Below are 576,716 nucleotides of genomic sequence, written 5' to 3'. Positions count from 1 at the left end.
TCCGCAGACAGAAGAGCAGAAGGTCGAGATTGCCAAGATTCCCTATGCATTTGTAGTGGGCAGTCTAATGTATGCAATGATAGCCACTCATCCAGATATTGCCTTTGCAGTTGGTGTTGTGGCACGCTATATGGCTACACCTGGCAAGAAGCATTGGGATGCCGTGAAGGGTATCATGAGGTACTTGAAGGGCACTGCAGATATGTGCATATGCTATGGCAGCCAGGATACAGGAGTCATGGGGTACACTAACTCTAATTATGCAGGACATGCAGATAGTAGAAAGTCCACTTCCGACTATGTATTCACCTATGCTGGAGGTGCTGTTTCTTGGATGTCTAGGGTGTAGAAATGCATGGCCCTTTCTACTACAAAGGCCGAGTATGTTGCAGCCCCACTGAGGCTTGCAAGGAGGCCATTTGGTTGGGTCGTTTAGTTGATGACCTTGGTATTGATGCTATCCCTACACTGCATTCGGATTCTATGAGTGATATTCAGTTAGCCAAGAATCCGTGTTTCGTCTTCCATGCGAAGACAAAACACATTGAGGTGAGGTATCACTTCATATGTGGGGTCGTTGAGGACAAGTCTATTGATCTTGTCAAGATCTCGACTGACCAGAATCCTACAGATCTACTCACGAAAAGCCTCTTTACAGAGCACTTTGCCTTCCTCAGGAGGTTGATGGGAGTGGGATGAGATGACGTCTTTCCTCATCCTGTTGTACATGTGTATATGTTGTACTGTCTTTTTTTTCTTTTTCTTTTTACTCCTCACTGGGGCAGATTCGCCTTTAAGTGGGAGGTTGTTGGGGGTAAAGGCGCCTCTGCCTAGCCGCTCGTGTATTACTACATTGACAGTCACCGCCACTGCACACTGCAGGTGGCGGGCGCATGTCATTCTTTATTCTTTTAGTGGCAGTTTGAATAAAGGAATGCCCGGTCACACATTGTGGCTGTTGGAGTTCCCATTTCTTGTCTCTCTCTCTCTTGCTCTTACTCTCCCGCCATAGCTCTCGAGTCCAAGCTTTGGTCCTTCTCTCCCTTTCACTCTCGCTCTGTTTCATAGATGATGCTGTATGCCTTGAATATTTGAAGACCATTTTACAGAAACAATACTGCATTTTACATAACAAACCATGCCATTTCTTTCAAAGGTCCAAATATGCACAAAGTCATAGACAAAGGATTGAGAAAGAACCCCGTAAATACATAAGCTGGGAATCATGTTCCTTGCTCCCATACAAAAGAGAGGGCATGTCTTGAGCATGGTATATGCAAATTATTATCCTTTTCAGGCTATGAATTCTTCTCCCAATCTAATCGCCATCCTGGCCCCTCCAAGCTTGCCACAACTTCCCTTGAGAATGCCCATTCCACTCACATACAAAGACCGAATACGTTTCTGAGCACGGTGGTGGAATTCTTCTCCAACTCTAATAACACTTATGAGTTTCCCATCTAACCTCTAGCACTAGCCAATCCATCAAGATTACAATAAACACCTCCCTCATATTCTATCTGTTCTATGTGTTTGTGAACAAGCACATTTTGATATTGGCATGTGTTCCGGGGCAGATAAAAGGTTGCAATGTTTAATAATGCTGTAGATTTTGGAAAACTAGCAATCAACTTGATAATTTTCCACAATGATATTGCATTTTAGAGGGTTTACTATGGCGTATTGTATCAAGGGATAAAAAATGATTAACTTTGCATTAGGAGTCAGGACACATGCACAATTCATGCTTACACAATGAATGTTGACCACTTTCAAAGAAAGCTAAACAAAAGTTGATGCCATCCAATTTTTTTCTCAAAGTATAGATAGGATACTTCATACTTGGAGCATCCACTTACTCAATTCATTGACTAATCGCTTATAAGGGTACATAAGATATGCATTTTAAGTAAGGTCATTTTTTAAAGATTTATATTACCGTGCTTTGTATGATTTAAATTGATTATGCTAACATCATTTTTTGTCTGTACAGGTGACCTTTGTGGATACTTAGATCATCAGGATGAGTCGAGGGATGAGCGATGAGGATTTGCAGGATATCTTCATGCGCATGTCTCTAGATCAGATGGCGAGATTCAGAGACATGGCGGACCTCGAGCTATCTCGGACATCGTCAGGACGCTCTATTAGATCTACTTCGGCGCGATCAGATGCTTCAATTTCAAGTAGATGAGGTCGACACTCCAGACTTGGGCCAAAAAAAGGGAGTGCTTCAAGGTTAGGGGGATGCTGCAAAGATCCGAATACAATGAGCCTACGGTCATCTTGAGATACAGGTGCTACTCCTCGCTCTCGTGGCGGTTCCAGAGAGCGTGGCTCAGGTGGTTGTTGTGGAGACACGGACGCGGTGTCTCCATCTCATCGTTTTGCTGGAGTTGTGTCACCTCCGGGATTTGTCACACTTGTGGGGACGTCTACTCTAGTCACTCCGGCTTTTGCTTAGCTATCCACAGGTGGCACCCCTATGGGTGCTACTCCGATAGATACTACCCCGGTCGGTACACCAGATGTATAGTGGTCTCCTGGATATGCCCAGGAGTGTGGTCATAGGTGGGAGAGGATCCATCTTGGGGATACCCCAGAGGGGTATGCCTACCTTGTAGATGATAGGTCATGAGCCATCATCATGAATGATGAGGGGTGGAGGGTGATGGCTCGCATGAGAGAGTTGTGCCAACAAGTTTTTCGGCACGTCTTGGATCATTGGAAAAACATATCGGAGGGGAGCAAGGACTACATAGTAGCATCCTTGCATGAGAAGTTTCCTGTACCAACCGCAACAAATAGGTTTTCTATGGGCTGGATAATGGAGTGCATGCATGCATATATGTCACACAGACGATCAAACACACACAAGGCACTCAAGAGTGGGGCTGCAAAGCCTGAGTGGCTAGATGCAAACGACTAGCACCGACTAAGGGAGGAGGCTATAGATTCTCTAGGACGTTGGGGAGACAACAATGTGAGGCAGCGAGGGCACGACTAGAGGCCGGAGTGGTCCATCATCTTGGGAGTGGCGACCACAGGACATATCTGGAGGACCTTGTAAGTTTTTCTTTTGTTTTGCTTGCTTATTTTTTTGCAATATCCTTTGTACTAACAATCGTATTTCTAACAATTTGTATTTTGTTTCCTTTGCAGCACTCCATTACAAATCGCAATCCGACTGGCCTTGAGACTCGATATGCAGAGAGGTACGGTCTCACTGCATTGATCGATCGATTGTATGGACGCAGCGGCCCTATAAGTCACTCATCTTTCTTGTCCGTAGTTACCATGTTTAATTAGAATGCATTATTGTATGGTGGACTGATGTGTAGTTGTTTCTTTTTTTGTAGAGTCCGTTCGATGCTCCTTTGCGGCGAGATGAGCTTTCGGATGGCGATGATCTATAGCTCGCCCTTGGATCCCTGGAGCTCACACACCCTTCTTTTTTTGTCACGTGATCTGTGTAGACATTTTCTATATAGTAGTGATATCTTGCCATGATTGTACCAATCACTTTCATTATGTGATCATGTATTTATTTCATGAATCGGTGTTATGATTTAAGTACACTTTGTCTTTATTTAAATAAGCATTGTACACAGTGGAAAAACTATTTTGTATGGCCCAAATAAAGCACATAGTGCAGCCACAAAATTTTTTTCCCTGTTACGTCGCTATTAGCATCACAAATTTACTACACGCGTCGTTATTGGCGTTGTTATTAGCATTGCAAAGTGACGTTATTAGCATCACTATTTGTTTCGGTATCGGCGTCGCTGATACTGACACAAATAGCGACGCTGATAATGACGTTAATACCGACTGTTCTATGGCGTCGCCAATAACGACACTTTTTGTGACGACGTGAAAATTTTTCTTTATTTACATTTTCGTCGCTTTTAACGTCGATATAAGGCCTATATCTTGTAGTGAGAAAAGCCTATTTCTAACTTTAAGGTAGATATTGATTTTTTTTAAAAATAATGTGTCGAATGCACCTATAGTAAACTCTTATGGTGCATACACATCTTCATATGCTACAAGGCTTTTTCTCACAGCTCGTCATAACATGTACTATGATAAGATCAGTGTTGAGATAAAGGAAAGTCCATATTTTTCAATAATGGTTTATGAAATTCCATCTCATAAAAAAAGGAAATGAAGCCATTTGCAGTCAATTTATGTGATTGCTCGAGACAGATGCATTGTATGTGAGTCTTATAGCAATATATCTCATGGAGCTTAAATTGCCTAAGGTGAAATTTGTTGGATTTGCAAGTGATGGATGTACTCTAATGATTGGTTCTTGGAACACCCTTGTGGCTCAATTTGTGAGGGAAGTTCCCCATTTGGTGGCTGTGCATTGCACTGTTATACTACATAGGGAGACACTATTTGCCAAGGATGCATTGGAGCCATTTCCTATTTTTAAACTTTTGGAAAAGATTATTAAAAAATCATTCAAGGGGGTTAGAAGCCCTTATAAATGCCATAAGGAGCTAAAAGAGCTTGCCAATGCCTTTGAGTTGCTAGTGCAAGAGGTCTTGAGAATGAATGATATTTGTTGGCTCTCACAGGGTGATGTTACACTAAGAATTGTGAAACTTATGCCTTCTTTATTGCATCTTTTGAAGTTAGAAATTCACGAGTTATAAGACTTTCTTGCATCTTTCAAGATACAATTCTTTCTCCACATGGTTGCAAATGTATTTCATTATTTAAACATGCTTAATTTGAAATTCTAAAGCAAGAATGTTAACATGACTTCCATTGGCACTAAGCTTGTAGTGACAATGGAGAAAAGGTTTCTTGGAGATATATTTAGCATTGGAGCACAAGAGCTCATACCCTTTGCTGAAAAAGCTAATGATGGCTAATTCTGCTATACATGTGATGCATATGGACAAGAAGTGCATACTCTTCACACTCGTTCATTTGGAGATAAGGATGCAAGTAGCAATCTAAACTCTTGGGAGAGTTGTAGATCTGTGGATAGATAGTTTGTTGGAAAAGTTATATTATCCTTGTGTCCATGGTTCAAAGACATAAAACTCTTTGAAGCAACAAAATTATTTAGTCCGAAAGACTATCCTATTGAGCACAAGTCACTATTTGCAATGAGAAGAATTTCGATGCCTATTTTGTTAGAAAAATTTGGGGATTTAGTTTATATGAATGCATGTAACTTGTTGCAATATGCGGATTTCATGATTAGATTGAAAAGGACTTGTCCAAGCATGAGTATACATGAGGCACGGGCAATATGTGGAATTGACGAGCATTGGGAGCAACTATATGGAGAAATGAAGAAACTTTGACAAGCTTGTCTAGTGATTGATGTAAGTACAATGGACCATGAGACGGGGTTTTCTCAAATGAATAGAATTAAGTCTCTTGAGAGAACCCGCTTAGCTTTAGAGACATTAAATATGTTGATGTTTTTCTCCTACAATGGTGAGAAAAATTATTGTGCTAAAGATAGGGATGGCTTGAAAGAGCATCTAAATCCCTCTCTAAATCCCAACATGATGACAATGTAAGAAAGTGGTTTTGTTGCTTTTGACAACATGCGTTGGTCCATTAAGTATTTTTTTTCTCAATATGATAAAGAATGTTTTGGCTCACATCTGTGACAATCTTTGAAGCCTTACAACTTGGATTGTTCTTTTAGTTTAGTAGACACTTGTCCCTTTTAAGTTTACGATAGAGTTCTTTAAATTTATATATATTAAAATATACATTTTAAAAAGGGCGTTTTTTCATGGCTATGCTCCCGAAAGGCACTAAAAAAAAATTTCCTTACATATACATATATAAATACATATACATATACATATACATATACATATATAAATACATATACATATGCATACATGTTGATGGTGGTGAGGATGATCTTGATGTCGAGCTTGAAACAGGAAGACGACAGTCAGTGCACCATCGCATTCGATCCTGCGTTCGGTGGCACGATTCCTTCCGATGACGACGACGTTGAGTTCACACAACGTTTGTTCAGTTGGCTTTGAAAATGATAATAAAATAATAAGTTTGTAATGTTTATTAAACCTTTGTTTTTTTCTCCCTTATCAAGCTCTCAGTCATGTGGGCCTTTCCGAGGGACATCACATAACCTATAGCAATGTCAAGTTGTTGCTTTGTTAAATAGCACAAGAAAAATTCCTCACATGCATTATGCATTGCTAGAGTGTGCAATGCTAATTATCACTATCGTTGCAATGCTACGCTACATGTTCAATACATAGTTTGCCAACAAGACTTGTCTCTTGTGTTTATATAATTGCCAATCACCACTATAGTTGCATTAATGTTCGACTACATGATCGATACATAGGCTAGCAGCAACAAGACTTGTCTCTTGTGTTTATATAATTGTCAAACACCATTATACCTTTATATGATATCCTATATTGCACATTATAGCAATGGAGTAGGAATGCCAAATACTTATTTTGTGCTACACAATACTATGCAATATAGCACACCAAAGACATAAGACATTAAAATACTAAAGTGGTAATACCATAAAAGAAATATGGCAATGTCAATTTATAGCCATTTTGTGTGCTATATACTACCATAAAGTAGAAAAAAACGATTGAACAACACTAAATTACGATTATGGTTGCTATATAATGTACCGTAGTAGTCAAATTGTCATATCAATTGTGCTATGCATCAATACTATGGAGTGCTCTAACACCATGTACTTCATACAATAGATATCTTGTGTTATACTACTATGCAATACAAGATAGCTTGTCGACACATGACTAAAGCACAACTATGGTAGTGTACAACACACCAACTTTAAGTAGCTACATAGTACACCTTAGCAAAGCATAATAATATACAACAAGTAGTCCATATGGTAGACACGATACCTTAGCACCACCATGGTAATTTTGTGCTATCGAGAAAAATGATTGATAACTACCTTCTTCGCTTTATGTTTCAATTGTTCAATGTGCTCACTAAGTCCTACTCTCTAAAGTATTTACAAAAGCTACCATTGATCCTTATCCTGCTAAACTTAATTTAGTACAAAACTTAGTCTAGTAGAGCTCATGCTCTAGAAGTTGAGAAGGGACAACTCATCATGCTTTTTCTTAGCTCTATATGAAGAATGACATGATTTGTTAAGGTCTATGTGGATTGGGCTTGGACAATTGTAACATGGTCCTGTCACACTAGAGATGTTTATAGGAGTGCTTTCCACAAAGTGAGTTGCACACTTGCCTTTTTCCTCTAATTTGATTGTTGCTTATTGGTACTTTTCTAATGCAAAGGCCTTTGCAAAAGACTACCCAATTTTGTAATTGCAGTTGGGTCATAATACCTTTCATAATTGTGCTACACAAGCACTTCCAAGAACTCATTCTTGACACCATAACATTACATATGTTTCTGCTTGGGTTAAGCTTTGGGCATTACATCCCTAGATTGAGATTATCTCAATGCGTTCCTATCACAATGACTTTGGATGTGCACCCTCCAAACTTAGACACTATGCAATGGATGTACATACACTATGCATTGTTGACTCAATCTACTACTAAGCAAAATTCTTCCCCAATGCCACTATTTTCATTAAATGTGTCAATCTTAAAAAATATTTGATTAGCCTTCATTCCAATCTCTGTGCACCCTTAAGGGTAACGAGGTTGTGGAGCCGCCTAGGCGAGGCGTATTCTAGGATTTGAACCCTTGGCCTACCATTCTCATTGAGTTATCGGAGCTAATGCTCACTAGTAAATGCCATTCTAGAATTAAAAAAGAATGACATGACCACGTGCTCGATTGAAGTGAATAGATGTGTGTTTCATCAATCAAAAGTTCTAGAGACATGTAGCACAGCTACGAGTAACTATTACTAACGTCTATGTATGAGTGTGTGTGTGTGTGTGTGTGTGTGTGGAACGTCTGTGTGAAGTATGTGGGGGTGTGTGTGTGTGAGCGCTAATGGCAATTGGCCAGTGGCCACCCTTCTGCTTTTAGGATGGTGGGTTCCCTAAGTTTATCCACAGCCGATGTTAATGACTGAAATCTGCTACCAGTTTGTTTCTCTCTGAGTCTCCGGAGTCCGACTCAAGGCGTCATGATGACTCATGAATATGTTATATCAGGATCAGTGTTTTTGATGATATCGTTCTAATTCTTAATGCAGAAATTGAATGCCTTTAAAGCATCGCACACAAGGTTTTCTGCCAGTTTTTAAAGAATGCCGATGACTGCACGAAAGAATTAATGCTTTCTGACTGGCCAGAGATCACTTATGACTTGTTTTTCAAATATATTGGTTCGTGGGTAGTACTTATTAGCAGAATCGATTGCTCTCTTAGTTACAGTGTGAGCCGGTAAAATGAATTTGCTCTTAATTTTGTCCAGTAATTCTTGCCCGGAGATCTGTGTAGTGGCCAGAAGTTACAGTGTGGGTGAAAGTAAAATGCAAGTGCTACTTGATTTACTTCACCTTCTGAGAGCTTTAGCTTATGGGTCAGTAGAATAAAATTATTACTCAATTAGTATAGTAACTCCTAACCTTACAGCTCTATTCTACTGGTTGATTAATCAGTCTTTAGATTTAAAATATTACTCTCTTTACAAGCTTATTAAAGGCTGTTTTCAAGCCTGGATGTGTTGAACTTGTAAGTTTTGATGCAGGGTTTTTTTCTTTACAATGGACTAGATGGTAGATTACACTGGTTGATTGATAAAAGAGTTTCCTATAAAAGCTTAATACTGATTTTTGGATCTTTTTTTTTGTTTTTCTTTGGAAGCCTGGAAGTTATAAGATACAGGTTTGTCTTAAAAAATTAAAAATAAAAGCATATGGTTCTGGGTGTGTGTAAAAATATCAATTGCACATTCTTCTCTTATTTCTAATTGAATTTCTTTTTCAGAGAACCTTTTCTGATTTCCTCTTAGTTTCCATGCCACAGCAAGCATAAATGGTTGTGGGCATGCTGAAAATTATAGACACCTCACCCATTGTTCAAGAGTGTACGAATCTATGCAGTCGAAAATCACAGAAGGCTTGGCAGTTGGGCCCTCATCCCTTCCTTTATGCCCATAACAAGGTTCATAGAAGAACATAATATTCACATGTTTTACGAGTCACCCCTAATAAGGTTCAAAGATGAACATAATGTTCACTTGCTTTATGAAGTTTATAGAAGGTGAATGCCTGGAGAGTCTAATTAATAAATCATCAAAAGAATTATTAGAAAATAACTGGTTGAGTGGGTGGTGAGATCTGGGCAGATGCTACAAGAGCTTGAGAAAATTTGTCATGACAATGACAGCATTCGTGGCTGCCAAGGTGGAAAAAACTGCTGCTTGATTGGCATCTGATGATCCACCTGCCAGATCAGAGAGAGCTCGGAAGGCAATGAATGGCACATTGTTGGTAAGACAAACCTGCAATTACACCCCCCCAAAAAACATGGCCTTATAACCTAAGAATGACCACACAACTACATTTTCAACTCATCCCTTGACATGATTGTTTAACAGAGATAGCATCTTTTCATATGACATCCTTTAGAGTTTGGTTCCCTAATTATCTGTTTTTAGCTTGTTTGATGCAATCATTGTTATTATTTATTAACACAACAGTGACACCAAATTAAGGACAAGCTTGCCTATCAGAAACACAAGATTGACAGAGTCATCTGAGATGGCTGGAAACTTTAAGCAAAAAGCTCACCAACGCAACACTTGCTGACTCCATATCTACTGGAGAAATCTTGTATTTTTTGTGGAGAAAGTCTCTGTAGGCAGCATTGTCCAAAAAAACATTGGCTGAGATGCCCCTCTTCACCTTGATCACTTTAGGTGTCTCATTCAGACAGTAGCTCGCATTAACACAGGACACCAATGTCACATCCTGAAGGTGGCAAAGATCCGAGTCATTAAGTAAGCCATGATTCTTATCAGGTTAGAGAGAAATTGGACTCACAAATATCATCCAATTTAGAAATCAGGAAAACAAATATGAGCTGTCTCTTAAGACTGTCTGCATCTTGTCACAGTCCCAAGATTTTCAAGCAAAACTTCAGCTTCCCATGGATGATAATGGATCTCATTTATCCCAATAATAAGAGAGCAAAAATAGGTGCAATGCATCAATGTACTGATAAATGTGAAGTTTTTTGTTGTTAGCCAAGTCATGTTCATCTTCAGGCTGTAATGCACACAGTTTCGGAGTATCAGTCCCAAAGCTGCTGTGTAGAAACATCAAACAAGGATACACAAGGTTGAACCATTCATTTTGATCATGGTTATAAAATGAATCTCAGGATAATAGCAAAAAGCAAGGGAGTGTCACAGTATCTACCATATTATCCAAAAACCGATCTTGAATTAGCTTACATTTCAAAATTTAATTCCTACTAATGGATGAATCTCTGTAGCGTCGGTCAGATAAGGTGTCATCACCACTTTCTAGTTAAAATCTATAGTAATGAATAAGCAATGCTTATGTCAGCTATTTATGCTATCCAAGATATTACTGAACACGGTTTTTTTCCATCTTGGATACCATTACAGTGCCATAGGCCCAGATTTTGTTGCCTTCTATACAATCTGCATAAGTCTCTAGCACCAGCTAGAGCTCTCAACATGATTTCATGCTGATGTACAAGATATTAGTTGAAAATGCATGCTTTTGAGTCAAATGCTTTTGAGTCAAAGAAGTGTTGAGTTTGATGCTGGTTGTAAATGATGATGCTATGCAGCTGACGGCAGCACAGTTTTAGAGAAGAGGCTCTCCCTCATGCCAAGAGCAGCAACCATGCCACATAGATAAAAATGAAACAGCAGCAGGTGGCAAGCATATAAACTCGGTAGATGTAACAACAAGAAAACACAGAACGCCTGTTTGGAATGCTCCTGTTGACTGTCAAAGCTTGTAATTTGGCTACTTACTGTAGCAGATGTTAAGAAAAAGAGATGGAGTAACAGCTACATTTGTGCAAGCATGCATGCATATATAAACTTACATATCTACACATATTACCATTAACTTCGAAAGGTGTGAGGTCTAGAAGCAAGGGCTATCCTAAGAAATTCAATAGTTACAGGAGTAAAATGCAGCCATGAAGAAGAATATGCAGTTGTAGCAGATATTGCATCGGAATTGATGGCAGGGAGCATCTAAAATAGTTCTATGCATCCTCCCTCCCTCTGCCCCCTTCCCCTCCCTCTCTCTGTGTTACAAAGGGTGAGGTGATGCTGGCACCAGAGAGAGTAAACCAAAACAATAAGATAAACAAAGCACTCTGATTAGGGTTCACACCTAGTGTGTGAATGCACACATGTAAAAGGCCAATGACGAACAGACAATATATTAGGAATATGGAAAAGAAAGCATGCACGGAAGAGTAATGAAAATGGACCTTGATTTGGTCGACAAGTTCATAGTAGGGTTGATGAACTGGCACCCAAAAGTGATGCTGCCTCACCTCAGGTGTCCCTGTAACAGGGAACACCTCTTCTGGTTGCAACCATACATTATTCAAGTAGTTAGATTTCTTGCCTGCAGGAACATTATAGTCACCTATGTGTAAATAACCAAACTCGCGTGTAAAATCCCCGTTCTCTTCTAGTGGCAGACTGTCATTGGGTCCTTGTCCATACCTCTGCATAAGCACACCTAATGTTGTCAAAATTGTATTATTGTCAGCAGAATTCTACAAAGCTTGAAGAACTATTCTGCACTTAAGACCTGGATAGAAAAGGGTAAAACTCACAGAGACTTAGACATCTGTATTGTGGATTGTACTAGAATTTCCTCACAAATTCTTCACTGAATTTCACAGATTGTAGCGCCCCCCTACCGCCCAAAACACACACACACACACACACACACACACAAGCCAGCATACACCATATCCGATTCCCCATCAGACACACAAACTTTTCCTTTCGTGGTCACATAGTTGCACCATACAATGAACTATACTGCCATCAAGTTCACTCAGAAATTTCACGGATCTTCTGCAGGCTCATTCACAAGGAAGTAGGAAAGGAAGAAAGCACGAACCATCCATTTTGGGGAATGCAGGGAGACAAGGAAATGCTGGAATGGATTCGTGAAAATGATGAACCGACTTGGTTTGCATCACAACATCAGTTGGAAGCAGTGTCTACTTGGTGAGGTTCACAATCTTAATGAAAAGTCCCTCACGGTATGGGGGGTAATCAGAGGTGTGGTATACAGAGCTATTTTGGATTACTAGGAATAATATCCTTTTTAGGGAGGAACCTCCTTTTGCTATTGTAGTCTCTGTAGTCAAGTCTGTGATAGAAGAACTTGTAGTGATTTTCGGTATGTTGGGCGGGAAATCCAAGTCTTATAAAGCAATAAGGAAAATCCTCAGGAAGCTGATGGCACCATTTTGAAGATGTAAGTACCTTACATAATACAACAGCAACAGACCGCATTACAAGGAAAAACTTGGCATCCCTAAACCCAGCCCTTACCCTTGTGCCTGCTTCTCATCATTCAAGTATAACTGGAAGCAAAAGGGCTAAGGTCATGTACTGTGATTGGGAACCTAATGTGTGGCTGCGGAAAGCGAAAGGGTTTTATCACCTGCCAGCTCCACAAGCCTGTGTGCGCCCAGTATTTGGGTATGGTGATATCTCCAATGTTGAGTGCATCATTTGCATTTCCTGCAATTCCATAATGCACCACCCCGCGGACATTGAAGAAGTCCAGTAGTGTTTGTGTGGTTATACCTGCATTCAGCTGCCAAAGTGAACCAAATCAGCTACCAACGTGATCCATAACAAAGTTGAGTGCATAGATTCTTCTGTGTAAGAAGGCTGTCAAAGGGTGATGGAATGAGCAGGAAGCAATAACCATACTAGCTGCTACACACATTGAGGAGAGCTGGTTGCTTGCAAGCCCAAATCATGAAAGCCTATTCTCAGAAATTGAATTAGCCACATCTTTAACTGATAATGTGTCAGATGTATTGAGATTTTTGTGAATTGATCAAGCCACTGTTTCTGCATTATTGCAATGATATACAACAGACAGGCTGCATTATCAATGTCTGAACAGACCATGGAAAGACCAGTCATGACGACGATAACTTTGCGCCCTTCGATTTCACCGACGTAAAACCGCCGTCCTGCAGGAACATCTTTGAGACATGAGGGGAGTTTTTTCTTTTGTTTTTCTACCTTCTTGCAACATCAGACATATGCAAATTACATGCCCAGTGGAGCCAATTGAGAAGGGCGTATATCCCCCAACGGAGGCAATTGAGAAGGGCAGCATTACGCATTGAAGAATTAACCTGACAAGTCGATGGTAGGCCACCGGGAGTTGGCTGTGAAGACGCCGTTGGCCAAGAGGGGGCTCATCTCGTACAGATTGGGCACCACGATGCCGAGGAAGGGGCCGGCGGCATTGATGGCGGAGAGGAGGGCGAGGTTGCGGGAGCTGGGAGCAGAGGCAACTGGTTGGGAGAGGATGGAAGCCAGCAGAGCTGCAGCAGCAAGTACTAGAATTAGAGGAGGGGCGTGTCTCTTCCTCATCATCCGTGCAGCCATGGCTCCTACTGCTGCTGCTGCTTCTTCTTCTTCTGCTGCTTCTTCTTCGTCTTTATTTCACCAATCATCAGATCTCGCCTGAGAGCATGCAAAAAAAAAAAAAAAAAAAAAGCTTTTTGTTTTTTGGGCTTCTTTCAAATTTCAATGTCAAAAATTATTATTATTTCATTAATTTCCCTTTGTTTTTGCCTATTATCACATTACTTTAGATTAATTAAAATTAAAATAATGATTATCTAGCTAAGCCTTGGTTTTGAGGACCTTCCCGGAGCCCCTTTATCCAACAACGTGACGTATCGGGCCTTCACATTCACACCTAGCGAACGATCGAAAGTCTGAAACGATCAGGAAGAGTCGGGTAGCGCAAAGGGACCGTGGGAACGCCCCCTTACCTTTCAAAAGAAAAGTTACATTTGTTTTATTTAAAAATACAACGCTGCCCTTCTTAAATTAGTGCAATGAAAATTTGTTCAGATTCTCCCATCAAAGAAATTTATATGGTCCACAATTATTTGCATTTACATCATTGACAATCTATACTATTTCTTATTTTACAATCTCATATAGAGTTATCAAGAGGTCCGTTCTTTGATTATGTACAATTATTAATAAATTTTTATTGTGGCCATTTTGAAAAAGACAACACATGGTTACTATTCAAAATCAAGGGCTTTATAATAATCTACCCTAGCAACTCTCACGAGAGGAAATAGTCAAGAATGAATGTGAACCAGGTAGGGTAGGTGTCAGGACCCACACCATCATGACACCAATTTCCTAATAATCATCCCCCTATCCATGTGATAAAAATGGGTTGCAGATGTGCACATCCAGAAGTCCACTGCCCATGCAAAACAATTCGCATATCAAACTTTTAAACAAGTTCCATTTGTTTTCGTTGCTATTCGATCCTTAGAAACTCCACAATTCACTTTACATCAAACTTTTAAACATAGTTTTTTTCACAAACATTGCTAGACTCTAACCTTCTGCTTAGCGTTCACAGCTCAAGGTTAGAGTCTAGCAAAAACGTTTTAAGGGTTTTATATCTATCACCAAAAACGTTTTTCATGAATGCTGTAGAGTTGTAATTCGGATCCCAAACATTAGGGTGGTTACACCCTAGGCAATCCCTACTAGCTTGCACAAAAATAAGCATGTAGCAAGTACAAAGCTTTACACATATCTTAGGGCCATGTCGCACCATGTGCACACGAAGCAAGTAGGGTTTGTGTGGCACAAGCTTATCACTATGGTCACAATAACTTGTTGCAAAATATAGCTTTGAACAGATGTCAAATAAAATTAACATTCATGGTGTTAAAGACCTCCTACGTGATTGATTGGCAAATGCCAAAGCTTTTCAATCGACCAATGGGAAATATTAGCCCTCTTAACACAATATCAACACTCCATCTTTTCCTAGGGCTTGCCAAGGTTTACAAGGGGCAAGGAAACCCTGCTCCCCGTCCCCCCCCCCCCCCCCCCCCCCTCGACTGCTAGGTGTGAACTTGTGGTAGTGGGGTTAGCAAGAACTCCCTCCCACCACTACCACTAGGTGCAATTGGCTCTAATAGGATGGCACATTCTTTTCAATGAAAACTATTTGATCTACTTACTATAGTGCAGCCTCATATATCTATAGTCAAAGGTTCAAAGATTTATGTTGCCAAAAACAACAATTAAAAAATTGTGGCTCCATTCCTTTTCCCACGTGTGGCATATCAAAGGGGTAGTAGGCATGGACTTTTTCAGTGCCTCATTCCTCACATGCATTTCCAATAATGCAACTTGGTTTTAGGAGATGCACTTATATCATATGTGGCTACACTATTTTAGGTTTGTGGCATAAAGTTATAGGGCCTACAAATATTTCAACATAATCCAAATTATCATTTCATGCCATTCTACCCATTTTGTATTTGATCAATACACTCCATTGCAATTTACATATACCTTGGATGCCTAAGTGATTATGTCACAAAGGCTACAACCTCGGTTTAAACCATGTACCTCTTAAACTCTCAACTCACATCAAAACCCTTTGGGCTACAACTCCATTAGTATAGGTGATTATTTCTACCTTGACAGTTCCCACTAATTTATCCCTATCCTTTGGCAAGCCATTGTAATTTTATCACCTACTGTAAAATCATACACATCTTTTTTGCTCTCTATTTTTAATTAACAATTATATTGGTGGATTTATGAAATAAAAAGTCTAGGACTAGACTTTACTTTTCTTTATGGTTTTCCTCCAAGTCAAGGTTTGAGAGCACACGTGTCCATTAAATTGAGCAAGAAAATATGAACATAAGAAGTTCAATACTCAATTGGCTATCCCACAAACAAGTTCAAATTGAATTCTCAATTGGCCATCCCACTACAAAAGTCAAGCAATTTGTTGCTGAATTGGCTAACCCACTTTGCAATGTTCACTTGCTACTTTGTTTAATTCATGAGCATTCTTGCTTGCATTTATGAGTTGAGTAGCTAAATAGAAACGGTTTTTAAAAAAACTTTGAACCCTTTACACATAAGTGCACTATTTTTAAGATTAAATAAAACCCTTGTAGCTCATTACCATCAAAATGAAGGTTAGGGTAACCACCCAAATTTCAAGCCCACATTGGTGGTGCACTTTGCCCTCGGCACATCAAACAAAATAGCCAAAGGGTATATTTTCTCTTAATTGAGCTGCTTAGAGAAGCTTATTTGTCAAATTTGTTGTAAATATGTTGTGGAGGCCCTTGCTTTTGAAGAGTTTAGGATCACTTCAAAATTCTTTGTGAGCTCTTTTAAATGGTTTGTGATTTCTTGCTGACCAACATTGATTGGAAAGACTATCATGAGAAATAACTCGTGTCTCAAGATAGCAAAAGGGTGGTGGACTTTTCTCCCATGCATACGTCAAGACAAAAGAATCTTGATGTTGAAGTTCATATGACCTTCCAAACAAGGTGACGTGATCGCATGATATGCTTTTTTAATATAGATAGAATTTGTTTTCACAATGGAGTTCAAATATACAAGGAAAAGAAAGGGTAATTAAATTATGAGAATCAGTGAACACAAATTTTATCGAATTGTTAAGATTGTCCAATTGTTCACTATTCACTTTATATAGAAACTCTTGGAAGTAAATAGTGAACTGTACTCTCTTTGCAAGAAACCCAATTGATGTCCATGGAAAATATAAACATTGGCCTCTAACAATTTATCTTGAAAACATTGTCTATTGGTATCCACATGCGTGTGTGTGTGTGTGTGTGTGTGTGAATTTCACATTTGCATAATCTTCAAAAGAAATCGATTAATTTCTTAAGCCTTGAATTTAAAGGGACATGTGTATATAGATGTTTCTGAACAAAAGTGAACTAAGTGCTCCATGCCTAGATTCTCCTGACACTTTGCATTGGCATTCTCCCAATGCTTCACACTAGGGTTTGGAGACATGTTATATGTGGTAAGATGGTTCACGGGAGGTTGATATAAGGACCATGAACTGAAACTTTGAAAGATTTGGCAACTTAGACTAATACAAAGTTGAATGCATAAAAATGCAATATATATAGGGAGTGGAAGACGAACATTGAAAGAATTGAACCTTAACTATATCCCCAAAGAACACATTTAATGGTGATTTCTATCCACATTGAGCCTATCATGGCATGCATACTATCCTCACATGTTAAGCCTACAACATTTTATAAATTTGACAACCCATAAACTATATTGAGAATTTCTTATCCTCTCTCTCTCTCTCTCATAATAAATAATTTGTAACACGTATCCATACTTATATGTGTATATTACATTAATTGAAATACAGCTACATATAATTTATTAATAAATTACTATTTATACCTAATTAATTAATTAATTTATCATTATACATATTGATAATTATATGTGTAATCAAGTATATGAAAGTATTAATAAATATTATACATACATTATAATGATCATTAATACACATAATATATAAAACATGATTAGTTAAAATAATAATATGTTAACTAATATTATAAATTATAATTATATATTAACATATATACATAGTACATAATATGTATATTATCATATACATGTATATTATATATTTTTATTAATACTTAATTAACATATTAAATTAACGTATAATTATATTATATGTATCATCACACACACACGTACACATACACACATATGAATAATAGATTTGTCATAGTTATATATAATAATTACATATTAATATATAAGATAATCATTATTTATAAATATAGATGTACATTATGTATTAAGTATAATTTATGTAATAATATTCAATTAGAGAGAGAGAAAGAGAGAGAGAGAGAGAGCTCCTTCTCCTTACTTATCAAAAGGAGAGAGGGGAAAAAATAAAAAAGAAAAAAATTGAGGAAAAAATATAGAAAAAATGTAAGAAAAGAGAAGGCTATGGGGGTTGATGAGAGGCCCATGTGGCACCCCCATAACCTTCTAATAATAAGTGTCTTTGTGTGTCATGTATGCATGTGTGTGTGTGTGTGTGTGTGTGTGTGTGTGTGTGTGTGTGTGTTTTTATGGTCTTGTAAATGTGTGTCCACACTCTCGCTCTCGCTCTTATAATTCTTATTTTCTCCCCTTTCTCTTGTCTCTCATCTTTTTTCTGCTCAAATGTATGCATATTGTATACACACACAATTTTCCCTTTTTACCTCTTCTGTATATGTGTTTTATACATGTGTGTCCATTTGTGTAGTCCCATAAGTATGTGTACTCTCCTCTCATTATTTTTCTCTTCTCTCTCCCTCTCTCTCTCTCCTTCTTTTTCATTGTCATGTCTCTCTTCTTTTTAGTCCACACACACACACACACACACACACACACACACACACACACACACACACACACACACACACACACACACAAACACAAACACACAATACACACAATTTTCCCTTTTTACCTCTTCTTGTTTTTTCTATGCTGTGTGTGCTATATGCACATATATATGTGTACATGTGTATGTGTAATATGTATGTGTCTATTTGTGTGGTCTCATAAATATGTGTCCTCTCTCTCCCTCTCATCATTTTTATTCTCTCTCCTTTCTTTTTCTTCCTTATATCCCCGAGGAGGTTGGTCATAGATATATGAATGTATCACGTGGGTTCAACATAAGGGATTTTTAAAATATCATTTTTACACATTTTTTACATATAGAAGTGTCCCATATAAATGGGTTACTTATAAATTGAATAGAAAAGGGTGACGTTTTATTAAGAAAAAAATCACATATGAAGATATTTATAAATAGGCCTTGAATGCACATGATATAGAGGGTATATATATATAGTGAATTAGCCAGACTTATCACTCATCTTTCTTCACCTCATATGTGTGCACTTGTATATATGTGTATGCATATGTGTATATACATTGCATGTATATGTACATGTTTATCTTGTATGTGTGGATGTTTGTACTTGCATGTAAGCATGTGTGCATGTTTAGAAGCATGTGTTTTATAAGAATGTTTCGATTCTCCTCCTCTTCTCCCTCTCTACATTTTTCTCTCTCTCATATATATTTATGTATGTATAAGTATGTGTGCATATATCTACATACATGTGTGTATGTATTTGCACATATATGTGCACACATACATGTATATGTGTGCATGTATTGTTTATGTGCTTTTATAGTCTCTGCATTTGTTTGTGATTTTAGAGTATATATACATTGCACAAATACTTTTAGCCATTAGAATTATTATCTAATCCCTTATGTTTGATTTTAAAAAAATTCAGCTTTTTCCTATAGTCTGTGTATTTGTGGATGTTTTTAGAGTATACAACACATTGTGTGCACATATTCAACCATTAAAATAGCATACCATTTCATATTCCTCTCCCCCTCCCCTCCCCTCTCTCTCTCTCTAGGAAAAGGGTTGTGTGTGTGTGTGTGCTACATATGATTTTTCTAAGAGTCATCTTTTCCCTTTCCATGATCATATCCTATGTTCAATTGTGAGAGAGAGTCTTGAATACCAAACTTCACCTCCTTGTGGTACATAGGCTTGGGAGCCTTCTCATTGGTTCTAGATGGCAAAGCTCTAAATAATATATAGATATAGATATGTGAGACTTACACATACTCTCTCTCTCTCTCTCTCTCTCTCTCTCTCTCTCTCTCTCTCTCTCTCTCTCTCTCTCTCTCTCTCTCTCTCTCTCTCTCTCTCTCTCTCTCTCTCAAAAATGTAGGTTCACTTGTTTTGGTTACAAGCTAAGAGGTGTGAAAGAGAAAGACAACAAAAAGTCACCATGTCAATTGTAAGAGGAGCATCAACTTATTCATTCTCTAATTTTCCTTGACATATATAAATTTCATATCAACTATATGATAGTAAAAACTTGTTGTTTAGCGAGCCAAAATGGCCCAACACCTACTCATGGGTAAAAAGTACTTGATCTATGAGATGCAAGCATGTGCTTGGGTGAGCCAATCCTAAAGGACCCCTTAATGCTTGTTGCCTTGTTCTTCATCACAATTTCCACATAATATTTTCATCTCTCTCCTTTCAAGTGGCTTGGAGAATCCCAAATGGCATCCATAAATATATTATTGGATTGTTAACATGCTTATTCAAACCAATCAAATAGATCCTATATTATTTTTATAACAAATATTGTCTACACTACCTGAAGCAAAGACCAAATGAGTACTACATATAGAAATAAAATGCAATTTATGCAACTAGCTTCTGGATCACTACAAACTTTCTCTTTATGTTGCCAGTGAAGATTGGAAAGTCAAGTTTTTTAAAAATCATATATATATATATATATAAACAAAAAGATAATTAAAATGCCTTTCTATTCCCACAAAATGAGGCAAGTGGCAATACTTAAGCTTTATGCCTTGGCCAGGGCTTTACAAAAACCTTTTAAGGATCTATTAAACCTCTTGAGGCCCGTGAGCAACACCAAGATTTTAGCTTTCATCTTAAACCATCTATCTTTAGGAACTAGTAGACATTGGCGTCTTTCGAAGAGTCTATCATTCCTCAAGTTCCAGATTCTCTATATGATGATTACTCTAAGAATATTCTAGAGTCAAAGTCTGATCATCATGTCTACCTTGGTCCCCAAAAAGCACTACTTTACAATCCAAAAGCTCATTAAAACCTGCTTTTCTCACCCATTATTGGAGTTGCTTCCACAAAGACCTCACTTCTTTACAATCCCAAAATAAATTTCTTATTGATTCTATTTTCCTTTTGTAAAAAACCACAAAAAGGGGAAGGAGGAAAGACATTGTTCAACTTCTCCCACACAACCAATTTATTCATGAAGACCTTTTAGAGCATGAAATTGAGTCTCCTTGATGGAGTGGACTTCCAAACCCTTCTAAATCTTCTCATCCAAGTCCTATTCTTAGTGTGTGGGAACTATCTTCCCCAACACTCAATTGTCTTCATTAGGAAAAAAATTATTTCATTTGGAAATAGGTCCTTTCGTCTCTTAGATTTCCATAAAAGCTTCCTAGATTGTGCCATCAACCATCTGGTGATATTACTTTCTGCTATGACTCTAAAGGAGGGCTAGTCTTCTTTGATTTTATCCAAGGAACTTTGGGTAAAGTTAGCTTCTTTATTAGTCAAACCAATTAGCTTATTGATTACAAGAAGTGATTTGAAGCAAAGACTTGAATGATCCCAGATATCCTCCCATATACAAATTCCCTTTTCCATTAAACTTTTTGTCAATCTAAGTTGATGTAGTCTAGGTCTATTTAGAGGATTAAAGGAATGCTTAAAAAATCAAATAGCTTGCTTCAAAGATGAGTCCCCCCTCCTATCATGAGTTCATCTTTAAGAGACATTCTCTAGGGTAAATTGCCATGCTTGCACCAACTTTTCAGCAACTTGAGATTGAGGGATGCTAATCCTTCGAGCAGAAAGCAAAGGAGTAGACTAAGCACATCTAGAGACTCCAAGAATCCTTTCACCAAGCTCCTCAAGCCAAGCCTTTAGAATGTAGGACCAAGGCTAAGCTGTATCAATTCTCTTGATCATACCACAAACAACAATGTAATAGCTTTGATACTAAGTATGGGAACTCCCAAACCACCCTCATATTCAATGATTGCAATCTAATCCCATGACAAAGACCTCCATCCTCTCTACCCCTATTCCTTGCTCTAGAGAAAGCTAGCAAAGAGCCTCTCTATTTGAGCCTAGGTTCCATGGTTGAATTAAGCACCATTGCTAGAAAGGTGATAGTTGAGGCTAACATGACTTTTATGACTATTGCTTTACTAAGAAAAGAGAGATGTTATTGCTCCAAATTTCAACCTTGCTCTTAACCTTCACAATCATCATTGTTTTATAGAGACACTAATCCGTAAAGGGCAACCCAAATATCTAAACAGTTGTCCCTATTTAATGATCTTGAAACCTAGTTTCAAAATCCAATTGGGAGGCTCATCAAAGCTTAAGAACATCATTTCAGTTTTGGCAACACTAATAATAGAGCTAGAGAGTTTACAAAACCTTTCATACACATTAAACAACTCCTCATCTTTCACCATGCTTGAATTATCATCAACAAAAAATTGTGCCACAAAGTGGTTATCCCTTGGAACAAGGAGATATTTTATGAGCCGTAGTATAATCTTAAGATCCAAGCTCTTAAGAATAGGATCAATGATGATTGCAAATAGTAGGGGAGCCAAGGGGCACCCCTACTTGATAGATCTCCTTATTTTTTAATGCATTGAAAGGGATATTAAATTTTCTTAAGGCAAGAGGGGAAGGACCTACACAAAATATATCTCTAGTACGAGGGCCAATAGGATTATGACCCTTGAAAGAAGAACAAATGCATTGCCAAAAAATGTCTCAATTTTTAGGGAATTTTTGGCTTTATCATTCATTAGCATGTCATTTGAAATACAACTTCTCATTTGTTCCTTCTTGTAGTCAATTTTTCCTTCCTCTAGCTCATTGCCACGATTTCTTACAAAGCATATCAATGTTAATGATCACTTGAAGCAAGAATAATTTTACAAACAATCTTCATGACCCTCATTTTACTAGTAGAATACAAGTTGGATAACTAAAATGGATTCTCATTGTCATTCAACTTTGGTGGCACTCTATTGGCCCCTCTATGCTACATTAAAACTAAAGTGTAGAGTATTGATTCTTCAAATCAATTAATGAAATACTCTTCAATAATTATGTCATCAAAAGCTATGTTCTTGTGTCTAGGTGGTTTGTTGTAGATTAAAAAACTGATTTATCGTGTGTTGTTGGACATCCTATGTAGTATTAGGCCTTAACAAAATTCCATTAGGGAATCATTAGAAACCAATCATATGGTTTGACATCATACTGGTATAAGTTTCCATCTACACTTGTTGCATACAAGTTTCCTTGTATACTATTTCATGTAAAGAAGCTTTATTGAGGTGTGTTGTGGTTGTATACTTTAGAGTCGAAATCACATGGCTCATTTGCATGCTCATAAAACTTCCCATATACACTATAGTTTGCATGCCAAGAAGTCTTATTGGGTTGTGATGTGATTTCTCACCAAAGAGAGAGCATTTTAAACGTTGCACTCGTAAAGGAACTCTTCTTGTCTTGAAAATCATGTGGGGCTAGATTATTCTTTTATATGCTTATGGAAGTTTGAAAAGTTAAAGAATATGCTATTATCTAGATGGTACTTTTATGAGAGTCAAAAAGGAGGAAGCAAACATGCTTTATGGAAAGAAACTACCAATTTCCAATGTGGAAATTCAAATGGATGGAACACAATGAATATCCCTACACGAGTCTCATACTGAGGGCTCAAACCTTGTTGTACTCTCTCAAAGCTTGACTTCTAATTTTATTAGAAGATATGGTATGCTCATGTGTAGAAATACATTTTTTTTGCACCTAATTAAAAATTTTATCATTTACAAGAATTTAGATTTTTTTTCTTAGGATTCATAAGTTTTTTGGGCATATTATAACTAAAGTCACCTAGACTTTGAAACTAAAAATCATTCAAAAAAACTAAAGGCATAGGGCATTATAAATAGGCAAAAGGACTAGACAAGAGAGAGAAAAAGGTGGGAATGCCTTCCCATTAAGCCTCGTATATTTAGAGTTCAAAAGTAATACAATCTCAGATTCTTGTCTATGTAAACTTGAGAGCCATTCCTTATGTATGTTCTTCTTCTCCTTCTTACTTTCACCACATACACATGTACATACATACATACATACATACATATCTACACATATATACATGTATGTGTGTGCGTGTGTAGAGAGAGAGAGAGAGAGAGAGAGAGAGAGAGAGAGAGAGAGAGAGAGAGAGAGAGAGAGAGAGAGAGAGAGAGAGAGAGAGAGAGAGAGAGAGAGAGAGAGAGAGAGAGAGAGCTTGGAAGAAGCTTTTCTCAACGAATTTTAGGAAATGCTAAAAAGAGAAATCAATAAAAATAGTAGTTGTAAAAAATAATAAATGCTAGAAATAGAAAGTGTGAAGGAAACTAGGAAGGGTACCAAAAATTTATTGGAAGCATCACTTTCACTGAAGCTATCATAAATAGTGGATGCCATAAATAGTAACTACTAAAAATAATAAGTGATAGTTGGTAGCCGTAGATAATGAGAAGAGACTAAGATCTCAACATCTTTTCAAATGATAACGTTTTTCAAATTTTAGCCTTAAGACTAATCCACAATATTGTAGAGTCAATTTATCAAATATCCATAGCACACATAGTATACTATTGTTAAGTTCAAATAATGGTTCTTAAATGGATATTTCACAATTTTTCAAGATTTAATTAAATAATGCATGCATATCCAAATAAAAATACTTTCAATTGAAAAGCCAAATAATATACATATATTCAAATAAAAAGACTTTCAATTGAAAAGTTTTCGATTGAAAAGAATTTTTATCAAAAGATCATTTATCCAAATAATAAATAGTTTTAATTTCAAAAGCATTTTGATAATTTTAAACATTTCTAAATAGTTCAATCGGGCAACCGAATTGGAAAGTCACTTGCTCCCCACAATAACCTAGTCATAGTATGGATATCATTCTTCTGTGTGTCTTGTGCCTCAACCCATTTACTTATGCAATTAGTTGCCTCTTATTGAAGTCTAAAAAAGTGTTCATTATGTAAGTTATCATTCATACCAATTGTCTTTACTCCATTTGTCAGTTAAGTTAGTTTGGACACCCATGTAATGCTACTTCCCTTTGCACACACAATCATAGAAAAATAAAAAGCAAGCAAAAGCGATAGCCATTTGCCAACTCTTCTTGTAGTGCATGGTTTATTCACAAAGTAAAGCTAATCTTAGTGATAAAAAAAAGAAAGTAAAGAAAATGGCAATCATGTGATGTTGAAACATTTTAATTGCATAAACCACCCCTAACCTTCCCACTCATTTTGGTAGATTAATTCATTTTGGTCTCAATAAGTTACCTACTTGCAAAGCTCACAAGAAAGCCCATGTTATATTCTCCTGGTTCACAAAGCATAGCTTCAATGGCTTTTTTGGATGCATCAATATATGCATGGAATATAATTGTCCAAATCTACGACTCATAAAATGGGTGTAGAAACAAGATCCTTCTTCAACGCTCGGGTAAGTTAGTCATGAATATATGTGTACATCATGTGTGTTCAAAAAAATGTATTTTTAAAATACCATTTGTATATATTTTTTACATATAGAAGGGTGCAATATAAAGGGATTGTTTATCATTTGAATAGAAAAGGGTTATGCTTTTTTTTAAAAAAAATCACAGATAAGGATATTTATAAACAGGCCTTGAATGCACGTGATGTAGAGGATATACATATAGTAACTTCCCCAAGCTTCAAGGCCTCATAGGCTTCTTGGCATTTAGTAATCCACTCCCACATGACCGAAGATTATAAAGTGGTCTAGCAATAGAAGCATAAATCAAAACAAAATGGTGATCATAGCCCTCGAGGGGTTATGCATGCATGCATGTATGTATGTATGTATGTATGTATGTATGTATGTATGTATGTGTTCAAGGCCTATTTATAAATACCCCTATTTGTGAATTTTATGAAATAAAACACACCCCTTTCTATTTAATATGTAAATAACCCCTTTCAATGGCATCTTTTGCATATAAAAATATATATAAAAATTGTATTAGGAAAAAAACTTATTTTGAATCCACATGATACACACATATATTTTTGGGTGAACCCCCCAAGTAATAGCCAATGTGCCCAATAAAACATTGAATGGTCTTTGGATTGATGTGAGGTGGAAGATACAAAATAGTCTTGAACTTGGTTATATTAGTTGAGATACCATTCTTGGATATAAGTATCCTAGAATAGTGCCATGCTTTATGCATAATTGACAGAAGCATATTTAGGGATAACTAATACTATTGACATCTTTCAAAGACATGCTAAGTATTCTTCCTAATTGGAATGGACACATAGATCATCAACAAAAAATTCAAGCCACTTTCATAGCATATCCTTGAAATGGTACATATCAACCATTGAAAGGTGGTGGGTGTGTTAGTCAACCCAAATGACATGAAAATATAAGCAAAGGCACTCCGCTCAATGGAAACAATAGTCTTATTTCTATCATCTAGGTGAACTTGAACATGATTGGATTTGGAGAATCCATCAAGCTATAAGCCTCCTTCCTAGCCACCACTATCTCAATAATCATGTAATTTGCATAAGGTAGTAGATAATGATCTCATTTGGTTGCTACATTAACCATCTTATATTTGATTCATACTTGATTTTTTTGTTTTTCTTATGAGTACCATAACAATGTGGCAATACTTGGTCAATATGGTCAATTATCATAAATGAATCTTGCTTTTTTCAAAATTTTGAGTTTTTTCTAAGGATAGTGAGGATTTATGGGATAGGGCTATCTAGCCATAATGGAATAGTATGAGTGAGAAAATGAGGTGGCACTCCTTGGAGTTATGTATAATTTAAAGAAAACATATCATAAAACTGTTTGAGTAATCAAATCAATGCCTCCTCATCTTTCTTTCTTAGATCCTCTACAACACAGGTTTAGGTATTTTCCCCTCCTCAACAAGGTCAACTTCCTTTACTTTAGTTGGGCCTTCAATGGGTTCACTAGTGGTGCCCTTCATTTGGCAACAAAGCTTGACAACAATCTAATATCCATTCTTGAACTTAGTAAAGTGCTTATGGAGATTCTGAGGCTCACATTAAAAACATACATGAGACTTGGGGTTCTTTTGAGATTTCAAAAGATGCTTCCTTCTCAAGTGAATTGAACAAATTTATCTGAGTGTGGAGTTGGGGTAGGCTAAGGTATTTTGGGATTTGATGTTTAGTAATCAAGAGTTAGGGTTGGAAGCTAGATTAGGTGTATAACTCTAGTCAATCATAGTTCATGGCTTTCAAGGATTCTAACCATTCTAACTTTGACTAGATATAGACAAGGCCTACATCAATGAGTAATATTCATGTTGTTTTAAGTGTCTTTTCTCAATTTTGATTTGGTCGATTGTTCTTTCATCAAAATCACAGTCTTCATTAGATTCTATATCACTTTCATACTCAGTTGATGGTCCATCTTCAAACTCATTATCCTCCTCTCTATCGGACTCTTCAAGTGGCACTATGGAGACACATAGGTTATTGTGATAATCAAACAAGACTTGATGTGGTTCTATCTAGTCCCATGTGGGACTATTTAGGAGCTCTTCAAAAATATTAGATTGGCTTCTTGCAAGTTCTTGAAGGTTGGTCTCCATAGTGAGAGGAGTTTATAGAGTTCAAGTCTATTTGTGGATGTAGGAAAGTCTCTTTGCTTAAGTGTTCTTGACATGCCAACATTCATCATCAACAATGGGATAGAAGGATTGCAAAGCCTTCTCATTATTAGGGCCACCCAAAGTAGATGAAACCAAATCATTATCATCAGGCATTGCATCAATCGTTGTTAAAGTATTTGCAATGCTCCTTACCTTCAAAACATACTCATTCACATACATTTTCCCTTTCTTCAAGGTATTCAACTCTTGCTTGAGTTGAATCTTTTGTGCCATTGTATTTACTGAAAACATGTTCTAAAAAATTGTCCAAGTTGTATGTGAAGTTTCTGCATTCCTGATATGTCCTAGCATAGTATTATCAATCACTACTACAGATAGCCAATGCATCATCTTTTTGTCTTTTATATTCCATTATTTCCACACCTTTAATTCATCTTTTGGAGTTGAAAGGATACTCAAGTTCTTTGGTTTCTTTTCTTAACCTGAAACTAACTCATAAATTCCCTTTCCAATGAGGAAGTTCGACACACAGAACTTCCATAAAGGGTAGTTATTCTTGTCGAGCTTCTCAATGATGGGATTTCCACAGTTCTCTACCATTATCACAAAAAATGATACAAAACAACAAGCAAGTCTTCTACAACCTTTCACAATAAGTGCACAATAATTATACCAAGCAACCTCTTTTATTGATTGCTTAATACTACATGTAGTCCGCAACCTATTTGTAGATAAAACTTATGTTTGCTTTCCTAGAAAACAACTCAAAAATTACAAATTTGAAATCTGTAACTTGTATATCCACTTTTGATTGATATAACCGAAATCATAGTATACCTTGAAACTGTTGACCACAACCTTGCGGCTCTAAAATGAGGCCTAAAATGGCCTCAGATGCCCAAAAAAATTGCAAGAAAGTCCTGAAGGATGTATTAGTAGAATATAGAATGCTCTGCTTGCACACCTAATCTCACAAAAATTTGAGATTTTCACTTTGTCGCCATACTTCCGATGCCTCCACAAGCACTATCCAAGAGAGAGTAGAAGAATGTGAGAGCTTCTTACTCGTTGCTTGCTTGCTCAAATCTTAATTCTTCTCCTTCACTTCAACCTTCAAAACCAGCCTCTTTCAGTGGCACCACTCTGATACCATGTCAAGAATCACATGGTGGGGGACTTCCTTGAGCTGTTACACCAAACATACACTATACACACAAGAAGAAGCTCAGTCAAGAACATAAGAAGAGAGATGGAGGCTACCTCGAGGGGTTCACTATATATATATATTCTCTATATAACGTGCATTCATGGCCTATTTATAAATATCCTAATCTATGAATTTTTCTTGAATAAAACACAACCCTTTTATTCAATCTATAAGTAACCCCTTTATATGATACCCTTTTGTATGTAAAAAATGTATTAAAATTGTGTTTTAAAAACCATTTATTTTGAACTCACGTTATATATACATATATTCATGAGTGACCCCCCCAAAGAGGCCACAACATTTTTTTGTTGGTTTTTTTCTTCTTCTTCCACCCACTATACAATATACACAAAGTATAGATATGATACAACATAAAGGAAAGTGGCCTACTAAGTCAAATAGTGCATAACTGACTATAGTAATCAACTGGCACTATAACTATGCTATCTATAGGTAGGTGCAACAAACTAAATATAATTTGTGATAAGTTAGTGGCCATGTGAGGGTCATAATGACCACTAATGTGCTAAGTGTAGACATGTGGACCCGTCTAGCCAGACACTCCATTATCAATGTCTACATGTGTTGAGCTTGTTGTCTCAACAAGGTATTGTCAACTTGCAACAAGCTTGAAATAGCATTTAGGTTGACTATGGTAATCTTCCAGATATTCATTTCAATGCTATAGCCTCAGTTCAGTTCCCAAAAATACTACACCATTATCCCAATCTTCAATGAATCGTGCATTGGGCATCCAAGGATATAGATCATAGCAAATTCCCTTCATGACCATGAATGTGATAAAGAACTTGACACCAATGACCTTCACCAACCACTCCTTTAGCATTCCCAAGGCATGTACCTTAGAACCAGATGATAGTGAGATTGAAATGTATAGGCCCAATTAGAGGGTTTTCCCATTTCTTGAGAACATCTTGGTTTACAATAGTAATACCATCTCTTGTATTTATAATACCTCTTCTTATGGAGTTACCAAGGGCTTCCATAGGCAAGACTATATGTTGTTCAACACCCTCCTAGAATTGGCAATGCCAAGAGCACCAAGTGCTAGGATAAGTAGCGATCTTTGTATAGAACTTTGCGAATCTTCGTCGATAGATTGGGTCTCATCACTTCCATCATTTTAGGCTTTGAATGTTTTCCACATGATGGGATTACCATTAAATAGCATAGTTAATGGTTTTGAGACACAAATAGAGGCCACTGCAACTAAAGTCTTGGCTCTACTTCCTATTATTGAAACTTCCTTGGCTATTCTTCATTAGGGCTAATTTTGATGGAAAACATGTCTTTTAATTAGTGTTCACTAATGACAAGATTAGTGAATATGCCAATTGGAAACTGCCATGTTAGATGTAATATTTAATTTTCTACTAATCTAGCAGACTTTATATAGCTCTAGCAAAAAGGTAAAAAAAGGTCTCTAAACTTATCCTCATGAAGCATTTCTAGGCAAAGGACTTATCCATGATAATGACATTTTTCAGGTCCTTTCTCTTGCTTTCAAGACTTTGATGTGACTTTTTGAAAAGTGGGGTTTTTAAAAGTCATCTCAAGGTTAAAAACCAAAAAGACTTTTATCTCAATCTAAGACATATTTTCAAGATTTTTGTAGTTTGCATCCTTTTTGTGTGCATCCTCATAGCTTTCATTGTTTTGGCACTTCAACTCCTCCAAACTCCTTTTTCATTACCTCTACTCTAGCCTCAACGTTGTCATCAATACTCAAGACTTCTTCTTCCATGGCTTCATTTAAGAAATTATCTAACTCTACATATGTATGTAAATGCTATAATGCAAGAGAGGATTATATGTGGCATCCAATTTATTTGTAACATGCCTATTCTGAGACATCCTCAGTAACACGATTCAGTAGTCCATCAAGAGGATTTTCTAGGTGACATTGCTTAGTACTCTTTTGAATAACACGAGGTTTGCCACCTAGACTCTCTTGAGTCCACTTCGTAACAACGTAAGGTCTTGGCCATTCCCATGAGAATCGACCTAAATTTTCAAGCACTAAGTTAAATTAAGGTCACCTATTATGGTCTTTGGGCATCTACTTGTGCTTGATCACCTAAACCAAAGTTGACTCATATCACACTTGGTTCAAGGAGAGTGAGAAATGAGGGGGAGTATGGGTACATTGACCACTTTGCCTATAAGGCAAACTCTCACTTTATTTCCCTAAAATGATACAAAGTCAAGGTTCTAATTGATTTTATGTGGTCAATGTTTCTTATGCTATAACATGTTGACTTGTAAAGAAGCTTTTGGCTTACTGATACCACCCTACCTTCAGGCAGATTCATCAAGAATCATGTCCCCTCACTTCCCTCGATTGGGGAGTTTTAGTTGTCTACTTATTTAGTAAATTATGTTGTACATATAAAATCAAAATCCTTAATTAGTCCCTTTTAATCATAGTGTTAGTTCACGTAACTTAAGTTATGACACATAAACCATGAAAAACAATCATTTGAAAAATAAATTCTTTATTTAATAGAGAAACTTATACAAGTGTTCACCTTTCATCCATATAGAAGAACAACTCGAAGGCCCCTTTTTTTAGCAAGATTTGTACCCCTAACTAGTACCGAGGCCCTCAAAAAGTTCATAGCAGGAGTTTGGACAATTCCTAGGAACTTGAGATTTTACTAGGGCAAGAACCCCCTAGCACCCTCAAGTTCTCCTACCCAAGGATCCCCCAATGAAGTGACCTCTTGCTATTAAGCCGGTTTGAACTCTTTGAGGCAACAAAACCGATCCCCCTTGGTAAAGGGATCCACAAATAGCCTTGGGGGAGATCTAGCATGCTTTTCTTTTATCTTTTGTAAATTTGGTATATTAGGATTTTGATTAATTCAGTCAAACTTCCTAAGTGCATCAAGTAAACTTGTATGCATGTTTTACAAGCACATGCATTTTTTTTTCAAGCAATATTTCTACACAAAATAGGGAGGCAATTAGAGTAAGGTTTTTAACTTAGCTGCAATTTTTTCCAACCTAGTCGTATCCCCTTTTTGGATTTCTCCTGGTTTCCTTTAGATTTTCCAAGTTTTCTTCTAACTAGTCTTTCTTTTTGGATATTCCCTTGGTTAATATTACTTTTTCTAACTTGTTTTGGTGTTTTCTTGCAATCTTTCTCAACTTAACCTGTTGTCAAAAGTTGGTCGATTGATCTTATTATGAGTCTTGACTATTTTTCTATACTCCTATGTTTTGGAAACGTTGGTACATTGTAGGTAATAGGTGTTGGTCAGCTAATGGAAATCCTAGCCATCATGTAAAGAGGTACTCATGATGTAGCATCATCTTGGGTAACCTAGAAGCTATGACTCCATTGGGTTTACTAGATGTTTCTATAGCTTGCCTATAGTCATGCTTGTTGTTTGAGAATGGCAAGTCGATGGTTGCCAACACATACATCCAATCATGCTCATCCTCCTCGGGACAAAGAATATACTTAGTTAAGGGTCCATATTTGTGCTTTCTTTGTGAGTCACCTTTTAGTATTACAGAGATAGCATCAAGATCAATTGGTGAGGTTTTCCAAGTGTCCATCTCTACTCCAACAATTTTTGTTCTATTGCCCAAGAATATCAGACCATTACCCCAAATCTCTATCACTCGAGCATTTCTCATCCATGGCCTACCTAACAGAATATCATAGTTCACTCCCTTCATGAATATGAAGTTTACTGAGAATTGGATTCTTGCTATTTTTAGAGGCTAATATGTTAGTACTCTGAATAGTCTGACTTTCATTCCATTCGCTAGTGTAATATTAAACTGTGCAATTTTCACTAGTGAGTTTCCCTAAGCTTGCAAAGCTATGTGGCTAAGCGCACACTAACTCCAGCTTCTATATCCACAATTCCTTTTCATGTGGCATCACCTAATGTAACAATAGGTAAGACTGTGTGCATTTTCATCCCCTTCCAAATGGCATTCACTTGTAGAGATTTAGACAATGGGTTCAGGTTTAAGCTTGATATATGTGAAAGGTGAGAAGGATTGAAGCTTGCACGCGAGCTATGGCGGGAGAGCAAGAGCAAGAAAGAGAGAGACAAGAAATGGGAACTCCAACAGTCACAATGTGTGACCGGGCCTTCCTTTATTCAAACTGTCACTAAAAGAATAAAGAATAAAGTGACGTGACGGGCGCCCGCCACCTGCAGTGTGCAGTGGCGGGTACTGTCAGTGTAGTAATACACGGGGCGGCACGGCGGAGGCGCCTTTACCCCCAACAACCTCCCACTTAAAGGCGAATCTGCCCTAGTGAGAGAGAAAAGAAAAAGAAAAGACAGTACAAATGTACATAGGTGAGGAAAGGTGACATCTCATCCAACGCCCATCAACCTCCTGAGGAAGGCAAAGCGCTCAGTAGTGAGGCTCTTCGTGAGCAAATCTGCAGGATTCTCGTCAGTGGAGATCTTGACAAGGTCAACAGACCTGTCCTCCACGACACCACGTATGAAGTGATACCTCACCTCAATGTGTTTCGTCTTCGCATGGAAGACCGGATTCTTAGCCAACTGAATGGCACTCATAGAATCCGAATGCAGTGTAGGTGTAGCATCAATCCCAAGGTCAGCAACTAGACGGCCTAACCATATGGCCTCCTTGCAAGCCTCAGTGGCTGCAACATACTCGGCCTCAGTGGTAGACAAAGCCGTACACTTCTGAACCCTGGACATCCAATAGATAGCCCCTCCAGCATAGGTGAATACATAGCCAGAAGTGGACTTCCTACTATCTGCATGTCCTGCATAATCGGAGTCAGTGTACCCCACGACCCCTGTATCCTGGCTGCCATAGCAAATACACATATCTGCTGTGCCCTTCAGGTACCTCATGATACCCTTCACGGCATCCCAATGTCTGCTGCCAGGTGTAGCCATATAGCGTGCCACAACACCAACTGCATGTGCAATATCTGGACGAGTGGCTATCATGGCATACATCAAACTGCCCACGGCTGATGCATAAGGGATCTTGGCCATCTCGGCCCTCTGCTCATCTGTCTGCAGACAATCGGCCTGTGATACCTTCACATAAGAAGGTAATGGACAGCCAATAGGCTTTACGTCCTGCATGCGGAAGCGCTCAAGGACTTTATGAATGTACTCCCGCTGTGAGAGATACAAAAGTCCCTGATGCCTATCGCACTTAATGCGCATCCCAAGTATATGTGAGGCCTGTCCCAAATCCTTCATCTCAAAGCTCTTCTTTAGCTGAGATTTAAGAGCATCTAGCTCATCATGAGCTTTCCCTACTATTAGCATATCATCAACATAGAGTACCAAGATAAGCAAACTGCCATCACGGGCTTTCTTCATGTAAAGACACGGATCCATAGCACTCCTGCTGTAGCCCTGTGACTGCATAAAGGCATCAAACTTATGATACCATTCCCTAGGTGCCTGCTTCAAGCCATACAAGCTCTTCTTCAACTTGCACACTAGGTGCTCCCTGCCAGGTTCTGCAAAGCCCTTAGGCTGATCCATATAGATCTCATCATGCAAGTCCCCATGTAGAAAAGCCGTCTTGACATCCATCTGATATAGATCTAAGTCAAGCTGTGCAACCAAAGCCAAGACTAAGCGCAGGGTGGTCATCTTAACCACAGGAGAGAAGACCTCATCAAAGTCCACACCATGTTCCTGCTTAAAACCCTTTGCTACCAATCTAGCCTTGTATGCCGGCTTGGGGTGTCCAGGGGTACTTTTCAGCTTGTACACCCACTTGCATGGCAAAGCCTTCTTGCCCTTAGGCAAGGCAACCAAATCCCAAGTCTCATTCTTATGCAGGGAGTCTATCTCAGACTGCATAGCCCTCTCTGACGCTTAATACCCCTGTCATCACAAAACTGCTCAAAAGCATGCGAGACATATTCTCCCCCATTATCTGTCCTAAGGCATTTCAGCCTATACCCAGTCTGGTTCTCAACAAGAGCAAGCCATCTCTGAAAAACTACCAAGACATCAGACTTCTGCTTTATGGGATAAGCCCACACTTTCCTAGAAAAATCATCAATGAAGGTAACGAAGTACTTCGCGCCACCCATAGACATGCAAGGCATAGGCCCACAAACATCGGAATGCACCAATGCCAAGGGCTCACTCATGCGTGGCCTACCCGATTTCTTATGCGTAGACCTATTCTGCTTACCATAAAGACAATGATCACACGAGTCAAAACATGCATAATCCAAAGGCGGAAGATACTGCAAACCAGATAACATTTTCATTCCTTTCAAAGACATATGCCCCAAACGGGCATGCCAAAGTGATACATGTGGGATAGAGCCCACTGCCAAAACATGGTCTACAGAAGACCCAGATACAACAAGAGGATAGAGGCTGCCAGCCTTGGCGCCTCTAGCAAGCACAAGTCTGCCTTTGGTAATCTTCCAGGTAGAATCCCCAAAACAGACATGAAATCCTGCATCATCCAACTGTCCTGCAGACATAAGACTACGCGTAAGCGCAGGTACATGACGTACATCCCTGAGCAAAAAGGAACTGCCAGTGGAAAACTGCAACTGAATATCTCCACAGCCCACAATATCAAGAGACCTGTCATCTCCAAGTTTGACTGATCCAGATACAGTACGGTAAGAGTGAAACCACTCACGGTAAGGCGTCACATGGAAGGACGCACCTGAATCCAATAACCAGCACTGTGCATACATACTAGGTGTCTCAGTCAAGTGTGAAGCATCAGAAGAACTAGCTGCAAGTATAAACTCATCACCACCATCGGACTCTTCAGTCTGCGTGACATTAATTTCCTCAATCTTGACGTTGGACTTCGCAGGTACTATGCTGCGATCAGAGGACTTCTCCTGCACTTTATCTTTCCCCTTATCCTTGCGCTTCTCATTGCGCAACTCATGACACTGTGGTCTAATATGGCCCTTTTTCCCACAATGATTACAAGTGACATTTGCATTGCGTCCACGCGACTTACTACGCGACTTGCCACCACGAGATTTAGACCGACCCTTCTGCGAGTCACGGCCTCGGCCATTACCACGGTCATACCTGTCATTCCTGCCTCTAACTGTCAAAGCATGACTACCACGAGAGGCATCCAAGTTTTTGCGATTCACCTCTTCCTGAAGAAGAGCACTCTCAACATCTGCCAATTTTAGAGTAGCACTAGAGGCACAAAGAGCAGTGCGGAATACATCCCATGACTCATTCAGAGTTCCAAGCAAGAAAAGAGGAGTTACTTCCTCTCCAAAGGTGATATCCTGCGAAGTCAGGTTCTTCAGTATAGCATGGAACTGGCTCAAGTGAGCAGACATAGTCGCATTATCCTTCATGCGCAAATCCATAAGCTGCTTCAACCAGTACATCTGACTCGCCGGACTTTTCTTATCATAAAGATTCTTGATCTTATTCCATAGATCCCATGCACTCTGTGCTTCCTCAAATACATTATAATGTACCTGTTCAGTGAGAGACAATACAATCGTGGACTTGCATAGCTCATCAAGTTCAAGCCAGTCGTCAATGTCCATAGTTTCAGGCTGCTCCCCACTCAACCGAAGTGGCTTAATCTGAGATTTCTGCACCAAAACCTGCCATATTTGACTCTTCCAGTAAGAGTAGTTGGTACCATCCAACTTTGTAATGTTAAAGATGGCACTATCATGCGAAGATGACGCCATTATGCAGGCTGGAAATGCCCAAACAGTCCAAAACTGCTTGTTGTTTTACTGCAGAAACTGCCCAAAAATGACCAAAACAGGATCCAAAGGGCGAGCAAAGTGTGCCAAAAGTGGCTGCCCACTTAGTACTAGGTGCGGTACACCAAATCAGGATATTTCAGCATGAAAAGTACACCTCAGTCCACCAATAACTGCTCGCTGTAATAAATTGCAAGTATGCAGTCTAGAGAGCAAACTGTCCCAAAATAGGATCCAATCTCAAGCAAACAATGCTAGGTCCAAAGCTGGCATGAAATGGACATAAGCAAGGCCAATGACAGTGAAAAGAACATGAGCTCAACACCAAGCATGTCAAAATAACATCTGCCAGTGAAAGGCACACCCCCAGACACTCTAGGCAAAGTGTTCCTGTAACTGCCAAAACCTGACACAAATAGGTATCTGCTCAAAGAGAAAGATCCAAATATGAGACTCAGCTCATAAGCATCCTGTGAACTAAGAGTACATCAATGCATATCCATAAAGATCGGAGTATGATCCCAAAGTCTCAATGTGTATGTAGCTGCTCAAGACATAAACTGCTCCAAATACATGTAAGTGCTCCAATAGCATGCAGCTGTCAAAGGTCAAGAAAGCATGCAAAATGCTCCCACTGGCACAAAGTACAAAGTGAGCTCAGAAGCTCAAACAACCCAAGAGAAAGCACCAGTGATAAGTGACCCTGTCAATGCATCAAGCGCATCCGAGAGAGCATGACATACATGAAGCACCGGTCGTATTAACCATGAAGCAATACATAAGCCCAAATAAGCTCTCGGTCAACTCAATGACATCCAAATAACAACCAAGATCAGTGATCAAGTAAGCCGGGAATGCTCAAATACATCCAAATCCAAGCTCCAAATGTCGGTATGGCATATACGAACCAAATAGCATATGTCACGAACCAAAGCATGTAATGCAAAAGCCTAACTGTCAAGCAGAGACATGAGGCATAGGCGGTCCACGAGCATGCCGAGTCGGTCCAAATGCCAGTGAAGACGGAGCTAATGCGAAGCTCAAAAGCATCCCATAATCTCATACATATGCTCCAAGTCGTCCCCAAATGTCAGAGATATCATGCCAAAGCTCAAAGCATACATCCGGTATCGGTAGGTAAGTGCCAAAGCATGTAAAGTACCTTCAGCCCACTGTTATTCCAGCATGTATTTACTGTTCTAAACAGTAGATTTCAGCCCCAAATTCAAGCCAAAATCATGGTCAAACCAAATGCATACATCCCCAATACATCCGGGTAGGAAGTAGACCGCATACGAGCATCAAACAAGGTAACCGGAGTAGAGTATAAGCATTAAATGCCAATGCCAAGTGTGGCTGCCCTGTTTCCAGCACTGTATAACAATAAATAACAGTCCCAAATCAGCCAATATTTCAAGCCAAAATCATGGCATAATCATGTGCATACATTCCCAAGGCACTAGGCATCATGTAGACCGCATACGGGCATCAAATAGCACAACCGGAATGGAGTATAAGCAACAAATGCTAATGCCAATGGTGCTGCCCTGTTTTCAGCCTGTTATGACAGTTTATGACAGTCCCAAATCTGAAGAAATCAGCCCCGAAAGATCAAGACCAATACCCAAAGCTTGAATGACATCAAACATGAAGTCTATAGCCCTCTTGATCAAGGTAGAGAGCAAGAAGCAATGGCCAAGTGTGGAGCTGAAGTAGATGAGTGCTCACAGCCTGGAAAAAATGATGCAATCTGCCCTGTTGGTGCTGAACTTGCTGTTGCTCCACATGGGCTGAAAAGGGGGTAATGGGGGGCTCAATGATGGCCCAAGGTAGGCACATACCAAGCCATGAAGGCCCAATGCAAAGGGGAGGGAAGATATGAGCTATGGAGCTCAAGAAGAGTGGCTGCCCTTTGTTCCTGCCCTGTTTCAATATGAGAATACACTCAAATGCCTGCAAATGCTGAAGCAATACCTCAAGGGCAAGGCCCTGATGAAGCTCAAGAAGGCCAGGATGGAGCTCGGGAAGCCGGGGAGAGTCGGGAGCTCAAGAGGTCGGCTATGGCTGCCGGGATGGAGACCCAATGCGTGAAGCGAGTCGATGCGAAGGTCGGGAAGCACCGAGTCGAGCTCGAGCAAGAGAATGCCAAGCTCTGATACCAGTTGAAAGGTGAGAAGGATCGAAGCTTGCACGCGAGCTATGGCGGGAGAGCAAGAGCAAGAAAGAGAGAGACAAGAAATGGGAACTCCAACAGTCACAATGTGTGACCGGGCCTTCCTTTATTCAAACTGTCACTAAAAGAATAAAGAATAAAGTGACGTGACGGGCGCCCGCCACCTGCAGTGTGCAGTGGCGGGTACTGTCAGTGTAGTAATACACGGGGCGGCACGGCGGAGGCACCTTTACCCCCAACAATATGTGCCTCTGCATCATGGTTTGGCAAGTTAGTCTCTTTGTGACAATCAGGTCTTTCTACCCACTGCTTCAACACTTGCCATAGAATGGGGTTTTGCCTAAGAAATTCTGCTGATGGCAAGGTTATAGGAGTTGATATCAGTATTGTGGGCAAATTGCCAACCTTTTCCTTTTTCTCTAATTCAAGGCCTTTTTACCAATGCTATTGAGTAATCCATTTGTCCATGGCATCTACATTTTGCTCGTGTGGTGCTACATGGGGCGTTGATGTGCCTCTTGATCTCAAGTGTGTAGGGCAGACTAGTGGACTCACACTATAGAGCTCATTAATCTCATCCTCCATGATAGGCTCTACATCCTGTAGGTGCACTTGAGCTTCTCTCACCCACTCTTTGACTTTTTCTACAACTTCTAATTGGTGTTTTGGGTTGGAGTATTCTCCAACCTTGGCACTTCCCTTTTCCACTATCTTAGGAGCAGATGTTTCTACTTCGGTTTCCTGACCTATTTCCCTTTGATTAGTATGGTGGCACTATTAGTTTTGAGTGTTATCTTAGCGTCCACCCTCTTTCTTCTCCTTCTCTAACTCCTATTTCCACCATCAGATGTTGCATCTAAGCTGATAGGTCTAGGTAATGAGATACTGTTCCACCTCATTTGCGCTTGTGTCATGACATTTAGTGGGATTGGTGTGGCTTCATAATTAGGTGTTTCGATGCTAAAGAGTCTAAGTGGTACTAATGGCACAATTGTTGTACTAGTGGAGGGTTTTTGTTTAGGGAAATTAGCATGCAAAGTGTAAATCCACACTCTCGACATCTCAAGTCGGTCTTGTACTTGTTGGCTTGCTCCTTTTTAAGGCAATGAGATGATATGTGCCTTGGATGTCCACAAGTCCAACATGCTAGTGGCTCTTGGTTTGGGTCCCCTCCTAGACCTCTACCTCTTTCCTTGCCTAAAGCCATAACCGACACTAGTCTAAAGTCCATCAATATAGGATTATCCTCCTCATCATAGGAGACATAGGGATTCACATACACTTTGTCCTTTAGTAGCTTATCTACAAAGTGTATCGGCACATTGCTTAGTGGATGGGTCACTATGGGTCCCCTGACTCACAAGACCAACAGGGTAGCTCAAGTCTGGCCTTGTAATGGCCATGTAGATCAAACTCCCCACTATCCTCCTGAACATAGTAGGGTCTTCTATCTCATCCCCAACATCAGCACTCAACTTTACATTCTGCTCCAACGGGACTGAAAGTGGTTTGCATGTTGTCATACCATACTTGGACAACATATCCAAGCCATACTGTCTTTGGGACAGCCATATACCATCATCACATCTGATCACCTCAATGCCAAGGAAGTACCTTAGCTCACCTAAATCCTTCATCTCAAACTTGTTCTTCAAAAAGTCATTGACTTCAGCAATCCCACTATCACGATCACCTGTAATAATCAAGTCATCCACATAGATGACTATGATGACCAAACCTGCATCTCCCTTTCTCACATAAAGTGAGTGATCAACATCAAAAACATAAAAGCCAATATTGACAAGATACTCTCTGATCTTGTCAGACCATGCTCTAGGTGCGGCTTGAGCCCATAGAGTGCCTTCTTCAACTTGCACACATACGTGGGATGCTCTAAATCTCCATAGCCTGCTGGCTGATCCATATACACTTCTTCCTGCAAATCACCATGCAAGAAGGTATTCTTCACATCCATTTGCTGCAACCTCCAACCTTTGGCTGTTGCCAAAGCAATCACACATCTAATAGTTGCCATCCTAGCAATTGGACTGAAGGTTTCTTCATAATCTATTCCATATGTCTGGGCATAGCCTTTTGCAACCAACCTAGCTTTGTATCTGCTAATAGAACCATATGCATTGTTCTTAATCTTATAAACCCACTTACATCCAATAGCTTTTTTGCCCTTTGGCAATGATACTAGATCCCAAGTCTTATTGGCCTCTAATACAGCCATCTCCTCATCCATTGCTGCATCCTAATGAGTATGACCAACAGCATCCTCAAAGCAAGTGGGCTCAACATCCTCAACTAGTTTTACCATATAAGTATAATGGTGAGCTGCATAACCTTCAAAACCAAATATTTTAATAGGGTATCTGACCCTGCTAGATCTGCGTACCACCGGATCACTCAATGGAGCCTTTACATTACTATGAGCTCTCTGTACACCTGATGTCCTAATAGAAGGAATACCAAGCTCATCATCTAAGCTCTTTGAGCCACTGGAGTCTCCATCAAGAACTGCATCAATGCTATTTGACACTTTATTCTTTCCTTTGTCTTTACTTGTAGTGCTACTAGATGCACCTGAGATGTAGAGCTACTCCTTAGTCTCCCAGACCAACGACTACCAAATGATGTCTCTGGTCCACTAGGAGTCTGTAATTCTTGCTTTTCAGCCTGTACATGAGTGTCATGATAATCATCATCATCCAATGCATTACCACTAGATGCATACCAACTACTCATTTCATCAAAGATGACATCCCTGCTCACTTTGAACTTACATGTGACAGGGTTATAACAGCGATACCCGTTCTGCTCTAAAGAGTATATCAAGCAACACAGCCAAATACCTTCAAGTAAGTTATATATCAAGCTTCTTTCCAGTAAAGCATTCTTCAAGAGTTATCCCATGAACTGTTGAGATATCGAGCTCCACTCGTGATACGCCAGGGTGACCGTTGTGTATTTATGTCACCGACTTGTCAGTTGCAGACGCGGTTGGTACACCGCCCATGAATAATAGCTACATGATAGCTATCCTTATCTACTCTAGTTCGTGGCTCAGTTAGTATGCCACCTTAGTTAGTTGAGTTTGGTTTGAGACCCATATATAGGGTTCTTCTATTTCTTTGTACCAGAGTTCTTTTGGCTTACACAACTAAGAAGAGAAAAACTGTTTTCAGCCTCCACCCTTGTGTGTCTTCCCCCATTGTGCAAGCAAGAAAGCTTCAAGCGAGACTCCTTCCTTCTCTCCCACAATCTTGACATGGTATCAGAGCCTTGTTCGTGGTAAGGAGGTCAAGAAAGCAAGCCAAGCTCGCGGTGTTCTGGTAAGAGGAGCAGTGTTGCTTTCATTTTCTATTTTGGGAGCAGATCTCTGCAGGTAGCACAGCCGGAAAGTGCAGGAGTGCATTGTCTCAGGTTGAGACACCCTTCGCGGTGAAGCAAGAGGGCAATATATGCTGTGGGAGAGGGCTTGCGGAAGTTTTCTGCACGCACTCAAGAAAAGGCCCAGTTTTATGCTGTGCAGCCACTGTTCTACAGGTCGGTGAATAGTTACTGTAAAAATTGCATTGTATGCTTGTGCGCAGAGACATTGGGAGTTACAAAATCATCCCTGTTGCCTGTTGATGCAAAATCGTCACTAGGAAGTGACTGTGTGGTCAAATACCACTTTCGCCAGTTTTGCAGATTTTCCCTTGTGAGGGTGAAGCTGTGGTTTTTGCAGTGACAAAATTTTTTGCAGTCTTCTGTAATGGCATCTGATTCTCTTTCACACATTGTCACTGAAAAGCTTGACAAGAACAACTTCCAAGCATGGAAGTTTAGAATGACGAATTTCCTTATGGGAAAAGGATATTGGGAATTTGTTGCAGGAAATGAAGAAGAACCAGTTCTTCCTGATGTTCCCAATCAACAGCAAATGCAGGCATTTAAAGCATGGCATGAGAGAGCCAAGAAAGTTATGTATTGGCTATCTATCAGCATTTCAGACTCTATGATTGTGCATATTCAGGATGCAAGTACGCCAAAGGAGGCATGGGATACTTTGTCAAAAATGTATAGCACAAATACGCAAGCCAGGAAAATGCAGCTCAAGCAAGAGTTGCACAATGTGCAAAGAGAAAATATGAGCATCAACGACTACCACATGAAGGTGAAGAAGATTGCAGATGCACTTGCTTCCATTGGGTCACCAGTGGAAGATGATGATTTAGTTTCTGTGACCTTGAATGGTCTAGGAAAGGATTATGCACAGTTTCGGACATCCATTTGAGTTCGTGAAAGATTTCCTGATTTTGAGGAGTTGATTGCTCTTCTAATTTCTGAGGAACAGAGAAATGGTGGTGCATCTTCTTCAGGAGGAACTTCAAAAGAAGCTGTCTTCTACTCAAATGCTGGAAGAGGTAGAGGCAGAGGTAGAGGAGGCCAATTTGGAGGCCGTGGTAGAAATCAGAATATGTAGCAAACTCAAGAAAACCAGCCCTATGGAGGAGGACGTGGTAACTCTAGAGGCAGGGGGAGCCAAAGAGGTCGTGGTGGATGGCAAAGAGGTCAAAATGCAAACAGTAATGTTGAATGCTACTACTGTGGTAAAATGGGTCATATGGCTAAATACTGCTATAAAAAGTAGAATGACATCATGAATGGAAAACTGCAACAAGGGAATTATGCATCTTCTAGCAGACAGGGTGATGACAGAAATGAGCATTTGTTCATGGTGCAGCACATGAACAATTCTGTGACAAGTGCAGAAGAAAGCAATGATGTATGGTATGTTGACTCAGGTGCATCAAACCACATGACAGGTCATGCAGAATGAATGGAGAATGCAAGGAAAATGGAAAAACCAGGATTTGTGGAGACTGGTGATGATACTGCACATCCTATTGTGCAGATTGGAAAAATTCCCTTGTCTATGCAGGATGGGAAAAAGAAATACCTGTTCGATGTATTTCATGTCCCGAATATCACCAAGAATCTGGTTTCTGTCGGTCAAATGGTTGAGCAGGGCTTGCAGGTCAGATTTAATCCTCATGGATGCTTTGTTGAGGATATGAAAAATAAGGGTCGCTTGATAGCAAAAGGAAAGAAGAAGGGCAGAATGTTTACGTTGGATGCAGACATGTCTGAATTGAGTGCAGCAATGTTTGCACATGGGACCGGTGTAGTTGCAGATATTGATATCTGGCATAAACGCATTGGTCATGTTAATGTACAGCGACTTAAATCAATGCAGGCCCAAAATATTGTTGCAGGATTGCCAAAATTCAAGGTTGCAGAAATGCATAAGGTATGTGAAGCCTGTCAGTTTGGAAAACAGGCAAGGAAACCATTTCCTAGACATGTTCAAGAGAGTGAGAAGCCATTGGAATTAATCCACTCTGATGTGTGGACTACTAAAGCTGCATCTCTTGGAGGCTGTCATTATTTTGTCACTTTTATTGATGACTATAGCAGAAAAGTTTGGGTGTATTTTATGAAAAAGAAAAGTGAAGTTTTTGGGCATTTCAAAACCCTTAAAGCTATGGCTGAAAAAGAAACAGGTCTGCAAATAAAATGCTTAAGGTCAGATGGAGGGGGAGAGTACCTCTCAAATGAGTTTGCAAAGTTCTTGCAAGAGCATGGCATAAAGTAGCAATATTCATGCAGTTATACCCCACAGCAAAATGGAATTGCAGAAAGGAAAAACAGACATATTGGAGAGGTATCTCGTGCCATGCTCAATGAAAAAGACTTGCCAGATTTTTATTGGGCTGAAGCAGTTGCTATAGCAGTCTACATAATGAACAGGACTCCCACTGCAGCAATACATGGAATGACTCCAGAGGAGAGGTATACTGGTAGGAAACCAGATATTTCTCATTTGAAAAATTTTGGTTGCATTGCCTATGTACATGTGCCAGATGAGCTGAGATCCAAGTTGGATCCAAAAGCTGAGAAGTGCATCTTTATTGGTTACTTTCTGCAGCAAAAAGGGTATAGATGCTATAACCCTTCTACTCGTAAGTTTACAGTGAGCAGAGATGTTGTTTTTGATGAGATGAGTAGCTGGTATAAACCAGTAAATGTGATTGATGATGTAGATGCACAAAATGGTAATGCTGCACAGAATTCACAGCAGCAGTCACAAAATATTAGTGGACCTGGAGCGTCCTCTAGCAGTGGTTCACATTCTTCGGTATGGACAGGCAGATTGAGATCAGGAGAATCTTCTCAAAGCAATGCAGATAGTGGTATGCAGGTATCATGAAAAGGAAAAGAGAAGGTTGATCAGCCCATGTTTGATGTGAATGCAGGTCACTCTTATGTGGATGGTGAATCCAGTGGCTCAGAACAGAGCATTGATGATGAGTTGGGTATTCCTTCTATTGTTACACCTGGAGTAAGGAAGACCAGGGATGTTTTGAGAGCACTTGGGAGTGAACCTACTTTGCGTAGGTCTACGAGAGCTAGGTATCCTGTGGATAGGCTGAAATATGATGGATTTACAGCCATTCACTATGCATATATGGTCAAAGTGATACATGAACCAGAACCCACATCTTTTGATCAAGCCATGGGAAAAGAAAAATGGGAGAAAGCCATGGATGAAGAAATGGATGCCTTGGAAGAAAATGCTACATGGGAGTTAGTACCTTTGCCTAAAGGTAATAATGCAATTGGCTGTAAGTGGGTTTATAAGGTGAAGCATAATGCAGATGGTTCTGTGAACAGATACAAGGCAAGATTAGTAGTCAAGGGGTATGCACAAACATATGGCATTGACTATGAAGAAACATTCAGTCCAGTTGCAAGGATGGCAACTGTAAGAGCAGTCATTGCTATGGCTGCATCAAAGGGATGGTCTTTACATCAGATGGATGTAAAGAATGCCTTCTTGCATGGTGATTTGCAAGAAGAGGTCTATATGGAGCAGCCACCAGGTTATGTGCATGCTGTTCATCCTGAGTTTGTTTGCAGGTTGAAGAAAGCCTTGTATGGCTTGAAGCAAGCACCTAGAGCATGGTCTGACAAGATAGGACAATATCTTGTCACTATTGGCTTTCAGATTTCCAAGGCAGATTTCTTACTTTATGTGAGAAAAATAGAGAAAGGTATTATGCTACTTGTCATTTATGTTGATGATTTGATTATGACAGGTGACAGTGATGAAGATGTCCTTCATGTGAAAATGCTATTGAAGCAGAAGTTTGAGATGAAGGATTTGGGAGAGCTGCGTTATTTCTTGGGCATTGAGGTGATTAGATCACCAATTGGGATACAGCTCTTGCAGAGGCAGTATGGATTGGACATGCTGTCCAAATATGGGATGACAGCCTGTAAGCCTATTTCAGTTCCTTTGGAGCAGAATATGAAGCTGAGCACAAATGCAGGTGAGCTTCTAGAAGACCCTACTATGTACAGACGCATAGTAGGAAGTTTGATTTATATGACTATTACCAGGCCAGATTTGAGCTATGCTATTGGATTGGTAAGTCAGGTTATGCAGGCTCCAAGGAAACCACATTTGGATGCGGCTAGACGCATACTCAGGTATGTGAAGTCCACATTGCAGTATGGACTATTTTATGAGACTGGGGTTCAGATACAGTTGCATGGATACACTGATGCTGATTGGGCTGGTAGTATTTCTGATAGACGATCTACTAGTGGATATGTGTTCTCTTTTGGGAGTGCTGCAGTCACTTGGAGCAGCAAGAAACAGCCTATAGTTGCCTTGTCGAGCACAGAGGCTGAGTACAGGGGTGCAGCAATGGCTGCATGTGAGGTAGCTTGGTTGCATAAGCTACTTTATGATATGCATCAGTCTATAGATGGGCCAGTTGTCGTTTATTGTGACAACATGAGTAGTATACACTTGGCAAATAACCCAGTCTATCATGCTAGAACAAAGCACATTGAGGTGCATTATCACTATGTGCGAGAGAGGGTTTTACTAGGTCTTATTGATCTAGTTTATGTCAGCACAGAGGATCAGGTAGCTGACATATTCACGAAGGCATTGGGCGCAGAGAAGCTGCGCAAGTTCAGAGACCTGCTTGGTGTGCAGGAATTGGGATTGAGCTCGAGGGGGAGTGTTGAGATATCGAGCTCCACTCGTGATACGCTAGGGTGACCGTTGTGTATTTATGTCACCGACTTGTCAGTTGCAGACGCGGTTGGTACACCGCCCATGAATAATAGCTACATGATAGCTATCCTTATCTACTCTAGTTCGTGGCTTAGTTAGTATGCCACCTTAGTTAGTTGAGTTTGGTTTGAGACCCATATATAGGGTTCTTCTATTTCTTTGTACCAGAGTTCTTTTGGCTTACACAACTAAGAAGAGGAAAACTGTTTTCAGCCTCCACCCTTGTGTGTCTTCCCCCATTGTGCAAGCAAGAAAGCTTCAAGCGAGACTCCTTCCTTCTCTCCCACAATCTTGACATGAACTGTAGCTGTGGGAGCTCTATTCATAATGTAGACATCATTATGGACAGCCTCAGACAAAAAATGTTTGGGCATATTCTTTTCAGCCATTAATTCCCGTGCAACTTCTGCAATATATCTGTTTTTGCTTTCTGCAACACCATTTTGTTGTGGGGTATACCTGCATGTGAATTGTCTCTTTATCCCATGAGACCTCAGAAAATCACTGAACTCATTCAAGAGGTACTATCCCCCTCCATTTGACTTCAAGCACTTTACTTTCAAGCCTGTTTCTCTTTCAACTGCAGCCTTGAAAGTTCTAAAGTGCTCAAACGCTTCACTCTTTTCCTTCATAAAATATACCCACAGCTTTCTAGAACAATCATCAAGTGTGACAAAGTATGAATTGCCTCCAAGAGATACATTTTGTGTAGGCCCCCAAATATCTGTATGCACAACATTAAGGATATTTCAGCTTACATCTCTGTCATGTGAAAAGGGTTGTCTTGCCTGCTTACCAAACTGACATGCTTTGCACACCTTATGAAATTCTGCAACTCTAAATGTAGGAAAACCTATAGCCAACCCTTTGGACTACATTAATTTCAGCCTTTGTACATTTGCATGTCCAATGTGTTTGTGCCAAATTTCAATATCTGCAACAACGCCTTTTCCTTTAGCATACATAGCAGCATTCATAGTAGGAATTCTAGCATCCAGAGTAAACATATGTCCAACTCTACTTCCCTTTGCAACCAACCTACACTTGTCATTAAAGTCTTCTACAAAGTAGCCCTTTGCATTAAATTTGACTTGCAGCCCTTGATCTACCATCTGACCGACTGTCACCAAGTTCTTTGTAATAGATGGCACATGTAATACATTTGAAAGACTCTTTGTCTTACCATCATGCAAAGACAAGGGAACTTTTCCAATGTGTAAAATTGGGTGGCATGAATCATCACTTGTCTGCACATAACCTGTATTTTGCAAATCTTGCATCTCTCCAAACCATTCTGCATGGCTGGTCATATGATTGGATGCACCTGAATCAACATACCAAACATCATCCATCATGTGTTCCCTTTCCTGTAACAACATTCAACATATGCTGCATAACAAACAGACGTTCATTTTTGTCTTCCATCTGTCGTGAAGACGATGTATAGTTTCCTTGCTGCAACTTACCACTACGAATATCATCTTTCTTAGCATAAAATTAAGCTAAAATATGTCCTGTTTTGCCACAGTAGTGACACACAATACCAAAGTTGTTAGAACCTTTGTTCTGCCATCCACCTCTTCCTCTAAAGCTCCCCTTGCCTCTAAAGTTACCATGACCTCCTGAAACCTGCATAGAGCCAAATTGCTAATTCAATCTGTTTTGCTGGTTGTCACTACCATGTCCTATACCATGGCCTCTTGAAGAGGACTTGCCATGTCCCCTTCTTGAACTGGAGTAGAAAGCTTGGACCTGTTCACCACTTTTTTCAGATGTCTCACTCTGCATGCTGATCTCTTTAGTGATCATAAGGGAGACCAACTCATCAAAATCTGGAAATGGCTTTCTGATATATACAGAAGTTACAAAAGACTTCCAAGCCTTTTCATTATTAAGTCCACCCAAGGTAGACGACACCAAATCATCATCATCGGGCATTGCATCAATCGCTGCCAAGGCATTTGCAATGCTCCCTACCTTCAGTGCATACTCATTCATAGACATATTCCCTTTCTTCAATGTATTCAACTCTTGCTTGAGTTGAATCTTTCGTGCCTTTGTATTTATGAAAAACATACTTTCAATGGTCCAAGCTGCATATGAATTCTCTGCATTTCTAATATGTCCCAGCATATTATTGTCAATTACTGTAGACAGCCAATACATGACATTTTTGTCTTTTGCATTCCATTCCTTCGTGCCTTTGTCTCTTCTGCAATTGGAGGATCACTCACCTCCGGCTCCTTTTCTTCATTTGAGATAAACTCGTAGAGGCCTTTTCCAATAAGGAAGTTCGTGACATGGAACTTCCATGAAGGGTAGTTGTTCTTGTCAAGCTTCTCAATAATGGGATTTTCACTGTTCTCTGCCATTATCACAAACAAGGATATAACACAGCAAGCTAGTCTTCTGCAATCTTTCACAACACGTGCACAGTAATACACCAAGCAACCTTTTTCACTGATTGCTCAACATTACATGTAATGTGCAACTTGTCTGCAGATAAACCTTATGTTTGCTTCTTACAAACACCTCAAAAATTAAAGATTCGCAATCTGTAACCTGTGCACCCACTTTTGGTCAAAACAGCCGAAATCACAATGTACCCTAAAACTGTTATCCGCAACCTTGCGGTTCTAAAACGGGGCCTGAAACGGCCTTAGACGCCCAAAATAACTGCGAGACAGTCCTAAAGGGCTAATTTGCAAAATATACAGTGATCTACTCGCACACCAAATCTCACAGTAATCTGAGATTTTTGCTCGACCTTGCTTCTGGTGCCTCCACGGGCACTATCCAAGAGAGAGAGTGTGGAAAAATGGGAGACATTCTTACACGTAGCTTGCTTGCTCAAACCTTGCTTCTTCTCCTTCACTTTAGCCTTCGAAATCAGCCTCTCTCAGTGGCACGGCTTTGATACCATGTCAAGAATCGCGTGGTGGGGGGACTTGCTCAAGATGTTGCACGGAACACACACAGAATGCACAAGGAGAAGCTCACTCAAGAGACAAGAAGAGAGATGGAGGCTAAAACGTTTTCTTGTTGGTTTCTTCTTCTTCTTCCACACACTTTACAATGTACGCAAAGTATAGATAAGATATGACATAAAGGAAAGTGGCCTACTAAGTCAAATAATGCGTAACCGACTATACTAGTCAACTGGTGCTATAACTATGCCAGCTGTAAATAGGTATAACAACTTGAATATAATAAGTAATGAGTTAGTGGCCATGTGAGAGTCATAATGACCACCGACGTACTAAGTATAGACGTGTGGACCCATCTAACCAGGCGGTCCATCATTAATGTCCGCATGTGTTGAGCTTGTCATCTCAACATGTCCTATAAGCGAACAAGTGGACACGTTACAGTTGGTATTAGAGCGAACCAACGAGGAACTAATGTTTACAAGAAAACTTAATAAGAATAAGTAGAGCAAATGTTGGTGTTAAGAACATTTCCGTACTTATCAATGCTGACTTGTAGAGTCATGAAGCATGGAACAAATTCTTGGTGTTCCAGGTTATGTTTATGACCGCGATACGTGCCTCAAATTATCGACGGAGGATCAATATGATGAATATCCTAGACCGCATCTACAATCCTTCACCCTGTACATGGAACGGAGATGGACGGGTGATTTAGGAATCTATTATATAGCTGCCCACCGATTTGCGTACCTTCGAACCAACCTAAAGAGAATCAAGTGGTTGGATGACCAAAAGATCGTGAAGCTGTTCATCTTTGTTGAGGCTCATGCCAACACAACCCTACATGTCGGGGCGGTCAAAAGGTCAAGCAGAACACATATGTGTACGAGGAAGTAACTCAAGTAATCCCTGCCGACAGAATCAAGGTGTTGGGATGTTATGAAAAGAACGGGTATCAAAGGAAAGGATACCCTAATCTTCCAATGACTTATCGATTCCTGAAAATTTATGACCCTAATCCATATTATTACTTAGTTTCCATAGTTGAATGTAACACAATCTTATTCTCCCCAAATTAATGTATCTGCTTGTTCCATCTTCCCAAGAATAATTGTACTCGAAAGGGCTACGCCCATATGAATGAAATAGACTTTTTTAATCAATGATTGTCTTGATTGTGGGTATTGATAAAGAAGTTAAGTGATTAGGTCACTTGGCTGAAATTTGAATTGGGTATGTAATGTGACGTGAGAAAATGTTTAGCAAGTCTTAACGTTAAGAATCTCAATGCCCAGGCACAACGTCAAGTGCAGATTCCTAGTCCGATCCCTATACCAAGTACGGTCGTGATTCAGGAGAAGAAGTTTCTTCTCAAGCAAATCAAGCCATCTGAATTCGATGGCAAGGGAAGGACAGTCCAAACTGATGCCGAGATCTGGATCGAATCCATGGGGGATTATTTCGAAGCGGCCGGTACTGCACCCGCCAACCAAGCAATGCTCGCCAAGCTGAAACTTACCATCGAAGCAAGACTTTGGTGGAAGTAATGGTGCAGAGACCAAGGGATCTCAGAAGGGTCAGTTACCTAGGAAAAGCTGAAAAGATCTGTGCGAGGAAGATACTTACCACCTGCCTATTGCACGCAGAAGATGAATGAGTTCTATGAGCTGAAATAGCTTGTTTTATCTCTTGATGCCGACTATTCAAAGTTCGTCCCTCTTTTGAAGTATGCGCCACAAATGGATATGACACAACATGTGTCAAAGTTTTGTGCTGGATTAAACCCACCTATAAACACCCGCCTTGAATCAATGTGCCCAATAGATCTTCAGGACGCGCTCATTCAATCTGCGCCCATAATATAGGAAGTGCAAACCAGGCCAAGAAGTAACAAGACTTAGCCTTATAAGGATCAGAACAAGGGAATGTATAGGTCCCAGGCAAAGAGAGTTCAAGGTCAAAACCAGGGACAAAGGAAGAAAGCTAGGACCAAGAATGTCAATAATTTTGTCCCTACCCAAGGTAAAGGCCGCAATCTCCGTTGTTTCCATTACAACGACAAGCCCGGTCATTTCAAAAGGCAATGTCCCAAGCTTGGAGGAGGACAATGTCAAGGACCATTCTGAGGAATAGCCTGTGGCCAAGGAGCCGCCACTCGGGGCAGAGGAAGAACCGCCTATGAGATATGCGATGAAGAAGACCCGACCATGGAAGAAGACTTTGAGAGGGAAACTGTCCATGCCGCTCTTCACAAGAAAGGCCCAAATTGCCAATTCTCAGTGATTCAAACCCCATCGGATTATCAAGGTAAAGGCTTCAAAACCTTGATTGATTGTGGCAGTACGCATTCCTTTATTTCACCAACTTGCGCTAGAAGACTAGGAATACCCACAATAGATGCACCTACCTTACTTGTGGAATTAGCAAATGTTCATGAGGTCACTTGTACCAGGAAAACTGCTAAGGTGGAATTTCTACTGGGAGAAAAGTCGACTTCGGTCAGATTCAGGGTTATAAACCTAGGTATCCATGAGTGTTTGCTCGGAATGGATTGGCTTAAACCTAATGACGCCCACATTCACTATGGAAAGGGCAAGTTTCCTTTCGAAATTCTGAAGGGGAATTGGTCTCAACTCAAGGAGAGGCTGGGAAGTCTAAAATTCAATTGGCCAAAGCATCTCGAATAATAAAGGAAGTTAGAAAGGGACTACCTGTCTATTTGATTAAGGTTAATAAGGTAGATCAGAACCAGGGTCTAGGGAAGAACCTTCATGGCTAAAGGAGTATGCAGATGTATTTCTTGAAGAGCTGACAGAACTTCCGCCTCAAAGGGAAGTTGATCATGAAATCAAGCTAGTGCCATGTTAGAAGTCAAGCTCCCCATGTAGTGTGTGACTGTCTTTATGTACTACGGACATGACAGCTAGTGTACAACTGTCTCCTGCATGTGACTACATTAAAGAAGTCGGTTAGCTAGTCGGTGACTTGACTATGGTTAGTCTGTCTAGTCAGCATGTCACTTACTCTATGTTACTCTTGTATGTGTGTCTTTACTCTATGATGAAAGTATGAGAAGAAGATAATGGAACCTGAATGGTTCAGACATTGCTCAACCCTGTCTCTCTCTCTTCTTCAAACATGGTATCAGAGCAGGACTTGGTGGATCTCTGAGAGTTGGAGAAAGTGAAGATCTACTTCCAGGAAGTGAAGACTCATTTTTCTTTTGTGCAGACAGGCTGCCATTGTGGACTGTAGGTAGGATTTGTTCATTACACACTCCAGGGTCAAGATCAGAGCTTGTGGCTTCTTGAGAACCCTGAGGAGGCTGGTTAGAGTGCATTTGGGTGTGGCATCAACATCACCATCATCATCTTCATCAGCAGGAACTGGAAATAGAGGTCTGCAATCAGCGTGATTGCGCTTGTTTGGTCTGAAGGCCTGCACTGTCTACTGCAATCAATGGTGACCATAAATGGGTCATGAGAAGCATGTATGGCTACTGAAAAAGGTCTTTGTGAAGTACATGGAGTAACTACTTGTGGTTGAGCTCTGATATGAGCTGAAACAGAGTGGGCAGAACTGTGTAAATTTTCTGCACTGCTGTATACACAGCATACATGGAGTCTACAACACCTTGAAGAGCATTGGAAGCTCTTGAGTATGCCCAGAAGCACCTGTGAAGTATAGGTACATGCTGGAGGCTACATGTACTTGTCTTGATCAATTGCAAGCTGAGTTTGGTGGCTGAAATACACAGATCTGAAGCTTCTTTTGTGGCTGGAAACTGTCTTGGATTGTGGGCAGTAAGCATTTTGCTTTCTACTGAAGCACAGAGTGACAGATGCAGACATCTGAAAGACATATATACTGTCATATACATGTTAGAATTGTCTTGGGTTGAGAGGAGCATCAAAAGCCACTGAATACTGGAAGTTTGCAGCTGAAATAAAAGAAATCTTGTCTTCTTGGGATGAATATAAATTGCAGACATTTTTGGTTTACTTGCTTGTCAGATATAGACAGGGTATTGTCACTACATAGTCATGTACTGACGGTGACATACTGAAACAAATGTATGGTCTGATTTAAGGACTTTTTTGAGCTAGTTGAAGCGGGTTATGCTGGTTTATTGACTGCAATCTTTACATAAACTATTAGCATTGGCACTTGTTAAGAATACACTGGCTGATGTCTCTATGCTTATGTCTGAAGTGGCATATGTACCAGGAGTCAACTAAGCAGCTTTGGAACATGCATTACATGTATCCAGGTGGAGTTTGACTTTGGAAAGGCTGCTGTAATTGCAGTTTACAGGTTTGGACTGCATGCTTTTGGACCCTGGCAGTGGATCTGCAGGAGTTAAATCTGAACCGAACATCAGGCATATGTATTGGCAATTGTCTTTATGAGTTGGATCAACCGATTGGGACGTTGTTTGGGCTGATATTTGACTGAAATTTACTGGTTTTTTTCATGCAATTAATTGCAGAAAACTGTCATAAACAGTTTCGGGCTGCAGTTGAACTGTTAAGAATATCTTGGTTTGCAGGTAGCCAGGCAAGGTCTGCAACATGGCAAATGCTGATAGAACTGATAATGTAACCCAGATTGTGGGAGAAAAGCTTGATAGCAACAATTATGCAATATGGAAGTTCCGCATGGAAAACTTTCTGATAGGCAAAGGATACTGGGACTTAGTGACAGGTGTTGAGGCCGAACCTGAAGTTCCAGATAGGAATCCTACAGCTGATCAAAGACGAGCGCATCGAGCTTGGACGGAAAGAGCTCGTAGAGTTTTACATTGGCTGTCATTATGTATCTCGGATGCTATGGTGATGCAGATCATGAACTGTAAATCCCCAGCAGATGCATGGAATATATTGGTCAAATACTATGGCACAACTACAAGTGCAAGGAAGATACAACTGAAGTAGAAATTCAATAACATGGACAGGAAGAATAGATCCATACAAGATTATGTCACAGAGGTTAAGACCATAGCAGATCAGCTGGCATCTGTTGGCTCACAAGTAGAAGATGAGGATATGGTTGCAGTGACCTTAAATGGCTTGGGTCCGGAGTACAAGTCTTTTGACACTTCAGTATCTGTGCGGGCTGAGATGCCTGATTTTAATGAGCTGGTTGCATTATTGATTCATGAAGAGGTGAAGCTTGGCTTAGCTACAGGGTCAAGCAGCTCAAAGAATAAGGATGCAGTTTTTTATTCGAATCAGCGTGGTCGTGGTAGAGGCTATGGATCTGGCAGAGGAGGCCAGCAAAATGCATCCTATAGTAATAGCAATCAGCAGTCATCAAATGCAAGAGGTAGTGGCAACTTTCGAGGTAGGGGGTTATCTAACTCCCGTGGCAGAGGCTCATGGCAGCAGCAGCGTCAGTCAGACAATCCAAATAAAGATAAGGATTGTCACTACTGCGGAAAGTATGGGCATATTGCAAAGGATTGCTGGAAGAAGCAGGGAAATCAGAAGGGCAAGCAGCATGGACATTATGCTACGTCCAGTCAGGTAGATGACTCTGGTGATAGACTGTTTGCCATGCAGTATGTCAAAGATAAGGCTGCTGAAAAATCATCTGATGATGCAGTGTGGTACATTGACTCGGGGGCGTCGAATCACATGACCCCTCATGGTGATTGGTTCACGGATATGGTGGCTGAAAAGCATGGCTATGTATGCACAGGTGATGACACGCAGCATAGCATTGAGCATAAAGGAAAAGTGCCTCTAGTTGTACATGATGGCAGGAAGAAGAATCTTCATGATGTTTTGCATGTCCCTTCGATTACGAAGAACCTATTGTCTGTGGGCCAGATGACAGAGCAGAACTTGCAGGTTCGCTTCAATAAGCATGGCTGCTTTATTGAAGAGTTTGGCAATGGATGCAAGTTGATCGCGAAAGGCCACAGAAATGGAAGAATGTTCACTCTTGATGCTACACTGCCAGAGCTGGACTCTGCCATGTTTGCCCAGGGTTCTGGCACTATTAGGGACTTAGAGATTTGGCACAAGAGAGTGGGGCATGTCAATTTGCAGAGGCTGCAGACCATGCAGAAGAAGCAGCTGGTAACAGGGTTACCTAGATTCCAATATTCAGATATTGATCATGTATGCGAGGCTTGCCAGTTTGGTAAGCAGTCGCGATTGCCGTTTGTTAGGCATGTAAGACAGAGTACACTACCACTGCAGTTAGTGCACTCTGATGTTTGGGGACCAGCTCATAATGCATCTATGGGGGGTTCCAGATACTATGTATCTTTCATTGATGACTACAGTCGATATACCTGGCTTTACATATTGAAAACAAAAGATGAGGTCTTTGCTGTTTTTCAAAAATTTAAAGCACAGGTTGAGAAGGAATTTGAGTGTTACATCTCTTGCTTGAGATCTGATAGCGGTGGGGAGTATGTCTCCAATGAATTTGCTGATTTTTTGGCTGAAAATGGCATTCGTAGGCAGCTAACCTGCAGCTACACTCCGCAGCAAAACGGAGTAGCTGAAAGGAAGAACAGGGTTCTGATGGAAGCTGCTAGGGCCATGATGAATGAGAAGCATATGCAACTTTACTATTGGGCAGAGGCTGTTGTGACAGCCGCATATATTCTGAACAGGACTCCCACTGCAGGCATTCATGACATGACACCGTTTGAGAGGCTCTATGGCTATAAGCCGGATGTACGACACATGAAGGTCTTTGGCTGTCTTGCTTATGTGCATATTCCAGATGAGAAAAGGAAGAAGTTGGATCCCAAAGCACATAAGTGTGTTTTCATTGGATATTCGCAGGAGAAGAAGGCATACAAATGCTATGATCCCTCTACCAGGGAGACTTTGGTAAGCAGGGATGCTATCTTTGATGAGATGGGTTCTTGGTATGTATCACCAGTTGCAGTGCCATCTGATATGCCTTCCACTCATGTCTCTACAGTTGATTTGCAGCAGAGCACTGCTATGACAGGACCTATCAGTCAGACAGTATCTCCATGGACAGGGAGATTGAGGAGCTCACCGTCCACTGACACGGGTATGTCAGTGAGGGGGAGACATGATGTCTTGGACAACAAAGGAAAAGAGAAAGTTATTGAGGATGCATCTGGTATGATGGCACCTGGCAGAATGACTTCGGGCTATGAGTCTAGTGATACTTTAGACAGTGAACTTGGTATTCCGACTGTCTATACGCCTGGCACAAGGCAGAATAGGTACATTCCGCCTCATGAGAGAGGTGAATCGAGTAGTGCACCACAGCTTAGACGATCGCAGAGGGTCAGATACCCTGTTGACAGGTTGACGTACTCTGGTTATTCTGCAAAGCATTATGCATACATGACAAAAGTGATGGAGATCAAAGAACCAGGTACTTATGCCGAAGCAGCAAAAGATGAAAATTGGTGCATGGCTATGGACGAAGAGATGAAAGCCTTGGCTGAAAATCAGACTTGGGATTTGGTACCACTGCCTGAAGGGAAAAAGCCTGTTGGCTGCAAATGGGTTTATAAAATCAAATGTAAGTCTGATGGCAGTGTGGAAAGGTACAAAGCAAGGCTGGTCGCTAAAGGATATGCTCAGCAGTATGGCTTGGATTATGATGAAACATTCAGCCCAGTTGCAAAAATGGCAACCATACGAACTGTTATTGCCTTGGCTGCTGAAAAAGGCTGGAAATTGCAGCAGATGGATGTTAAGAGTGCATTCCTCAACGGTGATTTAGCAGAGGACGTATACATGGTTCAGCCGGAAGGGTATGAGCACCCTAATTTTCAGCATTATGTGTGCAGACTGAAAAAGGCACTATATGGGCTGAAGCAGGCTCCGAGAGCCTGGCATGCTAGGATCAGCAGTTACTTGCAGAGTCTTGGATTTGTTGTTGGCAGGGCTGATCACAGCCTGTTTACAAAGAAGACTGACAGTGGCTTGGTAGTGCTGGTCATATATGTTGATGACCTGATAATCACTGGAGATGATGACATGGGAATTCAGCATGCTATGAAGATGCTGAAATTTGAATTTGACATGAAAGATATGGGAGATCTGAAGTATTTCTTGGGTATTGAGGTTGTACCAGCTGAAAATGGTTTATGGCTGATGCAGAAGCACTATGCCATGGAAATGCTTAAGAAGTATGGCATGGCTGAATGCAAACCACTGGATACACCTCTGAACCAGAATGTAAAGCTAGACATGAACACTGGGGCTGAAATAGAAGATGTGACTATGTACAGGCAGATGGTCGGCAGTCTGATTTACTTGACCATCACTAGGCCTGACTTGAGCTATGCAGTAGGGTTGATAAGCCAGTTTATGCAGAAGCCGAGAAAGCCGCACTTGGATGCAGTTAGACGCATCATGAGGTATGTTAAGTCCACTGTAGACTATGGGCTATTCTATGTCAGAGATAAGTCCTTGACACTGATTGGATACACAGATGCAGATTGGGCAGGATGCTCAACTGACAGACGATCTACGAGTGGCTATGCCTTTGGCTTTGGTAGTGGCATGATCAGTTGGAGCAGCAAGAAGCAGCCTACGGTTGCTTTATCTAGTACTGAGGCAGAGTACAGGGGGGCTACATTGGCAGCATGTGAGATTGCTTGGCTGCTCAAGCTTATGGCTGACTTGGACATTCAGGTTGATGCTCCAGTGAAACTGTTATGTGATAATCTGAGTAGTGTACTCCTGGCCATGAATCCAGTTTACCATGCCAGGACAAAACACATAGAGGTACACTACCACTTTATTCGTGAGATGGTCCTTGCAGGGAAGGTTGATCTTATGCATGTGAGGACTGATGAGCAGGTAGCAGATATCTTTACCAAGTCTCTGGGTAAAGATAAGTTTTGTGGTTTTAGACAACTACTTGGTGTGCAGATGCTGTCTTGAGCTTGAGGGGGAGTGTTAGAAGTCAAGCTCCCCGTGTAGTGTGTGACTGTCTTTATGTACTACCGACATGACAGCTAGTGTACAGCTGTCTCCTGCATGTGACTACATTAAATAAGTCGGTTAGCTAGTCGGTGACTTGACTATGGTTAGTCTGTCTAGTCAGCATGTCACTTACTCTATGTTACTCTTGTATGTGTGTCTTTACTCTATGATGAAAGTATGAGAAGAAGATAATGGAACCTGAATGGTTCAGACATTGCTCAACCCTGTATCTCTCTCTTCTTCAAACATGCCAGGAGCTGCACCAACTGCAAAGAGACCATATAGAATGTCCATCCCGGAAGCAATTGAGGTGAAGGAGCAACTCAAGCAAATGTTAGAACAAGGTTACATTCATCCTAGCAGTTCACCATGGGGAGCTATAGTGCTATTCCAGAAGAAGAAGGACAAAACGCTTCGGTTATGTATTGATTACAGAGGGTTGAATCAATCAATCATTAAGAACAAGTATCCTATTCCAAGAATAGATGAACTTCTTGACCGTCTTCAAGGTGCGAAGATCTTCTCCAAGTTTGATCTCAGGTCTGGATACTATTAGATAAGGATCAAGGAAGAAGATATCCCAAAGACGGCATTCAGTACAAGATATGGTCACTTTGAGTTCCTAGTCATGTCATTCGGGCTGAAAAATGCACCTGCTACCTTCAACAGGCTAATGCAAGATATCTTTAGGCCATATCTTGATGACTTCGTACTTGTCTTCTTTGACGATACCTTAGTCTACTCCAAACAGGAAGAAGACAATGAACCCCAGCTTTGCATCATCCTTGAGACAATGAGGGCACACAAGCTTTATGCTAAGAAGAAGAAGTGTGCATTCTTCAAGCAATAGATTGAATATCTGGGATTCATTGTATCAGCAGAAGGAATCTCAGTGGATCTGGCTAAGGTCAGAGATGTTTTGGAGTGGCCAACACCAACAACTATCAAAGAAATACGTAGCTTTCTTGGATTGACAGGATGGTACAAGGTCTTTATAAAAAACTATGCCTTGATTGCAGCGCCACTGATGGATCTATTGAAGAAGCAAACATCAATTGTATGGTCCCCTGCTGAACAATCTAGCTTTGATAAACTAAAGCAAAGCTTGGTATCATCACCTATCCTGAAACTTCCGAATCTTGGTAAGGAGTTTGAAGTGATAACTGATGCTAGCACACTTGCCTTAGGATGTGTGCTTATGCTGGCTTATTCAAGAAGGTCATCCTGTAGCATACTCTTCAAGAAAACTGAAGAGCCATGAGAAGAATTATGCTACCCATGATCTGGAGTTGTTAGCTGTCATCCATGCTCTCAAGCTTTGGAGACACTACCTGCTGGGTAACAAGTTTACCCTAGTGACAGATCATAAAAGTCTCAAATGGATCTTTACCCAAAATGAACTCAACATGAGGCAATGACGATGGATTGAAGTGCTAGAGGAATATGATTTTGAAATCAAATAACGGCTTGGAAAGGAGAATGTAGTTGCCGATGCACTCAGCAAGGCATTTCTAAATTCTCTGATCTTGTAAGATCCATCAACTGCAAGATCTCTAGCTACAAAGGTATCCATGCCAAACAACCCAATTCTTGAGCTAGCTAGAGAAGAGGCATGCCATGACCCAACTTACCAGAAATTACTAAGGGAGATCCCCATCAAGGATCAAGATCCGAAGCTATAGGCAAAGTATCAAGAATTCTCTATTGATAATGGACTTGTCTACTATAGAATAAGATTATGTATACCGGCAAGCCAGTCCCTCAAGCAGAAAATACTTTGGGAAGCTCATGACTCCCCTTTTTCAGGACATCCTGGCTATGCCAAGACCCTCAATGCAGTCAGGAAGAGTTATTATTGGGAGAGGTTTAAAAGTGACATTATCAAATATGTCACATAATGTTTGTCTTGTCAACGCATTAAGGTTGAACATGTCAAAATGCCAGGGAAGTTGCAACCACTTGACATTCCCCGAATGAAATGGGAATTCATTAGTGAGAGCGGAATTTAGGTGCCAGGAAGTGCTTAAAAATAGCTAAAAATTATGAATATCAAGGGAAAAATATGCAACGTCAAAGGCGGCGGCTCGATCTAGGACGATTTTAAGCGCCAAAGTGCTTTAAAGGTGCCCGAGCGACACTTGTTGATTTTTCATAATTTATCAAACAGTCGTGCGGGTTGACACGAGCTACTGGCCAATGCGGGATGCCAAGCCGGACGCCCAGGATTTGTCAGAGCTCAATCCGGAGTCCGGACGGGGAAATGGCCACAAAATGGTCAAGATATGAAAAGGTGGACACTTGGGAGGCCAAATTTGAGCATGCCTTTTGAGTTTGGACCCCCCCCCCCCCCCCCCCCCCCCCAAAATTTATGCACCTTATGAAGCAAAAAACGTAGAGAGAGAATGAAGAGGGATGAAAAAACGTGGAGGAAGATGGCGCCCGAAAAATGCGCCATGGAGGATGGAGAGGCAACTTGCCTGCTGCAAACAACCCCCCCCATGGATTATGGGGCTTCATTCCCTCCTGAATGCTGACTCTATCGCCGCCCTTCGCTCCTCAATTGATGGCCTGAATGCTGAGATGGAAATCTAGTCTTTCTCTCTCCTCCCTCTCTCTCTTCTAAGGGTAAATTCATGTGGGAAGAAGAAGGAAGAAGAAAGAATGATGGAGGCTTGTCCGGCATTGATCGGATTGCTCCACGAGCTGGAAATGGTGATTTGTGATCGTGCTGAGCATGAAGTGCTGCTGATTTTCAGATTTGCAGCCATGGACATGAAACCCGAAACACGCAAATAGGCAGTAATTTAAAATTTTCAAATGAAATTTGATATCTCATGGCTTTTGATTGATAAAATGTTGTTCATGTGGGCTAAAAATTGTTTATGTTGCTGTTTTCCATGAGTACTTGTTGATCATAATCAGAAAATCAGAAAAATATGCATCTTGTGGCTCAAAATAATACACTAAAACACATAAAATATGGAAAATCAAGGGAAAATGATGTCTTTGGGCATAAAAATGGAGGAATAAATAGGAACACCAACTAAATTTTCATTTTGTTGCAAGAAGGAACTAAGGCCCACAGCCCATAACCTATTTTGAATTTTTAGTAATTAAATAATGCAAAAAATAAGGGAAAATACAAGGAAAATAGAGAAAATTCACTAAAAATAGGGAAAAATGCATTTTGGGTGTGGAAAATTAGTGATAATTAAGAACAATGTTTGTGAATGTTTGTGGGGACTGAAGCATGAGGATTTGCCTTAGTTAAACCCCATCTTCTTGTTCTAGTGTGTTTCTCCCGTTTTTTACACATAAAATGATAGCAAAATGCCCTATAAATCTATACCACAATGCAACATTTGATCAATGGGAGGGTAGAGTGGTTAGAATGTGTCTAAATGTGGAGTCAAATGATGAAAAGATTGATGTTTTGTTTGCATGCCATATAGGTCGGTGAATAATTATAAAATAAGGGACCAGTAGCATGAGGGTTTCCTCGGTGCTAGGTTCGTGCAACGCCGCATAAGAACGGTAGTTGAAAATCATTGAAGGGATGTTTTGCACATGTGCACAATATTGATTTTATAATTGTTTGAGCACTTAGCATCCACACTATGCATAAATCATGGAAATATTTAAAGGTATCAGAAATCTTGGATGCACAGCAATTGCTTACATTAGGACCTTGACCCATGTTGAGTGAGAGACAGGACACCCTAAGCCATAGGCTAGTCACGGGGTCTAGGGAAAAGAGAAGTAAGGACAAGGGTACATTCCTGTATACGATTAAATGGTACCTTGAGTGGATTTTGTACGAAATGTTTATATGTTGAGCGACGCATCGAGGGGCCAATCCCCAAGGTGTAGGAGAGTCGTAGAGGGGTGGCGACACTCAGCCGTTGGAGGACCCCCTATGTTTGTGCTTCGTGCCATTAGGCAATGTGTAAGGGACTCCCTCTGAGGAGTAGTGGGTGAGAGAAGAGTGGACTACAAATGACGTAATACAAACGCAAGATATTTAGGAAGGCAATGTATGTGTCATCAATGCTCCTGGCCGCGAGGCCGTGGGGTTGTTGAGCGCGTGAGATAGAGGTCCGGCTAGTGCACGAGCCAGTGCCGGCCCATTCCAGGTTCCATCAGTGGTGCGTCTGCTGAGAGCCGCTTAAAAGTGGCGGTCCTCGAATCCTGGTTGTCTAGGAACCAACTAGCAGTTTATGCCAAAGGACACTGTGATTGATCCGTTATTTAGCGATAAGCATCGTCTAGCAGAAATCCAAAAACAAGAAAGAGACGAAAGAGCTAGGCGACGTGCTAAGATTTTTAGGAGATATTCCCCTAAGCGTAGCGGTGCTGAACCCTTACGAGGGAGTGGATCTAGTGGTCTTGGGACCACAAGCAGTAAGTTAGGAGAAGGTGGAAGCCCTAGTGCTCCCCTTCCTTCCATAAGCCAGTCTACATCAAGTGTGGGAGATGTAACCCCACCGTCCCCTATTCCTAGTGCAAATCCAATTCTCGTCATGGCGCAGCCTATTGCAATTCCAGCAGGAACGACGGATTTGCCGGCTCTAGGTTACCCGCTACCCATTTTTAATGGGCTAGTTGAGGAAGATGCAGAACTGCACATTAGGGAGTTTCAAAAGCTGATGTTTAACTGTCGCATTCAAGAAGAAGGACATTTAATGATGTTCTTCAACATGACTCTCAAAGAAAGAGCCGCTATATGGTATCATGGTTTAGAAGCCAAAACCATATTAAATATTGATTCACTTTATGGAGCTTTTCGAAGGGAGTTTGCCCCTGAAAGGGGTGGGCAATATTGGTTGCGTGTACTTAATGTGACCTGCCAAGAACCACACGAGGATATTCATGCTTATGCGAAGAAAAAAAAAGAGGTTTTCCGTAAGTTGGACACCTCTATTCCTATCCCCACAGCTGCCCAATTGCAATATTTCCTACATGGTTTGGACTTTAATATCCAATTGCAGTTGAGTAGTGTCCCCTTGGGGGATATAGATACTTCCATTACACAAGCACAAGAGGTGGAATCCCGACTACAAGTAGCCTATGCTTCTCGAGGTAATTTGAATATGGGTTTAGTATTGGGAAACAATATGGCGATGGCCAATGGCAGTAGTAGCCAAGGGATAGCGATGGCTAACCCTAATGGAAGAGGGAACATGATGCAGAATGTGCCTTTATTACGAGCTCCCCCTAGCATGTCGATGCCTACGAGCAGACAAATGGCTCCAAATGGTGGAGGCCAGGCGATCAATTCTAATACCATGCCTGTGGCTCAACAACCAGTGCCTAATTGAATTGTTAGGCCATTGGAACGAACATGGTAATGACCAAGGCTATGAGTCGAGCGCTTCCAATGTTCTTGGTGAGGTTAAGGACATGATGAAGCATTATACCGACATGATTACGGAGCAATATCGGCAAATAGCCGTTGATGTCAACTTCCTTAAAAAACAACAAAATTTGATAGGAAGTAGATACCCAGATGAGGGTGTACCTTCGAGGTTTAGTTGCAAATGGTGTGGTGGGCAGCACTATCCAAGAAATTACCCAAATGTTAAGTGCGACATTTGTGGAAAATCTGGCCATTTAGCAGCTACTTGCTGGAGTAAGATGAGTTCCCTCTAGCGAGGTAGTCGGCAACCAGGGCCTGTTAATCATCGTGCCCAAGGAAATGATTCCCAGCGAGAAGACGAGCCTAAACAAATACTTCAATGACCAAAGACTACAGTGGAGGAGCTACCTAGTGGTAGTGGGGTTAGTTTGATTGAGGCTGTACGCGTTAATGATGCTGAAACCTCTAATCTGCGAGCTGTTCTTACAAGAGGTAAAAAGGGTAGAGAAGCCAACAAGGATAAGGCTGTCGACGGAAACCCTAAACAAGGCGACAAAGGAACACAAGTTTTGGATCCTGCCATGGAAGGGGGACCTTTAAACCCCGTGGAGAGTAAAGCCGATAAGGAACCACCAAAGAAGAAGGTGAAAGTTAAGAAAGAGGCAATAAAGCCGGTTCAGCGACCTAAAGAGCGGATGGTTTGGCGTGAAAAGCGAGCTCTATCGAACTATCATGAATTGGATTTGGTGAGCTCTCTTTGCGAAGTCAAGCCGGATGTGAATCTCTTACAGCTTATTAAGCTTTCCCCAGGAGCACGCAAGGAATTTAGAAAGATCCTACATACCGAGTATATCGTAGAACCTTTGGGTATTGCGCGAGTTGGTGATGATTGGTTCGAGCATGCTGAGAAGCATTGCCCAAGGGTTGCAGCCTATGTCGATGGGATATTAGTAGATTATGCCATTGTCGACACGGGATCATCTGTTAACATTATGAGTTCTGAACTGATGGAAAGGTTGGGTCTTGCGATCCAGAAAGATACCTCCACAATTCTCAAAATGGCAGATGATAGTTTGAGACAGCCAAAAGGTTGCATTACTAAGGTCCATGTCACTGTTGCCAATGTAGAATGCCTGTTGGACTTAAGGGTGATTCGTTTTGCAGGGCATCCAAGTTGCCAAGTATTACTCGGACGACCTTGGATCTTGCAAGCGAACTGCCAAGTAGATATATCCGTCGGTTGACTAATATTTGGTAGAGGTGCCAGCGTGTGGTGGCTGATGCTTATCCTGAGTCCTCACAGAGTGAGAGAGCTCCTCTATCTTCTACAGAATTGGAGACATTAGAAGATTTATCTGCCAGTGAGACATCGTCGAGTGATGAGTCCAAAGAGGGATCCACCATGGAAGACATCTATCAGATCACTTTGAATGAGCCGATAGAGGGCCAAGATCGTATAAGAGATGCAGATGTTATCGAGCTAGACCTTGGTACGCCTGATGAGTCACGGCCAATCAAATTAGGTTCTATGCTCAGCACAGCAGAAAGGGAGGACTATGTGGCCTTGATTCAGGAATTTCGGGATATCTTTGCATGGAGTTATGATGAGCTGAGAGGCATTCCCCCTAGTCTTGCTGTTCATACAATTTTGTTGAAAGAGGGCAGTCATCCTGTACGACAGAAAGTAAGGTGTATACCTTTTGAACTGAGGGACGGGCTGTTTGAAGAGTTACAGAAGCTTCCAAAAGCGGGTTTGATTTTTGCTGTGCAACACACGGAATGGTGTTTGCCGGTTGTGATCAGAAAGAAGGAGAATAATCAAATTCGATTATGTGTAGACTTTAGGGAGCTGAATAAGCAGACAGTCAAGGACTACTACCCGTTGCCATTTATTGACCAGATTTTGGATCAATTAGCGGGTAGGGAAATATATTCGTTTATGGATTGCTTTGCAGGATATAACCAGATGGCAATTGCAGAAGAGGACAAGTTGAAAACAACTTTTATTACTATATTTGGTACTTTTGCATACCATGTGATGGCCTTTGGTTTATGCAATGCGCCTGGTTCGTGGCAACAAACATCAGATAGGACATTCGGTGACATATCTTCTGAAGAGTGGAAGGTGTTTATTGATGACTTAGGGGCTGCCACCGTGAGAGAAAGGCAGTTGATCATTTTAAGAAAATGCTTTGAGCATTGTAGACAGTTTTGCATCGCCCTAAACCCACGGAAGTGTGTTTTTGGAGTACCTTATGGGCTATTGTTGGGTCATGTGGTCAGTGCGGTAGGCATTGCTATAGACCCCAAGAAGGTCAAAGTTATAGTTGCCATGGGTCCACCACGCACTCCGAAAGAAGTTCATAGCTTTCTGTCTTCGGTTCGTTATTACCGTAGATTCATAAACGCCTTGGCAGAGAGAACATTGCCGCTTACAAATTTATTGTCCTTGAGCTGTTCGTTTGTATGGGGTGACCCTTGTAAGATAGCATTCGAGGATGTGAAACAGGAGCTAGCAAGAGCGCCCGTTTTAAAAGCACCTAAAAGGGGTGAGGTATTCTATATATTTTCGGTAGCCACTATGTATAGTATCAACTGCTGTTTAGCCCAAATTTGGGAAGAGAAGTGGTACCACCCGATTGCTTTTGCTAGCCAGAAGCTGGGGGTATCCGAAATCAATTATACCTACATGGAGAAGTTGTGTTTAGCGATGGTCTTTGGGACCAAGAAATTCAGGCATTATATTCTCTATGAGAAAGTCATGCTTTATACGAAGGCGGAGGGACTTCGATTATTGATGAATAAGCTACAGCCGCCTGATCGTCTAGCGAAGTGGTTAATCACTTTGCAGGAATTTGATTATGAAATCAAGAGTAAGCCACCAAGGTTGCAAGGCATCGTGGAATGTCTAGTGGACTTTGGGGAGCCGAAAGAATCTGTGGTTGAAGATAGTGACATGGAGTTGTTATTTAAAATAGATACGGTATCTATTCCCTCCTGGTATGCTGCAATAACACATTATTTATCGACGGGAGAGGTGGGATCTGAATTATCTAAAGCTGAGAAACGGAAAATTAAGCAGCAAGCATTAAAGTTTGCTTTGATTGCAGGTACATTATATCGGCAAGGGGTTGATGACATCTATCACCGATGTGTGATGCCTGATGAGGTGCCCTTCATTTTGGAAGAGTGCCATGATTCTGCTTGCGGCGGCCATTTTTCTGGACGGCTTGTAGCACAAAAGGCTTTAAGAGCAGGTTATTGGTGGCCTGCCATCTTCTAGGATGCGTTTGCATATGTTAAGAGATGCGATATTTGTCAACGACATGATAGTCGAGAGAATAGGAAACGACCACTTACCCCTATTATGGCGATACTTCCATTTGAGAAGTGGGGAATAGACTTTGTGGGTCCTATTAATCCATCGTCGACTACGCAAAAGAGGTACATCATTGTAGCAACTGACTACTTCACAAAGTGGTCAGAAGCACGTGCAACAAGGAAAGATGATGTTAAAGAAACTGCTAGTTTCCTTTTAGAGTAGATAATATGCCATTTTGGTCCGCCGAAAGAATTAGTGTCGGACCGTGGAACCCATTTCCTGAATAAGGTGATCAAAGGTTTGACAGAAATTTGGCAAATCAAGCATAACAAGACAACCCCATATAACCCGCAAGCCAATGGGCAAGTTGAAAGCACCAACAAGCAGTTGGTGGGTATCTTGTCCAAAATTGTGTCGAAAAAGAAACGGGATTGGGATATAAAGTTATACGTGGCAGTGTGGGCCTATAATATCCACGAAATTGGAATCAATTTGCCGATTCATTGGCTAACCTTGCGTATGAAGAAGACCTCTTCTTTAATTGTGGCCCTTGTCCCGATATATCTATTGATGGTGAGACATGACCTGGTCGTTTGTGGGGTATGCTTTCTGAACATGCCCTCTTTGGCAGACGATGGTTGATCTGGGTGATGCAGAGGGTAAGCGAGACTCATCTGCCTTTATTATCTTGGACTCATAGACTGATTAGATGATATGTGATGCGAACACCTCTTGCGATATACGCAGGAGGGATGGGTCATAATTTAATGCATCTAGTTTAGGGCTACGAGCCTCTGTTCCCCTAGGAATGGTATGCTTTGATGTCTATCATAGTTGCTTCCAGGAGGATGTTATGCGTAGTATTATTTGATTTCATTAGGCCAAGTGGGCCATTTTCCTGTCTAGTGTGGATGAGTTTAATTGGGTTTTTGTTTTAAGTGTTGTGCTGGACAAGTTTTGTGATTCGTGGAATTTGGTAGAGCTTGGAGGAGCCTTTGCTGCGATGGAAGCTTCTTGTGGCCAATCCAGGTGATACCTCTACTTTACGAGTACCTTTCTTTCCTGTTATATGTGTATTTGTACTTGTCGAGGGGATATATTTTTGTTGGGGACCGGCAACTAAGGCATGAAGTCCCAGGTTTAGGCTAAGTATGTTTGAGGGAGGTCGGAGTAGTCATTGCCTCCTGTAAAGACATTGTCAGGCATCAAAAGACCTGTTTTACAAGGAAGTCTTAGTGGCCTTGTTCTGCTAGCCTGCTAGGCAGCCGTTCTTGGAGTTCTTGTTAGTAGTGAGGCAGTTAGAGAAGCCTGCCAGAAGATAATAATGATGATGCCAAGAAACCCTGAACATCCGACAAGATGAATATAAATACGAAGGTGTGTAAAAAGGGGTTCTAACCCCTATCAAAGAAAAGAAACAGAAATGAAAATGTATAAGCAGTTGATCATTGCCTTGCGAAGGCCTAGTAGGTTCCTGGGGACGAGTCAGACCTGGGGCCGATACCTTGTCTTCCTAGGGGTGGCTTCTTGCTGGAAAAAAAAATGATAACAAAACAAGGAATGTTGGAGCGAAAATAAAAGTGAGCGTTAGAAAAGGATTAAGTGTCGCCTTGTAAGGGCTTGGTAGGTTCTTGGGTGCCGAGACAGGTCCTGAGGCCGATGCCCTGTTCTCCTTGGGTCACTATGCTCAGCTCCCTCCTTTTTACATGCCCAAGTATGTTACTACAATACAAACCCTAAAAGAAAGAAATGTACTGAAAGAAAATACTCCTTGATCAGGCTATAGGAGTCCTCGCCTTGTGGGAGCTCCTACTTGTGTTGTCTTTAGTTGGTAAGTAGTTCAGACTACCACTAGGGTGACCTCTTTGATAGGTTTTTTAGTTTGGCTGTGTTGGAGCAGTTGGTTAGTGACTCGCTTTGGATCTTCTATTAGATGATGCTAGGCCTACTCCTTGTGGATGTCATGCCTTGGTTTTGTTAAGGGGGAGGGGGAGCATTGTGCTGAGTTTTATTATATATTTGTTTTGTATCAGTTTGATGCTTCTTTGGTTGTTTATGTGCAGATATGTTTGTGGATTCGACGGGCTGAGTCGCCCTATCCCGTGGTCGCCAATGAGAGTGGAATTTAGGTGCCAGGAAGTGCTTAAAAATAGCTAAAAATTATGAATATCAAGGGAAAAATATGCAACGTCAAAGGCAGCGGCTCGATCTAGGACGATTTTAAGCGCCAAAGTGCTTTAAAGGTGCCCGAGCGACACTTGTTGATTTTTCATAATTTTTCAAATAGTCGTGCGGGTTGATACGAGCTACTGGCCAATGCGGGATGCCAAGCCGGACGCCCAGGATTTTTCAGAGCTCAATCCGGAGTCCGGACGGGGAAATGGCCACAAAATGGTCAAGATATGAAAAGGTGGACACTTGGGAGGCCAAATTTGAGCATGCCTTTTGAATTTGGACCCTCCCCCCCCCCCCCCCGCCCCCCAAATTTATGCACCTTATGAAGCAAAAAACGTGGAGAGAGAATGAAGAGGGATGAAAAAACGTGGAGGAAGATGGCGCCCGAAAAATGCGCCATGGAGGATGGAGAGGCAACTTGCTTGCTGCAAACAACCCCCCCCTCCCCCATGGATTATGGGGCTTCATTCCCTCCTGAATGCTGACTCTATCGCCACCCTTCACTCCTCAATTGATGGCCTGAATGCTGAGATGGAAATCTAGTCTTTCTCTCTCCTCCCTCTCTCTCTTCTAAGGGTAAATTCATGTGGGAAGAAGAAGGAAGAAGAAAGAATGATGGAGGCTTGTCCGGCATTGATCGGATTGCTCCACGAGCTGGAAATGGTGATTTGTGATCGTGCTGAGCATGAAGTGCTGCTGATTTTCAGATTTGCAGCCATGGACATGAAACCCGAAACACGCAAATAAGCAGTAATTCAAAATTTTCAAAGGAAATTTGAGATCTCATGGCTTTTGATTGATAAAATGTTGTTCATGTGGGCTAAAAATTGTTTATGTTGCTGTTTTCCATGAGTACTTGGTGATCATAATCAGAAAATCAGAAAAATATGCATCTTGTGGCTCAAAATAATACACTAAAACACGTAAAATATGAAAAATCAAGGGAAAATGATGTCTTTGGGCATAAAAATGGAGGAATAAATAGGAAAACCAACTAAATTTTCATTTTGTTGAAGAAGGAACTAAGGGCCACAACCCATAACCTATTTTTAATTTTCATTAATTAAATAATGCAAAAAATAAGGGAAAATACAAGGAAAATAGAGAAAATTCACTAAAAATAGGGAAAAATGCATTTTGGGTGCGGAAAATTAGTGATAATTAAGAACAATGTTTGTGAATGTTTGTGGGGACTGAAGCATGAGGATTTGCCTTAGTTCAACCCCCCCTTCTTGTTCTAGTGTGTTTCTCCCGTTTTTTACACATAAAATGATGGCAAAATGCCCTATAAATCTATACCACAATGCAACATTTGATCGATGGGAGGGTAGAGTGGTTAGAATGTGTCTAAATGTGGAGTCAAATGATGAAAAGACTGATGTTTTGTTTGCATGCCATATAGGTCGGTGAATAATTATAAAATAAGGGACCAGTAGCACGAGGGTTTCCTCGGTGCTAGGTTCGTGCAACGCTGCATAAGAACGGTGGTTGAAAATCATTGAAGGGATATTTTGCACATGTGCACAATATTGATTTTATAATTGTTTGAGCACTTAGCATCCACACTATGCATAAATCATGGAAATATTTAAAGGTATCAGAAATCTTGGATGAACAGCAATTGCTTTCATTAGGACCTTGACCCACGTTGAGTGAGAGACAGGACACCCTAAGCCATAGGCTAGTCGTGGGGTCTAGGGAAAAGAGAAGTAAGGACAAGGGTACATTCCTGTATACAATTAAATGGTACCTTGAGTGGATTTTATACGAAATGTTTATATGTTGAGCGACGCATCGAGGGGCCAATCCCCAAGGTGTAGGAGAGTCGTAGAGGGGTGGCGACACTTAGCCGTTGGAGGACCCCCTATGTTTGTGCTTCGTGCCATTAGGCAATGTGTAAGGGACTCCCTCTGAGGAGTAGTGGGTGAGAGAAGAGTGGACTACAAACGACGTAATACAAATGCAAGATATTTAGGAAGGCAATGTATGTGTCATCAATGCTCCTGGCCGCGAGACCGTGGGGTTGTTGAGCGCGTGAGATAGAGGTCCGGCTAGTGCACGAGCCAGTGCTGGCCCGTTCCAAGTTCCATTAATTAGTATGGATTTTGTTGTTGGCCTACACCAAGTTCAGGGAGGATACAACTCCATCATGGTTGTGGTTGATATGCTAACCAAGGTTGCACATCTTATCCCTATTAAGACAAACTATAAAGCCTCAGACATTGCAAGGTTATTTATCAAGGAGATATTCAAACTGGATGGGTTACCCATAAGAATTATTAGTGATCGTGACTCTCTCTTCACATCACATTTCTGGAGGGCTATCTTCGAAGCCATTGGGACTCAACTCTGTTTCAGTTCAGCTTACCACCCCCAAACCGATGGTCAAACGGAGCTAGTCAACCAAGTCATTAAGCATATGCTAAGGGCACACTGCTGCCGTGAACCCAAAAAGTGGATTCAATATTTGCCACTGGTTGAGTTTGCCTACAATGCTTCTTACCAACAAAGCATTCAGATGACCCCTTTTCAAGCATTGTATGGGCATGACTATCGAAGTCCTTTAAACTTTTCAGATTCAACCTTGAGGGTTGAAGCTTCAAAGCAAATGCTGGAAGATATGGATGACCAAATGAAGTCAATAAGACAAGACATCCAAGCCGCCAAGGATAGACAGAAGGCTTACGCGGACTTGGAACGTCAAGATAGATCCTTTGCTAAAGGAGATATGTTCTTCATTCGCGTACGTCCAAAGAAGAGTTCCCTATCCTTAGGTGAATGCAAGAAGTTAAGTCCAAGGTATTGTGGACCTTACAAGATTCTCAAGTGCCTAGGACCTAATGCTTATAGACTGCAACTCCCTAAGAACCTAAAGGTTCATAATGTATTCCATATCAGCCTACTGAAGAAGTATGTACCTAACCCTAGCCACGTTCTTGATGATCAACAAGTTGTAATGCCTAGCCAAGGAGTCCTTCAGCAGCTATGGCCTGATAGGATCTTAGATGTTAGGGAGAGGCATTTGAGATCCAGAACCTTGAGAGAATACCTCATCTAGTGGAAAGATTACCCCAACGAGGAAGCCACTTGGATGGATGAAGGTACTCTCAACCAACAATACCCCCAGCTCTTCTCGAGATGAGGACATCTCGATTCCTCTAAGGGGGAGAGAATGTAATATTTCCACTCGACATATTTAGTCGACCTTAAACCCCGTGCAATAAGGCACCCCAAAGTGATCTCCCACATCGTAAAATGTTGGCAATTAAACGCTTACCCCGGGCACACGTTAATAAATCCCAACTATGTTGTGCAAATAAGGCCGAGGCTAAAACCCGCAAGCTGCATGGGAACGCCCTTCATGGGGAAAAAGGGGTTAATTGATAACTTTAGTGCAATTTTTTTAATTATTTACCCCCTCCCCTCAGCTGATGCATGGCAGGGGAGAGGAGTGTGAGAGGGGAGTGTGAGTAGTCCTTGAGAGGTGGAGTGCATGGGGGAGGGAGAAATCATGCAAGTATGCCATGGGGGTGGCTATCCCCCCCCCCCTTAAAGGCTATATAACCTCCCCCTTAAGCTTGGGGGGAGGAGACAGATTGCAGCCGCCTGAGGAGGGAGCACCGTGCTGTCAGGGGAGCTGCCGCTGTGACGTGCTGCCGCCAGGATCTGCCGCGTCCATCACTTGCTATGCCACGCCGTGCTGCTGGCCACCTCGTCACCATCACCATCATAGTCGTCATCCTCACCCTCCTCCCAATCATCACTCCTTTCTCTCTCCACAACCTTACCTGGGAAACAAAAGCATAGAAGTTTTTTTTTGGAAGCTTCTAAAGTAAAGCCTCCATAGCCCCTTTTCACCCACACCATCTCGGTTTTCCTAAAACCTTATCTCCTAGGGCCATGTCCTGCGCATAATAGAAGATCCTAGGCAGAGAGGGTTCAATACACGAAGGTAACCCCTTGGGAAGGTTGCTGAATAAAGTTTCCACATCGTCTATGGCTCCCAAGAAAATGGCAAGAGGCGCACACGTGGGAGTTTCTACCCCAAGCATACGCGTGGACATCCCTACGAGTCCTCATGCCCAAGTTCTTAAAAGATTAATTCTGCATAAAAGGAATGCATTAGGCACGCTTAATTTTCATGGGAAGAATGCATTTACGCTTGTCTCTAATTCACATAGTCACGTAAAAATACATTTGGGAATTTTTCTCCTTGGACGATTTACAAGAGTTAGTGCATGTCGTGCATTTGGGTTTGCTTGCATTTCCAAGCTGCAAATCCTAAGCGCATATTGCTTAGGTTAAAAAAGATGAAATTGTTTAAATGCATCTTTGATTGGCCATGGAAAAGAAAAGCGCATAAGGCATTTAGGTAGTAATTTTCGACTTGTAGATTCGTATGACATAATCGTTGTCGATGTTGTCCAAGTAGTTGCATTGCATGGAAATGAAACCATGAACTTGCCTGTTGCATATGAAGATGATTGCATTTTTAAGTCGGGGTTAAGTGCCGTTGAAAGAATTAAGTCAATAATAGTCTTATGACATTCATCATGCATGAACTTCTTTATCGAAGTTGTTTTTGAAAAAGATGCAGTTCATATTAAATCACGAATTCAATGCATCAGACAAAAGGGTTATAGATATAATTCTTGTTGAAACTCAACGTAGGTTTTTATATGAGTTAGCTGTGAAATTTGTCAGCACCACCATGATTTTAACAAGGAAAAGAAATAGTCATTGCAAACCTTATAGTTGCATAGAAGTAAAAGTCTATGATTTGCATACTTGCATGGAACGTTGAATCTTGAATTTACTTATTTGCATCTCTTAGAAAAAGTATTTGCATCTCTTCTAAGCAAATATCACTCTTGTCGCAAGACAATTGGATCGTTTTTAGGTAGATCACTTGCAAGGGTATAACCGTCAAGGGATTTGTAAAAGTATAACTAGTTGGTACGACGAACACTTCAAAGTGCTAGGTGGGGTTTAGTACATTAAAAATTCTGCCTAGTATCGCACTTGGGATGCCAAGTCAAGACTTCCAATCCCAAAGGGTCCTACCCACATTCACGGAATGTTTGGGTTAATTGGACGCCCATAAAATAACGATCTAGGGTTTTTACCCTAGGGATCGAATGACCTAATACTATACTTTTGATTGAGTTTAGAAGCCCTAGGGCCAAGCGTTGTGACCTAGTAAGGTTAGGGTTGGGTTGGGTCAAGAGGACTCCCAAACCCTACATCTTGACCAAATGTATTTCTTGACCAAGAAACGCCGTTTGATGGGAGAAATGATCCCATGAGTTGGTGCGACACTTGTGCAAGAAATGCCATTTGATGGGAGAAATGATCCCATGATTTAGGTGCGACACTTGTGCAACAAGATGCAATGTCGCATGGCTTTGTGTTTAAATGACACGATAGATTTGCCACTCCTTGGAACAAGGTTGGCAGGTTCCAAGTACAAGCTTAAATTGCAAGAGGATGAATAGTCATCCTGCTACTGAGTTGCCAAGTTAGGGTAACAAGCAATTGACAAATCAAGTTAGGGCAATGAGGTTTGCCTAGGATTTACTGTCTTAATTGAGGTGCCTAAGGTGTCTGCTAATTTGGGTTAATAGGGTATAAACCCTACTCCAAGGATAAAAGAGTAAACAAGCAATGAAACCCTTGGGGATCTTGTCAAGTCGCAATTGATCCCGGATCGAATGCTGGATGCATTCGGAGAGAAGGATTCACTCCTTAGTAGTTGGCCAAATAAACGACCACTGGTTTGATTGTGTTTGTACAATTTAGGAGCACTCTTTGTATTATTTTGCTCAAAGAACTAAAGACGGAAAGATAATTAATGCTTCAAGTTGAAGGCCAGGAGGGAGAGGCATCATCAGTTACCCTCGACTGTCTACCTGACCCTAACCAAGGGGGTTGTTAGCTGCACCAGGAACGTGAGCCGAACCCACTCCAAGAGGTCTCTCCATTGGGTGCTACTTGGAGCAGGAGGATGCTTGGGTGCTAAGGGGGGCTCTGGCCGTAAATCCCTTGCCTTCCTACACAAGAGGCTGACGTGACTCGGGATTGGATCTCAAGGCCCGCATACTAGTCTATGGGCGAAAACTTAGTTTAGTAATCCTTGAGGATTACTAGATTGGCTTCGGGCAGATTATGGATTGCCTTTAGGAGGATTATGGATTAGCCTTTGGGCTAGATTATATGATGTGTTCCAAAGATAAATAAGAGCAATTGTTGAAAAGGAAATTGCTTGACATTGTTTTTCTATGTCAGTGTTAAGTTACGTGAAGGAACTGGTGATTAATTGGCTAATTAAGGAAGCTGTTTTTGCATGTCGAACTAAATGTGGTAGGTAATTAGATAACTAAAGCAACCCTGAGGAAAGTGCAGTGGATGTGGCCATGGGTCTGTCCTACGGATGGGTAGTCCCAATTGGCCAGGAACTTTTCTCAACGGAATTGATAGTAAGAAACGATGACCTAGAATCTAGGAAACTAGAAACCCGATTTATGATGTTTTAGGGGAACGGAATGGGACTATGCCTTATGGGCAGAGAGGTCGAGCTTTGCATCCCTCGTATTTCCCATTCTCCTTGAACCAAATCCGCTTCGACCCTGACGTTTCTGCGTAAAGTAGTTCACATGGGGTTCGATGCTAGTTACCATTCTAGGAATTTGACCACTAGGAAAAACCCTGATTCAGGTCGATCCTAAGTGGGAACAACTGGAATGCTTCCGCTATGTGGCAGACTCGGGGAGACCTAGATCGCAAACCTCATGACATTCCATGGGAGTGCCGAGCGACGCCTTCTAGATTCTCTTCCCGATGGGCTGTTAAGATGTGTCCTACGAGCGAACAGGTGGACACGTTACATATCGAGACTTGCGTCAGATTCTTGACATCGAAATGCATCTAGGAAAACTCTAGCTTGGCCATCCGTCATCGTTTGAGCTAAAGTTTTCTTAAATGCATTTCAACGTCAGGAATCCAACACAAGTCTCAGTTCGTCGATCAGAGGTCGTTTGACCCCCCATTTAATCCCCGCAAGGGTTGGCATTGTAAAGCAACTACTGGATCCAAGAGCCAAAAAGTGTGTAACAGGGTCCAAGTTTATAGATTTAGACGTCACGAAGCCAGCTGTCCAATCGGATCGCGAATCGGAGTCTGTTTGCACCCCCAAATCGGCTAAAAACCTTTTCATAGTAGTGTAAAGTGGTTTTTTTTGGAAGTGGACATTTTATAAATGAAATGAAATGAAACTCTAAATGAAGAAAATATGCAAAAACATGTCTTGATGTAGGGAGGGGCGATTTTTGATTGACATCCCATTTTTTGGGGATGTATGTGCCTCTTGGATGCTCAATCATGTAGAGAGAGAAGGGGAGATCCCTGATCTATGCAGAGAGGGCAAGATTTTGATGGTAACCACGTGCAATATTATGAAGGGAATGAAATTTTGATTTTTAGTCTTTCTCTCTCCTCCCTCTTTCTCCTGCATAGAGGCAATTCATGTGGTAAGAATCAAGAAGAGAATCGGGAGATGGATGCTTGTCCGGGAGGCACCGGATTGTTCCAAGAGGCTGAGGGGGGTGAAGGCTGAAGATCTATGCTGAAATCCATGGCTAATGGGTCAATACATAGTCCCAATTAAATATTCAAGAAATCCGAAACACGCAAAAAGGCGGTATGCTCTATTTTATGAAAGAATTTTGCTTGTTTTTTATCGTTCATGGTCTAAATGGTGTGCATATGTGCTGAAATTTCATTTGAATGTTCCTTGCATTATGTTTGAGGACTGCAATCACTGTTATGCAGAACCTGTATTGATTTACAGCAATTATACATTTTTAAAACCCGAAAAAACACTAATTTTGATGAAAATTGATAGTTTCTTTGATTTTGAGTAGAGAAAAGTGAGTGGAAATTTGATAAAATAAGAAAAAATGTTGAGTTTCACTTTCAATGATCAATCATTAGAAAAAAAAATATACCTATTTTTATTAAAAATAAATAAGAAAAATAGAAGAAAATGAGAAAAATAAGATTTTTGCGTTTGAAAAAAATGAAAAAATAAGATATGTGTATGTGAATGTCTAACGGGGTTGAAGCATGAGGTTAAGCTTTAGTTTGGCCCTTGTCCTTTGTGTTAAAGTGAGTATTTATTGCTTTTACATACAAAAATGGCATTAAAAACCCTCTACACCTATGCACCACAGCAAAATCTAAACGATGAGGGGGAGGATGATGTTATAAAATAGTTTAAACGCTCAAATAATAAAAAGTTTGATTATTCTCTTTATGCATAACATTTAGGATGCGGTTTATTTGGAAATAATGGATCTAGCAGCACGAGGTTAGAAATGTAGTTAGAGATTATGATCATAAGAGTGTGGTTGTGTAGAAAACAGGTCAGTCACAAACATTAAGTGAACCATAAGAGTCTCCTAGTTATGGTTCTATTGATAAACCTTCAAGTACTAGATTAAGGTCACTTGTTACTCCACCAAAGGTAAATAAAAAGTTGGAAACTCACCTATTATGATAGATGTATCATTAAGTTTCTCTCATGTTGATGTTGATTTAGATGGCTCTGAGCAAAGCTTGGATGAGGAGTTTGGGATTTTTTCTATTAAAACACTTGGTGTGTGGAAGGCACGAGGATAATGAAGCACTTGTTGGTAGTGATCCAGGTCCACATAGGTCAAAAGTAGAGTAAGAAGGCCAATGTAGTGATTGTATGATAGCTATATAGCTCATCACTATGCATACATGGCCAAGATTATCTAGGATGTGGAATTCACTTGTTTCGAGGATGCAGTGGGTAATGAGTATTGGAATCATGCTATGGATAAGGACATAACTACACTTAAGAAGAATGGCACATGGAAGTTGGTTCCTTTACTTGAAGCCAAGAAAGCTATTAGCTGAAAATGGGTTTACACGGTCAAGCATGAGTCAAATGGACCTAGTGAGTGCTATAAGACATGACTAGTTTCCAAAGGGTATGTGTAGATTCATGGTATTGATTATGCGGAGACTTTTACTTTAGTAGCTAAAATGGCTACTATAAGGGTTGTCATAGTAGTGGTTGCATCAAAGGTTGGATATGCATCAAATGGATGCTAATAATGCCTTCTTGTAGGGAGAGTTGTAAGATGAATTGTAGAGTAGAAACCTAGTTATGTGGATGAGAGTCACCCAGATTATGTATGTAGGATTTGTAAGGCTTCACATGGGTTGAAGCAAGCACCGAGGGCATTGCATGATAGGGTTGTAGAGTACCTTGTCAACATTGGATTTCATAAAGCACAAGCTCATCACTCACTCTATGTGTGAGTGATGCAAGTATTGTGATCCTCACTCTGCATGTGGATGACTTGATCATTATGGGTGATAGTAAGATAAAGATTGACTATGTGAAGAGCCTCTTCAAGACTAAATTTGAGATGAAGGATTCGTAAGAGTTGTGCCTCAGGATTTGTAAGAGTTGTGCTATTTTCTTAGCATAAAGACAATTAGGAATCTAGAGGACATATGATTGTCACTGAGACAATATGTGTTTGTAACGTGTCCACCTGTTATCTTCAGGACACGTCTTAGCAGTCCATCGGAAAGTATATCTAGAAGGCTCTGCTCGGCACTCCCATGGAATGTTACGGGGTTTGCGATCTAGGACTCTCTGCGTCTGCCATGTAGCGGAAGTATTCCGGCCATTCCCACTTAGGACCGACCTGAATTAGGGTTTTCCCTATTGGTCATTTCCTAACGGCAACTAACGTCAAACCCAAGCGAACTACTTTATGCAGAAACGCCAGGTCCGAAGCGGATTCATGCTGCACTTGGTTCAAGGAGAATGGGAAACGAGAGGGATACGAAGCTCAACCTCTTTGACATAAGGCACAGTCCCATTCTGTTCCCCTAAAACAGTGTAAATCGGGATCAATCATAACTTTAGGCCAACGCTTTTGTTGTTCGTGTTCTTTGACGATCTTCTGGCTGTCCATCTTGATTGAGAAAAGTTCCCGACCAACCAAGACCACCCATCCATAGGATGAACCTATGGCCACATCCACCGCACTTTCCTCAAGTTGTTTTAGTTATTTAATTACCTAACACATTTAGTTGGACATGTATCAAGACATGTATCAATCAGCTTCCTTAATTAACCCATTAGGCACTGGTTCCTTCACATAATCATATCACTTGACATAGAAAAGCAATGTCAAACAAGTTCCATTTTAACAGGTTATCATATTTATCTTTGAAATACATAAAGTCCAGCCCGTAAGCTTATCCACAATCCGCCCGAAGGCTATCCAGCAATCCACAAGGATCACTAATCCAAGTTTCTACTCGTAGACTAGTATGTGGGCCTCGAGATCCAATCTCGAGTCACGTTAGCCTCTTGTGAAGGGCCCGGAAGGTGAGGGATTTACAACTAGAGCCCCCTGGCACCCAAGTGTCCTCCTGCTCCAAGTAGCGCTTAACGGAGAGAGCTCTCGCGACGGGTTTGGTCCACCTTCCCGGCACGGTTAACAACCCCCTTGGTTAGGGTCAGGCAGGCAGTTGGGGGTAATGGAAGCTGCCTCTCCCTTCAATACTTCAACCTAAAGCATTAGATATCCATTTATCCTTTAATTCATTGATCAAACAAAGCAAAACAGTGCTCTTAAAATATTTCCATTGGTCATTTATTGTTGGCCAACTGCTAAGGAGTGAATCTTTCTTTTCGAATGCATTCAGCACTCGATCCGGGATGACTTGCGACTTGGAAAGATCCCCTATATCCTGGGTTAGGGTCGTACCCTATTAACTCGACTTGGTCAATACCTTAAGTTCATATGTTATTCCACTTTATTGGTTTGTCCTTTGCTCTAAGCAATTATCTTTACCCCAGAAAGATACTATATTAGGACGATTATTCATCCTCTTACAAGATTACTTGCATAAGAATCTACCAACCTCATTCCAAGAATTGGCCATTTCCTTGTGATCCAATCACAAGATCATACGGCTCTGCACTTGTTGCACAAGTGTCGCATCAAACTATGGGACTATTCTACCCATCAAATGGAGTCACGAAATAATTTGTTCCTAATTACATTAGGCTGACGTTGTCAGTCCTAGGGTTCCAAGTTCCATATTTTTAACGAAAGATTCTTAGGGACAAACCCTAGATCACTTCCAAGTATGTTTCCTTGTCCTTACATTCGGTGAATGTGGGCAAGTATTTAGGGTATAGGAGTTTCAGTTTTAGCAACACGTGCGACTAGGTCACTTATTAAATCCTAGTGAGTTCTTTGGAATTGAATTTAACTCTTTCTAAAATGAGTACTCCGTGGGTTTAGGTGTTTAGGTTTATGCCAATTTGTTTAATTCTTGAAGATAACTATGTTATCATTTCCATAAACACATGACTCGTTGTCTACGTGTAAATTGATTTTCAACCCTAACTTATCGATTTAAGATCAAGCATATGTTAGGTTATAGCCTAATTCCAATGAATCATCCTATAACTTACGAACAAGATTCATGCTAAACAAGCAATCTTTTACTAATAATTATGCAGTTGAAAAACAATAATTGACTAATTTATGCAGCTTAGGAATCATTTCATGCCTTGCACTTTCCTATGGATTCTTAGCACTTCCCATGATGACTCATTGCGAAGAAGATATGGCCTAATAATGCGATATGCAATTTATACTTCCATGCTTAAACAGAGTGCATTACCTTAATTCTGTTTTGTAAATATGGACAATAATCTAAGTTCAGTTCATTGAAATGCACAAAAACTACTTGCTAGGAATGCATATCAATCTTCTGCTCACTTTTTTTTTCATTTTATTAAAAATACTAAGTCGTGAGTTAATTTTTCTAAAGCATTTAAGATGAAAAATGCATCCTATTTCCAAGAATCATCTACGACCAATTGAATTATAATGACATAAAATAAAAATTAGGAAGAAAAACTTGGACTTGTGGTGAGATGTCCACGTGGATGCTAGGAGACGATCCTCCTGCGGTTGTGCCTTGGGCTTTCTTAGGAGCTATCGTGAATGCAGCCTTTCCGTCTTGGATGTGGCTTTGCGAAACTCCCTTTGTAATTCACCCGTCCCTTGTGAATGTTTTTTCCTTCCTTTTGTAGAAGCTTCGATGCAAATTGAATACACAGAAAGGGAGATTGAAAGAAATCCAAAGGAAAAGCTTGATGGGCTTTTTAAAGGCCTTGAATAGGGTTCCACGGAAAAAAGGGGCACTGAATGGATTTTTTTTAAGGAGTTGAAAAGAAGGCCAAGGGCAGAAAAAGGCCTTTAGAGGGATTTTTCGTGAGGGAGGGGGAAACCAATAGCTTGGAGTTCAATTCCCAGGAAGGGGGTAGGAAAAACCTCCTTAAAGTGGGGCTTACTAAAGCCATGAAAAGGGACTTTTCTTGTTGTGTGGGGGGGAAAACAAGGGTATAAAAAAGGCTAAGAAAGAATTCTCCATGGGGGGAAAAGGCTTAGGAAGCACATGAAAAGCCCTTCAATGGCATATCAAGGGGGAATAGGGGGTTAAAAGCCCTTAAGAGGGAATTTGTGGGGTAGCCTTAAGAAGCTATAGGAAGGGGGGCTTAGGAAGCCCACCCTTGGAAGCTTCCAAGGAGCTTCCAAAAGCTTCAGAGGGGGGGGGGGGGGGGGACTCAGATTCCCATGTGGAGGGGAAAGGACAATTCATGGCAAGCTGGCGAGACGGATGGTGGTTCAGCGGCTCTCTCCCGGCCCCAGCTCTTCAACAGCTCAGAGTGGCGGCGGCAGCCTGCGATCCAGGCGGCAATTGGCGATGATGCGGCAGCTCATGGCGTCTCCCTTGCAGCGACGACCACCTCTCTCTCTCTGGCCCAGAGTCATGGCTCTCCCTTCACCACTACCCTTAGCCTCCTTCTCAGCCTGCACACCCCCTTGGTTTAAATAGGGGAGGGGATAAGATCCTCCCTCCCCCCCACGCATCGAGGCGCGTGCTCCATAGTCTTAGCAAGCTCCAGCAAGGGGCTTGCTTACACATGCTATTCCCCTCTTCCTCTAGCTTGACAGTCGACTGGAGGAGAGGGGAATAATTAAAAAAATTTGCCTTTATCAAAATAAAGAAATTATCCTTACGACTATAAAGAGGGTTCACGTGTGCTATTGGAAGTTCGGTATGTTACAGTGTTGGATATGTTAAATAAGCATGGTATGGATGATTGCAAGCCTATTTCTATACCTTTGGATGTTAATTCTAAGCTTAGTTCACATGAGGGTGACTTGATTGAGGATATCACTATGTATCAAAAGATTGTGGCAAGCCTTATCTATTTGAAAATCACTAGGTCAAATCTAAACTACACAATTAGTTTGGAGAGTCAAATTATGTAGCTTCTATGGAAGCCACGTTTGGATGTAGTACGATATACATTGCATTATGTCAAGTCCACATTGAATTATGCCTTATTCTATGGTGCACGCATACCGTTGGACTTGCATGGTTACACAAATGTAGATTAGGATGGTAGTATTTCATATAGGAGGTCTTCTAGTGGTTTTATGTTTTTCTTTGGTAGTGTTGTGTTACTTGGATCAGCAAGAAACAATCTAAAGTTGTCTTGTCTAGTATAGAGACAAAGTATAGAGGTGTTGCTGCAATTACAGCATGTGAGGTATCTTAGCTACGTAAGCTACTTGGTGATTTGGGGATACAAGTGGATAAGAAGGTTTTTATGTACAGTGCTAACCTTAGCAGCATTCAATTGGCTAGGAACCCAATGTATCATACATGAACCAAACACACAGAGGTCCATTACCATTTCATTTGAAAGCAGGTTCTAGCAAGTGATATTGACTTGGTCTATGTCAGCACAAAGGATCAAGATACTAAAATTTTCACCAAGGCCTTGGGAGATAAGAAGCTTCAAGACTTTGGGACTATGCTTAGAGTTCAATAGCTCATGTTGAGCTCAAGGGGGAGTATTGAGATATCGAGATCCACATGAGTTCACATCTACTATGTGCCTTGGGGATGTGACAAGATATTAGTCATTGGTATGTTAGGTAACTAGCATGCAAATACATTAGTGATTCTATAGTTGGACTATACCCATGTAGTCCACCCTTGGTTCTGGCACATTTATTGTGCCACCTTTTCTTTCCTAGCAGGTTCACGTTTAGTGATTGTGGGCACATACATTGTGGTACTTTTTATATTTTTATTTTATTAATGAAGAGTGTTGATGGAGAACCAATTGGTCAATTTTCTTTCTTCATCAAGTGGGTCCAAATCTTCAATGCTTGCTATAGTATTACTGCCTTGCTAAGATTAATATTTTTTTTGATAAAATCTTCAATTCTTCAAGTGCTCTTGAGTGCCATTTCATGTCCACTGTTATCCATGATAAAGGAAAGCTCCAAATATTCATAGAATGATCCAATGTTGGTGATGTAATTACTATTGATCATTAATCACACTCCTAGAACACATTATTAGTGAGTTTGGGAATCTCCCAATTCCCATTTTTTGAATACTAAAAAGGTGGCACCCGGATAACATGCCCATAAGTTTCTCAAAACCATATGATGTGTCTTATCATTGCAAAGCTCTTGAAAAATGGAATCTACTGTGCTACCGAGCGCTTGATTTGGAGTTATAGTGTTCAAGTTATGACAAATCCAAAGATTTGACCACGTGTCCCAAACTAATGGGAAATTCCCATATTCCCCAATATGGTGTTCTAGAAGTAAATCAATGTTGAGAGCCCCTTCAATTACACCAAAATAGATGACATTTTAAAGCTTCACTGGTATCCATGGTAGAAGCTAAAGAGAAAATGCTCCCAATCTTGAGAGAATGCTTCAATATTGATCCAATATGGACAGCTTGAGCTTCATAAGGATTTTTGAAAGTAGAATGAACCAAAAGCCCCTTGATTAGATTAAGATTATTGCAAAAATCTCATCTTGTCCTACTTTCTTGAGTAATCTATCTTGAAGACTGAATCTTATGGACTCCTTGCCATGGTTAATATCTTAAATGGGTAGAATAGAGGCCTAAATGAGCCAATACTTCAATTAAAATGAGAATAAAGCTTAGTATCATGGTAAAATAGGAAGTAGATTGTTGATACCTTGTTATTATAGGCTTGGAAGGGTTAAACAAGGTTGAAGGAGAGAAGTAATGTCTTGTATGATCAATATGGAAGATGATTAAGGCTATTTAGACTGCATAGACCAGAGCAAGTATCCATTGGTGAGGAGGAAACCATGGAAGCAAGATAGAAGCCTCCTTCTTGGATATGGTGAAAGCAAGCTTGGAGATAAAGAGGGAAAATAGTATTCACTAGCCCTCTTGAACCCTTATTTATCCTAAAGTCTTTAAAATGCCCTTCAAAACTAGTCAGGACTTGCTAAATTGGGATTCTGACTATCATTTCTTCCAAGTTGTTGTCAATGTCTTTCAAAATGACAACTATTTACTTTGTTAGAGCCTAACTAGACAGAGTTATAGGAAATAATCAAACAATGACTAAATCCTCAACTACTATAACTAATTTTTGATGCACATGACCACACAAAAGTACAAAAAAGATTTCTCAATTGGATAAAGGACTTGCTTTCATACTAATGTAAGAAAGAAAGTTCCTTCCTAACAAGAAATATATCAAATCGAACCAAATAATGTGACAAAAGCCATGATTAAGGAAGCCATAACTAATGCTCAGATTATAATGTTGAAGAAATACAACAAATGTAGCAAGATACCCACCTCTTGCAGTGGTGAAGCAAGGTACTCACCTCTTAGATATGGTGGGAGGTCCAAGAATAGGAGTCCTCAAGGAGATGATTTGATTAATAAAAAAATGTATCTTATCCTTTACAATTCAAGCCTTTTATACCCATCCCAAGTTCTCATGAATATTTCCCCTGAGGTTACTAGAGTATTTATTGCTTTATTATAGATGTTGAAGATCTCTCTTGACATTAGCTTGTTTATATACCATCAATAAATGATTTATCAAATGTTGAGGCAATTATCTTTTCCCCTAAAAGGATTCCTATCTAAATCCTTAGTGTTTCAAAGGGAAGGCCAATAGATCCTTTCATTGGTTTCTTTCAAGCAATGACCATATTATCGTGCATTTGCTAGGTCTATCCTATCCAATTTAGATGATCTTTATGGCAAGTCTCAAATTTTTTAAAAAATTTATAATTAAGTGTTTAAGTATATTCTCACAAAAGAATCTAACATGTTTAAATTCATTGGCTGATGGGACCTAAAATGGGCCGACACTAGCTATAGTACTAGCCAGACCTCTAGCATGGACAAGACAACCCCACGGCCTCGCGGTCAAGAGCGTCTACAGGACACATTGCCCTACCATCATACGCACATTTTGTGTTTGTATCATGTTTTGTAGTCCAACCCTTAACCTTCTCAAACTCCTCTAAGGGAGACCCTACACATTTTGGTGTAATTCACCATGTAGAACAACATAGGAGGCACCCCTCGCTTGATTGCCACGGCCCCACTACGACCCTCCTACACCTTGGGGATTGGCCCCTCGATGTGTCGCTAACACATAGAACACATATGAAAAAGACTCCGCTCTTGGTACCAATATTATATCATTCCAGGAATGTACCAATCCTCACTTACTTGTCCCATTGGACCCACCCTCTAGACCTACACCTTGGGTGCCTTACTCTCTCCAGTATAGGTCATTTATACTTCAACCAAGTCCTATGCATGCCAGGAAATAAATACCATGTGTATGATTCATGCAATGGTGTATGGCTTTTTTGTGCACAAACAATTATGGTTTAAAATCAGCCTATGTGTCGTGCAAAAACAACCCTTTTAATGAATTTTTGCTAATATGCATTGCTTCGTGGCAGGAACCCAGGACCAAGGCGAACCTCGTGCTGCTAGATCCATTATTTCTAAATAAACTGCATCCTAAATGTTATGCATAAAGAGAATAATCATACTTTGTATTATTTCAGCGTTTAAACTATGGTATAACATCATCCTCCCCCTCACCGTTTAAATTTTGTTGCATTGCATAGATGTAGAGGTTTTTTAATGTCATTTTTTGTATGTAAAAGCAATAAATATGCACTTTAACACAAAGAACGAGGCCAAATTGAGGCTTAACCTCATGCTTCAACCCTTTCAGACATTCACATACATAGGTCTTATTTTTCCATTTTTTAAATGCAAGAAACCCATTTTTTCTTTTTTTCTCTATTTTTTCTATTTATTTTAATAGACAATAGGTATTTTTTGGTTTTTCTTTAATGGTTGATCATTTGAACCGAACCTCAGTATTGTTTCCTCATTTTATCCCATATTCACTCATTTTTTCGCTCTCAAAATTAAAAAAACTATCAATTTCCATCAAAATTAGTGTTTTTTTGGGTTTTGAAAATTTATAATTGTTGTAAATCAATACGGGTTCTGCATAACAGTGATTGCAGCCCTCAAACATAATGCAAGGAACATTCAAATAAAATTTCAGCCCATATACACCCATTTAGACCATGAATGATAAAAAACAAGTAAAATTATTTCATAAAATAGAGCATATCACCTTTTTGTGTGTTTCGGGTTTTTTGAATATTTAATTGAGATTATGTATCGACCAATCAGCCATGGATTTCAACATAGATTTTCGACCTCCAGCCTCCTCAACCTCTTGGAACAATCCGGTGCCTCGTGGACAAGCATCCATCACCCAATTCTCTTCTTGATTCTTGCCACATGAAGTACCTCTTAAGAGGGAGAGAGAGGGAGGAGAGAGAAATACTGAATTTTGATCTCCACAACCAGGTAGCCATTTGATGAACGGAAACAATCAATAGGGAGCGAAGATTGAGTGTAGACTGGGCATGTAATCAGTTGGGGGGGTTGCTTTAACCCCCCATAGCCCCTCCATCAAGCATGGGATGATGGCACCCTCTCTCAGACTGCGCCTGAAAAAACGGTGCTCCCCCCCCACAAATTCTTTTTTTTTTGGGGCCTCCCAAAGGGAGCCCTAAAGAGGCATGCCCTTTGGGACCTCTTAAGTCATTTCCCATTTGCCATTTTGGGCTTGGCCTCCCGGGCGTCCCCATTTCATCGTCCGGTACCAGAATTGAAGTCTGAAAAATCTTGGGCATCCGTCTTGAAGAGGCACTGTAGAGAATCTCCCAGCGTCTTGTTTGATATACCAAAAAATTATGAAAATTCACAAACTGTCATCTAGTGGGTCTTTTAAGCACTTTCGGGCATTGCCGCTTAAAATCGTACTGATTGCAACCGTTGCCTTCAACGAAGTCTATTTTTCCCCTGAAATTTGGAATTTTCGGCTATTTTTAAGCACTTCTCAGCATAAAAAATCATCTGTCATTGGTGACCACGGGATAGGGCGACTCAGCCCGTCGAATCCCATGAATAGATCTGCACATAAACACAACCACAAAGAGCATCAAGCTGATACAAAATAGATACACAACAAAACACATCACATCGCTCACCCTACCCCTTGTCAAAACCAAGGCATGATTCCATGAGGAGTAGGCCTAGCATAATTTGACAGAAAGTCTAAAGCTAGTCGCTAACCAACTGCTCAAACACAACCAAGCTAAAAAGAACTATCAAAGAGGTAATCCTAAGTGGTGGTCTGAAATACCTACCTAACTAAGGACAACTCAACTAGGAGCTCCTGTTAGGCGAGAACTCCTATAGCCTGATCAATAAATATTATCTTTTAGCACATTGCTCTTGTAACCTCTTATTTTCCATACTTGGCTGTGTAAAAAGAAGGGAGCTGAGCGTGGTGACCCAAGGAGAACAGGGCATCAGTCTCAGGTCCTATCTTGATACCCAAGAACCTACCAAGCCCTTGTAAGGCGACACTGAATCATTTTCTAATGCTCACTTTTATTTTCACTCCAACCTTCTTGTATGCTTTGTTTTTCAGCTAGATGCCACCCCTCGAAAGATAAGGCATCGGCCCCGGGTCTTGTCTCGTCCCCCCCCAAGAACCTACCAGGCCTTCGCAAGGCGATAAACAACATCTCAAGGATTTTCTTTCTTTCCTTTTCTATTTTTATAGGGGTTAGAACCCCTTTTTACACACCTCCATATATTCATATATTGTCTTTCAGATATTTAGGGATTTGCCTATTTCCATCATTATTTTAGCAAGCTTCTCTAACTGCCTCACAACTAACAGGAACTCCTAGAATGGCCGCCTAGCAGGTCAACAAAACAAGGTCACAAGAATTTCCTTCTAAAATAGGGCTTTCAATGCTTGACAATGCCTTTGTAGGAGGCAATGACTACTCAAACCTCCCCTTAGACATACAGAGCCTAAACATGGGACTTCATGCCTTGAGTGCCGATCCCCAACAAACAAAAGAAATTAACCCTTACACACACATATATCATTAATTGCTTAAGGGAAAAGACTCAGAAAGGGGACAAAACCACCTAGAATGGCCACAAGAAGCTCCTTTGTAGCAAAGGATCCCTCCAGTGACTTCGTCAACTTGTATGATGCAATCACTACAATAAAAAACCATTAACTATACCTGTACCAAACAGACATGGGGCTCTCTTCGCCTAAAGAAATCAAACATGACATGGCAAAACTAACTAGCCCTCTCGGCCTAAGGAAATAGATCATTAAAACCTTAAAACAACTGGCCCTCTTGGCCTAAAGAAATCAAACATGACACGACAAAATTAACTGGCCCTCCTGGCCTAAGGAAATAGATCATTAAAACCTTAAAACAATTGGCCCTCTTGGCCTAAAGAAATCAAGCAAACCAGCTCATATAGATCCCTCCTTGGAAGAAGGTGGATATACGAATGTACACTCCATTCCAAGGGGAAAAATAGGGTTCTTAGCCCTAAACTAAATGCATCAAGTTGTGACCCATACCTCCTACATATATAGCAAGAGGCATATACATAACATATCGTCTCATCAACCTATGGGTCCAGGATAATAGTGGTAGATGGGTCTCGGTCACTCTTCGCATTACCCATAGCAACCATCGCCTACCATATAATGCGTGGTCTGATAACATTCCCCACAAGTGACCAGGTCCCGTCTCATTATCAAGAACGGCATCTAGACTAGGACCACAATTGAAGAAGAGGTCCTCTTCATAAGCAAATTTAGCTAAGGAATCTGCAAACTGATTTCAATAACGTGGAATGAGATGAAGAGATACACTCTCAAATTCATCAAGTAGGGTTATAACAGTTCGATGATACATACGAAGGATGGGATTTCGAACTGTGTATGTCCCATTGAGTTGATTTAAGATCAGCTGGGAATCCCCTTTTACCAACAACCGCCGAATACCACCTTTCTTGGCAATATTCAATCCCATAATCAAGGCTTTATACTTTTCCATGTTGTTAGTGAATCCTATCCCGAGATAAACAGCTAATTTCATTGCAACCCTACGTCAAATATCTCGGATAACTACTCCAACACTCCCTTTTTTATTAGGGCCCCGAGACGCTCCATCAAAGTATAACATGTACGTCCATTATGGGTTTACACAACCAGCCATCACAAACCCCTATTCGTAATTATGATAGTCAAAATTCAACATATTTAGAGGATGAACTAACGGCTCCATCCCACCTTCTTCATTAAACTCAACAGGGATGCTTGTTAAAATTTGTAAACAGTGATGGCAGAAAACTTTGATCTCCCACACAAAGGTACCGTCTTCTTGCTCAATCACTTTGTATCCTTTGCTCCACCAAATAAGCTTCCTCTAATGATATCTTTGCTCAAGATATGGGTGCTCCAAATAAGGGATTAACCACCCCATCAACTAGTTTAAGCTCTCCTATAGGTCTCAAATCAACCCCCAACATAGACCTGCAATGCATTTAGTGCATTAGCATATAAAAAATAATAAGGTTTAATCTTATTAAGATTAACCTTATTCTTGAATTCCACTCCCTGTAGATTAGCTAATAAAACCATGGACTTATTTTTACCTAACAGAACTATCTTGTAAGGGCCATCCCATCTAGGTTCCAGCTTTCTTGGAAATAACTCCCTACGCACATCGTAGTATAGAACTAATTGCCCTTTCTTAAAGGTATATTTCTTTGCTTTTAGATCATGCAACCACTTCATCCGACATAGCCACTTCCTAGTGCAACAGACTCTGCAATTTAAGTTCATCCACGTGGGCTATAGTCGTAAAATGCTTGAATAGGGCATCTTCATCACCCAAAGAATAATTGAGTGCGAATCTAATGGTTGGCAACTCAATTTCTAAGGACAAGACACACTCCTCCCCATAAAATAATTTAAATGGGATATGGCCAGTGTCTCGCTTGAATGTCGTGTTGTACGCCCAAACAACCACATATAATTTTGTATCCCAGTCCAGTTTCTTTTCAGAAACTATTTTGGATAGGATACCCACAAGCTACTTATTGGTACTTTCAACTTTTCCATTGGCTTGCAGATTATAGGAGATCGTCTTATTATGCTTAATTTTCCATACTTCAGTCAGGCTTTTAATTACCTTGTTCAAAAAATGGGTTCCATGGTCCGATACTATTTCCTTTGGTGGGCCAAAACGGCAGATGATCTACTCAAGTAGGAAACTGGCAATCTATTTTGCATTATCCTCCCTCATCGCCCGTGCTTTTGATCACTTTGTAAAGTAACCAGTTGCTACTATAATGTATCTTTTCTGATTAATAGACGACGGGGTAATAGGTCCCATAAAATCGATGCTCCACTTCTCAAATGGAAGGGTAGCCATACTTGGCGTAAGTGGACGCTTCCTATTCTCTCTACTGTCTTTGACATGTATCACATCTCTTGACATAGTCAAATGAATCCTAGAAGATGGACGGTCACGAATACCCAGCTCTTAAAGCCTTCTGTGCCATTAGCCACCCAGCAAAGTGCTCTCCACAAGCGGAGTCATGGCACTCTTCCAATACAAATGAAATCTCATCAGGCATCACACATCAGCGATAGATATCATCAACACCCTGTCGATATAGTGTTCTTGCGATCAAGGAAAATTTCAATGCCTGCTGTTTAATTTTCTTCTTCTCCAATTTTGATAAAGTAGCTCTAGTCTCTCCCGTAGAAAGATAGTGTGTTATAGCAGCATACCAGGAGGGAATAGACACTGTATCAATCTTGAACAAAGTTTCCATGTCACTTCCTTTAGTCAAGACCTCTTTTGGCTCTCCAAAATCCACAAGACACTCTACAATGCCCTGTAGCTTCAGCGGCTTGCCCTTAATCTCATAATCAAGTTCATGCAAAGTGATTAACCACTTTGCTAAATGATTAGGCGACTGTAACTTATTCAACAACAATCGAAGCCCTTCCGTATTCGTATAAAAAACCACCTTCTCATAAATAATGTAGTGCCTAAAATTTTTGGTTGTAAATACCATTGCAAGGCACAACTTCTCCATATAGGTGTAGTTAATTTCTGATATAACCAACTTCCGACTAGCAAAAGCTATCAGATGGTACCACTTCTTCTCCCAAATTTGGGATAAGAAACAGCTAATACTATACATGGTTTCTACTAAAAATATATAGAATATTTCACCCCTTTTAGGTGCTTTTAAAACAGGTGCGTTGGCAAGCTCTTGCTTCACATCGTCAAAAGATACTTTGCAAGCATCACTTTATTCCAAGTGACAGTTAAAGGACAATAGATTCGTCAGTGGCAATGTTCTTTCTGCCAAGGCATTGATAAACCTTCGATAATACCTTACCAATGACAGAAAGCTATGCACTTCCTTTGGAGTACATGGCGGACTCATGGCGAATATGACCTTGATTTTTTTAGGGTCAGTTGCAATCCCTACAAAACTAACCATATGGCCTAACAATAGCCCATAAGGCACTCCAAAGACACACTTCTACAGGTTGAGAGCTATACAAAATTGTCTGCAATGCTCGAAACACTTCCACAAAATAATCAACTACCTTTCTCTTAGGGTGGCTACCCCCAGGTCATCAATGAATACTTTCAACTCCTCTGGGGAGATGTCACCAAAGGTCTTGCTAGCTGTTCTTTGCCACGAACTAGGTGCATTTCATAACCCAAATGCCATCACATGATACGCAAAGGTACCGAAGACAGTGATCGTTTTCAACTTGTCTTGCTTAACAATCGCCATTTGGTTATACCCTGCAAAGCAATCCATAAATGAATATATTTTCCTACCCGCCAATTGATCCAAAACTTGGTCAATAAATGGCAACGGGTAGTAATATTTAACAGTATGTTTATTTGGATCTCTAAAGTATACACAAAGACGGATTTGATTATTATTCTTCTTTCTAATCACAACTGGCAAACACCATTCAATATGCTAAACTGGGATGATCAAACCCACCTTCCGCAACTTCTGAAGCTCTTCAAACAACCCATCCCTTAGTTCAAAAGACATATGCCTTACTTTTTGATATACAGGGTGGTACCTTCCTTTACAGGAATGGTATGCACAGCCAAACCAGGAGGAATACCCCTAAGTTAAGCAAAGATGTTGCAAAACTCCTGAATCAGGGACACAGTCCTCTCTCTCTTTCAAACAGAGCATGGAACCTAATTTAATTGTCCGCAAATCATTAGGCATGCCAAGGTCCAACTCAATAACGTTCGCATCTCTTATTTGATCTTGAGGCTCTATCGGCTCATTCAAGGTTATCTGATAAATATCCTCTATAGTGGACCTTTCTTTAGATCCATCGCTCGATGACGTCTCACTACCAGATGGATCATCTACTTTTTCTAGTTTAGTGGAGGATAATGGAGTTCTTTCACTCTGAGGAGACTCAGGGTAAGCATCCACTATTAGACGATGGGCACCTCGACCTAGAATCACTCGACCCAGTGGGTATATCGACTTGACAATTTGTCTATAGAATCCATGACCTGCTTAGCAAAACTCGATAGCTAGGGCGTCCTGCAAACCTTATCACCCTAAAGTCCAAATAGCATTCCGCACTTGCAATTGTAACATGGACTTTAGTGATGCAACCTTCCGGTTGTCTTAGACTATCATCAACCATCCTAAGAAGTGTGGAGCCGTCTTTTTGGATCTCTAGATCTAACCTCTCCATCAAATCTAAACTCATGATATTGACGGAGATCCAGTGTCCACGATAGCATGCTTCACTAATATTAAATCCACATACATTGGAACCCTAGGGCAATGCTTTTCAGCATGATTGAACCAATCTTCTCCCACTCTAGCTATGCCCAAAGGTTCTACAATATACCCTATACGCAGGATTTTCTTGAATTCCTTGCGTACTCTTGGAGAAAGTTTAATCAATTGTAGGAGATTTACGTCCGGTTTAACTTTGCAAAGAGAACTTGCTAGGTCAAAGTCGTGGTAATTAGCCAAATTTCTCTTCTCGCGCCAAATCATTCTCTCCTTTGGTCTTTCAATCGGCTTTGGTGCCTCTTTTTTAGCCTTTACCTTCTTTCTTGGCAATCCTTTATCCTTCTGGGGATGAACTTTACTACCAACAAGTCTTAAAGGTCCACCTTCCATATCAAGATTCAGGACTTGCTTTTCCCTAGCATCCTACTTAGGGCTTCCCTTGATAGGTTTTACAATTCATTTGTCACCCTCTTTGATCTTTTGACCTCTTGTTATGGCTCGTAGGTTAGAAGTTTCAGCATCATTGACACGTACAGCCTCAATAAGGCTGACTCTAATGCCATGAGGAAACTCCTCTACAGTAGCCTTTCCTCGTTGCAGTATTTGTCTTGGTCCCTCATCTTGCTGGAGATTATTCCCTTGTGCGCGATGGTTAACTAGACATGGTTGTTTACTCCCATGTTGGAGAGAATTGATCTTACTCCAACAGGTAGCAGCTAAGTGGCCAAACTTTTCGCAAATATCGCATTTGACATTCGGGCAATTCCTAGGGAAATGTTGGCCACCACACCAGTTACAGCTGAATCTTGAGGGGGACATCCTCTTCAGGGCATCGACTCCCTATCAAATTTTGCTGCTTCTTAAGAAAATTGACATCCACAGCTACTTATCTGTATTGTTTAGAAATCATATCAGTATAGTGCTTCATCATGTCCTTAACTTTGCCAAGGACATTAGAGGCACTCGACTCATAGCCGTGATCATCTATCTATTGTCCCATTGGCCTAACTACTTGATTAGGAATTGGTCATCACTAACCTACTAGGACAACATTAGGATTCATTGTTTGGCTTCCACCACTATTTAGTGAGGCCGCCTGACTAGCCATGGGCATAGTCATACTAGGAGGAGTTGGTAACATAGGAAAATTCAGCATGATACTCCCTCTCCCATTCGCATTTGACGTGGGATCCCCTTGACTCCCATTGGTCAAGGCCAAATTATTACCATTCCATTGTTGCTGCATAAGCTGCTTGCAAGCGTGACTCCAATCCTTCTGCTTGGGTAATAGCAGTGTCAATGTTGGCCAAAGCGACACTACTAAGCTACACTTGGATATTAAAATCCAATCCATGTAGGAAATATTGCAACTGTGCAGCCACTGGAATGGGGATATAGGTATTAAGTTTGCAAAAAACTTACTTTAGTTTCTTGGCATAGGCCTGGACATTCTCATTTGGTTCTTGACGTGTTACATTCAAGACATGTAACCAATATTGTCCACCCTTCTCAAGAGCAAATTCTCTATGGAAAGCCGTAAAGAATTAGGCACTGCTAGTTATGGTTTTGGCTTCTAGACCGTGATACCACATTGCCGCTCTTCCTTTTAACGTCATGTTGAAGAACATCATTAGGTGTCCTTCATCTTGGATCCGATAGTTGAACATGAGCGTCTGAAACTCCTTAATGTGGAGTTCTCCATCTTCTTCTGCTAACCCATAGAAAATGGGCAAAGGTGCTCCTAATGCCTCTAAATTCAGTGTACCTACTGGAATTGCAATGGGTTGTGCCATAGCTACAACCAGATGGACAACATGAGTTTGTGTAGGTGCAACTACACCCCCACTTGGTGTGGGTTGATTAACTAAAAGTAGGGAAGTACTAAGGCTTCCACTTGCACTTGAAGAGCTACTCATAACACTTGGGTTACTAGAACCACTATCGCTTATGTATAACGGGCTGCTCCTTTGAGGAGAATAGCGTCTTATAATCTCCAACCATCGTCCAGCCCTCTTAGCACGTTCTGCTTTTTGTATTTCGGCTTGATGGTCCTAGTCAAAAGACATAAACCAAATATTTGGTCCCTAAAAACCCTAGATTCGAGAACCACCACTTGTATTGCCACTTAATAAGGTATTAGTAAAATTTAGAAAGAAAAATATATCTAAAATTTAATATGAGTATATCCAATCAAAATAGACATTTTTTTTTCATTTGCTAAGACCATCTAATCCATTAAGTTTATCTCACATTAGTGTAATGCGAGTTAAAATTTAAAGAAATCTAATTCAATTTTCCAAAAGTATTTATTTTTTCTTACACACACACACACACACATATTAAAGCTACAAAAATTTCATAAATGATCTAAGATTTCCTTTTTAGAAAAATCCTTTCAACGATGAGAGAAAACCTTAATTAATCATTCATTTAACATATTGATCAAGGTGAAGGAACCTATGATTGCTCAACAATCGTTGGAGCATTATCTACACTACCTACTCCATTCACAACTTTGATGCTCATGGTTTTTGTACTTCTTCTCTTTAGTGCCATCACTAGATAAACTCCTTTGACCTTGTGTGCACTCCCTTAGCTTTGGCAGACTTGAGAGATTATTGATGAAAACTAGGGTAGTGATGAGGCATGTGGAGCTTTTGACAAGGATTTGGAGTAAGATAGAGCTTTAAATAGAAGGAGGAAGATCCACATAGTGATGGCTTGGAGAATATCTTTGTAGAAGAGCCTTCTTCTTAGCTTTTATGCTCCCTTCTCTCTCTCTCACACACACACACACACACACACATATATATATAAAACTTCTCCAAGGTAAGTAATGGTCCTCCTACTATCTTTAAGCCTTCTAGTATAAGGCTTAAATAGCCCTTGAAGGGGGGGAGAGGGGTAACCCTACCTCTCATTCATTTGACACATGTTTGGTTAAATGATGACCATGTTGTGGTTCATGCTAGATGATGAGGATGAGGACGAGCTCATGATGATAATGTTAATCATCATGAAGGTGGCAGGGTGGTTGCAACATATGGAAGAGGGTAGTGACCACCATTGGTGGGTGATGACCAAATAGTCAGTAAGTTTTTTTTAAAAAACTTAAAGGTTTAAAACAAAAACCGTAAGGTAAATTTTTCTTCCCTCCCTAAGCCCCCATTAACATATAGTGGGAAGTGTGGGGAGAACATTAGGTGAAATATGGACTCTCTTTTCTGCTCCTTAAGGGGTTTCTCTCGCCTCTCTCTCTCTCTAAAAAGAGATTCCAAAATAATATTATAATAAGATATCTTCTACAATCAAGAAAATCTTGTATTTGTATTTTCAATAGCTTTCATATATTATTTTATTCCCGAATTGTAGGATAAGGTCCCTTTTTTTCAAAATCCTCATAATTAAAAAATAATGATTCTATTTTCTCTAAAAATGGAGCCAATCATTAATATACAACTCTTTAATGCCCTCATGACTTTTCAACATGAAAATATGTTAGAATCATTCTCATTCTCGCTTCTTAAAGGGAAAAAGTTAAAAAACAATATAAAATGATATACACATCATATTTTAGGATTATTTTTTACCCAGAGAGACACCTTTTTGACTTGAGAGTTTTCCTTGTAAATTTTTATCTTCTTTGGACAAGTATATGCCAATTTCTGGGTATCTTTTCATTCCCTCTCAAAGCTCTAGTTTTATCAAAAAAAAATTAAACTCTTCTCATTCCCTCCAGAATATGGTTTCTTGCATACCAATTCTTCTAAAGTAACACTCAGTACTATCCACAACACTCTCTACCCTACTACAAGCAATCTAAGGAGTGGTTTTGATGTCGTTTGCTAAAATCAAATAATCTCTATCTACAACACTCTCTACTCTACTACAAGCAATCTCCCTCTTTAGTACTATACTATAGGATATCTTCCTCTTCAACAGTCTATACTACAAGCAATCAAGTATTTATTTTTTAAATCTTTGTGATGTTATTATTCTTCATAGTTGTTGTTTAATTCTTAAGTGTCAATTCATAGAGAGAGGGGGGAGAGAGAGTGAGTGAGTGAGGGAGGGAGAAGGGGGGGAAAGAGAGAGGACTGTGTGAGATGAACTAAGAAAATAAGTGATAGAGTGACAGAGAGTAAATTTAGACAGAAGATAAGATTATGTTATTTTTCTCCACTAGCCAAGATTCTATAGAAATGCATTTAAATATATTTGGTCAATTCTTGTTGAGAGAGAGAGAATATTTTGGAAAGACTAGAAGATAAGATTTGATGCTAATTAGAGGTAGATTAAAAGCTAAGATTACAAGAAGATTAGGGATTTATTAGGGTCTATCATGACTAAAATCAAGAGAAAGAGATAAGATCCAACTAGGTAAAAAAGAGCACAGATATAGTGAATCAAAGGGGTGTAATTGTGTGATTTGAATGTTAATCCAAGTTAAAATTGGCATATATTTTTCTTTGTAGAATACAGGTGTAGGACATACCAAGAGAAAGACAGATATTCACTTTCAATTGGAGGATGAATATGCACCAATGTTCAAAAGAATTATGGAAAAGAATGATGCAATAAGATATAGGATACAACAAGAAAGAAATGTAGTGAAAAAATTTGTGGACCTTTGGGTTGATGGGTACATTTATCCACCCGATCTAGTCACTCAAAGGCCACCACAATTTGAAGGGCTTACATCATTTGTAAAGTTTGTTTGTGAAGGCAATGAAGGATTGTATGGATACATATGCACACTTGTCACACAAGGATTAGCACGAGCTCATCAAGCCTTGACATATGCAGAGAATATTATAAGGGAATATGCAATCTTTGATGGAAAATGATAGATTATTGGTTGAGAAGGATAGGGAGAATGAGAGCCTACAATGCATGCTACACACGTGCAGAAATATGGAGTTAGAGTCTAAAGTTATGGACTTGGAGAAGAAGAATCAAAACATAAAGAGGAAGCTCACAAAAAACTTTGGAGATTGGGCTCACTTTAAAAACCAAATAAGTATATTGGTGCATGTGATTAGTTAAACCAATTCATCAATTAACCAAAGGAAGTGGACAATATCATAGATGGATATATGCTCAATCTGCTACAATGAGAAATATGTTCTCTCATGTAGAGAATGATACTATTGCCAAAGTCCTAAGCAAGGATATGGTAAAAAATGCATTGGAAAATCATAAATTCAAGGACATTGTAGATGGTGTTGCAAGTGAACACCTTAGGGATGTGAGCAACTTGTTTATTGCTACAAATACTCAAGGATTATGTGATAAGGTGGGAATGAGTTTTGAGTCATACAGTATGCTCTATCAACAATTGGATACATGTTTTAAGCAAGTTTTTAAAACTAAGCAAGTAATGCCTCTGCCAAAACCATTTCACATGAAGAAGGCTCGAAAAAACTAAATGAGAAAGTTTTAGAACTGATTGGTGAGTCAATGCATATGGAAAATACTCACATATTGAAGTATGTTTCTAAAGAAGTTGCATTTGTATTGAATGCATCCAACAACTTTGTATTGGATATATGTAGGGTTCAGATTGCTATGGTCAAGTTGTACAATATGTCTATGAAAGAATGTAGAGGCAAAATACCCTCAAACTTTATGAGAGTGAGATTATTAAGGGAAAAAAACTTGAATGTGTGAGTATAACACTTATGAATCGAGCATTGGATCCCAACATCGATGAAAACCATCATTTATATTTTAGTGTAGAATCACAAAATGAAATATGGTGGCTTGCAACATTTGAAGTACCAAAGGAGGACTATGAAGAACTTAAAGTTTTTTGTAACCTTACTAACATACCCAATGTTATTTAATAACAAAATAATGAATAAATTTTAAACATTGAGGGGGTTGGGGACTATGAAGTTGAATTGCATCTTGCAAGTGATTTAAATAAATTGAAGTGTATGTTTGGTTTATCAAATGTAGTGAATGCAAAATTTCCATGCATATACTACATGCAAACTAGGAAGAAAGGGACAGATGGAAAGAAATAATGACTTGCCAAGGAAAGACAACAAAGTCCTTCAACACTCGATCAAAAAGTCATGAGAAATGAAATGCTAGTTTTAGTGGATCCAAATTGGCGCCTTATTTTGGAAATATCACTAACAAGGGTTCACTTTTGCACATTGCATTGTTTGGTTAGAATAATTGAGAAGATAGTATATGAATATATATGCTTTGCATACAAGATATAGCCCATGTTAGAAGCTCGGGGAAGCTACTATATATATATCCTCTACATCATGTGTGTTCAAGGCCTATTTATAAATATCCTTATCTATGAATTTTTCATGAATAAAACCTAACCCTTTTCTATTCAATTTGTAAATAACCCATTTATATTACACCCTTTTGTATGTAAAAAATGGTATTTAAAAATACCTTATTTTGAACCTACGTGATGCACACATATATTCATGAGTAACTTACCTGAGGTTAGAAGCTAATGCTACATGCAAGAAGGTAGAACAAGTCCTCTCTGAAGTTGGATTGCACAAGGGCCAAGTAGAAATAAAAAAGGACGATAAAAATTCGGGCAAGAGTGGAAATATCCCTTGTAAACCATGCTTTGGTAGACCCAAGGCTAGGAAGTTTATATCTCCACCTCGAGATGAGAAAGGCAATATACTTGTAAAACAACCAGAGAAGTATGAAGCATGGATAAAGTTTCACTTTGTTATTACAGATTGGAGCAATGGGGAACAAATGATGTTTGCAAAGGCAGAAGTGTGGATACACCTAGATAGATTAGCAGCTCTCTTTCAAAAGTTGAGGTTTAGGGATGGTGATGCCAATACATTTAAAGAGATAGTTGCTAAATCTCATAAGTCCATGGTGGAGGCATGGACTACAAACAACATAACACACTACATGGTCAATATTGTCACCATTCAAAAAAATATCATCATTTTGAATTAGTTTGTATTTCTAATATCTCTTCTTGTGCAGCATATACTTGAAGCACATGGTCCATACTTTGTAGATCAAGGAACTTTAGCAGTATGGTCAACTCAAGGCATGGAATGATCTCACTGGCAAGCTCACTGTGCTTTTCAAAAGGCAATTGATCATGGAGGTGGCATCAATGATTCCAATTCTATGAGGCAATTATTACAATGGTGGTATAGGATATTAGAGATATGATACACGAGGAAAAAGAAAAAAAGCCCAAAACCTCTCAAGTAGAATTTATAAGTAGGGCAATGTATGAAGTGAGAAAAGCAAGATATGAAAACAGCACAGCTAGACAATGCCATGCAGAATGGTTGGCAACCCAAGAGAGAGATGACAAGAAAGGGAGACCTAGATAAATATAATACTTTTGATGCATTTAGAGTCCATGAGAGAGCATAGGTACTAAGGATATGACACATCAACACTCCTATCTTTAACACGAGATATCTTGCAAATTTTGTTTAAAATTTTGAAGGTTTGTCACTGTGTTTTCCAAAGTTGATTTCAAACTATGTTTTTTAATTATGAAAGTTGATTTTGAAATCCTAAGACAAAGATATAAAATTACAAACTTTGAAACATTCACTGGCTTAGAGAGAGAGGGGCATGAGGGGGTGGTAGGAGATAGAGAGAGGTAGGGATAGGGTGGAGAAATGAAATGAAATGATAATTTTAAAGTTCATTTATACCATAATAAGTTTAAAAGTTTTGTATTTAAGTCAAGTCTCTCCTTTCATTTTTTCCCTCCACCTTTCTGTCCTTCATCATCACAACCATGGCATGTTCAAAGCTTCCTATCAAGAAGGTGCCTGCAAGAGCAAGAGAACACTCTTCCAAATCTAGTGAGTGTATTGCGAGTGACAAAGGTCCCCTGGTGGTAGCCGACAATGGTGGCCCTACTACAACTAATAATGGTGGCACTATTGTGGCCAACAATGGTGGCCCTAATGTGGTCAATAATGATGTTTGCCGTTGTCCAAAAATGGTGGTCCACATGCTCCAGTTGCTCCACCTCCCTACTACAACTAATAATGGTGGCACTATTGTGGCCAACAATGGTGGCCCTAGTGTGGTCAATAATGATGTTTGCCATTGTCCAAAAATGGTGGTCCACATGCTCTAGTTACTATTTCAGCTGGTAATACACGTCCTCCAACACATAAGAAGTGAGTTGGAGACCAAGCACAACTGCGCTACATGAGATAATGAAATTCCAAAAGAGTGCCAATTTGATTATTTCTAAGGCACCATTCTCTAGGTTGGTATAAGAAATATTGCAAGATTTGTAGTTAGGGCATCATCACAAGTTCTTTTCAAGGAATCAGGCAAGGAATGTGGGGCGATGGTCAAGCCAAGCCTTGGTTTCTCTCCAAGAAACACTTGAAAGTTACTTAATTGATCTAATGAGTGATTGTCAACTTTTAGCCATTCATGCTTGACATATCACTATCAAGCCCATAGATATGGTTCTTGTTTGTAGGATCCGTAACAACAAGGATGCATTTAATCTTAATGTCAACAATATGGTTTGAGAAGCTACCTTGTAATTGGATCTATGTTTTTAGCTCAAACTTGATTGTAGATTGTAAGGAGCTTAGTTTTGGATAATCTTTCAAGTAGATCTTCAAGTATTTGATAGTAGTGGTTTACAAAATGGAGCTAAATTTTGCTTGGCTCTAGTTGTACTTGGTGCAATGCACTATCTACTATGTATTTCATGGTTTCGTAATGCAAAATCCGATATGTGATATTCTATTTTAACCATGATTTGCATTGTGCGTATTTTCAAGTTTCTAATTTTAAAAGTAGTTTCATTGAGGATAAATTCAATGCATAATCATGCACACATCACTGATCAATTGTACATGGGTCGATGCAATATATCTTTATTGTATTTAGCAATTTGGCAACACTATATTCGATATGAGATATTCCATTGACCCATGAATTTTTTTTTGTGAATTTTTAAGTTTCCAATGTTTCACTTAGTTTAGTTGACAGTACATTTAATATGTAGTTGTGCATAGTCGGTGGTGAGTTTTCCTGTTATCAGTGAAGTATAATCCAATTAATGCATTTTCAAAAAATGATTGAACTATCACTACAAGGGACTGGGGCAATAGCGACGCCGATTAGCGACGGCGTTTATCGGCGTCGCTATTGGCGTCGCTATTGGCGTCGCTATACGCGTCGCTATTTGCGTCGCTATTTGCGACGCAAATAGCGACGCAAATAGCGAAAATAGCGACGCAAATAGCGACGCAAATAGCGACGCATATAGCGACGCATATAGCGACGCCGCAGGGAAAAAAAAGCGCGGCCGAAACCAGAGCGCCGTTTTCATTTTGTTTTCTTCGCCTTTTGAGAGCGAGAGCGAGGGAGAGAGCCAAGGCTTTGTGAAAGAAGAGGAGGAAGAGACTTGTTGCCGCCGCCGCCGCCACCGCCACCGTCGTTGTTCGCGAAGGAGAGGAGGAGCCCTCGTTGCAAAGAGAAGCCGCCCACGCTCGCCATATCTCATTGGTGAGTCTCCCTCTCTCTTTCTTTTACTTGTTGAAGGTTTAAATCGTTCTCTTTTGTTTATTTAGGAGAGGAAAAGAAAGAGAAGGAGAGGGAGAGGGAGAGAGAGGGAGAGAAAGAGAGGGAGAGGGAGAGAAAGAGAGTGAGAGTGCATTCTCTCTCTCTCTCTCTCCCTTTTGCTTGTTTAATGTTTAAATTACTTTCTTCTTTGCTTGTTTAGGAGAGGAAACGAGAGAGTAAGAGAGAAAGAGAGGGAGAGGGAGAGGGAAAGGGAAAGAAAGAGAAAGAGAAATAGAGGGAGAGGGAGAGGGAGGGGGAGGAAATAGGAGAGGGAGAGAAAGAAAAAGAGAGGGAGAAGGAGGGAGAGTGCATTCTCTCTCTCCCTCCCTCTCCCTTTTGCTTGTTTAATGTTTGAATCACTTTATTTTTTTCTTGTTTAGGAGAGGAAATGAGAGAGAAAGAGAGTGAGAGGGATAGGAAGGGGAAGGAAATGAGAGAGGGATAGAAAGAGAAAGAGAGGGAGAGTGCATTGTATCTCTCCCTCTCCCTTTTGCTTGGAGGATGTTTAAATCACTTTATTTTTTGCTTGTTTAGGAAATGAGAGAGAAAGAGAGATAGAGAGGGAGAGGGAGAAAAAGAGAGGGAGAGGGAGAGGGAGAGGGAGGGGGAGGGGAAGGAAATGAGAGAGGGAGAGAAAGAGGGAGGGGGAGGGAGAGGGAGCGAGGGAGCGAGGGAGAGGGAGAGGGAGAAAGAGGGAGAAAGAGGGAGGGAGAGGGAGAGGGAGGAGGAGGGAGGAAATGAGAGAGGGAGAGAAAGAGAACGAGAGGGTGAGGGAGAGGGTGAGAGAAAGAGAGGGAGAGGGTGAGGGAGAGGGAGAGGGAGAGGGAAGGGAATGAAATTTAAGATAATATACGTATCGATAATGGTATGCAATGTGCTTTGCATACGGCCACGTACTTCATCAAAATTAACCCAAAATTATTGTTATAGAAGTGGAGATCCCTTAAATTGAGTATAGGATAATTTCTCTCAGGTCTTATGACTATGAGTAGAATTGATTGAAATAAATTTTATTACTATAGTTGTAAAATTTCATAGATGGCGCGCATTAATTTTAAAATGGATTACTTATACTCAAAGCCGAGATATAACAAAAAATTATCTACCGGGACAAACAAATCGTTGAGCATGATACAAGGCCGAGATATAACATCGGAAAATCTCTCGACTACTATATACAATGCAAGGTTTATGGTCAACTTGCAAGTTGACGTACATCTCCAAAAAGCTATCCATTTAAGCCTCGTTTGCTGTAATGTAGATAAGATGGCAAACGAAGAAGGTCCTATTGTTCAAGACCGCGAGTCGTATCTTAATCAGCGTGTCCCATGTCCTTGCTCTCAATGCAAGTTGGCAATTAGACGAAAACGTCGATTGTCTATAGAACACGTACGACGATTTGGCGAGTTTCAACCTGAGATTATTGATCAGGCGATTGCAGATTTTCAGCAAACGGTATTTTCAAGTTAGCATTTTTCATGCATTGTACTCTCAAGCTAATTGAAAACCATACACAATAAGATTGGGTCTTGTTGGCAAATTTTGTGTCCAGGGGGGTGATGTCTCGACCCAAGGGGGAGAGCACCCTTTGCGGCCAATTAGAAGAGTTCGTGGACGTGAGATGGATGGATGGCAGGAGCCAATAGACCACTCGCAAGGCCCATCTATATCGTCAATGCCAGAGGAGACAGACAACCTTCCCGACTTGCCTACAATCTTGGAGCCTGAGATGGAGGCAATGATCGATGCATTGATTCCCATGGATGTTGAGACATCTGACCCGCTTAGAGAGGAAGCATCCATACCATTATATGATGGGTGCCGAGTATCTCGGTTGAAGACATTGCTTGCACTCTTAAGTGTGCAAGCGAAATACGGTTGGAGCGATACGAGTGTGACTGAGTTATTCAGGTACCTTGCATACAGACTTCATTGTTTTTTTTTTAAACAGTATTATTGTAAATATGGATGGATTTTTCAAGGTGTTTTATGATGTTTTCAGGTTATTGAAATATCATATATTGCCACCTGCAAACACCATGCCTGAGTCTCGTGATGATGCACGACATGTTTTACGGAAGCTTGGCATGGACTACAATAACATCCATGCATGTATCAACGACTGCATATTGTTTCGAGATGAATACGAGACTATGGAGACATGTCCAAAGTGTGGTGCTCATAGGTATCGACAGGACTTGCAAGGGCAGACCATCCCTCAAAAAGTCCTCAGACACTTTCCGCTCATCCCCCGCATAAACCACATGTTTCGCACGTCTGCCATGGCAAGCTTGACAACGTGGCATGTGCAGAATAGGTCTACGGATGGAGTGCAACGAATATCAGCAGATTCGCGCGCATGGAGCCACATTGACTCTACCTTCCCAGGCTTTGCGCGAGAGCCAAGGAATCTTCGGCTCGGTCTCGCCATGGATGGTGTGAACCCATTCGGTCTGCGCTCGACTTCTTACAGTGTGTGGCCTATAGTGCTTGTCAACTACAACATTCCTCCATGGCTTTCTACGAAGAAAGGACATCTCATCCTTAGCTTGCTCGTCCCGGGCCGCTACAAAGTAAAAAATATGGACGTGTATCTTCGTCCATTAGTCGATGAGCTTAAGATTTTGTGGGAGGAGGGGGTCACGGTGCAAGATATGAGCAGGCGCGATGGTCGGCGGTCAGCCAACATTCGAGCCATTCTCATGTGGACGATGCATGACTTTCCGGGATTGGGAGAGTGCTCAGGTGAGCAGACATTTGTTCACGCCGGTAATATCTATATTTTATTTCATTCAATCAAGTATTCACTAGGTCGTGGATCGCCTTGCAGGTCTCGTTACCTCAGGTTATCATGCATGTCCATTGTGTGGGCCACAGTTAGACGCCCGAAGGTCACGAACCATGAAGAAGATGGTATATCAAGGACACGCCACTTTCTTGCCGGAGGATCATGAACTCAGGGAAGGTTTTCTTGGACGACCTCCAGCACGTATGAACGCTGCAAGCTGGTACGAGCTGAAAATGGTAAACCCGGAATCACATCCAAATGGAATGCGACGGTTCTCAGTTTTCTACGAGTTGCCATATTGGACCCACTTACAGGTCAACCACTTGTTGGATCCCATGCATATTTTCAAAAATGTGGGCAGCTTGCTATGGGACCACATCACAGGAAAGAGAGACACTATAGGGTCACGAATGGATTTAAAGGAGGTAGGTAAGATGGAGGCGCTTTGGCCGCAGTCGAGTGCTGAAGGGGGAGTGCAGCTTCCTCGCGCTCCCTGGGTTTTGTCTACCAAAGAAGAGCGCATTGTGAAGCAAGTAATCAAGTCTATCCGCACTCCGACGGGTATGATGCGTTCTCTCAGGTCCGCATTTTCTAAAGATGACCAAATGTCTGGGCTAAAATCCCATGATTGGCATAAGATATGTCAGGTTTGTGAACAGAATGGATTTTAATAAGCGTGGACATTTTGAAATTTGAAAAGTGACCATTATTCTTAATGCTTTCTCATTTGTGGCAGTTTGTCCTACCGATCGCGATCGCGGGATGCCTAACTCCAGAAATTCGTGGGGCCATTTACAAGCTGTCGACTTTGGTGCAATGGATCTCACAGAAAGAGATTAAGACGTCCTCTATTGAATCCGCAAGGCGGGGAGCAGTTGAGACGGTCTGTCTCTTTGAGAAATACCTGCCCACTAGCATGCTCACGATACAAGTTCACCTTCTTGTGCATCTTGTGGACGAAGTGGAGATTGCCGGACCTGTCCATACGCGATGGATGTTCTTCCTGGAGCGCTTCATGAAAACCCTGAAAGGCTTTGTGCGACAACGAGCTCGTCCGGAAGGTAGCATGGCGGAGGGTTGGTTGGTGTCAGAGGCATTAGTGCATATCTCACAATGGCTACCAACGGTGGAACCAGACAATGAAATGCTATGGACGCTCAAGGACGATGACAGGCTGACTGGAGATGTGGTGGTTGGAAATGGGGTAGAAAAAAGAATGGATGCCTCAATGGAAGAGAAAGTGAATCGCTTTTGTATGTTGCACCATGCCTCCATGGAGACGTGGCTCGCCAAGTACCAGATTGCAAGGCAAGATCGAGAGGAAGCGCGAGCTGAATTCCGACGCAGTACGCGTCACCGACCGATTCGATATCCCGAAGGCATGGAGGAGATGCCGCGGTTTATGTCAACACGATGGTTGCATGGAGCCTTGATCGCAGCATCCAGCGAAGGGGCAGAGGTCTCAATGGAGGAGTGGGAGTTCTCGAGGGGATGTAGTCCAAAGGTAATGAGGGGTTTAGAATGTGTCGTATCTGAATTTGTTTGCTACATCTAATTTGAGTGTTTCAATGTGCAGTACAAAATATATAGTGCAGCGTGGTCGCGCGGACGGCATTTTCGGGTGGAGCGTATTGACAAAATGCGCTCCACAATGGACTGTGGTGTCATGGCAAGGTTTGAGCAAGAGAGCCGGCGACGAGCAACGGATCCGAACACGGTTGTGGATGAGATGGAGTATTTTGGGAATTTGCAAAGTATTATTACGGTGGATTACCGTAGCTTCTCCATGATAATATTCGATGTGCAGTGGTTCAAAGTGGTACTTGGAGGAGCTGGCGCAACGGTTCGACGAGGTCCATCTGGATTTCTCGAAATAGATTCCGAAAAAAAATGGATGGATTTGCGCGACACCTTTGTGTTGCCGGCACATTGTGAACAGGTAATCTTCTAGTCATTTGCTTGCTAATTGTAATACGACATGCTTTATGTCACAATGGTTTGAAGACGGTTTGTAAGTGTTTGTGAACAGGTAATCTTCTATCCAAATCCCCGACAACCTCGATGGTGGTATGTTATACCTTCAACTCCTAGAGGTGCGAGAGTATACGATCAAAGCGATGTTCCAGGCATAGATGAAGAATATATGCAAATAGAGGGATCGAAATTACAAGGGGTGGAGGCCACCGCAAGCTTGGAGCCCGCATCGGCTAACAATGATGGAAATACAGAAGTCGTAGAATTTTTTGAGAACGAGGCAGACTCGTTCTTTTGTGGTGACATGTCTATCGACCTTCCAGTGTATGCAGAGTTATGTCAGGAGATTAACATGGGACCATAGAATACTTCATTCTTGGAGAATTGTATTACTCAATTCGTTGTTTAGATCTTCCATAAAGGTAGATAAGATATGCATTTTAAGATGGATTTTTCAAAAATGATTTATATTAATGCGCTTTGTATAGTTTCAATTGATTATTCTAACATTATTTTTTATCTCTGCAGGTATCTTTATTTTCAGGATGAGTCGAGGGATGAGCGATGAGGAGTTTCAGGAGATGATGGCACGTATGTCTCCAGATCAGCTCGCGAGATTCAGAGAGATAGCAGATCAGGAGCTGTCTCGTTCTTCGTCAGGGCGCTCTGCTAGATCAGCTTCAGTGCGATCAGATGCTTCAGCTTCGAGCAGACGATCTCGACGCTCGCGACTTGGGCCAGAGGGAGGGACTGCGACTGCAGGAGGATCAGGGGGGTGCTGCTGTGGAGACACGGACGCGGTGTCTCCGTCTCGTCGTTCAGCTAGAGCTCGGTCACCTCCAGGATTTGTCACACCTGTGGGGACGTCCACTCCAGTTACTCCGGCTTTTGCGCAGCCGTCGGCAGATGTCACGCCTTTTGGTGGCACTCCTTTTGGGGGCACCCCCTCTGGTGGCACTCCTTTTGGTGGCACCCCCTCTGGTGGCACCCCTTTCAGTGGCACTCCGGGAGAGGGTACCCCCGTCGGTACACCGGATGTTCAGGGGTCTCCTGGATATGCCCAGGAGCGTGGACGGAGATGGGAGAGGGCCCATACGAGGCACACTCCTAGGGATTATGGATACCTAGTGGATGGCAGGTCAGGAGCTATCATCATGAATGATGAGGGGAGGAGGGTGATAGCTCGCATGAGGGAGTTGTGCCAACAAGTTTTTCGGCACAACGTCCTGGATCATTGGAGGAACATACCGGAGGGGAGCAAGGAGTACATAGTAGCATCCTTGCATGAGGAGTTCCCGGTGCCAGCCGCAGTGGATAGATTCTCTACGGGCTGGATGATGGATTGCATGCGTGCATACATGTCACATAGACGATCCGACGCACGCAAGGCAATCAAGAGTGGGGCTCCAAAGCCCGAGTGGTTAGATGCAGAGGACTGGCGCCGACTGAGGGAGGAGGCTACAAATTCGCCAGGACGTTGGAGTCAGCAGCAGGAGGCGGCGAGGGCACGAATCGAGGCCGGATCGGTACATCATCTTGGGAGTGGCGGCCACAGGACATATTTGGAGGACTTTGTAAGTTTCTCTTTTGTTTTGCTTATTTGTTTTTTTGAGATATTATTTGTACTGACAATCATATTTCTAACAGTTAGCATTTTGTTTTCTTTGCAGCACTCCATTACAAATCGTGATCCGCAAGGCCTTGAGACTCAATATGCAGAGAGGCACGGTCTCAGATCATTGATCGACCGATTGTACAGACGCGGCGGCCCAGTAAGTCTCTCATCTTTCATGTCCGTAGTTACCATGAGATATTTGAATGCATTATTGTATGGTGGATTGATATGTTGTTTCTTTTTCTGCAGAATCCGTTTGATGCTCCTTTGCAGAGGGACGAGCTTTCGGGGGACGACGATTTGTAGCTCGCCCTCGGATCCTTAGCGCTCACATACCTTTAGTTTTTAGTCGCCCGATCTATGTAGACATTTTCTATGTATTAGTGATATTGTTTTATGATTGTACCAATCGCATTTTATGCGATATCATGTATTTATTTCATCTATCAGTTTTATGATTTCAGTATAGATTCTTTTTGTTTGCAAACGCTTTGTATGCAGCAGTGCAGAAACTATTTTGTATGGCTCTCATACAGCACACAGTGCTATATGTGGCAGGGCAGCTTGCTGCCCTGCCACAAAATTTTTTTTTCCTCTGTTACCGTCGCTATTTACGTCGCAAATTTACTGCAGGCGTCGCTATTGTCGTCGCTATCAGCGTCGCAAATTCTCTGCAACCGTCGCTATATGCGTCGCTATTTGCGTCGCTATATGCGTCGCATTTGCGACGCATATAGCGACGCAAATAGCGACGCATATAGCGACGCAAATTTGCGACGCATATAGAGACGCAAATAGCGACGCATATAGCGACGCAAATAGCGACGATACCATGGCGTCGTCAATAACGACGCTTTTTCCGACGACGGGGGCAAATTTTGTTGTTTGTATTTTCGTCGCTTTAAACGTCGCTATAAGGTCTATATCTTGTAGTGTATTAATTTTATAAATTGAAATCTGGTGAAACTTCACCCACATGTCGAGCATCATAAAAACTCGTGGATATTAAAAAATTGGCCCCATCAGAAGCCTCTAGGACACCTATCCGGAGGCTCTGGTGTCTCGGACCTTGAATTCCACATTCAGGGCCCTAGATGCCAGAACCTCCGGACATGTATCCTAGAGGCTTCTAATGGGGCCTTTTTTTTTAGTTGATATGTGCTAGTGGACATTAGTCACATTTTTTCAAATCTTGGATACATTAACTCAAGTTTAAGGGTTTTTAAAAAGTTTAGCTAGAATTTTTTAGTGTTACCTCATTTTACATGTTTCACTTTTGAATTTTGAGTTTTCTCTCCTAGAAGACATGGCACGCACCAAGCAAGCATCTTAAAGACACTGCCCTAGAAATCCCATACACAAGCCACCTTCCCTAGCTCCACCACCACGCCAGCATCGCAAGGGTCGATGGAGGCTAGCCAGATTGGCTCTTCATGAGATCTGCCATTACTAGAAGACCACACACCTTGTGATACCAAAGGCTCCAATCTAGAGCTAGTGTGAGAGATTAAGGATGGCATACTGATTAAAAACAACAGGATACACTTTCTAGATGGATCACACTTGCAACAACCCAATCACTGGACTGCCCAAGCCCTCCTTGCACTATAGGAAGCTACTGAAGCTTACCTCATTGACTTGTTCGGAGACTTGATCTATGCAACAATAAATGCAAGGAGAGTCACTGCCAGTCACCGATAGGAATTTGTGGATAGTGAGATCCATCCGGCAATGAAAGGATAGTCCTCGCAGAGATCAACAATGATAGGGATGTACTACTAAAACATATATGCAATGTAGCTTCCAAAGAGATTTTGTAAAACCCTAGTTGTAATGGATCCCACGTAAAATCTTATTAATATGAATACAATTTGTTGGTGTGTCTTATTTTTTTAATTCACTTGTTATTTGTTTTATTTATGTCTTTGAGTTATTGTTACATGTGTTTGAACGAATACATGTTGCGCACGAACTCAATAAAGCACTACGTATTAAATTTAGGATATGAATCATGTTGCATATAAATTTAAAAAATAAACGTAACATTCAAGTACAAAATAATAATAAATGACACGTAGGACAAACTACGTTGCACACAAATCCAACAAACATTGATTTTCATTACTTCTAGAGAAGATTACTAAGTGCATTAAATTGTTGATGAGATATCATTTGGCAATAAGTACATCTCCTCTCTCTTAGGCTTCTTTGAGCTACACTCCCCATGGTCAAAGCTATTCTTGATCATAAGTAGCAACACATTTTACCCTAGTAGTTCTTGCCTAATGACATTGGGGTCTTGAGCACCAGCAACCATGCCACATGCCACCATGGGAAAAAGTGACCTAGACCCAGTACTAGAGAATAAGTAGAGGAGCTTTGGACATTGAAACACCACTACTTTCTCCAAGCTGGAGTTTGTCAAGATGGACTTGAAGAGCCTCTAGCCTTCGTTAGTGCCCTCAACTTCAAGAAGTTCTCAGCAAAAGCTAGAGAGCATGTCTTATAAAATACAATATTGTCACTCACAAGTTGGTCCATGTACTTTTTCAATGTCAAGTCCTGCACCCTTCCTTGGCTACCAAATCGGTGTGGCCATCTTGTCTAGATGAAAATGCATCTATATAGACAATGTCCTGCATGACATGAGTTCAGTGTCATACTCACTGTGTCAGACTCACTATACATGGAGTGTGCTAAGGATATATACATCGGATTCGTGTGCAAATTTACCAGTAGGGCCTCTAGGGCATTGAGACCATTGGGATAAATTTTTGTTGAGATTGGGTCCCTAGAGTAGCCTTGGGTGGAGGCTCATGTCTGGGGGCTTGAATATGCTCACGTCCCGGGGCTTGAATTTGCTCACATCTAGGGGCTTGAATTTGTAGATTCAAGCCCCCAGATGCAAGCCTCTAGCTAGTAGGGCTGCTTTAGGGGCCCAATCCTAGCGAAAATTTATTCCAATGGTCCCGATGCCCTAGAGACCCTACTGGTAAATTTACGCGCAAATCTGATAACATTACCTTCTTTGCATCATCTATCTGTTGTCATAATGGAGCATCTAGGTCTACTCTTGCAACTGGGTCACCCGTCTCTCTCCTAGGAAGGTATTGTGTAGTCGAGTTGAGGACTAAAAAGACTTTCTTGCAACCGGTTGAACTCCTCATCTACGATCTCATACTATGGTGTCCCATACTCAATCTGCTCTTGGGTGCATCAATGTCTTCATCACTGTCCTCTTGGATCAAGTGCGATCTCCTTAGGCTCCCTCTCAAAATACTCTAGTTGTGGTGGGTCGAGAGGGTGCATCAATGTCTTCATCACTGTCCTCTTCCACCTCAGTGCACAAAACATATATGAAAAATGTTGCATTGCACTTGATGAGATCCATTGTGGCATGGTCCTGGGATGAGGTGGGCATTACTTTAGCACGGAGATGTTGCCCTACATGCATGAGGGCTCGATTTATCACATTTTCATGGCTCAATCGAGCATGTAAACTATACAAGAAATCTATGGGAACCCATTTGAGAGCAAAGTCCAAAATAGAGCAGATGAGAGGGTTTGCCGCATCACAAAATGATGCTACTATACTAGAGCTAGGATCTATGGTGAAAAGTGAGATCTCTAGATTCAAGGTCACACAAAAGCTATGGTATATCTAGTCTTCTATGTGTGCGTAGCGTGGAGCTAATCCATGCGGCGAAGGCAGGAGTGGTAGCCATGGCACACAAAGAGAGAAGGAAGGAGAGCATAAGTGTAGGAAAGTAGAGAATGAAAGTGAAAATGAGTTTGGAGGTATAGCTTTTATGTATCTAGGGTTTTAAATAAAGGTTTTTTTTAAAACTCTAAAGTTTCAAATTAAAACTCCTACATTATTTTCTTTATTTCAATACTTTAAAGAAACTGTTAAAATTACTCATGTAGACAAACACTTCGTTCTATATTCTTATATCCTCGAATATACTTAGATCGCTAAGTATATTCAAGTCCAACTAGAGAAAATATAGAAATTTTCAATGAAAAAAATCTAAAATACCTTCAAAATCCCTTGGATTCAATTTAATATTTAAATCTATGAAATGAGTAGAAGAGATGAGCTACAATATATCATTATGCAAATACAATATTGCATAGATTATAGAACTCTAGCTTGCAATTTAATTATGATTTTAACCAGCATGATTGACTAATTACAATATGTATTATCATAGGCTTGGATCACAATAAACTAAGATTATCTAAATTGAAAGTACTCGAAAGTTTAAAAAAAGTTTGGATTCATTCTTTATTTAAAAAAATTACAAGGATTCCACTATCTCAAGGATATGTGGAGAAGCACATTGTTTACATGTCATGGATTGCTCACTACGCATCTTGACTTTTTTATTATCTAATTTGAAATAGTAGTTGTAGAGGGGCTCATTGGACATTAATTCGATTTGTTGTCTTAGAAAAGAAATGGACCAATGGCTCTCTAGGCTGACCACAAAAGGATTATGACCATTCCACAAGATAACCACATCTATGAGAGCTATACTTGTCTCATCTTGGATATCTTAATCCAAGCTAATCCACTCCCCTTGTACAAGTCGTTGTCTTCTATATCGAAAGCAAATGCACACAGTTTTTCTAGCGATGAAATACCCATAATAAAAACAAAAATAATGGTTAGCAAATGCGACTAACACAACAATTCATCTAAGCAATACCTATATCAATTAAATCAAGGCATGAAAAGTAGTAAAAAAGATATACCTGAATGTGAGATCAGATTGGTTGACCTTGCACTAAATCATCTCATCAAAATGTGTTCTTTTGACTTGCCAATACTCACCCAATATTTGACTCATCCATTCCTCAGATGGACACTTGCATTGATAAGTAATCTTTGTTTTCTTCAAAATATCACATGAACCAAACAAATGTGCAAACAATGAGAATGGAATAAACCAACTAAGATGCACATCTTTGGAGCCTTTGGTGGGTTTCATAGAACTATTGATGTAAGATTTTATCTTGGACTTACATGCTCCTGACAACTCCAAGATACCAATCAACCATTCATCACCACTAGATAGTAGCGGCAATGGGATATGCTGCAATCTCTGGCTTCCTACTACATACAATGAATTATAAAAAAATATATTTTGAGTTGCAAGTTGACTTGCAGAGTTATTAACATCGATCAAAGAACCTATGTCTTCATGCCAAAAATGTATCTTGCCACTCAAACATTCCACATTCTGCCATTCATGCAAAGTTGATGGATATAGAGCTGTAGTGAAACAAGATTGAATTAGAACACTACAAAGATTTTTAAAAATAACTCTGATGCAAAAGAATAAACAATGATAAATTTAAAAACTTAATTTTTGTTTATAATTTACAATGTATTTCTCATCTTGTACAAATATTTGTTTGTGCGTATAAACATGTTGGATCAACACTTCTGTTTACTGTACTTGTTCCATTAAACACTTTTCTGAACACTAAAATTATACATTTCCAATGTTTGCTGGGGTTTGCAACATTCTTATATCTGGCCTTGAAACTCTCTCGAGTACTTGGGTGCATCAAAATCCAATCCAACTTATAGTACGTATCACAAATCCAATTACTGCCACTATCTTTTCTATTGAAGACCTCCACTCCAAGTATGTTATTGATGTTTTTCCTCAATGAATACATCTATAATAACCAAATAGAAAAGTTACCTATCAGCATGTGCATAATTTGTAAATTTTCTCTCCAAATGAAATGAAATTTAAATGGAGCAATTAAAAAAAAACAGTGTACATGTAATTCTTTTCACAAAGAAGCCCAAAAACGTTGAACAAGAATTTGACTTTTAACAAGACCATTGTTCCTTCACTCACAAATTCCTATAGTACAAAAATTATAAAAACCTCGAGTCAAATCATATATATAACTTACATAGGCTTTGTCCAAATGAGTTGAAATTTAACCATGGAGCAATAGAAAAAATGACAATATACATGTGGCTCTCTTTGCAAAGAACCCCAAAGATGTTGAAGAAGTTGAGTTTTTAAAAAATCATTGTTCTCCACCCTTGGAGACTCTTGTAGTTAAAAAACAAAGAAAATCTCAATATGCATATAGCTTGTATACATTTTGTCCAAATGAGATAAAAATTAACTATGGAGTAGCAAAAAAACAAGACAACATACCTGTAACTTTGTTTACAAAGAAACTGTAAGATGTTGAAGAAGAAGTTGAGTGTTCAAAATATCATTGTTCTTGACTATAAGAGACTTCTAGAGTACAAAAACTAAAGAAATTACATGTCAGAGAATACACATAACTTGTATAGGTTTTGTCCAAAGAAGATAAAACTTTACCATAGAACATCCATGGAAGAAAACAATATACTATAAAGTTTTGTGAAGAAAATCTTAGGGCTTTGGTAGAACAAGCTTTGCTCTCATAAAACATGTGAAACTCACTCTATGTTTGTGTAGAGGAAATGAAATTTCACAAGGTTATAAATAGAGCAAGCAATAGTGAGGTTTTAAAATTTCGTCAAGAAAGAAGAAGCGGGAAAAGAGATATAATAAATTTAAGTTCCACCTAAGAAAGAGGGGGAAGCTGAAAAGGGGAGAAATAAAAAGTCAAATATTTAAATAATAATAATAATTTGAGTCACAAACTTCCAAGAAATGTCAGCATAGTAATTTTCACATTTTTCCTTATTTTATTGTTGAGGGAAGATTTGGGCCAAGATATGGCTACAAGATTCATGTTACATGAATTTGGAATCCCAACTCTCTCATTGGTTAGGCCTATATTTGTTTATCTACTCCTTAAGGGGAAAAAAAGAGAGTCCATATTTCTCCTAATACACAAATATTACAAGGAGATTATTAGGGATTAAAGGCTTCCTACATTTACTTGTACATACTACATACACACTTGCACACTATAGGTGGTGGCCATCTATCACTATCACTTTATTATTTATTCTTTCTATGATAATAGTATAAGGGAAGGCAAGTCACACATTGTGACCATTGGAGTTTCCAAATATCATCTTGCTCTCTCTTGCTTGAACCTCCATAGCTCTTCCTTCTATCTTACTTCTACTTATGCTTCCACTCTTGCTCCACCTTTCATTAAATGTATTATAATAATCTATACTAATCTTATCTTTTTTTCCAAGTTAAATTGGAGTTTAGTGTTTTTGCAAATCCAAATAAAAGAAAAAATTCAATGCAAAGGAGAGCATTGTGTATCTCTTATTGTAATAGTTTGAGACTTTGACATATTCTTATATTTTTCTTGTGATAAAATTTTGCATAGAAATATTAAAAAATCTCAATAAAATATATCTATTCATAAGTTCAATTATATTTTTGAGATATTATTTGTCTTAGAGAAGGCTTAATATCAAATCTAAGTGAAATTTTTGGAATTTAAGATAATTTATTTGTTATATATTTGAGATACTATATATCATGAAATACTACTTTTGGAGGGACATGACATTATATCACCTTTAAAGTGAAATGTGTAATTCTTGTGTTAGAAATATTTTAGTCTTTTATGTCAAAAATCACACCGTGGGGAGACTTGCTTGAGTTGCTATGCCAAACACACACCATACACACAAGAGAAAGCTCACTCAAGAACACAAAAAGAAAGATGGAGGCCAAAACATTTTTTTGTTGGTTATTCTTTTTCTCACACACAATACAATGTACATAAAGTACAGATAATATACAACATAAAGAAAAGTGGCCTATTAAGTTAAACAATGCATAACTAGCTATATTAATTCACTGGCACTATAACTATGCTAGTTGTAGGTATGTGCAACAAACTAAATATAACAAGTGATAAGTCAATGGCCATGTAAGGATCATAATGACTACTGACATGCTAAGTGTAGATGTGCGGACCCATCTAGCCAAGCAGTCTATCATCAATATCCACACATATTGAGCTTGCCATCTCAACACTCCCCCTCAAGCTCTAAACTATATATCTACGACTCCAAATATGATTAGAAATTTTCAAACGAACCCTCTCTGCTCGGGATCTTCTATTCTGTGTGGGACATGGCCCTAGCAGATACGATTTTAGGAAAACCGAGATGGTGTGGGTGAAAAGAGGCTATGGAGGCTTTACTTTAGAAGCTTCCAAAAAAAAGCTTCTATGCTTATTTTTCTTGGATAAGGTCGTGGAGAGAGAAAGGAGTGATGATTGGGAGGAGGGTGAGGATGATGACTGTGATGGCGATGGTGACGAGGTGGCCAGCAGCACGGCATGGTGCAGCAAGTGATGGAGGCGGCAGATCCTGGTGGCAGTACATCACGGCGGCAGCTCCCTTGACAGCACGACACTCCCTCCTCAGGCGGCTGCAATCCCTCTCCTCCCCCCAAGCTTAAGGGGGAGGTTATATAGCCTTTAAGAGGGGGGGGATAGCCACCCCCGTGGCATACTTGCATGACTTCTCCCTCCCCCATGCACTCCACCTCTCAAGGACTACTCGCCCTCCCTCTCACACTCCCCTCTCACACTCCTCTCCCCTGCCATGCATCGGCTGAGGGGAGGGGGTAAATAATAAAAAAATTTACACTAAATTTATCCATTAACCCCTTTTTCCCGGTGAAGGGTATTCCCGTGTGGCTTGCGAGTTTTAGCCTTGGTCTTATTTGCACAACATGGTTGGGATTTATTAACGTGTGCACGGGGATAAGCGTTTAACTGCCAACATTTTACGATGTGGGAGATCACTTTGGGATGCCTTATTGCGCGGGGTTTAAGGTTGACTAAATATTTCAAGTGGAAATATTACACAATTTGTCAATCGGAGGTCGTTTGTCCCCCCATTTAATCCCCGCAAAAAATCAAACGATGGCGGATGGACAAGCTAGAGTTTTCCTAGATGTATTTCGATGTCAGGAATCCAACGCAAGTCTTGGTTTGTCGATTAGAGGTCATTTGACCCCCCCCCCCCCCCCCCCCCATTTAATCCCCGCAAGGGTTGTTGTTGTAAAGCAGCTACCAGATCTAGGAGCCAAAAAGTGTGACAGGGCCCAAGTTCATAGATTTCGACATCACGAAGCCAACCGTCCAATCAAATCACGAATCGAAGTTCGTTTGTACCCCCAAACAGGCTGAAACCCCTTTTATAGTAGTGTGAAAGTGGCTTTTTTTAAGTGGATATTTTATAAATGAAATAAAATGAAACTCTAAATGAAGAAAACATGCAAAAATATGTCATGATGCAGGGAGTGACGTTTTTTGATTGACGCCCCATTTTTTGGAGATGTATGTGGCTCTTAGATGCTCAATCATGTAGAGAGAGAAGGGGAGATCCCTGATCTATGCATAGAAGGTAAGATTTTTATGGTCACCACGTGCAATATGATGAAGGGAATGAAATTTTTATTTTTAGTCTTTCTCTCTCCTCCCTCTCTCTCTCCTCATAGAGGCAATTCATGTGGCAAGAATCAAGAAGAGAATCGGGAGATGCTTGTGTCCGGGAGGGATCAGATTGTTCCAAGAGGCTGAGGGGGCTGAAGGCTGAAGATCTATGTTGAAATCCATGGCTGGTGGGTCGATACACAATCCCAATTAAATATTCAGGAAATCCAAAATACGCAAAAAGACGGTATGCTCTATTTTATGAAAGAATTTTGCTTGTTTTTATCGTTCATGGTCTAAATGGGCTGAAATTTTATTTTAATATTCCTTGCATTATGTTTGAGGGTTGCAATCACTGTTATGCAGAACCCATATTGATTTATAGCAATTATAAATTTACAAAGCTTTAAAAAATACTAATTTTGATGAAAATTGATAGTTTCTTTGATTTTGAGTAGGGAAAAGTGAGTGGATATGGGATACAATAAGGAAAAATGCTGAGTTTCAGTTCCAATGATCAGTAAAAAAAAAAACCAAAAGATATCTATTTTCTATTAAAAATAAATAGAAAAAATAAAAGAAAATAATAAAAAAAGGATGTTTGCGTTCGAAAAAAATGAAAAAATCATATTTGTGTATGTGAATGTCTGACGGGGCCGAAGCATGAGGTTAACCTTCAGTTTGGCCCTTGTACTTTGTGTTGAAGTGTGTATTTATTGCTTTTACATATAAAAAATGACATAAAAAACCCTTTACACCTATGCACCACAGCAAAATCTAAACAGTGAGGGGGAGGATGATGTTATACCATAGTTTAAATGGTGAAATAATAAAAAGTCTGATTGTTCTCTTTATGTATAACATTTCGGATGCGGTTTATTAGGAAATAATGGATCTAGAAGCATGAGGTTAGCCTTGGTGCTAGGTTCCTACAACGCAGTATTGCATATTAGCGAAAATTCATTAAAAGGTTTGTTTTTGCACGTCACATAGGATGATTTTAAACCATAATTGTTTGTCCACAATCATCCACCATTGCATGAAACATATATACATGGTATCTATTCTTGGCATGCACATCAATTGGTTGAAGTATAAATGACCCATGCTGGAGAGAGTAAGGTATCCAAGGTATAGGTCTAGATGGTGGGTCCAAGGGGACAAGTAAGTGAGGGCTGGTACATTCCTAGAACGATATAATTTTGGTACAAAGAGCGGAGTCTGTTTCGTATGTATTATATGTGTTAGTGACACATCGAGAGGCCAATCCCCAAGGTGTAGGAGAGTCACAGTAGGGCCGCGGAAATCAGCAGAGGTGTGCCTCCTATGTTGTTCTATGTGGTGAATTACACCAAAATGTATAGGGTATCCCTCGGAGGAGTTTGAGAAGGTTAAGGATTGGACTACAAAATATGATACAAACGCAAAATGTACATATGATGGCAGGGCAATGTGTCCTGTAGACGCTCCTGACCGTGAGGTCGTGGGATTGTCTTGTGCATGTTAGAGGTCCGGCTAGTTCTATAGCCAGTGTCAGCCCATCTTAGGTCCCATCATGCAGATATTGAAACATGGCATAAATGTATTGGACATGCAAATGTGCAAAGGCTAAAATTAATGTAGTCCAGAGGATTGGTTATAGGGGTGCCTTCTTTTAGAGTTGCAGAATTGCATAAAGTTTGTGAGGCATACTAGTTTGGTTGTAACGTGTCCGCTTGTCCGCTTGTGGGACACATCTTAGCAGCCCATCGGGAGGAGGGTTTAGAAGGCTCCGTCTGGCACTCGCAGGGAATGACACAAGGTTTGTGATCTAGGTCTTCCCGAGTTTGCCCCGAGCAGAAGTGTCTAGCCATTTCCACTTGGGATTGACTTGAGGTCAGGGTTCCTCTCCTATCAACAAGGTCTCTAGGAAGAAGCTAGCATCGAGCTCCAGATGTACCACTTTGCGTAGGAACAATAGAGTCTAAGCGGATTCATGCTGCACTTGGTTCATGGAGAATGGAAAACAAGAGGGATGCGAAGCTCAACCTCTCTGCCATACGGCATAGTCCCATTCCTTTCCCCTGAAACAGAATAAACCGGGATTCTACATCTACTGACACTAGGTCTTCATAGTCTTATTATCTCATCTTTTGAGAAAATTTCCCAGCTAATCGGGACCACCCTTCCGTAGGACAGACCTAAGTCACGTCCACCGCACTTTCCTCAGTTTGCTTTAGTTATCTAATTACCTACCACATTATGTTTTGACATGCAAAAACACCTTCCTTAATTAATCAAATTAACCACGGGTTCCTTCACGTAACTTAGGCACTGACACAAAAACAATGTCAAGCAAGTTCCTTTTTCTCCAAGATCTGCTCTTTATTTATCATAATCTTGGAGTACATCCAATATCATGCCCGAAGGCTATTCCAGCAATCTACATGATTGTTGCTCCAAGTTTTGCCTGTTGACTAGTACACGGGCCTCGAGATCCCATCTAGAGGCACATTAGCCTCTTGTGCGGGATCCGGAGGCAAGGGATTTACAGCTAGAGCCTCCCTTAGAACCCAAACATCCTCCCGCTCCAAGCAGCGCCCACGGAGAGACCTCTCGCGGTGGGTTATGCCCATATACCCGGTGTGGCTAACAACCCCCTTGGATAGGGCCAGGCAGACAGTCAAAGGTAACTGTTCCTGCTTCTCCGTGTCTAGGATTTCAGCTAGAAGCATTAAGTGTTTTCCTTGAATTAGTTCCTTGAGCAAAGGGATCAAATAATGTACTTAAGTACAAGAACGAACATTTCGGAGGTCGTCTGTACGATTGACTACTAAGGTGTGACTCCTTTTTTTCTCGGTGCTCCCAGCATCCGATCCTGGGTTTTTTTCCCGGATGCTCCCAGCATCCTATCCTGGATCGTTCGTGACTTGGTGAGATCCTAATAATCTCAAAGAAGATTACGCGAGAAAATGTAAGTTATCTTATTTTGAGTTGCTCTTCCCTTGGGTTCTTCCTTATAGTATATTAACCTAACCCAAGCATTAACTGGACAATCAAGGCAATGGTCATGTCTTCATTCACAAACCAACCAAAGATATTTTATTCTTCTAGTTCTAACCAAGTTTGGTTATTACACTTGGCAACACAGGACTCTTCATTTGGGCCTTCAAGATATAGTCTAGATGCATGCCAAATAGACCAGCTTTGACAAACTAAAGCAAAGCTTAGTGTCAACACCCATCGTGAAACTTCCCGATCTTAGTAAGGAGTTTGAAGTGGTAATTGATGCTAGCGCACTTGCTTTAGGATGTGTGCTTATGCAAGAAGGTCATCCCGTAGCATACTCTTCAAGTAAATTGAAGAGCCATGAAAGGAATTATGCTACCCACGATCTGGAGTTGTTGGCTCTCATCCATGCTCTCAAACTTTGGAGACATTACTTGCTAGGTAACAAATTTTCCTTAGTGATGAACCATAAGAGTCTTAAATGGATCTTCACCCAGAATGAGCTCAATATGAGACAACATCGATGGATTGAAGTGCTGGAAGAATATGATTTTGAAATCAAATACAAGCCTGGAAAAGAGAATCTTGTTGCCAATGCACTCAGTCGTCGCAAGGCATTTCTAAATTCTCTTATTTTGCAAGATCCATCAACAGCAAGATCTCTGGCCACAAAGGTATCAATGCCAAAACAACCCAATTCTTGAGCTAGCTAAAGAAGAGGCATGTCTCATGACCCAGTCTATCAGAAACTGTTAAGGGAGATCCCCATCAAGGATCAAGACCCGAAGCTAAAGACGAAGTATCAAGAATTCTCTGTCAGTGGTGGACTTGTCTACTTTAGGACAAGATTATGTATCCCTGCAAGCCAAACTCTCAAGAAGAAGATACTTTGGGAAGCCCATGACTCCCCTTTCTCAGGACATCCTGGCTATGCCAAGAACCTTAATGCAGTCAGGAAGAGCTATTATTGGGATAGGCTCAAGGGTGACGTTCTCAAATATGTCATGGAATTTTTGTCTTGTCAACGCATTAAGGCAGAACATGTCAAAATGCCGGGGAAATTACAACCACTTGACATTCCCCAAATGAAATGGGAATTCATTAGTATGGACTTTGTTGTTGGCCTACCCCAAGTTCAGGGAGGATACAACTCTATTATGGTTGTAGTAGATATGCTCACCAAGGTTGCACATCTCATCCTTGTCAAGACAAACTATAAAGCCTCAGATATTGCAAGATTATTCATCAAGGAAATATTCAAACTGCATGGGTTACCTAGAAGAATCATTAGTGATCGTGACTCTCTCTTCACATCACACTTTTGGAGGGCTATCTTTGAGGCTATTGGGACTCAACTCTATTTCAGTACAGCTTACCATTCTCAAACTGATGGTCAAACAAAACGAGTCAATCAAGTCATTGAAGATATGCTTAGGGCATACTGCTGTCGCGAACCCAAAAGGTGGATTCAATATTTGCCATTGGTTGAGTTTGCCTACAAAGCTTCTTACCAACAAAGTATTCAGATGACCCCTTTTCAAGTATTGTATGGGCATGATTGTTGTACACCTTTGAGTTTCTGGGATCCAACTTTGAGGGTAGAAACTTCAAGGGAGATGTTGGAAGACATGGATAATCAAATCAAGTCAATAAGACAAGACATCCAAGCTGCCAAGGATAGACAAAAGGCTTACACGAACTTGAAAGGGCAAGACAGATCCTTCGTTGAAGGTGATATGGTCTTCATCCACGTACGCCCTAAAAAGAGCTCACTGCTCTTGGGAGAGTACAAGAAGCTAAGTCCAAGGTATTGTGGACCTTATAGGATCACTAAGTGCCTAGGACCTAATGCTTACAGGCTACAACTGTCCGCAACCCTAAAGGTTCATAATGTATTCCATGTTAGCCTATTGAAAAAATTTTCTACCTAATCCGAATCATGTACTTGATGATCAGCAAATTGTAATGCCTAGCCAAGGAGTCCTTGAGCTACGGCCTGATAGAGTCCTAGATGTGAGGGAGAGGCATTTGAGGTCAAGGACCTTGAGAGAGTACCTCATCCAATGGAAAGATTATCCCGAAGAGGATGCCACCTGGGTGGATGAAGATACTCTCAACCAACAATACCCCCAGGTCCTCAAGATGAGGACATCTCGATTCCTCTAAGGGGGAGAGGATGTAACATTTCCCGTGTTATCTCCCCCATAGGAACACCCCCCTTTTTTATTATTTTTAAAAAAAATTATCATCAGTTCAAAAAATTTTAACCCCTCCTCTCTCTCCCCACTGACAGCACATAGAGGAGAGAGAGAGAGAGGGAGTGGTAGTGATGGGGGGCATGCAACCCCCTAGGTGGGAGGGGTGGCCATGCCACCCACCTCCTCCCCCCCTCTATAAGGGGAGGCCCCTCCCCTCCCTCGGCGGCAGCTACTGCACGGGCCCCTGGGCCATCCAACCCCCCCTTCGATCTGCACAACAACGCACCTTGGAGCCTACACTTCAAGTCCCTTCCCCCCCCCCCCCCCCCATTTGCCAGCGTTGCAAGTCCCTCCCTGGCTCTCCAAACAAAGCCACTTCCCCCCTGATTTCCATCCAGCTGCGGGCCGTGAGGAGATAAGGAGAAGGAGAGACAAGAAGGAGTGGGAGAGAGAAGAGAAGAAGAGGGAGAGAAGGGGAAGAAGAGAAGGAGAAGGAGAGAAGAGGAAGGAGAGGGAGGGAGAAGAGAAGAAGGGGGAGATAAGGAGAAGGAGAGAAAAGAAGGAGTGGGAGAGAGAAGAGAAGAAGAGGGAGAGAAGGGGAAGGAGAGAAGGAGAAGGAGAGAAGAATAAGGAGTGGGAGAGAGAAGAGAAGAAGAGGGAGAGAAGGAGAAGGAGGGAAGAGAAGGAGAGAGAGAAGTAGAAGAAGGAGAAAAAAAAGGGTTAGAAGAGAGGAGAGGAGAAGAAGAAGGAGAAGGAGAGAGGTAGAAGAAGAGGCAGAAGGAGAGAGGAGAGAAGTAGTAGAAGAAGAAGGAGAGGTAGAAGGAGAGGAGAAGAGAAGAAGAAGAGAAAGAGAGGGAAGGAGAAGAAGGAGAAAAGAAGTGGGAGAGAGAGGAGGAGAGATAGAGAGAGTAGGAGAATAAGAGAGAAGGAGAAGAAGAGAAAGAGAGAGAGAGAGAGTAGGAGAACAAGAGAAAAGAAGAAGAAGAAGAAGAGGAGAGGAAGAGAAGAAGGAGAAGGGGAGAAAAAGAAGAAGAAGAGAGAGAGAGAGGGAGAAAGAAGGAGAGGGAGTGAGAGTCGGTGAGTAACTTCAAGGATCCACACTCAAACCACCCCCTCGGCAAAGGACCCCATCCCCCAGTGACTGTCCAATCTCCACGAGGCAAATGGCTCCCAAGAAGAAAGTTGTGGAAAGCACAGCTGCCAAAGCTATCAGAATGCTGGAGATGCGAGTGGAGCGACCAACCCAACAAACACTAATCAAACCCAGGTTCTAAGCTTTAAAATGAATTAGGTATTATTTCTCGTGGAAGAGATGAAAGGGTTGGTGACGTGCATGGAACAAGAACAATTCTTAGGGTTTTTGTTTACTCTAAGAACTAAGTTGCATGCATGAAACGATAGAGTATGGAATTTCCATAAGATTATATGCATGAAATGATAGATTTTATACATATAAAATGATAAGGTTATTGCCTTACTTCACATAAAATAATAGCTTTTTAAACAGTTGAGTGCATGAATAGTCATTTAGAATTCACGTTTTGCAATCATGGTTAAAAGAAACACATGAAATGTTAGTTTCTATTCATGAGATACATTTGCACCATTGGACAAAACCCTAGACTTTCATATATGCAAGTCACATGTGATCCGGTGCATTAGGAATAAGTACTCGTTGCCAAGAATGATGAGAGATAAAGGTTGTTTAGGACATTCAACTTTACTAAGCACACCATGTGCATGATGGATAAGGTTGATTGGAAAAATTCTGCATGGAACCCCACTAAGAGAAATGGAGGAAACACATGCAACTTAGTGCTTAGAGTAAACAAAAACCCTAAGACTCGTTCTTGTTCCATGCATGTCACCAACCCTTTCATCTCTTCCATGAGAAATAATACATAATTAATTTTAAAGCTTAGAACCTATGTTTGATTTGTGTTTGTTGCATTGGTCGCTCCACTCGCCTCTCCAGCATTACTGGTAGCTTTGGTGCTTACGCTTTCCACGACTTTCTTCTTGGGAGCCATTCGCCTCGCGGAGATTGGACAATTCGGACCTTAATGCTTTTTGAGACGACAGGTTCGGGTAGGAAAGATCGCTGGATGGGGTCCTTCGCTGAGGGGGTGGTTTGAGTGTGGCTCCTTGAAGTTACTCACCAACTCTCACTCCCTCTCCTTCTTTCTCCTCCTCTCTCTCTTCTTCTTCTTTTCCTCCCCTTCTCCTTCTTCTCTTCCTCTCCTCTTCCTCTTCTTCTTCTTTTCTCTTATTCTCCTACTCCCTCTCTCTCTCCTTCTCTTCTTATCCTTCTCTCTTATTCTCCTACTCTCTCTCTCTCTCTCTCCTTCTCTTCTTCTCCTTCTCCCTCTCCCACTTCGTTTCTCCTTCTTCTCCTTCTTCTCCTTCCCTCTCTTTCTCTTCTTCTCTTCTCCTCTCCTTCTACCTCTCCTTCTACCTCTCCTTCTTCTTCTTCTTCTACTACTACTACTTCTCTCCTCTCTCCTTCTACCTCTTCTTCCTCTTCTTCTACCTCTCTCCTTCTCCTTCTCCTTCTCCTCTACTCTCTTCTAACCCTTTTTTTTCTCCTTCTATTTCTCTCTCTCCTTCTCTTCCCTCCTTCTCCTTCTCTCCCTTTTCTTCTCTTCTCCCTCCCATTCCTTCTTCTTCTCTCCTTCTCCTTCTCTCCTTCCCCTTCTCTCCCTCTTCTTCTCTTCTCTCTCCCACTCCTTTTCTCTCCTCCTTCTCCTTCTCCTTCTCTCCCTCTTCTTCTCTTCTCTCTCCCTCTCCTTCCTCTTCCCTCCTCCTTCTCTCCTTCCCCTTCTCTTCCTCTTCTTCTCTTCTCTCTCCCACTCCTTCTTGTCTCTCCTTCTCCTTCTCTCCTCACGGCCTGCAGCTGGATGGCAATCAGGGGGGAGGTGGCTTTGTTCGGAGGGCCCAGGGAGGGACCTGCAGTGACTGGCAAACAGGGGGTGACTTGAAGCATAGGCCCCATGGGGCGTTGTTGCGGCAAATCGGAGGGGGGGGGTTTGAAGACTCGATGGCCCAGGGGCCCGTGCAGTAGCTGCCATAGAGGTGGCGACGTAGGGAAGGGGGGGCGTAGTCTCTCTATGTAGCCGATGGAGGGGAGGGGCCGAGGTGGGTGGCAAGGCCACCCCTCCCACCTAGGGGGCTACATGCCCCCCTTCACTACCACTCTCTCTCTCTCTCCTCGACGTGTTGTCAACGGGGAGAGAGAGGGAGTTTAAAAAATTTGAATTGATGATTTTTTTTGAAATAAAAAAAGGGGGGGTGTTCCTATGGGGGAGATAACACGGGAAATGTTACATTGGTAAGCAGGCAAGAAAACCCTTCTTGCATGACAAAGAAGTGAGCAGAAATATACTTGATGTAGTGCATACAGATGTTTGGGGATCTACACAAAATTGTTTCTCTTGGTGGTAGCAAATACTTTGTCACATTTATTGATGACTGTTCAAGGAAGCTACGGGTATATTTCATGAAAGAAAAGGGTCATGTATTTGAGCACTTCAAATCTTTCAAGGTAGATGTTGAAACAGAAACATGCTTGAAAGTGAAGTGCTTGAGATTAGATGGAGGGTGAGAGTACCTCTCTAATGAGTTTAGTGGCTTCTTCAGGACAAATGAGATAAAAAGGCAATTTACTTGTAGGTATACCCACAGCAAAATGGGGTTGTAGAAAGAAAAATAGGTATATTGCAGAAGTTGCATGGGCGATAATGGCTGAAAAGAATATGCCAAAACATTTTTGGTCTGAAGTTGTCCATACTGCTATCTATATTATGAATAGAATCCCCACAGCTATAGTTCATGGGATGACTCTTGAATAATGCTTTACTGGCAAGAAGCCTGATGTATCACACTTGAAGGTATTTGGATGTGTTGCATATGTTCATGTGCCAGATGAGCTATAGAAGAAGCTTGATCCAAAGGCTGAAAATTACATTTTTATTGGATACTCTTTAGGGAAGAAAGGGTATCATTGTTGTAACCTTGTCACAGGTGAGTTCAAAGTGAGTAGGGATGTTATTTTTTATGAGATGAACAGTTGGTATGCACTTGCTAGTGATATATTAGATGATGATAATGATCATGATAGCTATGTGCAAAAAGAAAAGCAAGAATCACGGAGTCTTAGTGGACTAGAAACATCATCTGATACTACACCTATAGTGAGCCCTTGGTCTAGGAGACTAAGGAATAGCCCCACATCTTCAGGTGGACCTATAAGTGTTGTAGGCAAAGACAAAGGAAAGAAGAAAGTGCTAGATGGTAATGATGCATATACTAGTCATTTGGGATTTGATGGAGATTCTAGTAGTTTAGAGAGTTTGGATGACGAGCTTGGTATTCCTTCAATCAAGACACTAGGCATACAGAGAGCTCGTAGTAATGTAAAGGCTCCATTGAGTGATCTAGTGATACATAGGTCTAGTAGGGTCAAATACCATGTTAAAAGATTTGGCTTTGAAGGTTATGCAGCTCACCATTATGCTTATATGGTGAAACTAGTTGAGGATGTTGAGCCTACTTGTTTTGAGGATGTTGTTGGTCCTGCTCATTAGGATGCAGGAATGGATGAGGAGATGGCTGCATTGGAAGCCAATAAGACTTGGGATTTGGTACCCTTGCCTAAGGGTAAGAAATCCATTGGCTATAAGTGGGTTTACAAAGTCAAGCATAATGTAGATGGTTCAGTTAGCAAGTATAAGGCTAGGCTGGTTCCAAAAGGCTATGCTCAAACATATGGCATAGATTATGAAGAGACATTCAATCCAACTAGGATGGCAACTGTTAGGTGTGTGATTGCCTTGGGAGCAGCCAAAGGTTGGATTTTGTAGCAAATGGATTTTAAGAATGCCTTCTTACATGGTGAATTGCAAGAATAAGTGTATATGGAGCAGCAAGTAGATTTTGAGGATTTAGAGCATCCCACATATGTGTGCAGGTTAAAGAATGCACTCTATGGGTTGAAGCAAGCACCTAGAGCATGGTCTGACAAGATTGGAGAATATCTCTGTCAATATTGGATTTTGTATTTCTAATGCTAATCACTCACTTTATGTGAGAAAGGAAAATGCAGGTTTGGTCATCATAGTTATCTATGTGGATGACTTGATTAGTACAGGTGACAGTGACAATGGGATTGCTGAAGTTATGGACTTCTTGAAGAAGAAGTTTGAGATGAAGGATTTGGGTGAGTTGAGATACTTTCTTGGTATTGAGGTGATCAGATGTGATGATGGTATATGGCTATCACAAAAGCAGTATGGCTTGGATATGTTATCCAAGTATGGTATAATAGCATGTAAGCCTCTTTCAGTACCATTGGAGCAAAATGTGAAGTTGAGTGCCAACGTTGGGGATGAGATAGAAGACCCTACTATGTTCAGGAGGATGGTAGGGAGTTTGATTTACATGACTATCACAAGGCCAGACTTGAGCTATGATGTTGCCCTTGTCAGTCTATTCATACAGATGCCTAGGAAGCCTCATTTGGATGTAGTTAGACGTATATTGAGATATGTGAAGTTCACTTTACATTATTTACTTTGTTATGAGGCAGGTAGGATATACAAGTTTTTGGATACACAGATGCAGATTGGGCTAGTAGCATGACAGTTGCTTTATCGAGTATGGAGGCTGAGTATAGAGGTATTGCTATGGTAGCATGTGAGGTGGTATGGTTGTAAAAGTTATAGGTGATTTGAATGTGCAGGGAGATGGTCCAGTTGTTGTCATTCATTGTGACAACATGAGTAGCATACAGTTAGCTAGGAATCTATTTTTTCATGCTAATCAACAAGAAAACGTTTTTTGGCCTCCATCTCTCTTCTTGTGTTCTTGAGTGAGCTTCCTCTTGTGTATACAGTGTGTGTTTGGCGTAGCAGCTCCAAGCAAGTCCCCCCACCACATGATTCTTGACACAGAGGTCTTGTGCCCCAAAGGTTAGGCATTCTTCAAGGTTTTTGGCATTCATGTTGTAGATCAAAGGGAAGTCATACCTACCATGCTTTTCCTAGTCAAAATCCACACCATGGCACCTCGGGTAAGGTTGGGATTTGTAGCCTTTGACTTTTCTTGGATCTTTCATGACTTTATCCTCCCAATATTTTGTAGGCTCTATTCTCCATAATGTGGAATTTTTAACCCTTTCATCTAGCCATCACTTTCCTAGCCTCTTTGAGAGCTGGATGGGTCCTTCAACCACTTGTGGGGGTAGTACTAGATTTACGGACAGAAGGGTAGAAGAATTCAAATTTAATTTCCCTACATCTGTTTTTTTCAATGCTCCCAATGGTTCAATTCTTGTGCCCAATCGATAGACAATTGTTCCCCAATTTGTAGTATCTGGACATCAAGCACATCTTGTGTCTGGAATTAAGCTTCCTCCTTGTGAGTTTGGCCAATGGCTTGCATTTCCTTTTGGCCTTGATCCTTCTTTTTGCAGTGGCATGATCTACTTTTTGGCCTTTTGCTTTTGTTGATGGGGGAGGGGGTGGGCTCTGTTCACCTTGGTGTCATCAAGTTGCTCAAAATCAGGCCCTTCTTCCGTTCCCCACTAATAGTTTTCTAACTTGAAGCCTCTTGTTGCTATTGGGCTTGTAGTAGAACTTTCTTCTTTTTTGTGGCTTGCTCCCCTTCTTCCTTCTGTAGTGTTACAATGTCTTCATCCTCCAAGTTTCCAGTGGAGAAAGAGACTGGGGTGCTCATCTTTATGGGTGACTGCATAGGCGATTCATGGCTGAAGATCGCTAAGGGGTGTCTTCCACTGCTTCTTGTCTTTCTAAGTCTCCAATGGCCTCCTAGATGATGGTGGTGAGCATAGCTCCAAAACCTATATTGGAGGCCTTGGCTATTGGCTTCTTCCTTGCTGTCTTTGTTGTGGAAGCCCAAGACTCCCCACATGCTAATCTAGATCATGTGGCTAGTGATTTTGCTAAATATTTAATAGTCTCATACACATAGCCATTCCAAGTGATTTCATCTAGAAACTTAGCCATGTGCTCAGTAAGTTACTCATGAATATATGTGTCTATCACATGAATTCAAAATAAGATATTTTTAAAATACCATTTTATACATTCTTTTCATATAGAAGGGTGTAATATAAAGGGGTTATTTATAGATTTAGTAGAAAAGGGTTATGTTTTATTCATGAAAAACTCACAAATAAGGATATCTATAAATATTCCTTAAAGACACATGATGTAGAGGATATATATATAGTAACTTCCATGAGGCCATGAGGCTCTCAAGCAGTGCCACTCTAATCCTCCTCATCAAGGCATTGTACCTTTGAAAGGAGAATCGATCATGGATTGTCTTTGCCTACAACCTGATGTTGGGATTAGGAATGTCAACAAAGTTGATTCCATCATTTGTGTATACTTGGGCCTTTTCCATCCCTATCATGTTGTAATCATCTCTCTTGGGCTGCCTCTTGGGCTTGCTAACCAGCCCTAGAGATCTTTCATTCATTTTGAGACTCAACTTAACTTCTACTCTACGAGTCTCTTCTCCTTGTATCATGGTGCTATGCTTCCTATTAGCATCAAAAGTTCACAATAACTTTGTGCAATTGCTATAGCTTGGCCGACCTTCTCCATATATTTACTAATATTACATTAGTTGACAATCTATTTAACTACTTTCTCTTCCATCACCATGTCTTCTAAGTTCTACATGCTTTTGAACCTAAGCTGATTAAAGGCCCTTATTTTTGGCGTTAGGTTGTATTTGGCCTGCTCTTCTTCCATGAATGGAAGCTTATTGCCTTTGTCATGCCCTACCATCTCGGATCCTTGACATGATGCAACAGCTCTTTTGTTAGACTTCAAGCTCGACTTCTCTATCTTTGGTATGAATGTACTCGACACTTAGCATGTCCAGCTGTACACATGCTGACATTGAATAAGTTAGTGTTTAGCTTAGCTATCTTTAGTGTGAATGGTCATGTTGTGACCTTAAGTTGTAAGTACTCTCTTTAGTTACGTGTTATGGATAATGAAGAAACGTGTGTGAGCTCTTTGCTCTACACTATTGGCTCCAACCCTTCTCTCATTTTCATCATGGTATCAGAGCCATGAATGGGATCTCTAGAGGATGGCATTGGTGGAGAAGACCCTGAAGCTTGAAGACAAAGTATGTCTCTTGAAGAAGCAGGATGCCATTTATCTCATGTGAAATGTATGCATTTCAATTTGAGTCTCTAGAACTGTCAAAGCTTGTTGGGGGTTGCTCAAGGGATCAAGAACATGTATTAGAGCCTATGTATGATGTCATCCATGCTCAGCATGAGCAGTTGAATACATATGTGGAGCTAGAATTTTTGTGCCTGTTTTTTTATGGGAAGGATTGGATAGCTTAAGTCATCCAATGGTACACTCTATTGCTCATGAAGGAGGAGCAATTCTATGTAAAGCTTGGAGAAGCTTGTTTGAGCATGGTAAAATGGATGCTAATCTTCACAACTAGCATGTTTGAGGTAAAAATATCTTTAGACAGATCACGTATTTGAGCCTAACTGCTACCTACACTCTGCTAGTGGTCTAACCCAAGGCATAGGAAGGGTGGATAGTGCTCTTCTACTTGATGAATCACTTTGTCAAGGGGGGTATGCAAAAATCCATGATATTGATGCTTTGTCTTGAGCTCATTTGTGAGCTACATGGTTATATACAAATCTGAAAATAGGGATAGACCTATTGCTAAACTTTTAGGAAAACATACTCTTGAAGTTTGGAAGCTATCTGACATGTAGAAAGAACTCTTTTGAAGCATAGGCATACTTGGCAAGGTGCAAGTGTTACCTCTCATGCTTTTGAGCTTGGGTTTGGAGTGTCAAATGCTCAGATTTTTAAGGGAATAATAGGCTAAAATCTATCGAGAAGTTTCCAACACTATATAGGGCACTGTTTGGTCCACAAATGCCTTTGGAATGATGCATATGATCATCAAGAATGCTTGGTAAATGTCTTGCAACACCCATGTACACCTGGACATGACCAAAAGGGATTAAAACTTCAATTCTAGAATTAATTTAAAGATATAAAAATTATAGGATGAAATTTGAAATTGAATGTATAATAGTTATCACTTAAAGGTTAAAGCGTTTTGACATTCACTTGTACCCCTAAGGCTTGAGTCATGCCATTGGGGCTATAGGTGTGTTGGAAGATACTGTGAGCATTAAATGCACAAATTTTGGACTAATGTACTACTAGTTATAGTAGGGTATTGAATTTTTCTATTATTTGGAAGGATATCTAGCTTTCATACATGATATACATGCACTGTAGTGTGCCCAGTTGGACATGTATGGATACCTACATATAATAGCAACTGTCTGAGATGTCGTGGGACTGTTTGAGGCACATACAATCTATTATTTGGTTGGAAGAGAAGGTACTAGTCACTGTCATTTGATGCTTATAGATTTCTTGTCTATACATGAATAATCTACTTGATTACACGCTAGTTATGTAGTGAATGCAGTCTATATATGCAGGCTACAATATCTAAGTGATTGCCAACTGATAGGAGGTGAATGTACCATTGCTTTTGGACTGAAACACTACTTGTCTGAGTAGAGAGTGTGCTGAAAATTGTCATAAACAATTGCAAGTTGAAACTGAACTATTAAAAAGATTTGGTTTGCACGTATTTAGGGAACGTTTACATTATGGAAAATGCTGAGAGGATAGACAATATTACCCAGATTGTGGGGGGAAAGCTGGACAACAAAAAATTATGCCATATGGAAGTTCTGCATGGAGAACTTTTTGATAGGGAAAGGCTATTGGGAGCTAGTGATCGGATTTGAGGCGACTGAGCCTAAGCTACCTATAGGTGATGGGCATCCGACAAAAGACAGCTGCGAGCTCATCGAGCATGGACAAAGAGAGCACACAGGGTTTTGCATAGGCTGTCCCTATGTATATTAGATGCCATGGTAATACATATAATGAATTGCAGCTTTCCTAAGGATGCATGGGACATTTTGATTAGGTACTATGGAACCACTATAAGTGTCAGGAAGATACAGTTAAAGAAAAAATTTAACAACACGGAGAGAAAGGACAAGTTCATACATGACTATGTGACAGAGATCAAGACCATTGTGGATCAGCTGGCATCTATTGGTACTCAAGTTGAAGATGAAGACATGGTTGCTGTGACTTTGAATGTCTTGGGTCCAGAGTATAAGTCTTTTGATACTTTTGTGTTTGTGCAGGTTTAAATGCTGGATTTCAATGAGCTAATTGCATTGCTTATCCACGAGGAGATTAAACGTGGCTTGGGTATAGGCTCTAGCAGTACAAAAAGCAAGGATGCAGTCTTTTATTCCAATCAATGCGGCCGTGATAGCCATGATAGAGGCTATGGTTCTAGCAAAGGAGGCCAAAAAAATGCATCCTATGGCAATAATAACCAGCAGGGATCAAATGCAAGAGGAGGTGGAAACTTCAGAGGTAGGGGGAGATTCAAATCTGCTAGTAGAGGCTCTTGGTAGTAGCAGTGCTCATCCGACAATCCAAATAAGGATAAGGATTATCATTACTACGTAAAAGTATGGACATATTGCAAAGGACTACTAGAAGAAGCATGGCAATTAGAAGGGCAAAGAGCATGGACACTTTGCTTCGTCTAGTCAGGCAGATGATGCTTTAGGAGATAGACTATTTGCCATGCAATATGTGAAAGATAGGGCTGCTAAAAAATCCACTGATGATATAGTATGGTACATCGATTCAGGGGCATTGAATCACATGACCCATCATGGTGATTGATTCACTAACATGGTGGTTGAGAGAAAGGGCTATGTATGCACATGTGATGACATGCAACATAGCATTAAGTATAAAGGCAAAGTGCCTCTTGTGATTCATGATGGCAGGAAGAATCACTTACATGATGTACTGCATGTCCCATCGATTAAGAATAACTTATTGTCTGTGGGCTAGATGACCAAGTAGAACTTGCAAGTTAGGTTCAATAAGGATGGGTGCTTTATTGAAGAATTTGGCAATGGATGCAAGTTGATTGCTCGCGGTCACAGGAATGGCAGAATGTTTACACTTGATGCCAGTTTGCTAGAGCTAAATTCAGCTATGTTTGCCCATGGTTCTAGTAGCACTGTTAGAGATTTGGAAATTTGGCATAAGAGAGTGGGGCATGTTAACTTGCACAGGCTACAAAGGATGCATAAAAAATAGCTTGTTACAGGTTTACCCAAGTTTGCATATTCTAACATTGGTCATGTCTGCAGTATGCTAAGTAGTCTAGGTTGCCATTTGTTAAGCATGTAAGGTAGAGCACATGTCCATTGCAATTAGTGCACTTTAATGTTTGGGGTCTAACCCATAATGCATCTATGGGAGGCTTCAGGTACTATGTGACATTTATTGATGATTACAGTTGCTATGCTTGGGTGTATATACTAAAGGCAAAAGATGAAGTGCTGCCTATTTTCCAGTAGTTTAAGAAGCAGGTAGAGAAAGAGTTTGGCTACTATATCTCTTGCTTGAGATCAGACAACGGTGGTGAGTATGTGTCAAATGCTTTTGACAGTTTTTTGGTTGAAAATGGCATACGCAGGCAACTCACCTATAGTAGTGGTGAGTATGTATCAAATGCTTTTGACATTTTTTTTGGTTGAAAATGGCATACGCAGGCAGCTTACCTACAGCTATACTCCACAGCAGAATGAAGTGGTTGAATGTAAGAATAGGGCGTTGATGGAAACTCCTTGTGCGATGATGAATGATAAGAGTATGCCATTGTATATTGGGCAGAGGCTATTATGACAGCCATGTACATTCTTAACAGGACTCCACTGTAGGTATTCATGATGTGACACCTTTTCACAGGCTGTATGGCTACAAGACGGATGTAAGTCACATGAAGGTATTTGATTGCATAGCTTATGTGCATATCCCTAATGAGAAAAGGAGGAAACTGGATCCTAAAGCACACAAGTGTGTCTTTCTTGGATATTTGCAAGAGAAGAAGGCATACAAATGCTATGATCCCTCTACACATGAGACATTTGTGAAAAAGGATGTGATTTTTTATGAGATGGCCTCTTGGTATGCATCACCTATTGAGTGCCATCTGATATGCCTTCTACACAGGTGTCTACAATTGATTTGCAGTAGAGTATTGCATTGTCAGGTCCTACAGTGACAAATGTTTCTTCTCTTGTGTCTCCTTGGATAGGTAGATTGAGGAGGATTGTAACACCATCCACTGACGACATTATGTCAATGAGGGGGAGAGATGATGTATTGGAAAACAAAGGGAAGAAAAAAGCCTTTGAGGATGCATTTGGTTTGATGACACCTACTATCATGACTTCAGGCTATGACTTTGTTGGTAGTTTAGACAATGAGCTTGGCATTCCGACTATCTATACACCTGGCATGAGGCACAATAGGTACATTCCACCTCATGAGAGAGGGGAATCGAGAGGTGCACCATAGCTTAGATGCTCGCAAAGAGTCAAGTACCCTATTGACAGGTTGACTTACAATGGTTACTCTGCGAAGCACTATGCTTATATGACAAAGGTGATGGAGATTAAAGAACCAAGTATATATGCTAAAGCAGTGAAAGATGAGCATTGGTGCATAGCTATGGATGAGGAAATTGATGCCTTGGCTGAAAATGCAACATGGGATCTTGTGCCAGTGCCTATGGGAAAAAAGATCATTGGTTGCAAATTGGTCTACAGATCAAATGCAAGTCGGATGGTAGTGTTGAAAGGTACAAAGCCAGGCCGGTTGATGCTCCAAAGTACGGACTTGATTATAAGGAAACATTCAATCATGTTGCCAAGATGGCAACCATATGCATAGTGATTGCATTGGCTACTGCTAAAGGCTTGAAATTGAAGTAGATCGATGTTAAGAATGCCTTTCTTAATGGTGACTTGCAGAGGATGTCTACATGGATTAGCCCGAAGGGTATGCTCACCCTGATTTTCAGCATTATGTGTGCAAGCTGAAAAAATTATTGTATCGGTTGAAGCAAGCTCTGAGAGCCTAGAATAAAAGGATCAATAAGTACTTGCAGAGCTTGGGATTTATTGTTGGCAGGGCTGATCAAAACCTATTTACAAAAAAAACTGAGAGTGACTTGTTAATGCTGGTCATATATGTTGATGATTTAATTACTATGGGGATGATGACTTGGGCATACAACATGTTATGGAAATTTTGAAATCAGATTTTAACATAAAAGACTTAGGTGATTTGAAGTATTTCTTAGGCATTGAGATGGTTAAAGCTGAAAATGATTTATGGCTGATGTAGAAGCACTATGCCATGGAAATGCTAAAGAAGTATGGCATGGTTGAGTGCAAACCATTGGATACACCTCTTGAGTAGAATGTCAAGCTAGACATGAGCACTGGAGCGGAAATCAAGGATGTGACTATGTACAGGCAGGTGGTTGGAAGTCTGATCTACTTGACCATCATTAGGCTTGACTTGAGCTATGCTGTAGGGCTCATAAGTGAGTTCATATAGAAGCCCAGAAAGCCACATTTGGATGCTGTTAGGCATATTATGAGATATGTTAAGTCCATTGTAGATTATGGGATGTTCTATGTGAGAGATAATTGAAACTGGTTGGATACAGGGATGTAGATTGGGTAGGATGCTCATATGACCGTAGATCTACAAGTGGCTATGCTTTTGGCTTGGGAAGTGGAATGATCAGTTAGAGTAGCAAGAAGCAACCTATAGTTTCTTTGTCAAGTATTGAGACTAAGTACATGGGTGCTATATTGGTAGCATGTGAGGTTGCATGGCTGCTCAAGCTTATGGCTGATTTGGACATACAAGAGGATGCTCCAGTGACTTTGCTATGTGAAAATCTTAGTAGTGTACTCCTGGCTACAAATTTGGTATACTATACTAGGACTAAACACATTGAGGTACACTACTACTTCATCAAAGAGATGGTTCTTGCAAGGAGAGTTGATCTCATGTATGTGAAGTCTGATGAATAGGTTGCGGATATCTTTACCAAGTCTTTGGGTAAAGATAAGTTTAGTGTTTTCAGACAATTGCTTAGTGTACAGATGTTGTCTTGTGCTTAAGAGGGAGTGTTAGACTTCAAGCTCAACTTCTCTATCTTTGGTATGATTGTATCCAACACTTAGCATATCTAGCTGTACGCATGCTGACATTGAATAAGTCAGTGTTTAGCTTAGCTATCTTTGGTGTGAATGGTCATGTTGTGACCTTAGGTTGTAAATACTCTCTTTATTTATGTGTTATGGATGATGAAGAAACGTGTGTGAGCTCTCTGCTCTGCATTGTTGGCTCCATCCCTTCTCTCACTTTCATCATAGTTCACTTGAAATGAATTTTTGCAAAAAGATAAGGGGATCATGAATATAGATGTTATGGAAAGGTGAAATGCTCAAGTAAAAAATGAAAATTTTTGCTTCAAGCAGTCCACATATTTCAAACAATAATTTTATGAAAATTTTCATTAAGTACAAACTGACTTTTATCCATCCTTTTTACTTTTAAAATTCAATTTAAGATTCAATTCATATATTCTTTTCCACCTTACCTCCTCCCCCTGGGAGTAATGAAAATCCTTCATCGGACTGGAAGTTGAAGGGTTAAGGGCATTAAGTGCATGCTTGCTTTGCTTTATTTTGTCATGAGCCAATCATAAAATTTTGGGTTATACTCAAATTGGGTGTGATGGTCCATGTCATGAGGTCTAAAGCTTATGTGTGTAATGTACGTCAAGACATCAGCTAGGAAATCACTAGAGTTCATCCTCCTAGTGATGTGTAATTTTTACTTGGTTAGGATTTGATCTAAATAGGGGTGGGCCATAACTTGTTCCTCTAATAGTCCATTGTGACTAATGGCCAATACTTTGAACGAGGTAGGAGAGCCACATAGGTTGACTCATACTCAGAGGTTTTAATTGTGTATCTTTGCTTGGCATTTGTCATAATTTGGCAGCCTCTTATTCCCATTGGAGACTGTTAACCCCAAGTTGAGATGGCGAAAAAAGAAGGAAAAAGCAAAAAAAAACATGGAAAAAGAGCAAAGACAAGCAGGCGACCTCCAAAATAAGCCGGGGCAAAAAGCACAATTTTAAATGATGTTGAGAATCAGCAATCACACTCAAACAGTCTCTTTGTATGGAGCCCCAGGGTCAAGGATATGCAGGCTAACTTATCCCATATGCACAATGGTGCCTACTGCAGTTTCCTACTTTCCTATAAAGCATTGTACTTGCTTTCTTTCTTAATGCAATGATAGTACTCTTTTCTTTTCAGTGAAGTGTCAATGTCATTGTCCACATACACAAGATTGTGTTTATGAGTCCAAGTCTCAATCTTGGAACCTAATTCACTTGTGTAACAAACAGTGTCCTTATCTTCTCCATCATGAGTCCACACTTCTCATTTCATCCTCCATAGCTTCCGGTTTTGCCATTCTCTAGATCCCGCATTTCTCACATGGTATCAGAGCCCAGTTGGGCATGGCATTTCTTGTCTAGCCTCTCTTGATTCCTTTCAACCTCATTCTAGCTCAATATCAGCTCATGACTTAATCTCCCAACTCTACTCTCACTGAAGCTTCCATGGCAGCCATAGCCAGCAGCACCCTGTCAGATTGAGCTGCTTATATCTCACTCCACAGGTCAAATCTCTTAGAGCTTCCTTCTAGAAAAGTATTCCCCAACTCACAAAGCTTCCCTGTATCACATCAATCCAGGACATTGGACCATCTGGAGCTCAGCATTGTGAAAATCCTCAATCTCTGCTCTGTGTCTGCCATAGCGAGACAGGACCTACCTTACTTGGAGCTTCCATAACTCTTCAACCAGGCCATTTCAGCCCACGATTTCTTCTAGGGAGTTGTTCCTCTGCTCAAGGCGATTCATCCTGGCACAAAAATCGACTGCATTACTGCGCCTTGGCTCCAGCATTGCGAAAATCGCGGAATCCTGTCAGAACTGCGCCTGCTTCTGTTCGACGTGTCTGCGTGCTTCATACATGCCACAATCTTGACGATTATGATAGGGCTTTGGTAGCCCATGAAGTCAGCTTCCTAGGCGTATAAATTTTTTTGAAAATGATCCACTATAGCTCCTGCAATCAGCAAAAAACCAGGCCCCTGTCTCAGAAACCCTAATTCCACCATAGCCAAAGCTTCAAAATTCTGACATTTTTCACTGTTTCTCTCACTGAAGTTATCAACAATGATTTTAATCACTGAGCAATACTCTCTGAAGTTCATTAAAGTACTGTCACTCAGATCTGAAGGTATCAGCATCAAATCAAGAAGGGGAAGATCACTTGGATTTTAAAAGAGTAAAAGACTTTTGCAGATTTGGTATTCATTGACACTTAGTTAGTGTTTTTTAGCACTTGTGTCTCTCAACCAATTCTTCTGTTGCTCAAATCTAATAAGTCTGAAGTTGATTTTCTACTGTTCCTGTAAGTCTAACATGGGCAAAGACTCTCCAAATACTCGATTCAAAGGAGTCGGGTTCCACACTTGGCAAACCCGCATCAAGATCATCCTGATGAAGAAGGGTCTCTGGGCCATCACAAATGGCAAAGAAAAGAAACCTCGGGACGCGGACCTTGCAACTACTTGGCAAAAGAATGATGACAAAGCACATGCCATTATCAAACTGGAGCTAGACGACAGTTATATCCATCATGTGGATAACTGTGAGACCTCACAGGATACATGGAAAAGACTTGACACCCTGTTCGGTGCACAATCTAAATCATCAAAGTATGGTCTCCTAATTGAGTTCTTCAGGCTTGAAATGAAGTCCATCACATCACTTGCCACACATCTCAATTACATGGAAGGACTCCTAACCCAACTTGCAGGAATCAACATTAAAATGGATGAAGATGTTTGCATCGGTGTTCTACTTAAGAGCTTGCCTCCTGAATATAATAATGTATCAACAACTTTAATCAACATGCCAAATCCTGAACTTGTTGATATCCAGGCATCACTGTTAGAAGAAGAAAAGAAGCTAAAAACTAAAGAATAACCAAGTACCTCTAGAGATGAGCATGCATTATATGTTGGCAACAGGTACAAAGGCAAGAAGGATCAGCTCTTCTGTGACTTCTGCAAAAGGACCGGACACACCGAGAAGTTTTGCCACGCAAGAAAGAGATCCCAAAAGGCCTATCTAGTCGCAATCAAAGAAGAAGAAGAAAATGGAGCAAAGGAAGAAGAAGATGAAGATGAAGACCACCAGGATCGGAAGGACAAGACTCATCAGTCTTTGTACTCTCATAATTCTGATAGACTATTTTAAAAGCCTTGTACTTCCTTGCCCTAATGCTTCCTGCCATAAGCCTTGTAAACTCCTTATGTAACTTGGCATTACAGTCCATGTACACTTTGTGAGGCCCCTGTTACAGCCTCTGGATGTCCACCATGTTTATGGTACCCACACTTAGCCTTTTTTTTGTGACAGCCTCTGGTGTTTTGCCATGTCTGTGGTATGCCCACACTTTGCAGGTGGTTCTCATTACAGCCTCTACACACTTTGTGCCTTTTCTAGTTGTGATTGAGGAGGGGTGTTGAGAATCAGCAATCACACTCAAACAGCCTCTTTGTATGGAGCCCCAGGGTCAAGGATATGTAGGCTAACTTATCCCATATGCACAATGGTGCCTACTGCAGTTTCCTACTTTCCTATAAAGCATTGTACTTGCTTCCTTTCTTAATGCAATGATAGTACTCTTTTCTTTTCAGTGAAGTGTCAATGTCATTGTCCACATACACAAGATTGTGTTTATGAGTCCAAGTCTCAATCTTGGAACCTAATTCACTTGTGTAACAAACAGTGTCCTTGTCTTCTCCATCATGAGTCCACACTTCTCATTTCATCCTCCATAGCTTCCGGTTTTGCCATGCTCTAGATCCCGCATTTCTCACAAATGAAAGGCGCCTCAAAAACTCTAAAAACTCTTGTAAAAGAGCGCCAGGCTCCCTCCTGTGCCACTTGTAAAAGAATAGACGGGTATAGGCTTAGGGCATGAAGCAAGAAGAGGGAATTAGAAAAAGGGACCTTGCCACAATGGCCGGTCATGTAAAAAGGGATGGGCACCCATGGGGTTTTAGGGTTTGCATATATAAAGTTCAAAAAGTGAATGAGGGCTCATTCTTTGGTGTGTGGCTAACAAGAGCTCTCTTTTTCTTCTCTTCTCCTCATCTTCTTGCTTGTGTGTGCTCTTGAGAGAGGGAGTGTGAAAGTGTGAGGGAGTGAGTGTGTGAGAGTGAGGGATCAAGAGGGTGAAGATCTTCACCATCTTCTCTAATCTTCTTCTCTTCTCTTCTCTTTTCTCATGCACGTAGCTATGGAGGATGGAGCTTGGAGATGGAGGAGGCTTGAGGATGCTTGAGCTTGCATCTAGGATCGTGGAGCTACCGGGGTGTGCAAGAGAGGAGGCAACTCGTATTGACATCAAGGTAAGCTCACTACACTCATAGGATCGACTGCACGTTGGCTAGGTGAGAGATAGCCATTAGAACTCGCTTGAAACGCTTGAAGAAATAAGGGGTCCGTGGGTCTTGGCAGTTGAGCGTGAGCTCCCACTACATTTTTGTTCCATTTTGCCAGGACCAACAGATTCAAGCTTGAGCACTTGGGCGCCTCATATCGAGCATCGAAGGGATTCATCCCCAAAACGGAGCTTGAGATAGGAAGTTTGGGTGTTTTTGATCTTCAAAACAAATAAGTATTTTGGGATGTTTTGTTTTTTCGATGATTGGGAAACATGAAGAAATTATTTCAGTTTTTTGCTTTCAATTCTTGTTGCATTTAGTGTAGATTAGGATTAGGAAATCGCACCGGATAAGGGTAGGGTATACTGTTGCAAAACAGGGCAAAAATTGTGTAAAAATTTGTAAAAAGCTCGCTTGTGATGCCTAAGATTGGCAAGTGAGTGATTGGGGGCATCAACACCATACCTGAGAAGGGGTATAAGAGCCAAGAGGCCAAGGGAGAACTCATTTGTGACCATTTCAGTGAGAGAGAGAGAGAGAGAGAGAGAGAGAGAGAGAGAGAGAGAGAGAGAGAGAGAGAGAGAGAGAGAGAGAGAGAGAGAGAGCCATCACACGATTCAATCTGATCGCACCATCGACAAGCCTACCGCTCTATTCAGGTATATGAATCCCTTCCCCTATCCCCCTAGATAGGATTTGGAGGTTTATGCTTGCTATGATTGATTAAATCGCAAGAATTGAGCAAAATCGACCTCTCGCTGTCGTCATCGCACCGTGTTCGGCCTGTCCGAGCAGTCGCTTCTGGGCCGAGTCCTAGAATCGGCTCTCGACCCTCATTTGTTCGGCCCACTCGGCCTGAAACCCTAATTGACCCTCGGCCCACTCAGCCCGTCCGAGTCGACCATTCGGACCATCGACTAATTCAGCCCTCGGCCTATCCGAGCCAAACCGTCCGAGCGATAGGATTTGGCCCTCGGCCACGTGTCATATTTAGCCCTCGGCCCAAGTGCCTCGGCCCGTCCGAGTGACCTCGTCCGAATTGACCATTTGGCCCATTCGAGCCAACCTGTCCGAGCGACTTTGTTCGAGTCTGCGCCTCGGCCTGTCTGAGTTTACCCTGTCCGAGTCACGAATTCGGCCCTCGACCCATGTACCTCGGCTCGTCTGAGTGATCCACTCGAACCCTATAATTCGAACCAACTAGACCGAGTGTAATTTTTTATCAAATTGAGAGCAGAGTTTTGATGCCGAGAAGTGCTTAAAAATAGCTAAAAATTACGAATATCAAGGGAAAAATATTCAACATCGAAGGCGGCCGCTCCAGCTAGGACGATTTTAAGTGTCAAGTGCTTTAAAGGCGCTCGAGCGACACTTGTTGATTTTTGATAATTTTTCAGACTTCCGTACAAGTTGTCAAGAGTTACTAGCCAATGCGGGATGTCAAGCCAGATGCCCAAGATTTTTCAGAGCTCGATTTGGAGCGCGGACGGAGAAATGGCCACCAAATGGTCAAGATATGAAAAGGTGGACACTTGGGAGGCCAAAATTGGGCATGCCTTTTGAGTTTGGACCCCCCCTCTAAAATTTTATGCACCTTATGAAGCAAAAAACGTGGAGAGAGAATGAGGGATGAAGAAAAAACGTGGAGCAACATGGCGGCCGTTTTTTGCGCCCTCTCATGATGGAGATGGAGTATGCAGGCTGAAAGTAACCCATACAATAGATCATGGGGCTGATCTTCCCTCTCTTGGCTGGTCTTATCGCTTGTCTTCGCCTATGAAATGGCTATGAAAATGAAGAGATGGAAATCTAGTTTTTCTCTCTCCTCCCTCCCTCTCTTCTAAGGGCAGATTCATGTGGTGAAGAAGAAGAAGAAGAATGGGTGACGGAATGAAGACCGGATTGCTCCGTGGTTCAAGAGGAATGAAGATTGCTGATTGTGGACTATCATGAGCATTAATGGTGGCTAGAAATCAGTCCTAAAATATGGCAAATAAAAACCACAACCCGCAAAGAACGGTAATTTTATTTTTACAAAGGGAATTGATGTTTTATGCAATTTGCTTCATGAATATTTGTTCCCATGGGCTGATTATGCATTATGTTGTTGTTTGCTATGAGTTTGATCAGTTTATGCTTAGAAAATCAGAAAATCATAAGTGTTGTGGCTGAAATTAAAGGGATAAAACCCATAAAACACGCGTTTAAGAGGCAAAATGGGATTTTTCTTGCAAAATAAAGGGGAAACCTGAGATATAACATCAATACAACCTGAAATTTTTCTCTCAAAGAACCTAAGGGCCACAACCCATAATGAATCTCAATTTCTAGTTATTTTTATTGAAAATAATAGAGAAAAATACAAAAAAATGGGTTTTAAATGGGAGAAAATTAGGAAACGATAAAAGAAAAATTCCAAAAAATTACATAAGTGTTTGTGCAATGTATAATGAAGGTAGAGCAAGAGGTTAGCCTCGGTTTACCCTCAATTCTATGTTTTGTCCGTATCTATTGCTTTCTCTACAAAGAAATACACATAATATGACTTTTACACCTATCAACAATTGCAAAACATTAAACGGTAGGGTGAGAGGGGAGTTTGAGCGTCAAAGTACAATCTTAAATCTGATTTATGTGTTGCATCATGGCTATAGGACGTTATTTTAAAATAAAGAAAAAGGCAGCATGAGCGTAAGGCTCGGTGTCTCTCCTCATTTCAATACATAAACGTTAGCATGGAAATCATGAAAAGATTGGTTGCGCACGATGCACAATGCTGATTTTCTATTGTTTGTGCACTAAACCATTCACATTATGCACTATGCATGGTTCATGGTATCAAAGGAACATCTCTTGGATTGCATAGCAATTGTTTTCTTAGGAGTTTGACCCATGATTGAGAGTGTGAGGTTATCCCTTGTTGCCGTAGCGTAGAGGGTCAGTTTCCTAAGGGACTGTGAAGTGAGGAAGCACGGTATATCTCCTGAAAATACAAGAAATATAAAAGAGAGAAGTTTGTGTTCGTTTGTGTTATATATTTAGCAGTGCATCAAAGGGCCAATCCCTGAGATGTAGGAGAGCTGCAATGGGGCTCCGACTATTAGTCAGTGGAGTGCCTCCTATGTGTGTGTGATCATGGCATTGCCAATGTATAAGGGTTCTCCCTCTGAGGAGTTTTAGGGAAACGTTGGACTATGAACTATAAACGCATGAATTAAGCTTTAGGGAAGGTTGTCCTTTAGTATTAGATTGACGCTCCTAGTCCGCGAGGCCGTGAGGGTGTTTGTGTGTCATGAGCATGAAGTCCGGCTAGTGCTATAGCCAGTGCCAACCCATTTCAGGTCCCATCAATGGTGAGTCTTCTGGGAGCTGCCAATAAGTGATGGTCTCCGAATCTTGGTCTCATAAGGAACCTGTTAGCTTTATTCTATTGGTCGATAGCTGCCTTGAAGTGGTGGATATCAAGTTAGTCTGATAAAAACTTTGGTCATCAGTATGACGGTCAATCCAAGAAATCCCCAACACGCAAAGGATACTTTGTCTAACTTGAACAGTCTAGTGGGATCTTTGACACATCGGGTGATTAACTATTTTACCCTTTGCCCTGAAAGTGATACCATGCTTGAGTTTGGGTCACTATGGAAAAACACCCATGAAGCTACCTCTAAGATTAACAGCCCATGGAGATTAGAGAAAAGGGAAAGTGAAAGTAGTGCTAATATGACATAGTCATCTATGATCATTCATGATGATAATGTCATAGAAAAGACTGTGACAATGATGGTTAATATGCACATAGGAGGACATGATGATTATGATCTAAAGATACATCTGATGCTAGTGCCCGACGCAGTTGGGTACCATAGTGTGATTGCCAAGATCCATAAAGCATTGGATGATGTCCATGTGTGTGGAAAACCATTGTTAGTAAGGAAGATTTCATTAGGACCTATCCTAAGTTCTAGCAAAGTGGTGGTAGATGAGAATAGGCTTACTAGAACGCCACTAGCAGATGATGGGATAGATTCCCTATTGCATTGTGTTGGACACCCTAAACCACTTTGTGAGTTGGCGGAAAGGGAAGTTCATGGAATTAGTGACTCTTCCACACCAGTAAAGGTGGAAATGGAAGAGATTAAAGACCCTAACACACTGGTATTAGGTCAAGAGGAATACAAAGATTTTAATGACCCAGTCTTGATCCCAAAGGGGAGAACCAAATGTCCTCCTCTTTATAGGGATCTCCCAGTGTTTTATGGGTTGCCCAATGAGGATCCGATGATTCACTTAAGAGAATATGACCTAACTTGCATTGCAAGTGGGTTCGACGATATACATCGGATGCTCTTATTCCCAAGTACCCTAAAGGGAGAGGCAAGGAAATGGTACTGGAGCCTCCCAAGAGGGTCAATCAGATCATTTGAGGAGACTTGTGATAGATTTTTAGATGAGTATAAAAAGCAACTCTCTATGATTCAGGTCTTAGGGCAGCTTATGCAGTTTAGACAGGAGTCTTATCTTTCTGTTAAAGAGTATGCTAGAGCCTTTGATAGTACTCTTAGGCTTTGGCCAAGAAGAGCTAGTGCACTACCAGGTGATGTGCTATGTGAGCTCTTTCTGAATGGCTTAGAGATTAATATGCAAATCCAAGTTGGACTGCAAAATCCTAAGTCGTTAAGGGAAGCAAAAATGCATGCCATTGATTATGAGGGTCATATTCAGAGATGCTGGGAAAACTTTTGGAGTTTTTCCCGCTCAGTACAAGTGCATCCTAGCTTCCAATCATTTCTGTAAGGAGACAGCTCACTTTTTGATACCAAGACAACCTATGAGGGGAACCTTGGTGGCCAAAATCTCAAAGCAAAAAATGGCCATCCTATGAGTAGTAATGACATGCCTCTCAGTGAATAGGTGGCAAGCCATGTAAGTCCCATTAGGGCTTGCAACACTTCCACGAGAGGTAGTTGTGATGGAAATATGGATAGAACCAATGGGCCTGTGAGTGTTGATAAGCATTCTGTGTGTGGTTCTAATTTTGTTGCTAGTAAGGCTCTTGAGAGACCTTTGGTATTGGAATCATGCTTCCGGGTGGATGTTGTTCCCTTCAGTGAAAGCATGGTTCTTATGGGGAAAATTTTGCAGTATGGACGTAAGCAAGTAAAAACATCTTTTGTAAAGAGGATGCAAAGTGCTAAAAGTCCACTTGTGCTTCACAAAGGTCATAAGGATGTGAGGCCATTTGGCCATAGGGATAAGTTTGCATTGAGTTCGTTAGACCAGTGCAGCAAATTGAGGGAGTGCAAGAATATTAAGGGAAATGTGAGATGGGTTTGGAGACCCAAAATCTCCAAAAGTGTGGCAGGAATGTCGGATGCAAGGCCAAGGATCCCATCTGGATATATTCTATTGAAGAGGATAAGACTAGATATATATCTGACAATATACACTGCCTTGGGATACACCCATGTGATGTGCCTAGGCTTGAAGCTCTACTTAGTTTGAGTCGCAACATTGATTTATGTGAAAACCCAAATAAGGGAATTTGAATGAGTACAAAGCTATGATTATTTTTGCAAAAGGAGCCACTCAGCCGCTTGAACAACCAGTTTATTTGGATGACAATAAATGTAGGACATGCAAGCCCATGGAGGCCGTTCATTCAGCTCATAGTGCCCAAGAAGGGATCAACCTTATTGATGGGGTATTTGTGGAAAGGCTTGGACTTGTAGCTCTACAAACAAAAAAAAACCTAAGATCAAAAAATACAAGATCAAGCTTTTAGCTAACTTGCGTGAGTAGCATGGGGTTAGTCGACCTATGATATGCTATCCTTGGCACCTTGGTTAGTCTGATAGGGTGTGATGTATATGCCAAGGACATCAGTATTACATGGACTAAAATGACCTATCTAGTTTTAAGCTAGGAAGGCTAGCTGCTTTGGATATTACGTCCAGATCTCGTTAGGCCAAGAGGGCCGATCAAGTTTTGTAGTGGAGTGTTTTATTTCATTAGGCCAAGAGGGCCGATTGTCTATTTAGTGCAAGTACGGTTAATGGTTTCTTGTTTTAGTTCTGTGCTAGACAGGTTCGGAAGAAGAGCTTGGAAGGAGCCTTTTGTTGCACGAAAGCTTCTCGTGGCCCTATCCAGGTGGTATCTCTCCTTTATGAGTGCCGTGTTTTTATGCTATATGTGTCTATGTGCTTGTAAGGGGTTTTTTCTTTCTTGTTGGGGACTGGCGTCTAAGGCATGAAGTCCCAGGTTTAGGTTGGGTATGTCTGAGGGAGGCCTGAGTAATCCTTGCCTCCTGTAAAGACATTGTCAGATATTAAAAGACCTATTTTAGAAGGGAGTCCTCGTGACCCTGTTCTGCTAGCCTGCTAGGCAGCCATTCTAGGAGTTCTTGTTAGGTGTGAGGCAGTAAGAGAAGCCTGCCGAAGAAGAAAATAATGATGATGAAAAAAAACCTTGAATATCTTAAAGGCGATTAATATATACAGAGGTGTGTAAAAAGGGGTTCTAACCCCCTATAAAAATAGAAAAGAAAAGAAAGAAAAATTTGTAAGCAATTGATCATTGCGTAGGGAAGGATTGGTAGGTTCTTGGGGACGAGTCAAACCCGCGGCCGATGCCTTGTCTTCCTAGGGGTGGCATCTTGCTGGAAAAGAAGAAAATAAGAAAGGTTGGAGCAAAAATAAAAGTGAGCGTAAAAAAGGATTAAGTGTTGCCTTGTGAGGGCTTGGGTCACTACACTCAGCCTCCTCCTTTTTACATGCCTGAGTATGGAAAAATAACAACCCTAAAAGACGAAGTGTGCTGACAAAAAATACTTCTTGATCAGGCTATAGGAGTCCTCGCCTAGTAGGAGCTCCTAGTTGTGTTGTCCTTAGTTAGGCAGGTAGCTCAGACCACCACTTAGGGCAACCTCTTTGATAGTTCTTTTTAGTTTGGCCGTGTTGGAGTAGTTGGTTAGTGAGGTTCAGACCTTCTATCAGATTATGCTAGGCCTACTCCTTGTGGATGTCATGCCTTGGTTTTGTCAGGGGGTAGGGTGAGCATTGTGATGTGTTTTAATATGTATCTATTTTATATCAGCTTGATGCTTCCTTTGGTTGTTTTGTGCAGATCTACTGTGGGATTCGACGGGCTGAGTCACCCTATCCCGTGGTCGCCAATGAGAGCGGAGTTTTGATGCTGAGAAATACTTAAAAATATCTAAAAATTACGAATATCAAGGGAAAAATATTCAACGTCGAAGGCGACCGCTCCAGCTGGGACGATTTTAAGCGTCAAGTGCTTTAAAGGTGCCCGAGCGACACTTGTTGATTTTTGATAATTTTTCAGAACTTTGTGTGGATTGTCAAGAGTTATCGGCCAATTCGGGATGTTAAGCCAGATGCCCAGGATTTTTCAGAGCTCGATTTGGAGCCCGGACTGGGAAATGGCCACCAAATGGTCAAGATATGAAAAGGTGGACACTTGGGAGGCCAAAATTGGGCATGCCTTTTGAGTTTGGACCCCCCCTCTAAAATTTTATGCACGTTATGAAGCAAAAAACGTGGAGAGAGAATGAGGGATGAAGAAAAAACGTGGAGCAACATGGCGACTGTTTTTTGCACCCTCTCATGATGGAGATGGAGTATGCAAGCTGGAAGCAACCCATATAATAGATCATGGGGCTGATCTTCCCTCTCTTGATTGGTCTTACCACTTGTCTTCGCCCGTGAAATGGTTGTGGGAATGAAGAGATGGAAATCTAGTCTTTCTCTCTCCTCCCTCTCTCTCTTCTAAGGGCAGATTCATGTGGTGAAGAAGAAGAAGAATGGATGATGGATGCTTGTCCAATGAAGACCGGATTGCTCCATGGTTCAAAAGGAATGAAGATTGCTGATTGTGGACTGTCATGAGCATTAATGGTGGCTGGAAATCAGTCCCAAGATATGGCAAATAAAACCCGCAACCCGCAAAGAACGGTAATTTTATTTTTACAAAGGGAATTGATGTTTTATGCAATTTGCTTCATGAATATTTGTTCCCATGGGCTGATTATGCATTATGTTGTTGTTTGTTATGAGTTTGATCAGTTTATGCTCAGAAAATCAAAAAATCATAAGTGTTATGGCTGAAATTAATGGTATAAAACCTGTAAAACACACGTTTAAGAGGCAAAATGGGGTTTTTTTGCAAAATAAAGGGGAAACATGAGATATAACATCAATAAAACCTGAAATTTTGCTCTCAAAGAACCTAATGATTGAATCTCAATTTCTAGTTATTTTTATTGGAAATAATAGAGGAAAAATACCAAAAAATGGTGAAAAATGGGTTTTAAATAGGAGAAAATTAGGAAACGATAAAAGAAAAATTCCAAAAAATTACATAAGTGTTTGTGCAATGTATAATGAAGGTAGAGCATGATGTTAGACTTGGTTTACCCTCATTTCTATGTTTTGTCAGTATCTATTGCTTTCTCTACAAAGAAATACACATAATATGACTCTTACACCTATCAACGATTGCAAAACATTAAACGGTAGGGTGAGAGGGGAGTTTGAGCGTCAAAGTACAATCTTAAATTTGATTTATGTGTTGCATCATGGCTATAGGACGTTGTTTTAAAATAAAGGAAAAGGCAGCATGAGCGTAAGGCTTGGTGTCTCTCCTTGTTTCAACACATAAACATTAGCATGGAAATCATGAAAAGATTGGTTGCGCACGATGCACAATGCTGATTTTCTATTGTTTGTGCACTAAACCATTCACATTATGCACTATGCATGGTTCATGGTATCGAAGGAACATCTCCTGGACTGCATAGCTATTGTTTTCTTAGGAGTTTGACCCACGATTGAGAGTGTGAGGTTATCCCTTGTTGCCGTAGCGTAGAGGGTTAGTTTCCTAAGGGACTGTGAAGTGAGGAAGCATGGTATATCTCTTGGAAATATGAGAAATATAAAAGAGAGGAGTTTGTGTTCGTTTGTGTTATATGTTTAGCAGCACATCAAAGGGCCAATCCTTGAGATGTAGGAGAGCTGCAGTGGGGCTCCGACTATTAGTCGGTGGAGTGTCTCCTATCTGTGTGTGATCATGGCATTGCCAATGTATAAGGGTTCTCCCTCTGAGGAGTTTTAGGGAAATGTTGGACTATGAACTATAAACGCATGAATTAAGATTTAGGGCAGGTTGCCCTTTAGTATTAGATTGACGCTCCTCGTCTGCGAGGCCATGAGGGTGTTTGTGTGTCATGAGCATGAGGTCCGGCTAGTGCTATAGTCAGTGCCGGCCCATTTCAGGTCCCATCACAAATTCTCAAAAATTTGACCTGACCCGGCTAGAGCTCAGTAGTAGAAACTGTCGAAAGTCCTTCTGATGCTCAGGACTTGATTTTGGCACACGGAATAGACGAAATTATAGGAAACAGTTGCTTAGCAGCTTGAAGTAGGTAGCAGCAAGACCTAGAGACCTAGACGCAAAGTGCTGAGCACTTAAAACCTACCAAAAACAAATGAGGCAACATATTAGAAAAACCGTGAACCCCGTCAGGGCGGCTAGAAAATTGACCAACAAGCCTATCAGGCCCGAAACAAAGCGAGAGTGCATAAGACGCTTCGAGATTGTTTGCTGCACTCACCTTGAATTTCTGCACTTGAATGCACTTAAGGAAATTGAAAGCCTGATTGAGCAAAAGTGCACGAGAAGTGACACGCACACTGAGTGAACATAAATTGAGGATTGTATTCAATAACTGAAGGAACTCACTTAGGTAAACCACTCAAGAAACCCACCAATAGGAGAGGACCCAAGACGTAGACAAGCCATCAACATGCGAAGTAGGACCAAGCAGGTGGCGTCAACGACGTGGATTTGACAAATCTACTCAACCTGATCGACAGCTTGGTGGAGCACAACAACACGATTATGGCAGAAGGAGGCTCAGACCATAGGTCTAATGAGGAACTCAACTTGAACATCTTCTGGAAGGCTATTTAGCAGGGTCAGCAGCTACGATGCACACGCCCGGTACAAGCACTACAGCAGGAAGGTAGATGCTATCATCATAGACTTAGAGGAAGATAGAAAACTAGCCCACAAGGCTTTGCAAAGTATAGTCGAATACAATAGGGACCAGCAGGCTAGGAGCCAAAGGCAATGCATGGAGTTGCGTGAGGTACATCAGAGTGCTGAACTTAGCAGGTAGAAACTGAACAGATCACGAGAGAGCCCTAGAAGGAGACTTGACATTGAGTGAGCTTCTCATGAAGCGAGTGCTAGATAACATGGCAGTAGAGCAAAGTGCCGCGGCACTAGCAACATTGCTGCTCCCAGGATTAGGAGCAAACCAAGGCTCAAAGAGCCTATCTAAAATCCCTATTGTTGCCAAAAAACTTGACAAACACCAATCCCACGATGATCCATACAGCTTTGTAGAGCAGTTCAAGAAAGTCTGCGAAGCCAACGGCCTCAACGACCTAACTCAATGCTCTCAAGCGTTCGGGCTCTGCTTAGGTGACAAGGGAAGGACTTGGTATACAAGCCTAGATGCCGCAGAATGAGCCAACTTCAATGGCCTCAAGGATCTCTTCATTAAGAGATTTTTCGAGCCCGGATACTCTGATAATCTGCTAGTACGCTTGATGAATGTCAAGCAGAAAGAGAAGGAGGACATTCACGACTACGTAACCCACAGGAGGAGTCTCTTCAAGAGAATCCCTATGGGCGAGTGACCGACTAAAAGAGAAGTTTTGACTGTATTCATCAACGGAATTCGAGGTGAGGAATTATATAAGGCTTTGGAAGGCAATTGGAGCTTGCAGTGAGATGCACTAGCTAGTTGGATCTCGAACCTAGAAGAGACCAACTCGTGAAGCTCAAAGAGAGCGTCAACCTCTAGTGAGCGATCAGTCCCATCATCCCAAGATAAGGGGAAGGCCACCGAGACGAACTAAGACTTGGTTGATGTAAATATGGAGTTAGCCAAGTTGCAAGACATGTTGAGACGACCAATGCATCCACACGTCCAATGCGTGTACTGTGGCGAAAACCACTTGCCAGCCGAGTGTCAAGACCCTAGGTCAAGACCTTGTGCTAACTGCGGTAGGTTTGGTCATGACGTCGTGCATTGTAGATTACCAAGAAGACTTCAGTACTCGCAACCCTACGGCCAGCCTTACCTAGCGAATAGGCCGCAGCCATTCTTTGGAAGGGGAGCCCCATTGGCCCTTCCTACGCCTAATGACATTAAGCCAACTATTCCTAGGATGGACATAAACCCTACTGGCATACCCAGACCACCTGGTCCTTACATAACCCATCCACCGAGCAATGCTCTAGTCCACTACATGGAAGAACCAAATAAGGAAGAAACTTACATATGCTCTTACGTCTCGCATGACAATGAGGGAGACGTTGTCCTCATGGATTATCGCCCGATGCTGGTGATGGCGTTAGGAAGAGGACGAGGTAGAGGCCCAGGAGGGCAGACATAGGATCCAATCACCTGTTGGACTTGTGGTCATCCAAGTCATGTCTCATCACGCTGCCCTAAAAGGGAGCATCAAAACAGAGACAAGGCTGACCAAAGGTGTGCTGAGTGTGGAATCACTCATCTCTTTGTCCATTGTCCAAAGCGAAAGCCATCTTCTAGCTCAACCAACATACCATCTATCCCATTGGGGCTTTTTGGTGTCGAGAACCTCGATGGGGAGGCTATACCTATCCCATTGCGGGTCATGACCCGTGCCCAAACAAAGTAGACCGACATATCACTGCCAGGACCTAGCAACCTTGACGCAGCTTCGATAGGGAAGAAAAGTCGCAGGCGGAAGAAGAAGAGGTCAGAAGCTAAAATTACACTAAAAACGGAGAGTGCTACAACTCTAACTGCTAGAAAGAAGGTCTATGATGTAGAGGCAGAGATTTCAGCCCCTAAGACGACGAAAAGGAAAGTGCTAAGGTAGGGGAATACCCGCATCCGAAGCAACAGTTAGAGGCCATAGAAAAAGTGAAGGAATGGGTGAAGGAGGCTCAAGAGCATCTAAAAGACGTTGAGCCCATCATAGAGGACGAGATCGATGATCTCTCCAGCATAAGCACGCCAATGTCACCTCCTTAACCAAAGTCGAGAGAAGCAACTGCACCACAAGCGGTGCTGCTAAGGCCAAGCCCTGATGCTACATGGCCGCAGATTAGTCACGACCATTGGCCAGTAGGACAATCCAGGTTAGGAGAAAGACAAGCATCCAATGATCTCTTGACCATGTTCGCGACTACCCCTATAACACTTAGCTTGGGAGATCTGCTTAGGCAGCATCCCACCCTATGGCAAGATCTTAAGCAGTGGGTTGAAGGGTCATGAGAGCAGGTCACGGTAGACCTTCATGACCATGATGTAGAGACACAAATACCGAGTTTGACGCTGCACTCTATGCCTAAATCCTTATACATCAATGCCTTCTAGGAAGGTTCCGAGATGCATGCAGTCTTACTAGTTCTAGCCCTAGGCGATACAACGAGAAAGGGAATCGTGGACATGGGAGTTGGTGTTAGTGTGCTTAGCCACATGGTGCTTCAGACTTGGGGAAACCCGCATGTCGAAACTGCTAGGTTTAATGTCACATTAGCAAACGGTATGAGAGTCAAGCCATTCGGGGTGCTTAAGAATTGGCCAATGAAGATCGCAGGTGTCCAATTCTCTGTGGACTTTATAGTCATGAAGAGAGTGGACTACGATATCCTATTAGGCCGACCCTAGATTGTCAATGCTAGAGTCATCGAAGATTGGGGTAATGGCTTGATCTTCCTTGGCAATAGAATCGATGCCGTGAGAATAGAGATGGATACTTGGAAGACCTCACCAGTCAACTTAGATGCCATATCTGCTATGCTCAAGGGTAACACCCAGGTCAAGAAGTCCTATGGGCCCTTGACCAAGTATATCCCATGCCTAGAGGATGAGTGGGATTGGATGCACATCCTTGCTACAATCAACCTGCCATTCTGAGATCATGAGGCATATGAGTAAGCCATCAAAACAATCGGTAAGTCTAACGACACACCCTCCATACCAATCTGCATGATGGGAGGAACCCTTCGTGGGAAACCTAAGCCTATCAACAACCAACAAAAGGGAACTCCAAGAGATATTGGAATACTTAACGGACAAGCTAGATGGCAATCCAGCTGCAAACTTCAAACCACTCTAGGATCTCTTAGATGAATCCAAGTGGCAATGGACCAAAGTGCATGACTTAAACCTGATGTATAACTGGGCCCTAGTTCCTGACCAATGACAAGAGATATACCAAGCCCTAGGAGACGACGAGCAGTATGACAAAGAGGATTCTAACGACGAATATGAAGACTGCCAATCCTTCAGTGATGAAAGTGAGGGTGAGGTAGATACCATGGAATACGACACTGAAGGACAAGAAATAGAGCAAATACAAGCAGACTCCAAGCCACAAAAAAAGAGTATCTTCAGGATAGAGAGAGGAGTCATGTTCATGGAATGTGATCGTGCCTGGTTGGAACACGTAGGAGCCATAGACCTTGAGCAAGCAGGCCTAGCCCAGCCAGGAACGACATCAGTGCTTAGGATAGAGTTGCCATCCGAATTGCGCCCATTAGGGGAAACCACCTCTTTTAGCGAGGACGGGGAGTTCGAATCTGAGTCGGAGGTTAGTTCAGATAGTGATCCAAAAATCCCTAGGCTGCCCAACGGTCGACGCACCAAGGGGGACCTACTCGTCCACCTGAGGCACAGACGATTAAGGCAGAAAAAGGCAAAACAACCCAGGGATACACGAACGGAAGAACAACAAAAACCACAGGACCTCCCTAAACGATTTACGAAATTCAAAAAAGGGGATAGGGGAGTAGTTCTATTAGGTGCCATGTGTCAAGGGCAAATGAGTGAACCGATCAAGGGACCAGCCAAGGTCAAGGAGATGAACCTAGCCCAGGAAGGGGAAACACCATGACCAATCTTCATTGCCAATGACTTGACTAAGGGAGAAGAAATGATTCTTGTCACTCTCTTGCAAGAGTACATAGATGTGCTCGCCTCGTCCTTAGAAGAGCTTAAGGGGGTAGATCCGGGTGTCATGACTCACAACATACCCATGACGTCAGACACAATGCTGGCCAAGCAACGACCGTACCTTATTAATCCAAAACACGCTCATGCTGTCAAAGAGGAGATTGATAAGTTGATGAGAGTGGGATTCGGAAATTGAATACACAGACTGGGTATTGCCCATAGTCATCGTGATGAAGAAGAACGGAAAAATCCGAGTGTGCATCAATTACAAGAAGGTAAACGGTGCTACTAAGAGGGACAACTATCCATTGCCGTACACCGAGCACATGCTTGAGAGAGTGGCATGTCAAGATTGTGGGAGAGAAGGAAGGAGTTTCACTTGTAGCTTTCTTGCTTGCACAATGGGGGAATACACACAAAGGTGGAGGCTGAAAACAATTTTCCTCTTCTTAGTTGTGTAAGCCAAAAAGAAGTCTCATACAAAAAATAGAAGAACCCTATATATGGGTCTCAAACCAAAGACAACTAACTAAGGTGGCATACTAATTGAGCCACGAACTAGAGTAGATAAGGATAGCTGTCATCTAGCTATTATTCATGGGCAGTGTACCAACTGCATCTACAACTGACAAGTCGGTGACATAAATGCACAACGGTCACCTTGGCATATCACGAGTGGAGCTCGATATCTCAACACTCCCCCTCGAGCTCAATCCCAATTCCTGCACACCAAGTAGGTCTCTGAACTTACGCAGCTTCTCTGCGCCCAATGCCTTTGTAAATATGTCAACTACCTGATCCTCTGTGCTAACATAAACTAGATCAATAAGACCTAGTAAAACCCTCTCCCGCACATAGTGATAATGCACCTCAATGTGCTTTGTTCTAGCATGATAGACTGGGTTATTTGCCAAGTGTATACTACTCATGTTGTCACAATAAATGACAATTGGCCCATCTGTAGGCTGATGCATATCATAAAGTAGCTTATGCAACCAAGCTACCTCACATGCAGCCATTGCTGCACCCTTGTACTCGGCCTCTGTGCTCGACAAGGCAATTGTAGGCTGTTTCTTGCTGCTCCAAGTGATTGTAGCACTCCCAAAAGAGAACACATATCCACTGGTAGATCGTCTATTAGAAATACTACCAGCCCAATCAGCATCAGTGTATCCATGCAACTGTATCTGAACCCGAGTCTCATAAAATAGTCCATACTGCAACGTGGACTTCACATACCTGAGTATGCGTCTAGCCGCATCCAAATACGGTTTCCTTGGAGCCTGCATAAACTGACTTACCAATCCAACAGTATAGCTCAAATCTAGCATGATAATAGTCATATAAATCAAACTTCCTACTATGTGTTTGTACATAGTAGGGTCTTCCAGAAGCTCACCTGCATCTGTGCTCAGCTTCACATTCTGCTCCAAAGGAACTGAAATAGGCTTACAGCCTGTCATCCCATATTTGGACAGCATGTCCAATCCATACTACCTTTGCAAGAGCTGTATCCCACTTGGTGATCTAATCACCTCAATACCCAAGAAATAACGCAGCTCTCCCAAATCCTTCATCTCAAACTTTTGCTTCAATAGCATTTTCACATGAAGGATATCTTCATCATTGTCACCTGTCATAATCAAATCATCAACATAAATGACAAGTAGCATAATACATTTCTTTGTTTTTCTCACATAAAGTGAGAAATCTGCCTTCGAAATCTGAAAGCCAACAGTGACAAGATACTGTCCTATCTTGTCAGACCATGCTCTAGGTGCTTGCTTCAAGCCATACAATGCTTTATTCAACCTGCAAACAAACTCAGGATGAACAACATGCACATAACCTGGTGGCTGCTCCATATATACCTCTTCTTGCAAATCACCATGCAAGAAGGCATTCTTTACATCCATCTGATGTGAAGACCATTCCTTTGATGTAGCCATAGCAATGACTGCTCTTACGGTTGCCATCCTTGCAACCAGACTGAATGTTTCTTCATAGTCAATGCCATATGTTTGTGCATACCCCTTGACTACTAATCTTGCCTTGTATCTGTTCACAGAACCATCTGCATTGTGCTTCACCTTATAAACCCACTTACAACCAATTGCATTCTTACCTCTAGGCAAGGATACCAACTCCCATGTAGCATTTGCTTCCAAGGCATCCATTTCTTCATCCATGGCTTTCTCCCATTTTTCTTTTCCCATGGCTTGCTCAAAAGAAGTGGGTTCTGGTTCCTATATCACTTTGACCATATATGCATAGTGAATGGCTGTAAATCCATCATATTTCAGCCTATCCACAGGATACCTAGCTCTGGTAGACCTGCGCAAAGTAGGTTCACTCCCAGGTGCTCTCAAAACATCCCTGGTCTTCCTTACTCTAGGTGTAACAATAGAAGGAATACCCAACTCATCATCAATGCTTTGTTCCGAGCCACTGGATTCACCATCCAGATAAGAGTGACCTGCATTTACATCAAACATGGACTGATCTATCTTCTCTTTTCCTTTTCGTGATACCTAAATACCACTATCTGCATTGCTTTGAGAAGATTCTCCTGATCTCAATCTGCCTGTCCATGGCGAAGAATGTGAACCACTGCTAGAGGACGCTCCAGGTCCACTAATATTTTGTGACTACTGCTGTGATTTCTGTGCAGCATTACCGTTTTGTGCATCTACATCATCAATCACATTTACTGGTTTATACTAGCTACTCATCTCATAAAAAACAACATCTCTGCTCACTGTAAACTTACGAGTAGAAGGGTTATAACATCTATAACCTTTCTGCTGTAGAGAGTAACCAATAAAGATGCACTTCTCAGCTTTTGGATCCAACTTGGATCTCAACTCATCTGGCATATGAACATAGGCAATGCAACCAAAAATCTTCAAATGAGAAATATCTGGTTTCCTACCAGTATACCTCTCCTCTGGAGTCATCCCATGTATTGCTGCAGTGGGAGTCCTGTTCATTATGTAGATTGCTGTAGCAATTGCCTCAGCCCAATAAAAATCTGATAGGTCTTTTTCATTGAGCATGGCACGAGATACCTCTCCAATATGCCCGTTTTTCCTTTCTGCAATTCCATTTTGTTGTGGGGTATGACTGCATGAATATTGCTGCTTTATGCCATGCTCCTGCAGGAACCTTGCAAACTCATTTGAAAGATACTCTCCCCCTCCATTTGACCTTAGGCATTTTATTTGCAGGCCTGTTTCTTTTTCAACCATAGGTTTAAGAGTTTTGAAATGCTCAAAAACTTCACTTTTCGTTTTCATAAAATACACCCAAACTTTTCTGCTATAGTCATCAATAAAAGTGAGAAAATAATGACAGCCTCCAAGAGATGCAGCTTTAGTAGTCCACACATCATAGTGGATTAATTCCAATGGCTTCTTACTCTCTTGAACATGTCTAGGAAATGGTTTGCTTGCCTGTTTTCCAAACTGACAGGCTTCACATACCTTATGCATTTCTGCAACCTTGAATTTAGGTAATCTTGCAACAATATTTTGGGCCTGCATTGATTTAAGTTGCTGTACATTAACATGACCAATGCGTTTATGCTAGATATCAATATCTGCAACTACACTAGTCCCATGTGCAAACATTGCTGCACTCAATTCAGGCATGTCTGCATCTAATGTAAACATTCCGCCCTTCTTCTTTCCTTTTGCTATCAAGCGACCTTTATTTTTCATATCCTCAACAAAGCATCCATGAGGATTAAATCTGACCTGCAAGCCCTGTTCAACCATTTGACCAACAGAAACCAGATTCTTGGTGATATTCGGGACATGAAATACATCGAACAGGTATTTCTTTTTCCCATCCTGTATAGACAAAGGAATTTTTCCAATCTGCACAATAGGATGTGCAGTATCATCACCAGTCTCCACAAATCCTGGTTTTTCCATTTTCCTTGCATCCTCCATCCATTCTACATGACCTATCATGTGGTTTGATGCACCTGAGTCAACATACCACACATCGTTGCTTTCTTCTGCACTTGTCACAGAATTGTTCATGTGCTGCACCATAAACAAATGCTCATTTCTGTCATCACCCTGTCTACTAGAAGATCCATAATTCCCTTGTTACAATTTCCCATTCATGATGTCATTGTGCTTTTTATAGCAGTCTTTAGCCATATGACCCATTTTACCACAGTAGTAGCATTCAACATTGTTGTTTGCATTTTGGCCTCTTTGCCATCCATCAAGACCTCTTTGGCTCCCCCTGCCTCTAGAGTTACCACGTCCTCCTCCATAGGACTGGTTTTCTTGAGTTTCCTACATATTTTGATTTCTACCACGGCCTCCAAACCGGCCTCCTCTACCTCTACCTCTATCTCTACCTCTTCCAGCATTTGAGTAGAAGACAATTTCTTTTGAAGTTCCTCCTGAAGAAGATGCACCACCATTTCTCTGCTCCTCAGAAATTAGAAGAGCAATCAACTCCTGAAAATCAGGAAATCTTCAACGAACTGAAATGGATGTCCGAAACTGTGCATAATTCTTTCCTAGACCATTCAAGGTCACAGAAACTAAATCATCATCTTCCACTGGCGACCCAATGGAAGCAAGTGCATCTGCAATCTTCTTCACCTTCATGTGGTAGTCATTGATGCTCATACTTTCTCTTTGCACATTATGCAACTCTTGCTTGAGCTGCATTTTCCTGGCTTGCGTATTTGTGCTATACATTTTTGACAAAGTATCCCATGCCTCCTTTGGCGTACTTGCATCCTGAATATGCACAATCATAGAGTCTAAAATACTGATAGACAACCAGTACATAACTTTCCTGGCTCTCTCATGCCATGCTTTGAATGCCTACATTTGCTGTTGATTGGGAACATCAGGAAGAACTGGTTCTTCTTCATTTCCTTTAACAAATTCCCAATATCATTTTCCCATAAGGAAATTCGTCATTCTAAACTTCCATGCTTGGAAGTTGTTCTTGTCAAGCTTTTCAGTTACAATCTGTGAAAGAGAATCAGACGTCATTACAGAATACTGCAAAAAATTATGTCACTGCAGAGAACACATCTTCAGCCTCACAAGGGCAAATCTGCAAAACTGACGAAAGTGGTATTTAACCACACAGTCACTTCCTAGTGACGATTTTGCATCAACAGGCAAGAAGGATGATTCTGTAACTTCCAATGTCTCTGTGCACAGGCATACGATGTAATTTCTACAGTAACTTTTCACTGACTTGTAGAATAGTGGCTGCACAGCATAAAACTGGGCCTTTTCCTGAGTGCATGCAGAAAACTTCTGCCTCCAAAACATGCCCCGAAATGGCGTCAAATAAAAAAAACAGGGTCGCCAAGGGCTGAAGCCCTTACCTGTAGCATATACTGCCCTCTTGCTTCACCATGAAGGGCGTCTCAACCTGAGACAATGCACTCTTGCAATTTTTGGCTGTGCTACTTGGAAATATCTGCTCCCAAAATAGAAAATGAAAGCAACACTGCTCCTCTTACCAGAACATCGCGAGATTGGCTTGCTTTCTTGAGCTCCTTACCACAAACAAGGCTCTGATACCATGTTAAGATTGTGGGAGAGAAGGAAGGAGTTTCACTTGTAGCTTTCTTGCTTGCACAATGGGGGAATACACACAAAGGTGGAGGCTGAAAACAGTTTTCCTCTTCTTAGTTGTGTAAGCCAAAAAGAAGTCTCATACAAAGAAATAGAAGAACCCTATATATGGGTCTCAAATCAAAGACAACTAACTAGGGTGGCATACTAACTGAGCCACGAACTAGAGTAGATAAGGATAGTTGTCATCTAGCTATTATTCATGGGCGGTGTACCAACCGCATCTACAACTGACAAGTCGGTGACATAAATGCACAATGGTCACCCTGGCATATCACGAGTGGAGCTCGATATCTCAACATGGCAGGCAATGAAGCCTACAATTTTTTGGATGGCTTCTCAGGGTATAACCAGGTGCAAGTGCATCCTACGGACACTGCCTTCACCACTGAGTGGGGCATCTTTGCTTACATAGTCATGCCCTTTGAGTTGGCTAATTCCTCTGCCACCTTCGAACACCTCATGTGCACCATATTTAAAGACATGCTTTGTAAGGAGTTGGAAGTCTTTGTCGACGACCTCTGTGTCCACTCGACCTGGATCGAACACTTAGACAAGTCTTTGAGCGGTGTCGCTTATATCGTCTCTCCTTAAATCCCTTAAAGTGCCAGTTTTGGGTAAAACATGGATGCATCTTAGGGAACGTGGTGTCAAAGAACGGCATTGCCATTGACTTCTCAAAAGTCAGGGTTATTGTTGACCTTCCACCCCCAATCAACTACAAGGGAGTTCAATGCTTCCTAGGCCATACAGGGTACTATCGGCAGTTTGTACTGAACTATGCATTGATCGCCAGACCTTTTACAAGCTGCTGATCATCTTCGAATGGACCGAGGCATGCCAACGAGCATATGAAGAGTTGAAAAAGGATCTAACCACAGCACCAATTCTACGAGCCCCAGATTGGACCATTACTTTCCACGTGCATATCGATGCTTCTAAGTTTGTTGTGGGGGCAGTGTTGTGCCAACCTGGCGAACACAACTTAGACTATCCAATGAGCTTTGCTAGCACACAACTCAATGAGACAAAAATGAACTACTCGATGATAGGAAGAGAAGGATTAGCCATGGTGTTTGCTGTGAAGAAATTATGGCACTATCTATTGGCCACACCTTTTACCTTTTTTGTTTACCATCAAGCCCTGCTCTATCTAGTAAACAAACCTTGCGCTACAGGATGCATAGCTCGATAGCTCCTTCTGCTCTTGGAATTCAACTTCTTCGTGGTTGTACAAAAAGGAAAACAACACTATATGGCTGACCATATGTCACACATTCCCACAGGAGAAGCCGTTAGACAAGGCATTGTTGACGAATTACCCGACACCTATCTATTTAACCTATCCAGTGAGAGAGATTTATTCAAGGCTACTCTAACACCATATTGGGCAGATGACATAGTCCAAGTGCTTGAACACGGACTGTCTGATCGACCGATAGAAAAATCCTGACTTAGGCGATTAATCCTTAAGATCCAACCCTATCAGCTGATCGCAGGCCAACTCTATAGGGTGGGGCAAGACGGATTGTTGCGCAGATGCATATGCAAACATGAGATGCATGATGTGCTCTCAGAGGCACACAACAACATTGTTGGAGGGCACTTTAACGGAGATACGACAGCATGAAAGGTGTTGCAATATTAACTGTGGTGGCCCACGCTTTTCTGTGATGCAATGTGATTCGTCAAGCATTGTGACGAGTGCCAACGGAAAAAAATCCCGATTTGCAAGGATCAGATGGAGTTGACCCCAATTATTGCATGACAACCCTTTGAAAAATGGGGAATTGACTTCATAGGACCCATCAGTCCTACGGCACAGTATTCACAGGCCAAGTACATCATTGTGGCCGTGGACTACCCCATGAAATGGGTAGAGGCAAGAGCGACACGAAAAAATGATGCTAGGACGATTGCCAAGTTCTTATGGGAGCAAGTGATCTCGCGATTCGGCTGCCCCATCGAAATGGTCAGTGACCAAGGCATGCACTTCATCAACGAAGTGATAGCGCATCTCCTGTCCACCTTTCTCATCATCCATCGCAAATCCTCGCCATACTTCCCTCAGGAAAACGGTCAAGCAGAATCCACGAATAAGATTCTTGTCAATATCCTGACCAAGGTGGTCTCAACCTCACGCCGCGACCAAGACAACAAGTTGATGGTGGTAGCCTTGTGGGCTTACCGCACATCTTATAAAACGGTTGTCGGTCAAACCCCCTTCAAGCCGACCTATGGAACTGAAGCGGTTCTACCATAAGAATTTTTCATTCCTAGCCTGAGAATAGCACTTGAAGAACGATGGGAAGGGAAGGAGGCATGGAAGCAATGCCTAGTCGAACTCGAACGCCTCTCAGAGACTCGCCTTCTAGCCACCCATGTGCTTATATGTGAGAAGGCCCGACGCAAGAGTTGGTTTGATAAGCATGTCAAGCAACGCGACTTTGAATAGGGTGACTTAGTGCTCCTCTACTTAGTTAAGGGGCATAAGCAGAAAATGAAATTTAGAGGTCTTGGACCTTTCAAAGTTCGTGCGATTAGCCGCACAGGCAATGTCAAGCTCGAGACCTTAGACGGTGAGGGCATAGGCTTCTTCAATGGCAGTCGTGTCAAGAAGTACTACCCTTCCACCCATCCTTTGCACGAGCCCTCGATGTTAGAATCTCCTGTCAAGATACGAATGGCCACAATCACTGAGATTGATGATGAGGATGAGGAAGCCATAGAGCCCGCATACCTCCGTATCACGGTCACTGCAAAACAAACATGCGCTTTCAACGCTTTGATCCACGAGGGAGCAGACTTCAATGTCTTAACTCACGATCATTGGACTCAACTTGGCAGACCACCACTTCAACCCACTAATGCGAAATTAAGCCCATATGGAGCCCATTCCTATGCACTTCTCGGCAAGTGCAGAGCTGTCATTTCTATCAAGTTTGAGACTGTCCCAATGATTTATTACGTGTTGCCAAATGCTAAAAATTTAGGCACAGAGTCGCTGCTGGGGCAAAATTTCAAAAAGCAGATGCACTGCAATGTTGATTATGAGTCGCAGCACATCCACCTCGCAATAGGCAACGTTCGCATTGTCACAGCTTTCAGTAAGGGCTGAGCGACCTCATCACTGTCCGCAATGCCACCAGTAGAAATATCCATAACCAAGTCCAAGGAGGGGGGTAGCGCATGTTGAGATATCGAGCTCCACTCGTGATATGCCAGGGTGACCGTTGTGCATTTATGTCACCGACTTGTCAATTGCAGATGCGGTTGGTACACTGCCCATGAATAATAGCTAGATGACAGCTATCCTTATCTACTCTAGTTCGTGGCTCAGTTAGTATGCCACCTTAGTTAGTTGAGTTTGGTTTGAGACCCATATATAGGGTTCTTCTATTTGTATGTACTAGAGTTCTTTTGACTTACACAAACTAAGAAGAGGAAAACTGTTTTCAACCTCTATCTTTGTGTGTATTCCCCCATTGTGCAAGCAAGAAAGCTACAAGTGAGACTCCTTCCTTCTCTCCCACAATCTTGACATGGTATCAGAGCCTTGTTCATGGTAAGGAGCTCAAGAAAGCAAGTCAAGTTCGCGGTGTTCTGGTAAGAGGAGCAGTATTGCTTTCATTTTTTGTTTTGGGAGCAGTTCTCTGCAGGTAGGACAACCGGAAATTGCAAGAGTGCATTGTCTCACGTTGAGATGCCTTTCACGATGAAGAAACATGGCAGTATACGCTCCGGGTAAGGGCTGTAGCCCTTGGCAACCCTGTTTTTTTTATTTGAGGCCATTTTCGGGCCTGTTTTGGAGGCGGAAGTTTTCTACACGCACTCAGGAAAAGGCCCAGTTTTATGCTATGCGACCACTGTTCTACATGTCGGTGAAAAGTTACTATAGAAATTGCATCGTATGCCTGTGCGCAGAGACATTGGGAGCTACAGAATCATCCTTGTTGCCTGTTGATGCAAAATCGTCACTAGAAAGTGACTGTGTGGTCAAATACCACTTCCGTCAGTTTTGCAGATTTGCCCTTGTGAGGCTAAAGCTGTGTTCTTTGCAGTGACAGAATTTTTTGCAGTGTTCTGTAATGGCATCTGATTCTCTTTCACAGATTGTCACTGAAAAGCTTGACAAGAACAACTTCCAAGCATGGAAGTTTAGAATGACAAATTTCCTTATGGGAAAAGGATATTGGGAATTTGTTGCAGGAAATGAAGAACCAGTTCTTCCTGATGTTCCCAATTAACAGCAAATGCATGCATTTAAAGCATGGCATGAGAGAGCCAGGAAAGTTATGTACTGGCTATCTATCAGCATTTCAGACTCTATGATCGTGCATATTCAAGATGCAAGTACGCCAAAGGAGGCATGGGATACTTTGTCAAAAATGTATAGCACAAATACGCAAGCCAGGAAAATGTAGCTCAAGCAAGAGTTGCATAATGTGCAAAGAGAAAATATGAGCATCAATGACTACCACATGAAGGTGAAGAAGATTGCAGATGCACTTGCTTCCATTGGGTCGCCAGTGGAAGATGATGATTTAGTTTCTGTGACCTTGAATGGTCTAGGGAAGGATTATGCACAATTCCGAACATCCATTTCCATCTGTGAAAGATTTCCTGATTTTGAGGAGTTGATTGCTCTTCTAATTTCCGAGGAGCAGAGAAATGGTAGTGCATCTTCTTCAAGAGGAACTCCAAAAGAAGCTGTCTTCTACTCAAATGCTGGAAGAGGTAGAGGCAGAGGTAGAGGAGGCCGATCTGGAAGCCGTGGTAGAAATCAGAATATGCAGCAAACTCAAGAAAACCAGTCCTATGGAGGAGGACGTGGTAACTCTAGAGGCAGGGGGAGCCAAAGAGGTCATGGTGGATGGCAAAGAGGCCAAAATGCAAACAACAATGTTGAATGCTACTACTATGGTAAAATGGGTCATATGGCTAAGGACTGCTATAAAAAGCAGAATGACATCATGAATGGAAAACTCCAACAAGGGAATTATGAATCTTCTAGTAGAGAGGGTGATGACAGAAATGATCATTTGTTTATGGTGTAGCACATGAACAATTCTGTGACAAGTGCAGAAGAAAGCAATGATGTATGGTATGTTGACTCAAGTGCATCAAACCACATGACAGGTCATGCAGAATGGATGGAGGATGCAAGGAAAATGGAAAAACCAGGATTTGTGGAGACTGGTGATGATACTGCACATCCTATTGTGCAGATTGGAAAAATTCCTTTGTCTATGCAGGATGGGAAAAAGAAATACCTATCGGATGTACTTCATGTCCCGAATATCACCAAGAACCTAGTTTCTGTTGGTCAAATGGTTGAGCAGGGCTTGTAGGTCAGATTTAACTCTCATGGATGCTTTGTTGAGGATATGAAAAATAAAGGTCGCCTGATAGCAAAAGGAAAGAAGAAGGGTAGAATGTTTACGTTGGATGCAGACATGTCTGAATTGAGTGCAGCAATGTTTGCACATGGGACCGATGTAGTTGCAGATATTGATATCTGGCATAAATGCATTAGTCATATTAATGTACAACAGCTTAAATCAATGCAGGCCCAAAATATTGTTGCAGGATTGCCTAAATTCAAGGTTGTAGAAATGCATAAGGTATATGAAGCCTGTCAGTTTGGAAAACAGGCAAGGAAACCATTTCCTAGACATGTTCAAGAGAGTAAGAAGCCATTGGAATTAATCCACTCTGATGTGTGGACTACTAAAGCTTATCTCTTGGAGGCTTTCATTATTTTGTCACTTTTATTGATGACTATAGCAGAAAAGTTTGGGTGTATTTTATGAAAAAGATAAGTGACGTTTTTGGGCATTTCAAAACTCTTAAAGCTATGGTTGAAAAAGAAACAGGCCTGCAAATAAAATGCCTAAGGTCAGATGGAGGGGGAGAGTACCTCTCAAATGAGTTTGCAAGGTTCCTGCAGGAGCATGTCATAAAGCAGCAATATTCATGTAGTCATACCCCACAACAAAATGGAATTGCAGAAAGGAAAAACAGGCATATTGGAGAGGTATCTCGTGCCATGCTCAATGAAAAAGACCTGCCAGATTTTTATTGGACTGAGGCAGTTGCTACAACAGTCTACATAATGAACAGGACTCCCACTGCAGCAATACATATGATGACTCTAGAGGAGAGGTATACTGGTAGGAAACCAGATATTTCTCATTTGAAAATTTTTGGTTGCATTGCCTATGTTCATGTGCCAGATGATTTGAGATCCAAGTTGGATCCAAAAGCTGAGAAGTGCATCTTTATTGGTTACTCTCTGCAAGCAAAAAGGGTATAGATGCTATAACCCTTCTACTCGTAAGTTTACAATGAGCAGAGATGTTGTTTTTGATGAGATGAGTAGCTGGTATAAACCAGTAAATGTGATTGATAATGTAGATGCACAAAATGGTAATGCTGCACAGAATTCACAGCAGCACACAGGATATTAGTGGACCTGGAGCGTCCTTTAGCAGTGGTTCACATTCTTCGCCATGGACAGGAAGATTGAGATCAGGAGAATCTTCTCAAAGCAATGCAGATAGTGGTATGTAGGTATCATGAAAAGGAAAAGAGAAGGTAGATCAGCCCATGTTTGATGTGAATGCAGGTCACTCTTATGTGGATGGTGAATCCAGTGGCTCAGAATAGAGCATTGATGATGAGTTGGGTATTCCTTCTATTGTTACACCTGGAGTAAGGAAGACCAAGGATGTTTTGAGAGCACTTGGGAGTGAACCTACTTTGCGCAGGTCTACCAGAGCTAGGTCTCCTGTGGATATGCTAAAATATGATGGATTTATAGCCATTCACTATGCATATGTGGTCAAAGTGATACAGGAACCAGAACCCACTTCTTTTGAGCAAGCCATGGGAAAAGAAAAATGGGAGAAAGCCATGGATGAAGAAATGGATGCCTTGGAAGCAAATGCTACATGGGAATTGGTACCTTTGCCTAGAGGTAAGAATGCAATTGGTTGTAAGTGGGTTTATAAGGTGAAGCACAATGCAGATGGCTCTGTGAACAGATACAAGGCAAGATTAGTAGTCAAGGGGTATGCACAAACATATGGCATTGATTATGAAGAAACATTCAGTCCAGTTGCAAGGATGGCAACTGTAAGAGCAGTCATTGCTATGGCTGCATCAAAGGAATGGTCTTTACATCAGATGGATGTAAAGAATGCCTTCTTGCATGGTGATTTGCAAGAAGAGGTCTATATGGAGCAGCCACTAGGTTATGTGCATGCTGTTCATCCTGAGTTTGTTTGTAGGTTGAAGAAAGCATTGTATGGCTTGAAGCAAGCACCTAGAGCATGGTCTGACAAGATAGGACAATATCTTGTCACTATTGGCTTTCAGATTTCCAAGGCAGAGTTCTCACTTTATGCGAGAAAAATAGAGAAAGGTATTATGCTACTTGTAATTTATGTTGGTGATTTGATTATGACAGGTGAGAGTGATGAAGATATCCTTCATGTGAAAATGCTATTGAAGCAGAAGTTTGAGATGAAGGATTTGGGAGAGCTGCGTTATTTCTTGGGCATTGAGGTGATTAGATCACCAAGTGGGATACAGCTCTTGGAGAGGCAGTATGGATTGGACATGCTGTCCAAATATGGGATGACAGGCTGTAAGTCTATTTCAGTTCCTTTGGAGTAGAATGTGAAGCTGAGCGCAGATGCAGGTGAGCTTCTGGAAGACCCTACTATGTACAGACGCATAGTAGGAAGCTTGATTTATATGACTATTACTAGGCCAAATTTGAACTATGCTGTTGGACTGGTAAGTCAGTTTATGCAGGCTCCAAGGAAACCGCATTTGGATGTGGCTAGACGCATACTCAGGAATGTGAAGTCCACATTGCAGTATGGACTACTTTATGAGACTGGAGTTCAAATATAGTTGCATGGATATAGTGATGCTGATTGGGCTGGTAGTATTTCTGATAGACGATCTACCAGTGGATATGTGTTCTCTTTTGGGAGTGCTGCAGTCACTTGGAGCAGCAAGAAACAGCCTACAGTTGCCTTATCGAGCACAGAGGCTGAGTACAGGGGTGGAGCAATGGCTGCATGTGAGGTAGCTTGGTTGCATAAGCTACTTTATGATATGCATCAGCCTAGAGATGGGCCAGTTGTCATTTATTGTGACAACATGAGTAGTAGTATACACTTGGCAAATAACCCAGTCTATCATGCTAGAACAAAGCACATTGAGGTGCATTATCACTATGTGCGGGAGAGGGTCTTACTAGGTCTTATTGATCTAGTTTATGTCAGCACAGAGGATCAGGTAGCTGATATATTCACGAAGGCATTGGGCACAGAGAAGCTGTGCAAGTTCAGAGACCTGCTTGGTGTGCAAGAATTGGGATTGAGCTCGAGGGGGAGTGTTGAGATATCGAGCTCCACTCGTGATATGCTAGGGTGACCGTTGTGCATTTATGTCACCGACTTGTCAGTTGTAGATGCGGTTGGTACACCGCCCATGAATAATAGCTAGATGACAGCTATCCTTATCTACTCTAGTTTGTGGCTCAGTTAGTATGCCACCTTAGTTAGTTGTGTTTGGTTTGAGACCCATATATAGGGTTCTTCTATTTGTATGTACTAGAGTTCTTTTGACTTACACAAACTAAGAAGAGGAAAACTGTTTTCAGCCTCCATCTTTGTGTGTATTCCCCCATTGTGCAAGCAAGAAAGCTACAAGTGAGACTCCTTCCTTCTCTCCCACAATCTTGACGGCACGCGTCCGCCACCTCCCTGATTTCATGAATCACAACCCACAACAGCAAAACCTAAGGCCCAACAACCTAGATTTCAATGGCAGCCTAAGCAGCTGCAATCACTGCCTAGGAGTCGATGCTCCTATCCTCATAAAACCAAAAACTCTAAACCTAGGAGGCCAAGACACAGTCACAAAAAGCGCCCATGATCAAGCAAATATGGGTCCCTAAAGCCCTCTTGCATGCGTAAGGCTACTACGTGGGCAATACCTGGCTGTGGATCCCTAAGGCCTACATGGCCAAAGGCACTACTCATATGCTACCCTCAAGCTTGATCAACCCAAGTCCCATAAACCCTAAACCATAAGCTGCAGTGCTCTCCAAAACCATAGCCATTCGACTCATCCACGCCTAAACCCAAGAGAGTCACACAAGCCTATTGGCCCAAACAACAGACTCTGTCACAAGAGTCATCACCCAACCAAGTCAATCTGACTCCCCAAATCCAACCTGAATGCAGTAGTCTGTCCGTCATGGCTGCTCCTAATCCACCCATAATCCAAGCAACCCAACCATAGACTCAAGAACACTCCAAACCGCGACTCTTCATTGTCACTGGCTTTAGTTCGAGCAAACCTCGACCACTCGTTGGCCTTATGCCCTCCTATGAATGCAAATCCTTTTTAGCGCTAGCCGTCGACCTCGCTGAGGACACCGGGGATGACGTGGTGGAATGCATTAAACGACTAGACACCACCTTCATGTTGCTAGCACTAAGCTACGACTGCTTGGATTTAGGACTATTGGAGGAACCCTTTGCAACTAAAGTTAAAACGATGCCATGCTCCTGGGAGACCTTTGAATTCACATTCGCAAAATCTTCTCGCTTTGCTGGCCGAATTGCTCAACAGCAAGATCTCCAAGGAGCAAGCCATCAAACAGCGCCTCATCACGTCATACAATCATCAGCGAACCACTTCTGCTATCACTGATCAAGAAATCACAGCGTTATCAAAGCTCATTGATACTGAATCCCCATTCTTGAGGCATTGGTACACTCTTAAGCTGCAATGGGAAGTTGAAGGGTGCTGCATAATGACCAACGCTAAGCAGCGCCGCGCATCAAAACAATGGAATACGACCCCACATATGTCGCGCCAACCCTGTATAGAGTGTAAACCACTCTTCGGGGCCGATCCATGGAAGAACACATCAAAGGACACCCCTACCTCGATCGCTTGTTGACTGAGGAAGAGTTACACATTGCTAGCCATGTCAACTCTGGTGACTTTCTAACAGATGTTCTCACATAAATCACGCAAGTGGGGATTCAACCCTTTGATTTGGACCGCGAAGCTCACTTAGAATACAACCCCCAGTTCTATGATTGGCTCCTTCACAAGTAACTCCTACACCACCATGTCGAACGCCCTTGCCCTTCTGACCCTAAATCCTAGGAAGGATTCTTCTCAAGCTGGAAGGGGAGGGGGTAAGGTGAATCAAATCATGCCAATCAAATCAAAATTAGTGAAACACATAAACATATATTATGAAAAACGGATGGGATACGAAAAAGGGCATGGAAACTTTGAAGTAAAGGGCAAAAAGTTAAAGTCTGAAAAGGAAAATCTACATTGGTTCTTAATGATTTCATTCAAAAAGCATAGAGTTTTTCTTTTTCAACAATTAGCAAATTACTATGTGGAAAGCACTAATGAAAATTACAGTTTATGATAGGAACATAAAATGTCACAACAAGAGCGTGCCCACCGACTCCCGTTCATGGAGGAGGAAAGAGCGCAGTATGGCATATCCCTACAAAACTGCACTTGCAATCAATTGAATTTTCGGACCATCCAAAACATCGAAGAAGTAGTGTCAAAGGAGGAAGCAGCCAAGAGAGTCGTCGAGCAGTGCAACCTCACCAAGTACTTGGAGAAATTTACGTAAGAGCCTGACGACATGAAGTGTGTGGAGTTTCTCAGGAAATACAACCCCAACTAGGAGTGCGGCACTGTGACTGTGGGAAGGGGAGAAAATGCTAAACAAGTACAGGTGCACTTGAATCCAGCCTTGGTGGAGAAGGCGTTGGGATTGGAACCGAAGATAGAGAAAAAACAGAAAAGGGATGTCTACACCATGCTGAAAATGAAAAGAGAGGAGGTGCTAACCAATGATGATATCAACATCCATGACATCCTTGATGATGAAGCCAGGCTACAGGCAAAGCTAGTGCACACGCTCTTTTCCAACCAACGCTACAACGCCTTAATGCATCGAATCAGTGTGCATGTGCTGGAGAATGTAGCAGGCCACACCTTAGATGAAGTCAACTAGAATGGGTATGTCCACAAAACCATCGACCAGGCAGCTAAAGCACTGGCTTTGGGAAGTATGCCAGGAGGTGGAGAGTCTCCAGCTTCCAAGGCCATAGAAAGAAAGAAGGCCTCGTCCAAGGCCTCATTTATCGGCTACGGAAGCATTTTGACTGTGCTCATCCAGGAGGTAGTAAAGGAGACATAGAATGCAGAAGAAGGAGAAGGAGAAATGCTGGATAGGTCGCCCCCTCACCAAGAAGGGTCCACCGACAGAACCGAGACCGAAGAAGAAGGGGAAGAATAGAAAAGCAAGAAGACGACCAAGAAACCCAAGAAAACAACTGCCCAAAGAAAGAAAAAGGGTGACGAAGGCCATAAGAAGGAGAAAGAGGACTTGGAAAGGGCCAAAAAAGAATCCGTTAAGGAGGCCAAGGAGAGGGAGAAGAAGAAGAAATAGGAAGAAGAAAAGGAAAATGAGGAATTAGAAAGGCAAAGAAGGCGTCAAAATAGGAGGTTGAGGAGAGAAAAAATAAGGAAAAGGAAGAAAAAGACAAAAAGGAGGAAGAACGTCGAAAAAAGAAAGCGGAAAGGCAAAGAAAAGCTGCTGAGGAAGAAGAAGAACTAAGAAGAAAGGAGGAAGAAGACCTGGCTGAGGCTACACGCCGGCTATCGAATAATAAAGCAGGGCAGATGAATTGGGGAATCTGAGCCCGCAAAGAGAAGAAGGGCTTGGTTCTAGCACACAGGCGCTAGAAATCGTGCCTCCCGCTGTCATTGAGGGCAAGGCAAAGCCCCAATTCACCCGATTCCTCCCCTCATGGTGCCTCCCACCAAACCAATCACCATCACCCCCAGCATCCCGATGTTTCAAATTTTGTGGCATGGATGCAATACTTCATCAACAAAGAAATGGCCTAGGGACAAAGCATCGAAACTACGGCCACAGGGAAAAAGAGGCCAGCCACTGATGCAGAATCAAGGCAAGGCCCTAAATGGAAAAAGGTGGAAGCCTCAACATCACCAATCCACACAACGATGATGCCATTAGCTAACTACGACGAGTACATTGCTGAGCTACTCTCCCAATTGGAGAAAGCTAAGGAGGAAAGAAAGATAGCTGTGGTTGAGTTGGCGGCTGAAAAGGAGTCAGTAGCTGCCTTCCAACTCGACAAAACTAGAATGATAGCCATGCAACAAAGGGAGATCTTGGATCTCAAGTAAGAAGTGAAGGCCAAGGACGATAGGGAAGAGCATTGGAGGCAGATACTAGACAATGAAACACGGGAACTTGTGAAAATGCAGAGAGAACACAAGCCCTTGATCATGTAGTATGAGGAGCTCATTGCAAAAACCGCCAAAGTCGAAGCGCTTATGGCTGAGCTTAATGCCAAGGATGAGGAAAGAAAACAGAACATGGAGTAGCAGCAGAACCAGATCGAGTCCCTGACCGATCAGCTGAACTCCAAAAAAGACGAACAGGAGAAACTGGTCAGAGAACGGGAAGACCAAGAACAAAGGCTCAAGACCCTGGCTCTAAGGCAAGGAGAGAGCCTAGAAGAGAGGAATAAGAGAACAGAGGAGTGGGCCACGCAGAATGAAAGGAGGGTACAGACACTGGCACGGTGCCTTGCTCTGGTAGAAAAAGTGATCATCGCAGAGAACAAGGTAGAAGCCGCCCAGGTGGCCTTCGGTGCCCAACAAAAGGCCTTCCTCAACACAATCATGGACACCACCTGCCCAGAGAAGGGAGTGTTGAGATATCGAGCTCCACTCATGATACGCCAGGGTGACCGTTGTGTATTTATGTCACCGACTTGTCAGTTGCAGACGCGGTTGGTACACCGCCCATGAATAATAGCTACATGACAGCTATCCTTATCTACTCTAGTTCATGGCTCAGTTAGTATGCCACCTTAGTTAGTTGAGTTTGGTTTAAGACCCATATATAGGGTTCTTCTATTTCTTTGTATGAGAGTTTTTTTGGCTTACACAACTAAGAAGAGGAAAACTGTTTTCAGCCTCCACCTCTGTGTGTATTCCCCCATTGTGCAAGCAAGAAAGCTACAAGTGAGACTCCTTCCTTCTCTCCCACAATCTTGACATGGTATTAGAGCCTTGTTCGTGGAAAGGAGCTCAAGAAAGCAAGCCAAGCTCGCAGTGTTCTGGTAAGAGGAGTAGTGTTGCTTTCATTTTCTGGTTTCGGAGCAGATCTCTACAGGTAGCACAGCCAGAAAGTGCAGGAGTGAATTGTCTCAGGTTGAGACACCCTTCGCAGTGAAGCAAGAGGGTAGTATATGCTGTGGGCTAGGGCTTTAGCCCTAGGCAACTTTGTTTTTTTGATTTGAGGCCATTTCGGGGCCTATTTTGGAGGCGGAAGTTTTCTGCACGCACTCAGGAAAAGGCCCAGTTTTATGCTGTGCAGCCACTGTTCTACAGGTCGGTGAAAAGTTACTGTAGAAATTGCATCGTATGCTTGTGCGCAGAGACATTGGGAGTTACAGAATCATCCCTGTTGCCTGTTGATACAAAATCGTCACTAGGAAGTGACTGTGTGGTCAAATACCACTTTCGCTAGTTGTGCAGATTTTCCCTTGTGAGGGTGAAGCTGTGTTTTTTGCAGTGACAGAATTTTTTGCAGTGTTCTGTAATGGCATCTGATTCTCTTTCACAGATTGTCACTGAAAAGCTTGACAAGAACAACTTCCAAGCATGGAAGTTTAGAATGACAAATTTCCTTATGGGAAAAGGATATTGGGAATTTGTTGTAGGAAATGAAGAAGAACCAGTTCTTCCTGATGTTCCCAATCAATAGCAAATGCAGGCATTTAAAGCATGGCATGAGAGAGCCAAGAAAGTTATGTACTGGCTGTCTATTAGCATTTTAGACTCTATGATTGTGCATATTCAAGATGCAAGTACGCTAAAGGAGGCATGGGATACTTTGTCAAAAATGTATAGCACAAATACGCAAGCCAGGAAAATGCAGCTCAAGCAAGAGTTGCACAATGTGCAAAGAGAAAGTATGAGCATCAATGACTACCACATGAAGGTGAAGAAGATTGCAGATGCACTTGCTTCCATTGGGTCGCCAGTGGAAGATGATGATTTAGTCTCAGTGACCTTGAATGGTCTAGGAAAGGATTATGCATAGTTCCGAACGTCCATTTCCGTTCGTGAAAGATTTCCTGATTTTGAGGAGTTGATTGCTCTTCTAATTTCTGAGGAGCAAAGAAATGGTGGTGCATCTTCTTCAAGAGGAACTTCAAAAGAAGCTGTCTTCTACTCAAATGCTGGAAGAGGTAGAGGCAGAGGTAGAGGAGGCCGATTTGGAGGCCGTGGCAGAAATCAAAATATGCAGCAAACTCAAGAAAACCAGTCCTATGGAGGAGGACGTGGTAACTCTAGAGGCAGGGGGAGCCAAAGAGGTCGTGGTGGATGGCAAAGAGGCCAAAATGCAAACAGTAATGTTGAATGCTACTACTGTGGTAAAATGGGTCATATGGCTAAGGACTGCTATAAAAAGCAGAATGACATCATGAATGAAAAACTGCAACAAGGGAATTATGCATCTTCTAGTAGATAGGGTGATGACAGAAATGATCATTTGTTTATGGTGCAGCACATGAACAATTCTGTGACAAGTGCAGAAGAAAGCAATGATGTATGGTATGTTGACTCAAGTGCATCAAACCACATGACAGGTCATGCAGAATGGATGGAGGATGCAAGGAAAATGGAAAAACCAGGATTTGTGGAGACTGGTGATGATACTGCACATCCTATTGTGCAGATTGGAAAAATTCCTTTGTCTATGCAGGAAGGGAAAAAGAAATACCTGTCCGATGTATTTCATGTCCCAAATAAAGGTAAAAATGCAATTGGATGTAAGTGGGTTTATAAGGTGAAGCACAATGTAGATGGTTCTGTGAACAGATACAAGGCAAGATTAGTAGTCAAGGGGTATGCATAAACATATGGCATTGACTATGAAGAAACATTCAGTTCGGTTGCAAGGATGGCAACCGTAAGAGCATTCATTGCTATGGCTGCATCAAAGGGATGGTCTTTACATCAGATGGATGTAAAGAATGTCTTCTTGCATGGTGATTTGCAAGAAGAGGTCTATATGGAGTAGCCACCAGGTTATGTGCATGATGTTCATCTTGAGTTTGTTTGCAGGTTGAAGAAAGCCTTGTATGGCTTGAAGCAAGCACCTAGAGCATGGTCTGACAAGATAGGACAGTATCTTGTCACTATTGGCTTTCGGATTTCCAAGGCAGATTTCTCACTTTATGTGAGAAAAATAGAGAAAGATATTATGCTACTTGTCATTTATGTTGATGATTTGATTATGACAGGTGAGAGTGATGAAGATATCCTTCATGTGAAAATGCTATTGAAGCAGAAGTTTGAGATGAAGGATTTGGGAGAGCTGCGTTATTTCTTGGGCATTGAGGTGATTAGATCACCAAGTGGGATACAGCTCTTGCAGAGGCAGTATGGATTGGACATGTTGTCCAAATATGGGATGAGAGGCTGTAAGCCTATTTCAGTTCCTTTGGAGTAGAATGTGAAGCTGAGCACAGATGCAGGTGGGCTTCTAGAAGACCCTACTATGTACAGACGCATAGTAGGAAGTTTGATTTATATGACTATTACCAGGCCAAATTTGAGCTATGCTGTTGGATTGGTAAGTCAGTTTATGCAGGCTCCAAGGAAACCACATTTGGATGCGGCTAGACGCATACTCAGGTATGTGAAGTCCACATTGCAGTATAGACTATTTTATGAGACTGGGGTTCATATACAATTGCATGGATACACTGATGCTGATTGGGTTGGTAGGATTTCTGATAGACGATCTACCAGTGGATATGTGTTCTCTTTTGGGAGTGCTGCAGTCACTTGGAGCAGCAAGAAACAGCCTACAGTTGCCTTGTCGAGCACAGAGGCTGAGTACAGGGGTGTAGCAATGGCTGCATGTGAGGTAGCTTGGTTGCATAAGCTACTTTATGATATGCATCAGTCTACAGATGGGGCAGTTGTCATTTATTGTGACAACATGAGTAGTATACACTTGGCAAATAACCCAGTATATCATGCTAGAACAAAGCACATTGAGGTGCATTATCACTATGTGCGAGAGAGGGTTTTACTAGGTCTTATTGATCTAGTTTATGTCAGCATAGAGGATCAGGTAGCTGACATATTCACGAAGGCATTGGGCACAGAGAAGCTGCGCAAGTTGAGAGACCTGCTTGGTGTGCAAGAATTGGGATTGAGCTCGAGGGGGAGTGTTGAGATATCGAGCTCCACTCGTGATACGCCAGGGTGACTGTTGTGTATTTATGTCACCGACTTGTCAGTTGTAGATGTGGTTGGTACACTGCCCATGAATAATAGCTACATGATAGCTATCCTTATTAACTCTAGTTCGTGGCTCAGTTAGTATGCCACCTTAGTTAGTTGAGTTTGGTTTAAGACCCATATATAGGGTTCTTCTATTTCTTTGTATGAGAGTTTTTTTGGCTTACACAACTAAGAAGAGGAAAGCTATTTTCAGCCGCCACCTCTGTGTGTATTCCCCCATTGTGCAAGCAAGAAAGCTACAAGTGAGACTCCTTCCTTCTCTCCCACAATCTTGACAGGGAGAAGCGTTGGAAGTGGCATAAAAGAAGCTTAACATTGCACGCAGAGCCTTGCATGCAGGACTGCAAATGCCACCCCAGCTTGCGGAGGTTAGACTGAGCCTAGAAGAGCAAAGGAAGTACTTATTGCTAGCCGGCCTAACCCCCTAGGAAATAGATGCCATAGGATTTGAAGAGGGAGCACAACAAGGAGATCAGCACTGGGGGAGGAAGCAGAACTTGAATTCGACATGGGTAGATTTAGAGAGGATGTGATCCCACAACCCCCCTCGCCGCAGTCTCAAGAGCAACAACAGGAGGACCCATCTGTGGAGAGACAAGCCGCACTTAAAGAGAGATGCAGGAAGTTAGTCAAAGAAGCTAGGAAGCAGTTAAGGGCCAAGCCAGCCGTGCAGCCAACCACACCCCTCCCACCTTGCCCTAATGGCATCCCAATTGGATTCCATGCAAAGCTAGTGGTTTGGGAGAGACAAGAAAAAGAAAAGGATCCATTCACCTTTAGCTTTCTCCTGCCCAACAGCTTGCGAAGGGTCTTGCTGCTTAAGGTGATGGAGGAGGTGATCGCAATTGGTGGCCGACTAGGGAAAAAGTGGCTAGAAGAGAGAGAGAAGGCCCCCACCTCTTGGGGAACTAAAGAGGCTGACTACTGGCAAAACAAAGTTTTTGAAGTTCCACATACAGTACAGGGCTATAAAAGCCAACCCTTGTGGAGGAGGTGAGTATGCGACATTAGTATACTTGCCTGGATAGCGTTTTGTAACACGCTACCCTTCGAGAGGAACAACCCCACATACATGGCATACCCTCGAAGGGTAGGTGTGGATTTTGATGCCACCCTCCACGGGCGTTACGACTTTCCCATTATCTATAACTCCAATGTAGTATCCTTCGAACATGCCCTCCTCTTTAATTCAGAAAGCCTAGATGACTCTATGATGCACTTCCTTGTAGATTTCTCTTCATGCCCTAATCCAACTTTTGTAACTACATGTAACTACCTTAGATTACTTAAACTATTACTTAAGCAAGACTCGACTCCACAAGAGTGCAGCCTGTCTCCCCTCTTCTTCGATCCTAATGCCATTGATAGCTGTGCCATGGCTCGTCTAATGATGAGGGCTAGTCTTCTCCCCTCTTTTTGCCTAGCCCTCCTTGAAGACATGAATGTCACAACCAGTTTACTAGATGCAATCACCCTTTCCTCTCCACCACCTCTCTCCACGTCCGCATGAATCTGAAAGGATACATGCAAAGCTACCAATTTTTGAGCAAATCCATCCGACCCCCTTCCCCTCCTCATTCAGATGAAGAGAATTAGACCCTAGCTGTCATTCCACTACAGTAACTTTAAAAAAAAAACAAAATAAAAGAAAATAAAAGAAAAGTAAAAGTGAAGAAAAGAATAGCATGAAAGGAAAAGCACGAAAAACACTCTCCACTGACTAGACAACATAGCCCACTTGCAAAAGCACTTACCAGCACAATAAAGCACAATCACTGCACCTAGGGGTTCTCAAGTTAGGCGTGCCTGGTGGCTTCGGTTGGCCAGCTCCACTCCTAACCCTATAGCCCTTTTGCTCCCCCACTTCATGCTTAGGGCACATCAAGGGCAGGACATACCTAGGGAGGTAGCACTCGCCTATGGTTAGACCTGTCACCCTAAGCCACTTGCACTGCACCTCCCTTGGCACAAATGGGGTCCTCAATTGTGGGACATCACCTAGGCTTGCCTGCGGTTAGACCCACCTCCCCATTCCACTAGCACGAGCACAATGCAGTAACACAATGAGGTAGGCACTCCCCTTAGGAACAGCACTGCACCTTCTCCTTTCAGGCATCACAAAAAGCAACAAACCACCAACTTCAGAGGCCCCCATCAACCACGCAATATCCATTTGGCTTCTCTAACAAAAATCATTTCACAGCTTCCACAAGCACCTGAGTCTCCAAGTGGTCCTCACCTTTACACCACTTGGCCAATTGCTTGCCAACCTACAACAACACAGAAGTGCCATGGGACTGGCACCCGTCTAGAAGGGGGATAATGTTAACCCCAAGTTGAGATGGCGGAAAAAGGAAGGAAAAAGTAGAAAAAAACATGAAAAAAGAGCAAAGACACACATGCGACCTCCAAGCTAAGCCAGGGAAGTTATGTAAAAAGGGATGGGCACCCATGGGGTTTTAGGGTTTGTATATATAAAGTTCAAAAAGTGAATGAGAGCTCATTCTTTGGTGTGTGGCTAACAAGATCTCTCTTCTTCTTCTCTTATCCTCTCTTCTTGCTTGTGTGTGCTCTTGAGAGAGGGAGTGTGAGAGTGTGAGGGAGTGAGTGTGTGAGAGTGAGGGATCAAGAGGGTGAAGCTCTTCACTTTCTCCTCTTCTCTTCTTCTCTTCTCTCCTCTTTTCTTGCGCACACGGCTATGGAGGATGGAGCTTGGAGATGGAGGAGGCTTGAGGATGCTTGAGCTCGCATCTAGGATTGTGGAGCTACCGGGGTGTGCAAGAGAGGAGGCAACTCGTATTGGCATCAAGGTAATCTCACTACACTCATAGGATCGACGGTGTGTCGGCTAAGTGAGAGATAGCCATTAAAGCTCGCTTGAAATGCTTGAAGCAATAAGCGGTCTGTGGGTCTTGGCGGTTGAGCATGAGCTCCCACTACAGAGACAAAGAGCATACCATTTACATAGAAAAGAAGAGTCAGAGTCGGCTATCTTTTTTAACTCTTCTATCTCTTGGCTTGTTCCAGAGACTTTTCCCCTAGTATAGGATGTGATCGGTCATTATTTGCAAGCTTGCTCTCTAGAGATCTCATTGGTGATCAATTCCTCAACTACCATGGTAAACTTGATAAACATGAATTCAAATTCTTCCTAGTTGCATGGAAAGGAGGATATATCTACCTACTAATGGCTCATTTGGAAGGCCTAAGTCCAGCCATTCATAGCTCCTAGCTAGCATGGTGAAGGTGGCATTCAATTTTCAATGCAGGTGACCAAGTCATCCCCCATATTTCTGACTATATTCGAGGCCATTTACACTCATAAGAGGGTCTAAGGCTTGCAAAAGTTAGGGTTTGGCTGGATTGGATAACTTAGAAACTAATGCCTACTTTGTGGATTGGCCAATAGGGTGTTTAGTGGCCACTTGTGTGACATGTTGGTCTTGGGGCTCAAGTGATGTGCTCATTTCTGCTTGTGGAGCAATTGGGACATTGGGAATGTTAGGTTGTGTTGGATAGTCTAGGGAAATTGGTTGTGGTTTTAGTACTATGGGTTTGGTGCTCTTTGAGTCAATTGGTTTTTTATTCATGATTGGCTTACCATTTTGTGGAGATGGGATGGAGGGCCTAGATTGAGGGGCACGTGTGCCGCTCATAGTCTTGGGCAACCAAATCCAGTTGTTGTCTTTATAGTAGCCTTGAGCATGCAATAGGTCTTTGGATACCCATCTTGGCTTATTCATTTGTCTCCTTTTACAGCACCAACTTTATCTCCTAGGCCTAGTGTGTGAAGTTTTGTGGTTAGGGATTTGTATGGTTTGGCTTCTAGGCAGCTGCAATTGTCATTTGGGCACCCATTTGAGCTATGAATCAATGGTCTTGGGCGTGTCTCCTTTGGATTGGAGCTAATTTGTCTTGGCAGGGTGGGAAAAGTAATGGCCGCCCTCCTTAGATCACCTTGCACTAGATCCATCTACCGGTGGCACTGTAGGCTTCGATGGAGCCACACTACCCTTGCTAAAAGCTGACACTATCCGAACATTGCCAATGGTGAGGTGAATATGCTGCAAGTCATAGTTGACATTGTAGTGTGCTTATTTCTTGAATATGTGTCCTAGCAGTGATTCCTTACTGGCAACCTTAGTGTTAGGCAACATATAAAAGATCATAGGTAGGCTTTCAGTCCCATAGTCTTATGCAACCAAATCTAGTTGTTTGTTTCCTTTGTAGTAGCCTTGAGCATGCAATAGGTCTTTCAGTACCCATCGCAACTTGACCATTTGTCTCCTTCTGTAGCACCAAATTTGTCTCCTAGGCCTAGGGCATGAGGTTTTGTGGTTATGGGTTTGTACGGTTTGGCTTCTAGGCAGTTGCAATTGTCATTTGGGTACCCATTTGAGCTGCTACACAGTGGTCTTGGGCGTGTCTCCTTTGGATTGCAATTGGTTTGTCTTGGCAAGGTGGGACAAGTGATGACTCTCCTATTTAGACCACCTTGCACGAGATTCATCTATCGGTGGCACTGCATGCTTCAATGGAGTCACACTATCCTTGCTGAAAGTTGGCACTATCCAAACATTTCCAATGGCAAAGTGAATACTCTATGAGTCATAGTTGACATTATAGCGTGCTTGTTTCTTGAATATGTATCCTAACAACAATTCCTTACTGGCGGCGACAGTCTCAGTGTTAGACAACATATAAAAGTGTTTGCAATCTAGGTCTTCCCGAGTCTGCCCATGAAATGGAAGCATTCCGGCCGTTCCCACTTAGGACTCACCTGAATCAGGTTTTTCCTAATGGTCAAGTTCCTAGAAGGTAGCTAGCTTTGAGCCCCAAATGACAAACTACTTTACACAGAAAGACAGGGTCGAAGTGGATTTATACTACACTTGGTTCAAGGAGAATGGGAAATGAGAGGGATGCAAGCTCAACCTCTCTGTCGTAAGGCATAGTCCCATTCCATTCCCCTAAAACAATATAAATCGAGACTCTAGCTCTAAAGATTCTAGGTCATCATTTACCTTGCTATCAATTCCTTTGAGAAAAGTTCTCGGCCAACTACCCTTCCGTAGGACGGACCCAAGGTCACATCCCCCACACTTTCCTCAAGTTGCTTTAGTTATCTAATTACCTACCACATTTAGTTTGACAAGAAAAAATAGCTTCCTTAATTAACCAGCTATACACTGGTTCCTTCATGTAACTTAGGCGCACTGACAAAGAAAAATAATGTCAAACAAGTTTCTTTTAAACAATTGATCTTTATTTATCAGTCTTTGGAATACATCATATAATCCAGCCTGAAGGCTAATCCATAATCTGCTCGGAGGCAATTCTAGCAATCCTCCCATGGATCGCTACTCCAAGTTCCGCCCGTTGACTAGTATGTGAGCCGCCTCGAGATCGCATCTCGAGTCACGTCGGCCTCTTGTGCAGGATCCGGAGGCAAGGGATTTACGACCAGAGCCCCCCTGTCACCCAAGCGCCCTCTTGCTCCAAATAGCACCCGTGGAGAGATCTCTTGCAGTGGGTTCGGTCCACGTACCCGTCGTGGCTAACAACCCCCTTGGATAGGATCAGGCAAGCAGTCGGGGGTAACTGATGCTACCTCTCCCTCTAGGCTTTCAACTTGAAGCATTAGTTATTTTCCAGCATTATTTCCTTGAGCAAATAAGAACAAATAGTGCTCCTAAATGTACAAACACAAGCACTCCAGTGGTCGTTTATACGGCCAAATGCTAAGGTGTGAATCCTTCTCTCCAAATACATCCAACATTCGATCCGGGATCAATCGCAACTTGGCAAGATCCCAAGGGTTTCATAAGCTGAGTTGCTTGTTTACCCTCTTTCCTTGGGTTAGGGTTTATACCCTTTTGACCCAACTTGTCTCACGCGCGACTATGGAGGATGGAGCTTAAGGGAGGAGGCTTGAGGTTGCTTGAGCTCACATCTAGGATTGTGGAGCTACGGAGTGCTTAAGGGAGGAGACTATTCATTCAAGCATCAAGGTAAGCTCACTATACCCTTAGGATCAAAAACTGTTGGTTAGGTGAGAGATAGCTATTACGGCTCACTTGAAAGGCTTGAATAATAAGCGATATGTGGTTCTTAGAAATCGAGCATGAGCTCCCACTACAAACAACAACTTTATTTAAAGAACAATAACCCCTAAGTTTCTCTCAAGATGAGGATCTCTTGATTCCTCTAAGAATGAGAGGATGTAATTTCTCACTCCCCTTTGTCACTATGTGTAAATGGGGACTTCGCAAGGGAATGAAAAGGGAAAAAATTAAACTGTACTTTTTGAAACCTTACCTTATACTACATGTCATCTTCGTCAACACCTTCCATTCCACTATCACATCACAAAGCTACCATGCGGGCCACTAATGACTATCACATCATCCCCTTAGGTAAAGGCATTGGAGCACAAAAGCAAGAAAGAAAGCAACAACTAAGAAGCTCTTCCAGCTTACTTGATTTGCCTTAGGTTGTAGCCGCAAGAGGCTATTGAGGCTGGCAAGGCTTTAGTCTCTAATTGCTATGAAACTTGGTGAGTAGGAAGAACAATATATACACTGCTAATAAGGCCTTTGGGCCATTTCCACTGCGATTTTTGGCATTTGAGATCATTTTTGCCTCCATTCTAGACTTGCAAGTGAACCTGACATCAATTTTTGGATATATTTTATATTGGAAGAGAGAGCGAGAGAGACAATGTAATGGAGCAACAACCTGACCTTCAGGTCGTTCATCATCTTTCATTATTTCATAGACTACTAACATAACATAAGCGTATACAATAGTACCAAGGTCCATAGGACCATTCACATCGGGTCTAAGACCACCGACTTATTTAATGTCCCACACTTGTTGATACATTTGGACAAGACTAATGTCGGTCATACATACTAGCAGGAGAATAGTATGAGCTTGATATTCTAACACTCCCCCTCAAGCTTAAATCATGTGATGAACTCCAAGTAGCTATCTAAAACTACTAAAATTATATTTACCCAAAGACTTGGTAAAGATATCTACAACCTGTTCATCAGTCTTCACATGCATAAGATCTACTCTCCCTGCAATAACCATCTCTTTGATAAAATGGTAGTGTACCTCTATGTGTTTTGTCCTGGCATGGTATACTAGATTCGTTGCCAGGAGTTCACTACTGAGATTGTCACATAATAAGGTCACTGGAGCATCCACCCGAATATCCAAATCAGCCATAAGCTTGAGCAACCATGAAATCTCACATGCTGCCAATGCAGCACCCCTGTACTCTGCCTCAGTACTAGACAATGCAACCGTTGGTTGCTTCTTGCTGCTCCAGTTGATCATGCCACTTCCAAGGCCAAAAGCATAACCACTCGTAGATCTGCGATCATATGAGCATCATGCCCAATCCGCATCTGTGTATCCAACTAGTTTCAAGGGCTTAATCTCTCATATAGAATAGCCCATAATCTACAATGGACTTAACATATCTCATAATCCGCCTAACAGCATCCAAATATGGCTTCCTGGGCTTCTGCATAAACTGACTTATGAGCCCAACTGCATAACTCAAATCTGGCCTAATGATGGTCAAGTAGATCAAACTTCCAACCATCTGCCTGTACATAGTCACATCCTGAATTTCAGCTCCAGTGCTAAGGTCTAGCTTGACATTTTGATCAAGGGGTGTATCCAATGGTTTGCATTCAACCATGCCATACTTCTTCAGCATTTCCATGGCATAATGTTTCTGCATCAGCCATATACCATTTTAAGCCTTGATTACCTCAATACCCAAGAAGTATTTCAATTCACCTAGATCTTTCATGTCAAAATCAGATTTCAGCATCTTCATTACATGTTGTATGCCCAAGTTATCATCACCAGTGATTATCAAATCATCAACATATATGACCAGCACTACCAAGCCACTGTTGGTCTTCTTTGTAAATAGACTGTGATCAGCCCTACCAATAGTAAAACCCAACCTCTACAAGTAGTTACTGATCCTAGCATGCCAAGCTTTCGGAGCCTGCTTCAGTCCATACAGTGCCTTTTTCAGCTTGCATACATAATGCTGAAAATCAGGGCGAACATACCCTTTTGGTTGAACCATATAGACATCCTCTGCTAAGTCACTGTTAAGAAATGCATTTTTAATGTCCATTTGCTGTAATTTCCATCCTCTAGCAGCAACCAAAGCAATCACAGTGTGTATGGTTGCCATTTTGGCAATAGGGCTGAATGTTTCCTCATAATCAAGTCCATACTATTGGGCATACCCCTTAGCAACCAGCCTGGCTTTATACCTTTCCACACTGCCATCTGATTTGCATTTGATTTTGTAGACCGATTTTCAGCCAATGGTCTTTTTTCCTTCAGGCAGTGGCACAAGATCCCATGTCTTATTTTCAGCCAAGGCATTCATTTCTTCATCCATAGCTGCACACTAGTTCTCATTTTCCACTGCTTCAGCATATGTACCTGGTTCTTTGATCTCCATCACTTTTGTCATGTAAGCATAATGCTTTGCAGTTTAGCCACTATATGTCAACCTGTCAACAGGGTATCTAACCCTCTGTGAGCGTCTAAGCTGTGGTGCACTGCTCGATTCCCCTCTCTCATGAGGTGGAATGTACCTGCTCTACCTTGCGCCAGGCGTATAGACAGTCGGAATACCAATTTCACTGTGTAAAGTGTCAATAGACTCATATCCAGAAGTCATCCTACCAGGTGTCATCATCCCACATACATCCTCAGTAACTTTCTCTTTTCCTTTGTTCGCGACATCATATCTCCCCCTCACTGACATACTAGTGTCAGTGGATGGTGAGCTCCTCAATCTCCCTATCCATGGAGATACTGTCTGACTACTACTAGGTCCTATCATAGCAGTGCTCTGCTGCATATCAACTATAGATACCTGAGTGGAAGGAATATCCGATGGCACTATTGTCGGTGATACATACCAAGAACCCATCTCATAAAAAATAACATCCCTACTCACCAAGGTCTCCCTGGTAGAGGGATCATAGCATTTGTATGCCTTCTTCTCTTGTGAATATCCAATGAAGACACACTTATGCACTTTTGGATCCAGCTTCTTTCTTTTTTCATCTAGAATATGCACATAAGCAAGATAGCCAAAGACTTTCATGTGACCTACATCTGGCTTATAGCCATACAACTTCTCAAACGGTGTCATCTCATGAATACCTGCAGTGGGAGTCCGATTCAAGATATACATGGCTATCATAACAGCCTCAGCCTAATAATAGAGTGGCATCTTCTTCTCATTCATCATGGCATGAGCAGCTTCCATCAAGACCATGTTCTTCCTTTCAGCTACCCCATGTTGCTGAGGAGTGTAGCTGCAGGTAAGTTGCCTACATATGCCATTTTCAGCCAGAAAGTTGTCAAATTCATTTGACACATACTCCCCACTGCTATCTGACCTCAAGCAAGAGATATAACAGTCAAATTCCTTTTCAACCTGCTTTTTAAACTGTTGAAAAATAGCAAACACCTCATCCTTTGTCTTCAGAATGTAAACCCAAGTATAGCGACTGTAATCATCAATGAATGCAACATAACACTTCGAGCCTCCCATGGATGCATTACGGGCTGGCCCCCAAACATCAGAGTGCACTAACTGCAATGGACGTGCACTCTGCCTTACATGCCTGACAAATGGCAACCTTGACTGCTTACCAAATTGGCAAGCATCACATACATGACCAATATCTGAATATTGGAACTTGGGTAAACCTATAACAATCTGTTTTTTTTTGCATAATTTGCAACCTTTGCAAATTTACATACCCCACTCTCTTGTGCCAAATTTCCAAGTCTCTGATAATGCTAGAACCATGGGCAAACATGGCTGAATTCAGCTTTGGCAATGTAGCATCAAGAGTAAACATTTTGCCATTCCTATGGCCATGAGCTATCAACTTGCATCCATTGCCAAACTCTTCAATAAAGCAACCATGCTTGTTGAATCTAACTTGCAAGTTTTTCTCTGCGTCATCTGACCAACAGATAGTAGGTTCTTCATAATCGAAGGAACATGCAATACATCATGCAATTTTTTCTTTTTTCCATCATGAACCACAAGAGGCACTTTGCCTTTATGCTCAATGCTATGCTGCGTGTCATCACCTGTACAGACATAGCCATTTTTTTCAGCCACCATATCAGTGAACCGATCACCATGAGGAGTCATATGGTTTGATGCCCCTGAATCAATATACCAAACTGCATCATCAGTGGATTTTTCAGCAACTCTGTCTTTTACGTACTGCATGGCAAACAATCTATCTCCTGAAGTATCATCTGCCTGACTAGATATAGCATAATGCCCATGTTGTTTGCCTTTCTGATTGCCCTGCTTCTTCCAGCAGTCCTTGACAATATGCCCATATTTTTCACGATAATGACAATCCTTATCCTTGTTCGGATTGTCAGATGGACGCTGTTGTTGCTAGGAGCCTCTACCTTTAGGGCTAGATCTCCCCCTACCTCTAAAGTTTCCACCACCTCTTGCATTCGATATCCGTTGATTATTATTGCCATAGGATGCATTTTGTTGGCCTCCTCTACCAGATCCATAGCCTCTACCACGGTTTCCACGGCCACGTAGATTGGAATAGAAAACTGCATCCTTGTTTTTAGAACTGCTAGATACTATAGCCAAACCAAGCTTAACCTCTTCATGGATAAGCAATGCAACCAACTCATTGAAATCAGGAATTTCAGCCCGCACAGACACAGAAGTGTCAAAAGACTTATACTCAGGCCTCAAGCCGTTCAAGGTCACAGAAACCATGTCTTCATCTTCAACCTGTGAACCAACAGATGCCAACTGATCTGCAATGGTCTTAACCTCCGTGACATAATCCTGTATAGAACTACTCTTCCTCTCCATGTTTTTGAACTTCTACTTCAACTGTATCTTCCTGGCACTTGTGGTTGTGCCATAATACTTGACCAAAATGTCCCATGCATCCTTAGGAGAGATGCAGTTCATTATCTGCATTACCATGGCATCTGAGATACATAAAGAGAGCCAGTGCAAGACTCTACAAGCTCTTTCTATTCAAGCTCAATATAATCGTCTCTAATCAGCCGTAGGTCAATCTGGGAGCTCAGGTTCAGCTTCCGCTCCAGTCACACCAACTCCCAATAGCCTTTCCCTATTAAGAAGTTCTCCATGCGGAACTTCCATATGGCATAATTGTTAGTGTCAAGATTTTCCCCCACTATTTGGTTTATGTTGTCAGTCCTTTCTGCATTTGCCATGTTGTACTAGACACTATTTAGTCAGTGCCTGACTTCTTGCAAGACAACAAGTCACTCTGACCAACCTCAATCCTTGACTGTTTATGACACTTTTTTGCAACTATTCTCTACAAAAAACCAAGGTATTTCAGCCCTTTACAACCTCAAAAACATCCACAAACATGTGGTATAACCCGTAGGTACATCAGTCAGTACATAGACTTTGTAGGTATTGTAACTCTGTGTCATGCAAGCTTATTGTAGTAAAGAGAATATGCAGTCTGAAACCTGTAATTTTTCAGTAACCAGCAGTTAATTTATTGTCAAAACCCACTTTAAAACATGTCATACATGCTCCAAACTTTCCCAGACATTTGCTAGTATATGTAGGCAACTAGACATAGTCATACGAGCACAAAAGAATGCATATCCAGCAAGTACAAGTGACATAAATCTTCTCACAAATTGTATACAGCCAAGAAATTGTCAAACCAAGATGTATTTCAGCCCAAGAGATCCTCAAGCCACTTCATACATATGCCACTGTGTGTACAGGTCAATACATGACCAAACAAGCATCCGCAGACACTCTATCTGTAAGAGGCAATGTCATATAATGCATTCACTATTTATGACCAGCCAATACCCTGTGAATACATTTGTTTCCAGATTCAGATTTCAGTTTTTAAGAGCCTTCAATGCTCATCTCAATGCTCATAGCATTCAACAATCATATCCCATACCATACAACTCCTTGTAGGTAACAAAAGGCATGTACTTCTTCAAGGCAATGAGTATATGATGATGACACTTTTCAACCTGTCATAAAATTTCAGATCTGAATATTTTATCAGTAAAATGCAATCCAAATGCATCAAACTCAGTACATATGCTTCCTGAATGATCCCTCATTTCAGTAGAGCTCAAAATGCTCATCAGATGGCTTCAAATCTTTAGGAGGACTCTAGTGTATGCTGCCCTTTTCAATGACAGTTTCCAACCATTAAAAATTTCCAGATTTGAATATTTTTGCCACCAAGACTTCAGCTCATAAGCATACCAACCAATACATATGTTTGCATAAGCATATCTATGCTCAAATCTCATGTCGGAGATACATACATGTTGTGTATTCCCTGTTTGTAACAGACCTGGATTGTATTTCAGATCTCAAGCTCACTATTCCAGCTCATACATCAGCTCCAGACCAAACAATGGCTTATAAGGCATCAAAGGACCTTCCAAGAAGCATTTTCAAGCTGGAGATCAACTAGGTAGTGATTGATATCTTCATTAGTAGCAGAAAATGACCATTCAAGATCAGGCGCAAACACGCCAGCAGCCCTGGGGGTTTCAGCAGCAGGTATACTCCACAAGGATAGTTGATGCTTTCTCTTGAGTGCTCAATGAAGCCTCTACAATGCTTCAAACAGGCCAAGACAACCCTCTTGTATAATGACAACCCAAAAGGACAAAATGCATACCTTCACAAATACAATGACAGCCTGCACACTGTCAGCTTGCTTCTCTTCAACCACTGCCCTGAGCCTTCAGGTTGCAGGTCTTTCTCACAGCTTCATGCCTTCAAGAGCCCATCCAACCTGGCTCTGATACTATATTGGAAGAGAGAGGGAGAGAGACAATGTATTGGAGCAACAACCTGACCTTCAGGTCGTTCATAATCTTTCATTATTTCATAGACTACTAACATAACATAAGTGTATACAATAGTACTAAGGTTCGTAGGACCATTCACACTGGGTCTAAGACCACTGACTTATTTAATGTCCGAAACTTGCTGATATAGCTGGACAAGACTAATGTCAGTCATACATACTAGCAGGAGAACAATATGAGCTTGATATTCTAACACTTTAGCTTTAGCTGTGTCCACCATTTACAAGTATACAGGTTACAGATTTTAAATCTATAAGGTTTCATGTGTTTACTAGGTTGCAGACACAAAATGCATTTTCATTTAAATTTCATAGTACAGTTATTGTTGTGTAATCAATGAAAAAGGCTGCATGTTTAATTATGGTGCACCTAGTATCAATTTACTTTCCGGTTGCAAGTTTTTGCAAGGTTTTTATTTTGTCAAAATGTATGACAACTTCAACTAGATTGTCAACAAGAAGCATGATAAGAACAATCATCTTGCATGGACATTTAGGATGACAAACTTAATTGAAGAGCAAAGGTGTTTGGAATTATATTGAAGGAGACATGATAGTATCATCTAAAGTTTCTGCACTATATGCTACTGCTATAGAACAATTAAAGGCTAAGAAAGATTTGGAGTAGAGATAGAGTAAAGTCATGTATTAGCTATGTGTCAATGTCACAGATAGCATGATGGGCCATTTGTAGGAATCTTAAAACCCTGCTATTGTATAGAAGAATTTGGCAAGGTTATTCAAAGTAAATACAAAGGCCAAAAAGCTGCAACTCAAGTCAAAGATAAACCAATGAAAAGAGAAAAACTATCCATTAATGACTATGCCTTGAAGAACAAGAGTATTTTGGAATCTCTTAGATCTATGAGTGTGGTAGTTGGTAATGATAATGTTATACATGCATGTTTAAATGGACTTGGAGATGAATACAAAATCTTCTAGTCATCTATGAAACAAGGGATGATATCCCTAATTTTGCAGACTTGATTTCTATGCTAATGCTTGAGGTCCAAAAGAGATAGAGGCTATGGGCAGAGACCAAGGTGGTGGACGTGGTCATGTCTATGATACACAACAAAATAGTGAAGGAGAGTTTGGAGGAAGGGGGAGTCAAGAGGGCAAGGTGCTAATACTAATAGGTAGAAAAATTCTTGTAATAGTAAAGCGTATTGACATCGTGGTTAGAAAGGAAACATTTCTAAAAATTGTTTAAAAAAGAAGGTTGAATTTAGAAATGGAAAAAAACAACAAGATAATTATGCATCCAATAACAGAAACAATCATGACAAAAGTGAACAATTTTTTGTTATGTAGCACTTTATGAATACTATGACTATGGATGGTTCATTAAAGAATGATGATTGGTACATAGACCTAGGTGCTTCTAACCACATGAATTCTCATGAAGAGTGGTTCAGAGAGATGTGCAATCCAGAGTCTCTAAGCTATTTGGAGATAGGAGATGATATAGCATACCGCTTTACTCATGTTGGAAATATTTCTTTGAGTATGTAGGATGGTAAAACTAAGTACTTGGCTGATATAATACATGTACCAAATAGGATAATTTTTTTTGTTTTTGCTGGTTAGATGGTACAACATGGATTGTAAGTTTGGTTCACATTTGATGGTTCTTGTGTAGGATATCTAAATAATGATTGCAAAAGGAAAACATGCAGATTGTTTACTCTTGATGTACGTGTGTCTAAAATGGATGCTACCATGTTTGCCCAAGGTTTGCCCAAGGTTCAACTATTGTGGCTGATATTAAAATTTGGCATAAGAGGATTGGTCATGTGAATATGCAATGGCTAAAAGACATGCAGTCAAAAGAGATTGTAGATTGCTTCCCCAAGTTTAGGGTTAATGGGATGCATAAAGTATGTGAAGCATGTCAATTTTGAATGCAAGCAAGGCATGCATTTCCACATGAAAAGCATGTATATAAGAAGACACTTGAATTGATCTGTTTTGATGCGTGGGGTCCTTCAAAGACTACAACTTTGAGTGGTTGCATGTATTATGTTTCCTTCATTGAGGATCATACTCGCAAAGCATGGATTTACTTCATGTGTGAGAAAAGTGAGATGTTCACTCACTTTAAAAACTTTAAGATTTTGGTTGAGAAGGGAACATGATTTCATATTAAATGCCTAAGATTGGATGGAGGGGGAGAATATCTCTCCAATGAGTTTTCCGATTTTTTACAAAAAAATGGTATACATAGACAACATACATGTAGATATACTCCATAGCAAAATGGAGTTGCTAAGTGAAAAAAATACATATTGCAGAGGTGGCTTGTGTATTGATTTTAGAAAGATTTTTTCCTCATTAATATTGGGCTGAAGCAATTGTTGTTTTTGTATACATTATGAATAGGATACCCATTGTTGTTGTACATGGTATGACACCCCAAAAGAAGTTTATAAGTAGAAAGCCAAATATGTCCCATCTAAAAGTATTTGGATGTATTTCTTATGTGCATACTCTTGATGAGTTGCATAGTAAATTGGATCCCAAAGTAGAAAATTGTGTATTTGTTGGATATTCTCTTGAGCAGAAGGGATATAGATGTTGTAATCATGTTACACATGAGCTCAGAGTTAGCAAGGATGTTGTTTTTTATGAAATGAGTAGCTGGTAATGTATAGAATGCAATTAGGGTTGATGAGCAGCTAACATGGCTATGCAGAAAATAGGTCAATATTGATCTGCCACTCCAAGGTCTATCAATAGAATCGTGATTTGGTTTCATCCGCTTTGAGTGACCTTAATAATGAGAAGGCATGGAAATCATTTGTTACTTCGGTATACGTACGGAAGCCATTTCTAGATTTTGGTGAGTTGATCCCTCTCATGATTACTAAAGAGATCAATATGTAGGGTGACTCGTCTGAAATAAATGATGAAAAGGTCCAAGCATTTTACTCAAGTTCAAAAAGGGGACATGGTAGATCCTCTTCGAGAGGTCGTGGTATGGGACGTGCTAGCGATAACCAATAAAACAGGTTTGATTAGCAAATTTGGTGAAATGCAGGTTTCAGGAGGTCTAGAAAACTTTAGAGGTAGGGGGAGCTCTAGAGAAAGAGGTGGATGGCAGAATGGAGATTCTGGAAATTATGCTATTGTTTGATATTATTGTGTCAAAATAGATCATATTGTAGCCCATTATTATGCTAAGAAAGATTATATTCACAATGGTAAATTATAGCAAGAAAACTATGCATCATCTTCACAATTGAATGAAGACAAAAATGAGCATTTGTTTGTTATGCAGCATATGATGAATGCAATTATAGGAAAGGGGACAAATGATGATATATGGTATCTTGATTCAAGTGCATCTAATCATATGACCAATCATGTTGAATGGTTTGGAGAGATGCAGGACTTACAAAATCCAAGTTATGTGCAAATGGGTGATGATTCATGCCACCCAATTTCACACATTGGAAAGGTTTCCTTATCCTTACATGATGGCTAGTCAAAGACTCTAACAGATGTATTACATGTGCCATCAATCACAAAGAATCTAGTGTCTGCTGCCAAATGGTAGAGTAAGGGTTGTAGGTTCGATTCAATGCAAAACGTTGTTTTGTAGGAGACTTTAATGATAAGTGTAGGTTGGTCATAAAAGGAAGTAGAATTGGCCACATGTTCACTTTATATGCTAGAATTCCTACAATGGATGCTGGTATGCATGCTAAAGAAAAAGGAGTGGTTTCGGACATTGAAATATTTTATAAACATATTCGACATGCAAATGTGTAAAGGCTGAAATTAATGTAGTCTAGAGGATTGGTTATAGGGTTGCCTTCTTTTAGAGTTGTAGAATTTCATAAAGTTTGTGAATCATGCCAAGTTGGTAAGCAGGCAAGACAAACCTTCTCGCATGACAAAGAAGTGAGAAAAATATACTTGATGTAGTGCATACAGAATTTTGGGGGCCTACATAGAATGTATCTCTTGGTGGTAGCAAATACTTTGTCACATTTATTGATGACTGTTCAAGGAAGCTATGGGTATATTTCATGAAGGAAAAGAGTGATGTATTTGAGCACTTCAAATCTTTGAAGGCAGCTGTTGAAACAAAAAAAGACTTGAAATTGAAGTGTTTGAGATAAAATGGATGGGGAGAGTACCTCTCTAATGAGTTTGGTGGCTCCTTAAGGACTCATGGGATAAAGAGGCAATGTACTTGTAGGTATAACCCCATAGCAAAATGGGATTGCCTATAGAAAGAAAAAATAGGCATGTTGCAGAAGTTGCACGAGCATTAATGGTTGAAAAGAATATACTAAAAAAAAATTGATATGAAGATGTCCATACTACTATCTATATTATGTACAGAATGCCCACAACTACAGTTCATGGGATGCCTCCCGAAGAATGCTCTATTGGCAAGAAGCCCGATGTATCACACTTGAAGGTAGTTGGTTGTGTTGCATATGTTCATATGCCATATGAGCTATGAAAGAAGATTGATCCAAAGGCTGAAACATGAATTTTTATTGGATACTCTTTAGAGAAGAAATGATATATTGTTATAACCCTATCACAAGTGAGTTTAGATTGAGCAAGGATGTTATTTTTTATGAGATGAGCAGTTGATATGCACGTGCTTGTGATGTATTAGATTATGATAATGATCATGATAGCTATGTGCAGAAAGAAAGCAAGAATCACAAAGTCTTAGTGGACAAAAACATCATCTGGTACTACATCTATAGTGAGCCCTTGGTCTGGGAGTCTAAAGAGTAGCCCCACATCTTCAGGTGGATCTATAAGTGTTGCAGGTAAAGGGAAAGAAAAGAAGAAAGTACTGAATGGAAATGATGTATAAGTGTTGTAGGTAAAGGGAACTGAAAGAAGAAAGTACTGAATGGAAATGATGTATCTACTAGTCATTTGGGATTTTATGGAGATTCTAATTGTTTAGAGAGTTTGGATGATGAGCTTGGTATTCCTTCAGCCAGGACACCAAGTGTACAGAGAGCTCATAATAATGTAAAGGCTCCATTGAGTGATCTAGTGGTACGCAGGTCTAGTAGGGTCAGATACCTTGTTAAAATATTTGGTTTTAAAGGCTATGTAGCTCACCATTATGCTTATATGGTGAAACTAGTTGAGGATGTTGAGCCCATTTGTTTTGAGGATGCTACTAGTCATGCTCATTGGATTGATGCAGCAATGGATGAGGAGATGGCTGCATTAGAAGCCAATAAGACTTGGGATTTGGTACCCTTGCCTAAGGGTAAGAAAGCTATTATCTATAGGTGGGCTTGCAAAGTCAATCATAATGCAAATGGTTTTGTTAGCAGGTATAAGGCTAGACTGGTTTGCAAAAGGCTATGCTTAAACATATGGCATAGATTATGAAGAGACATTCAGTCTAGTTGCTAGGATAACAACTATTAGATGTGTGATTTCCTTGGCACAATAGCCAAAGGTTGGAGTTTGCAGCAAATGGATATTAAGAATGACTTCTTGCATGGTGAATTGCAAGAGGAAGTGTATATGGAGCAACCAATAGGTTATGAGGATTTAGAGTACCCCACATATGCGTGTAGATTAAAGAAGGCACTCTACGGGCTAAAGCAAGCACGTAGAGCATGGTTTGACAAGATTGGACTCGAGTATCTTGTCAATATTGGATTTTGTATTTCTAATGCTGATCACTCACTTTATGTGAGAAGGGGAGATGCAGGTTTGGTCATCATAGTCATTTATGTGGATGATTTGATTATTACAGGTGACAATGACAATGGGATTTCTAACGTTAAGGACTTCTTGAAGAAGAAGTTTGAGATGAAGGATTTTGATGAGCTGAGATACTTTCTTGGTACTGAGGTGATCAGATGTGATGATGGTATATGGCTATCCCAAAGGCAGTATGGCTTGGATATGTTATCCAAGTATGGTATGACAGCATGTAAGCCTCTTCTAGTATCATTGGAGCAAAATATGGAGTTGAGTGCTTACTTTAGGGTTGAGATAGAAGACCCTAATATGTTCAAGAGGATAGTAGGAAGTTTGATTTACATGACTATCACAAGGCTAGACTTGAGCTATAATGTTGGCCTTGTCAGTCAATTTATGCAAATGCCTAGAAAGCCTCATTTGGATGCAATGAGAAGTATATTGAGGTATGTGAAGTCCAATTTACATTATGGAATTTTTTATGAGGTAGGTAAGGATGTACAGGTCTTTGGATACACAGATGTAGATTGGGTCAGTAGCATGTCAGACAAAAGATCTGCTACTAGTGGATTCATGTTTTCCCTTGCTAGTGCAGCAATTACATGGAGCAACAAAAAACAACCTACAATTGCTTTATCGAGTACAAAGGTTGAGTATATAGGTGTTGCTATGGTAGCATGTGAGGTGGTATAGCTGCAAAAGTTATTAGGTGATTTGGATGTGCAGGGAGATGGTCCAATTTGTCATTCATTGTGACAACATGAGCAACATACAACTAGCTAGGAATCTAGTGTTCCATGCTAGGACAAAACACATTGAGGTGCACTACCACTTTGTGAGAGAGAAGGTACTTGTAGGAGAGATTGACTTGGTATATGTCAACACACATGATTAGATAACTGTCATTTTCACAAAGGCATTGAATGCAAAGAAGCTTCTAAATTTCCAAATCTTACTTGGAGTTGAGCTTGAGGGGGAGTGTTGAGATGGCAAACTCAACACGTGCGGACAGTGATGATGGACTGCCTGGCTAGATGGGTCTCACATCTATACTTAGCATGTTGATGGTCATTATGATACTCATATAGCCACTGACTTAACACTTATTATATTTAGCTTGTTATACTTACCTACAACTGGCAAAGATATAGCACCAATTGATTAGTGTAGTCTGTTATGCACTGTTTGACTTAGTAGGTCACTTTACTTTATGTTGTATCTTATCTATACTTTGTGTACATTGTATACAGTGTGGAAGAGGAAGAAGAATTCAGTAAGAAAACGTTTTGGGCTCCATCTCTGTTCTTGTATTCTTGAGTTAGCTTCCTCTTATGTATATAGTGTGTGTTTGGCAAGCACAGCAACTCAAGCAAGTCCCCTCACTAGGATATTCTTGACACTGACTTGTATGTTAGGTAAGGTCTATGTGACCGAATGGCAATAAGGTGACCACTATGGGTCTAATCTTTGGGTTAGATACAGTAATTAAGCTAGTAGTAACTCAAGGCACATTGCATCAAGTTGTGGGATAAGGGAGTTATTAGGGGCCCTTATTTTCAGGTTTGGGGGTCGCAAAAGCAGCCCTTGGCTCTGGGGGATCAAGGGAATATTCCTTGGTTGACTAATGGAGGCTCATATGGTAGGTCGGTTAGGCTGACCTAACCACCTTTATAGGCTATAAAAGCTAAACCCCTTTACATCCATCGATTATCTATCTGTTGGGACCTAAAATGGGCCCGATAATGGCTCTCTAGCACTAGCCAGACCTCAAAGGCACACAAGACACCCCACACGGCCTTGCGGCCAGGAGCGCCTAAAGCTCACAATACACTAAACTCTAATATCAATCTTGTGTTTGTAATAGGACACCGTCGAGAACATTTACCTTTCCGTACTCCTCAAAGGGAGATCCCATAACATATAGGTATAACACCTTCTAGCACAAAAATAGGGAAGCACCTCTCGGCTCACTACCATGGCTCAACTGCATTTCTCCTATATCTCCGGGATTGACCCCAAGATGCACTGTCTCAATATATAAAATGCATGATACATAGTCCACTCTTTTCTTGTTTTGTACGATCCATGAATATATAGATCCTCACCAAATAATCAAAGGAAACTGTACAACTAACATACAGCTTAGGCTCCTTTTTACTCCACGTATAAGTCATGTCCTAGAAAGACAATTGCTATGCATTCTAGGACTGATACCATGTCATGTGTCATGCATAGTGCATATGATCCTAGTGCACAAACAATATTTATCAAACCAAAATTTTGAGATGTGAAAAAACAGCCCTTTCATGATCTTCACTAAATGTATGCTTTGATGTATGGAGACTAGCACCGATTCCTCATGCTACTAGCCCCTTAAATTGAAATGTTGCAATTGTATATGAAATGCATAGTAAAATATTTCAAAGATTCACACCTTCTCAGCCCTCTTAATCTCTTAATATCATCCTTTCCCTCTAACGTTTAGGTTATGCTCTGCGTTGCATAGGTTTTAGGGTTTTGTTTTTTGTCATTTTCGATATATGAAGCAATAAAAATACACTAAAATATAAAAATAAGGGTGATATGAGGCTTAACCTAATTCCTCAACCTTGCCAAACATGCACGAACATAATCATATATTTCCTTAATTTCTAAATGGAAAAAACCTAATTTTCTTCATTTGTAGTTATTTTCTCTATTTATTTATACATAAAAATAGTTTATTTTCTAATGTATGATTAGTGATTGATTATAAAAATTGAGAAATGGTTTTTTATTAGAATTTTATCCCATGTGCATCTCTTTTTCCCACCCAAAACCAACAAAATCTTCATTTTTTCTCTAAAAATATACTTATTATGTTATAATTTAATTATTGCGACTATTTATTATTACGGTTTTGCATTTCTTTTATACACACCCCTCAATCATAATGCAAAAAAGATAAAAAAAATGTTTGATATGAATTTCATTTAGACCATCAAACATCAAAATGAAGCAAAATTCTTTTGTAAAAATGAGATATACCACTTATACACTTGTTGCGGGTTCTTTAATAATTGATATAGACTACCAATGGATTATTTGGAAATCATTCTTCATTTTTGAATATCTTCCCTTAGCCTCCTCTTGATCTTGGAGCAATCTGATCGTCGTCGGACAAGCATCCTTTAGCCCCTCTTCTTCTTGACTTCTTCCACATGAATTGCCTCTTAGGGGAGAGAGAGGGAGGGGAGTTTTGGTCTTATAATCTGGGTAGCCATTGGAGGAGTGGAGAGTGGCAATGGAGGGTGAAGAAATCAAGCATCAAGTTGGTAAGATCACTTTGGTGGGTTGTGCTGAGATCTCATAGTCCCCCCCCTCTCCAAAAATCGTCGTCATGCAACAGGTGCGATTTTTCTTCTTCACCCCATCATAAAAAATAGTCCCCCCTCTCACATGAAAATTGGCGGGTGGGAGACCCCAAGGGTTACCCCTCTTACCCCTAGGTCTTTTTAGGCTTGGCTTTTTTGGTCTTGGCCCTCTTTTTCGGCCTATCTCCTACGTCCGACGTCCAATTCGAAGTCCACAAATTTCTAGCAGTCCATCTTGGAGTCCCCCACTGCCGAGCATTTCTTGAGGTCTCATCCAACATCTTGGGAAATTATGAAATTTCCCCAACCATCACTCAATGGGTCTTTAAAGCACTTTTGGAACCCGTCAGGTTGCTTACTACTTAAAATCAACTTGATTGCCTATGCCACCTTCAACAAAGTTTATTTTTTCCTTGAAATTTGGATTTTTTAGCAAATTTTAAGCACATATCGGGATCAAAAATCAGCTCTCATTGGAAACCACGGGATAGGGTGACTCAACTCATTGAATCCCACAAACAAATCTGCATATCAACACAACCACAAAGAGTATCAAGCTGATATATAAATCACTTAAAAAAACACATCACAACTCTCATCCTACCCCTTGTCACAACCAAGGCATGAAATCCACGGGGAGTAGGCCTAGGGTACTCTGTCGGAAACCCTAAAGCTAGTTACTAGCCAACTACTCCAACATGGCCAAGCAAAAAAGAACTATCAAAGAGGTCGTCCTAAGTGGTGGTCTGAACTACCTATAGAACTGAGGACAACTCAACCAGGAGCTCTTCCTAGGTGAGGACTCATATAGCTTGTGATCAGGAAATATTGTCTTTTAGCACATTCTCCTTTTAGGCCTTTATTTTTCATACTCGAATGTGTAAAAAGAAAGGAGCTGACTGTAGGGACCCAAGGAGGATAGGGCATCGGCCTCAAGTCCTATCTCGGTACCCAAGAGCCTACCAAGCCCTTGCAAGGCGACACTAAATCCTTTTTTAACTTTCACTCTTATTTTCGCTCCAATCTTCCTTTCCTTTCCTTATTTTTATAGCTAGATGCCACCCCCAAGAAGACAAGGCATCGGCCTTGGGTCTGACGTGTCCCCAAGAACCTACCAGGCCTTCACAAGGCGATAAACAATTGCTCAAGGATTTTTCTTTCTTTCATTTTCCATTTTGATAGGGGTTAGAACCTCTTTTTACACACCTTTGTATATTCATATATTTTCATTCAGATATTTAGGATTTTTTTTTCTTTGTATTAACATTTTTTCTGGCAGGCTTTTCTAACTACCTTACAACTAATAAAAACTCCTAAAACAGCCGCCGAGCGGGTTAGTAGCATAGGGTCACTAGGACTCCCTTTGAAAATAGGTCTTTTAGTGCTTGACAATGCCTTTGCAAGAGGCAATGATGTTGAGATGGCAAGCTCAACACATGTGGACATGGATGATGGACCGCCTGGTTAGATGGGTCCACACATCTACACTTAGCACGTTGGTGGTCATTATGACTCTCACATGGCCATTGACTCATTACTTATTATATTCAAGTTGTTACACCTATTTACAGCTGGCATAGTTATAGCGTCAGTCGACTAGTATAGTCGGTTATACATTGTTTGACTTAGTAGGCCACTTTCCTTTATGTTGCATCTTATCTATACTTTGTGTACATTGTAAAGAGTGTGGAACAAGAAGAAGAAATAAGCAAGAAAACGTTTTGGCCTCCATCTCTCTTCTTGTCTCTTGATTGAGCTTCTCCTTGTGCATTCTGTGTGTGTTCGGCGCAGCATCTTGAGCAACTCCCCCCACCACGCGATTCTTGACATGGTATCAGAGCCACACCACTGAGAGAGGCTGATTTTGAAGGTTGAAGCAAAGGAGAAGAAGCAAGGTTCGAGCAAGCAAGCCACGGGTAAGCTCTCCCATCCTTCCACTCTTTCTCTTGGATAGTGCCTGTGGAGGCACCGGAAGCAGGGCAGAGCAAAAATCTCAGATTGCAGTGAGATTTGGTGTGCGCGAAGAGTGTTGTGTATTCTGTGCAGATTAGCCCTTTAGGACATTTCCGCAGTTATTTTGGGCATTTGAGGCCGTTTCAGGGCCCGTTTTAGAGCCGCAAGGTTGCGGATAGCAGTTTCAGGGTACGCTATGACTTCGACTGTATTGACCAAAAGTGGGTGCGCAGGTTACAGATTTCAAATCTGTAAGTTCAAAGGTGTTTACCAGTGATTAAACACAAGGTTTATCTGCAAACTGGTTGCAAATTGCATGTATTGTTGAGCAGACAGTGAAAAAGGATGTCTGGTGTATTGCTATGCACTACAAGTCGAGGGTTGTAGAAGATTTGCTTGTTGTTTGGTATTAGTTCTGTGAGGATGGCAGAGAATAGTGGAAGCCCCATCATTGAGAAGATCGACAAGAACAACTACCCTTCATGGAAGTTTCGTGTCACGAATTTCCTTATTGGAAAAGGCCTCTACGAGTTTGTTTCAAGTGAAGAAAAGGAGCCGGAGATGAGTGATCCTCCAACTGCAGAAGAGACAAATGCACGAAAGGAATGGAATGCAAAAGACAAGAAGGTCATGTAATGGTTGTCTGTAGTAATTGACAATAATATGCTGGGACACATTAGAAATGCAGAGAATGCATATGCAGCTTGGACCATACTTGAAAGTATGTTTTCTGTAAATACAAAGGCACGAAAGATTCAACTCAAGCAAGAGTTGAATACATTGAAGAAAGGAAAGATGTCTATCAATGAGTATGCATTGAAGGTAAGGAGCATTGCAGATACATTGGCAGCGATTGATGCAATGCCCAATGATGATGATTTGGTGTCGTCTACCTTGGGTGGACTTAACAATGAAAAGGCTTGGAAGTCTTTTGTAACTTCCGTATATGTTAGAAAGCCATTTTCAGATTTCGATGAGTTGGTCTCCCTTATGATCACTGAAGAGATCAACATGCAGAGTGAGACATTTGAAAGAAGTGGTGAACAGGTCCAAGCTTTCTACTCCAGTTCAGGAAGGGAACGTGGCAAGTTCTCTTCAAGAGGCCGTGGTACAGTACGTGGTAGTGACAACCAGCAAAATAGATTGAATCAGCAATTTGGCGATATGCAGGTTTCAGGGGGTTGTGGTAACTTTAGAGGCAGGGGGAGCTTTAGAGGAAGAGGTGGATGGCAGAACAGAGGTTCTAACAACTCTCGTATTGTGTGTCACTAGTGTGGAAAAATAGGTCATATTGCAGCCCAATGTTATGTTAAGAAAGATGATATCCGTAGTGGTAAGTTGCAGCAAGGAAACTATGCATCGTCTTCACGACAGAATGAAGATAAAAATGAACGTTTGTTTGTTATGCAGCATATGCTAAATGCTATTACAGGCAAGGGAACACATGAAGATGTTTGGTATGTTGATTCAGGTGCATCCAATCATATGACCAGCCATGCAGAATGGTTTGGAGAGATGCAAGATTTGCAGAATGCAGGTTATCTGCATATGGGTGATGATTCATGCCACCCAATTTCACACATTGGAAAAGTTCCCTTGTCCTTGCATGATGGTAAGATAAAGAGTATTTCAAATGTATTACATGTGCCATCTATTACAAAGAACTTGGTGTCAGTCGGTCAAATGGTAGAGCAAGGGCTACAAGTCGGATTTAATGCAAAGGGCTGCTTTGTAGAAGATTTCAATGACAAGTGCAGGTTGGTAGCAAAGGGAAGTAGAGTTGGACGTATGTTTAATCTGGATGCTGAAATTCCTACTATGAATGCTGCTATGTATGCGAAAGGAAAAGGTGTTGTTGCAGACATTGAAATTTGGCACAAACGCATTGGACATGCAAATGTACAAAGCCTGAAATTAATGCAGTCCAAAGGGTTGGTTACAGGTTTGCCTATATTTAAAGTTGCACAATTTCATAAGGTATGCGAAGCATATCAGTTTGGTAAGCAAGCAAGACAACCCTTTTCACATGACAGAGATGTAAGTAGAAATATCCTTGATGTTGTGCATACAGACATTTGGGGGCCTACACAAAATGTATCTCTTGGAGGTAGTTCATACTTTGTCACATTCATTGATGATTGTTCTAGAAAGCTGTGGGTATATTTTATGAAGGAAAAGAGTGAAGCTTTTGAACACTTTAGAACTTTCAAGGCTACAGTTGAAAGAGAAACATGCTTGAAAGTAAAGTGCTTGAGGTCAGATGGAGGGGGAGAGTACCTCTCAAATGAGTTCAGTGGTTTTCTGAGGTCTCATGGGATAAAGAGACAGTTCACATGCAGGTATACCCCACAACAAAATGGGGTTGCAGAAAGGAAAAACATGCATATTGCAGAAGTTGCACGTGCCTTGATGGCTGAAAAGAATATGCCTAAGCATTTTTGGTCTGAGGCTGTTCATACTGCTGTTTATATTATGAATAGAACTCCCACAGCCGCAGTTCATGGTATGATCCCCGAAGAATGTTTTACAGGTAAGAAGCCTGATGTTTCACACTTGAAAGTATTTGGCTGCATTGCGTATATTCATGTGCTAGATGAGTTGCGGAAGAAACTGGATCCAAAGGCTGAAAAGTGTGTCTTTATTGGATACTCTTTAGAGTAGAAAGGGTATCGCTGTTACAACCCTGTCACATGTAAGTTTAGAGTGAGCAGGGATGTCATCTTTGATGAAATGAGTAGCTGGTATGCATCTAGTGGTGATGCATTGGATGATGATGATGATCATGACACTCATGTGCAGGCTGAAAAGCAAGAATCACGAACTCTTAGTGGACCAAAGACATCATCTGGTAGTCCTTGGTCTGGGAGACTAAGGAGTACCTCTACATCTTCATGTGCATCTAGTAGCACTATAGGTAAAGACAAAGGAAAGAATAAAGTGTCAGAAGGCATTGATGCAATTCTTGATGGAGACTCCAGTGGCTCAGAGAGCTTGGATGATGAGCTTGGCATTCCTTTAGTGAGGACTCCAGGTGTGCAGAGAGCACGCGTTAATGCAAAGACTCCATTGAGTGATCCAGTGGTACGTAGGTCTAGCAGGGTGAGATACCCTGTTAAAAGATTTGGTTTTGAAGGTTATGCAGCTCACCATTATACTTATATGGTGAAACTAGTTGAGGATGTTGAGCCCACATGTTTTGAGAAGGTTGTTGGTCATGCTCATTGGGATGCAACAATGGATGAGGAGATGGCTGCATTAGAGGCCAATAAGACTTGGGATCTAGTATCATTGCCGAAGGGAAAGAAAGCTATTGGATGTAAGTGGGTTTATATGATTAAGCACAATGCAGATGGTTCTATTAGTAGGTACAAGGCTAGGCTGGTTGCAAAAGGCTAAGCCCAAACATATGGCATAGATTATGATGAAACCTTTAGTCCAGTTGCTAGGATGGCAACTGTCAGATGTGTGATTGCTTTAGCAGCAGCCAAAGGTTGGAGGTTGCAGCAAATGGATGTAAAGAATTCCTTCTTGCATGGTGATTTGCAGGAAGAAGTGTATATGGATCAGCCAGCAGGTTATGAAGATTTAGAGCATCCCACGTATGTGTTCAGGTTGAAGAAGGCACTCATGGACTCAAGCAAGTACCTAGAGCATGGTCTGACAAGATCAGAGAGTATCTTGTCAATATTGGCTTTTATATTTCTCATGCTGATCACTCACTTAATGTGAGAAAGGGAGATGCAGGTTTGGTCATCATAGTCATCTATGTGGATGACTTGATTATTACAGGTGATAGTGATAGTGGGATTGCTAAAGTCAAGGGCTGTTTGAAGATGAAGTTTGAGATGAAGGATCTAGGTGAGCTAAGGTACTTCCTTGGCATTGAGGTGATCAGATGTGATGATGGTATATGGCTGTCCCAAATACAGTATGGCTTGGATATGTTGTCCAAGTATGGTATGATTGCATGCAAACCACTTTCAGTCCCATTGGAGCAGAATGTAAAGCTGAGTTCTGATGTTGGGGATGAGATAGAAGACCCCACTATGTTTAGGAGGATAGTGGGGAGTTTGATCTACATGACCATTACAAGGCCAGACTTGAGCTACGCTGTTGGTCTTGTGAGTCAGTTTATGCAAGTACCTAGAAAGCCACATTTGGATGCAGTGAGACACATATTGAGATATGTGAAGTCCACATTACATTATGGACTTTTCTATGAGGCAAGTACAGACGTACAGGTGTTTGGATACACAGATGCAAATTGGGCTGGTAGTATGTCTGATAGAAGATCTACCAGCAGATACATGTTCTCTCTTGGTAGTGCAGCAATTGCTTGGAGCAGCAAAAAGCAATCTACAGTTGCTTTGTCAAGTACAGAGGTTGAGTATAGAGGTGTTGTTGTTGCAGCATGTGAGGTAGTATGGCTGCAAAAGTTATTGGCTGATTTGGATGTGCAGGTGAAAGGTCTAGTTGTCATTTATTGTGACAACATGAGTAGTATACAGTTGGCTAGGAACCCTGTGTTCCATGCCAAGACAAAACATATTGAGGTACACTACCACTTTGTGAGAGAGAAGGTACTAGCAAGTGAGATTGACTTGGTGTATGTCAGCACGCAGGATGAGATAGCTGATATCTTCAAGAAGGCATTGGGTACATAGAAGCTTCAAAAGTTTCGAAGCTTACTTGGAGTTGCAGAGATGCAGTTGAGCTTGAGGGGGAGTGTTGAGATGGCAAGCTCAACACATCTGGACATGGATGATGGACCGCCTGGTTAGATGGGTCCACACGTCTACACTTAGCACGTCGGTGGTCATTATGACTCTCACATGGCCACTGACTCATTACTTATTATATTCATGTTGTTACACCTATTTACAACTGGCATAGTTATAGCGCCAGTCGACTAATGTAGTCGGTTATGGATTGTTTGACTTAGTAGGCCACTTTTCTTTATGTTGCATCTTATCTATACTTTGTGTACATTGTAAAGAGTGTGGAAGAAGAAGAAGAAATAAGCAAGAAAACGTTTTGGCCTCCATCTCTCTTCTTGTCTCTTGAGTGAGCTTCTCCTTGTGCATTCTATATGTGTTCGGCGCAGCATCTTGAGCAACTCCCCCCACCATGCGATTCTTGACAAATGACTACACAAACCTCCCTTAGACATGCCTAACCTAAATCTAGGACTTCATGCCTTGCTGATCCCCAAAAAACAAAAATAAAGTAACCACTACATACACATATATCATTATTTTCTTCAAGGAAAAGGGAAAAGACTCAAGAAGGGGGCGAAACCACTTGGAAGGGCCACAAGAAGCTCCTCTGCAACAAAGGCTCCCTCTAGTGACTTCATCAACCTGTATGATGCAATCACTAAAATAGAAATCCATTAAACATACCTGCACCAAATAGACATATGGCCCTCTTGGCCTAAAGAAATAGTACATTTAATGGAAAACTAATCGGCCCTCTTGGCCTAAAGAAATAGCACATTTTATGGCAAACTAATTGACCCTCTTGGCTTGATGAAGTAGCACATTTTACGGCAAACTAATTGGCCCTTTTGGCCTAATTAAATCAAACACAACAACACCTACACATCCCTCCTTGGAATAAGGAAGATAGATGAAAATATGCTCCATTCCATGGGAAAAAATAGGGCTCTCAACCCTAAACTAAATATATCAAGTTGTGACCCATCCCTCATGCATATATAACAAGGGGCGTACACATAACATGTCATTGAGAACTAACCTATGGTCCAAGATAATAGTGATAGATGGGTCTCAACCACTCTTCGCACTACCCATACCAACCATTGCCTGCCATATAACACATGGGTTGATAAAATTCCCCACAAGCGACCAAGTCTTGTCTCATTATCAACAACAACATCTGGGCTAGGACCACAGTTGAAGAAGAGGTCCTCTTCATAAGAAAAATTAGTTAATGAATCCGCAAACTAATTCCAAGAACGTGGGATCATCTAAAGAGAGATGCTCTCAAATTCATCAAGTAGGGTCATAGTAGTGCGATGATACATACAAAGGATGGGATTCTGGACTGTGTATGTCTCATTTAGTTGATTCAAGATCAACTAGGAATCCCCTTTTACTAACAACCACCGAATTCCACCTTTCTTAGCAATATTCAGTCCCATAATCAAGGCTTTATACTCTACTATGTTGTTGGTGAATCCTACCCCGAGATAAACAACTAATTTCATTGTAACTCTATGTCGAGGATCTTGGATAACTACCCCAACACTTTCTTTTTTATTAGGGCCCTTGGACGCTCCATCAAAGTACAATGTGTACTTCCACAATGGTTTTACACAATCAACCATCATGGACTCCTCTATTCATAATTATGATAGTCAAAATTCAACATACTTAGAGGATGAATTGATGGCTCCATCCCACCTTCTACATTGAACACAATAGGGATGCTTGCTAGAATTTGCAAGCAGTGATGGCAAAAAACTTTGATTTTCTATACAAAGGTTCCATCTTCTTGCTCAATCACTTTGTATCCTTTGCTCCACCAGATAAGCTTCCCTTGATGATATGTTTGCTCTAGATATGGGTACTCCAAATAGGGAATTAACTGCCCCATCAACCAATTTAAGCTCTTCTGCAGGTCTTATATCAACCCCAACATGGACCTACAATGAATTTATTGCGTTAGCATATTAAAAAATAATGATGTTTAATCTTATTAAGATTAACCTTATTTTTAAATTCCACTCCCTCTAGATCAGCTAGTAAAGTCATGGACTTATTTTTACCTATCCTAACTACCTTGTAAGGGCCATCCCATATAGGTTCCAGCTTCCTTGGAAATACCTCCCTATGGCCATTGTAATACAAAACTAACTGCCCCATTTTAAATATATATATATATATATTATTTTAAATCATGCAATCACTTCATCCGACACTTAGCCACTTCATGGTGCAACAGACTTTGCAATTTAAGCTCATCCAAGTGGGCCAAAGTTGTAAAACACTCGAATAGGGCATCTTCGTCACCCAAAGGATGATTGATTGTGAAACATATGGTCGACAACTCAATTTCTAAGGGCAAGATACAATCCTCCCCATAAATAATTTGAATGGGGTGTGGCCAGTGGCTCGTTTCAATGTCTTGTTATACGCCCTCACCGCCACATACAATTTTGTATCCCAGTCACGTTTCTTTTCAGATACTATTTTTTATAGGATACCCACAAGCTGCTTGTTAGTACTTTCAACTTGTCAATTTTCCTACGGGTTATAAGGAGTTTTCTTGTTATGCTTAATGTTTCATGATTTAGCCAAGTTTTTAATCACTTTGTTTACGAAATGGATTCTGCAATTCAATACTATTTCCTTTGGTGGACGGAAATGGCAGATGATCTGCTCAAGTAGGAAATTGGCAGTCTCTTTTGCATTGTCTTGCCTCGTCGCCCATGCTTTTGACCACTTTGTAAAGTAATCAGTTGCTACTATAATATATCTCTTCTGTGTAGTGGACAACAGAGTAATAGGACCCACAAAGTTGATGCCCCACTTTTCAAATGGACGGATAGCCATAATTAGAGTGAGTGGTGACTTCCTATTCTCTCTACTGTCATGTCTTTGACAAGTATCACATCTCTTAACATACTCAAATAAATCTTGGAAGATGGACAGCCACCAATATCCAGCTCTTAAGGCCTTTTGTGCCGTCAACCACCCAACAAAGTGCCCTCCACAAGCAGAGTGATGGCACTCCAAAATAAATGGAACCTCGTTAGGCATCACACATCGGCGATAGATATCATCAACACCCTGTCGATATAGTGTTCCTGCGATTAACACAAATTTTAAAGTCTGCTATTTAATTCTTCTCTTCTCGGATTTTGATAGAGCAGCTCTAATCTCTCCTGTAGATAGATAGTGCGTTATAGCAGCATACCAGGATGGAATAGACACTGTATCAATCTTAAACAATGTTTCCATATCACTTTCTTTAGCCAAGACCTCTTTTGTCTCTCTGAAATCCACAAGACATTCTACAATGCCCTATAGCTTCAATTGCTTGCTCTTGATCTCGTAATCAGACTCTTGCAAAGTGATTAACCACTTTGCTAAATGATCAGGTAGTTGTAACTTGTTCAACAACAATCAAAGTAGTGATTAACCACCTTCTCATAAAGAATGTAATGCATGAACTTTTTGGTTGCAAATACCATTGCAAGGCATAACTTCTCCATATAGGTGTAGTTAATTTTTTATATGCCCAACTTCCAACCAGAAAATTTGGGCCATTTTTCCTCCCAAATTTGGGCCAAACAGTAGCTAATACTATGCATTGTTGTTGCTGAAAATATATTAAAAAAATTTCCCCTTTTAGGTGCTTTTAAAATAGGTGCTTTGGAAAGATCTTGCTTCACATTATCAAAGGATACTTTGCAAGCATCCCTCCATGCAAACAAATAATTAAAGGACAATATGTTTGTCAGTGGCAACGTTTGTTCTACCAGGGCATTGATAAACCTTTGATAATACCCTACTCATGACAGAAAGCTATGTACCTCCTTTGGAGTATGTGGCGGGCTCATGGTGACTATGACCTTGATCTTTTTAGGGTCAATCGCGATCCCTACTAAACTCACCACGTGCCCTAACAATAGCCCATAAGGGACTCCAAAGACGCACTTTCGTGGGTTAAGAACTATGCAAAATTGTCTGCAACACTCAAAACACTTCCGCAAAATAATCAAATACCTTTTTCTTATGGTGGCTACCCCTAGATCATCAATGAATACTTTCAATTCCTTTAGGGAAATGTCACCAAAGGTCTTATCGGTTGTTCTTTGCCACAAACTAGGTGCATTACATGAACCAAATGCCATCACATGGTACGCAAAGGTACCAAAGACAGTAATAAATGTTATTTTCATATTGTCTTTCTCAGCAATCGCTATTTGGTTATACTTTGCAAAGCAATCCATGAACGAATATATTTCCCTACCCTCTAATTGATCCAAAATTTGGTCAATAAGTGACAACGGGTAGTATTCTTTAATAGTCAGCTTATTCAGCTCTCTAAATTCTATGCAAAGCCCGATTTGATTATTTTTCTTCTTTCTGATCACAACTGGTGGACACCATTCAGTATGTTGAACAGGGAAGATCAAACCCACTTTTCGCAACTTTTTTACCTCCTCAAACATCCCATCAAGTTCTCCATCAAATTCTAAACTCATCAAGTTCTCCATCTTGTCATTAGCCATCCTAAACAATAACCTTTTGGTTCTCCATCCTAACCTTTTGGTTCTCCATCCTCAAACATCCCATCAAGTTCTCCATCAAATTCTAAACTCATCAAGTCCACGATAGCATGATGGAGACCTAACCTCTCCATCAAGTTCTCCATCAAATCTAAACTCATGATATTGATGGAGGATCCAGTGTCCATGATCGCATGCTCCACTAATATTCCATCCACGTATGCTTGAACCCTAGGACAATGCTTTTTAGCATGATCAAACCAAGCTTCTCCCACTCTAGCTATGTGCAAAGGTTCTATAATATGCCTAATACGTAAGATTTTCTTGAATTCCTTGCATACTCCTGGACATAGTTTAATCCATTGCATGAGGTTTACATCTAGTTTAACTTCACAAAGAGAATTTGCTAAATCAAAGTTTTGGTAGTAAGCCAAATTTCTCTTCTCTCGCCAAACTAGCCTCTTCTTTGGTCTTTGGACCGGCTTTGATGTCTTTTTTTTAAAAAAATTTCCTTATTTCTTGGTAATTCTTTATCCTTTTTGGGATCAACTTTACTATCAACAGGCCTTAGAGGTCCACCTTCCATATTGTTAACCCTCAAATGAACGAAGGTGGAAAATCCGAAAAAGCTAAAGCAGAAGACAAAGACAAAGGGCAAGGCAAAGAGAAATAGAAGACAAAGACGCACAAGGAGAAGAGTCCTAAATAAGGGAGAAAGGCGCACAAGGAAAAGCGCAAGTCAAAACTTTTGTAAAAGAGCGCAAGCGCATCATGGTTTAATTCAAGGAGTGCCGGGGCTCTCATCTGTGCAATTTGTAAATGTAGACGGGCAGTGGAAAGGAAGCTAGGAAGATAGAAGGACAATGGGAAAAAGGGCCATGTAAAAAAGAGGAAAAGGGGATGACTACCCAAAACGGATTTAGGGTTTTATATATAAAGTTGAAAAGTGAATGAGAAGCTCATTCTTGTGTGTGGCCAAAAGTAGCTCTCCTCCTCCTCTTCTTCTTCTTCTTCTTCTTCTTCTTCTTGCTTGCTTGAAGCTTGTGCTTGAGAGTGTGAGGGAGTGAGTGTGTGAGGGTGAGGGACCGAGGAGGAGAAGCTCTCCATCTTCTCCTCTCTTCTTCTCTTCTCTTCTCTTCTCTTATCTTTCTTACGGCAATGGAGCTTGGAGCGTAGAGCTTGAGGATGGAGCTTGCTTGAAGCTTGAACTTGGATCATGGAGCTACCAGAGTGCGCGGGAGAGGAGGTAACTCGAACGGCATGGAGGTAAGCTCACTATACCCATAGATATGGTTGGCACGTCGGCTATGTGGTGGCCATTAGTGCTCGGCTTGGAACACTTGAAACAATAAGTGGTCCGTAGGTCTTGGCGGTTGAGCGAAAGCCACCACATTTTGGTTCCGTTTCTAGGACAAACGCATTCAAGCCTTGAGCACTTGCGCGCTTTGAATCGAGCATTGGAGTAGGGTTTTTCCCGAACTGGTGCTTGAGATATATAGGTAGGAAGCGAGGGAGTTTGAAGAGGTATTTGATCTCCTTAGCAAGCAGGTTTTTGGTTTTTTGGATTTGAAAAAGCATGTTAGAGTAGTGTAGGTGATTGCTTTGTGATTTGTATGCATTTAGGATAGGAAAAAACAAAGAAAAACAAGCAAACAGTAGGGTTTTCTGTTGTTGTATAATAGGCTAAACCAGGGAAATAGGGGGGGCACAGATCCTTGGAGTGCCATTTGATTCGAGCACCATAGTGATTCCAGGCATGTCTGGCAATTCCTTCTAGTGTTTTGTACCTATTTGGAAGGTGTGGGATGATTCAGTGGAGTAAACGTTGACATAGAGGCATCGCGCACAACTCGTGAGCTGCCGTCCGCGCTGTCGGACTAGGCCGTTCGAGTCCCAAAATCGGACCAGTCAGAATCGGACCAGCTAGAATGAGACTAGCCAGAATCAGACCAGTCTAGAATCGGATCCGATTCCTAGAATCAGACCACTTTGAAAATCGGACCACTTTTTTGAACCGACTCCCAGAATCGAACGTAACCAAAATCCGACCACTAATCCTATCAAACCAACCCAAAATCGGACGTCTGATTCTGATAATCGGACTCCTGAAAATCGAACATCTTAGAATCGGACAAAAAACTATCAAAATCGAACAGGTATCTAGAGCATAAATTTTGACGCATCTAAACCCCGAAATTGACCCCAAAGGCTACATAGAGCTAAAGGCACATCACAGATCCGTCACTGGGCTGAAACTTAAAGAAAGTAGTTCAAATTTTGTCTATAAACAGTCCTCCAAATTGCACATGGTGTTTATCGTAATGGCCCTACGCGCCAGGGGGGACTGTCCCCCCCCCCTCGGACCCCCACAGAGGGGGCTCTGCCCCCTCCACACCTTCCCCAAGTAGGTTGGAGGGAAAATGCGCATTGTGACAGGTCCTCCAAATTGGACCCTAGTGAAGTAATGGCTCTACATGAGCATGGACTCTCACTTGCAAAAGAGCAGCCAAAAGCCCATACCCGAACAGAGAGAAACAGAGACCCTAGAACATCAATGGGCCAATCTAGCCATCAAGGGCAAAAAGGCCACACCACAAGAACACAAAGACATTGTGTTCATACCATGTCTAGTCAGAGCGAAATGCAACATCAGCAAGCTACAAATGCTAAGATGACTAGACATGACACTCTTGACGAGAGATGTACCTTGAGCAACATTCCACAGACAACCCAAGACATTGGTGGAGTATCCACGTCTGGTTATGCAAGTGGGGACTCAAGGACATCTGTCAAAAGTCTTAAATTTACAAGCGAGGACACAGAAGATGAAGACATAGTACCACCTGCTTATCTTAGGGTCAAACTCACCGCGAAAAGAGAGCATACTATTGATGCTCTGATTGATGAAGGAGCAGATTTTAACATTTTGACCCATGAATCATGGACCCTACTAGGCCAACCAGAGCTCACACCGACTAGTGCAACTCTTAGCCCTTATGGGGGACGCCCACAAACACTCATGAAGAAGTGCAAGATCCTTGCGATAATTGAAACAGAAAGCTTGCCTATCCTATTTCATGTTCCTCCAAATAGTGCTAGTAGCTGCGGGAAAGAAACCCTCCTAGGAAGACCCTTCAAAAGGGTGACCAAGGGTCAGGCTGACTATGTAGCATAGAGGATATACCTAACACTATCGGGTGTGAGGATAGTCATGACCTTTAGCAAGGGTGACCTCATCGAACCTCGAGGGAAAGGCAAGCAAGGTGTTGACATAACAGTCAAGCTTGCTGACGAGAGCAAGGACTTGTTGGAAGAGTTAATACAAGCACATGTTGAACAACGAGAACCATTGAGTGAGGCCATGCCGAAAACAAGAAGGTTAGGAGACAATGCCAAGGACGGCCTTTGGACTTACAAATATCGTAGAAGACCCCAAAAGAAGCCCAAGCCTTATAGACGAAGGCATCGATGGAGAGTCAGCACAATGCCGCAATGGATATCCAAAGCGTTGCTACGTGCTCAAGGGTATTATGCAGGCAACCGATGGATTTGGGTACAAAAACCCCCTACTAAACCTCCTATTAAACCCCCAAAGAAACGTAGGAGGAGATCTAAACGAAAAACCAAGTCCCAAGTCAAAAACAATGGAGTGACCGAGCCCCTCATGTTCAAAATCAAGAAACCCAACGGGACCAATTGGAGGGTAGATCCTCAGCCTAGTGTGCTTGACAAGCAGACATCAGATGTAATCGTTGAGGATACGCAAAAGCCACTAGTGCTCAAGGAGCCTTTGATTACCCAAGAGGATAGCAGGCATCATAGGCACAACATTGCTCATGGAAGGGTTAAATGCTCAATAAAGCAAATAGCAAAATCATCTAACAGCCACGAGCAAATCTCCCAACCAGTGTCAAAGCCACTTAGGAGTCCCAAGTCTCCTTCACCCTCTTCCCCTAAACGGACACGAGAAGCACAACACTCATCAAGTGTGGCTACTCGATCCCAATCTCTACCTACATCAGAGCTTCCAAATGTCCAAGAGGTGATACACGACACCCCCTTAGCTCTCAACCTAAGGATATGCCTGTGCAATCCACCGTGGCTAGCTCAACTGATACTCGATCTATGCAAGTGAATGCTCTAAGAGCAACGACCACTTCCAATTGCCCTAAGGACTTGACACCGCAATCCACCAATAGTAGCAAGTCCACTGAACTAGTTTCTACTACTGCAAATCAAGGATCACAGTAGTCACAGCCCTTGGCTGTGACAAGGCCCCTTGCAAAACGTGTCCTTAGTGGTTTACCTATGAAGAAGGTGTTATGACCTACCTCCTTAAAACTCTAGCACTTCCAAAGCGCCTAGAACCTGGGCCGGAGGAGTTAAGCATAGGGGAACGGGTGGAAGAGCTAGACTCCCCCAAAAGGGAGATAGTTGTACCCATGCAACCTGGCAAGGCTACTCTGCAGGCCACGACTAGGTCCCATGAGGACCCTCTAGAGAAGGGAAATGCTGAGGCCTGACCAAGCACATCAACATTCGATATAGCCCAGGGTCCTGAGACGTTATATGCACCTGCGCTGACCAAGAAAAAGAGGAGGAAACAGCGATAACAACAACAGTTGCAGGTGGTTGCAGACCCCAAGGACATTGGGACAAAGAGTGCTAGAGAGCTATGAATAAAGCATCGAGTCCATCCACCAATGAGCCCACTGATGATTCTCCTAATAGTGGTGAAACCTCAGACACATCCGTGTGCTCCAACAAATCAAAGCATTTGTTACCATCAATGGCTGCTTGCAACACTCTATCCACTAACAATACAACTCGCATTGACAAATCAAGAGTGGATACAACAATGTCATGACGGGGTGACGAATTTGCACCAGTCACACCCAAGGAGAACCATGACACAATAACGAAGCCTCAAGAGAAACATGGAAACCCCAAGAGCATGAGCAATCCTAGTATTAACCAATCTTGCTCATATAGGCCTGAACCCCCAGCTATGCTAGAGCCTAGGCAAACTCCTAGAACCTTGCATGAGATAGCAACCGAGCAAGCCTCGTCGAACATAGAAGTGTCACAGAATGCTTAACTGAGTTGGATGCTAAGCTCAAGGTGTTCACTCATGTCGATGTCCTGGCAGACATGCACGTATTCCCTAAAGAGCAGCTTGGAGATTACTTGCCCTTCCCTTTATCTTGGGAAGAGTAGGAACATCTTGACGAGCACTATAACAAGCTCTTACATAAATGCATGTGACTCATCTCTGACAAGGAGGCTGACGAACTACCCTTAACCGTGACATTTAATGAAATGCTCTACCAACCAAATCTTGTAAACATTGAGCAGCTAAAACTATTGTCAGTAGGCCGGAGTCAGTTTGAACAGCGTTGGCGTGAAAACCGCGTTGCAATTGCCGAACTAGGAGCTCAGATCATGACAGTATCTGAGGAGCGATTGGCCAAATGGCGGTCTCAAAGAGACCCAACCTATGTGGCACCAACTTCCCTTTGAGTACTGACTACCATTCGGGGTACGTACTTGGCTGAACCTAGCCAAGAAAACTCTTTTTTTGATAAGGTTCTCACTGAAGAGGAGTTACATGTTGCCAATAAACTCGGACACGGGTCCATGCTACTCGATGTGGCAAAATATCTATCGATACTAAGTAAGCTGCCACGAGTGCTGGATGCATGTGCCACGCTCCAGTACAACCCCGAGTTCTACAATTGGTTCTTATCCTCGTGAACTGACATGGATTCATAAATATGTATATAAATAAACACTGATTTTTGTGTCAGCGTGTATAAACAATATCAACACACACAAGCAATGATAGTTAAGTGCAGGGAGAAGAGTTGGGTCTGACAGGCTAATCTCCTCAAGTCCTCCTCTCATCACGCATTTAAAAGTTGTGTGACCATCCCCACCTCCAAGTGAAGGGCATGCAACTCACATTACCACCATAGGAATCCTTGACCAACAACTTTGATGGTGTAGATAGGGTGTAGTCCCTTTTCTATACAGCTTCTTCCCTTTCTGATCTATCCTTTCAAGGTTGAGCCCTGCATAACTTCATGACCACCAGCTGACGTAACTTGGCATGAGCCAAGATCTGCTAATGGTAGGATGCTAAATATATCTCACGGGGGCCATCCCTCTACAACAAGCACTGCATGCCCCACCCCTCCCCTTCTCGTCCTATGCGCTTGATAACCTGCACTATAATCCCTTACATATGAATGGTCTTATCATGTAACAAATCCTAATCCTTGATTCTCATCTTACAGGCCCCCTATGAGAAAAACATGGAGAACCAAGGGCAGTTAGCTTGCAAGGACGCTCTCCGCGGCCGATGGGAATATGCAGCACACACCCCTCCGCCGGTGCACTACGTGCCCACTCTTAAAAGGTACACCAAGAAATGCGGCCCCAAACGACACCGCCCCGGACGAAGGCCGAAGAATCCGCGGGCTAGGGGAGTGGACGCTCGAGGAGGCGCACACAATGTGGCAACACCAGTGGCACAAACCCCCAACGTACGCTCCGGCACCAGATGCTCAAGGGCAGAAAGGGCAGCTCGAGACAGGGAAGCATTCAATGAACTATTTAAAGGCATTTTGGAAATGGTGGCGGCCCGGGACTACACCATTCATGTCTCGGCTGACATGTTCCCTGCCCAACCCCACGGGAGCCCCGCACCAGTAGAGCCCCAGTCACCCGACCATCTAGACTCGCCCCGCCTCATACAAATGGAGTAGCCCCATGTTGAATAAAGGCTTATCAAATGCTACCTGGCCATGACTTTTTGCCTTTAAATGGTTCAGTGTTGACATGTTCCCGAATTGTGCAAACTTTTCATATCTGCGTTTAATATATTTCACGTCTTTAGAAAAAGAAAAAGCTAATCAAGCACTGGTGCTAAATATCTAAGTCAACACCATAGAATTCAGATAAGTGATGTCTCCTTGCGTTGCATTGGTTTATTATAGTTGCAGCATATACCATGCATGTCGTCTCATGAAGTGACAAGTGGATACAGGATGATACAGGTCTTTGTGCGAAAGTGTTCAATGCCCAATCACCGCAAGACCATCGACCCCACAAAGAGCCACGACAAAAACACGCTGCCGAAAGCAAAAATCACCCTTGCCGACCGCCCACATCACATAGCCCAAAGCATATTCATGGGCTACGCTCTCTTTCTGGGTCAAGCTCTATAGTTGGCTCATGGCAGTCGTTACCTCAATTGTACCAACATCGCATGTGTCGCAAAGGAGGTTTGTAATATCTCAAGTGTATCTCCCCATCTCAACAACTGCTTCTCTAACAACGAGGCTAGGGCACAATCATCACTGTTATATCCATTTCTTGAGCCTTCGAAGCTTGACATTTTCCAACCCACTAAAAGGTTGATAGCCTCAACATATTGCAATGGTTGTACTCAGGCAAGTCCAAAAAGAAAAAGGAAAAATAAAGAAAAAAAAGAGAAGAGAAAGAAATAAATAAATAAAAAAGCACAAGAAAAAGAATCAAAAAATAAAAAAAATAAAAAAAAGAAAATTTTTAAAAAAGAGAGAAAAGAAATGAACGAAAAGAGAAGAAGCACCCACAATCATAGCACAGCACCTAGAGGTCCTCAAATTAGGTATTTTCAGTGACCTTGATCGACTGGCTCCGTCCCTAGTCCCCTAGCCCTTTAGCATCACCCACAATTGTTCAGAACACATCAAGGGTAGGACATACCTAGGGAGCTAGGCCTGTCACCCTGACCCACTTGCACAATTTCCTCTTGCACTCTGCCTTAATACCATTGCAATCAATTGTGATAAGCACCTCACGATTGGCCGTGAAATGTACATTGTCCTCATCAAGCAAGTCCAATAGCTTCCAGCTACTACCAAAAATACAGTGTCCCTGTATTCAATTATGCTACGTCGTGCAGTCACAATGCAAAGGATGTCTCATATACCTTCACGTGTACTTCTTCTCAACATGGACAACTTTGCTTCATCCACACATTGTTACGAGAAACTAGCCCGCGGTCTTCTAACTATGGAATATCTAAGTATGCACAAGCATTCACATAATATTTGCACCGAAGTATATACACCGTTTGGGTCCTCAAGTGCATGACAATACTATCAGCTTGATTAGAGTTGACATGTCTCCCAAACTAATCAAAATATGTCTTGTGCACAATAAGAAGACTAGAACTACCCCTTAGGGAGAGACCACATGAGAGGTTTTCAATTGCAAGTATTGAAGACTCCAACGAAGGTGTTGTTCGCTCTTCATCAACACTCAACTCTGAATTCCTATCCTTATCACCCTGTAAGCTTGCCAAGAATCAACATGTACAGAATCCCCAACAAACTGCCACTTGTACTCCATCAGTGCAACCCCCCCAAAGAACAACCCTACCACCAACTCCCATTGCCCTACCACCTACCACTCAACCCACCAATGTGCCCCCAATGACCTTCCTCCTCACCACTACCAACACTCCACCATGGCAATCATAGACGCCCTTGCCACCCACATCTTCAGTGCATGCTAAACGCTTGCTACCTACGACGGTGAGTGCCATGGGACTGGCACTTGTCTAGGAGGGGGTAATGTTAACCCTCAAATGAACGAAGGTGGAAAATCTGAAAAAGCTAAAGCAAAAGACAAAGACAAAGGCCAAGGCAAAGAGAAATGGAAGACAAAGACGCACAAGGAGAAGAGTCCTAAATAAGGGAGAAAGGCGCACAAGGAAAAGCACAAGTCAAAAATTTTGTAAAAGAGCGCAAGCGCATCATGGTTTAATTCAAGGAGTGCCGGGGCTCTCATCCGTGCAATTTGTAAATGCAGACGGGCGGTGGAAAGGAAGCTAAGAAGATGGAAGGACAATGGAAAAAATGGCCTACCATGTAAAAAAGAGGAAAAGGGGATGACCGCCCAAAAGGGATTTAGGGTTTTGTATATAAAGTTGAAAAGTGAATGAGAAGCTCATTCTTGTGTGTGGCCAAAAGTAGCTCTCTTTAGCCACCATGAGGCAACTTCTCTACAGTAGCCTTTCCTCTTTGCAATATTTGTCTTGGTCCATCATCTTACTAGAGATTATTCCCTTGTGCACGATGATTAATTGGACTTGGCTATTTACTTCCTTGTCGGAGAGAATTGATCTTACTCCAAGAGATAGCAGCTAAGTGGCCAGACTTTCTGCAAATGTCGCACTTGACATTCGGATAATTCCTAGGGAAATGTTAGCCACCACACCACTTACAGCCGAATCTTGAGGGGGAACCCTCTTCAAGTGTCAACTACTTATCAAATTCTGTTGCTTCTTAAGAAAATTAACATCCACAGCTATTTGTCTATAATGTTCGGTAATCATATCGGTGTAGTGCTTCATCATATCATTGACTTCACCAAGGAAATTTAAGGCGCTTGACTCATAGCTGCGATTGTCTGTCTGTCATCCCATCGGCCTAATCACTTGATTGGGAATCAACCCGCTGACTTACTAGGAAAACATTTGGAGTCATTGTTTGGCCTCCACCATTCATTGGGCCCATCTGACTAGCCATAGGCATAGTCATACTAGGAGGAGCTAGTAACATAGGAAAATTTGGCATGATACTCCCTCTTCCATTCACATTTGACACGGGGTCCCCTTGGTTCCCATTGGTTAGTGCCAAACTATTGCCATTCCAAATTACCCTTGCTGCATAAGCTGCTTGCAAGCATGGCTCTACTCCTTCAGCTTGGGTAATAGTAGTGTTAATGTCAGTCAAAGTGACACTAATCAATTGCACCTGGATGTTGAAATCTAATCCATGTAGGAAATATTGCAACTATGCAGCCGGTGAGATGGGAATATAAGTATCAAGTTTGCGAAAAACTTACTTTAGTTTCTTGGCATAGGCCTGGACATTCTCATTTGGCTCCTAGTATGTTACATTCAAGACACACAACCAATGACGTCCACCCCTCTCAGGGGAAAAATCTCTACAAAAGGCCATGAAGAATTGGTCAATGCTAGTTATGGTTCCGGCCTCTAGACCATGATACCATATTGTTGCCTGTCCTTTTAATGTCATGTTGAAGAACATCATTAAGTGTCCTTCATCTTGGATTCGATAGTTGAACATGACTATTTGAAACTCATCAATATGGAGTTCTTCATCTTCTTCTGCTAACCCATGGAAGATGGGCAAAGATGCTGCTAATGCTAGTAAACCCAATGTTCTTGCTAGAATTGTGATAGGTTGTGCCATGGCTACAACTAGATTGACAATAGGAGTTTGTGTAGGTAAAACTACACCCCCACTTAAAGTGGGTCGATTGACTCGAAGAGGGGAAGTAATAAAACTTCCTCCTGCACTCAAAGGGCTGCTTGTGACACTTAGGTTATTAAAATCACTGCCGCGTATGCATATTGGGCTGCTTCTTTGAGGAGAATAACGAGTTAGAATCTTAGCTTGTCGTCTAGCCCTCTCAACATGTTCCTATTTTTGTATTTCAGCTTGATGGTTCTTGTCAGAGGACATAAACTGACTATTTGGTCCCTAGTGACCCTAGATTTGGAACCACCACTTATTGGTAGCTCCCGACAAATGCACCACCTGTTGGGACCTAAAATGGGTCCGACACTGGCTCTCTACCACTAGCCAAACCTCGAAGACACACAAGACACCCCACACGGCCTCGCAGCCAAGAGCTCTAAAGCTCACACTACACTAAACTCTAATATCGATCTTGCATTTGTAATAGGACATAGCCCAACGTTTACCTTCCCATACTCCTAAGAGGGAGATCCCATAACATATAGGTATGACACCTCCTTATACAAACATAGGGAAGCACCTCTCGATTGACTGCAGCAGCTCCACTCTGCACCTCTCCTACATCTCGGGGATTGATCCAAAGATGCACTACCTCAACATATAAAATGCATGATATTCAGTCTACTCTTTTCTTGTTTTTTACGATCCAGGAATATATAGATCCTCACCAACAGTCCTAAGGAAACCATGCAACTAACCTACAGCTTAGGCTCCTTTTCACTCCACGTATAAATTATTTCCCTAGGAAGACAATTGCTATGCATTCTAGGACTAATACCATGTCATGCATCAAGCATGGTGTATATGATCCTAGTGCACAAAAAATGTTTATCAAATCAGCATTTTGTTATGTGAAAATACAACCCTTTCATGATCTTCACTAAACGTATGCTTTGATGTATGGAGACTAGCACCGATTCCTCATGCTACTAGCCCCTTAAACTAAAATTTTGCAATTCTAAATGAAATGCACAGTCAAATATTTCAAACATTCACACCTTCTCAGTCCTCTTAATCTCTTAACATCACCCTTCCCCTCTAACGTTTAGGTTGTGCATTGCGTTGCATAGGTGTACGGTTTTGTCTTTTGTCATTTTTCATATATAAAGTAATAAAGACGCACTAAAACATAAAAAAAAGGGTGAGTTGAGGCTTAACCTCATGCCTCAACCTTGCCAAACATGCACGAACATTAATAATATTTTTTCTTAATTTCTAAAGCACAAAAACCTATTTTTTCCCATTTTTAGCTATTTTTCTCTATTTATTTATACATAAAAAAGTTTATTTTCTGATCTATGATTAGTGATTGATTATAACAGTTGAGAAATGGTTTTTTATCAGAATTTTATCCCATGTGCATCTCTTTTTCCCCACCCGAAACCAACAAAATCTTCATTTTTTCTATAAAAAGTCACTTTTCGGGTATTTATTATTACTGTTCTGCATTTCTTTTATACACAACCCTCAATCATAATGCAAACAAGATCTTAATTTTTTTTCTTTCCATATGGATTTCATTTATACCATCAAACATCAAAACAAATAAAGCTTCTTTTGTAAAAATGAGGCATACCGCTTATGCGCGTGTTGTGGGTTTTTTAATAATTGATACGCACTCCATCCGGAAATCATTCTTCAATGTTGAACACCCTCCCTTAGCCTCCTCTTGATCTTGGAGCAATCCAATCGTCACCAAACAAGCATCCTTTAGCCCCTCTTCTTCTTGACTTCTTCCACATGAATTGCCTCTTAGGGGGGAGAGAGGGAGGAGAGAGAATGACTGTTTTTTTGTATTTTGATCTGGGCAGCCATTGGAGGAGTGGAGAGTGGTGATGGAGGGTGAAGAAATCAATCATCAAGTTGGTAAGATCACTAAATTGGTGGGTTGTGTTGAGGCCCCATAGTCCCCCCCCCCCCCGGTTCCCCCCCGCCCCTGCATGAAAATTGGGGGGTGGGAGACCCCAAGGGTCACCACCCTTACCCCTAAGCCTTTTTAGACTTGGCCTTCTTTTTCAGCCTATCTCCCGAGTCTAGCGTCCAATTCAAAGTCCACAAATTTCTGGCAATCTGTCTTGGGATCCTCCATTGTTGAGTATTTCCTGAAGTCTTATCCGACATCCTGGGAAATTATGAAAATTCCCCAACCGTCATTCAGTGGATATTTAAAGCACTTTTGAAACCCGTCGGATACTTGCCGCTTGAAATTGACTCGATTGCCTATGCTGCCTTTGACAGAGTTTATTTTTCCCTTGAAATTCAGATTTTAAAGCAAATTTTAAGCACCTCTTGAGCTCAAAAATCAGCTCTCACTATCTTTCACCCAATAAGTGTTTCTCCAGCTAGCCTTAAGCTCTTCACCTATCTTCTGCCTAGATCACCATCTAAGCTTCACAGTGAAAGCGCATGGGTAGACAACCTTTCTCAGATTCTATTCATTGTGCCATATAATTTTTTACATAGCTAAGGTTGTAAAAGATGTGGAACCCCTATGTTTTGACAACACATAGGGTAATGAGTATTTGGATCATGCTATGGATGAAGGAATGCTTACACTTATTGATAATGATGCATGGGGGTACCCTTACCTAAAGGCAAGAAAGTTATTAGCTACAAATGGGTTTTACAAGGTCAAGCATAAATCAAATGGATCTATTGAGCTCTATAAGGCATGGCTAGTTGCCAAAGGGTATGTGTAGAATCATGGTATTGATTATCGGGAGACCTTTTCTCCATTGTCTTAAATGGCCACTATAAGGCTCTCATAGCATTGGTTGCATCAAAAGGTTGGATCATGTATCAAATGAATGTTAAGAATACCTTCTTGTAGGGGAAGGTATAGGAGGAGGTTTATGTGGAGCAGCCACCTGATTATGTGAATGAGAATCATTCAGATTATGCATGTAAACTTTGTAAGGCTTTATATGGGATGAAGCAAACACCTAGGACATGGCATGACAAGATTGCAGAATACCTTGTTAACATTGGATTTTGTAGAATACAAGCTAATCACTCACTCTATTTATGTGAAAGTAATGCAAGTATTATGATCATTACTATGTATGTGGATGATATGATCATTGTGGGTGATACTAAGATAGAGATTGACAATGTGAAGAGTCTTCTCAAGGTTGAATTTGAAATGAAGGATTTAGGAGAGCTATGTTATTTTCTTGACATAGAAATAATCAGGACTTTCACAGAGACAATATGCATTGGAGATGTTGAAGAAGTATGGTATGGCTAATTGCAAGCCAATTTCTATATCTTTGGACATTAATGCTAAGCTCAGTTCATATGAGGGTGACTTGATTGAGGATGTCACTACATATCAAAAGATTGTGGGCAGCCTTATCTATTTGATGATCCTTAGACCAAACCTAAACTACACAATTGGTTTGGAGAGTCAGTTTATGCACCTTCCATGAAAGCCAAATTTGGATGCAGTGCGATGCACATTGCGGTATGTCAAGTCCACATTGGACTATGCCTTTTTTTATAGTGTAGGTGTATCATTGTATTTGAATGGTTACATAGATACAGATTGGACTACTAGTATTCTAGACATGAGATCTACTAGTGGTTTTATGTTTTTCTTTTTAAGTGTTGATGTTACTTGGAGCATTAAGAAATAGCTGACAATTTAGTAGAGATGCAGAGTACAATGGTGTTGCAATTGCAACATGTGAGGTAGATTGGTTCCACAAGCTACTTGGTGATTTGGGGATGTAGGTGGGCAAGAAGGTTATCATCTACTGTGATAAGCTTAGTACATTCTATTGGCTAGGAATCTAGTGTATCATGCACAAACCAAACACATAGAGATCCATTACCATTTCATTTAAGAGTGGGTTCTCCCAAGTGATATTGACTTGTTTTATGTCAGCACAAAGGATCAAGTTGTTGATATTTTCACCAAGGCCTTGGGAGTTGAGAAGCTTCAATGCTTCAAGACTATGCTTGGAGTTCAGGAGCTCTTGTTAAGCTCGAGGGGGAGTGTTGAGATATCAACCTCTACATGAGATGGCATCCACTATGTGCTTTGGTGATGTGGCATGATATTATTGTCAAGATTGTGGGAAAGAAGGAAGGAGTCTCACTTGTAGCTTTCTTGCTTGCACAATGGGGGAATACACACAAGGGTGGAGGCTAAAAACAATTTTCCTCTTCTTAGTTGTGTAAGCCAAAAGAACTCTGGTACAAAGAAATAGAAGAACCCTATATATGGGTCTCAAACCAAACTCAACTAACTAAGGTGGCATACTAACTCAGCCACGAACTAGAGTAGATAAGGATAGCTGTCATCTAGCTATTATTCATGAGCGGTGTACCAACTGCATCTGCAACTGACAAGTCGGTGACATAAATGCACAACGGTCACCCTGGCATATCACGAGTGGAGCTCGATATCTCAACACTCCCCCTCGAGCTCAATCCCAATTCCTACACACCAAGCAGGTCTCTGAACTTGCGCAGCTTCTCTGCGCCCAATGCCTTCGTGAATATGTCAGCTACCTGATCCTCTGTGCTGACATAAACTATATCAATAAGACCTAGTAAAACCCTCTCCCGCACATAGTGATAATGCACCTCAATGTGCTTTGTTCTAGCATGATAGACTGGGTTATTTGCCAAGTGTATACTACTCATGTTGTCACAATAAATGACAACTGGCCCATCTCTAGGCTGATGCATATCATAAAGTAGCTTATGCAACCAAGATACCTCACATGCAGCCATTGTTGCACCCCTCTACTCAGCCTCTGTGCTCGACAAGGCAACTGTAGGCTGTTTCTTGCTGCTCCAAGTGACTGCAGCACTCCCAAAAGAGAACACATATCCACTGGTAGATCGTCTATCAGAAATGCTACCAGCCCAATCAGCATCAGTGTATCCATGCAACTGTATCTGAACCCCAGTCTCATAAAATAGGCCATACTGCAATGTGGACTTCACATACCTGAGTATGCGTCTAGCTGCATCCAAATGTGGTTTCCTTGGAGCCTGCATAAACTGACTTACCAATCCAACAGCATAGCTCAAATCTGGCCTGGTAATAGTCATATAAATCAAACTTCCTACTATGCGTCTGTACATAGTAGGGTCTTCTAGAAGCTCACCTGCATCTGTGCTCAGCTTCACATTCTGCTCCAAAGGAACTGAAATAGGCTTACAGCCTGTCATCCCATATTTGGACAGCATGTCCAATCCATACTGCCTCTGCAAGAGCTGTATCCCACTTGGTGATCTAATCACCTCAATGCCCAAGAAATAACGCAGCTCTCCCAAATCCTTCATCTCAAACTTCTGCTTCAATAGCATTTTCACATGAAGGATATCTTCATCACTGTTACCTGTCATAATCAAATCATCAACATAAATGACAAATAGCATAATACCTTTCTCTGTTTTTCTCACATAAAGTGAGAAATCTGCCTTGGAAATCTAAAAGCCAATAGTGACAAGATAATGTCATATCTTGTCAGAACATGCTTTAGGTGCTTGCTTCAAGCCATACAAGGCTTTCTTCAACCTCCAAACAAACTCAGGATGAACAGCATGCACATAACCTGGTGGCTGCTCCATATAGACCTCTTCTTGCAAATCACCATGCAAGAAGGCATTCTTTACATCCATCTGATGTAAAGACCATCCCTTTGATGCAGCCATAGCAATGACTCCTCTTACGGTTGCCATCCTTGCAATCGGATTGAATATTTCTTCATAGTCAATGCCATATGTTTGTGCATACCCCTTGACTACTAATCTTGCCTTGTATCTGTTCACAGAACCATCTTCATTGTGCTTCACCTTATAAACCCACTTACAGCCAATTGCATTCTTACATTTAGGGAAAGGTACCAATTCCCACGTAGCATTTGCTTCCAAGGCATCCATTTCTTCATCCATGGCTTTCTCCCATTTTTCTTTTCCCATGGCTTGCTCAAAAGAAGTGGGTTCTGGTTCCTGTATCACTTTGACCATATAGGCATAGTGAATGGCTGTAAATCCATCATATTTCAGCCTATCCACAGGATACCTAGCTCTCGTAGACCTGTACAAAGTAGGTTCACTCCCAGGTGCTCTCAAAACATCCCTGGTCTTCCTTACTCCAGGTGTAACAATAGAAGGAATACCCAACTCATCATCAATGCTCTGTTCTGAGCCACTGGATTCACCATCCACATAAGAGTGACCTGCATTCACATCAAACATGGGCTGATCTACCTTCTCTTTTCCTTTTCGTGATACCTGCATACCACTATCTACATTGCTTTGAGAAGATTCTCCTGATCTCAATCTACCTGTCCATGGCGAAGAATGTGAACCACTACTAGAGGATGCTCCAAGTCCACTAATATTTTGTGACTGCTGCTGTGAATTCTTGTAGCATTACCATTTTGTGCATCTACATCATCAATCACATTTACTGGTTTATACTAGCTACTCATCTCATCAAAAACAACATCTCTGCTCACTGTAAACTTACGAGTAGAAGGGTTATAGCATCTATACCCTTTTTGCTGCAGAGAGTAACCAATAAAGATGCACTTCTCAGCTTTTGGATCCAACTTGGATCTCAACTCATCTGGCACATGTACATAGGCAATGCAACCAAAAATTTTCAAATGAGAAATATCTGGTTTCCTACCAGTATACCTCTCCTATGGAGTCATTCCATGTATTGCTGCAGTGGGAGTCCTGTTCATTATGTAGACTGCTGTAGCAACTGCTCAACCCAATAAAAATCTGGCAAGTCTTTTTCATTGAGCATGGCACGAGATACCTCTCAAATATGCCTGTTTTTCCTTTCTGCAATTCCATTTTGTTGTGGGGTATGACTACATGAATATTGCTGCTTTATGCCATGCTCCTGCAAGAACTTTGCAAACTCATTTGAGAGGTACTCTCCCCCTCCATCTGACCTTAGGCATTTTATTTGCAGACCTGTTTCTTTTTCAACCATAGCTTTAAGATCTTTGAAATGCCCAAAAACTTCACTTTTCTTTTTCATAAAATACACCCAAAATTTTTTGCTATAGTCATCAATAAAAGTAACAAAATAATGACAGCCTCCAAGAGATGCAGCTTTAGTAGTCCACACATCAGAGTGGATTAAATCCAAAGGCTTCTCACTCTCTTGAACATGTCTAGGAAATGGTTTCCTTGCCTGTTTTCCAAACTGACAGGCTTCACATACCTTATGCATTTCTGCAACCTTGAATTTAGGCAATCCTGCAACAATGTTTTGGGCCTACATTGATTTAAGTCGCTGTACATTAACATGACCAATGCGTTTATGCCAGATATCAGTATTTGCAACTACACCGGTCCCATGTGCAAACATTGATGCACTCAATTCAGGCATGTCTGCATCCAATGTTAACATTCTTCCCTTCTTCTTTCCTTTTGCTATCAAGCGACCTTTATTTTTCATATCCTCAACAAAGCATCCATGAGGATTAAATCTGACCTGCAAGCCCTGCTCAACCATTTGACCAACAGAAACTAGATTCTTGGTGATATTCGGGACATGAAATACATCGGACAGGTATTTCTTTTTCCCATCCTGCATAGACAAAGGAAATTTTCCAATCTGCACAATAGGATGTGCAGTATCATCACCAGTCTCCACAAATCCTAGTTTTTCCATTTTCCTTGCATCCTCCATCCATTCTGCATGACCTGTCATGTGGTTTGATGCACCTGAGTCAACATACCATACATCATTGCTTTCTTCTGCACTTGTCACAAAATTGTTCATGTGCTGCACCATAAACAAATGCTCATTTCTGTCATCACCCTGTCTACTAGAAGATGTATAATTCCCTTGTTGCAATTTTCCATTCGTGATGTCATTGTGCTTTTTATAGCAGTCTTTAGCCATATGACCCATTTTACCACAGTAGTAGCATTCAACATTACTGTTTGCATTTTGGCCTCTTTGCCATCCACCACGACCTCTTTGGCTCCCCCTCCCTCTTGAGTTACCACGTCCTCCTCCATAGGACTGGTTTTCTTGAGTTTGCTGCATATTCTGATTTCTACCATGGCCTCCAAATCGGCCTCCTCTACCTCTGCCTCTACCTCTTCCAGCATTTGAGTAGAAGACAGCTTCTTTTGAAGTTCCTCCTGAAGAAGATGCACCACCATTTCTTTGCTCCTCAGAAATTAGAAGAGCAATCAACTCCTCAAAATCAAGAAATCTTTCACGAACTGAAATGGATGTCCGAGACTGTGCATAATCCTTTCCTAGACCATTCAAGGTCACAGAAACTAAATCATCATCTTCCACTGGTGACCCAATGGAAGCAAGTGCATCTGCAATCTTCTTCACCTTCATGTGGTAGTCATTAATGCTCATACTTTCTCTTTGCACATTATGCAACTCTTGCTTGAGCTGCATTTTCCTGGCTTGCGTATTTGTGCTATACATTTTTGACAAAGTATCCCATGCCTCTTTGGCGTACTTGCATCCTGAATATGCACAATCATAGAGTCTGAAATATTGATAGACAGCCAGTACATAACTTTCCTGGCTCTCTCATGCCATGCTTTGAATGCCTGCATTTGCTGTTGATTGGGAATATCAGGAAGAACTGGTTCTTCTTCATTTCCTGCAACAAATTCTCAATATCCTTTTCCCATAAGGAAATTCTTCATTCTAAACTTCCATTCTTGGAAGTTGTTCTTGTCAAGCTTTTCAGTTACAATCTGTGAAAGAGAATCAGATGCCATTACAGAACACTGCAAAAAATTCTGTCACTGCAAAAAACACAACTTCACCCTCACAAGGGCAAATCTGCAAAATTGGCGAAAGTGGTATTTGACCACACAGTCACTTCCTAGTGACGATTTTTGATAAACAGGAACCAAGGATGATTCTTTAACTCCCAATGTCTCTATACACAAGCATACGATGCAATTTCTGTGGTAACTTTTCACTGACATGTAGAACAGTGGTCGCACAGCATAAAACTGGGCGTTTTCCTGAGTGCGTGCAGAAAACTTCTGCCTCTAAAACAAGCCCAGAAATGGCCTCAAATAAAAAAAACAGGGTCGCGAAGGGCGTCTCAACCTGAGACAATGCACTCTTGCAATTTACGGCTGTGCTACCTGTAGAGATCTGCTCCCAAAACAGAAAATGAAAGCAACACTGCTCCTCTTACCAAAACACCACAAGCTTGGCTTGCTTTCTTGAGCTCCTTACCACGAACAAGGCTCTGATACCATGTCAAGATTGTGGGAGAGAAGGAAGGAGTCTCACTTGTAGCTTTCTTGCTTGCACAATGGGGGAATACACACAAGGGTGGAGTCTAAAAACAAATTTCCTCTTCTTAGTTGTGTAAGCCAAAAGAACTCTGGTACAAAGAAATAGAAGAACCCTATATATGGGTCTCAAACCAAACTCAACTAACTAAGGTGGCATACTAACTGAGCCACGAACTAGAGTAGATAAGGATAGCTGTCATCTAGCTATTATTCATGAGCAGTGTACCAACCGCATCTGCAACTGACAAGTCGGTGACATAAATGCACAACGGTCACCCTGGCATATCATGAGTGGAGCTCGATATCTCAACAATTATTCATTGGAATCTTAGGTGATCAACATGAGGATATGCTAGTGATTCTACAACTGGACTATATTCACATAGTCCATCCTTGCTTATGGCACATTCATTATGTCACCTCTTCTTTCCTAGCAAGCTCATACTTAGTGACCATGTATACATACGTTGTGGTACTTTCATATTAGTCTTTTATCATGTTGTGGACTCATTTTTTTTGTGAGAATAAGAAGAAGAAGATTTCAGCCCTATCTCTCTACATTCTCAAGTCTCCATTTCTTTTTTGTGTGTACTCTTAGGTGCTTCACCTCTCTCCCTCTTGTCTATTTTTCACCCTATCCATCCAAATCTCCCAAAGGCTATAAAATAATTAAGAATTAAGACCATTTACTATGGTTTTTGGAAGGTGGAGATGTTGCTTCCACTAGCACTTGTAGGAAAATCTTCTCGAGAGGTCACCCATTCTAGCAGTGTCGTCATCCAAGTGCACTTAACTTCCAAGTGACTATCCACTAGGCTAGTTCTTTTTGTTGTTCTATACTACAAACATAGTTTTAATAAGCTTGTCTTGGGAGGGTTTCCCAAGTCTTTCTTCCATGAACTAGCATATAATACCTCATTAATAATAACAATTTTCTACATATTTAGAGCTAGTTTTAAAAATGTGTACTTTTATTTTCAACATAAATCAATTTTTGAAATGTATACGCACATTGTTTATTAACTTTTTGTATTTCCCCAAGGATAATGGGCTCTTTTTGGGCCTTACCCTTGGAAACACCATATCACCTTCCTTGAATGTTCTTATGGATCTTTCAAGATTTGCATTGGACTTTTTTTTATCTTGAGCAACTTGAATGTCATGTCAGATTAGTTGGATTTGTTGATCCATGTCTTCAAGCATAGCCTTAGAAGCCTCTACCTTGAGAGTGGGATCTGAGAGATTTAGAGGTGTATGACATTCTTGCCCATATAAGGCTTGAAATGGCGACATCTTGATTGTTTGCTAAAAGAAAGGATTATAAGAAAACTCCACCAAAGGTAAATGTTCAATCCACCATTTGGATTCTTTGCCACAATAAGACCTTAGAATATCTTCAATGGTTAGCTCACCCTCTCAGTTTGGCCATCAGCTTTAGGATGATAAGTAGTACTGAAGCATAGTTGTGTTTCAATTTCTTGAAATAGGCAAGTCCAAAACTTAGAGGTGAACTTGGAGTCTCAGTCACTCATTATTCTCTTTGGCAATCCATGTAACCTAAATACTTCTTTGATAAAGACTCGAGTAGATGACTTATAGGTTGTTTTGACTGGGATCAAGTGTGCAACTTTTGTCAATCTATAAACCACTACCATGATGGAATCATATCTACCAGCAATAGTAGGTAATCCAACAATAAAGTCCATACCTATTCACTCCCACTTCATTTGTGGAATGTGCAAGGGTTGTAACTCTCCACGCATCTTGATCCTTTCTACCTTGACTCTTTGACAAGTCAAGCACTAAGTTACATACTTTAATACATCCCTTTTCAATCCTGGCCAATGATAGCTCTTACGAACTGTGTTGAGTGTCTTGGCATACCCAAAATGTCTTGCAATGGGGCTAGCATGTGCTTCCCATAAGATCTTGGCCTTCACTTCTAGTCCTTTTGGGACACAAAGGCAATCATGGTAATATAGAAAACCATTACTAGCTCGATAATCCTTAATCTTAGACCTTTCTTTGTCAGATATTTCTTCTTGAAATACCTTAGCCATGAGTCCTTCATATTCTTTATCCTGAGAAATAGCTTCACATACAAGCTCAAGTACAGGGTTATCAGGCATGGATACGGTTCTTAAGCTTCGAACCTTGACAATGCTATTAAGAAAGTCTTTTTGGCTTAAGGTGTCTACAATAGCATTGTCCTTCCTTGGATGATATTTGATTTCAAAATCAAACTCTTGTAATATCTCTATCCATCTTCTTTGCCTCATGTTTAGGTCAGCTTGGGTGAAGATCCACTTAATACCTTTATGATATGTCATCACTAAAGTGAATTTCCTTCCCAATAGATAGTATCTCCATAGTTTCAAGGCATGGATTACTACAAGTAACTCAAGGTCATGAGTGGCATAGTTGGGCTTGTAGGGTTTCAATTTTCTAGAAGTATAGGCCACTGGTCTTCCTTCTTGTACTAGCACCCCACCAATTGCAAGTCCATTTGCATTATGATCACCTCAAATGTTTGACTAAAGTCAGGGAGTTTTAGTACAAGTGTAGTGGTTATAGCTTCTTTAAGCTTATCAAAGCTTTCTTGATGCTCAATGGTCCAAATGATTACTATATTTTTCTTCAAAAGATTTGTCAAGGGTGCAACAATGAGGAAATAATATTTGATGAAGATTCGTACCATCCTGTCAGTCCCAAAAATCCTCAGATTTGTTAAATTGTCTTAGGCATTGGCTATTCTAGGATATCTTTTACTTTGGTAGGGTCTACTGATATTCCATTAGCGGAAACAATGTACCCAAGATACTCAATCGTGTCAATGAGAAATATGCATTTACTCATCTTGGCATAGAGCTGATTTTTACGGAGTGTTACTAGGGAAATCTTTAAGGAACCTTCATGTTCCTTTATTGATTTGGAGTATACTAGTATATCATCAAAAATACTAGCACAAAATCATCTAGACATGGTCGAAAGATGTCTTGCATTAGACGATTGAATGTGGCTAAGGCATTAGTCACAATCCGAATGACATGACCAAAAATTCATAATGACCATATCTAGTGCTGAAGAAGGAAGTATTTGGGATATCTTGTTCCTTGATTCATATTTGATAGTATCTAAACCTTGAATCAATCTTGGAAAAAACCTTGACTCTTTGTTCTTCTTGAGCGAATCCATCCTTAGAATGCAATTGTAGGATCCTAGTGGTAGGATTCGAAATTCTACTTCAATTGTATGTTGTCTAACTCAAATTGAAGTTTCCCTATAGTTTTAGCTGAGGCGATTTCCTTCCCGCTAAGCCAATTCTACTATCATTTTCCTTGTCCCCCTAGATTCTAGATGAAATCTTTTAACTATTTTGGGTGCAAGAAAGGAATTAGTGCTACCACAATAAATCAATAGTATAAATGATGTACCCTTGTAACTAACTGGAGATTAAATTAATGAACATTGGTAGTCCGCTCCTTTCCTTTCCATGGCATAATGAATGGGTCCTCTTTCAATTTCTTCACCTAATGTGCATTCCTCGGATGGTCCAATCATGGTATTTACTCGAGCACTAGCTACTATTCCACGTCCACTGCATGGGCCTCTTCCACCAACCTCGTTTAGGGTGGTAGCATTTTGAGGATGGTTAGGATAAATTGCCCTGCAATGTCTAGTCCTTCTGCATTGGTAGCATCGCCTAATTCCTATCCCATTTGGTCCTTGGGTGATTGCATTAGCTCTATCATTCCCTTTCCTATTGGTCATGTCGACACCATGGTTTGGGTAGCCCCTTCCATATTGTTTATTGGACAGTTCCTTTGGTCATTTCGAGAGATTTTCATGGCCATAGTATTTGCTCGCATAAGAGCATCTTTGAGAGTCATTGGTCTCATTGATTCAAGGCGAGTGTCCAATGGTGGATTTAGTCCTTTGGCAAAACCTTGTAATCTATTGAGACGCTATCATTGGGGGTGCATATTTGCATAGACTCACAAACTTAAAATAGTATCATTCCAAGGTTAGATTTAATTGTTATAATTTGTAGAATTCATTCATCTTGATTAGTTCAAAAGATGGGAGAAGATAATGTCCTTTCATAGCTTCTTTTATCTTCTCCCAAGTTTGGGAAGATTTTGTTACCCCTTTATCTCGGAAAAATTTATTTCCACCAAAGCTTAGTTTCGTTAGTAAGACAAAGATGAGCAGTCATGGACTAATTTGCAATAGTAGTTTCAATGGCTAGGAAATAGTCATCCATAGCCTCAATCCAAGCTTCTACATCTTGCTCCACCTTGGTTTCTTCACCGCTATACCTAGGTGGTGGTGTGTGCTTGAGAAGAAACTTCTTCTCTTGGAGTTCCTTGTATGTTTCATCAATTCGCACTAGTTGGTGATTCTGATTATCTCCGTAACTTTTTTGTTACAAAACGAGGTGGTTTGGCCTTCGTCTCTAGGAATCGATAAGATTTTTGGGAGATTGGGATACTCTGGAAGCTCATAAATTTTTGACTTTACACTCCCGATAAGGGCAATCCTATCGGGATAAATAAACTTTGTATATTGGTCATACACCCATTTATTTCGCATTACAATTTTTTCATCTATATATTTTGCCTTATAAAGTCCTATCAATTTGAGGTCTTCAAGCCATTTCAACAACTTGAGATGGACTTTCACATCTTTGTATAGAGTTGAGTCTAAGTAAAAGTAAGGGTCATCTTGTCCTGGGCTCCAATTGTAGCCCCTTTGTAAGCTTAAACAACTCCATAGATGATTCTTTCTCTAAGATAGCCATTACCCTTTCTCTATTAATTCGAACATGTTGGACTAGCGAGCAATGAAATACATGATCTCAAAAATCAATCGCATAAAGTGTAGTTGTCAAAGCAACTCAACTATCATCATAAACTCATAACTCACTTTCTTCTTTATATTTATGAAAAGTATTTACAAAGATGTATTGATCATACTATGATCTACCAATACATCATCTCATGGATGCTTTCCTCATGAAAAGTATCACGATCTATACTCTCATATCTTGGGGGATTCTCATGTACATGGCAAACAACATAATACGGTGGCTCTTGGGGGTACCCAAAACATCTCATGCCAAAATAAGGCCTTCTTGGCACTACAACAATTCTCTCATGTGGTACTATTTGTAGCACTTTCTGATAGACCCACGAGGTTTCATGTATAGGCTCATTCCCAATGTCTAGTATCCATTCAGCAAAGGCACTAAACAAAATGTATATCTTACCTATCCTTAGTCGTTCAGCCCATCGAATCCTCCATAGCTCATAATGAACAAGGATGTTACACCCACAATATATCCCCATATGTGACCTATTCCTTGGCTAGAAATCTTTCATGTACCATGAGTTAGGATAAGGTTGCAATACAATTGGAGAAATAAAGATCATTTCCATTATCTCAAATATAGCCTCACGGTATGAGAAATTATTTGACCTTAAGGCTACTTGATACATGATGGGAAAAATATCCCACAAACATGTAGCTTCCTCATCGCTAAGTTCTTGTGGGCACAATGTGTATGCTAGTGTTAGTGCAAGATAATCAATAGTAGTTTCTTCAAACAAGTGTGGTTATTTTATTAATTCATTTTATACGTTGACTACTTAACCTTACATTAAAAGCTCTTTTGAAACCTAGGCTCTACTGCCACATGTGAGGTGCCTCTTCCAATTGACGTGGAAGAGTCTTCTTAGTAGTTCATATCCATGTATGTCACCATCCAATCTCACCATGGGAAACCTAGGACATAGTTGAACATGGGAATCTTGATTCTACTTCACAAGGGAAGCTGCACAAGTCACCCCTATTAGCAATCTAACACCCACCTAAGAAAGATCACTTTGTAATTAATCAAAGACAAGAGTGAGGTTAACACTGCACTTGGTTCAAATAAAGTGAGAGATAGGGGAGAGTGTAACTCGATCCCTCTACCCATAACGTAAAATCTCAACTCTAACCCCCTAAAACAGTGTTAAACCTGGTAAGTAATCCTACCGATATTGGGAGGGTCACAATTTAATCAGCTCTATCTAGTGTTGAAAAGTTACCCGACTTATCGGGTCCACCCAACCATAGGCATTCAATCATCAAGATCGATGCCTCCCACTTTCCTTGATTGGGTTTGCTTAGTTTTCTAATTAGCAAAGTATACGATCTTCCAATCCCTCAAGATTGGGTTGTATGTGATCACACTCTATCCGTGATCAACAAGGAATTTATTGACTCAGATCCCCTTTAGGCTTCCCTGAGCCTTAGGAGTCGTCCTACATAATAGGGACACTTATCACTCAGCCCTTTGCCCTCTCACGTGCTCGAGTGATCAAAAACTAAAAACACCTACCTTCCTCTGGAGCATAGGACCCCCACCCGCATGTGAGTTTTTCCACACTCCGTAGAGTGTTAAGGAGCATTGGGTTGGTGAACCCAATGTCGCGAACCACCACAATCCAACTCTCATCCGTCTCTGTAAGCATGGAATCATAAGAGCCATAATTCATCATTCACAAATCCAAAAGCTCTCATAACCATGAGGTATTTTTAACACACTTATTAATGTATGTGATGCATAGAATCTATCCCCTCCATCAATTTCTATATTCCTTCCTAAAAGCAATTGATAATACTAACATGTTTTTGTAAGTTTAAGTGCATTCTAACTTATCGTAATCTATGTAACGAAGTAATTATCTCTCATTAGGAAGTTGTAAAGTTAATAGCTTAAAAGCAATCCTTTTCTTATGTACTAAACCTAATTATCTCTGTTTGGCCATCCATCGTGATTATGGGTTATGGCTGCAACCTCAGTTTGTAGTGGAATAATTGGTCCTTCAGGCTGTATGGATTTGGGGGCAACTTTTGCTTGTGCTTCATCTTCATGTTGAGTTTCCACATTAGCGGTTACTTCCTCCTGTTGGGGAGCTCTCCGATCATGACCTGGACCATCATCTCGATGTCTCTTGGGAGCCACGAAAGAAGCTTGATGAATCTGAGCAGTGCTTCTGTGCAGGTGTGGAGAGAGAGAGCCTCGGCTGATTGCAGTAGAGCTTCATCACATCAAGAATAGAGAGACTTCTACATGGATTGTGTTTTTGTCATGACCCTCATCCTTGTTTATATAGTAATGTGGGGGGGAGGGGTGAAGTAAAGAGAGAACGCTTGCTTTTTAGCAATTTTTATGACATCATCAATGATAAAGAGATGATACTTTCTTTTATTATCTTTGATGACATCAAAGAGGGGGACTCCCTTTTTGTAGCGTGAAAATAAAAATCTACGAATATATGGGTGAGCCCTGCATGTCGTGTCGTCAGGGGGGCATCACTCCAAGGTGGCGACCAAGGCATAGACCTTAGCATCTTGGCCTTGGCATCCTTGGCAATGGGCTATGAAGGATTCATTGGCACCGTTGGCTAAATGTGAGAAGCTCCCACTAGCTTGTAGGAAAATCTTCCCCCAGAGATCACCCATCCTAGTAGTGTCATCACCCAAGTGCACTTAATTGCCAACCATTCTAGTTCTTTTTTTTGTTCTATACTACAAACATAGTTTTAATCAGCTTTTCTTGGGGGGGTTTCCCAAGTCTTTCTTCCATAAATTGGCATATAATACCTCATTAATAATAATATTTTTTTTCATATTTAGAGCTAGTTTTAAAAATATGTAATTTTGTTTTCAACATAAGTCAATTTTTAGAATTTATATGCACATCGTTTATTAAAATAAACTAAGTAATGGGGACATTACATTGAAGGCATTTTTAGCCCCTTGTACATGATAATGTCAAAATTTTCTTGGAATCTTTGATTCTAACAAGAATTTACATTCTTCAAAGTTCAAAGGATCTTCTCCAACAAGCCATTATAGACTCCTATAAAATCACTGGATTCTCTTTATTGCATTGGAGCAATCTCATTGATTGGGAGCTGAAAACTATATGGGAGCATTCATATTGGACTAAGATTTCTTAAAGCTCACCTTATGATCTGCAATCTTGGTCCATTGATGCTGGTTTATGCTGAATACTGATTGGTTGGATTCATCTACAACTCTTCATCAACATTAAAGAGGTAATTCTATTACTTTTAGCTTAATCTCTCTTTTCATTAAATTTTTGAACTAGTTCTATAGTTCATAAGAGAGATTAAGTGTAATAGAGCCTCTTAATTCCCATTCAAGGGCATGTAGAATTCAGCCTAGGACTAATTATGATTGCTTGGTGAATTTATTTCCTGCCCATTCAAATGTTGATGCTAATTTGATTGCATAAATGCTACTCACTGCCTACTTAACTTGGATTTTTTTTGGATGATTGAATATTGATGATATAGGACTGAAATAATGATGAAAATGGTAAGTGGAAATATTTAAAAATAGTGAGTCACTACAAAAGGGTAATGCCCTATCCATAGCCCTTTCAATTCAATCATTTTCTAATGCCCACTTACATTTCATTAAAGAATTTAAAGGCTTTTTCAATCAATGCATAGCATCCTTGTTTAATTAGCCATTAGAATGTACTTTCCATCTTGATTATCGCAACGAAAAGCGGATGCCAAGCAAGTTAGAAAGACAAAAGAGGGATGACCCTCCCTTCCTGATTATGACCTTGTGAAGGGGTGTACAACCCGGCTTGAGGTGGAACTTTGTACACCCCTCTTGTCTCTCAGAGCCCATATAATTCTAAAATTTAGATGCAAGTACATTCCCCATTATTAGAGTTTAGTAGTATTATAACAGCACTCAGCCTATTCAGGATACCGTAGGTGGTTGAAGGTTCCATTGGAACAAGATTGGAAGAGGTATAAGGCATCTCCTATTTTCAGGATACCTACAGGTGGTGAATAGAGTTTTTACAAGTCTTATAGTAGGTACCTACAAATCTACATGTTATCCTTGAGCCCTACAAGTGTCCCATAACCCTCTTTTAGTTGCTACAATGGTTTATAAGGGATTTCTCCACTCAGGGTATTCTTACAACAGGGTCAACAAGGTACTTACATGTGGTGGATAAGGTGCAGGAAACTCTTGTTTCAGGCCTAAAGATTCAATTAAGTAAAATTTTATCTGAATATAAATTGAGAACTTGATAGCTCCATTTGAAGAGGGATTCTAGGCTTTAATTTGAATCAAAAAAAAAAAAGATCCAATATCGAGAGCTTACATTATTGCTAATTTTCTAACACTAGGTATAGTGAGACAACACCCAGACAACATACAAGGGGACATTGTTTGACATTGTTCCACCCAAAGTATCCAACCCAAGTCCATATCTTTTCAAATTTAATATATCCTCATATAATAAGATTCCCATAAAGCTATTAAGCATTGGGGTTGTTGCTATATTCTGAGAGAAACAGGGGAATAATTGACAAACTGTCTACTATTTCATCACTATCTCCTAATGGCCAAGAATAAGAAGAAAGACCCTCTAATAGGTTACTCATGAATATGTGTGCATCACGTGGGTTCAAAATAAGGTATTTTTAAAATACAAAATTTTTACATTTTTTACATACAAAGGGGTGTAACATAAAGGGGTTATTTATAGATTGAATAGAAAAAGGTTATGTTTTATTCAGGAAAATTTCATAGATAAGGATATACGTATAGTAACTTCCCCAAGAAAATACCCCATTATTGAAGCATTGAATGATGGTATCTAGGACTTTCAAGAGATCAAAATTACACAAATGAAGCCCATAATGTTGAACAAAATAGATGAAGATTTAAGCATTGGGATTGCTTAGAGTACACATCAAAGATGACATGACATACATGAAGTGCATACAGTGAATGATTACCTTTTACTGTCAAAAGAAGCGAGACATGTCAGTGAAGGCATTCCTAAGGATTTGAAGACTTTGAATGAAGGCTTATCAGATATGAATCAAGGTTTGTTGCAAGGGATGGCACAAGTAAACAAGGGAATCTCTGATTTGTAACAAAGCAACAAATCTTTATTCCAAGAACTCATCTCAGTGAGGGGAAACCATCACCCTTCACAAATCCATGGCATTCATACCCCAAGGTCTCAGTTTAGTAGCCCAAAAGATAATCATAGACATGAAGGGGAACAAGATAACACTCAATGGAATAATGATTATCATGGATGTGACCCCTTCTACAAGACTTTTTATCATCAGCCCTCAAATGTACAAAAAGGAAATGCAATCAACAATCAAGTTCATGAAGGTGAAAGGTATGATGAGCTAAGATCAACCCATGACATCCCAAACCAAGAGCATGTTTCAAATGGTCAACCCTCATCTCATGGTTTTTGGCCACCTACTTTTAGGTAAAACTCATGGAAACAACATTCTTATAGGGAGCCATCTTACAATGAAAAATAATATAAGAAAAAAATCAATATCACTAATTTCAAAGGGGATAACGCTTCACCTTCGAAATGGAAGGAGTGGATTAATAAGCTTGAATTGTACTTTACCCTTTATCCTAGAAGTGAAGAAGCCAAGATTTATTTCGTAGCTCTTCATCTTGAAGGTTACACCCATACTTGGTGGGGTTACATGCACAAGATTGGGTAAAACTTTGTCACTTGGGAGGAGTTCAAGCAAGCAATGATTGATGTCTTTGTTTCTCCTTTGGAAAAAGAAAGGCTTCAAAGAAGATGGTATGCATGTACTCAAAGATAAATGTCCATTAGAGACTATTCCAACACATGCTTGAAATTCTCCATGTATATTGAAGGCATTTCATATTTTTCTAAGCTGAATAAATACATTTTTGGTCTTGACCCTTCCCTATCATCAGAGATAGGAGCTCAACAATCAAAAACATTACATGAGGCCATACAATTGGCTAAAAGATACTCCTTAAAGTACAAGAGAGATGCAAGAAATTTCTAGCAAAGGAGTATGGGCAATAATATTTTCAATCAACTTACAAAATATGGGCAAGTTTTCAGCCAATCAAGAGACTCTTTTAAGCAAGAAAACAGGGGTCATAATAGTCAAAATAGTTATAACAGCAAAGGGCCAACTTTTCCCACTGTTTATGCCTCTAAAAAATGTGGAAATTATGCACAAAAATAGGGGTAAACTTTCAAAAATGTGGCTTAGAAAATATGCACTTTTTCAAGAGCTAAAAGTGCTCCTAAATTATCTCAAAATTATTCTAATAGCAACTTCTTTCCTCATGATAAGCTTAGAGAAATGCATGCAAAAGGATTATGCTTCAAATGTGGGGAGAAGTGGTCATAAGATCATAAGCTGAAGTATAAAGCTAAGAACTCAAAAAATCAATATGGTGATCACTCAAGATGTGGAATTTGAAGAAGAAGAAGATCAATAAGGAAATTTACTACATGTTGATGCATATCCAATGGTTGAAGAGATTCATGAAGAAGAGCATGCCACAAGTTCATTATTTTTCTCATTTTCATATATTTCTTTCATTATTTCCTCCATTCTCACATCCCCAATCTCTATCTCTCCTCCATCCCACTCTCCTTGACCTTATATGCCATGTACCAACTAAGCCACTAGTCATTTTGCCTGAGTAAGGATTGCATGTCATGGCCCACTTGGAGCACAAGGTGGATCCTCCTCTAGTGGAGTAGCAATTGCTCCCCTTGACCACAAAGACCACCACAAAAGAGGAGGAGATGGATACCAAGAACTATTTTCCTTTGAGAAATAAGGATAATCTAGCATGGATATGAGCTTCTCATCCCAAAAAGTTCCTTCTAAAAGGTCTTTCAATAAATATTATAGAGCATGTGGCTAAAAGGGCTGGGAAGATTTTTGGCACGAGTGGCTAATTGCCCATTACCATGCAAGTAGACTATTATAGTCATGGAGGCCCTGCAAAAACAGTTGTAGAAGGATTTCTCCTCAACCTGCTCGATTATACACAACTAGCTACCATCCATGCAAAGCACATCACAAGCACAAATAAAGACATGAACTTTATCATCTGTTTTGGACATGACAAGGAGACTCATTTGTAGGTTTTCCATGAGTACTACAAAATATCATAATTGGAAAGCCGAAACATTATGTATACTATGTAACATCTGAATATACATGTGTGTGTGTGTGTGTGCGCACACACACACTTAATTCAATTAGTTTAAGTAAAGTTACTTTGTATTGTTTCTTGAAATGTTTGACATTTATTTTTTGTTTAATGTATTTGTGCATCAAAAGTAGTAATAGGTATGGATATAAGATATGTTATTGTCTACACACAATGTGAGTATGCACACTACATATTAACATAATTAAATCCGATTATATTAATGTATGTGAATGCGTCATAAATGTACCACACATTTATTCAATGGTTATAAAATTATAGGGACAAAGAAAATGTTTTATATTCATTAAAAAATATATATGCGATGTCTAATCATGATGACAAATACAAAGAGCCGATAGCCAACAAGAATTCTCATTTGTTTATTGGATTTTTCATCGGTAGAGAGGAGGACTAGCTTTCAATGAAAATAGAATTTCCCTCTTTGCTTCAAAAATGATATGCTTTCTCTTTAGCTCTTCCTCTAGGAGAAGAATATATAATACTTTTACAAGCTCATTTAATAGATAAATTGATTCTTGATCAAATATGTAGAGAAGCTTTGATTGCTTCATTGGCAGTACTTTCTCCAAGCTAGATATTGGAGATATCGCTCAAAAAAATCCAAACTTGGTCAAGGCCAAAATTTTCATGATTTTTTCCTCTCCTCACAATGAGCACTTCTTGTGGAAGACCACCAAGTTGGCAACAAGGTTGCCAATGTACTTCTTTAGAGCTTAATCCTTTCTTTGATCCGCATGTCTAGATCCTCCTAGCCTTGATGAAAAATCATATAGATAGTGTATCCTAAATGACATGGTCAAATCAAACAACATGATTAGTAAAAAAATCTAGAGTTATAAAAAAACAATGAAACTTGACCGTAGGATGCATCAAGTCCCCCAAGTCCATTGGTGACATCTTGCCAAAAAAATGATACATGCAACTACTCTCTTCCAAGTTTGGTATCTAGGGCCACTTTTCTAGCAAGAAAAGTGACCCTGGATTTCAAACTTCAAATAGGATAGCCAGGGAAGTAGCCCTAGATGCCACATTTGGGACAAGGCATGTGTATGCATCATTGTTTGGCAAGATTTCACCAATGGACTCCATGGGACTTGATGTACTCTACAATCAAGTTCCATCATATAAAAATGTATGATAGTTGGAAATCTCTCCTTTTCTAGATCATCTCATATCTTGATTTCCTTTTTTTTTCAAAGAGGCACCTCTCTGGCTAGAGGAATCCACAAACTCCTTGGTAGGAATTTAGGCCCTTAGTCCAAATAGATCATGCTATAGCACTTCAAACTTAGCATCCAACACAAGGTAATCTTCTTTAGCCAAGGCAATCTACTCATATACTAGTATGATGGTACTCATTGTATCTAAGCTTGTGCCATCATATCTTCTAGTCTATGACATCATTGGATGCACATCAAAATAATCATAATTGATGAGGTCTTCCATCAAGTCCTTAACTAGTATAGAGAACAAATCTTTTCCCTTAATTTTCAAGTATTGTAGCACATTCGAGAGAAGTAAGTACCACATACCATCTACTCCAATGGATGTCAAGGAGGCAAGATTGGGTTTATTACCTTATGGCTCTTCTAAAGAGGATGGCACTATGAGAGCCAACCCTTGCTCCACCACCAAGTGACATACCTCTTGAAAATTTATTATCTATTCAATTAGCTCTTCTCCCTTGTATGTGATAGTAGTAGCATGTGGAGTTCTATCTTTATTTCTCTTCTCCTCTATGGGTGTATCCAATGCAAGGAGGTAAGTCCCCAATACCAATCCACAAACTATAGGTGTTGTACATGGTACATTTCCCATGGGAACAATGCATACTCTATGTGAAGAATCCATATGTACCAAATACCTATTCAGCAATGTTTTATGGTTCTTCCTTGCTTGAAATATTGTGAGCTATTCTAGAGGCACCCAAGTCATGTCAAATCCCTCAATGGAGCATGTGCAACTGGTGAGGTGGTCACAAAGTCTTCCAAGACTTGAAGGGGGAATCTAATAATGAGAGCATGTGTTCAAGATTCAAATTCTTTAAGAAGACCTCAGAGATTGTTAAAATACGTGGGATCTAGAGCATGATAGATGTAGAAGCTATGGAGGTTGAAAGAGGAAAAAGAAACTCATGCATACATTGACCCTGACAAGGAAAATTTGTTACACAAGTAAATTAGGTTCCAAGATTGAGACTTGGACTCATAAACACAATCTTGTGTATTGACAGTGACATGACACTTTACTGGAAATAAAAGAGTACTATCATTGCATTAGAAAAAGAGTGCAAGTACAATGCTTTATAGGATTTGAGTGGTGGTACTTTCTCCTATTGTGCATATGGGATTCTAGTCCTGAGTCCTCACTGCTCCTTACAAAGAGACTGAAGTAGGTGTGATTGCAAATATCTCAACATCCGTCCTCAATCACAACCAGAAGTACAAAGTGTGTAGAGTCTTTAGTGAAAGCAACACCTGCAAAGTGTGGACACACCATAAACATGGCAAAACTCCAAAGGCTGTTGCAAAAGAGGCTAAGTGTGGGTACCAAAAACATGATGGATATCTAGAGGCTGTAGCAGGGGCCTCATAAAGTGTACAGAGAGTGTAATACATAGCTAACTGAGGAGTTTACAAGTTTATGTCTAAGGCATTAGAGCTAGGAAATGCAAAGCTAAAAAAGATTATCTGGATAGGACTGATGAGGTTTGTGCTTCTCCTGGTGGTCTTCTTCTTCTTCTTCTTCCTTTGTTCCATTTTCTTCTTCTTCTTTGACTGCAACTAGATAGGCCTTTTGGGACCTTTTTTTGGCATGGTAGAACTTCTCGGTGTGTTTGGTCCTTTTGCAAAAGTCACAGAAGAGCTAATCCCTCTTGCCTTTGTACCTGTTGCCAACATATAATGCATGTTCATCTGAAGAGGAGCTTGGTTCTTCCTTAGTTTTTAGCTTCTTTTCCTCATCTAACAGTGATGCTTGAATATCAACAAGTTCATGATTTGGCATGTTGATTAAGGTTGTTAATACATTATTATATTCAGGAGACAAACTCTTAAGTAGAACACCGATGCAAATATCTTCTTCCATTTTAATGTTGATTCTTGCAAGTTGGGTTAGAAGTCCTTCCATGTAATCAAGATGTGTGGCAAGTGACATGCTGGAATTCATTTCAAGCTTGAAAAACTCAATCAAGAGACCATACTTTGATGATTTAGATTGTGCACCGAACAAAGTGTCAAGTCTCTTCCATGTATCCAATGAGATCTCACAGTTATCCACATGGTGGATATAGATGTTGTCTAGCTCTAATTTTTATAATGGCATGAGCCTTATCATCATTCTTTTGCCAAGTGACAGCAAGATCTACATCATGAGGCTTCTTTTCTTTTCTAGAGGTAATGGCCCAGAGGCCCTTCTTCATCAAGATGAGTTTGATGCGGGTCTGCCAGGTATGAAACCCGACTTCTTTGAAATGGGTAGTTGGAGAGTCTTTGCCCATGTTAGATATGTGGGACTAGTAGCAAATCATCTTCAAACTTATAAGATTTAAGCAACAAAAGAGTTGGTTGAGATGTGTCAAAAGACACAAGTGTTTAGATCACTAAAATGGGTGTCAATAGACACTATGTTTCTTCCTTGAGTCTTCCAAATCTACAAAAATCCTTCAAGTTCTTTTAGATCAAAATCTTCCCCTTCTTGTTTTGATTCTCAGATAGTAGATCGGAGTGGCAGTGGGTTGTTCCAATGGAAAAAGAGAGACAATGATGAGATTTTTGAGCTTCAGTTGGCTATGGCTTCCTGGATTAGGGTTTTCACCCAAGCCTGGTTTTTTTACTGATTTTAGGAGCTACAATGGATCATTTTCAAAAAAGAAAAAGAAAATATAGCTCTCTTCAAGCTCTATCAAATCCCTATGCTAATCGATCAGATCACTAGCAAATTCAGGTGTGCAGGGCAGACGATGGTAGGCACAGTTTTTGACAAATTTTGTCATTTTCTACAATGCTGAGATTATAGATTGCTAATGTCATTGAGTTATGGGCCAGGAGGGAGTTCCATAAGTGGGGGAAGATATGTCTAGAAGAGGGTTCATGAAGATATGCTCTGTATTTAGAGATCCAGCTCCTCCAAGGTGGGTATGACTTGCAGGCCACAGACTGAGGTTATGGCAGCAACTAACAGAAATGACAATGCTGAGATTTAGATAGGGCAATGCTAGGATTTTATGTTGATACAGAGAACCTTTGGAAGTCAAGAAATAAATTCTAGAAGAGATCTTGGAGAGATATGCCCTCTATAGGAAGTTATGGAAGCTCAAAGGTGGGGATGTACAGGCTGGCTATGGCTGCGACAAGGTACTTTGAAGATGAAGTTGAAAAAGAATGAAGTCATGCACTGATCCTAAGCTGGATGTGAGCTGGGCAGAGATTGAGAGGAACCAAGAGAGGCTAGAGAGGCAGTGCCATGCCCGACTAAGCTCTGATACCATGTTAAAATACGCGGGATCTAGAGCATGGCAAATGCAGAAGCTATGGAGGTTGAAAGAGAAAAAAGAAACTCATGAAGACATTGACCCTGACAAGGACAAATTGTTACACAAGTGAATTAGGTTCCAAGATTGAGACTTGGACTCATAAACACAATCTTATGTATTGACAATGACATGACACTTTACTGGAAAGAAAAGAGTACTATCATTGCATTAGAAAAAGAGTGCAAGTATAATGCTTTATAGGAATTGAGTGGTGATACTTTCTCCTACTGTGCATATGGGATTTTGGTCCTGAGCCCTCACTACTCCTTACAAAGGGACTGAAGTAGGTATGATTGCAAATATCTCAACAAAGATCTCGTCACCTTGGCTGGCAAAGAGAGTCTCATGGATCCATGCATCAAAGTGTATGCGGACATCCATCATAATAGCCAAGAGGAGGAATGTGGTGGATGTAAAGAAATGAAGAGAGAATGTGTGAAATGAAACAAAGAAACAAGAACTAAAGGAGCTCCACCTTAAAAACCCCTAGTTTTAAACCATAAAAGGACTATTTGCATATGATGTTTAGTTATAGATTTACTTAATGTATTTGTGAAATTCACATGCATATATAAACGTGTCGATGTGGCAATTGCACATTGTATTAGATCAATGATCAACAATGAACCCCCATTTCTCCATCCCTTATTACATATGTGTATGCTCTTATATCAAATTTCAATAAAAGTACACCATATATGTTCAAAAATTTCATTTTAAATTACAAGAATACACATGTACTCTATCAACTAAGGTAGAAAGGGAGGTGCCTTCACCCCATCCCTAGGTGGATGCTTGGATGTATGCATCTTATCTCAATTAAAAAATATGTTTATGTATTCAAAAGAATTAAGGTTAGGATAGGCTTTTCTCTCCCCTCATGTGTAGTTGGGCGCATGCATCTTATCACAAAATTTAAAGTATGTGTATACATACACATGTTTGAATATTTTTTAATATAATTACATAAATACATGATTATTTAAAATATAATAAAAAGTTATAATATTATAGTTATATTATGTTGCAAAGAAATAATATTCCATTAGTCAAAAAAATCCAAAAGTTTACAAGTGTTGGATATTATAACTTGTGAAATTGGAATTTTAAGGAGACTCTACAATTTCTAAAATATGTGAAGCCATGCACTTTTTATTGGGACTAGTACCCTCATCTTAGCTTCAAATCTTCTTACCGTCTAATTTAAAATAGAAGCTAGCAAGTGGATTCTCCATTAATATTGTGATTTCTTGTTGCATTATACTCAAGGGACAATCATCGTCCATCTACAACACTTGGGACTCACAAACCTCATAGATGATAGTAACACCATAGTTGTGCTTTCACGTGTCTTAATCAAGGCACAACCATTCACCCTTAAGCATCCTCCATCTAAAATACTTAAACACTAGACATAAAGTATGTCATGCAATAAAGTACCTATAATGGGTAAGAAAAGTTAGTTGATCCATCCGAAAGTAAGAAAATAGTCAACCTAGATAGGAAAAATTTACTTGAAATCCATGTCTCTTGTTGTGACTCAACACTCTACCATATCAGGACTATGAGTAAATTTTTACATCCAAATTTTTCTTAAGACACTTGTTATATAGTCCTCTAATATAGTTTTCATGACATAGTACTTTTGGTACATCTCATACCCTCACATTCCTTGAACATATTTGCAAAATTTGCAATTGATATTAACCAACTTAGGGATACATTATTTGAGCTAGTGCTTGACTTTATAGAGTTCAATATGTCTACTAAAACTTTTGTGCTACACATGTGTAAAATGTCACTACTACACAATGGCCATGCTATGCTATTGAGGTTTGGTATATGTATAGAATCAAAGGTTCCACATTCTCAACCCCCTTAGGCAAGATATACTTGGAGTCATAGAAAAATACGAGGTTCTTTGTGAGTTGCTTGGTTGTATGGTTCTCAAAAAGTAGTCTAACAATTTTGAGGTGGTAATACTAAGAAGAACCTATGAAACTCTTAATATTCTACCACTCATAGCAATGTAAAGGATACAATTTTGTAAATATAAGACAATTAGTTGCGTAGATATCATAAAATTAGTCAATCTCAATGTGTTGCAAAGACTTAATGTTTGCAATATTTCATTGAACAATTATAGTGAGTGCAATATGTATTTACTTTTGCATGAATACATGTTATAACAATGCCTCATCACAAGGTGAGAATCAACCTTTCTTTCTTTGAGAGTTGAAATTTTACTCTTCTAGTGATTTGATATATTTGCAATCGCAAATGCTTTCACCCTAAAATCTCCCTTCACTTTTGGACACATATGTACCTAAGATAAGCATAAAGAAAGAGTGTGTGCAAGTGAATGGGAGAGAGAAAGCAATGAATACCTATCCAATCTTGCGCAAATTGATCTCTACAATAGAAAATAGGAAAACACACACACAAAAAGAGAGAAATGAGCTTTTTTACTCACCCAATGTAACATCTTCCCCCCCCCCCCCCCCCCCGTGGTGCCTCCCCCCATGAGAACCCCCCCTTTAAAGAATTTTTTTAAATTTAGAACAATTGTTTTTACTCTCCCTCTCTCTCCCCACTGACAGCATGTTGGGGAGAGAGAGAGTATGTGTGTGTGTGAGTAATGAGAGGGGGGCATAGAGTCCCCCAGGTGGAGCGTGGCGGCCATTCAACAGCCGTCTCCCCCCCCCCCCCCTCGTGAAGCCCTCCCTCCTCCACCATATAAGGGGAAGCCCCTCCCCCTCCTCCCTAGTCATCAACAAGCAATAGCCCCCTTCCCTAATCGCCTACATCACGCCCCCCTCCGTCTTCAACAGCAGCCCCCCCTCGTCGTCAAGCAGTGCAACCCCTCCTCGCCCCCCCCCCCCCCCCTGTGTGATCAGAAACCCCCTTCCTCCTCACCATCATCATGAGAGAGAGAGAGAGAGGGAAGTTTCTGGAAGATTCTTCTTCCCCCCTCCTTAAAGAGAAGTCACACACCCCTCTATTATTTCGGAAAATACACCCCTCCCCTTCATTATCTTCTCTCCACTCAAGGAGAGGCGGCAAGAATCTTGCATAGGAGAGAGTGAGAATTCTATCTCTCACACGCGTCTTTGAGTATGGCCTCGAAGCGTAGTTCCACAAGGATGGCCACAAACCCTACATGTGACATCCCATAGGAACCCTCCCCTAAAATTTTAAAAGAAAAGAAAAGAAATTCATTAAGTTTAAAATTTTTTACTCCCCCCTCTCTCCCCGCCAACAGTATCTGGGGGAGGGGGAGAGAGAGTAGGAGTGGTGGATGATGGGGGGGAGGCATGCAACGTCCAAGTGGAGGGGTGGCCATGCCACCTATATAGGGGAGGGCTTCTCCCCTCCCCAAAAAGGAGAGAGGAGGCTATGTCAACACCCCCTTCCCCTGTTAGCTGCTGCACCATCCCCCCTGGCCATCCAATCATAATTTCCCCCCCTGCGATGTGCTGCAATAGTAGCCTCTGCCGACTGTTGCTTCGCCACCCAGCCTTCCACACGTCACCTCCCCCCATTGTCCTACTGAAACGGGACCTGGTCCCTCCGACCTTAGTCACCCCCCATTGACTAATCATTGCGGGACCCTCCCAGGGCCCTTCAAACAACCGTCTCCCCCCGTGAGTGCCATCCAACTCGGCCGTGAGAAGAGGAGTGAGGAGAGAGAAGAAGAAGGGTGGAGGAGAGAAGGGAAAAAGAGGGAGAGAAGGAGAAGGAGAGAAGAGAAAGGAGGGAGATAGAGAAGGGAAGAAGAGGGAGAGAAGGAGTGAGGAGATAGAAGAAGGAGTGAGGAGAGAAAAGAAGAGGGAGAGAAGGAGAAGGAGAAGGAGAGAAGAGAAAGAAGGAGGGAGAGAGAGAAGAGAAAAAAGAGGGAGAGAAGGAGAAGGAGAGAGGAAAAGGAGTGGGAGAGGGAAGTAGAGGAAGAGAAGTAGAAGAAAAGAAGGAGGGAGAGAGAGAAGAGAAAAAAGAGGAAGAGAAGTAGAAGAAGAGAAGGAGAGAGGTAGAGGAAGAGGAAGTAGAGGGAGAAAAGTAGAAGAAGAGAAGGAGGAGGAGAGAGGTAGAGGAAGAGGAAGCAGAGGGAGAGAGGTAGAAGAAGAAGAAGAAGAAGAAGAGTAGAAGGAGAAAAGAAGAGAAGAGGAAGAGAAAGAGAGGGAAGGAGCAGAAGGAGAAAAGAAGTGGGAGAAGGAGAAGAAGAGAGGGAGAGAGAGAGAGAGAGGGAGAGAGGGAGAGGGAGAGAGTAGGAGAATAAGTGGAGAAGAAGAGAGAGAGATTAAGTGAAAAGAAGAAGAAGAGAGAGAGAGGGAGAAAGAAAGAAGTGAGAGTTGGTAACTACAAGGAGCACGCTCCAAACTACCCTCTCAGCGAAGGACCCCCATCCAGCGGTCTTTTCTACCAAACTTGTCAACCCGAAACCAGTCAAGGTCTAGACTACCCAATCTCCGCAAGACGAATGGCTTCCAATCAGAAAGTCACGGGAAGCGTAGGCACCCATGCTACCGGTAATGTTGGAGGGGCGAGCGGAACGACCAACGCAGCACACACAAATCAAGCCTAGGTTCTAAGCCTTAAAATTAATTAAGTAATATTACTTGTGGAAGAGATGAGATGGTTTATGCATGGAACAAGAACGAGTCTTAGGGTTTTTTCTACTCTAAGGAATTCACATAAAATGATAAGGTTATCGCCTTACCTCACATGAAATGATAGCTTTTACTCACATAAAATGATAGGTTTATCACCTTACTTCACATAAAATGATAGCTTTTTAACTAGTTCAGTGCATGAACAGTCATTTGGAATTCACGTTTCGCAATCATGGTTAAAAGAAACACATGAAATGTTAATTTCTATTCATGAGATGCACTTGCATCCTTAGATAAAAACCCTAGACTTTCATAGACACAAGTCACATGTGTTCTGATGAATTAGAAATAAGTATTCATTGCCAGGAATAAAGAGAGATAAAAGTCATTTAGGAGGCACAACTATACTAAACACACAATGAGCACGATGGTTAAGGTTCATTGGAAAATCTTGCATAGAACTGCACTAAGAAAATTGGAAGGATCGCATGCATCTAGATTGCATCTTGAAAGTCTAAATGAAAAATCATGTGTTGCCATGTGTGTTAACTGAGGTTGGTTGGAATTAGAGATTAAAAGACCCTTGATTGGGTTGCAAATAAGGCATGTCCGTTGCCTTGACTGACCAACTAGTGCTTAAGTTAGGAACTAAGATACCCTAATGTAAAACCAAGGGAAAAGGGCAAGTATAAGTCAACTTACCAAGACCATTTTCTTGCGTATCTTGTTCCGGATCTTGCAAAGTCGCGAAAAGACCCAAGATCAGGTGTTGGGAGCATCCTGGAAAAAAAGGAGTCACACCTTAGTAGTCGGTTGCACAAATGACCTCCAAAATGTTCACGCTTGTACTTAGGTGCATTATTTGATCTCTTTGCTCAAGGAACTAATTCAAGAAAAACACTTAATGCTTCAAGTTGAAAACCTGGAGGGAGAGGCAGGAACAGTTACCTCTGACTGTCTGCCTGGCCCTATCCAAGGGGGTTGTTAGCCATGCCGGATATATGGACCTAACCCGCTGTGAAAGGTCTCTCCGTGGGTGCTATTTGGAGCGAGAGGATGCTTGGGTGCCAAGGGAGGTTCTAGCTATAAATACCTTGCCTCCAGATCCTGTATAAGAGGCCGACGTGACTCGAAATGGGATCTCAAGGCCCATGTACTAGTCAACGGGCGGACTTGGAGCAGCAATCTTGTAGATTGCTGGGATGGCCTTCGTGCGTGATATTGGATGTACTCCAAGATTTTTATAAATAAAGAGCACTTATTAGAGAAAAATGAACTTGCTTGGCATTGTTTTTGTGTCAGTGCCTATGTTACATGAAGGAACCCGTGATTAATTTGTTTAATTAGGGAATCTGATTTTGCATGTCAAAACATAATGTGTTAGGTAATTATATAACTAAAGCAAACTGAGGAAAGTGCGGTGGACATGACTTAGGTCCATCCTATGAAAGGGTGGTCCTGGTTAGCTGGAAACTTTTCTCAAATGATGAGATAATAAGACAATGAAGACCTAGTATCAGTAGATGTAGAATTTTTGTTTTATTCTCTTTTAGGGGAAAGGAATGGGACTATGCCATTCGGTAGAGAGGTTGAGCTTCGTATCCCTCTCATTTCCCATTCTCCATGAACCAAGTGCAACATGAATCCGCATCGATTCTGTTGTTTCTACGCAAAGTGGTACAACTAGAGCTCGGTACTAGCTCCTTCCTAGAGACTTTGCTGATAGGAAAGGAACCCTAACCTCTTGTTCATCCCAAGTGGGAACGGCTGGACACTTTCGCTCAGGGCAGACTTGGAAAGACCTAGATCTCAAACCCTATGTCATTCCTTGTGAGTTCCAGGCGGAGCCTTCTAGACCCTTCTCCCGATGGGCTGCTAAGACGTGTCCTACAAGCGAACAAACGGGCACGTTACAGTTGGTATCAGAGCAAACCAAGAGGATCTAAGTTTTACAAGGGAACGTAATGGAGGAAAGTAAAGGGGATAAGGGGACAGCCAGGGGAAGGTGAGTGGAATAGAGCAGTGTTTTGTGTTGAAAACATTTCCTTACTCACTTATGGATGCTGGGTTGCAGAGTCACGAAGCATGGAACAAATTCTTGGTGTTCCAGGTTATGTTTATGACTGCAATGCATGCTTCAGATTATCGATGGAGACTAGGCATGATGAATATTCTAGACCGTATCTACAATCCTTCACCCCTGTACGTGGAACAGAGGTGGATGGGAGAATAAAAAATATACTACATAGCAACTCACCGACTTGCGTACCTTCAGACCAACTTGAAGAGAATCAAGTGGATGGAGGATTTAAAGATCGTGAAGCTACTCATCTTTGTCAAAGCTCATGCAAACATAACCCTGCATGTTGGCGGTCGGCAAGTCAAGTAGAACAAGTATGTGTATAAAGAAGTGACTCAAGTGATCCCTGCCAATAGAATCAAAGTGTTGGGGCGTTATGAGAAGAACAGGTATCAAAGGAAGGGATACCCCAAGCTTCTTATGACTTATCGATTCTTGAAAATCCATGACCCCACTCCATATTATTACTCAATCCCTATAGCCGATTGTAGCACAATCCTATTTTCCCCAAACTGATGTACCAATCAGCTTGTTCTACTTCCCCAAAATAAATGTACTCAAAGGGCTATGCCCTCATGAATGAATAAAACTTTTTACTATTGTCTATCTTGATTGTAAATGCTGGAAAAGGAGTTCAATGATTAGGTCACTTGGCTAAAAGCTGTGCTGGTCATATTAACATAATATGAGAAACGTTTGATAAGTTTTTAACATAAAGAATCTTATTGCCCAAGTGCAACTCCAAGTGCAGTTTCCAAGTCCGACCCCTGCACTAAGTACAGCTGTGATTCAAGAGAAGAAGTTCCTTCTCAAACAAATCAAGCCACATGAATTCGATGGCAAGGGAAGGATTGTTCAAACTAATGCCGAAATCTGGATCGAGTCCATGGAGGACTATTTTGAGGCAGCAGGAACTGCACCTATTAACCAAGCTATGCTCGCCAAACTTAAGCTTACCGGTGAAGCAAGACTTTGTTTGGAAACAATGGTGCAGAGACCAAGCAATATCAGAAGGGACAATCATTTGGGAGAAGCTTAAGGAAGCTGTGCGAGGGAGGTATCTACCACCTGCCTACCGCACACAGAAGATGAACGAGTTCTATGAATTGAAGCAGCTCGGACTATCCCTTGATGCGTATTATTCAAATTTCGTCTCTCTCTTAAAGTACGCGCCACAAATGGATATGACACAACAGGTGTCAAAGTTTTGTGTTGGGTTAAATCCACCCATAAACACCCACTTAGAATTATTGCGCCCACCAACAGACCTACAAGACGCACTCATTCGATCTGCACCAATAATATAAGAGGTGTAAATCAAGCCAAGGAACAACAAGACTTGGCCTTACAGGGATCAGAACAAGGGAATGTACAGGGCTCAGGCTAAAAGAGCGCAGGGTCAGAGTCAGGGACAAAGGAAGAAAGCTAGGACCAATGCTTTCAACGACTTTGTTCCTACACAAGGTAATGGCCACAATCTCCATTGCTCCATTGCAATGAGCCTAGACACTTCAAGAGGCAGTGTCCCAAGCTTAGTAGAGGACAATGCCAAGGGCCATTCCAAGGAGTTGCCCATGGACAAGGAACCACTGTCATGGCCAGAGGGAGAACCTCCAGTGTTGCCAACAAGGAGCTGGGTGATGAAGAATATCCATCCATGGATGTTGACATTGAGAGGGCAGTGGTTCATGCTGCTCTTCACAAGAAGGGTCCGAATTGCCAATTCTCGTTGATCCAATCTCCATGAAATTATGAAGGTAAAAGATTCAAAACCCTAATCGATTGTGGCAGTACACATTCCTTCATTTCACCGATGTGTGCAAAAAGGCTAGGGATAACCACAATAGATGCACCTACTTTACTTGTGGAATTGGCAAATGGTCGTGAGGCCTCTTATATTAGGAAAACTACTAAGGTGAAATTCCTATTGGGTGGGAAGGCGACTTTAGTGAGATTCGGGGTAATGAACCTAGGTGTCCACGAATGTTTGCTCGGAATGGATTGACTAATACCCAATGATGCCCACATCCACTGTGGAAAGGGCCAAGTCTCCTTCCGAAATTCTGAAGGGGAACTAGTTACAACTCAAGAAGAGGCTGGTAAGCCAAAAATATAGCTGGCAAAAGCAACAAGGATAATAAAAGGAGTTAGAAAGGGTCTACCTGTCTATCTGATTAAACTGAATAAGCTAGATCAGAATCAGGAATCTAGAAAAGAACCCTCATGGTTAAAGGAATACGCAAATGTATTTCCTGAAGAGCTGACAAAACTTTCTCCTCAAAGGGAATTCGACCACGAAATCAAGCTGGCGCCAGGAGCTGCACCTGTCGTAAAGAGACCGTATAGGATGTCCATCCCGGAAGCATTGAACTGAAAGAGCAACTCAAGCAATTGTTAAACCAAGGCTACATCCGTCCTAGCAGTTCACCATGGGGAACTCCAGTATTGTTCCAAAGGAAGAAACATGGAATGCTTTGGCTATGCATTGACTACAAAGGGTTGAATCAATCAACCATTAAAAACAAATACCCCATTTCAAGAATAGATGAACTACTTGACCGTCTTCAAGGTGCGAAGGTCTTCTCTAAGATAAATCTTAGATCTGGATATTATCATTAAGGATCAAGGAAGAAGATATCCCAAAGATTGCATTCAGCACAAGGTATGGACACTTTGAATTCCTAGTGATGTCATTCGGGCTGACAAACGCTCCTACTACCTTCAACAGGTTAATGCAGGATATCTTTAGGACCTATCTTGATGACTTCATACTTGTCTTCTTTGACGATACCCTAGTCTACTCTAAGCAGGAAATAGATCATGAACCCTAGCTTTGCATTATTCTCAAAACAATGAGAGCACACAAGCTTTATGCCAAGAAGAAGAAGTGTGCATTTTTCAAGCGACAGATTGAATATTTGGGATTGATTGTATCAGCGGAAGGAATTTGAGTAGATCCAGCCAAGGTCAGAGATGTTCTGGAATGGCCAGCACCAACTTCTGTCAAAGAAATACGTAGCTTTCTTGGATTGACAGGATGGTACAGGATCTTCATCAAAGATTATGCTTTGATTGCAGTGCCTCTGACTAATCTACTAAAGAAGCAAGTAGCAATTGTATGGTCACTTGCCGAACAGACTAGCTTTGTCAAGCTAAAGCAAAGCTTAGTATCAGTGCCCATCCTGAAACTTCCTAATCTTAGTAAGGAGTTCGAAATGGTAATTGATGCTAGCGCACTTGCTTTAGGATGTGTGCTTATGCAAGAAGGTCATCCCGTAGCATACTCTTCAAGGAAACTGAAGAGCCATGAAAGGAATTATGCTACCCACGATCTAGAATTGTTGGCTGTTATCCATGCTCTCAAACTTTGGAGACATTACTTACTGGGTAACAAATTTTCCTTAGTGATGGACCACAAGAGTCTTAAATGGATCTTCACCCAGAATTAGCTTAACATGAGGCAACATCGATGGATTGAAGTGCTAGAAGAATACGACTTTGAAATCAAATACAGGCCTGGAAAAGAGAATGTAGTTGGCGATGCACTCAGTCTCGCAAGGAATTTCTAAACTCTCTTATTTTGCAAGATCCTTCAACAGCAAGATCTCTAGCCACAAAGGTTTCAATGCCAAATAACCCAATTCTTGAGCTAGCTAGAGAAGAGGCATGTCATGACCCAATCTATCAGAAATTGCTAAGGGAGATCCCCATCAAGGATTAAGACTTGAAGTTAAAGTCGAAGTATCAAGAATTCTCTGAGTAGTGGACTTGTCTACTTTAGGACAAGATTATGTATCCCTGCAAGCCAAACTCTCAAGCCGAAGATACTTTGGGAAGCCCATGACTCCCCTTTCTCAGGACATCATGGCTATGCCAAGACCCTTAATGCAGTTAGGAAGAGCTATTATGGGGATAGCTCAAAGGTAATGTTCTCAAATATGTCACAGAATGTTTATCTTTTCAACGCATTAAGGCAGAACATGTCAAAATGCCAGCGAAACTACAACCACTTGACATTCCCCAAATGAAATGGGAATTAATTAGTATGGACTTTGTCGTTGGCCTACCCCAAGTTCAGGGAGGATACAACTCTATTATGGTTATAATAGATATGCTCAGCAAGGTTGCACATCTCGTCCCTGTCAAGACAAACTATAAAGCCTCAGACATCGCAAGATTATTCATCAAGGAGATATTCAAATTGCATGGGTTACCCAGAAGACTCATTAGTGATTGTGACTCTCTCTTCACATCACACTTCTGGAGGGCTATCTTTGAGGCTATTAGGACTCAAGTATGTTTCAGTACATCTTACTATCCCCAAACTGATGGTCAAACGGAACGAGTCAACCAAGTCATTGAAGATATGCTTAGGGCCTCGGGGGGGTCACTCATGAATATATGTATATATAACGTGAGTTCAAAATAAGGGGTTTTTAAAATACCATTTCTATAAATTTTCTACATACAAAAGGGTGTCATATAAAGGGGTTACTTATAGATTGAATAGAAAGGGTTGTTTTTAATTCAAGAAAAATTCACAGATTAGGATATTTATAAATATGCCATGAACGCACATTATATAGAGAATATATATATAGTGAACCCCCCGAGCTTAGGGCATACTGCTGTCGCAAACCCAAAAAGTGGATTCAATATTTGCCACTTGTTGAGTTTGCCTACAATGCCTCTTACCAACAAAGTATTTAGATGACACCTTTTCAATCATTGTATGGGCACGATTCTCATACTCCTTTGAGCTCCTCAAATCCAACCTTGAGGGTAGAAGCTTCAAGTTAGATGCTGGAAGACATGGATGATCAAATCAAGTCAATAAGACAGGACATTCAAGCTGCCAAGGATAGATAGAAGGCTTACGCGGACCTGAAATGGCAAGACAGATCCTTCGTTGAAGGTGATATGGTCTTCATCCGTGTATGCCCTAAAAAGAGTTCACTGTCCTTGGAAGAGTACAAGAAGATAAGTCCAAGGTATTGTGGACCTTATAAGATCATTAAGTGCCTAGGACCTAATGGTTATAGACTACAGCTGCCCGCAACCCTAAAGGTTCATAGTGTATTCCATGTTAGCCTATTGAAAAAGTATCTACCTAATCTGAATCATGTACTTGATGATCAGCAAATTGTAATGCCTAGCCAAGGAGTCCTTGAGCTACGGCCTAATAGAGTCCTAGATGTTAGGGAGAAGCATTTGAGGTCAAGGACCTTGAGAGAATACCTCATCCAGTGTAAAAATTGTCCCCAAGAGGATGCCACCTCGATAGACAAAGATACTCTCAACCAACAATACCCCCAGGTCCTCTCGAGATGAGGACATCTCGATTCCTCTAAGGGAGAGAGGATGTGACATCCCATCGGAACCCTCCCCTAAAATTTTAAAATAAAAGGAAAAAAAAAATTCATTAAGTTAAAATTTCTTTACTCTCCCTCTCTCCCCACCGATAGCAGTCGCGGGCCCTTTGACCTTAGTCACCCCCTATTGACTAATCATTGTGGGACCCTCCTTGGGCCCTCAAAACAAGCCCTCTCCCCTGTGAGTGCCATCCAACTCAGTCGTGAGAAGAGAAGGAGTGAGGAGAGAGAAGAAGGGTGGGGGAGAGAAGGGAAGAAGAGGGAGAGAAGGAGTGAGGAGATAGAAGAAGAAGGAGTGAGGAGAGAAAAGAAGAGGGAGAGAAGGAGAAGGACAAGGAGAGAAGAGAAAGAAGGAGGAAGAGAGAGAAGAGAAAGAAGAGGGAGAGAGAGAAGAGGAAGAAGAGGAAGAGAAGTAGAAGAAGAGAAGGAGGAGGAGAGAGGTAGAGGAAGAGGAAGTAGAGGGAGAAAAGTAGAAGAAGAGAAGGAGGAGGAGAGAGGTAGAGAGGTAGAAGAACAAGAAGAAAAGGTAGAGGGAGAGAAGGGAAAGAAGTAGTAGAGGAAGAAGAAGAATAAGAGTAGAAGGAGAAAAGAAGAGAAGAGAAAGAGAAAGAGAGGGAAGGAGCAGAAGGAGAAAAGAAGTGGGAGAAGGAGAAGAAGAGAGGGAGAGAGAGAGAGAGAGTAGGAGAATAAGTGGAGAAGAAGAGAGAGAGAGAGAGAGAGGGGGGGGAGAGAGGGAGAGAGTAGGAGAATAAGTGGAGAAGAAGAGAGGGAGATTAAGTGAAAAGAAGAAGAAGAGAGAGAGGGAGAAAGAAAGAAGTGAGAGTTGGTAACTGCAAGGAGCCACACTCCAAACCACCCTCTCGGCGAAGGACCCCCATCCAGCGGTCTTTTCTACCAAACCTATCAACTTGAAACCCATCAAGGTCCGAACTGCCCAATCTCCACAAGATGAATGGCTCCCAAGAAAAAAAGGCACGGGAAGCATAGTCGCCCACGCTACCGGTAATGTTGGAGGGGCAAGCGGAACGACCAATGCAACACACATGAATCAAGCCTAGGTTCTAAGCCTTAAAATTAATTAAGTAATATTACTCATGGAAGAGATGAGATGGTTTATGCATGGAATAAGAACGAGTCTTAGGGTTTTGTCTACTTTAAGAACTAAGTTGCATGTGCGAACGGAAGAGTCTGGAATTCACATAAAATGATAAGGTTATCGCCTTACCTCACATGAAATGATAGCTTTTACTCACATAAAATGATAGGATTATCACCTTACTTCACATCAAATGATAGCTTTTTAACCAGTTCAATGCATGAATAGTCATTTGGAATTCATGTTTCGCAATCATGGTTAAAAGAAACACATGAAATGTTAATTTTTGTTCATAATATGCACTTGCATCGTTAGACAAAAACCCTAGACTTTCATAGACACAAGTCACATGTGCTCCGATGCATTAGAAATAAGTATTTGTTGCCAGGAATAAAGAGAGATAAAAGTCATTTAGGAGGTACAACTATACTAAACACACAATGAGCTTGGGAAATCCTGCATAGAACCGCACTAATAAAATTGGAAGGATCACATGCATCTAGATTGCATCTTGAAAGTCTAAATGAAAAATCATGTGTTGCCATGTGTGTTAACTGAGCTTGGTTGGAATTAGAGATTAAAAGACCCTTGGTTGGGTTGCGAATAAGGCATGTCCGTTGCCTTGACTGATAAGCTAGTGCTTGAGTTAGGGACTAAGACACCCTAAGGTAAAACCCAAGGGAAAAGGGCAAGTATAAGTCAACTTACCAAGACCATTTGCTTGCGTATCTTGTTTGAAATTATTGGGATCTCACCAAGCTGCGAAAAGACCCAAGATCGGATGTTGGGAGCATTCGGGAAAAAAAGGAGTCATACCTTAGCAGTCGATTGCATAAACGACCTCTGAAATGTTCGTGCTTGTACTTAGGTGCATTATTTGATCTCTTTGCTCAAGGAACTAATTCAAGGAAAACATTTAATGCTTCAGGTTGAAAGGCTAGAGGGCGAGGCATGAACAATTACCTCCGACTGTCTACCTGGCCCTATCCAAGGGGGTTGTTAGCTACGCCGGGTATATGGACCTAACCCACCGTGAGAGGTCTCTCCGTGGGTGCTACTTGGAGCGGGAGGATGCTTGGGTGCTAGGGGAAGCTGTGGCTGTAAATCCCTTGCATCCCGATCCTATACAAGAGGTCGACGTGACTCGAGATGGGATCTCGAGGCCCGTGTACTAGTCAACGGGCGAAACTTGGAGCAGCAATCTTGTAGATTGCTAGGATGGCCTTTGGGTGTGATATTGGATGTACTCCAAGATTTTTATAAATAAAGAGCACTTATTAGAGAAAAAGGAACCTATTTGGCATTGTTTTTGTATCAGTGCCTATGTTACATGAAGGAATCCATGATTCATTTGTTTAATTAAGGAAGCTAATTTTGCATGTCAAAATGTAATGTGTTAGGTAATTAGATAACTAAAGCAAACGGAGGAAAGTGTGGTGGATGTGACTTAGGTCTATCCTACGGAAGGGTGGTCTTGGTTAGCTGGGAACTTTTCTCAAATGATGAGATAATAAGACAATGAAGACCTAGTATCAATAGATGTAGAATTTTCGATTTATTTTGTTTTAGGGGAAAGGAATGGGACTATGCCTTTTGGCAGAGAGGTTGAGCTTTGCATCCCTCTCGTTTCCCATTCTCCATGAACCAAGTGTAGCATGAATCCGCATCAACTTTGTTGTTCCTACGCAAAGTGGTACAACTAGAGCTCGGCGCTAGCTCCTTCCTAGAGACTTTGCTGATAGGAAAGGAACCCTAACCTTAGGTCGATCCCAAGTGGGACAACTGGACACTTCCACTCGTAGCAGACTCGGAAAGACCTAGATCGCAAACCCTGTGTCATTCCTTGCGAATGCCAGGCAGAGCCTTCTAAACCCTCCTTGCGATGGGCTACTAAGACATGTCCCACAAGTAGAAAAACGGGCACGTTATACTGCAAGTGGGAATGGAGATTCGAATTAGGACAGTACCGCAACTGCGAACAGGTTATCAGGCGTAAGCACCATTGGAATCAAGACTTCACTCCAAACCCAAGTTTCTCTATTATTAAATCATAGATTATAATTATCATGGTGAAAATCATATTCACATGTATCACATTAATTGCGTGATTGATAAATGCCTAGATATGAATCTAGTTGTGATGTTTGTAACAAACAAGATAAATTTCGTTGAAATTGATTAGGTAATTGCATCGTAAATTACCCAAAAATTTTCTTTCATGAATTATTGCATAAAGTGCATTGCTCCTTGCACAAGTTCTTGTAAAAATACATTTCAAAGGACATCGAAAGAAGCAAAGTCCATCTCCATATCACAAGATGGATTCTAAGGTACATGTAATAAATTGCAGAAAAGATTAAAGTGTAGCTAGATTCATACAATGATCACATAAAGTTATAAAGATCAGATCATTCAAGAAGGTTATAGATCATGTAAATAATTACATAGAGGATAATGTTAAGATTACATGTATAGAGAGTACCTTCGCATGTGTAGCATAAAATATCATATGGATTATATCAAAATTGTAAGCATTGAAATGAAGGTATGGCATTACGCGTGCGTTAAAGTTGTTGGGAAAATTCAATGTTGTTTGTAATTTACCAAATGGGATTGAGATCCATGAGTCTCATGTCAAAGTCCTTGGTGACTTCACGAGGGATAGGTAAAAGCTTAGTGCATGTGAGCATGATTAAGAGGGCTTAAGAAGATTATACTTAAGACGAAGTAGGAACTGTTCTAAACAGAGCCATCTTAACCAACTATGATCAAGGGGATAGACAATCTTGATCAGTTAAGATCAAAGATAAAGGTACACAAGTACTTCAAGGAATCTAGGAGATAACCAGTAAGTTGACCAACCAAGGACGACGGGGTTGTCCATGATCTATCTTACAAGGAGACCTAAGGTAAGGATAATTAGGGTCGGTAGGGTACCAACCCTAACCCAAAGAAAAAGGGGAAACATGCAACCTAGCTTGCCAAGCCTCTAGAATCTCTCCAAGTCGCGAACAACCCAGAACCGAATGCTGGGAGCATTCGGGAAGAAGGAATCACACCTTAGCAGTTGGTCCTACGAACGACCACAGAAATGATCGTGATTGTATAGTTAGGTACATTGTTTGGAATTATTTGCTCAAGGAACTAATTCAAGGCAAAACACTTAATGCTTCAAGTTAAAAGCTTGGAGGGAGAGGCAGGTTCAGTTATCTTTGATTGTCTGCCTCACCCTATCCAAGGGGACTGTTAGCTATGCCGAGAACATGGACCAAACCCACCGTGAGAGGTCTCTCTATGGGTGCTGCTTGGAGCGGGAGGATGCTTGCGTGCTAGGGGAGGCTCTCAACATAAATTCCTTGCCTTCGGATCCTTCACAAGAGGCCGACATGACTCGAGATGGGATCTTGAGGCCCGTGTACTAGTCTACGGGTGAAACTTGGAGCAGCAATCTTGTTGATTGCTGGGATAGCCTTTGAGCATGATAGTTGATGTATTTCGGGACTATGATAAATAAAGATCAAATATTTGAAAAAGGAATTTGCTTGACATTGTTTTTGTGTCAATGTCTAAGTTACGTGAAGGAACCTGTGTTTAAATTGACTAATTAAGGAAATTGCTTTTGCATGTCAAACATAATGTGGTAGGTAATTAGATAACTAAGCAACCCGAGGAAAGTGCTGTGGACGTGACTTGGGTCCGTCCTACACAAGGGTGGTCCCGATTAGCTGGAAACTTTTCTCAAAAGGCATGATAATGAAACTATGAATACCTAGAGTCAGTTGAGTTAGAATCCTGATTTGTGCTATTTTAGGGGAGCGGAATGGGTCTATGCCTTATGGGCAGAGAGGTTGAGCTTCGCATCTCTCTCATTTCCCATTCTCCATGAACCAAGTGTAGCATAAATCCACTTTGACTCTATTGTTCCTACGCAAAGTGGTTCATCTGGAGCTCGATGCTAGCTACTTCCCAGAGACTTGGCTGATATGAAAGAAATCCTGACTTCAGGTCGGTCCTAGGTGGGAATGGCTGGATACTTCCGCTCGGCTAGACTCGGGAGGGAGACCTAGATCGCAAACCTTGTGACATTCCTTGCAAGTGCCAAGTGGCGCTTTCTAGACTCTCTTCCCGATGGGCTGCTAAGATGTGTCCCACGAGTGGACAAGCGGACACGTTACAGTTGGTATCAAAGAAAACCAACAAAATCTAAAGATTACAAGGGAACTTAATGGAGGAAAATAATGGGAATAAGGGGATAAATAGGGGAAGGTGAGTAGAATAGAGCAGTGTTTTCTATTGAAAACATTTCTTTACTCACTTATGCATGCTGGGTTGTAGAGTCACTAAGCATGGAGCAAGTTCTTGGTGTTCCAGGTCATGTTCATGACAGCAATGCATGCTTCGAATTATCATCAGAGGCTTGGCATGATGGATATTCTGGACCGCATCTATAATCCTTCGCCCCTGTATGAGGAAGGAAGATGGACGGGAGACTCAGGAATATACTACATAGCAGCCCACCGACTTGCGTACCTTCAGACCAACTTGAAGAGAATCGGGTGGATGGAGGAATTGAAAATCATGAAGCTGTTCATTTTTGTCAAAGATCGCATAAATGCAACTTTGCACGTTAGTGGTCGACAAGTCAAGCAGAACAAGTATGTCTATAAAGAAGTGACTCGGGTGATCTATGCTGACAGAATCAAAGTGTTAGGGCGCTATGAGAAGAACGGGTATCAAAGGAAGGGATACCCCAAGCTTCCTATGACTTACCGTTTCCTGAAAATCCATGATCCCACTCCATATTATTATTTTGTCCCTATAGCCGATTGTAACACCATCCTATTTTTCCCAAATTGATGTATCAATCAGCCTGTCCTACTTATCCAAAATAAATACACTGATGTATCAATATGCCTTCATGAATAAATAAGACTTTTTACAATTATCTATCTTGATCATAAATGTTAGCTAAGGTGTTAAGTGATAAATCACTTAGCTAAAAAGTTATGCTAGTCATATTAACATAATATGGGAACGTATGATAACATGTTAACATAAAGAATCTTATTGTTCAGACGCAACCCCAAGTGTAGGTTCCAAATCTGACTCCTGCACTAAGTCCAACTGTGGCTAAAGAGAAGAAATTCCTTCTCAAACAAATTAAGCCACCTGAGTTTGATGGCAAGGGAAGGATTGTACAAGCCGACACCGAGATCTGGATTGAGTCCATGGAAGACTATTTTGAGGCAGCAGGAACTACACCTGCTAACCAAGCCATGCTCGTGAAACTTAAGCTTACAGGCGAAGCGAGACTTTCGTGGAAACAATGGTGCAGAGACCAAGCAATCTCAGAGGGGACAGTCACTTTGGATAAACAATGGTGCAGAGACCGAGCGATCTTGGAGGGGACACTTGGGATAAGCTTAAGGAAGCTGTGCAAGGGAGGTATCTGCCACCTGCCTACTGCACACAAAAGATGAATAAATTCTATGACTTGAAGCAACTAGGATTATCCCTTGAAGCATATTATTTGAAGTTCGTTTCATTCCTAAAGTATGCACCCCCAATGGATATGACACAACAGGTGTCAAAATTCTGTGTTGGATTGAATCCACCCATAAACACTCGATTGGAATCAATGTGCCCAATGGACCTACAAGACGCACTCATTCGAGCTGCTCCAATAATACAGGAGGTGCAGACCAAACCAAGGAACAACAGGATTTGGCCTTACAAAGATCAGAATAATGGCATGTCTAAGGCTCAGACTAAGAGAGAACATGGTTAGAACCAAGGCCAAAGAAAGAAAGCTAGGACCAATGCTGTCAACAACTTTATTCCAACACAAATCCATGATCACAACCCACATTTCTTTCATTGCAATGATCCCAAACACTTCAAGAGGGAGTGTCCCAATCTTAGCAGAGGACATCGCCAGGGGAAATTCCAAGGTCAAAACAGAGCCGCTCTTGGCCAAGGAACCACCGTTATGGCCAGAGGGAGAACCTCCAGTATTTCCAACAAGGAGTTGGACAATGAAGAAGATCCATCCATGGATGCTGACATTGAGAGGACAACGGTTCACGCCACTCTTCACAGGAAGGTCCAACTCGCCAATTCTCAATGATTCAAACTCCATCAGAATGTCAAGGTAAAAGCTTCGAAACCTTGATTGACTGTGGCAGTACACATTCCTTCATTTCACCAATCTGTGCAAAAAGATTAGGGATAGCCACAATAGATGCATCTACTTTACTTGTGGAATTAGAAAATGGTTGTGAGGTTACGTGTACTATGCAAATTGCTAAGGTAAAATTCCTACTGGGTGGGCGAACTTCTATGAGATTCACGGTAATGAACCCTGTCCACGAATGTTTACTCAAAATGGATTGGCTAATACCCAATGATTCCCACATCCATTGTGAGAAGGGTCAAGTCTCCTTCTGAAATTCTGAAGGGGAACTAGTCACGGCTCAAGGTGAGGCTAGTAAGCCAAAACTACAGTTGGCAAAAGCAACACAGATAATAAAAGGTGTACAAAAGGGTATACTTGTCTATCGGATTAAATTGAGTAAGCTAGATCAGAATCGAGAATCTGGAGAACAATCTTCATGGTTAAAGGAATATGCAGATGTATTCCCTGAAGATCTGACGGAACTTCCTCCCCAAAGGGAAGATGACCACGAAATCAAACTTGTGCCACGAGCTGCACCGGTCGCAAAGAGGCCCTATAAGATGTCCATTCCGGAAGCTATCAAACTGAAAGAGCAACTCAAGCAACTGTTAGATCAAGGCTACATCTGACCTAGCAATTCTCTATGGGGAGCTCTAGTGATGTTCCAAAAGAAGAAAGATGGAACGCTTCGCCTATGCATTGACTACAGAGGGTTGAATCAAGCAACCTTAAAAAATAAATACCCCATTCCAAGAATAGATGAATTACTTGATTGTCTTCAAGGGGTGAAGATCTTCTCAAAGATAGATCTCACATTTGGATATTATCAGATAAGGATCAAAGAAGAAGATATTCCAAAGATTGTATTCAGTACAAGGTATGGACACTTCGAATTCCTTGTGATGTCATTCGGGCTGACAAATGCTCCTGCTACCTTTAACAAATTAATGCTAGATATCTTTAGGCCCTATCTTGATGACTTCGTACTCGTCTTTTTTAATGATACCCTAGTCTACTCAAAATAGGGAAAGGCTAATTAATCCTAGCTTTGCATTGTTCTTGAAACAATGAGAGCACACAAGCTTTATGCCAAGAAGAAGAAGTGCGCATTTTTCAAGCCATAGATTGAATATCTGGGATTCATTGTATCAGCAGAAGGAATTTTAGTAGATCTAGCTAAGGTCAGAGACATTCTGGAATGGCCAACATCAACTTCTTTCAAAGAAATACGTAGTTTTCTTGGGTTGATAGGGTAGTACATGATTCTCATCAAAGATTATGCTTTGATTGCAGCATCTGTGAGACTGATCTACTGAAGAAGCAAGTAGCAATTGTATGGTCACCTACTGAACAGACCAGCTTTGACAAACTAAAGCAAAGCTTAGTATCAACACCCATCTTGAAACTTCGTAATCTTAATAAGGAGTTTGAAGTGCTAACTGATGCTAGATCACTTGCTTTAGGATGTGTACTTATGCAAGAAGGTCATCCCGTAGCATATTCTTCAAGAAAATTGAAGAGCCATGAAAGGAATTATGCTACCCACGACGTGGAGCTGTTAGGTGTCATCCATTCTCTCAAACTTTTGAGACATTACTTGCTAGATAACAATTTTTCCTTAGTAACGGACCACAAGAGTCTTAAATGGATTTTCACTCAGAATGAGCTCAATATGAGGCAACGTCGATGGATCGAAGTGCTGGAAGAATATGATTTTGAAATCAAATATAGGCTTGGAAAAGAGAATGTGGTTGCCGATACACTCAGTCGTGCAAGGAATTTCTAAACTCTCTAATTTTGCAAGATCCTTCAACAATAAGATCTCTAGCCACAAAGGTTTCAATGCCAAATAACCCAATTCTTGAACTAGCTAGAGAAGAGGCACGTCATGACCCAATCTATCAGAAATTGCTAAGGGAGATCACCATCAAGGATCAAAACCCAAAGTTAAAGTCGAAGTATCAAGAATTCTCTGTCAATAGTGGATTTGTCTACTTTAGGACAAGATTATGTATCCCTGCAAGCCAAACTCTCAAGCAGAAGATACTTTGGGAAGCCCATGACTCCCCTTTCTCAGGACATCCTGGTTATGCCAAGACCCTTAATGCGGTTAGAAAGAGCTATTATTGGGAAAGGCTCAAGGGAGATGTACTCAAATATGTCACGGAATGTTTGTCTTGTCAATGCATTAAGACAGAACATGTTAAAATGCCTGGGAAATTGCAACCACTTGACATTCCCCAAATGAAATGGGAATTCATTAGTATGGACTTCATTGTTGGCTTACCCCAAGTTCAGGGAGGATATAACTCTATTATGGTTGTAGTAGATATGCTCATCAGGGTCGCACATCTCATCTCTATCAAGACAAACTATAAAGCTTCAGACATCGCAAGATTATTCATCAAGGAAATATTAAAACTGCATGGGTTACCCAGAAGAATCATTAGTGATCGTGACTCTCTTTTCACATCACACTTCTGGAGGGCTATCTTTGAGGCTATTGGAACTCAACTCTGCTTCAGTACAGCTTACCATCCCCAAACTGATGGTCAAACAGAATGAGTCAATCAAGTCATTGAAGATATGCTTAAGGCATACTACTGCCGTGAACCCAAAAAGTGGATTCAATACTTACCATTGGTTGAGTTTGCCTACAATGCTTCTTACCAACAGAGTATTTAGATGACCCCTTTTCAAGCATTGTATGGGCGTGATTGTCATAACCCTTTGAACTTCTTGGATCCAAATTTGAGGATAGAAGCTTCAAGACAGATGCTGGAAGACATGGATGATCAAATCAAATCAATAAGGCAGGACATTCAAGCTGACAAGGATAGACAAAAGGCCAACACTGACTTGAATAGGCAAGATAGATCTTTCGTTGAAGGTGATATGGTCTTCATCCATGTACGCCCTAAACAGAGTTCACTGTCCTTGGGAGAGTACAAGAAGCTAAGTCTGAGGTATTGTAGACCTTATAAGATCATCAAGTGCCTAGGGCCTAATGCTTACAAACTACAGTTGCCCGCAACTCTAAAGATTCATAATGTATTCCACGTTAGCCTATTGAAAAAGTATCTACCTAATCCGAATCATGTACTTGATGATCAACAAATTGTAATGCCTAGCCAAGGAGTCCTTGAGCTATGGCCTAATAGAATCCTAGATGTTAGGGAGAGGCATTTGAGATCAAGGACCATGAGGGAATACCTCATCTAGTGGAAAGATTATCCCGAAGAGGATGCCAACTGGATGGATGAAAATACTCTCAACTAACAATACCCCCAAGTCTTCTCGAGATGAGGACATCTCGATTCCTCTAAGGGGGAGAGGATGTAATATCTCCCCCCCTCCCCCTCCCCCCATGCCTCCCCCCATGAGAACCCCCCTTTAAAAGATTTTTTTAAAAATTTAGGATAATTTTTTTTACTCTTCCTCTCTCTCCCCGTCGATAACATGTCAGGGAGAGAGAGAGAGTGTGTGAGTAATGAGAGGGGGGCATGCAGCCCCCGAGGTGGAGGGTGGCGGCCGTCTCCCCCCCTCGTGAAGCCCTCCCTCCTCCACCATATAAGGGGAAGCCCCCCCTCCCTCGTCACCTACATCATGCCCCCCTCTATCTTCAATAGTACCCCCCCCCCCCCATCAGGAAGCACAACCCCCCTCCCCCTCCTCATCATCATCACGAGAGAGTATGTGTGTGTGCGTGAGTGAAGTTTCTGAAAGATTCTTCTTCCCCCTTCCTTAAAGAGAGGTCACATACCCCTCTATTATTTCCAAAAATACACCCCTCCCCTTCATTATCTTTTCTCCACTCAAGGAGAGGCGGCGAGAATCTTGCATAGGAGAGTGCGAGAATTCTATCTCTCGTACATGCGTCTTCAAGTATGGCCCCGCAGCATAGTTCCACAAGGATGGCTGAAAACCCTGCAAGTGGGGATGGAGGTTCGAATCAAGATGGTACCGCAACCGCGAACGAGTTATCAGGCATAAACACCACTAGAATCAAGACTTCACTCCAAACCCAGGTTGCTCTATTATTAAATCATAGATTATAATTATCATGGTGAAAATCATATTCACATGCATCACATTAATTGCGCGATTGATAAATGGCTAGGTATGAATTTAGTTGTGATGTTTGTAGCAAACAAGATAAATTTTGTTGAAATTGATTAGGTAATTGCATCATAGATTACCTAAAAATTTCTTGCATGAATTCTTGCATAAAGTGCATTGCTCCTTGCACAAGTTCTTGCAAAAATACATTTCAGAGGACATCAAAAGAAGCAAAGTGCATCTCCATATCGCAAGATTATGGATTCTAAGGTACATGTAATAAACTGCAGAAAAGATTAAAGTGCAGCTAGATTCATACAATGATCATATAAAGTTATAAAGATCGGATCATTCAAGAAGGTTATAGATCGTGTAAATAATTACATAGAGGATAATGTTAAGTTTGCATGCATAGAGAGTACCTTCGCATGTGTGGCATAAAATATCGTATGGATTATATCAAAATTGTAAGCATTGAAATGAAGGCATGGCATTATGTTGCGTGCATTAAAGTTGTTGGGAAAATTCAATGTTGTTTGTAATTTACCAAATGGGAATGAGATCCATGAGTCCCATGTCAAAGTCCTTGGTGACTTCAAGGAATAGGTAAAAGCTTAGTGCATGTGAGCATTATTAAGCGGGCTTAAGAAGATTATACTTAAGACAGAGTAGGAATTGTTCTAAATAGAACCATCTTGACCAACCATGGTCAAGGGGATAGACAATCTTGAAAAGTTAAGATCAAAGATAAAGGTACATAGGTACTTCAAGGGATCTAGGAGATAACCAGTAACTTGACCAGAGGACGACGGGGTTGTCCATGATCTATCTTACAAGGAGACCTAAGGTAAGCTTAATTAGGGTCTTGTAGGATACAAACCCTAACCCGAAGAAAAAGGGGAAATAGGCAACCTAGCTTTCCAAGCCCCTAGAATCTTGCCAAGTCGCGAACGACCCAGGACGGAATGCTAGGAGCATTCGAGCATTCGGTAAGAAGGAATCACACCTTAGCAGTTGATCGTACGAATGACCACAGAAATGCTCGTGATTGTACACGTAGGTACATTGTTTGGACTTCTTTGCTCAAGGAACTAATTCAAGGAAAAACACTTAACGCTTCAGTTAAAATCCTGGAGGGAGAGGCAGGTTCAGTTACCTCCAACTGTCCGCCTAGCCCTATCCAAGGGGGTTGTTAGCCATGTCGGGAACATGGACCGAACCCACCGCGAGAGGTCTCTCTTTGGGTGCTACTTGGAGCAGGAGGATGCTTGGGTGCCATGGAAGGCTGTGGTCGTAAATTCCTTGCCTCTGAATCTTGCACAAGAGGCCGACGTGACTCGAGATTGGATCTCGAGGCCCGTGTACTAGTCTATGGGTGAAACTTGGAGCAGCAATCCTGTTGATTGTTGGGATAGCCTTCGGGCATGATACTTGATGTATTCCGAGACTATGATAAATAAATATTAGATATTTGAAAAAGGAACTTGCTTGACATTGTTTTTCTGTCAATGTCTAAGTTACATGAAGGAACCTGTGTTTAAATTGACTAATTAAGAAAGTTGCTTTTGCATGTCAAACATATTGTGGTAGATAATTAGATAACTAAGCAACCCGAGAAAAGTGCAGTGGACATGACTTGGGTCCATCCTATGGAAGGGTGATCCCACTTAGCTGAGAAATTTTCTCAAAAGGCGTGATAATGAAACTGTGAAGACCTAGAGTCAGTTGAGTTAGAATCCCGATTTATGTTGTTTTAGGGGAGCGGAATGGGACTATGGCATATGGGCAGAGAGACTGAGCTTCGCATCCCTCTCGTTTCCCATTCTCCATGAACCAAGTGCAGCATAAATCCACTTCAACTCTGTTGTTCCTACACAAAGTGGTTCATCTAGAGCTCAACGCTAGCTATTTCCTAGAGACTTGGCTGATAGGAAAGAAACCCTGACTTCAGGTCGGTCCTAAGTGGAAACGGCTGAATACTTCCGCTCGGGGCAGACTCGGGAAGACCTAGATCACAAGCCCTGTGACATTCCTTGAGAGTGCTAGGTGGCGCTTTCTAGACTCTCTTCCTGATGGGCTGCTAAGATGTGTCCCACGAGTGGAAAAGTGGATAAGTTACACCCAAAATTATCTCTGTAATAAAAAAACAAGGGTTAGAACCAACATTATGTTGTATTCAAAAGATAGCACCAAAGAAAATCCATAGAGAGAGAAAGAGAGATCGGTATCTCCACCTCTTGCTCCAAATGAACTTTGCAAGAATATAACAACAATTAGAACCAATATCAAGGTCTATTGAAAACACAACAAAAAAGAGAAACAATACATAGGGGGAGAGAGAGAGAGAGAGAGAGAGAGAGAGAGAGAGAGAGAGAGAGAGAGAGAGAGAGAGAGAGAGAGAGAGAGAAAGAGAGAGAGACGAGCACTTGTGTCTCCTGCTCAAAACAGCTTTTGCACAACAAAACAATAATAATAGTAAGAAATGACATCAAACCCTACTTAAAAAAATAGCAAACAAGAGAAAATGCAAAGGGAAATGGGCACTTGTATTTTGCCCAAATTGTAGAGCTACAAGGAGAAGAAAGTGGAGAGGTAAGCAAAACAGTCAAACCTCTAATTACTCTTATCAGAGATCTTCAATGGAGACAAAAGTTTGACAAAATGGAGAAGAGAGTGAAGATATTAGTTTTCTACTAAACTTTTGGGTCAAACTAATTTTTTTAACCAAAAAATGTAAAATTGAAAATTTACCAAAGAAAGAGAAAAAATACAATGTGAGAGAAACTCAAATTTTGTATAATATTCATTCATTCCTTTTTTTAATCTTGCGCTACCACTTTTTTAAATAAATAACCCAAGATTTGGAGATAGAAGATTTACCCTCCATGGATATCAACATCTAATCTTCCTATAGGACAATCCAAAAGGCCCACATCTTAAATCATATTATTTTTAAGGGTTTATTTTTTAGTCTAAGTTTTTTCTATTAGTTTTAAAAATCATTTTGTAAATATAATCTTATAAATATTACTAAATCAAATACCCTTTCTTTTTAACTCGAGTGTTATCTTATATGTTCTATAAGATGCACCCCTCAAGAAGTCATGCACAATGGTTTCATTCACAATAATAGAATAAAGTGATCTACTAGGTGTGATCTAAGACATCTAATCATCTTGAGACATATCTATAATTTTTGCATCTATGACTCTTATTGGCCTCAATTGTTTCTCTTGTATTAAGACATCTTGGATTTTCTCTTTCCATAAAGTAAAATTTGTGGCATCAAATTTACTAATGTTATATATTTTCATATATATAGAAGATGATGAAGCCACTTTTTCAAATTGTAACTAACTATTCAAGAAAATCAATCAGCAACTCAAAAAATTAAACCAAAATTTTGGCAAAGTTTTTGTAGTAGCAACTACTTAATATAACCAAAACGGAGAATAAGCCAAACAAAGCATTGATGAGAAATGAGGTATATATATCATAAATTATATGTCACAATTAACAATACATGTAGGTTGTATATTGAAATACTACATACATCATAATGTGTACTCCAATAATCGACTATTATATACAACAACTACAAATATTTCTTTAACCTATACAAAACAATTATCTCCTTGTTGATATAGCTTGTGCTAGTAATTTTAACCTATTATCTTAACTTGATAGCCTGTATGCAACATTTATGGGCATTGTAACCAATGACCTAATTTATAGGATTTGAATAATATTTGTACAATTATTAAAAAATATTTAAAAATGTTTTTGTAATATTTATAGGTAAAAAATGCAGCCCAAAACATCCTTAAATTGAAAAACAAAGTAGACTAACCCCTACATGCTATCATGAAGTTTTTCATTAATGGTGCTAGCTAGAGACTCTAAACTAGTCGATGGAGTTGCACGAAGCATGGAGGATGCATAGAGAGAGAGACACAAAGAGAGAGAGAGAGAGAGGGGGGGGGGAAGATGCTTCTTTCTTGGTGCCTCTATAGCTTTCTTGTGAGATACACAGTATTACCTTATCAGTCAAATAATAATGAATTTGCAACACCTTATTATCACTTAAAGAATAATAAATGATTGTATACATGTATAGTTAGGGTTAATGAGTAAGATGGATAGCTGGCCACATTGGCAATTACCCCAATAGAGCCATTGCAAAATGGGAAGGAATGCCTAGGGAAAGGAAGTATAGCTACCATATATATATATATATATATATATATATATAATCATCCATCATTGGATAATAGGTAAGAGTTTATTCAAATTTATACAAAGCATTATGGGTCGCATCTGTTGTCAAATGGGGTGGTCTATTATGCATTGAAGAAAGAGAGAGTGGGCAAGAGGCTATCTAATAACCTAGCTTCTCTAACATTCACCTTGTTTGCAACAAGGTAGAGAGAAAAGAACTAATGGATAGGAAGTGCCTTGTTTGCATTCAGTGATTGGATGACATATTAAATTTGAATTCTTGAATGATTAAGCCTATTGTATTTGAGGTGCATTCAATTCTTTTGGTTATATATGGATCCTTATAAATACATAGCACAATGCATAGTGCATACACACATGTGTAGGTATATAATTACACTCATACGTACACATCACCCATTGCACACATAAGCATATACTAGGTTTTCTTTCCTCTTTCCTAATCCCCACCCTATTCACAAGGGGAGGAACAAGGGGAAAGGAAAGTAGGATAAGTATTTAACCTTGTGCACCACATCTTTGGACATTGCATAGTGCACACATCCATGTGCACACTACACAATGCATAGGTACATTGTGCCCTCTCACACACCACATACACAACACCTTGCACTTAGCATAGCATAACTCTCGTGTACTTGTTAGGCCTCTCCTTCTATTTTCTCACTTTTCCCTAACACCGCCCTATTTGCAAGGTCGAACAAGGGGAAGAAGGAGGAAGGAAGGAGGTACAATATAGTACACCCACATTAGTGCATAGTGCACACATGCATGGCACCCCACACTAGGACACATCACCAAACTCATTGAATACACTAAGTCTTGTCCTACATTTTACTAATTCACCTAGGTGCATATGCACATACACACACAACCTTGACAAGTATATTGGAGTACTCTTTGTGTCTCCTCTTTTCTTTGTTTCTCCTAATCAGTTCCCACCTTGTTTTCAAGGGGGGTTAGATGGGTAGAAGAGAGGAAAAGGCACCCCATAGTGGCATATGTACCATCCTAGAACCTTGTAGTTAACCACTTGCCCAAGGATTCAAAAGTGGTTACCACATTCCTAAGAATTTCATCCTTGCATTTAACTAGTTGCCCAAGGATTCCATCCTCATACACATATCCTATGTGCTAAATCCACCACATTGCACTCCTAATGCACTATATTCCCACACGTCCATGTATATATAATTTACTACTACATTGCCTACACGTAGCACACAACTCACTTTTGCATTCACCACTTTCATTATTCATTAGTGTGTTATACATTGCACTGGTGTACCCATTGGTTGACAATGCACATGTACACAATGCAAGTACACTGGTATACACAAACTAGTATATGCATGCACTATTGTACCCACATATTAGTAACTAATAGTGCACCTCCCTACCTTAGCCAATCTTACCACAACAACATACACCTATACTCTAACATTTTAGGACATTAGCTTCATTGCATAACACCCTTGTGTACAATCCCCTACTCGGTGCACAATGCAGAATGCATAGTGCATAGTGCACACATACACGTGTATTAGGACACACCTTCCTAGTGCACCAAAGCCAAAGACATGCACTTATACACCCACTCTACACCCATTAGTCATCTTTTTCTCTCTCTCACTCAATCAACGTTTAGCTTGTTCACAAAGGTGGAGCCAAGAGAAGCAAGGAAAGAAGAATGGGCACCTTGTAGTGCACTAGTGTATACCCTTATAGCACGTAGTAACCCACTACATTAGTCCTTGCATCTATCTTAGAATTTCATCAATGATTAACCTACATCCCACTATTGTACCATACTCTCCCATTAGTACACTATAAGATGCACTAGTGTATAGATCAATGCATAGTGCATGGTGCACAGTGCATGATGCATAGTGTGTATATACATAAGAATGCATAGTGCACATGCCCATCAAGCACTTCCAATTGCACCCATCACCCTTACCTAGTATAGATGTTGTGTATCACACCCTATACTATAAGCTTTAAACACCCAACACCTAACTTTGCACATCCCCTAGTGTACTCATGCACAATGCATGATGCACAATGTATGGCACACAAGTGTATAGTATACTAGCATCCATCCATACAATAGCCATATTAATCCATCTGTGTTTTACCTAGGTTAATATATACACCATTAAGATATCCTAAACCTACATTATCAGAATGCACTACAAAGTGCACAATGCATAGTAATAGTGCATAATGAACATTGCAAATGTCCATATGGGTGAACATACACCTCATATCCAACCTACTTAGTTGCATACCCACATTCTATCACCCATCCACACATCCTTTATCCTAGTGCAATCATTGGTCACCTTAAGGCATACTACACAATACATGACACATACATGCACATGGAGTGCCACACAGAATGCACAGTGCACACACACATCATCACCTAGATTTACATACCTAGTAAACCCCACCGCAGAAAGACCTCGAAAATACTTAGGCCATAATCACACATTGAAGATTGCACCTAATCACTTAGATTCATCCAGTATATGTCTATATATGCGCATTACATAGTGCATAGTACAGACATGCACGTGTACACTGACTGTCCACACACACTATTTACATCACCCTACATGCAGTCTAGAGCACACTTAGAGTACACAATTTTTCTTAATATTTACACATCACACAATTATAGAATTATTAAGTAAATTGTAATTCAATGTATGTATTTAACTTAGCAACTTCTCCATTCATGGCACATATAGTCCCTGTAACTAAATTAATGCGCCTAGCTCATTTACACATGCCCATGCATTCCAAATTAGGCATGCATTTTAAAAATAGACCGCATATCAATACATCACATGTACACATACACATTCAACCAATAAATTAAACAACCCAACTAACAAACATCACAAAATGAAAGACCATAAAAATTTCTCAAACTCAAACTTAACAAATTAATCAAAGTAACATTGTGAGTTAAGAGCACCTTTACAAATAGTTTGAAAAGCTTGGTTGTGAATAGTGCACTAGGAATTCAAAAAAGTCAAGATGATAAGTTTTTGCTTTTTGGATATTCAAAACATTGTTCAAGAAAATTAACAAACAAGTAGCATAGCAAAACAAGATAAACACACAAAACCTAGCTAGCACTAGGAATCCTAGGACTTGCAACCATAATGTAGATGCATTTTCTTGTGAATGGATGTGATCTCTGGACTCCCACAACTAGTTGAGACCTTAGTCCTGGTTGCTTCCTTAATATAAAAAACACACATATACCTAACTTGATTAAAAGAATAATTAATTTAGTCAACTAAGAGACCATGGGGATTGTGCCGAGAGCACAAATGGAGAGAGCTAAAATGTCAAGTGGAGCCTTGGATGCCTTCCAGTCTATCGTCATCAATAGCTTCCAATAGGCTGCTAACTCAACCATTAAAGCTTGGGAAAGAAAACTTATGGAGTTGCATGGGCAAGCAATCAATACTCTCAAAGTAGTTGTTGGACATTAAATAAATGACTAAACAATAGCTTGCAACTATACAAGAAAAAGTGGATAACATTCAAATAATGTTATTCAAATAAAGTAATTGTTGGACATTAAATAAATGACAACAATAGCTTGCAACTATACAAGCAAAAATTGATAACATTCAAATAATGTTATTGAACATCAGAGCTACAAGATCATCACAAGTTTCATTATTGAATCTAGTGTAGCAATACCTATTTAACCATATTAATATGTTACAAGTACGCAATAACATACTAAATGGATAATACACCGAGAAGTAAAGAACAAGCTAAAATCTTATTATTGGTAAAATAGTTAGATAAATATGGAGTGGGACATGACCCTTACAACTTTGTTGAATAGTTTGAGCAAGTTTGCAAGGAAAAGATCCTTGTGGGTGATACTAAAAATATGTAAGATTTTAGGACTATGCCTCAAAGAGAAGGGATTCAACATGCTAGATGCATCAAGAAATCCTCATTTATACTACTCAAAGATATATCATAAAAATTTTGTTAGAGGCTAGTTATAATGACAACCTCATCATCTTCTTAATGGACATTAGGAGAAGAAGAGCATGTGGGATTGTCTCCAAAGTAAGAAGTCCCTTTAAACACATACTAATTGTTGCTAAAAGACCCACAGGCTATGACCAAAGCAATGAGAAGCAAGGACAAGGAAGCTTTAGGTAACCATCAACACCCTCAACTAAACCATGATAAGGATCAAGTGGATGACAACTAAGGCTCTATGATTCATGTGAAAAAACAAAAGCAAGAGCTCTTAAAAATGGTAGAGACCCTGAAGTTGTCCCAACCTTATCATCAAAATATGTAGTGCACTCACTATGGTGGAGACTAGCTCCCTTCAAAGTGCTCAAGGCTAGCACACACATGCACTAATTGTGGATTCTTTGGGCATGCAGCTGCCTATTGCAAAGCTCTATAAAGACTTCCAAGACCTAGCTCCAGCTTTGGCTATTATCCCTAGTACAAACTGGTTTCAATGTCCATTGCAGGTGCAAGTCGCTCCACCTTTAGCCTTGCTAGCTCCCCAAAAGTAAAAATACATAATCTCATGAAATGAAATCAACCCCTCAGGTGTTGACCACCAGGACTTGTCTCCCAAGTGATGTTCCCATATAATATATCAAGAATCAGCAAAGGACAAGGAGTACACTAATTCCTTTCTTTGATACAACAAAGAGGGTCATCCCATCGTGATGGATTATAGATCCACGCTTATAATGATGTTAGGTTGAGGAAGAGAATGAGCAAGGATCTAGCCAAGAGAAACAATTGCTTTGCTAAAAATAGGACAACTATGGCACATATCCTTGTGTTATCCACAATGACAAGAATAGCCTAAAGAAAGAAAAGTAGACCAACGATGCCCTACATGTGGAATCACATACATGTATCAATATTTCTTGACAAATAAAGCTAGTAGCAACAATGCAATCATACCCTCAGTACTCTTGAGTCTCTTTGCTATTGAAATGATCAAGGCCAAATATGTCCTTCCCATTCCAATCAATTCTATCAGTATAGTGCAAAGCAAAAATGTTAAAATCACCATCACAATAAGCGTGACAATAATAAGTAAGAAAGTGCAAAATAACATTCAATTGAAGTTGAAAAGCGAAGGCTTAATCAATCATAGGTCCCAACTCCTATATCAATTACAATGAGTACAATGCTCATACAATGATAGCATCCCAAATGGAGAAGGTTTTCTAAGGTGGGAGAGTATCCTAATCCTAACCAGTAGTTGGCCACAATTGATATGATCAAGGAATGGGTGAAAGCAACACAAAAGGACTACTATATGAGATTATTTTGGAGACCATTGGTCTTTCAACCTCTCTAACTCCTCATATAAGCCTTTGTCTACTCAACCATTAAACCTCAAGAGCTCCGCTACTGATCCACTCTATTTGGCCCAACAAACAAACAAGCAAGAGACCAAGTTTCCAACAATGTAGAACAACACAAATTTCACTTTCAATATGTAGAGCCCAATGTAATCTCACCTCTCACATCTACTAACATTTCAAAATCCCAGCCATATAGAGCAAGCATTTACAGATGGATGGATGGCACAAACTTTGCACAATTAACTCATGATCCACAACCCAACTATCTAGTTGCACCTATCCTAGGAGTCTTAGGGATTAACACCTTCTAGGAAGGGGTAGAGTACCATGTAATACTCTTAGTAAAAGCCCTCAAGGACACTACCAAAAAAGGATTCATTAACATTAGGGCTAGAGTTAGCATGGTTAACAAGAACGTACTCCATCCCTAGGAGGAAAACCCCCCAACCAAGCATGTTCATTTCAACTTGACTATCACTCATGGATTTAAAGTATGCCCACAAGGCATATTGAAGGATCCTCCATTCAAAGTAGTTAGGATACATTATCATAAAAAGGGTTGACTATGATTTGTTGCTTCGACGTCCTTGGATACAAAATGCTTGACTCATGGATGTCAGGGGCAATGTTCTAGTCTTCCTCAAGAATGAAAATCTTACACCTCATTTGGCAATATGATATTATCCATGTATTAGAAAATAGACTTCCAAAGAGACCCATTAAAAACACTCATCTCACTTGTCTTCTAATCAAGACCACTAACTTGAGCGGATGCTTGTTGGTTAATTCTATGATCTAGGTTAGGATAATCTTCTTAACAAATGTGTTTGTGAGCAGATATTTAGGGTGAGCTATAAGAACCACATATTGAGAATTGTAGGAGGATACTTTGACAAAAATGTCATAGCAAGAAAATTTCTACATTCCCAATTGTGATGGTCCATTGTCTTTGAGACTTGGCTCATTTTGTCAACCACTATGATAAGTGTCAATGCGCTAAACTTCCAATCAAAAAGGATAAGGTGGATTTTTCCCTCTAATCACCCATCAACCCTTCAAAACACAAGGGATAGACTTTATGAGACCCTTCGACCCTACTACCTAGTACTTAGAGGCCTGCTATGTTATCATTGCAACTAGTTCCATGAACAATTGGATAAAAGTGAGGGCAACCAAAAAGAATGATGCATTACAAGGGAATGGGAAAATAGCGACAGTCATTTTCGACGAAAAATAGCAGTGTCACTATTTGTGTCACTCTAATAGCTTTGCAAATGCGAAGCTGTTAGCGATGCAAATAGAACACTGTTCTGAGAAAAAAAAACATTGAAAACCCAAGCATGGCATTTTGTCGCAAACTTTTTTGAGAGAGCAAAAGAGAGAGCAAGAAAGATTGTGGCTTTGGGAGGGAGAGGGAGACGAAGAGAGAAAGAGAGATAAGGAGAGCTTCTCACCTCCACTGCCACTGCCACTGTCATACGCAAAGAAAAGGAAGAAGTGTGTTAACCCCAACACGAAGAAAGCAAAAAGAAGTGGAAAAGACGCAGGGCAAAGGCGGAAAAAGGTAGCCCGACTGAAGAAAGAAAAGGAGAAAAGGCCAAAAGCGCAAGGGCAACCTTAAAATTCCAAGGCAAAGGAAAAAGGGGAAAGGAGCATTTTAAAATAAAAAGGCACACCCTGAAATCTTGTAAAAGAGCGCCGGGCTCTCACCCGTGCAATTTGTAAAGGTAGACGGGCGGTGGAAAGGAAGCCAGGAAGATAGAAGGACAATGGGAAAAAGGGCCTAGGCTATGGCCGGCCATGTAAAAAGGGGAAAAGGGGATGACCGCCCAAAAGGGATTTAGGGTTTTGTATATAAAGTTGAAAAGTGAATGAGAAGCTCATTCTTGTGTGTGGCCAAAAGTAGCTCTCCTCTTCTTCTTCTTCTTCTTCTTCTTGCTTGCTTGAGCTTGTGCTTGAGAGAGGGAGTGTGAGAGTGTGAGGGAGTGAGTGTGTGAGGGTGAGGGACCGAGAAGGAGAAGCTCTCCATCTTCTCCTCTCTTCTTCTCTTCTCTTCTCTTCTCTTGTCTTGCTCGCCGCAATGGAGCTTGGAGCGTGGAGCTTGAGGATGGAGCTTGCTTGAAGCTTGCACTTGGATCGTGGAGCTACCGGAGTGCACGGGAGAGGAGGTAACTCGAATGGCACGGAGGTAAGCTCACTACACCCGTAGATATGGATGGCGCGTCGGCTATGTGAGAGGTAGCCATTAGTGCTCGGCTTGGAACGCTTGAATCAATAAGCGGTCCGTGGGTCTTGGCGGTTGAGTGAAAGCTCCCACATTTTGGTTCCGTTGCCGGGAACAACGGATTCAAGCCTTGAGCGCTTGCGCGCTTCGAATCGAGCATCGAAGTAAGGGGTTTCCCCCGAACCGGTGCTTGAGGTAGATAGGTAGGAAGCGAGGGGGTTGAAGATGGTATTCGATCTCCTTGGCAAGTAGGTTTTTTGCTTTCTGTGATTTATGTTGTGGAATGGAGTAGCATAGGTATTTATTTTGTGATTTGGATGCATTTAGGGTAGGAAAAAACAAAGAAAAAGAAGAAAAAACAAGCAAACAACAGGGTTTTCTGTTGCTGTATAACAGGCTAAAATAGGGAAACAGGGGACCAGATTCAAGTTCTGGGAAGGCAGGGACAGGGAACTGCCTGTGAGGTTCTGCAGTGCTGGGAAAGGACCTTAAAAGGCCTGGGAGGCCAAGACAGACCTCATTTCCTTGGTTTGCCTTGTGTGAGAGAGAGAGAGAGAGAGAACTTCTGGTTCACAGGACGAGGAAGCGCTGCCCGATTCCTAGGCATCGGTGATTCATGCTGCTTCAGGTGAGTCTGGTGTTTTCCAACAAGTACTCTTATTAGATCCAGAAAGTCTGTGGTGATTTCGTGCACCAGACAGTGAGGACGGGACAAACGCGCCGGAATTGCGCCCGCCGCCGACACACTCGGACCAACTCGTAGTGGTCCGATTCCCAGAATCGGACCACCCGAGTTCGGGAGTCGGACCGTCTGATTCCCAAAATCGGACTAGCTCGATCGGACATGCCACGTGGCACTCGGACCAACCCGTCCAATTTTGAGAATCGGACGTTCGGACCAATCCGTCCGACTCGGACACTCGAACGAGTCCATAATCGGATCACTCACAATCGGACGAGGCTGACCGATTCCTAGAATCGGACCAGCTCAGAATCGGACCACCCTGTCCGATCCGATTCCCAGAATCGGATCACTTTTTGATCCGAGTCCCAAAATTGGACGTGACCAAAATCGGACCATTGGTCCGATCGGACCCACCCAAAATCGGACGTCGGATTCTGATAATCAGAGTCCTGAAAATAGGACATCTTAGAATCGGACCAAAAAACTGTCAAAATCGGACAGGTATCCAGAACACAAATTCTGACGCATCTAAACCCCGAAATTGACCCCAAAGGCTACGTAGAGCTAAATGCACATCACAGATCCTCACTAGGCTAAAATTTAGAGCACGTAGTTCAAAATTTGGCTATAAATGGTCCTCAAAATTGCATATGGCGTCTACCGTAACGGCCCTGCGGGTCGGGGGGGACTGCCCCCCCGGACCCCCGCAGAGGGGGCTCTGCCCCCTCCGCACCTCCCCCGAGTAGGTTGGAGAGAAAATGCGCGCCATGACAGGCCTCCCAAATTGGACCCTAGTGAAGTAATGGCTCTACACAAGCATGGATGCTCACTTGCAAAAGAGCAACCAAAAGCCCGTACCCGAATAGAGACAAACAGAGACCCTAGAACGTCAATGGGCCCATCTAGCCAAAAAGTGCAAAAAGGCCACACCATGAGAACACAAAGACATTGTGTTCATACCATGTCTAGTCAGAATGGAATGCAACATCAGCAAGCTACGAATGCCGAGATGATTAGACATGACACTCTTGACGAGAGATGTACCTTGAATAGCATTGCACTGACGATCCAAGACAGCAATGGAGAATCCACATCTGGTCGTGCAGTCGAGAACTCAAGGGCATCTATCACAAGGCTTAAATTTACAAGCCAGGACCGGGAGGATGAAGACATAGTACCACTTGCTTATCTTAGGGTCAAACTCACCGCGAAAAGAGAGCATACTATCGATGCCCTAATTGATGAAGGAGTAGATTTTAACATCTTGACCTATGAATCATGGACCCTACTAGGCCAACCGGAGCTCACACCGACTAGTGCAACTCTTAGCCCTTATGGGGGACACCCACAAGCACTCATAGGGAAGTGCAAAATCCTTGCGACAATTAAAACAGAAAGCTTGCCTATCCTATTTCATGTTCCTCCAAAAAGTGCTAGCTGCAGGAAAGAGACCCTCCTAGGAAGACCCTTCAAAAGGGCAACCAAATGTGAGGCTGACTATGTAGCACAGAGGATACACCTGACACTACCGGGTGTGAGGATAGTCACCACCTTTAGCAAGGGTGACCTCATCGAGCCTCAAGGGAAAGGCAAGGAAGGTGATGACATAACAGTCAATCCTACAAACGAGGGCAAGGACTTGTTGGAAGAGTTGATACAAGCACAGGTCGAACAACGAGAACCAGTGAGTGAGGCCATGCCGGAAACAAGAAGGTCAAGAGACAAGGCCAAGGATAGGGTTTGGACTCACAAATATCGTAGAAGACCACGAAAGAAGCCCAAGCCTTATAGACGGAGGCGTCGATGGAGAGCTAGCGCAACGCCGCGATGGATATCCAAAGAGTTGCTACGTGCTCAAGGATACTACGCAAGTAACCAATGGATTTGGGTACCGAAATCCCTTGCTAAACCGCCTCCATCAGCTGAAGGCCAGAGTGCCTCAAAGGCATGGCACAGGAGGAAATCTAAGAGAAACTCTAGGTCTCAAGGTAAGAAATCGGACATGAGTGTCCGAAAAAAGGAGCCTCAGCCTAGCATGCTAAATAGACAGAAATCATATGTAGCCATTGAGCATGCATCAGTGCCCAAAGAGCCTTTGATTCCCCAAGGGGAGAACAAGCATCATGGGGACAACATTGCTCAAGGCAAGGTTGATCGCTCAACAAAGCAAATGGCACAATCATCTGATAGCCTCGAGCAAATCATTCAGCGAGTGCCAAGTCCACCTAAGAGTCCGAGATCTCCTACATCCTCTTTTTCCAGACGGACACAGGAAGCACTACAGCAGTTGTCAAGGGCGACTGCTCAATTCCAATCTCTACCTCCATCTAAGCTTCCAACTGTCAAAGAGGCGGGACACGATGCCACCTGTACCTCTCGACCCAAGGATATGCCTGAGCCACTTAATGCGACTAGATTAGCTCCTGTTCGATCTACACAAATGAGTGCTCAAAGGCCAACAAAGGACACAGCCACTTCTGATCGCCCTAAGGACTTGACACTGCAATCCACCAAGGGTGGCCATCCCACTGAACTAGTTGCTACTACTTCCAATCAGGGATCACGGCAGTCACAGCCCTTGGCCGTGACAATACCCTATGTGGAACATGTCCTTAGTAGTTTACCTGTGGAGGAGGTGTCGCAACCACATCCCTCAACAACTCCAGCACTTTCAAAGTGCCTAAAGCCTAGGCTGGAGGAGTTAAACGCAAGGGAGTTGGCTGAAGGGCTAGACTCTCCAAAAAGGGAGGCAGTTGTGCCCTCGTAACCGAGCAAGGCTATTTAGCACACCGCGGCTATGTCCCATAAGGACACACTAGAGAAGGGAAATGTTGAGGCCCGACCAAGCACATCAACGGTCGATATAGCCCAGGGTCCTGAGTCGTCGAGAGAGGCATCTTCATTGACCAAGAAAAAGAGGAGAAAGCAGAGAAAACAACAACAGACACAGGTGGTTGTGGACCCAAAGAACATTGAGACGAAGAGCACTGGAGAGCTGATGAATAAAGCATCGAGTCCATCCACCAATGAACTCATTGATGCCTCTCCAAAAAGCGGTGAAACCCCAGACACATCCGTGTGTTCTGAGAAACCAAAGCAACCGTTGCCATCAATAGTTGCTTGCAACACTCTATCCACTGACAATAGAACTCACATTGATCAATCAAGAGTGGATACAACGCTGTCACAATAGGGTGAAAAATCTATACCAGTCACATCCGAGAAGAACCATGATGAAGTAACAACAAAACCTCAGGAGGAACGTGAGAACCCCAAGAGCACAAGGAATCCTAGCGTTGACCAATCTTGCTCATATAGGCTTGAGCCCCCAGCCATGCTAAAGCCTAAGGAAACTCTTAGGACTTTGCATGAGATAGCAACCGAGCAAGCCTTCGTTGAACATAGAAATGTAGCAGAATGCTTAACTGAGTTGGAGGCTAAGCTCAAAGTGGTCGCGTGTGTCTACGACCTTGCGGATGTGGGCACGATCCCCAAGGAGAAGCTTGGAGAGTACTTGACCTTCCCTCTATCATGGGAAGAACAAGAACATCTTAACGGGCACTACGACAGGCTCCTGCATGAACAGATGCGACTCATCCCTGACGAGGAGGCTGATGAACTACGCTTAACCGTCACGTTCAATGAAGTGCTCTGCCGACCGAATCTCGTAGACCTAGAGCTACTAAAGCGACTGTCAGCAGGCCAGAGTCAATTTGAGCGGCGTTGGTGCGAAAGCCGCGTTGTAATGGCCGAACTAGGGGCTCAGATCATGACGGTCTCAGAAGAGAGATTAGCCAAATGGCGATCCCAAAGGGACCCAACCTACGTGGCACCAACTTCCCTTCGAGTGCTTACTGACATTCGGGGTGCGGACTTCGTTGGGGCTAGGCTACAGGGCCCTTTGATTGATAAGGTTCTCACCGAGGAGGAGTTACATATTGCCAGTAGACTCGGTCAAGGTTCCATGCTACTCGACATGGCAAAATATCTTTCAGTATTAAGTCAGCTGCCACGAATACTAGATGCGTGTGCCATGCTCTGGTACAACCCCGAGTTCTACACGAATACTAGATTCGTGTTTTGTGGAATTTGATGGAGCCTGGAGGAGCCTTTGCTGCGATGGAAGCTTCTTGTGGCCAATCCATGTGATATTTCTCCTTTACGAGTACCTTTCTTTCCTGTTATATGTGTATCTGTACTTGTCGAGGGGATCTATTTTTGTTAGGGATCGGCAACCAAGGCATAAAGTCCCAGGTTTAGGCTAAGTATGTTTGAGGGAGGTCGGAGTAGTCATTGCCTCCTGTAAAGACATTGTTAGGCATTGAAAGACCTGTTTGAGAAGGAAGTCCTAGTGGCCCTATTCTGCCAGCCTGCTAGGCAGCCGTTCTAGGAGTTCTTGTTAGTAGTGAGGCAGTTAGAGAAGCCTGCTAGAAGATAATAATAATGATGCCAAGAAATCCTGAATATCCTAAAAGATGAATATCAATACGAAGGTGTGTAAAAAAGGGTTCTAACCCCTATCAAAAAAAAGAAAAGAAATGAAAATATATCAGCCGTTGCTCATTGCCTTGCGAAGGCCTGGTAGGTTCCTGGGGACGAGTCAGACCCGGGGCCGATACCTTGTCTTCCTAGGGGTGGCTTCTTGCTGGATAAATAATACCAAAAACAAGGAAGGGTGGAGTGAAAATAAAAGTGAGCATTAGAAAAGGATTAAGTGTCGCCTTGCGAGGGCTTGGTAGGTTCTTGGGTGCCGAGACAGGTCCTGAGACCGATGCCCTGTTCTCCTTGGGTCACTACGCTCAGCTCCCTCCTTTTTACATGCCCAAGTATGTTCATCCAATACAAACCCCAAAAGAAGACATGTACTGGAAGAAAATACACTTTGATCAGGCTATAAGAGTCCTCGCCTTGTAGGAGCTCCTAGTTGTGTTGTCTTTAGTTGGTAAGTAGTTCAGACTACCACTTAGGGCAACCTCTTTGCCATTTCTTTTCAGTTTGGCTGTGTTGGAGCAGCTGGTTAGTGACTCGCTTCGGATCTTCTATTAAATGATGCTAGGCCTACTCCTTGTGGATGTTATGCCTTGGTTCTGCCAGGGGTAGGGGGAGCATTGTGCTGAGTTTTATGATGATACTTGTTTTGTATCAGTTTGATGCTTCTTTGGTTGTTTATGTGCAGATATGTTCGTGGATTCGACGGGCTGTGTCGCCCTATCCTGTGGTCGCCAATGACAGCGGAATTTAGGTGACGGGAAGTGCTTAAAAATAGCTAAAAATTATGAATATCAAGGGAAAAATATTCACTGTCAAAGGCGGCGGCTCGATCTAGGACGATTTTAAGCGCCAAAGTGCTTTAAAGGCGCCTGAGCGACACTTGTTGATTTTTCATAATTTTTCAGACAGTCGTGCAGGTTGACACGAGCTACTGGCCAATGTGGGATGCTAAGCCGGACGCCCAGGATTTTTCAGAGCTCGATTCCGAGTCCGGACGGGGAAATGGCCAAGAAACCGGTCAAGATGCGAAGAGGTGGACAAAATTTGGCCAAAATGGGCAAGTGACCCTTGGGAGCCCAAAATTTAAATGTAACATGAAACTTTGGAGAGGCATGATGCATGAAATCGTGGGAAGAAAACGTGAATAGACTGCGCCCGAAATTCACGCCATGAGGATGATGGTGCTTCTCCCTGGCTGTGAACAACCATGCCAACTGACCACTGCCCCTCATTCCCTCCTGGATGCCAATCATTTTGCCGCCCTTCGCCCGTCGAATGATGCCCTCTTTGAAGATCTCTGATTTCAGTCTTTCTCTCTCCTCCCTCTCTCTCTTCTAAAGGCAAGTTCATGTGGGGAGAAGAAGGAAGAAGAAAGAATGGTGGAGGCTTGTCCGGCATGGATCGGATTGCTCCACGGGCTAGAAATGGTGATTGGTGATTGTGCTGGACATGAAGTGCTGCTGGTTTCCAAATCTACAGCCATGGACATGAAACCCGAAACACGCAAATAAGCGGTAATTTAAAATTTTCAAAGGAAATTTGAGCTTTTATGGCTTTTGATGGATGAAATGTTGTTCATATGGGATAAAAATTGTTCATGTTACTGTTTTCTATGAGTTCTTGCTGGTCATGATCAAAAAATCAGAAAAATATGCATTTTGTGGTTCAAAATAATATGTTAAAACACATAAAACATGGAAAAACAAGGGAAAAAGAGAGTTTTTGGCATAAAAATGGGGAGGTAAATAGGAACATCAACTAAACTTTCATTTTTCTGCAAGAAGGAACTAAGGGCCACAGCCCATAACCTGTTTTGAATTTTCAGCAATTAAATAATGCAAAAAAATCAGGGAAAATACAAGAAAATGGTGGAAAAACCCTAAAAAATAGGGGAAAAATACATTTTGGGTTCCGAAAAATAAGGATAAATAAGAGCAATGTTTGTGAATGTTTGTGGGGACTGAAGCATGAGGATTTGCCTCAGTTCAACCCCACCTTCTTGTTCTAGTGTGTCTTTTTCTATTTTTTCCACATAAAATGATGGTGAAATACCCTATAAATCTATCCAACGATGCAATACTTAAACGGGGAAGGGTAGAGAAGTTGAAATATGTCTAAATGCTGTGTGAAATGATGGGAAAGTTGCTGATTTCTATGCATAGCATTTAGGACGGATGATAATTAAAATTAAGAGCTTAGTAGCACGAGGATCACCTCGGTGCTAAGCCCATGCAACGAAGCACGAACGGTAGTTGGAAACCATTAAAAGAATGATTTGCACTTGTGCACGATACTGTTTTGCTAAATGTTTGAGCACTAGACATCCACCAAATGCATAGAGCATGAAAAGACTTTAAAAGTATCAGTGATCAGCTCCTGGACATGCATTGCAATTGGTTTATGAGGACACGACCCACGTTGAGAGGCAGTGAGATACCCATGCTGTAGGCTAGTCGTGGGATCCTAAAGGGGAAATTAAGTAAGGACAATGGTACATTCCTGGACACGCTTATTTGGTACCTTGAGTGACGTTTGTGCGAAATGTCTAAATGTTGAGCGACGCATCGAGGGGCCAATCCCCGAGGTGTAGGAGAGTCGCAGAGGGTTGACGGCATTCAGCCGTAGGAGGAACTCCATGTGTATGTGATTCGAGCCTTTTGGCTATGTGAAAGGGACTCCCTCTGAGGAGTAATATTGGGTTAGGATCAGTTGGACTACAACGTATTACAAACGCAATGTTTAGGAAGGCAGAGATTTTGATAGACGCTCCTGGCCGCGAGGCCGAGGGGGTTGTCTTGTGCATAGTGGCGAGGCCCGGCTAGTGCGTGAGCAAGTGCCGGCCCGTTTTTAGGTCCATCAGTGGTGCGTCTGCTGGGAGCCGCTAAAAAGTGGCGGTTCTCGAATCCTGGTTGTTTAAGGACCAACTAGCAGTGTATGCCAAAGGATACTGAGATTGATCTGTTATTTATTGATAAGCATCGTCTAGCAGAAATCCAAAAGCAAGAAAGAGACGAAAGAGCTAGGCGACGTGCTGAAATTTTTAGGAGATATTCCCCTAAGCGTAGCGGTGCTGAACCCTTATGAGGGAGTGGATCTAGTGGTCTTAGGACCACAAGCAGTAAGTTAGGAGAAGGTGGAAGCTCTAGTGCTCCCCTTCCTTCTATAAGCCAGTCCACGTCAAGTACGGGAGGTGTAACCCCACGGTTCCTTATTCCTAGTGCAAATCCAATCCGCGTCATGGCGCAGCCTATTGCAATTCCAGCAGGAACGACGGATTTGCCGGCTCTAGGTTACCCGCTACCCATTTTTAATGGGTTAGTTGAGGAAGATGCGGAACTCCACATTAGGGAGTTTCAAAAGCTGATGTTTAACTGTCGCATTCAAGAGGAAGGACATTTGATGATGTTCTTCAATATGACTCTCAAAGGAAGAGCCGTTATATGGTATCATGGTTTAGAAGCCGGAACCATATTGAACATTGATGCATTTTATGGAGCTTTTCGAAGGGAGTTTTCCCCTGAAAGGGGTGGGCAATATTGGTTGCGTGTACTCAACGTGACCCGCCAAGAACCACACGAAGATATTCGTGCTTATGCGAAGAAGATAAAAGAGGTTTTTCGTAAGTTGGACACCTCTATCCCTATCCCCGCAGCTGCCCAATTGCAATATTTCCTACATGGTTTGGACTTTAATATCCAATTGCAGTTGAGTAGTGTTCCCTTGGGGGATATAGATACTGCCATTACACGAGCACAAGAGGTGGAATCCCGACTACAAGCAGCCTATGCTTCTCGCGGCAATTCGAATATGGGTTTAGTATTGGGAAACAATGTGGCAATGACCAATGGCAGTAGTGGTCAAGGGATAGCGATGGCTAATCCTAGTGGGAGAGGGAACATGATGCAGAATGTCCCTTTATTACCAGCTCCCCCTAGCATGTCGATGCCTACGGGCAGTCAAATGGCTCCAAGTAGTGGAGGCCAGGCGGTCAATTCTAACACCATGCCTGTAGCTCAACAGCCTGTGCCTAATCGAATTGTTAGGCCGATGGAACGACATGGTAATGACCAAGGCTATGAGTCGAGTGCTTCCAATGTTCTTGGCGAGGTTAAGGACATGATGAAGCATTATACCGACATGATTACGGAGCAGTATCGACAAATAGCCGTTGATGTCAACTTCCTTAAAAAACAACAAAATTTGATAGGAAGTAGATACCCAGAGGAGGGTGCGCCGTCGAGGTTTAGTTGCAAATGGTGTGGTGGGCAGCACTATCCAAGGAATTACCCAAATGTTAAGTGTGACATTTGCGGAAAATCTGGCCATTTAGCAGCTACTTGCTGGATTAAGATCAGTTCCCTCTAGCGAGGAAGTCGGCAACCAGGGCCTGTTAATCATCGTGCCCAAGGAAATGATTCCCAGCGAGAAGATGGGCCTAAACAAATACTTCAACGACCAAAGACTACAGTGGAAGAGCTACCAAGTGGTAGTGGGGTTAGTTTGATTGAGGCTGTACGCGTTAATGATGCTGAAACCTCTAATTTACGAGCTGTTATTACAAGAGGTCAAAAGGGTAGAGAAGCCGACAAGGATAAGCCTGTCGACGGAAACCCTAAACAAGGCGACAAAGGAACGCAAGTTTTGGATCCTTCCCTAGAAGGGGGACCTTTGAAGCCCGTAGAGAGTAAAGCCGATAAGGAACCACCAAAGAAGAATGTGAAAGTTAAGAAAGAGGCAATAAAGCCAGTTCAGCGACCTAAAGAGCGGATGGTTTGGCGTGAAAAGCGAGCTCTATCGAACTATCATGAATTCGATTTGGCGGGCTCTCTTTGCGAAGTCAAGCCGGATGTGAATCTTCTACAGCTTATTAAGCTTTCCCCAGGAGTGCGTAAGGAATTTAGAAAGATCCTACGTACCGGGTATATTGTAGAACCTTTGGGTATTGCGCGAGTTGGTGATGACTGGTTTGAGCATGCTGAGAAGCATTGCCCAAGGGTTGCAGCCTATGTCGATGGGATATTAGTAGATTATGCCATTGTCGACACGGGATCATCGGTCAACATTATGAGTTCTGAACTGATGGAAAGGTTGGGTCTTGCGATCCAGAAAGATACCTCCACAATTCTCAGAATGGCAGATGATAGTTTGAGACAGCCGGAAGGCTGCATTACTAAGGTCCATGTCACTGTTGCAAATGTAGAATGCCTGTTGGACTTTAGGGTGATTCGTTTTGCAGGCCGTCCAAGTTACCAAGTATTACTCGGATGTCCTTGGATCTTGCAAGCGGACTGCCAAGTAGATATACCCGCCGGTCGGCTAATATTCGGCAGAGGTGCCCAGCGTGTGGTGGTTGATGCTTATCCTGAGTCCCCGCAGAGTGAGAGAGCTCCTCTATCTTCTACAGAATTGGAGACATTAGAAGATTTATCTGTCAGTGAGACATCATCGAGTGATGAGTCCAAAGAGGGATCCACCACGGAGGACATCTATCAGATCACTTTGAATGAGCCGATAGAGGGCCAAGAGCGTATAAGAGATGCAGATGTTATTGAGCTAGACCTTGGTACACCTGATGATTCGCGGCCAATCAAATTAGGTTCTATGCTCAGTACAGCAGAAAGGGAGGACTATGTGGCCTTGATCCAGGAATTCTGTGATATCTTTGCCTGGAGTTATGATGAGTTGAGAGGCATCCCTCCTAGCCTTGCTGTTCATACAATTCCGTTGAAAGAGGGCAGTCGTCCTGTACGGCAGAAAGTAAGGCGTATGCCTTTCGAATTGAGGGACGGCCTGTTTGAAGAGTTACAGAAGCTTCGAAAAGCGGGTTTGATTTTTCCTGTGCAACACACGGAATGGTGTTCGCCAGTTGTGATTAGAAAGAAGAAGAATAATCAGATCCGTTTATGTGTAGACTTTAGGGAGCTGAATAAGCAGATAGTTAAGGACTATTACCCGTTGCCATTTATTGACCAGATTTTGGATCAATTAGCGGGTAGGGAGATATATTCATTTATGGATTGCTTTGCAGGATATAACCAAATGGCAATTGCAGAAGAGGACAAGTTGAAAACAACTTTCATTACTGTATTTGGTACTTTTGCGTACCATGTGATGGCCTTTGGTTTATGCAATGCGCCTGGTTCGTGGCAACGAACAGCAGATAAGACATTCGGTGACATATCCCCTGAAGAGTTGAAGGTGTTTATTGATGACTTAGGGGCTGCCACCGTGAGAGAAAGGCAGTTGATCATTTTAAGAAAATGCTTTGAGCGCTGTAGACAATTTTGCATCGCCCTAAACCCACGGAAGTGTGTTTTTGGAGTACCTTATGGGCTATTGCTGGGTCATGTGGTCAGTTCGGTAGGAATTGCGACAGACCCCGAGAAGGTCAAAGTTATAGTTGCCATGGGTCCACCACGCACTCCGAAAGAGGTTCATAGCTTTCTGTCTTCTGTTGGTTACTACCGTAGATTCATTAACGCCTTAGCAGAAAGAATGTTGCCACTTACAAATTTATTGTCCTTTAGCTGTTCGTTTGTATGGGGTGACCCTTGTAAGGTAGCATTCGAGGATGTGAAACAAGAGCTAGCAAGAGCGCCCGTTTTAAAAGCACCTAAAAGAGGTGAGGTGTTTTATATCTTTTCAGCAGCCACGATGTATAGTATCAGCTGCTGTTTAGCCCAAATTTGGGAAGAGAAGTGGTACCACCCGATTGCTTTTGCTAGTCGGAAGCTGGGGGTATTCGAAATCAATTACACCTACATGGAGAAGCTGTGTCTAGCGATGGTCTTTGGGACCAAGAAATTTAGGCATTATATTCTCTATGAGAAAGTTGTGCTTTATACGAAGGCGGAGGGACTTCGATTATTGATGAATAAGTTACAACCGCCTGATCGTCTAGCGAAGTGGTTGATCACTTTGCAGGAATTTGATTATGAAATCAAGAGTAAGCCACCAAGGTTGCAAGGCATCGTGGAATGTCTTGTGGACTTTGGGGAACCGAAAGAATATGTGGCTGAAGGTAGTGACATGGAGTTGTTATTTAAAATAGAGACGGCATCTATTCCCTCTTGGTATGCTGCAATAACACATTATTTATCAACGGGAGAGGCGGGATCCGAATTATCTAAGGCTGAGAAAAGGAAAATTAAGCAGCAAGCGTTAAAGTTTGCTTTGATCGCAGGTACATTATATCGGCAAGGGGTTGATGATATCTATCGCCGGTGTGTGATGCCTGATGAGGTGCCCTTCATTTTGGAAGAGTGCCATGATTCTGCTTGCGGTGGCCATTTTGCTGGACGGCTTACAGCACAGAAGGCTTTAAGAGCAGGTTATTGGTGGCCTGCCATCTTCCAGGATGCATTTGCGTATGTTAAGCGATGTGATATTTGCCAACGACATGATAGTCGAGAGAATAGGAAACGACCACTTACCCCTATTATGGCGATACTTCCATTTGAGAAGTGGGGAATAGACTTTGTGGGTCCTATTACTCCGTCATCGACTACGCAAAAGCGGTACATCATTGTAGCAACTGACTACTTCACAAAGTGGTCAGAAGCACGTGCAACAAGGAAAGATGATGCTAAAGAAACTGCTAGTTTCCTTTTAGAGCAGATAATATGCCGGTTTGGTCCACCGAAAGAATTAGTGTCGGACCGCGGAACCCATTTCCTAAATAAGGTGATCAAAGGTTTGATGGAGTTGTGGCACATCAAGCATAACAAGACAACCCCCTATAACCCGCAAGCCAATGGGCAAGTCGAAAGCACCAACAAGCAACTTGTGGGCATCCTGTCCAAAATTGTATCAGAGAAGAAACGGGATTGGGATAAAAAGTTATACATGGCAGTGTGGGCTTATAATACGACTTTCAAACGAGCCACTGGCCATACCCCATTCAAGTTAGTATATGGGGAGGAGTGTGTCTTGCCTTTAGAGATTGAGCTGCCGACTATTCGGTTTGCCATCAATCATTCTTTGAGTGATGAAGACGCACTTTTTGAGCGCTTGACGACACTGGCACATTTAGATGAGCTTAAGTTGCAGAGCTTATTGCACCAAGAAGTGGCGAAGCGCCGAATGAAGCAGCTACACGACCTCAAAGCCAAGAAATACACCTTTAAGAAAGGACAGCTTGTTCTGTATTATGACGCACGACGTGAATTATTCCCAGGCAAGCTAGAACCCAAATGGGATGGGCCCTATAAGATCATTAGGATAGAAAAGAATAAATCTACAGTATTGTTAGCTGACCTTGAGGGGATAGAATTTAAAAATAAGGTTAATCTTAATAAGATTAAACCTTATTACTTCTGATTGCACTAATGCTATGACTGCCTTGCAGGTCTAGGCAAGATCGATCAAACATCTGCAAGGAAATCGTGATAGAGGTTGATGGGTCGTCTGATCCCTTATTTAGAACACCCATATTTAGAACAGAGGTATCATCAGGGGAAGCTCATTTGGTGGAGCAAAGGATACAAGGTGATTGAGCAAGAAGGCGGGACATTTATTTGGGAAATCAAGGTCTTCTACCATCACTGCCTACAAATTTTGACGAGCATCCCTGTTGAATTCAATGATGATGGAGGGATGGAGCCTACAGTCCACCCGTTGAATATGCTGAATTTCGATTACCATAATTACGAGTAGAGTCCGGGATGGCGGGATATGTAAACCCTTTATGGACGTACACCTTGTACTTTGATGGGGCGTCCAGGGGTGCATGTAAAAAAGGAAGTGTAGGAGTTGTCATCCGAGACCCCCTACGACGCATTGTCATGAAGTTAGCTGCTTATCTCGGGGCGAATTTTACTAATAATATGGCCGAATACAAAGCCCTGATCATGGGTTTGAATATTGCAAAGAAGGGTGGTATCCGCCAGTTGTTGGTAAAAGGGGACTCTCAGTTGGTTCTAAATCAACTCAATGGGACGTACATGGTACGAAACCCCATCCTTTGTATGCACCATCATACTGCCATAGCCTTGCTAGACGAATTCGATAGAGTGTCTTTTCAGCTGATTCCACGTAATTGGAATCAGTTTGCTGATTCATTGGCTAATCTTGCATATGAAGAAGACCTCTTCTTTAATTGTGGCCCTTGTCCCAATATATCTATTGACGATGAGACAGGACCTGGTTGCTTGTGGGGTATGCTTTCTGAACATGCCCTCTTTGGCAGACGATGGTTGATCTGGGTGATGCAGAGGGTAAGCGAGACTCATCTGCCTTTATTATCTTGGACCCACAGACTGGTTAGACGACATGTGATGCGAACACCTCTTGCGATATATGCAGGAGGGATAGGTCATAATTTAATGCACTTAGTATAGGGCTACGAGCCTCTATTCCCCTGGGAATAGTATGCTTTGATGTCTATCATGGTTGTTCCCAGGTGGATGTTCTACATAGTATTGTTCTATTTCATTAGGCCAAGAGGGCCGATTCAGTTTTGTAGTGAAGTGTTTCATTTCATTAGGCCAAGAGGGCCATTTTCCTGTCTAGTGCAGGTACGTTTAATTGGGTTTTTGTTTTAGTGTTGTGCTGGACAGATTTCGTGTTTTGTGGAATTTGATGGAGCCTGGAGGAGCCTTTGCTGCGATGGAAGCTTCTTGTGGCCAATCCAGGTGATATTTCTCCTTTACAAGTACCTTTCTTTCCTGTTATATGTGTATCTGTACTTGTCGAGGGGATCTATTTTTGTTAGGGATCGGCAACCAAGGCATGAAGTCCCAGGTTTAGGCTAAGTATGTTTGAGGGAGGTCGGAGTAGTCATTGCCTCCTGTAAAGACATTGTTAGGCATTGAAAGACCTGTTTGAGAAGGAAGTCCTAGTGGCCCTGTTCTGCCAGCCTGCTAGGCAGCCGTTCTAGGAGTTCTTGTTAGTAGTGAGGCAGTTAGAGAAGCCTGCTAGAAGATAATAATAATGATGCCAAGAAATCCTGAATATCCTAAAAGATGAATATCAATACGAAGGTGTGTAAAAAAGGGTTCTAACCCCTATCAAAGAAAAGAAAAGAAATGAAAATATATCAGCCGTTGCTCATTGCCTTGCGAAGGCCTGGTAGGTTCCTGGGGACGAGTCAGACCCGGGGCCGATACCTTGTCTTACTAGGGGTGGCTTCTTGCTGGATAAATAATACCAAAAACAAGGAAGGGTGGAGCGAAAATAAAAGTGAGCGTTAGAAAAGGATTAAGTGTTGCCTTGCGAGGGCTTGGTAGGTTCTTGGGTGCCGAGACAGGTCCTGAGACCGATGCCCTGTTCTCCTTGGGTCACTACGCTCAGCTCCCTCCTTTTTACATGCCCAAGTATGTTCATCCAATACAAACCCCAAAAGAAGACATGTACTGGAAGAAAGTACACTTTGATCAGGCTATAGGAGTCCTCGCCTTGTAGGAGCTCCTAGTTGTGTTGTCTTTAGTTGGTAAGTAGTTCAGACTACCACTTAGGGCAATCTCTTTGCCATTTCTTTTCAGTTTGGCTGTGTTGGAGCAGCTGGTTAGTGACTCGCTTCGGATCTTCTATTAAATGATGCTAGGCCTACTCCTTGTGGATGTTATGCCTTGGTTCTGCCAGGGGTAGGGGGAGCATTGTGCTGAGTTTTATGATGATACTTGTTTTGTATCAGTTTGATGCTTCTTTGGTTGTTTATGTGCAGATATGTTCGTGGATTCGACGGGCTGTGTCGCCCTATCCCGTGGTCGCCAATGAGAGCGGAATTTAGGTGACGGGAAGTGCTTAAAAATAGCTAAAAATTATGAATATCAAGGGAAAAATATTCACTGTCAAAGGCGGCGGCTCGATCTAGGACGATTTTAAGCGCCAAAGTGCTTTAAAGGCGCCCGAGTGACACTTGTTGATTTTTCATAATTTTTCAAACAGTCGTGCAGGTTGACACGAGCTACTGGCCAATGCGGGATGCTAAGCCGGACGCCCAGGATTTTTCAGAGCTCGATTCCGAGTCCGGACGGGGAAATGGCCAAGAAACCGGTCAAGATGCGAAGAGGTGGACAAAATTTGGCCAAAATGGGCAAGTGACCCTTGGGAGCCCAAAATTTAAATGTAACATGAAACTTTGGAGAGGCATGATGCATGAAATCGTGGGAAGAAAACGTGAACAGACTGCGCCCGAAATTCACACCATGAGGATGATGGTGCTTCTCCCTGGCTGTGAACAACCATGCCAACTGACCACTGCCCCTCATTCCCTCCTGGATGCCAATCATTTCGCCGCCCTTCGCCCGTCGAATGATGCCCTCTTTGAAGATCTCTGATTTCAGTCTTTCTCTCTCCTCCCTCTCTCTCTTCTAAAGGCAAGTTCATGTGGGGAGAAGAAGGAAGAAGAAAGAATGGTGGAGGCTTGTCCGGCATGGATCCGATTGCTCCACGGGCTGGAAATGGTGATTGGTGATTGTGCTGGACATGAAGTGCTATTGGTTTCCAAATCTACAGCCATGGACATGAAACCCGAAACACGCAAATAAGCGGTAATTTAAAATTTTCAAAGGAAATTTGAGCTTTTATGGCTTTTGATGGATGAAATGTTGTTCATATGGGATAAAAATTGTTCATGTTACTGTTTTCTATGAGTTCTTGCTGGTCATGATCAAAAAATCAGAAAAATATGCATTTTGTGGTTCAAAATAATATGTTAAAACACGTAAAACATGGAAAAACAAGGGAAAAAGAGGGTTTTTGGCATAAAAATGGGGAGGTAAATAGGAACATCAACTAAACTTTCATTTTTCTGCAAGAAGGAACTAAGGGCCACAGCCCATAACCTGTTTTGAATTTTCAGCAATTAAATAATGCAAAAAAATAAGGGAAAATACAAGAAAATGGTGGAAAAACCCTAAAAAATAGGGGAAAAATACATTTTGGGTTCCGAAAAATAAGGATAAATAAGAGCAATGTTTGTGAATGTTTGTGGGGACTGAAGCATGAGGATTTGCCTGAGTTCAACCCCACCTTCTTGTTCTAGTGTGTCTTTTTCTGTTTTTTCCACATAAAATGATGGTGAAATACCCTATAAATCTATCCAACGATGCAATACTTAAACGGGGAAGGGTAGAGAAGTTGAAATATGTCTAAATGCTGTGTGAAATGATGGGAAAGTTGCTGATTTCTATGCATAGCATTTAGGACGGATGATAACTAAAATTAAGAGCTTAGTAGCATGAGGATCACCTCGGTGCTAAGCCCATGCAACGAAGCACGAACGGTAGTTGGAAACCATTAAAAGAATGATTTGCACTTGTGCACGATACTGTTTTGCTAAATGTTTGAGCACTAGACATCCACCAAATGCATAGAGCATGAAAAGACTTTAAAAGTATCAGTGATCAGCTCCTGGACATGCATTGCAATTGGTTTATGAGGACACGACCCACGTTGAGAGGCAGTGAGATACCCATGCTGTAGGCTAGTCGTGGGATCCTAAAGGGGAAATTAAGTGTAATATTTCCGCACACTGCGAACCGTAAATATTGACTTCCCGCATGCCGTGTAAATCCTGTGCAAGGGTATCACCTACATCGTATTATTGGTAGCTTAATCCAGACCGTGCATGCTCAAAAATGAGGCCGCCACATTGTAAATACGAGGCTGAGGTTGAAGACCGTAAAAAGCCGAGAGGGAACACCCTTTTTGAAGGGGCAATTTGGAGACTTTTAGGCAAATTTTTCTAATTATTATCCCTTCCCCCAGCCGATGCATGGCTGGAGGAGAGGGAGTGTGGGGAGGAATGGCCAAGGAGGAGTGGGACGGATATGCATGAGGAGGAGTCCTCCACGTGTGTGGAGGCCCTCTTTCCCAAGGCCTATAAGAACCCCCTCTTGGGGGGGGGGGGGGGGGGGGGGGGGGGGGAAGGAGGACATGGCGGCAGAAGGCTGTTGAGAGGAGATGGCGGCAGAAGACGGACGTGAAGGGAGGGCGGCAGAAGGCTGTCGTGTGAGGGAGGTGCTGGACGTGAAGGTGCCGGACGTGAAGGTGCCGGATGTGCTGGAGGTGCTGGAAGAAGCCGCCGTCGCCGTGCTGGAGGAGGTCGCCAGGCTGTCGTATGAGGGAGGTGGTCGTGTGAAGGAAGGGAAGGTGGCAGAAGGCTGTCGTGTGGAAGGTGGCCGTGGAGAAGGGGTCGCCATGCAGAGGAAAGCCGCTGTGCAATCCGCCCAGTCCGCCATAGCCGTCGTGAAGCCGTCCGGCCACTTCAGTCCGCCGCTGGATCACGAACCCTCCCCTCTCCCGACGTGGACGTGCTGCCAGAAGCTCTTAGAAGCTTCTCTAGGAAGCTTCTAAGGGGGCTTCTCAAAGCCCCCTTCCCATGGAGTCCCTTTATAAGCCCAATTTTTACCCCGGGATTCAATCCCCCTTTCCCAATGCATTCCCACACAGCCCATATTAGCCCAGTGTAAGTCCCCCCTTCTCGTGGATTCCCAACACAAGTCCCTTCCCACCGATCACCCATAAGCCTTCTAGGCTCAGATTTAGAGCCCCGTCCCACTAGATCCTCCAAAAGCCCAATTTTTCCCCTCGGGTTTCGAAGAGGAAGCCTATAAGGCCTTCCTACCAAATTTTTCCATAAGCCCTCTAGGCCCCAGGTCTTGTAGAGAAGAAGAGGGGTCCTTAAACACCTTTCCACAATATCTTTAACCCTTGGAATTTTGAAGAGTAAAAGAGGAAGCCTATAAAGGCCCTTCCCACCAATCACCCACAAGGCCGGTCCTAGGATTTTAGGAAAGGAGAAGAAGAACCCTAAAGCCTCCATTCTTGCAAGGTCCATTTCCACAAACCAAGCTCCAACCCCGCAAGGCCTTCCATAAGGCCAAATTCCGCAAGCCGGTATTCTCAAGGATCCACATTTCGGAAGGGATCTCCTGCGTACCAGGGAGAAAAGGCCAAGATCTTGAGACTGCATACCAAGGCGAGTATATCTATAGGCCGCGAAGGCAATCCGGAAGCCAAAATCACGCCTACAATGGGCCCTAAAAAGTCACAAGACGCGCCTGCGGGAGGATCTTCTCCTAGTATTTACGTGGACATTTCCCGGAGCCCACAAGTCCAGGTTTGATCTATTTGGATTCCACACAGAAGTATTGAATTAATCACGATAACTTCATGGATTAGGAAGCACTCATGCATGTCAAATGCAACTAGTCAAGTTAAATGCAATTGGAAAAATGAATTGGCTATTTGAACATTTATTAGAAATAGCTTAAGATATGAAAATTGATCGTCGGTACGTTCAATGGAGTTAATAAAAAGAGCATAAGGTGTCTATGCATTTGCAGGACCTTATTAGTAAGTTTCCTTTTGTGTATTCAAAAGTGACGAGCCTAGGACAACTGTTGCCTCATTACAAGGTTGAAATTATTGAGGTACACCTTTTTACTAGGCATGGAAAGATTAATGGCATGTCCCATTTTTAGATAAATCTTCCTTGTAATGATTCATGAGGAAAAGTTAACACCCATAAGATGTCATTCGAAAAGGAATGGAAGGGCATGAAAATGATCTATGGACTTGCAAGTCGCATGATTATTTGATGTAAGTCCTAGTAGGACCTAGGAAAGTTAGTGTCCAGATTATCAGGCATTTTTACCTTACCAAGGAAAGATAGGGTTATTGTGAACCATGTGATGCGTAGAAGCAGTAAATCGCATGTTTACGCGTATTGGTGTAGTTGTAACTATTGTTCTCCATTAGATTTAGTTTATTACCTTTAGAAGGTTCATCCTTGTCGCAATACAAGTATATTGAGTTGTCTAAGTAACCTAAAACACAAGGGATTCATATGGGCATGGCTCAGTCGATATGATAGGTATCCCAAGTGCCAAGTGCAATAAGAATTCGACCTAGTTTTACACTTGTTGCCAAGTCTAAACCCGCAAACCCAAAGATCTTACACACGTTCACGAAATGTCGAATCAATTGGATGTTCATGCATAAAATGATCTAAGGTTTTATCCTAAGGATCATTCGTTCTAATGATGAAACTCCGACGGAGTTGCAAATTTCTAGGACCATGGGCCAACATTATTAGGAATGGGTTGGAGGATACCCTAAACCCTGCTACTCGGCTAGAGGTAATTCCGTGGCCAGAGGACGCCATTCAATGGGTGGAATGATCCCGTGGAATGATGCAACACATGTGCAAAAAGGTTGCAACATCGTATAGACTTGAGATTTGTCCACAAGAGAGTTTTGTCATCTCTCGAAATGAGGTTGGCAAGTTATTGAAAGAATTTAACTTACAAGAGTATGAGTAATCATCCTGTTACTCACTTTTCTTGGGGGATAATTGCCAAGGAAAAGGAAAGTTAGGTATTTGCCTTGAAGCAAATGACCAATCAATAAATTGAGGCGACATGGTCGCCAAGATTTGCTATTACCTAAAGTATTGGTAGGGTATGACCCTAACCCAAGAATGATAAGAATCTTGCCAAGTTGCAATTGATTCCGGATCGAATGCAGGTTGCATTCGGAGAAAAGGAGTCACTCCTTAACAGTTTGCCAGCTAAACGACCACTGGAAATTGATTGTGCTTGTAATAGTTTAGAAAGCACTGTTTGCATTGTTTGCTCAATGAACTAAAGGATGAAAATATATCTAAAGCTTCAGGTTGAAGCCTGAAGGGAGAGGCAGCTTCAGTTACCCCCGACTGCCTGCCTGACCCTAACCAAGGGGGTTGTTAACCGCGCCGGGAACGTGGACCGAACCCGCCGCGAGAGGTCTCTCCGTTGAGTTCTACTTGGAGCAGGAGGACGCTTGGGTGCCAGGGGGGGCTCTAGCCGTAAATCCCTCGCCTTCCGGGTCCTGCACAAGAGGCTAACGTGACTCGGGATTGGATCTCGAGGCCCGCATACTAGTCTACGGGCGGAAGCTTGGATTAGTGATCCCTGGTGGATTACTGGATAGCCTTCGGGCGGATTATGAATACGCCTACGGGCGGGAACTCCTTGTATTTCAAAGATAAAATGATAAAATGATAATAAAGAAGTTGTTTGGCATTGTTTTCTTTATGTCCTGTGATAAGATTACGTGAAGGAACCAGTGCATAACAGGGTTAATCAAAGAAGCTGTTTGTATATGTCAAATTAATGTGGTAGGTAATTACATAACTAAAACAAACCGAGGAAAGTGCGGAGGATGGACCATGGGTCCGTCCTATGGATGGGTGGTCCCGGCTAGCTGGGAACTTTTCTCAAAGTCTTCGACGAACAGAGGTTGACCGTCATCTCCGGAACAAGTAACGAGAACGATGACTTAGAATTAACTATTACCCGATTCATGCTGTTTTAGGGGAACGGAATGGGACTATGGCTTATGGCAGAGAGGTCGAGCCTTGCTTCCCTCTCGTTTCCCATTCTCCTTGAACCAAGTGCAGCATGAATCCGCTTCAGACCAGGCGTTTCTGCGTAAAGTAGATCGATCAGGTCTGACGCTAGTCGCTGTTAGTAAATGACCAAACAGGAAAACCCAAATTCAAGTCGATCCTAAGTGGGAACGGGCAGGATACTTCCGCTACGTGGCAGACGCGGGAAGACCTAGATCGCAAGTCCCGTAACATTCCATGGGAGTGCCGGGCAGAGCTTTCTAGACATCCTTCCCGATGGACTGCTAAGACGTGTCCGGGATGATTCTAGTGGACACGTTACAGTTGGTATCAGAGCAAACCAACAAAGGACTTGTTTTTAGGAAATTTTAATAAGAAGAAGTAAAGCAAATGTTGTGTCCCAAACATTTCCTTACTTTGATTACTGTCTTCCAGAATTACGAAGCATGGAACAAGTTCTTAGTGTTCCGAGTCATGTTTATGACCGCGATGCATTCCACGAATTATTGACAAAGGGTTGAGATGATGAACATCCTAGACCGCATTTACAATCCATCACCTGTGTACATGGAACAGAGATGGATGGGTGTTTCAGGGATCTATTACATAAGTGCCTATCGACCTGCGTACCTTCAAATTAACTTGAAGAGAATCAAGTGGATGGAGAATTTGAAGATCGTAAAGCTGTTCATCTTTGTTGAGGCTCACGCAAACGCGACTCTACATGTTGGAGGTCGAAGGGTTAACCAGAATAAGTATGTGTACGGAGAAGTAATTCAAAGAATCCCTGCCGACCGAATCAAGGTTTTGGGACGTCATGAGAAGAATGGATATCAAAGGAAAAGATACCCTAATTCCTGAAGATCGATGACCCCAATCCGTACTACTACTCAGTTCCTGTAGCTGAATGCAATAATATCTTATTCTCTTCGAATTAATGTATTAACTTGTTCCATCGCCCCAAGAAATAATTGTACCTCGAAAGGGCTATGTTGATATGAATGGAATAAAACTTTTTTTTTTTCCAATTGTCTTGACTATGAATATTGATAAAGAAGTAAAGTGATTTGGTCACTTGGCTAAAGGAATATGCGGACGTAGTTTCTGAAGAGTTAACAAAACGTCCACTTCAAAGAGAAGTAGATCATGAGATCAAGCTAGTAATAGGAGCTGCGCCAATTGCGAAGAGACCCTATAGAATGTCTATACCGGAAGCTATTGAGTTGAAGGAACAACTCAAGCAACTGTTAAACCAAGGCTACATCTGGCCTAGCAATTCACCATGGGGAGCTCCAGTCCTATTCCAGAAAAAGAAAGATGGGACACTTCGGCTATGTATTGATTACCGTGGGTTGAATCAATCAACAGTCAAGAATAAGTATCCTATTCCTAGAATAGATGGGCTTCTTGATCGCCTTCAAGGTGCAAAGATCTTCTCCAAAATTGATCTCGGGTCAGGTTACTATCAAATCAGGATCAAGGATGAGGATATTCCAAAAACGGCCTTCAATACAAGATATGGGCACTTTGAACTCTTTGTTATATCATTCGGGCTTATAAATGCACCTGCCACCTTCAATAGATTAATGCAGGATATTTTTAGACCATATCTTGATGACTTCGTGCTTGTCTTCTTCGATGACATTTTAGTCTATTCTAAACAGGAAGAAGATCATGAACCTCAACTACGGATTGTGTTGGAGACAATGAGGTCTCATAAGCTGTATGCAAAAATGAAGAGGTGTGCATTCTTCAAACGTCAGATTGAATATCTAGGATTCATAGTATCGTCAGAAGGAATATCAGTAGATCCAGCCAAAGTCAGAGACGTGCTTGAATGGGCCAATACCAGTATCTGTCAAAGAGATACGTAGTTTTCTTGGCTTGACAGGATGGTATAGGATCTTTATCAAAAACTATGCTTTGATTGCAGCACCTCTTACCGACTTATTAAGGAAGCAGACTTCTATTACATGGTCAACTCCCGAGCAAAGTAGCTTCGACCAATTGAAGCAATGTTTGGTATCAGCACCTATTCTGAAACTTCCCGACCTCAATAAGGAGTTCGAGGTAGTAACTGATGCCAGCATTCTTGCCTTGGGGTGTGTTCTTATGCAGGAAGGTCATCTAGTAGCATATTCTTCAAGGAAATTGAAGAGTCACGAAAATAATTATGCCACGCATGATCTAGAGTTATTAGCTGTCATCCATGCTCTAAAGCTTTGGAGACACTACCTGTTGGGTAACAAGTTTACTCTAGTAACCGATCATAAGAGCCTCAAATGGATTTTTACCCAAAACGAGCTCAACATGAGGCAACGTCGATGGATTGAAGTATTGGAGGAATATGATTTTAAGATCAAGTACTGACTTGGAAAGGAGAATGTAGTTGTTGATGCACTCAATCGCAAGGCATTCCTTAATTCTCTAATCTTGCAAAATCTATCAATAGCTAGATCTCTAGCTACAGAGGTGCCTATGCCAAACAACCTAATACTTGAGCTAGCTAGAGAGAAAGGATGCCATGATCTAGCCTATCAAAGGATGCTAAGGGAAGTCTCTATCAAGGACCAGGAACAAAAGTTAGAGGCTAAGTATCGTGAATTCTCTGTCAGTTGTGGACTTGTCTACTATAGGACGAGAGTATGTATACGAGCAAGCCAGTTATTTAAATAGAAGATATTGTGCGAAGCTCATGATTTCACTTTCTCGGGACATCAAAGCTGCGAAGGATAGACAGAAGGCATACACGGATTTGAAGTGTCAAGATAGAATATTTGAGGAAGGAGACATGGTCTTCATTCATGTATGCCCAAAGAAGAGTTCTCTATCCTTAGGAGATTGCAGGAAGCTAAGTCCAAGGTATTGTGAATGATACAAGATCCTCAAGTCCTTAAGACCTAATGTTTATAGACTGCAACTCCCTGAAAACCTAAAGGTTCATAATGTATTCCATAACAGTCTATTGAAGAATGAAGTATGTACCTAGCCCTAATCATGTACTTGATGACCAACAAATTGTAATGCCTAGTCAAGGAGTCCTTGAACTAAGGCCGGACAAGATTTTAGATGCTAGGGTGAGACAACTAAGATCCAAAACCTTGAGAGAATGCCTCGTCCAGTGGAAAGATTATCCCGAAGAGGATGCTACCTGGATGGATGAAAGCTCTCCCAATCTTCAATATCCCCAGTTTACCTCGAGATGAGGACATCTCGATTCTTCTGAGGGGGAGAGAATGTAATATTTCCGCACACTGCGAACCGTAAATATTGACTTCCCGCATGCCGTGTAAATCCTGTGCAAGGGTATCACCTACATCGTATTATTGGTAGCTTAATCCATACCGTGCATGCTCAAAAATGAGGCCGCCACATTGTAAATACGAGGCTGAGGTTGAAGACCGTAAAAAGCCACGAGGGAACACCCTTTTTGAAGGGGAAATTTGGAGATTTTTAGGCAAATTTTTCTAATTATTATCCCTTCCCCCAGCCGATGCATGGCTGGAGGAGAGGGAGTGTGGGGAGGAATGGCCAAGGAGGAGTGGGACGGATATGCATGAGGAGGAGTCCTCCACGTGTGTGGAGGCCCTCTTTCCCAAGGCCTATAAGAACCCCCTCTTGGGGGGGGGGGGGGGGGGGGGGAAAGCAGGACATGGCGGCAGAAGGCTGTTGAGAGGAGATGGCGGCAGAAGACGGACGTGAAGGGAGGGCGGCAGAAGGCTGTCGTGTGAGGGAGGTGCCGGACGTGAAGGTGCCGGATGTGCTGGAGGTGTTGGAAGAAGCCGCCGTCGCCGTGCTGGAGGAGGTCGCCAGGCTGTCGTATGAGGGAGGTGGTCGTGTGAAGGAAGGGAAGGCGGCAGAAGGCTGTCGTGTGGAAGGTGGCCGTGGAGAAGGGGTCGCCATGCAGAGGAAAGCCGCCGTGCAATCCGCCCAGTCCGCCATAGCCGTCGTGAAGCCGTCCGGCCACTTCAATCCGCCGCTGGATCACGAACCCTCCCCTCTCCCGACGTGGACGTGTTGCCAGAAGCTCTTAGAAGCTTCTCTAGGAAGCTTCTAAGGGGGCTTCTCAAAGCCCCCTTCCCGTGGAGTCCCTTTATAAGCCCAATTTTTACCCCGGGATTCAATCCCCCTTTCCCAATGCATTCCCACACAGCCCATATTAGCCCGGTGTAAGTCCCCCCTTCTCGTGGATTCCCAACACAAGTCCCTTCCCACCGATCACCCATAAGCCTTCTAGGCTCAGATTTAGAGCCCCGTCCCACTAGATCCTCCAAAAGCCCAATTTTTCCCCTCGGGTTTCGAAGAGGAAGCCTATAAGGCCTTCCTACCAAATTTTTCCATAAGCCCTCTAGGCCCCAGGTCTTGTAGAGAAGAACAGGGGTCCTTAAACACCTTTCCACAATATCTTTAACCCTCGGAATTTTGAAGAGTAAAAGAGGAAGCCTATAAAGGCCCTTCCCACCAATCACCCACAAGGCCGGTCCTAGGATTTTAGGGAAGGAGAAGAAGAACCCTAAAGCCTCCATTCTTGCAAGGTCCATTTCCACAAACCAAGCTCCATCCCCGCAAGGCCTTCCATAAGGCCAAATTCCGCAAGCCGGTATTCTCAAGGATCCACATTTCGGAAGGGATCTCCTGCGTACCAGGGAGAAAAGGCCAAGATCTTGAGACTGCATACCAAGGCGAGTATATCTATAGGCCGCGAAGGCAATCCGGAAGCCAAAATCACGCCTACAATGGGCCCTAAAAAGTCACAAGACGCGCCTGCGGGAGGATCTTCTCCTAGTATTTACGTGGACATTTCCCGGAGCCCACAAGTCCAGGTTTGATCTATTTGGATTCCACACAGAAGTATTGAATTAATCACGATAACTTCATGGATTAGGAAGCACTCATGCATGTCAAATGCAACTAGTCAAGTTAAATGCAATTGGAAAAATGAATTGGCTATTTGAACATTTATTAGAAATAGCTTAAGATATGAAAATTGATCGTCGGTACGTTCAATGGAGTTAATAAAAAGAGCATAAGGTGTCTATGCATTTGCAGGACCTTATTAGTAAGTTTCCTTTTGTGTATTCAAAAGTGACGAGCCTAGGACAACTGTTGCCTCATTACAAGGTTGAAATTATTGAGGTACACCTTTTTACTAGGCATGGAAAGATTAATGGCATGTCCCATTTTTAGATAAATCTTCCTTGTAATGATTCATGAGGAAAAGTTAACACCCATAAGATGTCATTCGAAAAGGAATGGAAGGGCATGAAAATGATCTATGGACTTGCAAGTCGCATGATTATTTGATGTAAGTCCTAGTAGGACCTAGGAAAGTTAGTGTCCAGATTATCAGGCATTTTTACCTTACCAAGGAAAGATAGGGTTATTGTGAACCATGTGATGCGTAGAAGCAGTAAATCGCATGTTTACGCGTATTGGTGTAGTTGTAACTATTGTTCTCCATTAGATTTAGTTTATTACCTTTAGAAGGTTCATCCTTGTCGCAATACAAGTATATTGAGTTGTCTAAGTAACCTAAAACACAAGGGATTCATATGGGCATGGCTCAGTCGATATGATAGGTATCCCAAGTGCCAAGTGCAATAAGAATTCGACCTAGTTTTACACTTGTTGCCAAGTCTAAACCCGCAAACCCAAAGATCTTACACACGTTCACGAAATGTCGAATCAATTGGATGTTCATGCATAAAATGATCTAAGGTTTTATCCTAAGGATCATTCGTTCTAATGATGAAACTCCGACGGAGTTGCAAATTTCTAGGACCATGGGCCAACATTATTAGGAATGGGTTGGAGGATACCCTAAACCCTACTACTCGGCTAGAGGTAATTCCGTGGCCAGAGGACGCCATTCAATGGGTGGAATGATCCCGTGGAATGATGCAACACATGTGCAAAAAGGTTGCAACATCGTATAGACTTGAGATTTGTCCACAAGAGAGTTTTGTCATCTCTCGAAATGAGGTTGGCAAGTTATTGAAAGAATTTAACTTACAAGAGGATGACATGCTCGCCAGGATTTGCTATTACCTAAAGTATTGGTAGGGTATGACCCTAACCCAAGAATGATAAGAATCTTGCCAAGTTGCAATTGATTCCGGATCGAATGCGGGTTGCATTCGGAGAAAAGGAGTCACTCCTTAACAGTTTGCCAGCTAAACGACCACTGGAAATTGATTGTGCTTGTAACAGTTTAGAAAGCACTGTTTGCATTGTTTGCTCAATGAACTAAAGGATGAAAATATATCTAAAGCTTCAGGTTGAAGCCTGAAGGGAGAGGCAGCTTAAGTTACCCCCGACTGCCTGCCTGACCCTAACCAAGGGGGTTGTTAACCGCGCCGGGAACGTGGACTGAACCCGCCGCGAGAGGTCTCTCCGTTGAGTTCTACTTGGAGCAGGAGGACGCTTGGGTGCCAGGGGGGGCTCTGGCCGTAAATCCCTTGCCTTCCGGGTCCTGAACAAGAGGCTAACGTGACTCGGGATTGGATCTCGAGGCCTGCATACTAGTCTACGGGCGGAAGCTTGGATTAGTGATCCCTGGTGGATTAGTGGATAGCCTTCGGGCAGATTATGAATACGCCTACGGGCGGGAACTCCTTGTATTTCAAAGATAAAAGGATAAAATGATAATAAAGAAGTTGTTTGGCATTGTTTTCTTTATGTCCTGTGATAAGATTACGTGAAGGAACCAGTGCATAACAGGGTTAATCAAAGAAGCTGTTTGTATATGTCAAACTAATGCGATAGGTAATTACATAACTAAAACAAACCGAGGAAAGTGCAGAGGATGGACCATGGGTCCGTCCTATGGATGGGTGGTCCCGGTTAGCCTGGAACTTTTCTCAAAGTCTTCGACGAACAGAGGTTGACCGTCATCTCCGGAACAAGTAACGAGAACGATGACTTAGAATTAACTATTACCCGATTCATGCTGTTTTAGGGGAACGGAATGGGACTATGCCTTATGGCAGAGAGGTCGAGCCTTGCTTCCCTCTCGTTTCCCATTCTCCTTGAACCAAGTGCAGCATGAATCCGCTTCAGACCAAGCGTTTCTGCGTAAAGTAGATCGATCAGGTCTGACGCTAGTCGCTGTTAGTAAATGACCAAACAGGAAAACCCAAATTCAGGTCGATCCTAAGTGGGAACGGCCAGGATACTTCCGCTACGTGGCAGACGCGGGAAGACCTAGATCGCAAGTCCCGTAACATTCCATGGGAGTGCCGGGCGGAGCTTTCTAGACATCCTTCTCGATGGACTGCTAAGACGTGTCCGGGATGATTCTAGTGGACACGTTACATTAAGTAAGGACAATGGTACATTCCTGGACACGCTTATTTGGTACCTTGAGTGACGTTTGTGCGAAATGTCTAAATGTTGAGCGACGCATCGAGGGGCCAATCCCCGAGGTGTAGGAGAGTCGCAGAGGGTTGAAGGCATTCAGCCGTAGGAGGAACTCCATGTGTATGTGATTCGAGCCTTTTGGCTATGTGAAAGGGACTCCCTCTGAGGAGTAATATTGGGTTAGGATCAGTTGGAATACAACGTATTACAAACGCAATGTTTAGGAAGGCAGAGATTTTGATAGACGCTCCTGGCCGCGAGGCCGAGGGGGTTGTCTTGTGCGTAGTGGCGAGGCCTGGCTAGTGCGTGAGCCAGTGCCAGCCCGTTTTTAGGTCCATCACTAAGTTCGCGGTGTTCATGTAAGAGGACTAGTGTTGCTTTCATTTTTCTGTTTTGGGAGCAAGTCTCTATAGGTAGCACATCCAGAAAGTGCAAGAGTGCATTGTCTCATATTGAGAAGTCCTTCGCGGTGTAGCAAGAGGGCAGTATATGCTACGGGAGATGGCTTTAGCCCTTAGTTTCCCTGTTTTTTTTATTTGAGGCCATTTCAGGGCCTATTTTGGAGGCGGAAGTTTTCTGCAAGCACTAAGGAAAAGGCCCTTTTTTTGCTGTGCGACCACTGTTCTACAGGTCGGTGAAAATTTACTCTAGAAATTGCATCATATGCCTGTGCGCAGAGACATTGGGAGTTACAAAATCATCCTTGTTGCATGTTGATGCAAAATCATCACTAGGAAGTGACTGTGTGGTCAAATACCACTTTCGTCAATTTTGCAGATTTGCCCTTGTGAGGCTAAAGCTTTGTTTTTTGCAGTGACAGAATTCTTTGCAGTGTTCTGTAATGGCATCTGATTCTCTTTCACAGATTGTCACTGAAAAGCTTGACAAGAACAACTTCCAAGCATGGAAGTTTAGAATGATGAATTTCCTTATGGGAAAAGGATGTTGGGAATTCGTTGCAAGAAATGAAGAAGAACCAGTTCTTCCTGATGTTCTAAATCAATAGCAAATGCAGGCATTTAAAGGATGGCATGAGAGAGCCAGAAAAGTTATGTAGTGGCTGTCTATCAGTATTTCAGACTCTATGATTGTGGATATTCAAGATACAAGTATGCCAAAGGAGGCATGGGATACTTTGTCAAAAATGTATAGCACAAATATGCAAGCCAGGAAAATGCAGCTCAAGCAAGAGTTGCACAATGTGCAAAGAGACAGTATGAGCATCAATGACTACCACATGAAGGTGAAGAAGATTGCAGATGCACTTGCTTCCATTGGGTCACCAATGGAAGATGATGATTTAGTTTCTCTGACCTTGAATGGTCTAGGAAAGGATTATGCACAATTCCGAACATCCATTTCTATCCATGAAAGATTTCCTGATTTTGAGGAGTTGATTGCTCTTCTAATTTCTGAGGAGCAGAGAAATGGTGGTGCATCTTCTTCAGGAGGAACTTCAAAGAAAGCTGTCTTCTACTCAAATGCTGGAAGAGGTAGAGGCAGAGGTAGAGGAGGCCGATCTGGAGGCCGTGGTAGAAATCAGAATATGTAGCAAACTCAAGAAAACCAGTCCTATGGAGGAGGACGTGGTAACTCTAGAGGCAGGGGGAGCCAAAGAGGTCATGGTGGATGGCAAAGAGGCCAAAATGCAAACAGCAATGTTGAATGCTACTACTGTGGTAAAATGGGTCATATGGCTAAAGACTGCTATAAAAAGCAGAATGACATCATGAACGGAAAATTGCAACAAGGGAATTATACATCTTCTAGTAAACAGGGTGATGATAGAAATGAGCATTTGTTTATGGTGCAGCACATGACCAATTCTATGACAAGTGTAGAAGAAAGCAGCGATGTGTGGTATGTTCACTCAGGTGCATCAAACCACATGATAGGTCATGCAGAATGGATGCAGGATGCAAGGAAAATGGAAAAACCAAGATTTGTGGAGACTGGTGATGATACTACACATCCTATTGTGCAGATTGGAAAAATTACTTTGTTTATGCAAGATGGGAAAAAGAAATACATGTCGGATGTATTTCATGTCCTGAATATCACTAAGAACCTAGTTTTACTAGGTCTTATTGATCTAGTATATGTCAGCATTAGGATCAGGTAGCTGACATATTCACGAAGGCATTGGGCGTAGAGAAGCTGTGCAAGTTCAGAGACCTGCTTGATGTGCAGGAATTGGGATTGAGCTCGATGGGGAGTGTTGAGATATCAAGATCCACTCGTGATATGCCAGGGTGACCGTTGTGCATTTATGTCATCGACTTGTCAGTTTTGCAGATGCGGTTGGTACACCGCCCATGAATAATAGCTAGATGACAGCTATCCTTATCTACTCTAGTTCATGGCTCAGGTAGTATGCCACCTTAGTTAGTTGAGTTTGGTTTGAGATCCATATATAGGGTTATTCTATTTCTACGTACTTGAGTTCTTTTTGGCTTACACAAACTAAGAAGAGGAAAACTGTTTTCAGCCTCTACCTTTGTGTGTATTCCCCCATTGTGCAAGCAAGAAAGCTACAAGTGAGACTCCTTCCTTCTCTCCCACAATCTTGACAATAGAACAAGTACGATGCTTTGATGAGTTTCAATTGGAGATCATTGATGATCAGGTGATCGCATACTTTGAGGGAACAGTAAGAAAAGTGTGTATCCATCGTGCCTTACATTCACAAACCAATTGAATATCATATACAAAAACATTAGGTGTGCCCATAAAATTTATACACAAAGGTGATGCCTCATCCCAAGGAGGAATGCACCTATTGCAACCAATTACAAGAGTTCATGGGCGTGCGATGGATGCACTGCCTAAGCCAATCCACCAGTTGGAAGGCACGACTCGGTCTACACCCTCAATACTAGAGGACACAATAAGCCTTTTGAACCTTCCTCCAACCTTGGAGCTTGAGATGGAGGCAATGATCGATGCATAGTTTTCCATGATGGATGCCGAGTCATCAAATCCACTGAGAGGAAGCCATACCATTATATGATGGGTACCGAGTATCTCACCTGAAGACATTTCTTATGCTCCTAAGTGTGTAGCCAAAATACACGTGGAGTGATGCAAGTGTGGCTGAGTTGTTTAGGTACATTCTACGTACGCTCAGTTGATCTTTTTGATTCCATTATAAAAAACATGTGCCTTTTCAAGGTATTTTATGTTTTTTTAAAGGTTTCTAAAGTATCATATATTTCCACCTAAAAATATGATGTTGAGTCTTGTGATGATGTGCGACATGTTTTACAAAAGCTTGTGGCATGGACTACAATAGCATTTATGCATGTGTCAACAAGTGCATGCTATTTCAAGGAGACTGTAGGACTATGGAGACATATCCAAAGTGTGGTGCTCACAAGTATTGACAGGACTTGCAAGGGCAAACCATCCGATGATGATATTCTTAAACACTTTCCACTTATATCATGTATACATCACATGTTTTGTACGTTGGGCATGGCAAGCTTGACAACATGGCATGTGTAGAATAGATCCACAGATGGAGTCCAATGAATATCGGTAGATTCACGTGCATGGAGCCACATTGACTCCACTTTTCTAGGCTTTGCATGAGAGCCAAGGAATCTTTGGCTCCCATTTGGTCTCCAACTTCTTACAATGTGTAGCATGTAGTCCTTGTTAACTACAACATCCCGCCATGGCTTTCTACTAAGAAAGAACATATGATCCTTAGCTTGCTCATTCCTGGGTGCTACAAAGTCAAGAATATAGACATCTATCTCCGTCCATTAGTTGATGAGCTCAAGATTTTGTGGGAGAGGAGGGGGTCATCGTGGAAGATATGAGTAAGCGCAATGGTCAACAGTCCTCCAATATACAAGACATTCTCATGTGGACCATGCATGACTTTTCAAGATTGAGGGATTGCTCAAGTAAGTAGGCTTCTATTCTTGTTGGTGATATCTAGCATAGCTCGTTCAAGTTACCTTAGGTTATCATGCATGTCCATTGTGTGGGCCATTGTTAGACTCCTGAAGGTCACAAGCCATGAAGAAGATGGTACATCAAGGACACGCCACTTTCTTGCCACCAGAGGGTCATGAACTGAGGAAAGGTTTTCTTAGACGACCTCCAATACAAATCAATTCCCAAAGCTAGTACGAGTTGAGAATGGTCCACATAGAATCATATCCAAATGGAATGTGGCAGTTCTCAATTTTCCATGAGTTGTAGTATTGGACCCACTTACAAATCAACCACATCACAAGAAAGAGAGACATTGCAAGGGCATGAATGGATTTGAAGGAGATAGGCAAGATGGAGGTACTTTGGCCACAATCGGCACTATTGTTCACTTGCAACTATCTCTCGCTCCTTGGGTTTTGTCCACTAAAGAAGAGCACATTGTGAAGCAAATTATCAAGTCTATCTGCACATGAGAGTCGACGATGAGCCACGGATCCAAACGCCATTATAGATGAGATGGAGCAATTTGGAAACTTGCAAAGTGTTATCTCAGTGGATTACCATAGCTTCTCCATGATCATATTTGATGTATAGTGGTTCAAAGTGGTATTGGAAGGAGCTGGGGCCACCGTTCGACGAGGTCCATCTGGATTTTTGGAAAAATATTTTGGAAAAAGATAGACAAATCTGCATGACATGTTTGTCTTACCAACCCATTGTGAATAGGTGTGTGATGTTTTTTTTCTGTTTCATGGCATAGAATAGTCACAAATGTTGAATCACTCTTATATGTGATTTTGAATAGGTAATTTTCTATCTAAATCCTCAACAACCTCAATGGTGGTATGTTGTGCCATTAGCTCCTCGGAGTACAAGAGTGTATGATGAAAGCAATATTCCTAGTGTAGATTAGGAGAGTATGCAAGTGGAGGGGACGATATTGCAGAGGGTGGAGGTTGGTGGAGGTTGAAGAGCTCTTGGAGCGTGTAGAGGAGATAGATTCAGGTAATGATAACGAAAATATAGGATACCAGGAATTCTTTGAGAACGAAGTGGACTCCTCCTTCTGTGGTAACCTATCTATAGACCTTCTAGTGTACGCAAAGTTGTGCTGCTAGCAGGTTACATGGGACCATAGGCTAGGTCATACTTGTTGCATCCACCTATTCAATTTGTTGATGAATCACTTTTAAGGGTACTTTAGAATATAAATTTTAAGTAGCATTATTTCTTTAAGAGTTATATTACCGTGTTTTACTTCAATACTTATATCGATTATGCTAACATCATTTTTTGTTTGTCCATGTTACCTTTGATGATATTTGGAGAGCAGGATGAGACGAGGGATGAGCAACAAGGATTTGCAAGAGATATTCATACATATGTCTCTAGATCAGATGGCCCGATTTAGAGATATGGCGGACCACCTCTCTCAACAAACACCATCAACCATTCTGTGAGATCTACTTCGACACGCTCTGATGCTTCAATTTTCGCAGCAGACAAGGTCGATACTCTAGATTAGGCCTTTGTAATATTCCGCGTTATGAAAATAAATGGGACTTATAGATTTTCTTTTTTTTTCCCCCCCTTATCCCTCCAGCCGACTAACGAGTTGGAGGGGGAGGGGAATAGAAGGAGCTACTAAGCTCCTTGGTGGAGCCTTTGGAGGGAGGGAGGACATGCGTGTCGACACGCAAGAAGAGAAGATCCCCCTCCCTCCACTATTTAAACGAGGGGAGGGGGCCGTTGAAAAAAAGGGGGGGCTGAGCCGTGTGAGAAGAGAGGAGACAACGTCAGACCAGGGATTGCCGCCATCAACCGTTGGATGCCGCCGTCTGCGGCAACCCTTCCGCCGCCTAAAGGCCGCACGCCATATTAATCCACCTTCTAGCCTTCATCGCATGGGGGACTGCATTCCCCCCCCCCCCCCCCCCCCGCCCCCCCCCCCCCCTCCCCCCCCACGTGGCCCTTCTAGGAAGCTCCTTGGAAGGTTCCAAGGTGGGCTTCTTAAGCCCTTGTTTCCCTCTTCCCCCTCCCGGGGTTTTAAATCCCCCCCCCCTAAGCCCCCTTGTTCTCCCCCCTCCCGGGTTTTAAATCCCCCCCCTAAGCCCCCTTGTTCTTCCCCCTCCCGGGGTTTTAAATCCCCCCCCCCCAAGCCCCCTTGTTCTTCCCCCCTCCCGGGTTTTAAATCCCCCCCCCCTAAGCCCCCTTGTTCTCCCCCCTCCCAGGTTTTAAATCCCCCCCTAAGCACCCTTGTTCTTCCCCCTCCTAGGGTTTTAAATCCCCCCCCCCTAAGCCCCTTTGTTCTCCCCCCTCCCGGGTTTTAAATCCCCCACCTAAGCACCCTTGTTCTTCCCCCTCCCGGGTTTTAAATCCCCCCCTAAGCACCCTTGTTCTTCCCCTTCCCGGTTTTAATTTCCCCCCTAAGCCCTTCTTTTCTTTTTTCTTTCCCCCTCTTGGCTCTTTAGACTATTCAAGTCATACCCATAGGCCTACTTTGTCCTTAGGCTACCTTGCGGACTTCCATTCTCTTGCATTAATTCCTTCACTCACTTTTTTTTATCTTTTTGTGCAAGTGCTCTCTTAGTTGAGCTTTGTGTTCTTAGTTTTATCAAACAAGCCGGTGTCCACATACTCCCATGTCCTAAAAATTCAATTCATCATCATGGCCTCGTATGGTATCTCGTAAGGAAGAAATAGCCGTGAGATAGAAGATAGGGAGGAAAGTAGAGGGAGTGAAAAGAGGGAGTGAAGGAGGAAGAGTGGGAAAAAGGTAAAAGAAAAGGAAGGAGAAGACGGTGGAATTCCAAGAAGAAAAAGAAAAAGGCTATCTCACATTCGAACTACGATGCCATTGAAGAAAGTCCAAGGTGTAGCTGCGGGAGGGTCATCTCCCGGTATCCATGTGGATATCTCACCTCAAAGCCAGGTTTTTTTCTTCTTGGTGTTAATTCGGTTTTAAGTCGATCATGCAAAGAAAAATTGTTAAGGATAGGATATATTTGTTCGAGTTATTTTTAACGAAGGAGTTTGCTTATGAATGACAATGTATACAACTTAGCTTTCTTCAAATTGCATCAAGCATTATAAAATTACAAGCAAGATTAACCATTTACTATAGTAATATATTCCCAAAGTGTAGAAATTATATCTTGCACCATTAGTCTTATTCCTTTTGCAACGATTCATGGTAAATAGCTAAATTCAAGGAAGGTTTCTTTCGATGCTCAAATTACTAGGGAGTTATATTTGCTAGTTGCACATCTTAGCAAGGAAATTGTTATTATTTGGCATGAGTTCATCTTTAAAGATAACGAAAGTTAAATGTTAGGAATTAACAAGTATAAAAATTAGATATACGAATTCATTTGGAAAGAAAATGTAAAAGGGGACTACTGGATGACACTCTATTAACTTCTTTTTTTTCCCTGCTATTTGAGGACTTGGGACTAATAAAGTGTGTATACACCAATTTCTCAGCTAGGCCTTTTTGTCCCAAGGAGTATTGTCGCTCTTTGTATCATCTTGGCATTATGCTATATGCCAAATTAAACTGTATTGATTGGGAAAGTTAATTGTCACAAGGATAGTAAAACTGTGACAAGACGAGTAAGATTACCTTCCAAAAGATAACTGAACCAATCTAAACATAGAAACATTCATACCCTAAACACTTGACTACTTTCCTTACCGTAGGGACAATAAATTCATAAAGATAGAAACTAGGGTTTGTCCCTAAGCTTCTTAAATAAAGAAACCCTAGGCCTAACATACGTCAGCTTAAAGAATCTAAACAGATTATTCCATCGCAGGACTTGTGCAATATGTATGAAATCATTTATTCTTGTGATTGATTCACAAGGAAAAAGGGTGAAAATCCTCATCAAGGACAGCAGAACCCTACGCAAGTTATCTTGCAAAAAGACGTATTTTTGGATATCCTTCTAAATAAGGAAAGTTGTGAACCAGAAACTAGCATATCTAAGGCACTTTAGGAATTAACCAAATTGGGTATGCCCTACACCAGAATGTAAGAGATCTTGCCAAGTTACAAGATACCTTGCGAACGAGTGCTGATACACTCAAAAAGGAAAGAACACTTCCTTAGCAGTTTGCCAAACAACTCGGTTGATTAACGGAAATGTTTGTCTTGCTAGAGATTTTAGAGCTCTGTTGGAATTATGAATTACAAATTAAATGAGTACCTATAAGGGAGAGGCAGCTTTAGTTACCCCCGACTGCCTGCCTGACCCTAACCAAGGGGGTTGTTGACCACGCCAGGAACGTGGACCGAACCCGCCGCGAGAGGTCTTTCCGTTAAGCTCTACTTGGAGTAGGAGGATGCTTGGGTGCCAGGGGGGGCTCTGGCCATAAATCCCTCGCCTTCCAGGTCCTGCACAAGAGGCTAACGTGACTCGGGATTGGATCTCGAGGCCTGCATACTAGTTGACGGGGGCGGAAGCTTGGAATAGTGATCCCTGGAGATTACTGATTGGCCTTCGGGCAGATTATGGAAAAACCTACGGGCAGAACTCCTTGTATTTCAAAGATAAAATGATGAAATGTTAAAAGAACTTGCTTGATGTTGTTTTTCTATGTCTCGTGATAAGATTACGTGAAGGAGCTAGTGCTTAACAAGGTTAATTAAAGAAGCTGATTGTTATATGTCAAATTAATGTGTTAGATAATTACATAACTAAAACAAACCGAGGAAAGTGTGGAGGATGGGCCATGGGTCCGTCCTACGGTTGGGTGGTCCCAGTTAGTTGGGAACTTTTCTCAAAAATCTCGAAGAACAGCAGAATGATCATCATCATAAAAAAGAATAACGAGAACGATGACCTAGAGTTACGTCTTACCCGATTTACGCTGTTTTAGGGGAATGGAATGGGACTATGCCTTATGGCAGAGAGGTTGAGCTTTGCATCCCTCTCGTTTCCCATTCTCCTTGAACCAAGTGCAGCGTGAATCTGCTTCGGACCTGGCGTTTCTGCGTAAAGTAGTTCGCTCGGGTCTGACGCTAGTTGCTGTTAGCTAATGACCCCTTTAGGGAAACCCTAATTCTGATCGATCCTAAGTGGGAATTGCCAGGATACTTCCACTACGTGGCAGACGCGAGAAGAACTAGATTGCAAAACCCGTAACATTCCATGGGAGTGCCGGGCGGAGTTTTCTAGACATCCTTTCCGATGGACTACTAAGACGTGTCCTGGATGATATTAGGGGACACGTTACAGTTGGTATCAGAGCCGACCAACAACGAAATTGTTTTTATGAGATCTCAATAGAATGAAATAAAGAAATTGTTGCTGTCCAAACATTTCCTCATCTTCAATGCTGTCTTGTAGAACTATGAAGCGTGGAACAAGTTTTTGGTGTTTCAAGTCATGTTTATGACTGCAATGCATTCTCCGCTTTATAGACAAAGAATTGGGATGATGAACATCCTAGAGCAAATTTATAATCCATCACCTTTATACATTGAACGAAGATGGACGCGGTCTTCAGGAATCTACTACATAGCTGCCCACCGGTTCGCTTGTCTACAGACCAACCTAAAGAGGATCAAGTGGTTGGAAGACTTGAAAGTCGTGAAGCTATTCATTTTTGTGGAAGCTCACGTAAATTCAACTTTACATATTCAAAGTCGGAGGGTTGAAATGAACTCATATGTATATGAGGAAGTAACCCATGTAATCCCAGTCGACAGGATTAAAGTGTTGGGCCGCCATGAGAAGTATGGATTCCAACGAAAAGGGTATCCCGAACTTCCAATGAATTATCGATTCCTAAAGATCCATGACCCAAAACCCTACTATTACACAGTTCCTGTAGACAAATGCAATACAACGTTGTTCTCCCCAAACTGAACGTAATGATTGGAATATCATCACACGAGACGTTGTATAAGGACTTCTTTTATCAATATCTGGCTGTGCATCAGAGTTGTTAAAAAGTTAATGAGCTTCATTATTTACGAGATAGCTGATAAGCTAACGTCAATTATCATATAATAACGCTAAGAAAACTTGTATCCAGACAAAACCCCTGGTACAGGTTCCAAATTCGCCCCCTACATCAAGTACTGCTGTGACCCAAGAGAAGAAGTTCCTCCTCTAGCAGATAAAGCCACCCGAGTTTGACGGGAGAGGCAGATTTGTCCAGTCTGATGCTGAAATTTGGATTGAATCTATGGAGGATTACTTTGAAGCAGCTAGTACTGCACCTACCAATCAAGCCATGCTCGCCAAGTTAAAACTCACCGGCGAAGCTAAACTATGGTGGAAACAATGGTGCAGGGATCAAGGGACTTCAGAGGGGTCCGTTACCTGGGAGAAGTTAAAGAAAGCCGTGCAGGGGAGATATTTGCCACCTGCATATCGTACACAGAAAATGAATGAGTTCTACGAGCTAAAACACCTAGGACTCACTCTGGACGCATACTACTCTAAATTCGTCTCACTTTTAAAGTATGCGCCACAGATGGACATGACGCAGCAGGTGTCCAAATTTTGCGCAGGCTTAAATCCACCCGTAAATACCCATCTCGAATCTGTGTGTCCATCAGATCTTCAGGATGCACTCATTCGAGCGACACCTATAATTCAGGAGGTGCAAGCTAGACCAAGGGGTAATAAAACTTGGTCCTATAGTGACCCGAACAGAGGAGCATTCAGACCTCAAGTGAAGAGAGTTCAAGGTCACAATCAGGGACAAAGGAAGAAAGCAATGACAAATAACGTCAACAACTTTGTTCCTACTCAAAATAATGGCCGAAACCTCCATTGTTTCCACTGCAACGAACCCGATCACTTCAAGAGGCAATGTCCCAAGCTCAGCGGGGGACATCGTCAAACACCTTTCCAAGGTGCAGGCCGCGATCAAGGAGCCGCCACCCGTGGAAGAGGAAGAACTGCCTGCATTGCCAATAGGCAAAGATGCAAAGAAGAAGAAGAGGAAGATCCGACTATGGAAGCAGAATTCAAAAGAGCGACAGTCCATGCCGCTTTACACAAGAAAGGGCCGAATCGCCAATTCTCGGTGATTCAAACACCGTCGGACTATCAAGGTAAAGGGTTCAAAACCTTGATTGATTGTGGCAGTACACATTCCTTTATCTCACCAGCATGTGCAAAAAGATTAGGAATAGCCACAGTAGAAGCACCTACCCTACTTGTGGAATTGGCAAACGGTCATGAGGTAACTTGTACTAGGCAAACTGCTAAGGTGGAATTCTTTCTGGGAGGAAAGAAGACTTTAGTCAAATTCAAAGTCATGAATTTAGGTATCCATGAGTGTCTACTCGGGATGGATTGGCTTAAGCCTAATGACACCCACATTCATTGTGGAAAGGGTCAAGTTTCCTTTCGAAACTCTGAAAGGGAATTTGTCACAACTCAAGGTGAGGCAGGAGTGCCAAGAATCCAATTAGCCAAAGTCTCTCGGATCATAAAAGGAGTCAGAAAAGGATTACCCGTTTACCTAATCAAACTCAACAAGTTAGATCAAAAGCAAGAGTCTCATGAAGGACCTTCTTGGCTAAAGGAATACGCTGACGTATTCCCTAAGGAATTGATTGAACTTCCACCTCCAAGAGAAGTAGATCATGAAATTAGGCTAGTGCTTGGAGCTGCACCAATTGCAAAGAGACCTTATAGAATGTCCATACCAGAAGCAATTGAGTTGAAGGAACAGCTCAAGCAATTGTTGGATCAGGGTTACATCCGGCCTAGCAACTCACCGTGGGGAGCTCCAGTACTATTCCAGAAAAAGAAAGATGGGATACTTCGACTATGTATTGATTACCGAGGGTTGAATCAATCAACAGTTAAGAACAAGTATCCTATTCCTAGAATAGATGAGCTTCTTAATCGTCTTCAAGGTGCAAAGATTTTCTCCAAGATTGATCTCAGGTCAGGTTACTATCAAATAAGGATCAAGGAAGAAGATATTCCAAAAACGGCCTTCAATACAAGATATGGGCACTTTGAGTTCTTGGTTATGTCATTCGGGCTTACAAATGCACCTGCCACCTTTAATAGATTAATGCAGGATATTTTTAGACCATATCTTGATGATTTCGTGCTTGTCTTCTTTGATGACACTTTAGTCTATTCTAAACAGGAAGAAGATCATGAACCTCAACTTCAAATTGTCCTTGAGACAATGAGGGCCCATAAGTTGTATGCAAAAATGAAGAAGTGTGCATTCTTCAAGCGTCAGATTGAATATCTGGGATTCATAGTATCATCAGAAGGAATATCAGTAGACCCAGCCAAAGTCAGAGATGTGCTTGAATGGCCAATACCAGTATCCGTCAAAGAAATACGTAGCTTTCTTGGCTTGACAGGATGGTATAGGGTCTTTATCAAAAACTATGCTTTGATTGCAGCACCTCTTACAGACTTACTAAAGAAGTAGACTTCTATTGCATGGTCAACTTCCGAACAAAATAGCTTCGACAAATTGAAGCAAAGTTTGGTATCAGCACCTATTCTAAAACTTCTTGACCTCAATAAGGAGTTCGAGGTAGCAACTGATGCTAGCATTCTTGCCTTGGGGTGTGTACTTATGCAGGAAGGTCATCCAGTAGCATACTCTTCAAGGAAATTGAAGAGTCATGAAAAGAATTATGCCACACATGATCTGGAATTATTAGGTGTCATCCATGCTCTAAAGCTTTGGAGACACTACCTGTTGGATAACAAGTTTACTCTAGTAACCGATCATAAGAGTCTCAAATGGATTTTTACCCAGAACGAGCTCAACATGAGGCAACGTCGGTGGATTGAAGTATTGGAGGAATATGATTTTGAAATCAAGTACCGACCAGGGAAAGAGAATGTAGTTGCCGATGCACTCAGTCGCAAGGCATTCCTAAATTCCCTAATCTTGCATAATCCATCAACGGCTAGATCTCTGGCTACAAAGGTTTCTATGCCAAACAACCCTATACTTGAACTAGCTAGAGAGGAAGCATGCCATGATTTGACCTACCAAACAATGATAAAGGAAATATCTACCAAGGAGCAGAATCAGAAGTTGCAAGCTAAGTATCAGGAATTTTCCATTGATAATGGGCTTGTCTACTACAAAACAAGGCTGTGTATACCAACAAGCCAGTCACTTAAGCAGAAGATATTATGGGAAGCTCATGATTCTCCTTTCGCAGGACATCCTGGCTATGCAAAAACTCTTAATGCAGTTAGGAAGAGCTACCATTGGGAGAGGCTCAAAGGTGACGTTCTCAAGTATGTCACTGAATGTTTGTCTTGCCAACATATCAAGGCCGAACATGTCATGATGCCAGGGAAACTGCAACCGCTTGACATTCCCCAAATGAAATGGGAATTCATCAGTATGGATTTTTTTGTGGGCTTACCCCAAGTCCAAGGAGGATACAATTCCATTATGGTTGTGGTTGACATGCTTACCAAGGTTGCACACCTGATTCCAGTAAAGACAAACTATAAAGCCTCCAACATTGCAAGATTGTTTATCAAGGAGATATTCAAGCTACATGGGTTACCTAGAAGAATCATTAGTGATCGAGATTCTCTCTTCACATCACACTTCTGGAGAGCTATCTTTGAAGCTATTGGGACTCAACTCTGTTTTAGCACCGCCTACCATCCCCAAACAGATGGCCAAACAGAGCGAGTAAATCAAATCATTAAGGATATGCTTAGGGCATACTACTGTCGAGAGCCGAAGAGGTGGATTCAATACTTGCCATTAGTTGAATTTGCCTACAATGCTTCTTACCAGCAGAGCATTCAAATAACTCATTTCCAGGCATTGTATGGTCATGATTGTCAAAGTCCCCTAAACTTTTCTGATCCAACCCTAAGAGTTGAAGCTTCAAGTCAAATGTTGGAGGACATGGATGATCAAATAAGGTCAATAAGACAAGACATACAAGCAGCCAAGGATAGACAAAAGGCATATGCAGATTTGAAACATCAAGAAAGAGTCTTCAAAGAAGGAGACATGGTCTTCATTCGGGTACGCCCTAAAAAGAGTTCTCTATCCCTAGGAGAATGCAAGAAGCTAAGTCCAAGGTATTGTGGGCCGTATAAAATCCTCAAATGCCTAGGACCCAATGCTTATAGATTCCAACTCCCTGAGAACCTAAAGGTTCACAATGTATTCCATATCAGTCTATTGAAAAGATATGTACCCACTCCTAATCATGTACTTGATGACCAACAAATTGTAATGCCTAGTCAAGGAGTCCTTGAACTAAGGCCAGAAAGCATCTTAGATGTTAGGGAAAGACAGTTAAGATCTAGAACCTTAAGAGAATGCCTCGTCCAGTGGAAAGATTATTCCGAAGAGGATGCCACCTGGGTAAATGAAGGCACTCTCAACCATCAATATCCCCAGTTTATCTCGAGATGAGGACATCTCGATTCCTCCAAGGGGGAGAGAATGTAATATTCCGCGTTATGAAAATAAATGGGACTTATGGAAAAATTTTTTTAAATTCCCCCCTTATCCCTCCAGCCGACTGACGAGATTGAGGGGGAGGGGAATAGAAGGAGCTACTAAGCTCCTTGGTGGAGCCTTTGGAGGGAGGGAGGACATGCGTGTTGACACGCAAGAAGAGAAGATCCCCCTCCCTCCACTATTTAAACGAGGGGAGGGGGCCATTGAAAAAAAGGGGGGCTCAGCCGTGTGACAAGAGAGGAGACAACGTCAGACCAGGGATCGCCGCCATCAACCGTTGGATGCCGCCGTCTGCGCCAACCCTTCCGCTGCCTGAAGGCCGCACGCCATATTAATCCACCTTCTAGCCTTCATCGCCTGGGGGAGTAAATTTTTCCCCACCCATGTGGCCCTTCCAGGAAGCTCCTTGGAAGGTTCCAAGGTGGGCTTCTTAAGCCCTTGTTTCCCTCTTCCCCCTCCCGGGGTTTTAAATCCCCCCCCCCTAAGCCCCCTTGTTCTCCCCCCTCCCGGGTTTTAAATCCCCCCCCTAAGCCCCCTTGTTCTTCCCCCTCCCGGGGTTTTAAATCCCCCCCCCCCTAAGCCCCCTTGTTCTCCCCCCTCTCGAGTTTTAAATCCCCCCCCCCTAAGCCCCCTTGTTCTCCCCCCTCCCGGGTTTTAAATCCCCCCCTAAGCACCCTTGTTCTTCCCCCTCCCAGGGTTTTAAATCCCCCCCCCTAAGCCCCCTTCTTCTCCCCCCTCCCGGGTTTTAAATCCCCCACCTAAGCACCCTTGTTCTTCCCCCTCCCGGATTTTAAATCCCCCCCCTAAGCACCCTTGTTCTTCCCCCTCCCGGTTTTAATTTCCCCCTAAGCCCTTGTTTTTTTTTTTTTTCCCCTCTTGGCTCTTTAGACTATTCAAGTCATACCCATAGGCCTACTTTGTCCTTAGGCTACCTTGCGGACTTCCATTCTCTTGCATTAATTCCTTCACTCACTTTTTTTTATCTTTTTGTGCAAGTGCTCTCTTAGTTGAGCTTTGTGTTCTTAGTTTTATCAAACAAGCCGGTGTCCACACACTCCCATGTCCTAAAAATCCAATTCATCATCATGGCCTCATATGGTATCCCGTAAGGAAGAAATAGCCGTGAGATAGAAGATAGGGAGGGAAGTAGAGGGAGTGAAAAGAGGGAGTGAAGGAGGAAGAGTGGGAAAAAGGTAAAAGAAAAGGAAGGAGAAGACGGTGGAATTCCAAGAAGAAAAAGCAAAAGGCTATCTCACATTCGAACTACGATGCCATTGAAGAAAGTCCAAGGTGTAGCTGCGGGAGGGTCATCTCCCGGTATCCATGTGGATATCTCATCTCAAAGCCAGGTTTTTTTCTTCTTGGTGTTAATTCAGTTTTAAGTTGATCATGCAAAAGAAAAATTGTTAAGGATAGGATATATTTGTTCGAGTTATTTTTAACGAAGGAGTTAGCTTATGAATGACAATGTATATAACTTAGCTTTCTTCAAATTGCATCAAGCATTATAAAATTACAAGCAAGATTAACCATTTACTATAGTAATATATTCCCAAAGTGTAGAAATTATATCTTGCACCATTAGTCTTATTCCTTTTGCAACGATTCATGGTAAATAGCTAAATTCAAGGAAGGTTTCTTTCGATGCTCAAATTACTAGGAAGTTATATTTGCTAGTTGCACATCTTAGCAAGGAAATTGTTGTTATTTGGCATGAGTTCATCTTTAAAGAAAACGGAAGTTAAATGTTAGGAATTAACAAGTATAAAAATTAGATATACGAATTCATTTGGAAAGAAAATGTAAAAGGGGACTACTGGATGACACTCTATTAACTTTTTTTTTTCCCCTGCTATTTGAGGACTTGGGACTAATAAAGTGTGTATACACCAATTTCTCAGCTAGGCCTTTTTGTCCCAAGGAGTATTGTCGCTCTTTGTATCATCTTGGCATTATGCTATATGCCAAATTAAACTGTATTGATTGGGAAAGTTAATTGTCACAAGGATAGTAAAACCGTGACAAGACGAGTAAGATTACCTTCCAAAAGATAACTGAACCAATCTAAACATAGAAACATTCATACCCTAAACACTTGACTACTTTCCTTACCGTAGGGACAATAAATTCATAAAGATAGAAACTAGGGTTTGTCCCTAAGCTTCTTAAATAAAGAAACCCTAGGCCTAACATACGTCAGCTTAAAGAATCTAAACAGATTATTCCATCGCAGGACTTGTGCAATATGTATGAAATCATTTATTCTTGTGATTGATTCACAAGGGAAAAGGGTGAAAATCCTCATCAAGGACGGCAGAACCCTACGCAAGTTATCTTGCAAAAAGACGTATTTTTGGATATCCTTCTAAATAGGGAAAGTTGTGAACTAGAAACTAGCATATCTAAGGCACTTTAGGAATTAACCAAATTGGGTGTGCCCTACACCAAAATGTAAGAGATCTTGCCAAGTTACAAGATACCTTGCGAACGAGTGCTGATACACTCAAAAAGGAAAGAACACTTCCTTAGCAGTTTGCCAAACAACTCGGTTGATTAACGGAAATGTTTGTCTTGCTAGAGATTTTAGAGCTCTGTTGGAATTATGAATTACAAATTAAATGAGTACCTATACTTCAGGTTAAAGACCTGAAGGGAGAGGCAGCTTCAGTTACCCCCAACTGCCTACTTGACCCTAACCAAGGGGGTTGTTGACCGCGCCGGGAACGTGGACCGAACCCGCCATGAGAGGTCTTTCCGTTAAGCTCTACTTGGAGTAGGAGGACGCTTGGGTGCCAGGGGGCTCTGGCCATAAATCCCTCGCCTTTCGGATCCTGCACAAGAGGCTAACGTGACTCGGGTTGGATCTCGAGGCCCGCATACTAGTTGACGGGGGTGGAAGCTTGGAATAGTGATCCCTGGAGATTACTGATTAGCTGCGGGCAGATTATGAAAAAAACTACGAGCGGAACTCCTTGTATTTCAAAGATAAAATGATGAAATGTTAAAAGAACTTGCTTGATGTTGTTTTTCTATGTCTCGTGATAAGATTACGTGAAGGAACCAGTGCTTAACAAGGTTAATTAAAGAAGATGATTGTTACATGTCAAATTAATGTGTTAGATAATTACATAACTAAAACAAACCGAGGAAAGTGCGGAGGATGGGCCATGGGTCCGTCCTACGGTTGGGTGGTCCCAGTTAGCCGGGAACTTTTCTCAAAAATCTCAAAGAACAGCAGAATGATTATCATCATCAAAAAGAATAACGAGAACGATGACCTAGAGTTACGTCTTACCCGATTTACGCTGTTTTAGGGGAACGGAATGGGACTATGCCTTATGGCAGAGAGGTTGAGCTTTGCATCCCTCTCGTTTCCCATTCTCCTTGAACCAAGTGCAGCGTGAATCCGCTTCGGACCCGGCGTTTCTACGTAAAGTAGTTCGCTCGGGTCTGACGCTAGTTGCTATTAGCTAATGACCCCTTTAGGGAAACCCTAATTCCGATCGATCCTAAGTGGGAATGGCCAGGATTCTTCCGCTACGTGGCAGATGCGGGAAGAACTAGATCGCAAAACCCATAACATTCCATAGGAGTGCCGGGCGGAGTTTTCTAGACATCCTTTCCGATGGACTGCTAAGACGTGTCCTAGATGATACTAGGGGACACGTTACAGCCTCGATGGAGAGGGAGTGGTTTTTGGGGGCATTGTGGAGATGTGGATGCTGTGAGCCCACAGTTGGTTCCAGATAGGAGTGCTACTACTCTCTCTTATACATGATCTAGAGAGGGTAGCTCATGTGGATATTGTGGAGGCACCGATGCATTGTCTCCATCTCACTGTTCTAGCATATATATGTCACCTCCAAGATTCGTCACACCTGTGGGTACGTCTACTCCAGTGACGATAGCTTTTGCTCAGCCATCTATAGGTGGCACCCCTGTGGGTGATTCTCTGAGATACTATCCCCATGCATACACAAGATGTAAAGGGGTCTCCCGGTTATGCCCATGAGCACGGTCATAAGTGAGACAGGACACACCTTAGACATACCCAAGAGAGGTATGGATACCTCTTACATGACAAGACAAGTGTTGTTATCATGAACGATGAGGGGAGAAGGGTGATGTCTTGCATGAGAGATTTGTGCCAATAAGTTTTTAGACAAAAAATATTGGACCATTGGAAGAACATACCAAATGGGAGAAAGGACTATATAGTGGCATCCTTGCACAAGGAGTTTCTGGTACCTACCATGGCAGATAGGTTTTTCACTGGGTAGAATAGGTTTTTCACTGGGTAGATGATGGAGTGTATGTGTGCATACATGTCATATACACAATCAGGACACATGCAAAGCACTCAAGAGTGGTGCCTCAAAGCCCCAGTGGCTAGACATAGATGATTGGTAGAGACTCAAGGACGAGGCTACAGATTAGCTACATATTCTCCACGGCATTGGCAACAGCAGTGGGAGGTAGCGAGGGCACGATTGGAGGTAGGAGTCATGCATCATCTGGTCAATGGTGGCCACATGACTTACTTGGAGGACTTTGATAGCTTTTCTTTTGTTCTTCTTGTTTTCTTATTTTCAATATCACTTGTACTAACAATCGTGTTTCTCATAATTGTATTCCATTTTCTTTGTAGTACTCCATTACAAAACCATGATCCCACTAGCTTGGAGAGTCAATATTCAGAGAGACACGGTCTCACTACACTCATCGATAGACTGTACGCAGGTGGCAGCCCAATAAGTCAATCATCATTCTTGTCCATAGTTACTTTTTTTTAATGCATTATGTATGGTGGAATGATATGTAGTTGTTCATTTTGTAGAGTTTGTTTGACGCTCCTTTGCATCAAGACGAGCTTTCTGATAGTGAGGATCTGTAGCTCACACTTGGATTCATGGAGCGTATACCCTCTTCTTTTTTGGTCCTGTAATCTATACAGGCATCTTCCATATACTATTCCTTAGATATACTTATCATCCTTTATATAATTACATATAGAATTTCATGTTAGTTTTGTCTCTCGTCTCTCTCCATTGTTCCATGTAATGTCATGGGTTTTCATCAACAGTATTCTACTTATTCTATGTATCAGTCTTGTAGGTCCGAGTACATTTTATGCTCATCTTGACAGCCATTGTGTACCCAACATGTAATTCATTTGTAGAATATTATACATCCTACCAAAAAAAGAAAATTTTCTTTGTAACCATCACTATTAGCATCGATAATTTCTCTTCATGCATCACTATTGCCGTCACAATTTACGTCGCAAACCATCACTATTTGGGTCACAAAAGCAACTAAAATAATGACGCAAATAGCCGTGCCAATAGCAACAGTTTTGTAGAGTTGCTTATATCGATGCTTTTAGTGACAATGGGGGAAATTTTTTTAATGAATATTTTCATTGATTTGAATATGAGTATGAGTCATGTATCTTGTAGTGATGCCAGAACTATAGTTAAGTTCTTATGGGAGTAACTCATCTCACACTTTGATTGTCCCATCGAGATTGTCGACGACTAAGAAACTAATCTTTTGAATAGCCTATCCCAACCTATACTTCTATCACACCACTCTAACAAACTAGTCCCATAACCAAAATGGTTATCCTTTCATAGCTACTTATAACTATGCAAGCCCAAAATCAACAACCTATGAGTATCAAAACTCAGCTACATCAAATCCACCAAAAGCCCCAATCCACCTATCATACAAGATCCCAACCTTCCAAGTCCACTACCCATTCTATGTGAACAGACAATAAGCATCATTTGAACCATCATAGACCAAGAGGCACACAATTGGATTCCCAAGTCCTCCTAACATGCCCAAGGGTATTATCAAGCCCAAATACGCAGCTAGATCTGTAAGTAACCCGCACTAATGATTGAATCATCAAGAGCCACTACCTTTGAACCACATATATACTCATACTCTAGAACCACAATAATGGCAAAAGCCTCACACTATTTGTGATCCTAAAGTATTAGAGCCTTGCTTCTTAGTAGGAGTGAAAAGCTTGATCATAATAGAGGGTTGTGAATATGTGGATTCCAATTCAAAGTTGCATATAGTAATGATTGATTGAGTGGATGGGTCAATCTTCTAGTCCAAGAATCCAACATTATCAACTTGACACTAACCAAGCTCAACTCTATCCGATATGATACATAGTACACTATGGGTTGCATGCTTGAAAGGCCTTCTAAGCAAGAATTTCTTCCCCATGTTTTATTGATTTTGGAGCATATTGAACATGAGGGGCGTGCTTAAGTCTCTAGGTTAGGAAAATCTTGCATTTTTCTAAGAGGGAATAGGATGAACCTCCATATGGCTTGGCAACTATGTTTGTTGGGACAAAAGTTCAAGTTGGCCAATCTTTGTCCATTCATAATACATTGAGATGTTGTTATCTAAACCTTCCTCAATAAGAGCATCAATGGTGAGCTCTCACTTGGCATTTGGATTGACCCTAAAATATGTAGAAGGTATGAATTCTTTGTCTTCTAGGTCAATGTTTATGGCTTTGACTTTTTGGATGTTAAGATGGGTGGACCTAGTAAGAGTTCTACTAGAAGCTCTACATATTAGATATTCATGATACATGTGAGTGATGCCACACTCAATGCATCTAGGGTTAGCCTTTGAAAATGTATCTATCTCCATCTAGTCCACTCCTAGTCTTGGCTCTCATGTTGCTAGCTCTATCATTGCTTGGCTTGGGATCTCATGTTTCTAAATCAACTAACTCAATCATTTGGTCAATTAGGACCTTGAGTGATGTGGTATCAAGGATGGGGTTTGCAACTAGAGTTGATGATGCCAGGAGGCATATTACATGGTGGATTCCATGCCATGGTGGATTCCGTGAGGTTTTACGGTGGATTCCGTAAACTTTTATTACCGGGGCTCATACACAAAGTGGATTCTTTGTGCGAGAAGTTGATGGGGATGCCTATCCTTTTCGGGCATTTTGTTAATTTTATGTGTACATGGGTGATTCCATAGCGGGTGATTCCGTAAAATACATATTTAAATTAATAAACGTTTTTTATTTTAGAGTGCGCACTCGTGATAAATTAAGGTTAGGATTGATTTCTAACCAATTTATTTATGTAGCTGAAGACTGCTAGGTATTCACTTTTATCAGTTTAATTGTATTATTTTACTAACGATTGTGAATGCTTCTGTTGATGTGTAAAGATAGCAGTGGTGGCAGTGGAAAGCATTGGAGGATAGTGTATATTCAAATTATCATCAATATTTTTATGCGCGCATACCTTAGGCATGGCGCCTATATTTTGTTACGCTTATTCATCAAGGCGTTTGATATTTATTTATTATTATTGTATGCAGGCGCACGATTTAGATATTTATATTTGGACATTGTATTTGGGTACGCCTGACTTTCTTGGGCGCCCATTAGCTTTATTTCTATTTGGCACAAAATCAAACTCAGAAGATAAAGCGTGCTATTTTGAAATTTGGGCTATTATTTGAGCTTGAAGATGATTAATACATAAAAATACATGCTTTGTGGAGCGCTCACACAAGGTATGGGGTGAGATTGCACCCAATTGGTCTCTTCTTCATGTCGTGCAAGCTTTCTACATTGATTTGTGTGCAAATAGTAGAGTTCTTTTGTTCTTGGGGACCTTCTGACGCTCACTACGCGCGCTTATGGCATCTGATCTGTGCACCAGTGGTATCAGAGTGAAGCTGAGATCGAGAGCTTTCAATCGCTTACCATCTTGCACGAAGGCGGAGCTCCTGGAATGTTCGATCTCTACAGCCAATTTCATCGCAAACGGTCGATACAGGTGTGTTCCTAGTGGTCAAGAACTCCTATCTGCATCCTTTGATCGCAAAGGACTGGCCTGAGGAGGCGGAGGACCACGTGGATATCTCCTACATCAGGTCATCTTCAAACAGAGATAAGACTCCACAGCTTAAAAGCTTAAAAGCTTTAATTCAAAGGTTAAAAAACTTATTATTAAGCTTAATAAGAAAGCTTAAGCCCAAGAATTTGATAATCGGCGGCAATGGCATCTTGACGTCAGCAACAACGGCGGTGAAAAATGGCCCCCCCTCCTAAAATCAAATTTGTTGACAGTCTGATTTCCTAAGGCTTAGTTACATAAGCTTTAAAATTCCTAAGTCTACTAAGTCCTCCAAGCTTACTTATGTCAATATTGTGGGAGAGAAGGAAGGAGTCTCACTTGTAGCTTTCTTGCTTACACAATGGGGGAATACACACAAAGGTGGAGGCTGAAAACAGTTTTCCTCTTCTTAGTTGTGTAAGCCAAAAAGAAGTCTAGTACAAGGAAATAGAAGAACCCTATATATGGGTCTAAAAACCAAACTCAACTAACTAAGGTGGCATACTAACTGAGCCACGAACTAGAGTAGATAAGGATAGCTGTCATCTAGCTATTATTCATGAGCGGTGTACCAACCACATCTACATAACTGACACTTCAGTGACATAAATGCACAACGGTCACCCTGGCATATCACGAGTGGAGCTCGATATCTCAACACTCTCCCTCGAGCTCAATCCCAATTCTTGCACACCATGCAGGTCTCTGAACTTGCGCAACTTCTTTGCACCCAATGCCTTCATGAATATATCAGCTACCTGATCCTCTGTGCTTACATAAACTAGATCAATAAGACCTAGTAAAACCCTCTCTCGCACATAGTGATAATGCACCTCAATGTGCTTTGTTCTAGCATGATATACTAGGTTATTTGCCAAGTGTATACTACTCATGTTGTCACAATAAATGACAACTGCCCCATCTGTAGACTGATGCATATCATAAAGTAGCTTATGCAACCAAGCTACCTCACATGCAGCCATTGCTGCACCCCTGTGCTCAGCCTCTGTGCTCGACAAGGCAACTGTAGGCTATTTCTTGCTGCTCCAAGTGACTGCAGCACTCCCAAAAGAGAACACATATCCACTGGTAGATCGTCTATCAGAAATCCTACCAACCCAATCAGCATCAGTGTATCCATGCAATTGTATATGAACCCCAATCTCATATAATAGTCCATACTACAATGTGGACTTCACATACCTGAGTATGCGTCTAGCCGCATCCAAATGCGGTTTCCTTGGAGCCTACATAAACTGACTTACTAATCCAACAACATAGCTCAAATCTGGCCAAGTAATAGTCATATAAATCAAGCTTCCTACTATGCGTATGTACATAGTAGGGTCTTCCAGAAGCTCACCTGCATCTGTGCTCAGCGTCACATTCTACTCCAAAGGAACTGAAATAGGCTTACAGCTTGTCATCCCATATTTGGACAGCACGTCCAATCCATACTGCCTCTGCAAGAGCTGTATCCCACTTGGTGATCTAATCACCTCAATGCCCAAGAAATAACGCAGCTCTCCCAAATCCTTCATCTCAAACTTCTGCTTCAATATCATTTTCACATGAAGGATATCTTCATCACTATCACATGTCATAATCAAATCATCAACATAAATGACAAGTAGCATAATATCTTTCTTTGTTTTTCTCACATAAAGTGAGAAATCTACCTTGGAAATCTGAAAGCCAATAGTGACAAGATACTGTCCTATCTTGTCAGACCATGCTCTAGGTGCTTGCTTCAAGGCATACAAGGCTTTCTTCAACCTGCAAACAAACTCAGGATGAACAGCATGCACATAACCTGGTGGCTGCTTCATATAGACCTCTTCTTCCAAATCACCATGCAAGAAGGCATTCTTTACATCCATCTGATGTAAAGACCATCCCTTTGATGCAGCCATAGCAATGACTGCTCTTACGGCTGCCATCCTTGCAACCAAACTGAATGTTTCTTCATAGTCAATGCCATATGTTTGTGCATATCCCTTGACTATTAATCTTGCCTTGTATCTGTTCACAGAACCATCTACATTGTGCTTCACCTTATAAACCCACTTACAGCCAATTGCATTCTTACCTTTAGGCAAAGGTGCCAATTCCCATGTAGCATTTGCTTCCAAGGCATCCATTTCTTCATCCATGGCTTTCTCCCATTTTTCTTTTCCCATGGCTTGCTCAAAAGAAGTGGGTCCTGGTTCCTGTATCACTTTGACCATATGTGCATAGTCAATGGTTGTAAATCCATCATATTTTAGCCTGTCCACAGGATACCTAGCTCTCGTAGACTTGCGCAAAGTAGGTTCACTCCCAGATGCTCTCAAAACATCCCTGGTCTTCCTTACTACAGGTGTAACAATAGAAGGAATACCCAAATCATCATCAATGCTCTGTTCTGAGCCACTGGATTCACCATCCACATAAGAGTGACCTGCATTCACATCAAACATGGGCTGATCAACCTTCTCTTTTCCTTTTCGTGATACTTGCATACCACTATCTGCATTGCTTTGAGAAGATTCTCCTGATCTCAATCTGCCTGTCCATGGCGAAGAATGTGAACCACTACTAGAGGATGCTCCAAGTCCACTACTATTTTGTGACTGCTGCTGTGAATTCTATGCAGCATTACCATTTTGTGCATCCACATCATCAATCACATTTACTGGTTTATACCAGCTACTCATCTCATCAAAAACAACATCTCTGCTCACTGTAAACTTACAAGTAGAAGAGTTATAGCATCTATACCCTTTTTGCTGCAAAGAGTAACCAATAAAGATGCACTTCTCAGCTTTTGGATCCAACTTGGATCTCAACTCATCTGGCACATGTACATAGGCAATGCAACCAAAAATTTTCAAATGAGAAGTATCTGGTTTCCTACTAGTATACCTCTCCTCTGGAGTCATCCTATGTATTGCTACAATGGGAGTCCTGTTCATTATATAGACTACTGTAGCAACTGCTTCAGCCCAGTAAAAATATGGCAAGTCTTTTTCGTTGAGCATGGCACGAGATACCTCTCCAATATGCCTGTTTTTCCTTTCTGCTATTCCATTTTGTTGTGGGGTATGACTGCATGAATATTGCTGCTTTATGCCATGCTCCTACAGGAACCTTGCAAACTCATTTGAGAGGTACTCTCCCCCTCCATTTGACCTTAGGCATTTTATTTGCAGGCCTGTTTCTTTTTCAACCATAGCTTTAAGATTTTTGAAATGCCCAAAAACTTCACTTTTCTTTTTCATAAAATACACCCAAACTTTTCTGCTATAGTCATCAATAAAAGTGACAAAATAATGACATCGTCCAAGAGATGTAGCTTTAGTAGTCCACACATCAGAGTGGATTAATTCCAATGGATTCTCACTCTCTTGAACATGTCTAGGAAATGGTTTCCTTGCCTGTTTTCCAAATTGACAGGCTTTACATACCTTATGCATTTCCGCAACCTTGAATTTAGGCAATCCTGCAACAATATTTTGGGCCTGCATTGATTTAAGTCGCTATACATTAACATGACCAATGTGTTTATGCCAGATATCAATATCTGCAACTACACCGATCCCATGTGCAAACATTGCTGCACTCAATTCAGGCATGTCTGCATCCAACGTAAACATTCTGCCCTTCTTCTTTTCTTTTTCTATCAAGTGACCTTTATTTTTCATATCCTCAACAAAGCATCCACGAGGATTAAATCTGACTTGCAAGCCCTGCTCAATATTTGACCAACAGAAACCAGATTCTTGGTGATATTCGGGACATGAAATACATCGGACAGGTATTTCTTTTTCCCATCCTGCATAGACAAAGGAATTTTTCCAATCTGCACAATAGGATGTGCAGTATCATCACTAGTCTCCACAAATCCTGGTTTTTCCACTTTCCTTGCATCCTGCATCCATTCTGCATGACCTGTCATGTGGTTTGATGCACCTGAGTCAACGTACCACACATCGTTGCTTTCTTTTGCACTTGTCACAGAATTGTTCATGTGCTGCACCATGAACAAATGCTCATTTCTATCATCACCCTGTCTACTAGAAGATGCATAATTCCCTTGTTGCAATTTTCCATTCATGATGTCATTCTGCTTTTTATAGTAGTCTTTAGCCATATGACCCATTTTACCACAGTAGTAGCATTCAACATTACTGTTTGCATTTTGGCCTCTTTGCCATCCACCACGACCTCTTTGGCTCCCCCTGCCTCTAGAGTTACCACATCTTCCTCCATAGGACTGGTTTTCTTGAGTTTGCTGCATATTCTAATTTCTACCACGGCCTCCAGATCGGCCTCCTCTACCTCTGCCTCTACCTCTTCCAGCATTTGAGTAGAAGACAGCTTCTTTTGAAGTTCCTCCTGAAGAAGATGCACCACCATTTCTCTGCTCCTCAGAAATTAGAAGATCAATTAACTCCTCAAAATCAGAAAATTGTTCACAAACTGAAATGGATGTTCGAAACTGTGCATAATCCTTTCTTAGACCAAATTTCAAGGTCACAGAAACTAAATCATCATCTTCCACTGGCGACCCAATGGAAGCAAGTGCATCTGCAATCTTCTTCACTTTCATGTGGTAGTCATTGATGCTCATACTTTCTCTTTGCACATTATGCAACTCTTGCTTGAGCTGCATTTTCCTAGCTTGCGTATTTGTGCTATACATTTTTTACAAAGTATCCCATGCCTCCTTTGGCGTACTTACATCCTGAATATGCACAATCATAGAGTCTGAAATACTGATAGACATCCAGTACATAACTTTCTTGGCTCTCTCATGCCATGCTTTAAATGCCGGCATTTGTTGTTGATTGGGAACATCAGGAAGAACTGGTTCTTCTTCATTTCCTGCAACAAATTTCCAATATCCTTTTCCCATAAGGAAATTCGTCATTCTAAACTTCCATGCCTGGAAGTTGTTCTTGTTAAGCTTTTCAGTTACAATCTGTGAAAGAGAATCAGACGCCATTACAGAACACTACAAAAAATTCTGTCACTGCAAAAAACTCAGCTTCACCCTCACAAGGGCAAATCTGCAAAACTGGCAAAAGTGGTATTTGACCACATAGTCACTTCCTAGTGACGATTTTGCATAAACAGGAACCAAGGATGACTTTGAAACTCCCAATGTCTCTGCGCACAAGCATACAATGCAATTTCTACAGTAACTTTTCACCGACCTGTAGAACAGTGGTCGCACATCATAAAATTGGGTTTTTTTCTGAGTGCGTGCAAAAAACTTCCGCCTCCAAAACAGGCCCCGAAATGGCCTCAAATCAAAAAAACACAATCGCCAAGGGCTAAAGCCCTACCCGCAGCATATACTTCCCTCTTGCTTCACCGCGAAGGGCGTCTCAACCTGAGACAATGCACTCTTGCAATTTCCGGCTATGCTACGTGCAAAGATCTGCTCCCAAAACAGAAAATGAAAGCAACACTGCTCCTCTTACCAAAACACCGCGAGCTTGGCTTGCTTTCTTGAGCTCCTTACCACAAACAAGGCTCTGATACCATGTCAAGATTGTGGGAGAGAAGGAAGGAGTCTCACTTGTAGCTTTCTTGCTTGCACAATGGGGGAATACACACAAAGGTGGAGGCTGAAAACAATTTTCCTCTTCTTAGTTGTGTAAGCCAAAAAGAAGTCTAGTACAAGGAAATAGAAGAACCCTATATATGGGTCTCAAAACCAAACTCAACTAACTAAGGTGGCATACTAACTGAGCTACGAACTAGAGTAGATAAGAATAGTTGTCATCTAGCTATTATTCATGAGCGGTGTACCAACCGCATCTGCACAACTGACACGTCGGTGACATAAATGCACAACGATCACCCTGGCATATCACGAGTGGAGCTCGATATCTCAACAACTTACTCCTGCAAGTTCTGCAAGTCATAGAAGTCACCCAAACTTACTCCAACCATTCCCATAAAGGCTGTTCATACGCATAAGCATAGAAATTGTTTATTGCTCTCTGGAAGACCTTGTTCCTATTTGCAGACTTGCTGAACCAGTTTCAACACAGAAGTTCATACGTAGTTCATACGCAATTTCTACGAATACAACGAACACTGTAATCACAAAGGACAAAGACTACAAAAGCCAAACAAAAATATATAAGCCTTGTATACCTGACTTTGAGCTACGCTCATCGCGCTAATCAGATTTCGAGAGTGTGAGGTCTTTTGGATTTTACAGGATGACGGAACAAAACATGGACGATTTAATGGCTGAAGTTAATTTACCCAAACCAATGATGGAGCAAAAATTGGATTTGATTATGATGCAGCTTGATGAAGAACGAAGAGCCCGACAAGCTTTGCAAGTTCAATTGGCCAATTTGCAACGATCTACAACCGACAAAGATGGACTGCAACCCAAAGATCTTATACGATGTACCATCGATGCGACGCTCGAAGCTCAATCCATCCACAAAGAAACAAAGATAAGTAAAAGAAACTTCAAATTTCGTACTTTCAATGGATCTCGAGATGGAAAGACTGTACTTGCATTTATCAGTCAATTTGATGATTACTTTCATGAAGAGACATATGCTAAGAAAGACAAAATTAAATGTGTTACTAATCATTTAGTCGATCGAGCATCTCTATGGTGGACTGTGGTTCACAAGAGCATTGATTGTCCCACTACCCGGGAGAGTTTCCAAAATAAGTTTTTGCAGAATTTCCTTCCTCCTCAGTTCCATGAAAAAGCCATTAAGCAATGGGATCTTCTTAAGCAAAGAGAATGCAAACCTATTTCCCAATACACTGAACGTTTTTGGAATGCCCTACTACAACTATGCATGCTCGAAGATGTACCTGAAGCAACTCACAAACGCAAGTTTATGTCTGGTCTACTTGGACATTACTATGCTGAAGCCAATATGTTCAAGCCAACAACCCTTGAAGATTCAATTTCCTTGGCACATGACACTGAAGACAAGATTCGCGGAAGAGACAAGCGTCCACAACAATTTCAAACTAATGGTAACTATGGTTCCAAACAATTCAATTCAAAATTTTGAAGATTCAATCAAAGTCGTTTTCTTCCATCTTCATTCCGTAAGTCTTGGACACGACCACCTACTTTTTCATCAAATACCAATCAAAACTCTAAGCCATCCTCACAACCAAATCCCAATATTCCTAAACTTCCTGCCGTTACCAACAATGTATCTAAAGCCAAATCCATAGTTTGTTACAAATGGCATCAACCTGGATATCTAGCAGCCAATTGTCAATCGAAAAAGCCACCTGTCCATATCAATTATCTTGGAGCAATGGAAGAAGAAGAACGTGAGGAAAGGCTTGATTTTACGGAAGATGATGACGACATTGGTACTACTTCAGATACTTTGCCAGGTATGCCAACTCCACATTCTTTGTTGACAATGAAATGTTTTGTGCATGGTAAAGAAAAGATTATTTTACATGATGATGGTAGCACACATGATTTTATTTCTGCAAAGCTAGTGAAAGAATTGAATTTACAAACTGTTTCTACACACTATCGCATTAAAGCAGCATTCTTAGGCACAAGATATAATGAAACACAAGAGGTGCATAACTTAGAAATTAAAATTGGTGACTACACTGAACGTAGAAATTTCCTAGTTGTACCTTTGCAGTCTAGTGACATAATTTTAGGAATGCCTTGGCGTCATCTATATAATCTTGACATAGATTATTCTATGCATTCAATTAAAATTTATTTTCAAGGAAAACAAATCACATTGCATGGTATGCATGCATCCAATAATTTTCCACTGCTTACTCATACTCAGACTAAACGTGCATTACGTAAAAGTAGCAAATCTTATTTAATATGGGTGAATGAACTTCAAGCTAAAGAAAAACAAATGCATCCTAGGCATACACAATTTCTTGCTCAATTTAAAGATTGTTTTGCTGATGATTTACCACCTAGATTACCACCGTCACAACCTGCAAATCACAAAATAGATTTAATTCATGGTACACAACCACCATGTAAAGCACCATATAGGCATAATCAAATTGAACAGAAAGAAATTCAAAATAAAATAGAGGAATTGCTAAATAGAGGATTAATTAGACCTAGTAGTTCTCCATTTGGCGCACCTGTTTTATTAGTAAAGAATAATAATAATACTTATCACATGTGCATTGATTATCGTGCCCTAAATAAAATTACTATTAAGAATAGATATCCAATTCCTAGGGTAGATGATCTTATGGATAAACTACAAGGATCTGCCATATTCAGTAAGATAGATCTTAAATCTGGTTATCATCAAGTAAGATTGGATACATCTGATATATTCAAAACTGCATTTACAACACAATTTGGACACTATGAATTTCTAGTGATGCCTTTTGGATTAACTAATGCACCAACTACATTTAGTCGAATGATGAATCGCATATTTCTGAAATATCAGCATTGTGTTATAGTATTCTTTGATGATATATTGGTATTCAGTAAAAATGAGAATGAGCATTATGAACATCTGTCTTTAGTTTTCAAGTTGTTAAAAGATAATCAATTGTATGCTAATCCAAAAAAGAGTGAATTCTTCCAAACAACAATTGAATATCTAGGTCACATTGTTTTATCAGAAGGTATTAAGGTTGACCCTAAAAAGATAGAAGTAATTTTAAATTGGCCAATACCCAAAAATGTGCATGAGTTACGTTCTTTTCTAGGTCTTGCTAGTTTTTACAGAAAGTTTGTAAGAAATTTCTTGTTACTTGCCTTACCTTTGACTAAACTTTTAAAGAAGGGTATTGTGTATAACTTGATTGATAATCAACAAAAATCTTTTGATTTATTGAAACATGCATTAACCCATGCTCTTGTATTACAACTACCTGATTTCAATAAACCATTCTTTTTAGTAGTTACTGATGCTAGTGGATCTGGAATAGGAGCCGTTCTTATGCAAGATAATCATCCCATAGCCTATTCTAGCTGTAAACTAAAACCATCCGAACTTAAATATTCCACAAATGATAAAGAATTGCTAGCTATAGTACAAGCCTTACGTCAATGGAAACATTACTTAATGGGTTCTGAATTTATGATTAAAACTGACCAACAAAGCATTAGACATCTCCTTAGTCAACCCCAAATATCTGACCGACATATTAAATGGGCAGCTTTCATTCAAAGTTTTCATCCCCTTATACAATATCAACCAGGAAAAGAGAATGTTGTAGCCGACGCTTTAAGTAGAATACCGACAATTCATAATATTTCTGTGATATCATTTGATTCCCTTATCCCTATGAAAGATACTTATCATCAGGATATTACTTTTCAAACTGATTGGAATAAATTAGTTGCAAATAATTGGATTCCTATTGATTCAGTGTCTTACAATAATGGATTCATGTTTTATGAAAAGAGATTATGTGTTACAGTTCCATTTAGATATTTTGTTTTGAATGAGATTCATTGTCCTCCATATCAAGGTCATAGAGGTGTTATATCTACTTTACGTACATTGACTGAAGATTTTTATTGGCCACATATGGACACTGATGTATCTAACTTTGTTTCTGAATGTTTAGTTTGTCAAAGAGTTAAAAGACACCATGGTAAACAATATGGTTTACTAATACCATTATCTATTCCATCACGACCATGGGAATAGATTTCTATGGATTTTATTATTGGTTTACCTAACACGAAAGCTAACCATGATATGATTTGGATTATTGTAGACAGGTTTAGCAAACAAGCATATTTCATTCCATGCAAGAAAACTTTAACTGCATCTCAAGCAGCTCAATTGTTTTTGAAAACTGTGTTTACTAATCATGGTTTACCAAAAGTTATTATTTCTGATCATGATTCTAGATTCTGTAATAATTTTTGGATTACTTTGTTTGCTAACTTAGGAATAAAGATTGATTTTTCATCTGCATTTCATCCTGAAACTAATGGTCAAACATAAGCTACTAACAGTAATATTTTAGATCTTTTAGGTGCTTACACTATTTCAAAACCACACACATGGGATACACATCTACATTTACTTCAGTTTGCATATAACAATACACCGCATACATCTACAAAGAAAGCACCATTTGAAGTTATTTATGGATATAGATTGCCTACACCTGTCGCATCATTATCAAATAAAATTCAGACTGCTGATGATATTGCTAACATGCACGCTACTATTTTTTATGAAGTTAAAGATATGATTGCCAAAGCCCAGCAATCATATACAAAACAAGCAAATAAGAAAAGACACGCCATGAATTTTAAAGTTGATGATTATATTTGGTTACAAATAGAAAAACGTAGATTACAAAGTGTAGATAAACACCCAGTTGTGAAATTAGCACCTAGATTCTATGGACCATTCAAGATCATACACAAAATTAATGACAATGCATTTAAACTGAAACTACCACAACATTGGAAAATTCACAATACCTTTCATATTAGTTTAATACAACCCTTTAGAGGCCAATTACTTGTACACCCTATCTATGAAAACCCTCCTTTGTTAGATGATGAGACTGAAATCCTTGAGCCTGAAGCTATTATAGATACTAACTTTATAACCACTAGAACTGGCCGTAGATATTTTAGATATTTGGTCAAATTTAAAAACCATCCTATTGAAGAGGCCCAATGGATGCACACTAGAGACTTAAAAGCTTTTCCCACTCTATTAGCTCCACATTGAGCTAATAGCAATTGAGGACAATTGCTATCCCACCCCGAGGGTATGATGCCAAGAGGCATATTACATGGTGGATTCCATGCCACGGTGGATTCCGTGAGGTTTTATGGTGGATTCCGTGCCACGGTGGATTCCGTGAGGTTTTACGGTGGATTCTGTAAACTTTTATTACGGGGCTCATACACAAAGTGGATTCTTTGTGCGAGAAGTCGATGGGGACGCCTATCCTTTTCGGGCGTTTTGTTAATTTTATGTGTACATGGGTGATTCCATAGCGGGTGATTCTGCAAAATACATATTTAAATTAATAAACATTTATGAATTTAGAGTGTGCACTCGTGATAGATTAAGGTTAGGATTGATTTCTAAACAATTTATTTATGTAGCTGAAGACTGCTAGGTATTCACTTTTGTTGGTTTAATTGTATTATTTTACTAACGATTGTGAATGGTTTAGTTGATGTGTAGAGATAGCAGCGGTGGTAGTGGAAAGCATTGGAAGATAGCGTGTATTCAAATTATCGTAAATATTTTGATGGGCACATACCTTAGGTATGGCGCCTATATTTTGTTGCGCTTATTTATCAAGGCGTTTGATATTTATTTATTATTTTTGTATGCGCATGGGCACACGATCTAGATATTTGTATTTGGACATTGTATTTGGGTATGCCTGACTTCTTGGGTGCCCATTAGCTTTATTTCTATTTGGCACAAAAGCAAACTCAAAAGCTAAAGCGTGCTATTTTGTAATTTGGGCTATTATTTGAGCTTGAAGATGATTAATATATAAAAATACATGCTTTGTGGAGCACTCACACAAGGCATGGGGGGAGATTGCACCCAATTGGTCTCTTGTTCATGTCATGCAAGCTTTCTACATTGATTTGTGTGCAAATAGTAGAGTTCTTTTGTTCTTGGGGACCTTCTAACGCTCACTACGCGCGCTTATGGCATCCGATCTGTGCACCAGTTGACTCAAAGGTTGATATCGTAGGGGTTGGCTTGCAACTTAGGCTCCACTCTTTACTGGATGTGAGGATTAGCTCACTATTTTGAAAGCATATACAACATTTTCACTTATTTTTGCAATTTTTGCTATTCTTGTGTGGAAACACAATAAATGTGATACATCATCATCATATTATTTGTGCACATAGGATTGAATATGGACATTTTACTAGATTTTCTTCTTCTAGGTCTCCACCTTTAGCACCACCTAGGTCTTGGGTAGGCATGACCAACATTCCATTCCACACCATTGTGATCCAACAATTTCAAAGAAATCCTCTTGCCATTGATCAAATGGTGCAAGCATTTGTGAGGGTATCAAAAATGGTTTTTTCATCCCCATGTCATCATACCCCTTTGATTAGCCTCAGTGACATGTTTGGGAAAATGTTTTAGCATCTTCATCCTATAGTCAAATCCCTAAATTAAAGTAATATCATAGCATGTTCTTGACCAAATTTGTTTCATAGACCTATGGGGATATGGCTAGGTTTTTCAAAATACATTATTCCTAGGTCTTCATTACATAGGCTAAGCTCCCCCTACTACTCAATCAAAGAAAGAATTAGGATAGTGGAAACCTTCTACTAAAAATAATGGGCATAATCTAGGAGAACCAAATGTAACTTTAGAAGAACAAGTGTGAGAAGAAGTGCTTCTAGATCTAGTAAAAATAGGAACAACAACTGCTCTTCACTGGATGACCATGATGTGAATAGTGACCCTTGGGATGCTAGGGACACAATGGTTCTCATCAGAGGGAAGCTTGACTTAGGACACAATGGTTCTCATCAGGAGGAAGCTCAACTTAAAGCACATGATTGATACTAGAAGGCTTTCCTTGCAATTAAGAACAAATTTCACCATAGAGGGGAATGTATTGCACAATCATATGTGATATCAATGTTAAATAGATTAATCAAATGGTAAAAACCCATCGGCATTAGGTGAATGAGGAATGGAAGACTATAAATAACTAAGCAATAGATCTTGTTGTACCATCCATCCTATTAGTAGATGAAAAGTAGGGAAATGAATACTAACTTTTAACGTAGAGATTTGCATTACAATAGAGATCTAATGTGGAGAATAACATGTTGTAGACCCAAGAGATGATCATGTGGAAACATGAATTTCACACAATTTTTCATATTATATAATTTTGGATTTTTTACATCCATACAAGAATTCAATTGTACATGGCTTCATTGTTTGGTTATTTTCATTGAGAGGACTTATCCTTGTGGATTATCATTGAAGGACCTTCAACAATGCTAGAGACTTAGAGCAACGTTGAGAAAGTTCTCATAATCACAAGAAGAGGAGGTGTAGTTGTTGAGGAGAAACCTACTATGGAAATTTCTATGACAAGTGGTCATAAGCATTGCAAACCAAATCAAAGGATGCTTGGAAGGGATATAGAAGAAACTACAAGGCAAATGATGGAGCACTTGTCATAGACAAAAGATAGGTGGGTTCCATAGGAGTGCGAGGCAATGCAAGCCATTATGGCTAGTCAAAGAGATTCCTTAGATGTGACACTGACAATATAAAGAGATAGGGTTAATCATCATAGAGAATGGTAGGGCTTAAAAGAAAAATGAGAGAGATACAAATGATGCCACGCATGAGCTTGCAGCCTCTGTTCATTATCTTTATGAGGCTACCATGTCTCCCTGTCAGAAAACACTCAATCATCTTTCCATTTGCAATGCATCATTGTAAGGCACAACTTGCAAATCTTGGATAATTAATTTTATGATTGATTTTTTTCTTGCAATCGAATTAATGTGATAAATTTTAGAAAATATTAATCTTGGCTAATCATTTGTAATCATGTTATTGCTTCCTTATGTTCTAGAATAATCCAATGAATAATCTTTGATGTACATTCCAATGTTTGCTCATCTATGAATGGAATATATGTGAAGGGTTATTGAGAGAAAACTTTACTATGCAACCAAATCACAAAGTAAATGTTTACATATCTTGTTTTAGCTTTTAGCTATACCACGAATGAGTTAAAAGACAAAATAATGAGCTTGGGCATGTTAGATATGATCAATGCCCCACCCTCATTAGGTGCTACCAATGATCCATGGTGCTCAAAGTTGTAAGGCCCCCATTATGAGGAGAAGTCAAGTGTGAGCTCGGACATTGGTGGAGTCCTGACTTGTATATCAGATGAGGTCCATGTGACCGGATGGCAAAAAGGTGACCATTGTGGGTCTAATCTCTGGGTTAGTTGGAGAGGTTAAGTTGGTAGCAACTCGAGGCACATTGCATTGAGTTGTGTGGTAAGGGAGTTAAAAGGTGTCAAGATTGTGGGAGAGAAGGAAGGAGTCTCACTTGAAGCTTTCTTGCTTGCACAATGGGGGAAGACACACAAGGGTGGAGGCTGAAAACAGTTTTCCTCTTCTTAGTTGTGTAAGCCAAAAGAACTCTAGTACAAAGAAAATAGAAGAACCCTAGATATGGGTCTCAAACCAAACTCAACTAACTAAGGTGGCATACTAACTGAGCCACGAACTAGAGTAGATAAGGATAGCTATCATGTAGCTATTATTCAGGGGCGGTGTACCAACCGCATCTGCAACTGACAAGTCGGTGACATAAATACACAACGGTCACCCTGGCGTATCACGAGTGGAGCTCGATATCTCAACACTCCCCCTCGAGCTCAATCCCAATTCCTGCACACCAAGCAGGTCTCTGAACTTGCGCAGCTTCTCTGCGCCCAATGCCTTCGTGAATATATCAGCTACCTGATCCTCTGTGCTGACATAAACTAGATCAATAAGACCTAGTAAAACCCTCTCTCGCACATAGTGATAATGCACCTCAATGTGCTTTGTTCTAGCATGATAGACTGGGTTATTTGCCAAGTGTATACTACTCATGTTGTCATAATAAATGACAACTGGCCCATCTGTAGACTGATGCATATCATAAAGTAGCTTATGCAACCAAGCTACCTCACATGCAGCCATTGCTGCACCCCTGTACTCAGCCTCTGTGCTCGACAAGGCAACTGTAGGCTGTTTCTTGCTGCTCCAAGTGACTGCAGCACTCCCAAAAGAGAATACATATCCACTGGTAGATCGTCTATCAGAAATACTACCAGCCCAATCAGCATCAGTGTATCCATGCAACTGTATCTGAACCCCAGTCTCATAAAATAGTCCATACTGCAATGTGGACTTCACATACCTAAGTATGCGTCTAGCCGCATCCAAATGTGGTTTCCTTGGAGCCTGCATAAACTGACTTACCAATCCAACAGCATAGCTCAAATCTGGCCTGGTAATAGTCATATAAATCAAACTTCCTACTATGCGTCTGTACATAGTAGGGTCTTCTAGAAGCTCACCTGCATCTGTGCTCAGCTTCACATTTTGCTCCAAAGGAACTGAAATAAGCTTACAGCCTGTCATCCCATATTTGGACAGCATGTCCAATCCATACTGCCTCTGCAAGAGCTGTATCCCACTTGGTGATCTAATCACCTCAATGCCCAAGAAATAACGTAGCTCTCCCAAATCCTTCATCTCAAACTTTTGCTTCAATAGCATTTTCACATGAAGGATATCTTCATCACTGTCACCTGTCATAATCAAATCATCAACATAAATGACAAGCAGCATAATACCTTTCTCTGTCTTTCTCACATAAAGTGAGAAATCTGCCTTGGAAATCTGAAAGCCAATAGTGACAAGATACTGTCCTATCTTGTCAGACCATGCTCTAGGTGCTTGCTTCAAGCCATACAAGGCTTTCTTCAACCTGCAAACAAACTCAGGATGAACAGCATGCACATAACCTGGTGGCTGCTCCATATAGACCTCTTCTTGCAAATCACCATGCAAGAAGGCATTCTTTACATCCATCTGATGTAAAGACCATCCCTTTGATGCAGCCATAGCAATGACTGCTCTTACGGTTGCCATCCTTGCAACCGGACTGAATGTTTCTTCATAGTCAATGCCATATGTTTGTGCATACCCCTTGACTACTAATCTTGCCTTGTATCTGTTCACAGAACCATCAGCATTGTGCTTCACCTTATAAACCCACTTACAGCCAATTGCATTCTTACCTTTAGGCAAAGGTACCAATTCCCATGTAGCATTTGCTTCCAAGGCATCCATTTCTTCATCCATGGCTTTCTCCCATTTTTCTTTTCCCATGGCTTCCTCAAAAGAAGTGGGTTCTGGTTCATGTATCACTTTGACCATATATGCATAGTGAATGGCTGTAAATCCATCATATTTCAGCCTATCCACAGGATATCTAGCTCTTGTAGACCTGCGCAAAGTAGGTTCACTCCCAGGTGCTCTCAAAACATCCCTGGTCTTCCTTACTCCAGGTGTAACAATAGAAGGAATACCCAACTCATCATCAATGCTCTGTTCTGAGCCACTGGATTCACCATCCACATAAGAGTGACCTGCATTCACATCAAACATGGGCTGATCAACCTTCTCTTTTCCTTTTCGTGATACCTGCATACCACTATCTGCATTGCTTTGAGAAGATTCTCCTGATCTCAATCTGCCTGTCCATGGCGAAGAATGTGAACCACTGCTAGAGGACGCTCCAGGTCCACTAATATTTTGTGACTGCTGCTGTGAATTCTGTGTAGCATTACCATTTTGTGCATCTACATCATCAATCACATTTACTGGTTTATACCAGCTACTCATCTCATCAAAAACAACATCTCTGCTCACTATAAACTTACGAGTAGAAGGGTTATAGCATCTATACCCTTTTTGCTGCAGAGAGTAACCAATAAAGATGCACTTCTCAGCTTTTGGATCCAACTTGGATCTCAGCTCATCTGGCACATGTACATAGGCAATGCAACCAAAAATTTTCAGATGAGAAATATCTGGTTTCCTACCAGTATACCTCTCCTCTGGAGTCATTCCATGTATTGCTGCAGTGGGAGTCCTGTTCATTATGTAGACTGCTGTAGCAACTGCTTCAGCCCAATAAAAATCTGGCAGGTCTTTTTCATTGAGCATGGCACGAGACACCTCTCCAATATGTCTGTTTTTTCTTTCTGCAATTCCATTTTGTTGTGGGGTATAACTACATGAATATTGCTGCTTTATGCCATGCTCCTGCAGGAACCTTGCAAACTCATTTGAGAGGTACTCTCCCCCTCCATCTGACCTTAGGCATTTTATCTGCAGGCCTGTTTCTTTTTCAACCATAGCTTTAAGAGTTTTGAAATGCCCAAAAACTTCACTTTTCTTTTTCATAAAATACACCCAAACTTTTCTGCTATAGTCATCAATAAAAGTGACAAAATAATGACAGCCTCCAAGAGATGCAGCTTTAGTAGTCCACACATCAGAGTGGATTAATTCCAATGGCTTCTCACTCTCTTGAACATGTCTAGGAAATGGTTTCCTTGCCTGTTTTCCAAACTGACAGGCTTCACATACCTTATGCATTTCTGCAACCTTGAATTTGGGCAATCCTGCAACAATATTTTGGGCCTGCATTGATTTAAGTCGCTGTACATTAACATGACCAATGCGTTTATGCCAGATATCAATATCTGCAACTACACCGGTCCCATGTGCAAACATTGCTGCACTCAATTCAGACATGTCTGCATCCAATGTAAACATTCTGCCCTTCTTCTTTCCTTTTGCTATCAAGCGACCTTTATTTTTCATATCCTCAACAAAGCATCCATGAGGATTAAATCTGACCTGCAAGCCCTGTTCAACCATTTGACCAACAGAAACCAGATTCTTGGTGATATTCGGGACATGAAATACATCGGACAGGTATTTCTTTTTCCCATCCTGCATAGACAAGGGAATTTTTCCAATCTGCACAATAGGATGTGCAGTATCATCACCAGTCTCCACAAATCCTGGTTTTTCCATTTTCCTTACATCCTCCATCCATTCTGCATGACCTGTCATGTGGTTTGATGCACCTGAGTCAACATACCATACATCATTGCTTTCTTCTGCACTTGTCACAGAATTGTTCATGTGCTGCACCATGAACAAATGCTCATTTCTGTCATCACCCTGTCTACTAGAAGATGCATAATTCCCTTGTTGCAGTTTTCCATTCATGATGTCATTCTGCTTTTTATAGCAGTCTTTAGCCATATGACCCATTTTACCACAGTAGTAGCATTCAACATTACTGTTTGCATTTTGACCTCTTTGCCATCCACCACGACCTCTTTGGCTCCCCCTGCCTCTAGAGTTACCACGTCCTCCTCCATAGGACTGGTTTTCTTGAGTTTGCTGCATATTCTGATTTCTACCACGGCCTCCAAATCGGCCTCCTCTACCTCTGCCTCTACCTCTTCCAGCATTTGAGTAGAAGACAGCTTCTTTTGAAGTTCCTCCTGAAGAAGATGCACCACCATTTCTCTGTTCCTCAGAAATTAGAAGAGCAATCAACTCCTCAAAATCAGGAAATCTTTCACGAACTGAAATGGATGTTCGAAACTGTGCATAATCCTTTCCTAGACCATTCAAGGTCACGGAAACTAAATCATCATCTTCCACTGGCGACCCAATGGAAGCAAGTGCATCTGCAATCTTCTTCACCTTCATGTGGTAGTCGTTGATGCTCATACTTTCTCTTTGCACATTATGCAACTCTTGCTTGAGCTGCATTTTCCTGGCTTGCGTATTTGTGCTATACATTTTTGACAAAGTATCCCATGCCTCCTTTGGCGTACTTGCATCCTGAATATGCACAATCATAGAGTCTGAAATACTGATAGACAGCCAATACATAACTTTCCTGGCTCTCTCATGCCATGTTTTAAATGCCTGCATTTGTTGTTGATTGGGAACATCAGGAAGAACTGGTTCTTCTTCATTTCCTGCAACAAATTCCCAATATCCTTTTCCCATAAGGAAATTCGTCATTCTAAACTTCCATGCCTGGAAGTTGTTCTTGTCAAGCTTTTCAGTGACAATCTGTGAAAGAGAATCAGACGCCATTACAGAATACTGCAAGAAATTCTGTCACTGCAAAAAACACAGCTTCACCCTCACAAGGGCAAATCTCCAAAACTGGCGAAAGTGGTATTTGACCACACAGTCACTTCCTAGTGACGATTTTGCATAAACAGGAACCAAGGATGATTCTGAAACTCCCAATGTCTCTGCGCACAAGCATACGATGCAATTTCTACAGTAACTTTTCACCGACCTGTAGAACAGTGGTCGCACAGCATAAAACTGAGCCTTTTCTTGAGTGCGTGCAGAAAACTTCCGTCTGCAAAACAGGCCCCGAAATGGCCTCAAATCAAAAAAACAAGGTCGCCAAGGGCTAAAGCCCTTACCCGCAGCATATACTGCCCTCTTGCTTCACCGCGAAGGGCGTCTCAACCTGAGACAATGCACTCCTGCAATTTCCGGTTGTGCTACCTGCAGAGATCTGCTCCCAAAACAGGAAATGAAAGCAACACTACTCCTCTTACCAGACCACAGCGAGCTTGGCTTGCTTTCTTGAGCTCCTTACCACGAACAAGGCTCTGATACCATGTCAAGATTGTGGGAGAGAAGGAAGGAGTCTCGCTTGAAGCTTTCTTGCTTGCACAATGGGGGAAGACACACAAGGGTGGAGGCTGAAAACAGTTTTCCTCTTCTTAGTTGTGTAAGCCAAAAGAACTCTAGTACAAAGAAAATAGAAGAACCCTAGATATGGGTCTCAAACCAAACTCAACTAACTAAGGTGGCATACTAACTGAGCCACGAACTAGAGTAGATAAGGATAGCTATCATGTAGCTATTATTCAGGGGCGGTGTACCAACCGCATCTGCAACTGACAAGTCGGTGACATAAATACACAACGGTCACCCTGGCGTATCACGAGTGGAGCTCGATATCTCAACAAAAGGGGCCCCTATTGTGGGGTCCGGGGGCCGCGGAAGCAGCCCCTGGCTGGGGGGGTCCCAGGGGGGCTAGCGGCCCCCCTGGCGGGGGTCCGGGGGTAGCGCCCCCAGCCCGATGGTAAAGGGAATATTCCCTGGCCGACTAGTTGAGGCTCATATGGTAGCTCGGCGGTCAACAGGCCAACCTAACGACCTTCGCGATTTATAAAAGCTAAACCCCTTCATAGCCATCTTACACTCATCTTTCACCCAGTCAGAGTTGTTGTTCCAGCTATCCTTAAGCTCTTCACCTATCTTCTGTCTAGATCGCCATCTAAGCTTCACATAGTGGAAGCACATGGGTGGACAGAGCCATCTTTCTATCAGTTGTTTGAAGTTAAAGAAGTTACTGATTCTCCTCTTATCTGTTGTGTACTCTCTATCTCTTTCTCAGATTCTGTTCGCTACGCCGTGTAATATTTTACATGGTATCAGAGCCCAGGGGGCTCTAGAGATCGGAGAGCGTACAAGAGGCAAAGGCTTCAACAGCAAAGAGAAACTATGTCGACTTCTAGAAGCGGTGCAGGAGGTGGTGTTGCTGTACCGGCTATTCAAACACTGAGGATTCGTCCACCAACCTTCAACGAAGGCAAGTTAGATGGTACAAACTACACCTTGTGGAAGTTCAAAATTACAACTATCCTTGATTCTTATGAGCTTCTGGAGACTGTGCTGGGGACTGATGCAGAACCACAGCCTACCCCCGACCCATCAAATCCTAGTGTGATGATTCCTCCGAATGCAAATCTTCTACGAGCTTGGAAACGAAGGAATGCAGATGCATTGTGTGCCTTAGTTACAAGCTATTCTGACAGTGTTTTGACTCTGATTCAGCATACAACCAAAGCGTCAGAGGCTTGGAATGTACTAAGGAGTCTGTATGAAACATGAAACCAAACAAGGATTCAAAACTTGGAGAATCAACTAGCAGCGTAGAAGTTTGCTGAAGGAGAGACGATTGAAGCATTCATCACTTGGATTAAGAATCTGCGTGACCAGATGGCTGGTGCTGGGATACAAAAGACTAGCAAAGAGCTAGCTCAGAGGTGTCTTCGAATCTGTCCACAAAAGTTTGATGGACTAGTAACTACCCTTAATACTCAAGTGAGACCTCAAGCTTTGACTTTTGAGGAGTTTTGTGCATTATTAATGGAGGAGGAGTTGAGGCTGAAAGCCCGAGAAGGAAGCAACAATGGAGATGCTGCATTCTCTGCCAATGCAAAAGGCAAAGGTGTTTCCTCCACCAAAAATGATGGTGACAAAAAGAAGAAGGGCGGTAAGAAGAAGTTTCAAGGAGAGTTCTTCTACTGCAAGAAGAAAGGACATGCAATTGCAGATTGTCGTGTCAAGAAGGCAAATGAAAAGAATGGTACCCTTAAAAGTAAAGGGAAAGAGACAGCCAATACGGCTGAAGCAGAGCTAGAATTATTCATGGCGACCATTGAGGAAGTGTGCTCCTCGGCGCAAGAAGAATCTACCACTGACTCATGGGTGTTGGATAGTGGGGCCTCCCGTCACATGACCAACAAGAAAGGTCTATACAGTTCTATGCAGCCTCTACAAGAATCCATCACTGTGACGATTGGAAATGATGCTAAATGCCCTGCTGCGGGCACAGGTACTATTTCTTTTGTTGCTGCAAATGGTGAAGTCAAAAAGCTTTCAAATGTGTTGTTTGTTCCCGAAATTAGGAGAAATCTCTTATCAGTTGCTGCCATAACTAATCTTGGTCATGAAGTGAGGTTCAAGAAGACAGGTGCAGAAATTATTGATAGTGCTGGCATAATTGTTGGCAAAGGAGAAAGAAGGAACAACCTGTATGAGCTAAGTGCTCTTACATCCACCGCTGGAGTGGGCACAAGTAAGCTTTGGCATGAAAGGTTTGGACACATTGGATTTGCAGTATTGAAGGAGATGCAAAAGCAAGGTATGGTTGCTCACCTACCTACAGTAACTGAATTGAAGGAACCATGTGAAGCTTGTATGATGGGCAAGCAACAAAGAAAGGCATTTCCACAAGAAAGCAAGAATAGAGCACATGCTCCTCTAGAGTTGGTGCATGCTGACTTGTGTGGTAAGATGGCTACACAGGCCTTGGGGGGATCTTCTTATTTTATGTTGATTGTCGACGACTACAGTAGGAAGATGTGGGTGTACTTCCTTCGTGATAAGGCTCAAGCTTTTGGTAAGTTTAAAGAATGGCTAATACTTGTTGAGAATGAAACAGGGAAAAGTGTGAAGAAATTTAGAACAGATGGTGGTGGTGAGTTCAACTCAAAGGAGTTTGAAGGCTTTTGCAAGAGCAAAGGGATCAAGCGTCAATTGACGACGCCTCACACACCTCAGCAGAACGGTATTGTGGAACCCAGGAATCGCACCATTGTGGAGATGGCAAGATGCATGCTAAAGGGCAAGGGATTGCCTAACCATTTTTGGACTGAAGCTGTTAATACTGCAGTCTACATTCTAAATCGGAGCTATACAAAGGCTCTCAAGGGAAAAACACCTCATGAGGCTTACACTGGTAAGAAACCATCTATCTCACATTTCAGAATTTTTGGATGTGAATGTTATGCACATGTTCCAGATGAGAAGAGAAACAAGTTACAACCAAAAAGCAGAAAATGTATCTTCTTGGGTTATAGTGATGAGCAGAAGGCTTACAAATTATATGACCAAGAGGCAAAGAAGATCATCGCGAGCCGTGATGTGGTGTTCAAGGAGGAGCCGCATACAGTGGAGGAGGAGAAGGCAAGTTCTTCCACTTTATCATCAAGCGAAGAAGTAGTCTGGGAGAAGATTTAGGAGCCTTATGCACAGTAGAGGCTGTGTCCCAGATGTATTACTGAAGTAGTTAATGGACCTTCACATGAAGGAGGGGACATCCCTATCATCTCATTTCAGTCAATTTCATGCTATCATGAAGAGTCTGTTGTCACAGGGTATTTAGTTCAAAGACAACTTACACCTGTTGTTTCTACTTGGCACCTTGCCTGAATCATGGGATGTCTTCCGTACTGCCATATGCATGAACAAGCTTGATGGGCTAAAAATCAAAGATGTTGAGAGTTCTTTATTGACTGAGGAAATCAACAAGAGAAACAATGATGCTTCCTGCTCTTCACATGCATTGACCGTTAGAGGTGGTAGACGTGGCAGGCATGATAATGATCATAACCCTGTCCCGAGAGCTATCCCTATCCTTAAGGAGGAGGAAGCATCATCTTCAGATGATGAGGAAAAATTTCACCAACCTGACATCACCCCACCGGAAAATCCATTGCCGCGCTGGGTGAAGCAACTCTATGACCACAATAATCCTATGCCTACATCTGTTGAGGAGAAGGCAGACGGACCAAGGAGGTCTCAGAGAATAGAGGAGCAAAGGAGGGCTTCTTCTCACATAGTCAATATGGCCTTGATGGTTGAGATTATGAGAGAAGTAAAGGAGCCAACTGACTTAGAAGAAGCACTTGCAAATCCATCATGGAAGGCTACTATGCAGGCGGAGTATGACAACATAATGAAGAATGACACTTGGGAGCTAGTGGATCGACCAGCAAAGCGGAAGGTTATTGGTACCAAGTGGATCTGGAAGGTAAAGTACAAGGCTGGTGGTACCTTAGAAAAGTACAAAGCTAGACTGGTTGCCCAAGGATTTTCACAAGTTGAAGGGTTTGATTTTCAAGAGTCATTTGCCCCAACTGCCAGAATGACCACTATTCGCACGGTACTTGCAGTGGCTGCCCACAAGAAGTGGCCAGTGTACCAAATGGATGTTAAGTCAGCGTTCTTAAATGGTGACCTCAAGGAGGAGGTGTACATGGCTCAGCCACCAGGGTTTGAGGCCCCCCATTCTGAGAACAAAGTGTGTAAACTAAAGAAGGCATTGTATGGGCTGAAACAAGCCCCCAGAGCATGGTACCAGCGGATAGATAGGTTCTTTTCAAACCTAAACTTCAAAAGATGTGCCTCAGATGTTAACTTGTATGTTTACAGGGATGGTAAAAAGTTTGTAGTGATTGTCCTATATGTGGACGACCTGCTTATTACAGGTGACTATGAAGATATGATCAACCAAACTTGAAAGGCTTTGAGTTCTGAGTGTGAAATGACAGACTTGGGCTTGCTGCACTATTGTTTGGGGATTGAAGTCTGGCAAGAGCCAGGAAAGATCTTCATCTCTCAGAAGAAGTATGCATGGGAGATCTTGAAGGCATTTGGCATGACCGAGTGCAAGGAGATAGCTACACCTATGGAGGTGAATGTAAAGTTATCAGTCGAGGATACATCAGCACTAGCAGACATTGGGAGGTATAGGAGGTTGGTCGGATCTACTTGTGCAACACCAGACCAGATATCAGTTTTGCTGTTGGTGTTTTGAGCAGGTTCTCAAACAAACCTCATGAGAGTCATTGGAAGGCTGGGATGCGGGTGCTCAGATACTTGAAGAAAACTCTTGACTATGGTATCACATACAGTTTCGGAACTTCTCTTGTGGGGAACTGTGACTCAGATTGGGCAGGAGACATTGATTCCAGGAAGTCAGTTTCTGGTTATTGTTTCTCTTTGGGTTCAAGAATTTTCTCTTGGATTAGTAAGAAGCAACCAACAGTGGCATTGTCTTCTACCGAAGCAGAGTACAAGGCAGCTTGTTTTGCTGCATGTGAGGCCGTATGGTTGAGAAGGATTCTATGACATATGGGAGTGCATGATGAAGAACCAACTGTGCTGAGATGTGACAATCAAAGTTGCATCGCCATTGCCAAAAATCCAGTGTTTCATGCACGCACCAAACATATAGAGATCCAGTATCACTATGTGCGTGATTTGATGGAGGATGGGATAGTGGAATTGGTCTACTGTCCAACAGAGGAGAATGGAGCTGATATCTTCACCAAAACACTTACGAAGGATCTGCTTCAAGTTCATCTTCAGAGACTCGGCATTGGGCCAAGGAGATAGTTCACCTATGGGTGGACATTGAGGGGGGGTGTTAGATATGATCAATGCCCCACCCTCATTAGATGCTACCAATGATCCATGGTGCTCAAAGTTGTAAGGCCCCCATTATGAGGAGAAGCCAAGTGTGAGCTCGGACATTGGTGGAGTCCTGACTTGTATATCAGATGAGGTCTATGTGACCGGATGGCAAAAAGGTGACCATTGTGGGTCTAATCTTTGGGTTAGTTGGAGAGGTTAAGTTGGTAGCAACTCGAGGCCGACTAGTGGAGGCTCATGCATGACACTGAATTATCTATCTCGAGTTGCCGACTTGTATATTCCCTGGCCGACTAGTGGAGGCTCATATGGTAGGTCGGTGGTCAACAGGCCGACCTAACGACCTTTGCGAGCTATAAAAGCTAAACCCCTTCGCAGCCATCTTACACTCATCTTTCACCCTGTCAGAGTTGTTGTTCCAGCTAGCCTTAAGCTCTTCACCTATCTTCTGTCTAGATCGCCATCTAAGCTTCACATAGTGGAAGCGCACGGGTGGACAGAGCCATCTTTGTATCAATTGTTTGAAGTTAAAGAAGTTACTGATTCTCCTCTTATCTGTTGTGTACTCTCTATCTCTTTCTCAGATTCTATTCGCTGCGCCGTATAATATTTTACAGGGCATTGCCAACATATATCAAACACATAATAATTAAATGGCCAATGAAATGAAGAAAAATGAATTATCTCATGCATGACACTGAATGATAAGAAAGCTAGAAAATCCCTTTGTACCTCAATGTCATAGGCTCTTATTGGTATAGGTAGTGGCTTGCCCCCATACACATAACTGCCACATGCATGATCTATCATTTCCTTACAATTGATGCATTGTAACGTGCTCATTTGCCCGCTTGTGGGACACGTCTTAGTAGCCCATCGAGAGGAGGGTCTAGAAGGCTCCGCCTAGCACTCGCAGGGAATGACACAGGTTTTGAAATCTAGGTCTTCCCGAGTTTGTCCCGAGCGGAAGTGTCCAACCGTTCCCATTTGGGATCGACCTGAGGCGGCCAGGGCTCCTTTCCTATTAGCAAAGTCTCTAGGAAGGAGCTAGCGTCGAGCTCTAGTTGTACCACTTTGTGTAGGAACAACAGAGTCGATGCAGATTCATGCTGTACTTGGTTCATGGAGAATGGAAATCCAAAAGGTTGCGAAGCTCAATCTCTTTGCCGAACGGCATAGTCCCATTCCTTTCCCTTAAAACAGAATAAACCGGAAATTCTACATCTACTGATACTAGGTCTTCGTTTTCTTATTATCTCATCATTTGAGAAATGTTCCCAGCTAACCGGGACCACCCTTCCATAGGACGGATGTCCATTGCACTTTCCTCAGTTTGCTTTAGTTATCTAATTACCTAACACATTACATTTTGACATGCAAAATCAGCTTCCTTAATTAAACAAATTCATCATGGATTCCTTCACGTAACTTAGGAATTGACACAAAAACAATGTCAAACAAGTTTCTCTTTCTCAAGTATCTGTTCTTTATTTATCATAATCTTGGGTTACATCCAATATCATGCCCGAAGGCCATCCCAGCAATCTACAGGATCGCTGCTCCAAGTTCAGCCCGTAGACTAGTATATGGGCCTCGAGATCCCATCTCGAGTCACGTCAGTCCCTTGTGTGTGATCCGGAGGCAAGGGATTTATAGCTAGAGCCTCCCCTGGCACCCAAGCATCCTCCCACTCCAAGCAGTACCCACGGAGAGACCTCTCACGGCGGGTTAGGTCCATATACCCGATGCAGCTAACAACCCCCTTGGATAGGGCCAACAGACAGTCGGAGGTAAGTGTTCCTGCCTCTCCCTCCAAGCTTTCAACTTGAAGCATTAAGTATTTTCCTTGAATTAGTTCCTCGAGCAAAAATAATGTATCTAAGTGCAAGCATAAACATTTCGAAGGTCGTTTGTGCAACCGACTACTAAGGTATGACTCCTTTTTTTCCCGAATGCTCCCTGCACCCAATCTTGGGTCTTTTCACGACTTGGAGAGATCTCAATAATTTCAACAAGATATGCAAGCAAATGGTCTTTGTAAGTTGACTTATACTTGCCCTTTTCCCTTAGGTTTCACCGTAGGGTATCTTAGTCCCTAACTCAAACATTAGCTGGTCAGTCAAGGCAATGGACATGCCTCATTCACAGCCCAACCAAGGGTCTTTTAATCTCTAATTCCAACCAAGCTCAATTAACACACATGGCAACACATGATTCCTCATTTAAACTTTCAAGATATAGTTTAGATGAAGGCGATCCTTCCAATTCTCTTAGTGAGATTCTATGCACGATTTCCCAACCATTATGCACGTTGTGCATTTAGTATAGTTGTACCCCTAAACATCTTTTATCTCTTTTTATTCCTGGCAATGAGTACTTAGTTCTAATACACCGGATCACATGTGACTTGTATCTATGAAAGTCTAGGGTTTTGTCTAACGGTGGAACTGTATCTTATGAATAGAAATTAACATTTCATGTGTTTCTTTTAACCATGATTGCGAAACGTGAATTCTAAATGACTATTCATGCACTGAACTGGTTAAAAAGCTATCATTTTATGTGAAGTAAGGTGATAACCGTATCATTTTATGTGTGTAGAAGCTATCATTTCATGTGAGGTAAGGCAATAACCTTATCATTTTATGTGAGTAAAAGCTATCATTTCATGTGAGGTAAGGTGTTAACCTTATCATTTTACGTGGGTAAATTCTTATGGGAATTCAACCTCTATCGTTTTTCGCATGCAACTTAGTTCTTAAAATAAACAAAACCTTATGCATGACATCATCCCTTCCACGATAAATAAGTCCTAAATTAATTTTTAACGCTTAAAACCTGGGCTTGATTCGTGTGTGCTGCATTGGTTGTTCCGCTCGTCCCTCCAGCATTACCGATGGCTTGGGCGCCTATGCTTCCCGTGACTTTCTTCTTGGGAGTCATTCACCTTGCGAAGATTGGGCAATCCGGACCTTAACAGTTTCGGTTGGGAAAGACTGCTGGATGGGGTTCGTTGCCGAGAGAGTGGTTTTGGGTGACTTGTGGCTATTACTCTCTTTCTCTCTCTTCTTCTTCTTTTTCTCCTCTCCTCCTTCTTTCTTTCTCCCTCTCTTCTTCTTCTTCTTTTTCTTACTCTCCTACTCTCTCTCCCTCTCCTTCTCTTCTTCTCCTTTCCTCTACTCTCTCTCTCTCCTTCTCTTCTTTTCCTTCTCTTATTTCTCTACTCTCTCTCTCTCTCCTTCTGTTCTTTTCCTTCTCTCTTATTTCTCTCTCCTTCTCCCTCTTTTCCTTCCCTCTTATTTCTCTACTCTCTCTCTCCTTCTCTTCTTCTACTACTCTCCCCTTCTCTTTTCTTTCTTACTCCTTTTCCTATCTCCTCACTCCTTCTCTCTCACTATTTCCCTTTTCTCTACCACTCCTTCTTCTTCCCTCCTTCTCTTCTCCCTCTTTTCCCCTCTTCTCTCTCTTCCTTCTTTCTCTTCTCTCTTTCTCCTTCTCTCCCTCTCTTCCTCCTCTTCTCTCTCTCTCTTCCTCTTCTCTCTCTTCCTTCTTTCTCTTCTCTCCTTCTCCTTCTCTCCCTCTCTTCCTCCTCTTCTCTCTTTTTCTCCCACTACTTCCCTTTTTTTCTACCACTCCATCTCCTCTCCTTCTCCTCCTTCTCTTCTCCTACTTCTCTCCCTCTACTTCTCTCTCCCACTCCTTTTCCTCTCTGCTTCTCCTTCTCTCCCTCTTCTTCTCTCTTCTCCCACCCACTCCTTCTCACCTTCTCCTCCTCTCTCCCTCTTCCCTTCTCTTCCCTCACCCTCTCCTTCTTAGCCTCTCCTTCTTTCTTTTCTCCCCACGGCACGAAGCAACCAGGGGGGGGAAGGGGGCTTGTTTGGGGCCAGGGAGGGTCCCGCGGCATTTTGTAATTTGGGGCGGGGGGGGGGGGGGGGGGGGGGGGGGGGGGGGGGGGTGTTAACCAGGATCGAAGGCCCCAGATGGCCCTCGCAGTGTTGACGGGGGGAAAGTGACACGTGGGAAGCTGGGTGGCGGAGCAGCTGCCTGTAGAGGCTATTGTTGTAATCAATCGTAGGGGGAGGGAGAGACCTTGTTCGGAAGGGCCCAGGGAGGTGGCGCAGCACTTATTGTCCAGGTGACGGGGTGGCTACGACCGAGAGCCCAGGGGGGGTTGGCACCGTCACTGCAGACGAGAGGGGGAAACGGCCTTTAACGAAGGCCCTGTGCGGCAGTTGGGGGGAAGGTTGGCGATGTCTCCAAGGGCATCTGCTCCGCCCCATCATCCACCACTCCCCACTCTCTCTCCCCCTCCCCCAACTGCTGTCAGCGAGGAGAGAGGGGGGAGTAAAAAATTTGAGCTTAATGAAAAAAAATTTCCCCTTTCCTTTAGAGGGGTCCTATGGCCCATTACATGCATTGTTTAGTGTGCAACATGAAACAAAACACCTGGCAAGGAACTTAGATTAAGGATAGTAAATTTTTATGTTCAAATAACATCATCACTATTTTAAGCGACCAAAAGCATGGTTGGCAATGCTCCTAATGGAGGCAATGATGTAGTTGTACTCCCTCTCAATGTCCATTTGTGCCCAAGTATTAGGGATTCATGAGTTAATTATATAGAGAGTCCACTATCGCTTATGATGTACTGTCTTGTGGAAAATATTCCATCAGAGAATTGTGGCCCAAAAAGGTATTGGTCACTAAGTGCATGTGCACAAAACCTAGAGATGTGGAAAATGTGATTATGTTGTGTCACACCTAACCATCTACATAGTCATCCAAGAATTGCAAATCCATGTCCACAATGCATTTGATTGACATTAAGTAGTTCTTATTCCTATCAAACCAATTGATGCACTAACACCTTGACATTTGTCACATCCATAGCCCCATAACAATTGGGAAAACCCCTATGTCACATGAACCCATCCTTGACTCTATCCATGCTCTCAACATCATGTGGCCATTGTATAAAGCAAAATATATGTAAAAAGTGAACATTTACAAACTTTCATACAATCTTCTAGAAGCTAGTGAATTTTCCAACCCCAAAGTGCTCACCAATCTCTATATACATTGTTCCACTTACAAGGTGAAATACAACAATAGTTGTCATTTTCTCAGTGAAAAGAACTCTACACAAATAGTTCTTAAAGGAAGTGGAATATTCCATTGCATTAGGTGATTGTTCATGTGCTTGAAATCTACATAGACAATGAGATTGGAAAGTGACAAACATCCCTAAATCATGCACCATATGCTTTCATGGCATAGACATAGGAGTTCCATCAATCAATACAATATAGTTTCACAATAAAAATTTAAGAGAGAAAACCTACCACTTCTTTCCAAAATAAATCCTTGAATTTCCCAAATGAGCAACGTCATGCATGCATATAGATCTGTATAGTTTTTGGGACTAAAAATGGGCCAAACATTGGCTCTAGGGCTCTTACCAGGCCTTCTATATTCACCCAAACAACCCCACAACCTCGCAGCCACACCACCAGGAATGTATAAACACTATGAATAGATTTCTCAAAAGAACATGTTTGTAGATACAATCTCCAAATTGTAGTCCAATGTGATGGCCTTCCAAACTCCAAACAAAGAGAGAGTACCCAAACAACATATAGGTGGCTAACACCTTGTAACACAAACAAAGGGAGCATCCACTATCTTATCCCTATGGCCCCACTACGGCTCTCCTACACCCCAAGGATTGGCCTCAAGATGCGCCATCTCAACCTATAACACATATGCTCTTCACAATCTTTGTTCAAAAGATAGTATATTCCTCATCAAATCAGTCCCTAAGGAAATGATTGTACTAAACCTATAGCATAGGGAGCCTCACACTCATCGTGGGTCAAAAGTTTGAAACCAAGTGCTATACATCCAGAAGATAGTTCTCTTTATACCATGTCGATGCTATACAATGCAAAGTGCATGACTTTGAGTACAAATCTTTTACTTTTAAAAAATCAACATTGTGAATGTGCTCAAACATTCTTTTCATGATTTTCTTTTACCAATGACGTTGTTGTGATGATAAGGTAGTGCTTACTGAATTAGTCAATGCCATTATAGCTCTGAATCCTTAAAATAAGATCGAAACTTAAATGAAAAGTGCAGCAAACAAATCATGTTTTGAACTACATTTAGCATATAAAACCCCCTCTCTCCCTACTATTTAAGGTTTTGCTTGCAATGGGTAGGTTAAGAGGTGTTTCCATGTATGTTTCTTCATAATGTGAGTAATAAATACACATTAAAACATACAAATGGGGATTAGCTAAGGAAAATCCGCATGTCTTATCTCCATTATACTTGCATAAAAATATCCCTAAATTTTGATTATTTTTCATGTACAATATCTAATTTTTTCTCGATTAAAACTCATTTTCTCTCTATTTTTCACAATTATTTGTAGTTAAAGTTTTGGTTTTTCTACATTTTTTAATGTAAAGTATTAATAATATTGAGATTCATTATTACTCCCAATTTTTCTCCATGGAAACACAAATTTCTATTATGAAACTCATAAAATTGACAATTTAGCAAACACCGCACTTTTGCATGTTTTGCGTGTTTTGAATAAAGTGTATAAATGATTAAGACTTGCTATTGATGTTGATATTTCTAATAGAATTAACCATTTTCAAACACTAGTAGGAAACCAATATGCATCATAAAGCCAAGATGAAGCCCACTTACACATAAAATCTCATATGCGTTCACTGTAATTCGAGAACGGGAAACCACTAATGCTTGTTTATCGCCACACTGACACCTTTACATCCTTCAACCTACATCTCTCTATGCATTAAATCCATCATATATCCACACATCCATCACCTCAATCCTCATTCTCTCTCTTATGTGAAACCATATGAACAAGAACAAATAGAAGAGAGAGGGAGGAGAGAGAAACACTAGAATCAGAAAGTTTCATTCAATGCATCATATTCCTTGCTATTTGTGGTGATGTAGAGTGAAGAATTAAGGAAACTCAACCCTAGGAGGAAGAGGTTTGATGCGAAGGGTCACAATATTCCTTTTTTTTTATGAATGCCGAAAAAAAATGGTGCCCCTCTCTTCACATGAATTTTTTAGGCTTTAAAGGCCTTAAGCTATATTAGCCCTCTTAACCATTAAAAAATCTAGTTCCAAGCTTTGTATTCACACTTGAGGCAAGTGGTTTTGATCTGATTGGGGGGATAAACAAGCTCTAAATTGTGATTAGACAGGAGGGGCTAATTTTTGGCATTGAAATCTGTCACCCTAGCCTCATCACATGATTTTTGGATTTTGGATCCGATAGTTGCTTCATAATTCCAAACCTTATGGTCATTAAATGGGGGATCAAACGGACTTCAATTGATGAATGGACACTTGCTTGGATTTTCGACATCAAAATGCATCTAGGAGGACTCCAGCTCCTTAATCTAAAATTGTTTCATTTTCCATGAAAATTTACTCTATGCTTCCCAAGCCACTTTTGTGCTTCAAAATCAGCTCCAAAAATCTGCTCTCATTGGTGACCACAGGATAGGGTGACTCAACCTGTCAAACCGATGAATTGATATGCACATACAAAAACCATAAAGGGCATCAAGATGCTACAAGGAAAATACACAATAGGGCACAAACACAGCTCTCATCCTATCCCCTGATAAAATCAAGGCATGAAGATCCATGAGGGATAGGCCAAGCATAATCTTACATAGATTTTAGAGCTAGTCACTAACCAACTACTCCAACTAAAAATAACTATCAAACGAGTCATCCTAAGTGGTGATCTGACTTGCTAACCAAACCTAGGACAATTGTATTGCAATCACACCTACGTCTTCAATCTCTTTGGAAGGAGCAATGAGGGCTTAGGACAAGAATCCCATAAGCATAGTAGGAGGATGTGCTACCTAGGCTTTCCTATAAAGCATTGTACTTTCTTCCTTTTCTTTAATGACATGAAAGTACTCTTTTCTTTTTAGTAAAGTTTCTATGTCATAATCCACACACAAGATTGTGTTTATGGGTCCAAGTGTCTCAATCTTGGAACCTGATTCACTTGTGTGATAGTTAGCCTTGTATGTATCCATGTCTTCATGAGTTTGGTCTTCGTCTTCCAACCTCCATAGCTTCTGCATTGCCATGTCCTAGATCCATGTTTTTACATGGTATGGGCATGGACTAGCTCATCTCACTTCTCTCTTAGCTCCTCTTCACTTCTAGTCAGCTCATGACTTCACTTCTAGCTCCATTTTCACTTGTATCTTCAATCAAGCTTGTGGCAGCCATAGCCAGAGCCTGCACCTTGCCACCTTTGAGCACTTGGACCTCTTCATAGAAGCCATATCTCATCACAAATCCTTCTAGAGAATTATTCCTCAACTAAAGCCAATTCTCTTTGTCACTTAAAACCCTAACCTTAATGCCTCTTCAGACCAGCATTGCGTCTGCAATGATTCATTTCCCAAAATGCACCTTCGACCTGTCGTACTATTGACACTATGCCCACAATCCATGATGTTGATGGCCATCATAGGGCATTGATAGCCCATGAAGTAAGATTCATTTCTGTATTTAAAAAATTTTGGACATGATGGACTACACCTCCTGCAATATGTGAAAAACAAGGCTACCCTGCAAACTCTAACTATGACTACCATAGCCAAGAACTCAAAGCTTCATCTTTTCATTATTTTCTCTCTCCTAACACTCAAACCAAGTCTCTGCCACTCTAATCTATTGAATCTGAAGATTTCCAGCAATTTGTTTTGCATCAAATCAAGGAGGGGAGACTTTGGAGATCATTCTGAAGGTCTCAAGCTTTAAGACACAAGCATCAATATCTCTTGATACCATTCATCTAGTGTCATGAAGGCCAAAAAGTTTTCTTGATGATTTCTTCTTCTCCTTCCACACACTATACAATGTACACAAAGTATAGATAAGATACAACATAAAAGAAAGTGGCCTTCTAAGTCAAATAGTGCATAACCGACTACACTAATCGAATGGCATTATATCTTTGCCAGTTGTAGGTAGCTATAACAAACTAAATATAATAAGTGATAAGTCAGTGGCCATGTGTGTATCATAATGACCACCAACGTGCTAAGTGTAGATGTGCGGAAGCAGTCCATCATCAATGTCCGCACATGTTGAGCTTGCCATCTCAACACTCCCTCTCAAGCTCAACTCTATCTCTGCAACCCCAAGTAAGCTTCGGAACTTTCGAAGCTTCTCTGCACCCAATGCCTTTGTGGAAATGTCAGCTATCTGATCCTATGTGTTGACATATATCAAGTCAATCTCTCCTGCAAATACCTTCTCTCTCACAAAGTGGTAGTGCACCTCAATGTGTTTTGTCCTAGCATGGAACACTGGATTCCTAGCTAGTTGTATGCTGCTCATGTTGTCACAATGAATGAAAACTGGACTATCTCCCTCCACATCCAAACCACCTAATAACTTTTGCAGTCATACCACCTCACATGCTGCCATAGCCGCACCTCTATACTCAGCCTCTGTACTCGATAGAGCAACTATATATTGCTTTTTACTGCTCCATGTAATTGCTGCACTACCAAGGGAAAACATGAATCCACTAGTAGATCTTCTGTCTGACATGCTACCAACCCAATTTGCATCTGTGTATCCAAAGACATGTACGTCCTTACATACTTCAATATACGTCTAACTGCATCCAAATGAGGCTTTCTAGGCATCTGCATAAACTGACTCACAAGGCCAACAACATAGCTCAAGTTTGGTCTTGTGATAGTCATGTAAATGAAACTCCCTACTATCCTCCTGAACATAGTAGGGTCTTCTATCTCGTCCCCAACATCGGCACTCAACTTCACATTTTGCTCCAATGGTATTGAAAGAGGCTTATATGCTGTCATACCATACTTGGATAACATATCCAAGCCATACTGCCTTTGGGATAGCCATATACCATCATCACATCTGATCACCTCAATACTAAGAAAGTATCTCAGCTCACCCAAATCTTTCATCTCAAACTTCTTCTTCAAGAAGTCCTTAACTTCAGCAATCCCATTGTCATTGTCACCTGTAATAATCAAGTCATCCACAAAGATGACTATGATGACCAAACCTGCATCTCCCTTTCTCACATAAAATGAGTGATCAACATCAGAAATACAAAATCCAATATTGATAAGATACTCTCCAATCTTGTGAGACCATGCTCTAGGTTCTTGCTTCAGCCCATAGAGCATCTTCTTTAACTTGTACACATATGTGGGATGCTCTAAATCCTCATAACCTACTATCTGCTCCATATACACTTCTTGCAATTCACCATGCAAGAAGGCATTCTTAACATCCATTTGTTGCAACCTCCAACCTTTGGCTGTAGCCAAGGCAATCACACATCTAGCAGTTGCCATCCTAGCAACTGGACTGAATGTCTCTTTATAATCTATGCCATATGTTTGAGCATAGCCTTTTGCAACCAGCATAGCTTTATACCTACTAACTAAACCATTTGCATTATGCCTGACTTTGTAAACCCACTTATAGCTAGTAGCTTTCTTGCCCTTAGGTAAGGGTACCAAATCCCAAGTCTTATTGGCTTCTAAAGCAGCTATCTCCTCATCCATTGTTGCATACCAATGAGCATGACCAACATCATCCTCAAAACAAGTGGGCTCAGCATCCTCAACTAGTTTCACCATATAAGCATAATGGTGAGCTGCATAACCTTCAAAACCAAAGCTTTTAATAGGGTATCTGACCTTGCTAGACCGGCGTACCACTGGAAGAGAGAGAGAGAGAGAGAAGCTTCTGGAAGCTTCTTCTCCCTCCCCCTCCTTAAAGAGAGGTCACACACCCCTCTTGACATCTCCAAAAATACGCCCCTCCCCCCCCTTCAATCTCTTCCTCCACTCAAGGAGAGGCGGCAAGAATCTTGCATAGGAGAGAACTCCATCACTTGTACACGCGTCTTTGAGTATGGCCCCGAAGCATAGTTCCACAAAGATGGTTGGAAACCCTACAAGCATGGATGCAGGTTCGAAACAAGGTGGCACTGCAACCGCGAATGGTTCATCCGGCATCAATACCACTGGAATCACTGCATCGCTCCAAACCCAAGTTGTTCCGTTATTAAATCATAGGTTATAATTATCACTGTGAAAAATCATATTCACATGCATCACATTAAATTGTGTGTTTGATAATTTCCTAGGTATTAACTTAGTTGTGATGTATGTAACGAGCAAGATAATTTCTGTTGTAAGATGGCATCACAATAGGTGAAATTGATTAGATAATCACATCATAATTTACCAAAAATGACTTGCAAGAATTCCTGTATAGAGTGCATTGTTCCTCGCACAAGTTCTTGCTTAAAATGCATTTCAGAGGACATTGAAAGAAACAAAGTGCATGTCTATATCGCAAGATGGATTCTAAGGTACATGTAATAATCTGTTGAAAATATTAAAGTGCAGCTAGGCTCATACAATGATCACATAAAGTTAGATCATTCAAGAAGGTTATAGATCGTATAAATAATTACATACAAGATACTGTTAAGAATGCATGCATAGAAAGTACCTTCGCATATGTGGCATAAAATAACGCATGGAGTATATCAAAATTGTAGGTATTGAAATGAAGGCAGGGCATTATGTTGCATGCCTTAAAGTTATTGGAAAAATTCAATGTTCTTTGTAATTTACCAAATGGGACTGAGATCCATGAATCACATGACAAAGTCCTTGGTGACTTCAAGAGGGATAACTAAAAGTTTAAGCGCCTGTGAGTATTATTAAGAGGGCTTAAGAAGATTATACTTAAGTCGGAGTAGGACTGTTCTAAACAAAACCATCTTGACCAACCATGGTCAAGGGGATAGACAATCTTGATCAATTAGGATCAAAGATAAAGGTACATAGGTACTTCAAGGGATCTAGGAGATAACCAGCAAGTTGACCAACCGAGGACGACGGGGTTGTCCATGATCTATCTTACCAGGAGACTCAAGATAAGGATAATTAGGGTTTGTAGGGTACAAACCCTAACCGAAAGAAAAAGGGGAAACAAGCAACCTAGCTTGCCAAGCCCTTGGGATCTTGCCAAGTCGTGAACAATCCAAGATCAAATGCAGGGAGCATTCGAGAGAAAGGAATCACATCTTAGCAGTTGGTCATATAAACGACCTTTGAGATGATCGTGATTGTACACTTAGGTACATTGTTTGGACTTCTTTGCTCAAGGAACTAACTCAAGGAAAAACACTTAATACTTCAAGTTAAAAGCCTGGAGGGAGAGGCACGTTCAGTTACCTCCGACTGTCTGCTTGGCCAGCAAGGATCCCGCACAAGAGGCCGACGTGACTTGAGATGGGATCTCGAGGCTTGTGTACTAGTCTACGGGCAAAACTTAGAGCAGCAATCGTGTAGATTGTTGGGATAGCCTTCGAGCATGATACTTGATGTATTCTGGGACTATGATAAATAAAGATTAGATATTTGAAAAAGGAACTTGCTTGACATTGTTTTTGTGTCAGTGCCTAAGTTACATGAAGGAACCTGTGTTTAAATTGATTAATTAAGAAAGCTGCTTTTGCATGTCAAACATAATGTGGTAGGTAATTATATAACTAAGAAAATCGAGGAAAGTACGGTGGACGTGACTTGGCTTCGTCCTACAGAAGGGTGGTCCCGGCTAGCTGGGAACTTTTCTCATAAGATGTGAAAACGATACTGTGAAGACCCTAGAGTTAGTAGGGTTAGAACCACGATTTATGCTATTTTAGGGGAAAGGAATGGTACTATGCCTTATGGAAGAGAGGTTGAGCTTCTCATCCCTGTTGTTTTCCATTTTCCATGAACCAAGTGCAACATAAATCCGCTTCGACTCTGTTGTTCCTACTCAAAGTGATTCATCTAGAGATCGACACTAGCTACTTCCTAGATACTTTCCTAATAGGAAAGGAACCCTGACTTCATGTCAATCCTAAGTGGGAACAGCCAGACACTTCCGCTCGGGGCAGACTCGAGAAGACCTAGATCGCAAACCCTATGACATTCCTTGCGAGTGCTAGGTGGCACTTTCTAGACTCTCTTCCTGATGGGCTGCTAAGACGTGTCCATAAGAGGAAGAGCGGACACGTTACAGTTGGTATCAGAGCGAACCGGCAAGATCTAGAGATTATAAGGGAACTTAATGGAGGAAAATAAAGGAAATAAGGGGATAAACAGGGGAAGGTGAGTAGAATAGAGCAGTGTTTTTTGTTGAAAACATTTCTTTACTCACTTATGGATGCTGGGTTGTAGAGTCACGAAGCATGGAGCAAGTTCTTGGTATTCTAGGTCATGTTCATGACTATAATGCATGCTTCGAATTATCACCAAAGGCTTGGCATGATGGATATTCTGGACCGCATCTATAATCCTTCGCCCCTGTATGCGGAGTGGAGATGGACGGGAGACTCGAGAATATACTACATAGCAGCCCATCGCCTCGCGTACCTTCAAACCAACTTAAAGAGAATCAAGTGGATGTAGGATGTAAAGATCGTGAAACTGTTCATCTTTGTCGAGGCTTGCGCAGATGCAGCTTTGCATGTTAGTGGTCGGCAAGTCAAGCAGAACAAGTATGTCTATGAAGAAGTGACCCAGGTGATCTCTATTGATAGGATCAAAGTGTTAGGGCACTATGAGAAGAACGGGTATCAAAGGAAGGGATACCCCAAGCTTCCTATGACTTACTGTTTCCTAAAAATCCATGACCCCACTCCATATTATTATTCCATCCCTATAGCCGATTGTAACACAATCCTATTCTCCCCAAACTAATGTATCAATCAGCCTATCCTACTTATCCAAAATAAATGTACTCAAAGGGTTATGCCTTCATGAATAAATAAGACTTTTTATCTTGATCGTAAATGTTAGCTAAGGTGTTAAGTGATTAAATCACTTGGCTAAAATTCATGCTAGTCATATTAACGTAATATGGGAGAGTATGATAAGATGTTAACATAAAGAATCTTATTGTTCAGACGCAACCCCAAGCGCAGGTTCCAAATCCGATTCTTGAACTAATTCCAAATGTGGTTCAAGAGAAAAAGTTCCTTCTCAAACAAATTAAGCCACCCGAGTTTGATGGCAAGGGAAGGACTATTCAAGCCGACGCCGAGATCTGGATTGAGTCCATGAAGGACTATTTTGAGATAGCAGGAACCGCACTTGCTAACCAAGCCATGCTCGCCAAACTTAAGCTTACAAGAGAAGAAATACTTTGGTGGAAATAGTGGTGCAAAGACCAAGCAATCTTGGAAGGGACAGTCACTTGGGATAAGCTTAAGGAAGCTATGCGAGGGAGGTATCTACCACCTGCATATTGCACACAAAAGATGAATGAATTCTATGACTTGAAGCCACTAGGATTATCCTGGAAGCATATTATTCGAAGTTCATTTCACTCCTAAAGTATGCATCCCCAATGGATATGACACAACAGGTGTCAAAATTCTATGTTGGGCTGAATGCACCCATAAACACTCAATTGGAATCAATGCTCTCAACGGACCTATAAGACGCACTCATTCAAGCTACTCCAATAATACAGGAGGTGCAGACCAAACCAAGGTACAACTGGATTTGGCCTTACAAAGATCAGAATAAGGGCATGTCTAAGGCCCAGACAAAGAGAGCGCAGGGTCAGAATCAAGGCCAAAGAAAGAAAGCTAGGGCCAATGCTATCAACAACTTTGTTCCAACATAAAGCAATGATTGCAACCCACATTGCTTCCATTGCAACGAGCCCGGACACTTCAAGAGGGAGTGTCCCAAGCTTAGCAGAGGACATCACCAAGGGAAATTCCATGGTGAAAATAGAGCCGCTCATGGCTAAGGAACCACCGTGATGGCCAGAGGGAGAACCTCTAGTGTTTCCAACAAGGAGCTAGACAATGAAGAAGATCCATCCATGGATGCTGACATTGAGAGGGCAACGATTCATGCCACTCTTCATAAGAAGGGTCCAAATCGTCAATTCTCAGTGATTCAAACTCCATCTAAATATCAAGGTAAAAGCTTCAAAACCCTAATTGATTGTGGCAGTACACACTTCTTCATTTCACCAATTTGTACAAAAAGATTAGGGATAGCCACAATAGATGCACCTGCTTTACTTGTGGAATTAGCAAATGGTCGTGAGGTTACTTGTACTAGGCAAACTGCTAAGGTAAAATTCCTACTAGGTGGGAATCCAACTTCTGTGAGATTCAAGGTAATGAACCTAGGTGTCCACGAATGTTTACTCGGAATGGATTGGCTAATACCCAATGATGCCCACATCCACTGTGGGAAGGGCTGATTCTCCTTCCAAAATTCTGAAGGGAAACTAGTCACGACTCAAGGTGAGGCTGGTAAGCCAAAAATACAATTGGCAAAAGCAACACGGATAATAGAAGGTGTTCAAAAGGGTCTACCTGTCTATCTAATTAAACTGAATAAGCTAGATCAGAATCAGGAATCCGGAGAAGAACCTTCATGGTTAAAGGAATACGCAGACATATTTCCTGAAGATCTGGCAAAACTTCCTCCCCAAAGGGAAGTCGACCACGAAATCAAACTTGTGCCAAGAGCTGCACCGGTCGCAAAGTGGCCATATAAGATGTCCATCCTAGAAGCTATCAAACTAAAAGAGCAATTCAAGTAATTGTTAGATCAAGGCTACATCTGTCCTAGCAATTCACCATGTGGAGCTCCAGTGTTGTTCCAAAAGAAGAAAGATGGAACACTTCGCCTATGCATTGACTACAGAGGGTTGAATCAGACAACCATAAAAAATAAATACCCCCTTCCAAGAATAGATGAATTACTTGACCGTCTTCAAGGAGTGAATATCTTCTCAAAGATAAATCTCAGAGATCTGGATATTCAGATAAGGATCAAGGAAGAAGATATCCCAAAGACTGCATTCAGTACAAGGTATGGACACTTCAAATTCCTAGTGATGTCATTCGAGCTGACGAATACTCCTGCTACCTTCAACAGATTAATGCAGGATATCTTTAGGCCCTATCTTGATGACTTCGTACTCATTTTCTTTGACGATATCCTCATCTACTCAAGACAGGAAAATGATCATGAACCCCAACTTCGCATTGTTCTTGAAACAATGAGAGCACAAAAGCTTTATGCCAAGAAGAAGAAGTGTGTATTTTTCAGGCGACAAATTGAATATCTAGGATTCATTGTTTCAGCAAAAGGAATTTCAGTAGATCCAGGTAAGGTCAGAGACGTTCTGGAATGGCCAACACCAACTTTTGTCAAAGAAATACACAGTTTTCTTGGGTTGACAGGGTGGTACATAATTTTCATTAAAGATTATACTTTGATTGTAGCACCTCTGACTGATCTACTGAAAAAGCAAGTAGCAATTGCATGGTCACCTGTTGAACAGACCAGCTTTGACAAACTAAAGCAAAGCTTAGTATTAGCACCCATCCTGAAACTTCCTGATCTTAGTAAGGAGTTTGAAGTGGTAACTGATGCTAGCGCACTTGCCTTAGGATGTGTACTTATGCAAGAAGGTCATCCCATAGCATATTCTTCAAGAAAATTGAAGAGCCATGAAAGGAATTATGCTACCCATGACCTAGAGCTATTGGCTGTCATCCATGCTCTCAAACTTTGGAGACATTACTTGCTAGGTAACAAATTTTCCTTAGTAACAAACCACAAGTGTCTTAAATGGATCTTCACTCAGAATGAGCTCAATATGAGGCAACAATGATGGATCGAAGTGCTGGAAGAATATGATTTTGAAATCAAATATAGGCCTGGAAAAGAGAGTGTAGTTGCCGATGCACTCAATCGCAAGGCATTTCTAAATTCTCTCATTTTGCAAGATCCATCAACAACAAGATCACTAGCCATAAATGTATCAATGCCAAACAACCCGATCCTTGAGCTAGCAAAAGAAGAGGCATATCATGACCCAATCTATCAGAAAATGCTAAGGGAGATCCCCATCAAGGATCAAGACCCGAAGCTAAAGACAAAGTATCAATAATTCTCTGACAGTAGTGGGCTTGTCTACTTTAGGACAAGATTATGTATCCCTACAAGCCAAACTCTCAAGCGGAAGATACTTTGGGAAGCCCATGACTCCCCTTTCTCAAGACATCATGGTTATGCCAAGACCCTTAATGCGGTCAGAAAGAGCTATTATTGGGAAAGGCTCAAGGGTGATGTACTCAAATATGTCACTGAATGTTTGTCTTGTCAATGCATTAAGGCAGAACATGTCAAAGTGCCTGGGAAATTGCAACCACTTGACATTCCCCAAATGAAATGGGAGTTCATTAGTATGGACTTCATTGTTGGCTTACCCCAAGTTCAGGGAGGATATAACTCTATTATGGTTGTAGTAGATATGCTCACCAAGGTCGCACATCTCATCCCTGTCAAGATAAACTATAAAGCTTCAGACATCGCAAAATTATTCATCAAGGAAATATTCAAGATTCATGGGTTACCCAGAAGAATCATTAGTGATCGTGACTCTCTTTTCACATCACACTTCTAGAGGGCTATCTTTGAGGCCTTTGAAACTCAACTCTGTTTCAGTACAGCTTACCATCCCCAAACTGATGGTCAAACAAAACGAGTTAATCAAGTCATTGAAGATATGCTTAGGGCATACTGCTGTCGCAAACCCAAAAAGTAGATTCATTATTTACCACTGGTTGAGTTTGCCTACAATGCTTTTTACCAACAGAGTATTCAGATGACCCCTTTCCAAGCATTGTATGGGCATGATTGTCGCACCCCTTTGAACTTCTCATATCCAACCTTGAGGGTAGAAGCTTCAAGACAGATGCTGGAAGACATGGATGATCAAATCAAATTAATAAGTAAGACATTCAAGCTGCCAAGGATAGATAGAAGGCTTACGCTGACTTGAAATGGCATGACAGATCCTTCGTTGAAGGTGATATGGTCTTCATCCGTGTACGCCCTAAAAAGAGTTCATTGTCCTTGGAAGAGTACAAGAAGCTAAGTCCAAGGTATTGTGGGCCCTATAAGATCACCAAGTGCCTAGGGCCTAATGCTTACAGACTACGGCTTCCTGCAACTCTAAAGATTCATTATGTATTCCACGTTAGCCTACTAAAAAAGTATCTAACTAATCCGAATCATGTACTTGATGATCAACAAATTATAATGCCTACCCAAGGAGTCCTTGAGCTACGGCCCGATAGAATCCTAGGTGTTAGCGAGAGGCATTTGAGACACTACAAGGGAATGGGACAATAGCGACGCCGATTAGCGACAGCGGATATCGGCATCGCTATAGGCATCGCTATTGGCGTCGCTATTTGCGTCGCAAATGCGACGCATATAGCGACGCCAATTGCGACGCCGCAGGGAAAAAAAGCGCGGCCGAAACCAGAGCGCTGTTTTCATTTTCTTTTCTTTGCCTTTTGAGAGCGAGAGCGGGGGAGAGAGCCAAGGCCTTGTGAGAGAAGAGGAGGAAGAGACTTGCTGCCGCCGCCGCCGCCGCCACCGCCACCGTCGTTGTTCACGAAGGAGAGGAGGAGCCCTCGTTGCAAAGAGAAGCCGCCCACGCTCGCCATATCTCATTGGTGAGTCTCCCTCTCTCTTTCTTTTACTTGTTGAGGTTTAAATCGTTCTCTTTTGTTTGTTTAGGAGAGGAAATGAAAGAGAAGGAGAGGGAGAGGGAGAGAGAGGGAGAGAAAGAGAGGGAGAGAAAGAGAAAGAGAGGGAGAGTGCATTCTCTCTCTCTCTCTCCCTTTTGCTTGTTTAATGTTTAAATTACTTTCTTCTTTGCTTGTTTAGGAGAGGAAACGAGAGAGTAAGAGAGAAAGAGAGGGAGAGGGAGAGGGAGAGGGAAAGAAAGAGAAAGAGAAATAGAGGGAGAGGGAGAGGAAGGGGGAGGAAATAGGAGAGGGAGAGAAAGAGAAAGAGAGGGAGAAGGAGGGAGAGTGCATTCTCTCTCTCCCTCCCTCTCCCTTTTGCTTGTTTAATGTTTGAATCACTTTATTTTTTGCTTGTTTAGGAGAGGAAATGAGAGAGAAAGAGAGTGAGAGGGAGAGGAAGGGGAAGGAAATGAGAGAGGGATAGAAAGAGAAAGAGAGGGAGAGTGCATTGTATCTCTCCCTCTCCCTTTTGCTTGGAGGATGTTTAAATCACTTTATTTTTTGCTTGTTTAGGAAATGAGAGAGAAAGAGAGATAGAGATGGAGAGGGAGAAAAAGAGAAAGAGAGGGAGAGGGAGAGGGAGAGGGAGGGGGAGGGGAAGGAAATGAGAGAGGGAGAGAAAGAGGGAGGGGGAGGGAGAGGGAGAGGGAGAAAGAGGGAGGGAGAGGGGGAGGGAGGGGGAGGGAGGAAATGAGAGAGGGAGAGAAAAAGAACGAGAGGGAGAGGGTGAGGGTGAGAGAAAGAGAGGAAGAGAGGGAGAGGGAGAGAAAGAGAGGGAGAGGGAAGGGAAGGAAATTTAAGATAATATACGTATTGATAATGGTATGCAATGTGCTTTGCATACGGCCACGTACTTCATCAAAATGAACCCAAAATTATTGTTATAGAAGAAGAAACCCTTAAATTGAGTATAGGATAATTTCTCTCAGGTCTTATGACTATGAGTAGAATTGATTGAAATAAATTTTATTACTATAGTTATAAAATTTCATAGATGGCGCGCATTAATTTTAAAATGGATTACTTATACTCAAAGCCGAGATATAACAAAAAATTATCTACCAGGACAAACAAATCGTTGAGCATGATACAAGGCCGAGATATAACATCAGAAAATCTCTCGACTACTATATACAATGCAAGGTTTATGGTCAACTTGCAACTTGACGTACATCTCCATAAAGCTATCCATTTAAGCCTCGTTTGCTGTAATGTAGATAAGATGGCAAACGAAGAAGGTCCTATTGTTCAAGACCGCGAGTCGTATCTTAATCAGCGTGTCCCATGTCCTTGCTCTCAATGCAAGTTGGCAATTAGACGAAAACGTCGATTGTCTATAGAACACGTACGACGATTTGGCGAGTTTCAATCTGAGATCATTGATCAGGCGATTGCAGACTTTCAGCAAACGGTAATTTGAAGTTAGCATTTTTCATGCATTGTACTCTCAAGCTAATTGAAAACCATACACAATAAGATTGGGTCTTGTTGGCAAATTTTGTATCCAGGGGGGTGATGTCTCGACCCAAGGGGGAGTGCACCCTTTGCGGCCAATTAGAAGAGTTTGTGGACGTGCGATGGATGGATTACAGGAGCCAATCGACCACTCGCAAGGCCCATCTATACCGTCAAATTCCCATGGATGTTGAGACATCTGATCCGCTTAGAGAGGAAGCATCCATACCATTATATGATGGGTGCCGAGTATCTTGGTTGAAGACATTGCTTGCACTCTTAAGTGTGCAAGCAAAATACGGTTGGAGCGATACGAGTGTGACTGAGTTATTCAGGTACCTTGCACACAGACTTCATTGTTTTTTTTTTATAACAGTATTATTGCAAACATGGATGGATTTTTCAAGGTGTTTTATGATTTTTTCAGGTTATTGAAATATCATATATTGCCACCTGCAAACACCATGCCTGAGTCTCGTGATGATGCACGACATGTTTTACGAAAGCTTGGCATGGACTACAATAACATCCATGCATGTATCAACGACTGCATATTGTTTCGAGATGAATACGAGACTATGGAGACATATCCAAAGTGTGGTGCTCACAGGTATCGACAGGACTTGCAAGGGCAGACCATCCCTCAAAAAGTCCTCAGACACTTTCCGCTCATCCCCCGCATAAACCACATGTTTCGCACGTCTACCATGGCAAGCTTGACAACGTGGCATGTGCAGAATAGGTCCACGGATGGAGTGCAACGAATATCAGCAGATTCGCGCGCATGGAGCCACATTGACTCTACCATCCCAGGCTTTGCACGAGAGCCAAGGAATCTTCGGCTCGGTCTTGCCATGGATGGTGTGAACCCATTCGGTCTGCGCTCGACTTCTTACAGTGTGTGGCCTATAGTGCTTGTCAACTACAACATTCCTCCATGGCTTTCTACGAAGAAAGGACATCTCATCCTTAGCTTGCTCGTCCCGGGCCGCTACAAAGTAAAAAATATGGACGTGTATCTTCGTCCATTAGTCGATGAGCTTAAGATTTTGTGGGAGGAGGGGGTCACGGTGCAAGATATGAGCAGGCGCGATGGTCGGCGGTCAGCCAACATTCGAGCCATTCTAATGTGGACGATGCATGACTTTCCGGGATTGGGAGAGTGCTCAGGTGAGTAGACCTTTGTTCTCGCCGGTAATATCTATATTTTATTTCATTCAATCAAGTATTCACTAGGTCGTGGATCGCCTTGCAGGTCTCGTTACCTCAGGTTATCATGCATGTCCATTGTGTGGGCCACAGTTAGACTCCCGAAGGTCACGAACCATGAAGAAGATGGTATATCAAGGACACGCCGCTTTCTTGCCGAAGGATCATGAACTCAGGGAAGGTTTTCTTGGACGACCTCCAACACGTATGAACACTGCAAGCTGGTACGAGCTGAAAATGGTAAACCCGGATTCACATCCAAATGGAATGCGACGGTTCTCAGTTTTCTACGAGTTGCCATATTGGACCCACTTACAGGTCAACCACTTGTTGGATCCCATGCATATTTTCAAAAATGTGGGCAGCTTGCTATGGGACCACATCACAGGAAAGAGAGACACTATAGGGTCACGAATGGATTTAAAGGAGGTAGGTAAGATGGAGGCACTTTGGCTGCAATCGAGTGCTGAAGGGGGAGTGCAGCTTCCTCGCGCTCCCTGGGTTTTGTCTACCAAAGAAGAGCGCATTGTGAAGCAAGTAATCAAGTCTATCCGCACTCCGACGGGTATGATGCGTTCTCTCAGGTCCGCATTTTCTAAAGATGACCAGATTTCTGGGCTAAAATCCCATGATTGGCATAAGATATGTCAGGTTTGTGAACAGAATGGATTTTAATTAGCGTGGACATTTTGAAATTTGAAAAGTGACCATTATTCTTAATGCTTTCTCATTTGTGGCAGTTTGTCCTACCGATCGCGATCGCGGGATGCCTAACTCCAGAAATTCGCGGGGCCATTTACAAGCTGTCGACTTTGGTGCAATGGATCTCACAGAAAGAGATTAAGACGTCCTCTATTGAATCCGCAAGGCAGGGAGCAGTTGAGACGGTCTATCTCTTTGAGAAATACCTGCCCACTAGCATACTTACGATACAAGTTCACCTTCTTGTGCATCTTGTGGATGAAGTGGAGATTGCTGGACCTGTCCATACGCGATGGATGTTCTTCCTAGAGCGCTTCATGAAAACCCTGAAAGGCTTTGTGCGACAACGAGCTCGTCCGGAAGGTAGCATGGCGGAAGGTTGGTTGGTGTCAGAGGCGTTAGTGCATATCTCACAATGGCTACCAACGGTGGAACCAGACAATGAAATGCTATAGACGCTGAAGGACGATGACAGGCTGACTGGAGATGTGGTGGTTGGAAATGGGGTAGAAAAAAGAATGGATGCCTCAATGGAAGAGAAGGTGAATCGCTTTTGTATGTTGCACCATGCCTCCATGGAGACGTGGCTCGCCAAGTACCAGATTGCAAGGCAAGATCGAGAGGAAGCGCGAGCTGAATTCCGATGCAGTATGCGTCACCGACCGATTCGATATCCCAAAGGCATGGAGGAGATGCCGCGGTTTATGTCAACACGATGGTTGCATGGAGCCTTGACCGCAGCATCCAGCGAAGGGACAGAGGTCTCAATGGAGGAGTGGGAGTTCTCAAGGGGATGTAGTCCAAAGGTAATGAGGGGTTTAGAATGTGTCGTATCTAAATTTGCTTGCTACATCTAATTTGAGTGTTTCAATGTGTAGTACAAAATATATAGTGCAGCGTGGTCGCGCGGACAGCATTTTCGAGTGGAGCATATTGACAAAATGCGCTCCACAATGGACTGTGGTGTCATGGCAAGGTTTGAGCAAGAGAGCCGGCGACGAGCAACGGATCCGAACACGGTTGTGGATGAGATGGAGTATTTTGGGAATTTGCAAAGTATTATTATGGTGGATTACCGTAGCTTCTCCATGATAATATTCAGCGTGCAGTGGTTCAAAGTGGTACTTGGAGGAGCTGGCGTAACAGTTCGACGAGGTCCATCTCGATTTCTCGAAATAGATTCCGAAAAAAATGGATGGATTTGCGCGACACCTTTGTGTTGTCGGCCCATTGTGAACAGGTACAACTAGGCATTTGCTTGCTAATTGTAATACGACATGGTTTATGTCACAATGGTTTGAAGACGGTTTGTAAGTGTTTGTGAACATGTAATCTTCTATCCAAATCCCCGACAACCTCAATGGTGGTATGTTATACCTTCAACTCCTCGAGGTGCGAGAGTATACGATCAAAGCGATGTTCCAGGCATAGATGAAGAAAATATGCAAATAGAGGGATCAAAATTACAAGGGGTGGAGGCCACCGCAAGCTTGGAGCCCGCATCGACTAACAATGATGGAAATACAGAAGTCGTAGAATTTTTTGAGAACGAGGCAGACTCGTTCTTTTGTGGTGACATGTCTATCGACCTTCCAATGTATGCAGAGTTGTGTTAGGAGATTAACATGGGACCATAGAATACTTCATTCTTGGAGAATTGTATTACTCAATTCGTTGTTTAGATCTTCCATAAAGGTAGATAAGATATGCATTTTAAGAGGGATTTTTCAAAAATGATTTATATTAATGTGCTTTGTATAGTTTAAATTGATTATTCTAACATTATTTTTTATCTGTGCAGGTATCAACATTTTCAGGATGAGTCGAGGGATGAGCGATGAGGAGTTTCAGGAGATGATGGCACGTATGTCTCCAGATCAGCTTGCGAGATTCAAAGAGATAGCAGATCAGGAGCTGTCTAGTTCTTCGTCAGGGCGCTCTACTAGATCAGCTTCAGCGCGATCAGATGCTTCAGCTTCGAGCAAACGATCTCGACCCTCGCGACTTGGGCCAGAGGGAGGGACTGCGACTGCAGGAGGATCAGGGGGGTGCTGCTGTGGAGACACGGACGCGGTGTCTTCGTCTCGTCGTTCAGCTGGAGCTCGGTCACCTCCAGGATTTGTCACACCTATGGGGACATCCACTCCAGTTACTCCGGCTTTTGTGCAGCCATCGGCAGATGTCACGCCTTTTAGTGGCACTCCTTTTGGTGGCACCCCCTCTGGTGGCACTCCTTTTGGTGGCACACCCTCTGGTGGCACCCCTTTGAGTGGCACTCCGGGAGAGGGTACCCCCGTCGGTACACCGGATGTTCAGGGATCTCCTGGATATGCCCAGGAGCATGGACGGAGATGGGAGAGGGCCCATACAAGGCACACTCCTAGGGATTATGGATACCTAGTGGATGGCAGGTCAGGAGCCATCATTATGAATGATGAGAGAAGGAGGGTGATGGCTCTCATGAGGGAGTTGTGCCAACAAGTTTTTCAGCACAACGTCCTGGATCATTGGAGGAACATACCGGAGGGGAGCAAGGAGTACATAGTAGCATCCTTGCACGAGGAGTTCCCGGTGCCAGCCGCAGTGGATAGATTCTCTACGGGCTGGATGATGGATTGCATGCGTGTATACATGTCACATAGACGATCCGACGCACGCAAGGCAATCAAGAGTGGGGCTCCAAAGCCCGAGTGGTTAGATGCAGACGACTGGCACCGACTTAGAGAGGAGGCTACAAATTCGCCAGGACATTGGAGTCAACAGCGGGAGGCGGCAAGGGCACGAATCGAGGCCGGATCGGTACATCATCTTGGGAGTGGCGGCCACAGGACATATTTGGAGGACTTTGTAAGTTTCTCTTTTGTTTTGCTTATTTGTTTTTTTGAGATATTCTTTGTACTGACAATCATGTTTCTAATAGTTAGCATTTTGTTTTCTTTGCAGCACTCCATTACAAATCACGATCGGCAAGGCCTTGAGACTCGATATGCGGAGAGGCACGGTCTCAGATCATTGATCGACCGATTGTATAGACGCAGCGGCCCAGTAAGTCACTCATCTTTCTTGTCCGTAGTTACCATGAGATATTTGAATGCATTATTGTATGGTGGATTGATATGTTGTTTCTTTTTTTGCAGAATCCGTTTGATGCTCCTTTACAGCGGGAAGAGCTTTCGGGGGACGACAATTTGTAGTTCGCCCTTGGATCCTTAGAGGTCACATACCTTTAGTTTTTAGTCGCCCGATCTATGTAGACATTTTCTATGTATTAGTGATATTGTTTTATGATTGTACCAATTGCATTTTATGCGATATCATGTATTTATTTCATCCATCAATTTTATGATTTCAGTATACATTCTTTTTGTTTGCAAACGCTTTGTATGCAGCAGTGCAGAAACTATTTTGTATGGCTCTCATACAGCACACAGTGCTATATGTGGCAGGGCAGCTTGCTGCCCTGCCACCAAAAAAAAAAATTCTCTGTTACCGTCGCTATTTGCGTCGCAAATTTACTGCAAGCGTCGCTATTGTCGTCGCTATCAGTGTCGCAAATTCTTTGTAACCGTCGCTATTTGCGTCACAAATGCGACACAAATAGCGACGCATATAGCGACAGTTATAGTGACGATTCTATGGCGTCGTCAATAACGACGCTTTTTGCGGCGACGGGGGCAAATTTTGTTGTTTGTATTTTCGTCGCTTTAAACGTCGCTATAAGGTCTATATCTTGTAGTGAGATCAAGGATCTTGACAGAATACCTCATCCAGTGGAAAGATTATCCCAAAGAGGATGCCACCTGGATGGATGAAAATACTCTCAATCAACAATACCCCCAGGTCTTCTCGAGATGAGGACATCTCGATTCCTCTAAGGGAGAGAGGATGTAATATCCCCGTGTGCCCCCCATGAGAACCCCCCCTAAATTTTATTTTTTAAAAATTTTAAAACAATTTTTTTTACTCTCCCTCTCTCTCCCCCTGTTGTGCTCATGGCGGGGAGAGAGTGAGTGAGTGAGTGAGTAAGAAAGAAAAGGGGGGACATGCAGCCCCTTAGGTGGTGGGGGTGGCGGTCGTTAATGGCCGTCTCCCCCCCCCCCTTTACCACCTCCCCCCACCATATAAAGAGGCAGCCCCCTCCTTGTGGCCGACGGCAGCACGCCCCCCTCCATCTGGACAGCACCCTTTGCCCCCCTCGTTGAAGGCAGCCCCCTCCCTGACCTACATCGTCATGTCCCCCCCTCCGTCTGCAGCAACAGTAGCGCCCACCTGTGGCCATCATCAGAACCCCCCCCCCCCCCTCCCCCCACAATGCTCAGTGAAGGGAGAGAGAGGGGGAAGAAGAGAGAGTGTGAGAGAGAGAAGGAGAAGAAGAGAGGAAGAAGAAGATGATGATGATGATGATGATGATGATGATGAGAGAGAGACAGAGGGAGAAGAAGAGAGGAAGAAGAAGTAGTAGTAGAGGGAGAGAATAAGAAGAAGAAGAAGAAGAAGAAGAAGAAGAGGGAGAGAGAGAAGGAGAAGGAGAAGAAGAGAAGAAGAAGAAGAGGGGGAAAGAGAGAGGAGAAGAAGAGAAGAAGAAGAGAAGAAGAAGAAGAAGAAGAGGGAGAGAGAGAAGGAGAAGCATCACATTAAATTGTGTATTTGATAATTTGCTAGGTATGAACTTAGTTGTGATGTATGTAATGAGCAAGATAATTTCCATTGTAAGATGGCATCACAATAGGTGAAATTGATTAGATAATTGCATCATAATTTACCAAAAATGACTTGCAAGAATTCTTGCATAAAGTGCATTGTTCCTCACACAAGTTCTGCATTTCAGAGGACATTGAAAGAAACAAAGTGCATGTTGTGGGAGCTTTCGCTCAACCGCCAAGACCCACGGACCGCTTATTGTTTCAAGCGTTCCAAGCAAGCTCTAATGGCTATCTCTCACCTAGCCGATGTGCCGTCAATCCTGCTTTCTTGATGTGCTGGTCAAACCAGCTCTTGCGTTGGGCTTCTCACAGATCAGCGCATGGGTGGCTAGAAGACAAGTCTCTAAGAGGTGTTCGAGTTCAACTAGGCATTGTGTCCATGCCTCCTTCCCTTTCCAACGTTCTTGAAGCGCTATTCTCAGGCTAGGAATGAAGAATCCTAATGGTAGAATCGCTTCTATTCCATATGTCAGCCTAAAGGGGGTTTGACCAATCGTTTTATAAGTTGTTCAGTAGGCCCACAGAGCTGCCATCAGCTTGTTTTCCCAGTTGCTGCGTGAAGTAGAGACGACCTTGGTTATGACAATGACAAGAATCTTATTCGTTGATTTGGCCTAGCCGTTTACCTGAGGGTAGTATGGCGAGGATTTGCGATGGATGATGAGGAAGGTGGACAGAATATGTGTGATCACTTCATTGATGAAGTGCGTGCCTTGGTCGCTGACTAGTTTGATGGGGCAGTCAAATTGTGAAATCACTTGCTCCCATAAGAACTTAACAGTCGTTCTTGCGTCTTTTTTTCGTGTTGCTCTTGCTTCTGCCCATTTCGTGAGGTAATCCGTGGCCACAATGATATACTTGGCCTGGGAATACTATGCCGCAGGACTGATGGGTCCAATGAAATCAATTCCCCATTTTTTGAAGGGTTGTCGAGCAATAACTGGGGTTAATTCCATTTGATGCTTGCGAATTGGAACCTTCGCCCCCTGCTAGCACTTGTCACACTACTTGACAAATCGTGTTGAGTCGCAGAAAAGCGTGGGCCACCACAGTTGAGACTACAACACTTTGCGTGATGTCGTGTCTCCGCTAAAGTGCCCTCTAGCAATGCCGCCGTGCGCTTCTAAGAGCACATCGTGCATCTCATTTTCGCATACACATCTATGCAACAATCCGTCTTGCCCCAGCCTATAGAGTTGGCCTGCAATCAGCTGATAGGGCTGGATCTTAAGGATTAATCGCCTAAGTCGGGGCTTTTTCTATTGATCGGTCAGGCAGTCCGTGCTCAAGCACTTGGACTATGTCATTTGCCCAATATGGCGTTAGATCAGCCTTAAATAGATCTCTCTCGCTGGAAAGGTTAAATAGATGGGCATCGGGTAATTCATCAACAATACCTTGTCCAGCGGTTTATCCGGTGGGAATGTGTGACCTGTGATCAGCCATGTAATGTTGTTTTCCCTTCCATACCGTAGCACCACGGAGAAGTCAAACTCTGAAAGCAGAAGGAGCCATCGAGCTATGTGTCCTGTCGCGCAAGGTTTGTTTACTAAATAGAGCAAGGCTTGGTGGTCCACGAAGAAGGTAAAGGGCGTGGCCAAAAGATAATGCGGGAATTTCTTCACAGCGAATACCATGTCTAATCCCTCTCTTTCCATCGTCAAGTAGTTCATTTCCATCTCAGTGAGTTGTCTGCTAGCAAAGCTCACTAGATAGTCTAAATTGTATTCACCAAGTTGGCACAACAGTGCCCCCATGGCAAACTTAGAAGCATCGATATGCACGTGGAAAGTAATGGTCCAATCTGGGGCTCGTAGGATTGGTGATGTGGTTAGAGCCTTCTTCAACTCTTCGTATGCCCGTTGGCATGCTTCGGTCCATTCGAAGACAATAAGCAGCTTGTACAAGGATCTGGCGATCAATTCATAGTTTAGTACAAATCGCCGATAGTATCCAATATGGCCTAGGAAGCATTGAGCTCCATTGTAGTTGTTTGGGGATGGAAGGTCAACAATGACCCTGACCTTCGAGAAGTCAGTGGCAATGCCGTTCTTCGACACCACATGCCCTAGGATGCATCCATGCTTCACCCAAAACTAGCACTTTAAGGGGTTCAAGGAGAGATGATATAAGCGACACCGCTCGAAGACTGCTCAGAGTTTATCTAAGTATTCGATCCAAGTCAAGTGGACACAAAGATCATCGACAAAGACTTCTAATTCCTTGTGAAGCATGTCCTTAAAGATGGTGCACATGAGGCGTTGGAAAGTGGCAGGGGCATTAGTCAACCCGAAGGGCATGACTATTTAAGCAAAGACGCCCCACTCAGTGGCGAAGGCAGTCATGCATGTCCGCTGCAGGATGCACTTGCACCTGGTTGTACCCTAAGAAGCCATCTAGAAAACTGTAGGCTTCCTTGCCTGCCACTCTCTCAAGCATGTGCTCGGTGTATGGCAATGGATAGTTGTCCCTCTTAGTAGCAGCATTCACCTTCTTGTAATTGACGCATACTCGGATTTTTCCATTCTTCTTCATCACGATGACTATGGGTGATACCCAGTCTGTGTTCTCAATTTTGTAGATGAATCCCGCTCAGCAGCTTATTGATTTCTTCTTTGATAGCATGAGCGTGTTTTGGATTCACAGGGTACGGTCACTGCGTGATCGGTGTTGCGTCTGGCGTCATGGGTATGTTGTGAGTCACGACACTCGGATCTACCCCCTTAAGCTATTCTAAGGACTAAGCAAACACGTCTATGTACTCTCACAAGCGAGTCACAAGACTCGTTTCTTCTTCATTAGTCAAGTCATCGGCAATGAAGATTGGTCAGGGTGTTTCCCCTTCCTGGGCTAGGTTCACCTCTTTGACCTTGGCTGGTCCCTCGATTGGTTTGCTCGTCTGCGCTTGACATTTGGCACCTAACAGAACTACCACCCTATCCCCTTTTTTGAATTTCGTAAATTGCTTAGGGAGGTCCTGCGGTTTTCGTTGTTCTATCGTTCGTGTATCCCTGGGTTGTGTTGCCTTTTTCTGCCTTGATCATCTACGCCTCAGGTGGATGGGTAGGTCCCCCTTGGTGCGTCTGGTTGTGGGCGGCCTAGGGATTTCTAGATCACAATCCGAACTAACCTCCGATTCAAAGTCAAACCCTCCGTCTTCGCTAGAAGAGCTGGTCTCCCCTGGTGGGTACAGTTCAGATGGTGATTCAGTCCTAAGCATTGATGTCATTCCTGGCTGGGCTAGGCCTGCTTGCTCAAGGTCTATGGCTCCTACGTGTTCCAACCAGGCGCGATCACATTCCACGCACATGACTCCTCGCTCCATCCTGAAGATACTCTTTTTGTGCAGCTTGGAGTCTGCACGTATTTGCTCTATTTCTTGTCCTTCAGTGTCGTATTGCACGGTATCTACCTCACCCTCACTTTCATCACTGAAGGATTGGTAGTCTTCATATTTGTCGTTAGAATTCTCTTCATCAGACTGCTCATTGTCTCCTAGGGCTTGGTATATCTCTAGTCGTTGGTCAGGAACCAGGGCCCAGTTATACATGAGGTTTAAGTCATGCACTCTGGTCCATTGCCACTTGGATTCATCTAAGAGATCCTGGAGTGGTTTGAAATTTGCAGCTTGATTGCCAGCTAGCTTGTCCGTTAGGTATTCCAATATCTCCTGGAGTTCCCTTTTGTTGGTTGGGACTTGGAAGTTGACGGGGGGCTTCGGTTTCCCACGAAGGCTAATTGCCATCATGTAGATTGGTACGGAGGGTGTGTCGTTAGCCTTGCCGATTGTTTTGATGGCTTGCTCATACGCTCGTGATCAGAGAACGACATGTCGATTGTAGCAAGGACATGCATCCAATCGCACTCGTCCTCTAGGCATGGGATATACTTGGTCAAGGGCCCATAGGACTTTTTGACCTGAGCATTACCCTTGAGCATAGCAGAGATGGCATCTAAGACGACTGGTGAGGTCTTCCAGGTGTCCATCCCTACTCTCACGGCATCTGTCCTATTGCCAAGGAAGATCAAGCCGTTACCCCAATCTTCGATGACTCTAACATTGCGCATCCAGGGTCGGCCTAATAGGATGTCGTAGTCCACTCCCTTCATGACTATAAAGTCAACGGAGAACTGGACACCTGCAATCTGCACTAGCCAATTCTTAAGCACCCCGAATGGCTTAACTCTCATACCGTTTGCTAGTGTGACATTAAACCTAGCCATCTCAACGGGTGGGTTTCCCCAAGTCTGAAGCACTGCGTGGCTAAGCACACTAACCCCAGCCCCCGTGTCCACGATTCCCTTTCTCATTGTATCGCCTAGGGCTAAAACTAGTAAGACCGCATGCATCTCGGAACCTTCCCAGAAGGCATTGACGTGCAAGGATTTAGGCATAGAGTGCAGCGTCAAACTCAATATTTGCGTCTCTGCATCATGGTCATGAGGGTCTGCCATGACCTGCTCTTGTGACCCTTCAACCCACTACTTAAGATCTTGTCATAGGGTGGGGTGCTGCCTAAGCAGATCTCCCAAGCTAAGTGTTACAGGGGTAGTCACCAACGTGGTCTGGGTGTTCATCTCTCTCCTAACCTGGATTGTCCTGGCCAATGGCCATGACTGATCTGCGGCCCTATAGCATCAATGCTTGGCCTTAGCGGCACTTCTTGTGGTGCAATTGCTTCTCTCAACTTTGGTTGTGGAGGTGAGGTTGGCGTACTTATGCTGGAGAGGTCATCGATTTCGTCCTCTAGGATGGGCTTAGCGTCTTTTAGATGCTCTTGAGCCTCCTTTACCCATTCCTTCACCTTTTCTATGGCCTTTAACTATCGCTTCGGATGCGGGTATTACCCTACCTTAGCGCTTCCCTTTTCGGCCATCTTAGGGGCTGACGTCTCTGCCTCTGCGTCAGAGACCTTCTTTCCACCAGGCAGAGTTGTAGCATTCTCCATTTTTTGTGCGATTTTAGCTTCCGACCTCTTCCTCCTCCATCTACGGAATGCTTTGCGGGCCAGCTTCCTCCCCTCTTCTAGATCTGCGATGATAGTGTCTACTGTCCTACCGCAGGGCTCATACTACGCATGAGCATCATAACTACTGACTAGCTGTTGCTTAATAGCATCTGGAAAGACTCCTAAGTCGAATTCCTCGTTAGATCTGCGGTCTGAACTTTCTTCTGCCATTGTCGAGTTATCGTGCTCCACCATGCTATCGATCAGGTTCAATTGACTTGTCAAATCCACTTCGTCGACGCCCCTTGCTTGGTCCTACTTTTTCGTGTTGATGGTTTGTCTATGTCTTGGGTCCTCTCCTACTGGTGGGTTCCTTGAGTGGTTTATCTAGGTGAGTTCCTTTAGTTATTGAATACAATCCTCAATTTATGGCCACTCAATGTGTGTGTCTTTTCCTGTGCACTTGTGCTCAATCAGGCTTTTAGTTTCCTTAAGTGTACTTCAAGTGCGAAAATTCAGGGTGAGTGCAGCAACCAATTTTTAGGCATCTTACACACTCTCGCATTGTTTCGGGCCTAATAGGTTTGTTGGTCAATTTTTTGGCCGGTCTTGGCAGGGTTTAGGGTTTCCCTAATATGTTGTCTCATTCGTTTTTTATCCAATCAGGCTTTACAACTCAACGGTTTTCATCTAGGTCTTTGGGTCTAGCAACTGCCTACTTCTAGCTGCTAAGCGGCTGCGCCCTACGATTTTGCCTATTCCGTGTGCCAGAATCAAGTTCTAAGCATCCTAAGGGCTTTCGACAGTTTGTGCTGCTGAGTTCTAGCCGGGTCAGGTCAAATTTCTAAAAATTTGGTAAAAATCTACACTCGGCCCAGCTGGTCCGAATTGCAAGGTCTGAGTGGGTCACTCGGACGGGGGCCGAGGCGCATGGACCGAGGGCTGAATTTGGGACTTGGACAGGGTAGGCTCAGACGGGGGCCGAGGAGCAGACTCAGACAAAGTCGCTTGGACACATTGGCTCGGACGGGCCGAGTGGTCAATTTGGACGAGGTCGCTCGAATGGGCCAAGGCAATTGGGCCGAGGGTCGAGTTTGACACATGGCAGAGGGCCGAATTGGTCCACGGTCCGAATGGTAGACTCGGACAGGCCGATTAGGGTTACGACCAATTAGGGTTACGACCGAGTGGGCCGAATGGTAAGGGGCCGAGGGCTGATTCTGGGACTCGACCCAGAAGTGACCATTCGAATGGGCCGAGCGCGGCACATGTCAACAACACGAGTTTGATTTCAATCATTCCTTGTGATTTACTCAATCATATTAGGCACAAACCTCCAAATCCTACCTAAGGGGGTAAGGGAAGGGATTAATATACTTAGTTAGAGTGGTGGGCTCGTCGGTGGTGCGATCGAATCGAATCGGGCAATAGCTCTCTCTCTCTCTCTCTCTCTCTCTCTCTCTCTCTCTCTCTCTCTCTCTCTCTCTCTCTCTCTCTCTCTCTCTCTCTCTCTCTCTCTCTCTCTCTCTCTCTCTCTCTCACTGAAGGGGTTGCAAATGAGTCCTCCCTTGGCCTCTTGACTCTTATACCCCTTCCCAGGTATCGTGTTGATGCCTTCAATCACTCACTTGCAGATCTTAGGCATCACAAGCGAGCTTTTTGCCATTTTTTGCACGATTTTTGCCCCTTTTTTGCAACAGTAAACCCTACCCTTCTTCAGTATGATTTCTCAATCCTAACCTACTCTAAATGCAACAAGAATCGAAAGCAAAACACTAAAATGATTTCTCCATGTTTCCCAATCATCAAACAAACAAAATAACCCAAAATACTTACTTGTTTTGAAGATCAAAAACACCCAAACTCCCTACCTATCTCAAGCTCTGTTTCGGGGATGAATCCCTTACTTCGATGCTCGATATGAGACGCGCAAGTGCTCAAGCTTGAATCTATTTGTCCCGGCAAAACGGAAACAAAATGTGGGAGCTTACTCTCAACTACCAAGACCTATGGACCACTTATTGTTTCAAGCGTTCCAAGCAAGCTCTAATGGCTATCTCTCACCTAGCCGATGCGCCGTCGATCCTACGAGTGTAGTGAGCTTACCTTAGTGCCGATATGAGTTGCCTCCTCTCTCACACACACCGGTAGCTTCATGATCCTAGATGCAAGCTCAACTATCCTCAAGCCTCCTCCACCTCCAAGCTCCATCCTCCATAGCCGCGCGCACGAGAAGAGAGAAGAGAAGAGAAGAAGAGAAGAGGAGATGGTGAAGAGCTTCACCCCCTTGATCCCTCACTCTCACACACTCACTCCCTCACACTCTTACACTCCCTCTCTCAAGAGCACACACAAGCAAGAAGATGAGAAGGAGAGAAGAAGAAGAAGACTCTTTTTGCCACACACCAAAGAATGAGCTCTCATTCACTTTTTGAGCTTTATATATACAAACCCTAAAATCCCATGGGCACCCATCCCTTTTTTACATGACCGGCCATTGTAACAAGGTCCTTTTTCCCTTTCCCTCTTCTAGCCTTGTGCCTCTAGCCTACACCCATCTAGTATTTTACAATTGGCACAGAAGAGAGCTTGCACTCTTTTACAAGAGTTTTTCGAGTTTTTTGAGGCGCCTTTTCATTTAAAGTTGCGCTTATTGCCCCGGTTCATCTTTAGAGGCCGCCTGCATGTCTTTGCTCTTTTTTCATCTTCCTTTTGCTTTTTCCTTTATTTTTCCGCCATCTCAACTTGGAGTTAGCACATGTCCATATCGCAAGATGGATTCTAAGGTACATGTAATAATCTGCTAAAAAGATTAAAGTGCAGCTAGGCTCATACAATGATCACATAAAGTTAGATCATTCAAGAAGATTATAGATCATATAAATAATTACATAGAGGATAACGTTAAGATTGCATGCATAGAAAGTACCTTCGCATGTGTGGCATAAAATAACGAATGGAGTATATCAAAATTGTAGGTATTGAAATGAAGGCAGGGCATTATGTTGTGTGCCTTAAAGTTGTTGGAAAAATTCAATGTTGTTTATAATTTACCAAATGGGACTGAGATCCATGAATCCCATGACAAAGTCCTTGGTGACTTCAAGAGGGATAGGTAAAAGCTTAAGCGCCTATGAGTATTATAAAGAGGGCGTAAGAAGATTATACTTAAGGTGGAGTAGGATTGTTCTAAACAGAACCATCTTGACCCACCATGGTCAAGGGGATGGACAATATTGATCAATTAGGATCAAAGATAAAGGTACATAGGTACTTCAATGGATCTAGGAGATAACGAGTAAGTTGACCAATCAAGGACAACAAGGTTGTCCATGATCTATCTTACTAAGAGACTCAAGGTAAGGATAGTTAAGGTCAGTAGGGTACAAACCCTAACCCAAAGAAAAAGTGGAAACAAGCAACCTAGCTTGCCAAGCCCTTGGGATCTCGCCAAGTCGCGAACGATCTAGGATCTAATGTTGAGAGCATTCAGGAGAAAGAAATCATATCTTAGCAGTTGGTCATACAAACGACCTTTGAGATGATCGTGATTGTACACTTAGGTACATTGTTTGGACTTCTTTTCTCAAGGAACTAACTCAAGGCAAAACACTTAATACTTCAGGTTAAAATCCTGGAGGGAGAGGCAAGTTTAGTTACCTCCGACTGTCTACCTCGCCCTATCCAAGGGGGTTGTTAGCCGCACCGGGTTTATGGACCTAACCCGTGTCGAGAATCGCGTGATGAGGGAACTTGCTCAAGATGTTGTGCCAAACACACACAGAATGCACAAGGAAAAGCTCACTCAAGAGACAAGAAGAGAGATGGAGGCCAAAACGTTTTCTTGTTAGTTTCTTCTTCTTCTTCCACACACTTTACAATGTACATAAAGTATAGATACGATATAACATAAAGGAAAGTGGCCTACTAAGTCAAACAATGCATAACCGACTACACTAGTCGACTGACGCTATAACTATGCCAGCTGTAAATAGGTGTAATAACCTGAATATAATAGTAATGAGTCAGTGGCCATGTGAGAGTCATAATGACCACTGACGTGCTAAGTATAGAAGTGTGGATCCATCTAACCAGGCGGTCCATCATTAATGTCCGCATGTGTTGAGCTTGTCATCTCAACACTCCCCCTCAAGCTCAACTGCATCTTTGCAACTCCAAGTAAGCTTCGAAACTTTTGAAGCTTCTCTGTACCCAATGCCTTCGTGAAGATGTGAGCTATTTGATCCTGCATGCTGACATATACCAAGTCAATCTCACCTACTAGTACCTTCTCTCTCACAAAGTGGTAGTGTACCTCAATATGTTTTGTTATGGCATGGAACACAGGGTTCTTAGCCAACTATATACTGCTCATGTTGTCACAGTAAATGACAACCGGACCTTACACTTACATATCTAAATCAGCCAATAACTTTTGCAGCCATACTACCTCACATGCTGCAATAGCAGCACCTCTATACTCAGCCTCTGTACTCGACAAAGCAATTGTAGATTGCTTTTTGCTGCTCCAAGTAACTGATGCACTACCAAGAGAGAACATGTATCCGCTGGTAGATCTTCTATCAGACATACTACCAGCCCAATCTGCATTTGTGTATCCAATTACCTGTACATCTATACCTGCCTCATAGAAAAGTCCATAATGTCATGTGGACTTCACATATCTCAATATGTGTCTGACTGCATCCAAATTTGGCTTTCTAGGTACTTGCATAAACTGACTCACAAGACCAACAGTATAGCTCAAGTCTGGCCTTGTAATGGTCATGTAGATCAAACTCCCCACTATCTACCTAAACATAGTAGGGTCTTCTATCTCATCCCCAACATCAGCACTCAACTTTACATTCTGCTCCAACGGGACTGAAAGTGGTTTGCATGCTGTCATACCATATTTGGACAACATATCCAAGCCATACTATCTTTGGGACAGCCATATATCATCATCACATCTGATCACCTCAATGCGAAGGAAGTACCTTAGCTCACCTAAATCCTTCATCTCAAACTTCTTCTTCAATATTCAGCAATCCCACTATCACTATCACTTGTAATAATCAAGTCATCCACATAAATGACTATGATGACCAAACCTGCATCTCCCTTTCTCACATAAAGTGAGTGATCAGCATTACAAACATAAAAGCCAATATTGACAAGATACTCTCTGATCTTGTCATACCATGCTCTAGGTGCTTGCTTGAGTCCATAGATTGCCTTCTTTAACCTACACACATATGTGGGATGCTCTAAATCCTCATAACCTGCTGGCTAATCCATATACACTTCTTCCTGCAAATCACCATGCAAGAATGCATTCTTCACATCCATTTGCTGCAACCTCCAACCTTTGGCTACTGCCAAAGCAATCACACATCTGACAGTTTCCATCCTAGCAACTAGACTGAAGGTTTCTTCATAATATATGCCATATGTCTAGGCATAGCCTTTTGCAACTAGCCTAGCTTTGTACCTACTAATACAACCATCTGCATTTTGCTTAATCTTATGAACCCACTTACATCCAATAACTTTCTTGCCCTTCGACAATGATACTAGATCCCAAGTCTTATTGGCCTCTAATGCAGCCATCTCCTCATCCATTGTTGCATCCCATTGAGTATGACCATCAGCATCCTCAAAACAAGTGGGCTCAACATCCTCAACTAGTTTCACCATATAAGCATAATGTGAGTTGCATAACCTTCAAAACCAAATCTTTTAACAAGGTATCTAACCCGCTAGATCTGTGTACCATCGGATCACTCAATGGAGCCTTTACATTACTATGAGCTCTCTGTATACCTGGTGTCCTGACAGAAGGAATACCAAGCTCATCATCCAATCTCTCTGAGACACTGGAGTCTCCATCAAGTCTTGCATCAATGCCATCTGACACTTCATTCTTTCCTTTGTATTTACCTATAGTGCTATTAGATGCACTTGAAGATGCAGAGCTACTCCTTAGTCTCCCAGACCAAGGACTACCAGATGATGTCTCTGGTCCACTAAGAGTCGGTGATTCTTGCTTTTCAGCCTACACATTAGTGTCATCATCATCCAATGCATCACCACTAGATGCATACCAACTGCTCATTTCATCAAAGATGACATCCCTGCTCACTCTGAACTTACATGTGACAGGGTTATAACAGTGATACTCTTTCTGCTCTAAAGAGTATGCAATAAAGACACATTTTTCTGCCTTTGGATCAAGCTTCTTCCGTAGCTCATCTGGCACATGAACATATGAAACACATGTTGAGATGACAAGCTCAACACATGCGGGAATTGATGATGGACCGCCTGGTTAGATGGGTCCACACGTCTACACTTAGCACGTTGGTGGTCATTATGAATCTTACATGGCCACTGACTCATTACTTATTATATTCAGGTTGTTACACCTATTTACAGCTGGCATAGTTATTGCGCCAATCGACTAGTGTAGTCGGTTATGCATTGTTTGACTTAGTAGACCACTTTCCTTTATGTTGTATCTTATCTATACTTTGTGTACATTGTAAAGTGTGTGGAAGAAGAAGAAGAAGCTAGCAAGAAAACGTTTTGGCCTCCATCTCTCTTCTTGTCTCTTGAGTAAGCTTCTCCTTGTGCATTCTGTGTGTGTTCGGTGCAGCATCTTGAGAAAGTCCCCCCACCACGCGATTATTGACATGGTATCAGAGCCGTGCCACTGAGGGAGGCTGATTTCAAAGGCTGAAGTAAAGGAAAAGAAGCAAGGTTCGAGCAAGCAAGCCACGGGTAAGAAGCTCTCCCATTCTTCCAGTCTCTCTCTTGGATAGTGCCTGTGGAGGCATCGGAAGCAGGGTCGAGGAAAAATATCAGATTGCAGTGAGATTTGGTGTGCGCGAAGAGCGCTGTGTATTCTACTCAATGCAAAGAGTGGTGAGCAGGTCCAGGATTTCTACTCTAGTTCAGGAAGGGGACATGGCAGGTTCTCTTCAAGAGGTCGTGGTACAGGACGTGGTAGTGACAATCAGCAAAACAGATTGAATCAACAGTTTGGAGATATGTAGGTTTCAGGAGGTCTGGTAACTTTAGAGGAAGGGGGAGCTTTAGAGGAAGAGGTGGATGGCAGAACAGAGGTTCTGAAAACTCTGGTATTGTGTGTCACTACTGTGGCAAAACAGGTCATATTGCAGCCCAATGTTATGCTAAGAAAGATTATATCCGCAGTGGTAAGTTGCAGCAAGGAAACTATGCATCATCTTCACGACAGAATGAAGACAAAAATGAACATTTGTTTGTTATGCAGCATATGTTGAATGCTATTACATGAAAGGGAACACATGATGATGTTTGGTATGTTGATTCAGGTGCATCCAATCATATGACCAGCCATGCAGAATGGTTTGGAGAGATGTAGGATTTGCAAAATGCAGGTTATGTGCAGACGGGTGATGATTCATGCCACCCAATTTCACATGTTGGAAAAGTTCCCTTGTCCTTGCATGATGGTAAGACAAAGAGTCTTTCAGATGTATTACATGTGCCATCTATTACAAAGAACTTGGTGTCAGTCGAGCAAGGGCTGCAAGTCAGATTTAATGCAAAGGGTTGCTTTTTAGAATACTTCAATGACAAGTGCAGGTTAGTTGCAAAGGGAAGTAGAGTTGGACTTATGTTTTACTCTGGATGCTGGAATTCCTACTATGAATGATGCTATGTATGCTAAAGGAAAAGGTGTTGTTGCAGACATTGAAATTTGGCACAAACGCATTGGACATGCAAATGTACAAAGGCTGAAATTAATGCAGTCCAAAGGGTTGGTTACAGGTTTGCCTACATTTAGAGTTGCAGAATTTCATAAGGTATGTGAAGCATGTCAGTTTGGTAAGCAGGCAAGACAACCCTTTTCACATGAGAGAGATGTAAGCAGAAATATCATTGATGTTGTGCATACAGACATTTGGGGGCCTGCACAAAATATATCTCTTGGAGGCAGTTCATACTTTGTCACATTCATTGATGATTGTTCTAGAAAGCTGTGAGTATATTTTATGAAGGAAAAGAGTGAAGCGTTTGAGCACTTTAGAATTTTCAAGGCTGCAGTTAAAAGAGAAACAGGCTTGAAAGTAAAGTGCTTGAGGTCAGATGGAGGGGGAGAGTACCTCTCGAATGAGTTCAATGATTTTCTGAGGTCTCATGGGATAAAGAGACAGTTTACATGCAGGTATACCCCATAGTAAAATGGGGTTATAGAAAGGAAAAACAGGCATATTGCACAAGTTGCACATACCTTGATGGCTAAAAAGAATATGCCTAAGCATTTTTTGTCTGAGGCTGTTCATACTGCTATTTATATTATAAACTGAACTCCCACAACTGCAGTTCATGGTATGACTCCTGAAGAATGCTTTACTGGCAAGAAGCCTGATGTATCACACTTGAAAGTATTTGGCTGCATTGTGTATGTTCATGTGCCAGATGAGTTGCGGAAGAAACTGGATCCAAAGGCTAAAAAGTGTCTTTATTGGATACTCTTTAGAGTAGAAAGGGTATCGCTGTTATAACCCTGTCACATGTAAGTTCAGAGTGAGTAGGGATGTCATCTTTGATGAAATGAGCAGTTGGTATGCATCTAGTGGTGATGCATTAGATGATGATGATGATGATCATGACACTCATGTGTAGGCTGAAAAGCAAGAATCACGGACTCTTAGTGGACCAGAGACATCATCTGGTAGTCCTTGGCCTGGGAGACTAAGGAGTAGCTCTACATCTTCAGGTGCATCTAGTAGCACTACAGGTAAAGACAAAGGAAAGAATAAAGTGTCAGATGGCATTGATGCAGTTCTTGATGAAGACTCTAGTGGCTCAGAGAGCTTGGATGATGAGTTTGGCATTCCTTCAGTGAGGACTCCAGGTGTGTAGAGAGCACGCGTCAATGCAAAGACTCCATTGAGTGATCCAGTGGTACGCAGGTCTAGCAGGGTGAGATACCCAGGTAAAAGATTTGGTTTTAAAGGTTATGCAGCTCACCATTATGCTTATATGGTGAAACTAGTTGAGGATGTTGAGCCCACTTGTTTTGAGAATGCTGTTGGTCATACTCATTGGGATGCAGCAATGGATGAGGAGATGGCTGCATTAGAGGCCAATAAGACTTGGGATCTAGTATCATTGCCAAAAGGCAAGAAAGCTATTGGATGTAAGTGGGTTTATAAGATTAAGCACAATGCAGATGGTTCTATTAGTAGGTACAAAGCTAGGCTGGTTGCAAAAGGCTATGCCCAGACATATGGCATAGATTATGATAAAACCTTCAGTCCAGTTGCTAGGATGGCAACTGTCAGATCTGTGATTGCTTTGGCAGCAGCCAAAGATTGGAGGTTGCAACAAATGGATATGAAGAATGCCTTCTTGCATGGTGATTTGCAGGAAGAAGTGTATATAGATCAACTAGCAGGTTATGAAGATTTACATCCCACGTATATGTGCAGGTTGAAGAAGGCGCTCTATGGGCTCAAGCAAGCACCTAGAGCATGGTCTAACAAGATCAAAGAGTATCTTGTCAATATTGGCTTCTATGTTTCTAATGTTGATCACTCACTTTATGTGAGAAAGGGAGATGCAGGTTTGGTCATCATAGTCATCTATGTGGATGACTTGATTATTACAGGTGATAGTGATAGTGGGATTGTTGAAGTCAAGGATTTTTTAAAGAAGAAGTTTAAGATGAAGGATTTAGGTGAGCTAAGATACTTCCTTGGCATTGAGGTGATCAGATGTGATGATGGTATATGGCTCTCCCAAAGACAGTATGGCTTGGATATGTTGTCAAAGTATGGTATGACAGCATGCAAACCACTTTCAGTCCCATTGGAGCAGAATGTAAAGCTGAGTGCTGATGTTGGGGATGAGATAGAAGACCCTACTATGTTCAAGAGGATAGTGGGGAGTTTGATCTACATGACCATTACAAGGCCAAACTTGAGCTACGATGTTGGTCTTGTGAGTCAGTTTATGCAAGTACCTAGAAAGCTACATTTGGATGCAGTCAGACGCATATTGAGATATGTGAAGTCCACATTACATTATGGACTTTTCTATAAGGCAGGTATAGATGTACAGGTGTTTAGATACACAAGTGTAGAGTGGGCTAGTAGTATGTCTGATAGAAGATCTACCAGCGGATACATGTTCTCTCTTGGTAGTGCAGCAGTTGCTTGGAGCAGCAAAAAGCAATCTATAGTTGCTTTGTCGAGTACAGAGGCTAAGTATAGAGGTGTTGCTATTGCAGCATGTGAGGTAGTATGGCTGCAAAAGTTATTGGCTGATTTAGATGTGCAGGTGGAAGGTGCAATTGTCATTTATTGTGACAACATGAGCAGTATACAGTTGGCTAAGAACCATGTGTTCCATGCGAGGACAAAACATATTGAGGTACACTACCACTTTGTGAGAGAGAAGGTACTAGTAGGTGAGATTGACTTGGTGTATGTCAACACAGAGGATTAGATAGCTGACATCTTTACGAAGGCATTGGGTACAAAGAAGCTTCAAAAGTTTTGAAGCTTACTTGGAGTTGCAGAGATGCAATTGAGCTTGAGGGGGAGTGTTGAGATAACAAGCTCAACACATGCGGACATTGATGATGGACCGCCTGATTAGATGGGTCCACACATCTACACTTAGCACGTTGGTGGTCTTTATGAATCTTACATGGCCACTGACTCATTACTTATTATATTCATGTTGTTACACCTATTTACAGCTGGCATAGTTATAGCACCAGTCGACTAGTGTAGTCGGTTATGCATTGTTTGACTTAGTAGGCCACTTTCCCTTATGTTATATCTTATCTATACTTTGTGTACATTGTAAAGTGTGTGGAAGAAGAAGAAGAAACCAGCAAGAAAACGTTTTGGCCTCCATCTCTCTTCCTGTCTCTTGAGTGAGCTTCTCCTTGTGCATTATGTGTGTGTTCGGCGCAGCATCTTGAGCAAGTCCCCCCACCACGGGATTCTTGACAACACAGCCAAATACCTTCAAGTGCAATACATTAGGCTTCTTGCCAGTAAAGCATTCTTCAAGAGTCATCCCATGAACTGCAACTGTGGAAGTTCTATTCATAATGTAGACAGCAGTATGGACAACCTCAGACCAAAAATGTTTGGGCATATTCTTTTCAGCCATTAATGCCAGTGCAACTTCTACAATATGACTATTTTTTCTTTCTGCAACACCATTTTGCTATGGGATATACCTGCATGTGAACTGTCTCTTTATCCCATGAGATCTCAGAAAATCACTGAACTCATTCGAGAGGTACTCTCCCCCTCCATCTGACCTCAAGAACTTTACTCTGTTTCTCTTTCAACTGCAGCCTTGAAAGTTCTAAAGTGCTCAAACGCTTTACTCTTTTCCTTCATAAAATATACCCACAACTTTCTAGAACAATCATCAATGAATGTGACAAAGTATGAACTGCCTCCAAGAGATACATTTTGTGTAGGCCCCGAAATATCTATATGCACAACATCAAGGATATTTCTGCTTACATCTCTCTCATGTGAAAAGGGTTGTCTTGCCTGCTTACCAAACTGACATGCTTCGCATACCTTATGAAATTCTGTAATTCTAAATGTAGGCAAACATGTAACCAACCCTTTGGATTGCATTAATTTCAGCCTTTGTACATTTGCATGTCCAATGCGTTTGTGCCAAATTTCAATATCTGTAACAACACCTTTTCCTTTAGCATACATAGCAGCATTCATAGTAGGAATTCTAGCATCCAAAATAAACATACATCCAACTCTACTTTCCTTTGCAACCAACCTGCACTTGTCATTGAAGTCTTCTACAAAGCAACCCTTTGCATTAAATCTAACTTGTAGCCCTTGCTCTACCATCTGACCGACTAACACCAAGTTCTTTGTAATAGATGGCACATGTAATGCATCTGAAAGACTCTTTGTCTTACCATCATGCAAGGACAAGGGAACTTTTCCAATGTGTGAGATTGGGTGGCATGAATCATCACTCGTCTGCACATAACTTGTATTTTGCAAATCTTTCATCTTTCCAAACCATTCTGCATGGCTGGTCATATGATTGGATGCACCTAATCAACATACCAAACATCATCATGTGTTCCCTTTCCTGTAACAGCATTCAGCATATGCTGCATAACAAACAAACGTTCATTTTTGTCTTCATTCTGTCATGAAGACGATACATAGTTTCCTTGCTGCAACTTACCACTGCGAATATCATCTTTCTTAGCATAACATTGGGTTGCACTATGACCTGTTTTGCCACAGTAGTGACACACAATACCAGAGTTGTTAGAACCTTTGTTTTGCCATCCACCTCTTCCTCTAAAGCTCCCCCTACCTCTAAAGTTACGATGACCTCTTGAAACATGCATATCGCCAAATTGGTGATTCAATCTGTTTTGCTGGTTGTCACTACCATGACCTCCTGAAAAGGACCTACCATGTCCCCTTCCTGAACTAGAGTAGAAATCTTAGACCTATTCACCACTTTTTTCAGATGTCTCACTCTGCATGTTGATCTCTTCAGTGATCATAAGGAAGACCAACTCATTGAAATCTAGAAATGGCTTTCTGACATATATGGAAGTTACAAAAGACTTCCAAGCCTTTTCATTGTTAAGTCCGCCCAAGGCAAGGTAGACGACACCAAATCATCATCATCGGGCATTGCATCAATCGCTGTCAAGGCATCTACAATTCTCCTTACCTTCAATGCATACTCATTGATAGACATCTTCCCTTTCTTCAATGTATTCAACTCTTGCTTGAGTTGAATCTTTCGTGCCTTTGTATTTACGAATAACATACTTTCAAGTATGGTCCAAGCTGCATATGAATTCTCTACATTTCTAATATGTCCCAGCATATTATTGCCAATTACTGCAGACAGCCAATATATGAACTTTTTGTCTTTTGCATTCCATTCTTTGCGTGCCTTTGTCTCTTCTATAGTTGGAGGATCACTCACCTCAGGCTTCTTTTCTTCACTTGAAACAAACTCGTAGAGGCCTTTTCAAATAAGGAAGTTAGTGACACGGAACTTCCATGAAGGATAGTTGTTCTTGTCGAGCTTCTCAATGATGGGATTTCCACTGTTCTCTGCCATTATCACAAAACTAATACCAAACAGCAAGCAAATCTTCTGCAACCCTCGACCTGTAGTGCACAGCAATACATCAGACAACCTTTTTCACTATCTACTCAACAATACATGCAATCTGCAACCAGTTTGTAGATAAACCTTGTGTTTATTTGCTGGTAAACACCTTTCAACTTACAGATCTGAAATTTGTAATCTGTGCACCTATATACGGCACACAGTTGAAATTGCAGGATACCTCAAACTGCTGTCTGCAACCTTGCGAGTCTAAAATAGGGCTTGAAATGACCTCAGATGGCCAAAATAGCAACGGGCAGGCCCTAAAGGGCTAATTTGTAGAATACATAGCACTTTTTGCGCACACCAAATCTCACTACAATCTGAGACTTTTGCTCTGCCCTGCTTCCGGTGCCTCCACAGGCACTGTCCAACAGAAGAAGTAGAGAATGGAAGAGCTTCTTACCCATTGCTTGCTTGCTCAAATCCTTGGCTCCTCTCCTTTGCTTTAGCCTTCAAAACTAGCCTCAATCAGTGACGCAACTCTGATACCATGTCAAGAATCATGTGGTGGGGGAACTTGCTCAAGATGTTGCGCCAAACACACACAAAATGCACAAGGAGAAGCTCACTCAAGAGACAAGAAGAGAGATGGAGGCCAAGATGTTTTCTTGCTGGTTTCTTCTTCTTCTTCCACACACTTTACAATGTACACAAAGTATAGGTAAGATACAACATAAAGGAAAGTGGCCTACTGAGTCAAACAATGCATAACCGACTACACTAGTCGACTGGTGCTATAACTATGCCAGCTGTAAATAGGTGTAACAACCTGAATATAATAGTAATGAGTCAATGGCCATGTGAGAGTCATAATGACCACCGACGTGCTAAGTGTAGACATGTGGACCCATCTAACCAGGCGGTCCATCATTAATATCCGCATGTGTTGAGCTTGTCATCTCAACAACCCGCCGCGAGAGGTCTCTCCGTGGGTGCTACTTGGAGCGGGAGGACGCTTGGGTGCCAGGGGAGGCTCTGGTTGTAAATTTCTTGCCTCCGAATCCTGCACAAGAGGCCAACATGACTCGAGATGGGATCTCAAGGCCCGTGTACTAGTCTACGGGCGAAACTTGGAGCAGCAATCCTGTAGATTGTTGGGATAGCCTTTGGGCATGATACTTGATGTATTCCGGGACTATGATAAATAAAGATCAGATATTTAAAAAAGAAACTTGCTTGACATTGTTTTTGTGTCAATGCCTAAGTTACGTGAAGGGACCTGTGTTTAAATTGATTAATTAAGGAAGTTGCTTTTGCATGTCAAACATAATGTGGTAGGTAATTAGATAACTAAGCAAACTAAGGAAAGTGCGGTGGACATGACTTGGGTCCGTCCTATGGAAGATTGGTCCCAGTTAGCTAGGAACTTTTCTCATAAGACATGAAAATGATACTGTGAAGACCCTAGAGTCAGTAGAGTTAGAACCCCAATTTATGTTGTTTTAAGGGAAAGGAATGGGACTATGCCTTATGGCAGAGAGGTTGAGCTTCGCATCCCTCTCGTTTCCCATTCTCCATGAACCAAGTGTAGCATAAATCCACTTTGACTCTATTGTTCCTACGCAAAGTGGTTCATCTGGAGCTCGACGCTAGCTACTTCCTAGAGACTTTGCTGATGATAGGAAAGAAACCCTGACTTCAAGTCGATCCTGAGTGGGAACGGCTGGACACTTCCGCTCGGGGCAGACTCGGGAAGACCTAGATCTCAAACCTTGTGACATTCCTTGCGAGTGCCAGGCGGCGCTTTCTAGACTCTCTTCCTAATGGGCTGCTAAGATGTGTCCACAAGAGGACAAGTGGACATGTTACATGTGGCATATCATGAATACTTGCAGTGGGAGTCATGTTCAAGATATACATGGCTTTTATAACAGTCTTGTCCCAATAATAGTGCAGCATCTTCTTCTCATTCATCATTGCACATGCAGCTTCCATTAAGACTTTGTTCTTCCATTTAGCTACCCCATTCTGGTGTGGAGTGTAGCTGCATATAAGCTACCTATGTATTCCATCTTCAGCCAAAAAACATTCATTTAACACATACTCCCCACCATTGTCAAATCTCACACAAGAGATATAGCAATCAAAATCATTTTTAACCTATTGCTTGAATTGCTGAAAAACAACAAAAATACTTAGAGCCTCCCATAGATGCATTATGGGTTGGCCCCCACACATTAGAGTGAACCAACTGCAATGGTCTCTTACTATTTCTTACATGCTTAACAAATGGCAAAACCTTGATTGTTTACCAAACTAACAAGCATTGTAGACATGACCAATATCTGTGTAGGCAAACTTGGGTAGACCTGTAACAAGCTTTTTTTTGCATCATTTGCAGCGCTGAAGATTAACATGTCCCACTCTTTTATGCCATAGTTCTAAATCTCTAACTATGCCAAAGCCATGGGAAAACATGGTTGATTTCAACTATGGTAAAGTGGCATCAAGAGTAAACATCCTGCCATTCCTATGACCATGATCAATCAATTTGCAGCCATTACCAAACTCCTCAATGAGGTAACCATGCTTATTAAACCTAACGTGAAAATTTTGCTCAGTCATCTAGCCCACAGACAACAAATTTTTAGTAGTTGACAGGACATGCAATACATCAAGTAAGTTCTTCTTCTTGCCATTATGGATTACCAAAGGCACTTTGCCTTTATGTTTAATGCTATCCTGTGTGTCATCCCCTATGCATACACATCCATTCCTCTAAGGCACCATGTCAATAAGCCAATCACCATGAGGGTTCATATGATTTGATACCCTTGAATCAATATATCAAAAAATATCCTCAGTAGACTTCTCAGCAACCCTATCTTTCACATATGTCATGGCAAACAGTCTACTATCCCTAGAAGCATCATTTGTTGTCTGGCTGGATGATTGATAATGTCCATGCTGCTTGCCCTTTTGATTGCCTTGCTTCTTCCAGCAGTCCTTGGAAATATGACCATACTTTTCACACTAGTGACAATCCTTATCCTTATTAGGATTGTTAGATGGGCTCTGCTACTGCTGCCAGGAGCCTCTGCCTCTTGGGCTAGATCTCCCCCTACCTCTAAAATTTCCACCTCCTCTTGCATTTGAACCCTCCTGGTTATTATGACCATAAGATACATTTTGTTGGCCTCCTCTTCCAAAACCATAACTTCTATCATAGCTACCACAATCGCGTTGATGCGAATAGAAGACAACATCCTTGCTCTTGGAACTAGTAGAGCCTATAGCCAATCCCACTTTAACCTCTTTATGAATGAGCAATGCAACAAGCTCATTGAAATCCAAAATTTCAACTCGCATAGAGATGGAAGTATCAAATGACTTATATTCAAATCCCAAGCCATTTAATGTCAATACAACGATGTCTTCATCCTCAACTTGTGTGCCAACGGATGCTAGCTGATCCGCAATTGTCTTAATCTCTATGACATAATCCTATATAGATTTGCATTTTCTCTCCATGTTGAATTTTTTATTTAATTGTATCTTCTTGGCAACACTGGTAGTTGTGCCATAATACTTGATCAATATTTTCAATGCATCTACTGGTGACTTGCAATTCATGATCTACATTACCATAGCATCCAAGATACACAAAGATGACTAGTGTAGCACCTTGCAAGCTCTTTCCAACCAAGCTCGATGTTCTCGTCTTTGATCAACTGTAGGATTCCTCTCTGGAATTTCAGGTTCAGCTTCAACACCTACCACCAAGTCCCAATATCCTTTACCTATCAAGAAGTTCTCCATGCAAAACTTCCATATGGCATAATTATTGCTATCAAAATTTTCCCCCACTATCTGGGTTATGTTTTCTATCATGTCTACATTTGCCATATTGTAATGGACAGTGACTAACTTCCTACAAGTCAACAAGTCTAACTGACAAACTATAGTCTTTGACTGTTTGTGATAGTTTTCCACAATTAATTGTCTGTTGTGATCAGGGTATTTCAGCCCATTAACTTCTCAAGTCCATCCACAACCATGTGGCATAACGTGAAGGTATATCAGTCAACACATAGACCATGTAGTTGTTGTAACTCTATATCATGCAACCTTATTGCAGTCAACCAAACATGCAGTCTAAAATCTGTAGACTGTGAATAACTAGCAACTTTTTCCAAGACCAAAACTGAGATGTATACATGTCATACCTTCTCCAAAAACCTCTCAAACATCTACTACTACATGTAGGAGTCCATACATGATCATGCGGGCACAGTTCAATGCATATACATCAAGTACATGTGTCAAATACCTTTCTTGCAGGTTGCACTCAACTAATACTTTGTCAAACTAGATTTATTCACCTCCAAAAATGTCCTAAAATTACTTCATACATGTGCTATCAAGTTTAGGGGTCAATACATGACCATACACAACCATAAGCACTCTCTCTTCAACAAGCAATGTCATAGAATGGATTCCCTATTTGTAACTAGCCAAGATAATATCAATGCATTTGTTTCCAACTTCAAACTTCATCTTTCATGAGCATTCGATGCTCATCTCAATCCTCTAGACATTCAGCAGATATATGCCATGTTATACATTTGATAGAAGCTAATTGATGTTATGTAATGCTTCAGGACCAATGAGTGCTTGCTATCCACAGTTTTATGATAGTTTTCAGCTTGTCATACACTCTCAAATTTGAGTGTTTTGTCCAAGAAATTTCAAATCAAATGCATAAGCCACAAGACATATGTCTTCCAAGATGTATCTATACTTCAATGGAGCCAAGAATGCATGTTAGATAGCTTCAATGATTCAACCAAGATCCAATGTATGTTGTACATTCACTGTTTATAGCAATTCATGCTTTGTTCCATGTCTGTGTACCTATGGATTAGTTCATATCTCATCTCCAAGTCAAGAATTTGCATGTCAAATCATCAAAGTACCTTCCAAAGCTGTATGCAAGCTGTAAATCACTCAAGTAGTGATTATTGTCCTGATTAGCAACCATGAGAAACCATTTTGACATCATGCACAATCACATGATGTAGCGTGGGATGTATTCTAGCAAATCTCCATCACAATGATGATCAGTGCTCTCTCTAATGTGGTCAATGAAGCCTCCAGATGTTCCAGAGAGGACCTAGGCACACTCCAATAGCAAAGAGAAACACAAATGACCTAACACTTACTCAAGATGAACAATGGCAGCTTGCTCCCCTTCACAAAGATCATATCTCTTCAATCTTCAGGTCTTCTTCACTTTGTTAAGTGGTAGAGAGCCCATCCAAGATGGCTTTGATACCATGTTAAGAGAGAGAGAGACACAAATTGAGGAAAGTCAAAAGAGAGCTCAGCTCATGCTCTCGTCCTTCTACTCATTACTCCATGAATTCTCATTCACTTACTCAAGTGTAAGTCATACACTAGGTTTAACTAACCATGACTAACTCTAGTTAGATCACACCGACTAGCCCAACTTATTAAATGTCCCACACATATGCTTATATATCCAGACACAACTAAGACATTGCTAGTCACACACAAGAGCTTGAAGTCTCAACAAATCAAAGAGCTTTTCATCACAGGTATCCTCTAGATCCTCTTCCTCCATTCCCTCTAAAGAAAAGTTCATTTTAGTCATTGTGATTACTCGCAAAACCAAATCTTGAAAACAACAAAGTAAATTTAGGGGCATAATATACCAATCCACATTTTCTCACATCCAAAATACTAAAGCAAGATTGCTTGAAAATTTTGGTCAAACCCTTTATAGATTTTCTAACTACTTGATATTCTCTTAAGAACTCACTCTTGGCTCTAAAGTTAGACTCCTTATATATGACATGCTCACTAACAAATTCAAAGCAAAGAGTCTTTTCTTCCTCCTCTTAAACCAACAAACACATAACAATGTTATCTTTCTCTTCTAAAACAAAGAAACACAAAAAAAATGTGTAACAATGATAATTCACTTCATTCATCTTGCATGTCTAAATCTCTAACATAACACACACGTTAGATTGGTCAAAATACAATAGAAATGCCTTGTAAAAAGAAAATTCTCCCTTTGAGCAGTAGAGAAAGCATGAAATTTTACATCTCATCAATCAAATTTTGTTTTACATTCACGACTCATGAAACGTGACAACAATGATCCAAACCACTTCACAATTCATAAAATCATGTTTCACATATTAATAGATCCTAAAAACTTGATGAAATCGTGTTTTATACATCCAATAATTTTGTCTAAGATAATGCATCTAGAACATCAAAACCACATTGTTTAACATGTGTACAAGATTAAACCAATATTGATAGAAAAACTAAGTCAAAACTTTTATAGAATTTCTAAGTTCCTAATGTATCTCTCTCTTCTTAAACCAACAAACACAAATCAGTGTTCAACAATGACACCTTATTTCATTCATCTTGCATGTCAAAATCCCTAAGATATCACACATGGTAAAATGATATAAGTACAATGCCTTACAAAAAAGTGAGTTGACTAACTTGAGCAACAGAGGAGGCATGCAATTTTGCTTTTTATCGATCAATTTTTATTTTACATTTAGGACTCATGAAACCCAATAACAAACTTCAAAACTCTTTGCAAATGGTAAAATTGTGTTTCATACGTCAGTGAATCATTTCGCAACAAAGGTTACAAATTTGATCATCTTCAATGCCTTGAAATTCAAGATTGCAGAGAAAAAATGACAAGAAAAAGTTTGATACCTAAGATTTGTAGTCCCTGCTGTTAAGAATAAATGGGTTTTTTTAGGAATACACTTGGTTTGGCCTTACAATGCACAGAGATAAATAGCTCATGGAAGACAAAACAAAATGCATGGAAGAAATATAGTCACCGCACATTTATTTGAGAAGTATTGTGCATTGATTCAAAAGAGTTGCACTTAAAATGAAAAAGAACATGCTAAAATTTATATTTTAACTTTAAAAAGAAAAGCCATAAAAGTGCTATCATGCCAAAAATATAAGTGACACATGGCACAAGTTCCAAGGCAAAAATGGTATACCCATCGCACATGTGAAGTTAATTACGCATTACAACAACCACATGTGTAAACAAACATGCTTTTAAACCTAATCTCTAAACCACAAAAGATTTTTTTCAAAGACAAAGCTCTTTCTATGCTCGATAACACAAACACAACACTAACTTGGTCACATTGCAAATTTATTCTACAGTGCAAGGCAACTTAAGAAGATTTCATTGCCTAGCATATGCGCCAAGGCCTCAAAAATGTAAGTTCTTTAAAAGCTAGCTCTGTATCAGTGTAACGAATCTTTCTAAAGAATCCCAAAAAGAGCCTAACGTATGAAATGTGATTAGTCATAGCTCTCCCCATGGACAAGAGTTGTCCCGCATTTCATACATCACGAGGAATGCAAGTTTCCTTAAATAGAATCAAGGATCAACAGAGCTAGATCACATAGAAAGATAATTTTTCTTCCACTAACGTTGATAATAATTAGCTAGATAAAATTTAAATATTATTGATGTGAATATTTAGATAGATATTCTTTCAAGGGTTGAACTCATTGAGAATAAGATGTGAGATTTGCTAGATCACAAGAGACTTGTAAAACTTCATGACATTAATGGTCTTTGATGAAATATGTATCCAAAAAAGAAGTGACATGTGAAATGCAAGAGGGTGTAGATTTCTCTTGTCTAGAAGGCCAATTCGCATTTCATATGTCTTGGGCATGCATTGTTTTATTGAAATTTGAGGTAGACTATGTGATTAGCATTTGTTTACTACTAAGTGATTGAGGATAACACTATATCAAAGATTTGGAGATTTGTCCTAATTTTGAGGTATTATTTGTTTTATTGGATGTTTGTGATGGCTAGAACTAAGGCCATTGCAAGGAAGCAGAAAGTTAATCCTAGAGGTCTTGCTTCAAAGATTCATTAGTACTCCAAGCCTTCCAAACTTACAAGGAAATCAAAGCCAAAGATAATGTTTTCACAGCATGTTAGATTCCTGAAGGAGATTAGAAGTGAAATGAAGGCTCTAGATAATGCAATTCCAAAACTGTCTTTTCAATGGCTTGTTAGAGAAATTTGTGGCAATCATAGTCTTGATAGTTTTAGATGGGACTAGGGCATCCCTCAACTATATTCAAGATGCTACATAAGATTTTTTGATGGAGTTTTTCCAAGATTCTTATATATGTGTTGCTCATGCACATAGGCTTACACTTATGGATAAAGACATGATAATTCCCATGAGATTTAGAGATATAGGTTTTCAAAGTTCCTAGAATAAAATGAGAGAAGTAAATGACTCTATTCTTCTTGCTAGGATGAGGTATAGTATACCCAAAAAAAAATACTCACTATGTTTTTCTAGCAATAGACTTTCATGTTGATGCTTACTATCACCATTCCTTTACTAGGTGTGTAATGCAAGAGCTCCCCTTTGATATAAAACAAAAAATTGAGATTCTTGATCCATCTATCTCATAATATATGAGAAGTGAGCTTGATGCAAGTGCATTTCATATTGGTTCAATTCAATTGACTTTGAAACTTTGGAGGTTCTTCTAATTCCATACAATGAAAAGTAAGTAATTTGATTTTTGTTAGACTTTATGAGATCTTATTTTGCTAGATTATTGAAATATGATTGTTTTCAGTTCTCATTGGAGCCTTAATTGGAACAGACTGTGTGAAGTGGCAACTTTTTCCTCATCAATTCTATGAAAGGAAGTCATGGAAATGCCAAGTTGTAAGTTATATAATCTAGGGTCTCCTTGATATTTTGATCTTTTTTTTGCATGTACTCTAAATATTTTGATCTTTTTTTGTACTTACTTCTCCTTTTTGGTGCAAAGGTGTAAAAAAGATTGATTGAAGTGCTAGAGAAAAAGCCTCCCATGCCTTTTGACTTACTTGCAACAATGCAATATAGACAAAATGGTGTTAAATGGATCGAGGCTTGGAGGATGGCTTGTGGACATATCCTTCTTTGAAATTTAAGATGGTGTTAGACGGATCCGTCATTTAAATCTTCGTGGTTGAGTTCGCCTACACTGTTCCAAATGAGCTTCTTCATTCACTTTCTAAGTGTGGCTGCTACGTTCGCCCCTTGGTTTGGTGGGTCAACATGGTAGGATGTTTCACAAGATGGGGAGCACATTGCATGGATGATGGGGTCGCGAAAGTGGGTGGTGGGGCCTTTTGTTGTACCTGGAAAGAAAATAAAGGTGCAGTATGTGTGGATGTGTGCCATTGTCGTATGGTGCATTATGCGCATGCTAGTGGGATGGAGCTTAGGGTGATAGGTCTAATCACAGGCAAGTGTTACCTCCTTGGGTGTGTCTTGCCCTTGATGTGCCCTATAGTGGGGGCTTTGTAACACCCCTGCCCTCTACGCATGGGAACTCCCCCTACAATTCTAATAAAAATTATTTTAAATTTTTTTATCCCAACCTTGAACAGGTGGCAAGGGGAAGGAGGTCAACGACGATGTCGAGGTGGGAGGAAGGGAAGCTGGCAAAGCTAACGAGATAGAAGAGGGAGATGACGGTGCCAACACTGATGATGTGGCGGAGATGATGAGGTTTCCAATGAAGTAGAAGTCGACGAAGATGACAATAAGGGGAGCTTGCACAGTGTGCCACCTCACTCCCCCCAACCCCTTTTCCCCCAGTAATACACCCCCAACCCCTATAAACCTCCCCTCATCACAAGGGGTATGGGATGCTTTGGAAGGGCTCGACATGCTGAGCAGCATGCTGGAGTGAGAGAGAGGGAGAGAGGGGGGAGAGAGAGGGTGAGAGAGAGAAAGAGAGAGAGGGAGAGGGGAGATACCACCTCTTTACCCCCTACTGCCATTGAGAAAGAGAGGGTGAGAGAGAGAGAGGAATAGAAAGAGAGAAGAAGAAGAAGAAGAAGAAGAGGGAGAGAGAGTGTGTGTGTGTGACAGAGAGGGAGAGAGAGAGAGAGACAACTGCCCCCAAAAGGTTCTCCTTCTCTTCCTCTCCTTAGAGGGTGGACACACGTATCTTTTTTCCCTTTTTGCCCACGAATATATTCCTATACCTCTCACGAGATTGTCCTCCATCCCACAAGATGAACTTTTCTCAATTGGCCCTCTTCTCTAGCAAGAGACTGTTGAAAACCTTGCGAAGGTTGCACCTAGGAATGATGAATATTGGGAATGGCCTTGAACCAAAGGATATCAAGCGCAGGAGAAAATCCCATAATCTGCAATAAAGCCTCAGGCGAGGATGTCACTGCCAATCCAATTGGGGTACCGATCGTAAGTAAAATATTTCCAAATTGATGAATGCATGCTTGATTCCCGCATGAGATGCATTAGACCCGTACTATGCCTCACAAGAACAGTTTAATTGAAAGGATAAAGTTCATCCCAAATATTCGAAAGAGGCAATTTGCAAAGTACTTGTATCAAGAGAAGTAAAATTTGTGACTAGATGTTATGCAATAAAATTCATGCATGTTAAAATATGTGGGTTCTAGAGTATGACAGATGCGGAAGCTATGGAGGTTGGAAGAGAAAGAGTGAGTTCATGAAGACACTGACATGACAAACTATTACACAAGTGAATTAGGTTCCAAGATGGAAGCTTGGACTCATAAACAAAATCTTGTGTATAGACTCACAATGACATAGAGACTTTACTGAAGGACAAAAGTACTAAGACGTTGCATTAGAAAAGAGAGCAAGTACAATGCTTTATACGAAACTAGATGGTAGCACTTCTCCTACTGTGCATATGGAATTCTAGTCCTAAGCCCTCACTACTCCTTCCAAAGAGACTGACGTAGGTGTGATTTTAAACATCTCAACACCCCTCCTCAATCACAAACAAAAGTACAAAGCGTATAGAAGTTTTAGTGAAAGCACAACACCTGCAAAGTTTGGTCACACCATAAACATGGCAAAACACCAAAGGCTATCAGCAAAAAAGGTTGTGTGGGTACCACAAACATGGTGGACATTCAGAGGCTATAGCAGAGGCCTCACAAAGTGTATATAGGTTGTTGTAGTACAAGGCTACATGAGGAGTTTATAAGTTTATGTCCAAATCATTAGGGCTAGGCAATACAAGGCTTAAAAAGTCTATTTGAATAGAAGGACTGATGAGGTTTGTCCTTCTCTTGGTGTTTTTCTTCTTCTTCTTCTTCTTCTTTTGCTCCATGTTCTTCTTCTTCTTTAATAGCAACTAGATAGACCTTTTGGACCTCTTTCTAGCGTGGTAGAACTTCTCAATGTGTCCAGTCCTTTTGCAGAAGTCAAAGAAAAGCTTATCCTTCATGACTTTATACTTGTTGCCAACATATAATGCTAGTTCATCTCTAGAGGTTCTTGGTTCTTCCTTAGTTTTTACCTTCTTTTCATCCTCTAACAATGATGCCTAGATATCACCAATCTCAGGGTTTGGCATATTGATTAGAGTTGTTGACACATTATTATATTCAAGAGTTAAACTTTTGAGCAGAACACCAATGCAAACATCTTCTTCCATTTTGATGTTGATTCTTGCAACCTGGGTTAGAAGTCCTTCCATCTAATTTAGATGCGTGGCAAGTGATGTGTTGGACTTCATTTCAAGCCTAAAAAATTCAATCAAAACACCATACTTTGATGACTTAGACTATGCACCAAACAAAGTGTCAAGTCTCTTCCATGTATCCATTGAAGTATCACAGTTATCCACATGGTGGATATAGCTGTCATCTAGCTCTAGTTTGATAGCGGCATGAGCCTTATCATCATTCTTTTGTCAAGTGACTCCAAGGTCTGCATCACGAGGCTTCTTTTTTTTTCTAGTGGTAATGCTCCAGAGGCCCTTCTTCAATAGGATGAGTTTGATGCGCATTTTCCAAGTGTGAAACCTGATTCCTTTGAAGCGAGCTATTGGAGAGTCTTTTCCCATTTTGGATTTGCAAGGACAACAGCAAAGCAACTCCAGAATTCTTAGATTTTATCAGTGGAAAAGAAAATTACAATGTGTCAAGAGACACAAGTAATGACAGTGTGAAAACACACTATGTAAAGACTATGTATGATATGATGTGGAACTTGAACCTTCTTAGTTTGGGTTCCTTGATCCTTCTTCAATCTTTCCAGGTTCTTTCCCTCCTTGATTTGATGCTAGGACAGTAGATCACAATGGTAATGGTTTGCTCCAAGTGGTAGGAGAGAGAAAATTATAAGTTTTTTAGCTTGGATGAAAAATGGCTATGGAGTCACAATTAGGGTTTTTGGGGGGACATCCTAGTTTTTTCGACATTACAGAAGCTATACTTGATCATTTCTAAACCTTTTTATATGGACATGAAGTTGACTTGATGGGCTATCAAAGCCCTATGGTGATCTTCAACATCCCGAACTGTAGGCGTAGTGTCAGTAGTACGAATGGCAGCAAGTGCATTCTGTGTAGGGAATCATTGCAGACACAAGGCCAGGCTCTGTGAAAAGCAATGTCGAGCTTTGATGGGCTAGGGAGGAGTGTCTTGATCTGGAGAATGATGCTCTGGAAGAAAGAAAGAGGAGATATTGCTTGGATGGAGAGATCCAACTCCTCCAAGTGAGAGCAGGGTCCTGTGGCTATGGCAGCCATTGAAGCTTCACTAAAGGTAGAGTGAAAATTGGAACCATGAGTTGACTTGAGGTTAGGAGAAGCTAGAAGAGCAAAGAGAAGAGCTAGGTTGAGCTAAGGCCATGCTCAACTGAGCTTCGATACCATGTTAAAATATGTTTGATCTAGAGTATGGCAGATGCGCAAGCTATGGAGGTTGAAAGAAAAAGAGTGAGTTCATAAAGACACTAACATGACTAATTGTTACACAAGTGAATTAGGTTCCAAGATGGAAGCTTGGACACATAAACACAATCTTGTGTATAGACTGACAATGACATAGAGAATTTACTGAAGTAAAAAAGTACTATGACATTGCATTTGATAAATGATTTTGGATTCTGACAAGTGCTTAAAAATAGCCAAAAATTCTGAATTTCAGGGGAACAATAGACTTCATCGAAGGCAAAGGTGGCAATCAATACGATTTTAAGCGGCAATGCCCGAAAAAGGCTTAAAAGACCCACTTAATGATAGTTGGTGAATTTTGACAATTTTTTGGCGTGTCAAACGAGACCCTGGGAGATGCACAGCAGTGGAGGAATTCAAGACGGACACCAAGGATTTTTCAGACTTCAAATCGGGTATCAAACGAGGAAACGGGAGCGCTCGGGAGGCCAAGTTCATAGTCGAGTGTGAATGGGACTTGATAAGAGCCAAAAGGCATGATCTTTGGAGGCTTCCTAAAGGGTGCCCTTTTTAAAAAAAATGATTTTGAGGGGGGGGGGAGGGGCCGCCATTTTTTTCGTGTGGAGCAGAAGAGGGCGCCATCTTCTTGCCAATGATTGAGATGGGATGTGGGGGCTGTAAGCAACCCCCCAACCAATTACATGCATATTCTACTCTTGATCTTCACTCTCCATTGCTCTAGTTTGCTCCTTGAATGGCTGCCCAGTTGGGGAGATCAAATTTCAGTCTTTCTCTCTCCTCCCTCTCTCTCCTACAAGGGGCAGTTCCCACGTGTGAAGAAGAATGAAGCCCAATTGGTGAATGCTCATCCGGTGTGGTACCGAATTGCTTCCAAACTGAAGGTGGGCTGAAGGTGGCAGTGTGAAGTCAGGCTAAACATCAAACGGGCCCTTATTTGCAGACCTGCAAGAAGTTTCAAAACCCGAAATAATAAAAAATACATAGTAATGACATTTTTACAAAGAAAATGGCTATTTTTTCGCATTTAATGAGGTTAGCAATGTTCATATGGGCTGAAAATTGATGGACATGTTGTTTGCTACTGGTTTCAGTCTTTCATAACAAAAAACGCAGAAAATATACACTTAAAGTGTGGGAAATAAATGGGAAAAAACCCAAAAAGCATGGTTTTTAGAGTAAAAATGGGATTTTTGGGCTTAAAATGGAAAAAGCATGAAATAGAACACTAATAAAATCTACATGGTTGCTGTTTAAGGACTCAAGAACCACAGCTCTAAAATAATACTAATTTTCTTCTATTTTTAATGATAAAAATTAAGGAAAAAATAAGAGAAAATGAGGAAAAATACTCTTTAAAAGGGGAAAAAATAGGGAACAGATGATAAAAATTATGGATGTGTCTGTGAGTGTATGATGGGACCCAAAATGGGCCGGCACTGGCTATAGCACTAGCCGGACCTCATGCTCATGACACACAAACACCCTCACGGCCTCACGGACCAGGAGCGTCAATCTAATGCTAAGGGACACACTGCCCTAAAGCTTAATTCCTGCGTTTATAGGTTATAGTCTAACATTTCCCTTAAACTCCTCAGAGGGAGAACCCCTATACATTGGCAATGCCACGATCACACACATATAGGAGGCACTCCACCGACTAATAGTCGGAGCCCCACTGCAGCTCTCCTACATCTCAGGGATTGGCCCTTTGATGCGCTGCTAAACATATAACACAAACAAACACAAACTCCTCTCTTTTATATTTCTCATATTTCCAGGAGATATACCATGCTTCCTCACTTCACAATCCCTTAGGAAACCGACCCTCTATGCTACTGCAAGGGATAACCTCACACTCTCAATCGTGGGTCAAACTCCTAAGAAAACAATTGCTATGCAGTCTAGGAGATGTTCCTTCGATACCATGAACCATGCATAGTACATAATGTGAATGGTTTAGTGCACAACCAATAGAGAATCAGCATTGTGCATCGTGCGCAACCAATCTTTTCATGATTTCCATGCTAACATTTATGTATTGAAACGAGGAGAGACACCAAGCCTTATGCTCAGGTTGCCTTTTCCTTTATTTTAAAACAACGTCCTATAGCCATGATGCAACACATAAATCAGATTTAAGATTATACTTTGACGCTCAAACTCCCCTCTCACCCTACCGTTTAATGTTTTGCAATCATTGATAGGTGTAAGAGTCACTTTATGTGTATTTCTTTGTAGAGAAAGCAATAAATATGGACAAAACATAGAAATGAGGGTAAACTGAGGCTAACCTCGTGCTCTACCTTCATTATACATTGCACAAACACTTATGTAATTTTTTGAAATTTTCCTTTTATCGTTTCCTAATTTTCTCCCATTTAAAACCCATTTTTCACTTTTTTTGGTATTTTTCCTCTATTAGTTTCAATAAAAATAACTAGAAATTGAGATTCATTATGGGTTGTGGCCCTTAGGTTATTTGACAGCAAAATTTCAGGTTTTATTGATGTTATATCTCATGTTTCCCCTTTATTTTGCAAAAAAATCCCATTTTGCCTCTTAAACGCCTGTTTTACGGGTTTTATACCATTAATTTCAGTCACACAACACTTATGATTTTCTAATTTTCTGACATAAACTGATCAAACTCATAGCAAACAACAACATAATGCATAATCAACCCATGGGAACAAATATTCATGAAGCAAATTGCATAAAACATCAATTCCCTTTGTAAAATAAAAGTACCATTCTTTGCGGGTTGCGGGTTTTTATTTGCCATGTTTGGGGACTGATTTCCAGTAGCCATTAATGTCCATGACAGTCCGGAATCAGCAATCTACCCTCCTCTTGCATCACGGAGCAATCCCATCTTGGTTGGACAAGCATCCGTCAATCCTTCTTCTTCCCACATGAATCTACCTCTAGAGGAGAGAGAGGGAGGAGAGAGAAAGACTGATTTATGTTCTCTTCATTCAGGCCACCATTGGACGGGAGAAGACAGGCGATAAGATCGGCCAAGAAGGAGAAGATTAGCCCCAAGATCGATTGTATGGGGTACTCACAGCCTGATACATCTATCATAATAGGTGAGTCCCCAACTTTCTCTTTATCTTTTCTCGACATCGGTGATGTACTTGGTGGAGTAACTTGTGACCTCAATCTACCACTCAAAGGTCTATCAATAGAATCTTGACTAGGAGACTCTTGTGGTCCAGTCAATGTCTATGACTACTAACATATTTTCTACATAGCCACACTCTCATGCTCGTCAACCCCAACTGCATTCTACACAGTATCGTACCAACTACACTTCCCTGGCATTTTGACATGTTCGGCCTTAATGCGTTGACAAGACAAACATTCAGTGACATATTTGAGAATGTCACCTTTAAGCCTTTCCCAATAATATCTCTTTTTGACTGTGTTGAGGGTCTTGGCATAGCTAGGATGCCCTGAAAAAGGGGAGTCATGAGCTTCCCAAAGTATTTTCTGTTTGAGTGACTGGCTTGCCGGTATACATAATCTCGTTCTATAGTAGACAAGTCCATTATTGATAGAGAATTCTTGATATTTTGCCTGTAACTTCGGGTCTTGATCCTTGATCGGGATCTCCCTTAGCAATTTCTGATAGGTTAGATCATGGCATGCCTCTTCTCTAGCTAGCTCAAGTATTGGGTTGTTTGGCATGGATACCTTTGTGGCTAGAGATCTACCTGTTGATGGATCTTGCAGGATCAGAGAATTCAGAAATGCCTTGCAACTGAGTGCATCGGCAACTACATTCTCCTTTCCGGGCCGGTATTTGATTTCAAAATCATATTCCTCCAGCACTTCAATCCATTGACGTTAAAGCATAATTCCTCTCATGGCTCTTCAGCTTCCTTGAAGAGTATGCTACAGGATGACCTTCTTGCATAAGCACACATCCTAAGGCAAGAGTGCTAGCATCAGTTATCACTTCAAACTCCTTACCAAGATCCGAAAGTTTCAGGATAGGTGCTAATACCAAGCTTTGCTTTAGTTTATCAAAGCTAAATTGTTCAGCAATTGACCATACAATTGATGTTTGCTTCTTCAGTAGATCGGTCAATGGCGCTACAATTAAAGCATAGTTTTTAATAAAGACCCGTACCATCCTGCCAATCCAAGAAAGCTACGTATTTCTTTGAGAGTTTTTTGTGTTGGCCACTCTAGAACATCTCTAACCTTGGCCGGATCCACTGGGATTCCTTCCGCTGATACAATGAATCCCAGATATTCAATCTGTCGCTTGAAGAATGCACACTTCTTCTTTTTGGCTTAAAGCTTGTATGCCCTCATTGTCTCAAGGACTATGCGAAGCTAGGGTTCATGATCTTCTTCCTGTTTGGAGTAGACTAAGGTATCGTCGAAGAAGACGAGTACGAAGTCATCAAGATATGGCCTAAAGATATCTTGCATTAGCCTGTTGAAGGTGGCAAGGGCATTTGTTAGCCCGAATGACATGACTAGGAACTCAAAGTGCCCATATCTTGTGCTAAATGCCGCCTTTGGGATATCCTCTTCCTTGATCCTTATCTGATAATATCCAGACCTGAGTTCAATCTTGGAGAAGATCTTCGCACCTTGAAGATGGTCAAGAAGTTCATCTATTCTTGGAATAGGATATTTGTTCTTAATGGTTGATTGATTCAACCCTCTGTAATCAATACATAACCGAAGCGTTCCATCCTTCTTCTTCTAGAACAGCACTAGAGCTCCCCATGGTGAACTGTTAGGACGGATGTAGCCTTGATCTAATAGCTGCTTGAGTTGCTCCTTCAACTCAATCGCTTTCGAGATGGACATTCTGTATGGTCTCTTTGTAATTGGTGTAGCTCCTGGCGCTAGCTTGATTTCATGATCAACTTCCCTTTGAGGAGGAAGTTCTGTCAACTCTTCAAGAAATATGTCTGCGTACTCCTTTAGTCATGAAGATTCTTCACTAGACTCCTGATTCTAATCTAGCTTATTTAGCTTAATCAAATAGACAAGTAGCCCCTTTCTAACACCTTTTATTATCTGAGATGCTTTGGCTAGTTGGATTTTTGGCTTCCCAGCCTCTCCTTGAGTTGTGACAAGTTTCCCTTTAGAGTTTCGAAAGGAAACTTGGCCCTTTCCACAGTGAATGTGAGCATCATTAGGTTTAAGCCAATCCATTCTGAGCAAACACTCGTGGATACCTAGATTCATAACCCTGAATTTGACTGAAGTCGACTTTCCTTGTGTTAAAACTTGCTTTCTCACACTATTTTACATGCCCAATTCAGCTTTCAGCCAAGTGACCTAACCACTTAACTTCTTTATCAATACTCGCAGTCAAGACAAACATTGATAACAAGTCTATTTCATTCATATGGGCCCTTTCGTGTACAATTATTTTTGGGAAGATGAAACAAGTTGATACATTAATTCGGGGAGAATAAGATTGTGTTACATTTAGCTATAGAAAGTGAGTAATAGTATGGATTAGGGTCATGGATTTTTAGGAATCAATAGGTCATTGGAAGATTAGGGTATCCTTTCCTTTGATACCCGTTCTTCTCATAACATCCCAACACCTTGATTCTGTCGGCAGGGATTACTCGAGTCATTTCCTCGTACATATACTTGTTTTTCTTGACCTTTCGACCGCCGACATGTAGGGTTGTGTTTGCGTGAGCCTCAACAAAGATAAACAGCTTCACGATCTTTAAGTCTTCCATCCACTTGATTCTCTTCAAGTTGGTTCGAAGGTACGCAAGTCAGTGGGCAGCTATGTAATAAATTCCTGAATCACCCATCCATCTCCGTTCCATGTACATGGGCGAAGGATTGTAGATGCGGTCTAGGATATTCATCATACCTAGCCTCCGTCGGTAGTCCGAAGCACGCATCACGGTCACAAACATAACCTGGAACACCAAGAATCTGTTCCATGCTTCACGACTCTGCAAGTCAGCATCGATAAGTAAGTAAGGAAATGTTCTTAACGGCAACATTTTCTCTACTCCTCATTAAGTTTTCTTGTAAATTAGTTCCTCGTTTGTTCGCTCTGATACCAATTGTAACATGTCCACCTGTTCACTTGCAGGACACGTCTTAGCAGCCCATCGGGAACAGAGTCTAGAAAGCGCCGCCCGGCACTCCCACGGAATGTCACGGGGTTTGTGATCTAGGTCTTCCCGAGTCTGCCACAAAGCGGAAGCATTCTGGCCATTCCCACTTAGGACCGATCTGAATCAAGGTTTTCCTAGTGGTCAAATTCCTAGAGCAGTAGCTAGTATCGACGAACTACTTTACGCAGAAACGTCAAGGTCGAAGCGGATTCATGCTGCACTTGGTTCAAGGAGAATGGGAAACGAGAGGGATGCGAAGCTCACCCTCTCTGCCCATAAGGCATAGTCCCATTCCATTCCCCTAAAACAGCATAAATCGGGTTTCTAGCTTCCTAGATTCTAAGTCATCATTACCTTGCTATCAACTTCTGTTGAGAAAAGTTCCTAGCCAACCAAGACCACCCATCCGTAGGACGGACCCATGGCCACATCCACCGCACTTTCCTTGGGGCTGCTTTAGTTGTCTAATTACCTACCACATTTAGTTTGACACACAAAAACAGCTTCCTTAATGAACTACCAATTCCTTCACGTAATTTAGCATTGACATAGAAAAACAATGTCAAACAAGTTCCTTTTCAACAATTGATCTTATTTATCAGTCTTTGGAATACATCATATAATCCAGCCCATAGGCTAATCCATAATCCACCCGAAGGCTAATCCATAATCCCCCCGAAGGCTAATCCAGCAATCCTCAGGGATTACTAATCCAAGTTTCCGCCCGTAGACTAGTATGCAGGCCTCGAGATCCAATCCCGAGTCTCATTGGCCTCTTTGTGCAGGACCCGGAGACAATGGATTTACGGCCAGAGCCCCCCTGGCACCCAAGCGTCCTCATGCTCCAAGTAGCACCTGTGCGGCTAACAACCCCCTTGGTTAGGGTCAGGCAGTTAGTCAGGGGTAACTGATGCTGCCTCTCCCTCCAGGCCTTCAACCTGAAGCATTAATTATTTTTCCATCTTTAGTTCATTGAGCAAAGAAGTACAAACAGTGCTCCTAACTATACAAACATAATCCTTTGGCCAACAAGATATTGCCACTTGGCAAGATCCCAAGGGTTTTGTTGTTTGTTTACCCTTTTATCCTTGGGTTAGGGTTTATACTCTATTAATCCAAATTAACCAACACCTTAGGTTCCTCAAATTAAGATAGTAAATCCTGACGACTTTGTCGCTCTAACTTGATTTGTCAATTGCTTGCTAGGTAATTCATAGTTACCCTAACTTGGCAACTCAGCCTCACAGAAGGTGATATAGCAGGATGACTACTCATCCTCTTGCAAAATTAACTTGTACTTAGAACCTGCCAACCTTGTTCCAAGGAGTGGCAAATTTGTCTTGTGATTTAAACACAAAGCCATGCGACGTTTCAACTTGTTGCACAAGTGTCGCACCTAACTTGTGGGATCATTTCTCCCATCAAACAGTGTTTCTTGGTCAAGAAATACGCTTGATCAAGATGTAGGGTTTGGGAGTCCTCTTGACCCAACCCAACCCTAACCTTACTAGGCCAACCCTAGGGTTTCTAAACTCAATCGGAAGTCTAGTATTAGGTCATTCAATCCTTAGGGTAAAAACCCTAGATCGTTCTTGCATAGGCGTTCAACTAACCCTAGCATTCTATGAATGTGGGTAGGATCTTTGGGATTGGAAGTCTTGACTTGGCATCCCAAGTGCGATACTAGGCAGAATTTTTAACGTACTAATCCCTACCTAGCACTTTGAAGTGTTCATCGTACCAACTAGTTAAGCTTTTACGAATCCCTTGAGGGTTATGCCATTACAAGTGATCTACCTAAAACGATCTAATTGTCTTGCGACAAGAGTGATCTTTGCTTAGAAGAGATGCAAATACTTTTCCTAAGAGATTCAAATAAATAAATTCAAAATGCAGCATTCCATGCAAGTATGTGAATCATAGACTTTTACTTCTATGGAACTATAAGGTTTGCAATGACCATTTATTTTCCTTGCCTAATCTATAATGATAGACAATTCAGGCTAACTCATATAAAAACCTACGTTGAGTTTCAACAAGAATTATATCTATAACCCTTTGTCCCATGCATTGAATTCATGATTTGATATGAAATGCATCTTTTTCTAAAACAACTTCGATAAAGAAGTTCATGCATGACCAATGTCATAAGGCTATTGTTGACTTAATCCATTCAGCGGCACTTAACCCAACTTAAGAATGCAAGCATCCTTGCATGCAACAGGTAGGTTCATGGTTTCCTTTCATACAATGCAATTCTTTAGACAATATTCTAAAACGGATGTTAACGATTATTTCCTACGAATCATATCTAGGAAATCATTGCCTAAATGCATTATGCGCTTGTTCTTTCTTGCGAGGAAGACAAGGATGCATTTAAACAATTTCATCTTTTAATCTATGCAATATGCGTTTAGGATTTGCAGCTTTGGGAATGCAAGCAAAGTGCAACATGCAACTAAAACTTGTAAGAGTAATACCTGGTCGAACATTTGTGAACCATTCAGTAGGTACTGATAAATATTGATGTAGCGTCACAAAATAACCCAAATGCTTGAACCCCTACTTAAACCAATGCCTCCTTATCTTATCAGTACAAGAGCGTTGAAATCTCTTCTTATGGTCAACCTCGTACATATGCACTCGAAAACATTTTGTGCATCCACAATGTATAACTTCAATAAAAATTGGGAGCTTGATGTCAATATTGACATCATCATATAAACGCTCGATGACCCTTGTAAGTGTCCTTATGATATCATCACTCGTTACTGCGCGCAACGTGCACTATAGCTCCTTTTGATAGTCAAAAGCTGGGTAATAATGTCACTCTAGGGTAGGCATATGCAAAAGTTAAATAAATAGCGAAATATGAAAAATAATTTACTTTCAAGAGAGTATATGCCAACCAAACAGGGCACAAAGAGCAATTCACATATATGCAAAACCAGTGTCTCTACATGGTCGTCAATAACTACATCTCCGCAAAGAAAACAATGCACATTACTGCACCTTTCAAAGAACATCCTTGTATACAATATTCATGGTCATATCCCTATCATTTTCACCCAATACGACTTTCATACCATGCGAAGATTTTACCCTTGAAAATGCAACATACAGCTGACCATGTGTAAATATTGGTGCCTTTAGATAAAGCCCAACAATAGACAGAGTCTGTTCTTGTGACTTGTTGATTGTCATAGTGAATGCCAACTGGATGGGAAACTACCTCCGTTTCACAATAAATTGCAATTGTGTAATCCGGGGAATAAAAACTCGTTTGCCCACATTTTCCCCTGTTATTATCTCAACATCTATTACTTTCTTGTTGAAAGCTCTACATATTAATTGCATACCATTACACATACCCCTCCTAGGTTTAGGTTTCTAAGAAGAATGATAGATGCATTTATCTTCAGCAACAATAAATAAGGAGGAAATCCACCTCCAAGGTCCAATGTATTTAAATACTCAACAGAGTACAAAAATGAGTCATCAGTCTCTACAATTGAATCTGCACTATAATATTGCTTGACCTCCCTTGGTAATAGTTGCAATGCATGATCATTCAAAGTAGCCACCTATGTATTCCGCGAGGCAAGTATAGGCCGCTCACTAAAATACAATGTGTAGTCACCCACATTGGACATATCGCTGTAGACACTCTCCAATCAAGGTTTCGATAGACTGCCCTTTCAACACCATACTAGGTGGAACACACAACTTATCACAACTTTCGGTAATACCCACTCCATCCCCTATTCCTTGAATCCAACAGATGAACCCATTGTCCACTACACTACTAGTTGTTGACACTCACATATTCCCAAATAGCATTAGCACCCTTATATAATGCCACAAATCAGAGTAACACAATGTAGCATTAACAATATCCTCACGTGTTCCCTTTCCCACAACCGGCAAGACCTGCCTAAAATCCCCTCCAAACAAAATAACTTTTCCACCAAATGGCTTATCACAACTCATAACATCTCTTAAAGTTCTATCAACTGCTTCAAAGGAATATCAATGGGTCATAGGAGCCTCATCCTACAAAATATGTCACAACTCTATAGAAACAGAATTTGTATCCTTTTTCATTAATTTATCTATATAATGATTTATTAAATTTATTTCCTTTGCACTAATTAGATATAAAGAAAAGTGCATTGGAGCTGGCCACTGATGAGTGGTCACAGGTTATGGTGGACCCACACGGTGGGTTAGAGAAAAGATAGTTCACACTTCCACCTATTTGACCCGATTGGGCGCCTGTGACTAGAACTCACGCATATCAGGATTAGACTCACACACAAAAAGGATTGATGCCTTGAAGTGTGGGCTAGATCCACCAGAACAGACAATTACAATCAACAAGATGGCATGATCATGAAATGCTTGTATAATGTGCACGTGTGGGCTGAAAGCTTGAAATGCACATTTCTTTGCATAGGAAAGTCACATGAAGATTCGGATACCATTTTTGCGATGTACACGGAAAAAGCTTTCATATGATACCCATATTGGGGGGGTCCCTAAATTCTAGGAGATCCCTAAATTTTAGGAGGAAATTTTAGGAGCCTCGAATTAGCCTAAAAATGCTAGTCCTAAAAAATAGGGATCTCATTCTAAAAATAGTAAGTTCTGTACTCTGACTGTGCTTACTAAATTTGGTTGTTTCTATTCTTGACAGTATTCAACCCAAAAAGGAAGGCCATAAAGAAGAGACAAGTGTCAAGACACTTGTCACACAAGTTTCCAAGTGTCCCACCACTTGTCACATCTCATGACATGTGGCTGGACACTTGTCTTGTGCTACTCCACTTTCCCCTTTTGTACTAGCTCTCCCCTCTCCTATAAATAAGAGCTCGTTTTTCTTCATTGAGCATCATTTTTCTTTGCTGTAAACTCATGTACAGCACCCACAGATAGCCAGAAACTGGCCCCATCCATCCCCATCATCATCCCCCACTTCTCCATTATCAAATTCCTCCATATTCCCTCTTCTATCACTGCTATTTTACAAGACAGCAAGCCTGTAAATTCATTACAGCACCTCCTTCTTGAGCTCTTTATTCTATTTTAGTTACAAGAAGCAAGCTCTATCCCTGTACTGCTGATTAACGATGGAGAAAGGCTGAATTCCCCTTTTTCTTCTCTCATACTGTAAAGAAATCAGTTCTTATCATTGCATAATAGATAATGCATGTGTGTTTGTACATCTTTGCATGATCTTGTGAGAGTGAGAATTACTTCTTCTCACTCTCAGGTTGATTGTAACTAAGCTCTTCCCTAAGGGACTTGGGTTGAGCAGAAATACATTCCTTCGGGGGGGGGGGTTGCCCATCTTCAACCCTCAATCTTGTCTCCATTACTTTTACATTTTTATGGCTGTAATTTTGTGAGTAATTTTCATTTTCAGCTTTAAGTGTTCATTCTCTTTTCTATTAAATCTCGAAAACAAGCAAATATCATAATTGTTAAGCATACTAAGTTGTTCGGGGCATACACCTCTCACACATTTCAAACAGACTTCCCATGGAATGCACATCTGGCTCTTGAAATAGAAGTACAGATGTTGCTGGGTGAACATTCGTTATAGGCAAAGCATGTAAGATGGAGCACAATCCACCATTTTGGGGATCAAAAACAGCAATATTATGAATACGTGACTCATTAATCACGGAATTTTCCACATTGTGGTGATTCCCAAAATCACAACCATATGTTGATGTAAAAATATCAAGCACAGCACGATCAACATGCACTATAGCCAAATCTATACCAACATGCTGTCCAACTGGCTCATTATCCCCATTTACAATTTCAACATGGTGAGACACACTCTCACAAACCACTCCATTATGATTTTTCCCATTCTCACACTTAAACATTGAAACATTATGGTTGTGTGACTCGATAATCACATGATTAAGACCATTGCAACCACCCACCGATGGCAAAGCATTCGTCAAATACACACCAAATTGTCGTCGGACTTGAAATCCCCTAATGGTTCTCTCCACTGATTGCAAAACATTAGCCAAGTCTATACCAAACTATGGCTAGCCTAGTTCATGATGACCATTTAGAATCTCCTAATGAAGAGGCAAGTTTTCAATGTCCCTACAAATGGGTCTATCATGATCTAAAATCCCTTTCCGAGTGCCCTGAGCCTAGCAACCTACCATTGCTCATACCTTGTAGATATAAGCACATCCCTATGAACATGCAACACATAGTCTTTGCTAGTTGCTCGCTGCAAACACCCCATATCGATTGGATGGCCACAAAATTTGTTATCAACTAATTCCATCAAAGGTATGGCTCATCATATATGTACAAACAAATTTAATATTTAAATATTAAAGATTAAAAAGACACACAATGCCAAGTCAATGTATTTGAGTTAATGCTTGTAGCCATGTCAATGTATCTGTCTACAAAGACATTGGGCCCGCCAATGTGTGTATGTGTGTGTGTGTGTGTGTGTGTTAGCCGTTTTGTTGAGATTGAGAATTTAGATATAAACACATACATAATTGATCCATTTCAATTAACTAACAAGTCAATGTATTTGAGTTAATGCTTGTAGCCATGTCAATGTATCTGTCTACAAAGACGTTCGGCCCGCCAATGTGTGTGTGTGTGTGTGTGTGTGTGTGTGTGTGTGTGTGTGTGTGTGAGCCGTTTTGTTGAGATTGAGAATTTAGATATAAACACATACATAATTGATCCATTTCAATTAACTAACAAACAAAGTAAACATGCAACCACAGATACGATTATCAATATACTTTATTAAAGGCATGGTTTGATTTCAAAACTAAATGTATTGCGTACATTTGATGTACGCAATACATTGAATGTAAATATACTACCCATCACTGGATTATCAAAACTGCTCAATGTAAACCTCAAGAAAGAGACATCACATTATACACACTCAATACATTTTACTCAAATACGCTTTGTTATATCAAAAAGTGTTGCACACCTTAGCACATTCCATGTAGGATTTACAAAAAAGAAGCGTATATTATCACAAAAAGTGCTAGCCCAAGCACTTTAAAATATGAAAGACAATCTGAACCTATAAGTTCTACCCTAAGCAATTCTTTCTCCTTAGATGCGACCATTCATCTGATGGCTCAATTGTTGCATCAATGCATTAAACCTACTAACATTCATTTGAAATTACAAGAACGGCAACTGACAACCCCTCTGGCAAATCATAGGTTCATGGTCATCTCCAAGCCCCCAAAACGAAGCCCACATATCATTCACCAATAGATTCACTAATCTACTTGTATCATTAATAATTGCTGAAAGTGCCCTTACTTCACCACCTAGATCAATCGACACTTGCTGGAGAACACCCTGCATGTGCTTTGTCTCACACACAATACCATACAGACCTTTAGCCTGTTCATGTAACTCCATCGAGTACATGGCAAGTGCATGATCAACACGCGCACATAAACCCGCTTGCATTTCCATCAACTCATTCATCCTGGCCTCAAGATTTTTAAAGTCCGAAGCACTTGACGTAGCCCTCGTGTTTCTCTGAATCTTTGTAGCTCTTGTACATTTAGCAACATGGGTCTCTTGTCCCCTTGCCACCTCTTTCATTTTTCACACATTTATTCTATTAGAGCACATACGTTGGCTACAATGAAATATATAAACGATCATCTCCAAAAATATATACAGCACTTTGATGCAAGCACAATTAAAGCAACTATCTTCCATGCCCATGTGAATGGCTCCAAGCTGGCAAGTGTTGAAGAGATGATGTCGTTGCCATTTTGCTTAATTCAACCGAATCCACTACATTCAATGGAGTCGAAAGAACTATGTCAAGAATATCTCCCATGGCTTTGCTTTGTTCCATGGCTACACCAAAATTTAAAGAGAACATAAGAGTCATACAACAAATAAATCTCAAAGCTATTCAACATATAAGCGATAGACACATTCACAACCATAAGTGTACGAAAGAATGTATGTATGCTACACATGAGTGCCATCATGCACACATGGGAGTCATCGAGCGCCAACCATGCATTGCCTAAAGGCCCTGCCAATGGATATTCATTCATGTACATATGCACATTCTTGAGAGAAAAGAACATATCCTACATAGGAAGGTGTTCTAAGTCTCAAAATACTTATTGATGCCAATCCCATAGGACAATATTTTAAGATGGCTTATAATAACTTACCAACTCACAATAACGAACAGAGAGAGGCACATGTACCAACCCACTAAGAAAGAGAGGCATATGTACCCTGATTGCAAAACTAAACTATACAAAACTTCCCAACATGTCAATTATTCAATCGTTCTATGTGTCTAATCTAATCTAAGTTACAAAAGCACATGAGCAAAATTGTATAGTAATCGAGAGAGAAATAGAGAGAAAAAGGGACTATTAAAATGGTTTAAAAGCAATTTTATAATTTGCAAGAGACAGACAATGTGTTTCAAAATAGAGATTTTCATCAAACAATTCATTTAAAAATTCTTGTAGGGATTACATATACCAAGAAAACCATGGCAAAGAAGAATTGGTTAACATTGCCAAAAACCTATTGTGAACCACTCTTCAAAGAAGCAATGTTCTCTGGTGCATATCAAGGGCAATGTTCTCCAGTGGCAGAAGATGAGCCAACACAGTGATTCACCTGCATTAACATTGCTGAAAATCTATTAAGATAAACTCTCAAAGAAGTAAGTTGCACATCAAGAGCAATGTTCTTCGGTGCAACCAAGCTCTCGTTCTTGTGAGCAATCAACTCATATACTCCATCCTCTATATGACATGCACTATTAAGAAGGTCTTTTAACTTCTCTTCTTGATCGTCCAAAGATCCACCAATTGGCCACTAAATTTTCTAGATATGTTCATAAATGTCACCTATATAACCCCTAATCTCTTCTAACTCGCCCTTTATCATTACTCCATCAGCAAGGTGCCCTTCGTATTTATCTTCCAACATTCTCTCAATCCTTTGTAGACGGTCACCAATGTTCTCACAAATAGAAATCAAAGCTTTTTGACGTGAAATAGTGTCTTCACTTGCTTTTCAATCCCATCCAAGTGACGAGTAAACCTCAAGGAACCAATGGAGCTATCATGCCCTCCAACATGCTTAAGTGCACGACAAACTGCCTTCTTCCTTGTGAACTCCTTTATTTTGCGTACATTCATTTGCACATTAGGAGTGCACTGTTCTATAGACATATTCTTGTTTGCTGCAGAAGCCTCCATACTAGGCAAAAAGCACGCGTTAACCTTAAGGGATATATAAAATATTCTCAAAATTTAAAAACAACGAAAACTACCATATCTAATTCTGCCAAAGTTCAACTAACCTTCTCTCTTTGCTTCTCCCTCTCCCTCTCTCTACACCTAACCAACCAAGCAATGCACTAACTAACCAACATAACCAACACAACCAAGCTACTCTCTCTCTCTCTCTCTCTCTCTCTCTCTCTCTCTCTCTCCACCTAACTAAATAACCAAATATTAATAGACAATAATATAGTAAATAACTAAACTAACTAACTAACCCTAAACTAAAGTAACCCACCAACTAAACTAGCCAACCTACTAACTAACCAAGAGAGAGAGAGAGAGAGAGAGAGAGAGAGAGAGAGAGAGAGAGAGAGCATGGGGATAATAAAGAAGAAGAAAAAGGAGAGAGGTGAGAGAAGAGGGAGAAGAAGGAGATGAGAGAGAGAGAGAGAAAAAGAAGAGAGAAAGAGAGAGAATAATAATAATAAAAAGAAGACAAAGAGATAGAGAGAGAAGAAGGAGAAGGAGAAGGAGAGACAGAGGTGAGAGAAGACAACGGGACCTACTAATAGCTAACAAACTAACTAATATCATATAGATTTCTCTCTATAACTACATGACCAACTAACATACTAACTAAACTAATCAACCTACTAACTAACTAACCAACTAAGAAACAAAAATGTAACAAAAAACCAACCAACCAACCCACATACCAAACCAATAAAAACAACTGATAAACTAACAAACACAGCAAAACAAAATTACAACCTAGAAGAGAGAAATAGATCACCAACCTAAACAATAGTCGTAAAAAACTGCCCCAACGACCAATCCCACAAACAAAACTGTACCAAGCAAACCAAAACACCAATAAATTAAATTGCACCAAGCAAACCAACCTACCTCTCTCCCTGTCTCTCTCTATTTTCCTTTCTCTCTCTCTCCCCCCCATAACTAACCCGTAACTAAGTTACAACAATGCACTCTACTAACCTACCTAACCACTAAAACTAACTAAGCTACTAACAACTAAGCTACTACGACTAACCTACCATCTAAGTAACTAATAACTAACTTACAATTATTATTAATCTCTCACCATCCCCCTCTAATAACTAACTTACCCAACCACTATATCTATATTACTAACTATATAGTAGTTAGTCTATCTATATATATATATATAGTAGTTTAACTAACTATATATTATACTAACTATATACTAACTATAGTTAGTATATAGTTAGTATACTAACTAACTAACTATATCTATCAATAAAAAATAATTAAAACCTACTAACTTATACCAAAACAACAAAATTAAACCAACCACAAATAAAATAAAACAACAAAAAAACTTACTACTCTTTAAAAAAAAGTAGATTAGTTAACTAACTAACCAACCCACATACCAAACCAATAAAAACAACTAATAAACTAACAAACACAGCAAAACAAAAGTACAACCTGGAAGAGAGAAAGAGATCACCAACCTGAATAATAGTTGTAAAAAACTACCCCAATGACCAATCCCATAAACAAAACTGTATCAAGAAAACCAAAACACCAATAAATTAAACTGCACCAAGCAAACCGACCTACCTCTCTCCCTCTCTCTCTCTTTCCCTTTCTCTCTCTCTCTCTCTTCTCCCCATAACTAACACGTAACTAAGTTACAACAATGCACTCTAACTAACCTACCTAACCACTAAAACTAGCTAAGCTACTAACAACTAACCTACTAAGCTACTAATGACTAACCTACCAACTAAGTAACTAATGACTAACTTACAATTATTATTAATCTCTCACCATCCCCCTCTAATAACTAACTTACCCAACCACTATATCTATATTACTAACTATATAGTAGTTAGTTTATATATATATATATATATATATATATATATATACATATATATATAGTAGTTTAACTAACTATATATTATACTAACTATAGTTAGTTATAGTTAGTATACTAACTAACTAACTAACTATATCTATAAATAAAAAATATTTAAAACCTAGTAACTTATACAAAAACAACAAAATCAAAACAATCACAAATAAAATTAAACATTTATTTATAATTAAAACCTACTAACTTATACCAAAACAACAAAATTAAACCAATCGCAAATAAAATAAAACAAAAAATTAAAACAACAAAAAAACTTACTACTCTAATAAAAAAAGTAGATTAGCTGACTAACTAAATTAAACTAACTAAATTAAACTAACTAATCTAATCTAACTAACTAAACTATACTAACTTACTAAATTAAACCAACTAATCTAATCTAACAATACATATAACTAACTATATATATATAGTAGTTAGTTAATATATAGTAGTTAGTTAGTTAGTATACTAACTTAGTTATATAAACTATTAACTATATATTATACTAATGAACTAACTAACTAACTAAATCTATAAATAAAAATAATTAAAACCCCTTAACTTATACCAAAACAACAAAATTAAACCTACCGCAAATAAAATTTAAAAAAATTAAAACAACAAAAAAACTTACTACTCTAATAAAAAATTAGACTAGTTAACTAACTAACTAACTACACACACACACACAAACTATATATATAGTAGTAACTATATATATAACTAACTATATATATAAACTATATATATTATAGTAACTATATACTAACTATAGTTAGTATAATATCTTTTTGATACTAACTATATCTATATAATTAACTATATATATAGTTAGTTAGTTATATATATAGTAGTAACTATATATATTTTACTAACTATACATTATAATTAGTCAGTTAGTAGTTAGTTAGTATCCTAACTAACTTAGTTATATAGTTAGTTAGGATACTAACAGATTAACATATGACTTAGTTATCTAGGGCGGTAAAGGCTTGTCGTGGGACGACAGAGGCTCCTCGTGGTGCTAGCCTTCTTCCCCTCTCATGGCACTGGCGGGCAGCAACTCACGTTGGCCTGCTCCTTTTGACAACTCCCTGTCCTCTTAGCCAATGGCGGCCCCCCCGTCCTCCCCGCCATCTCCGGCCAATGGCCCATGCCCTCCAAGTCCTCCTAAGAGAGAGAGAGAGAGAGAGAGAGAGAGAGAGAGAGAGAGAGAGAGAGAGAGAGAGAGAGAGAGAGAGAGAGAGAGAGAGAGAGAGAGAGAGAGAGAGAGAGAGAGAGAGAGAGAGACGCGAGGCAGCTCCCCTCGGCCCGAGTCGCTGGGCAGTTGTCTTGTCTCCCCCCAAGTGCCTGGGCAACTAACACATTGTCTCTTCCCCCCCCCCCCTCGCCCGCCCGATTCTTTTTTTTTTTGTAGGAAGCTTTAAGTATGTATTAAAAGGAAAATTTACAAGATATGTAGTAATTCACGCTCCATTACAGGGGAGCAACCTGGATAAAAAAAGACCATATCTTTATCATTGAACAAGTCCAAAAAAGCATGAGCTAGCTTTTCTTGTATTTTCCTAAACTTAGTTCTATTACTGCAGTCCCTAGAGAAGGTGTCTTCTCTTCATTCTTCATGATTCTATTCTGCATCCTTTTTTTTAATTTTTGCTATCATGGCTGCCACCTCCATCTCCTGATCTTCTTTCTTGATGTCTTTCTTGATGTCTTCACATTGTTGAATGATCTTATTTGCCTCATTTTCATCCTGCAAAAACAAATCAGACTTAAAACCCCAGAGAGGATCAACAAATTGCTTTTCAAATACCATTTTATTCCTGCATATCCATATGTTCCACAAATAGAGACTTCTCAACCAATTCTAGAGCGGGGGGGGGGGGGGGGGGGGGGGTACACCATAAATTTCCCCTAACAATAATTCTTTCCAAGTGATCTTAGTGGGGTGCCACTTCAAGATTAAAACCTGCAATAAACAAAATATGTTAGTATTCTGAGAGCAATTAAGAAACAAATGAAGGATAGATTCTACCTGGATACTACACCTTTGGCATATTCCATTTCCTATGCCAACTTTCAGAGTCCTCTTATTGGTCCAGAGGCCTTTCACTGCGATCAACCCCCCCTGATTCTTTTGGCCCAGTCCTATGGCGCACAGAGAGAGAGAGAGAGAGAGAGAGAGAGAGAGAGAGAGAGAGAGAGAGAGAGAGAGAGAGAGAGAGAGAGAGAGAGAGAGAGAGAGAGAGAGAGAGAGAGAGAGTCGATGTGTGTGTGTGTGTTGTTGACTTTGTGTTGCCTCCCACGGACTGAGACTGCTGTCGAGAGAGAGAGACAGAGAGAGAGACTGCATGGTTGTCGGACTAGACTATGTGCCAAACTGGAGACTGTGGTAGTCGGACTACCGGATTAGAGTCCTGAGAGAGAGGGGGGGGCACTGACCTGCCTGCTTGTGCCTATTGCATGTTGCCTACACACTGCTGATGCTCTTGTTCTGCTCTTACGTGTTGCCTGAGAGTGCGAGTGAGAGTGAGAGTGAGTGAGAGGAGGAGGTGGTGGAAAGAGACCACGTTTCTCTTTGCCCCCGATCATGTGAGAGATTAATGATCACTTATATTTCTCTCAGCCCCCAATCATATAAGCAATTAATGGCACATGTAAACTTTGATTTGGGTTGGGAGCTAGGTTCGGGAGCTCCCTAGTGCTTCGACACCTCCCGAACTTGTAGCTCAAATAATAATGTAGTATAGATATAGATGAACTTTGGAGGGTGAGAAACATGTTAGAAAAGCAAAAGTAAAATACATGCTAAGGACCCAAAAATAGGTATGATGTCCTTCAAAAGCATGCTTACTCCTTTCTTCTCGACGTTAGCGTGACAGTTTTAGAGTGTGGATTTCTCTCCCGAGTCCCGAGTCCCCTCGGGCAGGGCCCAGGGGATGTTGCCTGCTGGAGAGGATTGGGTTCCACGCCCCTTCATTGCATGCTGCTGTCTGCGGGCACACCAGTGTGCAACGCGCCTTAGACCCACCGATTATTCTGTTGCTGATTCTGTGCGCACTGACCTTTTTCATTTTCCGACGTGGCCGTGACAGCGCGCCACGTGGAAAACCGCGGGCGAGGCGTTTTCTGGTTGGCCTGTCCACATCAGCAGCGGGCAGGCCACCACTTTATTCCAGAATATCCCGCGGGGGGTACTGTCGTTTGAATCTTCTGAGGTTCTATTCCCTCTCCTCCCTGCTTCTTCTTTCTTCTTGATGTTCCTTCTCTCTCTTCTCATAGGCAGGCTAGCCCTTCTTTTGATGATCTTTTGATGGCACTATGTGTAAGTAATATACCCTCTCTTGATCCCTCCTTCTTCAACCAGATATCCTGTGTGTGATTCCCTTGTCCCTTCCTCCTTCCCCTCCCACTTTACCTCCCTCTTGCCCGACTCTCTCTGTCTGATTAGGGTTTTTGGGATCAGAGCAGCCATGGCTTAATCTCCTCCTGCATTGCATCACCCTCTATTTCTCTCTCACGCACACACGCGCACGCACACGCACCGCTTTCTCCCCTTCATACGCTAATTCCCTTTATTCCTTCCTTCCAAGTTTGCCTTTCCACCCTTGTTTATTCGCCCCCCACCTTTTACACTCCCTATCCCCTGCTCCCACTCTAGGCTCCCAACAGTTGTTTCTATTCCTTGAGTCCTCTCATGCCTTTCCCCATTGCCCGTCCAAGACTCTTTTGCGGACAAAGGATCTCGCCCTCATGGTCTTTCTTGCCACATTTCCCACTCTCTCTCAGGCTCTGCTGTGAATCATGGCATCTCCCACGGAGCTCGTCCTGCAGTGTCGGTCCTCGCTCAGCGCCAGCGCCTCTGCAGGTTGCTTCAAGGACGCGGATCATCATGTGGAGAAAATGCGCAGGCTTGAAGACTATCTTAAAGCTCTGGAGGACGAGCGCAGGAAGATAGAAGCCTTCAAAAGAGAGCTTCCATTCTGCATGCAACTGCTGCACAAGGGTAAGGAAATTCGTAATGCGTCTTCTTAGGGCAGCTGCCCGATTTTCAATTACAATAAAGTAAGGCTCTGTGTGCCTATGCCAAATTGCACATGGTGACATGGCTCGTGTGCTGTGAATTGGCTCCCTGCAGCCATTGAAGCTTCCAAAGAGCAATTGGGTGGTTGCGCCACGCCGTCAGTGTCACTCAGACTGCCTCAACTTCCAGCAAATAGTTCCACATTGGAAAGCAGGACTACTGAAGCTAATGGTAGCAGCAGAAAGATGCTACAAAGCATCGTTCCTCAAAGTAAACGAACTGATGCATGCACCGATGATGAGAGTGAGATGAGGCAGAAAAGGATCTGCTGGCATGCAGTCGAGGATCATACCGATTGTCGCCGGATGACTGAGGCAGAGTCTTGTATGCAGAGTACCTTTTCTCAAGAGGTATCATGTTTTCTTGGCTATAATCCCATTTGAGTGCTTACACAAGCCCTTTTTTTTTGCGCCCCAAATTTGTTTAATAGTTGATTCTGTTTTAGCACTGCCAATGTGGACTTGGAAATCTCTACTGACTGATTTTCCTCTACCAACGTGCAGAAATCTGTGTCTGGCATCACAACAGGAGCTTTCCATCAAATTGAGGATGCTTTTACCTCAGCTTCAAAACCATACTTTTATTCGAGTAGCCAGTCGGGAACTGGGGCGTTTGTACCTTTCTCCAAAGACAATCGACTATTCCACCCTATACCCTTAAAGCCTGTGGTCACAGCCACCAATGGCCCCAATGTAGATCATATGGTTCGTCCTGCCTCTCAAGAATCCAAATCAAGTCCTTCATCCCCATTTGAAAACTGCAGCAATCCGGGGCATTCTTCAGCCTTAAATGCCAAACTAGTGAAAGAAGCTTCACAGAATGACGCGACTGACGCAAAGAACACTGAGGACCATGGTCCTCATGCTGGTCGCAAGGCAAGAAGGTCTTGGTCTGCTGAATTGCATCGTCTATTTGTCAATGCTCTGATGCAACTGGGTGGGTGTGATGGTGAGTTTCTTATTTAACATTTTTATGCAAATACGGCATACATTTGGTGCAAACCTTATAACTTTCCTTGTATAGAAAAGGAAGACTTGTTTGTGATATATTTCCTGTTTGTGCACTACAGTGGCAACTCCAAAGCAGATCAGAGAAGTAATGAACGTAGAAGGCCTTACGAATGATGAGGTCAAGAGTCATCTTCAGGTACTTCTGGCATTGTCGTCCTTGAGGTCCTTCAGTTCTTCTGGATTGGGTAGCTCTGCTTTGCCTAATGTTTGGTATATGCATCCTTGGGTTGCAGCACTTTACAACTCTACATGCTTCCACATTTGTATGTTGATCTCAGCATTTTCTGACAAAATAATCTCTCCTTGTCAGAAGTACCGATTGCATTCAAGGAGGGCAACCTTATCTCAAAATGCAATGGGGTCATCTTCCCCACAGGTAGTTGTGCTTGGTGGGATATGGCTTCCGACAGACTATGCTGCTCATCACACCCCTTCAGGTTATGGTCAGAACTTGTCCACAGTGCAGCAGCCTCTTCCTGTACAGACACAGGCTGAATTCAGCTACAGTCCGTTGAGTTTCCCTCATGGCCACCACAGGCCATTACACAACACCACAGAACAGCAGCAGCAGTTGAGTGCTCCTGCTCATTCGCATCATGGGTCAGGAAGTGAAGCACAGAGGGAAGAAAGCGTGGGTGAAGGTGAGAACTCAGTCTGCAGAGAACAAGAGCCAAGACTAGCTGACAAGCCTGATACTTACATGGATGAAGGCACTAGTGCTGCAGAGGAACTGCAGAGCTTTGGCTGAGATCAATCAAGAGCTGGTAAGACAACATGGACAGAAAAGGATGCTTGCATGTCTTCTAGTGCAAATAGTTGCAAGTCAAACAAGCGGTTTTGCCTCTAGAAACTGTTACATTAGAGCGAGGGCCCCCTTTAAATGGGCTTCAAGGTAAGCTCATGCATGGGTACTTAAATGGCCAATAATTTTGCAACCTCCTAAACCAAGTTATTTTGGAGTGCAAAAATGTTTGATCATTCTCCCAAGGTTTGATGTATGGATAATGCATGAGACCATAAGCTCAATAACTTGCAATGGGACATTTGTGTACAGTCACTTTGTTCTGAGGGGTGGAGTTAGCATGTCAATTGCATCTCCCTGACAAGAACAAACTGAGGTTTGTATGTTAATCCTCATTCATACTGTTCTAGTACTAGCCATGTAGTCACATCTCCCAACTTACCTTCCTGTGAGTATCTAAGTATACCTTCCCTAAGGGGGCTTTTGGTACTGTTGTAGTACTAGCCATGTGGTCACATCTCCCAACCTACCTTCCCGTGAGTATCTAAGTATACCTTCCCTAAGTGGGCCTTTGGTAAATCTTAATCAAATAGAGCATTATGAATAATGGAGTGAATGATCTTCTTGATGAAAAAACACTTATAATTGCTCACAATTGACCATAACTACCATGGCAAGCTGCATTCAGGTGGAAGAGAATTTTTACCTGCCCACTAACTGAGCTGTATTTTAGAAAATCAACATGCTTTTGTATAAGAAAAAGAAAAATGGTCAATCTTTTGTAATTTGGATGGTTACCATATAAAGCCTTTGGAATGTACAACTCCAAAATTTGTAATGGAAAGGATTACTCTAAGAACCATAGTTGGAAGTTAGAAGGCAGTGAGAAGTTGGGAGTCGAAATCTCGAAATTCGTGAGGGCTTAGCATTAGATTAGATAAAGTATAATCACAAGGTGATTATCATAATCTTTTGATGGTAGGTTTTGCAATTTGACCACAGGATCACTTTCAGAAAAGATATAAGCTCCCTGACAGGCTCTTATATGAAATCCTCTGTCAAAGAGACCTTCATCTTGATGCTCATGATGCTGGATGTACATGATATTGATGATGCGGATTAGGATGATGGCAACAAAGGAGATGATGCGCTCGTAGAGGACGACGATGATTTTGAATCTCTCTGTTAAAATATGAACCCAATGTGCAAGATTCATGAGTAATCAGGATCAGCCAATATGCCAGACTCATGAGTGCTGCATATCTTTGAAATAATCACGTTCATGTATTTAGAAATGAAAAATATAAGAATATCGCAAGGGAAGTAATACAAGACTCCACATACGACCAAAGCTTCCAATATAAGATCTATCGTTTCCTTTGCAAACAAGTTAACCGTAGGGTCACCCTTTACATCCTAATAGCGCTTACTTCCAAGTAATCCTTACAACTTCTTCCGCATTGCCTAATTCTCTTGTAATCTCAGAACAAGTGGGAAAATTGATCATTCTTTCAAATGACAAAGAGGACATGTAGACGGTGCAAATGCTTGGGCCCTAAGTTTGTTCCCAGTAGGTAGCCTTTTGAGATGAGCTTTCCAAAGCAAAAATTTGATCTTCTTGAAATGCACGACCTTCCATACATAGAGCTACTACTAGCTACAAAGCTTCTTCTAACATGTGTTTGATCATACTTTGCACAAATAACGTAGAGCTTCTAGGATCTTATTAGTTTGACGCTCCATTGTTGTTCGAATTAAATTGTTCAGTTGCATCTTTTGGATCTCTTGGTACTTCAACCCAACGTTGTATATTACTTTGAAAGAGGTTGGTCAGTTTTATTTGAATTTGGCCAAAATTTGTTGATGCAGTCATTTCTTAACAATATTTAATCCAATCTTTCTGAAAATTGAATCCATGGGTAGCCAATGAACATTAATTGAATTCCATAGATCCAACCGATAATGAATGCATTTTTTTCTTTATATTACTTGCCCATTCCTTCTTATACAAGCCAATTGATTGGTTGTTACAGTTTTGGGGTAAAAGGCCTCTGGGCCTACCCGTGCATACTGTGACCGCCCATTCTTTATTCATATATAATATGATAGTGCAATAAGGCTATTAGTTTAGTTGGACATCACCTACATTGTATATGCTCTTCTCTCCCGCATCTTCCTCTTCTCCTTTTCCACTGCCATTGCATCCCCTTCAACTGGTATCAGAGCAGGTCTTCAAGAGCTCATCCCGGCCTTCCACATGAGGTATAAGATCTTCATTCTCACTCAGTTTTTAGCTCAACAGGGTTTTCACAGGTTGTGGGCAGCCATAGCTCACACCTCTTGGAGCTTCCTTCACATGGATCTTGCTTTCAATCTATCAAGGCTTGCTGAGGCTTGGTGTAGGCCTCCTTTGGCCCCCATTTGTGTCCCCTTTAGGCCCCATTGTTGATATGTGGGATAGCAAACCCCCCCAGCCATCTCACGTTTTTTTTTTTTGCGTCTGTTTCAAAATCTGGTCTAAAAATTACTCTTTTTGTCATATCTCGGGCATTCGGAACCTGATTCAAGAAATGTAAGAGTCTAAGTTAGGGTTTTGACACGCTCGGACGTGATGGTGATGTCGGATTTGCCAAATTCTGATGACAGAATATTTTGCAACAGATTTTAGGTCTGAGACAACATGTATTTATATGCCTATGGCTTATGTGATGCTTCTACTAATGTCTATTGATATCGGATTACTTGTGGATGCTATGCCTCTTATGTGAGATGCATTTGGAGCTGATTTAGCTCAGCCATTGACTGTTTTAAACAATTCCAGATCTGTCCAAAATAGGGCAGCTACCTGTTACTTCAATTTTATGCTTATAGGTCTTGGTATTTGATGCCCGATTATACTCGGTTGGTGCCTAAACATACGAAAATGTATGCCTATGGTTTGCCTATGGATTTGAGCTTGGATTGAGCACTGATTTGCTAAGTTTACAAAGGTTATATGCTGCTGGAAACTTCAGGATTGAAGCTATTTATGCTACAGTTGGGTTATGCTTATTGGTTACGGGGTGCTCTCGGCTACTCGGTATGATGTCATGATGTATTTGGACTATGTTACATGTCTTGTTTATGCTCCGGAATGCTTTTGAGCTGAGATTAGAGCTCAATTTGAGTTTGACTGTCACTTCTTTACAGCTGGTATTTCATCTATGACATGGTTTATGCATAGGCTACCCAGTACGGGTTATGATGTCTTGGTAAATGCTTTATGCTTTGGCTGTGGATGACAGTTATTTGAGCTCGTCTCGATATTCATTTGAGTATTCCCTTGAGCAGTTTGCTTTTTCTGTTACGACCTTGGATGCTATATGGGATTTGATGCTCCGATTATGGATCTTGGCTATTACTTGGATGCACTTACATGTATTGAGTAGTGAATTGATCCCTTGTTTTGGCAGTTGCCTATTGAGCTGTGATTGCTCGTTTGCATTTGATATGCGGGATACTTACTGATCAATGGACTTGGATAGTGCTTGGGATTTACAATTATGGCTTTCTTGCTCCTCTGTTATCTAGCTTCTATGCTAGTTGGGCTCCTGTTGCCCGTCCATGTTAGAGAGTAGATGCTATGTATGCTTACCCGTCTATGCACATGGTCTACTGTTGTATATCTTATAGAGCCACTTATTTGGATGTTGTTATATAGATGCTTGGGCTTCACCTAGAGCTTGACTCTTGCAGGATGCTTTGCCACTTGTCGGTCTTTACTTGACTTAGATGTTCCTTGGTGGCATGATGTACTGCAGAGCTATGCGTATGCATATGGTTATGGGGTGATTTCATGGCTGAATATCATATGCTCTTATGACATATGTCTTATGCTTTACTGTACTGTGGTTGGTTATGTCATGCAGTTGGCTACGACTCTTCTTCATGTGGAAGCTTTTGCATCCTTGATTGATGCCTTTATGTCCTCCCATTCATTGAGGTTTCATGAGTATTTGCAGCATGCTTCTACCACTGATGTACTAGCAGATGATTGTCTTTATGAGTAGGTTCCCTATGTTGGGACAACCCTCAATTGCTTGAGCTCCATGGATGCTATGGATAGCCCTATTCATGATGACTTGGATTCCTTGTCATCTTCTACAGGTTCTTCTACTTCAGATGTTGTTTGCTTCCATTGTGGGAAGCTTGGGCATGTTCAAAGAAAATGCTTTAGACGGATTAGAGAGCAGCAGAGACAGAGATAGACTCGACATGAGCAGAGAGTCAACGATGCAGCAGGTATTACCACTCTTTCTCGTGGTGAGATACATGCAGTTACCCATGATGATGCAGTTGAGCATGTCCTCCTGTCATCTAGTTTCCTTATAGCTTACTTGCTCAATGATCAGGCCCATGACTTTGATTGGCTTTTCGACTCTATGGCATCTTGTCATGTTGCCCCTCATAGAGCATGGTTTTCTTCTTACAGGGAGGTTGATGGATGTATTGATCTGGGCCTTGAGTAGACTTATCCTATTGTTGGTACAGGGAACATACACCTAGCTTTGCCTAACGGGACTTCTCTTATGCTCAGGGATGTTCTACATATTTCCATGCTCAGTAAGAGCCTATTTCTGTCAATCAGTTGCATGATGCAAGTTACTCTGTTTCTCTTCAGGATAGATCATGGAAGATTTGTCATGGTTGCTTGGTTTTGGCCAAAGGTTCTCGAGTTGGTTCTCATTACCCAGTGCATGTCTCTCATGTGGGAGATTCTATGGTTGCAGTTATCCGGATACCACATGCATTGTTATGGCATTATTTCCTAGGCCATATGCACCACAGAGAGATGGAGATCTTGTCTTGTTCAAACTCATTGCTGCCTCCTATGTCACTTACAGATCTTGATACTTTCCCTGATTGTACTCTTGGTCCTTGTAGATCCCCCTTGGCTTATGGCGATCGTATGAGGCATGCTTCTCTAGATCTTGTTGATTATGTAGTATATGGACCTATGCCTTCCTAGTCACTTGGTGGAGCGTCATACTTTGTGACCTTTGTTGATCATGCTACCCATCGTGTTTGGGCTTTTTCCTTGGTGAAGATTGAGGATGCTGCAGTTATGCTTGACAGGTTTATGGATTCTGCTGGTAGCAGCCCTAGGTGCTTGCAGATGGATTATGAGAGTCATGCTCTCTCTCCCAGCTTTCGGACCTCTTATTAGCAGTATGGCATTGATTTCTTGTGCCCACAGTATTATGGGATTGCTCATGGCATGTGTCTGACCTTACAGGCAAAGGTTGCTTCTATGCTTACCACAGCTGGGTTGTCTTATGGCTTTTGGGTTGAGGCCCTTATGATAGCAGTCTATTTGGTTAACAGGACACTGTGCTTGACCTTGGATGGTATTACACCCCATGAGGCATGGAGTGGCATGCAACCCTCCTATGATTACTTGAGGATGTTTGGCTGCCAAGCATTTGTACGTATGCCACATGAGCCTATGTCACGTAGATGTATCCTCCTTGGTTATGGAGATGGTGACTTTAAGGCCTACAGATTATGGGATTTGGATGCCCAGTAGGTCATACGTAGCCATCATGCTGTCTTCTATGAGATGCAGACACCTCTTAGCCCTCTTGATGAGCGTTCAGTACGCTTTATGGCTGATTTTACAACAGCTATAGTGCCATTACAACAAGCTGTTTATGCTGAAAATGAGGCACTTATTGGCCCAAATGACGTAGCTATGCATAGCAGTCAGGGTCAGGATGTTGGTGATCAGTTGCTAGACCCCTTGTTGCAGGCTCATGAGAGCCATTTTCTTGTAGTCTTGCAGGCTAGACAGCTAGCCATATGTCAGTCTTCCGCTTCGCTGAGGCCACATGTAGTCTTGAGACCCTGTTGGATGAGTGTTTGGGATGTTGGCCCTCTTTCAGTGATTGACTCTGGAGAGTTTGACTGCTCTCCGCTGTCTTATATGCGCCACACTAATGCTATGTGCGACTCTGATGCTTTACAGCCGTGCACTGATGAGTTGTGCTTGCTTCATGAGAAGCATTCTTGGATTGCTCCGTTGTATGGAGCTGCAAGATCGCTTATCTCTTGGATGTCATGGACTCGGGGATGCTTGACTCTTCTTCTGCAGAGGTTCCTAACACTTCTTGCACAGCTCTCTTTCCAATTGGGCGTTGGGTGAGATGTCATGATTCCTCACATTGTCTTTTTTTTTCTTTTCTTTGTTTTCACTCCCTAGCCACATTGGCCTTTTAGTGGGAGGTTGTTGGGGTAAAAGGCCTCTGGGCCTACCCGTGTATACTGTGATCACCCATTCTTTATTCATATATAATATGATAGTGCAATAAGGCTGTCAGTTCAGTTGGACAGCACCTACATTGTGTGTGCTCTTCTTTCCCGCATCTTCCTCTTCTCCTTCTCCACTGCCATTGCATCCCCTTCATACTCAAGGCTAGTAAGTAAGCCAGACTAGAAGTTTGAGGGAGGCATCTCTTAATTTTAGAGCTTGATCCTAGAGCTTCTTTCTAAAAGTTGACAATAAGGCTAGGTGTTGCTCCTTGTTTGATGTTAATTTTACAAGATTGAACTAAACGACAGTTCCATCAACATGCTTCCAAAACCATTGCCTTTTTTCACAAGGAGTTATGCTAATCCAAATCCTAAGTAGTTGGGCCCATGGTTGCAAACTCTTTAGCTTCTTTAGCAACCTAAATACAAAACAATAAGCTTTCTAGACAAACTAGATGGCCACATCATTGTGCATTGTCTTCATTTTAGCATTAATGTCATGAAGATATGAATTTTTGATGCTTTGCTTAGCATTTGATTAAAAGTTAATCAAATGTGCAAATGTGACTTGCACATGTAAGATGCAAATAAATTATTTCATAATGTGGGACCCAATACCTTGATATATTAGTTAGTGCCAAAGGCAAAAGTTATAATAAGTTATACTTAGCATGTACTAGGTGGTACTTGATCCAAGATTTGGGCCTAGACTAATTTGTTGGCCATTAATGTCGGTGGTGACATTAGAGACTAGATATTAATCAATTAATTAATGTCAATCTAAGGGTCAATAATTGCTCAAGGATACTTGGGAGACAAATTGATCTAGCCAATCTAATTATTGGACAGTGAAATCATTTTTTGGGTACCAAAATAGTTATTGAATTAACTTTTCAAGTTAATATGATAAAAAATTCAATAGGCTAGATAATGCTAAAAATGCGATCATAAGGTTGCCAAGTTTGGCAAAACTTGCCCATGCAACTGGGGAGAAGGCTATTGGAGGGTGGGCATTTTCAAATTTATGTGAATTTTATGCTTGCTACAATTAGTGTTTAAATCAGATATCCAAAAAGGAAGGTTGGTTGCACGATTCTGTTATCAGAACACCATCAAATCCCTTCACTTGGTGGGACATGAGACACATAATTAAAGGTCAAAAGTCTAGTGCTAAAATTGTGTATAACTAAGCATTTACAATAAGTATATATCCTTATGGGGAGATGGGATCAAGTGGTGATGATGTATTTCATTTTGAAAATGTATCTAACGAAGGGGAAAATGCAATGCCTAAACTTGGAATAGTCTTGCAACATGGACAACAAAAAAATCCTTTAAGACTACAAGATGCTAATTACTAGCATAAGGAGGTGAAATATGATGACCATTTCAAGGATCACTTGAAGGCATTAGCTAACATCTTTGTTCAATTGGTCAAAGATCCACAATTTTTGAAATCTCCCAAAAAAAAAACATCATGGACGAGGAGAAGATGTCAATTTCAAAGGAATTTGGCTAGTAAGAAGCTTCCAAAGGACAACTATACTGCAACCTAAACATGCATCAAATGTGGGGATGAGCAAAAGCAAATGGTATAAGTGGGATATCCAGTGGGCTTTGGAAAGTTAAGCATGCATGTAATGTTGGGGCAGCTAGTGTACTTTGATGGTAGCACCATCTTTCACATTATGGTGGGTCACCAACTGTATATGGTAATATATGGCATAACTCTTTATGGTATGTATCAACCAATGTATGGTATGCAAGGCCCAATGTATCCAGGTATGGTTGGTAATATGCATAACCCCATGTATGGAAATATTGGCATGATGCTTGGCTTACAAAGTGGTATGTTTCGTAATGCATATGCACCATCTAGTGTTTATGGAGCTTAATAGATGAGTTCTAGTCATGTAAACGGATATTGGTCATGATACAAACATAATAAATGCACCCTTTTTGTAGCACCCAGTGTATGACAATTTGACTCCCAAAGGGGTAGTGAAATACTATGATGAGGATGGAAAAAGGGGTGAAGTTTGAGTACTCCAATGGTGCACAAGATAGGTTGAAAGCTTTGATTTTCATTCAATGGTTTGATGTAATTTATTCGGTAGGCAACTTCACTAAATCCTTTAAGATTCAGAAGGAAACCACTTTCTTGAAGGGGAATCCATTGCAATGGTGGTCCATGCTCTTAATGCAAGGTAGAGCATCATCAACATGGGTAAAATTCAAGCAAATGTTAGCATTGAATTGGTTGACTACTAGTAAATTTTGAGCTAGATATCATGATAGCTTGAAATAAGCTTAATGCTATGCAATGAAAGAATATGGAATAGTATAATAAAAGTTTTGGGATGTTTTCATGCCAATAACTTTTTATAGTTTAGTTTCTCTCATAAGCAAGTAGAAAAGTATGCATGTGGGATGCCTAAAGAAATCATGTGTTCTTGCATTAAATTCACTATGGCTAACATGTCTCATCTCATAAAAATTAGTGTATAGCTAATGCATTGCTATGTAGGAAAGATTCTGGCTTCCAAGTCAATGGTAATAAGCCAAAAAAGAAGTTGTCAAAGGTTGAGAAAAGAGACATATATGAAAATCAAGGTGAAAAAAGATTAAAATAGCAAAAAATGGATAGAAAATCAGTTGTAAAACATAAGGAATTAAGGGTTACAATTAAATGCTTTATTTATGAATATGACGGTCATATGGCAAAGGACTATTGTCCCAATAAGTAGCAAGCTAGAAAATAAGAAAATCAAGGATATCCTAAGGGAAGGAAACCTAAAGCATTTGTTGAATTGATGCTAGATGTTGTTACTGATTAACCCAATACCAATGCTACAGAGTTATGTAGAGCATGGAGCAACGTTAGAGATCAACATACATTGATATTCTTTGATAATGGGGCACAAGGCAACCTTAACTCCATAGACATGGTAGTCCATCTAGGTAATAGAGAGGATGAGATGGGACCCATGGGAGAAGTTGGTATGGCATGCAAGGTCCATGTAAAGCTTGTCACAATGCTCATTGGGAAGCTTTGCTTGCATATTTAGGGATATGTTGTCAATGAATAGTTTTTCATTGCATCAGTTGAGGGTTGTGATGTCTTGCTTGGTATGCCTTGGTGTCATTGTGTGCATGCAATAATGGATTTGCATGCTAAAGTGATGACTATTCAGCATAAGGGCAAGGTCCATATCTTGGATGTAAAGTTGAAAGGGAAATTTATCCATATTGTATCAGCTCTACTACCATTTCTAAAGTAATGAAAAGTCACTTTTCAACATACTTAATTTTTTACAGAGAATAATGTTGTTGATGATAATATTGGGAATATTTATAAGTTAGAGAAGGATTACCTTTCATTTCTAAAAATTATGGTAATTTATTTTCTTAGTCAGTTCTGGAGTAAGTATTGCTTGAAAGGCCAGAAGATCATGCCATAGATCTTATTTTCTTGGAAGTAGTCTTCCTAATAAGCCACCCTAGAGGGTGCTTGCAACCTAGTAGGAGGATATAATAAGTCAAGTGAATGAGTTGTTGGAAAAATGGATAATTCATTCCAACTCATCTCCCTTTTGTTCTTTGGTTCTTTTGGTGTAGGAAAAGGATGGTTCATGGCATATATGCATTGATTATTGTACTTTGAATAAAATTATGATAAAGAATCAATTTTGAATCTCTAGATCAATGATGTTATGGATATACCATAGGGAAAGCCATATTTAGTGGCATGGATTTGAAAAGTGGGTATCATCAAATTTGCATTAGATCGGAGGATGTGCCTAAGCTAGCTTTTCAAACATCTTTTGGCTTATATGAGTTTCTTATCATGCCTTTTGGACTTGCTCTTACCATATTTAATTGGATGATGGAATGCATATTCAAGCCATTTAGGAGATTTATGGACACTTTCTTTGATGACATGATTATCTATTCAAAGAATAAGATAGAGTATAGATATCATTTGGATATAGTGTTCAATGAATTGTGTAAGTACAGATTGGTTATAAATGACAATAAGAGTGAAATTTTATTGTATGAGATCCACTTTTTGAGGTACATTGTATCAAGTGATGGCATTTGTATAGACCCTGCAAAGGTTGAGGCAATACACTCAAAGCCACATTTGAAGAATGTGTATGAGACCCATAGTTTCTTAGGTCTATGTTCCTACTATAGGAAGTATGTGTGTAGTTTTTTTGAACGTGCATCTCCATTGCATGCTTTGCGTAAGAAGAGTGTGCCTTTTGTGAAAATATCAGAGGCAAGCATTGGAATGTGTGCACAAGAGGGAGAAGAGAGCTCAAAGTACAAGAACAAAATCTTGTTTACTAAGTTGCTTACAAGTAAAAATTGGGTACACTCTCTCACTCCTCGATAGTGACCCATAGGCTGTTTATATGGCCTCTACCTGGCTAGGGTTAGGGTTTCCCCTACCCTTTAGGCTATTCACACCCATCTGCCCTCATACACCCTTGCTTACATTGGGTTCCTATACCTGTCTTCTAACACCTTTTAAGTAGGTAACATTGGAAATTTCAACATTTGAGAAGTTAAAAGAAAAGATGGCTTCAGATCCTTTGTTATATTGCATGATCTAAGGAAGTCAATTGTTATTTAGTGTGATACATGTGGAACAACATGTGGACTATTTTAATGTAAGATGGTTGAGTTGTGGTGGCACATAAAAGTCATGTTCTCCATGTTGTAAAAATGAATCTATAGGTTTATAAGAAAGAGTTGTTTGGTGTAATTCATATACTTTTGACATGGAAACACTATCTTTTAGGAGCTGATTTCATATTAGTGAAAATAGACCGTTAGACATTGTGCTATTTCTTGGCTTAGACTAAGTTATCCAAGAAGTACATGAAATGGATCAATTTCTTATCTATGTTTCACTTTCAAATTGTGCACATAGATAGGGAAAATAATATGGTGGCAGAGGCATTGTCATGTAAGCCTCAAATTTCAACTGTCATTATGGGATATCGTACTGAGCTAGATGTCATAAAAGATCAATATGTTTCCGATTCAGACTTTACAAATGTATATGATAAGCTTTGTAACAGCCACATGCACTTTGATGATATATAGACAAATGTGTGTCACAAAGAGTTGAGGCCTAAGGTGACTACTAAGAGTCATGCTCCTCCTTATGCAAGGCATAGAGGGATCGATGGTGCCATTGAAGAGTGGAGTATTTCTTTTATTGTCCTTCTTTGAGACATGATATAAAGAAATTTGGACATGTATCATATGCTAGAAAGTGAAGTATGATAGGCAAAATATACTAGGTTTATTGGAACCCTTGCCTATTCTAGATAGGCCTTAGCAGAGCATTGCTATGGAATTTATCTTTGAGCTCCCTAGTATACCAATGGGGAATGATGGGATATGGACCATTATTTGCAAGTCTAGTAAGTAGGCCCATTTTATTTTGAGATGAGGAAGAATATAAAGGCTAATCATATGGCACATGTATTTTTGTAACATGTATTTAAGTATCATGGCATGCTAGAGTTGATTATTAGTTACTGAGACTCTTGGATGACCTTTTTTTTTGAAGGGATTGTTTGAAAATATGGGTACCACGCAAAAAATTTCTTCATCCTTCAATCTACAAACAAACGATCAGTTAGAAGAGGAAAATTATACAATGTTTGATCTCTTTAGATGCTATGTATCTGAGCATAAGTCATAGCAGGAGGAGTATTTTCCTTTGTTAGAATTTGCATACAATAATACAATGCATAGTTCCATTGGTAAGGCTTCGTTTGAGGTTGTAGAAAGTGGAAAAAAAGTATCCCCTATTTTGCGCACAAAGGACAAGATCTTTGAGGTTGATCGGTACGTAAAAAGCATGGATGTAGCCTATGCAAAGGTTAAGTTTGCTCTTCAGATGTCTCAAGAGAAGCAAAAGAAGGTAGTTGATCACCATAGATGTGCTTTGTAGTTTGCAGAGGGTGATTATATATTGTTGCATTTTGAAAAGGCAAGGTTGAAAAGATGAAAGGTAGAGAGAGGTTGTATCCAAAGTTGAGTGTGAGATATTATGGGCCCTTCCGAGTATTGAAGAGGCTCAACAATGTTGCCTATAGCCTCCATACCGGTAGATACATAATGCATTTCATATGAGCTTGTTGAGACCTTTTTGTTGTTGTGATTTGCCTAGGGATGTATTTGCTAAAATTTAGCTAGATGTTGAGGAGTTGAATAAATTTTGGTATAAGAAAAATTTGGGCATATAAAGAGAGAAAGATTTGAGATAAAGTTTTGAGAATTTTTTTTGGTGAAGTTTCAGAACTATGGACCTATGGATACTAAGTGGATGGATGAGGATGACTTTATAGACCATGTCCTTAGTTGTCGTAGTTTTACCTTGAGCCTTTTCAGTTAGAGTCAACTTTAGATTGAGCATAGTTAGGTTTAGTAGGGTAGGGGTCCAAGGATGTGCCTGATGCTCAAGGGGAAGGCAGCACTTCCACTCCAATGATGGACAAATATCATGTATAGTGAATCTCAGATGTATTCATCATGCATCCAAAGTATTGTGCTGACAGTATATTTTCCATGAGATCACTATTTAGTGTGCTAATCATTATAGTTTGGTATGTATATGGTATGGTTTTTCACGTGCAGCTCTGAAACTATACATGTGTATCAATGTGAATCGGTATGCATCAATGTATGATCATTATATATCGACAATTAGTTACACTAGTTTTTAGTCAAATGATATTTAGCTCATTTTGTCAACAACACCATGTTTGATTAATGACATTGATAGTCTTGTCATGGTTTATGCCTAGTTTATTCTTTGCTATGGTTGTGTGGCCATATGCTAATGAGAAATGTACTCTATGGGTTTATGGTAGTTGGTTTGGATTCTTTATGAGTCTTATATTTTTTTAATGTTGGCTAGAAATATTCAACAAGTATTTGGAATTAGCATGATTAAGGAGTAGTGGCCAATGTTGTTTTTACTATGATGCATTTTCGAAAAAAATCCAGTGCAATATCTTTTGCTTTGGTGTATTGGAGTGCAATTAGGGATGATTGCAAGGATTTCAAGGTGGAGGTCTATCATTTCATGATGTGGGACCCATGAGCTTGAGATATCAGTTGGTGCGAAAGGAAAATGTTTTAATAAGTTATGCTTGATAGATACTAGGGTCTACCTCAAGATGTGTGCTCAAAATTAAGCACCTAGAACTTGCATTTTGGTAATTGAAATTTAATAATTTCAAGGAGATTCAAGAGGCTAGCTAGCCAATATCAAAATTGGGTCTAAATTTGTCTCTCAAGGAGCAAGGTGAAGGCAAAATCCCCAAGCAAACCAAGGGGCAAATTTCTTTGAAGGCTTGCTGGTCATTAATGAGAGCAACAAACACTTGGATTAGCAAAGGAGATTAGAGAATCTTAGTTGTACTCCATCCATTTACAACTGAAGATAAATAAACATCGCAAGGGGACACCATTTTGGGGGCCAATAAGCTATCCATTGTCCAATATTAAAGTAGTAACATTTGCATTTTTAGTTTATGTGAATTTTATACTTGCTATAATTAGTGCAAAATCAAGTTATTTACCACTCTATCTGAGGATGGATGGTTGCCATTGATATCCCTAAAAATGTTTTCCTCTTCTTGTCAAGCTAACTTGGGGAAGGGAGACATAGAAGCCACAAATATAATCATTGATTGAATACTTTGCTTGACCACAACCAACTTTCCAAGAATTGAAAGTTGAACTTTGCTCCACTTTTCCATTTTTAGTTTCAACTCATCCAAAAGCCATTGGAATCTTTGTCCCACAGTCAAACCCACACCAATTGGGGCAACCAAGATATCTTAGAGCTTTTTTGGACCTAATTTCTTTGCGATGCAAAGCTCTAGGAAACTATTATGCTCATTGAGGTGAAGCTCTAAGAGCTCAATATTTTCCATGCTAATTTGGATTTTGAAAACCTTGCAATTGTCAAGGAAACTGATATATCTCAAAACTTTACGTGGCTTGAGATCATTAAATTGAAAGCTCTAAGACTTGATTATGATATATTGAGGTGAAATGCTACGACATTAGTCTTTTCCATGCTAATTTGGGACTTGAAAACCTTGCAAATTTTTTCATATACTTGAAAGAGGTAATGAATAGTTTTAGGTTCCTTTGTAACTCTTGTATTTTGTATATGGTTTTTATGGTTTGTATAAAGTTTTAGAGATCCTAAGTTTTTATATGGTTTATATATAAGTTTCTATTTTTTTCCCTTGTCACTTTTCCAGCTCTACTATTATTTAATCAATATCCATGTAACTCTTGTATTTTGTCAGTTGGACATAACTTTACAAATGCCATTTATTCCATTGATAAAATTGTAACTGATATTACTATTAATATATCATATTTTGATAATCCTTTTTAAAAACTACTTTTCATAGATATCTTATTATCTTATCATTATTTGTAAAAGTAATATTTTTGGGTGTTTGAAAATATAAAGTATATTCAACTTCTAAAATAAATACTTTTGCTTTTAATGATTCATAGGCTCTTTTATTATGTAGTTATATTTCAAGGTGTTGGAAAAGTATTGGTATTTGTTTATTTTATCATTTAGGGTGTTTATATATTGTTCTACTTGTTTTTATTTTCATACCTATCTATACTATCTTTTATTTGGAGATCTCCCAAGATTGAGGGAAGCAACTTGTTGCAAGTGACATGAGAAGTTGCATGTATTATATTTATGGCTATTAAAGAAAATGGATCTCTGTGTGTGCGCCACATGCATGCATGCATGCACTTATGCATATGGAGACTCGCGGTAGATCACTAGCACTAGGATCAAGGTTGTAATTTGGCATGTTTGGTAAGAAACTTGCTATATAGAATCATGGTAGGCAATGGTGGAGCTCACCTTTCAATTATGGCAATCGACAGCACCATTGCTACTCTTGCTAATGACAAGATGCCACCTAGAAAGGGCAAGTCTCATTGCCTAAGTTTGTGTATTTACATTTCACTAACCCTTCATGTGCTTAGTAACTTTTTGTAGATGGTGTTGCACTCCATAGGTCCCTCCATCTCTTCCATAGACAACCAATCAAAGAGGTTGATGTGCTATCTCTCTCTCTCAGTGCATCCCTTCAATGTGCTTTGGGTTCTCCTTCAAACTGGTTTGGCTAGTTATTACTCATGCTATGGTGACTGAGACTCTTGAGGCCATGCTTGAAGTAGGAATCATCATCATCTAGCATGATGATTGGTTCCTTCATCACCCACCTAAATGAGTTTTGTAGAGAGATCAAGTTATTATTGAAGGACCCCAAGTGCTTCTCCTTCCACCATAGCACTAGCATTGTGAGCTCCCATATTTATGTGAAAGATATCTACAATTAGAAACTAGCTCACAAATATTGTGTTAATGGGCCGACTCATGAAATTAGGATTAGGGGTGCAAAAATATAATCTCCTCTTTGGAAAACCAAGTTTGGGTCTTGTAGGCCTTGCAAAGCCTTGAGTTCATGAGCAAGACCTTGGTATCTAATGACATGAAAGCCTAAAAGGGTATACATAGAAACACTTTTACAAGATTGCCTTGCTTACAAGTGCTTTAGCTAGGGTAGATTTTAGAGAATGTATTGGTAAGGGGTATGATGTGTAAATAAGCTACATCACTATAATTTTTGTTGGAATTGTAGCATCCAAAGAAGATTGCTCATTCCTCATGCTTCCTCACTAAAGGCAACAATCGTGTATTCATGGCTTTCCCTTGGTGGACCTTGATGGCCACCCTTGCCCCATCCACTATTCATGAAAAAAAATCAATAGTAGACAAAAAAACCTTACACACAAAATTTTCAAGGGATTTTTGAACCAAAATTTTGAGAACAAGAGTTGACATCATGTACTTGGGTGACCGTTTCCACATTCATATAATTGATATGGTTGGTACTTGCATTGACATATACTTCTAGTAATACTTTATAGTTATACATAAGTTAGTCCACTACCTGAAAAATGAAATATCTATATGGTTATCTTTCTAATTAGTGTGTTCACACCATGGAACACTTGTAATATACATTGTACTTCCTCTTTATTCTTGGTAGATTATTATAGTGAAGAAGAAGAAAAAGAGAAAAGGATAGGGTTTTTTATTTCCTAGCATGTGCACATTTTTTGTGTTGTGTGTCTTGCAAGAGCTTAAGATCTCTTTCTCTCTCTCTCTCTCTCTCCATCTTTTATGGTATTAGAGTAGCATCCTAGGGAAATCTTGTGAGCCATATGTATAAGAGACTACAAGGAAGCCTTGTTGTGGAGTATACCTATGGAGATCTCTATCATACAATCTCCAATTGATAAGACATCTTAAAAAACTTGGAGTGCTCAATGGACTATAATATACCTTTGGTCTTTGCCTATGTGGTCCAATTCGTGATTCGAGTGTGTTTTGGCATCCATTCAAGAGTTAGACGCTATTCATATTGATCTAGTAAGGTCAAAAACTTTGCAAACCTCATCATTTTGCAAATGGGTTGTAAGTGTTGAGTGTAGCAGACATTATTTGCACATTGTAAGACATTACAGGTGTTGCTTAGGGTATACTTATGTACTAAGTCCTATAGAGGTGCCACTTTACTTGAATTAGCAAGCTATTGATACACACAAATTTTTGAATTCTGTTGCAAAACATTTGAGGGGGTTAATCAAATTGTTAGTGACAATCTTAACAAGTGTAACTTCCATGCTTGGAATTCTAGATTGACCAATTTTCTTATGATAAATGTTATTGGAACTACATCGAAGGAGATAATGATGAGGTTTTAGAGTTATGGGAGGAAAATCCCACTATTGAGTAGGCCAAGGCATTTAAGGAATAGAATTAGGGTGCTTGCAAAGTAATGTATTGGCTTTCCATGAGTGTTTTAGCCCATATAATAAGTCATATATAGGATGTAGATAGCCTTGCAAAAGCATGTAATAATCTAGTCAAGTTGTTTGGTACATATATCAAATCTAGAAAGTTATACGTGAAGTCTATGTTAACCAATATCAAGGGTGAAAATTTTTCTATCAATGATTATGCATTAAAGATTAAGAGAATTGTTAAAGCTCTTAGATATATTAAAGTGCAGATTGATGATGATAATATAGTGGCTACATGTTTGGATAGTTTGGTTGAGAACTACAAGCAATTCTAACCCTCCATCAACACAAGAGATATCATTTTTGATTTTGCAAATCTAATATATATGTTGATATTTGACGAGAAAAACTTGGGTCCTACTACATCCTCATCACAAAGAAAGAATAGTTTAGAGCAATTGCTCTAACATAGGTAGAGGTAGATATCATAGTGGTAGATGCCATGACAGTAGTTTTTATGGGAAAAATCAAGGGCAATCTCACAAATCATAGGAGCAATCACACACATGTGGTAGAGGCCAGTCTCTATGTTATGATAATAAAGAATGCTATAAATGTGGTAAAAAAGGTCACATTGCATATAATACTATATTAGAAAATTTGGAAATTTCCATGCACATTGGGAACCCCCAATACCTTTATTATTTGAACACATGGTCAAATCTTATTGTCTTACTTAAAGGTGGAGTCTACCTTAAATAATATATAAGCTACCTTCCCAAATCCCACTTTCAAATATGGATCAAGATTTAGCCATGTGGTCAAATATTTCTCACATTTAAAAATGGAACTTGAAAATTTTCCAAATTATCTAATCTGATGTTATATGATTATCCAAAAAAGAGAAGAGGTGGAAATAATAGAAATGAGAGAAGGCATCATAACAATTATGCATTTACCAATAATGAGGTTGATAATGAGAAGTTATTTGTTATGCAACACATGATGAATGCAAGCCATGTGAAGCTCATAGATAATGGTTTAGAGAAATGAAAAATATTGAAATGCCTAGTTTTGTCAAAGCATATGATGATATAACACATCATCCTATTACTCATATTGGGAGTGCCTCGCTGGTAGTGGAGATGCTACATTTTTGGCCAATGCAAAATGCAAATGTTGTTCCTCTACCAAGCAACAATGACAAAAAGAAGAAGGGCTATAAGCAAAAGTTTCAAGGAGAGTGCTTTTACTACAAGAAGAAAGGATATGTGATTATAGATTCTCGTGTCAAGAAGACAGATGAAAAGAATGTCATTGTGAAGACTAAAGGGAAGGAGACAGCCAATATAGTTGAAAGTTGGAGTTATTCATGGTGACCATTGAGGAAGTGTGTTTCTTCTTGTAAGAAATATCTAACACTGACTCATGGGTATTGGATAGTGATGCCTGCCATCACATGACCAACAAGAAAGGTCTATATAATTCTATGAAGCTTCTATAGGAATTCATCACTATGATGGTTAGGAATGATGCAAAATGCCCTACTGAGGGTAGATGTACCATTTCCTTTGTTATTGAAAATGGTGAACTCAAGAATCTTTCAAATGTGTTGTATGTTCCAAATATTAAGAGAAATCTACTATATCAGTTTCTTCTATAAACTGATCTAGGCCATGAGGTGAGATTCACTAACACAAGTGCAGAAATTATCGATAATGCTGGCAAAGTTGTTTCGTAATAAAGGAGAAAGGAGGAAAACCTTGTATGAGCTAAGTACTCCTATAGCCACCACTGGTGTGGACACAAGTAAAATTTAGCATGAAATATTTGGTCACTATTACAATTAAAAGAGAGAGATGGACAAAAGGCACAGGCACTAAGGGTAGCAAACATGCTCCCTGTCATTCCATTTCTTCAACACACACTAAAGTCAACTGTGTGTACTACACACAAAAGATCAACAGACCTAGATCTAATCATGGTTAAGTTAGTGTGACTTAACTTTATTCAACTAAGGTAGACAAATGTGAGCTTGAATCTCAACACTCCCCCTCAAGCTCAAGTGGGGTACTTCACTCCAAGTAACTCTCTAAAGTGCACAAACTTATCTTTACCCAATGAATTGGTAAATATATCTGCAACTTGGTCTTCTGTCCTCACATGGACCAAATCAATGTTACATGCAATCACTTTTTCTCTTATAAAGTGATAGTGTATCTCAATGTGCTTAGTCCTAGCATGATAGATACGATTACTGGCTAGGAGCACACTACTCATGTTGTCACAATAGAGTGTGAAAGGCCTAACCTCCTGCATGCCCAAATCATCAAGAAGCTTCATGAGCCATGCTGCCTCACATGTAGCTAATGCAACTCCTCTATACTCTACCTCAATACTAGAGAGTGCCACTATAGGTTGCTTCTTACTGCTCCAACTGACCATACTACTACCAAGGGAAAATGCATACCCACTAGTAGATCTCTTGTCATAGGTACTTCCTGCCCAGTCAGCATCTGTATATCCTGTAAGATCCAAAGGCTTACCATGCTCATAGAGTAGACCATAATCAAATGTAGCCTTCACATATCTCAAGATCCTCCTCACTACATCCAAGTGCGGCTTCATAGGCTTGTGCATGAATTGGCTAATCAGTCCAACTGAATAGCTAAGATCCGGTCTAGTAATGGTAAGGTAAATTAGGATACCCACCATTTGTCTATACATAGTGACATTCTCAATCTCATGTCCAACATCTGCAAGTAGCTTAACATTTTGCTCCCATGGAGTGCTCAATGCTTTGCAATCCAACATACCATACTTGGTCAACATGTCTTGTATATATTTCTTTTGCAACAACCAAGTACCATGAGGTGTAGAGACAACCTCAATCCCAAGGAAATACTTCAATTCTCCCAAATCTTTGACCTAAAATTCAGCATGTAACATTTCCTTTATCTCTCCAATTCCTGTGACATCATCACCTGTAATGATCAAGTCATCCACATAGATGACTAATATCACATAACCATCTCTTGTCTTCTTTGTGAATAGGCTATGATCAGCCTTGCCCATAGTGAAACCAAGTTTCTGTAAGCATGCACTTATCTTAGCATTCCAAGCTCTGGGTGCTTGCTTCAGCCCATATAATGCTTTCTTCAATCTACACACTTATGTAGGAAAATCTGGATGTACATAGCCCTCGGGTTGATCCATGTATACTTCCTCAACCAAATCATCATTGAGAAAATCATTCTTCACATCCACCTGATACATATTCCATCCTCTAGATGATGCCAAAGCAATCACTGTCCTCATAGTTACCGTTTTAGCAACGGGGCTGAATGTTTCCTCATAATCAAGACCATATTGTTGTGCATACCCTTTTGCCACAAGTCTTGCCCTTGTATCTTTCCAATGTGCCATATGATTTACACTTCACTTTGTATACCCATTTGCAACCAATAGCCATTTTTCCTTTAGGAAAATCAACCAAATCCCAAGTGTAATTTTCTGGCAATGCTGAATATTCCTCATCCATTGCCTTGCACCAATGATCATCCATAATAGCTTCAAAAAACTTTGTGGGTTCCTTGAAGAGCTAGTGACTTTTGCCATATATGCATAGTGCCTCACCGTGTAACCACTATATGTAAGCCTATCCACAGGCTTCCTGACTCTTTCTGATCTCCTCAACTGAGGTGCAGTGTGAGACTCTCCTCTCTCATGAGATGGTATGTATCTATGTCTCACACTAGGAGTCACAACTGATGGAATACCAAACTCACTATCCAAGCTCTTAGTGCCTGGTGAATCATAGCCATAAGTGAGTGGCCCTGTAAGGTCATCAAGTTTGCCTTTGCCTTTATCCACATTTCTCCCCCTCACTGACATACCCGTGTTAGTGGACAAAGATGCTGAAGTCCTCAATCTACCTATCCAAGGACTAACAGATGTAGTAGCATCTTTAGAAGGCCCATAAATTTCTGCACTTTCATTTGTACATGCATGTACATAAGTCTCCTAAGACAACCATCATCATCATTCATGAAAGTGATCTTCTTCTCACGCCATGATTTCGGCTCATCAAATTCTACATCACTTGAGATTATATCTCATGAGTAGAAGGGTTGTAGCATTTGTATGCTTTCCTATCTTGTGCATACCCAATAAAGATGGCCTTTTTTGCCTTTGGATCAAGCTTCTTTCTCTTTTCATTTGGAAGTCCTGAAAAGCATCCATGACATCACTCTTGTGCTTCAGCACATACAACCATGTGTACCTACCATAGTCATCTATGAATGACACATTAGTAACGTGATCCCCCAAGAGATGCATTTTGTGAGGGTCCCCATACATCACAATGTACAAGCTGTAATGGTCTAGTAGTAGTGCTTACATGGCTCATAAATGGAAGCCTTGATTGCTTTCCAAATTGACAAGATTGACATACACGTCCCAATTCCACATGCTTGAACTTAGGGAATCCAAGTACAACTTGCTTATGCTACATATTCTTCAGCTTTTGAACATTTACATGACCGATCCTTTTATGCCATATCTCAACGTTCCTTATTGCAGCATTTTCATGTGAGTACATAGCATCATTCAATGCTGGAATTTTTGTATCCAATGTAAACATCCTGCCATTTCTTTTGCCTTTAGAAATGAGTTTTCATCCTTGATCATACTCTTCAATGTAGCATCCATCTCTATTGAATCTAACTTGTAGATTCTGTTAAGCCATTTGTCCCACAGAAAGCAAGTTTTTGGTTATGGAGGGTACATGTAACAAAACATAGAGACTCTTTTTCCTGTCACCATGCATCATCAAGGGAACAGTACAGGTATGCATAATGTCACACTGCGTATCATCCCTTGTGCAAACATATCCATGAGCACCTTCTACCAATGTGTCAAACCACTCTCCGCCTGAGGAGTCATGTGGTTAGATGCCACTAAGTCTATATACCTTACATCATCTGCTTTGCCTTGTGTAGGCAACCCTTTCTTCACATGTTGCATAGCAAACAACCTGTCATCCTCCTGCATACCACTAGATGAAGCATAATTACCATGTTGCTTCCCTCTTGCTCTTTGATCATTCTGCTTCTTGTAGCAATCCTTAGCTACATGCCCGTATTCGTCACAATAATGGAAATCCTTATTTGCATTTGATTGCTATCCATGAGTCATTTGAGACTGCTGCCAAGTGCCTTTTCCTCTAACTGAATAACCCCCTCTTCCACGAGCATTTGAGGCACCTCTATTTACTTGATGCTTCCACTTCTACCATCTAGTAGCTTGCTATCCACGGGCTACATATGCATTTCTAGCATCTCTTCCTCTAAAATTTGATCTTCCTCTTCCACCTCTACCCCTTTGATTGGAGTAGAAGATGCTATCCCTGCTATTTTTAGACCCACTGAAACTTGTATTGAGTCCAAGTTTCACTTCTTCATGCAATAGAAGTGCCATAAGTTCATCAAAGTTAGGTCAGGCTGCTCCTGACACACTGAAATGGAAGTATCAAACTGCTTATACTCCTATCCAAGTCCATGGAGGGTAGTAGCCACCAAATCAACATCCTCAACTTCAACTCCAATTGAGCCTAGTTGTTCTGCAATGGTTCTTATCTCACAGACATAGTCTTCAATAGACCTTCAATTCCTGGATATGTGGCTGAACTTTTGCTTCAGTTGTGTCTTTCTCGCATGAGTGACATGCCCATAATTCTTCATCAATAAGTCCCAAGCAGCTTTTGGGGAAGTACAGTTTGCCATTTGTATAGCCTTTGTGTTGGACACACATAATGATAGCTAATGTAAGACCTTGCTGGATTTTCCAACCAAGTCCTATGTGCTTTTAACTGATCTTGTGTTGGAGGTCTTTCCTCCGGTAGCTTGGGCTCATCTTCAAGACCTATAACTAGGTCCCAATAGCCTCTTCCAATTAAGAAATTAGACATCCTGAATTTCTATAGAACAAAGTTGTTGTAGTGCAGCTTCTCACCAACTATCTGAGCGATAGTGTCCTTCTCTCCTATGTTTACCATTCCAAAGTTTTAGCTTTACAAAATCAATCAACTTTTCAAAATGCCAACATGAAATGTTCTTCAATACCCTGTAATGCAACCAGTTTTTACTGAAAATTTTCAGCCATGACCACTATTGTATTCTTAGCCAGTACATGTGCTTCTGTTCCCATTCAACTGCCGGGAAGAAGCACTTATTGATCCAGCATGGAGAGCAGCTATGCAAGTTGAGTATGACATCATAATGAATAATGATATGTAGGAGCTAATGGATCCACTAGAAAAGAGGAAGATTATTGGCACTAAGTGGGTCTGAAAGGCAAAGTACAAGGTTGATGGAAACTTAGAAAAGTACAAAGCTAGATTAGTTGCACATGGATTTTCACAGGTTGAAGGATTTGATTTTCAAGAATCATTTGCTCCAACTACTAGAATGACCACTATTCACACAGTACTTGCAGTGGCTACCCATAAGAAGTGGCCAGTTTACCAAATGGATGTTAAATCATCGTTCCTAAATGGTGACCTCAAGGAGGAGGTGTACGTGGTAGCTCAGTCATCAAGTTTTGAGGCCTCCCATTATGAAAACAAAGTTTATAAGTTGAAGAAAGCATTGTATGGGCTAAAACAAGCCCCTAGAACATGGTACCAATGGATAAATAAATTCTTTTTAGGCTTGAATTTCAAAAGACATGCCTTAGATGATAACCTATATGTTTTAATGCATGGTGAAAAGTCTATAGTGATTTTCCTATATGTGGGCGATCTTCTTATTACAGATGACTATGAAGATATGATTTATTAGACTCAAAAGGCTTTGAGCTCTAAGTTTGAAATGACAGACTTGGGCTTGTTGCACTATTGTTTGGGGATCGAAGTTTATAGAAAAATCTTCATCTCTCAAAAGAAGTATGCATGGGAGATCTTAAAAGCATTTGATATGACTGAGTGTAAGGAGATAGCTACACCTATGGAGGTCAATGTGAAGTTATTCATTGAGGATACATTAGTGGGAGGTATAGGAGGCTGGTTGGTAGCCTCATCTATTTGTGTAATTCTAGGCCAGGTATTAGTTTTGTTGTTGGTGTTTTGATCAAGTTCTCAAACAAACCATGAGAAATTCATTGGAAAGTTGGGGTACACGTGCTTTCATACTTGAAGGGAACTCTTGACTATGGTATCACATACAGTTTTGAAAGTGCTTTTATGGTGAGCTGTGACTTGGATTGGGAAAGTGACAGTGATTCCAACAAATCTGTTTCTCGATATTATTTCTCTTTAGGTTTAGGTTCTCTTGGATCAATAAGAAACAACCAATTTTGGCATTGTTGTCTATCAAAGCAGAGTACAAGAAGGCAACTTGCTTTGTTGCATGTGAAACAATATGATTAAGGAGGATCCTATGGCATATGGGAGTATAAGATGAAGATACAACGGTGCTAAGATGTGACAATTAGAGTTACATCGCCATCGCCAAAAATCCAAATTATCATACACGTACGTGACTTGATAGAGGATGGGATAATAGAGTTCGTTTACTATCCAACAAAGGAGAATGAAGTAGATATCTTCACGAAAGTTCTTATGAATGATCTCCTTTGGATTCATCTTCAGAGACTTGACATTGGGCTGATAATGTAGTTGACATTGAGGGGGGAGGGGATGTTAGATGTGGTCAATGTGCCACCCTCCTAAGGTGCAACCAATGATCCTTGGTGCTTTAAGTTGTAAGGCCCCCATTATGAGGAGAAGTCATGTATGAGTATGAATATTGGGTGGGTCCTTACTTGTATGTCAGATGAGGTCTATGTGATTGGATCGAAAAAAGGTCACCTTTGTGGATTTAGCCATTGGGTTAGATGGAGTAGTTATGCTGGTTGCAACTTGAGGCACAATGCATTGAGTTGTAGGGTGTCGGAGTTATCAAGCCCCTACTTTGGGGTCTGGGAGCTACAAAAATGGCCCCCGGTTGGGGGGGTCTTAGGGGGTGAGCACTCCAGCCCAATGGTAAAGGAAATATTTCCCGTCAGACTAGGGAAGGTTCATAATATGGTTGGACATGCCAACTAGACTACCTTCCTAAGCTATAAAAGAAACACCCCTCTAAAGCCATCATCAATCTATCTTTCACTCAGTTAGAGTTCTTCTAACTACCCTTAAGCTCTTTGCCTATCATCTATCTGAATCACCATCTAAGCTTTACAATGGTGGAATCACATGGGTGTACACAACCATCTTTGTGTTAGTTCATTTGACATTAAATCAGTCTTTTTTCTTCTCATATTTACTATGTGTTCTCTACTCCTTGCTCAGATTCTATCCACCAGTGTCATATAATTTTTATAATATATGTTAGAAGATGGGTCATGAAGCTAATGAATATTGATACAACATGATGATGCGAAATGCTAAAATGCAAACAACACTATCAGCAACACCGATTAATCAAATCAAACTTGAGATGGCACAATATAGAGGATTTAGAGGTTTTGGCAAGAAGGGTCAACCACCAAAGTAGTGGGAAAAGGATTAGCTAAGATAGTGGAATAATGCTTAATAGAGGCAATGAGAGCCTTGCTATTATTATGGTAGGCAAAGGCACATGTCAAGACCTAATTGCACATTATAGGTACAACATAGGGTTGAGAGGGGGATGCAAATTGGCAAGCAACATGAGATGCAACCAACAAAAGCACCATGTCGACAGAAACCACATGCACACACAACAATCATCTTAATCGAGATCCCTATAGAGATCACAGAGGGCTAGGCATTAGGGTAATAGTTAAAGCTTAAAATTAGAGAAGTTGTGGAAAAAGATGTGCCAATTAAAGGTGTATCAAGTCTAGGATAGAGTAGCATGTGGGCTAGCACTATTTAAATTGCATTGTTGTAGAGGCCTATCCAGATGATATAAAAGTCTTAGCCATAAATCAAAGTTTGGATCTTTGTGAGAATTCTCATGGCTCACATGAATTATTAGAGCAATAGCTAGATCTCCATTACAATTAACCTTGGAGCAAATTCTTCCCAGGTTTTAAGGAGAAGCTCTTAGCAAAGATTATGGTAAATAAAGGAAAAGTATGAAGCGATATGATGAGGACTAGAAATATATATTAGATTGTCAAGTTGTGATCCCTACTCAGTCAAAATTAGTGGATTATAAAGTGCCAACTATTCAAGTGGAGTACTTGGGTATTAAGTTTAATGATGTTTTACTGGATGGAGACTCAAGAGTAAATATCATTCTTGAAGAGTTGTACCTTGCTCATAAGTTACAAGGACTTGTGCCAGCACCTTTCAAGTAAAAATGGTAGATTAGTGAATGAGTCAACCTTTGAGAAATTAGAAGAACCAACTCATTTAAGTTGCGGGTTTGAAGTTCAAGGTTAGCTTTGAGGTTCTTTGAATGGAAGGACTAGGAGATTCATACCATATGCTATTGGGAAGGCCCTAGAACACTTTGGTCAAATTAAAGCAAGATTGGGGTGCAGACACTATTATTATTCCTCATGGGAGTAAAGAGTTAAATCTATCTCAATGACTAATCAAGTTGTGTTAAAACCTAAATATAGGCCATTAGTTGTCCAAATTATAAATGTTGCACCTGAAATAGGAGATGATGAAGAGTAAACATTTTTATAAGCTAATCCCATTATTGTGCCAATTTTTTAGGTTGATGTAGAAAATATTTTGTCAAAATACAATGTATTTGTAGTAATAGCACTATAGGAAATGGGAATACTACTACAAGAAATAGGCACTCCACTACAAGACACAATTACCCTGGTGCAAGAAGATAGTGACATGTATCAAGAAGATAATAAATTGCACCAAGTAAGCACCAAATACACTAAGGAAAGCAAGAAGATTATGAGAAGACTAAGCAAGTGTAGGATAATACTTCAATATGGATAGAATAGTCCTTCAACAAAGTTATTCAATAGACTATTATTGGCTAAACTAAGGTATGAGCATACTATGAGCAAATCAACTAGGTATTGGAAGATGATGTCTAGGAAGTCGATTTGGATGTTGACACAAAGTCAAAATTGATCAAGATGAGTATCTTTGTATAAGAAGGTTTTAAGCAACAATTGGTAGAGTTATGTAAAGAGTTCTGAGACATCTTCACTTGGAATATACGATATGAAAGGTTTTGATCCATAGGTGTGTCAATATAGAATCAACTTAAAAGAAAATGTTGAATCCATAATGCAAAAAAGGTATTGTGAACCCAAACTATGCTAAGGAAGTGAAGGAGGAAATTCTAAGCTACTTAGAGTGGATTTTATCAATCTTATGAATGAAGTTACATGCTGTCACCTATAGTGACCTTATTAAAAAAAATCGAGAAAATATAGGTTTGTGTTGACTATAGGAAATTGAATGCATCTACCATTATTGACCCATTTCCTCTTCCATTCATAGATTCCTTGTTGGATGATGTAGTGGGTCATGAAACTTAAATATTCTTGGATGGGTTTTCAAGTTACAATCAAATAAGAATGCATCCAAAAGACATGGATAAGACCACCTTTATCAGTGAACGGGGAGATTTTGTAAGTGTGGTCATGAACTTTGGATTGAAGAATAAACCACTGGAATTCCAAAGAATAGCTCATAAAACTTTTGATCTATACCTCACTACATTTATGAGAGTATTTATTGATGATTTTTCTGTTTTTGCAAGAAACTAGACCATTTACATCATGTAAGGCTCTTTTTGAAAGATGCCAAAAGTTTGAAATGTAGTTCAATGTGTTTAAATTAGTTTTTGCTGCAAAAAAGAGCAGTTCTATTGGTACATATCATTTCACAAGAAGGAGTGGCCATTGATCCCAGGAAAATTCAAGCAGTTCAAAAGGCTACAGTACCTACAACAATAAAATAGGTTATGTGGTTTGTGGATCAAGTTCAGTGGCATATTAGGTACCTTTGATACTTGGCACATATTTGTTCTCCTCTTACTTTTCTCACTAAAAAAGGTGTTTAGTTTATATGGAGACATGATCAACAGGAGGCTTTCACTGTCTTAAAGATGATGCTAGTTGTAGCTTCAATCCTATAATCCCCATAATGGGATCTTCCTTTTCATGTGTTATAAATGCTTCAGACATTGCTGTTAGCTATGGATTCACACTTTGTACATTATGTTTATCCATTGTATGATTAGTACCTTAGTCATATTAGTTCTATGTGTGGGGCAACCCTTAAATGCCTCATGAAGTGCAGTCTATAGGCAATTGTAAAAACGTGACATGAAGAGGCAACTAGCGTCATTCTCATTTTTGGATTATCTTTGATGTTCATGACCTGTGTATGGTGGATTCTTATCATGATATATTAGATCTGATAGTTGGCACTGTCATTCATTATATCTCTACTCTATTTCCTAGCATGTTCTTTTGTGTTCTATTTCTAATTCTCTAAGTGTTAGTGATGAAGTATGTGTTCTCATATTCCTATGTGGTCATATTTGAGTTTCCTATAAGATGTCCGATACATGATTAGGTATTTTCTATATGAGGCAGTTTAGTCCTATTATGCATTGGGCATATATTTGGGGTTGAAATACTTTGGGAATCTTGCCATGTTTTCTGAATCTTTGGTGTGGAAGTTTAACATCAAAACGACTCCAATTGATGCCAAAAAATTTGAAGCTCCGCCAAAAAATGACATTGCATTAGGGGAGATTTGGACTCAAGTTTGGTCCTTTTAGTTTTAGAGAGAGAATGCCTCTCAACCAATAGGAGGAGAGTTACCATTACGGTAAAATAGTTTTTTTCCAATTTTGAAGTCATTTATCTCATTTTTATAGATATTTATAAAGAAGCATTTTATATATTTTTGGAGCATAAATTCATGGAGGCACAAAAAACAAGAGGTACTTGCACAATTAAAGATAGTAGATGGAGACATTTCTTGTCAGTCCCGCACAACCTTATAGTATCCTGGTCATTTTCTTGAAATTCTTGAATAATATACCGAAATGTTTTCCTTTCAGTGTGGTATCCCTCCCTTTTTTCCCAAAAAATTCAAACAATTCAATGAAGTGCATGTTATGCCTTCATTTTTGCACAAGATTTTCTATTCTATTCTCTCTTTTCACTCAATGTCTTCTTTTGCTTCATTTTCTATGTCAATGGAAGCCTCACATCCTTAATGTTCCTCTTCTTCTATTAGAGTAATCACAATCTACAACAATTTTGATATTGACAGCAATAGGTGGATTCCTATTACCATCTCTATTGGTAATTGGGTTATGTTGCCTACAAGGAAGAGAAGACGAATTGCAAGTAAATTCATTGACACCTACAAGGGGTGAGTCAAGGATTTAAGGTTGAAGGATTAGGGAAAAAAATCAAGGAGGTGCTTATAAAACATGTGTATATGCACTTTGACCTGTGTTTGTAGAGTTGGCCTATTGATATGCCACGCCATAAACCAAATTGTAAGTTCAAAAAATTTCAATAGGCTTGAAATCGAGTTTTTATATTTTAGAAATTTACTGAAGTCTCTTTAGGGTTGTGGATATGTATCCATCAAACCTTGACGAATGGCAACCTATCGAAAGTGTACTTGGAATCTTTGATGCCATTCACAGCTCTATTGGCGAGTAGTTGTACAAAGCGTTCTCTAATAGATCATTAGCCAAGATTGGTATTTTTTTAATGATAAATTTTATAATGTACCATTAAGCATAATAGGATTTGGATCTCTCAGCCCTCTTTCACTCCCAGCTTTGCAAAGTGTTCCAATCTAGGATGCAAAAACATGCAAATTTTATAGATTAAATATTTATGTAGATGTTCAAAGATATCTACGGCCTAATATAGCTAAGAGACATGTGAAGAACACAATCTTCATACCATTACATGTTTTTGTGGATTTTTTAAATGATGAGGAAGTTCGAAAAACAACGTCAATGTTCATATGCAAATCAGAGAAATGTACGAACTTTCTTCGCTAGAGTAGAGATATAAAAGAAGTGTGTGGGATTATGTCCAAAGTGGAATGGAAATCTAGTGTTTGAAAATATATAATTGCATCACAAAATTTGATCCCGACCTTATATTACATGAGATGGCATGATGTGAATGGAAAGATCCTGGTGATTAATCAAGACTTACAAGATGGTGCTAATAATCCTATGATGATGTTGGAGGTTTGGCTGAAGGATGAGCTCTTAACGATGTTTTTAGCACATAAGGGCAAACATCTCTTTACATCAAGTTTGACTGAACCTAACAAATGAGGACCTGAATATCCTTACTGCTTATTTGTTCAAGTGTAATGGTTACAAGGTAAATAGAATATGTAATCCAAAAGTGTAGTACATTGTCTAAGATACATTTTTCTTGTTTGCAAATAATGTGAATCATGGTGAACCTTATGCAGATGTCCTAGAGAAAAGAGAGAAATACTTTATATAAGGACATTCACACTACACAAGTTTTATTTAATAGTAAAAATGGAAACATAGATGCAAAATTATAAGAAGGATGAAAAGGGATACAAAAACTATTTGAATTTCATTTCCAATGATGGCCATTTGATTACAAAAGACTTGGATTATGTGCAAGAGGAAAAATGTTGATTTGAATACTATAATTTTGGCATATTTACAATCTTTGCATCCTCTCTATATCAAAATTGTCCAAATAGTTGGCATCGTTAATTGAGTGCATATCATCTAAGTCAATGGCATTGGGATGGGGATATGGCATTTTAACTCAGGGCTCTAGGTATGGAGCTGGAGGGTCATATGCAGGTGGTGTTGAGAGATTTTGATGAGAAGCGTAGTTAATTAGATTTTCAATAATCTATGCTCTGAACAAAAGAGAAGGTACTCATCTATATAAGTTGCTAAGTGTTCACCCTACGTAAAATCGTAGAAATGAGACTAAGTATAAAATTCTTAAGGCTCTACAGGGTTAAATGAACCAAAAGTAAATGTATATCACCTATTTGTCACCCAAGTAGATGTTCCACGAGCAATTTTGCATTGTAGTAAACTCTCCATCTATAGCTATGGCTGTCGCCTTGCTTTGGCACTCTGCAAAGAATAATTCTTGTGTTGTCCAACATTTTATGGTCTTGAACAGCCTTCAAGCCCTTTACTATCTTTTCCAAAGAACTATTTTGGTAAAGGAAAACACAACTAGTTTTCTTTCTCTCCCTCCCCCTCCCCCTCCCCCTCTCCCTCTCTCATGGGACTTATTACTTCACATTGTCATGGTATCCTTCAATTCAGCTGGCTAGAAAGCATCTCCATGTGGGAATATCATAAACAATCATGCTCCAATGAGATCTACAAGGCAAGGAGGACAATAAAGTTTGGAAATAAAAAGAAGATTTGAGATAACTTAAAAGAAACATACTAAAAAGGCTCTACCTTTCATGATATGCCATACTAAAAAGAGGACTCGAATATCCTCCTTGCTAAAGTAGATGGCACTGAATTGGTTGTTGGTGTGGCCTTCTTAGTGGTAGCATAACATAAAAAAATGGACCCAACATCTCAAGCACCTCACAAATTGTCCTCATGCATGCTAACATGCTTCTCTCTTTTTGCGTGGTCTCTCTCTTGGCCTTTGTCTTCCTGGTCTCTGTCTCGTGAGCCGTTCTTTCTTCTTGGGATTTTAGCCTTGTGTTGTGGGAATGTAAGGGTGTGATATCAGTCACCCTCACCTTCTTGCTCTTTTTGAGGGGAGAAATCTCTAAAATGCCCTTCATCTTCCTGTCCATAATATCTTGTGGGACCAATAGCTTATCATATCTGAACTTGAGTAACATGAAGGATGTGAAGTCCATAGGCATCATTGTCACCCTATGGGCATGAGCTGCCAAAATGAAGGATTCCTAAAAAATTCTCCCATAAAGTCCTCAGTAGATTCATGCATGAAATCTAGTGTTGAGGCATGCCAGTGGAAGTCCGAGTTATTTGTTTTGCATATATCTTTAACAATCCTAGCAAATGGCATCTTTGCAATTGTAGGATCATGGCAATTCATGATCCTCCTCAGCTCTTTAAAGATTGAGGCATGCTCTTGATACCACTTAAGGACAATCTCTAGTCTACAAGGGGGTCATTCTCTTCCCAGAATCGGATCCCTGTTTTGGCAAAAGTGAGCCAAGGGCTAAGGCATTATCTCGCACATTTTGGCCATAGGATGCTCCTTGTGCAATGTGTGGGTCTTTGGACGATACTACCCTCACAGTTTGCTTTGTTCTAGCCATGTCTATGAAAGGGTACAAACATAGTATTATAACTCCCAATGAGGAAAGGGAAAAAAACCAGAGAAATGGGATAAAAGAGACTAAATCTGCACAATGTGAGGGAGGGAGTCCTGAAATTAGGAGTCCCCCCCTCATGCTGTGCAAGGTGGGGGGAACTAAAGAATGTGAGGGGTCCCAAAATTAGGAGTCCCCCCCTCACATTGTGCGGGACTAGAGGAAACCATACAATGTGAGGGTGGGAGGTTGCTACATTAGGAGGCCCCCCACCCTCACCTGTTTTGCTGGGGGGAACTACACAATGTGAGGATGGGGTCACAACATAGGAGGCCTCCCCCTTGCATTGTGCGGATCTCGACGACAGGGTGGGAAAAGACCGCACAATGCAAGAGTGGGGAATCGCAAGATTAAGAGCCGCCCCCCCCAACCCACCCCCCCCCCCCCCCCCCCCCCCCCCCCCCCTTGTGTGGTTCCCACTAGGGGGATGACACAATGCAAGGAGGGTGGGACAAGATTTTTCCACACCCTCCCCTTGCATTGTGTAGGACCTAGGTCGGCACAACAAGAGGGGAGGGTGCTCTTTTAGCTCGTTATAGCCATATCACTTTGTGTGGGCTTCGCAGCATAGAGAGTGAGACTCACCATCATAGATGAGTGCTGAGAGCTATGGAGGTTTGAGAGGCTTGCAATGTGCAAAGGGAAAAAATCAATTGATTATCAAATTTTGTGCTATATATGATGCTTACATGTGCTGATGTCACTTGATGCTATGTCAATAAGAACATGTATCCACACATGTGAGAATTAAAAGTGCATGCCACGTGTCCGCCATCATGGTCCCTTTGCATGTGAAGAAATGAGTGAGGCACCATGTGTCCAGTAGCAAGGCTCCTCACATGTGGTGCAGTGAATTTGCACATAGTTATGATGTGTGCAATACCCGAGGCTATAAAGAGCCAAGCCAAGAGTAGATTCACCCCTATTTTTGTGCTCACTCGCTTCCTCTCTATCACTCTACTCTCTCTCTCTCTCTCTCTCTTTTCCTCCCCCTAGCTCATATTTCTTGATTAAAGGTCCTTTCTCACTCTTTGTCCTAAGGTGTGGCCCTCATTGCACTTTATTTTGGACTTCTATTGTTTTGGTAGAGTAGCTTGCATCCCTGCCCCTTCCCCTTGTGTCCCCTTTCCCTGAGCATTGGAACCACACAATCTGAGGAGGGGGTTTTTTAAAATTTGAGGGTCCCCCCTCACGTTATGAAATCCACCCTCCCAAAACAACCACTTAGAACTAGCACATCGCGAGAGGAGGGCCTCAAAATTTTTGAAAAAACCCCCCCACCCCCCCCACCACACACACACACACACACACACACACACACACACACACACACACACACACACACACACACACACACACACACACACACACACACACACACACACACACACACACACACACACACACACACACACACACACACACACACACACACACACACACACACACACACACACACACACACACACACACACACACACACACACACACACACACACACACACACACACACACACACACACACACACACACACACACACACACACACACACACACACACACACACACACACACACACACACACACACACACACATTTTTCAGGTCCCCCTTTGTGGATTGGTGTTTCTTGTATAGTTGTGTTTGTAGATATGGATGCTACATAGGTGCAACATATGGAGGGGACTCTTCAGCTTGCGAGGAGTGAAGCCAACCCTAATGATCTAGCACAAGAGCTTGCTAGTATTGAAGGCACTCCTAGCACTCCGGTACAAGAGCCTAGGAGGAGTGAACAAAGTCCTAAGGAGATGCTTGTAGATTTTCTTTGTTGAGTGGGACAAGAGCATCTACTATGCCATAAGTATCCCAGGTGTTTTCTATCACTATCTCTTCAGAGGAATGGAGCAAGGCCTCCTGAGTCTACCTCAAGGGACATGAGGCCACTCTTTTGGAGCGGACGTCTGTTGGAGAGGCTCCTATTGAGGGCCAATAGCATGTTCACATGAATGATGCCTTTGCTGAAAAGCCCAAAAGGAAATGGTTCTATAGGGTAGTGATAAGGGCTCTTGAGGGCATGAAGAAGGTAGATCTACGATACCCTGCACACAATCAAAAGTATTGTCTCGTCGAGTACTTTCATGGGTTTGTATGATTTCTACATGTGTTGCTAGGGAATAAAGAGAAAGAGCCTGTCCAAGACCTAGAAAATATACAATAGCCCTGTGAAGTGGAGACAAAGGGAGTGCAAAAGGTTTCATAGTGGGTGGCCTTAATAGTCAGAAGGCTTGGAAATCATTTGTCACTTCTATATATGTACGGAAGCCATTTCTAGATTTTGACGAGTTGGTCTCTCTCATGATTAGCGAAGAGATCAATATATAGGGTGAATCATCTGAAAGAAGTGGTGAACAAGTCTAAGCATTTTGCTCAAGTTTAGGAAGGGAACACAATAGATCCTCTTCGAGAGGCCGTGGTATGGGGCGTGTTGATGATAACTAGCAAAACAAGTTAAATAAAAAATTTGGTGAAATGTAGGTTCAAGGAGGCTATGAAAACTTTAAAGAAAGGGGGAGCTCTAGAGAAAGAGGTGGATGGTAGAATAGAGGTTCTGGCAATTCATGTATTGACCGGCCACCAAAGACCAATCCACTTTTTATTGGATTTCCAAGACAACTCCTAAGAGTCATTGTACCAGATGGGTGATATTTTTCACTAATTTCAATAACTCTATCTAGCCTTCCACATATTTATAACATTGTTTTGTTGTAGTAGTCCAACTAATATCACTGAATGTTTAAGAACTAAGCAAGTCTACTCAGTTCTTTTGTTTCCCTTTTTAACTATCACTCATGGGTAGGTCTATAGATTTGGCACTAAAATACTAAGCCTAGGATAGCGATGGTTCCCCCCGTCCCCCATCTTTCAGGGATGGCTCCTCATAAATTTCTCCTGCCATACATGTGGCGGTTTATCCAAGAATTATACTTTGTTGAACTTTGAAGAGGTTTGTTTCTCAATATAGATCTTTTTGATCTATAGTTATTCTCTGTTTACATTTCTTTTATGTTTTTCTCCACATTTTTATAAATTAATTATTTGTATTTGTGATTAAAATGAAAACATTCAGAAGAACTTAATCCAACATTTCTTAAAACCCATAAATCTTAATCCCACTTTCAACATGTAGCCCCTCTCCATATTATGAAATCTGTAGTTTCTCTTTAATGTTTAAATAATTAATTAATTTATTTTTGATAATAGAAGTCATTGTCTCCTCTCTTTGAACTAAACATCAGACAAGATAAAAACAATTTCCTCCCATACTCTCACATGTATATATACACAATTCATATTAAATCTAATGTCCCCCCTTAATTAGTAAACTACTTTAGTGGCCCTCCACTCTTTACTTTCTTAATCATCTAAGAAATATTTATGCAAATAAAATGTAGAGTTTCAACATAGATGCTGAGGCTGTCCCTCATGCCATCGTGTTAACCAACTGTAAATTTCGGTGTTGTTTATGAATTTTTATGATTGTAATTATTTCCTATTAACTATTTTTTAATAAATCATAACAAATTTACTAACCTTAGCAACAATTGAGAATACCCTTACGCTCCCCTTATACCCATATGACATAAATCAACGTAATACTACGTACACTCTTAGTTTGCATAAAATTAGAAACACCATATTTATATGAATATTTCCTTAAAAAAATATCATTAAGTTGTTTTTCTTTCTCTAAACTTTAAGAATGTTCACTAAAATATTAAAAATTGTACTCTCAACTTTCCCATGAGATATCATAAATTTTGTTGATATAAAACATAGTTTTCTATTAATAAAGATGATTTTTTAAAACACAAAGTAATAATTTTTGAATTTTAACACATACTAAATCTCTCTAAAAATTCTTAAAAAAAATAACAAATTTTAACAGTACAAAGTTCATAAGAAAAATATTATATTAGATAAATAGTCACCCACAAATTTTATAAGAATTTATATATGCAATGTTAGAGCCATTTAAGCATTTTTAGCCATTTTTATTTTTTAAAAATAAAATCAATCAAAAAAAATATTAACAACCATTTAGAGTGAAAAAAAAGGCTTTTAGGCATTAGATAAAAATTCTAAACCAAGAAAATTATAACATCACACTACTTATTTTTGTTAAATAGAACAAGCGCTTACTTGGAAATATGTGAGTCGTAATAATCACATCCTTGGATTGTGCATCCCACTGTTCCAGCTAGGGAGTGATTTCTACTCCATCATCTCGAATAGCAAGCTTTTCACTTTGATCCCTATTCCCAAGACTACCAACTTGGCAATTGCTTTGTTGGAATATGGATGATCATTATGAGTTAAATATTAAGCTTTTAATTAAAAACTTAACACTATGGCTTCTTCCTATCAAACATGACAATGAATGAAGGTGTCAAGAATCATGTGGTGGGGGGACATGCTTGAGCTACTGGGCCAAACACACACTGTATACACAAGAAGAAGCTCACTCAAGAACACAAGAAGAGAGATGGAGGCCAAAACGTTTTCTTGCTGATTTCATCTTCTTTTTCCATACACTTTACAATGTACACAAAGTATAGATAAGATACAGTATAAAGGAAAGTGGCCTACTAAGTCAAACAGTGCATAATAGACTACACCAATCAACTGGCGCTATATCTTTGCTAGCTGTAGTTAGGTGTAACAGACTAAATATAAAAAGTGATAAGTTAATGGCCATGTGAGTATCATAGTGACCACCAACGTGCTAAGTGTAGACGTGTGGACTCATCTAATCAGGCGGTCCATAATCAATGCCCGCACATGCTGAGCTTGCAATATCAATAAAAGGGGGAGGGAGACTAGTTTGATATCTTGACAATTTGGCCACCGAACTACGTGTGAAGCACCATGCGTTTGGAAGCCAAGAAATTCTTCTAGAAGCTTGCAGCTTCAATTTGCCCAAGTATATCGAGGCTTGATTTTCTCTTTCATAGCCAACACATGGTGATTGAAGAGAAAGAAAAAGATTGAGATCAAATCCATGTGTAGCATTGTCTATGTGTCTTGTCCAGGCTTTATGAGACTTGAATTTGCATTTTTATGAGCATATCGTTAACTTCTTGAAGGCACCCTCTCTCCTTCTCTCAGTGTTGATTTTGTGCAAGGTGCCCCCTTCCTATTTTAAAAATGAACAATCAATTGAAGTTTTCCCTTTAATCATATGGAAATTAAGCTAATGGTAAACAAGATTGATCAACATTATGGTAGCATTGATTGATCATCATAGTTTGTCCTCTTCTCTTCTCTCCTTTTGATGATCAATTGCCAACAGACAGACTTTGCCAAGATTGTGCCCTCTCTCATCACCCCTTCATTCTGTTGCAACCATCTCCTTCCATGCTTTTTTAATTTCATTTTAGTCTCTTCCATAATCATTTAAGGTTAGACCTTACAATCCCCATTCACTTAGCAAATTGCATGCCAATCATGTAGTGCATGTAAAATACAGTGAAACGGTAAGATAAGGGTATTTAAAAATTACTCAACCTCCTTACTCATGAGGAAGATGCAAATTTCTTAGCTTCGCCTAATAAATAGGACTTGTACTGAGAGTTAGAGGTGGTGAGGGAAGAAAGGGCATGTGGATACCAAGAGGAGATTGAGAAATTGATGCAAGGGGCAACTTGCGAGCAGGCGGGGCAACACGATTTGAAAAGAGAAATCAAAGATCAAGAGCAAAAGTTGATGATATTGGCTCAAAGACAAGGAGAAAGCCTTGACTAAATGGAGAAGAGAGTAGAGGATTGGATGAACCGTAATGAGAGAAAAGTCAAAACTTTGGCACGCTGCTTGGCTTAGGTGGAAAAGGACAAAGTGCTACTGAGAGCAAAGTAGAGGCCGCTCAAGGGAGTTTTGAAGCCCAGCAACACGCCTTCTTGAGCACATTGCTAGATGTCACTCAAACAGAGGAAGGGGAGGCCGTTATGGAGAGGAGCAACGAAGCTATCTACTATAAGCATGCTTACCCCACAAGAAGCCAATGCACTAGGGTTCATTGAGCGGGCACAACAGGAAGATTAGCAAGGAGAAGGGGCAAGCACAAGCTTGGATGTGGGACCTCATGAAGAAGAAATTGTCCCACAGCCTCCTTCCCCACGCCTAGATGCGAACAACAATAGTAGGTAGACACCTCTGCTGTGCTAAAAGAAAAGAAGAGATTAAGAGGAAGAAACAACAAATAGTGGAGCAAACAAAGCAATGATTAAAGGCCAAGCTAGTAGTGGTGCCAACCGCACCCATCCCACCAAGCCATGACGATGGCCCAATGAGCTTTAATGCTGAACTTGGGATGTGGGAGCAATAGGAGACCGCTAGAAGGCCCTTTGACCTTAATTTTTGATTCCCCATCAACTTGCACAAATGGACCTCGGAGAGAGAACATAATCCTAGCCTATGGGGGACCGAGGACACATATTTTTGGCAAAATAAAAATTTTGAAGTGCCCAGGAAGGGCTATGAGTGCCAACCCACATGGAAGAGGCGCATTTTTAATGTGAACATGGACACTTGGATGACTTTTTGTAACACCCTACCCTTCAAGCGAAATAATCCAACCTTCATGCAATATCCGAGAAGGGTAGAAGTGTATTTTAACCCAAGCATTCATGGCCAGTGTACGACTTACCATGGATCTACAACGCCAATGCTACTAAGCCTGAAGAGGTCCTCATTTTCACACCAGAGGACCTATATGATTCTATAGTCCACTTCATCGACAAATTCTCCTCCTATCCCAATCCTGCCTTCATCATGACATGTAATTATCTTAGACTGCTTAGAATACTACGTAGATAGGATCCTACACTGCAAGAGTATCAACTTCCACCCCTCTTTTTTGATCCCAATGGAATAGACAGCTACACCATGGCTAGATTGATGATACAAGCTACTCTACTTCCTTCATTTTGCTTGCTTAGCCCTCATAGAAGATATGAGTGATAGCTGCTTCATCGATTGCAATCACCCATTTATTTCCACCACTCTCCAAGTACACTTGAATCTCAGAGGGTACATGCAGAGCCAACAATTCCTTAGTAAATCTCGTAAGCCCCCAACTCCACCCTCTCTTGACATGGACGATGAAGACTAGTTCTCATCATGACTATGTAATTCAAAAAAAAAGGGGAGAAATAAAGAAAGAGAATAAAAGAAAAAAAAGAAAAAGAAAAGAATAAAGAGATTTTTTTAAAAAAAGAAAAGAGATGGAAATCATAAGCAAAAGCAGCTAGCTCCACATTGGCCACAGTCATTGGCCATAGTCTCACTGCACCTAGGGGTTCTCAAGTTAGGAACGTTCGGTGGCTTCGATTAACTAGCTTCGTCTCTAACCCCCTAGCCTATTTTGATGCCCCACTTCATGCTTAGGGCACCTCAAGGGCGCAGGACTTCTAGGCCTGTCTCACTAAGCTGCGCACTGTACCTACAACGATACACGAATTGGTTCCTTAAGTATGGGACAACACCCACCAAGCTTGATCCAACTCGTGATTACACCCGCACAAGCACTATGCACCACACGGTAAGGTAGACACACATTGTTAACCCTCAGATGAACAAGGTGGAAAATTGGGAAAATCTAAAGCAGAAGATAAGGTCAAGGAAAAAGTGAAACAGGAGATGAAGGCGCACCAGGAGAAATATGGAAACACAAGAAGTGTAAGAAGAACCTAGATCAAGGAGAAAGGTGCACAAGAAAAAACGCAAGTCAATGCTTTTGTAAAAGAACACACAGTGCACCATGATTTATTTTAAGAGTGCCGCGCTCCAACCCGTGCAAATTGTAAAGGTAGATGGACGGTAGGAAGGAAACTAGGAAGATAGAAGGACAATGGAAAAAGGGCCTAGGCGGCCATGTAAAAAGGGGATGACCGCCCAAATGGGATTTATGGATTTGTATATAAAGTTCAAAAGATGAATGAAAGCTCATTCTTGTGTGTGGCCAAAAGTAGCTCTCCTCTTCTCCTTATTCTTCTTGTTCTTGCTTGCTTGAGCTTGTGCTTGAGAGAGGGAGTGTGAGAGTGTGAGGGAGTGAGTGTGTGAGGGTGAGGGACCATGGTGGAGAAGCTCTCCATCTTATCCTCTCTTCTTCTCTTCTCTCCTCTTGTCTTGCTCACAGCAATGGAGCTTGGAGCGTGGAGCTTGAGGATGTAGCTTTCTTGAAGCTTGCACTTGGATCATGGAGCTATCGGAGTGCTCGGGAGAGGAGGTAACTCAATTGGGCATGGAGGTAAGCTCACTACACCCGTAGAGATGGATAGCGTGTTGGCTATGTGAGAGGTAGCTCTATGAATGCTCGGCTTGGAACACTTGAAGCAATAACTGGTCTATAGTTCTAGGAGGGGAAGGAGTTTGAAGAGGTATTCGATCTCCTTAGCAAGTAGGATTTTGGTTTTTTAGATTTTGATGAGTAGGCTAGAGTACTGTAGGTGTTATGTTTATGATTTCTATTTACATTTAGGTAGGATAGGAGCAAAACAATGTGAGTACATAGTAGAGTTTTTGTTGATGTATAACAAGATGAAATAGGGAAAAGAAGGGAAAAAAATGAAATTCCAGGTTAAATGCTGGTAAGAGGAGCAAGACTAAGGTGGCAGACCTCGACAGGGCAATAAGAGGCCACGAGTCACAAGGAAGACCTTATTTTGCATTTGAAAGGTCAAGGAGAGCTTAGAGAGAGCTTGCAGGTCATCCAAGTCTACACCAGATTGATCAGAGCACAGCGAGACTTCCAGTGAGATTCAGGTATGGAATGCCCTTGGCCCAGACCCCTCTTTGATTCTTGGAGGTTTTGGTAGCCACTAGCGACATCTATCTTAGATATTTTGGGAAAATAAGTGATCGACGTGCATTTCGGCTTGCAGAATCGGATGCCCCCCACAGTGTATGATTCCTAGAGTCGGACTGAATGACCTTTCCAATTCCTAGAGTCGGACGAAACAAATTGTCCGACTCCTAGAGTTGGACCACTCGGACAAACCTACCTAGTTTGATTGGACACCCCGTCCGATTTTCAAAATCGGACAATCCATACTCGGATACACAACCCGTCTGATCGAACACTCGGACCAAGGAATCAGACCAGCAGCCTTGTCCAATCGGACATACCCACTTTGATTTTCAAAATCAGACCATCCCAAAATCAAATGCATGAAAATTGGATACATAACTTGCTTAATTGGACGCTCGAACCATCTGATCGCGATAATCGGACCAACAACATTGTCCGATCAGACATACTTCAGTCGAACCATCCAAAATCGGACGTTTGATTTCTCGAATTGAACTACTCAACCAGTTGGACACTCTTTGGCAGTCGGGGACCGCCCAGTTGATCGGACCAAAAGCTGCAATTGGACCACACGAACTGAGAGCAGAATTTAGGTGCCTGGAAGTGCTTAAAAATAGCTAAAAATTATGAATATCAAGGGAAAAATATTCACCGTCAAAGGCGGCGGCTCGATCTAGGACGATTTTAAGCGACAAGTGACACGTTCGGATTTTTAGTAATTTTTCTGTCAGTTGGGACGGGATACGGGAGCTGCAGGCCTGTCCGGGATGCTGAGACGGATGCCCAGAAATTTACAGCACGTCAATTGGAGCTCGTATGAGGAAGTTGGCCCAAAACTGGCCGGGGTGCCCAAAAAGGGGCCAAAGTTGAAATTTCAAAGGGTGTGGCTAGTGGGGGGTGCCCTTTGGGACCCCCCCTTCTCCAAAATTTGTGATGGAGGGGGGGCGGCGGCTGTTTTTTCAGCGCCGAAAAAAACGCGCCCCCCCCCCCCCCCCCCCAAAAAAAAATCAAGATGCAGGCTTGCAAAGAAGCCATGAAACCAACTCTCCCCGGCTTCCACATTCGATCTCTGCTCCACACATTCAATGGCAGCCTGTAGAGGGAGAGAGAAAATCAGTCTTTCTCTCTCCTCCCTCTCTCTCTTCTAAGGGGGAGTTCATGTGGGAAGAAGAAAGAATGATGGAGGCTTGTCCGGCATGGATCGGATTGCTCCACGGGCTGGAAATGGTGATTTGTGATTGTGTTGGACATGAAGTGCTGCTGATCTTCAAATTTGCAGCCATGGACATGAAACCCGAAACACGCAAATAAGCGGTAATTCAATTTTTTCAAAGGAAATTTGAGTTTTCATGGCTTTTGATTGATAAAATGTTGTTCATGTGGGGTAAAAATTGTTCATGTTGCTGTTTTCCATGAGTACTTGCTGATCATAATCAGAAAATCAGAAAAATATGCATCTTGTGGCTCAAAATAATACACTAAAACACGTAAAATATGGAAATCAAGGGAAAATGATGTTTTTTGGGCATAAAAATGGGAAAATGAATAGGAACACCAACTAAATTTTCATTTTTGTTGCAAGAAGGAACTAAGGGCCACAGCCCATAACCTATTTTGAATTTTCAGTAATAAAGTAATGCAAAAAATAAGAGAAAATATAAGGAAAATAGAGGAAAATCACTAAAAATAGGGGAAAAATACATTTTGGGTGTGGAAAATTAATGAAAATTGAGAACAATGTTTGTGAATGTTTGTGGGGAATGAAGCATGAGGATTTGCCTAAGTTCAACCCCACTTTCTTGTTCTAGTGTGTTTTTCCCGCTTTCTACACATAAAATGATGGCAAAATACCCTATAAATCTATACAACAATGCAACATTTGATCGATGGGAGGGTAGAGTGGTTAAAGTGTGTCTAAATGTGGAGTAAAATGATGAGAAGATTGCTGTTTTTGTTTGCATGCCATATAGGTCGGTGAATAATTATAAAATAAGGGCCTAGTAGCACGAGGGTTCCCTTGGTGCTAGGTTCGTGCAACGCCGCATAAGAACGGTAGTTGAAAATCATTGAAAGGATGTTTTCTGCATGTGCACAATATCGATTTCATAATTGTTTGAGCACTTGGCATCCACAATATGCATAAATCATGGAAATGTTAAAAGGTATCAGAAATCCTGGATGCACAGCAATTGTTTTCATTAGGATCTTGACCCACGTTGAGTGAGAGACATGACACCCTAAGCCATAGGCTAGTCGTGGGGTCTAGGGAAAAGAGAAGTAAGGACAATGGTACATTCCTGTATACGATTAAATGGTACCTTGAGTGGATTATGTGCGATGTGTATATTTGTTGAGCGACGCATCGAGGGGCCAATCCCCAAGGTGTAGGAGAGTCGCAGAGGGTTGACGGCATTCAGCCGTAGGAGGAACCCATGTGTATGTGATTCGAGCCTTTTGGCTATGTGAAAGGGACTCCCTCTGAGGAGTAATATTGGGTTAGGATCAGTTGGACTACAATGTATTACAAACGCAATGTTTAGGAAGGCAGAGATTTGGATAGACGCTCCTGGCCGCGAGGCCGAGGGGTTGGTCGTCTTGTGCGTAGTGACGAGGCCCGGCTAGTGCATGAGCCAGTGCCGGTCCGTTTTTAGGTCCATCACGAACTGTTGGACCAACTTTTGGGGTCGGACCTAACGAGTCGGACCGTCCAACTCTGAGAGTCGAACCACCTAGGATCGAACTGGGACTCGAACCAATTGGGCAAAAGATAGAAGAACTAGGAGTAGGACCATCCCCAGGGCAGGACCTATTGGGACGAATTCCTGAACACCTCAGGAAACCCACCCTGGCTCGCCAAAGCCAGTAACTAGAGGAAATCATGACTAGGATTTTGGCCCACGGATTGATCTCTAGATTGTAACCCAGCCTTGATAGAGTGTAGAGGGAGCAGCATAGACCCCGTACTACCCTCAGGAGCGACTAGAGACCACGTGTAGAGCCATATTAGGTTGTAGACACGAAAGGGGGATAGCTAGAATCGCGTAATCATGTCACAGATGCACCCCACACAATGATTTCTTCACAAAAATGCACTAGAAAATAACAGAAAGCCTGATTTTGCACCGTACACAATGGACTAGCCAACACTGAGTGTACATAAGCTGAAGGTTGTTTTCAATAACAAGGAATGCAGTCAGACTTAATAACTCAAGGAACACACCAATAGGAGGAGACCTCATAACATAGACGGATGCTTTGGAATCCCATCAATAGGACCTTCAAAAGCGGTAGTGGGACTAAAAGGACAGCACGATTGAGTGCAAAACCCTACTAGAGCTGCTCAGACTGGTCGCGCTCCAAAGACATGGTTAATAAATATGATTTGCTTACCAGAACAGTAATCCACAGTAGGCTAGTAGAAGAGGAAGCCTAGAGGAAGAAAAGGAAGCAGTTAGGAAAGCACTGTAGGGCATAATGACCTACAACCTTAAGCAGAGAGCTAGGAAGCTGTAGTAGGATGTAGATGTGCACGAAGCTTGACACATGCTAGCCTTAGCTGATAAAAGCAAGGTGGGACCAAATGCAGAGAGAGAGAGCATGATAGAGGCAGACCTCATGCTGAGCGAGCTTGTGACCAAGTAGCTCATGCACAACATGGCTGCTGAACAAAGTGTAGTAGCACTAGCAACCTATCTACTCTCAGGTCTAGGAGTTACTCAGGGAGCAAAGAGCCAACCAAAAATCCCTACAACAGCTAAGAAATTGGACAAGTACTAGCCTAATAGTGACCCGTACGGCTTCGTAGAGTAGTTCAAGCAAGTTGGCAAGGCCTATGGTCTCATGAACCTTGCACAACACTCCCAGGCATTTGGGCTTTGCTTAGGTGATAAAGGTAGGATGTGGTACACTAGCTTAGATGCGATAGAGTGAGAGAACTTTGCCCATGGCTAAAAGATCTAAACTTATTGTACAATTTGGCCTTAGTCATTGAGGCTAGAGACAAGAGTCTCTAGAGGATGACGAGCAGTCTAGAGGAGCTGATTTTGATGATGAGTATGGGGACTGACACTCCATTAGTGAAAAATCAGGATGGAAGGTGTGTTTCAACAAGCACGTCAAACAACGCAAGATTGAGCAAGGAGACCTTGTTTTGCTCTACTCGGTAAAGGGCCACAAGCAAAAAATGAAATTCCGAGGATTAGGACCTTTTTGAGTGTGCACCACTAGTAGGGCAATGTAGAACTTGAAACCCTCAAAGGTGAATACATAGGCTCTTTCAATGGAAATGGCGTGAAGAATTACTACCCTCCCACACATCCATTGCATGAGCCCCCTATGCTGGAAGCCCCTGCCAATGTCCGAGTAGCCACCATCACCAAACTAGAGGACGAGAATGAAGACATGGTAGCACCAGCATTCCTATGCATCACGGCCACCGCTTAGCACATGCAAGCTTTTGATGTCTTGATTGACGAGGGAGCTAACCAGAGGACGAGGATGAAGACGTGGTAGCACCATCATACCTACGCATCACGGCCACCGCTTGGCACATGCATGCTTTTGATGTCTTGATTGACAAGGGAGCTAACTTCAATGTCTTAACTTATGCTCATCAAACCCTTGTTGGTCAGCCACAGTTGCAGCCCACCAACGCTAAACTCAACCCATTCGGGGGCAAGTCATATGCACTCCTAGGGAAGTGTAAGATCACAGTCTCTAGTGAGTCAGAGAGCCTACTAGTTGTCTTTTATATATTGCCAAATACAAAGGATGCAGGTCAAGAAACACTATTAGAATGCAATTTTAAGAAGCAAGCACACTGCAACGTGGACTACGATCTACAACGGATTCAGCTTTCTATTGGAAACATTCAAATCGTTACAACTTCAAGCAAGGGCAGCAATGCTCCACCAAGGCCTACGATGCCACTGATAGAGCCACCTAGTACCAAGCCTAAAGAGGGGGGTCGCGAGTTAGCACAACCCACCAGACCTCAATACCACCACTAACTAAGGCCATTCCCAAGGCTGTGGAGCCCACACTTAAATAGGTGCCAAGGCACCAAAAACAGCCTATGCACAATAAGCAAACACGGCCCCATAGGGCCAATAGCTATAATTCAAAACCTAAGCAACCGATTTGATGCTATCGATATAGATGTACAATCAAGCCACGATGGATTTCCAAGGATTTGTTGTGAGCCCAAGGATACTATTAAGGAAACACCTGGATATAGGTGCCCAAGATGAGAGATCCTAGAAGAATAGCCCAACCATGACCATCAAATGCCACCTCATCGGTAAGAAGCCCCACTCCTGCTAAGACAAGGAACACCCAAGAAACTTGAGCTGCAGAACCCACAAAACTCGTAACACTCACGGTCAAAAAACTCCAACCAATATATCGATTGAAATAGCAGCTCAATATCCCAGAATCATCTAAGTCTAGAGAACTTGGCACCCTAATGGCTGTGCAAGAGGGAAGAAATGCACCATCCATACCATTGAAGCCACCTTCCGTACCACAAAGCAGTGCTGGACACGCAGATCAAACAATGGAGTTATCCATAAATCTAGCACTACCTAGTCTATCACCCCCATCATTGTCTCCACCCCAAGCACCAACAAGTCTTAGTCCTTCCTATGGGCGATGTTCATTCCTATTAGTCGCCAAGGATCTTGCTAAGAATACGGAGATGACTTGGTGACTTGCATCAAGCTCTTGGATAACACCTTCACCACATTCACTAGGAGCTACGAAAAACTTGACCTCAACTTGCTTGATAAATCCCTTGCCTCTGAGGTCCGTTCCTTGCCCTGCACTTGGGAAGAATACGAGTTCATGACCGTAACCTTTCCCAAGGCTGCAAGCCCCAAAGGTCTGCATCACCCATTGAGCTAGAGGAACTCACTTGCCTCGTTGACTCCGACTCATCATTCTTACAAAAATGGTGTAATCTATGTCTCCAATGGGAGAAACAAAGTTTCCAAATAATGACTAATGCTTGAACAATGACGTTCCATCAAAACAACTAAGTATGATTCGACTTACATAGCACCAAACTTGTTTAGGGTCTTGTGGCCACCACTTGATCCAAACACCTAGACAACCAAGTCTTAGCCCATCCTTACATTGATTGTATCCTTACGGAAGAAGAGCTACATGTAGCTAGCCACATCAACTCCGGTTATTTTCTAACCAATGTCCTAGATCACATTACCCAAGTATGAGTTAGTCCTCCTAATCTCGATTATCATGCCCACTTGGAATACAACCTTGATTTCTATGCTTGGCTTATGCCAAAATAGATGGCATCGTACAGTGCTTAAATGGCTTGCCTCTTCCATGTCCAGTCATAGGAAGGATTCTTCTCATTCCCAAGGGGGGAGGGGGTAAACATGGAGAAAGGTGAAATCAAGGAAAAGTGTCATAAGATCTTGGAAATGAATAGAACTTCTCAAGGGGAAATTCCTTTTGTTGCTTAAAGCATGTTTTTCTTGCCATAAAAGCATGATCAAGTCCTATTTATTTTCCAAGAGAATGTCTTAAGAACACTAGTGGTGAACCATGATATGTGGTAGGAACCTAAAATGGCAAGGCAAGATAAAGGCAGCAACCTTCCATTCACGGAGGAAGAGCAAGCTAAGTATGGCTTGACGGTAGAAACAAGGGGCTATAGCCAGTTCACTTTCAAGCATGCCATGAACCTCGAAGATGTCATCATGGAAGAGACACCCATAAAATGACTTGTGGACCAGTGCAGCCTGTAGAAGTACATAGAAAAGGTTGGTGGGCATGTGGTCAACTATGAAAAATGCATAGAGTTTCTAAGGAGCTTCAATGCTGAAAGGAACTGTGGCATGGTGACAATTAGGAAAAGGAAGAAGCCTACCAAGAGGAGGTGGAATTGAGCCCTGAGGTGGTGGAGAGGGCCCTAGGATTAACTAGAAGGACCGAGTGATGTCCAAAAAGGGACGTGTACCAAATTTTGAGATCAAGCTGGAGGCAAAGATGGTCCATACTCTATTCTCCAGTCAAAGGTACAATGCCCTTATGAATAGAACCAGGGTGCCATTGGTAGAGAGCATCGTAGCAGGATCCCCAGAAAAAATAGATTGGAATGCCTTTGTGCACAAAAATATTGAAAGCTCAATGAAAGATTTGACCATTGGTGGAATGGTAGCAGGAGGAGAATCCCCAACCTCCACAGCAAGATCAGTTTGAAAGAAGTCCTCCTCCAAAGCATCCATCATCAAGTTTAGTGGGATCCTAACAGCCATAATCCAAGAGGCCTTGAAGGACACAGAGGAAGCTGGAGAGGGAGTAGGGGAAACCCCTGACCGCGGCTGCCTCACCATGAACAAGTGTAGTCGAGTGAAAGGACTATAAGTGATAAGGAAGAGCAGGAGACACAACCCGCCAACCATGGAGAGCCGAAGGCACAGACAAAGGAAACCCCATCAAAGCGAAAGAAGGAGACAAAAGAAATGATGAAAAGGAAAGAATGGGCGGAGTTGAGGAAGGCCCAAAAAGAGTCCAAGAGGGAAAAAGATGAGAGAAGAGCCGAGAGAGAGGAAAATAGCTAAAAATGAAGGAAGATGAAGACATGGTGGAGGTCATGCACAGGTTTGTAGAGGAGGCCTATGTTTCTAGAGGAATGGCCACCTTGATCACATGGCACGAAGGCGAGAACCAAGCGGCATCACTGAAGTAGCCCTAGTCGTCGCGGGAAAGGGTAAGGCCCCATTGCACCCCATCCCTTTGAATCTCACACCTGAAACTGCCACCACCACCTCCACCACACAAGAGCTAGTGTTTGCCATGGATACCACTTAGCTCATGTCCATGATGCAGTTCCTGGTCACAAAAGTATGCAAGATGGTGCCAAGACCAGGAGCCAAAAGGTTGCTTGCGGCGGATGCCGAATCTAGGCAGGACCCAAAGTGGCAAAAGTTGGAAATGTCCACCACAACACTGCCAACGATGCCCCTGATTGTGGACTATGACACCTATGTGGTGGAGCTTTGAGCCCAACTAGAGAGGACCAAGGAAGAGAAGAAGGCCGTTGCTGTGGAGCTAGAGGTCAAAAGAGAGGTCGCCACAGCCCTACGACTAGAGATGACATGACAAGACTCTAGGCATTAGAAAAAAATTTAGAGCCTAAAGGAGCAACTTAGTGCCTAAGAAAAGAAGGCTCAAGAAAATGAAGACCGCCTAAGGCAAAGACTAGAAGATGAAGCCCAAGATTTGGTGGTGGAGCAATGGGACCACAAATGGCTCATCTAGCAATATGCTGAACTCTAGTAGCCTATGGCATGGGTGGAAGCTATGCATGCAGAACTATAGGGAAGCCCATAAGAAGGGGAACATGCACCAAAAGAACGATGCCAAGAACAAGAGGATGCCCTGGTACTCCAGCTGTGACTGACAATGGAAGAGCAAGGAAGGATAGAGAGAGAAATAGAAGCCATGTCAGAAATGAGGGACGAGACCGTGAATAAAGCCATTGGAAGCCTACAAGACGACTTGAAGAATGCCTAGGAGGAGGTGGAGGCACTAATGGCCATGGCCATGACCGAAAGGAAGTTGCAATGGTAGGAAGAGCTTGAAAATTGTGCGCAAACCATTAAAGATATATTAGAGCTGATTGCACAAGCCTACCAATAGTGCTCTGTGTGGCTGAGCAAGGTAGGAGGATAGCTTGAAGAGTAGATGAACCACCGAGATGAAGAGAAGACCTAGATGATGGAAATCTAGAGCAAGCATCAACATGTGGTAGTGATGTTGTCTTAGGAGATGGAGAGGGGTAAGGAAAACATGGAAGAAAAGGTACATCAGTGGGAGGAATGCAACCTTGAAAGAGTGCGAGGACTAACAAAGCGCCTAGCAGTATCAGAATGTGAGAGGGTGCTTGTAGAGTCCAGAGCTGAGGCCGTTGACCATGCAGAGGCAAGCCTTTTTGAGCATTGTGCTTCATCTCACACAAGTTGAAGGCAAGGACTTGGTGGAGAGAATGAGGAGGAAGATGGAATTGACAACTAGAGCTTTAAGATATGGCTTGCACGAGTGCACACTCCCAATTGGCATGGGTATAACCAAGGAGCAACAACGTAGCTACTTGCGACAAGCCAGCCTCTCCATTACAAGCTCAGGGAACTTGGATTTGAGGAACAAGAGCAACCCCACCCACTTCCAAGCCATCTCTCTATGGAGCAAGACACTGAGGAAGGACCTCGAGCAAGTATTTGAAGAAGAACTACAAATTAGGGAGGTCAGTCCACCCTTACCTAATCTACCCCCAAAAGAGCCAAAGGGCACCCAGGTTCTCGAGTGCGTTATTGCTACAAGAAAAAGACAATGGGAACTTGTGGAACAAGCCCAACAGAGGGCACAGGCATGACCACAACAGCTTCCTGACGAGCCCATGCCACCACACGAGGATCACCGCCTTGTCAACTAGCTACAGGACCTGACTATCTGGCAACAACAAGAGATCCAATCCCGACCCTTCAAGTTCTCCTTCCTCTATCCACGAGCCTTAAACCGAGTCTTACCTAGAAGTAGTGGAAGGAATCATTCATTTGGGCCATACTCTAGCAAACCGATGGGTTGAGGAGTGGTGCATCATCATCACACAGTGGAGGCGGGAGCACACACACTACTGGCAGGACAAGGTCCATCAAGTTCCCAAAATCGTCCAAGGCTACGAGGCACAACCAAAGTGGCAGAGGAGGATTTGGGACACCAATTTTGATTCCTGCCTACATGCCCTACCCTCATAGATATGGGGTGGATTACGATATGGGGGTGCATGGCAGGTATGACTTTCCAAAGAGCTACAATGTTAATGCAGCCACTCCCGGTGGGGAATGCATGACTTTCAGAGTAGGGGACTTGTGCCCTTCTATTAATCACTTCCTTGAGGACTTCTCTTCTTGCCCAGACCTAGCCTTCATAACCACTTGTAATTACTTGAGGATCATTAGGTTTTTGCTGAAATAAAAGTTAGTGGCTAAGGAAGCCCACCTTTCCCCACTCTTTTTTTTGACATTAACCTAGGAATAGATAGCTGTGCTATGGCTAGGCTCATGATGAGGGAAACCCTGCTTTTCTCATTTTACATGAGGATCCTTGAAGACATGAATGATAGTCACTTTACGAGGTGTAGCCATCCTTTTTTGTCAACCACACCTCTCAATGCGAGGGCTAACATCAAGGAATACCTACAGAGCTATGCCTTCTTGACTAAATCCCTAAGGCCACCTCGCGACTTGTCCAAGTAAGATTAGGGTACAGTCTGAGAGAATCGCGTGGTGGGGGGACTTGCTCAAGATGCTACGTCGAACACACACAGAATGCACAAGGAGAAGCTCACTCAAGAGACAAGAAGAGAGATGGAGGCCAAAATGTTTTGTTGCTGGTTTCTTCTTCTTCTTCCACACTCTTTACTATGTACACAAAGTATAGATAAGATACAACATAAAGGAAAGTGGCCTACTAAGTCAAACAATGCATAACCGACTACACTAGTCGACTGGCGCTATAACTATGCCAAATGTAAATAGGTGTAACAACCTGAATATAATAAGTAATGAGTCAGTGGCCATGTGAGAGTCATAATGACCACCGTTGTGCTAAGTGTAGATGTGTGGACCCATCTAACCAGGCGGTCCATCATCAATGTCCGCATGTGTTGAGCTTGTCATCTCAACACTCCCTCTCAAGCTCAATTGCATCTCTGCAACTCCAAGTAAGCTTCGAAACTTTTGAAGCTTCTCTGTACCCAGTGCCTTTGTGAAGATGTCAGCTATCTGATCCTGTGTGCTGACATACACCAAGTCAATCTCACCTGCTAGTACCTTCTCCCTCACAAAGTGGTAGTGTACCTCAATATGTTTTGTCTTGGCATGGAACACAGGGTTCCTAGCCAACTGTATATTGCTCATGTTGTCACAATAAATGACAACTAGACCTTCCACCTACACATCTAAATTAGCCAATAACTTTTGCAGCTATACTATCTCACATGCTGCAACAGTAGCACCTCTATACTCAGCTTGTGTACTCGACAAAGCAATTGTAGATTGCTTTTGGCTGCTCTAAGTAACTGTTGCACTACCAAGAGAGAACATGTATCTGCTGGTAGATCTTCTATCAGACATACTACCAGCCCAATCTACATCTGTGTATCCAAACACCTGTATATCTGTACTTGCCTCATAGAAAAGTCCATAATGTAATGTGGACTTCACATATCTCAATATGCATCTGACTACATCCAAATGTGGCTTTCTAGGTACTTGCATAAACTGACTCACAAGACCAACAGCGTAGCTCAAGTCTGGCCTTGTAATGGTCATGTAGATCAAACTCCCCACTATCCTCATGAACATAGTAGGGTCTTCTATCTCATCCCCAACATCAGCACTCAACTTTACATTCTGCTCCAACAGGACTGAAAGTGGTTTGCATACTGTCATACCATACTTGGACAACATATCCCAGCCATACTGTCTTTGGGACAACCATATACCATCATCACATCTGATCACCTCAATGCTAAGGAAGTACCTTAGCTCACCTAAATCCTTCATCTTAGACTTCTTCTTCAAAAAGTCCTTGACTTCAGCAATCCCACTATCACTATCGCCTATAATAATCAAGTCATCCACATAGATGACTATGATGACCAAACCTGCATCTCCCTTTCTCACATAAAGTGAGTGATCAGCATCAGAAACATAAAAGCCAATATTGACAAGATACTCTCTGATCTTGTCAGACCATGCCCTAGGTGCTTGCTTGAGCCCATAGAGCGCCTTCTTCAACCTGCACACATACGTGGGATGCTCTAAATCTTCATAACCTACTGGCTGATTCATATACACTTCTTCTTGCAAATCACCATGCAAGAGGCATTCTTCACATCCATCTGCTGCAACCTCCAGCCTTTGGCTGCTGTGCCAAAGAAATCACACATCTGATAGTTGCCATCCTAGCAACTGGACTGAAGGTTTCTTTATAATCTATGCCATATGTCTGGACATAGCCTTTTGCAACCAGCCTAGCTTTGTACCTACTAATAGAACCATCTGCATTGTGCTTAGTCTTATAAACCCACTTACATCCAATCTCTTTCTTGCCCTTCGGCAATGATACTAGATCCCAAGTCTTATTGGCTTCTAATGTAGCCATCTCCTCATCCATTGCTGCATCCCAATGAGTATGACCAACAACATCCTCAAAACAAGTGGGCTCAACATCCTCAACTAGTTTCAGCATATAAGCATAATGGTGAGCTGGATAACCTTCAAAACCAAATCTTTTAACATGGTATCTGACCCTGCTAGATCTGCGTACCATCGGATCACTCAATGGAGCCTTTACATTATTATGAGCTCTCTGTACACCTAGTGTCCTGATAGAAGGAATACCAAGCTCATCATCCAAGCTCTATGAGCCACTGGAGTCTCCATCAAGGATTGCATCAATTCCATTTGACACTTTATTATTTCCTTTGTCTTTACCTATAGTGCTACTAGATGCACTTGAAGATGTAGAGCTACTCCTTAGTCTCCCAGACCATGGACTACCAGATGATGTCACTGGTCCACTAAGAGTCCGTGATTCTTGCTTTTCAGCCTGCACATGAGTGTCATGATCATCATCATCATCCAATGTATCACCACTAGATGCATACCAACTGCTCATTTAGTCAAAGATGACATCCCTGCTCAGTCTGAACTTACATGTGACAGGGTTATAACAACGATACCCTTTTTGCTCTAAAGAGTATCCAATAAAGACACACTTTTTAGCCTTTGGATCCAGTTTCTTTTGCGACTCATCTAGCACATGAACGTATGCAACACAGCCAAATACCTTCAAGTGCGATACATTAGGCTTCTTGCCAGTAAAGCATTCTTTAGGAGTCATACCATGAACTACAGCTGTGGGAGTTCTGTTCATAATATAAACAGCAGTATGAACAGCCTCAGACAAAAAATTCTTAGGCATATTCTTTTTAGTAATCAAGGCACGTGCAACTTCTGTAATATGCATGTTTTTCCTTTCTGCAACCCCATTTTGCTGTGGGGTATACCTGCATGTGAACTGCCTCTTTATCCCATGAGACCTCAAAAAATCACGGAACTCATTCGAGAGGTACTCTCCCCCTCCATTTGACCTCAAGCACTTTACTTTCAAGCCTGTTTCTCTTTCAACTGCAGCCTTGAAAGTTCTAAAGTGCTCAAACGCTTCACTCTTTTCCTTCATAAAATATACCCACAGCTTTCTAGAACAATCATCAATGAATGTGACAAAGTATGAACTGCCTCCAAGAGATACATTTTGTGTAGGCCCCCAAATATCTGTATGCACAACATCAAGGATATTTCTGCTTACATCTCTGTCATGTGAAAAGGGTTGTCTTGCCTGCTTACCAAACTGACATGCTTCGCATACCTTATGAAATTCTGCAACTCTAAATGTAGGCAACAAACCTGTAACCAACCCTTTGGACTGCATTAATTTCAGCCTTTGTACATTTGCATGTCCAATGCGTTTGTGCCAAATTTCAATATCTGCAACAACACCTTTTCCTTTAGCATACATAGCAACATTCATAGTAGGAATTCCAGCATCCAGAGTAAACATACGTCCAACTCTACTTCCCTTTGCAACCAACCTGAACTTGTCATTGAAGTCTTCTACAAAGCAACCCTTTGCATTAAATTTGACTTGTAGCCCTTGCTCTACCATCTGACCGACTGACACCAATTTCTTTGTAATAGATGGCACATATAATACATCTGAAAGACTCTTTGTCTTACCATCATGCAAGGACAAGGGAACTTTTTCAATGTGTGAAATTGGGTGGCATGAATCATCACCCGTCTGCACATAGCCTGCATTTGGCAAATCCTGCATCTCTCCAAACCATTATGCATGGCTGGTTATATGATTGGATGCACCTGAATCAACATACTAAACATCATCATGTGTTCCCTTTCCTGTAACATCATTCAGTATATGCTGCATAACAAACAGACGTTCATTTTTGTCTTCATTCTGTCGTGAAAACGATGCATAGTTTCTTTGCTGCAACTTACCATTGCAAATATCATCTTTCTTAGGATAACATTGGGCTGCAATATGACCTATTTTGCCACAGTAGTGATACACAATACCAGAGTTGTTAGAACCTCTGTTCTGCCATCTACCTCTTCCTCTAAAGCTTCCCCTACCTCTAAAGTTACCATGACCTCCTGAAACTTGCATATCGCCAAATTGCTGATTCAATCTGTTTTGCTGGTTGTCACTACCACATCCTCTATCACGGCCTCTTGAAGAGAACCTGCCAAGTCCCCTTCCTGAACTGGAGTAGAAAGCTTGGACCTGTTCACCACTTCTTTCAGATGTCTCACTCTGCATGTTGATCTCTTCAGTGATCATAAGGGAGACCAACTTATCGAAATCTAGAAATGGCTTTTTGACATATACGGAAGTTACAAAAGACTTCCAAGCCTTTTCATTATTAAGTACACCAAAGGTAGATGACACCAAATCATCATCATCGGGCATTGCATCAATTACTGCCAAGGCATCTGCAATGCTCCTTACCTTCGGTGCATACTCATTGATAGACATTTTCCCTTTCTTCAATGTATTCAACTCTTGCTTGAGTTGAATCTTTCATGCCTTTGTATTTATGGAAAACATACTATCAAGTATGGTCCAAGCTGCATATGAATTCTCTGCATTTCTGATATGTCCCAGCATATTATTTTCAATTACTGTAGACAACCAATACATGACCTTTTTGTCTTTTGCATTCCATTCCTTTCGTGCCTTTGTCTCTTCTACAGTTGGAGGATCACTCACCTCTGGCTCCTTTTCTTCACCTGACACAAACTCGTAGAGGCCTTTTCCAATAAGGAAGTTCGTGACACGGAACTTCCATGAAGGGTAGTTGTTCTTGTCAAGCTTCTTAATGATGGGGTTTCCACTGTTCTCTGTTAGTTTTGTGTTTATTCACTGGTAAACACCTTTGAACTTACATATCTGAAATCTGTAATCTGTGCACCTGTATAGGGCAGATACAGTTGAAATTGCAGGGTATTTTAAACTGCTATTGTCCGCAACCTTGCGGCTCTAAAACGGGGCCTGAAATGACATCGGATGGCCAAAATAGTAGCGGAAAAGATCTAAAGGGCATATCTGCAGAATACACAGTGCTCTTCGCGCACACCAAATCTCACTGCAGTCTGAGAATTTTGCTCTGCCCTGCTTCTGGTGCCTCCACAGGCACTGTCCAAGAGAAAGAGTTGAAGAATGGGAGAGCTTCTTGACTTGCTTACTCAAACCTTGCTTCTTCTCCTTCACTTGAGCCTTCGAAATCAGTGGTGCGACTCTGATACCATGTTAGGAATCGTGTGGTGGAGGGACTTGCTCAAGATGATGTTGAGAATCTGCCAATCACACCCTATGTATGCCCCTTTGTATGGAACAACTAGGCTAGGAAGATGTAGTTCATTCTAGGAAGAGAGACAGATCCCATAGGCACAATGATGAAATGTGCTACCAAGCATTCCTATATAATGATGTACTTGACTATCACTTTCATATGATTATAATGCAATAGTACTTGTCTCTTTGTGTCAAGTCCCTGTGTCATTGTCAGTCCTACACAAGATTGTGTTTATGAGTTCAAGTCTCAATCTTGAAACCTAATTCACTTGTGTAACAGTTGTCTTCTTTGTCAATGTCAACATGAGTAGTATCTTCATCTTCCATCCTCCATAGCTTCCATATTTTCCATGCTCTAGATCCCACATTTCTCACATGGTATCAGAGCCCAGTTGGGCATGGCATTGCTTCTCCAGCCTCTCTTGATTCCTCTCAACCTCTATCCAGCTCACATCCAACTCAATGTCAGCTCATGACTCCATTTTTCAACTTGACCTTCATCTTGAACTGTCTGCCATAGCCAGGGCTGCACCCTGCCTCCTTGGAGCTTCTTGATCTCCTTCCACACTCAATATTTCGACCCGCTTTCTTCTGGAGATATCTTGCCTAGGTCAGGGCAAAGCCTCCTGGTACATCACAGTCCAACATTGCTCATCATCGAGCCCAGCATTGCGTGAATTCGAGATCACTGTTAAATCTGAGCCTCTGCCCGGTCGTACATGCCATGGAGCCCGTCTGTACTGCATCGTGTCCTGCAACCATAGGGCTTTGTAAGCCCATGACCTAAGCTACCTCCAGCTCGAGTTTGACGCCGGATGATTGTGTTTATGGACTGATGTAGCAGAAAAACCAGTCAGGCTGAAAACCCTAACTGTGGGACTCCATAGCTATTTTGTCTCAATCTTTCATTTCACTTAATTTTCCTCATTGGCTTGAGTCAATCTAAACCCTGCCACTTTGATTCACTGATTTGATTAGTCTCCAACAACATTTGTCCATCAAATCAAGGAGGGGAGATCTTTGAAGCACTTAAAGACCATTGAAGATTTGAAGACCTCTCATAGACTTGAGCTCCAAAGCTTCATTTTCTTACTCTTTTCATTCAACTGAAGGTTTTGCTAATCTGATCTGAGTATTTACTCAGTGTTCAGCAAGATTTTACTAGCAAGGAGGGGACTCAAACAACGGGTTCATCAAGCAAAGGATCGGCATCAAGAATCACCATCTTCAACTCTAGTATCCCTTGATACTTAAGAGTGTTGATTTAACACTATTTTCACTTGTGTTTTTTGACACATTGAAGATCAATTTGGTTGCCACTGACTCACAAATTTGAAGCAGATTCTTGGTCATATCTATGATAACCAAGAAGATTTCTATGTGGATGCACTTCATGAAAAGTAACATGACCTGTGTTGCTTATCTACACTACATAGAAGATTTTTGTGATCTACTTGCAGAGAGACATGGAGTTGTTCATACTAAAGTGCAATCAATGATTCCATCTAAAGTTAAAGACATGAACATGAAGACTAAAGACATGGACATGAAGACTAAAGACATGGACATGAAGATTAAAGCTGCAAGCAAAGTCCATGGGGAACTAGACCAAGAAGACCATAAGATCAAAGAGCAAAGGAAGAAGGACAATAAGAAGATTAGCCATGAAGGCCAAAAGACCACATCATTCAAAGCTGATGAACCAAAGATGAAAGACAAGAAGATTTTCCATGCTGACAAAGAGAAATCATATGTTGAAAAAGACCACAAGGGCCTATCGGTCCTTGTCTCTCATTTTCTGTTTTAAAAGCATTGTACCTGCCTTAATGTTCCTTTCATAAGCTTGAAAAAAAACTCCTCATGTAGCCTTGTACTACAGCCTCTATACACTTTGTGAGGCCCCTGTTACAGCCTCTGGATGTCCACCATGTTTATGGTACCCACACTTAGCCTTTTCTGCGACAGCCTCTGGTGTTTTGCCATGTTTGTGGTATGCCCACACTTTGCAGGTGCAACTCTCACTAAAGCCTCTACACACTTTGTACTTTCAGGTTGTGATTGAGGAGGGGTGTTGAGAATCTGCCAATCACACCCTATGTATGTCCCTTTGTATGGAACAACTAGGCTAGGAAGATGCAGTTCATTCTAGGAAGAGAGACAGATCCCATAGGCACAGTGATGAAATGTGCTACCAAGCATTCCTATATAATGATGTACTTGACTATCACTTTCATATGATTATAATGCAATAGTACTTGTCTCTTTGTGTCAAGTCCTTGTGTCATTGTCAGTCCTACACAAGATTGTGTTTATGAGTTCAAGTCTCAATCTTGAAACCTAATTCACTTGTGTAATAGTTGTCTTCTTTGTCAATGTCAACATGAGTAGTATCTTCATCTTCCATCCTCCATAGCTTCCGTCTTTGCCATGCTCTAGATCCCGCATTTCTCACAGATGCTGCACCGAACACACACAGAATGCACAAGGAGAAGCTCACTCAAGAGACAAGAAGAGAGATGGAGGCCAAAACATTTTCTTGCTGGTTTCTTCTTCTTCTTCCACACTCTTTACTATGTACACAAAGTATAGATAAGATACAACATAAAGGAAAGTAGCCTACTAAGTCAAACAATGCATAACTGACTACACAAGTCAACTGCGCTATAACTATGCCAACTGTAAATAGGTGTAACAACCTGAATATAATAAGTAATGAGTCAGTGGCCATGTGAGAGTCATAATGACCACTGACGTGCTAAGTGTAGACGTGTGGACCCATCTAACCAGGCGGTCCATCATCAATGTCTGCATGTGTTGAGCTTGTCATCTCAACACCCTTGTGGCAAAAAAAAACCTATCACACATCGCCATTGCAAGTTGCACATCCACCACAACCACTGCACGTAGGGATCCTCAAGTTAGGTGCGTCTGGTGGCCCCGGTCGGCTGGCCCCGTTCCTAACCCCCTAGCCTCATTTTGATCCCCCACTTTCTACTTAGGGCACATCAAGGGCGGGACACACCCAGGGAGGTAACACTCGCCTGTGGTTATACCTGTCACCCTTAGCTCCATCCCACTAGCACGCACGCAATGTACCACATGATAGTGGGACACACCCACACGTAATGCACCTTTGTTTTTTTTAAAGGTACAATCGAAGACCCCACTATCTACCTCAGAGAACCCATCATCCATGCAATGCCCTCCCCATCCTACACCATGTGCCATTAGATAAAGCACAACCAACCAAGGGGCGAACGCCACAACCACAATCAGAAAGTGAATGACGAAGCTCCTTTGGAATAATACAGGAAAACTCAGCCATGGAGAGTTAAATGACAAATCCATCTAACACAATTTTTAATTTTAAAGATGGACCTGCCCCTCAACGCCCCTTCAACACCAGGGATTATATCCAACACCAAGGCCTCTCAGTTTCAAAAATCCCTCCAATACTAGGGCCCCTACCTAGCCGAAGGGCCTTTCAGTTCCATAAATCCCTTTAAGAGATCCAGAAATTCCTCCAACACACCTCCACCACTATATGTCCACAACCTCAAGAGACCCCTAGCATCCCAACACCACCATCCCTCTCACCACCCGTAAGTGCCATGGGACTAGCACTCGCGTCTAGGAGGGGGGTAATGTTAACCCTTAGACGAACAAGGTGGAAAATTGGGAAAATCTAAAGCAGAAGATAAGGTCAAGGAAAAAGTGAAATGAGAGACGAAGGCGCACCATGAGAAATATGGGAACACAAGAAGTATAGAAAAGTCGTGGATCAAGGAGAAACGCACACAAGAAAAAGCGCAAGTCAATGCTTTTGTAAAAGAACACACAGTGCACCACGATTTATTTTAAGAGTGCCGAGCTCTCACCCGTGCAAATTGTAAAGGTAGATGGATGGTAGGAAGGAAGCTAGGAAGATGGAAGGACAATGAAAAAAGGACCTATAGCCGGCCATGTAAAAAGGGGATGACTGTCCAAATGGGATTTAGGGCTTTGTATATAAAGTTCAAAAGATGAATGAAAGCTCATTCTTATGTGTGGCCAAAAGTAGCTCTCCTCCTCTTCTTCTTCTTCTTCTTCTTCTTCTTCTTCTTCTTCTTGTTCTTGCTTACTTGAGCTTGTGCTTGTTGAGAGAGGGAGTGTGAGAGTGTGAAGGAGTGAGCATGTGAGGGTGAGGGACCGTGGTGGAGGAGCTCTCCATCTTCTCCTCTCTTCTTCTCTTCTCTTCTCTTCTCTTCTCTTGTCTTGCTTGTGGCAATGGAGCTTGGAGCATGGAGCTTGACGATGGAGCTTGCTTGAATCTTGCACTTGGATCGTGGAGCTACTATCGAAGTGCTCGGGAGAGGAGGTAACTCAATCATACATGGAGGTAAGCTCACTACACCCGTAGAGATGGATAGTGTGTCGGCTATGTGAGAGTTAGACATTAGTGCTCGGCTTGGAACACTTGAAGCAAAAAGCGGTCCATTGGGTCTTGGCAGTTGATTGCCACTACACACACCCAGGTAGTGCACCTTCTTTTCTTTTCAAGTAAAAACCAATGCATACAGTGACAGAGTTTAAGTGCTTAGTAATGTGTTCGCCTTGGAGAAATTTTGACATTACCTATTGTCTATGCATTTGAAATTCTATGTGGACCATGAGGCTTTGTCCTTCTTGATGAATAAAGTAGATGTGAAGGGAATAATGATGAGATGGCTCCTTCTATTCCAAGAATTTGACTTTGAAATAGTCACCAAACACGGTCGCTCCCATGTTGTTGAGGGTTGAAATGAATTGATTTTTGTTGTTTTTGTGGACTTAATAGTTAATTTTTTATGGATTTTTTAAGTTGATTAGTTTGTTTTGGAAGTGCTTGTGATTTTTTTGGATGAGGTTGATTAGGTTTGAGAAGCTCATGATGTTTTTCAGTAAATATATGATGTTCTTACATGTTCTGTTGATGTCCTGTTAGTTTCTGATTGGGTATGCTGAGCTTCTATTTTTCTCTATTTTACTTCAGTATGAGAGCTTGGAATAGTGATTGATGGATTTTGAGAGTGTTTGAAAGCTTATTGATTGATTCTTGATGATTTTTAATTATTTAAGCTGAGCTAAAGACTTCCTGATGACTGTCTATTGACCCTTTGTTGATCATCACTATAGAGCATGTGTTTCTGTTCTCTTTTGTTCTATATGTCTTTGTAAGTGCTACATGGGATAAATGTGTAGCTTGGGAAAACTTTCCAACCTTGGGAAGAGATGAATATAAGTTCAAAATAGCTCCAAGAAGTGGAAGAAGTAGATGTGAAAACTCAATTAAAGACTGAAGTGACAGTGACAATGTTAAGCTATGAAGGGACATTGTAGTGGTCCTGGTAACCTTTCATACCAAACATACCTCTTGGGAGGGGTATCCATGACCAAAGAGGGGTTATGGATTATTATTATTAATTATTCCACTATAATATTGAGAGAAATCATATGGGAGAAAGAGAGAGAGAGATATATATATATAGCCAAATCTATGCAAAACAATGTATCTATGAGTGAGGGATTATGAGAGAAAGCTATGGAACCTTTGTAGAAGAATGCTATGTGATGATTTCCATTCAAAGTGGTGCATCATTTTTTTTATTTGTGGTATCTTGATGAATCATATGAAGAGAATAATCAATTTTGTTCAAGTTAAAGCCGTGGGAGAATTGTTTCTATGAAGCTATGTATAGATTTCTTGCTCCTAGTGTTCTTTTCCTTATTGTGGTCACATCAAATATGAGAAAGATGTTTGTTGGTGATATAAGATAGATTTTCTTGCAGAATATTCCCTATTTTCTTGGTGTTCCTTTTAGGGCTCCATATTTTTGTGCAACTGCCGAGGAACACTACCATCAAGAAGTATCAAAATGGGTGGAAAATGAAGGAAATGGCATTGCCAAGAGAAGAAGAATTCAATGTATGCTTGTAAAGTTCCTTCTACCACTAAAGAATTGGAAATTCTCATTGTCAAAGCCACTTTCCTTAAGAATTTCATCCCATAGTGGTAGGAATATATTACCATCATGATGCAGGCTCTATGTGGTAGACTATTTCCTCTCGTTGTTGAAGCAATAAAGACGTGCATATTGGTGGCCAAATGTTTGGGAGAAAACTAAAGTATAAAAATAGAGAGAATGACCATCCATGGAAGAATGACCAATTTTTTGGGAGCAAACTGAAGATTTATTCGTATTATTTACAAAGTTCCAATGGTGACTCAAGGTCCCCTTCCTAGTCAGATCCGTCCTAGAAATATTGGTGATAGGCCAGCGAATGTAGTCACATTGCCCATCTTTAAGAGAGAGTACAATGAAGACCCTGATCTTAATGTAGTAGAGTTCATGGTAGTGCGCGTGGCTAACAATTCCAGAATCCTGGAGCATTGGTTGGTGATGTTTCCCACCACTTTCAAAGGTGCGGCATTTCATTGGTATAAGAGACAATCAGTAGGACCTTTTGGCACATGGGATGACCTAAAGTTGGCATTCCTCACTAAATTTAGGCGTAAAGGGAGTTTTTCTTGGAGGCCTATAATGAGAAGTTTGTAAGTTTGTATAATTAAAAAGACATTCTATCTGCAAGAAGCTACAGTGGAAGGTGCAAGACTATATGATGAAGTTGAAGAAAGGCTATCATCAATGATCTCAAGAAGAGGAGTCTTACCTCCTCCCATGTCAAGAATGGCATATCCACCAAATTTAGTCCCAAGGATAGTTCCCTAACCCTACCCTTAGATGCATATTAGAGTTCAGAGAGAAAGAGATGGAGACAAAGGTACATGTAGCAGGGTAGCAGACAACTTCCTTCAGTTCATTCCTTCCACCATCAATATAGTCTCAAAAGTCAACTGTGTACAATACACACTAAAGATCAAAATGACCTAGATCTAACCATGTTTAAATTAGTGGGACTTAACCTTATTCAACTAAGGTATAGCTAACTGACCAAAGACTACGAGCTTGAATCTCAACACTCCCCCTCAAGCTCAAGTGGGGTACCTCACTCCAAGTAGTTCTCTGAACTACATAAACTTATCTTTACCCAATGACTTGGTAAAGATATATACAACCTGGTCTTCTATCCCCTCACATGGACCAAATCAATGTCTCTTGCAATCACTTTTTCTCTGATAAAGTGATAGTGTAGGTGAATATGCTAAGTCCTAGCATGAGAGACATGATTATTGGCTAGGAGTACACTACTCATGTTGTCACAATAGAGTGTGACAGGCCTGACTTCTTGCATGCCCAAATCATCAAGGAGCTTCATGAGCCATGCTGCCTCACATGCAACTAATGTAGCACCTATATACTTTGCCTCAGTACTAGAGAGTGCAACTGTAGGTTGCTTCTTACTACTCCAGCTGACCATACTACTACTATGGGAAAATGTATAACCACTAGTAGATCTCCTATCATAGGTACTTCCTGCCCAGTCAGTATCTGTATATCCTGTAAGCTCCAAAGGCTTACCATGCTCATAGAATAAACCATAATCTGATGTAGCCTTCATATACCTCAAGATCCTCCTTACTGCATCCAAGTGCCGCTTCATAGGCTTTTGCATGAATTGGCTAATCAGTCCAACTAAGATGTAGTCTAGTAATGGTAAGGTAAATCAGGCTACCCACCATTTGTCTATACATAGTGACATTCTCAATCTCATGTCCAACATCTGCAAAGATTAACATTTTGTTCCAATGGAGTGCTCAATTCTTTGCAATCCAACATACCATACTTGGTTAACATATCCTATGCATACTGCTTTTGCAACAACCAAGTACCACGAGGTATAGTGACAACCGCAATCCCAAGGAAATACTTCAGTTCACCCAAATCTTTGACCTGAAATTCAGCATGTAACATTTCCTTGATCTCTCCAATTCCTATGATATCATCACTTGTAACGATCAAGTCATCCACATAGATGACTAATACCACATAAACAACCCTTGTCTTCTTTGTGAATATGCTATGATCAACCTTGCCCATAGTGAAACCAAGATTCTGTAAGCATGCACTTGTCTTAGCATTCCAAGCTCTAGGTGCTTGCTTCAGTCCATATAATGCTTTCTTCAATCTACACACGTGTAGGAAAATCTGGATGTACATAGCCATCAGGTTGATCCATGTATACTTCCTCAACCAAATCACCATTGAGAAAATCATTCTTCACATCCATCTGATACATACTCTATCCTTTAGATGTTGCCAAAGCAATCACTATCCTCACGGTTGCCATTTTAGCAATAGGGCTGAATGTTTCCTCATAATCAAGACCATATTGTTGTGTATACCCTTTTTCCACAAGTCTTGCCTTGTATCTTTCTAATGTGCCATTTGATTTGCATTTTCACTTTGTATACCCATTTTCAACCAATAGACATTTTGCCTTTAGGAAATTCAACCAAATCCCAAGTGTCATTTTCAGGCAATGCTGAATATTCCTCATCCATTGCCTTGCACCAATGATCATCCAAAATAGCTTCAGAAAACTTTGTGGGTTCCTTGAAGCTAGTGACTTTTTCCATATATGCATAGTGCCTCACTGTATAACCATTGTATGTAAACCTATTCACATGATTCCTGACTCTTTCTAATCTCCTCAACTGAGGTGCAGTACGAGACTCTCCTTTCTCATGAGGTGGTACGTATCTATGTCTCACACTAGGAGTCACAATTGATGGAATAACAAACTCATAATCCAAGCTATTAGTGCTAGGTGAATCATAACCACAAGTGAGTGGCCTTGTAACATCATCAAGTTTGCCTTTGCCTTTATCCACATTTCTCCCCCTCATTGACATACCTGTGTCAATGGATAAAGATGTTGAAGTCCTCAATCTACTTGTCCAAGGACTAACTGATGAAGTAGCATCTTTAGAAGGCCCATAAATTTTTGCACTTTCATTATACCTGCATGTACATGAGTCTCTTGACACACATCATCATCATTCAGTAAGGTGATCTTCTCATTAGGAAAAAATATCTCACAAATGGGCCTTTTAGCCCTCCCTCTCTCCTCCTTAAAATAAGAAAAATAGGAGAGAAGAATAGTAAAATAATCCTCCTCTCTCTCCACTTTTGCAATCTCATTTTGCCTTTTTTATATTATCTACAAAGATATACTCAGATTCCTTCTCTCTCCTCATTCAAGAAGTCTTTTTCAGCCAAATTTTATATTAAAAAAGGAGTTAGTTACGGGAGTGTGGTGCTTCGTTTTCAATGAAAAATGATTAGTAGATACGAGGTAATTGATTTTTTAATCGAGAACAAGGAAAATGAAATTTTGAAAGTTTCTTTTAAGATATTTTGGGGATTTTTAATATCCTAGCTTTTGGTCAAAAAACAAACCAACTGGTCAAATTTCGTGTTTTTTGGAGATGTTTTTGGAGGCAAAATAGAAATATCTAAAATACAAAAAGTCTTGGACATCCCTACCCTCTGAGCTATTTCCCCCCATATCTATACTCTCTCATGGCTCTATTGTGATCTCTCCTCTATGTTTATGCAACCTTCATTAACAGAGTGAATCACTTACACCCTCCTTTCCCTTGGCACCTTTGTGTGCCTCTCTGTGCATCTCCACTCTACCTCTTGTGACAACCAAGTAGGCTCCCGGTTTCTATTAATAGTAAAATGAATACAGGAAAGAAGAAGTTGCATATTGAGGTAGAGAATGAATATGCCCCATTATTCAAAAGAACCCAGTGTACCAGTGTCAACCCTTAGGTTTTGTAGAGTTACAGGAAAATGGGATTGAAACATGTAGATTTTTGTGTTGATGGGAGAATCTACCCAATTGACCCCTTAAACAATAGACCTCCAACTTTCTCAGGAATCACAAATTTGTTGAAGTATGTGTACGAGGGTGAAAATAGGTTACTTGGTTATACTAGGTGGCTCAATGATCAGGCGTTCAAAGTATTACAACTTGCCAATCAACCATAAAAAATTGCCATGATGTGATTGCTGCACATCAACTTCATATACAACAGCTCATAGGACAAGTGCTACAACTGAATGACACTGTAATTCAGCTCATAGGACAAGTGCTACAACAGCTCATAGGACAAGTGCTACAACTGAATGAGACTGTAATTCAGCTCATAGGACAAGTGCTACAACTGAATGACACTGTGATTCAGCTCATAGGACAAGTGCTACAACAGCTCATAGGACAAGTGCTACAACTGAATGACACTGTAATTCAACAAAACAATCAAATTATTTCAATGCAGAACACTATCCATGACATTGGTATCTCATATGAGGAGGAAAAGGCACAATTGGGAGACTTGAGAAAGATCAACAACAAGCTAACAAAGGAGTGCAAACGAAAGAAGAAGCCAATCAATGAGTTAATTGTGAATAGTGGCCAATGGAAGCGATGTATCAAAGCATGTAAAGTAGCTCAGAAAGAGAACCTAGGTGAGGGTGAGGTTGGATCGTGTATTAGTAGATTGCTGAAGGCAAGTACATTGGAAAATGCTTTGAGCAATCGCAAGTTTAAGATTGTGAAGGAAAAGGTGATTGAGTGCACATTAAAAGATGCGCCAAATGAGTTCTCAGCTGTGGATGCACAATCTATTTGTGATAGGGCCGGCATTAGCATAACGACTTACTCAAAGATATTCAATGATGTGAAGGCTGGGTTTGGTCGTGTGCTGAAGAGAAATAGAATCGTGCCGCTTCCTCAACCTTCAAAGTTAATAGAGGCCCGACAGCAACTTAATACAAAGGTTTTGGAGTTGATAGGAGATCCCATGCATGTTCAATGTGTGAAAACACTAACGGTTGGGACAAAAAATGCATATGAGGTGAAGTTCATCGAACTCAATAATTACTATTTAGATTTGAACAAGGTGCAGTCGGCAATGGTAATGTACTACAATATGTCTGTTGAGGAATGTGATGGTAAATTGCAGTTTGTTATAAAATTAGATGAAAGTGAGGTCGTCAAAGGAGTAAAGCTTGATAGAGTTAGTGTAACTTTGATGAATAGAGCTTTACAATTCAACAAGAAAAACCCAAGGAACTTTTGTGTTCAATCTGAGTGCCATGTGTGGTGTTTCGCTGCATTTGAAGTTCTTAAGGAAACATTTGAGGTGTTGCAGCTATTCTTTATGCACACAAGCATTCCAAGCATCATCGATCGTCAGGAACATGGTGAGATGCTCTCGATTGAAGGGTCAATACTTGAATGAATGGCATCTTGTAGGAGACTTGAAAACTTTAAAATGCATGTGTGGAATCTCAAATGGTGCAAATACAAAGAATCCATGCCTATATTGCTTGACAGAGGGGGTGGAAGGAAAGGACACAAAGAAGAACTGGCAAAAGGTGACAATTGCTGCACCGACGCGCAATAGAGAAGATCCCACTTGAAAGCCCATCTTCAACATTCCCTTGGATCGTATTCACATTTTTTCATTGCATGATTTTGTCAAAATCATGGAGAATCTTGTATATGAATACATTTCCTTTGCTTATAGGATGCAACTAGAAAAAGAAGCCATTGCAACGTTTAGGAATGTGGAGCGAGTGCTATCAGAAATTGGGCTACACAAGCATCAAGTGACAATTGAAAAAGATGAGAAGAGATCAGGAAAATCTGGTAACTTGCCAAAAAAGCCTTGCTTTGGAGGAACAAAGGCTAGGAATTTTCTCTCAATACCCATCAATGAGGAAGGGAATGTCATGGTTCGTAGGTGGCAAGACTACGATGGGTGGAAAAAGTTACATTTTGCAGTTCTTGATCGAAGCAATGGAGGAAAAACAAGATTCTCCAAAGCTGAGGTTTGGATAAGTCTTAACAAATTGGCTCTCTTACTTCGCAAGATGGTGTTTAACAATGAAGATAAGCAAGAATTTATCAATGTTGTGCATAACTTCTACGAAAACATGGTGGAAGCATGGGGCAAAATCTCTATCACACATTACATGGTGCATACTAAGTTAATATTTTAAAATTTTATGAATTGTATAAACTATTGAGCATAGTTTTACTCATGTGTGATATGTGTCTTTGTAGCATATCCTTGAGGCACATGGGCCATAATTTGCAAAAAAAGGGAAGCATGGGAATTTGGTCCACACAAGGGATGGAAAATTCACATTGGATAGTGCGTGGTGCATACCAAAGAAAAACTAATCATGGTGGAGGGGTGAATGGTAGCAATCCAATGATCCAATTGCTATCTTGGTGGTATAGGATTATAGTAGCAGATGAAGCTAAACTCTCACAAAAGAGAGCAAATGAAAGTGCCGATGAATTAGCTACAGACATGATGGAATCATGTCATGTCACTAAAAGAGTGCGTTATGAAGCCTCAAGTGCCAAAGAAAACCATGCCAAGTGGCTAGAAACAAGGCTTCATTAAGGCAGCAAATGGGTTCGAAAAGAGCTAAGATAGTAAGATGAACAATGTGAGTCAGTGTAAATGTAATTCATAGTTTAAGAGAGAAAGAGAGAGTGTGCATCTATGTGAATGAGTTTCATAGTTTAGGGTTATATAAAAGAGGGTTTCACTTTCTATCTTATTCATTGAGTTCTCACATTTCTTGTGCAGGAAAGATGTCTAGGTCTAAGGTAGTTGCAAATAAGCTTTTGCTCAGAGCCCCATATCGTGTTCAACCCCTTGGACTATCTACTAGCTTAGATGCACCCCCTTCTCAACCTAATCCACCTTCCTTAAGTCGCCCTCACAAGGGTCCTCCTCAGCATCCCCACAAGAAATGCAAGTGGAAGCCAGGTACAGTGGCCTTGAGAGAAATTAGAAGGTATCAATGCTCTTTTGATCTTATCATTCCAAAGGCGAGCTTCTCGAGACTTGTTTGCGAGATTGTGTAAGACCTCTACCGCACAGAAAGAAGGAGGTGGTTTTTGGCACAGGGTCAGGATAGACCCGATTGCTTCACAAAAGAATGTCTTCATGCTCTACAGTGTGCTGCAAAGGCCTTTTTAGTTGACTTGATGACTGATGCTCAACGTTGTGCAATACATGCGAAGCGCATCACTGTAACTCCCAAGGACTTCCAACTTGTAAGAAATCTTCAAGCAGAGTGAAGGATGCATTCGTTCCAATGGAATGAACACAGTTTGCAATGTTATCTTTTTTGGCATAGTGTTATCCTCATGCATTGGACATATGACTATGTCCCAGTGTAAAACTATTATATGCGTCCTTAAAATATGAATTAAAATTTTACACTTGTCCTTCGCTCTCAACTTTGACTGTGCATCTTCACTGTATTTTCAATTCTTACTTATAGTTTTTGTTAGCACTGTCAATTTCAATAGGAATAACATGCAAAATTTGCCATTTCTTGTTGTAGACTTTACTCCTAATTCCTCTGTATGGTCTATGTGGTGCGAAGTTTCTAAGGGCCAGTAGTCGCGATGTTGATTTCTCAATTATCAATCCATCCATAATTTTGGTGTGGGATAATTTTTAAAATACTAAACTTTATCGGAATGCAACGAAACTTTACATGCACACTCGTTAGGTGGCCGAGAGCCCAAATTACTTTTAAAAAAAGTGCTTGCAGACTCCAGACGCCAGTAGGGATTTGCAGGCACTTTTTTTTCAAAAAAAAAGTAATTTGGGCTCTTGGCCACCTAATGAGTGCACGTGTGAAGTTTCTTTGCATTCCGATACAAGGTTATGGATTTACGATCACACAATGGATAGTGTGTATGAAGTTGCATTAACCCGGTTGTGGGGTTTAAATGGGTTAAAAGTTCATTCTTCTTCTCATTTTCACATCTTGATTTCTTTTCTTCCTCCATTTTCACATCCCCAACCTCTGTCTCTTCTCCATCTTGCCCTCCTTGAGCTTGCATGGCATGCACCAAGCAAGCATGTCGCCGTTTTGGCCCTGGGAAGACATCACGCCAAGGCCTGCTCCTGGAGCACAAGGTGGAGCCTCCTCTAGTGTAGCAACAGGTGCTCCCCGTAGAGCACAAGGACCACATAGAAGAAGAGGAGATGAAAAGTGGGCACTATCGCCCTTCGAGAGATAAGGAGGATCCAACGCGAATATGAGCTTCTCATCCCAAAAATTTCTTTTCATAAAGTTGTTCGAGAAGTCATGCAATACTTGGAGCTGAAAGGGATGGGAAGATTTTGGGCACGAGTGCGGGATGGCCCACCAATAGGAAGGTGGATTGCTACAGTCATGGAGGCCCTACAATTAGCTGCAGAGGGGTTTCTCATCGACTTGTTTGATGATACATAGCTTGCGGCCATCCATGCAAAGCATGTCACAATCACAGATAAAGACAAGAACTTTATCATTCGGCTTCGACACGGTAAGGGGACTCCGCCCCATAGTTTACTAGATTAATGATACAAGGTTTGTCTTGAGTGTTACAGCACCATAACATCTTGGAAGCCCAAAAAAGTTTGTATACTTTGCCACATTGAAATATTTATTTATATATACATAATATCTCATGCGATGTGTATTGAATTCAAATAATTGAGTAAAGTTATTTTGTTTTGTTTCTTGAAATGCATGACTCTTAATTTTTGTTTAACGTACGAATGCATCAAAAGTAGTAATATGTATGGACACAAGTTACGTTATTGCTTATGCACAATTGCAAGTGCAGTACTATACGTCGAATTATGTTAATATATGCAGATGAGTCATTCACGTACCACACATTATTGTCACACTTACACAATTGCAAGTGCTGTACTACGCATTGAATTATGTTAACGTATGCGAATGCGTCATTCACGTACCACACATTATCGTCACACTTATATGAACACACATTTATTTAATAAATATTTATTTGAAGGAACAAAGTAAAGTATCTTATATTCATCAAGAAAAATACATGTGATGGTTGTTAGTGATGGTAGATACAAAAAGCCGATAGCCAACAAGAACTCTCAATTGTTCCTTGGGTTTTTCATCGGTGGAGAGGAGGGGACAGCTTTTGATGAAAATATAAGTTCCTTCTTTGCTTCAAAAATGATGTGCTCCCCCTTTAGCTCTTTCTCCAGGAGAAGTGGATCTGACACTTTAGTGAGGTTACCTAATGTCGCAACACACACATTGCTCCACCATGCATTTGGTCAAACAAGTAAAGAAGCTTTGACCGCTTGATTAGCACCACCTTCTCCAGGCTAGATGCCATAGGTATCACTCAAAAAGGTCCAAACTTGGTCAAAGCTCAAATTTTCATGATTATTTCTTGCCTCCTGGTGAGCACTTCTTACAAAAGGCCACCAAATCTGCAACAAGGTTACCGATATACTCCTTAAGAGCTGAATCCTTGCGTCGATCCGCATGTCGAGCTCCTCCTTGCCTTGATGAAAAATCATCTTTATATAGTATGTCCTGAATGACAAAGTCAAATCAAACAATATATTTAGCGAATAACCTAGAGTTATCAGAAAGCAATGAAACTTGATGGTAGGGTGCGTCGGGTCCCCCAGAGTCCACCGGTGAATCTTGGCCAAAAATGATGCCTGTAGCTACCCTGTCCAAAGGAGTTTGGCATCTAGGGCTACTTTCTGGCCCCAGATTCCAGACTTTGGACAGGGCAGCTGCATGCATCATTTTTGGCCAAGATTCTGGCCCTAGACAGACTTCGGATAGGGGAGTTGTAGGCATCATTTTTGGCCAAGATTTCACCGGTGGACTCCAAGGGACCCGATGCACCCTACCATCAAGTTTCATTGCATAAAAATATATGGTAGTTAGAAATCTCACCTTCTCCAGATCATCTTGTATCTTCATTTCCTCGTGTCTCAGGGAGGCACCTCTTTGGGCAAAGGGATCTACAAACTCCTTGGTAGGAAGTTGGGACCTTGGTTCGAACAAATCATGCAGTAGTGCTTCAAATTCAGCATCGGACACAAGGCAATCTTCTTCAACCGAGGTAATATGCTCCTGTGCTGCTATGATTGCACTCACAGTATCTAAGCTTGTGCCATCATATCTTCCAATCTTTGTCATTGTTGGATGCACATCCATGTAATCATAATCGATCAGGTTTTCCATTGAATCCTTGACTAGGATAGAAAACAACTCTTCTTCCTTCATTTCCAAGTATTGCAGTACATCTGATAGAAGCAAGTATTGTACACCATCTACTTCAATGGGTATCAAGGAGGCAAGGTTGGGTTTGTCGACTTGTGGCTGTTTTGAAGAAGATGGAACCATGAGAGCCAACCCTTGCTCTATCACCACTCAATGTTCCGCTTCAACATTTATGAGCTCTTCAATTGGTTCTTCTCCCATGTATGCGATAGAAACAACATGTGGAGTTGTATCTTTATCACTCTCCTCCTCTAGGGGTGTATCCAATGCAAGGCCAATGTGCAATCACACTCCACGAGATCCAAATGTGATGTACTTGGTGCACTTTCCATGGGAACAGTGCATACTCTATGTGAAGGATCCACATGGACCGGACACCTATTCACCACTTTTTGGTGATTCTACCCTGCTTGAAATACCATGAGATGTTCCAAAGACACCCAAGTCATGTCGAATCCCTTGATGGAGTATGTGCATGTAGCAATGGTGCTCACAAAGTCTTCCAAAACCTGAAGGGGGGGATCGGGCGATGAGAGCATGCTTTCAAGGTTGAAGTTCTTAGAGAAAACCTGGAATATCTCATCATCCTGGTTGGCAAAGATAGTCTCGTGGGTCCACTCATCAAAGTGTGAGCGAGCATCCATCGTAGTAGGTAGGAGGGATGTGATGGATATAAAGAGATGAAGAGAGAAAGTGTGAAATGAAACAATGAAACAAGAACTAAACTAGTTCTACCTTAAAAACCTTAAGTTTTAAACCATTAAGGATTGTTCGCATACGATATTTAGTTATGGCTTTACTTACATCTTTGTAAAGTTTACATGCATATGTAAATGTATTGATGTGAAAAGTGTATAACAAGTGTATGATTTTGCATAAATACCATAATTTTTAAATATTGCAAGTTTGTAAGCGAAAATATTCTATTGGAAAAAAAAAACAAAAAATTTACAGGTGTTGGATATTATAACTTGTGTGTTGGGATTTTTAGGGAGACTCTATAATTTCTAAAATATGTGGAGCCACACACTTTTCCCTGGTAACAATATCCTTAGCTCAGCTTCAAATTTTCCTACCATCTAGTTTAAAATAGAAGCTAACAGGTGGACTCTGCATTAACATTGTAATTTCCTGGTGCATTATACTCAAGGGCCAATCATCCTCCATTTGCAACACTTGGGGCTCGTGGCCCTCACAAATGATAGTAACATCCACAGTTGCACTTTCACGCATGTCTTGATCAAGGCACAACCATTTACCCTTGAGCATTCTCTATCTACGATACTTGAACACTAGGCATCAAGTTTGTCGTGCGATAAAGTACCTGTAATTGGAAAGGAAAGTTAGCTGATTCATCCCAAAGTAAGATAATAGCCAACTAAGAGATAAAATTTTTACCTGAAAGCCATGTCCCTTGTTGTGACTCAACACTCCACTGTGTCAGGAATGTGAGTTGTTTTTGATGTCCAAGTTTTGTCTAGAATCCTTGTTACATAATCCTCTGATGTATTTTTTATGATATATGTGCTTTTGGTACGTCTCAAACCCTTATATTCCTTGGACATGTGTGCAAAAATTGCAATCGGTATGAACCACCTTAGATGTACATTCTTTGAGCTAGTGCTTGGCTTCATAGAATTCAATATGTCTGCTGAAATTTTTGTGCTACACATGTGCAAAATGTCGCTACTACACAATGGCCATTCTATGCTATTGAGAATCGATATGTGCATAGACTTAAGGGTTCCATATTCTCGACTCCCCTTGGGTAATATGTACTTGGAGTCATAGAAAAAAACAAGGTCCTCTGCGAGTTGCTTACCTGTACACCCCCAAAAAGAGCAAACTACCAATTTTGAGGTGGTAACACTTAAAAGAACCAGTGAAACTCTCAACATTTTTCCACTCACAACAATCCAAAGGGTATACTTCTATAAATACAAGACAAGTTGTTACATAGGTATCATGAAATTTCTCATTCTCAATGAGTTGCAAATACTTACTGTTTGCAATGTTTCATTGAAAGGGCATAGTGGGCGCAATATGTATTTGTTTTTGCATGAATACATGTTGTACAAACACCTTTGTTACAAGGTGAGAATCAACATTCCTTTATCTGAGAGCTAAAATTTTACCCTTCCAGTGCTTTGATACATCTGCAATTGCAGATGCTTTCACCCTGAAAGCTCCCTTCATACTTGGACGCATATGTACCCAAGATGAGCAATGATACATATCAGTGATCTAATTCCCTTCTTCATCTTTTATGTTACGTACAGAATGCTTGTTCTTCTCTCAAGCATAATAACCTATGCATTAGATGTAAAGAAGTATGTATTAATCCCTAAATAATAAGCATTTAAAGTTTGTCTAGTAATCACCAATATGCCATACAAATCAACATGGCACTAAGAGATGTTTACACATTTATAAACAGACATAAACATCGATATCAAAACGCATGTGGATATATACATCAACACAAAGTATAGATTTAATTTCAAAACATCACTTTAATCATACCATTTACATGAAATATAATGATTAGAGTAGCATAAGAATACTAAGAGAATTTTGCCAAAATACATTTTATTATAATGAAGAGGAGTCTGATTTGACTCAATACATTGTATGAAATGTGGGTATTATAGAGTAGTTGTTACAAGGATAGCAGCCACATGGCATGCAAATCTTAATAAGCACATTGGATTGACACCTGAGATATTCTAAGACTCAACACATTGTGTGTTATATGGATGACATGATATAAGAGTTTCATGGATCATTGCCAATTGGGATGGAGATCCAAATGGGCACATAGGACCAATAAAGCAGAGGATTTTTGAACCATCGACTTCCAGCAGATCCATATCATCCAACACAAAGGAATCACTCACCACATCAAAATAGTTGATGGAGAATTATATGCTTCACCTAAACCTTATATAATACCTGCATGTACAAAAAACCACCTGCATGAATCTCTTTTAACAAAAATACTTGCATGAATCCCTTTTAGCAAAAAATATCTAGATAACTGCATGAATAGAAGCAACACAAAACATGGCCAATTTACTTATAAGCTGATCTGCTGAAGATAAGATTGAATCATTACTAATAAAAACCCATTGCAAATGATGGACATAAGAAAACATCAATCCCATCAAACATAAAAGTCACTAATCAAATGAATAAATTTTGGCACCGCAAAATATGGTAAATTTACCTGTAAATTGAGTTGCAGAATCTTTGCTCTACCTTGTGTTAAGTGCTGCAACAACAATTGATCCTTAAGTTAGAACTAGCATCAAACCTTATTGTAAAGATAGTAGAAAATGGATAATGCAGAGAGGAAGAAAGAGAGAGTGTGTGAGTACGCGGGAGAGAGAAAGAAATAAGCACCTATCCAATCTTTCCCAAATTGATCTTTGCAAAAGACAATTTTGCAAGAGTTAGTATTTACATGAATGTATATTGAAAAAACAGTAGAAAAGAGGAAACATAGAGAGAGAAAGAGAGAGGGAGAGAGAGATAAGCACTTATGCAATGTCATCCAAAATGATCTCTGCAATAAAACAACAAGGGTTAGAACTAACATTGTGTTGTATTGAAAAGATATCAAAAAAAAAAAAAAAAACCAAACAAAGAGAGAGATTAACACCTTTGCCTCTTGCTCCAAATAAACTCTGTAAAAAAACAACAAGTGGAACCAACATCAAATTATATTGAAAACACAACATAAAAGAGAAACAACACATAGAGAGAGGGGGGAAAGAAAGGAGAAAGAGATGAGCACCCCTGTCTCCTGCCCCAAATAACCTCTGCAATAAAACAACAACAACAGTAAGAAACGACATCAAACCCTATTGAAAAAATAGCAAACAAGAGAAAATGCAAAGAGAGATGGGCATCTGTGTTTTGCCCAAAATCTGGAGCTGCGTGGAGAAGAAAGTGCAAAGGTAAGCAGAACGCTCAAAACCCTAATTACTCTCACCAAGGAGCTTCAATGGAGACAAAAATTCAAGAGTATAGAGAAGAGAGGGAAAGTGGTATGTTGCTCAAATTTTGGGTCAAACTGATTTCGTGAGAGGGAAAAACCTGAAATTGAAAATTCTCCGAAAAAAGGGGGAAATTACGAGGTGAGAGAAACTCAAAATTTGTGTACTATTCATTCTCTCTTTTTTAAATCCCCCACACCCCCTTTTTTTAATAGAAAACCCAAGATTTGCAGAGAGAAGATTCACCCTCCATGGATGTCAACATCTAGCCTTCCTATTGACAATACAAAAGGCCCACATATTAAACTATATTATTTTAAAGGGCCCATTTGTGAGTTCATTTTTTTCCTAATGTCTCATGCCATGATTTCAGCTCATCAAATACCACATCTCTTGAGACTAATGTCTCATGAGTAGAAGGGTTGTAGCATTTGTACGCTTTCCTATCTCGTGCGTACCTAATAAAGATGGCCTTTTCTGCCTTTGGATCAAGCTTCTTCCTCTTTTCATCTAGAACATGTGCATATGCCAAGCATCCAAAAACCTTAAGATGGCTAATGTCAGGCTTTATCCCATAAAGCCTCTCATGAGGAGTCACCTCATGTATACCTACTATTGGTGTACGATTCATGATATACACTGCAGCCATTACAGCCTCTGCCCAATATGCATTGGTAGGCTTTTCTCATTCAACATGGCTCTAGCCGATTCCATGATCACCCTATTTTTCCTTTCTGGTACACCATTGTGTTGTGGTGTGTACCTGCATATCAATTGAATTTTAATCCCATGAGCTGCCAAGAAGTGATCAAAGTCTTTAAAAACATATTCTCCACCATTGTCAAATCTCAAGGATGAGATGTAGCAAGCCAATTCTTTCTCCACATGTCTCTTGATGTCCTGAAAAGCATCCATGACATCACTCTTGTGTTTTAGCACATACAACCATGTTTACCTACTATAGTAATCTATAAATGACACATAGTAACGTGATCCCCCAAGAGATGCATTCTATGAGGGTCTCCATACCTATGAGGGTCTCCATACATCAGAATGTACAAGTTGTAATGGTATAGTAGTAGTGCTTACATGCCTCATAAATGGAAGCCTTGATTGCTTCCCAAATTGACGTGACTAACATACATGTCCCAATTTTGTATGCTTGAACTTAGGGAGTCCAAGTACAACTTTCTTATGTTGCATATTCTTCAGCTCTTGAACATTTACATGACCAATCCTCTGTAACGTGCCCCCCTGACCAATTGTAGGACACGTCTTAATAGCCCATCAGGAAGATAGTCTAGAAAGCGCCGCCCGGCACTCCCAAGGAATGGCACGGGTTTTGTGATCTAGGTCTTCCCGAGTCTGCCATGAAGCGGAAGCATTCCAGCCGTTCCCACTTCGGACCGACCTGAATTAGGGTTTTCCTAATGGTCAAGTTCCTAGAAGGTAACTAGGATCGAGCCCGAGACGAACTACTTGTGCAGAACATCATGGTCGAAGCAGATTTATGCTGCACTTTGGTTCAAGGAGAATGGGAAACGAGAGGGATGTGAAGCTTGACCTCTCTGCCCGTAAGGCATAGTCCCATTCCATTCCCCTAAAACAACATAAATCGAGACTCTAGCTCTATAGATTCTAGGTCATTGTTACCTCGCTGTCAATTTCTTTGAGAAAAGTTTTCGGCCAACCAGGATCACCCTTCTGTAGGATGGTCCCAGGGTCACATCCACCGCACTTTCCTCGGGTTGCTTTAGTTATCTAATTACCTACCACATTTAGTTTGACAAGTAAAAACAACTTCCTTAATTAACCAAATTAATCACTAGTTCCTTCACGTAACTTAGGCACTGACACAAAAAAAAAGTAAAGCAAGTTTCTTTTCAACATTTGATCTTTATTTATCAGTCTTTGGAATACATCATATAATCTGCCCGAAGGCTATTCCAGCAATCCTCAGGGATCGCTATTCCAAGTTCCGCCCATTGACTGGTATACGAGCCTTGAGATCCGATGCTATTCCAGCAATCCTCAGGGATCGCTATTCCAAGTTCTGCCCATTGACTGGTATACGAGCCTTGAGATCCGATCTTGAGTCATGTCGGCCTCTTGTGCACGATCTGGAGGCAAGGGATTTACGGCCAGAGCCTCTCCTGGCACCCAGGTGTCCTCCTGCTTCAAGTAGCAACCACGGAGAGACCTCTTGCTATGGGTTTGGTCCACGTACCCAGCCCGGCTAACAACCCCCTTGGATAGGGTCAGGCAGACAGTTGGAGGTAACTGAAACTGTCTCTCCCTCCAGGCTCTTAACTTGAAGCATTAGATGTATTTTTCTTGAATTAGTTCCTTGAGAAAAGAAGTACAAACAGTGCACCTAAGTGTACAATGAAGAACATTCCAATGGTCGTTTGTAGTACGGCCAACTGCTAAGGTGTAGTTCCTTCTTCCCGAATGCTTCCAGCATTCGATCCTAGATTAATCGCAACTTGGCAAGATTCCAAGGGTTTCATAAGCCGAGTTGCTTGTTTACCCTCTTTCCTTGGGTTAGGGTTTATACCATGTAAACCCAAATTGTCAATACCTTAGGTTTCCATATATTATGGTCAATAAATCATGGACAACCCCATTGTCCTCACTTGATTAGTCAATTTCTTGCTAGGCAATTCATAGTTACCCTAACTTGGTAAATCAACCCAAGGAAGGGTGATGTAGCAGGATGACTACTCATCCTCTAGAAAATTAGACTTATACTTAGAACTCGCCAAAGACTACGAGCTTGAATCTCAACAATGTAGACACTGCCACAGTATAGTACACCAAATCCACAGTGGTGACAAAGCATATGGCAACTCAAATGATGGTTCAACCACAACAACAGTGGCCTCAAATAGTTTCCCCAATGGAACTCAACAACAACAATGGAATCCTACCAACTAGAACCAAAAACACGCAGTCTTAACTAGAGCTCTTAATCATAGAGTGTTGAGATGACAAGCTCAACACATGCGGACATTAATGATGGACCGCCTGGTTAGATGGGTCCACACGTCTACACTTAGCACATCGGTGGTCATTATGACTCTCACATGGCCATTGACTCATTACTTATTATATTCAGGTTGTTACACCTATTTACAACTGGCATAGTTATAGCGCCAGTCGATTAGTGTAGTCGATTATGCATTTTTTGACTTAGTAGGCCACTTTCCTTTATGTTGTGTCTTATCTATACTTTTTTAACATTGTAAAGTGTGTGGAAGAAGAAGAAAAAACCAGCAAGAAAATGTTTTGGCCTCCATCTCTCTTCTTATCTCTTGAGTGAGCTTCTACTTGTGCATTCTGTGTGTGTTCGGCATAGCATCTTGAGCAAGTCCCCCCACCACGCGATTTTTGACATGGTATCAGAGCTGCACCATTGATTGAGGCTGGTTTTGAAGGCTAAAGAGAAGGAGAGGAGCCAAGGATTCGAGCAAGCAAGCAACGGGTAAGAAGCTCTTCCATTCTCTACTTCTTCTCTTGGATAGTGCCTATGGAGGCATCGAAAGCAGGGCAAAGCAAAAGTCTCAGATTTCAGTGAGATTTGGTGTGCGCAAAGAGTGTTGTGTATTCTGTAGCTACGCCCTTTAGGGCTTTCCCGCTGCTATATTGGCCATTCGAGGTCATTTCAGGCTCCATTTTAGACTCGCAAGGTTGTAGACAGCAGTTCGAGGTATCCTGTAATTTCAACTGTGAATAAATATAAGGTTTATTTGCAAACTGGTTGTAGATTGCATGTATTGTTGAGCAGACAGTGAAAAAGGCTGTCTAGTGTATTTTTGTGTACTAGAGGTCGAGGGTTGTAGAAGATTTGCTTACTGTTTGGTATAAGTTTTGTGATAATGATAGAGAACAGTGGAAACCCCATCATTGAGAAGCTCGACAAGAACAACTACCCTTCATGGAAGTTCTGTGTCACAAACTTCCTTATTGGAAAAGGCCTCTTCGAGTTTGTTTCAGGTAAAGAAAAGGAGTCGGAGGTGAGTGATCCTCCAATTGTAGAAGAAGAGACAAAGGCACGGAAGGAATGGAATGGAAAAGACAAAAAGGTAATGTATTGGCTGTCTGCAGTAATTGACAATAATATGGTGGGACATATTAGAAATGCAGAGAATTCACATGCAGCTTGGACCATACTTGAAATTATGTTTTCTATAAATACAAAGGCACAAAAGATTCAACTCAAGCAAGAGTTAAATACATTGAAGAAAGGGAAGATGTCTATCAATAGTATGCACTGAAGGTAAGGAGCATTGCAGATGCCTTAGCATCGATTGATACAATGCCCAATGATGATGATTTGGTGTCATCTACCTTGGGTGGACTTAACAATGAAAAGGCTTGGAAGTCTTTTGTAACTTTTGTATATGTCAGAAAGCCATTTCCAGATTTCGATGAGTTGGTCTCCCTTATGATCACTGAAGAGATCAACATGTAGAGTGAGACATCTGAAAAAAGTAGTGAACAGGTCCAAGCTTTCTACTCCAGTTCAGGAAGGGAATGTGGCAGGTCCTCTTCAAGAGGCCGTGGTACAGGACATGGTAGTGACAACCAGCAAAACAAATTGAATCAGCAATTTGGCGATATGCAGGTTTCAGGAGGTCATGGTAACTTTAGAGGCAGGGAGAGCTTTAGAGGAAGAGGTGGATGGCAAAACAAAGGTTCTAACAACTCTGGAATTGTGTGTCACTACTGTGGAAAAATAGGTCATATTGCAACCCAATGTTATACTAAGAAAGACGATATTCTCAATGGTAAGTTGCACCAAGGAAACTATGCATCGTCTTCATGACAGAATGAAGACAAAAATGAACATTTGTTTGTTATGCAGCATATGTTGAATGCTGTTACAGGAAAGGAAACACATGATGATGTTTGGTATGTTGATTCAGGTGCATCCAATCATATGATCAGCCATGCAGAATAGTTTGGAGAGATATAGGATTTGCAAAATACAGGTTATGTGCAGACGGGTGATGATTCATGCCACCCAATCTCACACATTGGAAAAGGTTCATTGTCCTTGCATGATGGTAAGACAAAGAGTCTTTCAGATGTATTACATGTGCCATCTATTACAAAGAACTTGGTGCCAGTCGGTCAGATGGTAGAGCAAGGGCTGCAAGTCAGATTTAATACAAAGGGCTGCTTTGTAGAAGACTTCAATGACAAGTGCAGGTTGGTTGCAAAGGGACGTAGAGTTGGACGTATGTTTACTCTGGATGCTGGAATTCCTACTATGAATGCTACTATGTATGCTAAAGGAAAAGGTGTTGTTGCAGATATTGAAATTTGGCACAAACGCATTGGACATGCAAATGTACAAAGGCTGAAATTAATGCAGTCCAAAGGGTTAGTTACAAGTTTGCCTACATTTAGAATTGCATAATTTCATAAGGTATGCGAAGCATGTCAGTTTGGTAAGCAGGCAAGACAACCCTTTTCACATGACAGAGATGTAAGCAGAAATATCCTTGATGTTGTGCATACAGATATTTGGGGGCCTACACAAAATGTATCTCTTGGAGGCAGTTCATACTTTGTCACATTCATTGATGATTGTTCTAGAAAGCTGTGGGTATATTTTATGAAGGAAAAGAGTGAAGCGTTTGAGCACTTTAGAACTTTCAAGGCTGCAGTTGAAAGAGAAACAGGCTTGAAAGTAAAGTGCTTGAGGTCAAATGGAGGGGGAGAGTACCTCTCGAATGAGTTCAGTGATTTTCTGAGGTCTCATGGGATAAAGAGTTAGTTCACATGCAGGTATACCCCACAACAAAATGGGGTTGCAGAAAGAAAAAACATGCATATTGCAGAAGTTCTACGGGCATTAATGACTGAAAAGAATATGCCCAAACATTTTTGGTCTGAGGCTGTCCATACTGTTGTCTACATTATGAATAGAACTCCCATAGCTGCAGTTCATGGGATGACTCCTGAAGAATGCTTTACTGGCAAGAAGCCTGATGTATCACACTTGAAGGTATTTGGATGTGTTGCATATGTTCATGTGCCAGATGAGCTACGGAAGAAGCTTGATCCAAAGGCTGAAAAATGTGTCTTTATTGGATACTCTTTAGAGCAGAAAGGGTATCACTGTTATAACCCTGTCACATGTAAGTTTGGAGTGAGCAAGGATGTCATCTTTGATGAAATGAGTAGTTGGTATGCATCTAGTGGTGATGCATTGGATGATGATGATGATCATGACACTCATGTGCATGTTGAAAAGCAAGAATCACGGACTCTTAGTGGACCAGAGACATCATCTGGTAGTCCTTGGTCTGGGAGACTATGGAGTAGCTCTACATCTTCAGGTGCATCTAGTAGCACTACATGTAAAGAAAAAGGAAAGAATAAAGTGTCAGATAGTATTGATGCAGTTCTTGATGGAGACTCCAGTGGCTCAGAGAGCTTGGATGATGATCTTGGTATTCCTTCTGTCAGGACACTAGGTGTACAAAGAGCTCATAGTAATGTAAAGGTTCCATTGAGTGATCTGGTGGTACGCAGATCTAGCAGGGTCCAATACCCTGTTAAAAGATTTGGCTTTGAAGGTTATGCAGCTCACCATTATGCTTATATGGTGAAACTAGTTGAGGATGTTGAGCCCATTTGTTTTGAGGATGCTGTTGGTCATACTCATTGGGATGCAGCAATGGATGAGGAGATAGCTACATTAGAGGCCAATAAGAATTGGGATCTAGTATCATTGCCGAAGGGCAAGAAAGCTATTGGATGTAAGTGGGTTTATAATATTAAGCACAATGTAGATGGTTCTATTAGTAGGTACAAAGCTAGACTGGTTGCAAAAGGCTATGCTCAGACATATGGGATAGATTATGAAGAAACCTTCAGTCCAGTTGCTAGAATGGCAACTGTCAGATGTGTGAGACCTTTGGCAGCAGCCAAAGGTTGGAGGTTGGAGAAAATGGATATGAAGAATGCCTTCTTGCATGGTTATTTGCAGGAAGAAGTGTATATGGATCAGCCAACAGGTTATGAAGATTTAGAGCGTCCCACGTATGTGTGCATGTTGAAGAAGGCGCTCTATGGGCTCAAGCAAGCACCTAGGGCATGGTTTGACAAGATCAGAGAGTATCTTGTCAATACTGGCTTTTATGTTTGTGATGTTGATCACTCACTTTATGTGAGAAAGGGAGATGCAGGTTTGGTCATCATAGTCATCTATGTGGATGACTTGATTATTACAGGTGATAGTGATAGTGGGATTGTTGAAGTCAAGGACTTTTTGAAGAAGTTTGAGATGAAGGATTTAGGTGAGCTAAGGTACTTCCTTGGCATTGAGGTGATCAGATGTGATGATGGTATATGGCTATCCCAAAGACAGTATGGCTTGGATATGTTGTCCAAGTATGGTATGATAGCATGCAAACCACTTTCAGTCCCGTTGGAGCAGAATGTAAAGTTGAGTGCTGATGTTGGGGATGAGATAGAAGACCCTACTATGTTCAGGAGGATAGTGGGGAGTTTGATCTACATGACCATTACAAGGCGAGACTTGAGCTACGCTGTTGGACTTGTGAGTTAGTTTATGCAAGTACCTAGAAAGCCACATTTGGATGCAATCAGACACATATTGAGATATGTGAAGTTCACATTACATTATGGACTTTTCTATGAGGCACGTACACATGTATAGGTGTTTGGATACACAGATGCAGATTGGGATGGTAGTATGTCTAATAGAAGATCTACCACCAGATACATGTTCTCTCTTGGTAGTGCAACAGTTACTTGGAGTAACAAAAAGCAATCTATAGTTTCTTTGTTGAGTACAGAGGTTGAGTATAGAGGTGCTGCTATTGTAGTATGTGAGGTAGTATGACTGCAAAAGTTATTGGTTGATTTAGATGTGCAAGTGGAAGGTCCATTTGTCATTTATTGTGACAACATGAGCAGTATACAATTGGCTAGGAACCCTGTATTCCATGCTAGGACAAAACATATTGAGGTACACTACCACTTTGTGAGAGAGAAGGTACTAGCACGTGAGATTGACTTGGTGTATGTGAGCACATAGGATCAGATAGCTGACATCTTCACGAAGGCATTGGATATAGAGAAGCTTCAAAAGTTTCAAAGCTTACTTGGAGTTGCAGAGATGCAGTTGAGCTTGAGGGGGAGTGTTGAGATGACAAGCTCAACACATGCGGACATTAATGATGGACCGCCTGGTTAGATGGGTCTACACGTCTACACTTAGCATGTCGGTGGTCATTATGACTCTCACATGGATACTAACTCATTACTTATTATATTGAGGTTGTTACACCTATTTACAACTAGTATAGTTATAGTGCCAATCGACTAGTGTAGTTGGTTATGCATTGTTTGACTTAGTAGGCCACTTTCCTTTATGTTGTGTCTTATCTATACTTTGTGTACATTGTAAAGTGTGTGGAAGAAGAAGAAAAAACCAGCAAGAAAACTTTTTGGCCTCCATCTCTCTTCTTGTCTCTTGAGTGAGATTCTCCTTGTGCATTCTGTGTGTGTTTGGTGCAGCATCTTGAGCAAGTCCCCCCACCATGCGATTCTTGACATAGAGGACCCTCTAGATCAATCTAGTTAGTCTATCCAATGATTATGGAAGCTTTCCAAAACCCTACTGTAAGTGCTCTAAGAGGTGAAAATATGAAGGACTACATGTCCAATTTAGTTGTCGCAAGTATCAAGAAGGAGTTGATGGATGTGATTATAGAACGGCTACAAATGCTAAAGGTAAATATAACCAATATATCCACTCTTGCAAGAGGTGGAAGAGATGTGCTACAATCTAATACATGGTGTGGAAAATGCCATCAAGTGCGGAAAATTTAGCCACTAAATGTACTCGAAAATCAACTATTCTTAGAACCTTCTATTCATATTGTTTGAGGAAAAACCATACAAAGGATATTTACTCTCTGAAGGAGATGCATGAAAGAAGGAAGAAAGATGAAGAAGCAAGATTCAACTTGTTGGAATCCAAGATGGCCCCTCAGGATACCAGACCAAAGCCTAGAGAGTTTGGTCCTACATTTTTCCCCAGGAGGTTTCTCTCTCAGAGTTACATGGGCGATAGTCTAGCGATAGCTAAAGATCAGAGGTGGAGTGTTACAGATATGGAGAAAAGGAACATATCTCACCAAACTACCCAAACCCTAAAAAGTCCATAGACTACAAACCCTTATGCAATAGATGCAAAGGAGAAGGCCATATTGCAAAAGGCTATCCAATTCCTACTCTTGTAAGAGCTAATTTTGATACCCAACAGAAGACCCAAGAACCTACTTCTGATTTGGTGGAATTGAAAGTTGCTGCAATAATGCGTGTGCCAAGAAAAGAGAACCTATAGTTTCGAAAGAGAACATTCCCTCTACCAAAATGGTAAAGTTTAACCTTCCCAAGGAGAAATAGAATAGTGTAGAATAAAACAATGAAGTATAGAGTAATGTAGAGCCACAGAGAGCCACAGAGACATGATCAGAAGTCCAAGAGATGGAGGAGGTAGAAGTACCTCTAGTGTAGAAGATAAGTAGATGTTGTCACTTCTAGAGGAAAGAGGAAAGATAAAAGTGGGTGTTTGCTCCATTTCCTAGCCGATTGGAGAAGCCTATGGATCCTATTAAAGTATATGACCTAGTTAAAGACCTAGACACCTTTAAACCAAATTTGACATTCCAACAATTGTTGATGTTGTTTCCCGGTTGTTGAAAGAAATTCAAAAGCATACTAATAAGAAGAAGAGGCCTAAGGATTGCTCCATCACAATAGCAACCAAGTCTAGTAAAACCCTAGATGTGTGTGAAAGAGTTGGGTGTGGCTAATGCCTTCTTGGATCCTTGTACCCTAGAGATTGGCATGTGGATTGAAGGATGCTTTATTACTGACACATTGATTGATGAAGGTTCATTAGTGAGCATAAAGACAGATGTGACAATGAAGGATCTAGGCTTGCAATGTATGTAGCCTACACAGTGGCATATTAGACTGGTAGAAGCAAAATTAAGCCTTTGAGCAGTCTCCCATATGTGAAGACAACCTCGCAGTAGGAAGATATTATTGGCTGACCTATTTGGTGGTAAAACAAAATTCCTATGGGATCTCTCATACCCTCTGTTGCTAGGAAGATCGTGGATTTTAGAAGCAAGAGCATGGACTAATTGGTTCAAAGGAGCCCTAACCCTAGGCAGAGGACCCAACAAAGTGGTGCTAAAGTTGTATGGATCACAAAAAGGTAATGGATCCACTTCCATTGAAGTCTTAACAGACTCTTCTAATGAAGTAACACATGATACATCATTAGGAGATGAAGAAGCCGCTAAACAAATCTTTCCTAAGAAAATACATGCACAGTCTATAACAATGGTGGGCATTATAAGCCAACTCGTGAAAGAAGCAAAGTCTTTGTCAATGGGTGAATACCTCATGCCTGAACCTGAAATTACTTCTAAAGTCACCTCTAATAGTGAGATAGAAGCATGGATGTATTGTTCTCCTTGTTACATGGCCGTTAGTAGAGTTAGAAATTGACATAGGATCGAAGATAGAGACAAAGACAAAAGGAAGAGCACTGACAGATGCAGAGGTAGAAGCAAAGGACACAAGAGAATCTGTTCTTCTCTTACTCGTAGAAGACAAAGAAGAAATTATGGAAGAACACTATAAATGTGAGTTAGAAGAATCTATTCTACTCATAGAAGGTATAGATGAGGAAGAAGTGTTGAGATATCGAGCTCCACTCGTGATACGCCAGGGTGACCGTTGTGTATTTATGTCACCGACTTGTCAGTTGCAGACGTGGTTGGTACACCGCCCATAAATAATAGCTACATGATAGCTATCCTTATCTACTCTAGTTCTGGCTCAGTTAGTATGCCACCTTAGTTAGTTGAGTTTGGTTTGAGACCCATATAGAGGGTTCTTCTATTTCTTTGTACTTGAATTTTTTTGGCTTACACAACTAAGAAGAGGAAAACTGTTTTCAGCCTCCACCCTTGTGTGTATTCCCCCATTGTGCAAGCAAGAAAGCTTCAAGTGAGACTCCTTCCTTCTCTCCCACAATCGTGACATGGTATCAGAGCCTTGTTCGTGGTAAGGAGCTCAAGAAAGCAAGCCAAGCTCGCGGTGTTCTGGTAAGAGGAGCAGTGTTGCTTTCATTTTCTGTTTGGGAGCAGATCTCTGCAAGTAGCACAGCCGGAAAGTGCAGGAGTGCATTGTCTCAGGTTGAGACACCCTTCGCGGTGAAGCAAGAGGGCAGTATATGCTGCGGGAGCGGGCTTTAGCCCTTGGCGACCTTGTTTTTTTAATTTGAGGCCATTTCGGGGCCTGTTTTGGAGGCGGAAGTTTTCTGCACGCACTCAGGAAAAGGCCCAGTTTTATGCTGTGCGACCACTGTTCTACAGGTCGGTGAAAAGTTACTGTAGAAATTGCATTGTATGCCTGTGCGCAGAGACATTGGGAGTTACAGAATCATCCCTGTTGCCTGTTGATGCAAAATTGTCACTAGGAAGTGACTGTGTGGTCAAATACCACTTTCGTCAGTTTTGCAGATTTGCCCTTCTGAGGCTGAAGCTGTGTTCTTTGCAGTGACAGAATTTTTTGCAGTGTTCTGTAATGGCGTCTGATTCTCTTTCACAGATTGTCACTGAAAAGCTTGACAAGAACAACTTCCAAGCATGGAAGTTTAGAATGACAAATTTTCTTATGGGAAAAGGATATTGGGAATTTGTTGCAGGAAATGAAGAAGAACCAGTTCTTCCTGATGTTCCCAATCAACAGCAAATGCAGGCATTCAAAACATGGCATGAGAGAGCCAGGAAAGTTATGTATTGGCTGTCTATCAGTATTTTAGACTCTATGATTGTGGATATTCAGGATGCAAGTACGCCAAAGGAGGCATGGGATACTTTGTCAAAAATGTATAGCACAAATACGCAAGCCAGGAAAATGCAGCTCAAGTAAGAGTTGCATAATGTGCAAAGAGAAAGTATGAGCATCAACAACTACCACATGAAGGTGAAGAAGATTGCAGATGCACTTGCTTCCATTGGGTCGCCAGTGGAAGATGATGATTTAGTTTCTGTGACCTTGAATGGTCTAGAAAGGATTATGCATAGTATCGGACATCCATTTCAGTTCGTGAAAGATTTCCTGATTTTGAGGAGTTGATTGCTCTTCTAATTTCTGAGGAACAGAGAAATGGTGGTGCATCTTCTTCAGGAGGAACTTCAAAAGAAGCTGTCTTCTACTCAAATGCTGGAAGAGCTAGAGGCAGAGGTAGAGGAGGCCGATATGGAGGCCGTGGTAGAAATCAGAATATGCAGCAAACTCAAGAAAACCAGTCCTATGGAGGAGGACATGGTAACTCTAGAGGTAGGGGGAGCCAAAGAGGTCGTGGTGGATGGCAAAGAGGCCAAAATGCAAACAGTAATGTTGAATGCTACTATTATGGTAAAATGGGTCATATGGCTAAAGATTGCTATAAAAAGCAGAATGACATCATGAATGGAAAACTGCAACAAGGGAATTATGCATCTTCTAGTAGACAGGGTGATGAAGAAATGAGCACTTGTTTATGGTGCAGCACATGAACAATTCTGTGACAAGTGCAGAAGAAAGCAATGATGTATGGTATGGTGACTCAGGTGCATCAAACCACATGACACGTCATGCAGAATGGATGGAGGATGCAAGAAAAATGGAAAAACCAGGATTTGTGGAGACTGGTGATGATACTGCACATCCTATTGTGCAAATTGGAAAAATTCCTTTGTCTATGCAGGATGGGAAAAAGAAATACCTCTCCGATGTATTTCATGTCCCGAATATCACCAAGAATCTAGTTTCTGTTGGTCAAATGGTTGAGCAGGGCTTGCAGGTCAGATTTAATCCTCATGGATGCTTTGTTGAGGATATGAAAAATAAAGGTCGCTTGATAGCAAAAGGAAAGAAGAAGGGCAGAATGTTTACATTGGATGCAGACATGTCTGAATTGAGTGCAGCAATGTTTGCACATGGGTCCGGTGTAGTTGCAGATATTGATATCTGGCATAAACACATTGGTCATGTTAATGTACATCGACTTAAATCAATGCAGGCCCAAAATATTATTGCAGGTTTGCCAAAATTCAAGGTTGCAGAAATGCATAAGGTATGTGAAGCCTGTCAATTTGGAAAACAGGCAAGGAAACCATTTCCTAGACATGTTCAAGAGAGTAAGAATCCATTGGAATTAATCCACTCTGATGTGTGGACAACTAAAGCTGCATCTCTTGGAGGCTGTCATTATTTTGTCAGTTTTATTGATGACTATAGCAGAAAAGTTTGGGTGTATTTTATGAAAAAGAAAAGTGAAGTTTTTGGGCATTTCAAAACTCTTAAAGCGATGGTTGAAAAAGAAACAGGCCTGCAGATAAAATGCCTAAGGTCAGATGGAGGGGGAGAGTACCTCTCAAATGAGTTTGCAAGGTTCTTGCAAGAGCATGGCATAAAGCAGCAATATTCATGCAGTCATACCCCACAACAAAATGGAATTGCAGAAAGGAAAAACGGGCATATTGGAGAGGTATCTCGTGCCATGCTCAATGAAAAAGACTTGCCAGATTTTTATTGGGCTGAAGCAGTTGCTACAGCAGTCTACATAATGAACAAGACTCCCACTGCAGCAATACATGGAATGACTCCAGAGGAGAGGTATACTGGTAGGAAACCAGATATTTCTCATTTGAAAATTTTTTGGTTGCATTGCCTATGTACATGTGCCAGATGAGTTGAGATCCAAGTTGGATCCAAAAGCTGAGAAGTGCATCTTTATTGGTTACTCTCTACAGCAAAAAGGGTATAGATGCTATAACCCTTCTACTCGTAAGTTTACAGTGAGCAGAGATGTTTTTTTTGATGAGATGAGTGGCTGGTATAAACCAGTAAATGTGATTGATGATGTAGATGCACAAAATGGTAATGCTGCACAGAATTCACAGCAGTAGTCACAAAATATTAGTGGATCTGGAGCGTCCTCTAGCAATGGTTCACATTCTTCGCCATGGACAGGCAGATTGAGATCAGGAGAATCTTCTCAAAGTAATGCATATAGTGGTATGCAGGTATCACGAAAAGGAAAAGAGAAGGTTGATCAGCCCATGTTTGATGTGAATGCAGGTCACTCTTATGTGGATGGTGAATCCAGTGGCTCAGAACAGAGCATTGATGATGAGTTGGGTATTCCTTCTATTGTTACACCTGGAGTAAGGAAGACCAGGGATGTTTTGAGAGCACCTGGGAGTGAACCTACTTTGCGCAGGTCTACGAGAGCTAGGTATCCTGTGGATAGGCTGAAATATGATGGATTTACAGCCATTCACTATGCATATATGGTCAAAGTGATACAGGAACCAGAACCCACTTCTTTTGAGGAAGCCATGGGAAAAGAAAAATGGGAGAAAGCCATGGATGAAGAAATGGATGCCTTGGAAGCAAATGCTACATGGGAATTGGTACCTTTGCCTAAAGGTAAAAATGCAATTGGCTGTAAGTGGGTTTATAAGGTGAAGCACAATGTAGATGGTTCTATGAACAGATACAAGGCAAGATTAGTAGTCAAGGGGTATGCACAAACATATGGTATTGACTATGAAGAAACATTCAGCCCGGTTGCAAGGATGGCAACCGTAAGAGCGGTCATTGCTATGGCTACATCAAAGGGATGGTCTTTACATCAGATGGATGTAAAGAATGCCTTCTTGCATGGTGATTTGCAAGAAGAGGTCTATATGGAGCAGCCACCAGGTTATGTGCATGCTGTTCATCCTGAGTTTGTTTGCAGGTTCAAGAAAGCCTTGTATGGCTTGAAGCAAGCATCTAGATCATGGTCTGACAAGATAGGACAGTATCTTGTCACTATTGGCTTTCAGATTTCCAGGGCAGATTTCTCACTTTATGTGAGAAAAACAGAGAAATGTATTATGCTACTTGTCATTTATGTTGATGATTTGATTATGACAGGTGACAGTGATGAAGATATCCTTCATGTGAAAATGCTATTGAAGCAGAAGTTTGAGATGAAGGATTTGGGAGAGCTGCGTTATTTCTTGGGCATTGAGGTGATTAGATCACCAAGTGGGATACAGCTCTTGCAGAGGCAGTATGGATTGGACATGCTGTCCAAATATGGGATGACAGGCTGTAAGCCTATTTCAATTCCTTTGGAGCAGAATGTGAAGCTGAGTACAGATGCAGGTGAGCTTCTAGAAGACCCTACTATGTACAGACGCATAGTAGGAAGTTTGATTTATATGACTATTACCAGGCCAGATTTGAGCTATGCTGTTGGATTGGTAAGTTAGTTTATGCAGGCTCCAAGGAAACCACATTTGGATGCGGCTAGACGGATACTCAGGTATGTGAAGTCCACATTGCAGTATGGACTATTTTATGAGACTGGGGTTCAGATACAATTGCATGGATACACTGATGCTGATTGGGTTGGTAGTATTTCTGATAGACGATCTTCCGGTGGATATGTGTTCTCTTTTGGGAGTGCTGCAGTCACTTGGAGCAGCAAGAAACAGCCTACAGTTGCCTTTCGAGCACAGAGGCTGAGTACAGGGGTGCAGCAATGGTTGCATGTGAGGTAGCTTGGTTGCATAAGCTACTTTATGATATGCATCAGCCTACAGATGGACCAGTTGTCATTTATTGTGACAACATGAGTAGTATACACTTGGCAAATAACCCAGTCTATCATGCTAGAACAAAGCACATTGAGGTGCATTATCACTATGTGCGAGAGAGGGTTTTACTAGGTCTTATTGATCTAGTTTATGTCAGCACAGAGGATCAGGTAGCTGACATATTCACGAAGGCATTGGGCGCAGAGAAGCTGCGCAAGTTTAGAGACCTGCTTGGTGTGCAGGAATTGGGATTGAGCTCGAGGGGGAGTGTTGAGATATCGAGCTCCACTCGTGATACGCCAGGGTGACCGTTGTGTATTTATGTCACCGACTTGTCAGTTGCAGACGCGGTTGGTACACCGCCCATGAATAATAGCTACATGATAGCTATCCTTATCTACTCTAGTTCGTGGCTCAGTTAGTATACCACCTTAGTTAGTTGAGTTTGGTTTGAGACCCATATAGAGGGTTCTTCTATTTCTTTGTACTTGAATTTTTTTGGCTTACACAACTAAGAAGAGGAAAATTGTTTTCAGCCTCCACCCTTGTGTGTATTCCCCCATTGTGCAAGCAAGAAAGCTTCAAGTGAGACTCCTTCCTTCTCTCCCACAATCGTGACAAGAAGTCCTAGAGACTACAGAAGCAGAAGCCCCCATGTTGTTAGACAAAATGACTCTGATATCCTTTGGACTGATCAATGAGTCGCATCAAATGTAAAATAGCCATAAGAAATGGATTAAGCACAATAGTCAGTCCTTTAGTAGTGGCTCTTGTTACCCGAAGTTACCCTTCTTCTCAAGAGAGAATGATGACGATGCACCTTGCCAACAACTACTATTTCGGTGGTCCAAATAGAATTCAGGAGGTTCCTATTATGTAACATTCTTGGATGTTGTAGAGGTGAGCTCCATTGCCAAGACCCATGGACTGATTATTGTTCAATCATTTCAAGCAAGCACTAATGACTACCTCTCGCATAGCCGATGCGCTATCCCTCTCTACGAGTATAGTGAGCTTACCTTGGTGCCCATTTGAGTTGCTTCCTCTCTCAAGCACTCCCATAGCTCCATGATTCATGATACAAGCTCAAGCATCCTCAAGCCTCTTCCTCCAAGATCCATCCTCAATAGCCACGCACGAGATGAGAGAAGAGAAGAGATGAAGAAGAGAGGAGACAGAGGAGGGCTTCAGCTCCAAGATCCCTCACCCTCACACACTCCCTCCCTCACTCACTCTCACTCCCTCTCTCAAGCAGTCACAAGTAAGTAAGAGAAGAGAAGAAGACAAGAAGAAGAAGAGTCCACTTTGCCACACACCAAAGAATGAGCTCTCATTCACTTTTTGAACTTTATATATAAAACCCTCTTTTCCTTGGGCGATCATCCCCTTTTTACGGACATTTTTTCCATTGTTCTCGTATCTTCCTAGCTTCTTTCATACCACCCATCTACCTTTACAATTTGCACGAGTGAGTGCTTGGGGCTCTTACAATAAATCATGGTGCACCTTGCGCTCTTTTACCAAAGTATTGAATTGCACTTTTTCTTGTGCGCCCCTCTCCTTGATTTAGGAAATTTTCATACTTCATTTTTTCTTGATGCGCCTTTGTCTTTCATTTCACTTTTGCCTTGGCCTTGTCTTCTGCTTTAGATTTTTTGGATTTTTCACTTCTTCACCTTGTTTTCCTAAGGGTTAACATTACCCCCTCCTAGTTGTGTGTTAGTCCCATGGTACTTGCTGGGTGGTGAGTTAGACGGTGTTGTTGGGGTAGCGAGGTGGCTTTTTGAGGTTGTATACAAGCCGTGTTGGGAGGTGTGTTGGAGGGATTGATGGAGCTGGAAGGCCCTTGAGTTGGCAATATACCCTAGTGTTGGAGGGATCTATGGACCTGTTGAAAGGATTTATGGAACTGAAAGGCCCTTGAGTCTGGAATGAGCCCTAATGTTGGAGGGATTTACGGAACTAAAAGGCCCTTGAGTCTGGAATGAGCCCTGGTCTTGGAGGGGTTTATGGACCAATTAGAGGGATTTATGGAACTGAAAGGCACTTGATTCTAGAATGAACCCTAGTCTTGGAGGGATTTATGGACCTATTGGAGGGATTTATGCCTTTGAAATTGAATATCATGTTGGACAAATTCCTCTACTAGACCTCCATGCTTGTTGTTTCTTGCATTGTTCCAAATGAGCTTCTTCATTCACTTTTTGACTGGGATTGTTGCATCCGCCCCTTGCTTGGTTGTGCTTATCTTGATGGCACATGGCATAGGATGGGGAGTGCATTACATGGATGATGGGGTCTCTGGAGTTGGTGGCGGGGCCTTTGTTTGTACTTGGAAAGAAAAGAAATGTGCATTACCTGTGGGGGTTTGTGGTTGATGTGCCATCGGATGTACATTTTAATTCCCCAAGCCTCATTTTAATTCCCCCCTTCATGCTTAGGGCACATCAAGGGCAGGACACACCTAGGGAGGTAACACTCGCAGTGGCTAAGCGTGAAGGAGGGAATTAAAATGAGGCTAGGTGTAGTGACTGTAGTCGATATGCAACTTGTGATGGCTACATGTGATATCTTTTCTTTTTTCTTTTTCTTTTTCTTTATCTTCTTTGTTTATCTCTCTCTCTTTTATATATATATATATATATATAAAGTTACATAGTCGTGACACAAGTTTAATCTTCATCATCGAAGTGAGGTGGAGGGGGACTTATTAGATTTATTAAGAAATCGGAAGATTTAGAGATACCCCTTGAGGTTTAGGTGGACTTGAAGGGTGGTGGTGGAGAGGAATGATTGGTTTTAGTGGGTGAAGCAGCTATCATTCATGTCCTCTAGTAGAGGTAAGCAAAATGAAGGCAATACAACAGCTTGCATCATTAGTCAACTATCTATAGCATTAGGATCAAAATGGAGTACTAGGAGCCCACGCTCCTGCGGGGTGGGATCTTACCTAAGGAGCATCCTAAGAAATCTAAGGTAATTACAAGTAGTAATAAAGGAGGGTTCAAGGCATGAAGAGAATTCATTAGTGAATTGGAGTAGGGTATCATACAAGTTTTCAGATGTGAAGACGAGGGCATCTTCATATGTAGTACAATGGGGGCATCTTCATATGTAGTACAATGGGGGCATCTTCATATGTAGTGACCATGGACACTAGAGTCAAAATCCACTCCTACCCTTCGAGGGTAGGGCATAAAGGTTGGGTCATTCTGGTCGAAGGGTTGAGCATTGCAAAAGGCCATCCAAGTGTCCAAGTTGGTGTCGCAGACCCTTCTTCTCCATGTAGGTTGGCATTCGTAGCCGAGCATAGACCTTGGTACTTCAAAAACGTTATTTTACCAAAATTTGACATCTTCAGTGGCCCATAATGTGGGGTTTTGTGCTCTCTCCTCTAGCCATTTATATCCGAGCCTACTTTCGATAATCACTTCCTCCACCATCTTGATGGGAAAAACCCTACCCATGGTGGTGGGGAACTGGAAGTTAAAATCAAATGGGCTTTTGGACATTTCATGCCTCTACTAGATTACAAGGTCGGTGTGGAAGCTTGCTGGGGAATTTTCCTCACATGGTTGGATAGGTGCCTGGGGTGCCCTCACTCCCTTTGTGGTGATGTAGAGTGAAGAATTAAGGAAACTCAACCCTAGGAGGAGGTTTGATGCGAAGGGTCACAATATTCCTTTTTTTAAATGAATGCCGAAAATTATGGTGCCCCTCTCTTCACATGAATTTTTAAGGCTTTAAAGGCCTTAAGCTACATTAGCCCTCTTAACCATTAAAAAACCTAGTTCTAAGCTTTGTATTCACACTTGAGGCAAGTGGTTTTGATTTGATTGAGGGGGTAAACAAGCTCTGAATCATGATTAGATAGGAGGGGCTATTTTTTGGCATTGAAATCTGTCACCTAGCCTCATCACATGATTTTTGGCTTTTGGATCCAATAGTTGCTTCATAATTCCAAACCTTATGGTCATTAAATGGGGGATCAAACGGACTTCAATTGATGAATGGACACTTGCTTGGATTTTCAACATCAAAATGCATCTAGGAGGACTCTGGCTCCTTAATCTAAGACCGTTTCATTTTCCATGAAAATTTATTCTATGCTTCCCAAGCCACTTTTGTGCTTCAAAATCAGCTCCAAAAATCTACTCTCATTGGTGACCATAGGATAGGGTGACTCAGCCTGTCAAATTGATGAATTGATATGCACATATAAAAACCATAAAGAGCATCAAGATGCTACAAGGAAAATACACAATAGGGCACAAACACATCTCTCATCCTATCCCCTGATAAAATCAAGGCATGAAGATCCATGAGGGATAGGCCAAGCATAATCTTACATAGATTTAGAGCTAGTCGCTAACCAAGTACTCCAACACAAACTGACTAAAAAGAACTATCAAATGAGTCACCCTAAGTGGTGATCTGACTTGCCAACCAAACCTAGGACAATTGTGTTGAGATGTTTGCAATCACACCTACTTCAATCTCTTTGGAAGGAGTAATGAGGGCTTAGGACAAGAATCCCATAAGCACAGTAGGAGGATGTGCTACCTAGGCTTTCCTATAAATCATTGTACTTGCTTCCTTTTCTTTAATGATATGAAAGTACTATTTTCTTTTTAGTAAAGTGTCTATGTCATAATCCACACACAAGATTGTGTTTATGAGTCCAAGTGTCTCAATCTTGGAACATGATTCACTTGTGTGATAGTTAGTCTTGTATGTATCCATGTCTTCATGAGTTTGGTCTTCGTCTTCCAACCTCCATAGCTTCCACATTGCCATGTCCTAGATCCATGTTTTTACATGGTATGGGCATGGCCTAGCTCATCTCACTTCTCTCTTAGCTCCTCTTCACTTCTAGTTAGCTCATGACTTCACTTCCAGCTCCATTTTCACTTGTATATTTAATCAAGCTTGTGGCAACCATAGCCAGAGCCTACAGCTTGCCTTCTTTGAGCACTTGGACCTCTTCATAGAAGCCATATCTCATCACAAATCCTTTTAGACAATTATTCCTTAGCTAAAGCCACTTCTCTCTGTCACTTAAAACCCTAACCTTGCTGCTTCTTCAGACCAGCATTGCATCTGCAATGATTTGATGCCCAAAATGCACTTGCGACCTATCGTACTGCTGACACTGTGTCCACAATCCATGATGTTGATGGCCATCATAGGGCATTGATAGCCCATGAAGTAAGATTCATTTCTATAATTAAAAAAAAAGGACATGATGTGCTACACTTCCTACAATCTATGAAAAACAAGGCTACCTTGCAAACTCTAACTATGACTACCATAGCCAAGAACTCAAAGCTTCATCTTTTCATTATTTTCTCTCTCTTGACACTCAAACCAAGCCTCTGCCACTCTAATCCATTGAATCTGAAGATTTCCAGCAATTTGTTTAGCATCAAATCAAGGAGGGGAGACTTTGAAGGTCATTCTAAAGGTCTCAAGCTTTAAGCCACAAGCATCAGTATCTCTTGATACCATTCATCTAGTGTCATTTGGCACTTGTGCTTATTAAGTACACTCAATGTCAAGAATCGCATGGTGGGGGGACTTGCTTGAGGTGCTGTGCCAAACACACACTGTACACACAAGAGGAAGCTCACTCAAGAACACAAGAAGAGAGATGGAGGCCAAAAAGTTTTCTTTTTGATTTCTTCTTCTCCTTCCACACACTATACAATGTACACAAAGTATGGATAAGATACAACATAAAGGAAAGTGGCCTTCTAAGTCAAACAGTGTATAACTGACTACACTAATCGAATGGTATTATATCTTTGCCAGCTGTAGGTAGCAGTAACAAACTAAATATAATAAGTGATAATTTAGTGGCCATGTGTGTATCATAATGACCACCAATGTGCTAACTGTAGACGTGCGGACTCATCTAGCGATGCGGTCCATCATCAATGTCCGCACGTGTTGAGCTTGCTTGTGGTCCATCATCAATGTCCGCACATGTTGAGCTTGCCATCTCAACACTCCCTCTCAAGCTCAACTCTATCTCTGCAACCCCAAGTAAGCTTCAGAACTTTCAAAGCTTCTCTGCACCCGATGCCTTTGTGAAAATGTCAGCTATCTGATCCTGTGTGTTGACATATATCAAGTCGATCTCTCCTGCAAATACCTTCTCTCTCACAAAGTGGTAGTGCACCTCAATGTGTTTTGTCCTAGCATGGAACACTGGATTCCTAGCTAGCTGTATACTGCTCATGTTGTCACAATGAATGACAATTGGATTATCTCCTTGCACATCCAAACCACCTAATAACTTTTGTAGTCATACCACTCACATGCTGCCACCATAGCAGCACCTCTATACTCAGCCTATGTACTCGATAGAGCAACTGTAGGTTGCATTTTGCTACTCCATGTAATTGCTGCACTACCAAGGGAAAACATGAATCCACTAGTAGATCTTATGTCTGACATGCTACCAGCCCAATCTGCATCTGTGTATCCAAAGACATGTACGTCCTTACCTGCCTCATAAAAAAGTCCATAATGTAAAGTTGACTTCACATACCTCAATATATGTCTAACTGCATCCAAATGAGGCTTTCTAGGCATTTGCATAAACTGACTCACAAGGCCAACAACATAGCTCAAGTCTGGCCATGTGATAGTCATGTAAATGAAACTCCCTACTATCCTCCTGAACATGGTAGGGTCTTCTATCTCATCCCCAACATCGGCACTCAATTTCACATTTTGCTCCAATGGTATTGAAAGAGGCTTATATGCTGTCATACCATACTTGGATAACATATCCAAGCCATACTACCTTTGGGATAGCCATATACCATCATCACATCTGATCACCTCAATACTAAGAAAGTATCTCAGCTCACCCAAATCTTTCATCTCAAACTTCTTCTTCAAGAAGTCCTTAACTTCAGCAATCCCATTGTCATTGTCACCTATAATAATCAAGTCATCCACATAGATGACTATGATGATCAAACTTGCATCTCCCTTTCTCACATAAAGTGAGTGATCAACATCAGAAATACAAAATCCAATATTGATAAGATACTCTCCAATCTTGTCAAACCATGCTCTAGGTGCTTGCTTCAGCCCATAGAGCATCTTCTTTAACCTGTACACATATGTGGGATGCTCTAAATCCTCATAACCTACTGTTGCTCCATATACACTTCTTCTTGCAATTCACCATGCAAGAAGGCATTCTTAACATCCATTTGTTGCAACCTCCAACCTTTGGCTGCTTCCAAGGCAATCACACATCTAACAGTTGCCATCCTAGCAACTGGACTGAATATCTCTTTAAAATCTATGCCATATGTTTGAGCATAGCCTTTTGCAACCAGCCTAGCTTTATACCTGCTAACTGAACCATCTGCATTATGCTTTACTTTGTAGACCCACTTATAGCCAGTAGCTTTCTTACCCTTAGGTAAGGGTACCAAATCCCAAGTCTTATTGGCTTCTAATGCAGCCATCTCCTCATCCATTGCTGCATCCCAATGAGCATGACCAACATCATCCTCAAAACAAGTGGGCTCAGCATCCTCAACTCGTTTCACCATATAAGCATAATGGTGAGCTGCATAACCTTCAAAACCAAATCTTTTAATAGAGTATCTGACCCTACTAGATCTGCATACCATTGGAAGAGAGAGAGTAGCTTCTAGAGAGAGAGAGAAGCTTCTAGAAGCTTCTTCTCCCCCCTCCTTAAAGAGAGGTCACACACCCCTCTTGACATCTCTGGAAATATGCCCCTCTACCCCCCCTTCAATCTCTTCCTCCTTTCAAGGAGAGGTGGCAAGAATCTTGCATAGGAGAGAACTCCATCACTCGTACACGCGTCTTTGAGTATGGCCCCGAAGCATAGTTCCACAAAGATGGCCAAAAACCCTACAAGCGTGGATGGAGGTTCGAAACAAGGTGGCACCGCAACCGCAAATGGCTCATCATGCATCAATACCACTAGAATCACTGCATCACTCCAAACCCAGGTTGTTCCGTTATTAAATCATAGGTTATAATTATGACGGTGAAAAATCATATTCACATGCATCACATTAAATTGCGTGTTTGATAATTTGCTAGGTATGAACTTAGTTGTGATGTATGTAACGAGCAAGATAATTTCCGTTGTAAGATGGCATCACAATAGGTGAAATTGATTAGATAATCGCATCATAATTTACCAAAAACAACTTGCAAGAATTCTTGCATAGAGTGCATTGTTCCTCGCATAAGTTCTTTCTTAAAATGCATTTCAGAGAACATTGAAAGAACCAAAGTGCATGTCCATATCACAAGATGGATTCTAAGGTACATGTAATAATCTGCTGAAAAGATTAAAGTGTAGCTAGGCTCATACAATGATCACATAAATTTAGATCATTCAAGAAGGTTATAGATCTTATAAATAATTACATAGAGTATAATGTTAAGATTGCATGCATAGAAAGTACCTTCGCATGTGTTGCATCAAATAACGCATGGAGTATATCAAAATTGTAGGTATTGAAATGAAGGCAGGGCATTACGTTGCGTGCCTTAAAGTTGTTGGAAAAATTCAACGTTATTTGTAATTTACCAAATGGGACTGAGATCCATGAATCCCATGACAAAGTCCTTGGTGACTTCAAGAGGGATAGGTAAAAGCTTAAGCGCCTGTGAGTATTATTAAGAGGGCTTAGGAAGATTATACTTAAGGCAGAGTAGGACTGTTCTAAACAGAATCATCCTGACCAACCATGGTCAAGGGGATAGACAATCTTGATCAATTAGGATCAAAGATAAAGGTACATAGGTACTTCAAGGGATCTAGGAGATAACCAGCAAGTTGACCAACCGAGGACGACGGGGTTGTCCATGATCTATCTTACCAGGAGACTCAAGGTAAGGACAATTAGGGTTGGTAGGGTACAAACCCTAACCCAAAGAAAAAGGAAAAACAAGTAACCTAGCTTGCCAAGACTTTGGGATCTTGCCAAGTTGCGAACATTCCAGGATCGAATGCTGGGAGCATTCGGGAGAAAGGAATCACATCTTAGCAGTTGGTCATACAAACGACCTTTGAGATGATCGTGATTGTACACTTAGGTACATTGTTTGGACTTCTTTTCTCAACAAACTAACTCAAGGAAAAACACTTAATACTTCAAGTTAAAATATTGGAGGGAGAGGCACATTCAGTTACCTTCGACTGTCTGCCTGGCCCTATCCAAGGGGGTTGTTAGCCACACCGGGTATATGGACCTAACCCTCGAGAGGTCTCTCCATGGGTGTTGCTTGTAGGAGGACGCTTGGGTGCCAGGGGAGGCTCTGGCTGTAAATTTCTTGCCTCCGGATCCTGCACAAGAGGCCGACGTGGCTCGAGATGGGATCTCGCCCGTGTACTAGTCTATGGGCGAAACTTGGAGTAGCAATCCTGTAGATTGTTGGGATAGCCTTCGGGCATGATACTCGATGTATTTGGGGCAAATATTTGAAAAAGGAACTTGCTTGACATTGTTTTTGTGTCAATGCCTAAGTTACTGAAGGAACCTGTGTTTAAATTGATTAATTAAGGAAGCTTCTTTTGCATGTCAAATATAATGTGGTAGGTAATTAGATAACTAAGCAAACCGAGGAAAGTGCGATGGACGTGACTTGGGTCCGTCCTACGGAAGGGTGGTCCTGGTTAGCTGGGAACGTTTCTCATAAGACGTGAAAATGATATTGTGAAGACCCTAGAGTCAGTAGAGTTAGAACCTCGATTTATGTTGTTTTAGGGGAAAGGAATGGGACTATTCCTTATGGAAGAGAGGTTGAGCTTCATATCCCTCTCGTTTCCCATTCTCCATGAACCAAGTGCAGCATAAATCCGCTTCAACTCTGTTTTTCCTACGCAAAGTGGTTGATCTGGAGCTCAACGCTAGCTACTTTCTAGAGACTTTGTTGATAGGAAAGGAATCCTGACTTCAGGTCAATCCTAAGTGGGAATGGCCGGACACTTCCGCTTGGGGCAGACTCGAGAAGACCTAGATCGCAAACCCTGTGACATTCCTTGCGAGTGCTAGGTGGTGGTTTCTAGACTCTCTTCCCGATGGGCTGCTAAGACGTGTCCATAAGAGGACGAGCGGACACATTATAGTTGGTATCAGAGCGAATTAGCAAGATCTAAAGATTATAAGGGAACTTAATGGAGGAAAATAAAGGAAATAAGGGGATAAATAGGGGAAGGTGAGTAGAATAGAGCAGTGTTTTTTGTTGAAAACATTTCTTTACTCACTTATGGATACTGGGTTGCAGAGTCACGAAGCATGGAGCAAGTTCTTAGTGTTCTAGGTCATGTTCATGACTACAATATAAGCTTTGAATTATCGCCGGAGGCTTGGCATGATGGATATTCTAGACTGCATCTATAATCCTTTGCCTTTATATGTGGAGTGGAGATGGACGGGAGACTTAGGAATATACTACATAGTAGCCCACCGCCTCGCGTACCTTCAGACCAACTTGAAGAGGATCAAGTGGATGGAGGATTTAAAGATCGTGAAGCTGTTCATCTTTGTCGAGGCTCCTGCAAATGCAACTTTGCATGTTAGCAGTCGGCAAGTCAAGCAGAATAAGTATGTCTATGAAGAAGTGACCCGGGTGATCTCTGCTGATAGGATCAAAGTGCTAGGGTGCTATGAGAAGAATGCGTATCAAAGGAAGGGATACCCCAGGCTTCCTATGAATTACTATTTCATAAAAATCCATGACCCACTCCATATTATTAGTCCTACCCCACTCCATATTATTAGTCCGTCCATGTAGCCAATTGTAACACAATCCTATTCTCCCCAAACTGATGTATCAATCAGCCTATCCTACTTATCCAAAATAAATGTACTCAAAGGGTTATGCCTTCATGAATAAATAAAACTTTTTATCTTGATGTAAATGTTAGCTAAGGTGTTAAGTGATTAAATCACTTGGCTAAAAGCTATGCTAGTTGTATTAACGTAATATGGGAGTGTATGATAAGATGTTAACATAAAGAATCTTATTGTTCAGACGCAACCCCAAGCACAGGTTCCAAATCTGATTCCTAAACTAAGTCCAGCTGTGGTTCAAGAGAATAAGTTCCTTCTCAAATAAATTAAGCCACCCGAGTTTGATGGCAAGGGAAGGACTGTTCAAGCCAACACCAAGATCTGGATTGAGTCCATGAAGGACTATTTTGAGGCAGCAAGAACCGCACCTGCTAACCAAGCCATGCTCACCAAACTTAAGCTTATAGACGAAGCAAGACTTTGGTGGAAACAATGGTACAGAGACCAAGCGATCTCAGAAGGGACAGTCACTTGGGATAAGCTTAAGGAAGTTGTGCGAGGGAGGTATTTGCCACCTGCCTACTGCATGGATCATGACACAATAGGTTTACTACCTCACTGGTTTATCCCTGGAAGTATATTAAAGCAGCTAGGGTTATCCTCACTGGTAAAGATGAATGAATTCTATGACTTAAAGCAGCTAGGATTATCCCTGGAAGTATATTATTCGAAGTTCGTTTCACTCCTAAAGTATGCGCCCCCAATGGATATGACACAACAGGTGTCAAAATTCTATGTTGGGTTGAATCCACCCATAAACACTCGACTGGAATCAATGTGCTCAATGGACCTATAAGACGCACTCATTCGAGCTGTTCCAATAATATAGGAGGTGCAGACCAAACCAAGGTATAACTAGATTTGGCCTTACAAAGATCAGAATAAGGGCATGTCTAAGGCTCAGACTAAGAGAGTGCAGGGTCAGAATCAAGGCCAAAGAAAGAAAGCTAGGGCCAATGCTGTCAACAACTTTGTTCCAACACAAAGCAATGATCGCAACCCATGTTGCTTCCATTGCAACGACGTCGGACACTTCAAGAGAGAGTGTCCTAAGCTTAGTAGAGGACATTGCCAAGGGCAATTCGATGGTCAAAATAGAGCCACTCATGGCCAAGGAACCACCGTTATGGCCAGAGGGAAAACCTCCAGTGTTTCCAACAAGGAGCCGGACAATGAAGAAGATCCATCCATGGATGCTGACATTGAGAGGGCAACCATTCACGCCACTCTTCACAAGAAGGGTCCAAATCGCCAATTCTCGGTGATTCAGACTCCATCTGAATATCAAGGTAAAAGCTTCAAAACCTTGATTGACTGTGGCAGTACACACTCCTTCATTTCACCAATTTGTGCAAAAAGATTAGGGATATCCACAATAGTTGCACCTACTTTACTTGTGGAATTAGCAAATGGTTGTGAGGTTACTTGTACTAGGAAAACTGCTAAGGTGAAATTCCTACTAGGTGGGAAGCCAACTTCTGTGAGATTCAGGATAATGAACCTAGGTGTCCACAAATGTTTACTCCGAATGGATTGGATAATACCCAATGATGCCCACATCCATTGTGGGAAGGACCAAGTCTCCTTCTGAATTTATGAAGGGGAACTAGTCACGACTCAAGGTGAGGCTGGTAAGCCAAAAATACAGTTGGTAAAAGCAACACGGATAATAAAAGGTGTTCAAAAGGGTCTACTTGTCTATCTGATTAAACTGAATAAGCTAGATCAGAATCAAGAATCCATAGAAGAACCTTCATGGTTAAAGGAATACGCAGATATATTTCTTGAAGATCTGACATAACTTCCTCCCCAAAGGGAAGTCGACCACAAAATCAAACTTGTGCCAGGAGTTGCACCGGTCGCAAAGAGGCTGTATAAGATGTCCATCCCGGAAGCTATCGAATTGAAAGAGCAACTCAAGCAACTGTTAGATCAAGGCTACATCCATCCTAGCAGTTCACCATGGGGAGCTCCAGTGTTGTTCCAAAAGAAGAAAGATGGAACGCTTCGCCTATGCATTGACTACAGAGGGTTGAATCAAGCAACCATAAAAAATAAATACCCCATTTCAAGAATAGATGAATTACTTAACCATCTTCAAGGAGCGAAGATCTTCTCAAAGATAAATCTCAGATATGGATATTATCAAATAAGGATCAAGGAAGAAGATATCCCGAAGACTACATTCAGTACAAGGTATGGACGCTTCGAATTCCTAGTGATGTCATTTGGGCTGACAAATGCTCCTGCTACCTTCAACAGATTAATGCAAGATATCTTTAGGCCCTATCTTGATGACTTCGTACTCGTTTTCTTTGACGATACCCTAGTCTACTCAAGACCAGAAAAGGATCATGAACCCCAGCTTTGCATTGTTCTTGAAACAATGAGAGCACACAAGCTTTATGCCAAGAAGAAGAAGTGCACATTTTTCAAGCGACAAATTGAATATCTAGGATTCATTACTTCAGTAGAAGGAATTTCAATAGATCTAGCTAAGGTCAGAGACATTCTGGAATGGCCAACACCAACTTCTATCAAAGAACTACACAAGTTTTCTTGGGTTGACAGGGTGGTACATAATTTTCATCAAAGATTATGCTTTGATTGCAGCACCTCTGATGACTTATCTACTAAAAAAGCAAGTAGCAATTTCATGGTCACCTGCTGAACAGACCACCTTTGACAAACTAAAGCAAAGCTTAGTATTAGCACCCATCCTGAAACTTCCTGATCTTAGTAAGGAGTTTGAAGTGGTAACCGATGCTAGCGCACTTGCCTTAGGATGTGTACTTATGCAAGAAGGTCATCCCGTAGCATATTCTTCAAGAAAATTGAAGAGCCATGAAAGGAATTATGCTACCCATGACCTGGAGCTGTTGCCTGTCATCCATGCTCTCAAACTTTGGAGACATTACTTGCTAGATAACAAATTTTCCTTAGTAATGGACCACAAGAGTCTTAAATGGATCTTCACTCAGAATGAGCTCAATGTGAGGCAACGTCGATGGATCGAAGTGCTGGAAGAATATGATTTTGAAATCAAATATAGAACTGGAAAAGAGAATGTAGTTGCCGATGCACTCAGTCACAAGGCATTTCTAAATTCTCTCATTTTGCAAGATCCATCAACAACAAGGTCACTAGCCACAAAGGTATCAATGCCAAACAACCCGATCCTTGAGCTAGCAAAAGAAAAGGCATATCATGACCCAGTCTATCAGAAAATGCTAAGGGAGATCCCCATCAAGGATCAAGAACCAAATCTAAAGACGAAGTATCAAGAATTCTCTATCAGTAGTGGGCTTGTCTACTTTAGGACAAGATTATGTATCCCTGCAAGCCAAACTCTCAAGCAGAAGATACTTTGGGAAACCCATGACTCCCCTTTCTCAGGACATCATGGTTATGCCAAGACCCTTAATGCGGTCAGAAAGAGCTATTATTGGGAAAGGCTCAAGGGTGATGTACTCAAATATGTCACGGAATGTTTGTCTTGTCAACGCATTAAGGCAAAACATGTCAAAATGCCTAGGAAATTGCAATCACTTGACATTCCCCAAATGAAATGGGAATTCATTAGTATGGACTTCATTGTTGGCTTACCCCAAGTTCAGGGAGGATATAACTCTATTATGGTTGTAGTAGATATGCTCACCAAGGTCGCACATCTCATCCCTGTCAAGACGAACTATAAAGCTTCAGACATTGCAAAATTATTCATCAAGAAAATATTCAAGCTTCATGGGTTACCCAGAAGAATCATTAGTGATCGTGACTCTCTTTTCACATCACACTTCTTGAGGCTATCTTTGAGGCCTTTGGAACTCAACTCTGTTTCAGTACAGCTTACCAGCCCCAAACTGATGGTCAAATAGAATGAGTCAATCAAGTCATTGAAGATATGCTTAGGGCATACTGCTATCGCAAACCCAAAAAGTGGATTCAATATTTACCACTGGTTGAGTTTGCCTACAATGCTTCTTACCAACAGAGTATTCAGATGACCCCTTTCCAAACATTGTATGGGCATGATTGTCGCACCCCTTTGAACTTCTCAGATCCAACCTTGAGGGTAGAAGCTTCAAGACAGATGCTGGAAGACATGGATGATCAAATAAAATTAATAAGACAAGATATTCAAGCTGCCAAGGATAGATAGAAGGTTTACGCTGACTTGAAACAGCAAGACAGATCCTTCGTTGAAGGTGATATGGTCTTCATCTGTGCATGCCCTGAAAAGAGTTCACTGTCCTTGGGAGAGTACAAGAAGCTAAGTCCAAGGTATTGTGGGCCCTACAAGATCACCTAGTACCTAGGGCCTAATGCTTACAGACTACAGCTGCTCGCAACTCTAAAGATTCATGATGTATTCCACGTTAGCCTATTGCAAAAGTATCTACCTAATCCGAATCATGTACTTGATGATTAGCAAATTGTAATGCCTAGCCAAGGAGTCCTTGAGCTACGGCCCGATAGAATCCTAGATGATAGGGAGAGGCATTTGAGATCAAGGACCTTGAGAGAATACCTCATCCAGTGGAAAGATTATCCTGAACAGGATGCCACCTGGATGGATGAAAATACTCTCAATCAACAATACCCCTTGGTCTTCTCGAGATGAGGACATCTCGATTCTTCTAAGGGGGAGAGGATGTAATATCCCCGTGTGCCCCCCTATGCCCCCCATGAGAACCCCCCCTAAATTTTATTTTCTTTAAATTTTAAAACATTTTTTTTTTACTCTCCCTCTCTCTCCCCCTGCCGTGCACATGGCGGGGAGAGAGAGAGTGTGTGTGAGTAAGAAAGAAAAGGGGGGGCATGCAGCCCCCCAAGTGGAGGGGGGTGGCGGCCGTTAACGGCCGTCTTCCCCCCCCTTACCACCTCCCCCCACCATATAAGGATGCAACCCCATCCTTGTGGCCAATGGTAGCATGCCCCCCTCGGTCTGGACAGTACCCTCTCCCCCCTCGTCAAAGGTAGCCCCTCCCTGACCTGCATCATCATGCCCCCCCTCCATTTGTGGTAGCAGCAGTGCCCCCTGTGGCCATCATCAGAACCCCCCCCATTCCCCCCCCCCCCCCCCCCCCCCGTGCTACTCAGTGAAGTGAGAGAGAGAAAAGGAGAAGAAGAGAGGAGGAAGAAGAAGAAGAAGAAGAAGAAGAAGAAGAAGAAGAAGAAGAAGAAGAAGAAGAGGGAGGGAGAGAGAGAGAGAGGAGGAGAAGAAGAAGAAGAAAAAAAAGAAGAAGAATAAGAAAAAGAGGGAGAGAGAGAGGGAGAAGAAGAGATGAAGAAGAAGAAGAAGTAGAGGGAGAAGAAGAAGAAGAAGAAGAAGAAGAAGAAGAAGAAGAAGAATAAGAAGAAGAAGAAGAAGAAGAAGAAGAGGGAGAGAGAGAAGGAGAAGAAGAGAAGAAGAAGAAGAAGAAGAGGGAGAGAGAGAAGGAGAAGAAGAGAAGAAGAAGAAGAGGGAGAGAGAGAGAGGAGAAGAAGAGAAGAAGAAAAAGAAAAAGAGGAAGAAGAAGAAGAAGAAGAGAGAAGAAGAAGAAGAAGAAGAAGAAGGAGAAGAGAGAGAGAGAGAGAGAGAGAGAGAGAGAGAGAGAGAGAGAGAGATAAAGGAGAAGAAAGTCCGATAGTGTTCATGACTTTGGAAATTGCCTTGGCTGGAGATAATCTCTAACTTTCACCCCCCCCTCTCTCTCTCTCTCTCTCTCTCTCTCTATAAGCATGACAGTCTGATTCTATCTCCCACTAACTATATCTCCCTTCCCCTACCATATTAATCTCTCTCTCTCTCTTCCTCTTATTCTTCTCTTCTCCTCCTCCTTTCTCTCCCTTCCTCTACTTCTCTTCTCTTCTTCTCCCTCTACTTCTACTTCTCTTCTCCTCCTCCTTTCTCTCCCTTCCTCTACTTCTCCTTCTCTTCTTCTCCCTCTCCTTCTTCTTCTCTCGTCTCTCTCTCCTTCTCTTCTTCTCCCTCTCCTTCTCTTCTTCTCTCCCCTTCACTTCTTCTCTCTTTTCTCCTTCTCCTTATCTCCTCTCTCTCTCCTTCTCTTCTTCCTCTCCTTCTCTTCTTCTCTCTTCTCTCCTTCTCCTTCTCCTTCTCTCTTCTCTCCTTCTCCTTCTCTCTTCTCTCTCTCCTTCTCTTCTTCTCCCTCCTCTTCTTCTCTCTTCTCTCCTTGTCCTTCTCTCTTTTCTCCTTCTCCTTCTCTCTTCTCTCTCTCCTTCTCTTCTTCCTCTTCTTCTCTCACTGTACACGGGGGGAAGTGCAACTATCAAATGTACAAGGAGTGGGGGTGAAGGGTGCTCTGACAGAGGCCGCAGGGGGCCCACTACTACCCACGATGCTAGGGGAGGGAGGTACTGCTACGTTGAGGCGGAGGAGGCCGAGGAGAAATTGTTGGAAACGGAAGGGGGATTGATCCGTCACTGGAAGGACATGTTGAGTTCGAGGTAGAGGAGGCCGAGGAGTGATTGTTGGAAATGGAGAGGGGAGCCACTGGCAGATTGATGAGGCAGGGGAGGGTGGCGCGGCCTGCTGGAAGTGATGGGGGGGAGCTCTTGGCCACGACGTAGGGGGGTGATTTATAGATGGAGGGGGAGGTGGCTAGGCGGTGCCACCCGCCACCTGGGGGTCTGCATGCCCCCTCATCTTCCACACATCCACTCTCTCTCTCTCCCCACCATGCACACGGCAGGGGGAGAGAGAGGGAGAGATAAAAGAAATTTGAAAAAAATTAAAGGGAGAGGAGAGTTCCTATGGGGGGGCACGGGGGATCACGGGGGGGGGGGGGGAAGGGAGAAATGTTACATTTCTTCTTTTCTTGAGGATGAGATGTATTGAGAGAGAGAGAGGAGAGGAGAGAGGGAGAAGAAGGAAAAAAAAGGGGGGGAGAGAGAGAGAGAGAGAGAGAGAGAGAGAGAAGAATGAGTGAGAGAAACAACGAGGGGGCGGAGAGAAACACAGAGAGAGGCAAAAAAGAAAGAGAAAGAGAGAAAGAAAGAGAGGGGAGAGAGAAAAAGAAATGGAGAGTGAAGGGAGAGGTGGATAAAAGGGTGAAGTAACGAGAGAAAGGACAGTGCAAAAAAAAGAGAGAGCTAGAAAGAGAAGGGGAGAAAAAGGAACAAAAAGAGGGATAAAAAGAGAGATAGAGAAAATAAAAAATAGAGAGCAAGAGAAAGAGAGAAAAATAGAAACATCAAGAGAATTAGAGAGAGAAAAATTATAGAAGGAGAATGGTAGAGGGGGAAGAGAGGCACAAAGAGGGGTGGGGAGAGAGAGTCTTTCAATGTCTTGTTTTATGAGTTTTTAATTTTTATATTTGATTTTGATTTTAACGAGATGCATCGAGTGTGAGTGGACAGGAAACGAGAGAAAGACATAGAGAAAATAAGGGAGGGAAAGGAAAAGAGAGAAGAAGTGAGAGTGGGGAGGGAAGATGGGAGAAAGAAAGAAACATTAATAGAAAGAGAGGGGTAGAGAGAAGCAAAGAAGGATGAAGGGATGCAAATAAAAAAAGAAGAAGAGAAAGAGAATGTGAAAGGTGGGAAGAGAAATATATAAGGAGGAAGGGAGGTAAATAAAAAAGGGAAGAGAGAGAAAGAAAGAGGGACAAAGAGAGAAATAAAAAGGGATATAGATAGAAACAGAGGGACATGGAGAGAAAAGGAATAGATAAAGAGATATGGAGGGAGGCAAACAAATAAAGTGAAAGGGAGAGAAAGAGGATTGGAGATTAAAACAAAGGAAGATTATAAATTATGGGAACAAAAACCTATTGTTTGTCATAACGTAGACCAAATGGAAAACGATGGTGGTCCAATGTCCAAGATCATGACTCATATCTTAATTAGTATATCCGGTGTCCTTGCTCTCAATGCAAGCTAGCAATCCGGACAAAAGCATCACTTGTCTATAGAACACGTACGATGATTTGATGAGTTTCAATTGGAAACCATTGATGATCAGGTGATCTCATACTTTGAGTGAATAGTAAGAAAAGTGTGTATCCATTGTGCCTTACATTCGCAAACTAATTGAATATCATATACAAAAACATTAGACGTGCCCATAAAATTTATACACAGAGGTGATGCCTCATCCCAAGGAGGAATGCACCTATTGCGGCCAATTAGAAGAGTTCATGGGTGTGCGATGGATAGACTACCTAAGCCAATCCACCAGTTGTTTGGAAGGCACGACTTAGTCTACACTCTCAATACCAGAGGAGATAGTCAGCCTTTTGAACCTTCCTCCAATCTTGGAGCCTAAGATGGAGGCAATGATCGATGCATAGTTTTCCATTATAGATGCCGAGTCATCTGATCTACTAAGAGAGGAAGCCATACCATTATATGATGGGTGCCGAGTATCTCACCTGAAGATATTTCTTGTGCTCCTAAGTGTGTAGCCAAAATACATGTGGAGCGATGCAAGTGTGACTGAGTTGTTCAAGTACATTCTACATACACTTAGTTGATCTTTTTGATTCCATTATAAAAAACATGTGCCTTTTCAAGGTGTTTTATGTTTTTTTTAAAGGTTGCTAAAGTATCATATATTACCACACCTGAAAATATGATGCTTGAGTCTTGTGATGATGTGCGACATGTTTTATGAAAGCTTGTGGCATGGACTACAATAGCATCCATGCATGTGTCAACAATTGCGTGCTATTTCGAGGAGACTGCAAGACTATGGAGATATATCCAAAGTGTGGTGCTCACAAGTATTCACAGGACTTGCAAGGGAAAACCATCCCTCAAAATATTCTTAAACACTTTCCACTTATATCACGTATACATCACATGTTTTGTACGTTGGACATGGCGAGCTTGACAACATGGCATGCGCATAATAGATCCACATATGGAGTCCAATGAATATCAGTAGATTCACGTGCATGGAGCCACATTGACTCCACTTTTCTAGGCTTTGCATGAGAGCAAGGAATCTTTGGCTCTATGGATGGCATGAACCCATTTGGTCTCCAACTTCTTACGGTGTGTGGCATGTAGTCCTTGTTAACTACAACATCCCGCCATGGCTTTCTACTAAGAAAGGACACCTGATCCTTAGCTTGCTCATTCTTGGGTGCTACAAAGTCAAGAATATAGACATCTATCTCTGTCCATTAGTTGATGAGCTCAAGATTTTGTGGGAGAGGAGGGGGTCATCGTGGAAGATATGAGTAAGCGCAATGGTCAATGGTCCTCCAATATACAAGCCATTCTCATGTGGACTATGCATGAATTTTCAGGATTCAGGGAGTGCTCAAGTAAGTAGGCTTCTATTCTTGTTGGTGATATCTAACATAGCTCATTCAAGTTACCTTAGGTTATCATGCATGTCCATTGTGTGGGCCATAGTTAGACTCCCGAAGGTCACAAACCATAAAGAAGATGGTATATCAAGGACACACCACTTTCTTGCCACTAGAGGGTCATGAACTGAGGGAAGGTTTTCTTAGATGACACAAATGGATGTCCAAATCTAGTACGAGTTGAAAATGGTCCACATAGAAACATATCCAAACAAAATATAGCGGTTCTCAATTTTCCATGAGTTGTAGTATTGGACCCACTTACAAATCAACCACATCACAAGAAAGAGAGACATTGCAAGGGCACAAATGGATTTGAAGGAGATAGGCAAGATGGAGGTACTTTGGCCACAATTGATGCACTAATGGTCACTTGCAACTACCTCTCGCTCCTTGGGTTCTGTCCACTAAAGAAGAGCACATTATGAAGCAAATTATTAAGACTATCTGCACCCTAATGGGTATGATGCGTTCCCTTAGATCCTCTTTCTCTAAAGATGACCAACTATCAGGGCGGCTAAAATCCCATGATTGGCATAAGATATGTTAGGTTTGTAATGGCCTCGATTTTAAGTGGTGTGCATATTTCACTAGTTAGTATCTAGTCGGTGTTCATAATGCTTCTTCATTTGTGGTAGTTTGTACTATCGATCACAATCGTGGGATGCCTCACTCCAAAAATATGCAGCGCAATTTATAAGTTGTCAAATTTAGTGCAATGGATCTCAGAAAAGGAGATCAAGATGTCCTCTATTGAATCTGCAAGGCAGGGAGCAATGGAGATAGTCTGTCTCTTTGAGAAGTACCTACCCATTAGCATACTCACGATACAAACTCACCTCCTAGTGCATCTTGTAGATGAAGTGGAGATTTTGGGACCCATCCATATGCAATACATATTCTTCTTGCAGTGCTTCATGAAATCCTTGAAAGGATTTGTGCAACAATGAGCTCGGCCAGAAGTTAGCATGGCTAAAGGTTGGTTGGTGTCAAAGGCGTTAATGCATATTTCATAGTGGCTTCAACAGTGGATTTAGACAACAGTATGCTATGGTTACTAAAGGATGATGATAGACTAACTGGATATGTGGTGGTTGGAAATAGGGTAGAGAAAATGATGGATGTTGCAATGGAGGAGAAAGTGAATCATTTTTGTATGTTGCATCATGCATCCCATGGAGACATGGCTCGCTAGGTATGAGTAGGCCAAGAAAGATCAGGAAGAAGTGCAATCATAATTTTGACGTAGTACATGTCATTGAATAATTTGATATCCTAAGGGCATGGAGAAGTTGTCAAGGTTTATGTCTATGCGATGGTTACATGGAGCTTTGATCACAACTTCTCACTAAGGGGTGGAGGTCTTTACTGAGGAGTTGGAATTCTCAAGGGGATATAGTCTGAAGGTGACCGCATGTTTTATAAGCTATCATATCTAGATTTTATATGTGATAACTAATCTAATTGTTTCAATGTACAGTAAAAAATCTATAGTGTGGCATGGTCATACCGGCATCATTTTTGTGTTGAGAGCATCGACAAAATGCACTTCACAATGGATAGTGGTGTCATGGCAAAGTTTGAGCATGAGAGCTGATGGTGAGCCACGGATCCAAACGCCATTATAGGTGAGATGGAGCATTTTGGAAACTTACAAAGTGCTATCTTAGTGGATTACCATAGCTTCTCCATGATCATATTCGATGTACAGTGGTTCAAAGTTGATAAGAATCGTGTGGTGGGGGGACTTTCTTGAGCTGCTGCCCCAAACACACACTGTATATACAAGAGGAAGCTCACTCAAGAACATAAGAAGAGATATGGAGGCCAAAACATTTTCTTGCTGGTTTCTTCTTCTTCTTCCACACACTATACAATATACACAAAGTATCGATAAGATACAAAATAAAGGAAAGTGGCCTACTAAGTCAAACAGTGCATAACTGACTACACTAATCGACTGGCGCTATGTCTTTGCCAGCTGTAAGTAGGTGTAACAAACTAAATATAATAAGTGATAAGTCAGTGGCCATGTGAGTATCATAATGACCACCAACGTACTAACTGTAGACGTGCGAACTCATCTAGCCAGGCGATCCATCATCAATGTCCACACGTGTTGAGCTTGCCATCTCAACACTCCCCCTCAAGCTCAACTTTATCTCTACAACTCCAAGTAACCTTCGGAACTTTCGAAGCTTCTCTGCACCCAATGCCTTTGTGAAAATGTCAGCTATCTAATCCTGTGTGTTGACATATACCAAGTCAATCTCTCCTTCAAGTACCTTCTCTCTCACAAAGTGGTAGTGCACCTCAATTTGTTTTGTCCTAGCATGGAACATTGGATTCCTAGCTAGCTGTATGCTGCTCATGTTGTCACAATGAATGACAACTAGACCATCTCCCTGCACATCCAAATCACCTAATAACTTTTGCAACCATACCATGTGACATGCTGCCATAACAGCACCTCTATACTCAACTGCTCCATGTAACTGCTGCACTACCAAGGAAAAACATGAATCCACTTATAGATCTTCTGTCTGACATGCTACCAGCCCAATCTGCATCTGTGTATCCAAAGACTTGTATGTCCTTACCTGCCTCATAAAAAATCCATAATATAAAGTGGACTTCACATACCTCAATATACGTCTAATTGCATCCAAATGAGGATTTCTAGGCATCTGCATAAACTGATTGACAAGGCCAATAGCATAGCTCAAGTCTGGCCTTGTGATAGTCATGTAAATCAAACTCCCTACTATCCTCATGAATATAGTAGGGTATTCTATCTCATCCCCAACATCAGCACTCAGCTTCACATTTTTCTCCAATGGTACTGAAAGAGGCTTACATGCTATCATACCATACTTGGATAACATATCCAAGCCATACTGCCTTTGGGATAGCCATATACCATCATCACATCTGATCACCTCAATACCAAGAAAGTATCTCAGCTCACCCAAATCTTTCATCTCAAACTTCTTCTTCAAGAAGTCCTTAACTTTAGCAATCCGATTGTCACTGTTGCCTGTAATAATCACGTCATCCACATAGATGACTACGATGACCAACCCTGCATCTCCCTTTCTCACATAAAGTGAGTGATCATCATCAGAAATTCAAAATCCAATATTGACAAAATACTCTCCAATCTTGTTAGTGTTGAGATATCGAGTGCCACTGGTGATACGCCAGGGTGACCGTTGTGTATTTATGTCACCGACTTGTCAGTTGCAGACACGGTTGGTACACCGCCCATGAATAATAGCTACATGACAGCTATCCTTATCTACTCTAGTTCATGGCTCAGTTAGTATGCCACCTTAGTTAGTTGAGTTTGGTTTGAGACCCATATATAGGGTTCTTCTATTTCTTTGTAAGAGAGTTCTTTTGGCTTACACAACTAAGAAGAGGAAAACTGTTTTCAGCCTTCACCCTTTGTGTATTCCCCCATTGTGCAAGCAAGAAAGCTACAAGTGAGACTCCTTCCTTCTCTCCCACAATCTTGACATGGTATGTTGAGATATCGAGCTCCACTGGTGATACGCCAGGGTGACCGTTGTGTATTTATGTCACCGACTTGTCAGTTTTGCAGACGCGATTGGTACACCGCCCATGAATAATAGCTACATGACAGCTATCCTTATCTACTCTAGTTTGTGGCTCAGTTAGTATGCCACCTTAGTTAGTTGAGTTTGGTTTGAGACCCATATATAGGGTTCTTCTATTTCTTTGTAAGAGAGTTCTTTTGGCTTACACAACTAGGAAGAGGAAAATTGTTTTCAGCCTCCACCCTTTGTGTATTCCCCCATTGTGCAAGCAAGAAAGCTACAAGTGAGACTCCTTCCTTCTCTCCCACAATCTTGACAGTCAGACCATGCTCTAGGTGCTTGCTTTAGCCCATAGAGCACCTTCTTTAACCTGCACACATATGTGGGATGCTCTAAATCCTCATAACCTGCTAGTTGCTTCACACTAATATTGCATTTTTTGCAACCAGCCTAGCCTTATACCTGCTAACTGAACCATCTGCATTATGCTTGACTTTGTAAACCCACTTACAGCCAATAGCTTTCTTACCCTTAGGTAAGGGTACCAGATCCCAAGTCTTATTGTCTTCTAATGCAACCATCTCCTCATCCATTGCTGCATCCCAATGAGCATGACCAACAGCATCCTCAAAACAAGTGGGCTCAACATCCTCAACTAGTTTCACCATATAAGCATAATGCTGAGCTGCATAACCTTCAAAACCAAATCTTTTAACAGGGCATCTGACCCTGCTAGATCTGCGTACCACCGGATCACTCGATGGAGCCTTTACATTACTATGAGCCCTCTGTACACCTAGTGTCCTGACTGAAGGAATACCAAGCTCATCATCCAAACTCTTTGAACCACTAGAATCTCCATCCAATCCCAAATGAATGGTAGATGCATCATTACCATCCAACACTTTCTTCTTTCCTTTGTCCTTTCCTGCAACACTTATAGATCCACCTGAAGATGTGGGACTACTCCTTAGTCTCCCAGACCAAGGGATCACTGTAGGTATAGTACCAGATGATGTTTCTAGTCCACTAAGAGTCTGTGATTCTTTTTTCTCTTTTTGCACATAGCTGTCCTAATCATTATCATCATCTAATACATCACCAGTAGGTGCATACCAGCTGCGCATCTCATCAAAGATAACATCCCTCCTCACTCTGAACTCACCTGTGACAGGGTTATAACAGTGATACCCTTTCTACTCTAAAGAGCATCCAATAAAAATACATTTTTTAGCCTTTGGATCAAGCTTCTTCCGTAGCTCATCTGGCACATGGACATATGCAACACATCCAAATACCTTCAAGTGCGATACATCGAGCTTCTTGCTAGTAAAGCACTCTTCAGGAGTCATCCTATGAACTGCAGCTGTGGGAGTTCTGTTCATAATGTAAGCAGTAGTATGGATAGCCTCAGACCAAAAATATTTCGGCATATTCTTTTCAGCCATTAATGCCCGTGCAACTTCTACAACACCATTTTGCTGTGGAATATACCTGCAAGTAAATTGCCCCTTTATCCCATGAGTCCTCAAGAAGCCACTGAACTCATTAGAGAGGTACTCTCCCCCTCCATCTGATCTCAAGCACTTCACTTTTAAGCCTATTTCTGTTTCAACAGCTGCCTTAAAAGATTTGAAGTGCTCAAATACATCACTCTTTTCCTTCATGAAGTATACGCATATCTTCCTTGAATTGTCATCAATAAATGTGACAAAGTATTTGCTGCCACCAAGAGATACATTCTATGTAGTGATAGAAATGTGCGGGATCTAGAGCATGGTAGATGCGGAAGCTATGGAGGTTGAAAGAGGAAGAAGAAACTCATGAATACATTGACCTTGACAAAGACAAATTGTCACACAAGTGAATTAGGTTCCAAGATTGAGACTTGGACTCATAAACACAATCTTGTGTATGGACAGTGACATTGACACTTTACTAGAAAGAAAAGAGTACTATCATTGCATTAGGAAAAGAGTGCAAGTACAATGCTTTATAGGATTTGAGTGGTGGTACTTTCTCCTACTGCGCATATGGGATTCTGGTCCTGAGCCCTCACTGCTCCTCACAAAGGGACTGAAGTAGGTGTGATTGCAAATATCTCAACACCCCTCCTCAATCACAAAGCGACTGAAGTAGGTGTGATTGCAAATATCTCAACACCCCTCCTCAATCACAACCAAAAGTACAAAGTGTGTAGAGACTTTAGTGAAAGCAAAACCTGAAAGTGTGGGCACACCATAAACATGGCAAAAACACCAGAGATTGTTGCAGAAAAGGCTAAGTGTGGGTACCACAAACATGATGGACATCTAGAGGCTGTAGCAGGGACCTCACAAAGTGTACAAAGGCTATAATACAAGGATAACTGAGGAGTTTACAAGTTTATGTTTGAGGCATCAAGGCTAGAAAATACACAGCCAAAAAATTCTGTCTGATCAGAAGGACTGATGAGGTTTGTCCTTCTCCTGGTGGTCTTCTTCTTCTTCTTCTTCCTTTGCTCCATTTTCTTCTTCTGATTTGACTGCAACTAGATAGGCCTTTTGGGACCTCTTTCTGGCATGGCAGAACTTCTCGGTGTGTCCAGTCCTTTTGCAAAAGTCACAGAAGAGCTGATCCTTCTTGCCTTGGTACATGTTGCCAACATATAATGCATGCTCATCTTTAGAGGTACCTGGTTCTTCCTTAGTTTTAAGATTATTTTCCTCTTCTAACAATGATGCCTAGATATCAACAAGTTCAGGATTTGGCATGTTGATTAAAGTTGCTGATACATTATTATATTCAGGAGGCAACTCTTAAGTAGAACATCAATGCAAACATCTTCTTCCATTTTAACGTTGATTCCTGCAAGTTGGGTTAGAAGTTCTTCCATGTAATTTAGATGTGTGGCAAGTGATGTGTTGGACTTCATTTCAAGACTGAAAAACTCAATCAGGAGACCATACTTTGATGATTTAGACTATGCACCGAACAAGGTGTCAAGTCTCTTCCATGTATCCTGTGAGGTCTCACAGTTATCCACATGGTGGATATAGCTGTCGTCTAGCTCCAGTTTGATAATGGCTTGAGCCTTATCATCGTTCTTTTGCCAAGTGACAGCAAGATCCGCATCACGAGGCTTCTTTTCTTTTCCAATGGTAATGGCCAAAGGCCCTTCTTCATCAAGATGAGTTTGATGCGGGTCTGCCAGGTGTGAAAACCGACTCCTTTGAAGCGAGCAGTTGGAGAGTTTTTGCCCATTTTAGACTTACGGGAACAATAGCAAATCAACTTTAGAATTATGAGATTTGAGCAGCAGAAGAGTTGGTTGAGAGACACAAGTGCTAAAAAGCACTAACTGAGTGTCAATGAACACCAAATCTACAAAATCCTTTACTCTTTTTAAATCCAAGTCTAATTTTCCCCTTCTTGATTTGATGTTGATACCTTCAATTTTGAGTGACAAGACTTTAATGAACTTCAGAGAGTATTGCTCAGTGATTAAAATCATTGTTGATAACTTCAGTGAGAGAAATAGTGAAAAATGCCAGAATTTTGAAGCTTTGGCTATGGCTTCTGCATTAGGGTTTCTAGGGACAGCCTGGTTTTTTGCTGATTTTGGGAGCTATAATAGATCATTTTCAAAAGTTTGTTATGGAAATGTAGCTCTCTTCAAGGTCTATCAAAGCCCTACGATAATGACCAACATCGTTGCGTGTACGGGCGGAACGAACTGTACGATCAGAAACAGGCGCAGACATGACAAGGAGCTTGTATTCATGCAATGCTGAGCTAGACGATCATCAATATCTTGGTTTGAAGTGCCAGGAAGAAGTGCCCTGAGCAGAGAAAGATATCTCTAGAAGGAATCTCACTAAGATATGGCTTGGTTTGAGAGATATGAAGGCTCCAAGCAAGGTAGGTACAGGCTGGCTATGGCTGCCAAGAAGATCAAGTGAAGATGGAGGTGGAAAATGAGAACCATGAGCTGGACTTGAGCTGACTTGAGGTTAAGAGGGACTGAGAGAGCAGAGAAGGGAGTTACGCCATGCCCGATTGGGCTTTGATACCATGATAGAAATGTGCGGGATCTAGAGCATGGCAGATGCGGAAGCTATGGAGGTTGAAAGAGGAAGAAGAAACTCATGAATAGACTGACATTGACAAAGACAAATTGTCACACAAGTGAATTAGGTTCCAAGATTGAGACTTGGACTCATAAACACAATCTTGTGTATGGACAGTGACATTGACACTTTACTAGAAAGAAAAGAGTACTATCATTGCATTAGAAAAAGAGTGCAAGTACAATGCTTTATAGGATTTGAGTGGTGGTACTTTCTCCTACTGTGCATATGGGATTCTGGTCCTGAGTCCTCACTGCTCCTCACAAAGGGACTAAAGTAGGTGTGATTGCAAATATCTCAACATGTAGGCCCCCAAACATCTATATATACTACATCAAGTATATTTCTACTCACTTCTCTATCATGCGAGAAGGGTTGTCTCGCTTGCTTATAATTCATTTTAATTAGATAAATGCAATTTTTTTAAAAAATTATTCCCTCCTTCCCCTAGTCGACTGTCGAGCTTGGGGAGAGGGAGGGAAGCATGGGACACTAAGCTCCTTGCTCGAGCTTGAAGCAAGGGGGATTCATGCACCTTGACGTGTGGGAGGGAGGGAGGATCCTATTTAAGACAAGGAGCATAGGCTGAAGGGGGATGGATGGGTTGCCATCACGACTGTGAGGCCATTGTTATAGAGGCTGAGAAAGAGGGCTGCCGTGACGCTTGGAGGAGAGGAAGGGAGTGCTACCGCCACTCTGATGCAGTCGACGTGAGAGAGAGAGGACTTGACGGAGCACGATGCTGCCTGATTCTACCGAACCACCGCTGCCACATGATTTTGCCACTCTGTGCTGACACGGGCTGCCATATCACCGGTAGGGGCTGCCTTGCCATCCACAGTCGCCTTATTATCCCCCCCCCCCCCCAGCAAGCTTCTGGAAGCTTAGAAGCTTCCAAAGGGGGGGCCTTCTTAGGCCCCTTTCTTTTGGGCTTATTACCCTTCTCCCGTGTTTAACCCCCTTAAGCACCCTTTCTTTTGGGCTTATTACCCTTCTCCCATGTTTAACCCCCTTAAGCCCCTTTCTTTTGGGCGTTGAAACCCTCTTCCCCCCCCTTGCCCGTGTTTAAAGATTTATATGCCCTTTCCCATGGATGTTGAAAACCCCTCCCCCGGGTTTTAAAATCCTCTTAAGCCCCCTTTCCTTTGGGCTTGAAACCCTTTTTCCCCCTGTATTTTAAACCTTAAGCCCTTCCCTTTGGGCTTGAAACCTCCCTCCCCCCCCCCCCCCCCGTGTTTAAAATTTTCTTCTAGCCTTCCTTCTCTTGAGGCATCTTGAAACCCCTTTCCTCCAAATTTTCCCTAAGGGTCCTTAGACCCTTACTTATAATCTTTAAGGTTACTTTTTCCTTGGAGTTTCCCCCTTAGGATTTTCCCCCATATAAGGTTACTCAAATAACCTTTCCTTTTCCCTCCACGTTTTGTTAAAAATCCCCCTTAGGCCATGCAAAAATAACCCTTGGAGCTCTCCCGCACCTTGTTTCTTTCCACACCTTTCTATTCCCCACTCGTGTGAATTTACAAAGGCCATTAAGCCTTCCCCATGGCTTCAACGGGTCTTAGTTGTGAGAAATTTTGAAGCACCCCCTTCCACAATCCCCACTTCAAGGAGGGAACCTTCTAAAAATACTTTGGACAGACGGTGCAAGGGAGCGACAGTGGAATTCCAAAGAGGAGTTGTAAAGGTGCTTCCACATCTGAAAGACTACAATTGCGATGCCTCCTAAGAAAGTCCAAGGTGCAGCCGGCGCGGGAGGGTCATCTCCAAGCTTCCACGTGGACATCTCACCCCAATCCCAGGTTTTCCTTCCTAAATTTTAAATGTTGAAATTCAATCATGCAACGTTAATTGTTGGATATAGGATATAGTTTTGTCCTAGATGTTCACGACGAAGGAACTTAGTCATTAATACTTTTAAATGAAACATGCAAATTACGTGAGTCCACTTCGGACCTGGCGTTTCTGCGTAAAGTAGTTCGCTTGGGTCCGATGCTAGTTGCCGTTAGGAAATGAGCAATAAGGAAAACCCTAATTCAGGTCGATCCTAAGTGGAAATGGCCGGAATACTTCCGCTACGTGGCAGACACGGAAAGCCCTAGATCGCAAACCCCATAACATTCCATGGGAGTGCCGGGCAGAGCTTTCTAGACATCCTTTCTGATGGACTGCTAAGACATGTCCTGAAGATACAAGTGGACACGTTACAGTTGGTATCAGAGCCGCCCAACAATGGAATTTTTTTAATGAAATCTTAATAGGAAGAAGTAAAGCAAATGTTGATGTTCCAAACATTTCCTTACCTTCAATGTTGTCTTGCAGAATTACGAAGCGTGGAACAAGTTCCTAGTATTTCGAATCATGTTTATGACTGCAATGCATTCTCCGCATTATCGACAAAGGGTTGAGATGATAAACATCCTAGAGAAAATCTATAATCCATCACCTTTGTACATGGAACAAAGATGGACGGGTGCCTCAGGAATCTACTATATAGCCGCCCACCGGTTTTCTTACCTACAACCAACCTAAAGAGGATCAAGTGGTTGGAAGACCTGAAAGTCGTGAAGCTGTTCATTTTTGTGGAAGCTCACATAAAAGAAACTTTGCATATTCGAGGTCGGAGGGTTGAGATGAACTTATATGTATATGAGGAAGTAACCCGTGTAATCCCCGCCGACAAGATTAAAGTGTTAGGGTGCCATGAAAAGAATGGGTTCCAAAGGAAAGGATACCCTGAACTTCCAATGACTTACCGATTTTTGAAGATCCATGACCCGAAACCATACTATTATACAGTTCCTGTAGATACATGTAATACAACATTGTTCTCCCCAAACTAAATGTAACAGTTGGCTTATCATCGCAAGAAATGTTGTATTCCGAAAGGGCTATGCCCATACAAATACAAATAAGACTTCTTTTTATCAATGTCTGGTTGTGCATGATAATTGATAAAAAGTTAAGTAGCTACATTGCCTACGTGATAGCAGAATTGAAGATGTAATATAAATCAATAACGATTATCGTATAATAACATTAAGAAACCTTTATCCAGGCACAACCCCAGGTACAGGTTCCTAGTTCTCCTCCTACATTAAGTACTACTGTAATCCAAGAGAAGAAGTTTATTCTCAAATAGATTAAGCTGCCCGAGTTTGACGGGAGAGGCAGGTCCATCTAAGCTGATGCTGAAATTTGGATTGAATCCATGGAGGATAACTTCGAAGCAGCCTGTACTGCACCTGCCAATCAGGCTATGCTCGCCAAGCTAAAGCTCACCGGCGAAGCCAGGCTTTGGTGGAAGCAATGGTGCAGGGATCAAGGGATCGCAAAGGGATCCGTTACCTAGGAGAAGTTGAAGAATGTCAAGATTGTGGGAGAGAAGGAAGGAGTCTCACTTGTAGCTTTCTTGCTTGCACAATGGGGGAATACACACAAGGGTGGAGGCTGAAAACAGTTTTCCTCTTCTTAGTTGTGTAAGCCAAAAGAACTCAAGTACAAAGAAATAGAAGAACCCTAGATATGGGTCTCAAACCAAACTCAACTAACTAAGGTGGCATACTAACTGAGCCACGAACTAGAGTAGATAAGGATAGCTATCATGTAGCTATTATTCAGGGGCGGTGTACCAACCGCATCTGCAACTGACAAGTCAGTGACATAAATACACAACGGTCACCCTGGCGTATCACGAGTGGAGCTCGATATCTCAACACTCCCCCTCGAGCTCAATCCCAATTCCTGCACACCAAGCAGGTCTCTGAACTTGCGCAGCTTCTCTGCGCCCAATGCCTTCGTGAATATGTCAGCTACCTGATCCTCTGTGCTGACATAAACTAGATCAATAAGACCTAGTAAAACCCTCTCTCGCACATAGTGATAATGCACCTCAATGTGCTTTGTTCTAGCATGATAGACTGGGTTATTTGCCAAGTGTATACTACTCATGTTGTCACAATAAATGACAACTGGCCCATCTGTAGACTGATGCATATCATAAAGTAGCTTATGCAACCAAGCTACCTCACATGCAGCCATTGCTGCACCCCTGTACTCAGCCTCTGTGCTCGACAAGGCAACTGTAGGCTGTTTCTTGCTGCTCCAAGTGACTGCAGCACTCCCAAAAGAGAACACATATCCACTGGTAGAACGTCTATCAGAAATGCTACCAGCCCAATCAGCATCAGTGTATCCATGCAACTGTATCTGAACCCCAGTCTCATAAAATAGTCCATACTGCAATGTGGACTTCACATACCTGAGTATGCGTCTAGCCGCATCCAAATGCGGTTTCCTTGGAGCCTGCATAAACTGACTTACCAATCCAACAGCATAGCTCAAATCTGGCCTGGTAATAGTCATATAAATCAAGCTTCCTACTATGCGTCTGTACATAGTAGGGTCTTCCAGAAGCTCACCTACATCTGCGCTCAGCTTCACATTCTGCTCCAAAGGAACTGAAATAGGCTTACAGCCTGTCATCCCATATTTGGACAGCATATCCAATCCATACTGCCTCTGCAAGAGCTGTATCCCACTTGGTGATCTAATCACCTCAATGCCCAAGAAATAACACAGCTCTCCCAAATCCTTCATCTTAAACTTCTGCTTCAATAGCATTTTCACATGAAGGATATCTTCATCACTGTCACCTGTCATAATCAAATCATCAACATAAATGACAAGTAGCATAATACATTTCTCTGTTTTTCTCACATAAAGTGAGAAATCTGCCTTGGAAATCTGAAAGCCAATAGTGACAAGATACTGTCCTATCTTGTCAGACCATGCTCTAGGTGCTTGCTTCAAGCCATACAAAGCTTTCTTCAACCTGCAAACAAACTCAGGATGAACAGCATGCACATAACCTGGTGGCTGCTCCATATATACCTCTTCTTGCAAATCACCATGCAAGAAGGCATTCTTTACATCCATCTGATGTAAAGACCATCCCTTTGATGCAGCCATAGCAATGACTGCTCTTACGGTTGCCATCCTTGCAACCGGACTGAATGTTTCTTCATAGTCAATGCCATATGTTTGTGCATACCCCTTGACTACTAATCTTGCCTTGTATCTGTTCACAGAACCATCTGCATTGTGCTTCACCTTATAAACCCACTTACAGCCAATTGCATTCTTACCTTTAGGCAAAGGTACCAATTCCCATGTAGCATTTGCTTCCAAGGCATCCATTTCTTCATCCATGGCTTTCTCCCATTTTTCTTTTCCCATGGCTTGCTCAAAAGAAGTGGGTTCTGGTTCCTGTATCACTTTGACCATATATGCATAGTGAATGGCTGTAAATCCATCATATTTCAGCCTATCCACAGGATACCTAACTCTGGTAGACCTGCGCAAAGTGGGTTCACTCCCAGGTGCTCTCAAAACATCCCTGGTCTTCCTTACTCCAGGTGTAACAATAGAAGGAATACCCAACTCATCATCAATGCTCTGTTCTGAGCCACTGGATTCACCATCCACATAAGAGTGACCTGCATTCACATCAAACATGGGCTGATCAACCTTCTCTTTTCCTTTTCGCGATACCTGCATACCACTATCTGCATTACTTTGAGAAGATTCTCCTGATCTCAATCTGCCTGTCCATGGCGAAGAGTGTGAACCACTACTAGAGGACGCTCCAGGTCCACTAATATTTTGTGACTGTTGCTGTGAATTCTGTGCAGCATTACCATTTTGTGCATCTACATCATCAATCACATTTACTGGTTTATACCAGCTACTCATCTCATCAAAAACAACATCTCTGCTCACTGTAAACTTACGAGTAGAAGGGTTATAGCATCTATACCCTTTTTGCTGCAGAGAGTAACCAATAAAGATGCACTTCTCAGCTTTTGGATCCAACTTGGATCTCAACTCATCTGGCACATGTACATAGGCAATGCAACCAAAAATTTTCAAATGAGAAATATCTGGTTTCCTACCAGTATACCTCTCCTCTAGAGTCATTCCATGTATTGCTGCAGTGGGAGTTCTGTTCATTATGTAGACTACTGTAGCAACTGCTTCAGCCCAATAAAAATCTGGCAGGTCTTTTTCATTGAGCATGGCACGAGACACCTCTCCAATATGTCTGTTTTTTCTTTCTGCAATTCCATTTTGCTGTGGGGTATGACTGCATGAATATTGCTGCTTTATGCCATGCTCCTGCAGGAACCTTGCAAACTCATTTGAGAGGTACTCTCTCCCCCTCCATCTGACCTTAGGCATTTTACTTGCAGACCTGTTTCTTTTTCAACCATAGCTTTAAGAGTTTTGAAATGCCCAAAAACTTCACTTTTCTTTTTCATAAATTACACCCAAACTTTTCTGCTATAGTCATCAATAAAACTGACAAAATAATGACAGCCTCCAAGAGATGCAGCTTTAGTAGTCCACACATCAGAGTGGATTAATTCCAATGGCTTCTTACTCTCTTGAACATGTCTAGGAAATGGTTTCCTTGCCTGTTTTCCAAACTGACAGGCTTCACATACCTTATGCATTTCTGCAACCTTGAATTTAGGCAATCCTGCAACAATATTTTGGGCCTGCATTGATTTAAGTCGCTGTACATTAACATGACCAATGCGTTTATGCCAGATATCAATATCTGCAACTACACCGGTCCCATGTGCAAACATTGCTGCACTCAATTCAGACATGTCTGCATCCAATGTAAACATTCTACCCTTCTTCTTTCCTTTTGCTATCAAGCGACCTTTATTTTTCATATCCTCAACAAAGCATCCATGAGGATTAAATCTGACCTGCAAGCCCTGCTCAACCATTTGACCAACAGAAACCAGATTCTTGGTGATATTCGGGACATGAAATACATCGAACAGGTATTTCTTTTTCCCATCCTGCATAGACAAGGGAATTTTTCCAATCTGCACAATAGGATGTGCAGTATCATCACCAGTCTCCACAAATCCTGGTTTTTCCATTTTCCTTGCATCCTCCATCCATTCTGCATGACCTGTCATGTGGTTTGATGCACCTGAGTCAACATACCATACATCGTTGCTTTCTTCTACACTTGTCACAGAATTGTTCATGTGCTGCACCATGAACAAATGCTCATTTCTGTCATCACCCTGTCTACTAGAAGATGCATAATTCCCTTGTTGCAGTTTTCCATTCATGATGTCATTCTGCTTTTTATAGCAGTCTTTAGCCATATGACCCATTTTACCACAGTAGTAGCATTCAATATTACTGTTTGCATTTTGACCTCTTTGCCATCCACCACGACCTCTTTGGCTCCCTCTGCCTCTAGAGTTACCACGTCCTCCTCCATAGGACTGGTTTTCTTGAGTTTGCTGCATATTCTGATTTCTACCACGGCCTCCAAATCGGCCTCCTCTACCTCTGCCTCTACCTCTTCCAGCATTTGAGTAGAAGACAGCTTCTTTTGAAGTTCCTCCTGAAGAAGATGCACCACCATTTCTCTGCTCCTCAGAAATTAGAAGAGCAATCAACTCCTCAAAATCAGGAAATCTTTCACGAACTGAAATGGATGTCCGAAACTGTGCATAATCCTTTCCTAGACCATTCAAGGTCACAGAAACTAAATCATCATCTTCCACTGGCGACCCAATGGAAGCAAGTGCATCTGCAATCTTCTTCACCTTGATGTGGTAGTCATTGATGCTCATATTTTCTCTTTGCACATTGTGCAACTCTTGCTTGAGCTGCATTTTCCTGGCTTGTGTATTTGTGCTATACATCTTTGACAGAGTATCCCATGCCTCCTTTGGCGTACTTGCATCTTGAATATGCACAATCATAGAGTCTGAAATGCTGATAGACAGCCAATACATAACTTTCCTGGCTCTCTCATGCCATGCTTTAAATGCTTGCATTTGCTGTTGATTGGGAACATCAGGAAGAATTGGTTCTTCTTCATTTCCTGCAACAAATTCCCAATATCCTTTTCCCATAAGGAAATTCGTCATTCTAAACTTCCATGCTTGGAAGTTGTTCTTGTCAAGCTTTTCAGTGACAATCTGTGAGAGAGAATCAGACGCCATTACAGAATACTGCAAAAAGTTCTGTCACTGCAAAGAACACAGCTTCAGCCTCACAAGGGCAAATCTGCAAAACTGGCGAAAGTGGTATTTGACCACACAGTCACTTCCTAGTGACGATTTTGCATAAACAGAAACCAAGGATGATTCTGTAACTCCCAATATCTTTGCGCACAAGCATACGATGCAATTTCTGCGGTAACTTTTCACCGACCTGTAGAACAGTGGTCGCACAGCATAAAACAGGGCTTTTTCCTGAGTGCGTGCAGAAAACTTCCGCCTCCAAAACAGGCCCCGAAATGGCCTCAAATCAAAAAAACAGGGTCGCCAAGAGCTAAAGCTCCTTCCCGCAGCATATACTGCCCTCTTGCTGCAGCGCGAAGGGCGTCTCAACCTGAGACAATGCACTCCTGCAATTTCCGGCTGTGCTACCTGCAGAGATCTGCTCCCAAAACAGAAAATGAAAGCAACACTGCTCCTTTTACCAGAACACCGCGAGCTTGGCTTGCTTTCTTGAGCTCCTTACCACGAACAAGGCTCTAATACCATGTCAAGATTGTGGGAGAGAAGGAAGGAGTCTCACTTGTAGCTTTCTTGCTTGCACAATGGGGGAATACACACAAGGGTGGAGGCTGAAAACAGTTTTCCTCTTCTTAGTTGTGTAAGCCAAAAGAACTCAAGTACAAAGAAATAGAAGAACCCTAGATATGGGTCTCAAACCAAACTCAACTAACTAAGGTGGCATACTAACTGAGCCACGAACTAGAGTAGATAAGGATAGCTATCATGTAGCTATTATTCAGGGGCGGTGTACCAACCGCATCTGCAACTGACAAGTCGGTGACATAAATACACAACGGTCACCCTGGCGTATCACGAGTGGAGCTCGATATCTCAACAAAGAAAGCCGTGCAAGGAAGATATTTACCACCTGCATATTGCACGTAGAAAATGAATGAGTTCTACGAGCTAAAACAGCTGGGGCTCACTCTTGATGCATACTACTCTAAATTCGTCTCACTTTTAAAGTATGCGCCACAGATGGACATGACACAGTAAGTGTCCAAATTTTGTGCGGGTTTAAATCCACCAGTAAATACCCATCTCAAATCTATGCGTCCATCAGATCTTCAGGACGCACTCATTCGAGCAATGCCTATAATTCAAGAGATGCAGTCTAGACCAAGGGATAACAAAGCTTGGTCTTATAATGACCCGAACAGAGGAGCATTCAGATCTTAGATAAAGAGAGTTCAAGGTCATAATCTAGGACAAAGAAAGAAAGTAAGGACTAACAACGTCAACAATTTTGTTCCTACTCAAGGCAATGGCCGAAACCTCTGTTGTTTCCACTGCAACGAACCCGGTCACTTCAAGAGGCAATGTCCCAAGCTTGGTGGAGGACATCGCCAAGCACATTTCCAAGGAACGGGCCGTGGTCAAGGAGCCGCTACCTGAGGCAGAGGAAGAACCGCCTGCATTGCTAATAGGCAAATGTGCGAAGAAGAGGAAGCAGAAGATCCGACCATGGAAGCAAAGTTTGAAAGGGCGACAGTCCATGCCGCTCTACACAAGAAAGGCCTGAATCACTAGTTCTAAGTGATTCAGACACTGTCGGACTATCAAGGTAAAAGTTTCAAGACCTTGATTGATTGTGGAAGTACACATTCCTTTATCTCGCTAGCTTGTGCAAAAAGATTAGGAATAGCCACAGTAGAAGCACCTACCCTGCTTGTGGAATTGGCAAATGGCCGTGAGGTTTCTTGTACTAGGCAAACTGCTAAGGTGGAATTCTTTCTGGGAGGAAAGAAGACTTCGGTCAAATTCAGAGTCATGAATTTAGGTATCCATGAGTGTCTACTTGGAATGGATTGGCTTAAGCCTAATGATGCCCACATTCATTGTGGAAAGGGTCAAGTTTCCTTTCAAAACTCTGAAAGGGAATTAGTCACAACTCAAGGTGAGACTGGAGTGCCAAGAATCCAATTGGCCAAAGTATCTCGGATCATAAAAGGAGTCAAAAAAGGATTACCTGTATACTTAATTAAACTCAACAAGTTAGATCAGAAGCAAGAGTCTAATGAAGGACCATCTTGGCTAAAGGAATACGCGGACGTATTCCTTGAAGAGTTGACAGAACTCCCACCCCAAAGAGAAGTGGATCATGAGATTAAGTTAGTACCAGGAGCTGCGCCAATTACAAAGAGACCTTATAGAATGTCCATACCAGAAGCAATGAGCTAAAAGAACAACTCAAGCAACTGCTAGATCAGGGCCACATCCGGCCTAGCGGTTCACCATGGGGAGCTCCAGTACTATTCCAGAAAAAGAAAGATGGGACACTTTGACTATGTATTGATTACCGAGGATTGAATCAATCAACGGTCAAGAACAAGTACCCTATTCCTAGAATAGATGAGCTTCTTGATCGTCTTCAGGGTGCAAAGATCTTCTCCAAGATTGATCTCAGGTCAGGTTACTATCAGATAAGAATCAAGGAAGAAGATATCCCAAGACTGCCTTCAATACAAGATATGGGCACTTTGAGTTCCTAGTTATATCATTCGGACTTACAAATGCACCTTCCACCTTCAACAGGTTAATGTAGGATATCTTTAGGCCATATCTTGATGATTTCGTGCTTGTCTTCTTTGACGACACTTTAGTCTATTCCAAACAGGAAGAAGATCATGAACCCCAACTTTGGATTGTCCTTGAGACAATGCGGGCACATAAGCTGTATGCTAAGATGAAGAAGTGTGCATTCTTCAAATGTCAAATTGAATATCTGGGATTCATAGTATCATCATAAGGAATCTTAGTGGACCCAGCTAAAGTCAGAGATGTGCTCGAATGGCCAATACCAACATCTGTCAAAGAAATACACAGCTTTCTGGGATTGACAGGATGGCATAGGATCTTTATAAAAAACTATGCTTTGATTGCAACACCTCTAATGGAATTACTGAAGTAGCAAACTTCCATTGCATGGTCAACTCCCGAACAAAATAGCTTCGACAGATTGAAGCAAAGTTTAGTATCAACACCTATTCTAAAACTTCCAGACCTCAATAAAGAGTTCGAGGTAGTAACTGATGCTAGCATACTTGCCTTGGGATGTGTGCTCATGTAGGAAGGTCATCCAGTAGTATACTCTTCAAGGAAATTGAAGAGTCATGAAAAGAATTATGCTACGCATGACTTGGAATTGCTAGCTGTCATCCATGCTTTAAAGCTTTGGAGATACTATTTGTGGGGTAATAAGTTTACACTAGTAACTGACCATAAGAGTCTCAAATGGATCTTTACCCAGAATGAGCTCAACATGAGGCAACGTCAATGGATTGAAGTGTTGGAAGAGAACCAAGGATCAACATGAATGAGCTCAACATGAGGCAACGTCGATGGATAGAGTTGGCAATGCACTTAGTCGCAAGGCATTCCTTAATTCCCTAATCTTGCAAAATCCATCAACAGCCAGATCTCTAGCTACAAAAGTATCTATGCCAAACAACCTAATACTTGAGTTAGCTAGAGAGGATGCACGCCATGACCCGGCCTACCAAACAATGCTAAGGGAGATCTCTATCAAGGATCAAAACCAAAAGCTGCGGGCTAAGTATCATGAATTTTCTATCAATAGTGGACTTTTCTAGTATAGAACAAGGCTATGTATACCAGCAAGCTAGTCACTTAAGCAGAAGATATTGTTGGAAGCTCATGATTTTCATTTCACAGGACATCCTAGCTATGCCAAGACTCTTATGTAGTTAGGAAGAGCTACCATTGGGAGAGGCTTAAAGGCGACGTTCTCAAATATGTCACTGAATGTTTGTCTTGTCAATGTATCAAAGCCGAACATGTCAAGATGCCAGGGAAACTGCAATCACTTGACATTCCCCAAATGAAATGGGAATTCATCAGTATGGATTTTGTTCTAGGCCTACCCCAAGTCCAGGGAGGATACAACTCCATCATGGTTGTGGTTGGCATGCTTACTAAGGTTGCACACCTTATTCTAGTAAAGACAAACTACAAAGCCTCAGACATTGCAAGATTGTTTATCAAGGAGATTTTCAAGCTACATGGTTTACCCAGAAGAATCATTAGTGATCTTGATTCTCTCTTCACGTCACACTTTTGGAGAGCTATCTTTGAAGCTATTAGGACTCAAATCTACTTTAGCACCACTTACCATCCCCAAACGGATGGCCAAATTGAGCGAGTAAATCAAGTCATCGAGGATATGCTTAGGGCATACTACTATCGGGAGCCGAAGAGGTGGATTCAATACTTGCCTTTGGTTGAATTTGCCTACAATGCTTCTTACCAACAAAGCACTCAGATGACCCCTTTCCAAGCATTATATGGTCATGACTGTCAAAGTCCCCTAAACTTCTCAGATCCAACCTTAAGGGTTGACGCTTCAAGGCAGATGTTGGAAGAGATGGATGACCAAATAAAGTCAATAAGACAGGACATCCAAGCTGCCAAGGATAGACAGAAGGCATACGTGGATTTGAAACGTCAAGATAGAGTCTTCAAAGAAGGAGACATGGTCTTCATTTGTGTACGCCCTAAAAAGAGTTCCCTATCTTTAGGAGATTGCAAGAAGCTAAGTCCAAGGTATTGTGGACCGTACAAGATCCTCAAGTGCCTAGGACCTAATGCTTATAAACTGCAACTCCCTGAGAACCTAGAGATTCATAATGTATTCCATATCAGCCTATTGAAAAAGTATGTACCTAATCCTAACCATGTACTTGATGACCAACAAGTTGTAATGTCTAGTCAAGGAGTCCTTGAACTAAGGCCTGACAGGATCTTAGACGTTAGGGAAAGACAATTAAGATCCAGAACCTTAAGAGAATGCCTCATCCAGTGGAAAGATTATCGAGAAGAGGATGCCACTTGGGTAGATGAAGGCACTCTCAACCATCAATATCCCCAGTTTATCTCGAGATGAAGACATCTCGATTCCTTTAAGGGGGAGAGAATGTAACAATCTAATTCTATCATGCATGAATAGGGCTTTGGGATAATTCATTTTAATTAAATAAAGGCAAAAATTTTTAATAAAAAAATTCTCTCCTTCCCCCAGCTGACTGTCGAATTGGGGGAGAGGGAGGGAAGCATGGGACACTAAGCTCCTTGCTGGAGCTTGAAGTAAGGGGGATTCATGCACCTTGATGCGTGGGAGGGAGGGAGGATCCTATTTGCTGAGGAGCGCAGGCTGAAGGGGGTTGAATGGGTTGCCATCACGACTGTGAAGCCATTGCTATAGAGACTGAGAAAGAGGGCTGCCGTGACGCTTGGAGGAGGAGGAACTTGAGTGTTGCTGCCACTCTGATGCAGTCGACGTGAGAGAGAGAGGACCTAAGGGAGCACGCTACTACCTAATTCTACCAAACCGCCGCTGCCACCTGATTTTGCCGCTCTGCGCTAACACGGGCTGCCATGTCGTCGGTAGGGGCTGCCTTCATCCGCCGTCCACAGTCGCCTTATTACCCCCCCCAGCAAGCTTCTGGAAGCTTAGAAGCTTCCAAAGGGGGGGGCCTTCTTAGCCCCCTTTCTTTTGAGCTTATTACCCTTCTCCCGTGTTTAACCCCGTTAAGCCCCCTTTCTTTTGGGCTTAATACCCTTCTCCCGTGTTTAACCCCCCATAAGCCCCTTTCTTATGGGCATTGAAAACCTCTTTCCACCCCCCATGTTTAAAGATTTATATGCCCTTTCCCATGGATGTTGAAACCCCCTCCCCCGGGTTTTAAAATCCTCTTAAGCCCCCCTTTCCTTTGGTCTTGAAACCCTTATTCCCCCCTGTATTTTAAACCTTAAGCCCTTCCCTTTGGGCTTGAAACCTTCCCCCCCCCCCCCCCGTGTTTAAAATTTTCTTCTAGCCTCCCTTCTCTTGAGGCATCTTGAAACCCCTTTCCTCCAAATTTGCCCTAAGGGTCCTTAGACCCTTACTTATAATCTTTAAGGTTACTTTTCCTTGGAGTTTCCCCCTTAGGTTTTCCCCCCATAAAAGGTTACTCCAAATAACCTTCCCTTTTCCCTCCATGTTTTGTTGAAAATCCCCCTTAGGCCATGCAAAAATAACCCTTGGAGCTCTCCTGTACCTTGTTTCTTTTCCACACCTTTCTATTCCGCGTTCGTGCGAATTTACAAAGACCATTAAGCCTTCCCCATGGCTTCAATGGGTCTTAGTCGTGAGAAATTTTGAAGCACCCCCTTCCGAAATCCCCACTTCGAGAAGGGAACCTTCTAAAACTACTTTCGATGGACGGTGCAAGGGAGCGACGGTGGAATTCCAAAGAGGAGCTATAAAGTTGCTTCCACGTCCGAAAGACTACAATTGTGATGCCTCCTAAGAAAGTCCAAGGCGCAGCCGCGGGAGGGTCATCTCCGAGCTTCCACGTGGACATCTCACCCCAATCCCAGGTTTTCCTTCTTAAATTTTAAATGTTGAAATTCAATCATGCAAGGTTAATTGTTGGATATAGGATATAGTTTTGTCCGAGATGTTCACGACGAAGGAACTTAGTCATTAATACTTTTAAATGAAACATGCAAATCAAAGAAAGAATAAATGCATTTCTAGCAAATAGATTTATTCATTGAAGTGAATTATAAACTAGATTATTGTCCATTAAAATAGTATACTTCGTTTAAGCCTAGATGTATAAACTATGTATCACACTATTAACCCATATCCTCTTCGCAATGAATCATCATGGAAAGTGCAAAGCATGAAATGATTCTTACGATGCATAAACTCTAGGAAATTATCATTTGTCAACTGCATAAATTATCAAGGAAAAGGTTGCTTGTTCAACATGAAATTTGTTCGCAAAGATATAGGAAGGTTAGTTGGAATTAACCTGACCTATGCCTGGCTTTAATCAATAAGTTAAGGTTGAAAATTTAATTTACGCATAGACAACGAGTCATGTGAAAATGATCACGTAATTATTTTCTAGAGTTAACCAAATTGGTATAAACCTAAAACACCTAAAATGTGGAGTACTCATTTAGAAATAGTTGAATTCCAAGAAATTAACATGTGGCCTAATCATACGTATTGCTAAAACCGATATTCCTTTACCTTGAATACTTGCCCACATTCACTAAATGTAGAGACAGTGAAAAATGTAATTGGAAAGTGAGCTAGGGTAGTCCCTAAGAATCTTACAAGATGAAACTTGGAAACCCTAGGTCTAACGTCGTCAGCCTAAAGAACCTGAAACAAATTGTTTCGTGACTCCATAGTCTCATAGTTTGAAGAAAAACTTGCGCAACAAGTGCGGAGTCTTATGATCTTGTGATTGGATCACAAGGGAATGGACAAATTCTCGCAACGAGGATGGCAAGTCCTTACACAAGTTATCTTGCAAGAAGATGAATAATCATTTTAAATTAGTTTCTTTCTTGAGTAAAGAAGATTGATTGGAAACTAAAGACTAGCCGATAAACTGAAATAACCGATGAACTTAAGGTTTGACCAAGTCGGGTTATTAGGGTACGCCCTAACCCAGGATATAGGGAACCTTGCCAAGCTGCAAGTCATCCCGGATTGAGTGCTGGACACATTCGAAAGGAAGGATTCATTCCTTAGTAGTTTGCCAACAAAAAACGATCAATGGAAATGTTTGTGCTTGCTACAAATTTTAGAGCACTGTTTGGCTTTGTTTGATCATTAGGAGAAATATGGACTCTCTTTTTTGCCCCTTAAGGGGTTTCTCTCACCTCTCTCTCTCTAAAAAGAGATTCCAAAATAATATTATAAAAAGAGATCTTCTACAATCAAGAAAATCTCGTTTTTGTGTTTTCAATAGATTTCACCTATTATTTTATTCCCAAACTGCAGGATAAGGTCACTTTTTCTCAAAATCCTCATAACTAAAAAAATACAATTCTATTTTTTCTAAAAACGCAGCCAATCATTCTTTAATGCCCTCATGACTCTTTAATGCCCTCTTTAGTGCCCTCATGACTTTTCAATCATTCTCATTCTCGCTTCTTAAAAG

At 41.4% G+C, this 576,716-nt stretch overlaps 2 protein-coding genes across 3 annotated transcripts; one reads left to right on the top strand and one right to left on the bottom strand.

Moving 5' to 3' along the window:
• Positions 1–9,156: 9,156 nt before the first annotated feature.
• LOC148010421 (Phosphorylase superfamily protein) lies at positions 9,157–13,639 on the bottom strand. Its single transcript, XM_087671793.1, has 6 exons — positions 13,338–13,639; positions 13,102–13,169; positions 12,626–12,781; positions 11,427–11,669; positions 9,737–9,916; positions 9,157–9,447 (listed from the first exon to the last, which is right to left on the bottom strand). The coding sequence occupies exons 1-6, from the start codon at positions 13,591–13,593 to the stop codon at positions 9,295–9,297; spliced, it is 1,056 nt and encodes a 351-aa protein (XP_087527919.1). The 5' UTR covers positions 13,594–13,639; the 3' UTR covers positions 9,157–9,294.
• A 423,950-nt stretch (positions 13,640–437,589) lies between these two features.
• Positions 437,590–441,483, top strand: LOC148010420 (transcription factor HHO2-like). Of its 2 annotated transcripts, none has more exons than XM_087672066.1 (5): positions 437,590–438,331; positions 438,464–438,759; positions 438,913–439,357; positions 439,479–439,555; positions 439,733–441,483. In XM_087672066.1, the coding sequence occupies exons 1-5, from the start codon at positions 438,130–438,132 to the stop codon at positions 440,165–440,167; spliced, it is 1,455 nt and encodes a 484-aa protein (XP_087528192.1). In that variant the 5' UTR covers positions 437,590–438,129; the 3' UTR covers positions 440,168–441,483. The 2 variants fall into 2 exon arrangements, with proteins under 2 accessions (XP_087528192.1, XP_087528191.1); XM_087672065.1 differs by having other exon boundaries at positions 437,591–438,331; positions 439,730–441,482.
• The last annotated feature ends 135,233 nt before the right edge of the window (positions 441,484–576,716 follow it).

Source organism: Lygodium microphyllum, chromosome 29 (assembly GCF_053477565.2).
Source record: "Lygodium microphyllum isolate KBCC chromosome 29, Lygodium_microphyllum_v1.1.10, whole genome shotgun sequence".
Taxonomy (NCBI): domain Eukaryota; kingdom Viridiplantae; phylum Streptophyta; class Polypodiopsida; order Schizaeales; family Lygodiaceae; genus Lygodium; species Lygodium microphyllum.
This window is presented reverse-complemented; position numbering and strand designations above follow the sequence as displayed.

Bases quoted from the DNA above. Each gene is read 5' to 3' on its own strand.
- LOC148010421 (XM_087671793.1), bottom strand. From the start codon at position 13,593: ATGGCTGCACGGATGATGAGGAAGAGACACGCCCCTCCTCTAATTCTA. The intron at 12,782-13,101 runs GTCTGTTCAGAC...TCACTTTGGCAG, and splicing joins TCATGACTGGTCTTTCCATG to CTGAATGCAGGTATAACCAC. The intron at 9,448-9,736 runs GTGAGCTTTTTG...GTGTAATTGCAG, and splicing joins AGTCAGCAAGTGTTGCGTTG to GTTTGTCTTACCAACAATGT.
- LOC148010420 (XM_087672065.1), top strand. From the start codon at position 438,130: ATGGCATCTCCCACGGAGCTCGTCCTGCAGTGTCGGTCCTCGCTCAGC. The intron at 438,332-438,463 runs GTAAGGAAATTC...GGCTCCCTGCAG, and splicing joins CATGCAACTGCTGCACAAGG to CCATTGAAGCTTCCAAAGAG. The intron at 439,556-439,729 runs GTACTTCTGGCA...TCTCCTTGTCAG, and splicing joins AGGTCAAGAGTCATCTTCAG to AAGTACCGATTGCATTCAAG.